Genomic DNA, 517,962 nt, shown 5'->3' with positions numbered 1-517,962 from the left:
AGAGTAGCTAAGGATAAGGAAATGATCATTTTGCATGATTGATTGTATATCCAACCACCTATTCAAAAACAACATTAGTTATTCTTAGATTTTACTTCCAATTGGCATATTTCTTCTTCCAACATATTTAAATATGTAAAACATTTCTACATTTTTTACATTATTGTTATTTATTACCTACATTCCGAAAAAGTTCTCTTATTACAGAATAATCTAATGTTCTTGTGTTATTCTTATTATTCTTGTGTTACCTAACCTGTGACTAATCTTCTTCCCTCAAAATCACACAATCCTAACAGAAAAATCCTTGTACAGAAGCAACAATCCAGTTTCTCGCAATAACCTAAGGTATTTTGAATTTCTTATTACCCAAGCGTTACTTTGAAGAATGCCAATCCCCAACGATATTAATATGGTAAATCAGGCGCCCACCAACCGAGGTTACATGCTACTCAAGAGTATCCAGTCTATACGCAAACTAAAACTCTTAGTTCCTTGAGGAAAAGAAAATTAACTCTCATTGCCTCTACATTAGATGAGACTGGAGACATCCTTTTTGCCTTTCCATTTTCTCTCTAATTTCCCTTTCAAAATCGCTTCTTCAACTCAACCTCTAGCTGGTGACCACAGATTGTGTGTGGAGGAACCCAACCTAGGTGAACGCGCCCGCTCTCTCAATATCTTCTGTCGCAGAATGTCATAGTTTGATACAACTGAGATGGATTTCTGGTGAAGATGTTTGTGAAATAACAGAGGAACGAGTCAGAAATATTACAGTAATAGATTAGTAGGTGTTTAAAGTTCTCTGAAGAGCCTGCAAAAAGGTTTAAGTTGGTTTGGATTAGTGAAGAAAATAGATGACGGGTATCGAGGAAAAGTGTGCCAGGCCATTAACTGGTCTGTTCATTAAAGCCTAACACGGAACGATGAGCTAGTGATCATACAAAAGTTTCTTTCAGCAAGGGAGAGAGAAGCTGTACGATTTAAAAATAAATCAAAATATAAAATACATTTTTTATTCAGAAAAAATAGATATATTCCTTTAATTTTCGCTCTTGTAGATTATAGAGAGTGACTACAAGCAAAATTCTCGTTGACATAAAAGTTATAAGTGTTTCTCAGTTACAGAATGAGACGTCTGCAAAGTGTCTATTTTTTATTTAAGGCGGGTCAGCATAAAAAAGTCAAATAAAGTTTCTAAGATTATGTGTGAAAGAAAGAGAGAGAGAGATCATCAAGAGTTTGCCCGTAGTTCGAAAACCTAAATAATTTAAATAAAAAAAGAGTTTATCCAACCGAACCAATACTCCAACTAAATCGAACAGCGCCGTATGAATTGAAGTTCAAAATATCTCAAAAAATGAATAGTCTATAAAATAAAGTTAGAATTATTGATATTGTTTGTTATTTTATTTTATTATTATTATTATTTTGCAATTAATAAAGATACCACCGATATTCTTTAAATTGGAATATGTTTTCTCCTTCAGGCATTTTCTCTTACTGCTTACGTAGCTTTCAAGCTGTGATATCCAATAATACATGGTCATGCCTGTTCCTCTACTTTCTGTTATATTCTCCGTAAACTGCGTACAGGCCTACAACACATTCTTCTTCCTCTTACTAATTCTAACCGATGTTGTCCATTTTCTCTAAGAGCCAAAAACTACTTAAATGTTTTGTAGACCCATCAAAGAGCTTTAAGACCAATTTACTGTGATATTTAGTAATAGAAATCCATATCGTCTGCACTTAACCATGACAACCTCATTCATAAATCGTTCAGATTTCGAATACTTAAGTGAGTATGAATGTTCATTAGAAATAGGGAGATTTGCATCTTTTCGGACAGCCAAGCTGCATTAAAGGTACTTCCTTCAGGACTATCTCTTCCCTGGTTTGGGAATGTAAGAAAGCCCTGGAAAAACTGACTTGGCACAATATAGTCTCATGTGGGTCATGTGGAGATCATGGGGAATGAAAACAGCTGATCTACTGGCCAGGAACGGAGCTAACACTCCTTTCATTAGCCCGAAACCTGTCCTGGAGATCACTTCGTGCGGCTCTCAGTGACTGGATCTGGAGAACTCATGAAAAGAACTGGGTGATGCTTCCTGGGGTTAAACACAGTAAGACTATAATGCCTTGGCTGTGTAAACAAAGAGCCGAAGAGACTCTGTGCTTGGGCAGAAACCAGATTACTCTGATCACAGGCGTATTCACGGGGCATGGTAGGTTCAGGAAGCCTCTGTTCAATGTGGGGCTTATTAGCTCGGAACCGTTGTGCAGATTTAGTCAGGAAGAGGAGGAAACGGGCTCTCAGTTGTTGTTCGATTGCGCTATGAAACCTTTGGCGCTTTGAGACCAAAGGAGAAAGTAGCGCAAAAAGAACTAGCAGGGAAAGTCCTCAACCTTGTTAGTAGGGGAAGCTTCGTCTACTAGATCCAAAATGGGGAATGTACGATAAGTCTTTTGTGGCTTTTGATAAGCCGTGCGGCATAGGTCCCGTCCCTTTTCTAGTCTAATCTAATTTACATGTTTGAACATTTAACACAACAGAAGGACCTCGTGGCAATTTTTATCGAGAAGCCACGATTTCATAAGGGAGCTCTTTCGGCTTTGCTCGTCAAGTAGTTCTCTCATCCTGTCTGCCATTAAACCTAGGCTATTTCAAAGCTTCAGCTCTCCAATTCATGTAGATAGCCCTCCTTTCATCGTATAGAAGTTAATCTTTATGCCTTACTTTCCAGATTGATTCCTTTTCTAATTTCTCATTACATGAGTCAATCCTCTTTTTTCTGAGCATGAACTATTTAGTCATCAGCTAAATATTTATGGAAGACCAAGAAAGTTTGTTACCTGGATAGAACTTAGGGTTTACAGCTGAGAGCACAAAATATTTTGTCTCTTGCCAGAGATATTTAGAATATTTTAGCAGCGCAGCATTCCTGCTTCAAACTAACACAGCTGAAAAAAATTTGTAGCCAACTTAATTCTATAATCTCAATTAATAAACATTAAAGGTGCTTAACCGATCTTATGAATTGTAATTGTAAACTACTATCCTTTTCACATCTTCATGGAAACGTTATTGTTCGTCCTTTCTAAATGAAAAATCGATCATTTCATATTTTAGAATATTGTTTCGTGATATCTACTTACAGCGCTTCTGTAGTGTTATTAAATCAAACCAGCTACTGCCCATAAATAAATCGATAAATGATCAGTTCTCTCATCCTTGCTGAGAAATCCTGATCGCTTTTCCAATGTGAAATACAACAACCCCAACTGACTTATTTCAGCACCTATCTTTTGATTGAGAACCTTTTAACGGGAGAATATATTTTTAATAGTTCAGGGAGACTAAACCAAAAGATTTCCCTCCATTTGACATTAGTAAACTGCAATGTTTACACCCTAAACTGTGTAATATTAACGGGTATTAAACTCTTTAAAAATAGAGAGAGTGGTATAGTTAAAAAAATATGAAACAGTTCTATTTTGGAATGCAACTGGTTCTCATCTAATAACAACGCACCTATTAAGCCGATTCTTTTTCAACAGCAAATTCGAAATCTTTTATCCCTCAAACATCTTATTAAATATTTTATAAGTATAATTGGCAATATTCATTAAATTTTTGCGTTTCTGATGTTAAAAAGACAATTTTATTCGCTTAAATAAGTTAATCAAACTTTTTTAAAAACGATCTATGTTAATTTAGGAAAAATAAACTTTTCAAATTTCTTATTTGAAAAGAGAAAAATTATATATTTTCGAATGTTATTAAATGGTGCCTTAAGAAAAGCAGGAAAACAGATTTCTTTTTGGAATCTTTTAGGATGGGAGATCAAAGGAATAAATCTTTATAAATTAAGTTTAAGAAAATATACTTTCATCTTTGAATAAAATTGCGGAAGTACATATAGAACTTGCATGTTATTCCTATGAGCACTAAGTGCTAACTAATCTTCATTCGCTGCAAATGTCCTGCTTTGCCGGAGGGGAACTTATGTAATCAATAGTCTTATATGGTGTACGCATGTCTCTGAAACAATTCATGTTTAACTTGCCTGCCTTATAACCAGTATATCAATTCAATTTTTATAGCTATAATTATTTCCCCTTTTTTTGATGTTATTATTTTCTCAGAAATAATCAATTAGGATTTTATTCCAATGGTTATTGCAGTGAAACCCCAATTAGACACCTAATTTCTAATCTGTCACCTCTTGAGAGACATGGACGAAGATGTGGGCAGTTACTTCGTCACTTAGTTGGTCCACACGTGCGTAAAATAAAATTTCACCTTTTTATTTGTTTTCTTAGCGAAAATCTATAATTTTAGACTATAAGAAATTAAAAATATTTCATTACGTTTAGGAAGTTGTTAAAAGAAAGTAAATAAGCACGAATAGTTCATTATTATTATTATTATTATTGTTATTCTTATAGAAACCTGAAGGCTCAGATTGAATTCTGAAAATTATACCGTGGTCTCGGGAGAGCCACGCTACAAGACTCAAGAGTCATCCACAATTCTCTACTGTAAAGTATTACTTTAACTTTTATTTTAATGTTTAGTGTATTAATGGTTTAGATAAAATAAAAACGTCACATTTATCATTCTTTTAGAGATAATTATTCGGCAGTATTTTTCTAGCAACTCCTTCTTTATTAAAGTTTAACACTCAATACTTTGAGGGTCCTCAAAAATTACTATTGTGAAAACTTTATTGCAAAAACAGATTTTGAAATATTAATGAAAGTTGTATCCAATCGAATATAAACACTTGATGTTTTCTACCGTTAAGACTTTTTCCAAAATTATAGCGTTAAAAACTTACAACTTTGTTCTGAGAAAGTCTTGAAAAATGATAATTCATATGATAAAAAATTAGTTTGTGTATTATGTATTTGCATATTAACAAAAATATTTTCAATGTTTATCTCATAATTATTCCATTTTTTAATGACATTTATGAAAGTTAAAGTTTCACTTAAGTAGCATTTAATATAAGTATAATGTATATTGCTATTATGATACTTGTTAATGTACTTAGTTCTCATTTAGGCATAAAAGTAAACCAGAAAATTTCCATCACAGATGATATAGCAACATAATCCACTTTATAAACAGTCCATTATTTTCATTTCTTTAAAATAAATAAATGAATGAATCAATTTTCATTCCCTGTGAGTAAGTTGTCAATAACATACTGGAGTCTGGCCCATTTTAAAGTTTATTGAACTTTAAAAACTAATTATATTTACAAGTTTTTGTTAAGGTGTTCTAATATGCATGATTTTTATTGCTGATAACATTAATCAACACATTAGATGCTTTTCAAACCTAACAAACATCCTAGGAACAAATATTGTTATTCTATTATCTTTCATGTACTGTTTTTGGAGCTAGTCCAATTTTCTATTCTAAATCCATTACATGAATTACATGTAGGATTCTAGCTTTGATTAATTAACCTTTTGTCTAAATCAGCCCAGAGTCGCTGGATTTCAATTAATCCTTAAAGGTGATAAATTAATCCACTCCTTCCGACTTTTCTTCTATTTTTCTTCGATCCGATAAAAGTGGCCTTCATTTCGTTTCCATTAACAGCTTCCATGCAAATTGCGGAATGAATTACGAATAGTTACTGTAAATATTCTCTTAGAGAAATTCTTCTTGGACAGGACTGGTTGAGAATGCTAATGGAACCTCTAATACCTCCACTCCTATTATTAAAAATCAGTTTACATTAAGATTTAGCTGCTGATTTCCAATAAGGGAAAGAACACAGAAGTACTAAAATCTTATCACTCGGTCATGAACCAGAAGGGGATTTGGGACTTTTATTTTGTTAAAATATGTTTCTACATTCTTTTGAGGTTAACTTCTAACTGTTTTTTTTTTATTTCCGAATGATATTATTATCATTACCTGTTGGTCGGGTCTATAAAAAAAATTCATGACAGTCTTCGGTCACAGCCTTCTTTAGGCTAAAAGCCTGCTTGCTGACATTGCTCTATTGTTTCTGACAACATGGTCCATCACCAGGCAGTGAAATGGAAGAGACTCATCAAAAAAATCAAACGGCAGGCAGCGAGACTTGAACCTAGAATCTCCGAGAATCCAACGAGCAGCCACTGAGATAATCCCTTCTTTTATTTTATTTTTGTATTATTTCAAAATATTCTCTGTTTCTAATATAATTTATTGGAGCTAATGAGTAGAATTTTATGATCATTTTTCTTTTCACTCTCATTTTGAGACTTTGGTGACAGAATATTTCTAAATTCTAGGTGGTACAGGTAGACGGTGGGGTAGAGGCGGTGGAATTGGCTTGAAGCAACAGTCCACTGGCTTTACTACCACAGCTTCTACTGCTGCTTCAGATCCTTACCAGCATCATCACGTTGTGGAAATAACGTTACCACCTGAAGAAGAAGAAGAACACGACGCTTCGCCAACCTACACGTAATTTTTTTTTTTGTAAAAATTAAATCTCAAACTGTTGTGATTTTATTCATTTTCTTAGGATTTTTTTTTTTTAATCACAATTCGTCACTCTTCCTCATTATTTACATAGTAGTTCCAAAGAAACACTCAAAAATAAATTATTCTACAAAAAACGATACGCTAAGGCAGGGCAATAACTTTTAAGGATGGTGGGTTGTGCAGATCTTGAGCTCATGCTCTAAAAAATTCTTTGAGAATTCATCTCCGCATCTTATATGATTTTGTGCCCTGCCACTTGCCGCATACAAATGTGATTAACCAAGAACTACAATTCTTTGTCATAAATTAATAATTATCGACTTGAAGCATCGCTCAAGCCTTTAGCCGAGCTGTTACTTCAGAAGATGCTAGTTCATTGAGATTAGAGTATTTTCACCAGAGTTCTAGAAACTTTAATGGGAAAGATTCTATCCTGGATGACTGACGGGTTAATACCAAGAATGCTGATGCTAGCACTCTTACCAAAGAGTTTCACCTCATCGCCACAACAAATCCTTTGCTGGTAGGATGTCATTTTATTTTTTGTTTGCGAAGAAGTCATTGTGGCATTTAAAAGTCCAAGACTTCCTAACAAAGTCCACTGCCGGTGCGTCCTTCAGATTTTAGTTACGAAGTGATAGATCAGGTTCGTCAGATGTGCGACCACACTAAATTAAGGATACTTTTTTTCTTCACTTTAAAATTCTAGGAGCGACTTACAGGTTACAATTTTTCTTGAATTGTGATTGAAGAGGAGATACTTTTTAATTTTGTTTTATCATCAATTGCAGGTATGGTAATGACCGCATGAGATCTCCAACTCGAGTAGAAGTTGATAGTTCTGTATATCTTGAGTCACCAATTGAATCGCCAAGGCAAAGGCGGGATCCTCAGCAATTGAACAGTAATACTTCCAGGCTAAATGTACCTTCCAACAATTACAAATACTCCATTTTAAAGTACTTTCTTATCATAGTGCTCACTAATTCAGTCGTATTTGTCATAAAAAGAAAGGTAACACTCTATTTCAAATTTCTTGCCATTTTAGTAATTTTTTTCAAAATTCTTATTTGAATTCTGAATTTTCTTATTTATAAAGTTAGGTTTTAAAAAAACAACTTTTTGATAATCATTGTAATTATTATTATTTAGTTTTTTTTTTGTTTGATTAGCGTCAACATGTGAGGTCTTTGTCGACCTCAGCTTTTTTCAATGCACTGCCGGCAGTAAAAATTGCATTAATTCAAAGAAAATATTTTTTTGAAACCCTTCCGTCATTATTATAATAAGTGCAATTGTAATTTTAAAAAAAGGTTCTCAAACAATCAGTAGTAAACTAAATATAGGTGGTAATAGGAATGCAGTTGTTTCTCAGCGGGCCAGGATTATTAATAATAAGATTTTTATAAGATTCTAGACCGGTAAAAAAAATTTTTCTTTTCCGAAACTGAAAGCAACATATGCTATAAGAGTTTCATTTTAATTTTTTATTTCTTTTTTTATTTATTTATTTTTTTTTTTTTTTGTCTTTAAAAGTCTAATTACTTATGACTTCAAGTATGACAAAATTGTAAACAACTTGAATTGCATGTCGATCACATTTAAATGAAGTATTTAATGAACATGTTATTTGAATAATTAGGACGGCAATGTGGGCTCATAGTAATTAAAAACAAACTAGAAATAATTGTATGAACGATATGTCGTGATGTCGCTCATATAAACGTTAACACTCTTAATGTGCCAAAATCATTTTATTTATCACTTTATTAATTCTCTTGTATATTAGGTGCAAGGAGATGGAGTGGAAGAAATTCTTGTTTTCCTCGGAGTTTGTAATGTTGGATTGGCTGTGCTGTATATGGTTACACCTGTGCTATACATTGCTAGTTCATGGACATGGAGTGCACTTACAAAACGAACTGATCATGCCGTGGTATTATCACCGATTGGACGTTTAGAATCGGCTAGTGTATCAGTTGCTCCACCAGCAAGTCCTCAAATATCATCTACAGATATCACAGCGCCTCCACCACCGTACCATATTGCAGTGAATGCATCAACTCCTCCGCCATCCTATTATAGCATATTTGCTAAATAATAGTAATCAAAGTATTTATACGAAAAGGAGATGAAAACCACATATTCTATTTAAATGATCGAATGAAATAATTTTTAAAAATCAGCTAAATCAGTTCAATTTTTTTTTTTTTTTCTAATACAAGTTTATTTTTATTAAGATAAAAATGAATCTTTTATTATGATTATTGTTGTACAGTTTTGAATTGATACATTTAGAATTCCAGTATTATCGGTTGATTTGCTGCAAATCGTAGTTTCAAATGAAATGAACTTTCTATAATTAAAAATAAAAACAAAAAAGCAGTATTATGTTTTGAAACAAGTTCCTGCATGAAATTAAGCGTTAAATGACGAATATATTAAATGCCTTGATATTATCGGACGTGTAGGACAAAAGATCTTCCATTCTTATTTGTTAATTTGTACCTTTCCTTTCATTTTATAAATTATGTAGAAAAGAAATTTACATGAAAAGATATTCGTATGAATTTTTTTTCTTTAAACGGAACATTTCATTTAATTACAATTATTCTTATGGAAACTCAGGGTAATCTCAGGGTAGTCCATTATTTATTTGCATAATTTTAAAGCCAATATTTAGTCTAATTAGGCAACAAAATATATATAAAATTTGATTGTTCATACTTTTCAAACAATTTAAAAACAATGCATATCTAGAAACTTGTGCGCCAAATTTTTGATAGAATACTTTTTTTTAATTTTTCGTCAGATTTAAAAAAAAAAAAAGCTATGAAAGCAATGAAAATATTTTCTTTTATATAATAATGTTTGGTAACATAAAAAATGTAATAAAATATACCAGTATAAATTTTTTCATAAGAAAAACTGAAATGTTGAATAATGCATATTTTCTTCAGAGGCTTTATTACTAAAATTAGGGCTTTAAGATTCTGAAAAATTTATTTCTAATGGTAATTCCAATTTGAACGCACTGTTCCCTCAGTGAAAGAATAATAAATCTATTTCTGTTCCAAAAAACAAAATATTTCCTAATTTACATTTTCTTCCATTATAATGTAATATAATAAGACACAATTCTATTTCAACTGTTGTTCTGCTTCTGAAGCAAGCAAATTGTGTGAAGCTAATTAATTATTGATATTAGCTATTTCAGTTAGCTTATTTTTGCATTGATACTTCTTTCAAATGAGTCAAATGGACTCATCTAGCTCGCTGAGGATTCCTGAAATTTACGGAGAAAAACTCCATTTTTGTAATTTAAAATTTCTTAATTGATTTCTAAAGCCCACACTTTAAACAATCGTTAAAATTCCAGGTAACCATTAATTCTGCATTAAACTAATTGAAATATACTTAAACCACTTTATCAAGTTATGGGCTACAGACATGAGAAAGAAAATTTCATATAAAAAGGGTCTGTTTTTTAAAATGATATTTAAAAAGAAGCTTTTATTAAAACTCAAAACTTTAAACAAAAATGTTTGAAAGAAAATAATTATTTATTCAATGTGGTTAATTAAAATCATTCTTATTGTAAACTTGAAGATATTTAAAACAAATATTTATGTATTAATAACTTTACATTCAAATTATGAAACAGTTATAGTTATTTTTTTATTTATTTATTTATTTTTTACACTTAGCTTACGTCTTCGTACATTTTAACTTAAAACTTAACCCTTGCTTCATACTGTGATGTTGCAATTTTTTAATTTTTTCCCTAATAATAAGAAAAAATTGAAGCATCAAAATCCCTATTTGCTTGCAAAAATTGTAGCACTCTTATTTCCTTAAAATTGTATTAAAATGTACAAAATAAATATATATCTGCACTAGAAATAAAAATGTTTTTTATGAAATATATTCTATCTAATTGAATATTTAGTTATTTTTAATGTTCGTATGTTACTAGTTTATTAAGATTCTGATGGGTTTTTTAATTGTTCATTTAGATACTGAAAAATGTTATCATGAATATTCAATAATTTTCCATCACGATAATTGCAGGGTAAATTTCATTTACCGGAAAGTCTTAAACTCTTTTTTTTTATGTGAAAGTATAAATAATTTAGATTGCGGCCTTCTAACAAGGTCATCCCAAAAGTTTCATTTTCGGTAAGGTATTTTCTTTCCGTATTTTAAATCGTGACTACCAAGAATAATTGCTCTTTCTAAGTTTTCCACTGCATAATGTTGTTCCAATAATCTGTCGCACAGTCCTTTCAGTATTAGTAAGGAAAGATTCCTTAAATCCTAGTAAACATGAAATAACTTAAAGTGGATCAATAATCATTCCGATCTATGAAGAATCTATTTATCTTTTGTTCTGTTAATAGATGATGTGAATACTCCTTTAGGGTTTGGTTTAAATCTGATTTAATCAAAAATGATTTCATCTTTGGTGATTCTTCTTCATTTAGAATACCTTTTCCTGTTTGGAAACTTAGCGTTTGCGTTCTTACTTTTTATTTTTTTATTTTTTTTTTTTTTTATGATTTAAGGCGCGTCAACATCTATGGTTATTGGCGCCCGGAGCTTTTTCCAGTGCACTGCCGGCCTCCGGACAGTGTTCTCTCGTTACAGACAACACTGTCCATCACCGGACAGTGAGCTGTAAAAAGCTCCTAGGAAGAGAAAATCTAAGGGTCAGCTGCTGGATTCGAACCCTCCACCTCCGCGTGGGAGTCCAGTATGCTAACCTCATAGCTAATCCCTTCCCTCTTACTTTTTATTTAAAACAAAACTAAAAATAGCATAATAATATTAATAGGAGATGGTGTAATGAAAAAAGCGTGCGTTGAATACGTGGATTTTAAAAATGTCATTGGTGTTATTTGAAAAGATGAAATGTTTAAATCGTCTAAACACTTTTGTAGATATTATTCCCTAAATTAAAACCAGTTTTTTAATATTTTTTTCTCTCTCTGTAAAATGCTAAAAATAATAATTGTACCAACGATAATCACACTTCCTCTATTGATAATGACCACTTTTTGTAATCAATTTTACTGAATAAAAACTGTAATATTAAAAAAAAAAAAATTGGTTTATCAATTTTAATATTGCTTTTTAATCTAAATTAAAAATCAATTTAAATAAGTTATGCTATATAATAGCATTGTTGCAATTCAGGAAGTTAAAATGAAACAAGTGTTGAAAAGAAGTATTGAAGTGAGAATGTAAAAATATAAATTTAAAATTTTGTATGAGTTCAGAGTAAGTCCACAAATCATTATAATTTTCAAAATATATCAATGATGAGGAAAACTAAAAAAAAAAATTATTATTTATAATTTTGATATTCAAAATTTTTATAAAATGTCTTTGAAACTTATAATTTGAAAAGTCAATTTAACAGACTGATATAAATCTTACATTTTAGTTCATAAGTAAGGAACATTTTATTATTTATTTACAATCAAACTCCTTATTTATTTATATAAATATATATATTGTTTTTTTATTATTTGTAAATAGGTAGTTGGTGTCTAGTTTAGGAAGGTATCTTGATAAGAAATGTTTTAGAAAAGAATTGAATCGGTTTTTTTAAAAAAGATATGAAAAGGCATTCATGTAAGTCCCTCATTAATTTTGAATCCCTCCGTGATTTTGGCGACCGTCTACTTTTTCATATTTTCCAGAGGATGTCGATCAAAACCTTCTTTTTTTTTTAATTTTCAGTACAGAAATTAATAGTATTGAAGTTAAATTAAATTTCTTTCTAAAGCCTAAGATGAAAATTATGTTTTAGAAAATGTCTGATTATTTTCTAACCAGAGATATTATTACTCTTTTTAGTTATAATTTGTACCTAAAGGATTGGAATTAAGGATTTATGATAGAAGAGTAAATATTGCAGAAATGGGAAATGAATGTTTTTTTTTTAGTTTTTAGTTTGTAGCGCAAGTTTAAAAAGATATAAATTACATTCATATAAACTGTAAACATACGTGTAAAATCAATACAAAAAAAAAGAAGAAATTACCCGTCTTTCTCTAGTTAAATGCCTTTAGAAGACTGAAGTGAAGAGAAAGCACAATTTGATAGCCCGTTCTTGTAATAAGATATGACAAAATGAGTTTAAAATAAAAATTGACTGATGACACTTGTTTATTGGCTTATTCCTATGTATTGCCCTGCTTTTGTTTCAAACTTAATTTCTAAATTACATATTTTCAGTGTAAATCTCTGTCTTCTCTAGACTTTGATAAATGGTAGCAGCTGATTGAAGACTTAATAGATAGAAACTACCGTAGTGGTAGTAGCCATAGATTAGATATATAAAACTGCTGGTAAATTCAGCCTATTCTAGTGGATCAGGCAACACTTGGAGATAATCTCAAACAACCTGAGCTAATCCTAAAACTATCATACTGAAAATCGGAGATTTTGGGCAAATAATGTTTCTCATAGTATCTGGAAGCATTAGCAGATCTCTCCTAATACTTTTTGGGTTTAGATAATGTATTTGTAGTCCAATTTAAAAGGTATCTATTTTGCTGAACGTTTTGGCAGACAATTTTTTTTTTTCTGAGTATTATGTGAGAAAAGACATAAATTTTCAATTAAGCTATAAATTTAAACGAAATTCTTCTTACACTTAGTAGCAACTTCTAGGTTTCCGTATGAACTGCTGTACATCTTTAGTCGGGATGGTCCTTTTAAGTACTTTCTAATGTGCCGTTTCTGAACCTCTCTGGCTCACATATTGTTTTCAGCTGTGTCTTCACCTTCCTCTCACCTGAAAAAAATCGATAATAAAGTAAAGTAATGCCTATTTTTTCAAGCGGGATTTACGTCCAACATCCAAATTAGGTATCGTGGACGGAGGCGACTAGCAAACATACTTTACTATAAAGTTCTCGTATTAAACATTAAATACAATCTAAGGCCTTGACCGGGAATCGAACCCAGTACCACAAGGAATAGTACAGTATACCACATACAGAAAATCTCAGCTTTTAAATTGAAAGAACAAGTTATTGCAATAAATTGGTTTGAAAACTGTAGTTGGTTTTTATGAGGATTAAAAGCCAATATGGTGAACTCTATATTGCCTTCTAGGAGATTTTTTGCGATTGCATAAACTGAAATTTACTCTAAAGTTGTAATAAAAATAAAATTTCCTGGTTTAGGATTTATCTTTAAATAAATGGTCTAATTCATGGATCATGGAACTTACACCTTGACTTGAAAATGCACCTTTATAAGTGTACAATAACTGACAACTCATAATATGTCATGTATGCAAATGCAAAATAATATTATACATTGTGGTCCCAGACTCTATAGCCTGCATTCTAGCAATTCTAAGAGTAACCATTTTCCAAATTCAAAAATTGAAGTATCCCACGTCACACAGCAAGTGCAACTTGCCCACAAGCATGGTGTTGTTTATGGTAGGTTAAATCAAGGTTGCCACAATTGTAAAGTTCCCTTAAGTTTAGTGAGATTGGTCTTTGGTTTTAGAGGTTTGTGTTTGATTTCTTAATCTATTATGGCACCGGTCCGTAAGCAAGTAGATTGGAGAAAACAACATGCCTTGAAGAAAAAGAGGAAAAGTAAAGAGATAGAAGAATATTTAAAAAAAAATCAGGAACTTCAGCAAGAGATCGAAAAAGAGACATACGAAAAAGAAGTTAAGCCTGATGATATTGTTCTAAATAAGACTGTTAAAACTATTAGTATAGCTCTTCCGGGATCAATATTGGATACAGTGCAATGTCCTGAACTTCAAACTTATGTTATAGGACAAATAGCAAGAGCTGCTTGTATTTATAATGTCGACGAAGTAAGTACTAAAATTAAACACATTTTCTATAGTTATTAGAAGAAGGGTCACTCCAGGGTTATTGTGCCAATGCATTGTCCCAGCCTAACAAGTTGCGCTGACAACTCATATATTTATGATGTTCCAGAAGAAGTATGTGTGTTAAATATGTTTTGGTAGCGTATCATCTAGCAAACTCTAGCTTATTTCTCAAACTCGTATATTTTGCGGTTGTCCCCAGCCAATTACAACTACTGGCACTTAAGGAAGTCACTATGGATCCTTTAGATCGTGTGGCTTTTTATTCTACCTCTGAATAAACTATTTCACAAAGAAGGCCTGAACTATTAGATTTGAAAATTAAGTTGTTACCTGGTTTATTTTACAATTGTATCAGTGAATCGTATGAACAAAAACTGTGCTTAATGGAGCACCTGTTTGAATCTTACCTAGTACATCTCTTTTTCCTACGTTTGATTGCTTAAAGTAGGTTACTTACTTTTGCTGAAAAACCTATATTTCTAAAGAATTTCCGGTACTTACTAGGAATGTTTGAGAGATTGCTTCTAGGTTTCCTTCTCTCAGTTTAATACGATTTTTTCGAAATTAGTATAATGCCCTCAATGGCCTTCAACCTGTTAATTATCCTCTTTTGAAATGTTTGTTTTAGATAATTGTGTTTGATGATACCTGTAGCTCGCTAAATGAGAAAAATGATGAAGAACAATATGAAAACATTACGTGGAACAATTGTGAATTTTTTGCTAAAGTATTACAATACTTAGAATGTCCGCAGTATCTTCGTAAATTGCTTTATCCCTTAAATGATGATTTGAGATATGTTGGTTTACTAAATCCAGTTGAAGCGCCTCATCATTTCAGGTCAAATCAGATATCAATTTACAGGTATTTATTAAACTTTTTACGTCCTTAAAAAATATTTCACACTGAATGAACCAGTATTTAATATTTTACTTGAATCACATTATAGAGAGGGCGTTGTAACTGATAAAACAAACAAGAATGGCCAAAAATCCTTTGCTGAAATAGGCCTAACTAATAAAGTGAAACTGGATAAAAAGTTAGAACCAGGAACCAGAGTTACTGTGATGTTACCGCCTAAAAATCAAGGCTCACATAAACTAAACGGAGTAGTTGTTTCGCCTACAGAACCAAGACGTAAATTAGGTCTTTATTGGGGATACGAAGTACGACTAGCTGCTACAATTTCTGACGTCTTCGCACATTGTCCCTACAAAAAGGGATATAACCTTAGTATTGGTACTTCTGACAAAGGAATCGCCATTAATAATGTCAATTTTGAAAAGAAACACAAAAAGATACACTTACTTATAATGTTTGGTGGACTAAAAGGACTTGAATTTGCCCTAGAATCAGATGAAAGATTAGATGTAGAAGATGTTTCTCTCTTATTTGATCACTATCTGAATACTTGTCCTAATCAAGGTACCCGCACAATAAGAACTGAAGAAGCAATCCTTATTTCATTAGCTGAAATTACTAGTAAACTTTTAAATGAATCTGGGTCGAGTTGACCCTTTTAATGTGCAAATCTATTGTTTTAATAAATTTAATACTTTCAATTTGTTTTTTTTTTATATACGGAAAACCGTAAGATATAACCCTTTATAATTTGCACATGACTAAATATGCTTTGTCAACCATCTATGCTGCTTCTTGTTGAATAACTTTCATTTATTGCTGCTTTTGATTTATTAAGATCTTGCTAGCTCCGACCCTCAACTCCTATATTATAATATTAATAGGATGTAAATATGAATTTAAAGAAATAGGTCATGAAAAAGTGCAATTTTCAGTTATTAACATGTTATTCAAAAAAATCCCAAAAGATTAAAGAAAATCTAATAAATACAAAAACTTTCTATAGAATCCACAGTGTTGGATAATATCGTAGATTTCGTTTTAGTACCTATGTATTATATTTCTGTCCGATTTCGGATCCTCAACCTTTTCAAACATTCAACGGTTTGGTGTTGAGATTTAATTACCATACTAGCACACATTACATTTGCTGACTAAGTGATAGAGCTTATATCAGTTGCTTTTCTATTACGTTTTACCTTTCATGCCTTGAGGCTTGCGTATCGTGACCCCCTTACTGTTGACATAACTCCATTCGTCTCGCCTCATTAGTTATATCAAAGGTTGTAGCTTGACTTATAAGGCCCTCTCGTTCGTTATATATAATTCCCAGTAGGATTATTTTTAATTTTTCATGCTTCAAGTAGAATAATTGTGCTAAAGGCTTTCTTCAAGCAGGACTTAAGAAATATACAGTATCTGGGCTTAAATAAATACCTTACTTATGGAAAATTTTAACATCGCTTTGCTGAGTCGTATTGAACCTGAATGTTTCTGAACTTCTTTGGTACTAGTTGATCAAAATTTATTAAAATGTGCATCAGTTCCAAATATGTTTTATTTTTTATCGGGTGTGACTCACATAAGTGACTGAGCTTCTCATTTGTTCCAAAGTTCCAACATCCTTTTATAAGAATAGAATTATTTAGACACATGCAAAATATGAAACAATTTTTTAATCGTCTCGATAAATAAATATTCTAAAAGAAAGATGTATCGAGGATATAACCTTTTCTTTTTACTATTGCAATGGTATTCTTTTAATATCCACGCTTAATAATCGTACATTATATTGCACACAATTATACTTTTTCAGCAATATGTCAATTATGTAAAGGGCTTTATTTAAATATGTTGCTAAAATTTCGAGTGTTAAGGACTTAAAACTACCTACATACATAAATACCAAACATTTTACATCAACAATTTATTTCGTAAGAGCTAAACATTGATGTACACATTACAAACATATATATATATATAATATTTATTAAAAATTAACAATCGTAAGTGATATTTTTTATCGAAGTAACAGAAAAAAGTTTGACTGGAAGTGTTAACCTCTAGAACGATTGATATTTATTATTCGTGTAACTTGTAAAGTGTTGAACGTTATTGTGAGAAGTTATTGAGAAAGACGTGTTGTTATAAGGATAGGATAAACATAAGGTAACGACCAGACTACATTCCTTCGTATAAATCACAAATGTGATAGCTAGTATTGCTAGTATAGCTTAAGTCTTGATTATGAATTTACATGAATAGTTGAGAACTTGATTGCAACGACGAATCCTAGGTTGAGCGATTGCTGAAGGTGCTCGCGAAGGATATAATTGAATATCTGATGGCTGTCGCTGATGCGTAGAATTGGAATAAGTATACAAGCAATCATTTGACATGAGTTTTTGCTTCTAATCCTATTTTTCTCAGGGTTCGTGAAAACGTAGTCTCCTTGACATTTCTTTACTTTTCCGCGATCTTAACTGTGTATTGTCCTTCACTGCTGTAATTATTTCTTAGAACTGTTTTCGTATATCACTACAATTTCAACTCAGACATTAATCAGTTATTTTTATTTTTGTCTTCCATTATTTAAAATAGATATTTCGGAGGGATTCTAGGAAGACGTTTCCTGATAGTACTGTATTAAAGCTAACCATATGAATTACGAATATATAGTTTTTATATGAATTACTCCCCAGCAGTACCAGTGCATGAAGACCAGTGCCTTACTTCACCTGTCCTGTTCTCACCCATACATTCTCCATTTCCGCCTTCCAAGAGTGGCTCAAATAATCTTCGATTCCAGTAAGGCTAACCACTTTTTAATCAAAAATCGAAGTTTGTGTGAAACTAAGAATTGTGGTAAAAAAAAAAAGTTGTGAAAGTATTCAAACTAGATTTTTCCTTTGTCTTAGAAACTTGAGAATTCAATAAAAAAAAGTGATGTGTGTTTCATGTTAAATTTTTTGCAGTCAATGACATCTTCATCAATTTTGTAATCAGCTTTTTTTAAAAAAATAATTTCAAATCTAAAAATTATAATTTTGTATTGAAAATAAGATATTCTTTATTCTACTTTTTGTTCTCATATTTCGAGTGTACAAAATTTACTACTATGATAGCATACATACAAATTTCAAACTTAAAATCAGATGTTTCTAAATATGTATCTATGCATATTAAATTTTTTAAGTTTAAGAAATGTTTTTACATAAATAATTATTATGTAATTTATTATGACTAGTAAATTAGCAGAAATACATCCATCTTTACAAAGTTGAGGTATATACAATAAAATTTTATTCAATTGCAAAAAAATAATAATAATAATAAAAATAACATTTCATTTATTGTAAATTTGTAAAAGTACCAATTTTTTTATCACTAAGCGATTAAATGAGATCTGACACAGGGAACGTCTAGAATATAGCCAATTGAAAATCATGGAATCAACATAAAGCTTTAAGTATATGAAAATATTAGCACATGCAATACTGTTGGCCCGCTTATTGTAGAAAATTATTTTTTTTAATATATATTTATAACAAAAAGGCCTTGGTTCATAATTTACCTTTTCTAAACTCGCTGAATTTCAAACAGTTTTACATCGGTGTCGTACCAAATTGGTGGATCAACATTCCTGTAGAAAATATTAGTAACTTTCAATACATTTTTACCATTATGAATAGTGAAATTATATTATCTTTAAACTATTGGGCAAAGAGGCCTAGAAAAGCGGCTCTTATTTTTTCGGGCAGTTTTAATTATTAGCTTTATTAGAACATGTCATTTTAATGACAGAAGACATTCATTCAACATACATACTTTACTTAAAGCTAAGATGTTATTTAAAATTTAACTCCATAGTTCGGTAATACATATGCGTTGTAGCACCTCATCTAAGTGTTATCTCAGCAATAAATGATAATGCTATGTTCTGTTTGTTACGTTGATAAAATGCAGGTATAGAAGGAGATCCATTTACAAGCATAACCCTCATTTCCCTCATGAGAGAAATCATATTTGGAATAACTGGATCTCTTATTAGGAGAATTTCGGCCCTCATGCCCCAAAATGATCACTAACTTTAGCTTATGATTATACTTCATTCGTAGAAAACTATGGAAATAAATGATGTAAGAAAAACGTGAGGTAGGTCGCATTGGGTGGTATGGCAACCAAGAGTTTTGTAGTCGTTTTATATGAGAGACATTTTCTCGGAGCTAATAACGAAATTAGAAGTTAGGGCAATGATTTAAATGAATTGGCCTCATAAAATGAGTAAAGCCGCATTGACAGGGCTGCTATCTCCCAGTAGCGCTCTAATCTAAAATATTTTTAATTAATGAACGGACTTTAATTTCTGAGCAGCAAAAATGTATCTCTTGTTTTCGTTAAAGCCCATTTGCCCTAATGTAAAAATTGTATTCAGTTATTAAAAAAAAAAAAAATTACCTGAGATATATAACTCCCCACATGTATGTCCTGAACCATGTTGTAGTGCCAGAGTTCGCTTGATATTTACGTATGAGGATCGGATGAGGTACCGGAAGTAAGCCTACTAGAGTTCCATGCTGAAGGAACTTCAGTATCTCACTCTCATCGGTCAAACCTCTGTTAAGAAAATCAATTTATCATAAATTTTGAACATTCTTTAAAAAAAAAATCTGCTGTTAATACTAAAACATCTTTCTCTCACTCAATAGACAAGTTACAACTTTAATTGACAAATTTTATGCTAACTTTGAACTTTATTAAACATGATTATTTATATTATTAGGAAGCTGATCAGGCCATCAGTAAGTTACAGTTTAGATATATAAATAAATACTCTTTACGTTCTTTACTCTTATGAAATTGTTTTATAAGATACAACAATTTTAAATGATAGGCTATAAATTTTGATAAGCATAAGGTTATTTTGAGCTGTTACTTGAACGCAACTCCAATTGTAACATTTTCATTCTTCACAATAAAAACTTATTCTATTCTATTCAACCACCAGTAATAAGCGGAGGAATGGTACGAGGGGCACTATTTATATTTTGAGCCTAATAATAAAAAAACAGTAATTTGTCATTGAAAATACTTTATTGTTTTTCAAAATATTCTCCTTTATGATCTATACAATTCTGCATGCGTTCGAACCACTTTTCAAAGCATTTTTTCATTCCGCTTGAGACACCTCCAAAACATGGTTTTTGAATGCATCAACGGCTTCTTCTGCCAACGAAAATCGTTGTCCACGTAATTTATTCTTGTCGTTCGGAAACAAAAAGAAGTCATTTGGTGCCAAATCAGGACTGTACGGCGGATGACCCATTAATTCGATTTTTTGAGTACTCAAATAGTCGGTTGTTAGACGAGATGTGTGACAGCTGGCATTGTCTTGATGAAGAATGATCCGACGGCGCTTGTTTGTTTTCCTCATTTCATCGAAGACTTCCGGCAAACAAATGGTTGTGTACCATTCAGAATTGACCGTTCTACGTTTTTCTAAAAGCACTGTTGCCACATGACCAGTTTTTCCGAAAAAACAGGCGACCATTTGTTTCGAAGTGCTTCGAGCGCGAACAACTTTTGTTGGATTTCGTTCATCTTAAAACACCCATACAGTCGACTGCTGTTTAGTTTCTGGCTCATACGCATATATCTATGATTCGTCACCTGTTACAATCTTATACACGTCTTTTGAAGCACCGCCATTGTATTTCTTAAGCATTTGTTTGCACCAATCGACACTAGCATCTTTTTGGGATTTTGTCAGATTATGTGGGATCCAACGAGGACAAACCATTTTCACGGCTAAATGATCATGCAATATTTTATATATGCTGGTGGAACTAATGCCTAAGGTTGCCTCAATCTCACAGTATGTCACTTTTCGATCTTGCATTATTAGTTTATTTAGATTTTGGACGACCTTCACGACTTTCGTCGGTGAGCGAACGACGACCATGATTGAATTCGTTATACCAGCGTTTCACAGTGGCAAAGGATGGGGCTTTATTGCCAAAAGTGGAAGTAAGTTGATCGTTGCACTCCTGTCTTGATAATCCACGTCGAAAGTCGTAATAAATCATTGCACGTAAATTTTCACGAGTTAATTCCATTTTTTCGCTGAGACACAATTTTCAAGTGACTGTAAACAACACAAATCGCGCTCAAATAACAAAACGTTCTGAAGAAGGTTATGGTCAAAAATATCAAACTTTCAAGTGGAAACGTCAGTTAGCACCTGACAACACTCAGTGTTGCCAAGGCTCAAAATAAAAGTAGTGCCCCTCGTATACGAATTGTAAAGAAAATCGTTGGAGCCATTTCTCAAAAAAGGAAAATTCCTATCAATAAAGTAGCACTTCAAGTTCTCGGATTACAGTCTAAACCTTACCATCAAAGGTGAAAATGGAACTAAAATGGTATACCATGCCTTATACTTTCAGTGTATTTTCATTTTCAAGATAATCCTTCCCATTCAGCACAAATAATATTGCGTAATATGAAAGGATCTCGAAACATACACGTATACTTCTGTTAATTTCAATTTCGCACAATACATTCGATCGAAATTTACTTGAGTAAGAGAAAGAGAAAAAAGAGAAATATATGTTAAATACACTTACTTATCTATACAGATTTTTTCTACTTGAGGAACAAGTACTTGAAGTAGCCTCATGATGGTCTGCAGTGGTAGCTTGCTCTTCCATGAGTTTACCCAGTCGGAGGTAGGAACCCATTGGCCTCCTCCACCCACTTTATTAGCTCCTCCTCCAACACCAGAATCCTATAATTCCATTTCATAAGTTGAAATTTTATAAGTAAAAAAATAGTTAAAGCAAGATAATAAATGAGTTTTTTTATGTAATTATTTAATATTTAAATAACAGAGTTACAGTTCTCAATTACTTTTGCCTGATTAAAAACAAATTTTGTACATACTTGCTTAGGTGATGAAACGGTATGCACTGGTGATACAGACCGAGGAATCTTGGTACCACTTTCACTCTCACAAGATGAACCATCTCCTTTATTATTTTCATTAGAAGCATTACTTACAGAGAGTTCAGATGCCACCGAATCACCAGCTGCATCTGGTACATCTTCCTCTATAGGTGAACGACTCATATGAGCTGATTCACGACCAGTCATTTTTTCTATACCTGAAACAATTATGTTTTTTTTTTCATCCTACTAATATATTTGCCCAAATAATTGTGTAAAATATATACTGCTTTTTACCTGGTGTTGCTGGTAATGTAGCCTTTAATGTACCAGGCTCTGCAGGAAGTGCCGGCTTACTTCCTTCCATTGAAGGACTTTCCGGTCCACTTTGGCTGGGTATGTGCCGGCGGCTACTTCCTCTTCTTGAAAGTGATTTAGCGATTGTACCATAATCACTAGGTAAGTTTGCCAAACTATGAAAAACTTGTCGTTTACGAATTATGGTGTATACCAGATTAGAATTTCCTGCACAATGATACATATTGAGATTAATAACCAAAACAAAAAGATTAAAACTATTTACACACATAAAAAAAAACCTCACCGTCAAATTGATATTGTATTATATTATTGAATATTTCTAAAAGAAAGAAAACAAGATGATGATTGGACGGCGACGAGAAGAGAAACCATGGCGTACTAAATGCCTCCAACAAATGTAACAATTTCGTACTGGCCACCATAGACAGAGTTTTCAAGTAAGGAGAAACTGTAATGAACAAAAATGAATACAAAAATTAATTTTTAAAATTTAATCATTATTTGAGTATTTCATCATGGTCACAATATGAGTGAAAGCAGACTCATGGGTACGGTAGCGGACTATTCATTGTAGGGGAACCTAGATATTCTTTAGATAACACTCATACACAATATTTATATATAAATAATGTATAAAAGGATGTAAAATAATAATTACCATTCACTAATATAGTAAGAAGACAGTCGAATAATGGCTGCAATCTTTGATGTCCAGTTGTAATAATTTTATGAAAAACAGTTATTAGGAGATCAGCATGGGTGCCTGAACAAAATGTGAAAAATAAATGAGACTGAGTAAAAGAAAACAGACTAAGTTAACTCAAAAACTGATGACAAAAATTGGAAAAAATGAATCATTCATAACCTTGTAGGTTCGAAAGTAAAATGAAAAAACCCAATTTAAAATTTACTAAACAAAATTTTTATTTATTACAAAGAACTAATTAGCAGTTTATAAAAGAATAAAGAGCATTCAATACTTCTTGTTATGCAATTATCTCAGTTTTGACTGACTTCTTTTACACAAGATAACTGCTTATTTTATGACTTTAACTGTTTATGTTGCGAGTACTATTTTTGTTCTCCATAAGTCTGTTGTAATTGGAGGGTTATCATCCATCAGAAGTACGACTGCTTCCCGGTTAAACCGGCAGGTAACCACAATATCTAGTATGCAATCCCTGAAAACTTTCTTAAATTATTCTACACTAACTTAAAGAAACCACCTCTGAAAATGAATCCAAATTCGAATCGGCGGGACTTAAAGAAAATAATCATATTTCTGTAGATATAAAATCAATTGTATTATCCAGCGTTGCGGATTTATTACTTCAGCAATATCCTGCAAAAACTCCATTCCGAAAATAAAAAGTGACAGGTAATGTCTTGTGAAGTAAAAACTTTCCAAACAAGGAGGTTATAAATGATAATAATTTAATAAATAATAAAAATAAAACATAAATAAATAACCTGTAAAGACTGGAATGTCCATAGGAATGGTTGCAGTGTACGGCTTATTTAATCTTACTCCAAAATTTCTCTCTCCACTTAAGAGTAGTATAATAAATACGCCAATATGCATCAGTCCAACTCGAGCTGTAAAAGTTAATAAATATACATTTTATATATATAAAAATGATACAAATAAACGTCTTAATAAAGGTACAAATTGTCTTACACTGATCAGCTCTTGAATCGTTCAAATGATATAATATGGGTACAAGAATTTCAAGGACATCACTGCTCTTCAGAACGTAGTACAGAAATTTCTGAAGTAATAAAGAAACAACATTTCTACAAACCAATACTAAAATTTATTATTTACTTAGTTATTATTTTGGCTATTTGTGTACAAGAAAAATACCTTATTATAATCACACATCTTCCAGAAGAAGACTAATAATTCTTGATGAAACTGTACTTTTTTAGTTGAATTTGGCAGATAAGTTTGAACCAATGGATTATTCAGTAACCTTGTGAATCCTCTCAGAACAAAACCAAAATCCTCATCCCGATGTATACGCGACAGATAATTAATAAATAAATTATCTGGTGAATTTGACTGAAACAAAATAGGCGAAAGTCTGAAGAAAATAAATTTATTGCATAAATAACGCTTCAATATTAAATATTAGAAAAGGCTCCGCAAAAATTTTAGCTATAAAAATGATCTGTTTGCTGGTAATATGTCAGCTTACCTACATAAAGCCAGAGATAGCTAAGTGTTTTCAAGTGATATAAGAATGTTATAAGACAGATCAATTTTATCAAACGATAATTAAACATGTTGCATACAGAAGTACTTTATGTAATCTGTAGCGAACCTTAACCACCTTCAGTTATAGTCACGAAATGACAATTCCACAAGATTACAAGCAAAGAAAATAAATACTCACATCATATGTTTGTGATGACGAAGTATCATGGTCTAAAGTAACAATTAAGATTTGCAAAGCTGTATCTACTAGTGGTTCTGCAGTGTCGGAGAAAAGCAAATGATTATAAGGTAGTCCAAGGCCAACTGGATCATAAGCGCAGACGGTGTTCAACAATGATGTGAACATTGGAAGCGCATGACGGTTTTCAGTTGAAGTGAGATATTCAACCCATTTATTTGGTGCAGACTGTAAATCTAAAAGAACAGATAAGTAACAATGAATCAATTTTAGATGTTACTAAGCTTAAAGAAAACTCCAACGTAAAATATTATTGCATAAATATGTGATACTAACCTACAGGAGGTTGGTACATAGTCTCACTGAAGCAAGTAAGAAGTAGTTTCAGTAGTTCAGTTCTGGCAGAATCGTATGTTGTATAATGGGGTGGAGAATGCGCGAAACCTACTCCAGCCTCCCAGATATATTCACAGCTATCAATTGACTGTAAATCTTCAGCTTTGTCCTTCAAAAAGAAACAAGACATAAGGTGAAAACACAGAAGATATCCTGTAACTAAAGAAAGCTTTTTTAAAAAAAATCACTTAATTCCCACTTAACGTGTAAATCATAAATTATTTTCAAGATGAATCATTTTAATATAAAAATTAAAAATCAATATGAATTTTCACATTGGTATAAGAAAGCATGCAATTATTGAACATTTGAGGAATTTAACGAAATGATTACAAAGTGTATTTCACAAACACCAAGATAATTAGAACCATTCATTTCACTTTAAAAATCATTAAATTAGGGAAATAGTAGTAAATAAGGGAAAAAAGGCTAGGCATCTCACCGATTAATTAATAAATGCAGTAACAAAGAAAAACTTCAATTTTTTAATTTACTCACCGGTCCAGATTTTTTACTTGCAACTGTAAAATCAGGGCAAAATAGTAAATCCTGAAAGAAGAAAAAAAAATCAATTTGCTTTATACTAATAACTAACATTTGAGTTGCAAAATCGTCAATGATGTAAATAAATAAAACTGTTCTACGTACTTGGAACCAAAATAATCAAGCTAACATTTAATAATAATTGCCCATTTCAGGTACTGAATAGGCACTAATCAGAATTTATATCTAAGTTTCAAAGTTATTTAAAATGAATAAAATCCTAAAACACTGAAAAGAGCAGATAAGACTGGTATCTAGTGGGCGATGGTCTTCAAATCAACAACCCTTTTCTTGAGATAGAGAAGTTGTTTATTTAAGAAAAGTAGGTTATTAAAGTTATAAATTTAAAGTCCAACAATGCGAAGTATGGATAAAAACGAAAAGCTCATGCTTTATGAAAGTACAGCAAATACAATTTTAAATCTAACAATATTTCCCTAAATATACAAAGATAAGACATTCACTAAATGAATTTAATATAGAGAGCCACAAAAATACCAAATAAATACATAAAATTAATTTTTTGAAGTATGAAAAGTTTAGCTGTTTGTATCTCCTAAACTAATACATTGTGTGGTTTCATACTGTACCCGTATTTAGAGGCTACTATTGTCTACAATTGTACAAGATTTCATCAACATTCGATGGATGTAAAGCGAGATATTGAAACTTAAATTTCAATAGGTGTAATAGGTGTAAGGGCAGGATTGCGCTTTCTTGTTATGGTAGAGAAGCCCTAATCTCGTCATTCTGCCAAATTTGATCAAGCTTGGGGTAAGATTTACAGAGTTATTAGTAATAGCAGTTATAAATGGGGCCCATAAATGTGGGGCTAACACCTTTCCCATTGCATATGTAGCGTTGAGACCACCAAAAGGCATATCTACATGAAATTCCAAAAGGAATGACACCTCATTCACGAAAATCGGTCCCCGCGTTTAGGCGCTGTGTAGATTAAAAAAAAGGTAACAAGAAGATCAACAAGAACATTTTCTGTAAATCTCCTTAACAAAAACTTACGTTTTAAAAGTTCAGTTCAGAGAGGGTTTTGATTAAACGACAAAAGGTACACAATTTTCCCCTAAATATACAAAAATAAGAATTCACTAACTGAGTTCAGTGTAAAGAGCAAAAAAATACCAAATAAATACATAAAATTAACAAATGAATATAAATTCGTTTAAATTCTTTATTTACAAGTGAGCGCGTTCATATCACAGGCTTTAAATTGTCTCTTCAATTTGTTAGAAATATTTAGAAACAAAACAAAAAAATCTCATTCTCTATAAGATTTTTTTTACAAAAGATCTTGAACCTGAATTCTATTAAAACAGGGAAGATCCCAGGACAGTGTCTTCCCAGAATATCAAAATACATAGTGAGCACGAAGTTTGATGAATCTTCCCCTACAGTTCATAGTTCTAGCTAAGAAGCTCATAATCTCTTTTTAAACTTATATTTTTTAGAGTTTAAATTAAAATTTTTATTTTAAATAAGAATTATTTAGACCCACAGAACTAAGTCGTGCACATGAGGGTGCACTAAATTTACACCTTTGCGTATTCAAACTTATAACTTTCTAAAAGGCCACTCTTTATCATTAATATATGTTATATTAATCATATATAAGTTGATGGCTCGTCTAACATAGAATTAAAAGTCAACAATTGTCCGACGTGCAAGAAAATGTTCTCACACTACCTACTTTAAAATAATCTAATAAGAGATCAATTATGTGTTCCAAAACAAAAATGTGCCATTTTAAGGTAAGAAATACATAACTTACTGATATAGCATTTAAAAGTGAATGCGCTAGAGGTGATGATTCCTCATTTCTCTCACCAGAGTTATCTGGTAAGCTTGTCCAAAAAAACCCTCTCCATTCCGGATCTTCAAAAATATATGGTAGTACTCTTGTCAACAGACGCGCGCAGTTTAGCACTGTAAACACATTAGGCAACTAATAAAGAGTAATTTATAACTTTTTAATCATGAAATTTACTTTAAACAGCAAGGAATTGAAGGAATTACTTTATACAAAATTTTAATACATTATAACGTAATAAAGGGTTTATATTTTCCTTTAAGGATTTAAATAATTTTTTGCTAGCACAGGAGTTATTTCCCTGAGGTTCTTAGAAGATATTTGGAAAATTACTAACGTAGAAGGCATTTTTTTTTTTTTAGTAAATAGATCAATTTTTTAACAGAAGTTAAAATTCAAATAACTCAAAATCAAATCAATCAAATAAGCACAAAAAATTCAGGACATATTGTCACTTTAACAGAATTGCTTTTACACTATATATCTCCTCCGCTTCCCACTAAAAATTCACTCAAATATAGATAACTAAGTGATAAAAGCAGTCATCAAGTAATACCAAGCAGATATATTGTATTTGTGTGGTTTTCAGGCTTCACTGAACAATGTAATCATTACATGTCCAGATGCAAGTAATCGTGACGATTACAAGATATACTCGTAAAAGTGGTCCTAGAGGAGAAATGGATTACTCAGTTCTTAAGAGCTTTAGATGATATTAGCACTACATCAGAAACAATACAAACTACTCTTATGCTGTCATCTCAATACAAATAAAAATAGAGGGAATGATATGTGCTGAACACGTAAGTGGGTGAGCGATGGTGAGTTAGATTTTGCCAGTGGAACCACTAATCCCGGCAGCTGCAGTGTTCAGTCGATACATAGCACAACTATCAATGTAGGTAGCAGATTTTCCTTTCAAATCTAATCGAAGGACTTTAAAAGCAAAAGATTTGATACATTTTTTTATGATGGAATATATGAGTATAACATTTACAATAAAAGTTTCAATATCTTTTTAAAAGTCATAATTCAAAATCAAGCAGTTTTATAATAAATCAAAACCTGTCTGTTGTTCTTGTTGTGTCCTGCAAGAATTATCAACTGCTCGCACCATTTTTTCTACTGCTTTATAACATAATGTTGCAAGATTAGATGGAGCTTCTTCCCTTAAGGCCCTTATCTCTGTGGCAGGTACAAGTGTAAATACATCTTGCACGTTTGTAACATTTTCACTCCAAAACTGATCCCAAAAAGTATTATCTGCTGCATCTATCGGCTAAAAAATCATGTTTAAAAAAAGATTAAGTAAATTAGAAGAAAGATAGCAAATTTATGATAACAATTAAGTGTACTTACTTCAGAAAGATAAAAGTATAACATTTAAATTTTTTGTAAAATATTTAATTATACCTGAGTTTTAGATGTTAGTTGAATAACCGCCTTTCTAAAATTTAACTTAGTGTCAACGTTTCCCATTTTACTATAAAAACAAATTATTTTGATACAGACGTGATATTAACCGTACAACATCTGGCAGTACATTCAATTCACACTCACCCAAGTGAACCCTTTGAAACCTTCCTTCGTGGTTTCTTGCTGTCGTGTTGCTGTGACCGAGATTTTTCGACTTCGGCACTGTAACTTCTACTAATCGCTTAGAACTTGTGTTCAGTACTGTCTATAAAATACATTTATTTAAGAATGCAGAACTTATGGGAGCTCAATTAAGATAGCCTGTTAATTAGATTTACACGTTCTGCGTTGCTAATTTGTATTGATCCATATATTTAGAAGAGCGTGTAGTATTAAAAATCAGTAAACAAGTAGTTTATAGTTAAATCCACCTAATTTTTGAAAAAGAATTGACATCTCTCAATTCCTTACTTATGATAAGGTGATTACTGATGACATGATTCTTCGAAACTGATAGCAATGCCATCTTCAATTTACGTCCCTACTATAATTTCCTATTTATTAATACCTGAATAGATAAATTTCCGAAAGTCAATGAATGTGAAAACCTGTGGACTTTCTGGTTGTGCTATCTTGAGACACTTGACAATGAAAAATTTATCCCTTTACATTACGAAGCATTCCTCCTCGTAAATTAGGGAAATGGTAGTAAACAGAAGTACTCCTCGTTTGAATTGACAAATTTAATTACTAAGTAATCTATTTACTGCCAATAAGAAAAAAGTAAAATTAACAGAAACAAAAATTCAAATTTACAAGCTTTTTAATAAAATACTACAGGATTATCATTTATATCAAATTCAATTTTCACTTATAATACACTTTAAGGTCCAGAATCTTTCAAAACACTTTGAATATCAGGAATTTTAACTGCCGAAGAAGTATCTGCCCGGCTTGATGACTGTATTCCTTCCGATAACTCCACAGACAATCTTTCAAAAGCTTTATCAAACGCCTCGTTTAAAGAAATTCTTTGCTCTTTCTGTATTTGAAAGCATAATTCAATACATTTTTGGGATAATGTAGGGTCCTTACGATTTAACAAATTGACAGAAGGTAAATATTTCGCTTTCTTGTAAAAATTACTAAAAATCAAATCAAATCACAATACTTTTAAATATATATTTATGTATTAACCATAATAATCTGTTTTATAAACTGTACTTACGCCCTAACAACATCTTCCGGGTAAAATATAGATTTAATGGCAGTATTATCAACTGGTCTATCAAAACATGGTTCTTGTTCAGGAGGAAAAGCTTGATATACTTCGTACCATAAAGGCCTGTCCTCTAACTTCATTGCACCAGTCTTAATTAGTCCTGTAATCCTTTTTTTAAAAAATCACATTTAAAATAAAAATATTTGAAAATGACGTAACATATTCTACAACTTACCTCGAATAGATAGTACCTATTTTCTCAAGTCTACTATGTGCCATAGCTTTATCTTTATTCTCACATAAAATACAAAGTAATGAATTAAAGCACTCTTAATAATTTTTATTTTAAAACAATGGCAGAAGTAAATTAAGGCTACAGGTAGTAGGAATCAGGTTATAAATATACTAAAAATTATGATCGATAGACACGTTTCTTTATTCCCATTTACTTCAGTACCTCTGATCGATATTTTTCCATAATTTGATAATATTCGGTTTATGCCACTACTACGACCATTATTTTTTGGAAACAATTCTCGTAGTGCGGGCATTAGAATTAACCGAAAATCATTGGTAGGAAGTTGAATATGTCAACAAGATGAAATCAGGTCGGTAATAGGAAAACTAGTTGGTTTTTTTTTTTTTTTTTAAAGCAATGACAAGTGTTTCCTTTACATAAGATTTTATAAAACTGTTACTGGAGATATAATCAACTTTGAACTGCAATGCATCGCTGAATTTTGGATTTCACTAAGAGATCTATATACTCAAAGAATTTCTCAAATGTATTGCCTCGCATACTTATCTAGACATAAACCTCCAAGATGACCAAATTTTCTTCAGAGATAGATTTGACATAAAGTGTCTTTCGCTTGTCGTAAAAGACAAATTAATTGGTTACTTTTTGCTGACCAATTTTCCCTTTGCTTCTTGACTTTACGTACATTTAACCCTCCATTGTAACACAAAGGACATTATGATACCGATTTTAGAGGGAATTACTGTAGGTCTTCCAATTTTCCCAATTTTTTTTTTTAATGTTTATTTATTTATTTACAAAAATATGTACAAAATATTTACAGGAGTACCAATTTGTGTATTCTAACTCCTACACGTTATTTGCACAGGATACTAATAAGAGTACAAATTTAATTAGAAAGAAAAATAAATAAAAACCTCCAAAATAATTTTCCCAATGGAATATTTGGCACTGTAGTGTTTTAGATATGGTTTTTGAGTTATTTTGTACATGATACACACATCACACAACATAATATTCAGTATATTATACTGAAAACTAGTTTTTAGATCTTTACTATTTCTCCACTTTCTTAGGGATCTTCCGAACTTACATTTCCGGTGAGACTTAGGATTAAAATTTGAAAAGATTGTACATTACATACTAGTAAGGCATGTAAAAAATTCTTGTGTGAACACTCAAACCACTTACCCTTCCTATAATGATTCTTGAGGTTCTGACTCATAACTTTTATCAAACAAAGAGTTAAAAAACACATTTCATTGTTGTTAAAGTTATTTGCAAATAAGAATTTTTAAGATATTTGTTTGCCCACACAAACATATTTACTGTTATAATTAACTACTTCATTAAAACTTGCATAATCCAGTGTTCAAACGTTGCACCAGCGACTGGTATATTATGTATTATGAAGAATGTAAAAAATAAATGGTACTTTAATAAGATCACTGTTGGAGGAAAACACATAAATTATTTTCTATAAAGTTTTTTCTTTACTAAGGACACCTTAATAGATAATTCCCGTAAAAACTCATTTTCTACAATTTCGCAAAGTAATACTTTCTTAGGCATAGTAAGAGAAAATTACAATCAGCTTCTACTATATAGAAAGTAATACTTTATTACTCCAAAGTGATTCTTTATTCGATGTTAAATGATTTGAAGTTTATCAAATAGTAAGCAAAAAAAAAAAGATTGTGTTGTTGAACTTCACAGTTACTTTTAAAATAGAATTTTTAAAGTTTGTACTCCCACTTAGCTGAATGACTTGATACTTGATTGTGAAGACAATTTTTTTTTTTTATGATGTTACTATTTATAATGTTATTACTATTGCACTATGAAAAAATCCAATTATTAAAATGTTTAGCAGCTACTTTTAAAAAACTGGCTTATAATATTGCATAACTTGTAGACGATGGTGCAAAACAGTTGAAGTACAATTACATCAGCTGTTTACTGTAAGAAAGCATTTAGTCCGCATGCTCTGAGACCTTGTTTCTGGGCAAGTTCCACTGTTTGGCCAAGCTGACTAGGTGGGAGTGCAGGTTTATTATCAGGTGTTGTGTGAGGAGGGGGATACTCTTATTAGTTAGCAAAATGGCTAGGTGTCAATTTTTAGCAAACCATCTTGTATTACGTTCATTCAGTTTAGCAATCAAACATGTTTTGACTTAGTTTAAGTAGTGAACAATAATTATTTCTTTACAATACGATGGATCCTAAAGAAAAAAGAGTTTATAAAATTGTTTTGACCGGTGGTAAGTTTGATCCAGTCACGTGTTTTATTAAAGTTACTTGTTAATTTATAAATTTAATAGACTATTTTCATATTAAATTAGATGAATTGGTTTTAATATAATATATAATCATAAACACCTACATTATTTTTTATAAAGTTGTACTTATCTGTTAGGTCCTTGTGGAGGTAAAACTACTGGACAGGCCAGACTAAGCACATTCTTTGAAAATCTGGGATGGAAGGTAAGTAAATAATTGTTAAAGAACCAGTAACCGCAAAGTATAAGAGAGGCAAACTAGGAATTTTTGTTTCGTATAGTTTATTAAAGAAAAAAACTTCACAATTGAGCCACATTTTGTGGCAATGAATACGTTAAGGTTGCCGAATGTCTTTTACAGGTATTCCGGGTGCCAGAAACAGCTACTGTACTTCTCAGGTAGAAAATATAAAACTATTGCCCGTTTCTTTTATTTCTATTTAGATACAAATAAAATTTAAAATCTTTTTTTTATTTATGAAAAGTTTACAATTATTGAGTAATACTAATAATTTGTTTTCCTTTTTTCCTTTTTTTTTTTGTTTCATTTTGCAGCGGAGGTATAAAGTTCTCAGATCTCACGGAGGAGGAAGGTATTTATAATATTACTATTTTTTCTATACTGTCTTTTTTTAAATTCAGCTAATTTCTTATCTTACAATTAGACTATTTACTAAACGATTGCTTATTAAGATACCTCTTTACTAATTACGCACTTTTATGTGAAAATCTTGTGTTTTTTCTGTTCAGTTCTGTTGTATATTGTGCACTGACGCCACATTTTCATTTTTTCGACTTGGATTTTACATAGACATAATCTGAAATATTGCTTCATTTATTATTACTTTTGTTTTGCATGGTTAATCTTTTGAAAAAATGGTAACTAAATTAGTTTATCGTTTAACTACATTATATATAACGCATTATGATATATATTTCGTCTACAGTTTCATCTATATGTGGGATTTTTGTGTTAACCAGGAGTTGGTTGGCTTTATTTTTAATATTATATTGTCTTAATGTGCCCAGTGGGAGAGTTGCCAAAGATGTTTAGTTTCGCAATGTTGAAGACTTTATTGTTATTCTCCTTCAAATTTAAATATTTTTTCATTTTAAATCTTATAATTAACTTAGTAATCACTGTTACTTGTTTAGTTTAGAACCATTTAATAATGGTTTTAACTTAACAACTTTTTCTGGTTATTTGATTTCATTTTAATATTGTGAATACTGTTGGAAAATATTCATTACTTAGCATTAGTAAAATTAGATTTTGTCTAAACTAGGCCATTAATTCTTTTTCTTTTAAACATTCTGCATTAACCTTTTGATTTCTTATTCTCTTTTTTTTTAAATTGAGATTTGAGTCACATCTAGAATTAATGTTGAGTAAGTTTACATATAAATATATTTGCTTAATTCATGTAATAGGCGTGTCTACTTCGAAAACTGAGCAATGGTATCAAATGAAACTAGAGCATGGGCGTGTAACTGTTTTGCCCATGCGCAGTGGTCAGTACAATTTTGTGCTGGGTTGTTGAAGAAAATAAGTAACAGCGATCACATGTGTATAAATTCATAGATGGATTACTCTAATTATAATTTTATTCTATAAAAGAAGACTTCGCCATTCACTCCAGTGACAACCAAAATCTTATTATAAATTTGTTTTTCCTTCAGATTTTTTCACAGTAATGTAGAAATAAGAAAAAGCATTACTCTGACCATTTACGAAACCCTATATTTACTGCGATCAAACCTTCTTTCACTTCTCCTAACCAACACAACCAAGAAATTGGAATCGTAGTTAAGCATTTTATCCAAGCTAAGATACATTAGCTTGTTATTCTTCAACACCTTCTAATTGCTTATGACATGAATTTAGGAAGCGAAACTGCCCATTCCATGAATTAAGCAATTTTGCTAATCATAATATTTGTAGCGAAAATAGATGGAGGGTAATATATTCAATAGTGGATGGTTTGGATAAAAAATTAGAAGTAAAGTTATTGCCTATTTTTTTAGACGAGGTTTTACGTTCAACCAACAAATTAGAAGTCATGGACGAGAGACGGAAGCTTATACTTTGCTATTAACATTTTTCCAGCAAATAAAAGCTCCACTGACTCTAACTGGGGTTCTCCTCGTAATTCGCGCTCCTAACCTAACCTTGTAACTTTACAATAAACCCATTACGAAAGAAAAATTGTATGAATGCATTTTTCTTGTGTTTTTAACGAAATTAGATATTCATTGGAAATGATTTTTTTATTTAACTGTAATAATCCACAAGTTAATTAGTTTTTTCTTCGATTTTTGAATCTCTTGAAAATAAACTGCATATCAAATGGTACATATAGCTTTTTCGAAAAAAAATTGAGAAAATATAAACAAAATTATAATTGAGTTATGTTATTTAAATCATAATTTCAATAAGTATTGCACCCATAACATTTTAAGAATTAAAAACATTACTTTTATTTAAATTTTGATTAAAGAATCAATTTTAATTTAGTACAGGTTTTTTTTACTAAGCAAAAATAAAATTAAAAATTTGTAGGAACCTTATAGGCATTTTACAGTTCAATTAAGTCAATGTGTTTATAAAATGTTAAATTTTTATATTTTATAATACGTATAAACATCGAAATCATTAGCGCATGGTTTCTTCTCAGGGCATTGCCAACTACGAACCGTGTTGTCTCATTACTAGACTGGTAAGTGAGTAGTAACATGCCCCGTGGAGCGGCCAGCCATTTCGATGCGAAAAAGAATTTTTGCTTAAAATATTACAATTAAAATAGCTAGTAACATAAAATAGTTTTGAAAAATATAATTTCAAAAATGTTAACGATTCTTGCTGCTGTTAAACAATCTAAACGACCTACCTATTTTTAGATTTATCACAAGAGGCTAAACAAACGTTTAACAATTCTAAATTTTGAGAAATGATTATTTTGATAATAAAAGTGGAATAAAGATTCTTTGTTTTGTATTAGGTAATCGTTTCTTGATTTCATTACTTATCACATTGCTGTGAGTAATGAATGTTAATAATTGAAATTAGATTGTACAACTTCAAGGTCCAACTTCGTTTTTATTTCATTCTTAGAAATAGATTACATTCTTTGAAATCCCGTTCAGTACTGTGCTTTTATGCATTAAAATTTTAAGAATAACTTAAAACTAACTTTAAAAACATTAACTACTCGAATTGCAGAAGAAACATTTTGTTACACGACACAATAAAGTAGTGTAATGTTGCAAAATTTCACCAACCGAAATAATACCAACTGGAATATGTTGCAAGTAAAATTTATTTCTTGAAATTTGCAATTGGAACCGATTTCGATTAAAATAAAATTTCAATCCCCATTTTATGACTATGACTTCATAATCATTCTCTGTTTTGGGTTTATTTTTATATGTCCCGATAGCTTTAGGGCAACCGTTTCTGAAAAACAGTAGATATTTAAAGATAACAGCTCTCAAAAAAGCTTTTCTTGAAGAACTGATCTCATTTTTTTTGTCATGTGGAATGTATGTACATAATGATGTCCATTAGGGTTATTAACTAAAAAAAAAAAAACTAAACAGGAATCACTAGAATCCATTTTAAATATCCACAAGGTAAAACTATAACCTTTTTAACTGTTATTATTAAAAATATCTAATTATTTATTAAAATATTATTTTTATTTCTATATTTCTTTCAATTTTTAGTTTATTTTTTTAATATTCGTTTTTTAATTATTTAGTTACGTTAAATAAGCTTATTAAAGTTTTACAGAAAATATTTAGGTTAATAACACAACTTCTTATATCAAGGAAGCACAATAAAGTTTTTCCACTCACTAGTGAGGAAAGTGACACTAATGGGAATTTTGCCCCACTTGTGAGGGAAGTTGGGCATTACACAGCTGATTTTAATTGAGTAATGAGAACATTCCTACATGGTTGCAGAAGAAGGAAATTTACCGTCTCTTCAGCAACTTATTAACTAAAGCTTTCCCTTTATCTCCAATTCGTTACAACTCGTTTGTCATTTTACGTGGAAGGCTCATTTTCAGCTACACTCGGAAACCTCTTGTTTTCATTTATATCAAAACTTTCAATCGTGCTAGCTCAATAACAATTTTTTTAATTATTTTGGGGAGATAACACAAAAAAATTGGAATCCCATTTATCTACTAAAATCCGTCCCTCTTTGTGCAAAGAATTACTTTATACATAGGAAACCCATCTCAATTACAACGAAATGTTCATTAAATAGATGTATAAAGGGGACAACTTTTATGTCCAAAATGCCACCAAGGGTGTTGAATTTTTATCATTTGGTGCATGGAATTTATCTCAATACATTGTTGACCAATGGAAAAATTATTTCCTGAATATCACAAATGAATCTAGCGCACGAGTTCTTTTTTCTATTCAACTAAATCAAGTACCTCGTGGTATGTGTCTACGACAAAGGTTTTGTAGCTTTCAAATGTTATTTCATTTCAACCGGACGGATATTAATCCAAAACAAGACTTGGAATGCTATCTTTCTTTACCCATTCTTCACATCACTTCAATGCTTTCTTCATTAATTCATTCATTATTGACTTATTTGTGGCATGCATTATATTTATATGAGATAGTGTGGAATTGTGGTGAAAGAAGTTAAATTTGTCGTTTAAGATTTTTAAAAAAAATAACAAAAGCAAATGCATGACCAAAACTTGTGAAAGAATTAAGTGATATATCTAAGCAAGCAAAGCAAAATTAGGTGTGCAAATATTTTGTACTATGCGCAGGAGAACATACATGCCCTCGCTGTGTAGGCTCATCTGTCTCTAAAGCTGTCCAAGGAACCGGCATAGAGGGTGAGTCGAGTGAAGGAAATTAGTTCGGTGTAACATTAATCAAATGCATTAAGTTAAGGCACGATAACAAATTTTTGATTTTTGTTTTGACAGATTTTAACAAAAGTTTTCTGCGTTTAAAAATTTGAGATTAACTTAAAAATAAAATGCGGAAGTAAGTTATTAATAAATAAAGAAAAACACATATTTGTGTTCATCGTCGGTTTTCTAAAAATAATATATATTATTTAATTTTTATTTTTATGTGTTCCACTCATGAGTGCAATCTCACCAAATTTTATAGGAATTATCATGTCTTTACAGAACGTGACAACTAAAAACTTTTAGCTTTGGTTTCTAAATGACTGAAAATTTACTTTCCCAAAAGATGGCTCCATAATTATTAAATCTAAATTTAAAAAAAAAAAACATTTATAACGTTTTAATAGGTTGGCAACTAAGTAATTTCGGTTTTGAATTATGATATAAAACTCATTCTTTTTATTACAAAAAATAATTTTTAATCAATGATATATTTTCCATTTTGTTCAATGACATTTTGTCATCTTTCTTGCAGCTTCATGATTCCGCGCTCATAGAACTTTTGGTCCTTATCAGCAAAGAACTTTTCCAAGGGCGATTTAAGGTCATTTTCATCTGTAAAAGTTTTTCCGTTCAAATAATTCTGTAAACTCCGAAATAAGTGATAACCAGATGGAGCCAGGATCAGGGCTGTATGGAGGATGTGCTATCACTTCCCAACCAAGCTCCAATAATTTCCCACGAGAAGCCAAAGATGTGTGCGACCTTGCATTATCATGATGGAACATAATTCCTTTTCGATTTGCCAATTCTGGCCATTTTTCTTTGATTGCTTCTTCAAGTTTCATAAGTTGTTGACAGTAAACCTCTGAAGTGATCGTCTGATTCTTTGGAAGCAATTCAAAATCCCACCAAAAAGACAGCATGATCTTTTTTTTTTGTGCAATTCTACTTTCGATGTGGTTGCTGTTAATTCATCTTGCTTGCAACATGAAAAGTTTTTGCAATATCTTACTTTAAAGGACCCATTTTTCATCACCAGTTATGATTCTTTTCAAGAAAGGGTCGGTTTCATTGCGCTTAAGATGCATATCGCAAACGTTGATTCGTTGTGTTAAGTGAATCTCTTTCAGTTCATGCGGCACCCACATATCCAGCTTCTTAACGAGTCCAAAACACTTGTAAGTGTTTTTCAATTATTTTATGGGATACATTTAACTTCACTGCAAACGAACAGGTGTTATATGACAATCCTCTTCAATTATGACTTTGATTTTTCCATCATCAATTTCAATAGGACGACCAGAGCGTTGCTCATCTTTGAGGAAAAAATCTCCAGAACGAAATTTTTTAAATCAAATTCTGACAAGTGCGCTCAGTTAAGCAGTCAATGCCATAAACTTCGCATATCTCTTTGTGAGCTTCAGCAGCTTTTTTCCCTTTGCAGAAATAAAAAAGTAAAATATGCCGAAAATGTTCGTTTCTGCGCTCCATTTGAAATGGACCAACAAGTAAGGGTTTTGGAAAAAAGCACGCACAACTTGTTTCTAAAGTAACCTCAATATTACCTTTACTGAAATATAATAAGGCGAAGTACGCCACCAACACGACTAATTAAAAAAAAATGAAGGCCCGCTCCCTGTGAGTGAAAACCGAAATTACTTAGTTGCCAACCCATTAGTAATCTGCGACAAGAGTTTTAACTATCAGTTGCCCATCAAGAACAGATAGACGTTGAAAAGGTTATATAAATTGAACATCCAACAAAAGATCTTATTAGTGGACGAGGGCTCCCGATCAATTACCTCTTCGGTTTGCCCAAAACGAGGTATCCTGCCCACAAAAAAAAGTACTTAAAAGATTCAAACTATTTTTTAAATTCTTAAAGAAGAATTAATGTAGGTCTGAATTTTTTTTATTTAAACAGTTTGCTTACCTATTTTTTGCCTTTCCTTGCATTTCTTGTTTTATGTTAACTAGAGGAATTAACTGCATCTCCCGTAAAACTCTTTCTATGTTTCATGTAATTTTCGTTTTCTAGAAACCACCATTTTGAAAAATTTTAGCCTCTTATTACTTTTCTTGGTGGCAAATTTTCTTCCATTTGTGGAAATTCAGCTGTGATTTTTGTATAAGTTGAGTAAGATCACACTGTTATAGTTACCATGATCATTTTTCTGGTATGTGTATCTTATGTTAATGTTAAACTAAAAAAAGAAGTAAATTTTCATTTTGAATTTTTTAATATGTCATAAAATTCCCTGACTTTAAAATTGTATTTAGCACGTTTGAAATAATAATAGTTACTCTATTCTGATTATCTCGATCTTTGTCTTTTCATCAAGATTTTTTTTTTCATTCCTGGATTTGTAACCAATGGATAAAAAATTTACCTTCCCACCCAGACCTTTACTAAAACACAATATTAAAAAGTTGTTTACCTAGGACTATGCCATTATACTGCAACGATAAGAACATGAGTTACATCTCACTCTAATCAACTCTAATCTGATTTTTGTCTTAAAACACAAACTACATTATTTCTTTTGTAGAATGGGTGCATAGTTATAATCATGAAATGACTAATACATGTAGTGGGGAGCTACTCTCTTTGTATGTGTATAAAATATTTCTGTTCTAAGTGATTATGTAACCGGTAATAATCGTCATATTAAGATAGTATAATCCCGCCTTATAATTGTCTAATTATCAGCAATTATTGTGTTAACTTCTTTTCTTTAAACAGCTTCTCTGCTTTCTTGTTTTTATAAATAAAGAAACGATCAATTTATAAGTTCAACGTTTGAGACTTATGGAATTTTCTCTACCCACAGCGATGGGATTATTTTGTATTTTTTGCAGACTTTTTTAGCTTTTTACATTGTATGTGTTAAAGTCAATTGCTTTTTCAAGAGAATGTAAGAATGATTCTCCTTAGGCTCAGATTTGTTCTTTTTGTGGTCATTTTCGAACTATGGATGTGGTAGAATGAACTTTTCAGTTTATTAGTGATTATGAGTAGTTGTTATCGAACAAGTAACGTATTTGCGATAGTTAACGACGCATATGCATTGTTTTCGATGCATAAGTGGAAACTGCATACATTTTTATGAACTCCAGTTTTGGAAGGGTCACTTTCCACTATTCTTTTCAATAAAACATTGTTTAAATATGATCTGCCAGAAGAGGAAATGCCAATTTTGTTTAAACATGTTTAAGCAGCAATAGAATTTGGACGCTCCTTTATTGCGACAATTAAGAAAATTGATGATCAGCTCGTTGGAACGTGAAGTGTTTTGTTTGGAGATCGTGACTACTTTTCTGAAAGCTTATCTTTGAGAACGTCTAAATAAACAAATATGTCAGTATCCAGAGATTGTTTTTCCGTTACTAAAGACTATGTTTTGAGGTTTCAAGTTTGCAGAAAATTATGAATTAATCTCGAAAATTGCAGTTAGCATAAAGTCGTCGTGAGTATTTTATTTTATGAATGGTAATAGTCAGTCATAGGTTCCTTGCAATACAGTCGAACCTCGCTTAACGAGCATAATTCGTTCCAGAACCTTACTCGTTAAGCGAAATACTCGATAAGCGAAACAATTTTTTTCATATAAATTAAAATAAAAGGGGATAATTGCTAGATCTGCCACATTTACACCATTTTCTCGTTTCTCAATGATTTTACGTTTCAATTCTAACGTTATTTTAATTCTCTTCGAAGCCATTTTGTTAGAGGGATAACAAAATAAACACAATAATATTTAAACACAAATATCACTATATGGACTTCCCCTATACACCACTCATTCGGTGAAGTTCGGTTTCGACTGTATCAATGCATTAGATACGTGGAGAATATGAAACGCATATGCGTAAACAGGAATGACTAATCGAAGAATGCGCAGTTTTCGATGAGACAGCGAAAACTGCGCAGTCAGCGAAATGTCATTAGAAAACTATCGTTATGCGAAACATCGCTCGCTATAAGAATCAATTTGTTTTACTCGTTATGCGAATTACTCGTTAAGAGAGGTGCTCGTTATGCGAGGTTCCACTGTACTAAATTACTAAGAAAACCAACTGCTGTTTATTCTATATTTATTGAAGGCAACTTCAGTTTGAAGTTGAAAACAACAGTTTGAAGAAAAATTTTCAATTTACAATTTTATAAAAGTTAAAAATAAAATGAGAGATTAAAAGAAAATAAGTTCGAAACCGATCAGGGTTACAAAAAACATGGCTGCTGATGGATAAAATCAGCAATCACTGGGAGGTTGTATAACATTTTTTTTTCTCTTGTTGGTAAAAGTTTTTATTTCATTTATAGACTTTTAAATTTCATAAAATAGTGTTTGGCCTTATTTATAAACTTAAATCCATTTGCTGTGGTGAAGCTTTATTTGTGCACAAATTAAATTAAAATAAATTGGATTGAAGAAAAAGCTTTCAATAGAATTTAACGTGAAAATGTAAGTCGTTATAAAAGAAAATTCTATTTATTACTAGAAAATAATTTTAATTTATCTGTGCATTCAATTAAAAGTGGGTACAAATAATTAGTTTTATAAAGCATAATATATTTTTTTTTGTCATTTGAAAGTATTTAAATCCATTTAGTTTTGATTTTTCTCTAAGAAATTGTGTTTTTGCTTATTCTTATTAAAAGGTGCTCTCAGGTGGTAGGGATGTAGACCTCAGAAAAGAAAATGAACGTGCTGAGTGAAGGTGATGAGGATGCAGGATTTAGGCATTATTTTCCTTAAGAGTTAAACACATCAAGTTCCTCTGCTGGCTGTGAGAAATGTCTTTTTACCCCTGAAATCAAAAAAATTACTCGCAAAAATTTATTTTAAAAGAAGACCCGTTTTTTCACTCGCAGAAAAGTATGTACCCTCTCCAATTTTGAAGTACTCTCCTGTCAGCAACTACAAGAAATAAAACAACTTCCCAGGATTCTTTAGGGTAGAAATTGGAAGATTGGTGGAAGTCGACAGTTAGGGTTGATAACACCCTAGGCAGGGAAGGGATTAGCTATGAGGTTAGCATACTGGACTCCCACGCTGCTGACCCTTAGATTTTCTCTTCCTAGGAGCTTCTTACAGCTCACTGTCTGGTGATGGACAGTGTTGTCTGTAACGAGAGAACACTGACAGGAGGCCGGCAGTGCACTGAAAAAAGCTCCGGGCGCCAATAACCTTAGATGTTGACGCGCCTTAAATAATAATAATAATAAAAAAAACACCCTAGGCTAACCAGGGAAGCCTCATGTAGTAGGAAGTCGGCAATTACGGATAACAACCTCTTGTTGAAGTTATTCTTGCCAGTCCTCCAGGTCGCCCAAATGTTCTATGTTACTGTCCCTCTTATTATAAGTTCGTAAGTGAAACTGCTCTCCAGGGAACTTCTATAAAGAGAAGAGACTTCAGTATTCAGAGATAACTACTTCTTCATATTCAGCGAACTGCGAACCGCAACGCCCTCTTATAATTTAAAAATAAGCCGCCTCAAATTAAAAGGTTGGGGTGGTTTTAGAAAGCGTATTGATACCTCTTAACTCTAGTAGAAACCGAAACACTAAGGAAGTCCTAGGGGAACGAAGAGTTGGCTATGTGGTTAACCACTCCCTGGAACCACTTCAATCCCAATACTCCTCAGAAAGGATATTCCCCTTCACAACTCCTAACTACCCAAGGTTCACGAAAATACGGTAACCTCTCTCTCTCTCTTGGTCATCCTAATCGCCCAACCCCATCCTAGAGAGAGGGTGTATATCTTCCTTTATCACATGGTAACTACGTACGAGGCTTCTGCAGAAATTTACAATGCCTTTCAACCATGCCCAAGTAGTCAAGAAAGGCTCCTACTCTGACGGAGCGTCTTATCTCAATGGCTCTGATTACCCCCATTCTGAAGCAAAAATCGCGCTGACACTTTGGATTGAGCTGATTTAATAGTTTACCTGTGAGATCGATTGCCTGAACACAAACAGTTGTTGCTTACATCTGCAATTCTATTGTGTGTATTGTGCTAATATGGAGTAATCAGCTTTGTGTGTTGTTTGGTTCGTAGGTTAAGGTGCCCACAGGGACGCCAAGATCTCTGAAGAATAGCTATTCCCAAAAGGAATAAAATATGTTAAATGAGTATGTGTGTTTGTGGGACGCCAAGATATCTGAAGAATAGCTATTTCCAAAAGGAATACAATATGTTAAATGAGTGTGTGTGTGTGTGTGGGGGGGGGGGACGCCAAGATATCTGAAGAATAGCTATTCCCAAAAGGAATAAAATATGTTAAATGAGAATGTGTGTTTGTGGGATTCCAAGATATCTGAAGAATAGCTATTCCCAAAAGGAATAAAATATGTTAAATGAGTATGTGTGTTTGTGGGATTCCAAGATATCTGAAGAATAGCTATTCCCAAAAGGAATAAAATATGTTAAATGTGTGTGTGTGTGTGTGTGTGGGGGGGGGGGGAGGGGGAGAAATAAGAATATTTGCAACAAATATTACGTTTCATGTAGAATTAAGTTGTAATGATTAGCAAGGGCCAAACATTGAAAAAACAGTTTCTACTAAATGTTAAACTTAGACTAAATTAATTTGACAATTACAAAATTTTAATTTCTGAAAACGGTTAAAGGTCTAATTATTAATTTCAAGTTTTAATACTTACATTTTTTCATTTTTCGACCATAAATGTAATGATTTAAAATAAAAATTATTTATTGAAGTAGCCATCTTAAAAAAATTCTCTGCAAAAAAATGTTTTATTTTGAAGTATGTAAAACAAATTTCTTTGTTTATAATCAAACAGATTTAGAAATTTATTTTATTTAATTTATTTATCAAATAGAATTCCTTGTAGTTTTTTCCTTGGTTAATTATTTACCACTTCGAATAGGAACTTATGAATTGCTTTTAGTTTAATAAAAATAAAGAATTTGTTAAGATCACATACACTTTTTTTTTCCTATTTTTGTAAAGTTTTTTTTTGGCGTGATGTGCAACCGGGATAAAAAATTTAAGTAATGTTTATTTCTAATATTTTTTCACACTTACGAATTTAGGACAATGGTGTGGTGTTTATGGTAAATCATAACGAATTTTTAATCTCAAGACAAGCTCATTAACCTGTTTTTTTTTCTTTCAATAAAGTGAAATTACTGCTATAAAATTTGATAAGAATAATTTGCGTTTCCATTGTTAAGTGGCAACACGTCACAAATGCTTTCATTTTATTTATGTATTCTGGCTCATATTCAGGTATTTCTTCTGACATTGCTCGCAGGCTTTTATCAAAGCCGTTATTACTAGTAGAAAGAACAAAAGTTTGGCTAAGTCGGAGAGTGAAATGCTTTTGGATAAAAAAGATCCATTGGATTACAATCGTGTCTAGTTATCGTCTTGTTTCTTTAGAAGTTAACAGACTAAAGAGTTGTTTAGAAAAAGCATCCACAACCGAATCTTCTAAAAATGGTGAAGGTCATACTTACCTGGGCATAATTTTTTTTTTTTTTTTTCTTGTGAACCATTAAAACTAACCAGCAATTCAGGGAGGAAATGGTTATTGCCGAGAAATCTCGAAGAAGTATGCTGGAAATAACTCCAGCAAAAGTTATAATAATAGCAATTAGGCGCCAAGGTAGCCTCGCGGTTAGAGGCGAGACCTGCAAAGCTATGTATTGTGGTACTGGGTTCGATTCCCGATCTTAGGCCTTAGATTTTATTTAATGGTTAATAAAAGAAATTTACAGTAAATTAGGTTTGCTAGTCGCCTCCGTCAATGACACCTAATTTGGCTGTTAGACGTAAAGCCCGCCTGAAAAAATAGGCATTACTTTACTTTTTTTAAATTACTTTAATAATTAATAGGAAAGGTCTGTGCCTATTGATTAACAATCAACCTCGTCCTTATATTTCACAAATCATCTTCAAAAATGAAGCGAATTGACGTTCAAAGTTCAACCCTTTGTAATCATACTTCCTAATTCTTTCGCCAATAGATTACTATATTTTCTAGCACCAGCATAACTATTTTGCCTTTCAGGACCCGGCAGAAATGGTTATTAGTCCATTTTCTTGATTCCAGAGAATCAAATTGTCGCAATGATGACAATAATTAGACAAGTTTCTTGTTTACAAAGTTTTATTTATGATGCTTGTTTGGATTAAGTTGAAGAGACATTAGTGTTTGAATAATGCAGTTTTAAACCGTACTCCACAGATTCCAATCTAATAGTAATCTAAATATAACTGTTAATAATTAATTAACCATAACTTTTGTGTGTGTTTATATTTGCTCAGTTGTTTTTTCCGAGGTCATTATTTTTAGTTCAATTATATTTCAATTATATAAAAATTCTTAGACTTTTAAATATAGTTTATTCCCGTTTCGTATTTAAAGAATAATATAATAATAATACTTCATTTACAGAATAATATATTGTAATGTTTTTGTCCTTTTACTAAAAACTTTACCTATACAGCTAGTGCCTGCCACTAGTTAATTTAATTTATGTGGGTTTGATAAATAATAAAACTCGCTAAACTTATAAATAGTCTGATTTATTTTAACACATTAACATTACTAACATTAACATTTACTAGCAACCAACGCTATTCATTTCAGTTACCATTTACAACAGTTTACTGTTACTTATTCACTACGTAACGCCACAAAACTGTTCCACGACTGACCACTGGTCCGCACTGCACCGAACTGCACTAGTCTCAGCTGCACTAACACAGCTCTCCTCACTAACTGACTAACCGCCTAACTGGCTAACTCCGAAGCACTCCGCAAAACTGACTCTCTCAAAAACTGTCACTTCCAAAGTGTCTCTCCAAACTAACTTTCCAAGACTGACTCTCGAAGACTAACTACAAAGACTGACTTCTCCAGCTGTGTCTGCCTCCCTTTAACTGCGACTGCCCCACTCCGTCTGTCTCACGCCCACCTGCCGCTCACTGGCTGAGGAAAACACATACTGCCACCACCCCAACTGGGGCCCCGCCCTCCTCTAACTCTCTGTCTCACTCCAACACCGTCTGTCTCATTCCTACCTGTCAATCACTGGGTGGGGAAAACACATACTGCCACCATCCCAACTGGGGCCGCCCTCCTCCAACTCTCTGTCTCACTCCCACCTGTCAATCACTGGCTGGGGAAAACACATACTGCCACCACCCAACTGGGGGCCTCTCTCTTAACAGGCTTTTACACAGCAGTGGACCGTAATAGGCTACGGTCACTAAACTCCTTGAACAATCTAGCCCCTTTCTTCTCCGGCTCAGGTAGAGACCGGCCTTTTGTTTACACAGTGGTGGCCTGTTACCGACTTTGGTCGCTCAACCCCTAGAACAATCTAGGCCTTTCTTCTCTGCCCAGGTCAACTTCGTTACAATATATACTTATAAAAGTGTTATTTCTTTGATTTTATCAGTCGTAGCACGCATATTTCTTGTATCTCTAACAGGTTTCGGACTTACATCCAGCATCAGAGGTGTATTAATTACTCTTTAGTGTGGGAATTTTGACTTCACTTTACATAACGTCTCGCACTACACATGCTGATTCAGTGAGGGAGGTTACATGGTGTGCATGTGGGTTATTCAAAATGTTAATTGAATCGTTGAACATCGTATATTAAACCTTGTAATTGTTTAAGGGTTCTTTACGTTTAATGTAATATTTTAGAATTGTACAGCTGGAATTGTACTTTATACAAGGGAATTTCAGGAATACAAGCAGAAATCACGGAATTATACTTAATTAATTTCTACTGAAAAAAAAGAAATATGGTATACAAGAAATAAGCGTGCTTCAACGCATAAAATCAGCACTAAGGGCCTAACCACATTTCGGCATTTCATGATGGTTTTATAGAATGCATTTTTGTTACGAAATAAATATGTGTATCAAATTCAGAATTTGTATAAAATCTGTTTTTGCCTCGAAAATTACAGTAAGAGAAACGAAGCTGAATGTTCTCGACCAATATTAAGAGCATAAACATCTGGGCTCAGTGGTAATGTAGAGCGGGTTAACGTTTTGATTGGACATTCCAAAATTAGAGGGTTAAAGTAACTATTGTGGATGGCGTTTCACCGCAGAGTAGATGTGTAGGTGAATCTCAAACCAATCATCTTGATCTGATTGTATTGCTGAATAAAATTACTTTTTTAAGATTATTACTATCTCACGTTCTTGTCCGATAAAGTAGAGAGAATTCTGTTATTACTATTTTTTGTATGTCTGTTACTGATTAGAAATTTGGATTATTTGAAACTTTGATAACAGCAACTGTAGCGTAGGTATCAGCCGCTTCATTGTAGCTTTCATCTTTCTCAGCTTCTCAGCTTAAACCTTTCATTTAAGTCTTTTATCCAGATCATAAACAATGTGGAATGTTCCCTTAAACAATACAACTTTAATCACGAAAATAATGAACTAAGATTGGAATAAAGTTAGCTATTAATTTTAAAAAGTTACAGAGGGCTAGCCAAGTGGTTAATACACTAGATTCACACGCTAAAATCCCGGGTTCGAATCCTAACCCCAGAATTTTTTTTTTTTTCTAAGGAGTCACAGTTTACTTGTTCGGTGATTAGCGCGAATGAATATTGTCCACTAACAAAGGCTCCGAGCACCAATGACCCCACAACGTTCACGTTGGAGAAAATATTATAATAAATATAATTTTATTAATAATATAATGTATATAATAATATAATATATATAATAATATAATATATATAATAATATAATATATATAATAATATAATATATATAATAATATAATATATATAATAATATAATATATATAATAATAAAATATATATAATAATATAATATATATAATAATATAATATACATAATAATATAAAAATAATAGCTCTGTAGAGAGCATTGACTTTAGCAGAAATAGATTCCGGGTTCTATTCCAGCGGTGAGGACTACCGGACAGGGAAATTTGTAACGAGAGAAAGTTTAAGGAAAACAACTTTTTGGCATTTGGAATTATTTAGGTTTTTGGTCAGATTTATTTCTATAACTTGGTAAAATGAATATCTCTTTTCCCTATCTAATTTAGTTTTTGAACGTTAAGCACACCAGAAAAAATAGGCTACTCTGCTTACTTTTTGATTATGTTGTTTTATTTTGTTGAAAACAATTAAAAAAAGAAGAGAATAATTCTGAAATTAAATTGTTTTCATTTCTACTTATTCTGCTTTTTGTTGTGTACTAGAAACATTTATTATTTTGAAGTTTTATTTATTTTTTATTACTTTTTTTGTGCTAGAAATAATTTTTTGCCTCTTTTTTGCAGCATTTAAGTTCCAAGAAAATTTATTGAGGACTATGCTACAAATTGAGAATACTTTTTTTGAATTGGCGGATTCGAGTACGCGTAACTGCCTTATTATATGTGATAGAGGTGCAATGGATGCTTCTGCGTGTAAGTCTATAAAATAGTAACAATAATAATAACTATAAAATACTACAAAAATGTTCTTTTATAACACTTGCTCTAGCATTCATTGTGCTGCTTTTTATTTAGGAAGGTTAATTTTTTACCATAACTCAAGGTTATCAATTTTCTTGCTTTTTACTTTAGTTATTTCTAAGGAGAAATGGGAAAAGATGATGTCATCAAATGGTTGGAACAGTGTAGAATTAAGGGATAATAGATACAATCAAATAATCCATATGGTGACGGCGGCTAATGGAGCTGAAGATTTCTACACTACTGAAGTAATTATTATATTTTATACCTTAAGAATACATATTATTAAGCATCACAAACGATTAATATTTGTTCATTACTGAATGCTAAAATAATTGGCAGTACTGAAGTTATGATTTATTTTTGAAATATCCTTTAAGCTTTATAAATTATTTCAATCAATTTTCATCTGTAACAAAGTTTAGATGTGCGTGTCCATTTTACATAAACCGCAGTGATTTCTTTTACTTTAAATAGAAACAGTATAGACTCAGTTAAATATTGTCCTTTCATGTCACTAAATTACTTCATTATTTTATTCAGTAGGATATATTTTGTTCAAATTATGTCTATTTGTATTTATTTTTTTTCAATTCTAACGTTATTGATAATTGAAACCAATTGTCACATTTAGAATAATGTTTTTGGTATATTTATTTTAAAATTAAATTAGGACTCCTGTAATAATGTAATAAGCAATGGAAATGTGTACATATTTCATTATTTTTTTCCAAGGTCACAGTACTTAATGAAGCGTAAACATTTACTTATCCGATATTTATTTTGGTTCTCACCACATTTCCTTGCTAAATTCTCAATGTGCTAACTTTTCTAGTGTCTTGAAACTTACAATTTTTAGTAACATACTTAATTCGTACCACCATTCTTAAAACGAACATCATTTTATAATGAAACTTTAGACAACTTAACGTTGTGATGAGAATACCTCTCTTTTAACATTCTTTTTAAACTTTGAAAACATTCATTGTAACCTCGTAGACCTATAAAATTCTCAAGGTTAAAGAAAATTAGTTAACTGGAACAATAAGACAACACCTACTGCCTCATTGATTAGGTAATGAATTATATATAGATTCTTTTACATTATTTTTTTTAAGAGCGAAAGAGATTTGCAAGGAAAAAAATATTACGGTATGCTCTGTAAGATCTGTAAATTAGCGAATTGTTTAATGATTGTAAAAGAGCTGCAAAAGTTTTGCTATTACCTACTCGGTAATCAAGAGCTATCTTTAGCCATATTTTATAATTAATAAAAAGAATTAAATAAAATATTAATTTACTTGGAATAATTATGTTTTAAAACTTTTTCATATTTTGTCATGTTCTGTGTAGGATCATGCTTGCAGAAGTGAAGGTATGGAACTTGCACGTGAACTTGACTACAAAGCTGCAGCAGCCTGGGTCGGACATCCTTATTTCGATGTTGTTGATAATTCCACTGAATTCGAAAAAAAAATTCGTCGTATGATTGCCGTAAGGATAGGATAAAATTGATTGCTTCTTGTTGAGTTGTTTTTTTCCAAACACTTAAAATTTTGGTATTAAAACTTACAGAGTATATGCCAGAAAATGTGCATAGATACTGGCGATAGGCTTTTGACTAATGCTCGCAAAAGGAAATTCTTAGTAAAAGCACCATTACCGGATGACAGTGTTTTCCCACCATTCCAAGACTTCGAAGTTGTACACAATTATTTGATCAATTCACATCCCTCAATGCAAGCCCGATTAAGGAAAAGAGGACAAAAAGGTTGGGGCAATGTTTTCTATAAATTTCTCATTATTGTTCATTCAAAAGATTTTTAATTTTGTAAATGAAATAATTTATAGATAAATATATTGAAAGAAAATTATTATTATTCGGGTAATATTCCCATTCCATTATATAGTTCGCATGTTTTGTGCCTAAAAATTTGTTTATCTTGAATAATTTATTTGTCTAGATGTTGGTAATTATATATTTCATTCTCACTGTATGATTATTGCTTTTTTTTTTTGTACAATATTCAGAAGATTTTAATTGTTAAAAGTCTATTATTGACAATTAAATATGTGCTCAGGTCATTGGAGTTACACACATACCATCCGTAAACCTAGACTTCATGGACAAATAGTTGAAGTGAAAACACAGTTAACTCATCGTGATTATATTAACTTATTGACCCAGAAAGATGATGCACATTTTACAATATATAAGAAGCGCAGATGTTTCCTGGATAATAATCAGTATTTTCAGTTAGATATATACAAAGATCCATGCCATCCAAGGTAAAATTTTTTATTTTAGTCAATAAATTGGGTTGTTTCATTAGTATTTTCTGTTTCGTGAAAATTTATTTAATAACTTTGTATGATACTATCAAATACTGTTTCTGTAATTATCACCTTTCTATGATTAAAATTTTCTTTAAACTAAACTTAATACTGAATACTAAAATTCGTTATAAATTACTCTTAAAACTGAGGACTGATTATAGTGAGGAGAATAGCGTTTAGAGATCTTAGAATGGGTGTTAAACCATTCATTAACAAACTCATGTGTGCTTGTGTTCATGTTTTTAAAAAGTAGAGCAACTTCTTTAGAGAGCGTCAATATTTAAAGATCTCCAAGTACCAAGACAGTTCAAATATATTAGTGATATGAAAAAATCTTGTACACTTTTCGATATAATAAGTGTACTTATAGCAAAATAAGTATTCTCATGTTTTCATTGCACTAAACTCTTCAATTAAATTAAACTTCTTAATAAAAATGGAAATAATCTAATTGTAACAACTCAATTCAGTTATTTGAAATTGTTTATGATTTATGTGATTAATATAAAAATTAACCAATTCAATATTTTTTTCAGATGTGTTGGTCTCATATTATTAGAAACATATTCAGCATTAGAAGATGGTCGTTTAGAAGAATGTTTACCAAAATTTTTGCAATTGGCTTGTGAAGTCACTGGTGATCCAGCTTATTCAATGTACAATCTTTCACTTAGAGAAGAATGGTCTTCATCATCGAAATTCTGTCATGCCCTTAAAGGTAATGGCATTGTTTGTTCTTGTATGAGTAGTGAATCTAAAGGAAATGAATCTAATTGTGGTTCTTAGTGTATTCTTTCTTTAATAGATTACATTTGTTTTAATTAAATCTTCTTAGGGCTTTTAACATGTATAAAATATTTTTATTTTCCTAATTTTATATCCCATGTTTACTCATACTTAATTTTTTATCCTTCCATGCTTCAAATATTTCTTTATCAGTTATTACTTTTTTTAAAAAAATGAACTTATTTACATAAAATCCAATATGGCTTCTTCACGCATGAACACTTATAGGTGTCTCTTTGGACGACCAAGCAGCACGTATATCACGGTTCGCCTAGAACGATTTTAATTGAAAAGTTCACCAACATTAAATTTTTTTTTTTCTCCTTATTATTTGGGTCAAAACTAACCAAAATCCACTGAAAACCAAATCGGTTTACGTGGCGGATTTTTTTTTTTTAAATTTTTTAGGTCAAAAAACGGCTTTTTTTTTGCATTGTTAAGCTTAATAAGGAAAAACAATACAGTTTTTTGCAAAACCAATGAACCATTTTGAAGCTGAGGGAATTTCCAACAGATTGATGTATTTTATAAAGGATAAAAATGAAATTTCGACATTCAAAATCAATAAAAAAGAAATTTTTGAGCAAAATAAGGCAAAAACAAGGTGTTTCTCGCATTTCAAAGCTTACTTAACAAATAAATCATCGTTTTTTTGTGGAAGGGAATGGGACTTTTCAAAAATGAGAAAAATTCCTGCAAAATACAATATTTATACACTGGGAAAAGGGAAATTTTCCAATTCAAATTCATTTAATGAAACTTTTTGAATTAAAAGAGCCCAAATAATTTTTTATCGCATTGCAGGGCTTAGTAACAAAAACAAAATTTAAATTTTTGCTATTGGAGACATTGTGATTGACATCAGAGGTTGTAAAGAACTTACTCAATTATTTTTAAGTTTTTTTAGTCAACATTTTTTACTTTATTTGAATAAAGATAGATATTCGTAGAAATTAAATTTTCACAAAAAAGACATTTATGTACTTGTTCATAAATATAAAAATTTAAAGTAATTATAAACTTAAAGTAATTTAAATTTTATTTTTTAACAAAAATCTCAATAATTTTATCGTGAACAACGATAGTACAATACTTTGATGTCATATATTATGATATAAATTATTTTGTCAACAAAAGAAATTACAAATGATTACAATTGCAAACAACAATAGAACGAAGAAGTCTTTCACCATACTTTGGTATTTCCATGCCGTATGGTACTTGTACTTTCCTATGAGTTTAATAAAGTATTAAAAAAAAAAAAAATTGTAATCATTTGTCTTTTAATTCAAAAAGTTTCACTAAATGAATTTGACTTGGAAAATTTCCCTTTTCCCAGTGTATAAATATTGTATTTTGCAGGAATTTTTCTCATTTTTGAAAAGTCCCATTCCCTTCCACAAAAAAACGATGATTTATTTGTTAAGTAAGCTTTGAAATGCGAGAAACACCTTGTTTTTGCCTTATTTTGCTCAAAAATTTCTTTTTTATTGATTTTGAATGTCGAAATTTCATTTTTATCATTTATAAAATACATCAATCTGTCGGAAATTCCCTCAGCTTCAGAATGCATGCATTGGTTTTGCAAAAAAACTGTATTGTTTTTCCATTTATTCGGCTTAACAATGCAAAAAAAGCCGTTTTTTGACCTAAAAAAATTTAAAAAAAAAAAAATCCGCAACGTAAACCGATTTGGTTTTCGGTGGATTTTGGTTAGTTTTGACCCAAATAATAAGGAGAAAATTTTTTTTTTAATGTTGGTGAACTTTTCAATTAAAATCGTTCTAGGCGAACCGTGATATAACATTACCTCAAAGACTCAGTGATATTTAATGTTTTCTTATTTAAAGAAATAAATAAAAAAATAATAATTTTAATGTAAATTACTACGCATTAATAAGAACGAAGGCTAAACTTTTTTTTTTTTTGTCAACAATTTAATGAAATATAATTACTTTTTCAAATTTGGGTTTGTTTTATTTATGCTGATTAATATACACAAAGTACACTACCTTGGACTGCACCTAGACAAACGGTTGACTTGGAATCCCCATACTAGACTAAAAAGACAAGAAACTAACCAATGCTACAAACTTCTCGCCAGACTCCTTGACAAACGTTCGAAACTTAACCTACATAACAAGACTCTTATATCTACTGTTACTGCGACCTATTTGGTCATACGGCATCGAAGTATGGGGATCGACTAAGCGTTCCAACTCACTACGCCTCCAGGCATTACAGTCAAAAATACTTCGAAAACTTCTTAACGCTCCGTATGTATCTAACCCCCCCACTATCCATAATGACCTCAAAATCCCTTTCATTACAGATCTTGCTAACACTCGTTTCTTCAAATTTCATTCCTCTACAGCAGCTCATCCTAACCCTCTCATAGAACACTTATCTTCCTCCACATTACCAAGGTAATCCTCTAAGGAGATTGAAGAGAAGATGGCCTCATGATCTTCTCTTATCGTGAGAGCAAAGCACGTTACTGGAGTGGCACCACTGGGTGCCTTCTCTACTCATGATTTTCTTTTATTTCTTTTTCTTTTTTACCATATTTGCTTGTTGCAGTGGTAAATTCCAATAAAAGATAAAAAAAATATATACACATTAATATATTTGTGTGTATGTATGTTTATTTAAAAATGTCAAAAAGTCATGCATGCGTTTTGACAGTATCCTGTTGTAACAAATTACGTTGTCCTACACCAGACAGTGAGCTGTGAAAACCCGATTCTCCGCGTGCGAATCCAGTCTCCAATTACTTGTTAATCTATTGCCTAAATTTAATTTACTTTTAGTAAAACCCTAGTTTTATTAAATTAAAGGAGAGCGCTGAATGTGAGCTACTAAGCGCTTCTATGCGTAACTGAAAGTACTTTCGGTAGTAGACAATTCCAACATCAAAGCCTGCACATGTTAAGTATTTTAATTGAAACTGAATGGTTTCTTTTATTCAACTTTATTTTGAATGATCACTACCATAACTAACCAATCATTCTCAGCAGGATCCAAAAGTCATTTGTCAGTTTCTCTTTTTTACCCCTAGAATTAAATATTTCTTTTAAATCTTTTTTCCATCCTATCATTAATGTTTGGAATCACACTTCTTGTAGCTCCCTATTAAAAACAACATTTAATCACTTAGACCTAATGCACTTGAATATTTTGCTGCATCTACTTGCCTCCGTCTTTTTCATGAATTCCATTTCCTCGCCAAAGCGATCCCAGTTTGATTGCTTTGAAGAAATAATAGTTCTTAATTTTATTTTTCTTTTACCTTATCCACTTCAGAATTTGAGTTTCTGCATGTATGTTTGGTGCATTTTTGTTTTGTTGTGAGGTTAAATGCACTTCTTCAGATTAATAGTCAAAATATTCTTCTGCCACTTGAACCTAGCTTTAACTTTTTAAAATGTAATATTCAATGCATGGTTAGTATTTTTTTATTGCATTTTGTTTTAAAATCAGTATCTGTTATGGCTATATATAGTACTGTAGCGCCTATTAATATAACTTACTCCTTCATAACTTAATCGGAAATTTAACAGAATACTCTTTTACTTAAGTAATACAAAATATTACCTTCCTGTTTTTCAGTAGTTTGTTTTTCGTGCTCATACCTAGAATATTTAAAAATAAATAAATAAATAAACTATCCAAGACTTACGGTTATACAAAACTCATTTTCAAAAATTTTACAACACTGACTTTTTTGGTAAAAAAGACAAAATAAAAATACTTATGTTGTTTCTTACATTCATACTTCTCAGTGATTGCTTTCGTCATAAAAGCCAGTTTTTGTGATTCAGTCCTTCACAGATCAGATTTTTTTCATCTACCTTTTTAGCCTCCTAAACTTAACAAATCGCCCTGGAACTCGATGTTTAATTGTATTTGTTGTGTATGGTATATGATGCTGTGTTTTATGTTTGTATGTATGTCTGGATAGATTATATGATTCAGTATTTTAAAAAATTTAATTTAATAGAAAGAAAAAGCCTAATATCTTTTGTCAATGTTACATTGGTTCGTTGTTTTATTTTAGTAAATAGCAGTTTTTTTAAAAGTTATTTTTCCTATTAAACCACTGAGAAGGGAATGATTAATTGATTGCTTTCCTACCTCAACAATAAATTTGTTTCAATGATTTCATTATTGTTGTATCACTCCAAATTTTATCATTACTTCCAACCATAATTTATTTAAAAGTTACCCTTCAAAATTATTATTAGGGATTTAAGCCTAAAGAGTATTCTGATGGAACCCTAACGGATAGGTAACTAGTTGACCTTTTACCTCTTCGCCCTGACCTTTAAGCATCTGTGCTCTCAAGCCCCTTAAGTCCTGAATTATACCCAGGCAATAATAATAATAATTGTTCAGGTCTATCAAAATATTAAACCTTGGCCTCCCACCATGGGTTTTGCATTCGCGTTAAGGTTCTTCTCTTTCATTTCACGAAATTAACGGAAAAGCAATAAATTCCTGAAATTCGCAGATACAGACAAGCGTTTTTCACCAAACTCGAGAGTTTAATCTATGCATTTATTTAACACAATTCAGATTGAAGATTTGTCATGAAATGACTTAAATACTTTGGGTGATTACAACTGGTAGGAACATTATAATTGGAATTCATATTTTTCTCACATACCTGATTCAGTCTCTGAATATAGATGGAAATTCAAAACCAGTTAGAAATAAAAAATCAGGCATATTTTTTAAAATAGGTACATAGATTTTAGACCATTTTTTCCATAAGATTTTTTTTCCTTTGAAAAATCCCCATTAAGGTAATTGAAATTGAGTAATCAATTTTTAATTTCTTCTACATCAATGTGATAACTTACTATAAGTTATTGCAATAAGTATGTTGTTCTTGATTAGTTCCTGAGATGGCAGAAGCAACAAACGGTATTACAAAGCTGATCAGTGGAACTACTTTGGCCAATAATGGTTCAAATCATTCGCTTCAGAATCACTTATCAAGCAAAGTGACTTTGAATGGTAAGTGTAAATGAATTTTTAAGAGAGAAAACAAAACTAAATTCAAGAATATCTTGTACCTGTGCTACTTTAGAATACATATAATATTTAATCTTGCCTATAATTCATTTGTATCTGTATCTATATATTGGTACAAATATATATAAAATACACTTTAAAAAACTAGTCTCCAATTACATAACTTTTATTATAAATTTTAGACGTTAATGAATTAATTATTATTTTTGTTTAGAATGAGAAACAAATAAGTATACAAAAAGTTTAGTTTCTGTGTATCAAAAACATTTATATAAAGTATAACTTACTGTAAATGATAGTCTTATAAAAGAATCTATTTATGATGTAGATGTTATGAGTTGTAGGTTTCTTTTTATTTTTATTAAGAATATTTGTCTTATTATTAGGAGCACTTCAAATTTTGTTTAAAAATAATAATTCCTAACTTCAAGAAAAAAAAACAGTATATGTTTGCCAAAGGTCGTAATAGTTTATTCGGTTTAAGCTTTCACAATAGAATACTGTTATTTATGTAGTATTTAATACTCTGTAGTATTTTCACAAGAATTCAGCTTTATTAGAATTAAAAGACAAAACAATTCTGTAATTTTTAGTCATACAAAAAAAAAAAAAAGCCTGTGCCTTTTTCCAATTTAAGTATATAGCATATTTTATCTGAGACCCACATTTTGCTAAAATATTTAATGATATTCTTTCCTAAATGTCGTCATTGTTTGAGAATTTTTTATAATTATAAAGCAATTATGGAATTTAACTGGAAACAATCGAGATGCAATTATAAGAGAAATATTTTTTAAACGTCCATTGTGATAAAAAAAAAGTATTCTATTTATTCTCGTTTGAAAATTTTTGATTCTCCTATCAAAACAAAAATGTATTTACTTGAGGTTAAACTGTTGTAAGATTGATTGGCAAGTATGTTGCATTTAACATTTACATGATGTATTTTTAAAAAAAAGACAATTATTTTTATAAGTGATTTGATAAAAAAATAACCGTTAAAATTATTACGAGTACAACCCATTATCTGTCAGTAAACAGATGTATCATTATTTTACAAAATTTACTAAATATTTTTATGTAAAACACCCAAAATATATTTAAAAATAAGTGACTTAATGTTTTATGGTCAACCTATTAAGTACTTATACATATGTTACCATGCCTTAATTATTTCTTGCACAATTTTTAATGAAAATGCACTATTTCTATTTGAGGTATTAAGAAGTAAACCCTTTAGTTTCTTACCCTAGATAAGAGATAAAATTTTAAGAGATAATCAGTTTGGTTTGCTTTTCGAAACCATTAAAGTTTTACTATTTAGCTGTCGATAACTGTGGCGAAATCAAATGTGTAATGGAATTGCTCCTTCTGTAATAGGGATTTTTATTTATGGCGGTAAACTTCATTGTATTAACATTTTTTAAAAGTTAAGATTTTATATGAAATTTTATGAAAACCTTTGTTTTTTATATAATAAAAAAAAAAAAATTAATGAAATAGAAATATTGTTAAACTTTTCTATTTTAAATCAGGGTTAAAATTAAGGTGTTTTACTTAAGGTGTGTTCAGCCAGCCTTCGGTCAGTGTTCCAATACTGCTAGACAGAAGATAGTAGATTTGAATCCGGGATTTCCGTTCACTAGCAAATGTGTAATTCTCTTTCTAATAGGTAATGTTTCGATCTCTTGCACACTGCAGACCATTCGCTTAGTTATTTTATCTGATAGACTTATTAATATCTGTAATCCTTCGTAAACTTTTATAAATAATAATTATTTGGTGGTTCTGCATTACTGAATAGTTGGTTTTGCCCGTCATAACAAGCTTGTTTTTTACTTTTCCTGGCCGGTTTCGGATTTTAATTCAGATCGACTGACGATCAATGAAATCCGAAAGCGCCCAATGTGCTATGACTAGATTAAAACAACGAAATAAAATTAAATTAAGCCTCAAACAATATTCATGAACAAAATTAAGAAAATGATTGTTCAAAGCACTACCTGAAGATTCACCTCCTTAAACAAAGTAACAATATCCAATCTTAGACTTTTTAATGCTTGTCGCATTTCTTCTCAGCGCTCTTCAAATTTTGATTGAAACAGTTTATGCAATCTTGTTTATACTATTAAGTTGTGATGCAAACGCAGCGCTGTTTGCTGCTAATACCAAGAACGTCATTGTAACTTTACGGATTCAGATTGTTACTAACCCGTTTATACCGAACACTCTTTAAGATTTATGATGGTAAAAGTAATATTTAGCTGAGATAGTAATTTGTTTAAGTACTTAATGTTATTGGATGTTTCGTAGTACTCAAAGTGAGTGGGTGTACTGTTTGTTTCAAGATCGGTCAGACATTTTTTTTTTTTTGTAGATAAGAACGAATTAATTAAATAAAAACCAATAAGTTATAAAATAACGTCAGGATATTATTCAGAGTCTTTCACGGCAGCATTTTTATTAAATTCACGTTTTCACGATTATCGAAACATAATTTAATAGAACTTTAATCGATCTTATTGTAGGACAAAAAAGTAATAATGACTTATTACGATTGCTGTGAAGTTTTTTAACATTAAATTTTATGTCTTAATCTTAAAAAATTATTAAATTTGTAAAAAAAAACAAAACAGTTGACCATTAAAATAATGAAATAATCAGAAAAATCAAAAAATATATTTATAAAAAATGAAATCGTTTGAGAAACGTGTATATCCTCACATTAGGCACCATTATTTTAAGATAAAGAAATGAATTTTATGCTTAAATAAAAAAATACATGAAAATTTTGTTAATGTGAAAAACAGAAAATTAAATATACATTATATAAGAGAGCAGTTACAATTAATGAAGAACTGCACCTTTTTTTAACATTCTAATCCAAGCTAATTAGAAGATAAATTTCTAAAATAACATAGAAATTAAATTTTGATACATGCAACAGTTTTAAATTGTAAGTTATTACTATTTTATTTTCGTAAATTACAGTCACTTAATATTTTCTTTCTTTTGGTGCCTACTTATTTATAAATATTGATGTTTACTTTCAATAATGAAAACCAAATGTTTAGAGAAATAAACTTTTAAAGTCAAGTCTTGTGAATTTATTAAAACGTTGTTTTCTAGCGAAAAAGAAAAAAATGGGGCCAAAAATTTATTTTGTGAGTTCAGAATTCCCTCATTAATATATTCTTATTCTTAATAAATCATAATACTACATGACGTCATGAGAAGCTATCAGAACATTCTAAAAAATGAATTTTAATCGCTTGTTATAAATAAATTTAATTATAAAAAATGGCTGATAAGAACAAATGAGATATTCCTGCAAAGAAGTAAAATATGTAATGAAAGAAAACATTAAATACCTGATATTTATAATGAAAATCTTGAAAAAGTAAAAATAAATAATTGACAAAAAAAGTTGAGAACTAATAATGATATTAAATTTTTAAAAAATATATTAAATCAGGCTTCTTTAACATCGTCTTGAGGATTACTTCCTCCTTCACCTTCCTCTTCACTGTCTTCTTCATCGTTTCCTTCTTTTAACATTTCCTGCAATAAAGTTACAAAAGCCTTTAATAGAATTTTTAAGATTATTTTTTATGATAGCGAAGATTCAGAAAGAAGCACCATCTTTTATAAATAACTATTTATTTAAAATGATGCTTAATCTTTTCAATTAACTATGTCCACAGTTGGTTAGACCCGAAAAAATTTATAACTATAACATTTCCCAAAAGTCCCTAGAAAGTGCTCCTAAATATATTTGGAGAAAAAAGAAAAGATTTATTGGGCCAGACAGGGGATTTACAAGTTTAAAGAAGAGCACTTATCGTAATCCAAAACTTCTGTAAAGTTGCCACTTCAAGGTTAAAAGTTTTTCATCAAAGCAGAAGTAATACTACGCATTTTCTACAAAAAAGATTTGTTTCGCCATGATCTGTACGGTGTGCGTAGCTGAAACTTAGTATTTTGTTTGTTAATGTAGATTGTGACACTAAGGTTTCGATGAAATCCGTCAAATGGAGTTAAAGTAAAGTAATCGCCTATTTTTTCAGGCGGGGCTTAACGTCCAACTACCATTTACTAGGTGTCATGGACGGAGGCGACTAGCAAACGTACTTTACTATTTCTCATTTAACCATTAAATAAAATCCAAGGCCTAAGACCGGGAATCGAACCCAGTACCACAATGCATATTAGCTTTGCAGGACTCGCCTATTAACCCGCTGAGCGACCGTGGCGCCTGACAAATGGAGTACTACATTACAGTTGTGAGTTTTAATATTTCCGCTATTTCCTAAATATACAATATTTCCTAAAAGATCTAAAAAGATTTTCTATTATGTTTCCTAGAACCATTTCATGCTTCTTTAAAAAAAAATTGTCATGAAGAATAAAAAGGTACTAAAGAAAGCTAATATCACGTATCCTCTAGGTGAAAAAATTTCTGCGATGGAGGATAATCCAGAACTAGACAGAATTAAAGAAAAATAGAATCCTTAGATCAAAGTTTGAAGGAAATGTCAGAGGCGTTCTTTTCATTAATAAGGGAGATAGGGAACTATGATGCCGTTATTTTCCTCAAAAGAGGTGCTATAGAGCCATTAGTTTCGCAAAAAGAATTATAATTATAATTGACCAAGAAAAACAATTTACATCGTGAACTCAAAATTATACTCAACAAACTTATATTTGTATGTGTAAACAATTTTCTTTCGCAATAAAGACTTCCCTACCGAAAGAAAGTTTTTTAGAGTTAGAATTTAAACTAAATATACAATTCAGAATTTAATTTAAACGTATTAATTAAATTTAACCATTTAAAATACTGGGTAAACCAATGTGTTAAAAATAAATTAATAACTTACAGTCAATGTTTCCACTAATTGGCGTGTTTCGTTTAATAGGATGTTGCATTGTTCATTTTCCTCTTCTAAATGTCTTACTTTTTCATGTAACTGTTCGTTCTCTTTCAACGCCTCTTCTAAGGCGACTCGGCGCCTCTCTGCCAAAACTTTATAATATTCTTTTCCAGGTTCCTCTGAAACAAAATTATAAGTTCAAATTTCTAATAAATGTTGAAACAAGACATCTTAGTTAAATTTGGAAAACATTCATACTGCCAATATCTTTATAAACTTCCAGGAATCCAAATGCCATAAATGATCTCACTGAAAGGAACAATGGCGACTGCTACAATGTAAGGCATAAGATATACAAATAGAAAAAGTTATGAAAGATTCTGTTATTCAGATGAATAAGTATTGTTATTGCTAATTGGTTTGCGAACACTGGATTCCAACGCGGAGATCCCGGGTCGAATCCAGGTGCTACCCTGAGATTTTCTCTTCTTACAGCTCGCTGTTCAATGACGGATAGTGTTGTCTGCAAAGAGAGAATACTGGACACTGCCGGCAGCGCACTGAAAAAAGCTTAGGGCGCCAATAACCTCAGATATTAAATTTTTAAGTTTTGTTTTAGGCTTTTGTTCGACCGTCTTAAGGCAAGCGTTTTCGATACGGCTAAGCCATTTTAATAGAAAAAAATATACATAATACATAACCATACATTTATACTTAAACAATAAAAATCACAAAAATATAAAACTATTAATTTAAACCAAACAATAGCTTCTTCAAAAAAATGAACCCTGGAAACATGAATAGGTCGAAAAACCGTTGTTTATTTTTATAGTAAAAGAAAATTCTACTAAGACTTTTATAGAATTAGGGTAGGAATTTGCCATATTAAAAAGAAACTTTCAGCAAATATGGAGTTATTATAATCGTCTTGCAAACCGGTTATTAACAAAATTTAATTTTGAAGAAAAACATGTTTTATAATATGGACTCAAATATAATATACCTTCAGAAGTAAGATCCTCAACAGTAATGCTTTTGCTTTCGGTCCCCTTCGATACTTTTAATTTCTTAGCAGATTTTATCTCTGTCACTCTGAAAGATGAAATCAAATGAATGAATAATGTATATTTTGAAGGAGTAAAACATCAGCTATACCACAAAAATTCTTACACATTTAGTTTGCCTTTATTCGGTGTCATGTAATTAGTGCTTCTCCCGGCACCGACAAGATTCTCTTTATCTACAGCAGACTTCTGTAAAGGATGTAATGATCTCCTCGGTGTTTTAATGAGAACCTAAATTAGAAACGAATGAAAGTGATTTACAATAGCTAAAGAAAACAAAACACTAGTAAAACGATAGGAATTTGTACCTTTTCATCTGTCAAACTTGATTTGCTCTCGTTATTTATGTTGTTTAACAAGTCAGTCTTCATATTAAGAATTAAGTACAACCGTACAAACGGAAGAGTTTAACGAAAAAATGGGGAGAAATAATTAAAACTTCCAACGGTTTCACACAATAATACAATTACTGAATTACACTTCTTAAGACTGTTACATTTTTCAGACTCCCTACTCCTAAGCCTTAACCTTTTACACGACAAACCAAACTTGAGTAAAAGCCCGCCATCACCAATGTACATAGGTAACATCATAACTATTTATTTAAAAATATTCATTGAAAAAGTATAAAAAAAATCCCTACAAAAATAATCTTAGTGAACGTATACCTTTTTCTTCTTTAAATTTTTAAAAGTAAAAAATTCCTTTACTATTGCAGCACTATATACAAATTGTGCAATTAGGTTATTGGGCTCCTCAAAAACATATGATTCCTCTAGGGTGTTTGCATACAAGTTATTCTTGGTTTTATGTAATTTTTGTACAATATGCAGTTACTGTTCAATGTCTTATACTGCGGGACAAAAAATGGTAAAATATTGCATTAAGCCAGTGAATAATCGTTGAATGTCAATTTTAAGTGCATGAATATGTTTTGAAATAAGTAGTAAGATGATGCATCGATAAAACTTAGGTTTAAATATTTTTAAATACCACTTCAATAAATGCATTAGAAATTCAGTGATTGCAACTCAGATGTATTTTTTATAAATATTCGTATTAGGAGTATTACTACTAATTTTTAGTGTAAATAAACATGCCGCCGATGAGAAGCAAATCTGCAGTAGGTTTGTCAAGATATTCATGCCATAGGTATGAAATAATCATGGGAACAAATAAATCACCAGATAAAAGTGATAAAGTTTATAGAAGTACTGTGCATGCAAGTACAATGTTACAAAATTTGAATGTACTGAGACAAAATAGTAAATTCTGTGATGTTGAAATAGTTGCGGGTGAAACAGTTATCAAGGTATTGTTTCTTCTTGCTAGTATAAATGATTGATATCCTCTAAGGGGGTAAAAATTTAATTGTAAACTAATGAGGTGCTTTTTTTTATTTAGGCGCATAGATCAGTATTATCAGCTAGCAGTCCTTACTTTAAAGCTATGTTCTCTACAGGATTAGTTGAAGCTGAAAGGGACCGAATAGAAATTCATTATGTTGACCCCAAAGTTCTGACTGCAATAATAGATTTTATATATTCAGGTATCCAACAGGTTTCACATAATAATTATTTTTTAATAAAAATATTCAAAATTAATTGAAAACACGATATTTCAAAGCTCTAAATATGCATGTTGATGTTCTTTTACTTAAAAGAAAGTTGATTCTCTCGCAATAAAATTTATAGTTCTCTTGTGGTAAAAAAAGTTTTGTCTGAACTGCCATTTGCAACCGCGGATCCTAAAGAAAAGCTTTGACTTAATTATTAATACTCATAAATTTAAATAAATATTGGTTATTTAAATAATAGCGAGTCTACATTATTAAGGTCATGAGTATATTTTTCTAATTTTCATCTTCACATGTAATTATTTACTTTTTTTAAGAAGTAAAAGGGATTAGTTGCATAAATAATCTTTTAAAAAAGGGAATGAGCTTTTATTGAGAAGTATAAACTTATAAGCACAACTGTATCTATAGTTTTAGCGTAATTATAAATAACGCACTTGATCTTAAATATATACTCCTCTAGGTAATATTACCCATTCGCCATTGTTTAATATAGATTTTAATATAGAAAGTCTTTGAAGAAGTTACATTACATTTTGATTGTTAGGGCTATTCGTTACCGAAATGTGGAATTTTAGGAACTTAGTAACATTTGTTTAGATGTACCCGATTATTAAATGCCATAATACTTCAGTTTTAAAACAGTTTAGCAAAGTTTATTTGAGAACGTTTATTAATTCATTAAATTAAGTACTTTCTCTTTATTATCAAAGTTGATTTTCATTCTGAAAGTATCTTCTTTGATGTGGCCACATTTCTTTTGTCTAAATTTTTTAAGACAGACAAAAAAATCTACATTTTAACGTACATTATTTTTGTCTACTTGCAAGTGGTCACAAATACTTGAATTGTAGAACTGAATGAAAAGTTGGGCCAGGAATTATACTGGCGACTAGTTACCTAAGCCTGTTATAGCCAATAGATATGAGTGAACTTCTAGTCGCTTCAACAATAAAGGCTTAAGGCTAACGGAAGTTTATCTTCCTGATTAGAAAATATCTATACATTTAATTTTAGTTATAAGATAAATATATTTCTAATGTAATATTTAGGAGAGATGGCACTTTGTCAAGAAAATGTGCAAGATATGATAGTTGCCGGAGATATGCTAGAATTAAAAGAAGTTGTACATGGTTGTACAGAATTTTTGAAAAATGAACTACACATCACCAACGCTGTAGGAATATATAGGTTTGTTTGTACAATAAAATAGAACGTTTTCTGTTTTTTCTTGTCACGAAGCTAAAAATTAAATAACATTCTCTACTAATTTAATTCTGGGTTCAAGGTTTGCGGAAGATCACAATTGTATAGATCTGGCAAAAACGGCTTCAACTTTTATAGAAAATCACTATCCTTTGGTTGCTTTTGAAGAAGAGTTCTGTGAACTCCCCAAAGAACTTCTTTGCAAGTTTCTTGACAGCGAACTTTTGAAAGTGGATAGTGAATATCAGGTTAATTATATCATTAAAATTTTCGATTAGATAATGCATTTAGTTTATCAACATATAAGATCAATTTTTTTTTTCAGGTGTTCCAATCAGTAATGAGATGGATCAATTACGATGTGCCTTCAAGGAAATGCTATGTTTTTGAGCTATTGAGTCATATTCGTCTCCCTCTTATTTCAGTGTCACTTCTTGATCAATCAATAACAGAAGCATCAGATGCTAGTCTTAAGGTATTTACTATAAAACAAACGTCTTCAATTTAATGGCTTCGGGTACTCAATTGTGAATAATAACGTCTGTAGTGAATCTAAAATAAAATTCTTAGTTTATATGTAAAACTTGTGCAATACATAAATACGATCAATCCTCATTGTCAAAGAAATGGTTTAAATTGAATTCCACCCTGCATTTTTTTTTTTTTTTTTTAATGTTTAATGAAGTGTCTTAATTTTTAGAGATAAAACTATATGGTCTTTGGCCTCTACAGCCTTCTCAGTGACTTGCTAGCCTCAGGACCGTCACTCATTTTTTAGCAATTATTCCATTAATTTGTTTTGGGATGTTTCATGTAATAATTTATAAACAAACGTTGAGTACACGCTCGTTTTATTGTTTTTGTGTCCATCGATAGTTACTATTGTGAAAGTTTCTTTATTGATGAGTTTATTGTCTAAGGATACACTGTTAGTTTTTTCGAAGACATTTAGGTCTTTTTTTCTTAAATTTATTAATGCCATTTTAGTTTTTTGATTAATTCGAAGTTTCAAATGAAGATGAATTGAAGTTCTTCAAAATCTTAAGAATTTAAAAGTTACTCAATGGTTCAACCATTGAGAATTTTAGACCATATTTTTTTAGTTTATTGTTTTTACTATACACGTTAGTATGGTGAAAGCTATATTTCATTTTATAATTTAAGGTTGCTCTGAGATCAGTTCGAAAGGATCTTGTATCTAAGAAAGGAAACCTTGTTCCCTTACTTGCTTATCCCAGACTGTGTGCAAAGAAAACGATCTTTGTTATTGGTGGCAGTAAAAGAGAGATGGTCAGTACTTGGACTAGATCTCTTGAATGTACATATGATACGGTAGAAAGATTCGACTGTTATACAAGGTAAATATTATCACATAATATTTTAAAAGTACTTACTATTTCTAAATTATATGGAACGAAATTATATTTACAGTAAATGGTATACCGGTGTCAATCCAATGGAGATTGGCCGAATATTGCCGGGTGTTGCTGCACTTAATGGTAAGATATACGTGGTTGGTGGAGAACATGAATGTCAGATATTGGCTGATGGTGAAGCGTATGATCCTCTTACAAATACTTGGACAAAAGTTGCAAGTATGGTTAGTTATATACATTATTTAGAGGAGAGGTTATTGCTTCCTCTTGTAATATAAGTAAATATTAATTTTTTTTTGTTAAACATCAGGTGGTACCAAGGTGTGAGTTTGGACTGTGCGCTGTCGAAGGTGATCTTTTTGCATTAGGTGGTTGGGTTGGAGACGACATTGGCGGTTCTATTGAAAGGTAAAGGCGGCCAGATTTTATTGTTGTTATTTTTACTTACTTTTACTATCAGTACAAGAAATCAAATTTTAAAGAATTCAGTTTTTACCGAGAGATTCCCTGTGTTCAAAAAAAGTAGTTTTTTAGAAAGTTGTGTGGGTTAACAGAATATCTCAAAAAAACGCTAAACAAAAAAAAATCATCCACCGAATCCACCCGAAGTTAACAATCAAAATTCCTCAAGTGGAAGTACTTTCTTGCTGAATTTTTACTTTTGCTCTTGAAACCCTAGATGTTGTGGGAATTTGAGGATGAAACTGGCGACGCAAGGCATGAATGAGCTAAGCCTTAATAGCAGACAGAGAGCGAGTGACAGAGAGAATTATGATAACAAGAGACAATGACTTTCTAGCAGTTGGTATCCTTGTTTCGTTTGTCAAGGTGTTCTAAAAAGTCAGTTAAAGGCGAGTAGCTGAAATAGATGTTTTTCGAATGGTTTTAATTGTGCTTATGGGCCAGAATGAATGTATCTCCCTTCCACTTTGCGCTAAAGAGTGGAACAACCTTCTCACCTATTGAGATCAGCGATAGAATTAGACTAATTAGCTCTTCAGCTTATGTTGCAATTACCCTATTCTATAAATTCTCACTCCTGACTGTTGCTTACGATTTTATTTTAACTTTATATTCAAAATGCTGATTCGTAACTTTATTTGATACGTTTTTCTCTCTTTATTTATTTATTTTTTTTAAATTCAAGGCGCGTCAACATTATTGGCGCCCGGAGCTTTTTTTGCCCGGCCTGCGCACAGTGTTCTCTCGTAAAAGACAAACATTGTCCATAACTTTGTAGTGTGCTGTAAGAAGCTCCTCGGTAGAGAAAATTTAAGGGCCAGCAGCAGGATTCTATTCTAATGGATCTCCGCTTGGGATTTCTAGGAAATTATGTTTGTGGATCTTCTGGGATAAGCTTTCGCTTTAAGTATCATTTCAGTGCATTTTAAGAGGATTTCTTTTACCTTTTTAGTTCATAGTTTAATTATATTTGATGCTAAAAATACAGAATTGGAAAATTACGTCTAGCACGTGAATCTTTTAAATGATTTATTTCAACTTGCCTTATTCCTCATTGAATTTTCTGTTTTGACTTTTCACCGATTATAACCATTTTGAGGTTCTCGACGTCCAAAAAAAAAATTAAAATTTGGCTTTGACGCCACTGCAAAACGCAGCGATCGTAAGTAAGAGGTATTTTGAGGAATTTATAATAACTTTTAGTGACCGTAAACTACAAATATTTAGGATTAAAATAGCGAGGATTCGGTCAAATAAAAAAAAAAACAGCAACTCTGTTTTTACGCCAATCTTTTGACAAATTTATTGTCTTCCTCAGGGGGTTGTGAGTTTCAGAAAAATCTGAGAACCAAAAGGAACGGCAATTTATAACACAGCTCAACTTCAAATAATTCAAAACAACACAAATATTTCAAATAATGCTTTTAGAACTATACGAATGCAATGAGTATCAAATTTAAACAAAATTTTGGATTTTTTATTCAATAATTTTTTTTTTTAAATGAAAGTTGTTTAAATGAAGTGGATGTTGAATTTTTCTAAGAGTTTATAGTCGGGTTCTATCTAAAGAAAAAATCAGGTTTGAACTTTTCTGCAGTTTTCATTTTTGAGGTATGCTGACCAAACCCTTCCACACTCAGAGAGATGAAACGGAGAGAAGGAGTACCAGTTAGTGACCCATTGCAAAAACACTTTCGAACTAAGAGGATCTTTAAAGTGTATCTTTTTTATCTTCAGATTCTCTGTATATCTTTTAACATATTACAATAAAAATAATTCTCTTAGATATGATACAGTGCAAGACAAGTGGCATTTAGAAGGTTCCCTACCAGAACCAAGATTTAGCATGGGCGTTGTGTCTTATGAAGGTAGATTAAAAAAAAACATTAGAGATTATAAAAAGCTTTGAATAGAATCATGATTGTAAAAGATCTTTATTTTATTTTTTTTTAAGGCTTAATTTACATTGTGGGTGGCTGTACTCACAGCAGAAGACACGTTCAGGATCTTCTTAGGTTGGATCCGGCTACTGGAGAATGTGTCTCACTAGCACCTATGTTAGAACCAAGATCTCAGATAGGTGTAGCCGTTTTGGATGGATATTTGTACGTAGTTGGAGGTATTAATAAAGATCATGATGTTTTACGGTCCGTGGAAAGATATTCTTTTGAACAGGTATTTATTTTATTACATAATTAATCTTTTTATTTGTTTTTTTAAGTGTTTGGTACACCATTTATTTTTTGTTCATTACAATTTTTTTTTTTATAGAACAAGTGGAGCCAAGTAGGTCTTCTGAAGGTTGGGCGGGCCAGTCCTGCCGTAGCGGCAGCTGGAGGATACCTGTATGTTCTTGGAGGTGATCAGACCCATGAAGTTAATTTTTACAGGGCTCAGGTGAATACACCATTATAAGATTAAATCTGAACAAAACGATTAAATTGAGCCCCAAAAAATAAACAAAAAGTAGCCCCATGAAAGCGATTAGCTCAGTTGTTACCGTACTGGATCCCCTTACATTTTCTCTTGCTAGGAGCTTCTTACAGCTCACAGACCAATGATAGGAGTATTTTCCCTAAAGAGAACTCTACCTGGAGACTGGCAATGCATTGAAAAAGGTCCAGGCTCCAATGGAGCTCAGTTGTCTGAGCGTCTTTAATCACAAAACAAATCTAAACTGTAATTGTTTTTATTTTTTCTCCCTTCAGAATTTGGAAAAGTACATTAAGCAAGAATTTGATAATAGCTTATCCAGCACTTTTCCTTTCCCTTGCTTACAGTTAGGAAAATCATACAAGATTTTTTTTGGATCAAGTTCTTTATCCCGCTTGCGCCACACCAATTGCCGACCATAAACTACCCAAAAAAAAGATTGTACTTACTTTTAACGGACGAAAAAACTTTTTCGAATCTTCGAGTCCTACATCCGTAAAGTTATCCATAAAGTTTTGCTTAATTCAACTGTGCTTCTTGAACTTCTCGCTAATCAGAGGTTTTATTGGTGCGCTAGTTCTAGAACCACTTTCATGAAGGTAATACCTAATAGTGTTACTGTTAGTATTGCCAGATCCTCAACCAAGACTTATAGTGCAGCTTTTTTTGTTATTCCTTTTTTATCAAGTAGGCACTTCATATATTTATTAATAATTTTAGACTCGTACATGACTTATTGCCTTGACAACCGGCTTTATATGTTTTAATTAACTTTAGCACAATAGAATGAAATTTTTTGAGCTACCGTTCAATGCTCTTGTCGAATCAACGAATTATTTCATTCTTAACATTATTCCCCGATCCCTTTCGTTTAACAGCACGACTAAAACTGGTTCGTTTGTGGCGATCAATATTTTTTAGTTTATCTTTGATTGTTTATCTTTAGTTTGCTCATTTGATTGTGACCTAAATAAAAAAAAAAAATCACACGAATGAATGAATACTTTTGTTGCTTTTATTAATTTTTATAATATTGAAACTCAGATAATTTTCTTCATGGATCTGTACTGTCAGTTTACCTCTTTTTAAAACAATGGACTTGGTTAAATGAGTAAATTGATAAAATACAACCGTACAAATATTTTTTTTTTTTTAGTAACTATGTATATTTGTACAAATAGTAGAACTAAAATTGTACTTAAGAGTATTTATTTATTTTTTTAAAAGCTTTATTCGAAATGTTTACTTTAAGGGGTTTTTAGGGTAGGCTCTCCCTCCAGAACTTTAAAATCCTATTGAGAATTTACCCTAGGATACAAATTTACACTCACAAGTCTGAGAATTCCAGATTAATTCTAAAGACTAATTCACTTTAATTTCACGAAACATTTCTTAATATTCATTTTTGTATAGGTAACTATTGCTTCGGTTGAACGTTACGATCCTGCAATGAACGCTTGGGAAGATTCTGCACCACTTCCTGAAAGTAGAAGTGAGGCTGCCGCTATAGTATTGTAGTAAAAGCTTGTTGGCAAAGAATGCCAATTCATGATAAAAAAACAAAACAAAAAAAGGAACACTAAATGATTTAAAACTAATCTCGCACTTAGATTGTAATAAGATTTGAATTCATTTGAGGAAAAGCACTATGAAAGTTAATATTAGTTTAAAAACAAAATAACTTCTGTCTGCTTCAGATGGTATGTTAATTAGAGTTATTTAGTGTTATGCAGTAAAAAAAAGTATCAAGCATATGCATTTGTAGTGCGTCCAAACAAAAATTATGTTTCAAAAACAACAAAACGTGGTTAGTAGTAATATAATTTTATTTATTTTATTTTTTTAATATTGTTGAATTTTTAGGATTATGACTATTATTTTTTACGAAATACATCGAATAAAAATATGGAATATTGTCCATAAATTCCCAGGATTATCTTAACGGCCAGCTTGATCTAGTAAAATTATTTTAAAAGTACGTTATTCTTAGTTTTTGAGCAACCGATGTTGAAATAACTATTTTAGATCTCTTGGGTTTGTTTTTTTTTCATTTTTCTACAACTGATAAAGTACAAAACTTTTCGTTTTATTTTTATCATTTGCAAGATTGTGAAAGAGATTATGTTTTTCTTTTAAATTTAAACCTTACAGTGATTTGGTTGCTTTAAAACAAAAAGTGGATATAAATACAGTCGTTATTTGATCATCTAATTAGATTCTAATGATCTAATTTATTTTTGGATGGTTGGCCAAATAAACAGTGAAATGTTTTTTAGTTGTTATTAGATCGTTAATATTACGAGTACTTACATATAGTGGGTTTACTTATTAATAGTACAACTGATTATCGTGGAATTGGGGTTAGGACAGACGTGTTAGTTAGTAGTATTGTGAACTAGGATGCAGGAGGTCTCGAATAAAAAACCTTGCTCCCTACTTTTTAAATTTCTCTGCCTATTAACTTCTTTAAGAGTACTTTGCACGTCTGGGCTTCGCTTCCAGCTTTGTCTCTTTTTCAGTGCAATACACTGCTATGTAGCAATGGACATTGTTCTATGTTGCGAGAGGTAGACAGCGCTGAGATGGCAAGAACTCACTGGAGAATTAAACAACGATGATGAATTTAATTAAATTTTAAAGTATTGTCTCTAGCACGTAAAAGACTGTAGTACTTGTATATTCTAAGGAAGTATCAAGTACTTAGCTGACTGTACAGATCTACCACAAAAACATAGCGACACACTCTATTATTGTTCTCCCAAATTTATTAACCTTGGAATATAACACATGGTTTTCATATAAACATTTATCGGCAGCTCGTCGCAATATTTTTGAACAGACTATCTGTTTCGATGTATGATCTTTCAATTTGACTGTACTGTTCCCTCCATAGATGCCTGTAGAGCGATATTTCGCGTCTCTTTACTTCTTAAACGAACTAGACTGAGTCTGACCTGGGAATGTTAGCTAGCATTGCTTTCATTTTCCGTCATAAATTCTACTGCATTATTTCTCTTACTGCCATTACAATTTAGTCTTCTTCAGGACTATTCGGAAAAACTTGTGCTCAATAAATTTTCAGCAATTTTCATTGGAGAGAGTTATGCATTCTGTAATTCTTATTGCTTTTACTTCTGACCATCGTTACTGGCTCCTCACTTATTCTGAATCCATCAACAGTATTAGTTAAATACCGTGAACTGTCGCTATTGTAACTATCTTTTTGGTCTAGTTCCAGAAAATTTAAAATACATAAACCGCAGTGGACGTACACATCATGTTTTTTGTTTTTTTTTTTTTAACTTTTTGGCCAACGCACCATAAAACCAACCTTTGTTTGTAGTTGTGTGTTTAATATTTGGTGTTTTGAACAAAAATTATGGAGAATATAAGTTTCTATTGATTGTTATAATTTATTAAGTTTTAAAATCTTATTAAGTTTTATTATGAACTTAAAACGATACGTTCGTGTTTAAAGATGTTATGTTATTATTAAAGATATTAGGAGGTCGTAAAAATTTATATTATTTACATCAAGGTAAAGTCAAAGCAGTCGTTATCAAAATTTGTACTGTACAGTACAGATAAAGGCCCACTTGCCAATCAATTTTTAAAAGAGGCCGTAAGCTGAACAAATGTTTGTTCAGTTTATTTACTTGCTAATTGATAACTCAGATAGATAAATTTTTATTTAATTACTTTTATTATTATTATAACCCTTGCTTTTAATGATTAAAAAAAATGTTTTTTTAAAGTTGATTACATTATGATATGGAGTGTTCATGTATTTCTCTAATAATTTATAAAACATTTTTTGGAAATTCCAGTTATTATTTTAAGGCGCATCAATAACCGAGGTCATTAGCGCCTTCAAGTTATTATTTTAGATTTCCTGAGTTAATCTGAACCGAGTAGTCTGTTCGTAATATCTTAATATTGATATTATAATAGATTGGCGAGAAATATTTGTCCTCACTCTAAATGTCCTGCAAATCTCGGAAAGAGTGTAACTGAACAAGAACACTCGTTTTCATATTTCAGAGTAAAACTATTTTTTCCATTTAGTATAGAAAATTTAAACTCCATGATTCACCATTTCGAAGTTTGTAAGAACTTTAAAAGGGGTACTTATTCAAAAAACTATATTTGTCACTTTTTTTTAGTTACCTCACAACTGTATCTTAGATATTGTAAAAAAAAAAATTGACGTTTATAAAGTTATATCCTAACCTTTGTTTAGCGTTTTAATTTGTGCTTAGATTATAGTGGCTACGCCATTGATATCCTTAGGGATGTCCATTTCAATATTTTAAATAGTTATGCATAGTTTAAATAGTTTTATTATTTTAATCTTTAAAAAGATGTCTTGAGTCTTGCATGAACCTTTTTTATCTATACCATCAGGATGGGTTTTTATGCTAGTCGTGTAAAAATTAGATATTTGGAATAACCTAATAGCTTTTGCTTTCGAAAGTGTGTTAGTGGTTCGATTTTGATACATATAATTTCAATTTTTAATAGTGTTGATCTAAACTTTTGTTCCGTTCTTGTTAATTTTAATGCATTATGACTGCTGGATGGTTCCTACTTAGTGTTTTACATTTTTAAATCAATGTAAAGCTTTTTTGTTATTTTATTTTATTATTTTTTTTATTCAGATGTTTTCTAGAATTTTTGGGTTTTATTTCTTTTCTCTGCCTTTTTCCACTTTGAAATATATAGTCATTTGATAAATAAATAATTAGTAAAAAATTCCCTGAATTTATTTTCGATTAATTTTGCAATATTATTAAGTCTTACAGCAAACTTCATTGATTATTTTTTAATTGATTCGCAGTTTTAAAAGAGAAAAAAAATCCTTCGAATTTATGCTACTTTAACTACTTTATTTAATAAATAAATAAATAAAAAATGCTTGAATTCTGCTCAATAATTGCCGTTATATGGTGAAATAAAAAAAATAAAAATCAATAAAAAATGGCTCACTTGCTTTATCACAGTTTTGTTTCTTAAAGGTTATTGTTAATGAAATTGTTTTTAAAATAATTGTATTTACTTTTTTTTAAATTTTGTTGCAGATTATTAGAACTTTATTGATAATTTTTATTTATTATAGTTATTAGTTTTATTAAAAAGATTGTTACAAGTGTTTTAAAATGCTTTTTTATTGAACTACTAATGTATGGCTGTGCTATATTGAGAAAAAAATAAATAAATTTCCATTAAATAACTTGGACGTATAACATTAATGAATAAAATTGATAAAATATATAATTTTATTTATTTATTTTAGTAGTATTAAAGCTATTTTCTAGGTAGAAACTAGTTCAGTAACCTTTTTCATAACGCTTGTAATATCGAGTGGTACTGGCAAACTAAAAGTTATACTTAGTTAAAAAAAAAGCTTATATTTAAAAGAAATGAAAAAAATTATGTCGACTTTAATTGTAGTTGCAATCAATTTTTGATCATTCATTTTGCTTATCTAGGTATTGTAAACTTTTATTTTAAATTTTTAAGGTTAGAAAAATATTAACTGCTAAGAAATTTTTTAAACAGGTCAATAATGTTTATAAAATCACTGTATATAACCTCAAAGTAGGCTAGCATTGAACGTATTGAGTTGCAATCTTGTGTAATTCTCCTACCAGGTCAGTTGTTTTTTAAAAAATAATTCATAAGAAAGTTTTTCGAATTTAGCTTTTTATTTTTAGCAGGGCTCCAAAAATTTTTCATGAATTGAAGAAACCTTCTTTCTTTGTAGAAACTGCATCTGCGTAAACACCATAAATCCTATACTTCTTTCTTAAAACGGCTTCTTAGTAGTTAAATATTCCAATGACGAAACATTTTTAAGTAAGTTGCTCCTTCAAAACTTAATTTATAAATCTATTCACTTACTTCAGAAGTATTCACTTCTCTGCTTTGAAAGCTGATCGCATAGAGTAAATATTTCAGTTTATAAACTACATCAATTTAGAACGATCAAAATACCTTATGGAGTTATAAAACCTGACTAACCAGTTGATTCCATCTAAATTACTAAAAGATGTAATCATGGATGAAATAATAAGATTTTAATCTATTACATAATATCAGAGTTTCATTATTTTTACCTTGTTACTTTCTCTAATTCACATTGTAATCAGGATTTGTTAGAGAAAGGATGACCAAATAATATGAACACTTAGCAGGTAAACAGTGGTTTAGTGGATTTAGTAGGGATTGTAAAAATAAGTCACTTTTACTTCTTTCAATATCCATTTAAATGGTTGTGAATGGGTTCTCAGAGTTGAGAAACTGTCAAGAACACCTTGATATCCTGCTTTAATAATTTGGTTGAATCAGTTTCAGTCTAACTCATTGATGTGTAAATAAAAAGGTTAACAAACCTGTAAATGTCGAAAATTTACAAATAAAGGAATTTCTTTTCCCCCTAAGATTATTGTAAACATCTGACTAAAAATCTTGAATCATACGATTTTTTTTTCTGGTGCTACGAAAATTGAGTAAGGCATGACATTTTTGTATTACATTAATACTTTACCACACCGATCACTGCAATAAAAACATGTTTTTTCCAAAATATTCTGTTGGAATCATGAATGTAGGGTATTTAATTTTTTAAGTTTTAATCATATTAATCAAACGCATTTAATAAAAAATCGAAAATGTAATAAATTCATTGTGAAATTGCTGAGATACTCAAAAAGTTAAAACACCAATGGATGGGAGTTCTGCATATCACTTTTACTGTACCTTCTCATTATTAATTCACTTTGAACCGATTGTCTTTTGTGATTATTGATTGAAAAAAAAACTTCAAATAATCATTTATGCATTTGTTTTTTTCCAATAATAATAATAACAACAAAATCTAAAATATAATCTACAGATTAAATTAAACCATCACAGCCTTCTTTTTTTTTTCACTTTATCAGCCATATTTACAATTACAACAAATATCGTAGCATTAATAGTTATTTATTTAACAAGTGTGGAAAGTAGTACTTTTCCTCACGCGAGGCAGGGTTTGCACGCACTATATTTTTTCTGCAACCATTTATTAACTAATAAAATTAAAAATTTCATTTTTACAGTCTACAAAAAGTAATTTATTTATTATAAACATTTATTGTTATATTACAATTAATTACATTACTTACGTATTTACATTACTTATTACATTTTCTGCTGTTTCTTTTATTGATGGAGGAGTGTTTTCTAAACAGGCATCACTAGAATCCATTTTAAATTTCTATAAGGTAACACTATAACCTTTTTAACTGTTTTAATTAAAAATATCTAATTATTTATTAAAGTATTATTTTTATTTCTATATTCCTTTCAATTTTTATTTTATTTTTTAATATTCGTTTTTTAATTATTTAAATAAAATAAATTTAAATAAGCTTATTAGAGTTTTACAGAAAATATTTATGTTAATAACAAAACTTCTTATATCAAGGAAGCACAATAAAGTTTTTCCACTCACTTGTGCGGAAAGTGACACTAATGGGAATTTCCCCCCACTAGTGTGGGAAGTTGGGCATTACACAGCTGATTTTAATTGAGTAATGAGAACTTCCCTACATGGTTGCAGAAAAAATATTTTTTCAGTAATTAAAATTTTTGCGCAGATATGTAAAAAAAAGCTCATTTAGTAATTAATTAACCAGTATTAATTGTAGAGACGAACTTTGTTCCGTTGAACCCCTAACCAAAACAAAAAGAATGTCATTCTTATCGCCGACAAAAATTACTGCCTGGTTAAATAAACAACAAAAATTAAATCAAAATCAAAATATGATCAACCGAATGAATGTAAAAATAAATATATCACTAAAAACTACAACTACAATATTTTCTCATTTTGAAGAAAATATTAACTATTTTTCTTAGTCCATTAAACTTTAAGATATTTCATTTTCAATGAATTTTTATACATAAATTAAAAAATTATATTATTTATCTCTTCCGATTATTGCCAGGACCACTAAAGCGGCAATTGTGGTTTGGATGAATACATTAATGGCACTTACTATTAAAGAAAATAATAAATTTACATAGGTATATATTTGTATCTTTGTTTACCTGTAAAATTAATATAAAAACAACATTAAAAATAAAATAAGATAACCAGTTAATAAATTGTCCCAATAAAATAAATAGTAAATGGTTTTCCTTAAATGTGAATTATTGTTAAATTGATACGTATATGTTTAATTATTGTCAATTTTAAATAAATATTTAAAAATAAAAACAATTGTTAAGAAGTATGTATTTGTTTAGTACTATGTATGTATTGGTACGTTTTTTGTTTTCTGTTTTCCTCAGAGCCAAAAAAAAACTCAACAGATATTTAAAGGTATATGGGAACTACAAGTACACTAAGAAATCCGTACCATATTAACAAATATTGTATGTTATAACATTTTTACAAAATATTAGTTTTATGTAAAAATCTATTGTAATAAAGATGTAATGTAAAAGCAAGGATTTTTTTTTTTTTAGCTTTATAAAATAACTATTCCTAAATCTATTGTCTATCTCCTTAACTAAAACTTACAGTTTACAAAGTATAAGGGTTGATTAAACGATAAATGGTACACAAATTAGCGAATACCAATCATTCCAATAATACTTCATTGATATCATTTAAGTAATTTTATTGCATTAACTAATAAATATTTTTTAGAATTTATTAAAAGTCATAGACCCTTAAGCTGACCATTTTCAGCTACAAAATATTTGTTCAGTAAAGAGTTATAGTCCATATAATAAAGCGAAATGGCATTCGTCCGGCTTAACCAACCATCCCCTTCCCCCAAAAGTGTCCTTAATAGAATTATTTCAGAAAAATGTTTCCTATAGAAGTTATAGAACTATTTGTGAGCTATAATTATACCAAGTTTGAAGAAAATCCAACAAGTGGTTTTTGAGAAATAGTTGAAAAAGTGAAAAATCTATTCAGTAAAGTGGTACTTCTGGTTTACGTATTTTGATGAAAAAATTACTGTCGCTTCCTGTGACGACACTTGAAGGAAATATCAAATTTGAACTCTGTACGATCATCCGTTCCCGAGATATAGTCGATAAACTAACTGTAGAACAGTAAATTCAGTCTAAACCTATGCTATCAAGGCAGGTTGGGTTAGAGAACCTCAAATTAGTTGGAAAAAGTAGAGAATTCTAGGAATTACTGGATCTGTAACCCAACCAGCCTTAGCGCCGTCTTTTTATTATCAATTCTCTCTAACAAGCCGAATGCGATCGGTTTTCGTCGGCTATTTTCGGCTCAGTTCACCTTGATTATTAACTTTATTTCCAATTTAATTTTTAACACCTAATATGCACACTCACACGACTTTTTGTTTCTTTTATCTTTTATTTCCAACAGCCTAATGTGATCGGTTTTCGTCGGCTATTTTCGGCTCAGTTAACCTTGATTATTAATTGTTGTCCATTATTATTGGTGACTGATTCATAGTTTCAATGGGATTGAAAAAATAAATGCCATTTCAGTCTCTATAGTAAAAATTTATTTTGCCGAGCTTTCGACCTAGGGACTAGGTCATCTTCAGGGCTGTGGAACATATTTACAGTTTGTTAACAATGGTTCTATTGAAATGAATATGTATAATAAAAACGAAATTTACAAAAAAACTTTCTAAACTAGGTAAATAAGTTTTTGTAAATTTCTATAAGTAACACTATAACCTTTTTAACTGTTATAATTAAAAATATCTAATTATTTATTAAAGTATTATTTTTATTTCTATATTCCTTTCAATTTTTATTACATTTTTTAATATTCGTTTTTGTAAATTTCGTTTTTATTATACATATTCATTTCAATAGAACCATTGTTAACAAACTGTAAATATGTTCCACAGCCCTGAAGATGACCTAGTCCCTAGGTCGAAAGCTCGGCAAAATAAATTTTTACTATAGAGACTGAAATGGCATTTATTTTTTCAATCCCACTTGATTATTAACTTTATTTCCAATTTAATTTTTATCCATCTAATATGCACACTCACACGACTTTCTTTTTTTTTTATTTCTAACAAGCCGAATGCGATCCGTTATTGTCTGCTATTTTCGGCTCTATTCACACAAGATTACTTACATTATGTACACATTGTATTTTAATATTTAACACGTAATTTGCACACCCGCACGACTTCCAATTATCCCTATCCATGCAGTTAGGTTTTCTTGAACACTGGAATTTTTGCCGAATAGTTTTATTATGAAGCTCTATTATTTTTCTAGACAAGCTAATGTTAGCTTAATCTTCATAAGGAGATTTGAATTTATCCAACATTACCACTATCAACAGTTACAAAAACTCATTGAGTCAGTATCTTTTCCAAAAAAATTCATTTCCTTCGTTAAAAACTGTAAACTAGTAACTCCAATAAAATTATTTTTATATTTCTGTGAGTTTTACTTAAGTTGACTAATCTTAGTTTTATTTAATTTTTTTAACCAAAGATTCGTTAACAATGATTATTTATTAGGCAAGAATAAATATTTTCTTTTTAAAAGGATTTATTATTATTGCTATTAAAAAGATTCAAATTGAATTTTTGCATTTATTACTAAAAACTTGCATACTTCTATCACCTCCAAGAAAATATCAAGACAAAGAGAATCGAAAAATGTACTCCGGGACATGAAAAAGTAAGTACGACAAAATAGAGACTAAATAGTTTGAAATGATATAGAAAATATGTTGTACTTGGGAGTTATTTGCCCAAGAGAATTCAACGTAAGTCATTCTAAAAAGGTAAATTATAGACTAGTTAGGTTTACGATTTAGAGGAGCATAGTGTAACGATTTTAAACAATTAGTTCTTCAAGCGAGGACTGAAAAAAGCTTTAGCTGGACACATACTATTGTCTGGGAGTCGTCTTTGGAACTGGAAGAATAAAGAAATCAAAATGTTATACACGTTTAACGACTCTTGATTAATCGTTGGGTTCATTTTAAGTAATTGATGCTAGGAGAACATGGTACCTTCCACGCATGGTGGCATTATTATTTTTTTTTTTTTTAGAAACTCTTAAGTCTGACTTCTTGTCCTTCGCCAAATGAGATTGCCAAATAAATCAAGTCCCGTTCACTCGTTTTGTTGTTATGAAAGAAAATATGTCAGAAACATAATGCATGAATTGAAAGTTCGACAGTACTTTAATTAAATTGCACAAGATGTGACTAGAGGTTATTAGTATTAATTCGTCTTCTGTTATTGTTGTTACAGTTCAGTTAGAGCTTCAGAGCAAGAGGATGTATAATCCCAAAGAATTTTATCAAATAATAAAGTGTTTCAGCAAGATACAGTATTTATAAAAAAATTAGAGAATTATTTCTAACTTGCTCTTCAATAGAATAGTATAAAGGTTCTTGGCATTCCAGCTAAAGATTGAGTAAAAAAAACAGAAGGTAGTCCTAACCATCAAGACTGCTGATGTATCCAAAAACGAAAACAAAAATTTGGCTAGTACAATGCAAGTAAATTATTTTATAATTCTTCATCTATATTTCTTCATCATCCTTAGATTAATTTAAAATTAATCAGTTTTTTTAATCAGTTTAAATAATTGAATTATTAACCTTCAAAAATAAATTTTTTATTGTTTTTTTTTCTTTTTGTGCTGGAAAAAAGACTGGTTGCGTATTGTGGACATTTTACGAGGACAAAAGGGATAAAACAAATTGCGACTGTAGACACTATTCATGGAAATATTGAGGAGAAACATTTACTATATCTGAAAAACCTGGAGGTGGTGACGTTCTTTGGAAAAAATTGAAGAAGTAAACATTTTTAAATTCTTCAGCTTCATAATAATTTTGTTGTTCTTTAGTAAAAAATCGCATTTCTTTCGTTTCAATATGCAACGCTTCATTGTTATACAAACAGAATTTATTTCTTAACAAGCACTCAGGTTCAATTAAAGACCTATAAAATTGTGGATGATGATTCTGTTCGCTTTTATAATAATTATTTAAATAGTTTTTATGACCAATGTCACATCCCAGTTGATCACTAAAACTCAGATGGGCATAATTGGCCGTTATATATTTTAAATGCATTTTATCACTTTGGCCATAATTATCTTGGAATTTATAGAAGAAATTATTACTTCCTTTATCGTGATGCCGTTCAACATTATGATTTTTTATTGTTACACGTTTTTTAACTTCTTTTTCTTCCAATTCGTGTTCAGATGAAAGATTTGTTTTCTCAATTTCAGTATAATGCTCAGTATTAGTACTTGAATTTGTAAATTCTTTATTTGGGGTTTCCAATTGTTTAATAATATCTAGACAAATATTTCATTTTAATCATTAATTAATTTTCGAATAAAATTCAAAATAGAATATATTCAAAGACCCTGAAATTTAATTGATTGGAAAACCACACATTATTCTGAAATCGCTGTTAAAAGCCAAGTTAAGTGTCATTATCTCCTCTGAATTCCTCAAATAACTTACCAAAAAAATATTCATTCGGAATATTTTAACTACATTTGTTGTCTAAGCAAATTTAACAGAAAAATTGGTCACTATTTATCCTTAAATTAATATAAAGAATTTTTATACGTTGTACTGTAAGTGTGCCTTTCGGAAGTCCTAATAAAATTAGGACATAATACTCCCAAAAGTGATAAAAATGCAGTTGATGTTCAAGTTAGGAAAATTGGACTAATATCAAAACAAAATTCTAATAATCTCATTGGCTAGAATTCACGAAACCTTGATCCTTTGAGCACTTAAATAAGATCAAGATTGGAATTGTTGCGAATTTCTATTTTCAAGATCTTTGTTGAAAAAATACTTTTTCTTTCTTAGTTTATTGATCAGGATGTAGTTTTTGGTGTGACCTTAGTGTCTTTCTAAAAAGAATTTCAGAAATAGTAATATTTAGAGATATATACTCAAAACATCCTTTTTTAATATTTAAGGACAACTGAAAATTTATTGCAGCTAAAGAAATCAAATGATAATACCTGGAAGAAGCGGATTAGCTATTTCTTCCGAGATCCTTAAGAACAACCTCAGACTAACAACACGAACTATAATTATACCGATATTGCCTAGATTAACTCAATAATCATAGGACCTATTCAGAGATGGCTGTTTAAAATAATCAGCAAAATGTAGCTATTCGCACTCATACTGACATAATTCACCGTAAGAAATCCATTGGGGCTTTAGATTAGATAGTATAGTTGTTTGCCTCTCTCTTTTATCCTAATACAGGGGTCGGCAACCTATTTTAAGTAGAGAGCCATTTTTCCTTAAATAATTTTATTAAATCTTACCAAGAGCCGCAAGGATGATAGTGTAAACAAACTCTGTAGATCATTTGTATTCGCAAATTATTATTTTATGATATTCAATATCATTTAAAGGTTTTATATATTTATTTGCACATATTGCAAAGTAAATAAACAAATAAATAATAACTAAACCTGTGTTTGAATGAAAATAGCGGCAGTCTTACGATATATAATCATGTACTTTATTTTAATATTGTACAATTCTATTCAATTTTGAACCCATCACATTTAAAATTATTTTTGAAAAAATATCTTTGAGAAATGGAATTTTCATTCGTTTCAATAAAATTAAAATATACAATGTATTTTGGGCAGGCTGAAGAGCCACACAATTTGGATAACCGCGGGTTGCCGACCCCTGCCCTAATAAATGATCATTCAAAATAAATTACCTGATAGATAAATTTGAAGATGGTTCATAGTGTTCAAAACTTCTTCCTTATTCTCCGACCATTTTTCGAGTAGTCTACTGGTAAGAGCACACCATGATGATTTTATTTTTGTAATATGGTATTTCTCTAATTGTGGTATTATTCTTACCACCTGAGAAAAATCTTCCCTATTTTCTTTTATACCTGAATAACCGTTTGCACATTCTTTAGCCCATTCTTGTTCATAATATTTTATAATATTTTTAACTTGGCAGTCTAAATTATAAATTTTTGTTTCATAATCGTTATCAACATTCTTCGTCTCTTGATGGTCGGCAGTTTTGTTTTCACATTTATCGGATGAAGATTCTTCATCCAGGTTATGAGGTTGGTGTTTGTTAACATCTCCACCATCGCCATTCTCTAATTCCCAGATTGGTTCTATCCGATTTTCTTCCAATGTTTCTAAAGAAATGCCTAATATGAAAATAGTATTAGACTTTTAAGTCAAACTATAATATTGTGTAATTTTATAATTTCTGATCTATCTTATTTGCAACATTTGAACCTTAAGCAGAGCTTTTTTTTTATTATTTTTTGTATTAACAGTTACTGCGTATTACAAATTTCAGAAGGGTACTTTTGCTTAAAATGTTAAAATATATGGTCTAGAGTTGGTATGTAAAATTTTGTGCAGTCTTTGCTTTATAAGATAATACGTATTCAGACAAATGTTAATAAAGATTCTTTAAAACTCTGCTTTTATTAATGTAATATAATTTTATTCAACTGCAAAAGAGATTCTGAAAAGAACACCATATGATTAAACAATATATTCCAACATATCATTAACTAGAAACGTTTAAAGATTAGGAATACTGCTTGAAATCAACGAAACAATCTCTAAACCTGTCGAGTCACCAGTAAACTATAATCTATGTGCATTTCAGTATTTTAAGCTCTTTGAAGAAGGTTTGATTGATAATAGGTGATGAAAGCTTTTGTCATCTTAGGGTACACGGCTCACGATAGTCTTCTAATTCTTTCTCCTTAATAAATATGATATGTTGATGAACCATTCGGCATCTTAAAAATAGAATGTTACGATGTTCTATATCAGCGGTTCCCAACCTGGGGTTCGCACAAAAAAAATTAAAAATATAACAAAAATGTTGCTTTAGTTTTGACTAATATTACACATGGCCTGCATATAATTTACTTCTCCTTTATTATCGCTTTGCTGTTTCAATTTACGACCTCTGCTATACGAGGGTCGTTTGAAAAGTCCGTGCAAAGTCAGAGAGATAGCACTACTGGCGCGTATCGAGGTTATGTTTAGTTAGTAGCATCTCTTGGAAGAACACACACCAAGTTTCAGCCAGATCGGTCTATTTCTTTGTGTTTGGCATTCGTTTGAATCGAGGAAGTCGAGTGATTTTCAAATCGTGTGAAGTGTTGCAAGGACGGTTTGCAGCTGTTCCAGAAGAATCCGCATGACTTTAAGCGTCGTTTCGTCACTGTGGATGAAACATGGATACATCACTACACTCCTGAGACCAAAGAACAATTCTAAACAATGGGTTACCAAGGGGGAATCTGCGCCAAAAAAGGCGAAGACCGTTCCTTCGGCCGGAAAGATTATGCGACTGTCTTTTGGGATTCGCAAGGAATAATCCTCATCGACTATCTGGAAAAGGGTAAAACTATTACAGATGTATATTATTCATCGTTATTGGACCGTTTGAAAACCGAGCTGCAAGAAAAACGCCCACGATTGGCCCACAAAAAAAGTCCTTTTCCATCACGACAACGCACCAGCTCACACCTCAGCAGTTGTGGTCGCAAAATTAATGGAAATAGGGTTCTAACTCGTTTCACATCCCCCCTATTCTCCAGACTTGGCTCCCTCGGACTACTATTTGTTCCCCAATATGAAGAAATGGCTGGCGGGAAAAAGATTATAATATTCAAACGAGGAGGTGATTGCAGAAACGAATGGCTATTTTTCAGACTTGGACAAATCCTATTATTCGGAAGGGACCAACAAACTAGAGCAGCGTTGGACGAAGTGTATAAGCCTAAAAGGAGACTATGTTGAAAAATAAAAAAGGTTTACCCCAAAAAATTAAGTAGTTTTTATTTTTGCACGGACTTTTCAAACGACCCTCGTATATTATTAATGAGAAAAAAATTATATAATAAATGATTCCTACAACTTAATTACAAAATTATTATAATAAAACTGAATAACATATAAATTGACAAGAATTAAGTACTCATTCGATACTGCAGTATTTTTTAAAAGTAAATATATTTGTATATCAAAAATTATTAAATGATTTCTTGAAAATGTAAAAATTCGAAAAAATGTTACTTTAGTTTTGACTAATATTACACATGGCCCGCGTATAGTTTACTTCTCCTTTATTAACGCTTTGCTGTTTCAATTTACGACCCCCGCAATAGTTATTGGTTTGAAATGTTTACCTATTCATAGATGATTTTTTTAATAGGAACATATCATATGTATATGTTCTTTACAAGACACATTATATTCAGATTGTTTTGCTGTTAATTTAAAGTTACAATACGTAAAATCAAGAATACGATTATTTATTTTTTTTATTAATATATTATATACATATATATTATATATATTAGGGGTATACACTAAGGAAACAATCAGGTAAAGGGGTACACTAATGAAAAAAGATTAGGAACCGCTGTATATTATAGGCAGCTATCAACTAGTTACAGTTACGTAGCTGATGAACCAAATTGAACTATAAATCGAAGCAGAAACAAGTAAAATGACCTGCAACTACATAAAAAGAGTTCAGCTTTCAACATGACATTTTTCAGGCAAACCTAAACTGGTAATTGGTTGAAAAGTGAATCTGTAAAGGTTTATCAATTCATAGTTGAACCTTTAAGTCATTTATCGGTCGTATTGTCTGCATGAAACTGTTTCAAGTAAGAAGAAATTCAGTAATCAAGATGATACCTGAAGGTATTTTGATTTTACTACATCAAGACAGAAATTACGACCTATTAGAATAAAATTAAATTAAAAGTAAAAAATTAATTTACCAAAAAGAGCACAGCCTTCCTTGAATTCTTCCTTCCATTTAGGATATACTAACTTTTCATCCTGATCCGCATTGTCATTACCTGGAACATTTATGGTCCAATATGTATCGGATATGCTATCTGTAATATTCTTCTTGGCATCGCCACCAGAACATAGGTCCTTAAACAAAAAGAATCCTATGTAAATTGTCTGTTACTATCTAGGTGGATTGTTGACAATTTTTTCATGGAATAACTGCCGATTTTCTTACCACTGATTTCAAGAAGAAGAAGTGAACTGACAACTTCTTAATATAAACTAAGCCTTACCCACATAAAAACGGTTACCCGGGATAGTATTATCGCCGGTTTCTAGATAAGAGGAAGAAGCTTATAATCGAATAGAGCTCACAGGGGAAGTATATAGAACAAATAAAAAACAATAGAATAGTTATGAAAATAATTATTAAAATAACTGTAGAATAGTGTTCAACGTTTTAGTGACTGATTCATTAATCTAATAGGAAGAAAAAAAAATTGCCAATTTCAGCCATTTTTTGTATTATTTTTACCAAGTTTTCGATCTAGGAGCTAGGTCTTTTCAAGGCTTATGCTATTGACAGTAATGAATTTTTTAAAATTATATGTAAGGTAAAATGATATATGATCATGTGCTGTCTGATTTATTGACTATGTGCTTTTGAATAAATTAAATCGTATAGAAAATTGTCTACAAGATTACTCAAGTCCTAATAATAAGATGAAAAGAACCAAAACGATCTCCAAACGACTCTACAATGCTTAAAGAGTAAAATGTAGTTATTGGTCTAATAAAAATTTCATATTGTTCGGTTTCTAAGACAAATATCATTTGAAAAGTACTTTTTAAATAATGAGAAAGATCAATCTGGCCACTTTATTGGAATTACTAAGTGAAATAAAAAAACCATAAATAATTACATAATATTGTGATTATTTTAAGGATAAACTAATAAAAAAAAGGTTATAATTGCAGCATTTAGATAAGAAGTTACTTTTATTAGTGCAAAAAACATACCAATTTATAATGTTGTTAAGGTATTCATTTGAGTATATTTAGAATGAATTGTATTTAATAAAATATTTCATTCACTTCAGTGTCTTTTAATCGCTCAAAATGCTTCCAAAAATTATTCTCATGCTACCTGGTGGCTTAATTATAAACTATAATTAACTAATAGTTCCACAATGTAACGTTAGATAGCGTTAGCATGCTCTTTTAACATTAATTTTTTAATTTTGAGAATGTGTACCGCTGAAGCGATTTATTATAATTATACATTTATTTACAACAATTCGTTGCTTTGTAGAAAAGCTTTGTAGAATTGTGATTATGCCTAAATTTTGGACATTTACTGGATGTATTTTTTTTCTTCTAAGATTGTTTCTTAAATGTCTACTACGATCTTTGCTTTAATGGATTGGGTCAGTACACAGCAGTTATAGACACACTTTCATCACCGTGACAGTCACAGTAAGATGTGAAAATCTAAGGGCGAACAGCTGGATTCGAATATAGAATTTCCGTGTGAGAGTTCAATTGGCAATTCACTCTGTTCAACCATTTTTTTAATTAATTTTTTCTGTCCACAGAATTATCGAAAGGAAATGATAAGTTTAGCGTCTTCTTGTTGTGAAATGTTGAGAGATACATAAATCATTTATAGCTAGTTATTCTTGCCTTCCGAAGAATGACTACAAAACGTTCCACTCAGGCTGTTGTGTAGATTTTTAAAACGTAAGCCTTAGTTGTTTGGCTGCCCTAGAAAAGAAGAAGAATAAGAAAATTTTATCCGAACCTGTAAGCCTTCCTTTCCTCGTAAAATTGGAGACGGTACGTTCTTGATGTTGTCACTCTCTGCCATTTTCAAACTTTTCAGATCATCCTCTGATTTACCACTAGTTAGTGCCATATCAAGCTTTATAAACTTTGCCTGATTAGAGGTGTTTGTCCAACCAAATTCTTCCTGACCAACACTGCGACTTCTGGTATTATTACGTCTTTTTTTTGCTGATTTTTCTTCCCTGTTAATAATGTGTTGCTTGTTACTTTTTTAAAAATGAGAATTGTAAATAAAAGATTAATTAATTAAAGCAATATTTGTTCCATGTAAGTTTTTTTTTTAATACAAAAATTTTTTTTTTTTTTAATCTTTTATTGCAATTTACCACTGCAACAGTTGTTGCAACAAGCAAATACGGTGAAAGGGAAAAGAAATAACGGGAAATCATGATTGGAGAAGGCACCCAGTGGTGCCACTCCAGTAACGTGCTTAAGATAAGAGAAGAATACAAAAATTAAAGAAATAAATCGTAACCTGTTAGCAAGTTCTCCATTAAGCTTATTCATAAGAGAATTAAAATCATCGCCAACTTGCTTTTGACATTGTGGCTGAATTTCACTAGTATACTGCAGAGATGAATTTGCCATTGATAGTTCGAAACTACAACTACTAGCCAATGCTTTGAAATTTTCTTGTAACCAACACTTTACAAATGAATGGTTAGAAAAGTGCACAAGAGGCTGCAAGATTGAATATAAATGTTTTGATTTCAAATTTTCCATACCATTTCTGTAACAGTATTGTGAATTAGATAATTAATTTTTGTTGACTAATGAAAGGTTCTCAGACTAAATTACTAATTTCTGAAGTGACTTTAATTGGGATGGGTAGTCCTAAACTGAAAAAATATTCTTAAAATACGATCACTTACGCCTTTCAGAAAACTGAACCATTCAAAGGGCAGAGTTTTAAATTCTCTGTTGAGTTTTAGACAGTTCTAACTTCAAGCTACGTAAAAATGGAAAAAACCATAATTCACAGCCGGATTAATTCATCTAAACTGACGAGAAATGATGATCCTCTATAGCATGTCTGTCGTACAGGAAAAATAGAGAGTTTATAGGTCTTAAAAGAAGCGACCTAGGGATGTTAGGTAAGTCTCTCAAATTAGGCAGCTGAAAACCTACAAAGGATGAGGAAAAAGGTACAGTATAAGCGAAACTGACCTAAGCTACGAGGAAGATATCGGTAGAGCTGGCTACCAATGTGGAGGACGATCTGCGCCGTTTCAGAGTCAAAATAGTGAAGTAGAAAGTGAAGCGACCAAGAAGATGGAATTCTCATGAAGTTTTTGTTGTAATTGAAATCCAGATGATTATCTGAAACTTTATATCAGTTGTTGTAGAATTAGGACGAGCAAAATGTTTGTGTAGCGATTACTATACTGTGCAGACTGTTTTTTTCAGTCTACTAACTAGATACATGATGAAGATTGAGTCATGATGAAGATTGTTTGCTATATAATGTTCCGATTTTCTTCTTTTAAAAAATAAGAAAAATAAATTATTTGAATTAGAGATAAAGCTCATCACGTTTTGTAGTTTTGTTCAAGGATAGACTGCAGCAAAACATTAGTTTTAAGAATCCAGTGAACTGCACATTTTTCTCACCAGCAATTTCTTACTAAGCACCTGGCACAAGAAATTAGTTGAAGATTTATAAACATTTCTTAATCTCAGAAATTGGCTATTTGTTTTCCGCAGATCTAAACGTCTACAATTTTTACCTACAGACGATTGCTATCTTAGTTTCACAAGAATTGAACTTCACAATCTTTTAACTACGTTTATCCATGCTTAAATCATAACCAAATCTAGAGTATTTAATTGAAATAAACTCAGTGAACTGTTTCAGTTGATGGTTACCTTTTAATAAAACGTAGCATTAATGGTAGCAAATCAGATTCACTAAAAGCCTGGGCAAGTCCTTCATTATCAATATTGTTAATTGGTTTCTCATTACCTCTTACAACTTGTGAGATAATTTCAAATAAACATAGACAGTAATCTGTATTATCTAGATTTCTATCAATTGCCTATGAATGGAAACAAACGTATAACATTCAGTAATTAAGCAAATGATTGGGATCAAAGTTTTGTAGTTATAAACCTTATTCACAAAATTAAATTAAATATACATGTGTTACATTTTTAATATTTACCATTTTAATTTTTTTAAACAAGTTTAACGCAATAAGCATGTCCAATCCGTATTCTATGCAACGACCAAAATATGTAACAATGTGCATAATTATTGAAGATATAGTATATGTAAAGTTTTCTTGTGTAGGGTTAGTTACAAGCTCCAATCTCCTCTGTAAATATTTCTTTATTGTAGCATGAATTTCTATATTAGTAAAATGTTATTTTTTCAAAATAATTCTATTGTCGCGATTTTTATTTTTATTTAGGTTACAAAATTACTCAAGTTGCAAATTATAATTAGGTTGAGGAAACTTTCCATTGTTCCAGTTTCCAAAAAAACTTGTTTAAGCAAATATGCAAAAAATGTGATGTGAAGTGATTATCTTTTATTTGAAAATTATACAGTACACTTGGACAATTTCCAATAAAGGGTTTTTTAAATATTTAAACGTTGTTAATTTATCAAAGAATGGGGGAAAAAGGAGTTATTAACAACAGAAGGTATAAAGCCAATTTCAGTCTTAATTTTTATATTTTGCCTAGCTTTTAACCTAGGGACTAGGTCATCTTCAGGGATTATTGACTATATCATATTTTTACAATGTTATTATAAAGTTGGTCTATCTTCTATGCTATCTGCTTATGAACTGCAAACTACAGATAAAAAGGTTATAATGACAATAAGCGCTGAAGATGACGTAAAATTCGAAGATATAGATGTAAGAAGAGCCTTAACTCTTGACTTTATGTATCTAGTAATTTGTTTTTGTACCTGAACGTAAGCTTCTATACTTGTTTGTCCTGAATATTTATGCACTTCAATTAAATCAATAACAATTTTATTGTGCGGAGAGATATGTTTTTGCATCAAATAAGCAATGGCGTAACACAGAGCTGTACATCCTCGCTGGAAAAAATTGTAATTAAAAAAATAAAATAAATCAATGAAGTTTGAATTCTTGAAGCAAATCTTACAATAGACTGCTTAAAGCATAGGTGTCAAACTCAATTAAACCATGGGTCATTTGGCGCAAACAGGCAAAATTGCCATATCTTTACAAATTTGATTTAGTAGGTATGATTCACAACATCACAGCCAAGAATGCTCTAGAAATCTAGACGAACTGTAAGCCAATTCAGTGTTTTTCCCTTGAATATTACAATTCATTTTCCACAAACATTACATGTTTATTTTAGCTCTGGGCATTAAAGGAGGTGACAGAGGCAGAAAAAGTAGAAATCTAGGCAAACTAGAAGCCAATTCAGTGTTTTTCCCTTGTATTTTACTTTTAATATTCGAATTGGAGCCTACTCTGTATGTTTATTTTAGCCCAGGCCATTTAAGAAGGTGACAGAGACAGAAAAAGTAGAAATCTAGGCAAACTAGAAGCCAATTCAGTGTTTTTCCCTTGTATTTTACTTTTAATATTTGAAATGGAGCCTACTCTGTATGTTTATTTTAGCCCTGGCCATAAAAACAGGTAATTGAGAAAGGAAAAATGAATTCTTTAGTAAAATAAAGCCAAAAAGCCTGAAAGGAATTCATTTCAAGGAAGTTTATTTAAAATGTTTCATTAAATAAGTTTTAAACTATGGAAATACTCACAAAAGGCTCTTTCATTGCTACATTGCACACATTTTTCTTAAATAAAACAAAGCCTAACTATTGAGCTCTCTCCCTCTCAAAACCTTTCTAAAATCGATTTATTCAGAAGAAGGTTTTTAAAAATAAACAGAAATGAGATAAATTAAGATAATTTAATTCAGAACAAAGTTTAAGGAAAATCTTCAGTACCGAGACAATTATGCAATGCTGGAAAAAAGGACCTTTTTTAGAGTGCACTTTTGCAAGAAATGACTTTTGTTAAAGAGTAAAAGTGATCAATATCTAATGTATTTTTATAGGCATCGATACCAGACAGGTCCTGTAAGTTTAACTCTTCATATGTATTAGAGATTACACTTATCACTAGAATAGACATATTATTTGTATCATACTTAATCTTGGGGTAACTTATTGACAACAAAAATGGAATCATTTCGTAACGAGAAAATGGAAGCAAGGGTAAGGAGAGAAAGTAATCGCTAAAAACGATTTGTTTGTTCTGTTGACCACATTCAATTCATTGATTAAAATTAATCAATTAAAATCATTAATCAAAATTACTAAAAACGTACCTCATCTTCGATTAGTATGTTCGCTTTGTACTTGAGCAATATTGAACATGTATCTTCCTGATGTCTTGAACAAGCCATCATTAGTGCAGAAACTCCTTTCTTTGTTAACAAATTAATGTTTACTTTTGGGTTGGACAATAACTTTTCCAATACAACATCCCATTGCCTTTTTACCATATAATGTAGCGCACAGTTTCCTGACTAAATTCAAAATGTATAATTATATATTATGCACTGTCACGATGTTCCTTTCATTAATATTTCATTCTATTAGTAAGATTGGCTATCATGATTACCAAATCCATGTAAAAAAAAAAGCTGTTTCAGTTACTTGAAAAAAGAAAATGTTCTGACTGTTATAGACTTCTGATATCAATAATAATAAGCCGAGTAAAAAGATTCAGCTTTGGAAATAACCTCATCGAGCAATTTTACGTTCTTATCACTTAGTTCCATCACGAAATTTATGATAGTCCAACTATTACATTAACCATACGCTAAACATATTTTTCTAAATTCTTCCCACCTTATTAGTATGATTTAAATTGATATTTGTATCCTTGATGAGATTCCAAAAGTCTAAAAAACTATCTTGATCCCAAGCTGTAGCTTGCAGTGCTAATAGTAGGGCATTGTTCTCTTCTACATCTACCGCATGAATGTTAGCACCTCGACGAAGCAGGAAATCGGTAACCTCGATTTTCTTTAATTTGACCGCCCACAGCATAGGTGTTAAGCCACCCTGAAATTATAGCAATCAAATAAATATGTAATAAATATAAAATAAATTATTTGATATTAGTAGTAAAATAGTCTTTATTGAATTATACATAATACCTTGAATATTACAAATTTAACACATTTACAAATAATCTAGACAATCACCATGGTCATAGACCGTCGGTGGAGTCGTTTTAATATCAATGCAAATTAAAAAGAACAAAATCCCTGCGATTCCATTATATACAGTTGAAAAACAGAACTAAATAAGAAAAAGAAAGGAAAGAATAAACAAATAAAACAAAAAAAAATCTCCTCTATAAACAAATAAAAAAAATATATTGTACTTAAAAAAATAGATAAATCTTGAACAAAAATTAACAAAGAAACTGAATTTAACAACTTATTACTTTCCATATTTACTATTGCTATAATCTCTAATTTGTATTTATTTAAAATCTATTTGGTTACTCTTTGAATTTATTTTTATTTCATTTATTTTTTTTTTTCAAATAACATTTTAGATGTCTATAAATAATTATATAATTTTTTACAAAAAAAGTGTCAACGATAACCAATCACTTCCATTTAAAACATTTACTACATCCATTCCAAAATATTTTAACCTTATTTTACTCAATCTGGGACAGACGGCAAAGAAGTGGTGGTATATTCGGTCGACTATTAAAATTGAAGCTTCTTATTTTATCTTAGAAAGAAATCAAATAAATAGACTACGCCTCTAGGTGGTTATTTTTAAGATCAATCAAAATTTGTATTACCTACCTCACTAGTTATTTCTAATGAATACCCGTTCTTCAGTAATCGCTTTATAACGTCGAATTTTCCTAGCGCTATGGCTCCTAATAATGCATGCGAATCGTCCTAAGAAACAAACCATTATATTATACGTCCAAATGTATGTTCAGCTGCAATTGAAACATTATTAAGAAGTTCATCTAAATTTCTAAATAGAAGAATTTTGATAGCATCATTGTGAAACTAACTATAAATTTATAAATCCATTTGAGGAGACAATATGCCGTTCAGAACAGGGTGTACTTAGGCATTTGCCTTTGTCGATTCCCATCAGAACGGTTTGGGATAGTAAAAAGAAAACTTTAAACTGCCAGAAATCCTCAACATGAAAATATTACACTTGCCAATTCCGCGGTACCCAGCAAATTAGATATCTCTTGCAAATCATCATTTTTAAAAATACACGTAATCGAAAGGCCTCCTCTATCACAAGAATGGTGTCCAGTTAGTTGGCCATCATGATCGTCGCTAATTAGTTTGGTACAGTCTCTACGTTCGTTCTCTCTTGCACGACGTTCTCGCTTTTTTTGTTTCCTACCTCGAGTCATATTTTATTGTGTTTTTGTATTCTGTAATAAACATGTAACTAAAATAAAACATGATATCTATTCTTATTGTTTTTAATACACAATTGTCAATATTAATACTATAAGTTTATTTTGTGCTTTAAACTGCTACAATTCAATAATATATACTCACTATTTATATCTTTGGTATACTTGAAATTAATGACTGCAAAACTTTATTTTTTTAAAAAATATTACTATTATTATAAAATATGATTAATTTTTGGGAGCAGTTTACTTTTTAGCGGTTTTCGTCGGAGTTAAATGGTACCAGAAAAGAATCATACTGTTCCTTTCCAAATCATCTGGATTTTTCCTGTAAACATATGCATTTATTTACTCTAATTTATGTTGATTCAAAGGTTTCTTGAGTAGGAATCATTTAAGTTTGAATTTTATATTTTACAGCTAATTTATTTCACAATGTGATTGTATTATTTTAATTGAATTATATAATTATCATATTTAAAAATAGATAAAGGATGAGTTCAAGTTTATTACAATCAGCAGTTTTCTCTATAAAAAAAAAGGCATCCCCCTTATATGGAGAGAACCTGGTTAAAAATCAGGCACATTGTGTTAATGTCAGTGAAAACATAATTGACCAATTAGCGTTTTACTTTTAAATTAATTATTTAAAACAAAAACTTGGATAAAACACTCATGCTAGTTTTTCTTTCAGGAGTTTTTCTTTTTTACATGTAAGGCACCACGATAGCTGAGCGGTTAGAGATAAGGCCCCCAAAGCTAAGATGTATTATGGTAATGGGTTCAGTTCCAGGTCTAGTCCTTGGAATTTATGTAATGGTTAATGTGAGAATTTCATTGTAAAATTCATCTCCTGTGTATCCTCCTCCAAGAATTCCATTTCCTCTCCTTTTTCCACGGGGGGTCATTCTTCTTCAGTGCTCTTACCATTCATTAATTTCTTTTCGCTAATCTTTCCTACACGTTTTCTTTTACATTCATTTCCATCCTTTATATTCTGATTCCTATTTTGTCCATCCTATTCTTTAAAATACATCGCCTCCAATACGCCGTTTCTGCTACATTACTTTATTGCTGATCTTCTGGGTCTTGTTCTAAAATTCTGTTCCATAAGTAAGAATCTCGTCTATAGGAAACTGCCTAATTTTGCTGCATGTTATCTTTACTCTGAATAAAGATTTTATATTATTAAAAATCATTTCCTCATTTGTAGCTTGGTTAAAAACTTGATCTAATTAAACATGGAAATCCTATTCCTGAACTTAAATATTTGTCAAAATAAACAAACTGTTAGGAAAAAAAAAATGTATTCAACGCATTAATTTAATACAGTCGACTGCATTGGTAAATTGTAACATGGAACACAGAAAATTCAATAAAAACGAAAAAATAAAATAAGAAATAATAAGAATTAATTCAGAAAAAAATAATCTTCTACAATACTGGGCTTGTCTGATAAAACGAAAGAATAAAAGCATACAAGGGCCTAACAAAGTCACATTTTCCTTATATTTCTTTCGTGTTTTACAGTGAGTGAACAGAAAAAGATAAACCTTAAATATAGAATCTAGCTTAGGTTGTTCTACTTACACAATTTTGCAGGCCTAACTCGCTTATATTTCGTTATAATTCTTTTGTTTTTGGTAGTGAACGAACAGTAAGAGTTGTAAGTTAGATGTATCATCTAGTGTCAGCTTGTACTGTTGTTCTTTTTACCGGAAGACACCTATTTGTCGGCCAAACTAACTTACATTTCCTTATATTTCTTTCGTTTTTTGCAGTGAGTGAATAGAAGGAGATCTACCTTAGACGCAACACCTAGCTTTGGCTTTATAGTTGTTCAACTTAGCGGAAAATACACTTTTGTCTACCTACTTGCTAAAATTTTCTTATATTTCATTCGTTTTTTGCAGTAGGTGAACAGAATGAGATCTACCTTCGATGTGACATCTTGCTTTGTCTAGTATAGTTGTTCTACTTACCGAAAAAATTTCCCTTTGCTAACCTAACTTGCTGAAATTTCTCAGTATTTCATTCGTTTTTCTCTGTGACTGAACAGAAAGAGATCTACCATAGATGTAACATCTAGTTTTAGCTTGTGTAACTGTTCCTTTCTGTCTGGAAAACAACCATTTGCCGTTTTAACTAGCTCCATTTATATAGCAATAAACTGTGAAAGTTTCAATTGAACAACCCTTAGAAGCGTTCTTATTGAAAGCTCAATATATTGAAAATGCTATTTAATTTAGAAGAGGATTTAGCATTCTTGTAAAAGAGGCTGCTATATTTTGCGTTTTACTAATTTGTTATTTTGGAACTAGGATTTGAGCTTTTTAAATATTTTTTAATGTGACGTTACGCACTAATAAGTAATAAACAATATTTAAATGCCTTCAAAAGTAAGAATAAGGAAGATGCATTTTTGCGGATTTCGAGAATTTAAATGGGTGAAATTGAAATACATTTTTCCTTGTTTTTCAGAATGTAATTTATTCTGGTTAACTTAAACACAAATAATACTAAAATATTATCTCAATAAATATTCAACGTAATTGTAAATTTGAAATGTTCACTACATTTCTTTATGATTTAATAAGTGGACATGTTAGTTAACATAATGTTCAGTAGAGTGTGCTAGTGCGCTACCACAAGATGTGCTACAAGCATTGGAACAAGGCACATTTAGCAGTCAATCGCCGTATGAGTGAGGTCTAAGTATATGCCGGTAAAAAATTGCTAAACCATTCTCCGTTATTTTGATTTTTAAATGAAAAGTAATTTGTTCAGTATTGAAATTTGATTTACCTGCTTTAACTTTTATTTTAGTTTTTTCTTTCTTTCATAAATGTTACATTCATTATCTCGAGTGGTTTAAATGTGTAGTTTAATATAGGTTTTGATGTAAACATTTTAAAAATAAATTTTGTTACAAATTTAAAATTAAAACATAAACACGGTTTTTAGTGTTATGTTTTTGTGATCTGAAAGTGAGTGAATTGAAAAAAGGCTTTACAAAAATTGATAAATTCCTACAACATCTATTCGAGTTTGTTTTATTGCTGCTGCTCTACCACATGCTTGCTGTGCTAAAAAAACGGTGGAAGCCTAAAAGGTATGGCGTAAGAAACTTTTTAAATACGTATATAATCTTGCAAATTATCAATAACATTGTTAACCACTCTTAGGTAATGTAAAACTGAAAGTTTTACATAATAATCGCTAACCTATTTCTTAATTTTGCTGACAAAGCTTCTTTTTTATTTAAAAAAAATAGTTTATTAAATTACCAGAAGCTAACTGTACAGTTTTCGCAGTCAGCTGTTGTTTCAATCAATAACCTTCTTCCGTACTTACTAGCTTAAGCAGGTTTATTTATAACCTTCTCAATCAATAGCAACCTCCTGCAGTGGTCTATATCATGTTGGATTACTGTACAGCAAGTCTTGTGGGTATTTGTACTTCTAATAATTAATTACTGAAGCTTTCTCTCTTATTAATTTATTATTTCAAAATAAAGTACTCATTCTAATAGTTTTCAACGTTCTCACGGTCTAATATTTTGTAATATTTCTTCAAAAAAGTTGTGTAAAATTTTTTTTACTTTTTAAAAATATTGCTGTTCCACTTATTTTAATTTGATGGGTATAAGAGTTGGTTGTTGCTTTGGATAAAAATTTGATTTATTGCAATCCAGAATCCACCATCTATTTTAATGATATATGTATGTATAAATGATTGTCGTTACTTAATTTGCTTTGTCAGTTTCAAATAAATACTGCAATGCTTTATTACTATCCTTTACTGAAATTAAAAGACAGTCTTTTAAAAACTGTTTATAGATAAATTTGGATTCCATGTATTTGTATTATAATATTTAATTAAAATTAAAAACAAACCATGAAGGGAAATAAGCTATTCGAAAGGATTTATGGACTGCAGGCCAATTCTAAAAATAATATCTTAGTTGAAGCTTGCCAAACTGCGAACACAAAGTAATTATTCATTTTTAATACGATTTCTGTATTTGTCATCAAATAAAATTCTTGTAAATATATGGCTGTAAGAAATGTTTTTCTATTTTGTCAAGTGTAATTATATAATGTTTTTGTTACGTCCATTTTTTTGTTTTTATAATGTTTTATAACTGGTTTCGAGTTTTCATCCATCTTCAGACTAGAGAATTTAACTTACGCCATATTTACAATAAAACGCAAGACTTTCTCACTTGAAACAATCTGTGACTTTCATCTGGGAATACGTCTATCTACAGTATATTATCAATGAAGCATATGCTGTTTCAGACAGAGTTAAAATTAAGCGGTGCATTTGGGCATACTACCAGAACCAAAAACCTATTTATCACTTAATGATTCTATAAATTTATTAGCTGCCATTAATATGGCTGACTTAGACAGGAAGATATATCTGGTAGAGGATTTTTTTTTTTTGCTTTATAATTTCCATCATAAAATACACTGGTCAACGAAGAAGGTTTGGGATAGGAATGGAAACTGTTTACAACTGCACTGTGCAGTGCCTGCAGAATAATAGACACAAAAAAAAAAGATAAACAAAATAATTTATTATCTGTGTTGACCTTTAAAACTGAACATAACCTAAACATTAGTGAGTGCGTGTTTAAATATTTCTTTTTACAAAATAAAAAATTAGGTTCATTACTTAAATTAGTGTCTGGTACATAAATTATATTCATTTTCCACACATATAATTTGAAAGTTTTATTTATTTTTAATAAATACGCCCAGGTTATAAGCAGCCATTTATTCTGCTCATAATCCATTTATTATTATTATTTTTTTATTTCAAACAAATATTTTTAATCACGTAATTTTATTTAAAATTTAAAACAAAGTTAATTTTAAAACCAAGATACTTTTAATTTTTCATCTTAATTATTTGCCCTCATTTTTTGTTTTTGTTCAGATTATTTTAAATAAAATAAATCTTTGTGAAACTGTAAATATGTCGATCTAGAATTACTATTCGAAACATATACTAGGTTTTTTTTAGCACTTTCTCGAAAACTACTTTGACTATCATTTTACAGGATATTTTTTTTTTTTAAATATTTTTTTTACGCTGTAATTGTTTCGTATTACTTAAATTGTGTGAATTTTCGACCTTTTTTTTTTTGAATTAGTGCTTACATTTCTATCATAATTTGATAAATATTGATGCAATGATTTCTGGAGGTTATTCCTTATTACTCGACTTATCATTATTTTATTTAAAATAGAAGAAAACTGAAAAGATGTGTGTACAAATATCTTAGTTTCGTTTATGCAAGTAAGTTTATTGCGCGATCAGATCAAAATTAAATTCAAGGTCATATCAACTCTCTAGTTTTACTTAGTTTCTTTAGTCGATAACCTTACTTATATCGATACAGGAAATTGTAGTATAATTAGGAAAACAATCATTTTGCCCTTCAGAATTGTTCTTTAGTCTTGTTTTGCTTTCTTTTTCTATACCACATTAAATAATTAGATTAATTAGTAGAATCTGTTTCTCTTTGTAACAACTTCTTGTGCTACATTTATCAAATATCATCGGAAAACTGAAACATATAATAAATTTTTTTACCTTTAAGAAATATGCCTTCTGTTTAAGAGCTTTAATTTTCGTTTTCTCAACTATGGAGATTTTTTATCGCGTATGCCCATTTTCATGATTCGTTGGTAAATTGAGTGAGATTACGAGAAGTTTAAGGTGTTCACATTACCTGTTACTGAATTCCTGTAGTTTGGAAGACATCTTACTGATACGAGCTTCTATGTCTTTCTTTTTCGGCCCGGCTGGGATTCTCCATTACAGTCTACTATAATTATAGTATTATTATTATTATTTTAATTTAAGGGGAATCAACATCTATGGTAATTGCCTGTACATCTGCCGGTCTCCGGACAGTATTCTCTCGTTACAGATAACACTGTCCATCACTGTACCCGCTCCTAGGGAGAGAAAAATCTATGGGGCCAGCAGCTGGATTAGAACCCGTGATCATCGCGTTGGAATCCAGTATTTATTAATTATTATTATTCTCAATTAACCAGTGAACCAATAGCTAACAAAGTAATGGATTGCGAATATTATAATAAATATTTAAATGTTCTTCATACAGTATTTTATATACAGGGTGTTCATTTTAGGACGGCTCAAATGCATTTCATGCTTAAACGGTTGATCTGAGCAAAAAATGGTAGAGGAAAAATTTTTTGCCCGTCACCTCTAATTTCAGAATATGTGACTTAATTTTAGATTCCTGCCCGCATACGCGGCTGACGCGCGACCAAATGAATGGGTTTGCAGTTGACCCCCATTTTCAAATACACAGTTTTAAAGTGTATAAAAAGTTATGAAAGAAACCGGAAACCGCAATTCGATATCTTCAAAATTAAAGGTGCTAGGCCATTTCAAAATCTGATATTTGTTAATCATATTTCGATTTTTTAACTTGTTATCAAAGAGAAAGAAGAGCACGCGATAGGTCATTTTTATGTATTTTTTCATCCCCTTTCTACTGAAAATATTGCCAAGGCAGTAAAGCTAGTATTTTTTCTTAATATCGGGAAATAAGTCGTTTTCCGAGTGATTTTTCTAAGAAAAATAAAATTTTAAGAGCTTTAGATGTTCTCAAGCATACACAAAATGGCTGAAAAATAATTTTACATCTGTTACAAACAAGAAGGTTTAATAATTATTTGGTAATTTTGGGAGAGTTGCGTTTAATTACCAAAAATATTGGAAACCTCCTGCCACATATTTAAGTGATCAATATCTTTCATGTAAAGGATCAAACTTATTCCTTAATTTATCAAATAATGCACTTTACACAGCTTGTGCAGTATGTACTGTGCCTTCAAAGGAGTCTCCTCTGGCTCGCAAGCCAGGTTAGCCAGGAGGTTATCAACTGCTTTCTATATCTGAGGAGCCAGCTTGGAAGGTTTCAATTTTCCGTTTCTTTTTCATAACTTTTGATACTCTTTAAAACTGTGTATACGAAAATGGGGGTCACCTGCGAACCCTTACTTTTGGACGCGCGTCAGCCGCGTATGGAATCTAAAATCAAGTCACATATTCTGAAACTAGAGGTGACGGGTAGCAAATTTTTCCTTTACCATTTTTTGCTCAGATCAACCGTTTAAGCATGAAATGCATTTGAGCCGTCTTAAAATGAACACCCTTAAAATGAATAAAATAGATGTCCTCTTTTTTTAAGATAGACAATTATTGTTAAAGTACCTTACTAATTATTTGATTATAAAACTTCTTTACAAGTTCTCAATTAAAGGGACAATTCATCAATCAATCAATCTTTACTTGTTGGCTATGTTTTCAAATCATTGCATCGTTTTCAAATAAATATTGAATTTTAATAATCCTTTTCTTAACTATAACAAATGTTTATCTTTTCATTGAAATTTTTGTCCGTATGATTATTACTGCTTCCTAGCAGTAAAAGATACGATTAGCAAAAAAGCTGTGTTCATTTTGGGGAGGATGCAAAACACAGATACAAACATATACAGAGTGTGACGGCGGGGAAAGAGACGATTACCAAGTAAGTGATACGCCCATGGCGCCAAATAACAAATTAAATCTACCGACTCCCCAAATAGTCGGACAATTTTATGAATGCAATCAAATATAAAAATGCTGTTTTAAACATCATTTAGAACTCCAGCAGTGGTGTTCTAAATGTAATTTTAGATTTTCGTGATGCTAACTGTATTCGTGATATGATTATATAGGTCTCTTTCTATTTTTTGCTTGTATTTAGTGAAATGGAACAGATTGTGTTCCAGTGGGATGAACTCGCTTTTGGTCGCTTGTCACCGTTTTGAGTTATCCGTTCCTGGTTTGACGCCCGACAGTTTTTATAACATGGCTGCTCTGAATTCTAACTTGTTACTGAATTTAAATTATTGGCATCTGTGGGATATTTTTCGTTAACAGTTAACTTGTTTCTCTGTATATAGAAGTTAGTATTTTTTATTTCAACTTTTATATTAATTTTATATGCTTCGTATATTTCTACGAGGGTCGTTTGAAAAGTCCGTGCAAAAATAAAAACTACTTAATTTTTTGGGGTAAACCTTTTTTATTTTTCAACATAGTCTCCTTTTAGGCTTATACACTTCGTCCAACGCTGCTCTAGTTTGTTGATCCCTTCCGAATAATAGGATTTGTCCAAGTCTGAAAAATAGCCATTCGTTTCTGCAATCACCTCCTCGTTTGAATATTATAATCTTTTTCCCGCCAGCCATTTCTTCATATTGGGGAACAAATAGTAGTCCGAGGGAGCCAAGTCTGGAGAATAGGGGGGATGTGAAACGAGTTGGAACCCTATTTCCATTAATTTTGCGACCACAACTGCTGAGGTGTGAGCTGGTGCGTTGTCGTGATGGAAAAGGACTTTTTTGTGGGCCAATCGTGGGCGTTTTTCTTGCAGCTCGGTTTTCAAACGGTCCAATAACGATGAATAATATGCACCTGTAATAGTTTTACCCTTTTCCAGATAGTCGATGAGGATTATTCCTTGCGAATCCCAAAAGATAGTCGCCATAATCTTTCCGGCCGAAGGAACGGTCTTCGCCTTTTTTGGCGCAGATTCCCCCTTGGTAACCCATTGTTTAGATTGTTCTTTGGTCTCAGGAGTGTAGTGATGTATCCATGTTTCATCCACAGTGACGAAACGACGCTTAAAGTCCTGCGGATTCTTCTGGAACAGCTGCAAACCATCCTTGCAACACTTCACACGATTTCGTTTTTGGTCAAGCGTGAGCAATCGCGGCACCCATCTTGCGAATAGCTTTGTCATGTTCAAATGTTGATGCAAAATATTATGTACCCGTTCATTCGAGATGCCCACAGCACTAGCAATCTCACGCAACTTCACTCTTCTGTCATCCATCACCATATCATGGATTTTATCAATGATTTCTGGAGTAGTAACCTCAACAGGGCGTCCAGAACGTTCAGCGTCACTTGTGCCCATATGGCTACTCCGAAAATTTTGAAACCACTTATAAACTGTTCTAATCGAAGGTGCAGAGTCACCATAATGTTTATCAAGCTTCTCTTTAGTCTCCTGAGGCGTTTTGCCTTTCATAAAGTAGCGTTTAATCAACACACGAAATTCTTTTTCATCCATTTTTTGAAAATCACTCGACTTCCTCGATTCAAACGAATGCCAAACACAAAGAAATAGACCGATCAGGCCGAAAGTTGGTGTGTGTTCTTCCAAGAGATGCTACTAACTAAACATAACCTCGATACGCGCCGGTGGTGCTATCTCTCTGACTTTGCACAGACTTTTCAAACGACCCTCGTATATACATATATTTTGTTTAGATTGTTTGTATCTTTTTTGAAATTTAACCTACTTTCTGTCTTCAAATTTCAAAAACAGATGCGAGCAATCTGAACATACCTAAAGCATAAATTTCCGTCCAAAAATATGTTCCACAGCCCTGAAGATGATCTAGTCCCTAAGATCTAAAACTGGACAAAACTCTTTTTTTCTCCTTTAAATTAATAAGTCAGAAATCACCCAAAATTGAATAACACTCTCATGTTTAATGCTAAGTGATTTCCTCCCACGCAAAATAGCGTTCCCGCCCCCGCAAAATAGTTACATCAAAATTTTGTTTGCATTATGTAAATTGCGGTAAATGCAAGGCATAGGAGTTTTTTTTTTTACATCAGGTTTTATTTTTGCATTACATGAATATAATTATTATATTTTTAACTTTAGCACAATAATGGCTCTACACTTAACTTAATAGATAGATGCTATTAGATTTCAATAAAAATTATTAAAGAACTTGTCGTTAAGTATATTGCAATTCTTTTATTCATTTAATTGTTTTTAATTTTTGCATATATTACACTGCCTACCTATATAAGAAATGTTGCATCTTTTAAAGTAAGAATTCTCTGCAATCACTTTATTTTTTTTGACACCACATTTTTTGGTAAACTACTCTACCAAAAATTTTGATGAACAACCCAAAAATTTAAAAAATAAAACGTGTAGATTCTTACACCACTGGCTTTTCTTAAAATTTCTCCAGGATATTATATTTTAGCAAACTTCCAATTTAGGACGTTTTCCAAAACGTTAGTACTCTTTGGTACCGGTTAACCCAATACTTTTGAGACAACTGTAACCTAACAGTTTTCAATTGTAACCATAACGGCCACTTTGTGACTTAACAAACCAAATTTCCTAAAAATTTGGCACGTTACTATCGTTCGATATAAAAAGTAATTAATTATAAAAGGAAATGTAATTCAGTATGGAATTGGGAATATAAAATCCAGAAAAGGTAAATTTTAGGCCAATATTAAATCCTCCATTCCCAATAAACCTTGGTTCCACGACTACAAAGTCGCATCTATGGCACACTACTATAGTCCACACCACTTAGCAAGAATAAGTATCAATGTTAATAGCGTACGAGGGAAGGGATTAGTAGCTCTGTGGTTAGCATATTCGATTCCCACGCGGAGGTCCCGGGTTCAAATCCAGCTGTTGGCCCTTTTAGATTTTTTCTTTCTAGGAATTTCTTACAGTTCACTGTCCAGAAGATTGGTAGTGCATTAAAAAAAAAAAAGCTCTGGACTCCAACAAACTCAGATCTTGACACCCCTTAAATACAAAAAAGATATATATATACATGCGAATCGTGTATGTTCCAGCGACTTGGAAACGAACGCCAACGCGAACCGCATAATTCTGTCATGCCCTAATTGTAGCTAGGAAAGAATAAAATTATGGAAAGCCATCATAGATGATGCTAAATGCACTAAATAAATAATAATTTAAATAAAGACTAATTTGCAAGAGCAAAAAGCCATTAAAAAAAAAATATGACCTTTATTTAACTTTTAAAAAAAAATTAATTAATCTATTTTTATTTTCGAAGTCGTGAATTATAATTTAAGTACTTGACATTTGAACAACTTAGAAGTTTGATGTCAATTAATATTTTAATAAATATTCGTTTTAGATTTGTTTTTTTTATGGTTGATCCAATTTAGATTTAACTATACCAGACTGTATTTAGAAGGCATTACCCTTTATTATGCGAAGTTGGCTTCAAATCAAAGGTGACGTTCATGTATATAAAGTGGACAACTCTAGCGTGATTTATTTCTAACAGATTTATCATTTATTGTTCTACTTAAATATTGAATTTTCATTATGCAATATTATTGTTTTAATAGTTTTATTGTTATTAGTTTGTTTACAATAGATATTGGTTATGTGTAGATTACTTTTTATTTCAATTTTTATCTAATTTTGTTTTATTGTTTTTGTTTTTTCTAAATTCAGTTCCCCTTTTTAGGTTTATTGATTACAAGTGGCAGTTAGTTTATTCTTTTAACTTAACCGTTGATATGGAAAATCTTAAGGAGTTGGTTTGTTTTTTGGATGTCCACAAATGTATCTAGACACTTGGTGTAGATAAAAGTACAGAAGTATAAAAATAATAAAATACGCATTACACGTAACTGTCCTTCCCAACTTAAAAAAAAAACAAAAAGTACTAAATGGTGTTATTATGAATAATTTACAATGACGACAAAATTGTCCAACAAGTGAACAAAAAGTGAATGTACGAGGGTCGTTTGAAAAGTCCGTGCAAAGTCAGAGAGATAGCACTACTGGCGCGTATCGAGGTTATGTTTAGTTAGTAGCATCTCTTGGAAGAACACACACCAAGTTTCAGCCAGATCGGTCTATTTCTTTGTGTTTGGCATTCGTTTGAATCGAGGAAGTCGAGTGATTTTCAAAAAATGGACGAAAAAGAATTTCGTGTGTTGATTAAACACTACTTTATGAAAGGCAAAACGCCTGAGGAGACTAAAGAGAAGCTTGATAAACATTATGGTGACTTTGCACCTTCGATTAGAAAAGTTTATAAGTGGTTTCAAAATTTTCGGAGTGGCCATATGGGCACAAGTGACGCTGAACGTTCTGGACGCCCTGTTGAGGTTACTACTCCAGAAATCATTGATAAAATCCATGATATGGTGATGGATGACAGAAGAGTGAAGTTGCGTGAGATTGCTAGTGCTGTGGGCATCTCGAATGAACGGGTACATAATATTTTGCATCAACATTTGGACATGACAAAGCTATCCGCAAGATGGGTGCCGCGATTGCCGTGTGAAGTGTTGCAAGGACGGTTTGCAGCTGTTCCAGAAGAATCCGCAGGACTTTAAGCGTCGTTTCGTCACTGTGGATGAAACATGGATACATCACTACACTCCTGAGACCAAAGAACAATCTAAACAATGGGTTACCAAGGGGGAATCTGCGCCAAAAAAGGCGAAGACCGTTCCTTCGGCCGGAAAGTTTATGGCGACTATCTTTTGGGATTCGCAAGGAATAATCCTCATCGACTATCTGGAAAAGGGTAAAACTATTACAGGTGCATATTATTCATCGTTATTGGACCGTTTGAAAACCGAGCTGCAAGAAAAACGCCCACGATTGGCCCACAAAAAAGTCCTTTTCCATCACGACAACGCACCAGCTCACACCTCAGCAGTTGTGGTCGCAAAATTAATGGAAATAGGGTTCCAACTCGTTTCACATCCCCCCTATTCTCCAGATTGGCTCCCTCGGACTACTATTTGTTCCCCAATATGAAGAAATAGCTGGCGGGAAAAAGATTTTATTCAAACGAGGAGGTGATTGCAGAAACGAATGGCTATTTTTCAGACTTGGACAAATCCTATTATTCGGAAGGATCAACAAACTAGAGCAGCGTTGGACGAAGTGTATAAGCCTAAAAGGAGACTATGTTGAAAAATAAAAAAGGTTTACCCCAAAAAATTAAGTAGTTTTTATTTTTGCACGGACTTTTCAAATGCCCCTCGTACAATAAGAAAGAACGTTGACAGCGACAGCGCACATACACTGACTTGATTTCTGGAACGGTGGCCATCCAGTAGTGACAGCCCTTAAGGCGTTATTGAGTACTGACTCTATGGATAGCCGACGTCAGGCATTCAGGCGCCTTAAACGTTTAGGAGGGTTTGTGGGAAGAGTGAGGTTGAGAGAGCTTGGATAAATGGATTTGAATGAGGAGATAGTTTGGAGTGAAATTTTAGTTAACGATGTTTGGTCTTGACGGAAAGGAAGGGAATTTTCAGGTCGGTATGGATGTTGAGGTTTGAAACGTAAAAGGGAGCATTGACTATGATGCGTAAGATTTTGGACTGTAACGATTGAATGCGATTTTTAGGTTTGTGCGTTTGGCACAGCTCTGTACAGTTCAAGTCCATACTGGAGCTAGCATAGTGTTCTATAGTTGTCGTTTCTTGTGCAAAGCAAGTTTAGTGCGTTTGTCTAATAGTTTCTTCAACATTCTGTATCTATAATTCAGTTCAGTTCGTTTTAGTCTAGTATGAGGGTTCCATATCGAACGTTTGTCCAGGTGGACCCCCAGGTAACGGACTTAAGAAACTGCTGAGACAGAAATTTGATTGAGATATATGGCGGGAAGTATTTTGCGTGATTTAAGGTGAAGGTTATGTGGTTGGATTTTTGACCTTTATTCTCCTCTTCCGGGAGCCAGGGTTCCAGGATTGGGTAGCCATGACGGGATCCTTACTAGGGAAAAGAATAGCCGAGGTAATGGTGTTGGGATGAAGTGGAAGCTCTCTGCCTTAAACATTCAATATAAAAGCGTATTTTTACCATTTAAAGCGGAGTAGATGTAGTTTTAAAATTTTATTGATTTTTTATGTGCATATTTTGTGAAATTTTAAAATGTGATAATTTTCTTAAATAAGCTATAAATCCTCTAATACAGGGTGGGGCAAAAGGTATGAACCGGTTTTAAAGGTACGTAAAACAAAAACAATTCAACTTACAGAAATTGTGTTTATATTGTTTAATTCAGTACAGAATCTAGTTTTTTACATTAAGTTTGAAAGATGATATCACGTAGGTGGCGGCCGTCAGCCGTGATGCACTCTTGAAGGCGAATTCTGAAGTTTTCAACCGCTCTTCTGCACATTTCGATGGGTATTGCCGTAATTCCCCTAAAGTGACTGTATGGTGTGCAGAATCTCAATTTGGGATTATTGGTCCTTACTTTTTCGAGGATAAAGGGCGAACCGTCACTGTCACCGCTGAGCGCTATGTGACAATGTTGGAAGAATTTTTTGAAACTGAGCTGGAAGAATTGAGTGAAGCAACTAATCTGGGAGACATCTGATTCCAACAGGACGGGCCTACATTCCACACTGCTAGGATTTCAATGGCGAGATTGAGGCAAGTGTTCCCCAGCGCCTCGTCTCTCTGAGGGGTGACGTGGAGTGGCCTGCGCGCTCACCAGATTTGAGCATTTGTGATTTTTTTTCTTTGGGGGGGGGTACATAAAGGAAAAAGTTTTTAAACATCGTCAAAATACCCAGGAAGAACTTAAGGACAGAATCAGAGAGGAAGTTACGGCAATACCCATCGAAATGTGCAGAAGAGCGGTTGGAAACTTCAGAATTCGCCTTCAAGAGTGCATCGCGACTGACGGCCGCCACCTACGTGATATCATCTTTCGAACTTAATGTAAAAAACTAGATTCTGTACTGAATTAAACAATATAAACATAATTTTTGTAAGTTGAATTGTTTTTGTTTTACATCCCTTTAAAACCGGTTCATACCTTTTGCCCCACCCTGAATTACTACTGAAATAGAAGAAAGGAACTCTAAAATGAAGGAAAATATTGCCAGAAAGAAATGCCCACTTGTCACCAGATGAGATACCAAAGGGCTTGATCCTCTTCCGATTAAAAGAAACCCCCCCCCCCCAGCTAACTGTCTAAAGTTTTGTTCAGTCGATAGTTTTTCAGTAATCAATAAATATTAGTTGTAAGCAAATTTTTTAGAATGTTTTGTTTTTTAGATTGTAGAAAAGTTTAAAAGTAATGGCGAAGTAGTGGAAGATAATGTGGTCCTTTTTTTGTGCGGCGCTAACTAGAGGAAGCGGTTTGCTTTGATCTTACAGCCAAAAATCACCATCAGCTGTACCTCCAGATGGTTCTGCTTGTAGTTACCTACCTGTTGTGGTTAACTGCTCTAAAAAACAAAGCTGTACTCTCTGTTCTGTAATTTTTTTTAAAACGTGAACTTCTACGCTTTATTTTTTACTGATAGAATTTTGTTTTTCTTCTTTATTACATTATTCTTTTCTTTTTTGTAACGTTTCTTTACAGTAAAGTTACACCTGACTTCCAGTGTAATAACAGTGTAAATTGTTCACTCGTTTTCCTATTGTCTTGGTTGAACTCTTTTTCTGGTAGACATTTGTTTTGTGGTAGGACTGACCACCTGGCTTTTTTTTCCTTCTTATTATTAACCATCAATTGGTAGCCCTTATTATACTGCATTGCAGTGTTTAACCATCTTTATCCAATCACTTGCACACCAAATTTTTATACTTCATTTCTCTTGGTACGGCCCCCCCAAAAAGAGTTTTCCGTATATTACAGGACATGCATTTTCTTGTGGCGGACATCTTGTAGATCAGAAATGCAGTTGAATTCTGCTGAATTCTCAACATCAACAGTTTCTTCAAGTAAATCTTTTATTAAACTCATTAGAAGTGGGTTTTATTGCCTACTCTCAAATGAATGTAATAAATTTACTGTACCATCTTAAGATAAAAAAATTATTCACATTTTATCTAATTTTAAAAATACATTTAAAACACCAGCCTCTGTTATCTCCTTATCATTCTTATTACACCGTGATAAATAAAAGAAATAAACAAACAGTGACGTAGATAACAAAGTGTGCTGTAACTGTTTTTGTTTATTGCAATATGCTGTTATATTACGAAACAGCTTTATTATTGTTATTATTATTATTATTTTTTTTTTGGGCGCATCAACAGCTGAGGTTATTAGCGCCCGGAGCTTTTTCCAGTGCACTGCCGGCCTCCGGACAGTGTTCTCTCGTTACAGACAACACTGTCCATCACCGGACAGTGAGCTGTAAGAAGCTCCTAGGAAGAGAAAATCTAAGGGTCAGCTGCTGGATTCGAACCCGGGACCTCCGCGTGGGAGTCCAGTATGCTAACCTCATAGCTAATCTCTTCCCTTATTATTATTATTATATTTTTAAATAGAAGTAAAAGCAAAAATCGTGTGTATGTACTCTCTAGACTCTCTTTGCATAAATAAATATTTTGACTTCTATTTTATTGTATAGAAAATCCAGCTATTACATCTAACGTTTAGGATACTTTAAAAAATTCAAGAAATTGCCTAAAATGTTAGTTAATTTTTCTATTATTCCAGCGTTTCCCAACCTTTTTGGCTCACCATACCACTTGTTACTACATCATGCTAAATTTTACCACTTCGTGAAAATGATTGTGTTTCGTGATATTTGTTATTCCCGAGTGTGTTATTTTATTTGTATAGAGATACGAGGTGTGTTCAAAAAGTAACGGGAATTTTCGTTTTTTGAAAAAAATATTTATTTATTCATCTACATTAATATTGTCGCCTTCAAAGTAGTCCCCTTCGCATACAATACACTTGTGCCAGCGCTTTTTCCAATCCTCGAAACACTTCTGAAACTCGATCTTTGTGATAGCTTTCAGCTCTTTCAGCGATTCGCTTTTAATGTCATCTATGCTTGTAAAACGACGGCCTTTTAATGTTCTCTTTATGTTTGGAAATAGAAAAAAGTCACATGGAGCCATGTCTGGCGAATATGGAGGCTGGGGCATCGTTAAAGTTTTGTTTTTGGCCAAAAATTCACGAACAAGCAATGAAGTGTGAGCAGGTGCATTATCGTGGTGCAAAATCCATGAATTGTTTTGCCACAAATCCGGGCGTTTTTTTCGGATTGCTTCACGCAAACGGCGTTGAACTTGTAGGTAGTACTCCTTATTGATTGTTTGACCTTGTGGCAAGAATTCATGATGCACTATGCCATTAAAATCGAAGAACACAATGAGCATAACCTTCACATTCGACCGCACTTGTCGAGCCTTTTTCGGTCTTGGCGATCCAGAATGCCTCCACTGGGACGATTGAGCCTTAGTTTCGACATCATATCCGTAAACCCATGTTTCGTCACCTGTTATAACACGTTTCAGTAGATCCGCATCGTTGTCGACTTCATTGAGTGACTCTTGAGCAACTTCCATTCTCCGCTGTTTTTGTTCGAAATTCAACAATTTTGGAACAAATTTTGCTGCCACACGTTTCATACCCAAAACATCCGAAAAAATTTCATGGCATGAGCCAATTGATATGGCAACATCATCAGCGACTTCTCTGATTGTGATTCGGCGATCGTTCATAACCATTTCTTTCACTTTTTTCACGTTTTCATCGGTTGTTGATGTGCTTGGACGTCCAGGTCGTTCGTCATCTTCAACGTTTTCGCGGCCATCTTGGAAACGCTTATACCACTCGTAAATCCTTGTTTTACTCATAGCAGACTCACCATATGCCTTTATTAACATTTCACACACTTTATTACACTTTATTTCATTTTTTACGCAAAATTTAATACAAATTCTTTGATCCATTTTTTTTAACAAACAAAAATCGCCAAGCTCGAAAAACACGTCTAACCTTAACGGCTGCCACTTAAGAAGTAAACAATGAATATTACTGAAAATTTTATCGTACTTCAGGGGCATGTGTACCAACATAATAAAAAAAAAAATTTTACAATCAGACTCTCCAAACCCGCGAAATTTAAAAATTCCCGTTACTTTTTGAACACACTACATAGTATCTATTACAAAGGAGTTCACTTTATAAACTTTGTAAAGTGTAAGATCATAGTTTTAATACTTTTTTTTAAAATAAATAAAAACTGGGTTCATATTTTTCTCGTCAAAATTATTAATTAATTTACAAAGGTCTTCTTTAGAATAATTATATTTGTGCCCAAATCTTATAAATTAATATCTTTTAAGCATTCAACTACCTGTAAGTACCAATTAAATTTAATGTTGCTTGGATAGAGCTTACTCATTACAATCCAGTCTCTTTAAGCAGATCTTTACACAGTAATCATTAAAGTTCTGTCACATGATAATTCTATTAAATTTTCTTCATCTTTTATTGATAATGATGTAGCTTTTCCTAAATTTTCTTTATAGAAGGAGTTTGAAATCCAGTTATCATTGGTGTTTTCGAATTTTGGAAAATACACCATAAAAGACAATTTTAATCCTGTTAAAATATGCTATTATATTTTCTCGTATATCTTGAGACAGACGAACCTTATTATTGTATATATTAACAATTTTACTGTATAATATTTAATTAAAATAATTTTTATGAATAATAGAGGGGGGAAAAAACGTTTCTCTGGTATTTTTGTGATTCAATTTTTAATGTCCGCCATTATTGATTATTTTTCGCGTACCAGCAACCAGCAACTCGCGAACCACAGGTTTAGGAACGCTGTATTATTCGATTAAAATTAAACATAAAACGGGTTTATTTATAAGCTTTATGTTTTGGCTGTCTTATGTCATGAAATAGAACATTCAATTAATTTTTGGCAACCTTTTATTGAGGTGCAGTAATTGAATTTTTTTTATGAAAGCTCCAAAAATTTAATTTTTAGTGACAGATAAATTAAATGAACAATCATAAAATTATTTAAATTTGTTTCATTTTTGTTTCTTTTTATAATATAAAATAAAAAAGTTGCTTCAAACTTCAAGGTCTCAGTTAAAAGATTATGTTATTCAATTTCTTTTTATATGTAATGAGATTTATATTTTTTGTTTTGTATTTTTGCCTTAATTTAATTAAAATTATAATTTGAAAACAACTGTGGACAAAGTACGCTACCTTGGACTGCACCTAGACAATAGGTTGACATGGAATCCCCCATACTAGACTGAAAAGACAAGAAACTAACCAACGCTACAAAACTTCTCGCCAGACTACTTGACAAACGATCGAAACTTACCCTAAATAACTGAAGACTATTCTACCTACTGTTACTGCGACCTAATTGGTCATACGAGGGTCGTTTGAAAAGTCCGTGCAAAAATAAAAACTACTTAATTTTTTGGGGTAAACCTTTTTTATTTTTCAACATAGTCTCCTTTTAGGCTTATACACTTCGTCCAACGCTGCTCTAGTTTGTTGATCCCTTCCGAATAATAGGATTTGTCCAAGTCTGAAAAATAGCCATTCGTTTCTGCAATCACCTCCTCGTTTGAATAAAATCTTTTTCCCGCCAGCCATTTCTTCATATTGGGGAACAAATAGTAGTCCGAGGGAGCCAAGTCTGGAGAATAGGGGGGATGTGAAACGAGTTGGAACCCTATTTCCATTAATTTTGCGACCACAACTGCTGAGGTGTGAGCTGGTGCGTTGTCGTGATGGAAAAGGACTTTTTTGTGGGCCAATCGTGGGCGTTTTTCTTGCAGCTCGGATTTCAAACGGTCCAATAACGATGAATAATATGCACCTGTAATAGTTTTACCCTTTTCCAGATACTCGATGAGGATTATTCCTTGCGAATCCCAAAAGACAGTCGCCATAATCTTTCCGGCCGAAGGAACGGTCTTCGCCTTTTTTGGCGCAGATTCCCCCTTGGTAACCCATTGTTTAGATTGTTCTTTGGTCTCAGGAGTGTAGTGATGTATCCATGTTTCATCCACAGTGACGAAACGACGCTTAAAGTCCTGCGGATTCTTCTGGAACAGCTGCAAACCGTCCTTGCAACACTTCACACGATTTCGTTTTTGGTCAAACGTGAGCAATCGCGGCACCCATCTTGCGGATAGCTTTGTCATGTCCAAATGTTGATGCAAAATATTATGTACCCGTTCATTCGAGATGCCCACAGCACTAGCAATCTCACGCACCTTCACTCTTCTGTCATCCATCACCATATCATGGATTTTATCAGTGATTTCTGGAGTAGTAACCTCAACAGGGCGTCCAGAACGTTCAGCGTCACTTGTGCCCATATGGCCACTCCGAAAATTTTGAAACCACTTATAAACTGTTCTAATCGAAGGTGCAGAGTCACCATAATGTTTATCAAGCTTATCTTTAGTCTCCTGAGGCGTTTTGCCTTTGATAAAGTAGTGTTTAATCAACACACGAAATTCTTTTTCGTCCATTTTTTGAAAATCACTCGACTTCCTCGATTCAAACGTATGCCAAACACAAAGAAATAGTCCGATCTGGCTGAAACTTGGTGTGTGTTGTTCCAAGAGATGCTACTAACTAAACATAACCTCGATACGCGCCAGTGGTGCTTTCTCTCTGACTTTGCACGAACTTTTCAAACGAGTACGCTCCAGTCTGTGCACCCAATCGTTACAGTATAAAATACTTCCCTAAAAATTCTGAAAGCTCCTTTTTCATAATCAAACTCCAAAAACCATGACCATCCTCAAAAATGAATGAACTTGCAAATACTAGTTTCCTCAAATTTTATTCCTCTATAGCGGCTCATCTAATCCTTAAACAAAAATTTAGTCAAAACTCTATGAAAATGCTGCCCTTTTGAAAATTACAAAAGGAAATTTAGCTATTTTTCGTTCAACTATCATCAGTGCAGAACAATTCCTTTCTGTTGCACAATAATGTCTAGCCGTGCAGTTAACCAGATGTCTCAGGCTCCGCTGGTCAGCGTTTTTATTTGGTCTAACAGACAATAATTAGAACTCAGTTATTAATTTGTCAACTCCATTCAAATTTACTTTCTTTCATCTTTTGAATCTAGATATAAATTATAATTCAAGCATTTAATAAAAATTGAAAGTACGTAATAAGAATTTAGAAAATGAAACCTAATAAAATGCAAAATACAAGGACAACTGTCCGTGCGTCTGTTTTCAGCGGACAGAATAGAGTGCAGGATGTTTATAAATACTCGGTCCATTTTTTTTTTGGTCGAATTGCGTAATTGCATTTTAAGAACAAACAGATGTATTAAGTGATTAGGTCACTAATTAAATTGGTTGAAGAAAGGTTATGGTGGGTTTTTTATAACGTTTTTCTGTTGCTCCTATTTACTTATGATAGAAAATTCTCCCAATCAACTTTATTAGTATCAACTAGTGGCTCCAAAATGGGGCTATAGTGTTACAAGGTGATTTATTACTGATTCATTCCAACGCGGAGATCATAGGTTCGAATCCAGCTGCTGGCCCTTAGATTTTCTCTTCCTAGGAGCTTCTTATAGTTCATTATCCAGTGAGATGGACTGCCAACACTGGTTGTCTTTAACGAGAGAAGTGCAATGAAAAAAGCTCCTGGCGCCAATAACCTCAGATATTGACGCGCCTTGATTAAAAAAAAAAATTATTTATTTATTTTTTCATTTTTAAACTGTATTAATATTTTATTTTTTATTTTTTTGTCCAGGTGTGTACCAAATTTGTTTTGGGGAGGATAAAATTCAGCATATGGGTGAGTTTATAGTTTATAAAAAGATTTAGTTCTTAGCGTCTTACTTGTCCGACAGATACTTCCGAGTGCAAATAGGATCTTCTTTCTCCCCACTTAAACCAATCGTCGCTGGAGTTCCACGGGGCAGCATTCTGGGTCCTATTCTCCACTCCATTTACACTTCAGTCATTCCAACTGATCCTAACACCACACTTCTCACATATGCAGACGATACCGCCTTACTGTCCACCAACCATGATCCTGTCCTAGCACACAGAAATCTGCAGTCACATCTCTCCTCATTAGTGCAATGGTTCCAAGAAATGGGCTATAAAGCTTAATGAAACCAAGTCTCAAAACATCACCTTCACTCTTCGTCGCATTACTCTTCCTCCAGTCTATAACCTAACACCTCTACCAGTAGTGAACGTTGCCCGCTACCTTGGGCTTTACTTAGACCGAAGACTTTCTTGGAACCCCCACACTAGACTAAAAAGAACAGAACTAAACAGTCGTTATCGACTACTTAAAAGACTTTTAGACGAAAGATCAAAACTCTCTCTGGACAACAAAAGCACTAATTTATACTTCTATTTTGAAACCTATGGAATAGAGCTGTGGGGTTCAACCAAACGCTCCAATCTCCAAAGGATTCAGTCCTTTCAATCTAAAATACTTCGAAATCGTAAGCGCTCCATTTTATGTCTCCAACCTGACTAGTACACACTGACCTTAACATTCCTTTTGCCACACAAGTTGCTAAAACATGATACAGCAAACTTCACTTCAACCTGCAATCTTATATAAATCCTCTAGCTAAAAATCTTTCTTCTAGAACTCTTCCTGACAACCCGACAAGACGTCTTAAAAGACAGTGGCCTCGTGATCTCCTCTCAAGTGAAGAGAGCGGCTAACAGCTTAATGTTTTGGAGTGTTACCACTGGGTAACTTCTCCACTCGTATACCTCTGTAATTCATAGTTCTGTTATCACTGTTACTTATAGCGCTAATGCGCTGATTTTAGCATAAATAAACGCCAAAAAAAAGAAGAAGTTTTTAGCGATTTTTTCAAATATTGTTCAATTAAATATTTATAATACTGTTGTCAACTAGATAATTGGATATTAGATAAACTAGATAAATCTCATAAGTTACTGATACATTATCTGTATAAAATCAAATAATATTGAAGCTTAGCTGGAATTTCTAGTTTTACGAAAATCCATATAAAGAAGTGTGATTTTTCATATTATTCTCTTGTGTTTGTATTTTCTGTATTGTTACCTCAAAAAGTCTAAAGACACTTTCTTAGTTTAAATCATTTTTTGCAGGGAAAAAAAATTTTTGATTATCTAGTAAAAGTATTTCTATATAAAACCAATTTCTAGAATTTTTTTTAACATAAAAATTGGAACTGAAATTTCAATTTTGGTGAACAATTGCAGAAAATGAAAAGAAACGGACCAACAACTAGGCGCCGAGAATATCATACGCATTACGGGACTCTATCCTATCTAGGAAATCCGTATTTTTCTGTGTACTATTTGAACTTGGGCCAAATATTCTAGCAGCACTAAATCTCTGCATTATACTACTGCAAAATCAAGTTGGGTGGGGGGTTGCAAATAATCGAATCAAAGGAATACTGGGCTCACTTTTGTCAAATAAAATAAATAATAATGATAATATAACTCAATTTTATTATGAAAAGATGGAATATATTCTACAGTTACTATCGGGTTATCAATAAATATAGGAGCAAGGCCATTCGCTCCTTATAGTTGCCATTGTGTTTGCGAGTTCTTGCTTCTACGTGAGGAGAAGTGATTAAAATTAGATTTACTTTTGCTTGACGATTACTAACATTGTTCCTAAAAAAAAATTTCTAATTTGTTATTATTGGAATAATATACGAGGGTCGTTTGAAAAGTCCGTGCAAAAATAAAAACTACTTAATTTTTGGGGGTAAACCTTTTTTATTTTTCAACATAGTCTCCTTTTAGGCTTATACACTTCGTCCAACGCTGCTCTAGTTTGTTGATCCCTTCCGAATAATAGGATTTGTCCAAGTCTGAAAAATAGCCATTCGTTTCTGCAATCACCTCCTCGTTTGAATAAAATCTTTTTCCCGCCAGCCATTTCTTCATATTGGGGAACAAATAGTAGTCCGAGGGAGCCAAGTCTGGAGAATAGGGGGGATGTGAAACGAGTTGGAACCCTATTTCCATTAATTTTGCGACCACAACTGCTGAGGTGTGAGCTGGTGCGTTGTTGTGATGGAAAAGGACTTTTTTGTGGGCAAATCGTGGGCGTTTTTCTTGCAGCTCGGTTTTCAAACGGTCCAATAACGATGAATAATATGCACCTGTAATAGTTTTACCCTTTTCCAGATAGTCGATGAGAATTATTCCTTGCGAATCCCAAAAGACAGTCGCCATAATCTTTCCGGCCGAAGGAACGGTCTTCGCCTTTTTTGGCGCAGATTCCCCCTTGTTAACCCATTGTTTAGATTGTTCTTTGGTCTCAGGAGTGTAGTGATGTATCCATGTTTCATCCACAGTGACGAAACGACGCTTAAAGTCCTGCGGATTCTTCTGGAACAGCTGCAAACCGTCCTTGCATCACTTCACACGGCAATCGCGGCACCCATCTTGCGGATAGCTTTGTCATGTCCAAATGTTGATGCAAAATATTATGTACCCGTTCATTCGAGATGCCCACAGCACTAGCAATCTCATGCACCTTCACTCTTCTGTCATCCATCACCATATCATGGATTTTATCAATGATTTCTGGAGTAGTAACCTCAACAGGGCGTCCAGAACGTTCAGCGTCACTTGTGCCCATATGGCCACTCCGAAAATTTTGAAACCACTTATAAACTGTTCTAATCGAAGGTGCAGAGTCACCATAATGTTTATCAAGCTTCTCTTTAGTCTCCTGAGGCGTTTTGCCTTTCATAAAGTAGTGTTTAATCAACACACGAAATTCTTTTTCGTCCATTTTTTGAAAATCACTCGACTTCCTCGATTCAAACGAATGCCAAACACAAAGAAATAGACCGATCTGGCTGAAACTTGGTGTGTGCTCTTCCAAGAGATGCTACTAACTAAACATAACCTCGATACACGCCAGCGGTGCTATCTCTCTGACTGTGCACGGACTTTTCAAACGACCCTCGTATTTGGAACTATATGAACTCGTATGCACGAAATATATTCTGAATGGTAGGTAGTAAATGTATTTATTTATTTATTGCTAGATCAACATTGCAAATTGTTTTCAATAGTGATTTTAAGTATAAGGGCCTGAGCCCTTTACAGTCTTCTGTCCTCCATGTCCCTCAGCCATCTCAGCCTTGGCTAGATTTAGAAGCTCCCCTACTTTCACCTCTAGCCATAGCTAATAAAAGAACCACAAATTATCATTAGAATTGTGGTGGCTAGCAAGCTTTCTGCAACTATATTGAATAGAAATCTTGCAGTTTCTCCTTAAATCGCAAAAACTTTACTTTGTTTTAGCGGTACATGTTTAAATTTCTCGTTTTTCTATACAGCAGTGATTGCAATCAAAATTAAATCTCATCATATTTTTGTAGCTTCCTTGCTATTAAAAATCTGCAGAAGGGGCTTAAAATCGTTAACTTTGGAAAGCTGGGAAGTACGAGTTTTGCTAAATTATTTTTCCTACAAACGAAACCAAAGAAAATTTCAAAAAAATAGAAATCTGTTTGTAACGTTACATTTCCGATTTTCTTTTATATTTGGAAATTAAAATATATATATTTGGTTTAATTGACTCCATTAATATTTTAGTTGTAAAGAAAATATCATTTTCTTAATGAAAAGTGCATTTTAGAGGTTTACTTAATGCTGCAGCTTCTAAAAACTAATTTTTTCTTGAAACTATTTTAGATAAAATTGATTGGCTATTAAGTATAGATCATTGAAGTGGTATTTGAAGAAAAACCGACTACTGTTGATGAATGGGTAGCTCGAAACCGGTCAAAGATCACAATAAACATTCGTGCCAAGATAAAACAAAATCAACGGTTTGTCTTCTATTTAATAGATTTCAACAAATGAAATCTTCGTATCGGAATTACTGAACTAAGTAAGAAAATGAAGACAACTTTGACGACGATTACAGATGGAAATCTGATGAGAAAAGTTATACGAGGTGTGTTCAAAAAGTAACGGGAATTTTTAAATTTCGCGGGTTTGGAGAGTCTGATTGTAAATTTTTTTTTTTTATTATGTTGGTACACATGCCCCTGAAGTACGATAAAATTTTCAGTAATATTCATTGTTTACTTCTTAAGTGGCAGCCGTTAAGGTTAGACGTGTTTTTCGAGCTTGGCGATTTTTGTTTGTTAAAAAAAATGGATCAAAGAATTTGTATTAAATTTTGCGTAAAAAATGAAATAAAGTGTGTGAAATGTTAATAAAGGCATATGGTGAGTCTGCTATGAGTAAAACAAGGATTTACGAGTGGTATAAGCGTTTCCAAGATGGCCGCGAAAACGTTGAAGATGACGAACGACCTGGACGTCCAAGCACATCAACAACCGATGAAAACGTGAAAAAAGTGAAAGAAATGGTTATGAACGATCGCCGAATCACAATCAGAGAAGTCGCTGATGATGTTGCCATATCAATTGGCTCATGCCATGAAATTTTTTCGGATGTTTTGGGTATGAAACGTGTGGCAGCAAAATTTGTTCCAAAATTGTTGAATTTCGAACAAAAACAGCGGAGAATGGAAGTTGCTCAAGAGTCACTCAATGAAGTCGACAACGATGCGGATCTACTGAAACGTGTTATAACAGGTGACGAAACATGGGTTTACGGATATGATGTCGAAACTAAGGCTCAATCGTCCCAGTGGAGGCATTCTGGATCGCCAAGACCGAAAAAGGCTCGACAAGTGCGGTCGAATGTGAAGGTTATGCTCACTGTGTTCTTCGATTTTAATGGCATAGTGCATCATGAATTCTTGCCACAAGGTCAAACAATCAATAAGGAGTACTACCTACAAGTTCAACGCCGTTTGCGTGAAGCAATCCGAAAAAAACGCCCGGATTTGTGGCAAAACAATTCATGGATTTCGCACCACGATAATGCACCTGCTCACACTTCATTGCTTGTTCGTGAATTTTTGGCCAAAAACAAAACTTTAACGATGCCCCAGCCTCCATATTCGCCAGACATGGCTCCATGTGACTTTTTTCTATTTCCAAACATAAAGAGAACATTAAAAGGCCGTCGTTTTACAAGCATAGATGACATTAAAAGCGAATCGCTGAAAGAGCTGAAAGCTATCACAAAGATCGAGTTTCAGAAGTGTTTCGAGGATTGGAAAAAGCGCTGGCACAAGTGTATTGTATGCGAAGGGGACTACTTTGAAGGCGACAATATTAATGTAGATGAATAAATAAATATTTTTTTCAAAAAACGAAAATTCCCGTTACTTTTTGAACACACCTCGTACTACCTTTCTCCTGCAGCAGTAGTTGTTGAGTTGTTAACTTAAATATATTGTCTGCATGATGAATTATGGAACAAAAAGACAAACACATAGTGTATAAAAATATTTCGATATAGAAAAATTCCACTTAAAAAGTATTTTAAAATATTGTCTCTAGTAAACTCATATAACTTGGGGGTAGAATAACGGTGCAAGCTGTCATGTTTAAAGATTAATATAAATTCTTTATGAGCGCAAATTTTAAAGTAATAATGAGTAATAATTACCATAAATTATTTATGCCGCAGAATTAAATTATGTTTATCGGCATATACTCTCAAGACCTAATGATTTACAATATATGTATATATTTTGTTTAAATCCTGAAAAATGTGTACAACCTAAACTTTTAATCGTAACAAAAAAATTAGAAATACAGAATAAGAAATAAAAATTATTAATTTATGAGTTAAGTATTTGACGTAGAAGAAAAAAGATAAAAAAATCTGCGCATGTTGGTATAGACCGGATGGGTGACTGGTGAGACAATCTCGACAGACCGGTCTCAGTTCCCGTTAACTTGTTATGGGATAAAAATATCCCATCCCTTATCATATCACTGTATGGTTGTTCAATAGCATGGTTTATATATTCATAGTCGATACTAATATTTATGAAATTTATTCATATTGAGTTTGCTTAATAGGTTTAATAAATATAGGGTGATATATTTAGAATAAAGGGCAATAAATAATAGCTCGGGTAGATTGATTTATAAATACTGCAAGGAATTGCATAAAATAAGTAGATGCATCTTGGTTTTTCAGTAGTTTTAAAGGGAGGTGTTTTTGTTAGCTTACTTTGCTGATTGTAGGGCATTTTCATTTCCTCAGTAACCTTCTTCCGTGGTTATTGCAGTTGTATTTTGTTTTTCAAATTTGAATATTTATACGGAAATACATGCGTGCCCCGTGGAAAACTTGATGTGAACCAAAATCAAATATTGGCATTGCCACTGTACTATTTTATTTTCTAAAAGAGATTTTGTAAACAATGGCTACTGCGGGATATAAACTACACATATGAACATCTACAACTTTTTATTTGAAATATTAAAAAAATTCACTTCTTTGAGAGCTGATTGGTTTAGACTTGCCGTTACTGTTCAGAGTAATGGAAAATTCTACCATTTATATTATGTTGACTTAGATTAAATGAGAATTATAGTTTTGTATTCAAAGTAAATATCTACACAATAATAATCAAACCTTACGGAATGGAACTTTGGGGCTCAGCCAAAGCTTCCAATATCTACAGAAAGAACCAAACAGTCGATTCAAACTTCTCTCTAGTCTCTAGACTTCTCGATAAACAATCTAAACTTTCATTATACAACAAACTACTTATCTTTACCATGATACTCAAACCTGTCTGGACACGCGGAATGGAACTTTGGGGCACAACCAATGCTTCCAATAACTACAGAATCCAATCCTTCCAATCAAAAACACTCTGTCGAATCGCTACTGCTCCTTACTTTTTATCAAACTCTACCTTGCACCGAGATTTCCTTTTTCCCTACGCTTGTAAAGCTGAAAGATCCCGTTACGCTAAGTTTCACTCCTCAGTTTGCTCACATCCACTAAGTTCCTCTAGTTTCCCAACTTACTGCATTACCAGTAAATATTCTTAAGATGGTTGAAACGCCGGAAGCCATGTGTATCTTCTTAATGAAGTAATTGCTAGTGCATAGTAGTGTAATGCTGTTCTTTGAGTGTTTCACCATTAGGTCTTAGATTCTCTCCTAATGTTATTCACGAATTTAAACGTGTTATCATGTTGTTTCAGCTTCACTTGTGGCAGAAATGTATTGTAATTGTTAAAAATAAATAAACTTTATTTAGTGATAGTTTTCATGAAGGCTACTTCTACTTTGACCCGTTGATTTTTTTAAAAAATACTTCAGTCTAATTTCCCAAAACTTTGTAATTTTTGCGAATTCCTTGCATAGAGGAAAAATTTCAGGATTTTGACTTTTATGGTGTAGGGATTATAGAACATGAATGCCCGCTTGTTCCTCACATAATCCTAAGTACTCTCTGAGATAAATAATAATCTGTAGAATATTATCGGAATTGTTTAAAAGAAGAAAAACTCCCATAACTTGCAATTATATTGTTTAACGAATGGAACGAAATACCTCTCTCCTGATTTACCACTAGTTCATTCCAGTATAACAAGCTACTTATCTGTATATTGAAGGTGCAATAACGGATAAAGCATTCCATTGGAAGTAAATGCCACATCTGCCGGCTTTAATTCTGATTCACTCTCTACCATAATTAAATAAATATTGTTTCAAGTATAACAATATACAGGGTGACCAGAGTTATATGCTCCAACCACTTTTTTTTTAAACGGCGGGAAATTTCGAAAAAATAAAAAACACGTATTTAATCATTTTTAGTCTAGTTTATTTTAAGTGGTTGACCCATTTTTTTAAACCCTTGTATCTCGAGATACAGCATCAAATTTTTGTTTTTCATATGGAACGTTATATTTTTTGTTGCATATTTTTATAGTATTTGAGCTCCTAAAAACAAAAAAAAATTTTTTTGAAATCGGTTAGGTTTTTCAAAAGTTATGGTAATTTAAAATATGAAAAACAAATTTCAGTTTACTGTCAAAGTTATTTTTTTAAAAAGAATCTATTCAAACTGGGCACAACCAACGGATAGGCAAGCCAAAACTCTGGACTCCCACGCTCTGCTTGTAGCAGCACTTATGGTAGAGAAGTCAAGATCTAGGCAGGCTTGAGTTATTCGACGGAACAAGCGGGCATTCATGTTCTATAATCCCTACACCATAAAAGTCAAAATCCTGCCTAGATCTCGACTTCGCCACCATAAGTGCTGCTACAAGCAGAGCGTGGGAGTCCAGAGTTTTGGCTTGCCTATCCGTTGATTGTGCCCAGTTTGAACAGATTCTTTAAAAAAAATAACGTAATTTTGACAGTAAACTGAAATTTGTTTTTCATATTTTAAATTACCATAACTTTTGAAAAACCTAACCGATTTCAAAAATTTTTTTTTTGTTTTTAGGAGCTCAAATACTACAAAAATATGCAACAAAAAATATAACGTTCCATTTGAAAAAAAAAGTTGGATGCTGTATCTCGAGATACAGGGGTTTAAAAAAATGGGTCAATCAGTGAAAATAAACTAGACTAAAAATGATTAAATACGTGTTTTTTATTTTTTCGAAATTTCCCGCCGTTAAAAAAAAAAGTGGGTGGAGCCTGTAACCATGGTCACCCTGTATATTATTCATATCAATTCTAATTATTGGTCTAGAACAAAACTCATTGGTTTCCCTGATCTAATTTAAATACATTTTTGTGGACACAATTATACAAAAATTCGGTTTGTTAGAACGTTTCAGCTACACCGTCCTGAAAGACATTTCTGTCTTTCTAGAATTCCACAAAGTAAAATTGGAACTACGTCTTCATAGATATGTAGCCATTTCAATTGCAGAACGTGCTAGCGTCAATAATCATAATAGCTAAATTTACTCATCAAGAAGTCTTGTGCAGAAAAAAAAGAATAAGATTTTCAGTTACTTTTAAAGAATATTTCGATTTTCAGCTGTTTTGCTTCAGCAATAAAATGAGTTAAAACATTTCAAGATCAAAGACCTAGTAGCTGTAACCAACAATTTACCTTCCTCTAGAATGATTTAACATTTTACTTCTGATTTTATTTTATTTTACGCTTTAGTAGTTTCCATCTTGGTACTTGTACCACTTCCCATTATCTAGGTATATTTGTCAATCTTCTGTTCTCACAAGTATTCTCATGACGAATCCATCTACAATTTCTTTGACGTTTTCACACGATATCATCTAACATTTTGGTATTATATGTATATATCTCTTCAGTCGAGTAAGTTCGTGGTATGCATACTAAGTATTGGTTGCCATCTGTACTGTATGGTACCCTTTCCTTATCTATATATATTCTAGAGTTGCCTCGTTATTGATTGTTATCTTAAACTAGAAAATAATTTATAAGTTTCGATTCCAAAATAAATTAAAGGGCCATTTTTTCTTTTTCAACTCATTGATTTCTATTTTTTAAAACCATCTTTACAGAATATGGCTATTCTTGTTTATTTCATCTCCCAGTACTCTGACGATCACACTTTATCATAATTTAAAATGGTGATTATTGAGAGTTAAACAAAAATAATATTGCTGTGAACATCTGCGCGACTTACTCTTACTTCAGTTCTCAAGATTTGTAACACTTAAATTACCTTCCTTCATTTGAAAATGGAAAAAACCATAATAAATTCTTACAAACATTTTTGGTGACTGATTCATTTTTTTCAGTAGGTTAAAAAAATAAATGCCAATTTCAGTCATGGTAAATTTTATTCTGCCGAGCTTTCCACCTAGGGACTAGGTCATCTTCAGGGCTGTGGAACATATTTACAGTTGGTTAACAATAATTATATTACAATGAATATGTATAATGTAACGTAATTTACGAAATTTTTTACCAAATTGACAATGCAATATTTTACATCATTAAAGGGTTGGCGTGTCTTCTGTCTTGTCTGCACATGGTCTAGAAATGATACACATATCAAAGACAGAAAACAGTCTAAATTTCAAAACTAACACGAACAATTCAACTTACTACAAAATGAATTTTTTAAAATATTAGTAAATTAGTAGTAAAAAGTCAGTTACGCAAAATCCCTCTGTTCGGGGTAGGGTTTTATTAAAAACCAAAAAAATCCATATGGCCTTGAAGCTCAATAAATGCGCAACTTTTTCTCAAATTATGTGATTCCTTGATTCATTAACCATTAAAAAAAATGCAGTTGAAAATTTTAACAAAAATAATCGAGAACGAAATTTTTAGACATTCAAATAAAAATTTCATTGTTATTAGAATAGTTTTGAGGCTCTGTACCAAGCAAATTTATGGGAAATTTAATGCTCTTTCGTTTGGAATAAGCAGACTTGTTGTAGGATAAAGGATAGAAAAGTTACGGCCGTTTTTATGGCGAAAAACGCGAATATCGACGGAAAAGTTAAAAATGCAAATATCTTGGACACTATTGAGAATCGGGCCAAAGTGAAGAGAATATTTTTTGTTGCATTTGAGCTGCTGAATCACCACCCGATGTTTCGACCACTCCTCCGTATACACCCTGTATACGGAAATTGCAAGAACTGGCAATTCTTGAGCAGGATTCGGATGAACAGTCCTGGATTTCATGAGTTTTATATGATCAAATTATCAGATCAGTTCTTCTTTCAAGAGTAACCTTTTGAGTGTTTCATCCAAACAATTGCGATTCAACTAAACTCATGAATTTATTTGAAAAAAATTATTATTTATTGAATTAAACACACCGGATCTACGACAGAATCTAAAGACAGTAATGAATGTTAAATTCTCTTTGTATTCTAAGTTTAATCAAACTATCAGTCTACAAAATAACAATACATTATCTAGTAGTAAGGAATGCTACAGACAGTCTATGTGCCGCGAACATTCTGGTTAGTTTGAATTACAGATCGTACTATGAATACACAGAGCCAACCTCTCCGACTATCTGGCGGACCACACACAAAGCAACTCATAAATTATGAATCTCTAAATATTATTATTCTCTCTTATAATTAGTTACTGTTTTATCTCCATGAAAAAAGAAAAAAAAATTATATGTAGGATTTTGATTTCTCATCGTGACCAAGAGAACTGAATCTGACACTTTATTGCGCTCAATCTCATTGTATAAAAAATAATTATTATTATTACGTAGTATCATCGTATATCTTCTCGAAATCGATGTACAGAATCCGTGTAAAGATCCCATGTGGGGATGTAACGTGAAGAAAAACCATTGTTAATGCGTCTGTTTGTTTGACATTTCAAAGCAATGCCTCGTCGTGAACAGCTTTGTTCTAAACTGAACATCAAGTTCGAATTTCTTGCTATTTTGATTTTTATGAAATATCTCATGCAAGCTATATTCACTACACAGCAACCAGTTACTGCTATAAGAAATAGCAAAAATTAAAGTCATGAAAGAAAGGGAGCATTAATCCAAGTAGCGACGTAAACTGTTTTTAAAAAAATATATACAGGGTGATCCATTTAAAACGCACAATCGCTAATAACTTTTTAGGAAAGCGGAATTTCGAAAAAACCCACGAAGTAAACTATATGTTTTTTTTGGTCTAGTTTTGAAATTTTTCACCCCCGATACTGTAACTTCATTTTTGGTGGAGTTACGGGCAAAAACCTGATCGGAGTTTCATAAGGACCACTGGTTTTGACAATGATTATGAGAACTACTTAAAAAACTGTGAAAAATGACGTTGACCTCGTTTCGATATCCTTAATGTTAGTCGAGTTATTTAAGATCAAAGTTACAATTTTTTTCTATTCGTGAACAGTTTTCAATTGTAATTTTACACCAGAAATACACGTTTTGGGAGGTCCTCTGACTGCAAAAAAAAAAAATGTTATTTGTGACGCAAAGTAAAAAAAATAATAATAATTGAAGATAGGGAAGGGATTAGCTATGAGGTTAGCATACTGGACTCCCACGCGGAGGTCCCGGGTTCGAATCCAGCAGCTGACCCTTAGATTTTCTCTTCCTAGGAGCTTCTTACAGCTCACTGTCCGGTAATGGACAGTGTTGTCTGTAACGAGAGAACACTGCCCGGAGGCCGGCAGTGCACTGGAAAAAGCTCCGGGCGCTAATGACCTCAGCTGTTGATGCGCCAAAAAAAAAAATAATAATTGAAGATTTTAAAAAATGTAGTTTAATGTAATGGTTGTGAGTGAATCAGGATAAATTTGTTTTATCATCAAATAAAAGCAGCCACATAATTTTAATGCACCCAGTATGCAAGACTTCTTGACCTATGATTACGGTAAGAATATCTTGCCAGGGTGTTGGTCTAGTGGTCAAGAGCGTGGCTTTTGTAAGTGGGAGATCCCCAGTTCGAATGCCGTGTATGTGGTCATTCATAATACTTAATTCATCATTATAGTTTTTTAAATAAAATGTCATACGCGGGATTCGAACTGGGGACCGAACCGATCAGTTTTCTGGCCGTAACTCCGCCCAAAAATTAAGATACAACATCGGGGGTAAAAAATTTGAAAACTAGACCAAAAAAACATATAGTTTACTTCGTGGGTTTTTTCGAAATTCCGCTTTGCTAAAAAGTTATTAGCGATTGGTGCGTTTTAAATGGATCACCCTGTATAATAAATAATAAAGGTGTTGAAAAAATCATTAAGATTGGACACATGAAGACATTCTTCAACATCTTAATCTTGATGTGTGGTCCATTAAGAAATTTCGCCGAAATAAATAAGAAATAACATATATAAATAAAGTGAAGAAGCAGATTGCAGATAAGAAAGTTCTGAACAGATGTAAATAGGAAAAAAGGTTTTTGGACACCTGGTGTCCACAAGCTGTTGAGTATCCTAGTGTGCTAGTTAACCGGATATCCCGTCCAACTATTCAGTGCTGGGCTAGACGTTAAGAAGATTTTAAAAAATCCTTCCTTGTAGGCGGCTCGGATTAGAATTCTTTCTCCGTCTCGCTCTCCTAAGATGTTTAATATTATCTCCTGTACTAGCAACTAATTATGAAAGCGACAGCCATGTATAATAATATTTAATAGGCTGTGAAATAATTTAAATATTGATGAACTTTATGCCTGTAAAATCAGACAATATGCTGTCAGCCACGTTTCTATTTTACATGAATGGACCATCAACTCAATATTTATTTATATAATTTATAAATTATGAAGTATTAATTTTTTGAAATAACTATTGTGAAAGATTTCCATCTGATAACACGTGCTTATAGATTTGAGTAACTGTCAAAAATGGCATCTTCCCTTATCATCTCAAATTTTCCTTACAAATAGATAATTTTGTTAAAAATAATCTCTTCCAATTCATTTATTTTACAAAAAAAAAAAAATATATATATATATATTTTTTTCGAAAATTAGGAATGTTTACTCATTTAACTTTTGCCAAATTATGGAATCGCATTAATACAATGCAATTTTGCAAATCTTTTCAAACTTGAATTATGCAAATAAATAAATAATTTATCATTGTTCATTAATGAAGTATTTTTTTTGCTTCTATTTCATTAATCTTGTAATTCCTTTAACAGTTTTACAAAATGAGTTTAATTACAATTTTTAATTACTTTGTTTGGTGTAAGTACCGAAAGTGGGGGCAAATTTTTATTTTGTCATAAATTATATCTCTCCGGTTTAACTTGTAAAGCTACAGCACTTCTCGCCAAACTACTTGACAAACGATCTAATCTCAACTTACAAAACAAAAGAATCTTATACCTGTTGTTACTGCGACCTATTTGATCATACGGCATCGAAGTATGGGGATCGACTAAACGTTCCAACTCATTACACCTCCAAACATTACAGTCAAAAATACTACGAAAACTACTTAACGCTCCGTTCTATATTTCTAATGACCTCAAAATCCCTTTCATTAACGACCTTACTAAAACTCGTTTCTTAAAATTTCATTCCTTTACAACAGTTCATCCTAATCCTTTAATTGAACACCTTATCTTCTTCCACATTACCAGGTAATCCACCAAAGAGATTGAAGAGAAGATGGCCTCGCGATCTACTCTCCTCATAAGAGCAGTATAGTGCATCTGTTCACGTTAATGGAGTGTCACCACTGGTTGCCTTCTCCAATCTTCATTCAAGACATTATATTACGTACATCACATTTGCTTATTGCAACAACCGTTGCAGTCGCAAATTGCAATAAAAGATTAGAAAAAAAAAGAACTTGTAAAGTAAAAAACGCTTACAAATTAAGTTTTATTGTCATTTTATGTACGTTTTGATGTACTTTGAGCTCATATGCTCATTTCGAGAAGAGAAGCTACCTAGCGATAACACTTTACAATTGCTTAGCCTGGGAGAGTTATCTGAGTTTGGTGCGAGGTGAGAAGTGGCTGACACGGGTTGGGATGGAAATGCAAGGATTGGTAAAAATTTTTATAACGGGATCGGGTTACTAGATTGTTGAAAGGCAATTCAAGGTTTCTATGGATGGTTATATTGGAAACGTAGAAAGGAGGATTATGAAGGATTTTGAAGGGATTGTTGAACCGCAAAGTTTAATTCCGTTCGTCCAGGTAGTTTTTTTTTTTTTTTTTTTTTTACAATGATTTGTTTGTAAGTATGTTCTTTGAAAGACTGGATCTGCGGTCAAACAGACTTTACAATAGTCGGTACTTTACCGTTGTGTTCAGTTCTTCATAGCCGTGTGTAAGGGTTCCAATTCAGTCTTTTGTCTATGAATAGCCCGAGGTAGCGGACAACATTGGGGTTAAATGGTAATAAATTGATGGATGATTTGGATTTTTGTGGTTTCATTAAGCTGAATTTTCCATTTTTCAAACCATACTTCTAAGTACTAGATCCTAAATCGAATTCTCTAGAGGTTGGAACGTTTGGTTAAACCCTACAGTTCACGTGAAATTAAATGAGAAATTTTACTATACCCATTCGATTAAGGGGATGATTCTTGGGAGAGAGAGAGAGAGAGAGAGAGATGATTGGCTAATCATTCCTCCAAAGTGCTATTTCTGTAAGATTTACGATTATAGGTGTTTTATATTTGCAAAGAGGGAATTAAATGCCCAAAATCTGGCAATACCATTTTACAGGATGGATTTTTCTTAGAATTCTGTGATTTTTTTTTTTTTTTACGAAACTGCTTTACAGACTTCTTGGACGACGCTCCAAATTACCCATTGAAATCAAACGCTTAATATACAACACTATTCTCAAACCTATGTGGACTTACGGACTAGAGAGCTGTGGGGTTCAGCCAAACCTACAAACATACGGACTGTACAGGACATTTCAGTCAAAACTCCTGAGACAGATAGCTGACGCTCCTTTCTACGGTGACTAACCTCACTCTTAAACAACGACCTCAACACCCCATTCGTACACCAACTCGCCAAAAGTTCCATACTACTCTCTTGACTAGCTGTAATCCTCTTGCACTGTCTCTCGCTTCCTCTGACATCCCTAATACTCCTCGTCGTCTGAATCGCCAGTGGCCCCGGCGACTTCCTTGTAGTCTGAAGGCCTAAACGCCATTATTCTCCTCTCTCCTATAGAGAGTGCTACCGCTGGGTAGTTTCTCTCTTCCTGCTCTCCTCCCGCACCAGTTCATCATACTCTTCATATGTACTTATTGTATACAATGTATACAGATTGTAAATTACAAAATAAATTAAAAAAAAAAAAATTCTCAGTTTAAAGTAAATCGTAACTGAGATTTTTCGAAAAAAAATTTCAAAAAATGATATTTTCTTTTTCGGTGAAGGGATATTTCTGATAAGTGGATTTTGACTAAAACGTTATTGTACTTTTGTGGCACTTTGTAATGGAAATTTAAAATTGTAAATTTCAGCCATTTTTTATTTTAGAAAACTCGCAAACCTCGTCAGATTTGTTTATTAACGATTCAAGGATCCTCAGATGTATTTCCGCTGCTTTTTCTTTATAATATTTGCAGTGAAGGAGACAAATCTTACTTTAAACAAAAAATATATCTATCTATTCGTTAAAACATTAAATTTTGAACAATTCCCAGTTAAATAATTTTATATATAGAATCTAACCGAGGGATTTAGGTTGGATCAGAACTAAAATGGGGGAGCTTTGATGTTGCACAGCCGCCTTCTATTTACTTGACAATGGGTCAGTTGCAAGCTCTACTCCCTAGTAATTTTTGTAATATCGATCTTTGTTGTATAGAATTCGTCACCACTTGCCTATATGTATGAACCTACACATGTACAGACAGGACTCACACTATAAACAGAACAACTATAGCAGCAGACTCGCCATGAGTCAGTCATTTACTGATTCTCATCTGTACATGTTCGCCTTTGCCTTTTTTTTTTTTTTACTTTGTTATCACTTTTTATTTCAATTTTCTGCTTGTAAACATTCTGCCTTGTTTATATTTGGGTTTAATTATTGCCGCTGTTTCATTTACGTCACAAGATGAAAGGATACAGGTTAGAAAGTTTACCATTCTATTTGCTTTTGCATTCTTTTAATCTCCGTAATTACAATTTTAATGAGCACCTCTACAATAAATGTAATATTTATTGCCATTTTTTCCATTAATTAAAGATATGCATCTATTACCGGCATAATATTAAATCCTACCATTTTATCTGAAGGCAATTAGAAAAATATAATTGTCAAAGTTGCCGGTTTTTTTAACAGTACACTTTTTTGACGATTACCCGCGGACAGTTTTATTGCCTAATTAATAAAATTTAAGTAATTACCTAAAATGCATAGTTAACACGTCTGATCATTGTTTAAAATTAAACCTAATGCATGTCTTTGTTTGTAATTGACTAGATAAGTAACGCCCAGGTGTCTTGAATCATGCCTGGGAGGTGAATAGTCAATTTCAGCACCATTTAGGCATGCATTGTTTCAATAAGTATTAAATTGGAGACATAAAAGGAGGGTTGACAATATGGTGAAAGGGCTTTGGATTGTAAGGATTGGGTTCTCTGGATGGTTGGAAGGTTTCTTGGAGTCCCTAAAGTTCGATTCCATAAGTCCAGATCAGTCTCAGAAGTGTTTTAGATTTAGTTCGTCTAAAGCAGATAAATAAATTAAATTATTTAGATTGTTTATATTTATTTACAAGTTAGTTAGCTGTTTGACTCGTAAATATTATTTACTTTTTAGTAGTTTAGTAAGTATTAAGTAGTCACTTTAAGGTGTAGTTGTTTCATTACCATTTATTTCAGCTTTATGCTTTAAATGTCGTAATTTTGTCTTATTTATCTATTAATTCATTTGCTCTCTCTTGGTTAGTCTTTTTTATTATTACATTTTGAAAACAATCTATACGATCTACTATTATATAAACTTATTTTTCTCGTAAATGCAATACATTCCATAATAGACACGTACAAACTCCCTAAATTGGTAAGTAATTTTGTAAAACAATTAGGCGTATGATAAAATATCACACATATTCTGCCTATAACATATTATTACGTGTATATTATTAATTGCTGCATCATACAAATTTCTATTATACAGGGTGATCCATTAAAAACGCACCAATCGCTAATAACTTTTTAGGAAAGCGGAATTCCGAAAAACCCTACGAAGTAAACTATATGTTTTTTTCGGTCTAGTTTTCAAATTTTTCACTCCAGATGCTTTAACTTCATTTTTGGCGGAGTTACGGTCAAAAAAACTGATCAGGATTTCATAAGGACCACTGTTTTGACAATGATTATGAAAACTACATAAAAAATTGTGCGAAAAGACGTTGACCACGTTTCGATATCCCTAATATTTGTCGAGATATTTGAGATCATTACAATTTTATCTATAACTCGTGATCGGTTTTCAATATTAATTTTCCGCCAGAAATAAACGTTTTGGGTGGTCCTCTGACTGCAAAAAAATGTTATTTGTGACGCAAAGAACAAAAATAATAATAATTGAAGATTTTAAAGAATGTAGTTTAATGTAATGGCTGTGGGTGAATCAGGATAAATTTTTTTTATCATCAAATAAAAGCAACCGTCACATCAGTTTAATGTACCTCGTATGCAAGACTTCTTGACCTATGATTACGGTAAGAATATCATGCCAGGGTGTTGGATAATTTATGTAGTTTTTATAATCATAGTCAAAACCAATGGTCCTTATGAAAACCCGATCAGGTTTTTGGCCGTAACTCCGTCAAAAATGAAGATACAGCATCGGGGGTAGAAAATTTGAAAACTAGTTAAAAAAACATATAGTTTACTTCGTGGATTTCTTTCGGAATTCCGCTTTTCTAAAAAGTTGTCAGCGATTGGTGCGTTTTAAATGGATCACCCTGTATATTAGTAGAAATATTCTGATGAAATTTGGAGACTATAAAGTAAATTTGAAATAATTTTAGAATAAAAGTCAAATAGTTAGGTTTTAGTATTCACCAGTAGCAAACCATAATCTGCAAATCTCTCTCTGTTCTAAATAAGAAATGTCAGTTTTCATAAGTTCTACACGAGTTGACTCTTCAGGTTTGGCCATTAAATCAATGTATTTCCGTTTTCTAGAAGCGATATATTAAGCCCAAAATCGTGGTAGATCCTGAATACAGCTAAACTGCTCGTATCCATTTCAGCTACATTTAACCTTAGCCCCTCGATCAAGAATTTCTATCGTTAAATTATGACCAGCCCCTTGATATACTATGATCAGTAACATATTATTGGCTATACATATTTTCCAGTAGAAATAAAGAGGGCAACCTTGAAGAAGAGCTCCTTCTAGCTCATTGTGTTGGTGTACAGTTGCGGACCCTTCTGGTTATAAGGAACAGAGGAAATAGACCTGGTCTATGTGAAGTATCTTCATTGAACAAGCCATCAAGTCCTTCTTCCCACCTTATCCTCGGCCCCTTATACACTTCCTCTTCTACTTGATATATAACACATTTCTATGTTTACCATTTTTCTCACGAATGTTGCTCAGAATGTAATTTATATTTACACTCCGTTAATCATTTCGCTCAGTAGCCTTATCGTTTTGTGTCTGCTGTTATCACCTTTGTCTACAGTTTCATTTGGTCAGATTTATTTTATTTACAATAAACTTACTAAAGTTTTATAAAAAATAAAAAATAAAGTTACAATGTTTTGTCTTTATGCTGTTTTAAATAATAATAAATAATGAGATGGGTAATAAATTTGACTTGATAACAACACTAGACCCTGTATGTTAATGTAGTCACCACTGGGTATGATGACCCAGATAAGAAACTTCTAGCTACATCTGTTTAATCAAACACATATGTTCTTTTTTTTACATTCATCACCATTTTGTATCGTCTGCGTTGAACATTAAGTCCAGCCAATGTTTTATAAAATTAATTCATTAATTATAAAAATATAAACATTTTATTTTGTGTTGGTATATTTTAAATTGAGTGAGAGGAATTGGTATGATTTTCATAAATCCAGAAGAGTTGTATTAAGCAAATTTTCTTTTATTTAATTTAGAACCCTCACTATATGGTTCATCGTATCCATATTATCTCAGTTTTTTTAAATTTCTGAACGTTTTGTCATTTTTATCTACAGTTTATTGCCAAAAATTTGACTTCCACGTTTATTACTTTTACTTCTACGTTTATTTTCCCAAATTTTCTATAATACGAAGGTCGTTTGAAAAGTCCGTGCAAAGTCAGAGAGATAGCGCTACTGGCGCGTATCGAGGTTATGTTTAGTTAGTAGCATCTCTTGGAAGAACACACACCAAGTTTCAGCCAGATCGGTCTATTTCTTTGTGTTTGGCATTCGTTTGAATCGAGGAAGTCGAGTGATTTTCAAAAAATGGACGAAAAAGAATTTCGTGTGTTGATTAAACACTACTTTATGAAAGGCAAAACGCCTCAGGAGACTAAAGAGAAGCTTGATAAACATTATGGTGACTCTGCACCTTCGATTAGAACAGTTTATAAGTGGTTTCAAAATTTTCGGAGTGGCCATATGGGCACAAGTGACGCTGAACGTTCTGGACGCCCTGTTGAGGTTACTACTCCAGAAATCATTGATAAAATCCATGATATGGTGATGGATGACAGAAGAGTGAAGGTGCGTGAGATTGCTAGTGCTGTGGGCATCTCGAATGAACGGGTACATAATATTTTGCATCAACATTTGGACATGACAAAGCTATCCGCAAGATGGGTGCCGCGATTGCTCACGCTTGACCAAAAACGAAATCGTGTGAAGTGTTGCAAGGACGGTTTGCAGCTGTTCCAGAAGAATCCGCAGGACTTTAAGCGTCGTTTCGTCACTTTGGATGAAACATGGATACATCACTACACTCCTGAGACCAAAGAACAATCTAAACATTGGGTTACCAAGGGGGAATCTGCGCCAAAAAAGGCGAAGACCGTTCCTTCGGCCGGAAAGATTATGGCGACTGTCTTTTGGGATTCGCAAGGAATAATCCTCATCGACTATCTGGAAAAGGGTAAAACTATTACAGGTGCATATTATTCATCGTTATTGGACCGTTTGAAAACCGAGCTGCAAGAAAAACGCCCACGATTGGCCCACAAAAAAGTCCTTTTCCATCACGACAACGCACCAGCTCACACCTCAGCAGTTGTGGTCGCAAAATTAATGGAAATAGGGTTCCAACTCGTTTCACATTCCCCCTATTCTCCAGACTTGGCTCCCTCGGACTATTATTTGTACCCCAATATGAAGAAATGGCTGGCGGGAAAAAGATTTTATTCAAACGAGGAGGTGATTGCAGAAACGAATGGCTATTTTTCAGACTTGGACAAATCCTATTATTCGGAAGGGATCAACAAACTAGAGCAGCGTTGGACGAAGTGTATAAGCCTAAAAGGAGACTATGTTGAAAAATAAAAAAGGTTTACCCCAAAAAATTAAGTAGTTTTTATTTTTGCACGGACTTTTCAAACGACCCTCGTACATAGGAGCATATCCTGGTTTACAAGAGGATTTTTTTTTTTTTTCAACTACTTAGATTCAATATTTTCGTGAAAAAAGTTGCCAAAAATGAGCAAAAACGATATTTTCAATGATTGTTCTTATTCTTGATATTTTTCTTCTTGTAGAGCAATCGCTTCACTTGCTGGTATGGACGGTATTATCCAGCTATTTAGACTCAATCTCATTTTCAAAATTTTACTGTGTTATATCCTTGACTTCTTCACTCATTCAATCAGCCAGTGTAGTGCGAGTATGGTGACGTAAATGAAGAAATCTCTGCAACAAACTGATTAATCTGATGGTGGATGAAAGTCTAAAATTGGTTAAGGAAAGAATAAACTTGCTATGACGGAAATAAATCAAAGATTATCCACTTCTGCCAACCTAACCACATTTTCTACAGTAATGTATGTTTATTGAGTTCAATTGTAAACAAATTCATCGTAGTGAAGGTACAATTTTTGAGGTTACACATAATCATGTTCTTGGTTAAAAATATAGCTATTTTTACGTCATAATTTTTCTGGTAATTTTGAGGTAGATTAAACAACTTTTTTGTTTACCACGAATAATTGCTCGAGTGTGATTGGCTAATGAAAATAACAAATACAAAAAGTAAAAAAATTCCACAAAATTACTGGAGAAAATTAATTGCACGAATGAGATTTAATTGGATAATTTCATGGGCACTCCAATAATTGGAATAATGCAAATTACCTATCAAATAGGACCATGTTTAACTTCATCGATTTATTTAAAAAAAATATATATTGATTGTATGCATTTAATTTAATTATTAAATAAAATATTTATAATTAAAATTTACAGTAAATTAATTCATGTACAGCGTGTATAGTAGGATTAATTTAACATTTCTTTAATCGGTATCGTAGCTGTTTATGGTATTGTTATGGCTGTGCATTATCTTGATTATTCAGCACGATGTTGGATTATCGCTGTAATAAGCATCTGATTGATTGAAATATTGCTAATTGATTGGCTACTGTGAGTTTGTCAGTGAAATTATCGCTGTAATTCGCACTTTGATTGGTTGAAATAATGCTGCCATTAATTGGCTATTGGTTTTTTGTGAGTTAAGTTTTTGTTAGCTAAAGTTTATGAATAATATGCACCTGTAATAGTTTTATCCTTTTCCAGATAGTCGATGAGGATTATTCCTTGCGAATCCCAAAAGACAGTCGCAATAATCTTTCCGGCCGAAGGAACGGTCTTCGCCGTTTTTGGCGCAGATTCCCCCTTGGTAACCCATTGTTTAGATTGTTCTTTGGTCTCAGGAGTGTAGTGATGTATCCATGTTTCATCCACAGTGACGAAACGACGCTTAAAGTCATGCGGATTCTTCTGGAACAGCTGCAAACCGTCCTTGCAACACTTCACACGATTTCGTTTTTGGTCAAGCGTGAGCAATCGCGGCACCCATCTTGCGGATAGTTTTGTCATGTCCAAATGTTGATGCAAAATATTATGTACCCGTTCATTCGAGATGCCCACAGCACTAGCAATCTCACGCACCTTCACTCTTCTGTCATCCATCTATCATGGATTTTATCAATGATTTCTGGAGTAGTAACCTCAACTGGGCGTCCAGAACGTTCAGCGTCTCTTGTGCCCATATGGCCACTCCGAAAATTTTGAAACCACTTATAAACTGTTCTAATCGAAAGTGCAGAGTCACCATAATGTTTATCAAGCTTCTCTTTAGTCTCCTGAGGCGTTTTGCCTTTCATAAAGTAGTGTTTAATCAACACACGAAATTCTTTTTCGTCCATTTTTTGAAAATCACTCGACTTCCTCGATTCAAACGAATGCCAAACACAAAGAAATAGACCGATCTGGCTGAAACTTGGTGTGTGTTCTTCCAAGAGATGCTACTAACTAAACATAACCTCGATACGCGCCAGTAGTGCTATCTCTCTGACTTTGCACGGACTTTTCAAACGACCTCGTAGTAATTTCAAATTAGGACTTAATGATGTTAATTTTATTCTCAAATTAGGTTCGACATCCAATCTGTTTCCATACTTATTTTTTAAGTACACCAAGGCTGAGAACGCAGTTTCACACGTATAAGTGGTGACAAAAGGCATTACAAATTGAATCGCTTTTTCGCTTACGCTTGGATATTCCTTTTGGCAGCGCAACCAAAAATTATTTAGTGCTACAGTTTCAAACACTTTTTTAAGATCGGTGTCGCATGAAATTTCAATTAAATTATCAACTTCTTGTTCACTAAGATTAAGCAGTTCTTCCTTTTCAATATCGACAGAAGGCACTGAATGGCGAATCGAAATCAGCCAATCAGAGCATCCGAATTTAAACGGTCCGGTAGGAAACGGTGGTAAAGGGTTGCCACCTGCAATACTTGGAAAAGTTTCGAAAAATATTAAATTTAGAGCAAAATGTTATAGATATTTTGTGTTTTTACAATTTTTGCCACCACCCAGCTGGATTTTTCTGCGACTTACACTTTGGGAAACGCTGACCTACGACATAATAGTCCACCGCGCTAATCAACTGAGCTAATCCGTTCCCAATAAAAATACGGTTGTTTCGTAGAAATGAGGTTTTTTTTCTTTAATTAGTAAAAAAAAAAAGAATTTAATTAAAGCCTTATAATTGTTATACATAAAATAAACTGATATTAGTCATATCTAGGAAACAATGTCTGTCTTCATTAAATGTTTTTATGTGCTCCACTGATTTACCTCTACTGGAAAGCAGTGAAAGAATTAGAAAGTAATATTCAATTTACTTTTTTCTTCCATGTCGCTTTTTAAATAATAATGATTTTGCAATAATAATGAAATTATTTTTTATTATTATTCATATTTTGCAATGAAATTATGCAAAAACGCCTTTCACAATAACTTGTGATAATGGTATTGAGCTCACGTGTCCCTGAATGGTTTATTTATAGATATGGCTGTGGAAAAAAAAAAGGCTGCCATTCACGGGAAGTGAGAGTGCCCGTGTGTAATTAGTTCCGTTCTAGAGAACATTCACAGCGACTTCACTTGGCCCTGAATTGCCGAACTATTTATTTGTCTGTAGTACCATGACTGGATGTAATTAGTACATCTTTGTAATTGTAAAGAGATCCAATTACTTTTAAATATGTTATATATATGATAGTAAATGCTTTTGATTGTTCAGTTTGTTTCATTCTCTTATCAGACGATGTTTTTCTTGACAGTTGCCTAGGAATTCATTTGCTCATGGACAAAACTATCTTAGACCTATCTTCCAGTTTCATAGGTTTCTTTTTCTCAGAGAACATAGAGAGGTTCGGAGGAAAACCTCCTCAGTCTCTGATTGAATTTCTAAAAGTAGACCCTTTTTTTCAACAGACAAATTAGATTGCAGAATACTCTGATCCTCTAACCAACGTCAGTTATTTCGGCTTAACTTTGGTCTAGATACTCGCCTGTTCTCTACCCTCTTAAAAGACAGATTGAACTCCGGTAAACTGGACTACCAAGACTTCCTCTTTTCTCTCACGAGACTCGGAGATGGACGGAACCAATTCCTCCTCCTCCACTACATAGTGATCATCAGGCCGATGTTACTCTACTCCAGCTCCTCCTGGAGCCTGACCTGTTAGATTAGATTAGATTAAACTAGGTCTAAGCCACTAAGACCCCTTTGTATCTATTGTGGCTCCCCTCGCTCTAAAGCTCACTCTCCAGACCTGTCCTTTTAATCAGACTCTTAATGCTGGAGCCTGACCTGTATTAGTAACATCAAGAAACTGCAGACAACTCCAGACAGATTCTCCTCGACGTACTAAAATCGACTAACTCCATAAGACTGCTTCCATAATCCCTGTACTTTCCTTTACCCAAAATCGTCTACTGAAACTCCTTTCTACTCTAGATTGCCATCCTAACTCACTCTGCCACGAAATGAACCTTCCATTCCCTACTACCGTAACAGAACTACACATATCCTTTAAATTTCTCCTCTAGCTGCAGGTTTGTTCAATCCTTTTTCACTGCATATTTTATTCTTGTCTTAAGCAAAGCATTCCCTTGAACTTTAATCAAGGTTAAAATTTAAATTCATTGGTACTTTTTGTTTTGTAATTAGTTGTACGTACATCAAGTTTATGTTATTTGTGATGTCACCTTTACTTTAACAGTAATATTTTATGACTGTAAACTTAGTAAATTTTAAAGCCTCAAGAGGCTTAGTCAAACGTTTCAAAATTGTTTAAGAGAAAGTAGTACTACTATCATTATCATTATTATCAGTATTATTATTATCATTATTATTCTTATTAACATTATTATTAATATCAGTATTATTATTATCATTATTTTTTTTTTTTGGCGCATCAACAGCTGAGGTTATTAGCGCCCGGAGCTTTTTTCAGTGCACTGCCGGCCTCCGGACAGTGTTCTCTCGTTACAGACAACACTGTCCATCACCGGACAGTGAGCTGTAAGAAGCTCCTAGGAAGAGAAAATCTAAGGGTCAGCTGCTGGATTCGAACCCGGGACCTCCGCGTGGGAGTCCAGTATGCTAACCACATAGCTAATCCTTCCCTATTATCATTATTATTATTATTATCAGTATTATTATCATTATCTTTATTATTATTGCCAGTATTATTATCATTATCTTTATTATTATCATTATTATTATTATTATCATCAGTATTATTATCATTATCTTTATTATTATTGTCAGTATTATTATCATTATCTTTATTATTATCATTATTATTATTATTATCATCATCAGTATTATTATTATTATTATTATTATTATTATTATTATTTACATTCTGTGAATGTTTTTCCTTTATTTTAATATTTGGAAAAATATTTTTGTTTTGTTTTTGGCCGAAAGTAAAGAACAGATGACGGGTTAAGATCGAAAGGAAATGTAACACTTCAAAAGTTTTGTTTTAGGAAATCTATATTCGTGTGAGTATGGCCAGCTGGTAGTTTGGACAGACACAGCTGTTATAACACTTAGTGAACCTTCAAGATAACGTCCCCTCCGCTCGGTTACATCATGTAAGGGAAGATGCTTCACTAAATATCCTTGCTGTCTCTCTGCTTCAAGTTATTTATTTATTTTTATTTTTTCCTCTCCCCTTTTTCCTGTCATTTATTTTACATCTGTTCGCATAGCCTTTTACAATTTTTGTTTGTCGCCCTTGTAGGATAATTAAATTGGCCCACTTAAGTTACAGGTTGGTTTCGTTTTAATTCGAAATTGAAAGTCGTATTCATGTGCAGTGGTGACTAGTGCTTAGATTGAGTGAATGCAAAGCTCCTCTGATAAAATTTAAATATTATTTCTAATTGTGAACTATTTAGGAAATCTAGATGTCGAGAAAATTTGGATTGTGTCTTTTGACTCAGCTCTTTCCTCTGTTATGCTGAAACAAACTTTGCTATTTTTTTTTTTTTTTTTTTAACTGCCGATTTGCCATAGTAACTTCCATTCACAATTTTTGAATTCCCTGGCGTACTTAGGGATAACAACCAACTCTAAGAACGCTAGCGTTTCACTTATAGATCCGTGAAACAAAATATCCATTCGATTTTGCTAATTATATCTTCAGAAATTCCGCCAAATTTCTTTCTGTGTAAATCTATGATTATTTTTTATTGTTAAACTAGCCTGGACTATAAAATTCGGATTTAAAGTTTATAAGAACTTAGTTTTGTTGAAGAGATTTTTTTCTTTTGGGAGTTTTCTTTGCTTAGGCTGATATTTAGAGTGGTTTTTTTGAGATTAGCCATTTGTAAATTCTAGATTAATATGAAATGGATTATTAATACAAAGAAATGATCTATAAATGACACTTATTGGTGTATTAATACAGAAAAGATATTTGAGTTTAATGAACAGAATATAGTCACTGTTTCTGTTTGTAATTAGTGATCATAAAAGACCCCAGAAGGGGTTGTAGCTGGGAACCGAAGACCTCTATTTGGGTGCCTTTATATTATGTACCACAGGCTTCCAAGTCGAGGTTGTGGCCAACACTAATTTGTAAAGGAATATTAAAACAAAATCTCTGTCGCAAGAGATTGCGAAAGTCAGGCGTTGTTTAAAGATATATGGCCTACATGCTGGTTACTAACAGAGAAAGGGCTGTTCTATATTCTGGGTGCTAGGTCTTGAGGGATATGCGGCCAATGAGAAGGCGGATGAATTAATCAAGGAAGGTTAAACCATCTTCTCATGGGCCTGTAACGTTCTCTATCGGGTGACTAGAGCTTTATAGCCTTCAAATCCTGGCGACTTCGTGAAGCCTGCAGGTGCATTACCACGCGGACAGAGTCAGGCGAAAGAGTTCATCCAAAGACTCTAAGCACAAGTTTATCGGCCGTTCTACCTTAACCAGAGCCGAGTGGCTCTAAGAAAATCTCTCAAGACTGTTACGGCTTGTCTGAAGAACCTATCACGTTCTCTGTCTTATTACGAAGGCGTGATTATCCTCTCCAGTCAGGTTCCTGGCGTTTAAACGCCCACAACGATGAATTATTTCGGGACACTTCTACAGCAGCTCTCTCTGCGGCCTGATTGTGCATGTACACCTTTGTTCTGGCTGGTCCAAAGAACCTTACAATGGATCCCGATTGGTCGCGCTGATTTCGTCTTTGTTATCTTCTAAGCAGTAAATAATGTTACGACGGATATAAGTTCAGATATTATCAGTATTTTGAACCACGCCTGCTATTCAATATATTTGGTATTCAATTTTTTCATTGGATATGCCTAATCATTTTTAATAACATCAATTTTATTAATAATTATGTATATATAAACCCAGTTAATTTTCGTTTGTTTTGGAGGAGGGGAAGCGCCAAAATTTCGGGCGTTTCTATTTAGTAAAGACGTTCCTATGTTAAAAATATAGATGCAAAATTTACCATTTTATTGATTATTTTTTGTATTATTTAAAGATATTACGTACAGCATGAGAACCCTTAGTCGACATGTATATTGTTTTTATTATTATTGAATAGTACTAACTGTGGACAAAGTACCTTGGACTGTACCTAGACAAAAGGTTGACATGGAATCCCCATACTAGACTGAAAAGACAAGAAACTTCTCGCCAGACTACTTGACAAACGTTTGAAACTTACCCTACATAACTAAGACTCCTGTACCTTCTGTTACTGCGACCTGTTTGGTCATACGACATCGAAGTATGGGGATCGACTAAGCGTTCCGACTCTCTACGCTTCCAGACTTTAGAGTCAAAAACACTTTGAAAACTTCTGATCGCTCCGTTTTATGTTTCTAAACTTCCTAAGTCCAAAAAATGTCCTCAATCATCTTGCGAAAACTCGTTTTCTTAAATTTCATTCCTCCTCCACAGTGGCTCATCCTAACCCTCTAATCGTACACCTATCTTCTTCCATATTGCCAGGTAATCCTCTAAGGAGATTGAAGAGAATATGGCCCTCACGATCTAGACTTATCGTGAGAGCAGTGTAATAAGGTGTCCTTTGGGTGCCTTCTCCGCTCAAATATCCTGAACGTATCCAGCAGCTCCACCCAGCTTAATTCTTTTTTTATTCTCTTGGATGTTTTTTTATTTAACATTTAACTTTTAATTTTTATTAATATTAAACAATTACTCTTCCTCAAATATTTCATATTGAACCAGTTAAACCCAATTTAAGATTAGTTTATGTTTTTTAAGCCTTTGCTCGGTTTTGCAGTGTCCTCTTTTCGTTAGAAAAAAGCCACTTTCTTGCTAGCCATACTAATAAGTACGAGGGTCGTTTGAAAAGTCCGTGCAAAAATAAAAACTACTTAATTTTTTGGGGTAAACCTTTTTTATTTTTCAACATAGTCTCCTTTTAGGCTTATACACTTCGTCCAACGCTGCTTTAGTTTGTTGATCCCTTCCGAATAATAGGATTTGTCCAAGTCTGAAAAATAGCCATTCGTTTCTGCAATCACCTCCTCGTTTGAATAAAATCTTTTTCCCTTCATATTGGGGAACAAATAGTAGTCCGAGGGAGCCAAGTCTGGAGAATAGGGGGGATGTGAAACGAGTTGGAACACTATTTCCATTAATTTTGCGACCACAACTGCTGAGGTGTGAGCTGGTGCGTTGTCGTGATGGAAAAGGACTTTTTTCTGGGCCAATCGTGGGCGTTTTTCTTGCAGCTCGGTTTTCAAACGGTCCAATAACGATGAATAATATGCACCTGTAATAGTTTTACCCTTTTCCAGATAGTCGATGAGGATTATTCCTTGCGAATCCCAAAAGACAGTCGCCATAATCTTTCCGGCCGAAGGAACGGTCTTCGCCTTTTTTGGCGCAGATTCCCCCTTGGTAACCCATTGTTTAGATTGTTCTTTGGTCTCAGGTTCAGCGCCACTTGTGCCCATATGGCCACTCCGAAAATTTTGAAACCACTTATAAACTGTTCTAATCGAAGGTGCAGAGTCACCATAATGTTTATCAAGCTTCTCTTTAGTCTCCTGAGGCGTTTTGCCTTTCATAAAGTAGTGTTTAATCAACACACGAAATTCTTTTTCGTCCATTTTTTGAAAATCACTCGACTTCCTCGATTCAAACGAATGCCAAACACAAAGAAATAGACCGATCTGGCTGAAACTTGGTGTGTGTATCTATCATAGAGATAGATAGTAGTAGTGCTATCTCTCTGACTTTGCACGGACTTTTCAAACGACCCTCGTATTTCCGGATCCAAGAAGCATATTGGTCGGATCGCTAGGGAGTTGCATTTGATGACCCTAAAACTATGACTTCCTTTAGTCAATAATGATTGTGTAAGTTAAATTATTTGTGCAAATTATGGCATATTGGATTTTTGATCTCTTTAATAAATTATAAGTTAATAACACAGCCGATCTTAACCACGGAGAAACCATACAAGAAACCTTACTTTTTTACGCTGTTGACCTTTATATAACAGTTATCTGCCTTTTTTAACAATTATTTTTAGCACAAATAACTATAATAAGTATTATCTAAGATTGCAAAAGTCATAAAAATTAATTGAAGAAATGTTACGAAATTACTTTATTGTTTCTTACTTTGAACAGTATTAATCATCTTTTTTTGGTGACTGATAATTGATCCAAAGGGAAGAAAAGGTTATAACCAATTTCCGTCATTGTTTTGTTATTTATTTTTTACCAAGCTTCCGATCTAAGGACCAGGTTATGTTCAGAGCTTCTACTTAATGAACAATCGTAATATATGTTTTACATCATGTGCATTTGCTCTAAAAACTGGTGTCCTTTACTGTAATTTCGTGTAAGTACATTGTTAGATTACGTAAACAATCAGGACAGAAGGTGTACCAACCATTGATTTTAACAATGTAAAAAAATATTACAATTATCAACAAACATAGGCCCTGAAGATGACCTAGTTCCTAGGTCGGAAGTTTGCCAAAAATTCTGACTGAAATTGGCAATAGTCTTTCTTCCTTTATTGCTACAGTAATTATAAAAATGAAATTGTTGTCCAAATATCTTTTTGAATAATTTTTGTACTTCATTAACTGATTATGATTCACATAAATTTGAAAGGACAGAAAATTTAAATTTACAGGAGATAATATATTGATTTTTTATTAATAAGTGTTAATTCCATTTAGAGAGCCATTTTGTTTTAAAGTGAGATCTTATACTGTTTAAAGAGGATAAATTTTGTTGTTGCTGCAGTCAAATTTTAATTATCTTTGCAATACTGACCTTTATCTCTAGTGAGAAAAAGTAAAAAAAAAACGCTGTAAATTTTGGAATTTAAAATTCCACACTTTGGGAATCATTAACCTTATACACTTTTACCATAATCACATTTATTGGTTTTGAGTTTCAAACCAGGTTTTTGAATGACCAATAAACATTTAAAACAAAGAAATTTGAACTTATACGAGGGTCGTTTGAAAAGTCCGTGCAAAGTCAGAGAGATAGCACCACTGGCGCGTATCGAGGTTATGTTTAGTTAGTAGCATCACTTGGAAGAACATACACCAAGTTTCAGCCAGATCGGTCTATTTCTTTGTGTTTGACATTCGTTTGAATCGAGGAAGTCGAGTGATTTTCAAAAAATGGACGAAAAAAATTTCGTGTGTTGATTAAACACTACTTTATGAAAGGCAAAACGCCTCAGCAGACTAAAGAGAAGCTTGATAAACATTATGGTGACTCTGCACCTTCGATTAGAACAGTTTATAAGTGGTTTTCAAAATTTTCGGAGTGGCCATATGGGATTCGCAAGGAATAATCCTCATCGACTATCTGGAAAAGGGTAAAACTATTACGGGTGCATATTATTCATCGTTATTGGACCGTTTGAAAACCGAGCTGCAAGAAAAACGCCCACGATTGGCCCACAAAAAAGTCCTTTTCCATCACGACAACGCACCAGCTCACACCTCAGCAGTTGTGGTCGCAAAATTAATGGAAATAGGGTTCCAACTCGTTTCACATCCCCCCTATTCTCCTGACTTGGCTCCCTCGGACTACTATTTGTTCCCCAATATGAAGAAATGGTTGGCGGGAAAAAGATTATAATATTCAAACGAGGAAGTGAAACAGAAACGAATGGCTATTTTTCAGACTTGGACAAATCCTATTATTCGGAAGGGATCAACAAACTAGAGCAGCGTTGGACGAAGTGTATAAGCCTAAAAGGAGACTATGTTGAAAAATAAAAAAGGTTTACCCCAAAAAATTAAGTAGTTTTTATTTTTGCACGGACTTTTCAAACGACCCTCGTAGTTATAAACTCTGGATAAAAATTATAAAATATTTCACCATTTCAGAATTTTAGTAAGATATTATTTACATTCCATTAATTTAAAAAGATGTTGGTAATGTCTTTTCAACCATTAATACAGAACTTTTAAAGTTTACTTCCAAACTACTTTTTCCTTAGTCCATTACTCATTCATCGAAGTTGGTATGGGAATTTGGTAAAGTAGTACTACTTAGTAAGTACTTTCCTTTCTCAGTACCATTTTAAGCTTTATCGTCTTCATCTTCTTTAGTTCGATAAAAGCTGAAGCAAACTTTTCTTGAAGTGGACGCTCTCTTCTGGAAATGGAAGTTCTCTCCTTGGTCTTTACCAGCTGGAAAATCTATCGCGTTAAATTAGCTAATTTAAATTCTTGTTCCTTGGTCTTTGCTATAACTTCACTTTATTTCTTGATTTATCACAGCTTTGGGGGTTTTTTTCCTTAGATTTTCTTTTGTTAGATAATTTTCTTTTGTTGCTTTCCTCACTATGTTACTTCGGTCCACACTTTTGGGACTAGAACTTTAGACTAAAATATCTTTAAATAATAAAATATTGTATTCCATTCCTTACTTCTGTGTAGGCTAGTCAAATGTTCCGAAAATGGGATGCAAATTCACGAGGAAGTATCGTTTACCATAAATTTTGGATATGATTTTCATCTTAACCTTTAACTGGTATCCTCAAAATCTCAACTTCAACTGGTATCGTCGTTTCCAGCTTTGACCTGAAACTTTAAATGCACATTACTTTTAAAAGGTCATTGATATAATTAAAGTCGATTTATTTTTCTTCGAAAATTTATTTAGCAAACGAAAATGATGAATATGAAAATGATCAAAGTTGCAATTTTTTTTTTGAAGTTAGAAAAACAAAAGAACAAAAAATAATATTTACTGAAAAACGTTATTTTCTTAAAGTTAGATGTTCATTCCAAGAAAAGAAAATTCCTAAAGGAAAAAAAAAATTGTTTTTCCATAATTCCGCAAGTACCGAATTATCATGATGCGAGTAAAACATACTTGTCTTGTTTTGGTTCAAAACACCACCGTTTTGTTGCCAATAAAGACAAACAATGAAGTTCCGACGGTAGTTTTTCTTTATTTGGAATTATACAGGGTGAACCAGTAACTATTGTCCATAGGCCTACTGTGTATAGTACATCTAAAGTGGAGTACAATGACGTATTGGCCAACTTCATTTTTCCTCTGTTCTTGAGTGACGTCACTTTAAAGTTTTTTCTAAAATCATTACTTTTTTCCAATAAAAATGTTATTACTCAAAATGTTTGAGTGCTCGTGAACACGTTTTCTGGTAAAACAAACGTAATTTCTCATACGAAGATAAAAGGAATCCTGGAAAAGTGATATACCGTTTGAAAGCCCACTAAACAAGGAAACTCTTATAAAAAGTGCCAGCACCTAGGACTGATAATGATCACGTAAGGGCCGAATGAGTTTTCTTAAAAATTTCGATAACTTTTATTTTTCCAGCATCCGGAGGAAGATTGAGGCTGTTTGGAGAATAACTTATGCTTCAAAATGGTATCAATTTTTAAAAAATGTATCTGTGTTTTTAACCGTGTCACCAGAATCGATTTCGGACTAAAACATTTTGAGTAATAATATTTTTATTGGAAAAAAGTAATGATTTTAGAAAAAAAACTTTAAAGTCACGTCGTCACTCAAGAACAGAGGAAAAGATGAAGTTGGCCAATACGTCACTGAACTCCACTTTAGATGTACTATTCACAGTAGGCCTATGGACAATAGTTACTGGTTCACCCTGCATAAGAGGGGTTTTCTTTTTTATTTTTTTCGTAATGTCTCCGAGTAAGGCAAATTTAGCTTTCCTAGTTCCTGGACCAGCTTACCTGAACAGAACCAGTTATCAGCAATAATATTAAACATTATGTAATATTTACTATTTAATATTTATTTAAACTAAGGATTCAAGATTGGAGAGGAATCGGTCCAAATAAAAAACAACTCGTCTTTTTACCAACGTTTCGACAAATATATTGTCCTCTTCAGGGCGTGACTATGCGGCGGGTAGGTTGAGTTAAAAAAACTCATTTACATCATTTACTCATTTACAGAAACTCAGAAACAGTTCCTGTAACTCAACCAACCTGCATAGCCACGCCCTGAAGAGGACAATATATTTGTCGAAACGTTGGCAGAAAGACGAGTTGTTTTTTATTAGACCGATTCCTCGCCAATCTTGAATCCTTAGTTTAATAATTTACGGTCACGAAGCCTATATATTCATATTTAATATTATAGAGTAATATTAAAAAATAGAACAGAAAACAAACTCCAAAACATGAAAATAAAAATATTAAGAAAAAAAGTTATAACGTAAATGGTATTGTCGGGTCTGACCCAAAACCTATATTTTATTTACTTGCACTGCTCAAGAAGGACTTATTTGTATGATCGATTGTTGGTGAGGATGAAAGAGGAGAATCCAGAGAAGGGGAGATGTTTATAGTTAATTCTCTACAAAATGGCACACAAATGAAAAACGCGAGGGTCAAATTTGACCCGACGTTACCAGTTGAGGGTTTAATTCATAACAAGATTTTTAACTTACAAATTTTCTTCTTATTCCACAAATATTTGAATATTTTGAAATATTTGACTCATATTTCAGTCTTACTCAATTATTTTGCTGTTCATTATTTTTGGAGACTGAATCATAGTTTCAATAGGATGAAAAATTAATACCAGTTTCAGTCATGATAAACTTTATTATGCCGAGCTTTCAACCTAGGGACTAGGTCCATCTTCAGGGCCAATTTACAAAGTTCATGAACAAACTAGACAGAAGACACACCAACCAATGATGTAAAACATTGTAAACTTTGTAAATTAACCCTGAAGATGACCTAGACCCTAGACCGAAAGCTCGGCATAATAAAGTTTGTCATGACTGAAAGTGGCATTAATTTTTCATCCTATTTCAATTATTTTAGTCTGTAAATTCTTACATTGTACTGAATTGAAACCTTACAGAGAAGCTTAACCTAGCCCCTCCTCAGTAATTGGACAAAAACGAATTTTTCTAAAAATGTTAAATAAATGTAAGCGTACATAGAATGTCCCCCCCGAAAATTGGGAAACCAATTGTCTATAAACTTATTTTGGGTAGAGGGAATTTACTTCTATCTCGGAATTTTAGCTGTAAATTTAATCCACAAGAGTACCCAGCAAATAGATCGTACAGAACACAAAATAACTTCCTTTTCTAACACAGTTAGCGATGCTCTTGAATGAATTAACTTTGATTGGTTTTTGTGTTGTTTAGTTCAGTCTTTATTTTACCGTACAGTTAGTATTCGTAGGGCAGGAAGAAGGATGCTACATGCCTTAAAAGAAAAAGAAAACAAAGTAAATTGAAAAAAAATGTTGACGACAAGATGAAGAAAGGTAGAAGTTAGAAGTTACCTTTTTTTAATTTTTATTTTACAGATTAAAAGTTTTTCTTAGGCTTCATTTTGATTGGCAGCATTTCTTTCTGTGAGGGAACAAAAGACTTGCCGACAACAGGTGAACTTTGCATTCCCACAGACAGATTAACGGACCAACATATCCAAAAGAATTCTTTTTTAAAACAGTTAACTTTATTAAGTGTTAAGAGAGGAATTAGCTCCTTGTTTAGCGAACTTGATTCCCACGCGTAGATACTGGATTCAAATTGAAGATGCTCTGGCTCTTAGATTTTCTACTCTTCCTAAGAGCTTCTTGCAGCTCAACTGTCCGGTGATGCAACATTGTTGTCTGCAACGAGAGGAAGTTGTCCGGTGGCCGGCAGTGCACTGTAAATGTTCAGGCCACCAATTATCTCAGGTGTTGACACGCCTTTAAATTAAAAAGAATAATATTCCGTATTTCGTCAACGAGGTTGACATTTTCTATATTTCTTTTTAATTAAATCTTTAAAATTAGTTCAAAAATTTCAATAAACTGTTTTAGACATTGTTCTAAGTGCCTTATTCTTTTTTGTACAACATTTGAGGTTATTAGCTTTTTTCAGTGCACGCTCAGCTTCTGGACAATGTGAGGTGTGGTGCTATTAAATAACGAGACTGATGCTGCTACAGAAGAACTATGCATGCGCCAAATCCTAACGACCTGTCAGCTGTGCAGCGTAAAGCCTTCTCTTTCCATTGCAGCGTCTCACTTGTTTGTAGAGAAATCTGTCCTGACCGGAACCGTCGTTTTTGTAAGGAGGTGTTAGTTTCGTTTTGCCGAAAACATGATACTACACATGTAGTAGAGCAACGAATTGTCGTGAAATTTCACATCAAAACTTGATAAAACCGCTACTGAAACTTATCTTTTATTAAAAGAAGTTTATGGCGATGAATGTTTATCTCGTGCGCGAGTTTTTGAGTAGTTCAAGCGTTTCCAAGATGGCCGAGAAGACGTCGGTGATGATGACCGCCCGGGTTGCCCTTCCACGTCCAAAACGGATGAAAATATCGATTATAATTAATCAACATTACTACCGTAAGGTACTTGCTCAACTCCGTGAAAGATTAATAAAAACACGACCCGATTTGTGGAAGAACGAGTCACGGGTTCTCCAACAAGATAAAGCGCCGGCTTACACTGCATTGTCTGTCCAAGACGTTTCTAGCCAAGTACAACATCCCAGTTTTAGGCCATCCGCTTTATTTGCCAGACCTGGCCCCATGTGACTTTTATCTGTTCCCTAAAGTTAAATCTGCATTAAAAGGATCAGAATTTCAGTCCGTTGAAGCTGTGAAAGAAAAAGCGGCACGCGTCATGCAGGAGCTCACAGAAAAAGACTTCCAGCACTGTTTCGAACAACGGTAAATTCGCATGGAGCGTTGTAGGGATAGGAGATGGGTGTATATTGAAGGTGATAATAACTAAATATGTATAAATTTAAAATAAAATGTTTTACAGCAATAGTCTCGTTATTTAATAGCCACACCTCATATCCTCTCGATTCTGACTGCACTGTCCTCCTCACTGAAGAAGCTCCTAGGAAGAGAAAATTTAAGAGACCAGCAGCTGGATTCGAACCAGTGATCTCCGCGTTGGAATCCAATATTCGCTAACCACTCAGCTAATTCCTTCCTTACTTAGCTGCTATTTACTATGTAATTAATTTTATTACGTTCTGCCCTTAAACATGGTAAAGTTCTGCCATGTTAATTGCTTTTTTACCATTCTAGAACAATTATATAAACAATTCCAGTAAAATATCACATCTGTTTGTGATGGCACAGATTTTATTAAGTACACCTAGAAATTTTATATTATTTTTGCCCTGAAATTCGATTACTTTTATGCCAATTGTTGGGTTTAGATTCCTTCAAAAGTGATAAGAAGTTAATATGATTCAAACGTTCGGAGATTAAAGAACATTTGTGTTTTTGAACACATAATCGTAAGATTATTGTTGTAATTATACCATTTTTTTTTGTTTTAAATAACAATAATTATAAAATGAACAAAAACACAACACGCATGCTCCGTTTACTGTTAGGTGCACTAACCTTATGATCTACCAGTTAGAACTATTGTTTGTTTATTGCACGCTACATATCACACACACCGGAAGGAATTGTGTTAAAACATAAAAAATAAAGGAAACAAAAACGCTATAAATAAAGTCACAATTATATCGTAAATTTCATTATTGTAACATATTAGCTAGAAAGTTTTATTTTACTGGTGAATGAAAGCATTTTCTGCATGAGTGGACTTGCTTTGTGAATAACTAATAACATTGCTCAAGCGCAATGTGTTAATTTGATTCAAAAGTGCTGTAAATATATCGCCGGTTTTTATCCGTTGTTGTACACATGTTCATGGTATTCCTAACCAGTTTCGAACTTATCATCAGTTTGGTGTAGAGATTTTGACTTCACTTTACGTTACCAACTTGCACTAACCTTGCTGACTGGGTAAGGGAGGTTAACTAATGGTTAGATGTGTTATTCAAAATTTTTAATGAATCGTAAAACATTTTATAAAAATTAATGATACATAGTAATTGTTTAAGCCTTCTCCACATGCGACAATATTCAAATACCTTGGCTCCGTGCTGACAACAAATTGTGACATCACCTCTGAAATAAAAGGAAGAGTAACTGCAGGGAACAGGTGATTGTATGCGTTACAAAAGGTTTTGCGGTTTATGAATTTGTCACGTCCGGCGAAAATTATTATTTATAAAACAATAATAAGGCCGGTAGTGATGTACGGTAGCGAGACCTGGGCAATGACACAAGAATGTGAGAATATGCTGGAGGATATGGGATCGAAAAGTGTTGCGAAAAATCTATGGCCCAGTGTTCATTGACGGTGAATGGAGGCTCCGAAAGAACGAAGAACTCAAGAAACTATACGGAGAACCCAACTATAGTTTCTTGTTTCAAGAAAGACAGACTGAGGTGGCTCAGCCATGTTGAACGGATGCTCCATCACCGAGGTCCGAGAAAAGTTCTATATAGACACCCGGGGGGGGGGGGTGCTAGACGTGATTCAGAATCCTGGGACGACCTCTATATAGTCTATATAGTACTTTTCTAGTATACTTTTCTTGGTTGGATGACGCAGAAAGAGATCTGCGAAAGGTGGGTGTTAGATGATGGCGCCTAAAAGCCGAAGACAGGGAAGAGTGGCACTCTCTCTTAAATGAGGTCCAGGTCCTATTGTAGAACTGTAGTACCATGGGAAGAAGAAGTAATTATTTAAGTGTTCTGTACACCAATCCCCTAGGATGGTTGCTGTGTAAGCTTGCCAATCTGGCGAACTAACGGCTTCCATCACTGGATGGTCGTCGTACACTCCACTCACGCCTCTTGGCGCACATGCTTGGGCGCTTATGTGTATGGACATATACATGCTTGCATGTGTATTTGCGCCATCCCTTATCTCTCATCTCTTTTGCTTGTTATATTGGATACAGTTGCAAAATAAATAAATTAAAATAAAAGAAAAAAAGTGTTCTGTACGTATAGTTGTACGAGCTGTTTAGTGTAAATTCAACAGATTTGGAATAAATTTTGATATTACACGTTTTGTACCCAAAACCTCTGAAAAAATTTCACGACATGAGACAATCATCAGCTACTTCACTGATTGCGTTTTGGCGATCGTTAATAATCAATTTCCTTCACTTATTCCAAATTTTCATCGGTTTTTTTGATGTGCTAAGGCAGTGATGGCGAACCTTTTGAGCTCGGTGTGTCAAAATTTTGAAAAATCGAAACATAATTTTCGTGGCGTGTCACACATCACAAAAGTAGACTAAAAAAAATTGAAATATTTATAATTATTTTAAGTTAATTATTTGTTTAATGCCATTTAAAATACAAAAACCAAAATTATGAAACCAATGGTTTACATTTAGAGACTTACATTAATATTATTATTAATAACCAACTCTGGCCGTTGTGAGAGACAAATATTTGAATTAGGAAATTTTTTATTTTTGAAGATGCGTGTCAGCACTGACACGCGTGTCATAGGTTCGCCAACACTGTGCTAAGGCGCCCAGGATCCTCGTCATCTTCAACGACTTCACGACCATCTTGTACCACTCTTAAACTCGTAAACATCTACTCATACAGAATAAATTTACTTACGTTTGTTATGTACAGTTGATAGCAGTTAAAATATTGTATTTTCATTTTTTACTTTACTATTTACTTAATTCTTCACGAAGAAAAATTTATAAATATATAGAATGGTTTTACAAAGTTGTAAGTTAAGAGAATCAGTAAGTGTGGAGACTGAAGGTGAGCTAGATAACCCACGCGTATCTGTATCATGTAATAGCGCTGATGTTTTTATTTTGGAGCGAGCCAATTGCTTGTCTCCTCTGATCTTTTATTTTTTATATTTTTGCAGTCTGTCAGACTGTTATTCTTCTCGTTCCCTGGCTCCAGAATTATTCTCTTACGAGGGTCGTTTGAAAAGTCCATGCAAAGTCAGAGAGATAGCACCACTGGCGCGTATCAAGGTTATGTTTAGTTAGTAGCATCTCTTGGAAGAACACACACCAAGTTTCAGCCAGATCGGTCTATTTCTTTGTGTTTGGTATTCGTTTGAATCGAGGAAGTCGAGTGATTTTCAAAAAATGGACGAAAAAGAATTTCGTGTGTTGATTAAACACTACTTTATGAAAGGCAAAACGCTTCAGGAGACTAAAGAGAAGCTTGATAAACATTATGGTGACTCTGCACCTTCGATTAGAACAGTTTATAAGTGGTTTCAAAATTTTCGGAGTGGCCATATGGGCAGAAGTGACGCTGAACGTTCTGGACGCCCTGTTGAGGTTACTACTCCAGAAATCATTGATAAAATCCATGATATGGTGATGGATGACAGAAGAGTGAAGGTGCGTGAGATTGCTAGTGCTGTGGGCATCTCGAATGAACGGGTACATAATATTTTGCATCAACATTTGGACATGACAAAACTATCCGCAAGATGGGTGCCGCGATTGCTCACGCTTGACTAAAAACGAAATCGTGTGAAGTGTTGCAAGGACGGTTTGCAGCTGTTCCAGAAGAATCCGCAGGACTTTAAGCGTCGTTTCGTCACTGTGGATGAAACATGGATACATCACTACACTCCTGAGACCAAAGAACAATCTAAACAATGGGTTACCAAGGGGGAATCTGCGCCAAAAAAGGCGAAGACCGTTCCTTCGGCCGGAAAGATTATGGCGACTGTCTTTTGGGATTCGCAAGGAATAATCCTCATCGACTATCTGGAAAAAGGTAAAACTATTACAGGTGCATATTATTCATCGTTATTGGACCGTTTGAAAACCGAGCTGCAAGAAAAACGCCCACAATTGGCCCACAAAAAAAGTCCTTTTCCATCACGACAACGCACCAGCTCACACCTCAGCAGTTGTGGTCGCAAAATTAATGGAAATAGGGTTCCAACTCGTTTCATATTCCCCTATTCTCCAGACTTGGCTCCCTCGGACTACTATTTGTTCCCCAATATGAAGAAATGGCTGGCGGGAAAAAGATTTTATTCAAACGAGAAGGTGATTGCAGAAACGAATGGCTATTTTTCAGACTTGGACAAATCCTATTATTCGGAAGGGATCAACAAACTAGAGCAGCGTTTGACGAAGTGTATGAGCCTGAAAGGAGACTATGTTGAAAAATAAAAAAGGTCTACCCCAAAAAATTAAGTAGTTTTTATTTTTGCACGCACTTTTCAAACGACCCTCGTATGTCTCAGCGTGTGCAAGGATGTTTATTAATAAACTACGTGTTTAAAAAAAAAACTGTACAGAACGAATAAAGTTGCTGGTTAACTTATTAGCAAATGATTTGATTGGGCGAGAAAAGACAATAATTCAAAATTAATAACATTTAATTGAATCACTATGGTTAATAACTCATTTTATAACATGGCGGAGCCTGTTTTGAAAGGGGGTTGTTCGTCTGGCTACTTGCTAATTGAGGGGAACGTATTAATCGATTACTTTTCATATCTACTGGGTAGTCCTCTACGGAGTCTCTTTGCAGACCTGTCCTATGATGAAGAGTATTGTTTGTCGCAAGAGAGTACTGTCAGATGGCCTCCAATGCACTGGAAAAGCTCCAGGCGTCGTCAATGATCTCCGATTACGTATTTACTTATACATTTTCCACGTCTTCTTCTTCTTTTTCTTGAATTGCTGCCAAAGCCTAGGGGCGTCCATATTCTTGATTTGTTTTCACAAAGTAATTTTTTTTTTACACTAGTCGAGGAGACGGGGGTCTAACCCATCAACTTGGAAGGCTAGGAATTTGTGTTTGGTGGTATCCTTCTCCTAGATGGATTATCTTACACCATCATCAATCAGTTTTTTCTTGGAGTTTTCACTCATAGCCTTCGGATTCCTCAGCTTTATCTTAGATTCTGCTAAGGATTAGCGAAAAAACATTCGCCAACGCCACTCACAATTCCTGCTAATTTGAGCACCTTGTCTCTTTAATCAGACTTCGAAGTTTGGAGATAAGCTCATAAAGGAAGTATAAAGGCGCGGATTTTTACTTCTCCGAATAGCCCTTCACACTAACACAATAATTGCAGTGCTGATTCATCTTGTTTCTGTCAGATCCTACACAGGCTCCACCAGACCCAACCGATTGCAATCTACAATCTCCATTGAAAAAGACATGAGATCATCCTAATGGTCACCTGAGCCAGGAATGAGTTTCGGGCATCCTTCTTCTAGATCGACTATCTTTCAAGATTTCAGAGCTCTATACTCCGTCAAAAACGTCTCTGAGTTCTCTCCCATTGCAAAGTGGCGACGACTTACTCTTCTTATAGCGCATCATCACAGGGGCTGTGAGGAACACTCATTGCTTCTTCTTCCCCTTGTCAACGTCTGCTTATTCATGAAGCAAGCCCGTTGACCAACTTGAAGGCGATTTCACTATCCGCAGTTACAAAGAATAACCACATCATTCATACCTTATAAATGTAATCATTTCATTTTAATAGTCGAAAGAGATATTTTAAATAGTAACAATTATATTCGTAGGGAAGGGATTAGCTATGCGGTTAGCGTATTGGATTCCCACGCGGAGGTACCGGGTTCGAATCCAGCTGCTGATCCAGCTTAGATTTTCTCTTCCTAGGAGCTTCTTACAGCTCACTGTCCGGTGATGGACAGTGTTTTCTGTAACGAGAGAACACTGTCCAGAGGCCGGCTGTGTTCTGGAAAAATCTTAGATGTTGAGGCGCCTTAATCATAGGAAAAAAAAAAAAATTATATTCGCTTTTAATAACGTTGTGATTTGCCTAAGTGAAACAACCTCGAATGTGAACCCAACCTGATTCACTCCAAACGTTCACCTTTAAAACGGTATAAATTTAAAAGATTTCTAACCCAGCCTCCTTCTTGCTCTTCATTCAATATTATTGTTTCATTACAGATATTTTGTGTCGGTCGTTTTGGAATAAGATCATTGTTAGTTTATATATATACACAAACATTTATCTGTGCTATTGTTCTCCTTTATTGAGTATTTAGTTTACATTAAAAAGTAACCATACAGGATAAGCCCTGCCTACAGTGAATACAGAAGAAGGATTGGCTCTACTCTCTTGTTCACTCTGTCTACAGTAAATTATTCTTATTGTGACTTACGAAGCTTTAAGAGTAGTACAGTGTGGGCGAAGCTCTGTTTGTAGAATCTTTAACTAACACAAAGCTGTTTATTAGTGCCGGCTGTAGGTTTTTCAATATTTCAGACTACCAAATGCATTAATATATTTTACTTTCAAAAATCTATGTGTGGGGTATTTATGTAACCAAAAATGTATTTTTTTTTTCAGGTGAGTGAAATCTATTTTCAACATTGCCTATTCGAAATCTGTTGGTTACGTCTTACCTTTTGTGTAAGTGGTACGTTTTACTATTTCATTACTAATCATAAATATTGTTATTATATTCATAATGCATTTAATTTTTATCTAAATCTGATAAGAAGGTTTACATTTTAAACCTCCATAAATACCAGGATGTAACACTTTACCGAATTTTGATCTAACCGGAAGTGAGAATTTACTTGAAAATTAATGTACTATTCACCCATTTAATGGTTTAGGTTTATGGGATTGAACCCTTCTCTAAAAAAATACATAAAATAATAATTTTTTTTTTTTTATTCTATGCAATAAAAACTTTAATTCTAAAATTCCAGCCATAAAACTAGATTTAATGGCCTTAATCGCTTCCTTCTGCATAGAAACTTGAATCCGGCACACACGACTTAAACGAACTGAAGTTAACAGGCGTTATCGACTACTTAAAAGATTACTAGACCAACGTTCAAATCTTTTACTTAATAAGAAACCACTGATTTACAATTCTATACTGATACCCACCTGGACGTACTGCTATTGAACTGTAGTGTTCAACGAAACGCTCCAATCTTTACAGAATTCAATCTCTTCAGTCTAAAATTCTCCGCAATATCGTTAACGGCTCCATTTTACGTTTCCTAATCTAAACTATCCACACAGACCTGGAAATTCCTGGTTTGTAGATCCAGGTTGCACGAACAACGCTACAAAAAGTTTTCATCAGAACTTGCACTCTCACTCTACAATCTTCTTGACCGCCATTTATCGTCTCATCACCTTCCAGATCATCCTCCCAGACGATTAAAACGCCAGTGGCCTCGCGAGTTTCTCTCTGCTAAAGAGAGTAGCTAATCCTGGGAGACGACTTAGGGTGTGTCATCACTGGGTAACTTCTCCCCTCGATTAGTGAGTTTGTAATGGTGTCAGTTATTGTCATTGTTACTAATAGTGCATCTAGCGCTGGTGTAACTTAACAAATAAATTTTTAAAAAAATTTGGGCAATAGGTCAGCTAGCTCCATCCATAGAGGTGGCTCCATAGCCGAGCGGGTTAGAGCCGAGGCTCGTAAAGCTAAATACACTGCTCCACAAAAAAAGTGGCGCATTTTAAAAATGCGTTATTTTTTTTCTCTGTAACTTTTTTGTTCTACATTTTATTTTAGTTAGCAAATATAAGAAGCATAAAGTTACGGGAGGGCTAAAATAAAATAAAAAATGATCTAAAAGAAATAAAAACCTTTAATTTAACAAAAAAGTACTTCTCGGCAAAAAATGAATTTGAAAAAAAAGTATTTCTTCCGATTAAAAATAGAGAAAAAGAATTTTAGTGACGTGTGTTGCTCGCATTACTGCTTCCAATCTCCTCGGCATACTCCTTATTAAATTTCTCACGAAATCTTGTGTTAATTCCTCCCATATCTCCACCAGAGCACCTCGCAACTCTTCTAAGCTCCTGGGAGGATTATTTCTCCATCTTAATCGCCTATCCAGCTCATCCCAAAGATGTTCAATTGGATTTAAATCCGGGCTGCGTGCTGGTCATCTCAGAACACGAATGCCAGTATCGTGGAGATATTGAACAACACAGGCGGCAGTGTGTGATCGGGCATTATCTTGCATAAAAATAAAATTTTCCCCAATAAATGGTGCATAGGGTATCACATATTGCTGCAAAATTTCCCTCACATACAAATCTGCATTCAAGATTGCCCTGTTGAACACGTGGAGCTCAGTTTAAGCCCCCATAGAAATCCCAGCCCACACCATCACAGAACCACCTCCGAATGGTAGTCTACCAGAAATATTGCACGGAGCGTAGCGCTCCCCAGGCCTTCAGTAAACTCGTCGCCTCCCATCAGGTGCGTAGAGAGCAAAACGGGACTCGTCTGAAAAGGGAACGTTTCTACAATCGTTCTCAGACAGTTGCGGTGTTCCCTAGCGAACTCTAGACGGGCTCTCCGATGGTCTACGGTGAGCAATGGTCCTGTGGCTTGCTTCCTAGGGCGTAAATTCATTTCAGCGAGCCTTCTTCGTACAGTTTCGGCACTGACTGAAACTCCACGAACAGTAAGCAGTTTTGAGCAGTTTCAGAAGGAGTTGATGTACGATTTCTTAGAGTGTGAATTCTAATAAATCGGTCATCAAGTGCTTCTGTGGCTCTTGGTCGACCCGAACCTTGTCTGCGAGTGCAGAGGCCTGTCTCCCGGTAACAATGGATGACTCTACGGACGGTGGTCTCAGGCAACCCTAACGTTCGTGCTGCGTACCGCTGACTCTGTCCATCCTCAACTAATGCAATAATACAGGCCACTTGCTCTGCTGTAATTGAAAGTTTGCAATGCTTTCAGTTTGAAAAAAGTCGAAATGCAACTGTAGAGGTCAATAAATTTATTTACTGTTGAGGTAAAGTTCATGTTGTTCTTTACACAAAAAGACCGAAGGGGTTTAAACGAGGAATTGCTTCTCTATTTACAAGAAACTTAGGACCTTGATTCGATTAATTGTTCCCAGACAGTTTATGAAAACAATTAAAACTAATAATCTTTCCCCAAAATGTGATAAAACAAAAAATAAACGCTTTTTTCAAAGTGCGCCACTTTTTTTGTGGAGCAGTTTATGTATTGTGGTAATGGGTTCGATGCCTGATTTAGGCTTTAAATTTTATTTAATGGTTAATAGAAGAATTCATAGTAAAGTATAATTTGCTAGTCGACTCCGTCCACAACACCTAATTTGGTAGTTGGACGTAAAGGCCGCCTGTTTAAATAGGCATTACTTTTTACTTAGTATTTTAATTGCCATTTGAAGGTGCAAAAACTAATATTACAAAATATTAATTAAACAAATTTGTTGGATAAAATCAGTAGAACGTGAAGTGGCCCGTTGAAAGCAGGGCGGTTATCACTAACTAAAAGTGTATTCCTGGGGATGTAGGGTTTTCTGGGTGTTGTTGTGTAAATTCAACCCTCTCACCACTTGATCGGGATGCAGTTGATGACTCCATGCAGATGACGTCACTCGTCTCAACTATCAATCATGTTAGCTGTGACAAGTGACTCCGCACACTTCACATACTATAATTTTAGAACGTGTATTGTTAATTGTACTCTAGCCTATTTTCTGGGTCTCCCTCTTTAGTCTAGACTCAATATATTTTTCCTTTTATCATTATCATTGTTTATTAACTTCCATTTTCTTTTTATCATTATCGCTATTATTTCATTTATAAAGTATTATAAAGTAGTAAAACTTTCTTCACTTGTAAAGATGATGCGGATTGTGGGAATTCTGTCATCATCTTGTAAAGCTGACCTTTAAAACCTCTTCGTGAAATCTCCTCTGTCGGTATCACATTCTACTTAATTAATTTTGAATATTTTTGAAAATTCGCTACCAGTATTCAATCTGGCTTTCTTTAACAGCTTTCTTTATAATCTCATCTTTCTAAATTACTTCTTTAACTTGTTTAGTAAATTTGGTAAATGTGAGTAGCTTTCTTTCATTTTTTAAACATTCTGTTTATGTTTTATTTTAGAACTAGAAGTTTACTTTGAGTTTTTATGTCTGAAAGAAGAGTCTGAATTGGAACCATCAAGTTATCTTTTAGTGCTACCTTAAATTGAAGTCGACTGATTTTCTCCCCTCAGTTGCTGTTCGGATTAAATGTTTAATTGTACTTAATTCCCAGTTCAAATGAAATAAGAATAATTCCGTGTTTTGCCTCCCAGATAAAGTACAACTACAACACACCATGTAACCTCCCTCTACTCAATCATGAAATATCGTGCGAGACGGGAACAAAAATATAGTTGAAATAACTGAAGCAAACAGATTAATTTACCACTGATGATGTCTGAATGTCCACAACCAGTCAGCGATCCTAAACGACGGATAAAATCACAATATATTAACATGCACTGTGGATTTAACCACATTTTCTACTTCTTAACTTTACGTGCAGCAAAGATTACATACTTCCGGAATAGGTAAAGCTTTTTGAGGAGTATCTGAGGAGTGGCTGGGGTTATGCTTTCTTGTTAGGTTAAATTTCTGCCTAACGTACGGTTTTACAAACTGTATAATATTGGTAATAATTAAATACTTCTCAAATGTTCGGATAGATAGATAGAAATGGACTTTATTATAAATATATAAATAATAATTACAATCATGAAGTTTAAATGTGTAAAATGTGCAGGTCTCGTGTCAATGTGTAATAATTATATTAAAGCCTTCATTACATAGTATAAAGGAAAGTTTAGGAAGGGATGGATAGAGAATGCAGAAAAAAAGGATGGAAAAACCTGCTCAAATTTATAGATTTAAGTTCGAATTCACTGCATCTTGTATACTAATATTGTTCCATTAATAGCACACAGAAACCTTCAGTCCCACCTCACCTCCTTAAAAAAATGGTTCCAAAAAATGGGCTATCAAACTGAACGAAACAAAATCTCAAAACATTACCTACACTCATCGAAGCATCACTCTTCCTCCTGTATTTTACTATCTTATTCCTTTACGCAATCCCAGTCCACTGGTACAACATCTATCTTCTAAAGCATTTCCAGTCAACACTTCTAGACGTCTTAAAAGACAGTGAGTGGCCTCTCGATCTCCTCTCTGATGACGAGAGTCAGTAGAATGTAGAATGTTAATGGAGTGTTACCGCTGGGTAACTTCTCCACTCTGTGTGTTCTATGTTGCTTATTGTTACTCTTGTTGCTTATAACGCAATGCGTTGATTGTAACTAAATAAAGAAATTAAAAAATAAAGTTCGAATGCTTGTAAAAAAAAAAAGTTACTAGACTTAATACCCTTAAAAAGTTGGGGGAGTAAAAAATGCTGTAAGAATAATAATTATTCCAAATTACTCAAGTCGAAACTGCGTTATGAAGTTGCTGTTGTGGAAGACTTAGCGAACTTTGCCAATCTGGATAAGTGCCATCCTCTGCAAGCCTCAGGTGGACTGTGTTTTCATTCGAACTGACAACCTTGTAATTAATCTTCCTTCGAATTGCTTCAACTTTTTTTTTTTTTGAATTGATAATCCAATAATATGAAGAAACAAAGTTTGATAAAACAATACTAAGTTATTTTGAAAATAAATTATAACAGAAAAATGGTGAACAGGCAAGAAAAACTCTGCTCTTCTTTAGTAAAATATCTGTGTTTAGACTTTCAGACGGCATTTCCCATTCTTTGTGGTCAATGACCGAGTTTCCACGAACTTTTAAAGTTTTCTAAGTGTTAGATGCTTTCAGTATTGTACAGATTCACTCACTGCATACAGTAGTACACACGAAAAAGTGTGGTTACACCAATCTTCTCAAGAAACTTCTTTAAAACTTAAAGGCATGTCTTACATGTGAAAACATTAGCGCCCGAAGCTTTTTTTCAGTGCACTTTCAGCGTCTGGACGCGCGAGCATTTTGTGATTAAAAGGGTTAGTGGTTAACAATCACTCTTGGAAATTGACGTTAAGTGTTGGGATGGCCGCATGGTTACCGCTGCAATGTGGCTGGTTCTGGTAAACATTATTGTTAATCAGAGAGTTGTAATGACTGTCTAGAGTTGCGGGTGGCTTTAAGTAGCCAGATTGGGCTATTTCAGAGACGAGAGGAATATTTAGATCAGAGTGTATTGTGTGATTGGAGACGTAGAAGGGAGCGTTAACTATTGTTTTCAGGATTTTAGACTGTGTGATGTTCGATTTTTTTGGCACTTTCGTAGAGCAGTATTCCGTACGTCCATATTGGGGCAAGTAGAGCGGTTTGTAGTGTTCGTTTGTTCATCAGGGTCAGTTTAGAACGTTTGTCGAGTAGTCTTTTCAACATTTTGAACCTCAGATTGACGTCAATTCGTTTGAGTCTCGTGTTTGTCAAGATGTAGTCCGAGATATCGTACTTGGTTAGTAATTGGTATAGAAGTATTGTGGAAGGAGAGAGGAGGGAGAGTTTTCTTGTTTAGAGTGAATACTATGTATTTAGATTTCAATTCATACACTTTGATTCTCCACTTCTGCAGCCAAGGCTCGAGAATTTTAAGGTGTGATTGGTTTTAAGGAGTGAACGGCTTGCCTTCTCGAAATGAGTTCTAATTTAAGTTGTTTAACTCAATTTTATCAAAAAATTAAGGTTTTGTTTACAATTAGAGGGGTCATTTTATTAAAGTGACTCTAACAAGGGGGCTTCATTGAACCTTCTCAAGGAACACGTGAAATGAAAATGAATTAAATCAATATTTTTTTTAAAAAATAAAGTTTTTAAAAGGGTGTACATTTTTATTTAAAAAATAATGTGTAAAAATATGATTTCCTGTATGCTTTTCTCTCACTGACGGAAGTTGTATAAAAAACGTGAAAAAGTGAGCGAAAATAAGCTTGGTTCATGGCACCTAGATAGAGAACGTAAAATACTTACAAGACCTTTTTTCAGGTCATAAATCTTGAAGAAACGGAAATGTGAAATCTAACATCATGCGTCTTACAACGTTTAAGAAGGAAATTTTGTGTTTTGCTATTTTTTTTAAAACATTTTGATCTTTGTGGTAATAAAGTACATTAAGAAATTGAGATGGATGAGTCGTCGTGAGTAAAAGCTAGAAGTCGCACGATTTGACACGGACACTTCTGGAACTAAAAGTTGTATAATAATGGAAGAATTTATTCCTGTTGAAGGCGGGTTAAAAGGAGGAACAACAGAGAAATTGTGTTCACGATGTTGTTGTCGAAAGGTGACAGGAAGAAGTAGAAAAAAGAAGCTAGCCTAATGGATGCTGTGATACCATCTTTCATCCAGTATTCATCAAGAAACACATCAGCTTCATCTTCTACACTTTTTTTTTGTATTTTATGTTTTTCTCTTTGTCTCGTATCGTAATATGGTCAGTGAAGAATTAATCGTTTGACGCCTAGAAAGAATGCTGTTTTGTTCTTCAATTTTTTTTAAAATGAGGAATATACAGTTAGTAAAAACTATATTGCATTACCAATTTATAATATGTATAAATAATAATTCCCATTTAAAGAAGGATTTATCATGAATAACGCCCGTATTTAGTAATTTAGATGTTTTTCTTTTTTTTGCGAATTGTTGTAAGAAATCTCAAGGTATATTCTTATCTGTGGTCTGAAAACTATCTTTCAAATATTTAATTATTTTTCCTCAAGTTAATCATTAACTATGGAGTCTTTTTCGTTTCACATTCCTTTTAATTAATATTTCTTCCTATATGTAATAGTCCTTCTAACCTACACGTAATATACCCTGCAGTAAAATAAATTAATGATGAACAAATAAACACCAAAAGTGTCAATTTAACAAAATTAAGTTTATACATACGAGGGTCGTTTGAAAAGTCCGTGCAAAGTCAGAGAGATAGCACCACTGGCGCGTATCGAGGTTGTTTAGTTAGTAGCATCTCTTGGAAGAACACACACCAAGTTTCAGCCAGATCGGTCTATTTCTTTGTGTTTGGCATTCGTTCGAATCGAGGAAGTCGAGTGATTTTCAAAAAATGGACGAAAAAGAATTTCGTGTGTTGATTAAACACTACTTTATGAAAGGCAAAACGCCTCAGGAGACTAAAGAGAAGCTTGATAAACATTATGGCGACTCTGCACCTTCGATTAGAACAGTTTATAAGTGGTTTCAAAATTTTCGGAGTGGCCATATGGGCACAAGTGACGCTGAACGTTCTGGAAGCCCTGTTGAGGTTACTACTCCAGAAATCATTGATAAAATCCATGATATGGTGATGGATGACAGAAGAGTGAAGGTGCGTGAGATTGCTAGTGCTGTGGGCATCTCGAATGAACGGGTACATAATATTTTGCATCAGCATTTGGACATGACAAAGCTATCCGCAAGATGGGTGCCGCGATTGCTCATGCTTGACCAAAAACGAAATCGTGTGAAGTGTTGCAAGGACGGTTTGCAGCTGTTCCAGAAGAATCCGCAGGACTTTAAGCGTCGTTTCGTCACTGTGGATGAAACATGGATACATCACTACACTCCTGAGACCAAAGAACAATCTAAACAATGGGTTATCAAGGGGGAATCTGCGCCAAAAAAGGCGAAGACCGTTCCTTCGGCCGGTAAGATTATGGCGACTGTCTTTTGGGATTCGCAAGGAATAATTCTCATCGACTATCTGGAAAAGGGTAAAACTATTACAGGTGCATATTATTCATCGTTATTGGACCGTTTGAAAACCGAGCTGCAAGAAAAACGCCCACGATTGGCCCACAAAAAAGTCCTTTTCCATCACGACAACGCACCAGCTCAAACCTCAGCAGTTGTGGTCGCAAAATTAATGGAAATAGGGTTCCAACTCGTTTCACATCCCCCCTATTCTCCAGACTTGGCTCCCTCGGACTACTATTTGTTCCCCAATATGAAGAAATGGCTGGCGGGAAAAAGATTTTATTCAAACGAGGAGGTGATTGCAGAAACGAATGGCTATTTTTCAGACTTGGACAAATCCTATTATTCGGAAGGGATCAACAAACTAGAGCAGCGTTGGACGAAGTGTATAAGCCTAAAAGGAGACTATGTTGAAAAATAAAAAAGGTTTACTCCAAAAAATTAAGTAGTTTTTATTTTTACACGGACTTTTCAAACGACCCTCGTACTATATTACAAACGTTTTTCTGTGATATTAAAAAATAAAAATTTAAATGAATAATATTAAGTTTTACAAACAATTACCTTGTGCAGTATTAAATATTTTCCTTTGAGAAGTTTGAATAAAACTGAGGTTAAACTGCAGGTTAAAGAAAGCAACTTTCATGTGCTGGTTATTTAGTGGTTATAACCTACTCCTTTGTCACACTAGTGCACTGATATTTACAGTTCACAAATATTTAAGTTGGCCACACTGCTTTATCTCCTCAGATGCCCTAAATAATATCAGCTGATGTTCAGTTAACGGAGGCCATTATTAATCTATTAGTTAACTACCATTGTTTCCTGAGTTTTTAGTGATAGTAATCAGTTTTAAAGACCAGTTTTTTAAAAGTTGTTTTCGTGTTATTCACAGTGAGTGATATTTAGGTTTTTGTTTATAATGTGGTTTGTTGATAAATAGAGTGATTAGATGTGTGTCAAATGCTGGAATTCCTAATTACACATTACTCAAGGTAAATTTATTAAAACAATATCATTGAAACGTACTTTAAAGCTTACAATTCTTGTTCAATTGTAACTTTCTCCAAATTTAAATGATTTAAATGTAACTTAACCATGTCACTGTAGGCTTAATGATTTTAAGCTTTATTGATTCGGAGATAAATCGTTGCATGGGCTTAGTTTATAATATCCCAAGGTTTTAATCTATTCATTCCTTCGGTAATGAAGAAAATAGATTTTAATCAGCTTAATGTTGGAGAAATGAGGACAGAAAAATGTTAAGACTTGTTTTCCAAAGAGCATGTATCGGTAGAATGCTCTTAGAACAACTGAAGGAATACAGTTTGCAAAAAATGATCAGGAATTACAGTTCTTTCTCTTGTGCTAGGCTCGAGTTTGGTCCAAACGTATCTTTATACCAAGTGAGATAATATTTTAATTTACCTAATTACTCTTTTCGTTCATGAGATTTTCTATTCTTTTATATTATTTGTATTTCTAAATTTGTAATACCAGAAGACAAATCAGAGTGTGCTGATAAAAGAAATTAATATATTGTACTACAAATCAGTTACTTACTTAAATAACATTTCAAATTATTTATTCTAAATTTAAATTTTCTTTTTACAAAATGCTATAGTTAATTGGGCACAAAAAACTTATCTTAATGTACGACGTTTCGGACACCTCTGATGTTCTCTTTAAGAAGGCTGCAAATTAAATTTTAAAATTGGTATAGTTTTAGAAGACAAAAAATAATTAAAATATAGAAAAAGAGAAAAAAAAATTCAAAGTTGGGTGTTTTTCAACGTTACTCTTTTTTCGTGCAGTTTTTGACGTTCAACACTTATACATTAAAATATAGTATATATAGATTTTTGGTGCTGAAAAGTGAACTGAATGTGTAATTGGCGCCTGGTGGGTCGCCCTTAAATCTGCAACTTCTTGATCTTAAGAAACTCTTCTTCTTCTTTTCCGTCTCCGCGACCTTTAAGATATATTATACCTCCTCCTAAGCTCAAGTCAACTATGAAAAGATGATTACCCCAATGGGGCCTGGAAGCTGTAGGCCTAGTTACCGCTGGACCATCCATTCCTTCGGTAGGAATCTCCTGATTCCATGGATTATGCTAGGGAAGTGCTGTACAGAGAAGTGAGCAACAGTTTGGTGTATCTTAGTCTTTAGCGCCATATGCCCTTCTCTTTCTCCCAGTAAACATCCCCAGACGTTCTTAAGATAACACCCTTTACCTCTCCACAAGTTGAAGAATTCCTAAATACTGCCCTCATATGCCGTTTCTGTTGAGTCGGCCCAGGGTTACCGAAGAGGTAGAGGTCTGATTTTGCCTTTCCTACCAAACCACCAAAGAACCACACGGAAAACGGAGATGACAATACGCGGATCTGTTTTAATTCGTATGAAAATATTAGGAGATTGCTTCATGTAGTTTGTGTCATTCCCTTGAATCCATCCCACTGTTGGAAACCTAATCAAAACATTCCTTTATTAAAAGGTTATTTTGGCGTATTGGCCTTGACTTTTTAATTTTGTTATAGACCAGTTTCTAAATAGCTAATCTTTTTTTCTTTTTTGAAATCATTTTCAAATTAGTTTTATATTTTATTATAATTTGAAAATAATAAGAATAATGTATTGTAGTTAATTCGCGGTGCGCACATGCTCGTTGAGAGGATATAGTGCGCAGATATAGTTGGAACACGCGTATCTGGATATAGTTAGAAGTTGAACGACCTTTCTCACCTTCAGCAGACTGGTCGTTGCGGCTGTAGCTACACTACTCTTTCTTCATCTTTAGGGTCAAGTTCACCTGTTCTTCTCCTTTATACATCTTATTCGCTTTTTATTTCTACCATCATTTCCTCCTTTCCTCTACTTACATTTTTGTTTTTTTGCTTGTTGTCTCTTAATTCTTTTTTTTTCGAGGTCAATTGTGTTGAAGTTTAGTTGTGTTTTCTTTTACCTCAGCTATAAGTCTTTTATATATTCCTATCTCTTATAATTTTCATTCATAACGAGGCCTTCAATTATACATGAATGATGCTGCTGTTAGTGTGTAATGATCTTGATTATTTGATCAAGGCACCACACGCATTTTTTTGTTCCTCTTACTAAATAAACGAAATTATTGCGATAATTTCTAATTTTTGAAAACAATTTTTTACCGGAAATTACAACTCGTTTAAAAATGAAAATTTATTTGTAAATTTGGAGGTGGCAAATATAAAATTAGCGACAAGTGTTTTTTGGCCGGAAATAGCTCTTTTTCTTTGAGGAATTTCAATTTTTCTTTTTTTTTCAGTTTTTCTCGTAACGGCCTTTTAACAAATTTTCATTGAAGTTCTCATTGTACTCATAGTGGGTTCCGACATTTATTTGAAATATTATTTCAGTAAAATTTTATTTAGGGCCCTTAAAAGAGAGGAGATGAGTACGTTTTCATTTGGAGTTCCTTTTTGTACGTTCGTACGTACGTATGATGTAATTAATGTTCGTTTATATGACTTAATATTATAAAATTTGGTGCCCCGATTTTCTTTTTATTTGGAAATTTGGAAATTCTAGTCGACATTTTCATTACCGTAGAATGGAATTTATGGTAACATTTCCCAGTGAGACGTTTTAGCTTTAAGGAAGTTAATATTCATTCTTAGTGTTCTATTTATTGTATTTTAGTTGTAAGTGTGGAGTACGGCAGAAATATCCAGAACTTTAACCAATGTAAAAAGATCTACATGCAAATGAGAGCTACTGTGGAAGATGGTTAAAGGAATGATTGTTTAGGATGAACATAGTTATTTGGATGAATGAAGAGCAAACGAGGTTGTTAGATTAAAGACAAATATGACTGCTTGGAAAATTCGATTGACTTTAATGAACAAAAGAATAATGTACAATACTCGTTTCTACGAGGAGCGGCTATCAAATAACGAGACTATTGCTGTAAAACATTTTATTTTAAATTTATACACATTTAGTTATTATCACCTTCAATATACACCCCTCCCCTATCGCTACAACGCTCCATGCGGATTTACCATTGTTCGGAACTGTGCTGGAAGTCTTTTTTTCTGCGAGCTCCTGCATGACGCGTGCCGCTTTTTCTTTCACAACTTCAACGGACTGAAATCGTGTACCTTTTGATGCAGATTTGACTTTGGGGAACAGATAAAAGTCACATGGAGCTAGGTCAGGCGAATAAGCCGGATGGCCTTAAACTGGGATGTTGTACTTGGCTAGAAACGTCTTGACAGACAATGCAGTGTGAGCCGGCGCGTTGTCATGATGGAGAACCCATGATTACTTCTTCCACAAATCGGGTCGTTTTTTTTTTTCTTACTCTTTCACGGAGTTGAGCAAGCACCTCACGGTAGTAATGTTCATTAATTATTATCGATATTTTCATCCGTTTTGGACGTGGAAGGGCGACCCGGGCGGTCATCATCTCCCGACGTCTTCTCGGCCATCTTGGAAACGCTCGAATCACTCAAAAACTCGCGCACGTGATTAATATTCATCGCCATAAACTTCTTTTAATAAAAGATAAGTTTCAGTAGCGGTTTTATCAAGTTTCATGACAATTCGTTGCTCTACTACATGTGTAGTATCATGTTTTCGGCAAAACGAAACTAACACCTCTTACACAAACGACGGTTCCGGTCAGGACAGATTTCTCTACAAACACGTGAGACGCTGCAATGGAAAGAGAAGGCTTTACGCTGCACAGCTGACAGGTCGTTAGGATTTGGCGCATGCATAGTTCTTCTGTAGCAGCATTAGTCTCGTTATTTAATAGCCACACCTCGTATATACAGGGTGTTCACGGTGGAGTGGTCGAAACTTCGGGAGGTGATTCAGCAGCTCAAATGCAACAACAAATATTCTATATGGCCCGATTCTCAATTAGTGTCCAAGATATTTACATATTTAACTTTTCCATCGATATTCACGTTTTTCACCATAAAAATGGCCGTAACTTTTCTATCCTTTATCCTACAACAAACCTGCTTATTCCGAACGAAATAGCATTAAATTTCTTATAAATTTGTTTAACCCAGAGCCTCAAAACGTTTTTTATAAACAATGAAATTTTTAGTTTAATGTCTAAAAAAACAAGGAGTCACCCAATTACAAAAAAGAGTTGTGCATTTAATGAGCTTCAAGACGATATGGATTTTTTTTTTGTTTTTAATAAAACCCTACCCCGAACAGAGGGGTGTTGCATAACCGACTTTTCACTGATCAATTTACTCTTATTTCAATTTTTGGAGAAGGAACAAAAAGAGAAGTATCGTTTTGTTTTAAACAATTATTGTTTATGAAAAGGAAGTAAAAAATACAGTAGCACTAAAACTCAGTAGTAATAAAATACAATAGGTAAGGTCCTACCTAAAATCGCTACAAAAATTGTTATTTTCTTTTTGTTCCTTCTCATTTTAGACATTAAAGTTTCGAACTCTCCTCCTAGTAACCCTGTATACTTGAACTGTACGGTACAGCCAAACGAACTAACCTCAACCGAATAGAAACCCTTTCAATCTCGAATCCTTAAAAAAAAGCTAGTAAACCTTCCAATTTATGCCTTCAACCTCACCATCTACACCGAGCAAATTATTCCCTCTCTGTCCGTAGACTCTTCTCAATCCTGCTACTTAAAATTTCATGCCAAATTAGTTTCCCCATTACAATCCTTTAATCCGCTCACTTTTATCCTGAACACTCCCGACTAACCCTCCTCGCTGATTTCAGCCCCGAAGGCAGTTACAGTTACTGACTAATGGCTACCAACGCTGGTTATTTGCTGTTCACGTTACCGAGTTAATGTGGCCGTATTTGGTGTGTATTATACATATACGGATATTCTCACTTATTCAGCATTTTTACTTGTTGCAAAATAAAAAGAAAAAGGAGGAGATACATGAATAGGGTATTTCACTTCCATTTTAAATTATTACCTCGAGGCGTTTTTGTGTCGTTGTTGATGGAGATAGGGTGAAAATTAATGCAAAAAAAATCTAGAGAGTGGACCAAAATCTAAGATAAAAAGTTTGTTAGAAATAAATATGGAAAGGAACGAAGACAATACCCAGGAAGAGGCCAGAAGATAAACTTTTGTAAAAAATCAGAATTTACAAGATAAAGATTGTAAAAGGTGAAAAACTAACCAGCGATATAAATGATAGTAATTATAATACAGAATAACATAGAACAAAAGTAACCAGAAAGAATGCTCCGCAGTTAATAATAGATAAATAAAAATAGTCTAGTATAATATAAATTAGTATAGTTAGAAGAGTAGTGTAAAAAAAAATTAGTGATAGAAGCACGTTCCCCTTGGTTTTAGGTCACGCATATCTCCTCTACAACTAATCGTACATCTAGCTAGCAACACGCCGAAATTGCTGTTATATATACCTAGCGGCATGACTGCCATTTAAATGAAAATTGAACATCGTATAAAAAACAATTTAATTTCTATTTTTACATATACATATGATTGAATGAATAATTCCATTACATAGATTGAATTAAATACGTTCAACTTCAAGTAATATGAATATAAATTAACTAAACTTATTTTACATTACAATATCTTTGTCATGTTCTATTTTTATTGAGAATTTATTATATTTAAAGCAATTTTTATTTTGTTTTTAAGATTGCGTAGGTGGTAATCTATGCACTACATTTAAGGGCGCTGATTTGTTTGCATTTATAAAATAATATTTTGTCCTCAAGCTGGGGCACATGCATTGTCGGCAGTTTTAAATAGGTGTTAACCTATCAGTCCTACTGCGCTCAATATGACTGGGACACGTTTTTCTCGGGAGCCGCGATAGATCTTTTAGGACTTGGTTTTTATACATATAAAATTTCATACCTGTGCACATCTACGAGAGTCGTTTGAAAAGTCCGTGCAAAAATAAAAACTACTTAATTTTTTGGGGCAAACCTTTTTTATTTTTCAACATAGTCTCCTTTTAGGCTTATACACTTCGTCCAACGCTGCTCTAGTTTGTTGATCCCTTCCGAATAATAGGATTTGTCCAAGTCTGAAAAATAGCCATTCGTTTCTGCAATCACCTCCTCGTTTGAATAAAATCTTTTTCCCGCCAGCCATTTCTTCATATTGGGGAACAAATAGTAGTCCGAGGGAGCCAAGTCTGGAGAATAGGGGGGGGATGTGAAACGAGTTGGAACCCTATTTCCATTAATTTTGCAACCACAACTGCTGAGGTGTGAGCTGGTGCGTTGTCGTGATTGAAAAGGACTTTTTTGTGGGCCAATCGTGGGCGTTTTTCTTGCAGCTCGGTTTTCAAACGGTCCAATAACGATGAATAATATGCACCTGTAATAGTTTTACCCTTTTCCAGATAGTCGATGAGGATTATTCCTTGCGAATCCCAAAAGACAGTCGCCATAATCTTTCCGGCCGAAGGAACGGTCTTCGCCTTTTTTTGGCGCAGATTCCCCCTTGGTAACCCATTGTTTAGATTGTTCTTTGGTCTCAGGAGTGTAGTGATGTATCCATGTTTCATCCACAGTGACGAAACGACGCTTAAAGTCCTGCGGATTCTTCTGGAACAGCTGCAAACCGTCCTTGCAACACTTCACACGATTTCGTTTTTGGTCAAGCGTGAGCAATCGCGGCACCCATTTTGCGGATAGCTTTGTCATGTCCAAATGTTGATGCAAAATATTATGTACCCGTTCATTCGAGATGCCCACAGCCCTAGCAATCTCACGCACCTTCACTCTTCTGTCATCCATCACCATATCATGGATTTTATCAATGATTTCTGGAGTAGTAACCTCAACAGGGCGTCCAGAACGTTCAGCGTCACTTGTGCCCATATGGCCACTCCGAAAATTTTGAAACCACTTATAAACTGTTCTAATCGAAGGTGCAGAGTCACCATAATGTTTATCAAGCTTCTCTTTAGTCTCCTCAGGCGTTTTGCCTTTCATAAAGTAGTGTTTAATCAACGCACGAAATTCTTTTTCGTCCATTTTTTGAAAATCACTCGACTTCCTCGATTCAAACGAATGCCAAACACAAAGAAATAGACCGATCTAACTGAAACTTGGTGTGTGTTCTTCCAAGAGATGCTGCTAACTAAACATAACCTCGATACGCGCCAGTGGTGCTATCTCTCTGACTTTGCACGGACTTTTCAAACGACCCTCGTAAGTTCTTAATATTTAGAACCTATCGCGTGGTAGCTGTAATTAAGTTTAGTCTTTCTTCTTTTGCGAGACAAGTTTACAAAGATGTGGACGATTTTCTTTGGCGGTATTTTGTTCTTTGCCTTGTTCTAGTTGAACTAGAAACTTGTTATAGTTCAAAAGGAAGGAAGATTATTTCCAATTTCAGTCAAAAATTGTACTTAAATAGCTTTGACTGAAGTCTCACCAATCTTTGATGTAAAAAATGTAAAGACTATAATAATTGTCAACAGTCATAAGTCCTGGCAAAAAATATTGCAAAAAGTATGTCTAAAATTGGCAATAATCTTTTTTCCTTTTGAATCAATGAATCAGTTAGCAAAAACGATGGCCATTATTCTTTTTAATGTGGGTAATATCCAAAATTGTTTGACCCACTCTTCCTTTCGGAACAAAATTCTCTTGTTCAAAATCTTGTTTCTACAACGATTCCGAATCATCTTTCCATGTCGATTGTAACGTTGTTGGCCTCGTGATCATCTGCGACAGTAATGTAATGAACTCCTGCGAGAGTGTTGTCAGTGGGCAGCTTCTCTTCTCCAGCTGAACCAGTCAAGAAGAGTTCTTATTTTAAGATTCATTGATACATTTTTCTGTTGATTGTGGTTAGCAAATAAATAAGTCAAACAAGAAGAAGATGAATAAGAAGAGATATTATGGCAGAAGACGTATCATATATGTAAATAAGCTCTGAACACTTCGATTGTAATCATATTTCCAAAATGTTCCGTACTAATTTTACTAATGGCAATAATGGTAAAGCACCGTTACGAAGTGGCAATCTACATGATTGGGTAGTATTTAAAGATGTAACGCGGTTCGAACTTTTGTAGGAAATGATTTAATAGCTTGAAACTTGTAAGAGATGATGGTAGCTAGTTGATGATTCCAAATAAGAAACTTCACTTTGAATAATGGCATCATCCTGTGTTATGCCCAGAGTTGTTGGAAATAAGAGATTCGCTTGGTTACGTGATGAACATTTTAATTGTTGTTGAGGATGTTACTCATCACTAGAGGAAGTTGTAACCTTTCCGATCATCAATTTTGGTTGCATGTAATCATTTTTTGTTTGCTTTTTTTTTTTTCCAAATGTGAATTAGTTCGTGCCTAATTTTTGTAATTTTATTTTATTACTTCCTTGCGGAAAAACTAAAAAGGAAGTATTGTTCGTGTTGAGAATTGCTTGCATAAATTAAACGGCTTTAATTGATGAATTAATTGGTTGTTTGGCTGTTGTACAGCAGTTAGCTGGGGGCCCAAGAAGCGCAATATTTTCGACGTTTTGGACTCCTCCGGGGGTCCTTCTTTAAGAGAACATCATTGGAACGAAATTCTGACATTTTAAACTAAAAACTTACATTAAGGTAAGATAAGATAATAGACGGGACGGAACCTACGCCCCACGGCACCGCAGCCACAAAAGACTTATTGTGCCAGCCCCTTCTTAGTTCTGGTAAGCGAACCCTCCCCTACTAAAGAGGTTGAGGACTTTCCCTACTAGTTCTTTTAGCGCTACTATCTCCTTACGGCCTCAGCGTTCCAAAGGTTTCATAGCGCAAACGCTCAATTGCAACTCGCAATCGAACAACAGGTGAGAGGCCGTTTCCTCCTCTTCCTGACATAATCTGCACAATGGTTCCGAGCTAATAAGCCCCACCTTGCGCAGATGCTTCCTGAACTTACCGTGCCTCGTGAATAGGCCTGTAATCAGAGTAATCTGATTTCTACCCAAGCACAGGGTCTCTTTGGTTCTTTGCTTACACAGCCAAGGCATCATAGTCTTGCTGTTTTTTGTCGTGCTCCCTCTAGATCCAATCTCTGAGAGCCGCACGAACCGGATTCCTAGTGATCCCCACTTCAGGCTCCGTACCGATGAAAGGAGTGTTAGATCCATTCCTAGCCAGATGATCAGCTTTCTCATTCCCTTCAATCCCCACATGACCCGGCACCCATTCCAGCCGAACTTTGTTGTGCCGCGCCAGTAGTACCAGGGCCTTCCTGTATTCCCAAACCAGGGAAGAGGTCATTCTGAAGGATACAAGAGCCTTCAGTGCAGCCTGGCTGTCCGAAAAGATACGAATCTCCCTATTTCTAGGTTCCATTCGCAGGTTTTCCTCAGCAAATATTTTATTAGCAAAAACCTCGGCCTGGAAGACTGTGGCGTATATCCCAAGAGATCTCTCAATGAGTACCTCGGGTTTAACCCCATACCTCCAGACCCAGTTCCACAGTCCATCTTGGAGCCATCGGTAAACCAAATGCCTCCCTTCCGCTACTGGTCCATCCAGTTCACCCTTCATACAGTCCTCGGTTTAAAACTTACATTATTGCATTTAAAAAATATCAATCGGTCTTTTAACCATTCCTTCAAATTCTATAAACCTTCCATTACACCTACCTAACACAGAAAATGTTTTCCTTCTGAATCTATCCGTATCCAACTCTTCCCAAACTCCAGTAATGTAAAAAAAAACAAGAACATCATCATATCTTCATATTGTAACATCTTCCGCTATCATATACCTGAAGAACTAAAGTTTAGGGAGTTTTAATACATTTTAGAGCGGCGAACTAGACTAAGGTGAAAATGAATCTTATGGTTCTAAAATTTTTGGTGGTTACCCAGTTAAACCTTCTTCCGTCCTGCAGGGATCAATCTAAAATTGTTCTGATCTTCTATTCTGCAGTCACGACCATAAATTGCCGCAACCTTTCTCGAATGGTCTTCCACATGTCTTTCTTTTACCTTCCATCATCTCCCTTTTCACTCATTTCTTATCCTATCCTAGCAAATCGACGCCATAAATCTATCTCTGTCTTCTACACAACTTTCTTTGCTCTTCAGTACCGAGCTTCTTGGTATTGCATTTTATTCATTCTTAGAAATCTGTTTCCTATTAAATAGAATAGCGTCATTATTAAGCCTTTTTTAGAATTTGTTATTTCTTCTTTATTTAGAAAATCATTCAACTATCTAGCGTTAGCCTTTCTTAGATAATTTAATATTAGTGCAGGCCCAATGACTTCCTTCAACTGCATTAATTATGCACTTTATTGTGGCCAACTTTCCAATCATCTGCCACATTATTCGTACTTTCTTTCTCTTAATAAATGCCCTTTCATTATTCCTTAATATTCTTCTACCTTTCTGTTAATTATTTATACAATAACTGCAGACTGCTCTCTTTTTAGTTTAATTCATTTGAAATTTTATGTAAGTTTCTTGAATGATAAGGTAATAACAAGAGTTTGTAATCACTGTACCACACTATAAATCTAGCTAATTTGTTTCGCTTTCACTGTAAAAAAAATAATGTGTGAACAATTCTATGATATCCCTTGGAGTCTGTCCGAGATAAAAATACGATACGCATTTATTTAATCAGGCATTTCTCTTTAATATATATATTTTTTATATATTATATAAATCTGACTCTCGTAATGGTTGCAACTGTTTTTGGGGGATTTATATTCTGGCATTTATTTATTTTATTGATTTTAAATATATCTTTGTAGCAAGTCATTTAAAGAATAATATAAAATAAAGGCGCTAATGGCCACAGACGTCGATAATAATAATAAAAACGTAAAATTAAATTAAATTAAAATAAAATACGAGGTCTGTAAATTAAGTAATGAGACTGATTTTTTTAAAAAAAATTTATTCAAAAAGCATTACAATTCTATATTGTCACCTTCAAAATAACTTCCTTCTGAAGCGCTGGAGACGTTTCATCCACTCCTCATAGCAGTGCTCGAACTCCGATACTGGAATAGCCTTCAGCTGGTCGGTTACAACCGTTTGAATGTTTTCGACTGTTGGTTTGTTTTTTTGATATCCACGGAATCGTCCACAAAGAGTTTCTACCTCCTCAAGGTCAAACGGTCAATCAACACTTTTACCGAGAGGTTCTTGAAAAACTTCGAAAAAGGGTCATTCGTATGAGACCAAACATCAAGAACAAGTAGGTGTTGCATCAAGATAATGCTCCTTGTCTCACACAGCAATTTCAATAAACGAGTTTTTGGGCCAGTAAAAACATTCCTGTGGCTCCTCAGCTTCCTTATTCGCCTGACTTGAGTCTTTGTGACTTTTTTCTCTTCCCGAAGTTGAAAAATCACCTCAAGGGAACTCATTTTGGGACAGTCGAAAACATTCAAACGGCTGTAACCGACCAGCTGTAGGCTATTCCAGTATCGGAGTTCGAGCACTGCTATGAGGAGTGGAAGAAACGTCTCCAGCGCTGTGTGGCTTCAGAAGGAAGTTATTTTGAAGGTGACAATATAGAATTGTAATTCTTTTTGAATAAAAAAATTTAAAAAAAATCAGTCTCATTACTTAATTTAAGACCTCGTAGCTTCTGTTTGGATCGTTAGAGAATAATTGCAAATGAAAATAACTTCGAATTTGCTGAAAAACTAACTGATTCTCTAAATAATAAAAGCAATAATACCCAATTTTATTATAAATTTAGCCTTTTTAGGTAATAACAATTTTGCCTAACAAAAACCAATAAAATTACCTATTTACATCTCACTACTGAAACCAATTTGAACTAAAGCATTCCAATGTAATTTACATTCTTTAATAATTCCAACCATAAAATTCTTTGCTTAAAAATAAAACCCATATTAATGGGTACAATAGGATTAGTCCCATCATCCATATTAATCTTGAAGGACCACTCATCAAGGATTTCATATCATCTCGTTACAAAAAGTTTCATTCTCAACTTCTGTGACCATCCTAACCCAGAGGTCGCCAAAGTGTTCTATAAATAGACCCCTGGGGGTCTATTTAACAAAAGTAGGGGTCGATCTGAGCCAGGGGGTCGAAGGAAAAAGCAATTTCGAACCCAATATAGCGAATCTTGCAAAGAAACACCAGACACACCCATCTCATTAATTAAGAAGCAATACTGCAGTTACTTTACTTATTAGCATTTCAACATTAAGATATTTTTCATAAAACTATTGTTACACCATGTAAAATTACTTTAATAAATACTTAAAATCATAAAATAAATGTACAAACACAGAACCTAATAGATAGTTTTATTTTAATTAACTGAAAATTACCTTTATGGGGGTCGATGGAGATTTTGAAAAATTATATAGGACTTCATGATCAAAAAAATTTGGCAACCCCTGTCCAAACCCATTAATCCCATCAGCTATCTTGTTAAATACTCTTCCCAACGATCCTGTTCGAAATTTTAATCGACGCTGGCTGCGCGATTTCCTCGCGCCAATATTCTTTTCTAATTCTCTCTTCTGTTGCGCAAATTTTTACTTAATTAGCCGGCATTGTCCAAGTTGTGTCGGTGTTTTCCTTATAGCATTAAATGCATATGATTTGCACTGTGAATAAAACGGGGGATTTCACTTCCGCCTTTCACCACTATCACAAATCATATCTTTTAACTTCCTATTATAATAAAAAAATAATAAAACGTAATAAAGCTTCAGACAATAATCTAATTTAAATGCAATTTATATTGCATCCCTTTCTGATCCATTGATCAAGTGAGAAATAGCTTCTATATCTTTTCTTTTATTAAAATAAAATTCTTTTGGTTAGACGTATTCCATCAAATCATAATTCCCCAGTAAAAACGCAGAATGCAAGGTGAAACGTCACAAAACTTGTGACCACCCTGAGGAGTCGACCTTGTTTTTTAAAATCTAGTCTTAGCCAAAGAATTATGATTACAAAAATTTTTCCTTGTATAAACAAAGTAATAACGTTTCGAAACAATATAAAAACGAGAACATATTGTACAACAATAATGTAACATATAAAATACAAGTATTTACAATAATATATTGTAAATAAGTTAAGTCATTTAAAAGTCCAGTTTGGTAGAGTGGTTTAAAATGCCCATATTATATACTGTGTCGCATTTATATTTCTATGTGGGAGTTATGTGATTTGTTTGAATAAAATGCATTTTAGAAGGTCCCCATTTTATTCACCCACGATACAAACTCCTGCATCGTAAATGCATTTACGAGGGTCGTTTGAAAAGTCCGTGCAAAAATAAAAACTACTTAATTTTTTGGGGTAAACCTTTTTTATTTTTCAACATAGTCTCCTGTTAGGCTTATACACTTCGTCCAACGCTGCTCTAGTTTGTTGATCCCTTCCGAATAATAGGATTTGTCCAAGTCTGAAAAATAGCCATTCGTTTCTGCAATCACCTCCTCGTTTGAATAAAATCTTTTTCCCGCCAGCCATTTCTTCATATTGGGGAACAAATAGTAGTCCGAGGGAGCCAAGTCTGGAGAATAGGGGGGGATGTGAAACGAGTTGGAACCCTATTTCCATTAATTTTGCGACCACAACTGCTGAGGTGTGAGCTGGTGCGTTGTCGTGATGGAAAAGGACTTTTTTGTGGGCCAATCGTGGGCGTTTTTCTTACAGCTCGGTTTTCAAACGCTCCAATAACGATGAATAATATGCACCTGTAATAGTTTTACCCTTTTCCAAATAGTCGATGAGGATTATTCCTTGCGAATCCCAAAAGACAGTCGCCATAATCTTTCCGGCCGAAGGAGCGGTCTTCGCCTTTTTTGGCGCAGATTCCACCTTGGTAACCCATTGTTTAGATTGTTCTTTGGTCTCAGGAGTGTAGTGATGTATCCATGTTTCATCCACAGTGACGAAACGACGCTTAAAGTCCTGCGGATTCTTCTGGAACAGCTGCAAACCGTCCTTGTAACACTTCACACGATTTCGTTTTTGGCCGAGCGTGAGCGATTGCTGTCCAGAACGTTCAGCGTCACTTGTGCCCATATGGCCACTCCGAAAATTTTGAAACCACTTATAAACTGTTCTAATCGAAGGTGCAGAGTCACCATACTGTTTATCAAGCTTCGTTTTGCCTTTCATAAAGTAGTGTTTAATCAACACACGAAATTCTTTTTCGTCCATTTTTTTGAAAATCACTCGACTTCCTCGATTCAAACGAATGCCAAACACAAAGAAATATACCGATCTGGCTGAAACTTGGTGTGTGTTCTTCCAAGAGATGCTACTAACTAAACATAACCTCGATACGCGCCAGTGGTGCTATCTCTCCGACTTTGCACGGACTTTTCAAACGACCCTCGTATCTATTAACTTATTTAAGAGAGGATTTAATATAAAAGCGAGTTAAAAAAAAAGATAATTCCTAATTTAATCTGTATGAATTTATTTCAAGGACAGAAGTATTAAAAATTGTTCTGAGTAGTTTACTGTCAGCCTGAAATGCTGTTACCCTTTGAACAGTGTCTAAAAAATCCTATAACAGACTGAATGATCTTTAAACAAGCACATGTTGACCAAACTAAATTTTAAAAAATAAAAAAAAAAAAAACGCTGTAGCTAATGCTTCCGTTATACAGCTATTAGATAAAGAAAAATTGTAATTGGTTTACAAAATTGTATTTTTTCTTTCCTGCCTGATCTAAAAGTGTTCTGTAACATATTTGTGTTCAAAACTTATTTAAAGGGACCAACTGAAATTTATTTTAAACAGCTGTGAAGATTACCTACCGCAGAAAAACCCCTGCAGCTTATGGACTAAAAATCATAAAATATATGTACAAACACAGTACCTAATAGATAGTTTTATTTTAATTAACTGAAAATTACTTTTATGGGGGTCGATGGAGATTACACATTACGCGGTGCATTTTAAGAGTATATTGAGATCTATAAAAAGATTTTATCGAAAACAGATTCAGTTTAGATGGCAGGAAATTGTTAAAATCACAATACCTTTTTTCTGGGCACCTAAGCTTAGAAATGTTAAATATATGAAAAAGCAGATTGAAGAAGTGGTTTTAATTGAGATATAACTCAGTAAAACAAATCCAAATATTTAATTATGATGAAAGTTTGAATGCTATTAAGAGGGATTGGATTACTAAGTTCCATGTAAAATTCTGCTAAATCTAACACCTGTGGTACAGCCAAAACTTCAAGATCTTAAATGTTGCAATTTTGGTCAGTTTTAAAATTTGCAAAACCACAAAAATGTAACCTTTAATATCTAAATAACTATTATCACTAAAACATTGCTATTTATACCAGTTATGTAGGTAACTTTTCTCTACAATCTGATGAATCTGATGAATATGAAAAGAGATAATAAGGTTTGAAATTTGATGGCAATTTAGAGTCAAGCAAGGAAGCTAACACCACTTCTTCAAATCAATTTTTTTCAAAATCGGACTAAGCGTTATAAAAATATTAGTAATAATATTTTCATTGATGGCCTTACTTGCGTTTAGGCGAACTCCCTGCCTAATGATGCACAACGTCGAGACCCTCAAAAGGCAGATCTACGTACATAAATTTCCAAATCGAATTACACCTCATTTTTGAAAATCGGTTTGCGCGTTTAGACGCTACGTTGTTTACAAAAAAAGGTAACATCAAGAAGAAGAGGACGAAGAATAAAGAACAAGAAATTTTCTGAAATTGCCGATTTTGCTCATTTTCAAAATCTAAAAATTACTGATATAAAGGAGGATTTGCCCTAAATTTTAATGGAAATTTGGGAATTTTATCTTTTATAGAAAAAGAGAGAAAAATTGTCAAAGTTGAGTGTTTTTCAACGTTGCGCTTTTTCTTGCAGTTTTTGACGATCAACCCCTTATACAACTAACCTACCGGAGAACTGTCCTATCCGAGATATAGAGACTCAAAATATGAATACTATATAACATCATGCAAAATCAAACATCCTTTGTCTTCATAACTATTGCATCTCGAAGGTCGAAATTTCTGTCAGTTATACAGTAAAAAACGTTGTCTTTCATTAGCAAAAATTGCGTAGTTGTCTGATTATTCCGTGGCAAGTTATAGTTAGGTTAATTTTAAGACGAAAATTGCTAATTAGTAAGATATTTGCTTCTAAAGAATGTTAACATCTCCATATTTTTTTTTTTCTGTTTCAGGTGTGTATTGTAGTTTCTTTAGTTGATTTTTTGCCTGCCAGAGGGTGAGTTTAATGAATTAAAATTAATTTTATTTTGTTTATTTGTATTTGCTTCCTTTAATGATCGATTAGCCCCATCTGAAGCATAGGATATTCAGAAATACAGTTCAATTGTCGCTGTCAACTATCACTAATTCGCAGTCAGTTTTCCAAACCTATGCTTATTTTTCGTCTAATTAGTTGTGATTACTTTATATCATCAGTATAGACATACAGTTTTACAAACCAACTAAGTAGGTGAGAATTAATATAGGTTTTAAGAATAATAATTTCGAGGTTTTTAAGATTAATAATGAGTTAGAATCTTGCAAATAGAGCTTTGAAAAAGTCTTATGACTGTGTACGCAAGATTTTTGTACATATTTTAATTATCAATAGATTATTAATTAGATTCCTAGTTCTTCATTGGATGCATAATTTTAGAGCGAGGTGCATAACTGGTTAAGCCTGTACCTTAGAAGAAATTGAGCTTGGAGATTGGTCAGAAATATTTTAGTCGGGCCCTCTTAGGTATCAACTTGATTAGATGGGTTTGATAATTCATCTGATGTGATTTCACTGGAAGAACGTGTGATAAGTAAACCAGCTTGGAAGTATCTAGTTACTCGTTCTCCTAGACGTTATAAAAACAAACAGAACTTATACCTGGGATAGAACTTAATATCGTCTATATAGTTTCGAATCTTTCCGCTTTTAATATGTAAATTTGCCTAGGATTCCTAATTATTAAAGTTCGTTTACTTTCAACATTAAATACTATAAGTTTAAAATTAATTTATTCAATGTGACAAAATTTAATTAAAATCATTATAAGATGTAAAATCTAACGTAGGTATTCCAGTACTTTTGGGGAGCACACCTGCATTATTACTACCTCATTATTTGCCCTTAGATTGAAAATTTCCGTCGAATTAGGAATTTTTACTTAATTTTTATGTGGTCTTTTCATTATATACAAGTAGAGATTATCTAGGAGAGGTCTTATTGGGTTTTTAGGCAATTAGACGTTTTCGAAGAGGTTGTGGGAATTTTAAGCCATACTTTAAAATTCAGCTCGCCAGCTGTTGCAACAAACAGCCAGCAAATAGATAAAAGGGGTTCTAGGAAAACTAGAAATTTTACTTATCGGAGGAATTAGCTTGATTGTGATATTGTTGTTCTTCAAAATAGCTAACCTACACTTTTGTTTAAAAGAATCGAAGACCCTTTCTTCACAATATCTGACACTTGTGCGTTCCACAATCATTATAATCACAATTCTGATAAATAAATCTATAATTAATAAATGCATCTTAAATTTAATTATAAACCAGAAAATAATTGTTGGACAAAATAAAACTTTAAATTTTGTACTTATCTGAATTAAATAAGTAAAAATATAAAAATTATAAGGTGCTTATTTCTAGAATAAGTTAGGAATTAATTATAATACAACTAATAAGTTATAGTTTCGCATACTAACAAGTTACAGTTAAAACAACTAGCATCCATAATTCACAAAGTTCAGCTACGGTTATCAGGTGCCAGTATCAAACAGTTCTCTGAGTAAATTGTCTTTAGAATCAGTTTCTATTTGAACTTCGGTAATAACAATCCTTCTTATAGTTACATAAGTAAAGTTAGGTCTATTTTTTTTTAGGCGACCTTAAAAGTCTAACTCGAAATTATACGAGGGTCGTTTGAAAAGTCCGTGCAAAGTCAGAGAGATAGCACTACTGGCGCGAATCGAGGTTATGTTTAGTTAGTAGCATCTCTTGGAAGAACACACACCAAGTTTCAGCCAGATCGGTCTATTTCTTTGTGTTTGGCATTCGTTTGAATCGAGGAAGTCGAGTGATTTTCAAAAAATGGACGAAAAAGAATTTCGTGCCTGAGGAGACTAAAGAGAAGCTTGATAAACATTATGGTGACTCTGCACCTTCGATTAGAACAGTTTATAAGTGGTTTCAAAATTTTCGGAGTGGCCATATGGGCACAAGTGACGCTGAACGTTCTGGGCGCCCTGTTGAGGTTACTACTCAGAAATCATTGATAAAATCCATGATATGGTGATGGATGACAGAAGAGTGAAGGTGCGTGAAATTGCTAGTGCTGTGGGCATCTCGAATGAACGGGTACATAATATTTTGCATCAACATTTGGGCATGACAAAGCTATCCGCAAGATGGGTGCCGCGATTGCTCACGCTTGACTAAAAACGAAATCGTGTGAAGTGTTGCAAGGACGGTTTGCAGCTGTTCCAGAAGAATCCGCAGGACTTTAAGCGTCGTTTCGTCACTGTGGATGAAACATGGACACATCACTACACTCCTGAGACCAAAGAACAATCTAAACAATGGGTTACCAAGGGGGAATCTGCGCCAAAAAAGGCGAAGACAGTTCCTTCGGCCGGAAAGATTATGGCGACTGTCTTTTGGGATTCGCAAGGAATAATCCTCATCGACTATCTGGAAAAGGGTAAAACTATTACAGGTGCATATTATTCATCGTTATTGGACCGTTTGAAAACCGAGCTGCAAGAAAAACGCCCACGATTGGCCCACAAAAAAGTCCTTTTCCATCACGACAACGCACCAGCTCACACCTCAGCAGTTGTGGTCGCAAAATTAATGGAAATAGGGTTCCAACTCGTTTCACATCCCCCCCCTATTCTCCAGACTTGGCTCCCTCGGACTACTATTTGTTCCCCAATATGAAGAAATGGCTGGCGGGAAAAAGATTTTATTTAAACGAGGAGGTGATTGCAGAAACGAATGGCTTTTTTTCAGACTTGGACAAATCCTATTATTCGGAAGGGATCAACAAACTAGAGCAGCGTTGGACGAAGTGTATAAGCCTAAAAGGAGACTATGTTGAAAAATAAAAAAGGTTTACCCCAAAAAATTAAGTAGTTTTTATTTTTGCACGGACTTTTCAAACGACCCTCGTATGTCGTGGACGGAGCCTATTAGCAACGAAGTTTACTCAAAATTTCTGTTTAATTAAAAATGCTAGGCCTAGTCCGGGAATCGTACCTAGTGTACTAGGTTCGACTGGGCCACACCTCTATTGTGGTGCTTTTTGTACTTAAATTTTATATTATTAATTATCAATATATTAAATATTATCAATATATAAACTTCTCACCAGACTTTAGTTTACTGCTTCTAGTTTTTATTGATAATTTTTGATTTTTATGTTAACTTCCACTAATTTTATGGATATAAAATAATTATCTTAAAAATGGGCGAAGCTGTTAAGAATGCTTTGTTATTTGATGGCCGAGCGGGTTAAGAGGCGATACCTGCAAATCTAATATGCATTGTGGTACTGGGTTCGATTCCCGGTTTTAGGCCTTGGATTTTATTTAATGGTTAAATGAGAAATAGTAAAGTAACACACGTTTGCTAGTCGCCTTCGTCCACGACTCCTAGTAAATGGTAGTTGAACGTTAAGCCCCGCCTGAAAAAATAGGCGATTACTTTAATTGCTCTTTAGATATGATCCAGGGAATATTTTTCTCTAGATTTCTTTAAAATCAATTTTGTTGGAGAAAGATTTAATCAAAAATGGGTATTTTTTGGTATAGTTTGTATAGCAAGTTACTGAAATCCATTCCGTGCTTGACATCCCTTCCTCCCATTGATATTTAGAGCGGAATGGCATGGTATCCAGACTGGAAGGTTAACTTCGTGGAAGGTATCACCCTAATGTCCTATTATTCATGCTCGAGTCATTTTCCTAACCTAGGAAACCGAGGATTTATAATTTTGGATTTCTATTTACTTCTACTCCTTGTAGACCGAGTCAGATTTCCGCGAGGCTTCGAAAGGTTGGTGGAGGGGTTAGAACCTTCGCTCGCTTGGTGTAAATGCACCTTAACTTGCGTAACGATATGTAATTAACCAATTTTTTAAAAAAAAATTTTACTTCAATAATTTTAATAAGATAGTATTAAGTTTGTAAAATCATTAGTTCTGTGCCACTAATAAATATTTACTAACAACAGTTTAAATTCTTTACGAAGGATACGTCCTTGTTTTTATTTTCTCTTTACAGACATTTTATTCTTGCCTTGGCAAAGACTGACCCATTTTTTTAATTTTTTTGTTTTGAGTTCTGTATGATTCATAAATAATAGCGGACAGAGTAAGTTTAAGAATGGTCATTGATAGATAATAAAAAAATTCTTTACACCTACTGAAGACCTTCGCCCAGTATACTCTCATCCCTCCTACATCTCAGTACTCCTACGCAAGCGCAATAGTAAAGTTTCAAGTATATCTCTATTGTTAAAATGGGTTGTTTAAAGCTGAATCGCACTACGCAAGTACTAACAGAAATGAACACAAAGAACCCAAAATAAAGAGAGTTATCTTTCATCTTTCTTTGTGTAAAATGTATCTCTTTGTTCTGTGCAAAAGAACCGATTTTGTTCCCTTTAATTGCAAAAGTACAAGTTATAAGGACAGCTCATACTGTGGTAGAATTATTTACATATGAAAAGGTTTTGTTTCATTATTATATATTTGTATTTGTTAGTGGGGTATTGTTCGTGGCCTAGTTTAAAATACTTGCGCACGTGGGTGTCAAAGATTCGTAAATAAAAGGTTGATTTGTGTACCTTGTGAAGTACCAATAGAAACGGTCTTTAGCAGGAAGAATTATGTCCGCCGTATTTTTTTTGTTTCGAGTCACGTCCTCCACCCGTATCTGCTTCATCATGTATAATAAATATGTTTGGGAGCTTATAAAATATGAAATTCTGAATGTCAAAAGCTTCTAGCTGGTAAAGTGAGGGACTTAATTTGCAGGCGAATAGGGACAATTCATAATAAGAGGTTTGTATAAATATGAACGTTTAAGGCGCCTCGGTAGCCGAGCGGTTAGAGGCGAGACCTGTAAAGCTAATATGTGTTGTGGTACTGGGTTCGATTCCCGTTGTATGCCTCGGATTTTATTTCACGGTTAATAAAAGGAATTTTACAGTAAAGTATGTTTGCTAGTCGCCACCATCCACGACAACTAATTGTTAGTTGGACGTAAATCCGCCTGTTATATAAATATGAACGGTAAAGACAATCTCATAAGGTGAGGAACTTTAATTTGCAGTCGAATAAGGGTAGTTCTTAAAAAGACCTTAAATATAAATAATTCTGAACGGTAAAGACAAAAACTTCTATCTCATAAGGTGAGGAACTTTAATTTGCAGTCGAATAAGGGGTAGTTCTTAGAAAGACCTTAAATATAAATAATTCTGAACGGTAAAGACAAAAACTTCTATCTCATAAGGTGAGGAACTTTAATTTGCAATTGAATAAGGGTAGTTCTTAAAAAGACCTTAAATATAAATAATTCTGAACGGTAAAGATAAAAACTTCTACCTCATAAGGTGAGGAACTTTAATTTGCAGTTGAATAAGGGTAGTTCTTAAAAAGACCTTAAATATAAATAATCCTGAACGGTAAAGATAAAAACTTCTAGCTCATAAGGTGAGGAACTTTAATTTGCAGTCGAATAAGGGTAGTTCTTAGAAAGACCTTAAATATAAATAATTCTGAACGGTAAAGAAAAAAACTTCTTGCTCATAAGGTGAGGAACTTTAATTTGCAGTCGAATAAGGACAATTTTTCTAAAGTCGTATACCTAAATAATTTTATAACGTTAAATGCATCTAATATAAGTTAATGTGATTCGCGAATGGATTCAACACTAGTATTCAGTCATTTTTAAAACGGACATTTTCTTTGCTTGAAAACTCAAAATATTAAATCTTCACGATTACAATCATTTCTTCTTTAGAGAAATGCCAAAAGAGTGGTCGTTAGTTTCTCGAGGTTTGGACCTCTTGTCTTCTATTTGCGTGACACTTTAACCTGAACCATGGTTTAGTAGCAGGGTTATCAATATTAGTTTTATCAATAATTGACCTCTAAAATAAGTTTCAAACTATAACATTACTCTTTTATCATTAACTGTTAAATTTAATATTGTAATTATTTAACTAATGTATTTAGTTCTTGTTAATTATTTGAAAGTCGTTAATAAATTTTAACAGTTTTAACGATCTAAAATAAAATTGATTAACATTAACTAAACCACCTTGACCCTCCCCGCCTGTGAGGCTGTCTCAATTTGAACAACGATTGTTCTTCATTCAACTGCCACCGCGAGTGAATTCGACCTTATACTTCTCCCTCTTACTACGTCGTAAATGGAAGTATTTTTTTTTCCGATTTCCGGTAGGTTGTCTGAACTCAAAAGAAGAAGATTATTACAAATTTGACTCCGTCACTCTCTCTGAAAGTTTTGCAAAAAAAATTATTAAAATTTGTGATCTTCATTGTGTAAAACTCGTATTTTTTATTTTTCCCAATACTTTATTTATTCTATTTTTATTCTTTCGGTAATAAATAAGTGGCAGCGGAGCTAATTGCTATTTTAACGGCTTTAAAATATATTTATTCGTTGTCGGAGAAAAAATATACCATTATTAGTGACAGCCAGAGTGCGTTGTGTAAATTATCACATATACACAACCAGTCTACAGGAATGAATCACATTATCGCAGAGATTGTAGAAACTATTGCCATTTTTAAAGAGAAGAGAGTCTGCATTAATTTTTTGTGGGTAAGAGGTCATTGTGGTATAAAAGAGAATGAAATTGTTGATACACTTGCAAAGGAAGCCACCAATAGTGGGGAAATGGCTAATTATAAATTACCACACACCGATATCAAGGGTATAAATGCAAAAGCAGCACTACAAAAATGGCAGACAGATTACAATAATGGTGATAAAGGTAGATTCTATAAAACTATGGCAGATCAGTTACCTAGACAACCATGGTTTAAGGGAACTGGCACTAATAAATGGGTTGTTACGACAATAAGCAGGCTGAGAGCGAACCACGCGGTGTGCGGATCGTATCTACACAGGATCAACAAAAGGTCCTCTCCTCTTTGCGTAGATTGCAATGAGGAGGAAGATTTCAAACATGTAATAATGATATGTCCACGTTATGTGGTAGAAAGGAAACGAATGTTTGACGATATATACAGGTATTTAGATGCACCATTTCGCTACGAAGACATTATATTCTCCACCAACATTTATGTGCTTAAGTCGATAGCAGAGCTAGCAATGAAATATGAATGTATTTAGAAGCTATAGCCGAATTAGAATGAATGGAACAAAATGCTTAGAGAAGGATTACGTGATTTTAATTTTGGTTAAGCGAGAAGGATGGCAGGAGCACAGAGTGCTGCTCCATCCATTAGCAGTAGTTTATGTAAATAGCGGTATATAGTAGAATGATGAATGTGTGAAGCGAATTTATTTGTAGGTAAGAATGGAGAGTGAGTGATATTCTAGTGATAAGCACCTAGACGATGCTGGCTGTATGGCGGAAGCCAATGCCAAAAAAAGAAAACAAAAAAAAAAAAAAAATAAGTGGCAAAACTGTACACTATTCTGAAAGGATACCTAATTGCTCTTTTCTTAGCAATTACCAGCTAGATGATTTTAGATTTATAAGGGGCTTCTTGGATATTCAACAAACTTCTGGTAGCCCAAGTCCGGGTTTCAATTATAGAATGGACACCCCCCACTTTGAATTCTGCCACCTGCATTATAGAAGCGAACAGTTAGTCAAGAATCTAAAATCCATAAAAGGTTACAAAGTGCCTAAAGTGTTTTTGTTTTTGGTTGGTAAATTGTAGCTAGAACTCTGTAATTTTGTCGGCAAATACAAGTAATGAAAATAATTTTACATAAAATCATTTCAAGGCATTTACCAATAGAATTGTTCATACATCATTTTTTTTTGGTCCTGGCTACACTAACCTTCAACTTTTTCAAATGATAGAAACAAACCTTTTATTACCTCGCCCTTCTTACCGTAGAAGGAAGTATGTGCCAAGAGTTATAGTGTTAGTACTTTCCGGTATTGATGGTATTGTCAGTGGGGTCTTTCAAGGCGAAATAACTAAGTACTAGATTAAAATTTTGTTTCTGATCCAAATAAATTGGATTTCAAATTTGGTTTCTGGCTCATCAAATTGAAGTTAAAAGTGAATGTAGAGAAATGTAAATACGTAACACTTAAGTTAAACTATCCATTTTTTTTTATCGTTAATTTAATTACAATCAACACATTTTATTGCGTTATAAGCAACAATGATACCATTGTTAACACTCCAATAACATTTTACTTTCTACTGACTCTCGGTCATCAGAGAGAAGATCGCGAAGCCACTATCTTTTAAGACGTCTAGAAGTGTTTCTTCCAGCAAGTATCCTGTGGGAACGAAAGGAATGTTTAAGTCTGTGTGAATGGTTTGATTGGTGGCGTAGAAAGGAGCGTCAAACTATAGAGCGAAGAATTTTAGACTGTAAGGACTGGATTCTTTGGAGGTTTTGAGCGTTTGGTTGAACCTCCACTGTTCGATGCCATAAGCTCAGACTGGCTTTTATATACTTGCAAAAATAAGTCTTTTGTTGTCTAGAGTGAGTTTTGATCTGTTGTTGAGTAGTCTTTTCAGTTGTCGGAAGCGTCTGTTGAGTTCTGTTCTCTTAAGCCGTGTATGAGGGTTCCATGTAAGTCTTTTGTCAAGGTAAAGTAGTGCTGCACGAGAAACGAGACAAATCTCGGTCTCGGTCTCGGTACTTGAGCAACCGAGACCGAGACCGAGATCGAGACATGATATATATCTCGTCGAGAAATCTCGGTCTCCTCTCGGTTTTTCAAATATTAATTTTTAGCTACAAAATTATAAAATTGTGTTCTTTATTAATAAATAATCTTTACCGGTATTGAATTAATTATTAAAAGATACGATTTTATTATATATGTTCAATATTACTACATCTATTTGACTTCGAATTACATAAGAAAAGTAAGCAAAGTAAAGTAATCGCCTATTTTTTCAGGCGGGGCTTTACGTCCAACTACCAATTAGGTGTCGCGGACGGAGGCGACTAGCAAACATACTTTACTGTAAATTGCTCATATTAACCATTAAATAAAATCCAAGGCCTAAGACCGGAAATCGAACCCAGTACCACAATACACATTAGCTTCGCAGGTCTCGCACCGTTCGGCTATCGTGGCGGCCCCCTTCGAATTACATAAATTCACTAAATTTCACTATTCATATCATTCATTCATTCAATTTCATAAATTTCACTATTAATAATCTAATACTTTGAACTTAGATATTATTTGAATTATATTTTAGAATTTTGGAATTAGTGAATTTGAAAAAAAAGAGTCAGAAGTTAGAGAAGATCTTCTATTGGTCATTATCATCTTTCCGATGGGACTGAAGTTGCACAGATACTAAAAATATCTTTTGCCATTCTAGACAAATTTTTGAAGGAATTCTCAAGTGTTTTCCACCATTCTAAAATGTCAACGTCTACTGGGTGCTTGGTCTAATTTGGTGTAATTAATTATTTCTGTCTTCCAAGCTTCGGTGATATTTGCTGATTTTTGAGCAATTGGTGCAAAAATATTGATGCAGTCGTCGTCGTCGTCAAAAGGTGAATCACCAGATTCTTTATCTTCACCAACAGCCATAACTAATGGAGCGGGAAGTTTGTTGGGAGGTGTATTTTTTATTTCACGAATCGACTTGTTATAGCAGGCAGATATGTTATTTGGGTCTTTCATTTGGCGCGTTTTTAACATCTTTTTGAAATTATATAAAGATATATAACAGTAATAGTAATATATGATGCATTGAAGTGTAAGTAGTTGTCTTCTTTTACACACATTTTCATTACCAATATATAAATTAAAATAATTATTAGAAAATAATAACATTTTTTGAAAAGATTATTAATAGCAAACCGCTTTTAATACTTAAACAAAAATTCAAAAAACCGAGACCGAGATATCTCGACGAGACCGAGACCGAGACTTGAGCGACCGAGACCGAGACCGAGACTTGAGCGACCGAGACCGAGACCGAGATCGAGACTGCATAAAGTCTCGCCTCGTCTCGGTCTCGTGCAGCACTAAGGTAAAGCCCAAGCTAGCGGACTACGTTGACTGCTGGTAAAGGAATTCGATTGTAAAAGACAGGAGGAAGAGTGAAGGTAATATTTCGAGATTTTGTCTCGTTCATTTTGATAGCCTATTTTTCCTAAGGAGATGAGGTGGGACTGAAGGTTTCTGTGAGCTGTTATTGGATCAATTAAACAAAAAAAAAATTAAAACCAATCTCCTGAAACGGAATATCCATCCCATTAGCCAATCATGTACGCTACATTGGACTGTCTAGATAAAAGACCTATGAAATCCTTCCCAACGGAATATCTATGGCAACTGCCAATCATGTACGCTACCTTATGCAGACAAAATGGAGTAGCGTGTGGTAGAAACATATAAAGTGGAAGCTAAATTCTTTTATTTCACCTGATAGTGAATGAAAGTCTAAAAATATTAATATTAAATGAAAAACTGCTTTTGAGATGAACAATAACTACGTTATTGTATTATTGATTTATATTTTAAGGCTCGTCAACATCTGAGGTCACTGGATTGAATATACTTTAATTATTCTCTTTCCAAAAATGAAGCAACAAAGAAATGTACTTCACTAGTTCAGAGCTATATTCTAGCCCTCTTACATTCTTTCAGTAGACTTTAGACTACACGCAATTTCATTTGAATCGATGTTATCTTGGAAATTGTCTTACTAAAGATTGTAGAAATAATGGTACTATTCTTGTACAACAAAATAGCAGTTACTGTGTGAGCTGTAAGCTGTAGTTCTCACTTAAGCGCTGGTATTAGAATGGTTGGGAATATCTCAGCCAGAGGAAGGACGATATGAAGAGTATAGGAGGATGGTAGAGGGACGTGCGAGCGATACAATCAGTACACCTCGCTGCCATCATTTCTCTTTTGTCTCCTCCACAGCCTTCTGTACCAGAACTATGGAGAGTACCTGGCTATGGTACCGCCATTACCTGCCTTGCCACTACAATGCTACACAAACATACGAACAAACCTCTTCCTCATTCTACAGATCTCTTTCTCTCGCTCTAACACTCCAATACCAGTGTAAGAAACATCTCTGGAATCTTTTTATATCCGGTCTTTTATTAAATAAAAGGCAATTTCTTCGTCCAATATTCATCCAGCAAGATATTCTAACCTATTTTACTTGAACTAGCCAATTTTTGTTTTTTATATATGTTATTTTGTATAACTTTTTATCGCCAATAACTGAGATAACAAAATCATTGGCTTAATATATGGCATATAAATCAATTTAACATTTCATTGATAATATCAAAAGCACTTACTATTTGGGAAAACGTCTTATCTGACTCTTTAGATAAGCATGAATATGGAAGATTGCATATAAGGCCTAAGTTAAAACTGTCCGGTAGGGCAGTTGTATAAAAAGGGTTGATCGACAAAAAGTGCACGAAAAAGCGTAACGTTGAAAAACACCCCTTTGACAATTTTTTTCTCTTTTTCTATAAAAGATAAAATTCCCAAATTTTCTTTATAATATAGTGCAAATCCTCCTTTGTAACTGCAATTTTTTTGTAACAACCCAGATCTAATAGTTTTCGAGAAAAAGTTTGCCGAAAATGAGCAAACACGGCATTTCTAAAAATTGATATTGTTCTTTTTGTTTTCTTTGTTTTGTATGCAACGTAGCGCCTAAACGCGCGGGCTGACTTTCATGAATGAGGTGTCATTCGATTTGGAAATTCATGAAGCTGTGCTTTTGAGGAGTCTCAAAGCTATATATCCAATGTGAGAGGAGTTAGCCCCCTGTATGCGTATGCAAAGCCCACTCTAAAACTATTATTACTAATAACTCTGTAAATCTAAGCCCTATTTTTAAAAAAAAATTTGGTAGGGTGAAGGGGTTATGGCTTCCTCATGTAACATTAAAGCGCGGCCCTGCTCTTACACCTACCAAGGAAGTACCGGTAATCGTTTCAAATTATCGACTTGTGAACCGTTTTTCAGGAATTTGTTATTTGATTCGAAATATTAATTTGAAATGACAGGTATGGGTTTTCTTGGTTAGATTGCCCACGATACGTGGAGCTATCATAAAAAAAAAAAGAAGTGTAAATTCACTTATAATGTGGGGAAAGATCTCTGTTCCCTGAGGAAGAGATGTTTGACTGGGAAAAACTAGTCGTTTTTTTAAAGATGTTATGAAAAGGAATTGTTTAGTGAACAGGATCTATAAGAACAGCGAAGCTTAGCAGTTAGAGAGTAGAAGATGAGGACTGCTAGTTTAGTAAATTGTTCTCAGCCGTCCGGGAGAAAGGAAAAGTATTTGAAGATCTTATAGAGTGATGTGGAACCAGATTTCTGGATGCAAGAACAAGAAGTTGGAGGCAGTTTACTTGGGAAAGAAAGGACTGGAAGAAGAAGTTGATGAAGACTCTTCGGGGGACTGTAAAGGCAAAAAAGAAGAACTAATCTGAAGTTGGAAAGCGAAAACAAATTTATTTTACTTATATATTATTTCACAATGTAGCCATTATAAAGTTAGACAAACAAACGAATCAAGAATCGTTTATAACTTGTTCTAAAAGTTAGAGAGAATCATTTCTAGTAAAAAACCTGTAAGGATTACTTCTGTTTCTTTTAATATCATAAAATTATCTAAAAAACTAATTTAACATGAAAGTTATTATTTGATTGTTAATGGCTTTATCACTTTGCTAAAAGTTTGCCTAATTTTATGCTCACTAAAGTAGAATAAACTTTTGTATCTTAAGTTTTAGCAGTTAAGCTTAAAGAGAGGAAAATTATCTGTATTAATGGGCTTAAACTTGTAATGTTTTTACATCATTATAAGAAGACAACTTTTTTTATTTTTGTAATTCGCTTGGATGGCAGATATCTTTATTGTGAAAAGTGAAGTCAACAATTCTGGTCCCTAAGGCGTGTTAGATTTTCTCAAGATATCTTGAATATAAGAAAATCAAAATGCCCTAAAAGCTATTTAATTACAGGAATTATTTAAATAAAAGTTATTTATCTACTTCCGTATGTAATGTATGTCCGAAAATTTGAGGACTCCATAGAATCCTTAGAATTTTATCCAGTAAAATGGTACATTTGGAGTTGTTGATAGTTTCATCAGACTTTTAACTTTATCAACACATTTCTCTAATGAATAAGATTTATAAGACCGTAAATTATACTGAAATATAGAGTATAAGAAACCCTAACTAATGACCTTCGCTCTAAAGTTTCCATAATCGATTTTTTTTCCCAGATAAAAACAAATTGAAAACCTCTATGAGGGTATTTATGTTCGAATACCATATTTTCTGTTTCTGTTTTCAGTTTAAAGGGATGGGGGAACAACCTCTTACCATTAAGAGAGCCTGCTTTCCCCCAAAATGGTACCAATGGATTCTCTGGATGATAATGACTTTGTAAATATGGAGTTACTATTTTTTTTGTATTAACTATGAGAGAGTTTATCCTAGTTTAACGCCATATTCTATAATTCAACACGGGTTTACAGTCACATTTTTTAGCCTTCGAATTACCTCTAATAATTTCAAATTATAATCGCTAAAGTTCCCATCATATGGATTTTATTAACAAATCAAAATACAGTGACATTGTGGGAATCCAATCAGCAGTTATGTACTGGAATATTAAAGCATATGGAACCAATTATTAACTTCTCATAGCAGATATATTACAAAATTAATTCCATATGAACTTATTGTTCATTATTTATGACTTTTTCCATTTACAAATTAATGATAAAAACTCGTAGATTAATTTAATTAATCTGTTACAATTTTAGGATATTAGTTACAAATCTATAATCCCAAAAATAAGATAGAAAAATTACTAAATTCAATACAATCTTTTAAAAAACCTAATCCTTAATTTAAAGGAATCAAACATTTTATTAGTTCAAATAATAATTTACCTATTATAGAAAAATGCTTTGAACTAGTTAGTACCAAATTGTGAATATTAAAATACAAAATTAAGAATTGTGCGGAATGAATTTTGGTAAATCTTTGCTTAAATTAAGATTGCCTCAATAACTTCTTTCTCATTCTTCAATTATTGTAGTTATACTCGTAATTGAAAATCATTTCCTGGACGTATTGAAGGATTGGAGATACACGAGGTGTGGCTATTAAATAACGAGACTATTGCTGTAAAACATTTTACTTTAAATTTGTACATACTTAGTTATTATCACCTTCAATATACACCCCTCCCCTATCCCTACAACGCTCCATGCGAATTTACCATTCGAAACAGTGCTGGAAGTCTTTTTCTGTCAGCTCCTGCATGACGCGTGCCGCTTTTTCTTTCACAGCTTCAACGGACCGAAATCGTGTTTCTTTTAATGCAGATTTGACTTTAGGGAACAGATAAAAGTCATATGGGGCCAGGTCAGGCGAATAAGGCGGATGGCCTAAAACTGGAATGTTGTACTTGGCTAGAAACGTCTTGACAGACAATGCAGTGTGAGCCGGCGCGTTTGTCTTGATGGAGAACCCATGAAATTTCACAATTCGTTACTCTACTACATGTGTTTTAATCGATATTTTCATCCGTTTTGGACGTGAAAGGGCGACCCAGGCGGTCATCATCTCCGTCATCTACTCGGCCATTTTGGAAACGCTTGAACCACTCAAAAACTCGCGCACGTGATAAACATTCATCGCCATAAACTTCTTTTAATAAAAGATAAGTTTCAGTAGCGGTTTTATCAAGTTTTGATATGTAATTTCACGTTTGAAAAGTCTGTGCAAAAATAAAAACTACTTAATTTTTTGGGGTAAACCTTTTTTATTTTTCAACATAGTCTCCTTTTAGGCTTATGCACTACACTTCGTCCAACGCTGCTCTAGTTTGTTGATCCCTTCCGAATAATAGGATTTGTCCAAGTCTGAAAAATAGCCATTCGTTTCTGCAATCACCTCCTCGTTTTTCCCGCCAGCCATTTCTTCATATTGGGGAACAAATAGTAGTCCGAGGGAGCCAAGTCTGGAGTATAGGGGGGATGTGAAACGAGTTGGAACCCTATTTCCATTAATTTTGCGACCACAACTGCTGAGGTGTGAGCTGGTGCGTTGTCGTGATGGAAAAGGACTTTTTTGTGGGCCAATCGTGGGCGTTTTTCTTGCAGCTCGGTTTTCAAACGGTCCAATAACGATGAATAATATTCACTTGTAATAGTTTTACCCTTTTCCAGATAGTCAATGAGGATTATTCCTTGCGAATCCCAAAAGCAGGCGCCATAATCTTTCCGGCCGAAGGAACGGTCTTCGCCTTTTTTGGCGCAGATTCCCCCTTGGTAACCCATTGTTTAGATTGTTCTTTGGTCTCAGGAGTGTAGTGATGCATCTATGTTTCATCCACAGTGACGAAACGACGCTTAAAGTCCTGCGGATTCTTCTGGAACAGCTGCAAACCGCCCTTGCAACACTTCACACGATTTCGTTTTTGGTCAAGCGTGAGCAATCGCGGCACCCATCTTGCGGAAATGCCCACAGCACTAGCAATCTCACGCACCTTCACTCTTCTGTCATCCATCACCATATCATGGATTTTATCAATGATTTCTGGAATAGTAACCTCAACAGGACGTCCTGAACGTTCAGCGTCACTTGTGCCCATATTGCCAATCCGAAAATTTTGAAACCACTTATAAACTGTTCTAATCGAAGGTGCAGAGTCACCATGTTTATCAAGCTTCTCTTTAGTCTCCTGAGGCGTTTTGCCTTTCATAAAGTAGTGTTTAATCAACACACGAAATTCTTTTACGTCCATTTTTTGAAAATCACTCGACTTCCTCGATGCATACGAATGCCAAACACAAAGAAATAGACCGATCTGGCTGAAACTTGGTGTGTGTTCTTCCAAGAGATGCTACTAACTAAACATAACCTCGATACGCGCCAGTAGTGCTATCTCTTGTTACGTCACCCTCTGCAAATACCTCTGGGCAAGGCAAGCTCAGTGGAGACGGCGTGGGTAAGGAAACGAAAGGGAAGATAAGGAAGAGTAAATATTATGACTAATAATAAGCCCAATAATAATAAGGGATTAGGAAAGGAATAAGGGAAGGGATTAGCTATGAGGTTAGCATACTGGACTCCCACGCGGAGGTCCCGGGTTCGAATCCAGCAGCTGACCCTTAGATTTTCTCTTCCTAGGAGCTTCTTACAGCTCACTGTCCGGTGATGGACAGTGTTGTCTGTAACGAGAGAACACTGTCCGGAGGCCGGCAGTGCACTGGAAAAAGCTCCGGGCGCTAATGACCTCAGCTGTTGATGCGCCAAAAAAAAAAAAAAAAAAAAAAAAAAAAAAAAAAAAAAAAAAAAATAAGGGAAAATAAAAATAAAAAAAATAAATAAGTAAAATTGGAATTAAAAAAATTGTTACCTAGTAACAGCTCCTCGGGTAGCGAACCTGCGTTGCGCGACTCTATAGGCCGATACTCGAACCAGGCAGCCACACTAATATTCTACTAAATAGTTAAATTACATATACATGTGCTGTTGTTGCTAGGAGAGGTTCAAATAAAAGATTCAGGGTTAAGAAAATACTTATTATTGTTCACAAAACCAAAAATTCTCTTTACAAAGAAATACAAAAACAAACCCTACTTAATGCTAAATTTAGGGAAACAAAATAAGAAGCGAACTTGATTGATAACGTTATGAAAAGAAATTGTCATTAATACAACACGAGAACTAGTCCCACTCTTAACAAAATTGTCTCACCTATATCAACCCCAGGCCTGGTTTTGATATCCGTCGGCACTTCTCTTCAGTCTTCTTATTAGAAGGTCACCACAGCTCAGGCGCTATTCCGTCCCGCTCCCTTGCGAGAAGTAGAGATTCTTCGCTTGCGGAATACCCTGGATTAGCCAAATTCCACCTGGGTGATTTCTTTATCTTCCCATTTGTGTTGGGACTAAACCCAAACGGTACAGCATCCAATTCCCAACTCGTAATGTTTTTTTCCCGATCGCCTCAGTCTCTCCCATATGTTGCTCGCGTCGCTTGTCTTTTTCCGCTGCCCTCTTCACACCACCATGTGCTCTTCAAGTATAATTCCATTAACACATTCTTTATTTCTCTTAAATTTCCTAGGCTTATTTTCTTACTCCCCAATTTTACCTGACCCTCACTAACTAAAACGCACAAAATCCAGAGATAATTACAATCATACTGTAAAAATTATTTTCTTATGGAAAAGCTGTTACATGGTAACACTCTCTGACTTTGCACGGACTTTTCAAACGACTCTCGTAGATAAATTCTTCCTTACCCATCAACATCTCATTACCTCTTTGGCGAGCCTACAGCCTCTTGAAGACTGAAACCAAGACAGTATTAAAAAAAAAGAAGATGCTTATCAACTATATGTTTCTACTAGCAATGCTTAGAGCCCAAATTTTAAATGAACTAATTAAATTTTGAAGCTCGCCCCGATATTGAAGCAATTATTTTATAAAAACTGAAATTTGTTTAGTTTAGGGGGCCATTGCCAGGACTGAAATAAAGTGATTTTTATTTTTATTTAATTAAACTGTCAAGCCAACGTTGGATTTGTCGACCATCTCACGTAGCCAATCCCACGCTTTCACTCAGTTTAAACCAATCGTGATTTTGAAAATTTTGTTAGTGATGTGCGTATTATGTTTAAATTACCTAAATACGTCATTATTTGTGACGACACAGTCTTACTAATGATTTATAATTTAAATGGCATAAATTCTTTTTCCTCAATAAAGCGCAATAATTTTAATTTTAGCTACAGGAAGCGAGATAATGATTAAGCAATTCTTTGCCAAAAAAACTAAATATAGAAATTATAGTTAGTTGAACGATTCTAAGACGCTGTTCCCAGAATTTATGTTATTTTAGTTTGAAACTATACGTATTTTGTGCTTGCGGATGCCTGAATACAATACACACCATGTCCGTTCGCTTCCATTTTTTTTTTCAATTTATACCATCAATCACAAGCTGACATTTTGATGGTTAATTATACTTATCCTTTGAGGTTAAAGTAGAGTTTTGGTTGTTCATTTCTTTGGATTTAATGAACTTCGGTTAGGCAGGACGGAACATAGAGCTGACAATATGTATTTTTTGTGTGTGTGTGCTAGTGTGTGGGTATAGTATGTGGGTATGCCTGTATGCTGGGGACTTTTCATGCTCAATCTGTGTAGCATTATTATTATTATTATTATGGTAGTGTTTGCCTAGTCACCATTATTCATCATAAACAGTTCAGACTGGTACATAGATAAGCACAGACCCACATACCTAGGATCTTCCTAAATAATCTTCTTCCCAAACAGTTATATTAACCTTTCTACAGGATAAATAAATCCTTTAGATTGTTAGAAAAATGCTTAGGATTTTCTTTCTTTTTTCTACTTCGTTTATTTAGTTACAATCAGCGCATTTATTGCGTTGTAAGCAAAAAGGATAATAATTTACAATAACTGGACTTTAAACATTGACTGGGTTTGAGTGTTTATTAAATTGTAAGCTTTATTATGTCTCGAATTTCTATTTGTTTAAATTAAAACGTTTCAGCTACTTGGCGCCCAACTTCAAACTAGTAAAAAATCATTAAAAATAATAATAATTTGAACTAAACCGTAAATTTGGCCTAATAATATTTTGCTTAAGGCGCGTCAACATTTAAGGTTATCGGCACCCGGAGCTTTTTCCAGTGCACTGCCGGTCTCCGGAAAGTGTTCTCTCCTTACAGACAACACTAACACTGTTCATTACCGGACAGTGAACTAAAAGAAGCCCCTAGGAAGAGAAAAACTAAGTGTCAGTAGCTGTATTCGAACCTGGGAACTCCGCGTGGGAATCCAATACTTTAACCGTGTAGCTAATCCCTTCCTTATTATTATTATTAATAATATTATTATTATAATAGACAATACATAGAAAAAAATAGACAATACATTGCACATTTAACTCTTTTCCACGAGCAAAGTAAGCCTAATGGAGGCCATATGGATTTTGCAAAAAAGGAAAGCTTTCTCGTAGGCTGTCTACCTTTGGATGTGGACGCTCCCGATGCTCCAATATGAACTAAAGGAGCCAAAATATGATCTTTTAGTTCCCAGATGGATTTTTCTATCCATCTCCATTAATCACTCCTATATTCTCTAATCATGATATTCTTCTCCGTTCAATGTACCGTACTGCAAACATAATTTCGTTTTTTACTCCTCTATCTTTTGCGTGATGCGAACAGCCAATCATTTTGACTTAGGATTTCTTTGGCACTGATACACAAAAATTTGTAAATAAAGCCAGTGGTTAACTACTTCGTTATATTATTTGAATTATTATTAATTTACATTTATTTATTTTTTTGTAATTTAAGACGTGGATCTCGTCATTTAAAAGCGGAATTTATGAGTTCAATGAGGATAGTAGCTCTTTATAAAAGAGTGCGTTTTGTTGTCACTTTTCTTAGGATTCTGGATTTGCTAGTTCGGAATGCTGCAGTTCGGCAGGATACTACAGTTCCGCTACGGAAGTCAGTAAAACATTCAGTATTGAGTTTTTAGATTTACGAGTAGTGTGGGTAGATTTGATTGTTTATCTAGTAATCTCGAGGAGTTCTTCATCGTTTCAACCATTTCATTGCCATTTCAGCCGAGTATGGAGTTAAGTTCGTGTTGATATACTTATTTTTCAGCAATAGGAAGTGAAGTAGATTTTGTTAAAGTAAATGGGGAAACTACTCGGTCTAGTTTGTGTCAATTTTAATTCGTTTTATCTGTCACCAATCCTGTAAGAGGTTAAGATGATCCTGTAGAGGACGGAGGGAGAATGATACGCGCTGTGGCAGATATGGAAGATAGAACGGCAGATATTGTCTATAAAAGGAAGTAGTTTACCACAGTTTGTAAACTGCTAAACATGTTAAAAGATGTTCCAATAAAATTTTGTAAAAAAAGCCAGGAAACATTTGTTGAGTTTTAAAAGAACAATAGCAAAATTTTTAGCACGGATCCACTTTTCTTTACCTTTAAATGACCATGAAAATCCTTAATAGTGCTGAGACGTACAATAACCTCCATTCTTGACAATACGTTTCCTTAGTATTGGTGTATAATGTTGAGGAAGTGATACTTGGGCGTTGAGAATTGCCAAAGAGTATGACTCATCCAAAACGGGGTTACCACTTTATTTTTTATTTTTGTCAAATACCAAGTGTTGTTCCTTCCTCAAGAAATGGTATAGATCACGTTGCTTATCTAAATGCAAGATGAGTCTGTGGTTTTTGTTTTGTACTGCAATATTCTTGGTGTCATTAATATGATGTCTTTATTCCTTGGCAATCCTGCAATCTTTTCTAAAGGAATACTGTTGAAATTATGTCTTTAGAGATATTTTTTGCAATGCAGTTGGTTTTATTTGAACATACAGGGCGGGGCAAAAGGTATGAACCGGTTTTAAAGGGATATAAAACAAAAACAATTCAACTTACAGAAATTATGTTTATATTGTTTAATTCAGTACAGAATCTAGTTTTTTATATTAAGTTTGAAAGATGATATCACGTAGGTGGCGGCCGTCAGCCGCGATGCACTCTTGAAGGCGAATTCTGAAGTTTTCACTCGCTCTTCTGCACATTTCGATGGGTATTGCCGTAACTTCTTCTCTGATTCTGTCCTTAAGTTCTTCCTGGGTATGTGGACGATGTTTAAAAACTTTTTCCTTTATGTAATCCCAAAGAAAAAAATCACAAATGCTCAAACCCATTGTTGGGACAAGGTTTTATTCGAAAACATCTCAATATTATCGAATAATAATATGTACAATATACCGAATATATGTATCGAATACAATAATATCGAAACTGTTGTTATTCTTATCATTGTGTTCGCAGCTTCAGAACCATGATTGTTTTTATTTTTATAAGAAACTGTCTTCTACAGGATATCTGAAGACAAGAGGTTTCAGTGTGTGATAATTTCTAACATACTTAATTATATGTCTAGAAAGGATTTAAAGTAAGATGTATGTAATTACAAGGATAATCTTTTCCACAACCTGCCGTGTGTCTTCTTACAACTGAAGACCTGCTATTATTTATCGCTTAGGCTATTGTGTCTTCTATTTCTGTACGACCTCAAGGGTCTGGGCCGTTACATTCACCTTCTGTGTCTGGCTGCTGCTGCAGCTTCTTCTTCTATTTATAATTCCTGCCAAGAATTACTAAAATTACTGTGGCATCTACCTTTTAATTTTTCTTTACTTCAGGAATAGTTGGTATTATTTTACTTAACGAATATACAACTATTTATGGACCTGTGAAGCCATTGGTGCCGGTAGTTTTTTCACTGCTCTCTCGGTGCAGCATTCACAGCTCTCTGCCCCAGACAGTGAGCTTCAAAAGACTTCTAGGAAGAAGTAAACAAGATACTTCAAGCTGGACTCGAACCCTCAGGTTCCATGTATTGGAGTTCTGTGCATTAACAGTTGAGTTAGCTCTGTCTCTTACATTCATTTTCACCGGGTTGCCTATTCCATCCATTACTTTGTTTGGGGCTCCGAGGGTGGAACCTGCTACAGCCAATTCTTGCACATATTTTTCGAAGCTCCCTATCTATTCTTCCTGTTGAAATAACACCCTACAACATTGGAGAGATGATTTACTGATGCCATTACTCCCTTAGCCTTGTTAGAGAAGAGTGCCCCACTTTTTTTATAAATATGGATTGTCGAACTAAATTAAAAAGAATGAACTATAACCACATTAAATTTACCATTCTTCAACTTCTAATAAAAGTAGTGGAGAGGGGGGCACATTTGAACAGGGGGCACCTTTGAACAGTCTTAATTTCCCGCCATATATTCAAAACATGTATGATTGGTAATTTTCTCCATACGTTGTGGTAGACCTGTTGTATAATTGGACAGAGTTTCCCTTCGTTTTCATTGTTCAGCAAAGTCAGAATTGAGGAATGTTTTTATTTTGTAAGGTGGAAGTAAAATTTTTGTTGCAGCTTTGGGAAGTGTATTGTGAAGATTGTAGTGGACAAGGTGTAAGTATTGTTAGTCCCCATATTAACATTTGGAATTCGTATTTTTAAATCTAGTATTTACAAAAGTCTATTTGCTTACAAAAAGTGTTGGATATTATATTTTCTTTTATGGAAGGAGAGGGGGCACATTTCAACATCACAGTTAGAAGGTGCCCTTACCGACCTGCAAGTTTGTGACTTTTTTTTTGTTTAATCGCAGAGAAGGGGAAAGTGGTCCGAAGCTACATTAAGAAGCGCAACAAACCGAATATTTTGTTCAAACTTCCTAAACCCATCACACTTCGGGTACAACATCCCAAACTGAGTCATTCTTGATTTTTTGAACTAGATTTCAGTGGTTTAGAAGAGAAAGTAGTGTAGTAGTGAGAGAAATAACTGATAGAAGGTAGATTCAGAGTAAAGTAATATCATTTCTTTCTATTTTATATTGTGTTCAAAGCTACCCCAACCAGTGGGGCAGATATTAACATTGGATACAAAATTTTTAAATTAAAAAAATATAGATAAGTATGTAAAGTACCAACTGTTTATTGATATAGATCTGTTAAGAAGACTTGAAAGTTGTAGAAAACAAAATAAAAAGGTTCAATAATACGATTCTGTGCACTCTGCATCAGAAATTGCAAATTCTGTTCAAATGTGTCCCCTTTCCCGTACTTCAAATATGTAGAATAATGATATTAATTGTCAATTTTTGTTTTAATTGTTTAATTAAACCAGTATTAGAACTGCTCTCTAAGTGTGTACGGAGCCGTACTTCATTTGGATACCAAAAGGCAGCCAGAAATTAGTTTTCATCTTGGATGTTGCGAGGTCTGATACTTCTAATCTGGCAACTATGTCCATGTAAAATGTGAATTGATACCTAATCAATTGTATATAATTGAGCCGTTCTCTGCACAATTCGGTCAATTGCATAAAACCGAAAAAGTGGATAAATGCGATGAAATAATGCAGTTTGTTATTTTTAAATTCCTGTTTATAATATAAATTCCAATAAATTTACCGTTATCATTCAATCGGCTGCTACCTGAATTTGGGTTGAATTATTGCAACGATTTACATTGGAGCATTGGAATTAATGGAATTAATGAAAATGGCTTCTAAAATTAATTATTTATTATTCAATGGCCAAAAAATGTTTTTGACGCTTTATGGAGTTAGTCTTTATTATTTTTGGAAATTTTTGATAAATACAAAAAAGCTATGACTGAACCAAGTGCTTTGACACTTAAATTTAAGATATTTAAAAAAAGTGCAGTTAATAGATTTGTGCAGTGAATGGCTCAGTTAATAGTAAAGTTTATTTGTCTTATCTGATATAAGTTCATATATTCGGAGGAGTTCGTTAGAAGGAGGTTTTCAGAAGTAAAATTGAAGATGAGGTTCATCCTGGGCTATTGTCTCCTCAGAAATAACCTCATTATGAGGTTATTATTTCCCCAAGATGTCAGTTCCCATTTATAAGTAATTCATGTAATAACTTGGACCTGAGTGTAATGTGAACTTTTGGAACATTATGGTTATACCTGGGCGTCTCCGTTTTATCACGTGACAAACATATTCAATGTAATTAAGGTAGTCCACTGTGTGTTGAGAAAATGGAGACAATGTTCTTCTAAAATTATTGTTTTTTTTTTCTAGATATTCTTTAAAACTGACTACCATCAGCTACATTGTATTAGATGACAGTATGATTGTGTTGCTGGTCTTGTTGGCTCATGCAATTACCTTTATGTGTGGAGGTAACTCTCGCTTCAGTCTTTTGACTACACGTGTTCTGACTTGGCCGTTATCTTCTCAGAATGCTATTCTTGTTCACATCTAGAGAACTAACAATGGTCTGGCTACTACATGCTTTTTGTTGTTGCTGTTGTTTGTTTTTTTTTTTTTTCAACAAAATTAAACATTCAGTAGCTGCATTACTGTAACTGGCATCCCCACACCAGGTGGTAGAGAGTTTATTGTAAAAATAATGCAGGTGGAATATTAAGTGTTGCATTAATCAGAGTGACTGAACATTTATAAATGAAACTGGAAAGATTCTCTTTTATTAGTTAGAAGTAATTAAAAATATAATGCCCGGTGCATTTATGCGGTTTTTAATCATGCAGTAATTAATGCACAATATGTCGATAAATGGGGTTTTCGACCGCCATATTTTGGTCTATCTTTTGATTTGTTTTAATTGTTTAAACATTATTTAAATTAAATATACGAGGTGTGTTCAAAAAATAAGGTGAATTTTCATTTTTCTTAAAAAATATTTATTTATTCATCGATTTTTATTTTGTCTCCTTCAAAGTAGTCCCCCTCAGATATAATACATATGTGCCAGCGTTTTTTCCAATCCTCGGAACAGTTCTGATATGCACTTTTTGGTATGTCCTTGAGCTCTCTCAGCGATTCGGTTTTTATCTCCTCAATCGTCGCAAATCTCCGTCCTTTCATGGGTCTCTTCAATCATGGGAACAGGAAAAAGTCGCAGGGCGTCAAATCTGGTGAATACGGTGGCTGAGACATGATAATGTCATTCAACAATTCCTGAGCGATGCTCATGCGACGGTTTTTTTGATCAAAATTCAGCAATTTTGGAACGAACTTCGCTACTACACGCTTCATGCCCAAAATTTCCGAAAAAAATTGCAGGACATGTGCCAACCGATATGCCGACAACCTCAGCAACTTCTCTAATTGTGATTCGACGATTCTTCTCAACATTTTCATCGGTTGTTGATGTGCTGGGGCGTCCAGGGCGAGCGTCGTCATTCACATCTTCTCGACCTTCTGTGAAAAGCTTGTACCACTTGTAAACATTTTTTTGACACAGAGTACTCTCACCGTACGCCACTCTCAACATTTCAAGTGTTATTGAGCACTTAATTCCATTTTTTACACAAAATTTGATGCAAATTCGTTGATCCATTTTTTTCGACAGAAGAAAATCGCCGAACTCGCAAAACACTTGTCTTATTTATGCCTCTAACATACAAACTAAACATGCTATATAGCTACAACTTTGAAAATATGTTCGAGACAAGTGTACCAACATGAAAAAAAAAAGACAATCGAAATTCGAATGTACGTAGCCCGCGAAATTTGAAAATTCACCTTATTTTTTGAACATACCTCGTATATCTAATATAAGGATGGTTTTCCCCAAACCATTGACACAAAGTTTATTAAATAAGTAGTTTAAAAAAAGAAAGTAAAAACTAGCTGAAATACCGTCGTTGCCAGTGACTTTTGGTGTAAAACGTTTTTGTAACTCAACCAACCCGCATAGCCACGCCCTGAAGAAAGACAATATATTTGTCGAAACGTTCGGCAAAAAGACGAGTTGTTTTTATTTGACCGATTCCTCGCCAATCTTGAATCCTTAGTTTAATTATATTCTTCTCTTCTTCTCGGATAGCCAATCATTTTGATTTCGATTTCTTTGGCACTGATACACAAAAATTTGTAAATAAAGCCAGTGGGCAACTATTTCGTTAAATTATTATGTATTATTATTATTAATTTTATTATTATTATTATTATTATTGAGTCATTCCATGTCAAATCAACACAAAAAAAGACCATTTTTGACCTCACCATCTCGGATTTTCTTAAAATTTGGCACATGTCTACTATTGGTATAGACTTGGAAAAATACGAAATTTTACTGTGATATGTCAACTGGTTTATGAGTTACAGGGCTGTAAAGTTGCCAAAAATGGGCTGAAAAACAGGGAACCCCGTGTTTTTGAATTACTGTGGAAGCTTTCCTAATTGAACCACAGACTTGGGATTGGTGTCATTTTATAGCATATATAATGCCCTTTCCTGTGATATGCGACACCATATGGGTTAGGATAAATAAAGTTTGTTAAATTTAAATTTAAAACTTAAATTTTAAATTTTTTAAAAAGTACATATTTTAAAATTTTAAAATTAATTCCATGAATAGCTAGTAGTGTTATGAATCACTGGGCAAAATATTCATTTGGGACGACAATGGCTTCATTGTTAAAAAAATTTAAGACTAAGGCTCCTTTTCATGGAAAATATATTTTAATAAAATTAAAGTGATAAATAAATTGAAAATAGTAATAATGAATCAATGAATCATAATTAATAATTATTAAGATTTAAAATATTGATTTTGAAATCATTTTTAGAAATAATAATTATGATTACAGTAATTAATCATATTAATTATAATATATTATTTTAATGAAATTATGCAGTTAATCAAATTATACAAAAATAATTCAATTCAATATCTTTGTTCAAGAACAGTCTTCTTTGGCTGAGATAACAAACAGCCTCTTTAAGTTGTTTTAAGTCGGCAAAGGGCCTTGTGATGGCGTAGGGGGTTCGGAAAAGAGACAGGCAGCTCGAGCCAGTTTGCAACGACCCTATGAAAATCAAATCCAAACTTCACTGCAACTTTTTGAGTGGACAGTAGAAAACATCACCAACAGAGACTTTGCATATTCAACCCAGGAAGACTATGTTGAATCTGAGTGTTTTTTAAAAAATCGGTTTGCTCAAGCATTGGCTATTAAAGGAACACAGCAATACCATGCTTTCATTCCCTGAAGTAAATCCAAAATATTGGTTAAAAACTTTTCTATGAACTCAGAAGCTTGCGAAATGGAAGTTTCAAAATTCCCTGATAAACTAAAATTAGCCGCCATATCAGGTTGTATATCAGTGTAGTCTATAAAGAAACTGGTGGCTTGGATATGTTTAAGATAAAAATGAAGAACTTGATGAAGTAAAAGTAACTTTTCTTCATCCAGCTGGACCCTCTAAATCATCTCGCATCTTAGAAATGCCGATATTCTTTGGGTCTCAGTAGTGGATGTTTTGATAAAAATTGATCCTGTTACTCTGACTGGAAGAACTTACGTATGTCCTACTAGAAAGTGATGCATGTCAAACAAATGAAGCCTTTTCAAGCTTAAAATAATAAAGAGATCCTATTACTTAACAGTATGTTTTACTTTGGGCTTATTAGTGGAATTATTATTAGCATTATTGTATTATATTAACATGAATTCAGAGTTGAATTAATCGGATTGGAGCTTTAGTCTTAAATTTTTTTAACAATGAAGCCATTGTCGTCCCAAATTAATATTTTGCCCAGTGATTCATAACACTACTAGCTATTCATGGAATTAATTTTAAAATTTTAAAATATGTACTTTTTAAAAAATTTAAAATTTAAATTTAAATTTAACAAACTTTATTAATCCTAACCCATATGGTGTCGCATATCACAGGAAATGGCATTATATATGCTATAAAATGACACCAATCCCAAGTCTGTGACTCAAGCTTCCACAGTAATTCAAAAACACGGGGTTCCCTGTTTTTCAGCCCATTTTTGGCAACTTTACAGCCCTGTAACTCATAAACCAGTTGACATATTACAGTAAAATTTCATATTTTTCCAAGTCTATACCAATAGTAGACATGTGCCAAATTTCAAGAAAATCCGAGATGGTGAGGTTCAGACCCCGTGTTGATTTGACATGGAATGACCCTATTATTATTATTTTTTTAATACTTTAAGGCGCGTCAACATCTAAGGTTATTGGCGCCCAGAGCTTTTTTTCCGGTGCACTGCCGGCCTCCGAACAGTGTTCTCTCTTTACAGACAACACTGTCCATCATCGGACAGTGAGCTGTAAGAAGCTCCTAGAAAGAGAAAATCTAAGGGTCAGCAGCTGGATTCGAACCCGGGACCTTCGCGTGGGAGTCCAGTATGCTAACCTCATAGCTAATCCCTTCCCTTTTATTATTATTATTATTATTTATATTATATATAGGATTATTGATCTGTTTACTTATTTAAAATAAAATTAATGAAATATTAATTTTTCTCATTGTTTCAGGTATGCGGCATTTTTTAATATGACGTAATTTCTATAACTGGGGTGAGTTTATTAAATTTGTATTCATGGTTCTTAAGGTATTTATATCCTTAGCTATAACCTCTACTCTGAGGTTTCAATAAATTGTAATCAATCGGATTTGCTACGTTACCGAAATTATTGAAGCAATAGATTTATCGGCAACTTTCTTCAATTATTGTTGTGTAGGCTAATTTGGTATATTGGATAATCTGTTGAAAGCATGTTTAACGTGTGGAAAGGTGTTAGGAGGACGGCATTTTGTAAAAGAAAAAAAGATTCTTGAAGTTTGCTGGTGGTCTTTTTCATGTTGGAGGTCAAAATGTTAAGTGCCCCATTAATGTTGTACTTTCAATAGAAATACCTGATGGTGAATTTTGTTTTATGCGAGTACTATACTCGCTGTCTTGGTTTATGTAGCCGCCAGGGGGGAAGTATAAATAAATTTCTAGGATTTATAAATTGAAAAAGATGTAGTTATGGGCAAGATTTAGTGAAAGACCGCGAAAATTACCAATAGCTTTGTCTCTTTCTGATGCCATTAAAGGACGGGGACTACCACGATAGTTTCATGCACAGCACGCCTAGCACGACACATCAAGAATATACACTGCCATTATCTACCGTTTAGCAATAGTTAAAGTTTGAATTTTGGTGTTCTCTCTTTACATCATCGCCGGACAGTGAGCTGTAAGTAGCTCCTAGGAAGAAAAAAATCTAAGGGTCAGCAGCTGGATTCGAATCCAGGACCTCCGCGTTGAAATCCAGTGTACTCTAACCATAGAGATCTAAATCCCTTACCTCTTAGATTAGCATTGTTATCTCTCGTTTCTAAATTAGTATTAATGCCATTCATTAAGTAATATAATATTCAGACTTATCTCTACGAGGGTCGTTTGAAAAGTCCGTGCAAAGTCAGAGAGATAGCACCACTGGCGCGTATCGAGGTTATGTTTAGTTAGTAGCATCTCTTGGAAGAACTCACACCAAGTTTCAGCCAGATCGGTCTATTTCTTTGTGTTTGGCATTCGTTTGAATCGAGGAAGTCGAGTGATTTTCAAAAAATGGACGAAAAAGAATTTCGTATGTTGATTAAACACTAATTTATGAAAGGCAAAACGCCTCAGGAGACTAAAGAGAAGCTTGATAAACATTATGGTGACTCTGCACCTTCGATTAGAACAGTTTATAAGTGGTTTCAAAATTTTCGGAGTGGCCATATGGGCACAAGTGACGCTGAACGTTCTGGACGCCCTGTTGAGGTTACTACTCCAGAAATCATTGATAAAATCCATGATATTATGGTGATGGATGACAGAAGAGAGAAGGTGCGTGAGATTGCTAGTGCTGTGGGCATCTCGAATAAACGGGTACATAATATTTTGCATCAACATTTGGACATGACAAAGCTATCCGCAAGATGGGTGCCGCGATTGCTCACGCTTGACCAAAAACGAAATTGTGTGAAGTGTTGCAAGGACGGTTTGCAGCTGTTCCAGAAGAATCCGCAGGACTTTAAGCGTCATTTCGTCACTGTGGATGAAACATGGATACATTACTACACTCCTGAGACCAAAGAACAATCTAAACAATGGGTTACCAAGGGGGAATCTGCGCCAAAAAAGGCGAAGACCGTTCCTTCGGCCGGAAAGATTATGGCGACTGTCTTTTGGGATTCGCAAGGAATAACCCTCAGCGACTATCTGGAAAAGGGTAAAACTATTACAGGTGCATATTATTCATCGTTATTGGACCGTTTGAAAACCGAGCTGCAAGAAAAACGCCCACGATTGGCCCAGAAAAAAGTCCTTTTCCATCACGACAACGCACCAGCTCACACCTCAGCAGTTGTGGTCGCAAAATTAATGGAAATAGGGTTCCAACTCGTTTCACATCCCCCCTATTCTCCAGACTTGGCTCCCTCGGACTACTATTTGTTCCCCAATATGAAGAAATGGCTGGCGGGAAAAAGATTTTATTCAAACGAGGGGGTGATTGCAGAAACGAATGGCTATTTTTCAGACTTGGACAAATCCTATTATTCGGAAGGGATCAACAAACTAGAGCAGCGTTGGACGAAGTGTATAAGCCTAAAAGGAGACTATGTTGAAAAATAAAAAAGGTTTACCCCAAAAAATTAAGTAGTTTTTATTTTTGCACGGACTTTTCAAACGACCCTCGTATATCTATTAGCTCTTGGTACTATATTAAAACTCACAAAATCCCACTTAAATCAGGTATGAGCAACCGCGACCCATTAAGAGTTCCATAAAAAATTGTAGTAAAATAAAAAATAATTTGTAAAATCATAGTAATTTGTAACTTTCTATCTATACATATCTATACATATTTTAACATATATCACCAAATATAGACGAATTAGTTGCTAAAAATCAATGCCAAATTTCTCATTAAATATGTAATAACGTAATGTTTTACGTAAATCTTTTTCTACATAATAATAATTTTTATCAAAAAAAACTATTTAAAAAAATTTATTTGTTAAGTTACGCCAGCGCTAGATACACTATTAGTAACAATGACAATAACTGACACCACTACAAACTCACTAATTGAGGGGAGAAGTTACCCAGTGATAACACTCCCTAAGTCGTCTCCCAGGATTAGCTACTCTCTTCAGAAGAGAGAAAATCACGAGGTCAATGCCGTTTTAATCGTCTGTGAGGATGATCTGGAAGGTGATAAGATGATAAATGGATAAATGAGAGGATTCTAGAATAAGAGTGCAAGTTCTGATGAAAACTTTTTATAGCGAGTTCGAGGCAAACTGACCAACAAATGGAATTTCCAGGTCTATGTGGATGGTTAGATTTGAAACATGGAGTGTTGACGATAGTGCGGGGCATTTTAGACTGAAGAGATTGAATTCTGTGAAGATTGGAGCGTTTCGTTGAACCCCACAGTTCAATAGCAGTACTTCCAGGCGGGTTTTAGTATAGAAGCGTAAATCAGTGGTTTGTTATTAAGTGAAAGATTAGATCGCTGGTCTAGTAGTCTTTTAAGTAGTCGATAACGCCTTCTCAAAAATCTTAAGAATAAATTTTGTTTGAAATTAAATTGATGTCTCCCTTGATAAGTCAATGTTTTTATTGAGCATTTTATGCTGTTACATGCGACCCGCGCAACATTTTTAAATTTGTAACTGGCCCGTTGTAAAAAAAAAAAAACGGTTACTTATCCCTGGCTTAATCTATAAAACTTACTTCTGGAATCGGTTAACCAAAATATCTTATCTAGCCAAAAAAACCATTACTTCATGTTGCGTAAATTTGGGTTAGCTTCTTAAAGAGTTAGGATTGTAACTGTATAAACCCGATCTAAGCTTCTGTTGAAGGACACCATTGGTTCTCGAAAAGTATAGTTATAATCAAGTAATTGGTCTCCAAACAATATACAGGGTGATCCATTTATAACGCACCAATCGCTAATAACTTTTTAGGAAAGCGGAAATCCGGAAAACCCACTGAATAAACTATATGTTTTTTTGGGTCTAGTTTTCAAATGACTACACTTTATTACAAAAAGTATTATGATTTTTTAAGTAATAAAAATGACTGCATACGCGAGGTTCGAACTGGGGATCTCCCACTTACAACGCCATGCTTTTGAGCACTAGACCAACACCCTGGCAAGATATTCTTACCGTATCATGAGCAAGAAATCTTGCATACTGGGTACATTAAAATGATGTGATGTTTGCTTTTATTTGATGATAAAACAAGTTTATTCTGATTCTCCCACAACCATTACATTGCACTACATTTTTTTAAAATCTTCAATTATTATTATTTTTGTTCTTTGCGTCACAAATAACATTTTTTGCAGCCAGAGGGCCTCCCAAAACTGGTGGAAAATTAATATCGAATACCGTTCACGAATGGATAAAATTGTAACTTTGATCTTAAATATCTCAACTAATATTAGGGATATCTACACGGGTTCAACGTCATTTTTCATAGTTTTTTTATGTAGTTTTCATAATCATTGTCAATACCAGTGGTTCTTATGTAACCTCGATCAGGATTTTGCCCGTAACTCCACCAATAATGATGATACAGCATCGGGGGTGAAAAATTTGAAAACTATACAAAAAAAAACATGTAGTTTACTTCGTGGGTTTTTTTCGGAATTCTGCTTTTCTAAAAAGTTATTAGCGATTGGTGCGTTTTAAATGGATCTATTATGGATAATATATTATGCTCCAGAAAATAGGTTTACCAATCTTCTACACTCCTTACCTTGCCATTTGGGTGCTTTGGTTACCAACCTGAACAAGGAAATCTTGGTATTTTCCAAATTGAAAGAAATTACAGTTATTTACTTCAAAAAGTAAAACATAATTGTTAGTGTCGCATAAGTTTGGTTTGTATTGTAGAATGAAGTTAATGCCAGCATATTTTGTTTTCTTTGTAAATATAAGCAAATACCAATAATTTTGATTAATTTGGCGGGACAGTCCTACTATTACAGTACTCTAAAATAGAAGTTTTCTAAAATAAGAATATTATTATTGTTATTTTGATGCAAGAAGAAGGACAGAATAATAACAATGGACATGTTAAAGCTGTACGTTTCCATTGTTACATTGATTGTAGCCACTCATTATATGAACCAGAGTTTGTATCTCTGTCTATATACATGCATAACGTGTGAGTGCATTCTTTAATATGTGACTTGTATAACACGACAGTAACCCGCTATTCTTTAGTAGTACGTACTTTACCCACGTCACATTTATGTGCATGACTTGTCTTACATACCTCGTGTAGACAAATTAAACGTATAATGATGTTCAGTCTTTATTTAAAATCTTTTTAATGTTTTATAAAATAATATTATTTTATATTTTATTTATTATATAATAATAGAGGATAATATTTCCTGGCCAAAAGAGCCGGCAATAAATAAGAATGTAGCCTTAATTTTATTTTGATTAACTTTCTAAACAACTTTGGTTTATTCTAGGGTTTAATATAGCTCTGTGTTTAGAGTATCCAGGATTCCAACGAGGAGTTTCTAGGAGCTTCTTATAAAGCTCACTGCCCGGTGATGGACAGTGTTGTCTGTAACGAGAGAACACTGTCAGGAGGCCATCAGTATACTGAAAAAAAAGCTCCGGGAGCCAATTTCTCAGATGTTGTCGCGCTTCTACTCATAAAACTATTTCAATTTTTCAAGAAAACTTAAGTTCATAACAGATAATCGGAAGTCGTGCGAGTTTGTTCAATAGATTGTTCAAAATTAGTTCCATTTATGTGCATTGAATAATATAAATCAACTATCAACTATCTAGAAAACATTGCAATGAGGTACTAGTAAAAAAAAGTCATGTGAGTGTGCATATTAGATGTTAAATATTAAATTGAAATTACATTAAGTTAATAATCTTGGTGAATAGAGCCGAAAATAGCCGACGAAAACCGATCGCATTCGGCTGTTAGAAATTAAAGTGAAAGAAAATCGTGTGAGTGTGCATATTAGATGTTAAAAAATAAAATTGGAAATAAAAGTTAATAATCAAGGTGAATTGAGCCGACAATAGCCGAAGAAAACCGATCGCATTCGGCTCGTTAAAGAGAATTGAGAGAAATTATAATAAAAAGTCGGCGCTAAGGCTGGATGGGTTACAGATCTAGTAATTCCTAGAATTCTTTTCTTTTTCCAGCTAATTTGAGGTTCTCTAACCCAACGTGCCTTGATGGCATAGGTTTGGACTAAATTTACTGCTCTGCAGTTAGTTTATCGACTATATCTCGGGAACGGATGATCGCACAGAGTTCAAATTTGATATTTTATTCAAATGATATCACAGGAAGCGACAGTAATTTTTTGATCAAAATAGCTCCACCGGAAGTGCCACTTTGCTGAATAGATTTTTCCCTTTTTTAACTTTTTCCCAAAAACCACATCTTAGATTTTCTCCAAACTTGTTATAATTATAGCTCACATATAGTTCTACAACTTTTATAGGAAACATTTTTCTGGATTACTTCGATTAAGGGCACTTTTGGGGGAGGGGTGGTGGTTAAGCAGTTCTGTAGAATGCCAGATCGCTGTAATATGGGCTTACTTCATGTTAAACATTTATTAGGAGTAAAGGTGAAACAAAAAATTCTATATTTGAAGAATATGGTAGACCGGAAATACGATTTCACTAAATCGATTTTACAGTTTTTCCCAGTTTCTCATTGGTTATTTTAAACTTGGTATAACTGTAGCTCAAAAAACTGTTCTATAGCTTTGGTTATAAACATTTTGTCTCAAAAACTTCTTGTAGGGCACTTTTTTGGGGTTGGTGGAGTGTGGAAAAGTTTCATTTACTGTAATGCATATAGAGTTACCTCTCGTTAAATATTAATTACGCTATTTGGTTGCAAAAACGTCCCAAAATACATTATTATGTATCAAAATCTCTTTTATTGAAAGCTAATATTTTTTTTCTGTTTTTGGGGGATTTAGTTAGATGCATTTTACTAAAGTATGCAACAATTTTCTGCTATGTAATATCTTCTAATTACAAATTATACGGGCAATAAAAAGTAAGGGACTACATATTAATAGCAGACTTACTGGACTTCATGTACTACACCTATAAATGCTTACATATATTTTAATGAGTGGTATATCCTATCTTAACGGCTGTGGTTAGAATAAATGTATACCGTGTTTAAGTCTAAGAAAACAGAGTTTCATTGCATATTACTTAATAAAATGTATGAATTATTACTTCTTTTTTATTAAGTAATTAGATTTATAGCATCTGCTTACTTATTTCTGAACTTACGTTACTTTCACTTGTCTACGAGTACGAGGGGGTACCCAAAAAAAACCGGAATTATTTTTTAAAAGCTATTTATTTACAAATTTTTTACAGAACAACCTAATCCTCTTCAAAATACTCTCCATTACAACTAATACATTTGTCCCACCGGTGCTTCCACTGTTCGAAACATTTATTGTAGTCATCTTTAGAAATGGCTGACAGCTCCTTCTTCGTTTTTTTCTTGACCTCTTCAATGTTGTCAAATCGGTGACCTTTCATGCCCTTTTTCATGCGTGGAAATAAGAAAAAGTCACACGGAGCCAGGTCAGGCGAGTAAGGTGCGTGGGCCAAAAACTGTGTAACAGAGATGGCTGTGTGTGCAGGTGCATTGTCGTGGTGGAAGAACCAGTCTCCTGTTTGCCACAAATCGGGTCTTTTTTGGCGAACATTATTGCGCAATCTTTTCAAAACTTCCAAATACAAGGTTTGATTGACGGTCTGACCTGGGGCGGACAAACTCTGAATGGACTACGCCTTTGGCATCAAAAAAGCAAATCAGCATTGTTTTGATGTTTGACTTGACTTGACGACATTTTTTTGGTCGGGGTGAAGATGACGTCTTCCATTGGCTCGACTGTTGCTTTGTTTCTGGGCCATAACCATAGCACCATGACTCATCACCAGTAATGACCTTTGACAGAAAGTCTGGATCAGTTTCAAGCTGTTGTTTCAAAGCACGACATGTTTCAACTCGATGTTCTTTTTGATTGTCAATCAGAACTCGAGGAACAAACTTGGCAGCAACCCTTTTCATCCCCAAATCTTCCGTTAAAATTCGCTGAACCGAGCTCCAAGATAACCCACTACTCTCTGACAGTTGATCAATTGTCTGTCGACGGTCTGTGAACACCAGCTCTCGAATTTTTTCAACATTTTCGTCGATTCGGGCAGTTGATGGACGTCCAGAACGAGGTTTGTCATCAATCGACATGTCGCCATTTTTAAACCGAGTAAACCACTCGTATACTTGAGTTTTTCCCATAGCGTCATCTTTGTAAGCTGTTTTCAACATTAAAACACTTTCAGCAGCATTTTTGCCGAGTAGAAAACAAAATTTCAGAGCTGCACGTTGTTCACTTAAACTTGCCATCATAAAAAACGAAAAAAGAACAAAACAGCGCTGGTAAAAACAATCACTACAGATGAACAGAACAAGCCAGGCAGACAACACAGGCAGGACTGAACTGGCAAGGAATTGCGCTATACACGTCTAGCGGCAGAAATGCGTACTACATAAGCTCCATGCGCGGCAACGCAATTCCGGTTATTTTTGGGTACCCCCTCGTATATTGAAAAACAAATTACTGTACTAGGCCGTACTAGGGGTCAACGAGTGCGTCTAATTTATTTATTTTATTACAACATGGAGATTTCTTGTTTTTATTATATTGTGGGGAAATAAAGTAATGTAGTGACAATTTAGTAGAGGGCTTTACATCCAGCTTGCAACCTGTCGAGGACTAAAGCGGATACCATACGAACATTACTTAATTTCTAGTATTATCACATTAAATAAAGCCAAAGGCTAGGAATATTAGCATTTCCCACAATAGATCTTAAAATTGTGGCTCATGCCTCTAACTTGTCGGCTAGCGTAATGTGGCGCCTTGAAAACGCGGGTCTCCATTAATTCGGCGACAAAGGAAAAACAAAAAAATGAGAGTTCTTTTTTGGTGGAAAACTAAATTTGAGACACACCAGTGAGCGTTCACATTGTGTAGACAGTGTTTGGATTTGGAAGATTGGATTCTATGGATTTTTGGGGGATTGTTAAGTGGAGGCCTCGCAAGAAAGGTTTCGTAAAAGTTTGGAGTCGTTACTCAGTACTCCTAAAACAAAAATTAACTATCAGATATAGTAGTTAACTAATTTTAATCTTCCTATTAAATGAATTTAGTGTTAAATCTAATAGAAAAGCTGATAGATTCTCCTTGCTATGATCTACCCTATTTTTAAGTCCTACAGGCCCTTTCATCAACTAGAGAGAGTTGCCTATCTTCACTATACGGTGGAATTGATCTGACAGTTCGATTATCCCGTCTCTTTGATGATGTTGGGGGCACTCTTTTCTTATCGATTTTGTCCGTGACTCATCCCAGACTTACAGAATATTAGCCTAGTCATTCTAAGTAATCACTGTTGAGTGGCTTAAAATATATTTTTGAAATCTTTAATTTAATTATATTTCATTGCGATATTCTGGCCCACTTAACGGAGTCTTCCTTAAGTGTTTTTTTTTTTTTAAATATTAATACGTAAAGAAGGTCCTTTCTAAGTACCAAAGTATCTCCTTATTATAATCATTATTGTGGTAGTAGTTACCTCTTAACGGGGCTGTAATTACCGCATTAAAACTGAGTTTTATATGAGGGCTGATCTTTAAAAACTGCACCGGAAAGGAGCGTAATGTTGAAACTGTTCTAAAAATCATTTTTTTTAATAATTTAAAAATTATTTTTATAATATTTGAATAAAACACACAGGCTTTTGCGAACATTTCTGATTGGCTGAAATTACGAATTGAAGTATGAAGGAAATGGTTCACTGGCTGATTTGTGTACCATTTGTCCTTTATTCAAACCTTTATATTTAACTTTTTAAACTGTAAGTTTTTTGTTAAGAAGATAAGCGATTGTATCAGCTAGAGGGAAAAATTATCAAGTGAATAACTTTTCAACCAATAATTTTAATGGTTATCTTTGATAATTAAACCAGTTTTTAATTCATCGAATAGTTGTTTAAATTTGGTTTTAGCAAGTGAAAAAATTATTATAATTAGAGTATAATGGATAATCAACATTTATTTTAGACGGAGTTGTTTGTCCAGTCTGTTCTTATAATAATATTAAGAAAAAAATTGACGCTGGTTCCTATAAAATATTAATATTAATTTGGACTTATAAATGACCTCGAACAGCGCTCATTTGAGGATCTGGTAGCAAATTTTGGGCTGTTAAACAATGTGCTCATGGATTTTTAATATAAACATTACGGTTTTACTCATTTTTTCCCCCAGAACCATCTCGACATGTCAAAGAAGCGATTCGGACGACTATTTTGAGTCCAAACTAGGGCTAATATCACAATTACCGAGCCTAGATTAGATTAGATTAGATTTACACGGCGGGACGGGACCCATGCCTCACCGCACTGCAGCCACCAAGAGGTTTATTGTGCCTTCCCTTAAGTCTAGTAGGTGAAACCTCCTCTTCTAAGAAGGTTGAGGGCTTTCCCTACCAGTTCCTTCTGTGGTACAATCTCCTCTGGTTTCAAGGTACCAAAGATTTCGTAGCGCAGTCTCTCCGATTGCAAAGCAATCGAATAACAGGTGAGAGGCCGTTTCTTCCTCTTCCTGGCACAATCTGCACATCGGTTCCGAGCTAATAAGCCCTATCTTGTGCAGGTGCTTCCTGAACCTGCCTTACCCTGTGAGTAGGCCCATAATCAGAGTGATCTGATTCCTGCCCAAGCCCAAAGTCTCTTTGGTTCTATATTTGCACAACCCTCTTGCCGTGTTTGACCCCGGGAAGCATCACCCAGTTCTTTTCATGTTCTCTCCAGATCCAGTCTCTGAGAGCCTCACGAACTATTACCGAGCCTAACTTTCTCATCATCCAAATCTTTTCGCTCGTCTCTTCGAGATTTCAATACTTCCTTTTTTCAGGGTTAAAAGCAACTGCAAAGATATGCAGTTATTTCTTTTTTCAGTCTTTTATTTCAAACAATTTAGCCTACTGCTTCCAGTTTTGGTCACTAGAGTTCGTTAGTATGGAATGATGACTCTTTTATCTGTTACGATAGATCCTCATCACACGATAATGAGCAAGAAGTCACTAACGATAAGATATATGTGCTCCTAAGGGCATCTTTCTGGCAACTAAATCACATAACCTAACCTTAACTATAGTTCTTCCAATTTAAGCACTTCATTCATCTTAAAGAAGGACCCTAATACTGTTTATAATATATTTATAAGGGAGGTTCTTTCATGGCTAACATGACCATAAATTATATTGTGCTTAGCAATTGCTTATTTATTACGATAAGAGATTGATTGTTTAGGAGAATAACGCATATTCGAAGTTTTTTTTTTTATTTTTTCATTTGTTTCATCTTTGATTGGTGTATGGGGGGTTTAAGGTTTTGAAATAGATAATTATTTTGTTTTCCATTCAGCATTAGAAAGGGTTAAAGTTGCATGTCATATTGCTGGAGGGGATATTTTAGTTTGGAGGAGTAAAAGGTGAATCATACGTGGTGCAGTTACCTTGGGAACTTAGAACAACATTGTACTTCCCTGTTAGTTGGCGTACATTACCTGTAGTCTTGTTGGAATTATATTTCTAAGATAATATATTGTATATGTTATACTTTGGGAGTGTCCTGGATTATAAAAGGTAGCGTAGCCCTGCCACATCATTTGTCTTCAAGAAAAAACTAGTCCGCGTTGGTTTTATTCTTGCTGCAAGGCTACTGATGTGGTGAGATATGAGTAAGGTAGCTCTAACCGCCTAGAGCTATCCACTGATGTAGATTTGAAGTCAAGTTTGCGGTTAGTTAAGTAGTAAATATTGTTAAAAAAATTAACTGGTAGCATTAACATATTGTATATATTATTTTGAAATACCTGTTTTGAACAAGAGGTGTCTTGTTAATGTTACAAACGTTTTAAAATCTCATAAAATTGTATACTGCATTGAGTACAGCGGTATTTACGGCTGGGATTTTTTTTTTTTTCAATTCGAAATTAAGAAAATTCTTTATATTTAACTTACGAATTTCAAGATCTAAGATTATTGGATCGGGCGTCTCTTTTCAATGAATGGACTCGCCTCCGAAGGCGAGAGAAACGTTTTTTCAAGTTACTGAGAACAGTTCAAGAACTGACTTGTTTTCAAGTCAGGAAAAAGTTCTAGAAGAAGAATTTTGAGGTGGAGGTTTTGCGTGTGATTGCAAGTTTAAATGGAGTTTCCTGTATCGGGTTTTGGGGCGACTTGGGTGGTAAAAGGAATTTTAAGTTCAGTGTGTATAGTCCCGATTAGAGGCGTAAAATGGAGCGTTAAATATGGATTGAAGTACGTATTTTAGATTGAACAGATTGAATTCTTTGGATGATTGGAGCGTTTGGCTGAACCCACATTCTGTTCCATACTTCCGAATGGGTTTTGAAGTAGAAGTATAAATTAGTCTCTTTTTGCTTAGAGACAGTTTAGATCTTTCGTCTAAGAAGTCTTTTTTTTTTTGCTACAATCAGCGCGTTAGCGCTATAAGTAACAATGATAACAGAGTAACAAAAATGATAAGTTAACCAGTGGTAAAACTCCCAAATATTAGCTGGTTAGTCACTCTCTTCACTTGAGAGGAAATCACGAGGCCACTGTCTCTTAAGGCGTCTTGTCGGGTTGTCAGGAAGAGTTCTTGAAGAAAGATTTTAAGCTATAGGATTTATATGAGATTGCAGGTTGAAGTGGAGTTTTCTGTATCTTGTTTTAGCAACTTGGGTGACAAAAGGAATGTTAAGGTCAGTGCGTATAGTCAGGTTGGAGACATAAAATGGAGCGCTTACAATAGTTCGAAGTATTTTAGACTGAAGAGATTGAATCCTTTGGAGATTGGAGCGTTTTGGTTGAACCCCACAGCTCTATTCCATGGGTTTTAAAATAGAAGTATAAATCAGTCTTTTGTTGTCCAGAGAGAGTTTTGATCTATCGTCTAAGAGTCTTTTAAGTAGACGATAGCGTCTGTTTAGTTCTGGTTCTTTTAAGTCTAGTGTGGGGGTTCCAAGAAAGTCTTCGGTCTAAGTAAAGCCCAAGGTAGCGGGCAATGTTCACTACTGGTAGAGGTGTTAGGTTATAGAAGACTGGAGGAAGAGTAATGCGACGAAGAGTGAAGGTGATGTTTTGAGACTTAGTTTCATTAACCTTTATAGCCCATTTCTTGGAACCATTACCCCAATTGAGGAGAGATGTGACTGCAGATTTCTGTGTGCTAGGACAGGATCATGATTAGAGGACAGTAAGGCGGTGTCATCTGCATATGTGAGAAGTGTAGTGTTAGTTTTCAGTTGGTATGTCTGAAGTGTAAATGGAATAAAGAATAGGAAGTCTTTAAAGTTGTCGAAAGCGTCTGTTTAATTCTGTTCTTTTAAGTCTAGTATTTCAAGAAAGTCTACGGTCTAAGTAATGCCCAAAGAGCTGGCGACATTCACTACTGATAGAGGTGTTATTAGGTTATAGAAGATTCGAGCAAAAGTAATGCGACGTTGCTTTTTTGGAGGTGTAATATAATTATAATTAAAACAGTCTTCAGGCCCAACATCAAAATGCCTACAGTCTATTGTAATGGTTGCAATAAAAATAATAAAAACGTTTGAGTAAACCCAGAAACATAAAATCGATTATTTGTGTAGACTATTCCAACAGCCCCACTGTCCGATATATTTTGTGGGCAGCAGTTCTATGAGTCATTCCACTTTGGTTAAGTAATTCTGAATTATCTTTGTTTTAACCTTCATCATAGCCGGCGGTTTTTTTTAAAGTTCTTTTTCATTCTGAATTAATTTGGCCCATTTATTTATTTTATCCAATTTATTATGTATTTCAATATTTGTGCCCACTTAAAACACATACTTATATATTCGGGTTGTTTATTAAATCATTTATTAGAGCAGTTATTAAGAGAATAGCCTATGATTATGTCGTAATGTTACAGATTGATTGCTGGCTAAGCCAAATAAAGAATGCCGACACTCATTATGGATTATTCTGCAGCCATATTAATTTTACGCAAACTTATTTTGGCAAAGATGTTAATGTAGAATGACGTAATTTATAGTTTCTGTATTTCTTTTATTTTTTTTGTATTCCGTTTTGAAGGTGTTGCAAATTTATTCGGAACACTATACGAGGGTCGTTTGAAAAGTCCGTGCAAAGTCAGAGAGATAGCACTACTGGCGCGTATCGAGGTTATGTTTAGTTAGTAGCATCTCTTGGAAGAACACACACCAAGTTTCAGCCAGATCGGTCTATTTCATTGTGTTTGGCATTCGTTTGAATCGAGGAAGTCGAGTGATTTTCAAAAAATGGACGAAAAAGAATTTCGTGTGTTGATTAAACACTAATTTATGAAAGGCAAAACGCCTCAGGAGACTACAGAGAAGCTTGATAAACATTATGGTGACTCTGCACCTTCGATTAGAACAGTTTGTAAGCGGTTTCAAAATTTTCGGAGTGGCCATATGGGCACAAGTGTCGCTGAACGTTCTGGACGCCCTGTTGAGGTTACTACTCCAGAAATCATTGATAAAATCCATGATATGGTGATGGATGACAGAAGAGTGAAGGTGCGTGAGATTGCTAGTGCTGTGGGCATCTCGAATGAACGGGTACATAATATTTTGCATCAACATTTGGACATGACAAAGCTATCCGCAAGATGGGTGCCGCGATTGCTCACGCTTGACCAAAAACGAAATCGTGTGAAGTGTTGCAAGGACGGTTTGCAGCTGTTCCAGAAGAATCCGCAGGACTTTAAGCGTCGTTTCGTCACTGTGGATGAAACATGGATACATCACTACACTCCTGAGACCAAAGAACAATCTAAACAATGGGTTACCAAGGGGGAATCTGCGCCAAAAAAGGCGAAGACCGTTCCTTCGGCCGGAAAGATTATGGCGACTGTCTTTTGGGATTCGCAAGGAATAATCCTCATCGACTATCTGGAAAAGAGTAAAACTACTACAGGTGCATATTATTCATCATTATTGGACCGTTTGAAAACCGAGCTGCAAGAAAAACGCCCACGATTGGCCCACAAAAAAGTCCTTTTCCATCACGACAACGCACCAGCTCACACCTCAGCAGTTGTGGTCGCAAAATTAATGGAAATAGGGTTCCAACTCGTTTCACATCCCCCCTATTCTCCAGACTTGGCTCCCTCGGACTACTATTTGTTGCCCAATATGAAGAAATGGCTGGCGGGAAAAAGATTTTATTCAAACGAGGAGGTGATTGCAGAAACGAATGGCTATTTTTCAGACTTGGACAAATCCTATTATTCGGAAGGGATCAACAAACTAGAGCAGCGTTGGACGAAGTGTATAAGCCTAAAAGGAGACTATGTTGAAAAATAAAAAAGGTTTACCCCAAAAAATTAAGTAGTTTTTATTTTTGCACGGACTTTTCAAACGACCCTCGTATACCCAAAGCGTATAAAAATGTTAGACCCTTTTTGTTTTTCTAAAGCAGTCAAACTTTCATTGTGCTTCCAATTGTGAAGAATCGAATTATATCGATTTAATTTTTATAAATATATCTCCACATAAAAGATTCTTTGGCTCTCTAGATGTTAAATAAAGATTTACTTATTATTTAGCGAATATTATTTTTTTTTATTAATTTTCTGTACTCTCACATAACGTAATTAATCTCCTTAGAAAAAGTTTCCATATATTTCGTTCGAATGAGGTTTGAATTATGGTCATAATGACGTAAATCGTAGCACAGGTTTTTTCCCCTTCTAAACGAACGTATAAATACAAGCATTCATTTGAAACATATTTCCCCAAAACTTTGACTAAGACGATTCTAAAAGAGGGGATGAATACATTATGGGTGCGTTCTACTAAGCGCTCACAACGATCAAAATATACGTTCAGCCGTTCCACATGCCGATCGCGGTCGTAGTGGTCGATGCGAAAACGTCACTAATGACGTCATTATTTTCGCTCACGCAAAGCTCACAACGCCCCACATTAAGAGCTGGCTTAAAGTGGGCGTTCAGAAATTTGGCGCAATTTTTAAAAGCAAAGATGGCGACCGAAAAAATTATATCAGGTGAATGAAAGTAATATCTCATGTAAATAATTGAATGTGTTTCTCGAAAGTCTGAAAAATAATAATAAAATGAAAAATTTACTTATCCCTTTACATACTAAATCACTGAATAACGATCAATTACACTTTGATAGTTAATAATACGTGGCCTAAGTTTTCGCATTTCACCATTGCGATTTTGTAAAATTGCATTCCACTCTTCATCGGAACTAGATGAAGAACTTTCTAAAGCATTATTAAGTAAAGTAATCGCCTATTTTTTCAGGCGGGGCTTAACGTCCAACTACCAATTAGGTGTCGTGGACGGAGGCGACTAGCAAACATACTTTACTGTAAATTTATTTTATTAACCATTAAATAAAATCCAAGACCTAAGACCAGGAATCGAACCCAGTACCACAATGCATATTAGCTTTGCAGGTCTCGCCTCTAACCGCTCGGCTACCGTGGCGCCTCTAAAACATTATTATGTTGCATTAATAAATATCCTACTGTTGCCACAAAAGACATTTTAATTTTATTTAAACGTAAATTTTATAAATATTCCACTAAAATGTAATATAAAAATTGAATTATATACATTTTTTTATTTTAAGTCAACTTTACCAATAATTATAAACTTTATTATAACTGCTTATAAACGGGGTTAACATTAAAAAACAACCTCTTCAAGCTTCTGACTTAATTTCGAGGTCGCCATTTGTAATGTTTTACATGAACGGTTAAAACGCCCCATAATCCATTCCACTTGAGTTTTCGATTGTAACGTTCACAAGCAAGTGGAACGGGCAAAACCGCGGTCGTGAGCGTGATCGTTATGAACGCTTAGTGGTACGCACCCTAAAAAGTGTCTTCTCTTAAACTATTTATTGACTGATTTATCTCTTGCGTATTGATAAGGAAGGTTATATTAAGAATCCAAGTTGTTTCAATCAGAAGTGCGCCTTTAAACCATGGATTATCCATTTTTTATTTTGTGATTTTTTTTTTGAAAATGGTTCCTAGAATTTTCTGCAAACTGTCGTACATACATTACATACGTACTCATATAAGTTGCACTTTTGGGTAGGTTCCTGAAATGTTACAGTGTAGTATTTTACAAATTTTATAATGTAGTTTTTTTTTTTCATGGGCAGGGTCCCCGAGCGCTAGCTCATACCCGCCATACCCATTTTATAATGTAGTTTTTTTTTTTTTTTTTTACACACACCGGATGGGCCGTTCCCGAGCTCTCGCTCATAACAGCCCAATTTTATAATGTAGTATAAGAATTAATTATAAATATTGTTGTTCCGATAAATATTTGTCAGAACTTTGAAAGTAAGACAAAGTTGTGTGATTTTGTCCTAGCCAACATCATTATCAATGCTGTTGGTCTCATAGTTGATTTCTAATAATAGCTCTATTTCTTTCAGAAGTCGACTCTCACTGGCCAGCTAAGAAGAGCGCATGCGCGTACAATTGAAATGTAAAATAATTCTGAAAACAAATAAGTAGTGCGGGTTAATGTTAGAGAATCAAGTAGCTGAAAAAAAGAGCGCTATTAAGCCCCCGTTTACCGGAGAGAGAGAAGACGGTATTGGATAAGTAATTAGGTATCTTGGTACCAGTATAGGCAAGAGTACAGCCCGCACCAATCAGGGAGCTTCATTTCTGGGTGGTCCAGCTCACCTCTTCATCCAACCACTTCTTTATTCCTTCTCTGTCTCGCAAGGCGTGTCGGTGTATTTATTGGTCTCCAGACAGGATTCATTCTGTTCATTATTTCTGCAATAACCTGCACTCTGTGTCATCCATTGACTTGTTGCATCTGACGACTGACACTAGTAGATAAACATCTTTTCTAGCTTATTATGTCAACTCACACTTTTACTTTAAAACTAACTAGACAAGCGTTTGAAACTGACATTAAATGACAAAAGACTGCTGTACTATTCGCTGCTAGTCCCTATATGGACAAACGGGGCAGCCACACACGCGAATCTTTAGCGTATCCAATGCCTTAAATCCAAAACCTTACTCACCCTTGTCAACGCTTCTTTCTACGTCTCTAACCACACTATTCCCAACGATCCTAAAATTCCCTTCGTCTTTGCCCTTACCTAAAATCCTATCCCCACAAGATAAAATTTACAGAAAACATACAATTGAAGGCACTTCTAGGCTAGTGGAGGCAGTTAGGCTAATATCACTAGAGTATTTAACGTCGCCGGTTACCTTGGTTGCCGAAGTCTTTCTTGGAATCCTTACACTAGACTTAGAAGAACAGAACTAAACAGACGCTATCACAACTTAAAAGACTCTTAGATGATAGATCCAAACTGTACCTAGGCAACAAAAGACTTGATTTATACTTCTATTTTAAAATCCATCTGGGTGTCGAATGGAGCTGTAGGGTTCAACCAAACGCACCAATCTCCGAAGGATTCAATGTCTTCAATCTAATATACTTCTAACTATTGTAAACGCTCCTTTTTACTTCTCTAACCGAGAGTATTTAAAGTTTTCGTGATATCCTCTCTAGTGAAGAGGGTGACTAATAGTTCAGTGTTTAGGAGTGTTACCATTGGGTAACTTCTCCACTCGTTTGCTTCTACTGTCCACTGTTTCTTCTGCAATCCTTTTTCCAACAAGACGTCTTTAAAGACAGTGTCCTCCGTGATCTCCTCTCTAGTGAAGAGGGTGACTAATAGTTCAGCGTTTTGGAGTGTTACCACTGGGTAACTTCTCCACTCGTTTACTTCTACTGTCCACTGTTTCTTCTACAACCCTTTTTGGCAACCCAACAAGACGTCTTTAAAGGCAGTGTCCTCCATGATCTCCTCTCTAGTGAAGAGGGTGACTAATAGTTCAGCGTTTTGGAGTGTTACCACTGGGTAACTTCTCTAATCGTTTACTTCTACCGTTCGCTGTTATCATTGTTATTTATAGCACCAATGCACTGATTGTAGCACAAATTAAAGAGACAAATAATATTGTTTTTCAGAATGCGGAGTTCGTTTATCTATAATAACCAATATTTTTTATTTTGTTTATTTCTGTGAATTGAATTTGGTAGCTCAGTTATAAGATGTTAACAATGCAAATTTATAATAATTTCATGCGTTTAAAATTTGAGGCCACGTTAATTGCTTATGTTAAGTGGCACCAACCTGATCTACGTTTCTCTCACTAGCTAGCTGATTTAGAAGTAGAATATGCACTTCGAGATGGAGGCCAGTTGAGAATTTTACTAAAGTTTTTATTTCATTGATATAGGAGCTCTTGCCATTCCTCAAATACTACTAAGAATTGAATATGCATGTAAAACGGAAATTCTGAATTTTTTAAAAAATGGGCTTACCGGATGTGGCTGATTTACGGAATGGAGTTCAAGCGTCTTTAACTTTCTCTGTTTGATTTAAAGTGCCTCTAACTAATAGCAGACCATTGTTTAACGACAACAGAACATTCAGTAAGATTCAACACTAAAGGAAATTTGGTTGATTACTGCTAGAGAAAGTAGACTAGTAAGAATTACGTCGGACTTATTGTGGCTGATCAGAAGAAAGTTTGCAGATAGTTGTTTACGTCATGATAATCGATATGGTAACGAGTCCAGACCATTCGATGTTTGTACTAAATATAGTAAGCATGGCTGATATCTCTCTGTTGGTTTTTTTATCATTTAGAAATAAATACCGTTCTAAATACATTAGATCTTAACAGCGTGCATTCATATTGTATACGAGCATATATTCTAATAGCATTAATAAAAACAATGAGGTGTAAATGACAGTTTGCGTCTATTTTGGCCTAAATTTAAACAACAATAGCTCTGCATATCTGTATTGTAACGATAATTATGTTGATTCTACGTCAATGCATTATATGCAAGTACTATTACGAACAATGTATCGCTAGAGTAATTATCAATTATTTATTTAGTGCACATTCTGGTTATTTATTAGATATTATTTTTTCTTATCATCCGTAAAAGGACTCTTAGCATTAATTTCAAAAACTGGAGTACGTTTGAAACGTACGTTTTGGAGAGGCAATGAATCATTGGCGCATCGATTGCCATGATCAATTACGTTTCCTTTATCTTTTCCATATTCACTTAAGTTGGTACGATACTTGCTGGCCAATAGCGCTAAATGGCCTAGTTTTTTATTACTGTTAATTGTCTTATTTATTTTAGAAAGTAGTGACGTCAGACTGAGACAACTAGATGTTATGGGCGGCGTGTTGTAGTTGGAAAAGTGCCAATTAGTACAGTGGCAGGTGAAAACCTCCAACTGTGATAGAAGTACTCGCTTGTAACGACTATCATTTTAATTGGAACTGTTTAACACTCTTCTATTTTCTAATAACATACTTTGTAAGATATAAAAGAAAAATTCTTTTTAATAATAACAATTCTTTTAATAATTTAGTGAAATTATTAATTATAATAATTCTTTTTGGGCTAGGCGCCCGTTTAACTGAAGTCAATTTTTATTTGTAATATAAGTCTATAAAGCCGGACAGACCAGTATTAAATGTTAAAAAATAATAGTTCTAACGTTGTTATAGGTCCACAATTTTTACTTAGTGCAACCTTAACTGCAGTCCCAGATTAAAAGAAATCAGTTTAAAATGTTTTAATCAAGAGATATTGTCGAAAGATGATTTAATAAAATATTTAAATGGACACTATGGCTAGTATTCAGTCATCAATTACTGTAAGATTGCCACGAAATTACGGCAAAACTTGTTAAAAATTTAGTAGCTAAAACTCGTGTGGTTCATTATTTAATTTATACTATTATTATTTATTTTAGTTATTTTGTATTTATTTTGTATTACATTCAGCCATGCTGACGCTGGAGTTCCGCAAGGCAGCATACTAGGCCCCATTCTGTACACAATCTACTCCTCGGACATACCTACTCATCCTCAAACTACTCTTCTCGTCTATACTGATGATACTGCCATCTTATCTACTGAGAAAGACCCAATAATAACTCATAGAAACCTTCAGTCTCATCTCACCTCCTCAGAAAAATGGTTCAAAAAATGGGCTATCAAACTGAACGAAACTAAATCTCAAAATATCACTTTCACTTTTCGACGCATCACTCTTCCTCCTGTCTTTTACAATCTTATTCCTTTACCAGTAGTCAACGTAGCCCGCTGCCTTGGGTTTTACCTTGACAGAAGACTTACATGGAACCCTCATACTCGACTTAAGAGAACAGAACTCAACAGACGCTTCCGACAACTGAAAAGACTACTCGATAACAGATCAAAACTCACGCTGGACAACAAAAGACTTATATATGTAAGTATATTAAAGCCAGTTTGGGCTTATGGCATCGAACTTTGGGGTTCAACCAAACGCTCAAATCAGCAAAGGATCCAGTCCTTGCAATCTAAAATTCTTCGCTCTATAGTAAACGATCCTTCCTACGTCACCAATCAAACCATTCACACAGACTTGAACATTCCTTTCGTCACACAGTTGCTGAAAACACGATACAGAAAATTCCATCTTAACATTCAATCACATCACAACCCCACTTGTACAACATCTATCTTCAAGAACATTTCCAGATAACACTTCCAGACATCTTAAAATTTCCAATTTATTTTTCTTTTGCTTATTTAGAATATCTTTCTTTTATTTACTCGTTTTGTATTAATTCTTGTTTGAATTGTTTATTTCTATCTTATTGTAGTGTTTTTGTATATTATCAGTATTGTATCAAACGTATTTAATCTATTTAATGTATGAGATTACCGACTCCCTCGATGGTCGATGACCAGAATGCAGTCTTTTTTCTAATAAAGACTATTATTACGAGGGTCGTTTGAAAAGTCCGTGCAAAAATAAAAACTACTTAATTTTTTGGGGTAAACCTTTTTTATTTTTCAACATAGTCTCCTTTTAGGCTTATACACTTCGTCCAACGCTGCTCTAGTTTGTTGATCCCTTCCGAATAATAGGATTTGTCCAAGCCTGAAAAATAGCCATTCGTTTCTGCAATCACCTCCTCGTTTGAATAAAATCTTTTTCCCGCCAGCCATTTCTTCATATTGGGGAACAAATAGTAGTCCGAGGGAGCCAAGTCTGGAGAATAGGGGGGATGTGAAACGAGTTGGAACCCTATTTCCATTAATTTTGCGACCACAACTGCTGAGGTGTGAGCTGGTGCGATGCCGTGATGGAAAAGGACTTTTTTTGTAGGCCAATCGTGGGCGTTTTTCTTGCAGCTCGGTTTACAAACGGTCCAATAACGAAGAATAATATGCACCTGTAATAGTTTTACCCTTTTCCAGATAGTCGATGAGGATTATTCCTTGCGAATCCCAAAAGACAGTCGCCATAATCTTTCCGGCCGAAGGAACGGTCTTCGCCTTTTTTGGCGCAGATTCCCCCTTGGTAACCCATTGTTTAGATTGTTCTTTGGTCTCAGGAGTGTAGTGATGTATCCATGTTTTATCCACAGTGACGAAACGACGCTTAAAGTCCTGCGGATTCTTCTGGAACAGCTGCAAACCGTCCTTGCAACACTTCACACGATTTCGTTTTTGGTCATGCGTGAGCAATCGCGGCACCCATCTTGCGGATAGCTTTGTCATGTCCAAATGTTGATGCAAAATATTATGTACCCGTTCATTCGAGATGCCCACAGCACTAGCAATCTCACGCACCTTCACACTTCTGTCATCCATCACCATATCATGGAATTTATCAATGATTTCTGGAGTAGTAACCTCAACAGGGCGTCCAGAACGTTCAGCGTCACTTGTGCCCATATGGCCACTCCGAAAATTTTGAAACCACTTATAAACTGTTCTAATCGAAGGTGCAGAGTCACCATAATATTTATCAAGCTTCTCTTTAGTCTGCTGAGGCGTTTTGCCTTTCATAAAGTAGTGTTTAATTAACACACGAAATTCTTTTTCGTCCATTTTTTTGAAAATCACTCGACTTCCTCGATTCAAACGAATGCCAAACACAAAGAAATAGACCGATCTGGCTGAAACTTGGTGAGTGTTCTTCCAAGAGATGCTACTAACTAAACATAACCTCGATACGCGCCAGTAGTGCTATCTCTCTGACTTTGCACGGACTTTTCAAACAACCCTCGTATTACTATTAACTGCAGTCAAAAGTTGCAGATTTAGGAGTATTATCAGGAAATATTCGTATTTTGGATTTTAATCGTGCAGATTTTCATTTATTGTATTTTCATGACTGTACGATTAAATCCGAAACCGGTCTTGAATCCCAATTATACTTGCTCGCAACGATAGATAAAATGGAAGATATTACCCAGCATTGGCAGTCTTAATCACATTTTCATTTAGTGTTTTGTGCTCTGTGTCTTCTGTATATTGTTGGTATTTTGGATGGTTGAAAAGAGAAAGTGAGATTTCAAACACTGTTCTCTGTCTTCCATGTTCTTCCAGTCTGGATACCAGATCAGGAGAAAAGGTGGATACTCTGGGCCAAATTTGGGTAGATGTTTTTCTATTTGATCTTCACTTGTCTTTGATTTTTATCCGTTGTAGCTCGCATATTTATTATGCCATTGACTCAGTAAGTGTTGTGCGATACAACTTAAGTGAATGACGAAAAACTCTATACCTAACTGTAGAATCTACCTCTCTGACGATGACTGAAAGTCCGTAACCGTTTCAAGGATATAATAAAAAAAATCCAAAGCATTGCAGAACTAACCACATTTTTTCAAAATCTTCTCCCAATCTTTGCATTTTTTGGGGGGGTAAAATGTAGACAAATATTTTTTTCACTTTATTTTTGGGTAGAGGGACTCATTACCGCCGACATGTGACCATTTAGTCACAATGTTCTTTTTTTTCGTGACTTAAAAATAAAAACAAACAGTTCGCATCACAAAAGGCAGTTTTATCTCTTCAGAATTTAGTGCTACATCAGAAGGTTTCTTTTGTTACTTTTGTTAGGCTATATCCTTTTCTATTTTATGTATTCTTTTACTTAACTCCTCTTTTTTACAAGAAAAAAAGGTACTAAAGGCGTTTAAAAGTACAATTGTAATAATAACAATTGTAAAGATATTTTTATGCGAGTATGGTTTTTCTTTTATTCCATTTATACCGGCAACTTATAAATGGTTTAAATTTATTCTCTCTCACACAAGGTTGCTGTAATAATAGTAGTAACAATGGTTTGTAATAAACCCTACGTTACTTTATGCTTATCGTATCCGATTATTACAATATTCGAAGAAATGTTCTTTAAATAGTATTCTTGTACTGCACATTACATTCAGAATTTACGATAAAGCTTTAAATATGTCTGTTAATCGTAAAATCGTAACCATATAAACTCATTTTATCAATAAGTAACAGTAAACTGTAGCTTTTCTTTTCAAATACTAGTTTAGATGCAGGTAATTTGAACTATTAAACATTTTAAAGCTTGATCTTACTTAGTTTACTTTTATTTCTGTGAGAAAATAAATTTTTTTTTTACTTTTTTGTAAATTAAAAGAGTGAACTTAGCAGACGGACTAAGCCTATGATCTAGTGTCTAATTCAGAGGTCGGCAACGTTTTTAATGTAAAGAGTGAAATACTAAATTAAAAATTCATGGCGGGCGCCAACTATTTTTTGACCTAACGAATATATAAAAATAATATTCATATTTATAAAACATGTTCATTTATTAATTTTATAATTTATAAATTTAATTACAGAACAAGGTTATTATTAATCTGAAATAAATACAGAAGAATGTTTGTAAGTATATTAAAGATGGTGGCAAGAGCAATGACATATTTCTTATATAAAATTATTTTAATGGGATATTTGGGTTGCCATATCATCTGCAATTTTTTCATAATCGATCATATACGACGAATTACCCGCTCTTAAACAGTTATCTAAATGTGCATCCGTAAGCTGTGATCGATATTTAGATTTTAAATATGTCATATTTGAAAAAAGGGCTTCACAATTATAGGTAGTTCCACAGTATGAAAATATTTTTAGAGCGCATTTTCTCAAAATAGGAAAACTTTCCTCAGTAACTAATTTCCAAATTGATTTATCAACATAATGTGATTTTAAAACAATATCATTTTGCAAATTAATTATTTCCATTTCTAAGTCCTGCATGTTAGTAAAATCGAAATAATTTGAAATTTTGGAAATGGATTGACGAAAAATGGAATTACTGATTCTAACGGTAGAAAATCTTGAAATCTCGACGAAAATTCGATTATTAATGTATCAATGGTTTTTATGTACGATGTAGTGCCAAATTCATCAACACTCAAATTTAAATTTTCAATTATTCGTTTGACATTTTGAAAGTGAGACAAGGAATTTTTCAACAAATGCGCTTTTAACAATTCCAACTTACATTTGAAAGAATTAATTGCGCTAATCATATCAGCAATATGGGAACTCTTTTTTTCACTCGGCATTGAAATAATAAGTACGTTTTCTTTTCGATGAGTCCATAATAGGGATGGCATAAACCGGTGACAAACTCTCTTGATCTATGCTCTCTTGTGTACTGACTACTACTGACATGATTGCTCAGTTCATTTCAGTTCAACGCGTAAGCGCGTCAACGTTGACGTTCAGTAGATTCAAGGAATTTTAAAATTTACGTTTTGAATTTCTTGTCTAAATTAACAATAGTTTAAGGGCGCACTAAAATTTATTAAAGGGCGCAGTGGAGCCCACGGGCGCCGCGTTGCCGACCTCTGGTCTAATTCATTTCATACGAGTACGTTCAGAGATGGCCAAAAATTTAGTCAATTAAATTCCAGTTGAATTGAAACAAAATTTAATTTTAATCATAATTAAAATTGAAAAAAAAATTAACTTTAAATTTTTTTGGACGCTTAAATTTTTTAGTTTAATCAAAATTTGAAGGGATTAAATTTTTATAACCACAACATTTAAAATGGTTGAACCAGGATCGGACCAATGCACCTTCATTTTGTCTAGCTGGTGCCTCATTACCATCAATATTATCACTGTTCCGAAACTCGACATCTTCACTCTACCAATCAGCTGCCTCGTTACCATCAATATTATCACTTTTCTGAAACGAGGTACCATCATTCTAACAATCTAATGCCTCATCTACATCAATAAAATCACTTTCCTTTAACTCGGCTGCTTCATTCTACCAATGCGAGTGCTATCAAGTAGAAGAAAGTGCTTGGAAAATGGAAAAACTTTTGAAATATCTTCTCGGTAACTATTGTTCGCTTTCTGTTCCCGAAGACCTTCTCCAAAAATTGTAAGGTTGACTACTTTTGTCCACATCTCAATATATAGTTGAGGAGAGTGTTTGAGGATTATCACAATCTGGTCTTTGGAATAAGTTCTGATGTCGTCTCTATTGAAGCATCTCTCGAGTAAGTGTTTGGTGGGAGCTCCATGTTCAATAGGATTTTTATCATTGAAATCTGTAAAACAAATAACCATAATAGATAGTTCACTGGAAAAGTAACAAGTAAGAGTTGCCAACTCACGGGAAACATTGATAAGTGAGAAATACAATAAAATATCTTCTCTATCCGCATTGTGTAACCGAAAAAATTATTCAAAAACATCATTCTCAATTTTCAAGAAATTTTTCGTAAGTTAAGATCGTTTTCGAGTAGTTATCGCCAATATTCGACAGCTTCACTTTAATTTCTCATGAAAAGAATCTCTTGGACATGATTTTTCCTTACCATAATTTACGAATATAACAGAATTTTATTGTAACTGAGAATTGCATGATAAAAAGATAAAAGAGATCAAATTAATAATAATGTTGATTGGATGCGACATATTCCCTCTGAACCAAACTATTAAGAAAAAATTACAACCAAACTGATATTTAAGCTTAAGTACGCCGTTAGATCAGCTTCAAATGAATCCTCCTTGCGAATTCATAGTAAATTACAGGAAAAGCCTTTCTTTAAAATGGCTTTTCCGGTGTATTGATTTACTATCTTCTCGGAAGTTTGGTTATAAATTTAGTATCAAATACTTAGAGGTAGTAAAACCTTAAAATATCTAAAGGGAAGTTTAGAAAACGTTATTCAACCATTGTAAAATGAGAGTATAAGGTGGTCCTATGTAGGTCTAGTGAGTTACCAACACGGTTAAAAGTGATTGTAAGGGTGAATCTATCTTGATTTAGTGAATCGAAGCTTGTGAAATCTAATTCTGAAAAAATTAATCGAAACTTTTTTGTTGGAGTTACCGAGAGAGATGGCCTCGCCAAAACGCCAAAACAACCAAACAAATTTAACGATGTGTACAGTGATAAATAGAGTTTAAATAGAAATAAATAAATTAAAATGAAGTTTGTTCTTATTCGTAAATAACTAAAAAAGAGCTATATGAAAGTATTTGGTTGATATGGTGGGGCTATTTAGAGCAGCCAGCCAGTGTCAAGGTCACAAAGTGGGGTATACATACAGCTGAGAGAATCATTCCCCTCCTGTCTAGGATCTAGGATGCTGCATTGTAACGCAATCAGTTGCCGCATACTACACCACTGTGGATGGTATCTCGTCCTCCAGGCTAGACGATGCTGTCAAACAACAAAAATCGATGTCATGAAATTCCTTAATTGATAATTGATAATAGTTATTTTTTAAAATTAACACTATTCTATTTAACATTTTATTAATTGTACATAATATGGGCCATTGGGATTTCTGATAAAATAGTACAAGATTTTTGTTAAATTCTGTTTTTATAACAGATTAAAGCTCATTAAATTATCTTAACTGAGTGCATTTGTATAAATTTAACGTTAAATGTCGAGACGTTTTGAAATTATACAAGGAGACACTGTACAGTAAGAATGGTTTAAGACGTAACACCTCCTTGAGGAGGAATGAATGTTGAAGATGGCGATATATAGAGAGTACAAGGAAGTCGTTTCTCTTAGATACTTTACTTTGACGGATGGCCGTTTGAAAATAAACTTTTCACAACTTCTTCAAGTATTCTACATTGAGTTCTGCAACCTTTGAACATAGTTGACGCGACCCACATTAGACTTGTTTTACTTTTCAAGAAATAAGTGACAGACTGAGGAGGTGTCAGCATTTTCTAAACTTTAACGAGCAGAAATCTCTTAAAATAACTACATCGTCTTGTCTACGGTTGATTTCTTTTATTTGTAGGAAAACTGTGACTTTCTAAATTTAGTTATTGATTGTAAATTTAGAATTTAGAATGTTGTAACCCTGACTTGTTTCAGACTTCAGTCTGTCTCTTACTGCACTTGCTGATTCCAAGATGCGTTCTACCGTGGATAAAATTATAAATACTATTTATTTTCTGCTTTCTATGACTCTTAGGACGTTATGTAGAACTGTCCAGAGTGGAATGTGGAATCCAATGAAGAAGGAGAAGATAAGGAGGCGAAAGTATTACAAATTTTCTGTACCGAACTTTCGGAGTATACGTCCGAGACTTTCTGAGTCCAAAAAAAAAGTGTTCTCAGACATACGTCTCCCTAGAACAAGCCCTTCCTGTACCTTGTCAATTTCCATATTCCAATTCTAAACCACCTATACCACTTCTCTGTCATTTCCACCTAGAACGGTTCATATACGGCTCTATCTACAGGGAAAATCATAAAACAGGATGCCCTTTTACCCCACTTTTTTGTATATTTCTATTTTTGAAAGGGGGGGTTTAGATTTTCCAGTAAAAAAGATTATGTATGATCCTAACCTTTCTATTAGGATTAATTAAATGAGTTGCTGGATTTCCCAGTTCGAAGGAAATCTTTCAAGAACCACTTTACTCGGATTTTTCCTTTTTTTATTTTCTGTTTTCTTTAGAATAGCTTTTCTGATTTTATCATAGTGCATGCGTGTAGTTCTTTAACAGTTTTTTGAACAATTTTTTTCTAGTTTTGGGACAGTTCTAGATAGCTATGCACTCCCACTTTAGTGTCATATCTTTGTTTAATGTGCGTTTTTAAGAACTTTAAGTTGAATTGGTTTGAAAAATCCGTGTTTTTTTTAAAAAAAAGTATTAGAACTTTAAAGATTTCGGTCAGAGAAATGTAGTTTGGTATTATCATCAGATTTGTTATTTACTTCTCAGATATATTTTGATTATTTTGAAAGAAATTTACTGCACTCTAACAGAGTTATCTATTAAAAGTACAGGACTTCTGTGTCGACAGTGATTTTTAAAAATTACCAGATGCACTGTTTACTGATGCATTATTCGTGTGTTAGGTTTCGAAATTTTAGATGTTGCTTCGGTACTTTATCAATAAGGACATACATTCATTGCCCTGTTACTAAAATAGGTTCCAATAAAAAATTATACCGCTCAAGTTACAACCCTTTCCGTGTGTGCCTTATCTAAGAGATTTAGTTTACTGCGATTAAAGTTACACGCCAAAGCTGAGTGAACTTAGAGACATATGTTTTAATTTTTCAAACAGTTTCAAATTATACTTCAATGGCTATACTTTCAATGGTTTTAGACAGCGCTAATATATGTACTCCATGCTAATGTCTCTCAGACTGTATATCTCTCAGACTCATACGTTTATTAGATCAAGCTTATATAACTGTGGAAGGTTTCAACCGATTCTGGGACACTATGGTAAACTATTTATTCTAAATATCAAATTAATTTTATTTTTAAGTTTGTTAAATATTAAGAAAATTCCTATTAATCGATTGTTAGCTGGTTTATTTTATTTTTTTTAAATAAATAAATACTAAACTAGTTCGATTCTTTCTCTTCCTTTTTTGTTTATTTGTGGTCTCATATTTTGTAGATATGCTGCTGTCCATCATATTCGATTAAATCTCCTACTTCGCAGAGTATTGTTTATCGTTGTTTAGTGACTGATTTATTAATCCAAAAGGTAGAAAGATCGTTGCCAATTTCAGTCACAATTTTTTCATGCACTTTTGCCAAGCTTTCGACTTAGGGAATCGACTAGAAACATATTTGTAATTTCTTTTATATTGTGTTTAATGATAATTATTATTTTAGGACAGCTTCCCAACCTTTTTCTGATCATGGCAAGTCAGATACCAAACAGTAAACGGCACACTGCAACTGAAATGCTCCCATTTCATTTTACGAGATTTGTACTCATTTTAAATAAATAAATACTAAACTAGTTCGATTCTTTCTCTTCCTTTTTTGTTTATTTGTGGTCTCATATTTTGTAGATATGCTGCTGTCCATCATATTCGATTAAATCTCCTACTTCGCAGAGTATTGTAATATTGAGACACATAATCGCAGAGTATTGAGATACATAATACTCGTAAAATGACGTATTATGCCCAACTAGTGCTGTAATAACAACTCTATTACAATCCTACAAAAATACAAGTTTTCGTGGCAGACTTTAACATTAATAACAAACCCAATCATTCGCCCGTCTTTACCGTTCTCTGTCAATACAATTAACTACATGTATACAGTAGCAATGAATCTAGTAACAAAGAAATTCTTTATTTTAATGCCCATTATTGATGTCAAGAAGTGCCTTTAATTCATGTAAAAATTGTAAATCTCTAACTAAAAGAAAGTGATTAAAAGCCCCTCTAAATGAGATTAAAGTTACAAAAACTAAACAGTCAGTAAAGAAGAACGAAAGCTATGACATATTTTACTAATTTAGTCAACAGTTACTAGTCAAGTGACTAACAGTGTGTTTAATGCGACGGCTGGCTTTGCAAGTACCGTGAAAGTGTTTCAATTTGAGCGTTAGGCTCGTTTTGTTTAGAAACTAATGGTGTTTCCGCATCATTTTGTGTTTTATTTCATTATAGGAATATGAGGTTGTACTATTTTAATTTATAATTAATTTTAATGCAACGCCATTTTAATTTTTTTCAATTTTTACCATGGCACACGTCTAGCGTAGCGTAGCCGCGGCACATAGGTTGGGAAGCACTGTTTTAGGACAACCAAACTCCAGGCTAAAGTCCTAAAATCCAAAAAGTATTGCACATAAATTAAATAAATAAATAATTTTCCAGTTTCTTTGTCAGTGTGTTGGTGAGCTGAAACCGTATAATTCGACTATAAATATATTACCAGGGAATGTATTTTATTAACCACATGAAAGGTTACATGGCGTCAGGTGCCGCTTTTAAAATTTGTAACGGGGTCACTTCCTGTCTGGTCAGGTTACATGTTCATTCATCTTTCAACAAATATTTTATTCATTTCCTTTGTTAGTACGTACATTCTGTTAAAAAAAAAAAAAAAAAAAATCTCCGCCAAAAAAAGAATTGAAGTACTTCCGATTTCTGCATGTTTTACAAAAATGTAATCTAGAATTTTAGATTTCCTGTTGTCTCATTCTTTCTTGCAGCAACCATCAGCCTAAAAAGCTCTCTGGAAGATGCGCATACTGTAACTCTTTTTTCTTTATTTATGTCTGGCATTTCTTTCTTCTTTTTTGAAAATTAATTTCTGGTTTTAAATCGATCTTTTAAACGAAACACTAAATGGAATTTGCAATAAAATATTTGCATATCTCAAGTTGAAATCCTATTCTGTTATGTAAATAATTAGCATTTCTCTGTATGGACATTCATAATAAATGTATAGTTAAAGTGGGCCTGAATAATTAAATTTATGTGTGTTTTTTTGGGTTTCAGGGCTAACGGAGGCCCGGTCAGCAACAATAACAACAATGGCAGGAGAGCAGTGAAGAGTATCATAATCGAGCCGACATCCGTCCAGCTGGACACCGCCGTGGAGAAGATTAGGGTCTCCACCTCGCCCAGGTAGCTAGCTATTTGCATACTCTCCCCGATGCGCTTCTCTAAGAATGTCCAATAAAGAATGGTTTACAGTAAATCAACTTTTCATAGCTAGGGGGTCTAGCTGAATTATTTAAGGCGCGTCAACATCTGAGGCCTTTAGCGCCCGGAGCATTCAAAAGAAATGTATTAGTATGACTTTTCGAACACTCTTGGGTGATGTTCATTTTATGAAAGGTTACATCTAATTGTAACCAAAGGAGTAACCTTCCAACTGATTAGTTAACAGATATGGACCGAAATCTTATTTTTTACTCTCTAGTTATGTCCTTGACTACTACAACCTGAATGCTGGCCTGATATCAAGAAAGATGGGCACTTCTGGAGAGATTACTTTCTAAAACAGAGCTTTGATTAGGCGATGTTTAATTACTAAGAGCGTTCTAGGCCTGTAAACGATCAAACCGCACTTTCATTATCACTACTCCTTTGATAGTTGAAGATTAAGTAGGGAACGTTATATCATTACTTTTTCGAAGCTTGTGTGACTGACTCTTTAGACGGAGGACAGTTGTTGTTTTATCAGTAGCAGTAAGAATCTACAAAACTTACTTTTTGAAAATCGTGAATTTAAGAAACTATTTGAAGATCTATTGTAGAATATTTGCGTACATTTACTTTTTACTAACTGTTCTACGAGTATAAAAGATTTGGTGCAGGTGTTGGTCTGTTGGTTAAGAAGCGTGGCTTTGTAAGTGGGAGATCCCCAGTTCAAATCTCGCGTAAAGCTACTTTTTATTTGTTAATAATAAAGTATGTGCTTCCGCCCCTGTCCACAACACCTAATTGGTAGTTGGTCGTTAAACATCGCCTGAAAAAAATAGGCGATTATTACTTGTTTGTTCCGTTAAATGAAAAATTGTATAGCAAGAAACTAAGTTCAAGAACGCTTATTGGGCATCGAAATTGACGCCAGCAATAATCTTTTAGTGTACCAAATTAGATTGGTGATTTATTATTAGAGGTTAAGAGATATTAAAAATTAATAAATTCGAATTTAGATCCGGAGACCCTAAAAGCGAGATTTAGTGTGTCCTCAGTTCAATTTCCAGCCTTAGCCTTGATTTTTTATTCAGTGTTAATATAAGAAATTTACTTGGAAGCAGTTTGCTGTGTCCGCCCAAATCCAAGTCACAACGGAAGCTGGACATTAAGGCATCACTTTAAACTCCAATTCAAATTCCAAAATAAAGATTGGCGAAACATTATTGAAGTAAGTTATTATATAGTCTAATAATTAAAGGGGAAGTATTAGAGATGTTAGATAGATATTGGAGGAGAGGTGGAACGCTTAAGATGAGTGGTGCTTGGATCTATGAATGGATGGCTAGTCTGTATTATTTATAAATTATCTCTTGAAATGAGTTTCGGTGCATCAGCTTCCTCCCAATTTGGATCCTTGCCAATATGTTTCTCTTAGGCAGTCATTTCTATAGAAATAAATAATTTTTCCTAATTTAGATATCAATATGCATTTGTGAGTTGACATTTCCGTTCTTACATTAACTTTGATTTGATTTTATCGTTGAAATGTGCTAAAATTAGTTAAAATTTGTGGTTAGCATTGCTTATAGTGAGAACGCACTATAACTAAAAAAAGGGCAATTGCAGAAATCTCAAATTTTGAATTTCAAATTGACGCCTTTTGAAAAACCCGCTTTTTGTAACATATAAAGTTGGTTGTCCAGTATTCAATGAATTCTTTACCCAATTGTTAAGAAAAGTTAACTCTATATCTGGTATAAATTGTATCGTTCTAAAGACAACAGTTAATGAGATATAGAAGGTAGAATTTTAGAGGTTTTCAAATCCTTTTAAACAAACCTTTGTATCTCTCTTCGTATTGTTCAGAATTCAATGAATTCTTTACCCAATTGTTAAGAAAAGTTAGTTCTATAACTGGTATAAATTGTATCGTTCTAATGACAACAGTTAATGAGATATAGAAGGTAGAATTTTAGAGGTTTTCAAATCCTTTTAAACAAACCTTTGTATCTCTCTTCGTATTGTTCAGAATTCAATGAATTCTTTACCCAATTGTTAAGAAAAGTTAGTTCTATAACTGGTATAAATTGTATCGTTCTAATGACAACAGTTAATGAGATATAGAAGGTAGAATTTTAGAGGTTTTCAAATCTCTTCAAATTTCAAACCTTTGCTTCTCTCTTCGTATTGTTCAGAAATTAATGAATTCTTTACTCAATTGTTAAGAAAAGTTAGTTCTATAACTGGTATAAATTGTATCGTTCTAATGACAACAGTTAATGAGATATAGAAGGTAGAATTTTAGAGGTTTTCAAATCTCTTCAAATTTCAAACCTTTGCTTCTCTCTTCGTATTGTTCAGAATTCAATGAATTCTTTACCCAATTGTTAAGAAAAGTTAGTTCTATAACTGGTATAAATTGTATCGTTCTAAAGACAACAGTTAATGAGATATAGAAGGCAGAATTTTAGAGGTTTTCAAATCTCTTCAAATTTCAAACCTTTGCTTCTCTCTTCGTATTGTTCAGAATTCAATGAATTCTTTACTCAATTGTTAAGAAAAGTTAGTTCTATAACTAGTATAAATTGTATCGTTCTAATGACAACAGTTAATGAGATATAGAAGGTAGAATTTTAGAGGTTTTCAAATCCTTTTAAATTTCAAACCTTTGTATCTCTCTTCGTATTGTTCAGAATTCAATGAATTCTTTACCTAATTGTTAAGAAAAGTTAGTTCTATAACTGGTATAAATTGTATCGTTCTAATGACAACAGTTAATGAGATATAGAAGGTAGAATTTTAGAGGTTTTCAAATCCTTTTAAATTTCAAACCTTTGTATCTCTCTTCGTATTGTTCAGAATTCAATGAATTCTTTACCCAATTGTTAAGAAAAGTTAGTTCTATAACTGGTATAAATTGTATCGTTCTAATGACAACAGTTAATGAGATATAGAAGGTAGAATTTTAAAGGGTTTTCAAATCCTTTTAAATTTCAAACCTTTATACTAACCTACTATAAAGGTTATTATATCTTTATACTTCCTTTAAATGTCCTTGTAGCGCAAGTTTTTTTAAAAGTAATCGGAATCCATGGAATGATCTATTCCTTTTGTATTTTTCTGTTTCTGGCCGAAGTTATGGGAAAAGCTTTGGGCCAAAGTAGCTTGATTGACTGTTCAGTTAAAAAACTGAATACAGATTATATTTCTTTTTTGAAACACTCATCTAAAATTAAATATTTCTTAAAAAATTTAACAGAGGAATGACTACAAAAATTCTTAATAAAACTGTTGATTCAAAAAACGGGACGCCAAGATTAGTGAGTGGCAAGAATGTTATCTATTTGAGAGATGGAGAGCAGGCTTGGGAAATAAATAGACACAGCCCGCCTTCATAGTATTCCTTCCGCCCCCAAATCCACAACCGCCGCCATCGAATATTTAGAAACATTTCTCACATTCAAGTTTGTTAGAAAATGCTTAATATGTATGCAATCTGTTCTTTACTATTTCATTTTAACTTCATGTAATGCTAGCTGTCTTGTGGGAATATGTTAGTAATTAAATGAAATCTTTCCATGCTTCCTCAACAATACATTCAATTTCTATTCCCGCTTCTTGTACTACAGTTACCGAAAGTATTGTATTCGTGCCGATTTTCGATTTTTTGCTATGTAAAATCTAACATATCGCTTTCTTAGGGTCAAAAGGCCACCTATTTGCATCTACTCACCCTAATGCTGCTACACACCGATACTTGTTTACCTCCCCACAGTAACATACACTATGTTCTTGGCTTCGAGTCCTCTAGTCGCATCCTCCTTTCTGGTTCCCCCGATTCAAGAACACTCCTATTTATTGGTAAATCCTACTATGAGTTGAAGTACAGAAGTATTGCTTTAGAAGATCCATGCCCACGTACCCAAAGGCTGCCTCTGAGTCCTTGTATAAAGTATTTTCCTTTCATTCTCTTGTACAGCGAGGGCATATCCTTATTGTATGTTTCAATTCTTCTTCTTCATTGCACACTGCACAGAACAGTAAAGAACTCTCATTGATTCTGTACAGGATATCCTGTACAGCCAAAAACTATGTAATTAGATCTCAACCTACTTATTGCCTTAAAAACTCTTTATCTCATAGCCTGTCCTTTGAACCATGAGCATTTGCATAATTTAGACCTATAAAATGCACTCTTGTTGCCGTTATTGTAATCTACCTGCAATTCCTGCAAGGCTTGCTAAGTAATCTTAGATCTTATATCGGTAACAGGTAATTTATAACCTACCATTACGCCATTGCTATCGGTTTTTATGCATCTAAAATTATAAATCTTCTTTTTATTAATAGTATAGATAGTTTTGTATTTCATCAAGTATGTACCCGCTTGAATCTCAGGCTGCAGCAGACTCTCTAATCATTAGAGATTACTCCCACTGTTTAGCCTTCATTTTTTACTGCCCTCTCACTTGATAAGATAAAAACTTATCGTCCAGTTGTTGATATAGTTAAGTTCTTCATTCACAATAACACTTTTGGTTGTAGATCAGTAAATTGTTAGCTGTACTCAATTTTAGACTGATCAAAAGTTGAATTATTTGATAGCAGCTGATAATAGTGAGAGAATTTCTTTGGCGATCATAACTATTTTGAATTTTGGAGTTAATTACTTAGTAAAAGATGAAAAGCTTGCATCCCTATTCCCAAATGAAGTTTTATGAACGTAAAACAGTTGTAACAGAGAATTTGAGGCCAGCGTTAAATGTTAAATTTATTTTGTAGGGCAATAGAGGATGCTTTCGATCTCAACGATACTTAAATTTCAAAATTTAGTACTGCAATGCTGTAGTCATGTTTAAGTAAAAATTACTTTTGATGATAGTAGTACACTGTTAGTTAAATAATTATTTTTTTTTTCTGGAATTGCGTTTTAGTCATGCTATTTGTTTTTCAATAACTTTATTAAAATTTAATACTATTGGCGCAGTTACCACAAAACGAGGTGTGGCTATTAAATAACGAGACTATTGCTGTAAAACATTTTATTTTAAATTTATACATATTTAGTTATTATCACCTTCAATATACACCCCTCCCCTATCCCTACAACGCTCCATGCGAATTTACCATTGTTCGAAACAGTGCTAGAAGTCTTTTTCTGTGAGCTCCTACATGATGCGTGCCACTTTTTCTTTCATAGCTTCAACGGACTGAAATCGTGTTTCTTTTAATGCAGATTTGACTTTGGGGGAACAGATAAACACATGGGGCCAGGTCAGGTGAATAAGGCGGATGGCCTAAAACTGGGATGTTGTACTTGGCTAGAAACGTCTTGACAGAAAAAGCAGTGTGAGCTGGCACGTTGTCTTGTTGGAGAACCCCGTGACTTGTTTTTCCACAAATCGGGCCGTTTTTCCCTTACTCTTTCACGGAGCTGAGCAAGTACCTCACGGTAGTAATGTTGATTAATTATAATCTATATTTTCAACAGTTTTGGACGGGGAAGGGCGATCCGGGAGGTCATCCTCTCCGACGTCTTCTCGGCCATCTTGGAAACGCTTGAACCACTCAAAAACTAGCGCACGTGATTAACATTCATCGCCATAAACTTCTTTTAATAGAAGATCAAGTTTCAGTAGCGGTTTTACCCAGTTTCATGTGAAATTTCACGACAATTCGTTGTTCTACTACATGTGTAGTATCTTGTTTTCGGCAAAACGAAACTTAACACCTCTTACACAAACACGTCAGGTTCCGGCCAGACAGATTTCTCTACAAACACGTGAGACGATGCAATCGAAAGAGAAGGCTTTACGGCTGCACAGCTGACAGGTCGTTAGGATTTGGCGCATGCATAGTTCTTCTGTAGCAGCATCAGTCTCGTTATTTAATAGCCACACCACGTATGTAAAGATAGAGGTGTTTGGATTGTTTGAATGATCGCATAACAATATTATGAATAGAATGAGTCCAAGAATGCTTCCCTGAGGTACTCCAGCCTTCATAGGATGGAATGAAGAGTTTTCTCTATTCCCTGACTAAGGAATAAGTGAGTGAATGTGTGAGAAGTCCAGAACTGTTTTCCTCCCAGTTCGTTGAACCCAAATTGTGGCTCCCAGTAATTTACCTGGCCCTTTTCGTAATATGGATTTCAGGGCTGTCAAATAAAGTTGTGTGGTCGTTTAGGCTGAAATAGACTCAAATTCTCCAAAAAGTTGCAAATTGAAACTTACAAATGCACAATTGTTTACCTTTTTTTTAACCATTTGATTTAAATAAAGTTTAAATGAAGAATTCCATTCCTAATATTTTTATCTCTGTATTTTAAATAATAAAGCTAAGATACAGCGATTGAAATTATCTTCGGCTTCTTTTGATTAAGTTGTGTGAATGGAATCTCTAAAAAAAATTTTTTTAATCTTTAGATACATTATAAACATGTGCATACTGTATATGCATGTTTAAAAATAATTACGGAACCAGTTGCACATTTAAATATACTCTTCACCCTCGCACAATCATGATGACCTTGCTTGAGTTAAAAATACATTCCCGCGTCCGTCTACCCTAAAGGTTGTCACGTATTTAGCTATTTTCTTTAGTATCACCGCCAGTATTTGACATTCAGTATTGCTGAATGGTAGTGCATAATGTTTTGCAAATTCTTTTTGTATTCTTCTAAGTGTATTAGTAGTGCATTCTTATGGATATCCATGGAAATCTTTCAGTTGTGCTAAAGATTCGAAACTTTATTTACACACAAAAAATATACTTTCCAGCAAATATGATGGATTATGAATTCTCATGTTCGCCTTGTTATTCCAGGTATTTTATTATTATTTTTTTTTTTAAATTTAAGGCACGACAACATCTGAGGTTATTGACGCCCGGAGCTTTTTATAGTGTACTGTTTGCCCTCCATTCAAAGTTCTCTCGTTGCAGAACAACACTGTTTAGGACAGTGAGCTGTCACTGTTTAGGACAGCGAGGTGGGAAAGTGCTTGAAGTATTGAAGCCACACGTTCTCTCGTAATTTTTTGGTACATTTATCGTGGAAGTGTACGGAAACCTGGGTTCTGCTGGCCACGATGATAGTACATGAAGTACAAGATATTTGTTCAGTAAAGTGTAGCACCTACTTACCTTGGATTGATTGTAATAAAAGGTATCAAACTATCAATCATTAAACCTTTAAAAGTCATTAAATAACAACCCTTTGCAAATAAACATAAAAAATGGCGGGGAAAAATAGGTGAAATATGACCCACAATTTTCTTTTACCTACTTCCCAAGAAAATAACCATAATTCCCAATTTTCTGTTTACCCTTACATTATTAGTGTAGAAAATAAGACATTAGGCAAGAAAAATGTTTTGTTTTTTGAGAAAATTATTTTTATTACAAAATTTGATTCTTCATTAAATACCTACGGAGGGAAAATTAGTAAAACAAATTAAACATATATTTTTCATAGAAATAATTGACAATAAAGAATTGGCCAATCACAGTGAAGAATGGAAGTGTGAAAAGTAGGTTGTTTGCAGTGCCAATCAGGAATGAGAACTGTTTATTAAACCACGCCCACCCCCCATCCATGTATATCACACCACGCCCTCTTTGACCCGCAACAAAATGGAAGATCTCGTATTTTTAATTTTTCTACTTTCTATTACTTTTGACGAACTACACACACAGTTAACAACAATTAAATAAATACTTGAAATAATAATTCATTTCTAAATGATAATTTAATACAGTCCCTTTCAATAGGATGAAACAATAAATGCCAATTTCAGTCCTATTTTGTATTTTTTTATTATGCCGAGCTTTCAACCTAGGGACTAGGTCATCTTCAGGGCTAATTGACAATGTAATATTTTACATCATTAGAGATTGGCGTGTCTTCTGTCTTGACTGCTCTTGGACTCCATGTCAATTAGCCCTGAAGATGACCTAGTCCCTAGGTTGAAAGCTCAGCATAATAAAAAAAATACAAAATAGGACTGAAACTGGCATTAATTTTTCATCCTATTGAAACAATGAGTCAGTCACCAAAAATAATGAACAGTAATAGTCCCTTTAATTGAGTACTAAGTCTATGTCAAATGAGCACTAGTGAATTTAAGTTAAGTGTTAAGCTACTTTACTGAACCAAATACATATTTTGAAAATTGGCCAGCGTAAGGGTCTATGAAAAGACAATATTAATGACAATTTAAAGCAGTAAAATTAAGTGATATTGTTATACAATTTGAATAAAACAATCACCTTTTTGAACATTTCTAAATGACTGAAATTACGAGCTGAAAAATGAATGAAATAGTGCTGATTTGTGTACTTTTTTTCAGTCCTTATACTTAACTTTTTAAACTGGAAGTTTTTGTTAAGGAGATTTAAAATTTACAACTACAGCAATGGGAATTTTAATTATAATTATTTTTTTCTAAATTTGCAATTTTTTATTATAAATTCAGCTGATATGGTAGAATTATAACCTAACATTACTATCAGCTGATTAATGGAAATACGGAATGGTGCAATTATCTCTGCTGTACAAACCTGATTGGTTTTTGGTTGGCGGTTGAAATTACTCAAACTAAAACTCAGCCAAATATTATTTTACTCAGCGAATGGCGTGTTAAGAAGGCAATGTCGTCATAAAGCTTTTAGCCCAGCCAGTTATACCTAAAATAACCATTTGCTTGCAACTTAATTGAAGTTAATCACCTGTGAACTGTAGCTTTCATGTAAAAATTCCACAAAAAAACCCTAACTGAGACAGTTTTTAATGAGTAACAAATGTTTAGTTTTAAAGACATTGGCAATTCTAGTGCAATAACTTTTTCATGAATATTTCTCAGCACATGGTTTATTTAAATTACTCTCGGCCTTACATACGTATATTAAAATATTTCCTGCGCATTTTCTTTGCTTACCTCTGTTCTATAATATATAGTAAAATATGTAGCAGCCGTTCCATTTGTTAAAGATCTCTAGTTTTATCTTTAAGTCGCTCTGGTTATACCTTCTTCAATAATTAATATTTGCAACCGTAATATGGTTAACTGCAGTTGGCTGCAGTGTACGCTATACGTTAATGACAGCTCTTGTATGCGTTATGAGTACACTGTTTTACTTTTCTTTGTTCTTCGTAAGCCCGAAGAAAGAGAAAGAATGCTACAGTAGTTTAAGAAGTAATAAAAAAAATATTATGTCTTGTTTATTTACGGTCTGTTTATTATAGGCAGGTGCACCCGCTTGGTGAGAAGGGACCCGCCCCCAACATATGTGTACAAGGGGGACGCATTGAGTTCATCAAACCCAACCAAGATCGTAATGATGCTGTTAAGGTTAGTCTCTTTTAATAATAATAATATTTTTTATACTTATTTCAATGTATATTTATAATTTAAATGAATATGAATTACCCGCAGTTAGTTTGTTGTTCTCTTTGTCTTTCACATATTAACTTTAATATTTAAATTAGATATTGTCGACTGCAAATATTACCTTAATTGATTCATTTTCTTTGTCCCATGTTTTATGTTAATCAAAACGTGACTCATATTATTTTTCTCATTTTTATATTTAACTTTGTCATCATTACCTTGTAGATATTCCGCAGTTTGTTGTTACTACCCAGAATTTATTGCACCTTAACAAGTTAATCTAACAGTAAATTTGCTACTTATATCTTTAACTATTTCCGCTTCATGCTGCGGAAGAACAGAATGATTATAGTAATTACAGCCTTTAGAATCATACATAAAATTCATAAAAATTCTGGCTGAGAAGTTTTTGGATTAAGTGTGGAGATAGTGCCAATCTGTCTGCATCCAACATATGTTAAACTAAGAAAGTTCCAAAACAAAAGGAATTCTTGGCATCATATTTGGATATTGTTGGTATTACGTTAAATTGGAGCACAGAGTACACTGACCTCGTTTCCGTTCCATGTATATATTTTTATTTTATTAAAATAAAACACCGCTACCAACAGTTCGGATTCAGAAACAGTCCCTCTACTATCCATCTGGTTTACCACGTGGTAGACAATATCGCCAACCCTCCTGAGCTGGGAGTTTTTCTGGGTGTCTCCTAGGAATCCGACTATGTGTGGCGTCAAAACCTATAGGGCTAAGCTCAAATCTATATCCTTCGTAGCAACTGCTACTTTATACTTCAGTTCTACCTATCAGTTCGCTTCTTCGAAGTTAATCAAGGCTCTTCCTCCTCTCCTATTTGCCCAATCCTCGCTGGAGTCCCTCAGGTAGTGATTCTCGCTACACTCCTCTATTCCCTGTATACGGCTAATCTTGCTCTCCATTCCAAGACTTCATTTTATTCGTATGGCGATAGTATCCTATCCATCCAATCACAATCTTTATGTTCTCGAAGCCTGGTTTCGCAAACTCCATACTCCATAATCTTTACCCTCGATCATAAAGTACTCTCATCCCTACGGCTAAGATATAAGTACGATATCTTCAGTCTATACCTCAACAAACGTCTCTACTTCAAACGATTCCAGCCTGTCGCTGGATTTAATGAACAAAGAAAGAGTTTCTACAGTAGTGTTGTTTAGTTGAGGATCGACTTGAGCCTTCAGAGCTCGAGCAGAGGCTGTAAGTAGCCCTCGAAGCTGGAGCCGTGAAGTTCAAATTGAAGGCTCATAAAGTGAGAGCCTTTTAAAATTCTTAAGGAATCAATGAACAACGAACATTTTAAAAATTATTGAATTAATTTATACAAAAATAAGTTGAAAAATTCATTAGCTGCTATAAGTTCATTATTATTTTAAGAAATACATTTTCTTAATTAGTACAAATAAAATGCTTCATATAAAAAACAAAAAAAAAAGCTCGAGCCTTTTGAGCCAAGCCTTAAAGGCTAACCGAGCCCTCTGAGAGGCTTCAGCTCGAGCTCTCTGACTCGAGCCACCCGCTGAGCCCTGAGAGCTCGAGCGCTTAAGGCTCGAACCTTATAGCCTTATAGCTTAGCTCCTAAGCACAACACTATTCTACAGAGCTTAACTAGCCATAATCTGGACATTCAGACTTGACCTGTTAAGCGCTTCTATCTTAACCGCATCCATATAGAGAAACTACAGTAACTTTTTAAGAATGAGTAATGATTAAAGAAAAAATTTATATATTCCCAAGTAAGTGGACTTAGAAAGTATTTCGAAGATTTAAACTGTGTATTAGTTTGAACTTGTAATTAAAATCTGTCAGTTAAACTTGTTTAGCCTTTTATTACTAAAAAAATTTAAAAAAATAATTTAAAAATACCATCTAAATACTATAATTTTATTGAAAAATAAAAATAAATAAGTGCGCCCGTATGATGGCCAGTTATTTATTGAGTGACCTTTCAAAACACCTGTCTAAAAATGTTCCCGTTTTGTTCTTATTTGTCTATGTCTGTCTGTGTGTAGAGTATTTCCTGTAGTAAATTGCGTGCGTGTGAAGAGTTAACTTCCTGCAGGATAATTATTAAACGGTTCCCGTTGCTTTTGAAATTAACTAATCTTTTAATTTAAGTAATTAATTAATTTAAATTTATTATTAGCTATTTAATTGATATAATGCTGGTGTGTGGAAAAAAAAAATTATATATATATTTCCAATTAAAGTGGCACATATTATAGTGGTGGTATTTAATATAAATGTTGTGTATGTGCGCTGTTTGTGTTAGTTATGTAATGACTGCCGTTATGTTGGAATCGTTTTTTTAAAAAAAGGTTTGTTTTTTTATTAATAATTACGAAGGGGAGCTATTTACGCTCAAGCTTTTAACACTAAAAATTTATGGCTGCCTTAACCTAAATGATTTCACTCTAAGTAATTTCAAATTCTAACCAAAATGGTAAAATCTAAGGCAGAGTATGAACATAAGGGGAGAGAAATCATAATTATAACTGTAAAATTTAAGTCCATATCTAGTGAAAGATATAGTTAGTGAAATTGTCAATCATTAACTTAAATGTGGTTAACTTAAAATGATCTTAATTTAACAACTATCATGGAGGTTTTAATTATCTGTTTAAAAATGACGGTGTAGCTATGTTGTTTTTGTAATAATACTTGCATTAAACAATTATTGGTGTTTCAAAACTTAACTAAGTAAAAGAAAACATTAAGTTATAAAGTTGTGATTGCTGTATTAAGATTAAGCTGTGCTCTCAAAACTCATTGTCATTAATGAGGGTCCTTGTTGAGCATTTTCCGTACCACAAACATTCTAAAGGATGTTTTGGAGGGCTTAAGTTTCTAAGATTAATTGCGGAGGTATGATTACCTTAAAATAATTCTAATAGATGAGAAGGTGGTAATATGGGGCAGTCTTTTTTTACCTTGCATATTTTGAACATTAATGAATTTAAAATCTACTCTGAAGTAAAATCATAGGCATACATTATTTGTCTTTGTAAATTTGGAGTCCTGAGTGGATTACAGCAAGGAGTCTGGAGTTACACTGAAAAAAGGTCTGTCGTGGTGTCCATATTGGGTTTTCAGAAAGTGTGATGGTAATATGGGACACACATAATAATTATAGTTAATGTTCTCGTTTCTCCATGAATTGTAAAAAATAAGCCTTAAATATGGCCACAAAACTATATTTTACACAATTATCGTATAGGGTAAAGTCGGGTGAGATGGCCACCATTTTATTTGGAGGGTGCCTGCAAAATTTTGGTTAGGGGCTAGGCTTACTTTATTATTATTTTTGGAAACCTCATACGCTCACAAACATAAGATAAGGGAAAAATTTCAGAAAAAATGCTAAGGGAAACATTTTTTTATTCTTACAAAAAAAAAAAAAATAGCAGTTGGCCATCTATCCCCACTGAGTTGGGTGAGTTGGCCAATGTAACTTGGGAGAGATGGCCACATATTGTAAATGAAATTGCACTAGTAACACGTAAAAATAACAGAAAAAAATGAATGGTTACTTAATATTTACTTATTCTTCTTCTTTTTAAATGCGCTTTTACTACAATTTTGGCAAGCGTATGCAAAAGAAGAGCAATTTTCGTGAAACCACTTCTGGCATATTGTGCATTCCAACCAATCTTTTTTTTCTGGTCTTGTTGTAGCTTTCCCCATATCCTGTACATTCAGTTTCAACGATTTCTGAAATGGTATCACTTTTCTCTTCAAATTCGATTCCTGTTTCGTCCTATTAAGGATAAAAATTAGGGTGTAATCAGTTTTCTTATAGAAAGGACAAGAAATCTTTGAAATGATCTTTTTAGGCCCTTTATAATACCCTGTAGAAAAAAAAAAATTTATAAGACACTAGTTTCGTCCTCAGTGCCACTTTTCACACTTCGTCAGACGATTAACGAAGTTGTTATATGGGACAACGCTGTCCCATAATACCACCATACACCGTGTACAATATAACCTCATTTTTTTCCCAATATACATTCATATTTGAAATCCACAATACTGGCAATTAAAACTCTCTACTTTCTACATTTTTAATGTCTAAGGGAGATTATTCTAACTTTCCTCGGTATTAACCAAAAGCAGAGGAAAATCTACCTTAAGAAAACTTTTAAGCATTGACCAAAATCAACACGGTCCTCTCTTGGACAAAGCTGCCACTCGATTGACGCGCTGCCTTCTGCAGCAGACAAAGCCTACCCCAAAGAGTAGTAAGGCACCAAAAATTAACAGATAGCCACTACTGGTTTCACAAAAACAGGGGTGTCCCAAATCCCAACTCCGTCTCAAATTACCAACTTCTCCTCTATTGATTAGTCGTATTTTTGCTTTTTAATGACAGCTAAAGCTAATCCACCGATATTTCCTTCTTCTTCTTCTTTCATAGCTCTTCAACTCAGAGCTCTGTTGGTCTTGGACCTGCTCAATTTGTTTCCGCCAGTCGTCTCTAACTGCAGTAGTTTCTATTGCAAGTTACACAGTTCGTAAAATATTCATCGACATGCCAACGCAATCTGATCCACCCAAATCCTCCATTTTCTATTCGGAGTCTCGCGCAGCATTTTGGTGGGAATCTCTTCCGTCGGCACTCAGTCTCACCACATGGCCTGTCCATCCCCCAGGCAGTAGTAACTGTTGGCTCCTTTGTTAGAGAGTACAACTCTTCATTCTTTCTACGACGCCAGATCATACTGGACCATAGATTTTTTCGGCACAGCTTCCACTCAAAAAGAACCTGCAAACAGTGTTTTTCCGTCCAGATTTGAGATAGTCGAAAGTTTTTGAGACGTTTGTCCATTCTGGTCGAATAAGTAGAGATCTTGTACAGCCTAAGTTCATCGATTTTCTGGTAGAACTTGAAAACTTCTTTTCTAAACGTCTATTTAAACCTTAGTGAAATCCAAGCAGCTCTTTGAGAAATTTAATCGTTCAATCATTGATGATTTCAATCTCTTAGGTACATCTATTGCCGATACTCAAAACTAGTTATTAGATAAACAGCTTCTTAAAATCCACACAAAACTCTATTCAAACAATTTTGAACACTAGAACGGTAATTCTTCTCATCAATTCCCCCTTCCTTCCAAATGTGGGCCGTATCTAGTAATTTCAGCTTTCCAACTGCAAGTAGAAACTAGTAAAGTGCATAACGCCAGCCAGCCTAATGCCCTAAGGGGTCACAATGATGCATAGAGTTATGGTTACTATTGATCTCAAGGGATCTTCATCAATATTAATAGTTCTCAACTAGAAAGAGGATCGCCAGATGTGCTTTCTAAATCTGTAGGGATTCATAGCTACAGGGTATTTGCCATTTTACAATCACCAAGGTCTCAGACCATTGTTGTGGCAAAAAGTGAACAAAATTAGCAATGATTTGTTTTGTGAAGCTAAACTCTTCACTACGCATAAAGGATCCGTTCTCAGCTAGAAACTTCTTCTCATTTAATTATTTGTTGATGGGGGTTGCCATTTTGTTACTTGTTGCTTTGAACTTTTAAAATATTCGATCGTGTTTGACGCTGAAGCTTGTTGAAGGCGTTCAAAGGAGTCCTTCCACTAACAAACTATTAGATCATCAAATCATATTAATCTGACGATTTCTACCGGTTTGCTCTAGCTCATCCAGATCTTCATTTTTCCTCGTTCAAACCCTAAACATATATCTTGTACAATGCAGATATTCTTAATCCAAACCAAATAAGATTCTCTACTCCTACGTTGACTAAAACTGCATTATTACTCAAAACTCTGACTACACAGGGTGAATCAGTAAGATTGTCCATAGGCCTACTGTGGGTAGTACATCTAAAGTGGAGTTCAATGACGTATTGGCCAACTTCATATTTTCCACTGTTCTTGTGTGACGTCACTTTAATTTTTTTTCTAAAATCATTACTTTTTCCCAATAAAAATGTTATTACTCAGAAAGTTTTATTCCGAATTCGATTCTGATAACACGGTTAGGAAGACAGATAAATTTTCTAAAAATTGATACCACATTGAAGCATAAGTTTTTCTCTAATCTCCCTCCGAATGCTGGAAAAATAAAAGTTATCGAAATTTTCAAGAAAACTCATTCAGCCCTTTCGTGATCATTATCAGTCCTAGGTGCTGGCACTTTTTATAAAAGTTTCCTTGTTTAATGGGCTTTCAAACGGTATATCATTTTCCAGGATTCCTTTTATCTTCGTACGAGAAATTACGTTTGTTTTGCAAGAAAACGTGTTCATGAGCACTCAACAGTGTTAGTTATCAAGTTGTTTAATTCATTAAAAACTCTTTTAGATGGACCAGTAGTCAATTTTTAAAGTAGGTTGTCTTAAAATAAGGAAGTCAAAGGTTAGTCAAAGGGAGTAAATACAAACTATATGAATTTTTGTTTATAAAAATAGTACATGTATAAAATATTTCCTAACATTTTCTCAAATATTTCAGATAGATCAGAAGTAATTTTTTTTTTTAGTGCAATTTGTAACCTTTGACTTCCTTATTTTAAAAATTGATTCCTAGTCCATCTAAAAGAGTTTTCTATGAATTAAACAACTTGATAACTAACACTCTTGAGTGCTCATGAACACGTTTTCTTGCAAAACAAAAGTAATTTCTCATACGAAGATAAAAGGAATCCTTGAATATGATATACCGTTTGAAAGCCCATTAAACAAGGAAGTAGTGATTTTAGAAAAAAAAATTAAAGTGACGTCACACAAGAACAGAGGAAAATATGAAGTTGGCCAACACGTCATTGAACTCCTCTTTAGATGTACTACCCTCAGTAGGCCTATGGACAATACTTACTAGTTCACCCTTACTCACAATCCGTGCTCTGCAAGATCACAATAACGTTCTACTAGACCGGCTCATCAATAAAATTCAACACCCTCATTTCTCCAACCATTTTCCATGGGACTATCATACAGACTGATAAAGTTGAAGCCGATTTTAGAATGTACATGAAATTACCAGTATTTATTATGAATTCAACTTTCTGAAGCTAGAAGCGGCTTTCTGACTAAGATGTTAAAGAGAGGATAAGACATCGAAAGCCAGAGTAAATGAACTGTATCGCCCCATTGGCTCAGAACATTTTTTTTTTATCCCCAAAGAAGTTCCCAGATGTTTATCGCGTAGAAACCCATGAAAAAATAAACCATTTGAAATTTCTTTCTCGAATCAATACCCATCAATGTCGGCAACATGCTTACTGTTTTTTTAAAAAAAATACTTAATCAAGATGACGAGGCTGGTCTTTTAATTATTATTATTTACATTAGCTGACGCCCTGGGCACAATTCTGATCGAGAGGTGACCGTAGAGTACCCTTCACTGAACGACTGGTGAAGTGGTAGTGGATTAAAAAAAAAAAAAGCTTACGAGGGAAGTGTTAGCCAATAAGATCTTTGTATTTAAAGAACAGATATTGGTAGGAATGTCAACAGCAGATGTTGCCTTGCTCTTATTGACTATTTTATCACTTGGAAAAAGTAATTATCGCCAGCCCCCGCATTCTTGTATTTTTTTGGGGCCTTCTCCTTCATTTGCCCTATTGGAATAAGGCTTAGTATTTGTCATACTTTGCAGTGATTTAGGCAGCACTGCAATTAGAATTACATCCCCTCTAACTTCTCGAGGTATAGCTACCAAAATTAAAAAATATAGTATATATTCGTATGGCTTTAACAATAATGTACACTTCTTGACAAAAATTAAAGCAACTTATGATTCTGTAGATGTAGAAGCCTTAATCGCCTCAATTTTTTATTATTAACACATTGCCGAACGCACGAGTTGCAACTGAATATAGTTGAATCAATGTCTGAATCTTCCAAATTACTCTCTGAATCGCTTGAAATTATTCTACGTGTAGATCTATTTCCTGGTTTGATAATGGTCCCCATCATGGATATCAAAATTGTCTTCTGAACATTCTGATGCAATATCAAGATGAAATTCATTAAAAGCATCTTCAATTTCCCGGGACTTTTATTATATTTCAAAGATAAATTACAATATAGATATGGAGTTGTTATGCTCAATACAAAAATTGTAAGACTGGAATTGTAGTAGATGACTGTGCTATCAACTGTAATCCAATATGGCGTACATTTTTTTGAAAATCTCATGAACCGTTTATCAGCATTATTTTTAGCAATATCTCTTGCTTTCTCATCTCCTAATTCTTTTACTCTCTATTATTTAAAAAATATAGTGATAATAACAAAGTAAAGTAATTGACTATTTTTTCAGGCGGGCTTTACGTCCAACTACCAATTAGGTGTCGTGGACGGAGGCGACTAGCAAACTTTACCGTTATTCCTTTTATTAACCATTAAATAAAATCTAAGGCCTAAGACCTGGAATCGAACGCAGTACCACAATACGTATTAGCTTTGCAGGTTTCGCCTCTTAACCGCTCGGCTACCGTGGCGCCTAATATAGTGATAATATATAGCGATCAACGAAGAGAAGCGGGCATAAAAATATATAAGTACTTAATATACTTAAAACCATGTATTCAGTACTCCATTGCATTGTCAAACGGGGAGATTTCCCCGATTGGTCGGTTATGTGTTAAAAATCTACTGTATTTATGTATTTTACGAGTTACATGTTACATTTTTTTTTCTTAAGTGTTTTCCACAACTCGTGGTTCCCTTCAGCCTTCGAGAGTGAATGCTTTCTTCCAAGCGACACGAAACTCTGCCTGTTCCTCTTGTCTGCCATCCTCTCCTTCACTTGGTCCCTCCACCCACTTCTTGGTCTTCTTCTCCATTTACCTCGCTGTCCATCATCTCTTTAGGCAATCTTGCTGGACCCATCCATCTTACTTGCCCATACCACGTCAGTGCCTTAGTCTCTCTCTCTCTAATTTCCAGGACGTTCCTCTCCAGTCTCATCCTTTTCCTGATATCCTCATTCCTAACTTTGTCCTGCCACGAACATCCAGCAGATCTCCTCCAATTATCCATTTCTACTGCTAGGAATCTCTTGCGCTGTCTTCTGTTCAATACCCATGTTTCTGCGCCATACAATAGGATACATGTTACATATGACACTAAATATAGTCCTTGTTGTCTTCCTTTATAGCTTATAGACCTTATTATATCTAAAATTAGGCAACAAAGACTAATTGTCAAACTTAGATTGTCAAATATAAATGTAATAAGAATAATTAGTTGGGGGAAAATATAGTATCGATTCAAGAACTAATTATAAAGTATGCAATTTAAATAAACAAGTAACATCTTCACAAATTCACATCATTTTGGTTTGCCCTCAATATGACAATTGCAGAGAAACATTTTTATCGAAGTATATAATTGGAAGCACTAATAATGATCGATTTGCTCTATTACCAGATTTATTAAGTATTAAATATAATTTTCAAATCTAATACCCGTACTTTCTGATGTTTGGTTTCTGTTCTAAAAGTTTAGAAGAAAATTTGCGTTTGTTTGTTATGGTGACTCGAAGTTATTATTATTTGGTTTTTGTGTGTTTATTTTTCAATAATCTAGGTATGCAAGTTGATGACGAGTCAATCATGAAGCCGAACCTTGTAGTGCCATTTACTGCAGAGTTAACCAAGATATTGAGAGTTTACCAGCAAAATAAACTGACCTTTAAATTTTAATCTATCAGGCATTTCTATTTTATTTCATTTTTTTTTCTTTTTGAAATATTATTTATAATAAATAATATTTTCCACTTTATGAGGGTATAATTAACTTGAAGTAATTCAAAGTTACGTAAAATTAATCATTTTATTTTTATTAGGTTTCTGCATAATAAATGGAAAAGTCACTGTTAATTGGGTTTTGCCAGTATATAGCTTAAATCTAATACTTTAATTAAAGCAATAATTTAAGGAAAAAACCTGAGACTAAACATGTACATATAATACTTGATTATGTAACAATTTATTACATTTCTATGTAAATTACATATTAAATTAATAGTCGCAGTTCATTTACAAAATAATAGAACAATAAAAATATCATCACGTACTGGTAGCATTTAAAATTTATTTGAGACATTATTGATATTAAAAATGCAACTCTGCTGGATATGCGAGATATTTCAAGGGATTATTCCAATCTCCCATATAAACATTCCACAGATGATTCACTGGGGAGCAAATGAATCTTTATAACATTCTGCTTCATTCGGCCGTTTCATAGCAACTCATATTATGAGCTGCATTTGTTTTATTTTTCTTTTTTTTCTTAGCAGCCGAGAAAAAGATTTGTTGGTAAAAAAACTGTTATCATGGTTGAAACAACTAGAAAAGACATTAAAAAATTCGAGTTCAAACTAATTTTGTTATCCTCGTATAAACTCGATTAATCAATACGCAAAAATAATATTTTGTGATATCGGTGAACAGTATGAAGTGATACATATTCTTTTGATCTAGTAATTCTCTGCTGAAATAGCAAAATTAGTTGTTTTTTTTTGCGTTTATGCTACAATCAGCGCGTTAGCGCTATAAGTAACAATGATAACAGTGAACAGTCGAAGTAAATGAGTTGAGAAGTTACCCAGTTGTAACACTCCCAAATATTAGATGGTTAGTCACTCTCTTCACTGGAGAGTAGATAATGAGGTTACTGTCTTTTAAGGCGTCTTGTCGGATTATCAGGAAAAGTTCTAGAAGTAAGTTTTTGAGCTAGAAGATTTATATGAAATTGCACGTTGAAGTGAAGTTTGCTGTATCTTGTTTTAGCAACTTGTGTGACAAAAGAAGTGTTAAGGTCAGTGTGTATAGTCAGGTTGGAGACATAAAAAGGAGCGAAGTTCGAAGTATTTTAGATTGTAGAGATTGAATCCTTTGGAGATTGGAGCGTTTGGTTGAACCCCACAGCTCTATTTCATACACCCAGATGGGTTTCAAAATAAGAGTATAAATTAGTCTTTTGCCGTCCAAAGGGAGTTTTGATCTGTCGTCTAAGAGTCTTTTAAGAAGTCGATAGCGTCTGTTCAGTTCTGTTCTTTTAAGTCTTGTGTGGCGTTTCAAAATTAGTTAAATTTAAAATTTTATAATGCATTTTTGGGTGTTGATTACAAAAATTTGGCCCAGTTTTTAGTAAACTAATCGTAAAGCCAAGTCTGTTTTCGACGTTTTAAGTAAGTTTTCAAAGTAATTTCTTTGTTTCTTCGGCATGAAAATGGTTTTTCTTCTTCGCATTCATCATGTGTAAATATTTGGACGGCTTTGGTTCTTCTGGAGGAAGTGTATGGGGAGGGAGAGATAAGGTTTGAGAAGGAGAAGGCCGGCAGAGTTTTGATATCTAGACCAGTTTTCCTGATTGATACAGGCGAATATCTGACTGGGCAACTATATCCTTAAATAGATCTCTCAAATTGACAGAGCGTTATCAATTCATAGAGCAACTATAGAAGCTGAGAGTGGAACGCGCGGGAATACTTGCAGATTCTGCGGTGAAAAATAGAGGAAACCCCCAATACATCTCCTGACTGCGACACCATTATCGAAGAAGAAAGATGCAGGTATCTGGGATATACTCTTCTCTGGAGAACTTTTTTCGGATCCTACGATTTCTTGCATATCTCAGACCGGAAGGGATGTTCTAGAAAATTCACCTGGCAGTAGTTCTTGTAAGGTTACAGTTCCCGAAAGGAAAATAAGCACACTATGATAGTTTACCTTTTGGAAATTTGATAGGGGTTCAACCCAAATGTTTCTTCGAAAAATCAGTCAAAAAGGCTGAAGTTGCTTGTTGAAGGGTGCCCTGAATATTTAGCAATCAAACCAATCAATGCTTCCTTAAAGTTGTAATCAAAAGTTTCAATTACAGATTTCGATGAATTTCATTGAGAGCTTAGAAAGGAACATGAGTCCACGTTGAGATTAATAAGTTCTGTCCATAAAATTGCTATTTTCCATCTAAATTAGTTAAAATTTTTCAATTTAATCGCACAACACAAGCGTTTAATTAAATAGAAAATATAAATAACTTGAAGATGAATTCAACCTTGTGATTGGCCCCGTACTACAATGTGAGTCATCAATTTTATTTGATGTATCTCTGTTATCAAGTTTATGTGAAGAGTAAATTAGCAATTTGATATTGAATTATATTGGCCGCGTAACAGCAGCTGCCGACCGGGAACGGGGCTGGTGCTAGGAGTAGGTGGTTATGTGAATCATATTTTATTAGAATGACAGGCGCTCTCTATATCGAGCCAATTTCCCCTTGCACTGGCTCCCAGATCGTTTGTGATACATTCTCACACTGGTACACTTCATTTGGCTCCCAGATATTTCGTTATAAACCTTCCTACAAAATTAACCTCTCCCTCCACGAAGTACTCGGAACATTGCTGACGTTATACCTTTTCTTTTATTATAACGGCTCGTTCATTTACTCTCGTACCTCTTTGCTTGCATCCAGAAAAGGCTAATTTTCCAATGCTCTTTGCTTTTTCTAACCTAAAAGTGAGCCAATAATTTGCCATGGAATTTTAGTGTAGCGGGATTGTGCTCAGTTGGGTACAAACCGAAAGTTAAGGTCAGTGTGAATTGTTGTACGTTTGGAGACGTAAAAAAGGAGCATTTACTATAGTTCTTATGGCAGGTCTACACGGAGACACCTAGAGTAGTTAGAGCGTCTAGCTAGAGCAGATGTCGCAATGTGGACGGTTCGTAGAGCAGTCTCCTAGACAGAGTTGCATCCACACCACCAGTGTCGGTATGTGTCGGCTTTTGCCTAGAGTACACGCGTGTAGACAGTGACCAGTAAGTGTCTGAGATTAGTGTCTCCTAGTTTCACTAGAGCAGTTTGAAATTTGTCAAACAAAAATGACACCACCTGTATCAATGTCGATCCGACAGTGAACGAAAGGGAAAACAGAGCTCCTCATCAAGAGTTGTGGGATGCATCTAGTGATTTGTACAAGAACCGCAACTGAAAAGCAAATGTTGTTGCCCAACTCGCAACAGAGTTTACAAATTTACACAATTACACAATTTTCGGACTCAATTCAACAACGAATTGAGGAAAATTAGAAAGAAGAGGAAGAGTGGAAATGGCGTTGACCAAATTTTTGTACCGAAGTGATATGGAACACCTCATCACTGTGTCCTCTTTTTGGATTTGCAGAGGTTGGCATCAGAAGAAAATTTTCAGCTGATCTGTTGTCGGAATCCACCATTTTTTTCTGGATCTGGATTCTGTATTGGAGAGTATGAGTTCGTAAGAGATTGGATCGTTTAGCTGTCCTCTATAGTTCGAGTCCATATGTCCATTTGAATGCTAAATAAGGTCATTGTACACTTTTCTTTAAAAAAATAAAGGAAAATCCAATTGGAGCAATTTGAGGCTTAATTGAACATATTGTTAAATTCTTTATAACTTTCATTTCCCTTAACATCATGAAGATTTTGAAACATCAAGGGTGAATACAACATGTTTCGTAGATGAACTGTATATATCTTTTGAAAAACCTCTTTTTCATGTTATTATTAGCTGATGTATCCTTTCTATAGCTGTTGTAAGGAGAGGATTTTAAAAGTGTCCAATTAACAGAACTGAGGGTTTATCGGAAATCTGTAGATGTTTTTTAGCTGTAGAGAGAGGTGGTTTTCATTTATAAAACTTGGTAATCAATTCGTGGTCTCCAGAAAATACTTGGAAAACACTGCTAAAGAATTAATTAGCTGTTTAATATTCAGATTTACATTTTAATATAAAAATGTTCTGTATTAAAAGAATTTCTAATATTAATGGTAAGAATTCTGCCACTGATTAAAGGGGAATTTATGTTGAAATGGTATACTGAATATTTTATGCTCCTTTAGGCATAAAATTTCTTTTTAAGAATTTTGGGGTTGTGACTGGAGGGGGGATTTAGGGAAGCTTTCTATTCAAATGATTGAACTACAAGAGTGTTATTACGGGCTAAGGGGTTTTCTCAATTCCATTCCTCGCCATTCTGCAGCATTAATAATAAATTATTTTCACTTTCTTAAATACAGACCCCCTTCCAGTTTTTTTTGTTATTTGTAAAGAGTCTTTATATTATGTCATCCGTACATATTAGTAGAGTCTTTTTTGGGGGAAAGGGCTGTTTCTTGAGATCAAAGTTGGTCCTCTTTATGCAGTAATGTGTCCAAAAATAGAATTTCCTGTTTTCTTGATGGATGGGTTAGATGGGAAAGACTGCAAAAAGAAAAAAATGCTACTCACGATTTCATTGCATTATTTACCACCTTGTGGCTTAACAGTTGTTCCTTGTCTTTACTCTGAGCGTTTAGTAGCTCTGTAACTCTTGTTTGGTATAGGATGGTTGTAATGTTCACTAAGTGCGTTAGACGCATGCAGTTATATAGAAGGTTCCATTTAGGCCTCAAAGCTAAGCTAGTCAACATATTTTTTTCTTTTGTAAAAAGAAAACTGCGTTTACGATATTAGTATACGGATACTCATATCCGCCAGCATTAAAGCTGTTGTGATTACTGCTGGATTAGAATTAGATTAGATTAGACTAGGGCGGCCTCAAGGCCTACGCCACTGCGATCCCTTTGGATCTATTGTGGTTCCCTTCACTCTAAAGCTCACTCTCCAGACCTGTCCTTTTAATCAGACTCTTGATGCTGGAGAGCGGCTCTTGGGTAAAGCTTACAGGCCTTGGTTTTTTCTCGCCGAGAAGTAACATCCTTAGCCACACGAGCCCCTCACACTGACATTACACGTGCAGTGCCCGTTTCCTCCTCTTCCTGCACAGAACCTACAGAGGCTATTACTGCTGGATAGTCTTGACGCTTTAGAATCCTCATTATCCTCTAGAATCCCATCCTGAACATAGCGCCTTCTGCTGATATTCATACCCACCTGTACACCTTAATTCCTACCACTCTTCTGGCACCGTTATCTTCACTACCTATTCAGTACCACCCGAAACCTGCAAATCCTTCCGAGAGCACTTGAATTTGGTGAGCGTAAAGTTTATGCACCCCATTGGCGCTTAAAAATTAACGAAAACAAATGTGTCCTCAGGCATCGAACGTGCCCAAAAAGGGTTCTTACTTAACTATCAAACGTTACCTGAGTTTCTACTTGGACAGCCCAACTCTCGTTGAATCCACACAGTAGATTTAAAAGACAGCAACCACAAAAAAAGAGTTGTGGACAACCAAGACGCATGATTAGACCTGAAATCTAAACTGAGCACATCCAACAATTTAACCCATACAAGACTTAAAAACCCATCTGGACTTACGGATCAGAAATGTGGGGTCCAACTAAACCCTCAAATATCTCCAGCATCCGATTCATTCAATCAAAAGTGCTCCGCCGTATCTAAATTTCCCCTTTGCCACCGAATCTATCCATTCACAGATTCCTCAATTTCCACAGAATCCTATCCTGCTTAACCCAATTCAAACAGCTCGACTCCTTTCCTTTATAAATCCATCCTAATAATCCACCAAGACGTCTAAAACGGCTTTAGCCACGTGATCTCTTAACCTAGACAATTAAAATTCCCGATAATGTCAGCACTGGCTGGTTACTCGCTTCCTGTGTCGCTGTAGCTGCGTTTTGCATCGCCTATAGCCGGCCTGTATTTGCACCATGTAATTTTAGTTTTTACTGTAACGTATTTTTACCCAAAAATAATAATAAAATAAACATTATAATATTTCTGAAAGAATAAGCGACAAAAATAAACTTTTTCTGCAACCGTGTAGGGAAGTTCTCATTACTCAATTAAAATCAGCTGTGTAATGCCCAACTTCCCACACTAGTGGGGGGAAATTCCCATTAGTGTCACTTTCCGCACAAGTGAGTGGAAAAACTTTATTGTGCTTCCTTGATATAAGAAGTTTTGTTATTAACATAAATATTTTCTGTAAAACTCTAATAAGCTTATTTATAAAATGGATTCTAGTGATGCCTGTTTAGAAAACACTCCTCCATCAATAAAAGAAACAGCAGAAAATGTAATAAGTAATGTAAATACGTAAGTAATGTAAATAATTGTAATATAACAATAAATGTTAATAATAAATAAATTACTTTTTGTAGACTGTAAAAATGAAATTTTTAATTTTATTAGTTAATAAATGGTTGCAGAAAAAATATAATATTTAACTCTAGTGTAAAGTATTTTCCTCACACTCAGCAATTTGCACTTGCACTCGCATCGCTTCGCTCGCTCGTGCGTGCAAACCCTGCCTAGCGTGAGGAAAAGTACTACTTTCCACACTTGTTAAATAAATAACTATTTTCGTATCAAATGGTAATAATTGTATATACATATTAATTTTGCTTATTCCAATACTTTTACTTCCCTATTATTGATCTAAAAATATTCTGTATTAATTACATGACTCGACTTTATTATTGGTACTAGGATTGTTTCAAGTTGAGTGACAACTCTGAGCCGAGGAGATAGCTGGGTACGGTTAAAATATCTGCATTGTTCGCTTGGCGTCACTGAAATTAATCAATTGTTTCCAATTGCTCTACTGACACTTTTCTATTATTCTCTTTATGTGACTATTTCTCTTAGTAGACAATAATTACACTTCGTTAATAACTAAAAAAAAGAGAGGTTATGCTATTGTTGAGTTGATGAAAGATTCAATTTTCACTCGTATATGTAGCGGTACATGAAAAGGTCATTTCGGGATAGATGCAACAAATATTTTTGATAAATTTCAGACTTTTACTAATCTTCTTCGCGAAGTTCGCTGTAGTGAGGGAACAATTTTTTTTTCTAAATTGCAACTTTTACTTAGTTAGACTAAGTATTACAAGTAAATACTTATTTATATCGGCTTCTCATGCCGAGGAAAGGTGCTACACAGCGGTAATACTTAGTTTTACTTGTAGCATTACAAATACTGGTGTCACATTACTAAAAACACAAGTTTGTGAGGAACCAGAAGCGTTTTGCATTAATTTTTGTGCATATAAACATTGTAGAATGCATTCCAATTGTTCTTAACTTCTTCAATATCCCAACGCTAGAAAAGTTTGACTTTAGGAAACAAAACAGAAAAAAAGAAAAAATCTTCAATGTATTTAAACTGAGACAACCATCGTAAGTGTTATATAAAACTGTAAAACCCCCTTGTTACTAAATTGCACTAAACAAAATTTTGTTCCCATTGAAATGCAGTTTTTTTAGAATTGGTGATTATGTTAGTAATTGGATTTTTGCAGTTGAGGTTTTAGGTAAGGGTGAGATGATGCCCAATCACCTAACTGTCAACCTTTCTTCTTTAATTCAATCTTGAATTGATTTTTTTAAAGACTTTAATTTAACTGTTTAATTTATTTACAGTAGAAACACCCCTTTTTTTACCACCACCGTGCCTTGTGCTGCACCCTATTTTCCCGGATATTCAAAATAAATACTTAAATCGTAGGTTGACATTCACAGTTAAGAGAGGTTGACTTAAATTAAACTGAGCTGAACGTGTTTTGAATTTAGAGTAGTATTCATTTGTTTCTCATAAATTAGAATAAGTTAGCTCAAAATAATTTTTTAAATGTTTGCAGTTGAAATTTTTGTTCTTCTGTTTGCAGTAATGCCGAGTTCCGCAACTGGTATCTTGATAATTTTTAATTAATTTTCATTTCCATGATGCAAAAATAACAGACTTTGGCGTATCCTTCATTTCATGTCACTTTTTGAGTTCAGTGATCGACTTTAGTTGATGTAGCAGGTTATAACCTCCTTCAAGACACAGAAGGATTGGCGAGTGTTACGTTCTTCATGGCTCTTATCCTCAACGGCCGGCTTCTCTCACTTCCTGGGGCTTTTTCTTTGGGTGAAAACTGGATTTGATTCATCTAGAATCTTTTAATTTGGAAGTGTTATCTACAGAATATCTTGTAGGGCGTTGGAATGGAGAGATTTGTTGGCCCTGAAGGCTGGCTTCCAACGATCTTCCTTAGAGAACTTTGGTGACCAGTTCATCGTCCTAAGAATGCCATTAGATGTGTGATCTCGTGGATTTAAGCTTCTGTAGATCTATTTAAGCACGGATAAAACAATTCTGCTTTAGTTAAACAGAATAGAATTCCTTCATTAACAAGAGTCAAAAATGTGTCACAAAATTTTTGAATGTATGTGTTCTATAAAAACTAGATATTGTAGTAGTTACGAAGTGCAGATTTCTAAATGAAAGATTCCCAATTCGAATCCCGCGTGTGGTTTACTTTTTATATATTAGAAGAATTGTTAACAGTGAAAGTAAAACGATACTTAGGACTGTACATTGACAAGAGACTCACGTGGAACCCACATACTCGACTGAAACGACAAGATGTGAACAGACGCTACAAGCTACTTACTAGACTACTTGACCAAATCCAAACTTGACACGAAATCACAAACTGACTATTTACAAGATACTGTTAAGACCCATATGGACATACGTAGCAGAAGTGTGGAGCTGAACCAAACCCACTAACTCCAAACGCCTGTAGACACTACAGTCTAAAATCCTGCGGAAAATCCTGAATGCTCCATACTACATCTCTAACCTTACCATACACACTGACCTTCACATCCCTTTTGTCTCTGATCTAATAAAGTCTCGATACCGCAACTTTCACAGCCTCCTAGCTCTCTCCATCCTAATCCTCTTGTACAATTAGCTCTCCTTTCCTCACCTTCCAGACAATCCTCCTCGTCGCTTGAAGCGGAAGTGGCCTAGGGACCTACTAATATGAGTGCATTATCCACCGAGAATGAGTTTCACCAATGGGTGATTGCTCTTACAAGACCTTCACGTGAATTTAACCAGTATGATCAAATTCTCTTGATGCAACATTTGTTGTAGTTGTAGATGTAAATATGGCTAATAAAGTTAAAAAAAAGAAAAAGTATTTTTGCTTCCATCGATCCCCAACTGGTAGTTGGACGAAATGCCACGACTGAAAAAAATAATGCGTTTACTTTTATTTACATATTTTAAATGTCTTGCTAAAATTCTATATTTTTTTTGGAAAATTCAAAAACGGGAAATACAATCGGAGGTTTTTTGTTTTTTTAAGGGCTTTTTTCGAATATGCCGTCTATGAATTTTCTCTAAGCTTCATATTTAGATCTGTTCAGTTTTTATTCGGATAATAATTTTTTATTATTATTTATAGGTTTAAATTAAATGTTATATTTTATTAGTCAACAATTTGAGCATTGTAGCAAGAAAAAGTTGTGGTAGAGTCAACATCAGATGTTATTAATTCATCTGAAATTACGTTTCTTGGGAAAGATCCGCCAAGTGTTGATAAAGTAATAACTTCTCTTTTAAAGAATTTATTCAACTTCAGTTCACATTATTTTTGAACAGTCTGTAATATAAATATATATTTTCAATATTAATTTTTCTATCAAAAGATTTCTTTAGCAGCATTCAGTTTCCGAGTTCCAGATTGAGCGATAAAAAAAAAGGAGGGAGTATTGGAGGGGAAGATTGACGTGCCTCTTCCAGATTCCTTAAGCGGGATAAAACTCCATTGATGGGCGGGTGCAGCACTGTTGGGAAGGGTTTATTGAATCTAAAGTGTGGCTTGGTGTGGAAATCGTCATGGCGGAGGGAATTTAGACTACGGCAGTTTCGTGGAGAGGCTTAAGAAGAGATTCCGCTGCCTTCTATATTTTAGTGACAGTATTCTTTGCCAATATGGAAAGGAAACACCCTAATTCGTATTTCACTTCTTTCCGGTTTGTTGCTTCAACATCTTCCTTATTTCATTTTCCTATACTGTGCGCACGTCTTCTACTGTTTTGTGTAGATTCACTTAAATAAGGCGTGTGTCTCCAGAGAGAGAAGTTGAGGAAGTAAAGGATAATGGAAGGCGGCGATTCTTCCGTCACATGTTCTTGCGCTATGGATTTCCGGGTTCGAATCCAGCTACTGGCCTTTCTCTTCATTAGAAGCTTCTTACCGCTCACTGTCCGTTGAAGGACAGCGTTGTCTGTAGCCAGAGAATTTTTTTTTTAATTAATTTTGTAATTTACAATTTGTATACAATAAGTAAATTGGAGAGAGCGATGAACTGGTGCGGGAGGCGAGCAGGAGGACAGAAACTACCCAGCGGTAGCACTCTCTATAGTAGAGAGGAGAATGTTAGGAGGAGAATTTGAGGAGGAGAGTGCGAGGAGGAGAATACGAGGAGGAGAGAGGAGAGATAGGAGAAAAATGATTTAAGTCTTCAGGAAGTCGCGGGGCCACTGGAAATTCAGTCGACAAGGAGTATTAGGGATATCAGAGGAATCGAGAGACAGTACAAGAGGATTAGAGCTAGTCGAGAGAGTAGTATGGAATTGTAGCTTGAGAATAAGGCTATTCGGAGAGTCTCATGAGTGGTGGCTTGCCACCATAGGGCAGAGACAGGCAAAGGAGTTCATTAAAGGCTATTCGTCAAAGCTGACTGCAGATTTAATCCGTCAAGGCCGTGGGGCAATAAGGATAATTGTAGGCCTATTAACTGGGCCACTGCAGGCTCAGGAAACACATGCATCGCATGGGCCTGGCAGATGATAGCCTTTGTAGGTTCTGTCAGGAAGAAGAGGAGGAAACGGCACTGCACGTGTTGTGTCAGTGTGAGGGGCTCGTGTGGCTAAGGATGTTACTTCTCGGGGAGGAAAAACCAAGGCCTGTAAGCTTTACCCAAGAGTCGCTCTCCAGAATTAAGAATTTGATTAAACAGACGGGTCTAGAGGGTGAGCTCTAGAGAAGGGGAGCTACAATAGATCCAAAGGGGTCGCTGTGGCGTAGGCCTTGAGGCCGCCCTTACACTTATTTTACACTTACACACTCATAAATAGATTTAGAGGTCATCGGAGGCCTTAGAGAACATCGAAGACTTTTTGGAAAAACTTCAGAAAAATGAAAAACCTATTCAGTTTAGTGGTCTTTCCGAATTTGAACTTTTCTAGACATATGAACTCGGAATTTTAGACAGACATTTACTTTACTTTACAAAATAGCTCTTTACAGCTTTGATTGAGCCTTGGCCTCCCTGTCAACCTCGGACCACCTCTCTTTCTGTCCAGCGCCTTCCTCTTCCAATCAGTCACACTCAGCTTCCGCAAGTCAGCCTCCACATCCTGCATCCAACGCCTTCTTGGCCGCCTTCTACCACTGTTACCCTCCATTTTGGAGAAAAGTCGTTATTTTTGGCATCCGATTGTCCGGCATTCGCACCGCATGGCCCAACCATTCAATTCTTCTCGCCTTTATGAATTGCACTATGTAATTTCCCTGATACATCTCATAAAGCTGATTGTTCGTTCTTATTTTCCACTCTCCCATCACCAATGTGGCACCGTATATCTTTCTTAAAATCTTCCTTTCAAATATTCTTAACTGATTCACAGTCGCCACACAAAGGGTCCAAGTTTCCGCGGAATATGTCACAATTGGCCTCAATCAATGTTTTATATAAATCATTTTTTGTTTTTTAAGCCAGTCATTCCATTTTTCATTTTCATCTTGATTATGGCTATAAAGAATAGTTTTCCTTCCAAATGGTGAAACAAACAGGCTTTATACAAGGGAAATGTTATATTTTCCACTGTTTGTTTAAATAATTAACTGTTTATTTAGTAATTACATATTTATCACATACAATTTAGTAACGTACGTTGATTTCGTTTTACATAAATATAATGCGAAAGGTAATTAATTAATTTTGTTCAAGTAAGCGCAGTTCCTCTTAAAAAAGACGGTTCACTGTGAACGATGATTATTGTGCCCAAGAGATGCTTTACTATATTTATACCTGTGCCCATATAATTAAACGATAAAGAACTACTGTACCCTTTAATGTCATGCTATAAGGGCCAATTCAAGACAGAAGAAAATCATCCAGCCGCTGAAATTTAATTTAGTTTTCTGTAATAATGAAGTATATAATTAGTTTCTGAGATTCATGTTAATCTCCGCTTCTGATACTAATATTTCGATGGAAATCCAATCATCTGACTTGAAGCTTTATTTTTCATTTTTCTCGATTTTTCTTGAATTTTGAAAAGTTGATTTTCTTTTAAGTATTTGACTGGTATTTTTTTTGAATTTGGTACAAGGAAGAATAGAAAAAAGAAACACACAGCTTATTGTTTAACAAATTAAGCACTAGCAGGAGTCAAGGATAACTATTTCTGTTGGATTCAGAAGGTGTAACTTGTCTCCACCGCCTCTCTCTAGGCAAGTTAAAACCGAAATATACATACCTAGGATCTCTTTAGTCTAGGCCCCCCTGGCTATCCAAACAAACAGATATCTAAAGTTGTAGTGACTAATGACTCTCTGTAGCAGCGTTTTAACCACCATCACAGCTTGTGTGGGGCGCCACCTCCAAAAATCTCCCTTCTTGTTTGGAGAACACACACTAAACACCAGTTTCTGCTCTTATTGTTTCCATTTAAACTATTTGTTCCCAAAAACAATTCTCATTCACACCAATCTTAACTAATTACACTCTCAACTAACTGTTGTCAAACAAAATATTAATAATTTGTTGTTCCTAATATCTTTAATCTACTGTATGATGTCGGATATTCTGCGTGTCCATGGATTTGTCATTAATAACTTTCCTTGTAAATGACACTACTATTTGTCATCTGATAACAATTAGTAATTAACTAATTCCTACTGTTGAAAACCATTATTCTTTGTTAGCGAGAACTTTCTTTTTGCTATTTTTGCTTGGTGTCCTGATTCAACGTATACAATATTTTAATTACCTTACTGCTCAAAACCATTGTATTAGCCATGTTTTATTACATGCAGAGAAACCAAGAACAGTGCTACATTACTTATTAAATTCTTCTAAGAATGGACAAATATTACAGTATTAAACTAATTTGGTGTAAATTTCTAAGTTGTGTGGCATATTTGTCAAAAGTAAGGACTTTAACAATGCAACTCAATAACAATTTTCTGTATGAACGATTTGGGAGCGTGGGTTCGAACCCCACACCTGAAGCTGAAGGATTTATAAAAACATAAAGAAATACAATAATGAATTATAATTATAAAGGGGGTTCATTTTAAGACGGCTCAAAGTACTGCACCTTTAAAGGTGCCTCCTCAGATACAGAGAGCAGTTGATAACCTCCTGGCTAACCTGGCTTGCGAGCCACAGGAGGCATCTTTGAAGGCACTGCACAAGCTGCTTAAAGCGCATTATTTGATAAATTAAGGAATAAGTTTGATCCTTTAAATGAAAGATATTGATCACTTAAATATGTGGCAGGAGGTTTCCAATTTTTTTTTTGGTAATTAAAAGCAACTCTCCCAAAATTACCAAATAATTATTAAACCTTCTTGTTTGTAACAGATGTAAAATTATTTTTTAGCCATTTTGTGTATGCTTGTGAACGTCTAAAGCTCTTAACATTGCTTAGAAAATCCGTCGGAAAACTACTTATTTCCCGATATTAAGAAAAATACTAGCTTTAATGTCATGGCAATATTTTCAGAAGAAATGGGATGAAAAAATACATAAAAATGACCAATCACGTGCTCTTCTTTCTCTTTGATAACAAGTTAAAAAATTGAAATATGATTAATAAATATCCAGTTTTTGAAATGGCCTAGCACCTTTAATTTTAAGGTTTCTTTCATAACTTTTTAACCTCTTTAAAAGTGTGTATATGAAAATGGAGTTCAACCGCGAACACTCACTTTTGGTCGCGCGTCAGCCGCGAATGCGGGCAGGAATCTAAAGTAAAGTCACATATTCTGAAACTAGAGGTGACGGGTAGCAAATTTTTCCTCTACCATTTTTTGGCTCAGATCAACCGTTTAAGCATGAAACGTATTTGAGCCGTTTTAAAATGAACTCCCTGTATATTTTTTTCTTAAACATGGGCTAAGGCAGTAAAAAATACACAACACTATTTAAAAACAAAAAAAAACCCGTAGCTTCTAATATATTCATATTCATATTTTATATTTTATGCCCGTATTATTATAATTATTAAATAATTAATATGTTTTAAAGCGATTAAAATATTCGCTTACTTGTAAAAAACAGACACGTCTTAGTCTTACTTCCATGCTCTAGGTAAAGTAATATAATCGCCTATTTTTTTCAGGCGGGGCTTAACGTCTAACTACCAATTAGGTGTCGTGGACGGGGGCGGAAGCTCATACTTTAAACAATTTTTTCTATCAAATAAACAGTAGCCATAAGCAGGATTCGAACTGGCGATCTTCTACAGAAAGCCACTCTCTTTACCACTAGACCAACACCTGCACAAGGGGTACAACGGGTACTTTTGTATAGATTGGAACAACAGATTCCTTCTATTGTGATAAGAATGAAATATGACCCAAAAATTTGGGAATTTGAAGAAAAATATATGAAGATTGTTGAGAGTAGCAGCAATTGAGAGTAGTTCTTGTTCTTCTTCTTCTTGCTTGGCACTACGGTCCATGAAGGACCTTGGCCGCCTCAACAATCTATTGCCATTCGTCTCTCTCTTGGGCCGCTCTTCTCCATCTCGCCCAAATCTCTCAAATCCTGCTCAATACTGTCCAGCCATCTCTCCCTCGGGGCCTCCCTCTCCTCCTAGCCCCTCCTGGATGGCCAAGAAAGAGTTTGTTGGCTATTCTTTTCCTCCCCCGGTCGTTCCAAGTGACCTAATCCTTCCTTGTTGGTTAAGGCCAACTAAGTCCCAATCAGCATAAAGAACTCTGACTTCTTTGTTAGTTTTTATCCTCAATCTATCCTAGATTCTTCTTAGAAATTTTCCTCTCCCAAAAGTTAAGAAAGCGTTCATCCTCCTTAGTAAGAGCCCATGTTTCGCCCCACAATAGGTCGCAAAATCGTCTTATAAGCAGGCAATTCGGCCTAAAGCGCTTTCTGTAAGGACTAGAAGCTTTTAATTCCCGCTTGTATATCCTTGCTATTATCATTATTAGCCGTAACAAGCGTCCCTAAGTATTTGAAACTGTCCACACGTTCGTATTCATGAGAGCCGAGTCTCACTTGACCCGCTACGCTGTCTGCAGTACAGTGTCTTGGTACACACCAAATTCTTGATTGACTTCCAGTCCCAGCTTATTTACCGCTCTCTCCAACTCCTCGAAAAACCCGCAAGGGGTAGTTGATGTATGCCAACCACTTTGGGTGTAGCGACCCCACGGGTTACCACTGCTCATTATACCATACCCATTCATCAGAACACATTCATTTTTTCCAAATCCTCAATTAAGAGCGCAACAGCTTTTTTACATAAGACTTTATCAACCAATCACCGTGTCACCTTCATCCATCTTCATTTCACATAACTGTCTACCGTCTACTTTAAAGAACTTGTACTTCTTCTACATTTGTCTCGGTTCTACTTGTCATTTCTCTTCAACTGAAGCATATAAAAGAATGGTGTTATTATTTGACGAGGGTTAGCGTACAGTAACCCTATGCTTAACGGTACAGTTAGTTAGCTGTCGATCAGCCAGTTGTAGCAGAACTTGAAATGATCACTGCTAGCTGGTGGCGATGGTGAGGTAGAGGAGGAGGCTATTTGACAGGCTCCCAGCAAGTGTTTGTCTAATCTCGGCCAGTAGTGACGGCGAGCTGTCTATCTGACTCACAGACTAAATAAAAATAGACAGATATCCCCACCCTGAACACTTTCTACTGTTCTTCTTGCTGTTCGCCTGTGGTACGGCTACACGATGCATCTGAAGTTACTTCCTCGCCTGCTACCAACTCTTAATAACTTCTATTTTGATGTAACTATGATTCTTGTCCTAGTGTAGCTCCTTTTTTTGGCACATTTCCTAACCATTCCTTCATTCTAGACATCTTTCGGACGTACTTATTATTACTCTACGTAGCATCCTTTCAACATTAAATGATCTTTTCTCCTTAGCTTAATAACCTAAGTTATGGCCAATTTAATCTGTAATCAATCTATTTTATTCTACCCTATTTATATGCAGTTTTTTGTCTCCATTTGGAGTACATTCGCTTAGTTTCTTCATTTATTTTTTCACTTCATCTGATGTGAACTAGAAATACCCATTTTCTTACATCTAAGATATCAAAAGTTATCACAATGAATTTATAAATGTGTTGTAAAATTGAAATTGTACTTCAAGAGAATAGAATCAATGGAACGTTTATTCATCTTGAAAGAACTATTCTTGCTCTTTACTGAACAAAATGATTCTCTGTTGTTGAAAGGGTCAAATACCTAGATGCACTTGGTTAAAGCATAAATACAATCCGCGATTTGACTTGAACTTAGTTTGGAAAGGCGTAACATTGACAGGCCACAGATTTTTACATTTTTTGTTTTTTTGCCGCTACTCTATCGAAAATGTTAGAATTGCGCTTTAGCATTTCATCCAATAGGCCTCCCTGGATTCGGAACTATTCTTGATCTGTATTTCGATTATTTTCGCTAATTTTTATCGCGTCTTTTGTCTATCTCAAAAAAAGCAACATTAATCTATCTATAGTTGCTGTTCAATGAGAGAAGGAATGAAAACAACTTCCAAAAACCACTTAAAACGACAAAAAAGTGTTGTTTTTTTTGTTTTTTTTTAAATTTAAAGTCAACATATGTGGCCATTGGCTTAAAAGCTTCTTCTTTCAGAGTTCTGGACGGTTCCTTGGACACCGTGTTTTTACACATTTCAGACACAATTTTATCCATAACCGTTCTGAAAGGTTGGTATGGAACTCTTAGGAAGAGAAACATCTAAGGCAGCGTTTCCCATCGTTTTTAGCCTCTCGTACCACTTGGTAGTACATCGTGCTAAATTGTACCTCTTCGTGAAAATGATGGTATTTCGTGAAATTTGTTATCTTTATTTGTATAGAGATGCAATGCATCTGTTACAAAGGAGTTCAAGTTCATTTTCACTTTATAAACTTGGTAAATCTTTGTATAATCTTAGTTTTAAAATATCTTTTAAATAATTAAAAATTGCGTACATCTCTTCAAAATTCTTAATTAATTTAGGAGTATTTTATTTGTACCCAAATCTTCTAAATTAATTTCTTTTAAGCATTCAACTACCTGTAAGTACCAATTAAATTTAATGTTGCTTGGATAGAGCTTACTCATTACAATCACTCTCTTTAAGCAGATTTTTACTTAGTTATAATTTGTCACATTATTTATGCATTACAGGAAAAAACGTTTCTATGGTATTTTTATGATTTAATTTGTTATGTCTGCCATTATTGGTTATTTTTCGTGTACCACCAACCAGCAACTCGCGTACCACAGGTTGGGAAACGCTGATCTAAGGGATTAAGCAAAGAATCCGGGATCTCTGCGTTTGGAAGCCATGTATGCTAGCCAAAGTAGTTGATCTCTTCGCTCAGATCATTTTTGTTTCAAAATACTCAAATTGGTATCTGTTTTTTAATGTCCAGCATCGCTTGAAGTTTTTTTTTCTACTTGGCAGTTCCCAGATTTTAAGTCAGTAAGAGATCTAGGTACCTTAGTATTCGCCTCCACCTCTAATAGAACAAATAAATACAAAGAAATGATAGAAAGTTCACCTCCAAGATGATTACAAAGCCACAAATTACATTCCTAGAGATTCCTAAATCATGAGCCATAATAGTTACTTCGTTAAGAATGAAAATAAATCTTTGATAAAATATCATCCCAACGGACAAAGCACATAATTTCATTTTAAAGCGCATCGGCAGTAAATATAAGTAAGATAATATTGTTTTCAATTTATAGGATACTGTGTGCGGTATGTTACCGTTTGTAATTGAACTTTTAAGATCCAATTAAATCATTGATTGTTGGCATTTAACCGTGTCCTGTTCTTTTTAGTTGTAGTTCTCCACTGTAATAAATAAGTGGGCACATTACGTACTTGCGACTTACGTCATTAGAGACTTCTTAGCGCTACGATATGTTGTACATATCTGCAGAAGATTGTCTAATTGAAAATGACAACCATTCTAGTTTATTTAATACTTTATAGCAAAAATGGTCAGTGTCAGCTGTCCGCTAGTTCTGTTTTTATATCTGCCTTTACTTCTAGAAAGAGTTGTAAATTTATGATCCATTCTTTCTAATTAATCTCCAGTTTAGTAGAGCATTTGAATTAATTTTTCCAAGCTGTCATGGTGCCTAGTATTGTGGTATATCTCTTAAACTGTCTCTTTCATTAAGAAACTGCTTACAAAATTTATTAACTTAATCATAAATTATGGTTTATTTATTTGCAAAAGCTATCAAAATTTAAACCAAAATATTTTTACTTTTCAGTTTCATTTTACTTAATTGAGACTAGATGTTGCTAAGTAGTATTTATTTAGTTAACTTTCCAAAGTTGCTTATCTCTTTGCATTGGCAATGGCTGATTACTTTCTTGAACATTTAATGGTTGAAAAGAGACCAACTAGAAGCATCTTTGTTCCAATATTATACTAAATTAATTATGGTTCATGCCACATTTCTCGCATCTTTTATTCCCTTTACACTGATCCTGAAAATGTCCAAATCGCAGACAGTTTTTACACTGTACTACGTTTTGAATTTACTTGTTCACTTCGCACTTTACTTAGTGGATATATACTCGTATATATTGCGCTTATTGCTGTCCTCTAACTGTAATTAAAACAGATTAGATGGGCACCAATTTCATATCGTTAGTTTCCCTATCTCTAACTTTCCGTTTCAATCTTCGCGTTTCTAATACTTCGTAATTAATCCCAGGTGGACCTCTAAGAACCTCTTTTATTTCGACCTCAGACAATTTCGTATCCTCTCCTCTAATTATCCCTCTTCTTGCAATAGATATCTCGGTATGTACAAATTAAATCCTTTACCTTTGAGCAAAGAAGATCCCAGCAATTTATTGGCTGAGACTCCATTGTTCAATTCCATCCTTAACCTATTTACGCCTCTTTTTTTTTGCATTGTCAATATTTTGTGAGATTTCTGCGTGATGTTCAAAAAGTAATTTCCCAATGGACATTGGGTGTATCCTAGCGATCCCTTTTTGGTCTCGTTTGGTACTTTCAATAATTATGTGAAATGGTCCTAAATCTGTACTTCTATACTCCATACTAATTGTACTTTTACTTACGGGCACTGTACGAGTATGTATCTGCTTTGGAATAGCACCGTTAGAATTTACCATTTTATCCAGCCTTTGCCACTTCATCTCCACATCATCGGGTGGCCTTCCCGATACTTCCCCATAATCCAAGTTCATATTTAAGGAAAAACTTACCTCTTAAAATTCATGGGAAGGAAAAACTGGAAGGTAATATATTTATATAACACACTCGGAAAACACTATACAGGGTGAACCAGTAAGTATTGTCCATAGGCCTACTGTGTGTAGTACATCTAAAGTGAAGTTCAATGACGTATTGGCCAACTTCATATTATCCTCTGTACTTGAGTGACGTCACTTTTAATTTTTTTTCTAAAATCATTACTTTTTTCCCAATAAAAATGTTATTACTCAGAAAGTTTTAGTCCGAATTTGATTCTGACGACACTGTTAGAAAGACATATACATTTTCTAAAAATTGATACCATTTCGAAGCATAAGTTATTCTCCAAACAGCCTCAATCTTTCTCCGAATGCTGGAAAAATATAAGTAATCGAAATTTTTAAGAAAACTCATTAGGCCCTTATGTGATCATTATCCGACCTAGGTGCTGGCACTTTTTATAAAAGTTTCCTTGTTTAATGGGCTTTCAAACGGTATATCATTTTCCAGGATTCCTTTTATCTTCGGATGAGAAATTACATTTGTTTTATCAGAAAACGTGTTCACGAGTACTCAACAGTGTTATGGTACAATAGAAAATTTTGAAACCAAGTCTAACAGATAAGGGAAGTTTATTTGTAAGACACCTTGTTGAATTGGTTAATACCTAATTCAGATAGAACGATTATCTGTTAGAGGGTTCAAAGGGTTGTTAAGACTTATTCACATTTTTTTCTTTTTCAACAGGGTAGTTGTGTGTGAAATTGTAATTTGGAGTAAATACAAACTATATGAATTTTTTTTTATAAAAGTAGTACTTGTTTAAAATATTTCCTAACATTTTCTCAAATATTTCAGAATTTAGATTTATTTATTTATTTTTCTTTCTTTTTATTGCACTTTAAAAGTCTCGACGCCGTGCCTCATAAGGAGGGGAGTTTGCCCCACCCAAATAAGGCCCTTTCTAAAACTATTACCAATATTTCTATAATCCTTAGTCCGATTTTGATAAAATTCAGCTCGAATAAGTGGTTAAAGCTCCTCTACGTGGCTGTGAAGTGCTATCATGCTCTTGCACCTACTAAGAGGAAGTACTGCAATCGTTTAAATTATCAATGAGTGAACCGATTTAAATCAATGAATTGTCGTTCGATTAAAAAATCTTTGCCTCTTTGCCTAGAAGTACTGCAATCGCAGTTTATTTTTCTTACACCTATTAAAAGGAAGTACTGAAATCGCAGTTTAATTTTGCTATTTACGTACAAATACCTTCCTATGTTATTCAAAACGCTTTTTCAAAAAAAACTGTTATTGAGCATGGTTTGAGGGACCGCAACTATAATCATTCTTTAAAAAGATCTCTCCAGTGGTAGTTACGGCTCCGACTTAACACATCAGGTTATAATGATAGAATTGCTTATTCCAAATTTAAAAAATCTGTAAAGCAGATATGTAACTTTGCAAAACAGACAAAAAGGAATATCTATCCAAAAGGTACAAAAATCACCTTAACAAAAACTTACAGTTTAAAACGTTAAGTATAAGGGTTGATTAAACGCCAAAAGGTACACAAATCAGCAAGCACCCAACATTTCATTAATTCTTCATTAAGTAATTTTACTGCATTAATATTCATTAATATTTTTTAGAATTTATTAGATGTCACAGACCCTTATGCCGGCAACTTCATTTATAATATTTTTTTGTTATAATTATGATAAATCACATATACGTATATGCATGTTAAAGTAGAAAAAGATAAAGTTAGAGTCGGCTACTGTCTTGAATTCGTCTTACCGAAATATTCGTGAGCACAAATAACACACAGTTATAACAAGTAGATTATTCAACAATTATTGATTTCTCAATTGCAATTTAATTTAGTCCCCCTAATTTTACTTATAGTAAAATACTGGAATAATTAGCTGCCCTAAAAATATGCATATCTTATTTATTTTATATTACATATATACAACATTGTGGGATGAATACCTAGATTGAGAATGTAATTGAAGAAAACTATATTATTTGCGATAAAGCCAGATAATTATTACCTATTATTATAAACGTTTGACTACTTCATAAAATAACAATTACTTTAATCGAAGGATGAACTTAAACCGACGATTTTTATTTAAAAATAATAAATAAAATAAACAAAATCATTGATGTATGTTGGTGTAAGCATTTTTTAAAAAAGGGTTTGAATCTTTTAGCCTCATAATTTTTTTTTATTGTTTATAACGTTTTTCTTTTTAACCTGTAGTTAACATTTTGATTATTATAAATAACTAGATATTACATTCAATCTACAGTGCTACTTGAACATATATTTTGTAGACGAAAATGGAGTCCTCTTAAGAGTGAATCATTTCCAACCTTTAGGCAACAACTGCTAAATCTCATCCATCCTTCTTCATTCGCCATAAACAACACGAATCTGTACTCAAGAAAACTATAGCATACTACTCAGTAAAACAGAGTGTGTATGAGCACAAAATTTCATACGAATAATCTGTTGTTTACTGTGGGAGTTATAAGGGTCCCATTTCCCAGCAAAACCATGACCCAAAAAAATTTCAACTCTCAATATCTTCTCAAGTAATAGATCTGTACTCAAGAAAACTATAGCATACTTCTCAGTAAAATAGAGTGTGTAAGAGCACAAAATTTCATACGAATAATCTGTTGTTTACTGTGGGAATTATAAGGGCCCAATTTCACAGCAAAACCATGACCCAAAAAAATTTCAACTCTCAATATCTTCTCAAGTAATAGATCTGTACTCAAGAAAACTATAGCATACTTCTCAGTAACACAGAGTGTGTAAGAGCACAAAATTTCATACGAATAATCTGTTGTTTACTGTGGGAATTATAAGGGCCCAATTTCACAGCAAAACCATGACCCAAAAAAATTTCAACTCCTAATATCTTCTATGGGTATTGCTTACAGCTTCGTTGAACTCGATGATTACCCGGTCAGATTTGGAGGTGTTTGGATCTGGCTTAATTTAGGTGCGCCAGAACCGCCATTTTCCCTCTACTAATATAGTTAATAAATGTTATAAAATTTAAAATTAGCACATAAAAACGATTAAAATGACTTAAATTAAATATTAAACACGGAGAAAATTATTTCTGTGAATTCACTATTTGAGCAAACCATAGAAACTGTTGGAAGTAGTTGTTCATATTTTAATCACTAATTAAAGCAATATCATTTTGTTGCTACGTTTCTTAATTATTAAGTTTTCATTCATTAATCATAAATGTAAATCAACGTCAGATATAGGTTCGCATTTATCATGGGTTGGTATTGTTGGAAGGTAATGAACATTATTGTTTTTATTTGATATTGTTTGGTCGCGATCTGCATTTATTTCTTCGTTTCTAGTTAGCCGTGAAATATGGTTATGAGTAGTAACCTCAACAGGGCGTCCAGAACGTTCAGCGTCACTTGTGCCCATATGGCCACTCCGAAAATTTTGAAACCACTTATAAACTGTTCTAATCGAAGGTGCAGAGTCACCATAATGTTTATCAAGCTTCTCTTTAGTCTCCTGAGGCGTTTTGCCTTTCATAAAGTAGTGTTTAATCAACACACGAAATTCTTTTTCGTCCATTTTTTGAAAATCACTCGACTTCCTCGATTCAAACGAATGCCAAACACAAAGAAATAGACCGATCTGGCTGAAACTTGGTGTGTGTTCTTCCAAGAGATGCTACTAACTAAACATAACCTCGATACGCGCCAGTAGTGCTATCTCTCTGACTTTGCACGGACTTTTCAAACGACCCTCGTAACTCGTACTTATTTTGGTTACCATGGAACTCACGTTATAAGTTAGCGATATTAAATTTTATAAAACTCAGTTTCAGAGAACAGCTTACGAAACTTATTCCGAAACTGGCCCATGATCAATTTTTACGAGATAATAATTAATATTTTTCTAAAAATGCCCCTTCTACATCAGCAGTACCAATTAATTGTGACTGCACAAATCGATTAACTCCACTTTTTGAAATATCTTAAATTTAAGTCTCAAATCTCTTGGTTCAGCCATAGCTTTTTTGTATTTGTAATAAATTTCCCAAATAATAAAGGATAAACGGCAAATTTTTTTTTGAGGCTATTGAATAATAAATAATTTATTTCAAAAGCCATTTCTATTAATTCAGGGCTCTAATCGTTGCAATAATTCAACTCAAATTCATGTAGCAGGCGCTGGAATGATAACGGTAGATTTATTTGCAATTTATACTGTAAACAGGAATTTTAAAGAAACAATGTACATTATTTCATAGCATTTCTCCACTTTTATTGGTGTTTTATGGAGCTAATCGAGTTGTGCAGTGAACGGCTTAATTATCGGCAAGATTGTCTTACACATACCGTGGTATCATTTTTAACTGCTAAAAGTTACTTTGGAAATTTATTTTAAAATAAATGTAACTTAGATTATTCAGTTTTAATTCAATTTTCACAGTAAAATAATTTTATCGTAAATTTTTTTGGTGGTGCAAATATTTGTTTTCTTAATTACTTAGAGCACAGTTAATAAATGACTTCAGCTCATCATTTAATGAAATTTAAATTACTCATTTTAATTAATAATTAACTTAGCAGTTTTAATTTATGTTTAACTTTCAAGTGAGCAACTTTCTGAGGAGTTTAAATTGGGTGGCCACTACATCCTTAGATTAAAGATTTAATTTGCAATTGCCTCTTAACCAGGACATGTCAGATTTAGCCGAGAAGTTTGTTTAGTGATTCAGCCTGTTCCTAGCGAATGTGTGTACATAAAAGTTTTACTGTCTGAACTCGACTCCCAAAGTTTCTCCCAACTAAAGCAGGTCGTAAAGTGTTAACAATCCCCCGGCTCTTGATCTCTCAAATTATTGCCTTTCTTCTGAAAGTTGAAACTTTTTTTATTTATCAATAAAAACATAAGAAAAAGTTCGGGGGGTTGGTTAAGAATTTTTTGTAATTATAGAATTCTTTTTTTATGGGCCATTTTGTATCCTCTCCTCTGTCTCAACCCACTCCTGTGCATCTACTGTTTGCAATACAAATATTCACTGTAATTGTTAAAATTATACAGGGTGATCCATTTAAAACGCACCAATCGCTAATAACTTTTTAGGAAAGCGGAATTCCGAAAAAACCCTCGAAGTAAACTATATGTTTTTTTATTTAGTTTACAAATTTTCCACCCCCGATGCTGTATCTTCATCATTGACGGAGTTACGGTCAACAAACCCGATTGGGGTTTCATAGGGACCACTGATTTTGACAATGATTATGAAAACTATATAAAAAAACTGTGAAAAATGATGTTAATCCCGTTTCGATATCCCTAATATTAGTCGAGATATTTATAATCAAAGTTACAAGTTTGATTGATCGGTTTTCGATATTAATTTTCCACCAGAAATACACGTTTTGGGTGGTCCTCTGACTGCAAAAAATATTATTTGTGAGGCAAAGAACAAAAATAATAATAATAGAAGATTTTAAAAAATGTAGTGTAATGTAATGGTTGTGGGTGAATCAGGATAAACTTGTTTTATCATCAAATAAAAGCAATCATCACTTCATTTTAATGTACCCAGTAGGCGAGACTTCTTGACCTATGATTCCGGTAAGAATATCTTAGAAAAGTGTTGGTCTAGTGGTCAAGAGCGTGGTTTTGTAAGTGGGAGATCCCCAGTTCGAATACCGCGTATGCAGTCTTACTTATCACTTAAAAAATCATAATACTTTTTTTAATAAAATGTAGTCATACGATGGATTCGAACTGGGGATATCCCACTTACAAAGCCACGCTCTTGACCACTAGACACAACACCCGCCCATCCCTAGCTAGATAATCTTACCGCAATAATAGGTCAAGAAGTCTTGCACACGGGGTACATTAAAATGATGTGATGATTGCTTTTATTTGATGATAAAACAAATTTATCCTGATTCACCCACAACCATTACATTACACTACATGTTTTAAAATCTTGAATTATTATTATTTTTTTACTTTGCGTCACCAAAAACTTTTTTTGCAGTCAGAGGACCTCCCAAAACTTGTATTTCTGGTGGAAAATTAATATTGAAAACCGTTCACGAATAGATAAACTTGTAACTTTGATCTTAAATATCTCGACTAATATTAGGGATATCGAAACTGGGTCAACGTCATTTTTCACACTCTTTATGTAGTTTTCATAATCATTGTCAAAACCAATGGTCTTATGATATCTCAATCAGGTTTTTAGACGTAACTCCGCCAGAAATGAAGATACACATCGGGGGTACAAAAATTTGTTAAACTAGACAATAAAAAACATATTGTTTACTTCGTGGGTTTTTTCGAAATTCCGCTTTCCTGATTGCTGATCACCCTGTATTTCTTTATTTTAAATGCTTAAAGCAGTTAGAGTTAACTTACTATAGATGTAATGCACTTAATAACAGTTAAAATCTGTTAGAGACGGCCGCTCCATTATCTCAAACGCGAGTTCTAAGAGACCTCTACACCAAACTAGGTTAATTGAGCATGTTGAATATTTATTCTAGTCTTGACAGCTGCAGGGTTAGGCTTTTTATCCCCAATTTTTTTTTTATTTTTTATTTGAAGCCTTAATAATGTGATGAAGCGCTAGACCTCTTTATATCCACTGCTTTGGACGGTGATTTAATACAAGCTAGCACGTGTTTGAACTTCACCATTTTTACAAACCTATAAAGAAAAAATGGTAGTTGATTCTTAGTTTCTAGCACTAGACGAGGAAAGTATTGTAATCGTTCAAATTCTCTGTTTCTAGTTTCATTCAATATATCCATTTGATCTGAGGAAAATATCTCTTGACAGGTTTTTAACCTGTCATGTTATATTTCATTATTTATTAAACGTTAAATCGCTGCTAACGTTTCACCATTTTTTTTTTGTCTAGGAAAAACTTGAAGCTAGAATTGCTGAACTGGAAGCACAGCTTGAGGAAGAGAAGAAGTCCACGTTAAGAGAGCGTCGAAATACGGCCAGGTTTCAGGCTTTAATCGAAGACGTAAGTACTTTATTTTTATTTTTTAAATTTATCATTAAAAGTGGAATCATTTTATTGGGGAAACAATTTTATCGATTTTAAAAAAAAATCGAACATCAATCGACTTCAAATCTTGCCTTCTAAAATCCTTAGAACAATAGTTAACGCTCCCTTCTAGTCTCCAATCATACTATACACTGTTTTGAATATTCCTCTCGTTTCTGAAATAGCTCAATCTCGATACACAAAACTCCACTCAAATCTTCACAGTCATTACAACACTTTGATCCAAAATATGTCAACTACAACACTTCCTTCAAATCCACATCGCAGACTAAAGTCTCGCATACAGGGTACATTAAAGTGATGTTATGGTTGCTTTTACTTGATGATAAAACAAATTTATTCTGACTCACCCATAACCATTACATTACATTTTTTTAAATCTTAAATTATTATTATTTTTGATCTTTGCGTCACAAATAACATTTTGACCTCCCAAAACGTGTATTTCTGGTGGAAAATTAATATTGAAAACCGATCATGAATAGATAGAATTGTAAATTTGATCTTAAATATCTCGAGAAATATTAGGGATATCGAAACAGGGTTAACGTCATTTTTCACAATTTTTTATGTAGTTTTCATAATCATTGTCAAAACCAGTGGTCCTTATGATACCCCAACCAGGTTTTTGGCCGTAACTCCGTCAGAAATGAACATACAGCAACGGGGGTGGAAAATTTGGAAACTAGACCAAAAAAACAACATATAGTTTACTTAGTGGGTTTTTTCGAAATTCCGCTTTCCTAAAAAGTTATTTGCGATTGGTGCGTTTTTAATTGGATCACCCTGTATATGCTTGTATATATATTTGCACCAATGGACGATTGGACCACCATAACTGTTACTTTGCTGGCAAGGATTGTAGTTCTTAAAAACTGAGTTCAGAAGAATATTTGTAAGTTAGAATCTTGAAGAGAAGTTGTGCGAGTCTCAGGCTAGATTTTCTCTAGTTACAATTAATAATTCTTAATCTTTTCAATTCTTCACGATCATCAGTTTATGGGATACTGTGTTTTATGTTGCCTTCAGCTATCTGTTATACAGAGACATAAATCTGAAAGTTTAGCCAGAGTCCTAGTTACAAGTGTACCACTACTAACTTTTCCAACAGTTTGTTTACCAAGCCTCCAGTTGTGATTTGTGATTCAACATTTATTGGTAGAATTGTAGTGGGCCGTACGGATTTCCCTTGTCCATAGACAATCCCCCTGAAAGCTTCTATATCGGCTTCTTTTAGTACTCCTTCGACGATTGATGTTCATAGCATTGTTTCTTGGTAGGTGGAGTGGTGGAATTTTTCCATTTAATTTACTTCCCCATACTCCTGTTTCTAGCTATATTTCTTTCCTTTTCCCTTGATACACTAAAACTGACCCTTCAGAGACATGTCAAGAAGAAAACCTTTCTATATTTATAAAATGTTTGGTGACTCTTCAGTCTTGTATTTAAGTAGGAGCAGAGGTTATTCTGGTATTCAAGTGAAGGAGAAGCAAAAGGGCTCTCTATCCTTTTGTTCAGGTTGCTTTTATCTTCTACGATTGGCCTCCCATTGCATTTGAATGGAATTTATCTCTCTCTCCGTTTCATAGAGGTAAACTCCTTTTAAGAGAAAATATCTTTGATTCCCATTCTGTCGTCTACTTCAATGGATATGTCTTTTTCAAGTCCCTTCCTTGATTACGTTTCTCCTGCAGAAAGGTCTGCCCTTCATATTTCCATTACTCTTTCTGACTACAACGGACGAAGGGTTGCGATCAGAACAATTTCTGAATATTGATTTATTATTTTTTTAAATCCCAAATGCTTGTTTAAGAAGCTTCTTGGTAAAATTCCTTTAACTGCAAAAGCGATTTTTTGTTTATAGTTTCAGATATCTGCAGTTTTGTTTTCTTGCCATTCGTAATATCCTCTTTTCTTTACCAATGAGACCCTGTACCAAATTCTCTTCTTGCTGTTCTCAACACTGCAATCCAAGATCCTCAAGCATTCCCCCCCCCCCATTTGCTCTGGACATCGCCCAAATTACGCTAACCTACAAGACAAATGGCCTAACTACCTTCTTGCATATGTTAAGTTTCTTAAAGCCAGAATTTCTTGAAATGCTTACAGGGTGCATCGTTTCCTGCTGCTATCCGCTGTTTTCCGACGATAAAGGCTCTTATTACGTTAACTTGTCGTACGCAGAGCTTCTTTTTTTTCGGAACTATTTCCAGTGTACTGTGGTAATCGGACAGTGTTTTCTCTGTTACAGACAACACTGGCTGTAACAAGCTCCTAATATTCAAATCTGGGACCTCCTCTAACCACTAAGCAACGTCCATTCTTATTTAAAGAAGATGTAATCGTTTTGTGAATTCATACTTTTTGAAGTTGGTCTTCTTTTAAATTCTGATGCATCGAGATGATCTTAAATTTATCTTATTTTATTTTTTACCTTCATTTACCTCCAGGCCTCACTTTTTTTTCGGCTACCTCGAATTCTTCGAATGCTTCTTTCAATGCTGTTCGGCTCCTCACGATAATAAGCACATTGTTTGGTGTGTTACGTGTAGTATTGTTCGAGAGCTGAGCTATAAGGCTATAAGGCTCTCAGGGCTCAGCGGGTGGTTAGAGTCAGAGCTCGAGCTGAAGCATCACAGAGAGCTCGGGGAGCCTCCAAGGCTCGGCTCAATAGGATGAAGCATTTTATTTGTACTATTAATAAATTCATTTCTTAAAATAAAATCAAGTTATAGCAGCTAATGAATTTTTCAAACATATTTTTTTGTATACCTAAATGAATACAATAATTTCTAAAATGTTCGTTGCTCATTGATTACTCGTCATTCCTTTAGAATTTAAAAAGGCTCACACTTTGTGAGCCTTCAACTCCAGGTTTGTGAGCCTCCAACTTGAGCTTCATGGCTCCAACTTCTAGGGCTCGAGCTCTGAAGGTAAAGGCTCGCGTCGAAGCTCGACTCGGTTTAGCCTTCAGCTCGAACCTCAACTGAACAACACTAGTTACGAGCTGCGTTGGGTTCTAATAGCTCTGATAGTTTTTTCTAGACAATGATTTTGAAATTAATAAAGAGATTTCCGATTAAGCTGCTCACGGTCAATGCATCTCGTACTTGTTCTTGACGTCCTATATTGTTCCAGGTTAAACACTAATCAACTTCATTAGCTTCCTAGAGTTCTTAGATCAGCTTTTCGGCGTTTACTGTTATAGATTTGTTTAAAAAACGAATCGTTTATGAAGCCATAATATAACGTAGGACAGTTTCGGCCTTTAATATAATTCTTCTGTTGATGGCAACAGAAAGAATTTTTGTATATTGCTGGAAGAAGTGCTGTGCTGACTTGATTAATAAAACAGAGTCAACTTTTAGTGCAAAAAAAAATAAATAAATGAGGTAAAAATAAACGACTGACTCGATTATTGTTGAAAAATCTTAAAGAATATATAAAGATAAATGACGAAGACCATTTTATAATCCATTTCTCTTTTCTATCTTTGTATTATTTGATCATTCCTAAATGGATAAATGGAATAAATATTTCAATATAAAAAGAAATTCTTATTTTAGGATTAAAAAAATAGGATTGTAAAAATGTCTGAAAAAGATAAACATAGAATTTATAAGCTTGTTTATATTATGTTGGCTGCTCATTATATGTGGACACATTTTCTATGCCCTGGGATTTATCGTTTTGATATAAGTATATATAATATCCACGTGTGGGGCGGCAGGTGTGTTTCGACCTGTTTCTAATCGGATATCAACAACTTTTCATAACATCCATTTACCTCTTACAAACATCATTCTATTGGTTTTCTTATTATGTTTGTAAATGCTATGTTTGTATAGCTAAATATATATTTATTATATACATGTATAATATAAAAGGGGTACATAAGTATATTGACATTTCCGCGTGCGCTGTTCCATCGTACGTTTACTGAGTTACACCGGGCGCCTGTTTCTTGTGCTCCTTCTGCATACTGGTGGATTATCCATTCCAAATACCATATTCACACTCTTCCATTCTGTTTGTGCTTTCTAGGAAGCTTTCCATTTTCTTGCTGGCTTATAGTGATCTGTTTTCTAGAATTTTTCCTTTCTAACAATTTCCTTGCTTATAACATAATCCTTTTGATATGTATTTTTGTTCCTTTTCAAGGATGGCGTTATTAAAAAATAAAAATACGAAGTATGTACAAAATTTTGTTATTCTTAAGTGAATCCAAGTGGAGGATTTCTCAGAAGGGAGGCGTATTGTTATTATTTTTTTAATTATAATTTAAGGCACGTTAAAATCCTTGAGGACATTGGAGTATCCGGAGTGCACTGCAGAAGTCTAGTATGCAACGTTCTCTCTTTACAGACAACACTACTAACTCTTCTGGTTCTGTTTTGGGATACTTAGAATAGAATAGAAAATTAGGGAAGGAATCAGCTCAGTTTTGAGCTTATACTGGATTCCAAAGCAGAAATACTGGACTCGAATCCAGTTGCTGGACCTTAGATTTTCACTTTCTAGAAGATACTTTCGGTTCAAGGTCCGTTGATGGACAGTAGGGTCTGTAAAGAGAAAATACTATTCAGAGGCCGGCAAAGCACCGGGAAAAAAGGTGCGGGGGCCAATAACCTTAGACATTGATTTGGACTTTTGGATTATTTTATCATTTATTTGATATAAATACATTGGGGAAACCTAAAATCAATGAAATTACACGATCAAGTAAATCTTAAGGCCTTGGGCACACAGAAAGCGGTCTGTCGCAGCGGGCAGCGATGCAGCAGTAGTCGCGGCGGTCTGCGATATGGGAACGTCACACATGACGCGATTCTTTTGTTAGAGCGATCCAGTTTGGTAGCTTTCTTGTTGAAAGATAATAGTGCGTTTTCTTATTCTTTGCTTTAATTTTTATATATTGAGTATGAGCTCGGGCGAAAAACAACTCCTTCTGCTATTAGCTTTGCAAAGCAAGAAGAAGAAAAGACGAAGTTGGGCGCATAAAATCAAGAATCAATTGGGGGAATACCACCGCTTATGTATTGAACTGGAGTCACATGAAGATAGGTTCTTCTAGTATTTTCGTATGTCGCGAGAATGAAATAAAAAATGAGTAATAAAGTTTCTTAACATTGGAATCTTTATTTCGTATTAGTAGGTGGCAAGGAGGTCACGTTGAAATCTATAATTTTGTACTTCCAGATCGCTTGTCGTCGCGACAAAGACTAGCCCGCGGCGGTAGACCGCGTTCTGTTTGACAGAGATGATGATGCATCATGGTGTAATACAACTGGACCGCCTGACCGCCTCGGTCGGAGATCGTAGCCCGCCGCGACAGACCGCTTTCTGTGGGCCCAAGCCTTGCCACAAAATTACAGATATCAACTTGACCGCCTTGCCACCTAGTAAGTACGAAATAAAGACTCCAATGTTAAGAAACTTTATTATTCATTTTTTATTTCATTATAACAAATGATCATATGATCGTCGCATTTTATCAAATCATGCAATTCTTCGTAACATTCTCGCGACATACGAAAATACTAGAAGAACCTATCTTCATGTGACTCCAGTTCGATACATAAGGCGGTGGTATTCCCCTAATTGTTCTCTCTTCTTATTGATTTCATGCGCCCAACTTCGTCTTTTCTTCTTTTTGCTTTGCAAAGCTAATAGCAGAAGGAGTTGTTCTTCGTCCGAGCTCATACTCAATATATAAAAAAATAAAACACATGACAAGAAAACGCACTACTACTTCTCAAAAAGAAAGCTACCAAACTGGACCGCTCTAACAAAAGAATCGCGACCTGTGTGACGTTCCCATACCGCAGGCCGCTGGATCGCTGCCCGCCGCGACAGACCGCTTTCTCTATGCCCAAAGCCTTTAATGAGGTTGTATCGTATAAAACAATGCCAAGAGACAAAAACTTTGCGAATGAATGCGTGCGCTGGTTCAAGTTTCTGGCTGTAAAAAGTAAATTAAAGTAATCGCCTATTTTTTCAGGCGGGGCTTAACGTCCAACTACCATTTACTAGGTGTCGTGGACGGAGGCGAATAGCAAACATACTTTACTATTTCTCATTTAACCATTAAATAAAATCCAAGGCCAAGACCGGGAATCGAACCCAGTACCTCAGTGCACATTAGCTTTTCAGGTCTCGCCTCTTAACTCGCTCGGCTACCGTGGCGCCGTTCTCCGGCTGTATTTATTTATCAATTATAAAGGCACATGCATGCCAGCATTGTTTGTTGCTAGTTAGTTTGAAAATACCTTCGTTAGGGAGGAATTCTGATATGACTTTTATCAGTTATCCAATGAAATCCTGATAAAAACCCTTTATTTTTTTTTTTGTTTTTTACTGAAGGGCTTACCCTTCCGGTATAAACGTGCTCAAACACTGCTGATATTAGCATGCTAAAATAAACGAGAGAAGAGATTCAAACTAAACCCTGGGCACCCCTCAACATCATCCTGTGATGATGTCCGTGTACACATCAGCGTTAAATCAAAAAGTTCCCCATCCAGCCGGAATGTATTTCTCCTCGAACTGCTATTTCACCACTCCTCATGCACTTGTTCATTCCATCAGCCAAGCTCCACTATCTCAACTTGCTGAAACAAAATGGAAATTATTCATGTACTTTCGCCCCTGCTACAGTTTTCTGTTAGTATAAAATTTAACAACAAAAAGTTGGTTTCATATTCTGTTTAAGTTTTGGTGAACTTGGCGGTAGTGGAATACTCGTACTTTACCATCCCATACTTTGCACTGTTTCCGCGCCTTGACAATTACTCTCCTTTATTCTAACTTCTACTCAGTCATATTTACAAGGATTTTAACTTGGAATAAGTTACAATTTATGCCATCATGCTCTTTGGTTGGTAAGTAGAAGCTTTTTCACTTTTCTGTCGCCTTAAGGTATTAAATTCGTAAGATATTCATTGGCAATCGTGGAAGACGAATTGTTTTTAGAAAGCAAGTTGAGCTTTCTTAAGTCAAATCTATGTGATAACTTCCTCTCTTTTTAAGGATTCCATTTTTTCCTCGTGTTTATTTGTAGTATTCACTTGTTAGTGGCTTTTGATAATCCAAATCATGCCAAAGCTCCCGGATTAGTTTCTTCTTACTTCTCCTCGACGTATTCTTATTATCTGCACATCACCAGTCTACTAAAACGCTCTAGACTTCTCGCTCTTTTTTCCTGAAGGTGTCCCCAGTAAGGCTTTCTTTGGCCAACTATTCATAATTCGAACATCTCACATGACCGCCCTTTCCTTCACTTTTGTTCAACCACTTTTGAAATGCCGTCGATCCATTTACCATTTGGATTTGGTACAACTCCATCGCAGGTCATTCATCACCATTCTACTTAATATGTTTTTTAGTCTTTTAAGAAGCGTTTACTCGTCCCTCCACAACATAAATCTACACACTTTCCGAAATATAGTTGTTTTTCTAATTGCGCTGATCCATAGCGGATCCATTGAACGTATTAATGGTTCCTCTGGCTTTGCAAACTGTTTAGCCTATGTGCACTCCTTAGTTTCCATTTTCTTTACACGATCCTTTAGATACTACATTTTCTTTCTTAACCCACAACAAGATACTCTGTCAGGACCTGATTTACCTTTAAAACCACCTTTCTCCAAGTCTGCTAACAGTTTCTTAACCATGTGAATCGTTCATTCTGCCTATTACTGAACCATTTTTACTCTCTTGTCTATTTGCAAATAAAAGTGTGCTGATCAGTGATCATACAATTATCCATGGGTATGACCATTCTTTCGCAGGAGTGGCTCCAATTCCGACCAGATTTTGGTGGTATTATGAAAATTCAATATGTGTCTGAAATCTTTTTCTATTTTAAGAATTTTGTTTTTTGAAACGAACACCGGCAATTTGGTATAAACTGCATTTTCTGCAGGCAATCCTAATTCTTTTTCTTTTAAACAAATACAATTTTTATTTACTATCGACTAGCTCTAATCCTCTTGTACAGTCTCTCGCCTCCTAACAATACTCCTCGCCGACTGAATCGCCAGTGGCCCCGCGACTTCCTTACAGTCTGAAGAACTAAATCTTTCCTCTCTCCTACTCATATTCTCCTCCTCACATTCTCCTCTCTCCTGTAGAGAGTGTATCGTTGGGTAGCTTCTCTCCTCCTGCTCTTCCCGCACCAGTTCATCTTGTTTACCTATTTACTTATTGCATATATTTATACAGATTGTAAATCACAAAGTAAATTAAAAAAAACAAAAAAAAAACAGTTGTTTGAAGATTGAGGTTAAAGTTCGGCAATTAGCAAATTGTATGTTGGCTTCAATGTGAATGAGAATCAGTAGATATTTATCGGCCATCTACCTTCAAAATAATGCACTACGTCATGAAGAAGGGAAACGCGGTTAATAAAAGCCGTCTCTGAACGGTATTTGATTACAAAATTGCAATTAAATACTTGCTGTTTAAAGAAAGATCACTGACTAGGGAGGGACCATCATCCAGGCTTTTATTTTCGTCCTGTTGCCAAGGATAGCACAATGATTGGACATTTTTTTGTGACCACTCTTATTTTAGAAGAATTACCTCAAATGTTTGTTTTTACTTTATGTTGGTGGTAGATGTTGGTTAACCTGGTTCTTCCCCAGGAATTAACAAGAATTATGGTTAGCTTTTTGCCTTTTTTTGCTTCTTCCAAAGGTCTGTGGGATGTGGAGTGACAATTCCTTATCCTCTTCTTCTTTACTGCGACATTTAGAGTCAGTCTGATGTTCAACTTGGTGTTTCCATCTTCGGCCTACACAAGAACTGACAGTCGGCAATTATAAAATGGAAATATTAACTTTTTTTGTGCTCTCTACAATTCCTACTTTACTTCTTCAGCTTTCGTTCGATCATCTTTGCCATTTATGTACTGAATAACTTAGTAATAATAAAAAATTATCTGTCAGCCTTTTGAATTATGTCATTTGCAGAGTTGAAGTATGTAAGAAAATGTTTAATTACACTTTGACGTATAATAAAATATTGCGCGTGGCAAGAACCACGAAAAACATCGTTTATTGTGGACAGAATTAAGATTTATTTTTTAAAAAATAGTCTTTGATAAAAATCCATTAAATGGATCCAATCCATCATATCATTCTGGATTAGATACGATTATCGATTGTATAGTCCTTTAGTGGTATAGCTTGAATGCTTAAACAAAGTATGATCTAGAACATCGTTTCCCAACCTGTGGTACGCGAAAAGTAATAAATAATGGCGGACATAAAAAATTTAAAAAAAAATTGAATCATAAAAATATCATAGACGCGTTTTTTTCTATAATTCCTAAAAATTATTTTAATTAATACAGTAAAGTTGTTAATATGTACAGTTAGTCTGTAGGTAATAAGGTTAGTCTGTCTCAAGGTATACAAGAAAATATAATGCACGTTTAACAGGATTAAAATTGTCTTTTAAGGAGTATTTTCCAAAACACAAATGATAATTGGATTTTAAACCCTTCTATAAAGAAAATTTAGGAAAAGCTACATCATTATCGATAAAAGATAAAGAAAATTTAATAGAATTTCATGTGACAGAACTCAAATGATAACTATGTAAAAATCTGCTTAAAGAGACTGATTGTTATGAGTAAGCTCTATCCAAGCAACATTAAATTTAATTGGTACTTACAGGTAAGTGGAATGCTTAAAAGAAATTAATTTAGAAGATTTGGGCACAAATATAATAATCCTAAGGAAGAACTTTGTAAGTTAATAAATAATTTTGAAAAGAAAAATATGTTCGCAATTTTTAATCATTTAAAAAACTAAGATCCAACACTTTACAAAGTTTATAAAGTGAACATGAACTTGAACTCCTTTGTAACAGATACATTGTATCTCTATACCAATAAAGATAATAATAATAATAATAAATTAACACACTCGGAGTAAAAATTTTCACAAAATACAATCATTTTTACGAAGTGGTACAATTTAGCATGATGTACTACCAAGTGGTACGCGAGCCACAAAAAGGTTGGGAAGCGCTGATCTAGAAAGAAGCTTATGGGAGAGTAAATTTTTGTTGCAATTGCTATATAATGAGCCAAATTCTTGTGCTAAATTTAGCGAAAGAATTTTAATTTTTAATAGCTTTTTTTTAAGCTATATGTGCTTAATTAGTGAGCTATGTTAATCAAGTAAAGCAAAAAAATGTTCAGCATGCTTCCGCTTTGGCTCGCCGCCCACTATGACATCATAGCTTACTTCGACTGCTCTCCAACGTGTGGTAAATTCTTTACCCTAACATACTTTCCTGTACGAAAACCACGGATTTTTAGTTCTTGTTTTTTTACTTAAAGTTGTAGATGTTTTAAATAGAGAGTTAATTTTTTGGTTCTCTCTGGCAATCAGCATCAAAATTTGATATTTCAGCCTCATTTTACTGCTGAAATATATTTTTTTCCCCGGGTCCAGGAGTTCTTTAATTATCCCACCATTTTATTGCTTGAAAATATTCCAAAATTATTTCTAATAATTTATAATCCTTATTCTATAGTCAGTTTAGGAAATTGCTTTGGAAATCTTCCAAAAAGTTGGAGTTCATCTATTTATTTACTTTCTCCATGATTGTATTGTTTTATTTATTAGGGTACTTCTTTTTTGATGTGTTTGTTTTTGTGACTTTAATTTTTGTTTAAAAAATAAATAGAAAGCCTTCTCCTTTTTAAAAGATTTAGGAGGTTAATAAATAATTGGTGCACTGTTTAGGGTGTTATGGAAGATATCCTGAGTTGGAAGTTGTACTCATTGTTTAGGGTTTGTTGTTATTGTTATTATTAAAGAGCAGTTGCTGGTAGACATGGTGATTAGACAGCCGCCCCGCCATGGTTAGCAACTCAACTGCAGCTTGTCTTAAAACCCAACAAAAAACAGAATATCCATCCACCCAAGAAGGAAGACACAGCCTCCTATAGTCTCCAGACTGCTTTTCATCTTTTTTTCTTGTTCTTTTTACCTGAGCTCTCTTGTTTTTTTTTTTACCCCGTTCCTACATTGTCTGTGCCGAAGGAAAAAAAAAAGAGATCCTTTATTTCCAACCTTTCTACGCGTTACAAATACACCTGTCTTCAGAACTATCCTTCAACTTTCCTCTTGCTGTCTTCATTAATCCCCTCCTGGACTTGCTTTTACCATTCTGAAAAATTCCTTCTTTTTTTTGGTTATCCGCTTCTGGGAGGGATTTCTTGGCGGTCCTCTTGGATTGCACATCTTTATTCAGCTCTTCTTTATCTCTTTTTTTTTTGTTTGTTTCCTTCTTATTTCGACCGCCCTTAAGGAATGAATCAGTATAATAGAGATATCAAGGAATACTGTAGTAGAACTTGCCTATAAATCTCTCTTGCCGTTATCCAGTAGAAAGAATATGTTAACCAGGAATGCCAACAAAATAAAAATTCACGATATAAATTGACTTTAACAAAAATAAGTATGTTTCTACTGGTAGTATTTGCAGTAAGTTTCTTAGTTTAGCGATTTTTCTTGAAAATTCTCGAATTATTATTTATAATAATCGTCTTAAATTGCTGAGTAAAAATCATGAATTATTTTTCGCGATACAGATTGAATAATTAATGCAGTATTTATTATTTAAATTGGATATATTTCCATTTAAATGGCGAAGTACGAGGGTCGTTTGAAAAGTCCGTGCAAAGTCAGAGAGATAGCACTACTGGCGCGTATCGAGGTTATGTTTAGTTAGTAGCATCTCTTGGAAGAACACACACCAAGTTTCAGCCAGATCGGTCTATTTCTTTGTGTTTGGCATTCGTTTGAATCGAGGAAGTCGAGTGATTTTCAAAAAATGGACGAAAAAGAATTTTGTGTGTTGATTAAACACTACTTTATGAAAGGCAAAACGCCTCAGGAGACTAAAGAGAAGCTTGATAAACATTATGGTGACTCTGCACCTTCGATTAGAACCGTTTATAAGTGGTTTCAAAATTTTCGGAGTGGCCATATGGGCACAAGTGACGCTGAACGTTCTGGACGCCCTGTTGAGGTTACTACTCCAGAAATCATTGATAAAATCCATGATATGGTGATGGATGACAGAAGAGTGAAGGTGCGTGAGATTGCTAGTGCTGTGGGCATCTCGAATGAACGGGTACATAATATTTTGCATCAACATTTGGACATGACAAAGCTATCCGCAAGATGGGTGCCGCGATTGCTCACGCTTGACCAAAAACGAAATCGTGTGAAGTGTTGCAAGGACGGTTTGCAGCTGTTCCAGAAGAATCCGCAGGACTTTAAGCGTCGTTTCGTCACTGTGGATGAAACATGGATACATCACTACACTCCTGAGACCTAAGAACAATCTAAACAATGGGTTACCAAGGGGGAATCTGCGCCAAAAAAGGCGAAGACCGTTCCTTCGGCCGGAAAGATTATGGCGACAGTCTTTTGGGATTCGCAAGGAATAATCCTCATCGACTATCTGGAAAAGGGTAAAACTATTATAGGTGCATATTATTCATCGTTATTGGACCGTTTGAAAACCGAGCTGCAAGAAAAACGCCCACGATTGGCCCACAAAAAAGTCCTTTTCCATCACGACAACGCACACCTCAGCAGTTGTGGTCGCAAAATTATTGGAAATAGGGTTCCAACTCGTTTCACAGCCCCCCTATTCTCCAGACTTGGCTCCCTCGGACTACTATTTGTTCCTCAATATGAAGAAATGGCTGGCGGGAAAAAGATTTTATTAAGATTTTAACGAGGAGGTGATTGCAGAAACGAATGGCTATTTACCAGACTTGGACAAATCCTATTATTCGGAAGGGATCAACAAACTAGAGCAGCGTTGGACGAAGTGTATAAGCCTAAAAGGAGACTATGTTGAAAAATAAAAAAGGTTTACCCCAAAAAATTAAGTAGTTTTTATTTTTGCACGGACTTTTCAAACGACCCTCGTATATTACTTTTATAAGGAAAAAGTCTGTAAATTGTGCAACCATTTAATTATTAAACTCTGTGGAACATCTCTTATTAGAATGCCATATTTTTTCCAGCTTTCGATCTAAGTTTCTGAAATAATACATTGTATCTAAGAGAGCACATCAATCTTGCTAATATTCTAACTTTTGATAGTATTAAAAAAATAAATACCTAATGTTAATTTTTACCTATTAGAGATCTGTAGACTGTTAGCACAACTTTAATGAAAACTAACAACATTTTCAATTTTAATAATTAATATTACGTAAAGTTTAAGAAGTCTGTTTCCATTAATTGGTAGTTTTGTTTTGTTTTCTTCTATTTTTTTGAGTAATGTAATGCAAAATTTGGAAAGCTAGGTTTTAATTTATTTTTCTTTCAAGTTCCTTATTATTTTGTAACTACAAATATAATTATTTTGCAAAAGATGTTATTTAAAAATTGTAATACCAACTCCATGTTAATAGACGTATTCTTACGTGGGTTGTCTGAAAAGTTTCCGACCTAAACACGAAGATGGCAGCGATTTTCATCCAAAGTTGGGGGAATGTGTGTGGCGCATGTTTTGAAAAGTACTCATTGAAATTTCAGCCATTTTGCACGCTCAGTTTTTGTTTGACAATCATTTGAATGAGTCGTTGTTAGGTTTTTCACTTAAATGGGGAAAATGGAGAACCGAGCTGTCATTAAATATTTGTTTTTTGAAAGGCAACACGCCCACGCAAATCAAAGATGAGTTGGACGCTTTATAAGGAGACTCTGTACCAACATTAACGACCGTGAAATTTTGGGTAGCTGAATTTAAACGTGGTCGAACCAGCTTGACTGATGACGAGCGTTCAGAAAGGCCAAAAATTGTAAGAATCACCTATATCGTTGAAAAAATTCACCAAATGGTACTGGACGACCGTCGAATTAAAGCTAGAGAGATAGCAGAGGCTATGGGCATACCAAAAGAACGCGTTTGTCGTGTATTAACGGTAGAACGCGTTGGGTGCCGCGTTTGCTGACTTTGGATAAAAAACGCATTCGAATGAACATTTCCAAAGCACTTTTGGAGCAGTTTAAGCGGAACGAGTCTGATTTTTGGCGTCGATTTATAACTTTAGATGGAACTTGGATCGACCAATATATTCCAGAGACGAAAGAACAGTCAAAGCAGAGGGTTGCAAAGGGTGAACCTGCTACAAAAAGGCGAAGTTCGGTCGGCCGAGAAGGTGATGGCGATTGTTTTTTCTTGGGATAACCGCGGAATTCTGCCAATCGATTATCTTCAAAAATGTAAAACAATAACGGGAGAGTATTATGCATCATTAATTGATAAGTTAAATTGCAAAAAAACGACCGCATTTGAAAAAGAAGAAAATGGTTTCCCATCCAGGACAACGCACCTCTCACACTTCAGCTGTTCCTATGGCTAAATTCCCAATTGAATTGGTTGACCTTGCACCGTTCAGATTCTCCAGATCTGGCCTCCAGTGACTTTTTCCTGTTTCCTAACCTTAAAATTTGGCTTGAAGGACAGAGATTTTCATCGAACGAGGAGGTGATCGCTTAAGTAAACGCCTATTTTGCAGAGAAAGACGTCTACTATTATTTGGAAGGGTTAAAAACGTTAGAGCATCGCTGGAAAATGTGTATTGACTTGAAAGGAGACTAGTTGAAAAATAAACATAAATTTTAAGGAAAAATGCCTCGATTATTTGTTAGGTCGGAAACTTTTCCAGATAACCCAGGTATAGCAATAAATTAATTACTATATACTTATATCCATTTAACTACTCAGCTTTGAAAATTTGCCGCTTTGGTAAAACTAATTCAGTTAATCTCACGACTTCTCAAGAATCTAGTTAGAGCAATTATTCTTATTGTAGCTTTCAATCAAACATTTTTAGCCAAATACTAAACTATACTTGACGTAATTATTTATCCAAATACTGGTTTGGACGGTCTTAAATTTCGGACAATAAGTACCTTGGTACTACCCTTCCTACCATCTTCAAGTTTTAAAGTTATATCTATCGTCCCAAAAACGTAGAAATTAAATTGGATCTAGTCAGTTTCCTTGTCAACAAAATAAGTAACAAATAAATTTAGAGTTACGCTTATACAGGGTGTACATTTTAAGACGGCTCAAATGCATTTCATGCTTAAACGGTTGATCTGAGCGAAAAATGGTAGAGGAAAAATTTGTTGCCCGTCACCTCTAGTTTCAGAATATGTGACTTGATTTTAGATTCCTGCCCGTATACGCGGCTGACGCGCGACCTAAAGTGAGGGTTCGCACTTGACCCCCATTTTCATATACACAGTTATATATGAGTTTCATATAACAAAAAGTTATGAAATAAACCGGAAACCGCAATTCGATATCTTCAAAATTAAAGGTGCTAGACCATTTCAAAATTCTGGTATTTATTAATTATATTTCAATTTTTTAACTTGTTATCAAAGAGAAAGAAGAGCACGCGATAGGTCATTTTTAAGTATTTTTTCATCCCCTTTCTACTAAAAATATTGCCAAGGCAGTAAAGCTAGTATTTTTCTTAATATCGGGGAATAAGTCGTTTTCCGAGTGATTTTTCTAAAAAAAAATGAAAAGAGCTTTAGATGTTCTCAAGCATACACAAAATGGCTAAAAATTAATTTTACATTGGTACAAACAAGAAGGTTAAATAATTATTTGGTAATTTTGGGAGAGTTGCGTTTAATTACCCAAAAAAGTGGAAACCTCCTGCCACATGTTTAAGTGATCAATGTAAGAGAATGTAATTATCGTCTCTGACTGAGAACTAGGTGATTCAAATCTTGGTGATTTCCAACGACGACGCCATTATCCCAAACTGTTTGCTCTTGCGATTCAAATATAATCACTTACCTGCTCCCATCTTGGTAGTGGCAGATTATATGAAAGTCACCCCCTCTTTTATGTACATAATATCATTTTAATTAAATGTTATATTTATACATATTATAAAGATAATTCTATAACTGCCTGTATTAACGTTATTTATTATTAACAAAGTATAATCTGTTCTCCCATTAGGGTTTTTTTTTTTTTTTTTTGCTTAAGCTAATATTCTATTTGATGTTAATGCAATTTCTTTCCGCACCATTAGCAGACCGTATTACCTGAGTAGAAAATTTAAGAGCCGAGCTCCATTAGAATCTAAAGAGTGGGATTAAGTAAATCTTGGTGCAGTAAAACCTAGCCCAGAGTTAGCGCATGTGCATTAAATGTACTTATTGCGTATTCTCAGCTTCGTTATTGCTCTTTTAATGCTTAGTTTTCCTTTTTATTTTAACAAAAATGCTATTTCGTGCTTTTGTACAATAGAATATCCGTTTTAAGTGTTAATATCTTTTTTAAAGAACTAGCAATAGAATTGTGGGAATGTTTATAACGTTTTCCAGGTTAATACATTTTAGAGTTGGTACTTCTGTCAGGACTACTTATTAATTCCCAGGGTTCATGCATTAATTAAACATTTTCTAAGTACCTAGTTAGGTTTGAAACGGAACAGGAAATGGATGTCAGACCTCGTCCCTTCTAGTCTCTCTTCACCCTACAATCTCTCTCTCCCGCCAAGCTCTAATGAAATGAAGATGCTTTAACTCTGTTTATATCTAAATGATAATTGTATGTACTTATGTTTGTATGTGCATGAGTTTGTTTCTGTCTGTGGTACGACTGGATGTTTATCTGTTTACGTATTCATTTTGTAATTTAAACTCACATACTGGCTCCCTTTAGTGCAAGTTCAACTTCATCTCTACAGTTCTCCGATTACAAAATCCAAATTGTTTGAAGTAATTGCAACATTAGCCCTTATTTGAAATCAATATGCATCGTTTTCCTTCTAACTCTTTAAAATATAGAAAAAATACGACAGTCTCCTATTTTCTTGTTTAGAATTTCTACGAAATATGCAACAAAATTTAAAGCTAGCCATCTTCACATGAAAGCTAGACGCTTCAGTTCGGGCAAATGATTTCATAATATTGGAATTATGAAAGAAAAATGGCAAAAGGAATGGGGATAATAATGAAATCAAATTAACCACCAGTGATGCCTAAAGTACGAGTAACTCCAGAAGAAAGGAGCTAATCGTCACAAGATGGAGAATAAGTCAACACCAGGTTGAAGCACTCCTAATTATTAACTGGAGGGAACACAAATAAATGGCCTTGGCGTCGTCGGTCGAATAAAACTTCAGTAAAACACATTCTTGATGAATATGGCGATCTGCAAGAGAACCGAGATAGAATAGCACTGACTCGTAGTCTGCAAAACTTGTTTAGCTAAGGCTTAAAATACAAAGCCAAATTATTTAAATACGTATTCAGTCATATTTTGTATCATCTCCAGGGCTGTGGAACATATTTTACAGTGTGGTTACTATAATTATATTAAAATGAATTCATTTCCACACTGTTCTTCAGCCCTGGAGATGACCTAGTCCCTAGGTCGAAAGCTCGGCTTAACAAAAAAATACAAAATACGAGGGGTGGCTATTAAATAACGAGACTATTGCTGTAAAACATTTTATTTTAAATTTATACATATTTAGTTATTATCACCGTCAATAATATCCCTCCCCTATCCCTACAACGCTCCATGCGAATTTACCATTGTTCCAAAACAGTGCTGGAAGTCTTTTTCTGTGAATTCCTGCATGACGCGTGCCCCAACGGACTGAAATCGTGTTCCTTTTAATGCAGATTTGACTTTTGGGGAACAGATAAAAGTCACTTGGGGGCCAGGTCAGGCGAATAAGGCGGATGGCCTAAAAACTGGAATGTTGTACTTGGCTAGAAACATCTTGACAGACAATGCAGTGTGAGCCGGCGCGTTGTCTTGATGGAGAACCCATGAAATTTCACGACAATTCGTTGCTCTACTACATGTGTAGTATCATGTTTTCGGCAAAAGAAACTAACACCTCTTACCCAAACGACGGTTCCGGCCAGACAGATTTCTTTACAAACACTTGAGACGCTGCAATCGAAAGAGAAGGCTTTACGCTGCACAGCTGTCGGTCTTTAGGATTTGGCGCATGCATAGTTCTTCTGTAGCAGCATCAATCACGTTATTTAATAGCCACACCTCGTATTTTCTACTTTAAACCTTAACCCACCAATTGTTATATTTTACTCTAGCTTTATTTTTTAGGCACAACTGCCAAGATCATTAGCACCTTTATAGTTGCTTTTGCCGAAATCATGATACTACTCATGTAGTAGAGCAACGAATTGTCGTGAAATTTCACATTAAAACTTGGTAAAACCGCTACTGAAACTTATCTTTTATTAAAAGAAGTTTATGGCGATGAATGTTTATGACGTGCGCAAGTTTTTGAGTGGTTCAAGCGTTTCCAAGATGGCCGAGAAGACGTCGGAGATGATGACCAGGTCGCTCTTTCACGCCCAAAACGGATGAAAATATCGATTTTAATTAATCAACATTACTACCGTGAGGTGCTTGCTTAACTCCGTGAAAGAGTAAGGAATTTATCCAGTTAGAAGGTAGTCGTTTGGCCAAGTGATTTTATCGTAGTGAAACCGGATGTACAGAAGTGCTTTAACTTTGTAAAGTCCCTTGGATCTATCCAAGAATCCATGCCCAGCCCAGCTAATCAGCACACCCTGTATTGCCGAAGACCAATGGGCTATTATTATCTTACTGGGTACAACCCAGCCCTTGTTTTGTGGGGGGGGGCGGAGAGGGATAGCTTTGGAATGAGGGTTTCGGCTTGCCAACAGTTAGAACTTTAAACATGGCCAGTTATGCTCGTGGGTAAAATGGTTTAGGTGAGATTAGACTACCCGGCTGTGATTATTATTGATCTTAACAGCCAACATTTCGCAGCGAAATAGCTCTTAATAGCTTGGCTTGATTTGTTAAAATCATTTCCATCGCACAATACTGTCGGCCTGTTTGTACGAGTTATTTGTTCTTAGTTTGATGTGTACACTTAACTTTACTCTCTGTTATTTTATTCAACTAGTATTTATCTCAAAGCTAGACGTTCATTGAACTCAGTTTTAACAATGATCCCTAGTTGTCTATGTAAATAAAATTAAAATATTATTCGTTTAGTGAATGGCCTATTTTAATAAATTATTATAATTCTTTTTTTAAAAGCGTTTCATGACTTTGAATGTTGAACAAGGTAATTTGGGTTATTTTTTTTAAAAAAAATCTTATTCCCCATTCTTTCTTTTTTGACTGCTAGAGAGGGGAAGATATGCGATTGTGCTGATTTCTGAATTGAAGATTGTACCGAAAATATTTTGTGTTTTTTAGTTTCGGTTTTTGGTTTTCTTTGTTTCACGGTGAGCGAGAGAGAGATAGCCATGTAACTCAAGTACAGAAAATCGGAGATTTGAACCCGTTGCCAGAGGGACGGGTAACAAGCCTGTGAACAAAATCAGTGAATTGGTGTAGCGCCAGGTTTATATTGAGTCGATCTTTGAGTTTGTCTGAGTTTTATCGAAAACTGTTTTATCGATTTTCCTTTATCTCCACCCTATAATGGTAGATAATTTTGCCTCAAGTAATTTCCGTTTTTAGAGGTTCATAATACCTTAAGAACTATCGTTCTCGAGGAAAATGAAGTGAGAATGTTATAGGAGGACTGGTAAAGCTAGCTTTTATTAAAGATGTCCTTTCTAGTCTGGGTCTCAGTTCACAAAGGGTGAATTCCAGTAATGAGAAGGTGGACAGGTCGTTAAAATGGAAAGCCTTACTCCTCCAGATCTGTCAGAACCAGCTGTTAGCGTTTCGTATGTCAATTTCAGCCTTTTTTTTAAGCATCAAATCTTATGGATAAGCTCTGAGAGCTGTTCACAGGCCAAATTGATTGGTTCATGGACAAGTGCAGAATAGTTTGTGAGATTCTGTAGCATCTTTTATGGATTTTCTCTCGTCTGATTGGTTCCCATAATTAGGAAATGTGGTTTTTTTTTGGAGACTATACTATACAATGGGGTTTAATAGTTAGTGAGACTTTCCATATATCTCATGAGGGTGGTTTAGAGTGTGAGGTGGCTAGGTTTTTGATCTTTGTTCGGGATAGGCTCACCGTGGAGGAGTTTAGGATGTTTCCTCTTAAATTTACGGTTTGATTTGTTTGGATAGCTGTGAATTTTAGGTGACTCAGGCGCGGAACTGGATTTTCATTCTATACTCGGTAATTTGATGTTATTTTTTTGAGTTTCATCAGCATCTGAAATCGTTGGTGCCTAGAGCTTTCAAGTGTAATGGCTGCCTCCGGAAAGTGTTGTCCCGTTACTGGCCATCATCACATGTCTATCACCGGACTGTGTGCTACAAGAAGCTGTTGCTGTAATTGTTTTTATTTGGGGCAGCTGGTGGACCAAATGGATTTGAATAGCGAAGAGTTTCTGTATCTTTCTTACCAATAGTAATAATAATAGGGTGGTAATGCCCTGATTTCATTATCATCATCATCCAATGGCGCTACAACTCATTGCTGAGTCTTGGCCTCCTCGAACCAGTTTCCGCCAGTCAGTCCTGCTCTGTGCTGCCGCGATATTCAACATCGTCCTCGCATCACCAGCAACACCGTCCGTCCAGCGCAGCTTCGGCCTCCCAACTCTCCTAACTCCATGGAGGTGCTCATCCGTCACCTTTTTTTGGGATGTCCTCGTTCCTCATTCTAACCACACGCCCAGCACACTGAAGTCTAGCCAATTTCTTGAATTTAACCACATCTATTTCTTTAAAAATTACATACAGCTCCTGATTCGTCCAAGACCTCCATTCCTGTCCCACGCGTACTGGGCCCAAAAATTCGAGTAAGTCCCTGATTTAGGGGCTAGCTACATCTACGTCAGTTGAACATTTCATTAATACCTGTATTCAAGATGTTTTGGGGAATTACATTTAAGTAACTGCAGCAGTCTGTGTGCTATTTACAAATCAGTTATGTCTTTCATTTCAAAACTGTAATTCTGTCTGCCCTTTTATTTCCTTTGGTAGTTCAATGAACTAAGGTTTTCTTGTTTTAATGAAATCGAATCCATAATTTACATATAATAAACAGGACTACTGGCCAGGTGATGTTCAAATTTGAACCCCATAATTTTTGTTGAATATCAGATAAAGGTTTCTTTTTGAAATGATTGCCTTCAAGAAATGTAAAGAAATTGTCTCTTGAATTGCCCGATCTGATTGTATATCTTTAGTTTTAATGTACTGTTTACGCAAAAGCCTGTCTGAAAGAGCCTTTAGGAACGTCTCAAGTGTCCGAAGCCTACCCACCACACCTGCTACAATAAAGATTACTGTTGATGCTTTTGTGCATTTTAATGCAGTACAGTGTTCTCTTTACTTTCTTTCATTTTTATAAATTAAGATCAACAATAACTGAATAGGATTATTGTCTCTTGTTCCACCTGTCCAACAAACCGTGCAAGCTAAACGCTCCATCATTTACCGTTTTAATGAAGTTTATTACTTCTCTTGTTCTCTATCCACCGGTTACTGACGTTTCCCTATTCTTTCGTATTACGTCCTGTTTGGGCTTATTTATATTTCCTTTTACCTTCCAGTCTTTTTGTTGTTTTCCAGTTGTAAGATCACCTGCTTCGCGTATATAACAGCATATTTTTTTTTTTTTTTTAGTTTCTTAAATAAACGTAGGTATTGCAATCGTGTTAATTCTAGATATTAAGTTTCTTTCTATATTCAAATAGAATTTTAGATCCTTAGTTTGTTTTTGTTTCAATGCTGATTACCCTGTTCCAAATCCAATCTAACCATCATGGAAGATGTCTTAATTATTTAATTGTAAAATGTATATTCCATTTTTGATTATGCTATAATTTATTTGCTTCATTTATTTTCACCAAGACGTCCCTCTTAGCGTGGCCATTTTTCTTTTTTAAAAACCACAAGATTAGCTTTGTACACTGAATCTTTATGGAAGTTTTAATTGTTATTTTAGAAGTAATAATTAATCTAGTTTGTTAATATTAAATGTTAATGCAGTTTCCTTCAATTACATTGATAATCTAGGTGTTCTCCCCACAATGTTATACAGTGTGATCCATTTAAAACGCACCAATCACTAATAACTTTTTTGGAAAGCGGAATTCCGGAAAAACCCACGAAGTAAACTATATGTTCTTTTTGGTCTAGTTTTCAAATTTTCCACCCCCGATGCTGTATCTTCATTTTTGGCGGAGTTACGGTTAAAAACCCGATTGGGGTTTCATAAGGACCACTGGTTTTTGACAATGATTATGAAAACTACATAAAAAAAACTGTGAAAAATGACGTTAACCCCGTGTCGATATCCCTAATATTAGTTGAGATATTTAAGATCAAAGTTACAATTTTATCCATTCGTGAACGGTATTCGATATTAATTTTCCACCAGAAATACACGTTTTGGAAGGTCTTCGGACTGCAAAAAATGTTATTTGTGACGCAAAGAACAAAAATAATAATAATTGAAGATTTTAAAAAAATGTAGTGCAATGTAATGGTTGTGGGTGAATCAGGATACATTTGTTTTATCATCAAATAAAAGCAAACATCACATCATTTTAATGTACCCAGTATGCAAGACTTCTTGCTCATGATACGGTAAGAATATCTTGCCAGGGTGTTGGTCTAGTGCTGAAAAGCATGGCGTTGTAAGTGGGAGATCCCCAGTTCGAACCTCGCGTATGCAGTCATTTTTATTACTTAAAAAATCATAATACTTTTTGTAATAAAGTGTAGTCATTTGAAAACTAGACCCAAAAAAACATATAGTAATAAGAATGAATGCATACGTAATCATAGGTCAAGAAGTCTTGCTTACGGAGTACATTAAACTGATGAGATGATTGCTTTTATTTGATGATAAAACAAATTTATCCTGATTCACCCACAGCCATTACATTAAACTACATGTTTTAAAATCTTCAATTATTATTATTTTTGTTCTTTGCGTCACCAATAACATTTTTCGCAGTCAGAGGACCTCCCAAAACGTGTATTAAAATTAATATTTAAAACCGTTACATAAAATACGTACTTTATATAAAATAGATATGCATAATTTTAGTTCGTTATAACAAGTATTCAATTAAAGGGCTACATTAAATTAAAGTTTGAAAATAAATGAATTATAATTACAAGTATTGTACTTGTTATTAACTATGTAATTTGTGCTCACGTAAGACTTGAATTCAAGACTGAAATTTCGTTTTAACTCCGTAATTCAAATTACCAACAGTAAAAGAGCAACTCTAACTTTCCCTTTTCTTTATAATGTGCGAGTGAATGTGATGATTATTTAGAATAAAGATAAATCATGAGAATAATTTGGAATAGAGTTAAAATGAAGTGCCTTTTTAATACTAACTATGATGATGAGATACATCTTTTATTATTCTAACAGAAAAATATATATGGGTGATAAAAGGCCAGCACAAGGGTCTGTGACATCTAATACATTCTAAAAAATGTGATACTAGAAGTATTAATGAAATGTTGGGTACTTGTTGATTTGTGTACCTTTTGGCGTTTAATCAACCCTTATACTTAACATTTTAAACTGTAAGTTTTTGTTAAGGTTTTAGAAGTAAGCAGGTGGAGGTTCTAATCTTTGGTGAACTCTCACCAAATTAAAAAATTTAAATTTACTTCTTTAATATCACCTCTAGAGATCTGGATCTCTCCTCATTCAAAAAGTACGAGTAGTTAACTGCTAGAAATATTAAGCTAATAAAACCCAAATGAACTCTTTAACACTGTACGTCGACGTAAATTAGTAAAGAGTAGATTATTATCTAAGCAGTTCTACACGATGGAATACGTTTTTCTTTTTTGCCACATTCTTATTAGCGCGTATTTTATCTCAAAATATTTACACCAATTACGAGTGAATTCTCGGTCCATCCATTGATCTGGATCTTGTGATTATCTTTAGGGCAGTTTAGAGAAGAAAAATTTAACAAATTTTAAGATAAAAATCTGTTTAAAAAACTCATCCGCACTTTCTATTCAAGAATCTAAAATGATTTTTCTATCGATATTTTGCATCTTCGACAATTTAGTTTACAGTTATAGACATGTCTTGGCTTGGATTTTAGCATATCTAACCTTCTTTTTTTAAAAAGATTTTTAAAAATGTTTTAGAAATAAAATAAATATAGTGGGCAAGCTGTTTGGCAGCCTCAAGTTAAAATACGTATATTTCCTACTAAACTCTTGTTCAGGTCAATGTACGATTACAGTTTTATATTTATAAACACAAAATATTTTAATTCATCTCGCTTATGTTATTTTTTATTTTATTTTTTTGGCCGTTGTTTTGTATTTTTTCTTTTTTAAAAATAACGTCCTGTAACTAGTGCCAATCAAATGACAAAGTCTATTTATTTAAACTGCTGGAGACAAAATTATGTTTTTCTTTTACGATTCTTAGAACTTTATTTTTATTTTTAAATGTAACAAATCATCGTGATCAAACATATATTTTGTTTGAAATACTCTCATGATTTTTGTGTTAATCCAAATCTCGCAAGTTAGAAATGGATTTTCAGCCAAGCTCTAGCAATATACAGGAAGGTTATTTCAAAATACCAGATGTGCTGGTAAACCTTTTGTTTGCAAGCCCAAGAGGCAAATTTAAATCTAGAAAGAATACTTTTTAGTACTGTTATTTGCAGAAAATGAATTCCAAAATAAGTATAGTAAAAACATAGTTTAACTGATGGTATTGTAAATGAAAGTCAGCGTATAACTACGTGGGAATGAATGGTAAATACTTTAATAATTACTACAGACTGTTAGAGAAACAATTTACTAAATAAATGGCCGACAGTGTTCATCGTTAAACATTGTCTCTTTAGAGGTAAACATAAAACCAGATTCCTACACATTTTGTTTACAATAAATCTAAATACCGTCAACTAATGTATGCAGTTTATTCAAACATAGTCCGGAGACAGAGAGATGGCTCCTGTATACTGTAGTTGAATTACTGAGCTGGAATTCCGTTCCCAGTTCTTATAATCGCTAACTCGCTCAGATTTCATCTTTTGTTTATCCAATCTTGTAGTAAATGAACTGTCACATGGGTTGTTACGACAACAAGCAGGCTGAGAGCGAACCACGCGGTGTGTGGATCGTATCTTCACAGGATCAACAAAAAGGTCCTCTCCTCTTTGCGTAGATTGCAATGAGGAGGAGGATTTCAAACATATAATAATGATATGTCCACGTTATGTGGTAGAAAGGAAACGAATGTTTGATGACTTATACAGAGGTATTTAGATGCACCATTTCGCTACGAAGACATAATATTCTCCACCAACATCTGTGTGCTTAAATCTGTAGCAGAGCTAGCAATGAAATATGAATGTATTTAAAAGTTATAGCCGATTAGAATGTGGTTAGGTCCTCATTAATTGGATTAATATAGCGATGGTTTAGCCCGTTGTAGAGAATCAGTTCGATGAAGAGTGTGCTCTTCTCTGATAAAGCTAAAGAAAATTAGTAAAAGTGCTGCATCCTCTGAGAAGCCTGTATCTTAGGAAAGTCGAGAAGGCAAGACTTAAAAACACAGGACATGATTCGGCGGTAGTTTTGGCATGTGAACAGTATGACGGAGAAAAAATTGCTCAGGAAATCTCTTTAGACAAGAGCTGCCGGTAAAAAGACCGCGAGGAAATAGGAGATTGAAGTTGGAAGATAACTTGAAGAAAAAGGTGGAAAAACCATTCAACGGAAAATGGTATTTCCTTTCAAAATACTTTTAAGGATTTCGTTAGCTATGTGGCAACTTGGTTTCCTTAGACTAAGGTTACCAAACGTCCCCGTTTCTCGGGAGACAGTCCCCGTATTCGTACTTCGGTCCCCGATTGAAAACTGTCTCCGGAATGTCCCCGTTAACTATCATCACTAACTTTCCAATGACTAGTCAAGAATTTGGAACAAAACTTAGTTCAGGAGATGACATACTACAAAAAATACGTTCATCACAAATATACTTGTTTCTTTAATTGTGTCAGAACAAGAATATTATGTTTTATCATTAATAATTATATTTATAGTGTATAATAATAGTGGGGAGAGGGGGCACCTTTGAACAGTTTTAATTTCTCGCCAAATATTTAAAACATTTATAATTAGTAATTTTCACCATATTTTGTAGTAGGCCTGTTGTACAATTGACAGAGTTTCCCTTCGTTTTCATTGTTTGTAAAGTCAGAATTGAGGAATGTTATATTTTGTAAGGTGGAAGTAAAATTTTTGTTGCAGCTTTGGAAGTGTATTGTGAAGATTGTAGTGGACAAGGTCTAAGTATTGTTAGTCCATATTAACATTTGGAATTCGTATTTTTAAATCTAGTATTTACAAAAGTCTATTTGCTTGCAAAATGTTATCATATGGAAGGAGAGGGGCCACATTTCAAAATCACAGTTACAATGTGCCGCCCTACCGAGCTGCAAGTTTGTGACTTTTTTTTTTGTTTAATCGCAGAGAAGGGGAAAGTGGTTCGAACCTACATTAAGAAGCGCAACAAACCGAATATTTTGTTCAAACTTCCTAAACCCATCACACTTCGGGGACAACATCCCGAACTGAGTCATTCTTGATTTTTGAACTAGATTTCTGTGGTTTAAAAGAGAAAGTAATGTAGTAGTGAGAGAAATAACTGATAGAAGGTAGATTCAGAGTGAAGTATTATCATTTCTTTCTATTTTATATTGTGTTCAAAGCTACCCCAACCAGTAAGGCAGATATTAACATTTGACAGAATATTTTTAAATTAAAAAAATATAGATATGCACGAAAAGTACCAACTGTTTATTGATATAGATCTGTTAAGAAGACTTGAAAGTTGTAGAAAACAAGATAAAAAGGTTCAATAATACGATTCTGTGCACTCTGTAACAGAAAATGTAAATTCTGTTCAAATATGCCCTCCCCTCTCTCTTAGACGCAATCTAAATATTCAGTTCAGCTTCCGTCGTTTTTTTATTTTTTAGATATCTTTGTTCATGAACTGAGAGTATTTTCTCAAAAACAACATTTTATTGGGAGGGGCTGACTGAGGGGAACTCTTTAACGGAAAATTTGATATGATCACAATACTGTTCTTACGTGGTTAAAGTAAATTGTTTGTAACAGAATGAACAAAACTGTTTCGATATTTTTGTTGGTTTACAGAAGAAAACGGTATGTATGGAAGTCCTCGGGGTCATCTGTTTAAGAGAGCAATGCGCTTTAGTAGAAGCTAGGCACATGGTATTTTCGTACAGTTTACTAAGCTTGAAAAGAGTATAATAGCCGTCACAAATAACACAGTTTATCTAATAGTACATCCAGGATGGGAAGAAGTTATACGATCTCTTGTTAGGGCTGCAAACATGGTAGAAGGCCCTTTAGCATTGGGTCACTTTGACCAGATTACCTTTAGTGGCAAGTTAAAGTGATTTACTCCTGGCGAGATAGCAAGAAGATACTGTTCTATTCAATGGCCAATTCAAGAACATTCTCCACTATCCACACCATGGCATTGTCGCACTTCTTTACTGGCGGCTCGTTTTGGATTTTTATCGCTTGATTCCTTTAGATAAGTGTACAGCATCCGGGGCGGTTACTATTGTTTGTTTATCTCCTTAATAGTGTTCACTGGATCCACATTTTGAGCAGCTTTTTAAATAAAGAAATCGCAAATTGATTCATATTAACGAACACTCTCTTTTGGGCACTTTATTTGAAGGTTAATTTATTATTTTTTAGAAAGCCAAGAACTTAATTTATCTAGCCTGCTTCGTTTTTGAGTAAGAAGCTCCCAGGAAGAGAAAAACTAAGGATCAGCAACCGAATTCAGGAATCCAATCGCTAATCACTGAGAGAATTCACTTCCTAATTTAGGTCATTGTAATTTTTCCATATTTTGTTCATTAAAAATCTATTTTAAACTTTAATCATAGTTATAGGCTTTAATTAACACGGGAGTTTTTAATTAATGTATACAAAATTAAACTCCTCGAAACTATCTTTTTGTGTTATAGTCTTATCACTGTATTTTTGTTATTTCTTTTAAAAAAGCCAAACGTATGATAATGAAGACCCACTTTTATTAATTCAACACATCTAATGTGTAAAATGGAGGGAAACTTTTCACATATTTAATATTTTAATCGGTTGCGTGTGTCCTAATTATTATTTCAAAATAAAATAAAAAAAAAAGAATTCTTGTAGCTAAAAAAAGAAGCGTATCATCAAATTATTTAATCAAAGGATAAGTGAATTAAACTTTAGCTTACCCACAGCAATAATATATTTTTTGTTTTATAATTACATACGTGAATCTGATAGCAATATGAACGATATTTTGGCCTTTGAAGCTCACCATAACCTGAACGTTCGTAAACAATAGTGCTGGAAATATTAACATAATAGTGGGCTGCCACACTATCTGTCGGCGCTTTAGGTGAACTAAAAAAAACACCTAACGGGAGGTTACTCAGCTGGGGCTAATGTTTTTTAATATTGTTTCTTCATTTGAAAATTCAATGTTAAATTATTGTTGAAATTTTTGCAGATGTGGATACTTTTTCTATGTTCTAAAGCCATACGTTCTAAACAATTATTCTACTTTTTGTGACTGGTGCGCGAATTATTGTGGAATAGTGATCAATATCCTTATAAAAATGGTATTTGATTTCAAGGTAGGGCATCAATAGATCTTAAAACAGAAATTGTGTGCATAATACTTTTTTTAAATTATTTTATTTACTGCTAATCTAAGAGGATTTAAAGATAGCTGGCGAAATTGCCAATAATCTTTCCTTTCTTTGTTAAATATCTTATAAACATTTTTCATTATTATTAATTTCTATGTAATTGATTTCTGTTGCAGGTGAGTATTTGAGGCACAATTCTTTATAATGTTGTCTGTATTTCCTTAAACAATGAGTAAGTAACATATGACATTGTTTTATATTTATATCTTTTTATTGTTATCTTGACGATAAAATTGAACATAATCATAAAGATTTGACTGTGAATACTGGCTGCAAATCTATATTGCTGCTTTAGAGGCTTATAATAACTTTTTTAAAAATATTATTACTGGAGACTATTGAGGCTTATCAAATGCTGCGTTTATTTAAGCTGTTGACCAAAGTCTTTTTCAATTATAGTCGAAAAGAAAGTCTAAGGTCTACCCAGGCCTTTTTTGTTTTTACTTATTCAACCGCAAAGTACAAAGTACCACTTTACTGTGTTATTGTTTCACATTTTCCTATGATTTGCTCTGAACTTCGAACTTATACTTTATTTATGTGAATCTATAACTTTTATTTGAATAATATTTCTATGAGCATTAAGATTTGGAGCAGTTCTGGAAAGGGATGATCTTGTGAAGTGTTTCTGATTTTAAAAATTGGTATTACAAAAGTAAGATTTTAAAGTTTCAAGTAAGATGAGCACGTTTCAGTTAGAACTTAAGTTATTTCATTAAGAGTAAATCGTGAGATTATTCCCATCTGATCTGATATTCACTCTCTCCTGTTTGTATGTTCTGCCGAAGTAAGGATTTGCTCCTCAACTGGGATTGATAATTCTCATCTTAGACCTATTCACTTTGTGATCGAAGGGAGTCATCCTCAGAATCTCTATAGATAGCTTTAGCAAAGAAAGCTAGGATGCATTTACACCAAGTTGTGTTCATCCCTGACTGCTAGCAGCACTTTCCCTGCTGTGGAAGTTCCTTAAAGATTACATGAATTAGAAGTATAGCTTTTTTGTAAAGGGAACATTTTCTTCACAGCTCAATATCAGAACGGAGTGAAATAGTGAATCCATCTTGTCTGGTATTAAGGTGTAAGCAATTGTGTGCATTTACAGAGGATCGCTTAAAGGGACTCCAGTCCTGTGTTTGGTCCTAGAATACTCCAAGCACAGTGCGTCCAGTTCGACTTCGACAGGAAATATCGATCCTGTAATCCTTTCCGATTGTCACACTGTAATTCAAAACGTTGAGCTCATGTGTTATCAGTTCAAAAAGTGTTTTAAGAGTACCATGAGAAATTCAATGTGAAAAGTTATTCTACTTTGAGTTGCCAGACTTGTTGTCTAAAGTGAAATGAGTCAACAGACTCTCTGGTAAAAGTAAAGCATTGCTTCTCAACTTCACGGAGCATAAACTGTTTGTTTGGATCATCTTCAGACTCCTTAAGGAGTAGATAGATCTACTTAGGCAGAAATCTGAGATCCTATTGTTCAGAGAACATTCAGATTCCTAGGTTGTTACTAGATGTTTGAAGGAGGTGGTTATAACCTCCCTAGCACCTTCTCAGTAGCGTTTGAGCATTCTCAGAGATGACGAAGGGGGGAGTGTTGTTGCTGACTAATCTCTCCATTACCAGTTGGATCCGTTTTGCAGATTGTGTCTTGAAGAGGAGGAAACGGCCTCTTACTTGTTGTTTGATTGCGTTGCGATCGAGTGGTTGCGCTACGAAACCTTTGGATCTTTCGAGACCAAAGGAGATTGTAGCGCAAATAGAACTAGTAGGGAAAGTCCTCAACCTCTTTAGTAGGGTCTACTAGACCCAAAGGGGAAGCCAGTATAAGCCACTTTTGGCTGCGGTGCCATGGGGCATCGCCCCTCTATTTTAATTCTACCAGTTGGGGGCTGCGCAATAGATCTATGAAGGGGCCCACTACCTTTGTGTCCCAACAATTAAATCTTCACTTCCATTACAGTTATATTTATTTAAAGATCGATAATTTAGTTGCATGATCACTTAAACCAAAAACTGTAATTTTTAGAATACTTACTGAAGTAAATAAGGTTGAACACAGTACAGAAGTTACCTTAGTACTTGAGTCAAGGTTAGTTTAGTTCACCTGTTTACTGTTGAATGTTCTAGTACGAGGTAAATTGGAAATGTGGGAACGGTGTGACGTTGCGGTCAGGCGTAGTACGGCCCTACATCACTTGGCTACACTGCTGTCCATTACAATTAGTTTTTGTTACGCAGTATGACCCTTCTCACCTTTATTGAAAGTGGTTTTTACCTTTAACATTTCCAATTACCTAAATCACATTTTAACAGTTTCAGGTGACTATTTTCAATAAAATTGACTAGTACACATTTAATGCGCCTTTAACAATGTTACAAGCTCTAATTAAATCTAGAGTTAACTTTTTAGAATTAGATTAAATGTTGGATTTTTTATTTTTTTTTACTTTATATTGTTAACTCTTTTTACCACTTCACCACTTACACTTTATATGTAACTATTTCTCTTGGTTCTAATCCATAAATATTTTTCATACTTGGAATACTTGAGCCATATTTAAGCCATGATAGTACTCACTCAGTACAGTAAGAAAAAGTAGATTAAGTTAGATTCAACTAGGGTGTCCTCGAGGCCTACGCCACTGCGACCCCTTTGGATCTATTGTGGCTCCCACCACTCTCCCAAACCCGTCCGTTTAATCAAACACCTAATTCTGGAGAGCTGCTCCTGAGTAAAGCTCACAGGCCTTGGTTTTTCCTCCTCGAGAAGTAACATCCTTAGCCCAGACGAGCCCCTCGCACTGACACAACACAGTGTCGCAGTGCCTGTTTCCTCCTCCTCCTCTTGACAGAACCTACAAAGGCTATCATCTGCTAGGCCCCTGCGATGCATGTGTTTCCTGAGCCTGCAGAGGCCGGAAGAAAAAGTAACAACCGTGTTAAAGTAACAGTGTTTTGCCTTTTTTTCGGCAATGGCTTTCGCCATACAGCCAGCATCGTCTAGGTGCTTATCACTAGAATATCACTCACTCTCCATTCTTACTTATAAATACTTTAGCTTCACACATTCATCCCTCTACTATATACAACTATTTACATAAACTACAGCTAATGGATGGATCAGTACTCTATGTTGCTGCCATCCTTATAGCTTAACCGAAATTAAAATCACGTAATCCTTCTCTAATCATTTTCTTACATTCATTCTAATCGGCTATAACTTTTAAATACATTCATATTTCTTTGCTAGCTCTGCTACAGATTTAAGCACACAGATGTTATGTCTTCTTAGAGAAATGGTGCATCTAAATACCTGTATATATCGTCCAACATTCGTTTCCTTTCTACTACATAACGTGGACATATCATTATTACATGTTTGAAATCCTCCTCCTCATTGCAATCTACGCAAAGAGGAGAGGACCTATTGTTGATCCTGTGTAGATACGATCCGCACACCGCGTGGTTCGCTCTCAGCCTGCTTATTGTCGTAACAACCCATTTATTAGTGACAGTTCCCCTTAAACCATGGTTGTCTAGGTAACTGCTCTGCCATAGTTTTATAGAATCACCCTTTATTACCATTACTGTAATCTGTCTGCCATTTTTGTAGTGCTGCTTTTGCAATTATGCAGTTGATATCGGTGTGTGGTAATTTATAATTAGCCATTTCCCCCACTATTGGTGGCATGACAAAGTTCCCTCTAGGAAAAGACTCTCAGTAACATTATTTTCTGTCTATGGGAGCTACAGAACACATATTTTCATCGGGAGCCTAAATTTGGAAACCTACAGAATTTCTGAATACAAAACGGTAACTGGAGAAGGTAGAAATCGGTAATTTAATAATCAATATTTTATTTATCAAATTTTATCAATTATTCCAACATTATCGGGATTTGTTGTGTGATTTCTCTGTTAAAGTTAGTTGCCAAGTTGCTTGATATAACTTGCGTGGTTGATTTCTAAACAAGGTGTACTGGGGCATGTCACTGATAAGAGTACTAACAGTTGTCAAAACCCTCTGCCCCCGCAGAATGTAGATCGATATGACCAGGAAGAAAGAGCAAGGGATGTAGCCATCATTATTGTGCATAGTTCATTATTACCCCAGCTGGTTGGTTGCTGAAGTGTCACTTGCACTTTTTTGTATCATTTGCATGTTTAATTGCATTCATTTATGCATTTATGTGCACTTTTTTACTTAAGGAGGGAGTGTGCAAGTGGTAATAGTAGATTTTAAGGGGAATCTTTTTCGATAGGCATTTTTCGGTCAGTACAGCCTGGTTAGTCAGCAACCTAGAAAACATATCCTCTGAATAAATGATATATTTAACCGGACTACTTATATATAAAGAAAGTTTCTAAAGATGAAGTGTTTATAAAATGTGCGTGACGAGCTGAACCTTAAAGAAGGAAAGTGGTTTGGTATAAATCAAGAGTGGGAGGAGAGATGGAGCGAGGGAAGAGGAAGAGAAGTCACTGTGACGCGCGACATCCAGGTCCAGGGCATCCGCCCATCTCATCACGGCACAAATACACACGTGTGCCTCCTTGATTTTTATAAATATACCACACTAATCCGGTTTAAGTGCGCTGTCAAACGCGGCTCTATATTCCTAAATTACTACCTTAACTGCAATCCTATAGCTTGCAGTTAGTTTATGAAATAATATTCATGCGAATTTAATGTGTGGTCGCATTATTTCTCTGCACCGATAAATGGTATAATAATTTTTTAACTGTATCTGACAAAGATTAATCAATAAAAACTGTCCGGTAGGACAGTTGTATAAGAGTTGATCGTCAAAAAGTGGACGAAAAAGCGTAACTTTGAAAAACACACAACTTTGACAATTTTTTTCTCTTTTTCTATATAAGATAAAATTTCCAGATTTTCTTTAAAATATAGGGAAAATCCTCCTTTATAACTGTGATTTTTCCCAACAATCCAGATCTGATAGATATCGAGGAAAAAGTTGCCAATAATGAGCCAAAACGGCATTTTCAGAAAATTTGTTTGTTCTAACATTTTTTTGGAAAAAAAATAACATCTAAACGCTTGAATTGATTTTCATGAATGAGGTGTCATTCGATTCGGAATTTCATGTAGATGGATCTTTTGGGGGTCTCGATGTTCTACATATCATGGTAGAGAAGTTAGCCCCTTGTATGTAAGGCTTTCTCCTGCATTATCAATTATTATTAATAACTCTGTAAATCTTGACCTGATTTTGTTAAAATTTGGCAGGGAGAAAGGGTTAGGGTTCTCCTTTCAATAAAGCGTCGTTCTGCTTTTAAACTTACTAAGCGGGAATATTACAATCGATTCAACTTATCGACGCGGGAACTGATTTTCTTAAAAGAAGTGTCATTAGAAGTGTCATTCCATTCAACAATTTTATGTAGATGTGGTTGTTGGAAGACTTGTCGCTTTACATACTTATGAAGGAGAGTTTGCCCTAGTAAATAAGGCACCCTCTAAAATGTATAAAATATTTGTTCAGTAAAGAGTAGCCTAAAGATAATTATAGTCCATATAATAAAGCGAAATGGCATTCTTCCGGCTTAACCAACCACCCCTCCCCCAAAAGTGCCCTTAGCCGAATTATTTCAGAAAAATGTTTCCTATAAAAGTTGTAGAACTATTTATGAGCTATAATTATAACACGTTTGAAGGAAATCCAAGCAGCGGTTTTTAAGAAAAAGTTAAAAAAGTGAAAAATCTATTCAGTAAAGTGGTACTTCCGGTGGAGCTATTTTGATCAAAAATTACCTGTCGCTTCCTGTGACGTCACTTGAACGAAATATCAAATTTGAACTCTGTGCGATCATCTGTTCCCGAGATATAGTCGATAAACTAACTGCAGAGCAGTAAATTCAGTCCAAACCTATGCCATCAAGGCAGGTTGGGTTAGAGAACCTCAAATTAGCTGGAAAAAGTAGAGAATTCTAGGAATTACTGGATCTGTAACCCAACCAGCCTTAGCCGTGTCTTTTTACTATAATTTCTCTCATTTCTCTTTAACAAGCCGAATGCGATCGGTTTTTGTCGGCTATTTTCGGCTCAATTCACCTTGATTATTAACTTTATTTCCAATTTAATAATTAACATCTAATATGCACACTCACACGACTTTCTTTTCATTTATTCCAAACAAGCCGAATGCGATCGGTTTTCGTCGGCTATTTTCGGCTTTATTCACCTTGATTATTAACTTTATTTCCAATTTTATTTTTTAACATCTAATATTCACACTCGCACGACTTTCTTTCTCTTGAATTTCTAACAGCCGAATGCGATCGGTTTTTGACGGCTATTCTCGGCTCTATTCACCAAGATTATCAACTTAATATATTTTCAATTTAATATTTAACACCTAATATGCACACTCACATGACTTTTTTTTTTACTATACATCATTGCAATGTTTTCTTAATAGTTGATAGTTGATTTATATTATTCAATGCACATAAATGGAACTAATTTTGAACAATCTATTGAACATACTCGCACGACTTCCGCTTGCTGCTACATACGTGGTGGGGTTTTCTTGTAAACTAGATTTTTTTACCAGAATGTAGTTACTTTATATCTTTATATTTTTATTTTTAATTATACCGAATATATTGCTTGTCATTTTCACCATTATTTATAATTCATTCTAAAAGAAATTCATTTTTCTCCTCTAAATTGGAGCAAACGGTGTTAATAAGAAAATCAAAAGTATGCCCCAAAAAAAAAATCTGAATTATTCATTACAAATGGTCGCTCATTTTTTTGTTTTACGCTAATTTTATTTTTAAAAAATTAACTCTCGGTTTAAATCTTTATTTTTATTAATTATAGTATTTATTTTTAATAAAATAATTACCACTAATTATCCATTATTATCTAATAATTATTTATTAACTATCCCTTTTGTTTATGGTTTGTCGCTCATGCGTTACTAGAGAGGGGAACTCAACCATTTGAGACCTGTATGTAATTCAGGTTTTGAGACCCTCTGCCAGTTGGGTGCACAGTTACAGTCATTTTTTTTTTTTCCTTTTGATAAAATTAAGTTAATATTAATGAACTATATTTAGATTTTTTTTAGTTTTTTTTTTAAACAACTATAGTAAGCTTTTGTCTTGAGTTTTTTTTGAATTGGATTGACGGAATAACTTTCAATTTATGCAGCATTACATTTTGTAACTTCCTGTTAATTAGTTATGGACTTATTTCCGTTTTCTCGTAACCAGACTCCACATAAAAAGAGTGATTGTAATGTTGCGTTCGTTTGTCTGTCTAAGGAGTGTTTGGGTTTTTTAGTAAATCTCAAAGACGTTAAATTTTGTCTAGCCTGAGTTATAGTTACAGGTTTTATATTAAAAAGTTTTTGCTTTTAAAAAATAGTTATTTTATTAATATTATTATTTCTTGTCATTTTTTTTTAGTCAGTTATTAACATATTACTTTTTATCGTAAGTTTGCTTCGCATGTTTTGATATTTTTATTTTTTGGAATTAAAATAAAAAGTTTACTGGCTCAATAAATCCCAACAAAATTAAATAATAAGCTTAGATAATATGTATTGTGGTACTGGGTTCGATTCCCGGTCTTAGGCCTTTTTATTTTAATTAATCTATATATATATAAATGAATGTGTGTCTGTTTGTTTGTACTCGATAGATTCAAAAACCATATATCCAATCGCCGTGAAAATTTGGGAAATTATTAGGTATATCCCCGGAAAGGTTTTTGCAGATTTTTTTTAAAATCAGAGTTGGGGCTCTAGGTGCACCCGAACAAATATCCCAAAAATATCAAAATAACATTTAATTAGTAATATTTGTTGAAAGTGTAACCATGAAAACCATGAAAAACAGTTTTTTGCAATTATTAATACGAGAATAAATTATACCGAAGATGGTGGAAAATCCATTAAACTAAAAGTACTCAACAATACTATTGACGTTGATAATCGTTGGGTAGTACCATATTCTCCATTACTACTAAAAACGTATAACGCACACATAAATGTTGGGTACTGCAATTCAGTGAAAGCTAGAAAATATATTTGCAAATATGTAAACAAAGGAAGAGATATGGCAGTGTTTGGAGTGGTAAATACAACTGCATCTAACGATGAAGTCATCCAATATCAACTGGGACGCTTCATAAGTAGCAATGAGGCTGTATGGCGTATTACCTGTATATCATTTTCCATTCATGAGCGATATCCAACGGTTGTTCATTTAGCAGTACATCTTGAAAATGGACAGCGTGTGTATTTTACATCAGAAAATGTACGTGCAAGAGCAACGTCACCACCGCCAACAACATTAACTGAATTTTTCACATTATGTAGAAATGCTACCTTTGCAAGGACACTACTGTACTCTGAAGTAGGGGTAATTTTATTGTTAATTTTCATTTAGATGTATTGTATACATTTGATCATTAATAAATTATGATTGAGGTATCAAAACTGCCTTTTGTGAACGGGTACAGCTAGTGGTTAATAAAAGAAATTTACAGTAAAGTATGTTTGCTAGTCGCCTCCGTCCACCGACACCCAATTTGTGGTAGTTGGACGTAAAGCCCCGCCTGAAAAAATAGGCGGGTATTTCTATTTTCTTGCTTTTCTGTTCGAGTCCTCTAATTTAAAAATCTCACCTTCACTTTGGTTGAAGACTACTCGCTACGTTGGTTAATGGTATCGTGATCACCTCTAGCAATGGTATAACCAACTCAGTGTTGGTTAGTCGACAGCTTCTTCTCCTCCAGTTAATTTAGCCAATAAGATCTCTCATCCATTATTTACTTTATTTAATTTATTATTTTGGTTTATGGCGCTTCAATATCCCTTCCCTCATTATTATTTTTTTTTTTTGGCCTTGGCTTTCGCCATACAGCCAGCATCGTCTAGGTGCTTATCACTAGAATATCACTCACTCTCCATTCTTACTTATAAATACATTCGATTCACTCATTCATCCCTCTACTATATACAACTATATACAGCTAATGGATGGATCAGTACTCTATATTCCTGCCATCCTTTTAACCGAAATTAAAATCACGTAATCCTTCTCTAATCATTTTCTTCCATTCATTCTAATCGGCTATAACTTTTAAATACATTCATATTTCGTTGCTAGCTCTGCTATAGACTTAAGCACATAGATGTTGGGCAAGAATATCATGTCTTCGTAGCGAAATGGTGCATCTAAATACCTGTATTTGTCGTCAAACATTCGTTTCCTTTCTACCACATAACGTGGGACATATCATTTGAATATGTTTGAAATCCTCCTCCTCATCGCAATCTTCGCAAAGAGGAGAGGACCTTTTGTTGATCCTGTGAAGATACGATCCGCACACCGCGTGGTTCGCTCTCAGCCTGCTTATTGTCGTAACAACCCATTTATTAGTGACAGTTCCCCTTAAACCATGGTTGTCTAGGTAACTGATCTGCCATAGTATCGTGCTTTGCAAATTAATTTTAAAAAAATAATAATAATAAAAATGAAGAGGTAAGGGAATTGCTATGCGGTTAGCGTATTGGATTTCCTAGCGGAGGACCCGGTTTCTCTTCCTAGGAGCTTCTTACAACTCACTGTCCGTTGATTTTTTGTCAATGAGGGAACACTGTCCGAAGGCCGGCAGTGCACTGAAATAACCTCAGATGATGACTCCCGTTAAATCATAAAACAAAAGAATTTAATAAATAAATAAAAATGTAGGTATTAAACAAGAATTAGCAAGTTCAAAATTTTATCCCATTTCTTACCCAGCCAAGCGACTTAATGCACTTTCAGATTCATTTACCTCTAACTATTTCATGCAACTGTTTTCCCTTTTCTATTCTAACATTTCGTTGAATTAAATTTTATCAATACAAACAATAATAGGTTAATGTTATTGCCAAGTAATTGAATAAAAGTGAATTCATAGCAGACAGAATGGCGTCAATGACAGCTGTACGCGCGTGTTGGTGACGTAACTTCTTCTAATGCCTAGTATAAACATATTCAAACGAAACACATTTAGAAACAGACATGGGCTAACACATAGACATACATACACACATGTGTCTTGGTAAAATGGTTTGACCTAATGTACCGTCTAGTAAACAGAGATAGAGAGTGTATATATGTCTCTGTTTGTGTAAACTAGAGAGAATAAATCTTCCTCCATGTGCGATTTCAACAACAAAACCTACACCTCTTTGCATGAATTACTTTTGTTTCTCGTATTTATATTTTGTTATGTAAATAATTTATACTCAAATTCAATTCTTCTCTTTTTTTGTTCTATATTTTTATCTTTTACTTACTATTCTTATCATTTATACATTTTTATAATATTTGCATTCTTGTTAAAAATACTTGAATGTCTATTTGAGGAATGGATGGTCTTTTCTCTGCCTTCTTGTTTAAGAGACGAAAGAAAGTTACGTAATTGTTCATCTGTCGTTTGGTCGCCTCTGAATCTTGGAAAATACAAGAAATATATCTGGCTCTGAACGATGTTTTGTGCAAAATAAATAAGAAAAATAAAAAATTTAATCGGGACAAGATTTAGTTTTGCAATGGATCGGAACGCTTTGAATGGAATTTTTATGCATCCATTTTTAAATGCAATTCAGAATAAACATTTTTTTTTTAATTATTTTTTGTTTACACAAAATCCCAGAGAAAATGTTCAAGCCTTAATGCTCACCACGAATCATCTGGAGTTCGGCGAATATTTTATAGAATTTTGAAAATTAAGAAAATACCAGTTTGTTGGTTGTGACTTCTTCTTTTTTTTTTTTTTTAGACGTCAAAAAACAGCGGGAAATGGACATTTTATTCATTTCTTCTCCCGCATAATTCCTACTACAGACTTAAATAATTAAATCACATATTTGGCAAAAGAAAAGAAAGGCAGTATTCTTGTGGTGGACACGCTTTGTGATCAAAATTTTCAAATTCTGATAACAGAGTATATCCGTGCAAAGTCAGAGAGATAGCACCACTGGCGCGTATCGAGGTTATGTTTAGTTAGTAGCATCTCTTGGAAGAACGCACACCAAGTTTCAGCCAGATCGGTCTATTTCTTTGTGTTTAGCATTCGTTTGAATCGAGGAAGTCGAGTGATTTTCAAAATATGGACGAAAAAGAATTTCGTGTGTTGATTAAACACTACTTTATGAAAGGCAAAACGCCTCAGGAGACTAAAGAGAAGCTTGATAAACATTATGGTGACTGTGCACCTTCGATTAGAACAGTTTATAAGTGGTTTCAAAATTTTCGGAGTGGCCATATGGGCACAAGTGACGCTGAACGTTCTGGACGCCCTGTTGAGGTTACTACTCCAGAAATCATTGATAAAATCCATGATATGGTGATGGATGTCAGAAGAGTGAAGGTGCGTGAGATTGCTAGTGCTGTGGGCATCTCGAATGAACGGGTACATAATATTTTGCATCAACATTTGGACATGACAAAGCTATCCGCAAGATGGGTGCCGCGATTGCTCACGCTTGACCAAAAACGAAATCGTGTGAAGTGTTGCAAGGACGGTTTGTTGCAGCTGTTCCAGAAGAATCCGCAGGACTTTAAGCGTCGTTTCGTCACTGTGGATGAAACATGGATACATCACTACACTCCTGAGACCAAAGAACAATCTAAACAATGGGTTACCAAAGGGGAATCTGCGCCAAAAAGGCGAAGACCGTTCCTTCGGCCGGAAAGATTATGGCGACTGTCTTTTGGGATTCGCAAGGAATAATCCTCATCGACTATCTGGAAAAGGGTAAAACTATTACAGGTGCATATTATTCATCGTTATTGGACCGTTTGAAAACCGAGCTGCAAGAAAAACGCCCACGATTGGCCCACAAAAAAGTCCTTTTCCATCACGACAACGCACCAGCTCACACCTCAGCAGTTGTGGTCGCAAAATTAGTGGAAATAGGGTTCCAACTCGTTTCACATCCCCCCTATTCTCCAGACTTGGCTCCCTCGGACTACTATTTGTTCCCCAATATGAAGAAATGGCTGGCGGGAAAAAGATTTTATTCAAACGAGGAGGTGATTGCAGAAACGAATGGCTATTTTTCAGACTTGGACAAATCCTATTATTCGGAAGGGATCAACAAACTAGAGCAGCGTTGGACGAAGTGTATAAGCCTAAAAGGAGACTATGTTGAAAAATAAAAAAGGTTTACCCCAAAAAATTAAGTAGTTTTTATTTTTGCACGGACTTTTCAAACGACCCTCGTAGAAGTAGTTTCAACTTGAACAGAACCATAACAGAATGGAACATTATGACAAACAGACAATATTTATTCTGCTGACCAAATATTTATTAATTTCTATTTTTTTTTTTCTTTTAAAATCATAATCCTGCATTATCTTCCGGACAACCCAATAGATATCAACAAATCGGGCAGAATCCCAGTACCTCCTTTCACCTTTTGAAAACGATCGTCAGTGAGAATTATTCCCGGAGTTTCATTCTCTAAAGCCATTGTTTTAATCAATCAACGGCGTCAGTCTCTAAATCTTTAATTTAATTTAAGACCAAGTTCTTATATAATAAAGATACCGAACCTAATTTCCACTAAGTAATGTCAGTTTTATAAAACAATTTCTAAGCCTTAGAGGCTTCACTAAAAATTGACTTCTTAATTAAATTTAATTACAAGCTCTTTGAATGCAATTTCTTTTTCATCTTTTTTTGGTTTTCGTCAATCAATTCTAATTTTCAAAGTGATAGCTCAAGTGGAAGTTTCCATCTTAATTAATTTTAAAGTCATTAACTCTTTATACTTGAATTACTAAGAGAGCTTTTAGGCTGGAGCTCTTACTTCTAATTATTTCAGCTATAAAGAAATTTATCGGCTGAAATTCTGCTCACAATTAGTGCAATCTGCTTTTTTTTTGTTAATCACTTATGATGGATTAATCAATCTTGATGAAATTTTCTTTGTAATTAGAGCTTTTCTTTGTGAAGGGATGATTTTGTTTTCCTTTGAATTTATCATTTTCGCTTTTTTTAAAATATCTTACAGCATTTTATATTTATTTATTTATTTTATTTATTTATTACATAATGCTTTTTGGGGCTTAACCCCTTGGCATGGAGTTTGACATTGAATGATTTCACAAATAATTAATACATAAATGGTAAATATAAAAATACGCAAAATAATAAATTTAACTTCATGAAAACAAAATTATATGAACTTCCCAAGAGCTTTTCTTCTCCTTTCTGTCTTACGTCAGATCTTAGCTTTCTTAGCTTTTTTAAAAAATTACCACTCATCGAGTAAAAAACTTCTTATTTGTAAAGATAATTTAACGTAATCTACATATAGCATTGATTTGATTTACAGAGTTAATAGAAAATAGGTTTACATAGTTTTCTGGGTCAGGTAAAGCTGTTGCATTATAGTTGTTTAATTTATATGACCGGAAAGGCTTGAAGACCTGGCAGGAGAAAAGGAAGTGGAGCAAGGAGTCTGAAAGGTTATTTTTACATAGAGTGCATATATTGGAGCTATCGAAGGCATAAGTACCGGAGTTGAAATAGATTTTTGTTTTATTGAGGTTAGCTAATCTAAGCTGGGATATTAAACGAATTTTTTTGATGAAAACAAGTCAAGATAGTTGCAGTTCATTGCTGCCCAGACTACTTATGTGTCGGTACAAAATATTGTATTTACATCGGTCAATTACATAGGCGATATCTCTACTTAAACAGTCATTCCAGAGTTGTTTTTCTAAGTTTTTAATTTGGGATTTAAGAATAACGTTTTTAAGAAAAACAGCATTTTATATCTAATAATAGTATTAGAGAAACTTTTTTTCTAATCTTAACAATGATCCATATCCTACTTCCGTTACTTCATCTAAGATCCAGTAATTAAAACATGCTTTAAGATCACAAATTCTTTTAATTTCTAATTCTTTAACAATTTTAGAGCTAATTTTGTAAATCGATTTTTTTTTTTTTTTTTTTTTCAAGTTTAAAGACAATTCCTAAGGAATCATATCCCCAATGCCCAAAGTCCAAGATTTCCTATCCTCCCACTGCCCTTCCCGAAAGCCACTAGAGGCCATTCCCTCGGTGATACCCTCCATCCAAGTTTTCCTAGGCCTTCCATTCCTTCTCCTCTCACTAGGAATGAAATCTATCATCTTCCTGGGCCATCTCTCGCCAGTCATACGCATCACGTGGCCGTACCATTTTAATTTCCGTGTTTCAATGGAATACAAAATGTTTTTTTTCTTTTGTATTCCAACACGTCTTCGGATTTCCGGATTAGGCATATCTTGAAGACCTCACAGCTTCTTCTCCAGAAATCCATTTCTAAGGCCAATAGCCTGTCTTCCCATTTTCTTTGTTAGGCTCCAAGTTTCTGGCGCGTAGAGGGTTATATTTGCCAAGATAACGTGGAAGAGCCTTTTTTTAATCTCCATGCGGATAGATTTACTCCAAAGAGTTCAATAATTGGATAGCTTGCTTTCCCTTTACAATTTTCTTTTGGATATCCAATTCTGAAGACCCAGTAGCCGATAACCAGGCACCCAGGTACTTGAACTCGCCACACGGATGCAGCTGCCAATCTTCCACATTCAGGGACGTAGGGGAAGATCCACCTACCATCATACACTGCGTTTTGGACTTGCTGACCTCTAAACCCCATTCTGAGTACTCTGCGAACAGCTTCCTCAACATGTACGATAGGTCCTCCCATCTTAGAACATTTTCTCTTCCAATCAGAGAGGGCTACATCGATGAAGATGTTAAAGAGAACGGGCGAAACACAGCAACCTTGCCTGAGTCTTTTTGATATAGGGAACGATTCAGAAAGGCAGTTTCCAATTTTAATCGAACATCTCGCTTCCTTATACATATTATATGTACGGCTTGAATTAAATCGAATATCTTGTCCAAATTCCCGAGTTTGCGTCCTTTGTAGATCCTCCACAACGACAAGTTCTTCTAAATCTATCTGAATTAACTTTTGCGATTTTTAACTTTTTTCTATGCTTTTGTTTTTGTCCTTGCTACTGGGTTTGCAGTAGACCAATCTAATCGTTATGTTCAAGAAATAATAATTTATTACTACTTCTCTTTGGCCTTAGCTAGGATAGAGAAAACTATCTCTCTCATTAGACATACTCTCTTTCTCTCTTTACTATATTTATCTATTCTGTTTGTTATTATAATAGAAATAAACCTGCCGAGAAATAGCGCTGTTTATAATGTTCACCTACACAAAACTATAGTAGAGAATGGTGTCATTGATACTATCGTAGGGTTATTTACGCCTACGTGCGCCAATAGTGGTAAATACTATGTAGATATGCCCAACTAGTGATTAGGAAATGCTTGAACAAATTTTATTACTATTAGGTTCAGCAACAGCGTACAGAAAAGTTGTAATAGATTCTATTGTTCAACTGATTTATATATTTTAAAAATAAAAGAACCTTTATTTTATTCATTCAATTTATTTAGTTATTTTGAATTAAGGCGCGCCGCCATCTGAGCTCATTGGCGCCCGGTGCGTTTTGTTTTGTATTGCTCAGCCGGCATTCGGATAGTTTTCTATAAGAAGCTCCCAGGAAGAGAGAAAAATCTAAGGGCTAATTGCTGGATTCGAACCTGTGAATCTCCGTATGAGAATCACAATCGCTAACCACTGTGCTGATCCTTTCCTTCCTTTATATTCATTATTATTTTAAATTGAAGAGTTGACAATATCTAAGTTAAAGAATATCTTAGAAGTTTGCATTGAACCCATACCAATAGCTTCATTTACAATCACTGTTTCTTACTCATTCACTTTCACCATTACTTATTATTTCAATCTCCTTAACAAAAACTTACAGTTTAAAAAGATAAGTGTAAGGGTTGATTAAACGCCAAAAGGTACACAAATCAGCAAGTACCCAACATTTCATTAATACTTCTAGTATCATAATTAGATGTCACAGACCTTTAATAATAATAATACCTTTTATCACCCATAAATATTTTTCTGTTAGAATAATAAAAGATGTATCTCATCATCAAAGTTAGTATTAAAAAGGCATTTCATTTTAACTCTATTCCAAATTATTCTTGTGATTTATCTTTATTCTGAATAATCTTCACATTCACTTGCACGTTAAAAAGGAAAAGGGAAATTTGGAGTTGGTCTTTTACTGTTGTAATTTGAATTACGGTGTTAAAACGAAATTCCAGTCTTGAATTCAAGTCTTACGTGAGCACAAATTACATAGTTAATAACGAGTACAATACTTGTAATTATAATTCATTTATTTTCAAACTTTAATTTAATGTAGCCCTTTAATTGAATACTTGTTGTAAAAAAGTTTTATAACCAACTAAAAATAAGCATATCTATTTTATATTATATACAGGGTGACCAGAGTTATATGCTCCACCCACTTTTTTTTTTAACGGCGGGAAATTTCGAAAAAATAAAAACCACGTATTCAATCATTTTTAGTCTAGTTTATTTTCAGTGATTGACCCATTTTTTTAAACCCCAGTATCTCGAGAGTTTTTAAAAAAAACAAATCTTTTTTGTTAAATTGGTTAAGTTTTTCAAAAGTTATGGTAATTTAAAATTAGAAAAACAAATTTCAGTTTATTGACAAAATTACCTTATTTTTTTTTTTTTTTTAAAGAAGCTGTTCACACTGGGCACGATAAACAGATAGGCAACCCCAAAGTGGTTTCAAAAAATGGGTCAATCACTGAAAATAAACTACGACTAAAAATGATTTAATACGTGTTTTTTATTTTTTCGAAATTTCCTGCCGTTAAAAAAAAAGTGGGTGGAGCATATAACTCTGGTCACCCTGTATATCGTATAGAATTGTGGGGATTTCAATAAATTAAATTAAATAAAATACAATTTCACTCTAAACCTTCTCTTTATCGGTACCTTTATGAATGTAAGTAATACCCAAAAATGCCTTAATCCACCAGCTCCGTAATAATGTCTATAATTTGATTTTTCGCGTGAAACGGAAGTGAATTCAAAAAATAATAAAATTGAACCCCAACATACATATTTACTAAGTAAGAATTGAAGAAACAAAATGAGGTTATGAAATATTCTTATAATTGGATAATGGCTAGATTATCTTAAAGGTAGCCAGATGTAGTGTTTTCAACCTTATTTGGGTAGAATACTGTTAAGGAAGTATATAAGTTGAGGTTAATGGAATCCGCGACATGTTAGCATAATGGCGGACTTTTTGATTATTACCAGTTTGGTTACTATGCCAACCAAATCGTAAATGTACTCAACCAAACTTTCTCTCGTAAGAAGTAACCGCGAATGCGTAATCGCAAGTTCAAAGTGATTTAGTAGGCATATTCCCTCGTTAACATCTCAATATGGTCAAAACTGATAACGTAATTATATTTTTTATTTTTTTGATTTTTTGTTTCTTTACATTTGGTTTCTTCTCTTTTAGCTAATCTTTTATTAATTTACTGAAATCCGTAAAGAAACGGATTAAAATTATAAAGTAATAAGCCGCAGTAATTATAGACTTGCATTGTGTAAAAGCCAGAGATATGTGAAACTGTTTGCTAATTATCACCCAAAACCAATTTTAATGACCCCTACGGTGATTACTAGTTAATGGCTCTGCATATGGCCGCCTAACTACTGAATTTCATCATCTATTTCTCGCTAGCGTTTTCCATCTATTTTCATTCTCATACTGTACAGTTACCTTGGATTGCAAAAATAAATTCGAGGTGTGGCTATTAAATAACGAGACTGATGCTGCTACAGAAGAACTATGCATCCGCCAAATCCTATCGACCGACAGCTGTGCAGCGTCTCACGTGTTTGTAGAGAAATCTGTCTGACCGGAACCGTCGTTTGTGTAAGAGGTGTTAGTTTCGTTTTGCCGAAAATATGATACTACACATGTAGTAGAGCAACGAATTGTCGTGAAATTTCACGACACCTTGTCCACTACAATCTTCACAATACACTTCCAAAGCTGCAACAAAAATATAACATTCCTCAATTCTGACTTTACTGAACAATGAAAACGAAGGGAAACTCTGCCAATTATACAACAGGCCTACTACAAAATATGGTGAAAATTACTAATTATAAATGTTTTAAATATTTGGCGAGAAATTAAAACTGTTCAAAGGTGCCCCCTGTTCAAATGGGCCCCCTATTTACAGGAAACTTTATTCAGTATGAAAGTGTTCAGAGAATGAAATTACTAAGGGAAAGTCCATAAACTGACTAGCCAGTGTTACACCGCTAGAATACTCCAGGTCTCTCTGGGTGACATGTTCCCTTATCTGCCCCTTCATGTAGCTCTTCGTGTCCTCTGTTCCTCTCCCTGACAAGCTCAACCAACTGTCACTCCACCATACCCTTGTCTTTTCCATTCTTCCGCTTTCACTCAACGATCTGTGAGACAAAATAATCGTGATGTTCAAAAATAATTTCGTATTTAAAGTTGTTTGTTGTCAGCGTCCAAAAATTCTATCTTCTAAATTAAAAAAAAAGAAACTGGTTTTAATATATTCTCATTAATTAAAATACTAAGAAGTTCTATTGTGCATTTTTTTACTTCAAACTACATTATTAAAACTTTCCGGTAGGACAGTTTATCGTCAAAAACTGCACGAAAAAGCGTAACACCCAAATTTGAAAATTCCTTTCTCTTTGTAATTTTTGCAACAACCCAGATCTAATAGATTTCGAGAAAAAAAGTTGCCAAAAATGAGCAAAAACGGCATTTCTAAAAATGGTCTTGTTGTTGTTACCTAAACGCATGAAACGATTTTCATGAATGAGTTGTCATCCTATTCGGAATTTTATGTAGATATGCCTTTTTAAAGTCTCGATGTTCTACATGTCATGGGAGAGGAGTTAGCCCCGTGTATAAAAAGCCCCCTGCAAATTTTTTTTTTTTTTTTTTTTGGCGCATCAACAGCTGAGGTTATTAGCGCCCGGAGCTTTTTCCAGTGCACTGCCGGCCTCCGGACAGTGTTCTCTCGTTACAGACAACACTGTCCATCACCGGACAGTGAGCTGTAAGAAGCTCCTAGGAAGAGAAAATCTAAGGGTCAGCTGCTGGATTCGAACCCGGGACCTCCGCGTGGGAGTCCAGTATGCTAACCTCATAGCTAATCCCTTCCCTTATTATTATTATTATTATTATTATTATTATTATTATTAATAACTCTGTAAATCTTAACTCGATTTTGATATGTTTAACAGGACGAAAGGGTTGGGGCTCTCCTACGTAACAAAAAAGCGTCGTTCTGCTTTTACGCTAACTAAGGCTTCAAATTATCGTCGCGGGAACCGATTTTCATGAATAAGGGGTCATTCGATTCGGAATTTCGTGTAGATGGGCCTTTTGGGGGTGCCGTCGCTGTTCATCAAATGGTGGAGGAGTTAGCCCGATTTATTTAAGGACTCCTCCAAAACTGTTATTACTAAATAATTGTGCAAATCTTAACTCGATTTTGATCAAATTTGGCAGAATGAACGGGATCAGGGCTTCCCTTCGTAATTGTAAATGGAAAAATATTAATGAAAAATTAATACAGTATTTTTACTTAAATGTGGGGTACTTGCTGATTTGTCGTTTAATCAACCGTTATACTTAACGCTAGTGACATAACGTGTGCTAATTTTTTCGATAATTTTGAGTCGATTAAACGACTACTCTTTAAAAAAAAAAACCTTCAATCTCAGTTAAATTAATTTAATAAATGATTAAGACATCTAATTCTTTCTTGAATATAAATGATTTTCATTACAGGCCATCTCTTTTTTTCTTGTACATGCATTGTCAGTCACTTTAGCAAACAATAGACAGGAAGTGACTTCATCAATTGTTGAGATCTTTTCTTTCAATAAACTTTTGTATAGTTAAGAGATTATGATTTGAAATTCACGACCTTCCTTACGTTTCGGTATTATGTGTATCAAGGACGTCTTTATTAATGGTTACGCCGCATAATGCCTGTATAATTTGATTTTTTTTTTTTGCATTATTAAACGAGAATTTTCAAAAATAGACATCTTCGAACCCATCGAATAGTTGTTGAGTTGAAAATTTATTTTTTCCTTCCTATTTCTTTAAGAGGATGTATTGTAATCGTGCAGATTTTCACAGGGAATTCCTGTTTTAAGATCTCCTGAGTCTGGAAAAAATGTTTTCCACAAAATGGTGTCTTATTTGTTTCTGAATGAGAGAACCCAAAAGCGGCTAAAAGTTCCAATCTTAGATTTCGAACCCAGGCCACCATTTTAATAAAACCTTTTGAGGGGAAAAAATGTGACAATCGATAGTATCAACTTTAGTAATTTGATTTTTTTCAGATTTCTTGAAATTTCCCCCAAAAACCCCTTCTGTAAAAGACTGAAAATCGATTCTGTAAAGTCGCTCTTTTTTCAGGAGGTTGATTTTTATTTTGGCCAATATCTGATTGTAAGATCTGACGGTGGCAACTTTTAATTTGGTGTTAAAATTTGTGAAACTGCTGTGTGACCTTTTTGGTTTTTCAGTAGAGCTGGTTCACACAGGATACAAATTACCAAAAAAAAAGATCTACCACAAAATGAAGTAGACAGGAACAAAAAATTAACCTTTGCATCACTGAACAGGATCCTATCCTTCTTTTTTGTTTTTTAGTTCGGTAACTATACTTTTGACGTTTCAATATCGTACTGCAGACAATAATTTGTTTTCCTGTAGGGCATTGTGGTATTTTTGTCGTTCTTCTGCAAGCACTCAGGTATATATCCGCTTTAGGCTAGTTAGTACATTGTAGAGATAACGATGGGGGCAAAATAATGAGTTGGTATGCCACCGTCCATATTCTGTCTTCACTGGCTTGGGTCTTTTCCCGCTCAAACCTCACCAGCTGTATCATTAATGAAATGATACTTTATCTTTATTAATGTTTTTGCAAACCAGAAGTGAGTCGCACCAATTAATAGTTTTTTCAATTCATTCACCCAATTGTAAGGCATAATATTGCTCTTTTCGGACTATCAGAAATTGATTTGATGATAAAACAAATTTATCCTGATTCACCCACAGCCATTACATTAAACTACATTCTTTAAAATCTTCAATTATTATTATTTTTTTTTCTTAGCGGCACAAATAACATTTTTTGCAGTCAGAGGACCTCCCAAAACATGTATTTCTGGTGGAAAATTAATATTGAAAACCGTTCACGAATAGATAAAATTGTAACTTGTATCTTAAATATCTCGACAAATATTAGGGATATCGAAACGGCATTTTTCACAATTTTTTTATGTAGTTTTCATAATCATTGTCAAAACCAGTGGTCCTTATGAAACTTTGATCAGTTTTTTTGGCCGTAACTCCGCCAAAAATGAAGATACAGCATCGGGGGTGGAAAATTTTGTAAACTAGACCAAATTTAATGGGGGTTTTCCGTATTTCCGCTTTTCTAAAAAGTTATAGATTGGTGCGTTTTAAATGGATCACCCTGTATATTAAAAAACAATTTCCGTTTTGAACAGTGCCACAATTCATATCAGTGGTTAATAACTGCGTGATAAGATTGTACGTGGGCTGGGCTCCCAATCTCTCTAATCTTGGCCATAAAATTTTCTGCTTCATTAAAATAATAATTTATCTAATAATACGATCAATGTAGGCCCAACTTATTACCAGAGCTCCTCCCAAATTCTGATTACAGGCTCAAACAATGAAATTACCTAATAATGTAATATACTCGTAATTTTATCAACCTAAACTGATTTTATTTTTTCCGTGATCGTCAATTTTAATCACGTAACTCTTTTATTAAAAAAATTAAAATCAATTAAAAGATTCAATAAAATCAAATGAAACTCAATTGAAATTGATAAACAAGGAGAAAGTGTTAACTTTATTAATTTTTAGGAAAATTTGTAAATTTTCTGGACTTCAGGATTATTAATTTTTTTTTTTAGGCAGGCTTTAATATTCTAAAATACCAAATTAGGAGTCATAAACGGAGACATCTAGCCAACATACTTAACTTTAAATTTCCCATATTAACCATTAAATAAAATCTAAGTCCTTGACCTTGGGGAATCGAACCCACTAAACTAAACAATACATCTTAGCTTTGCAAGTCTAGACTTTAACCCCTCGGCTACCGTGGCGCCTAATACATCATAGTATTAGGCTTATCAGTTTGGTTTGTAATTTAGAGAAAACTTTCATAATAGTCAACATGTATCACTCTTTTCTTTAATAATCAATTTAATATGTTTGCAGGAGGTGACTAGCAAACATAATTTACTGTAAATTTCTTTTATTAACCATTAAATAAAAATCCAAGGCCAAGAAGACGGGGAATTGAACCCAGTACCTCAATACTCATTAGCTGTACAGGTATCACCTCTAACTTGTCGGCTACCGTGGCCCTAACTGGTAGTTGGACGTAAAGCCCGCCTGAAAAAAATAGGCATTACTTACTTATATTTAACTCTTGAGTAAAATGTTTTATATATATATTTATTTCGCACGTACTTGTTTGTTAACTCGAATACGAGTAAACATTATTTGCTTTATACGCTGTCAAAGTTTTTTTTTTTTCTTTTAATCTTTTATTGCAATTTACCACTGCAACAGTTGTTGCAACAAGCAAATATGGTGAAAGAAATAGAAGAAAATCATGAGTGGAGAAGGCACCCAGTGGTGCCACTCCAGTAACGTGCTTTGCTCTCCACGATGAGAGAAGATCACGAGGCCATCTTCTCTTCAATCTCCTTAGAGGATTACCTGGTAATGTGGAGGAAGATAGGTGTTCTATGAGAGGGTTAGGATGAGCTGCTGTAGAGGAATGAAATTTGAGAAAACGAGTGTTAGCAAGATCTAATAATGAAAGGAATTTTGAGGTCATTATGGATAGTGAGGTTAGATACATACGAGAATCTCGTAGAACGGAGCGTTAAGAAGTTTTCAAAGTATTTTTTGACTGTAATGCCTGGAGGCGTAGTGAGTTGGAACGCTTAGTCGATCCCCATACTTCGATGCCGTATGACCAAATAGGTCGCAGTAACAGTAGATATAAGAATCTTTTGTTATGTAGGTTAAGTTTCGAACGTTTGTCAAGAAGTTTGTAGCATTAGGTTAGTTTCTTGTCTTTTCAGTCTAGTATGGGGGATTCCATGTCAACCGTTTGTGTAGGTGCAGTCCAAGGTAGCGTACTTTGTCCACTGTTGGTATAGGAAAGTTAATTCAACAATTATTTGTTGAATTCTGTTATTTACTTCTTTAAATCTTATTACATTTTGGCATTTTACTGTTTGCCGAGCCTGTTAACATCAAGAAATTTGTCAAGTCACCAGTTGAACTGTCTGAAATGTTCTTACAGACATGGGGACAGATGAACTCATTCAATCAGCGCCTGTGCTCCATTGAGTTTCTGCTCCTCTAATAGTATTTTATTTAATTAATATTATTCTATTTTACTGCTTGGAAGCAATGATTTCAATTATACTAAAACTATGTTTTACAACATGTCTACTACCCTATTGTGAGTGCTATCAACTTAATGAATTCAAATTAATTGATTTAAACAGTTGAAATGAACTTGCTTCCTACGTCATTCTGTTTTTTTAAAAAGGAGATATGGACAGATGTCCACTTGCTTAATCAGTGATTTTTTTCGTGGCCATCTTGTGTACAGGGTGTACTCGGGGGAGAGAGGTGGAAACTTCTGGAGGTGATTCAGCAGCTCAAATGCAACAAAAAAATATTCTATTCACTTTGGCCCGATTCTCAATAGTATCTACTTTAGTAGTGAGTAGTATTGCTACTTTATTTTTTTACTTCCGTTTTATTAAATAATAATTGTTCAAAACTAAAATGGTTACTTTTCTTTGTGTTCCTTCTCCAAAAATTCACATTTGAGTAAATTAGTAGTGAAAAGTCGGTTACGCAAAATCCCAGTTTTCTGCATTTACACCCCTCTGTTCGGGGTAGAGTTTTATTAAAAACTAATAAAATCCATATGATCTTGAAACTCAATAAATGCGCAACTTTTTCTGAAATTATGTGACTCCTTGATTCATTATTCATTGAAAAAATGCAGTTGAAAATTTTAACAAAAATCATCGAGAATGAATTTTTTATGCATTTAAGTAAAAATTTCATTGTTATAAGAAACGTTTTGAGGCTCTGTATTGAGCAGATTTATAGTAAATTTAATGCTCTTTCGTTTGGGATAAGCAGATTTGTTGTAGGATAAAGGATAGAAAAGTTACGGCCGTTTTTATGGTGAAAAACGCGAATATCGTCGGAAAAGTTAAAAATGCCAATATCTGGGACACTATTGAGAATCGGGCCTTAGTGAATAGAATATTTTTTGAGTTATTTGTTGGAGAATATAGTTTGGCTGAGTTATAGTTAAGAATAATATAACAGAAAATAGAGATGTATATAAGCTAAGTCTAGAAGGTTAGTGAACGGTAGAAAATATTGTGTTGGCAGTATAAAATAGTAGCCTCTGGGCAATGTAACCGATAGACTATATTACTATCAGGAGTATAGCAAATGCTCTGTTAGTCTATAAGTGTTTCTATCAGGAGAACAAGAATCTGTCACGCTCTTTACACTCTCAGGAGTTTATTATAGCGTTTAGTAGTCATTTTTTTTGAAGATATCTTCTAACTGGCCTCCAGGGCATCGCTTCCTTCCTCATGATTTTGCGATTCTTTTTGTTTTTTTTATCGACCTTATCGTCTGTGACCTATCTGTCACGAAATGTCCATTTTCTTCTGTATATAGATCCAGGCTAATCTGATTGCAGACCTGCTCTAGCCTTAGAGCTGTAACGGTAACGTTAGCCACAGATTAATCGTGTCTTTTCTTATTGATAAGTTCATTTAAATGACTTAAATGTTCCAATTAATCATTTTAGGGTTTAAATTTCGTCGACCAATATAAGATATTAAGAAATAAAAGAAATAATCAAGAAACTAACCAACGATACAAACTTGTCGCCAGAGTACTTGACAAACGTTCGAAACTTAATCTACGTAACAAAGGCTCTTATATCTACTGTTACTGCGACATATTTGGTCATACGACATCGAAATATGGGGATCGACTAAACGTTCCAATTCTCTACGCCTCCAGACATTACAACCAAAAATACTACGAAAACTTCTTAACGCTCCGTTCTATGTATCTAACCTATCCATAATGACCTCAAAATCCCTTTCATTACAGATCTTGCTAACACTCGTTTTCTCAAATTTCATTCCTCTACAGCAGCTCATCCTAACCCTCTCATAGAACACCTATCTTCCACCACATTACCAGGTAATCCTTTAAGGAGATTGAAGAGAAGATGGCCTCATGAACTACTCTTATCGTGAGAACAGTATAGCAAGAGCACGCTACTGGAGTGACACCACTGGGTGCCTTCTCCACTCGTGATTATCACGTATTTTTTTATCAGGTACCACATTTGCTTGTTGCAACAACCGTCGCAGTTGTAAATTCCAATAAAAGATTTAAAAAAACAAGAAATATTTTAAAAATTATTTCGTTTTGAAATTTTGGTTTGCTGATTGCGCTTCTTTTGATTACTTTTCTATTAACCAGACGTTTCGGGCACGTTAATTTCGTGCTGAAGTGTGTTGCCTAAAAAGCGCTTAAATGTCTTGATTAAATTAATTGAAAATTTAAAAACTCTCTAAATTTTGTATTTATATCAAAAGTTTTTATTTGAATCAATTATTCCTGCGCAAATTCGTGTTGGACATTTTGAGATGTGTTGAAATGTTAACTGTACGTCAAACAATCGAGAATCATCGATAAGAAAAGTCGATAGTTTTAATGCTATAATTTTAATAAGTAGTTCTGATGTCAAAAACCAGCTTCGGATTTTTGACCATCATCAGAAGTTGACTAACTGTTTAATGTAGTCTATGACGTTTACTTATTCTTTTGTGTTACACACACTTTCTTGTTGAGTGATGGGTATTACATAGTGTGCATGAATAGGAATTAGTTCATTATCGTTCTACAAAATGTATAACTTACTTGAGCTCGCCAAAAAAGAGGAGGCCGGTTTTAGAACATAAAACTGTACATTAAACTTATTGTGGAGTTTTATTTTCGGAGAGGGTAATAAAAATAAATATATATATAAAACAAGTAGTGGATTAAATTAAATGGGCAACTTTAGAGAATGAGTCACCCGTGAACCAATAACAGTAGTCCCCCAAGAACATGTCAAGACATGTCTTTGCATCTGGACTACTAGTTTAAAATTTATTCTTAATTGAACTGTTAAATATTCGTAGAGACCAGTATATTTTGGGTGTTGTGGAGGGTTGGATGTTTCATTAAGTGGGGGGTGAGAAGAGATGCAAACCGTCACGCAGTGGCATTGAACGGGGGCGGCGGTGACAGGGGGACCGTATTGTTAGGCGCTGTTAATAAAAGTGGGCAGAATACGGTGGCGAACTCAGCTGTATTGAGAGTTCTCCACCCTCTAAACTAAGGAAGGTTATCAGGTGCATCTGTTACCAACCTAAACATTGTCACTTGGCAGGGCGTGTTGCTGCCTGCGAGTTCACCTGATTAGATGAGACTAACTAATTAAGACTTCCCCTCTTTGGCCATGGCGGACAGCCTTCTCCTCTACAGCCATTGCACACCAGTTAGGTTTTCAACCCTCTCATCTCCTACTTGTTCTCCACTAGGTTATCCATCATTCGGTTTGTCTCTTAAATGAAGAAGAAGATTTATAAGTTCAAGGTGTCCCCTTTTTTTGCCCAATTTGTTGTTGATTTTGTCAAATAAAACGCTCTTTTCTTGTTTGAGATTAAAAATTTGGAAAGTCATTTACTGGTATCAACATTGGCGCACCCGAGGGAAGAGTTAAGGGAGTTGAGCCCCCTCTCCAAATATATTTAAAAAAATGAAATAATACTTTTCTAATAATATGCTGTACAGTTTAATAATATTAATTATTATTATTAATAATTTGCTCAGTAAAAAAGTTACAATATTGTAATTTTTGAAAAATGATTGCAAACAATATTTTGGAAGCACCACTTTGCACAAAATCGCTACCGTATCAACCCCGCAGTTTGGCAATGCAAACAAATTACTTTTATTACTGTTAATTATTTCTATAATTTTGTTTTCTTTGTTTAGATTAGATTTAGATTTGAACGGCCAGACGGCACCGCGGCCACCAAGAGGCTTATTGTGCCTTCTCCTTTAAGTCTAGTAGATGAAACCTCCCCTTCTAAGAAGGTTGAGGGCTTTCCCTACCAGTTCCTTTTGCGCTACAATCTCCTCTCGTTTCAAGGTACCAAGGATATCGTAGCGCAGTCTCTCTCGATTGCATCGCAATCGAATAACAGGTGAGAGGCCGTTTCTTCCTCTTCCTGGCACAATCTACACAACGGTTCCGAGCTAATAAGCCCTACCATGTGCAGGTGCTTTCTGAACCTTCCGTGCCCTGTGAATAGGCCTGTAATCAGAGTGATCTGATTCCTGCCCAAACATAGAGTCACTTTGGTTCTTTGTTTGCACAACAAGGGCATAACCCTCTGTGTTTGACCCCAGAAAAAACATAACCCAGTCCTTTTCAAGCTTTCTCCAGATTCAATTTCTGAGAGCTTCACGAACTGCCCCCCTAGTGATCCCCAGGACAGGCTCCGGGCCAATGAAGGGAGTACTAGCTCCAGTCCTGGCCAGCTGATCAACTATTTCATTCTCCTTAATCCCCACATGGCCCGGCACCCACTCAAGTCGGATTTTGTTGTGCCGAGCCAGTTGATCTAGGTCCTTTTTACATTCCCAGACCAGGGAAGAGGTTGTTCCGAAGGAAGTAAGGGCCTTCAATGCCGCTTGACTGTCCGAAAAAATGCAAATCTCCCTATTTCTAAGATTCATTCGCAGATTTTCCCCAGCGCAAGCTTTAACAGCAAAGACCTCGGCCTGAAAGACGGTGGCATATCTTCCAAGAGCACTCTCAATGCGTACCTTAGGTTTAGCCCCATACAATCCAGCTCCGATCCAGCAGGCCATCTTTGGAGTCATCCATAAACCACATGGCTCCCTTCTGGCACTGTTCTGTCCAGTTTACCCTCCATTCAGTCCTCGATCTGAGGATCACCTGAAACGGAGTCTCGAAACTGTATCTACGACAGACGCTGTCCCCAACCATGTCCATGACAGGCAAAGGGTCGACCTTGTCTGTAAGATTCATTTTTCTTTGTTTTGTTTTCATACAATAGTTTTTTTAAAAATATTTATTATAAAATTTTTCTCGTTAAATAAAAAAGAAATGAAAGCTCCAAATTATAAAAATAAAATTAGTGTAACTTACCCAGGAGAACGTGGTTTAATTGTTCGTAAGTAATGCGTTCAACGAAATGTTTTATTAAATTAATAGCACGCCATTAAATAATAAGTACGTTTGTATATTCTGCAATTATTTACGCAACATTTTACAATTTTTTTAGGGGTTCTGCTCAGAAGTATTAATTTTTGGATTTGGGGGTTAGCCCCAATTTATAGTGTAAAAACTCTTAATGAAGTGGCTGAAACTAACTAAGGGTTGTTTTCTACATTAATGAAATATTGGGCGATTAAATTTGTTTTAATTCACAAATTACTGGAAGTTGGGTCTATTTCTTTAAAACAGGGTTTTTTGGCTCGACTACCACTCGGTAGTACTTCATACTAAATTGTACCACTTAGTAAAAGTGATTGTATCTCGTGAGATTTGTTCGGGTTTTGGAAAATACTCCATGAAAGAAAATTTTAATCCTGTTAAAAGTGCTATTATATATTCTCGTACATCATGAGACAGACTAACCTTATACTGTACTTATTGTCAACATTACTGAATAATGTTATTAATTAAATTAATTCTAATGAATTGTAGGAAAAAAACGTTCCTATATTTTTTATTTAATTTTTTTTTTTTTTCATTTTTTATGTCCGTTATTGATCATTTTTCGTGTTCCACCAACCAACAACTCCAGTACCACCAATGGGAAACGCTGCTTTAAAAGAATCAATAGCCTAAAAAATTAATTTTTGTCTACTAGCCTGTACACCAAATAAGGCTTACGAGGTGTGGCTATTAAATAACTAAAACATTTTGTTTTAAATTTTTACATATTTAGTTATTATCACCTTCAATATACACCTATCTCCTATCCCTACAACGCTCCATGCGAATTTACCATTGTTCGAAACAGTGCTGGAAGTCTTTTTCTGTGAGCTCCTGCATGACGCGTGCTGCTTTTTCTTTCACAGCTTCAACGAACTGAAATTGTGTTCCTTTTAATGCAGATTTGACTTTGGGGAACAGATAAAAGTCATATGGAGGCCAGGTCAGGCGAATAAGGCGGATGACGATTTGACTTTGGGGAACAGATAAAAGTCATATGGAGGCCAGGTCAGGCGAATAAGGCGGATGACCTAAAACTGGGATGTTGTAATTTGGAGACCCGTGACTTGTTCTTCCACAAATCGGGTCTTTTTTTTTCCTTACTCTTTCACGGAGTTGAGCAAGCACCTCACGGTAGTAATGTTGATTAATTATAATCGATATTTTCATCCGTTTTGGACGTGGAAGGGCAACCCGGGTGGTCATCATCTCCGACGTCTTCTCGGCCATCTTGGAAACGCTTGAACCATTCAAAAACTTGCGCACGTGATAAACATTCATCGCCATAAACTTCTTTTAATAAAAAATAAGTTTCAGGAGCGGTTTTATGTGAAAGCCAAGTTTCATGTGAAATTTCAGGACAGTTCGTTGCTCTGCTACATGTGTAGTATCATGTTCTCGGCAAAACGAAACTAACACCTCTAACACAAACGACGGTTCCGGTCAGACAGATTTCTCTACAAACACGTGAGACGCTGCAATCGAAAGAGAAGGTTTTACGCTGCACAGCTGTCGGTCGCTAGGATTTGGCACATGCATAGTTCTCCTGTAGCAGCATCAGTCTCGTTATTTAATAGCCACACCTCGTACACTTCGATTCCACTTATTTCGACTTCATTTACGTCACCGTCTCGCGCTACACTAGCTTCTCTCTTCACCAAACTGATTATTCTACCCCAGATGATGGATAAAATCAAAGATTAAATACTTTTCTTCATATACATAATATATTCACGGGGTTTTACAAAATCCACTATGTTGCCTTGGAAACCATTATGGTTTAGAGAAACTTCCTCACGTGATGAAACTTGTAACTTGCACTCTCTTGGGGGCTGCAGAATTATAACTTTGAAACAGTGCCTGAAGGCTTCGACACATATACATAATTTTCCATTATATCGTATGTTGCTGCTGTGCTGCTGAAATCTTATCACTTCGTAGAACTTTACCAATTTTAGTTCCTTATTAAGACTTTTAAGAAACAAAGTTTATTTATTTTTCTATTGTATAAATAGAGTTTTTTTTACAGACATGTTTTTTTTATAGATTAATTAGATCAGGGGTCCCCAAACTACGGCCTGCGGGCCACATGCGTCCCCCTGAGGTCATTTATCCGGCCCCCGCCGCACTTCCTGAAGGGGCATCTCTTTCATTGGTGGTCAGTGAGTGGAGCACTATATGTGGCGGTGCCGCAAAGCGATGTGTCGTTCATGTACAGTACTACTTCCGGTGACACGGTACGCAGCATCACGGCTCCGAAAAAAGTATAAAATAACAGCAGAAGTAGGAAGAAAGGCAAAGCATTATAACTAAACCGGACATTGACCATCTCATTAGCCAAAAGCAGGCCCATAGTTCCCACAGAAATACTGGGCAGTTTGTTGATTTAAATTTACTTGTTCTTTATTTTAAATATTCCATTTGTTCTCGTTTTGTTTTTTTACTTTAAAATAGTTTTATTTTATAGTCCGGCCCTCCAACGGTCTGAGGAACAGTGAACTGGCCCCCTGTGTAAAAAAGTTTGGGGACCCCCTGAATTAGATACTAGATACTGAAGCGCAATATGAGGCTGCACAATATCCTGCTAGTAAAATCCAACAATATTGCCAAACTCCTCTCTCAAAGAACCCTTAATTGAATTTACCAGAAAATGTTTCTAGTAAAATTTTGTAGGTTTATATATTTGTAATCACTATACAAAGTTAAAATAAAATCGTAGAGGCTATTTACGAGAAAATATTAAAATACAGAGAATTGAGCGAGCTGATTTTTATCAAAATTAGAAATTCTGACCCAAATTTGATTATTATTAAAGAGGTGGAAAACCCGAAAAATAGACAATATTTCTCCCAGTAGTGGCCTTAATTGAATTTATACAGGTCTTTTCTCTCACAAAAATTATCATAAATTTACATAATTTAATTTAATTATTAAAAAGAAAAATTAATTTTTAATTATTAAAATTAGGTGTTGAGTAACCCAATTATTTTATATCAAATTTCTATTAAAGTTAATTTAATTATACTCATAATTTTAATAATTAATATTATAACACCAGCATTGTTAAGCGCCTTATAAATTAACATTATTATTGGAAAATAAGGGCTATTTTACGCCAATCGAAAAGAAGGTTTCCCCAAGTGATAAATGCTTTTAGTTAATGCTAACAAAATGAAGGGAGGCTATGTTAATGGCAAATGGTTTGAGTGCAGACGGGAATGGGTTAATACCATTGGTGGTTTTTTCAGAAAGGAAAGAGTTTTATTTTAATTTGAGAGTGCAGTTGTTTTCTTAAACCCTATATTAAAGGGTTCTCATTAAAATTAGGGAGAAGTCCCCCTTTTTTTGGGGATTTATTCCGCATTTTATTAATATTGTCCATTATTGTTATTTTGCATCATTTTATTGATTATTGTTTCAGAACTCTTTTAGTTAGTTCTTGCTCTAAACTTCTAATGAATTGTTGATACTTACTTACGAGGGTCGTTTGAAAAGTCCGTGCAAAGTCAGAGAGATAGCACTACTGGCGCGTATCGAGGTTATGTTTAGTTAGTAGCATCTCTTGGAAGAACACACACCAAGTTTCAGCCAGATCGGTCTACTTCTTTGTGTTTGGCATTCGTTTGAATCGAGGAAGTCGAGTGATTTTCTCACGCTTGACCAAAAACGAAATCGTGTGAAGTGTTGCAAGGACGGTTTGCAGCTGTTCCAGAAGAATCCGCATGACTTTAAGCGTCGTTTCGTCACTGGATACATCACTACACTCCTGAGACCAAAGAACAATCTAAACAATGGGTTACCAAGGGGGAATCTGCGCAAAAAAAAGGCGAAGACCGTTCCTTCGGCCGGAAAGATTATGGCGACTGTCTTTTGGGATTCGCAAGGAATAATCCTCATCGACTATCTGGAAAAGGGTAAAACTATTACAGGTGCATATTATTCATCGTTATTGGACCGTTTGAAAACCGAGCTGCAAGAAAAACGCCCACGATTGGCCCACAAAAAAGTCCTTTTCCATCACGACAACGCACCAGCTCACACCTCAGCAGTTGTGGTCGCAAAATTTATGGAAATAGGGTTTCTAACTCGTTTCACATCCCCCCTATTCTCCAGACTTGGCTCCCTCGGACTACTATTTGTTCCCCAATATGAAGAAATGGCTGGCGGGAAAAAGATTTTATTCAAACGAGGAGGTGATTGCAGAAACGAATGGCTATTTTTCAGACTTGGACAAATCCTATTATTCGGAAGGGATCAACAAACTAGAGCAGCGTTGGACGAAGTGTATAAGCCTAAAAGGAGACTATGTTGAAAAATAAAAAAGGTTTACCCCAAAAAATTAAGTAGTTTTTATTTTTGCACGGACTTTTCAAACGACCCTCGTATTAATATTAAGGATTCAATTTAGCGAGGAATCGGTCCAGAAAAAAAATCACTCCGTTTTTCTGCCAACGTTTCGGCCAATTTATTGCCTTCTTCAGGGCCTGGATATTACAAATAAAACAATTTAGGGAATTGAACCACAGAGAAAAACAACGTTGGCTAAAGACTCAGTTTGTTTTTGTTTTTTGTTCTAGACCGATTCCTCGCTAATTGAATCCTTAATATAAACATTTTTTACGGTCACTAAAAATAGCTAATACAAATGCTTACTTTATTAACTTCGTAATTCTGAAATTTCTATTAATGCTGCCCAAATTTTGGTGTATTAGGGTTTCCTTGTCACGATTTTCCAGATCGAAACTGTTATCTCGTCGTGAATCTTTGAGGTATATTTTTAACGTTTTAAAAAGATTCAGTAGATTATCTCTGACTTTTTCTTTTAATCTCTAAATACAATGAAACCTCGATTAACCGGCCCTTGGTTAACCGGCCCTCGGTTAACCGGGATCATGTTGAGTCATCATAAGTACACCTGGATCGGCGCCGAAACAAAAGTTAATTTTCGGTGGCGACAGGAAAATTTTGTTGTCTTCCGATGTAACATAATTGTAGGCGTGGCAGCAACTCTTTTATACCGTGATTTTCTTGAAGGGTCATTATGTATGAAAAAACCCAAAATATGGTGCAATTAGTACTGAATTTCTTGGGATTTACCACGCTCTTAAATGGTTGATTTTTCAACTTCACGGTTATAAGTAATATTTTTATGGAAAATTGCCGGCATTATTTTAATCTTCCCAGAGAGCAGCCTAATCTCAAGCTAGTCTATAGTGTTAATCAGTTCGTACTACAGAAAATATCTTTCGTTTGCCCTTTCGGTCGAATTTTTATTTCACTTACGCAATGGAATCCGTTAAGAAAACTGGTGCTAAACGTTAACGTATTTGTTTATCTATCGAAGATAAAATTCCACATCATCGAAATTTCCAAAAAAGGATCAAGTGAAAAAAAATATCTCCCTCCAATACGGTATTGGAGAGCAAACTGTTCGAGACATTTTAAAAAGTGAAGAGAAAATTCTCGACTTTGTTTCCGCGTCCAGTTCTCTGTAAGCTTTCAAGAAGAAGAAGTCGATGAAAACTTTGACTTGAAGGAAGTAATACTGAGTATTCGGTTTAACCGGGATTTCAGTTTTCCTGGGTGGGTATAGCCGGAGGTCAGCCCGGTTAATCGAGGTTGTACTGTATTTGAGTCATATCTAATTCTTACCAACATAGTAGAGTTTTTAAAACCGTAAATCTCACTAAATGGTTTTCTTACTCTACAACAAATCTCTTTCCATGGTAGAGAGCTCCCTCAATCACCTCTAAAACACGTATACGTGTGTTAAAATTAAATTAGGAAAATCTCAGACGATTGCTATATTTCCCTTCTTGGCTTTTCAAGAGAAAACAAGACAACGAATTTTACAAATCTATCTTTTGAAAGCCCAAACTGTACCTTTTTTCCACCTGCAATACTAATGCACATCATGTGTGGAATATCTGATTTGTAAAAGCACCTGTCAACAGCAAGCACGCTCTAGTCTAAAAAAAAAATCAAATTACTAGCCGCCTTCCTGCACATCGTTTGTAAGCAACAAGAAAATGGAAGATAAGTGTACAAATCTGGAAGATTTTGACTAGTTTAAAGAGAAAATCTTGGCAGCCATTTTTGACAAAATTTCAAACAAGTAAAAATCATAGAAATGAAGGAAAATTTTTGACGTGAATCACCAAATTGTGGAAATAATAATAGGGTCAAAATAAATAAATACAAAAAAAAAAAAATACAAAACTCTTAACATGCAATATCACACGCTACTTCGTGTTTCCTTTATTTAGACTTCACAACAGGCCTAGGCGACCTAAATTTGTGAATAACAAAATTAAATAAGAAAAATAAAATAAAATAAATACAAAGAAATATAATAATTTAAATAAATATAAAGTACTCGTATCGGACGGCGGCCTCTCGTTTTAGATTAAACCCAGTGAATTTGTGTTTGGATTCAAGAAACAGAAGAAGCAGAAAAAAATAAAATTACTCGTTTATTAATGGCAATAAGTATATTAATTATTAATTATCTAACTCATTACTGCTGATAAGTCAATCTTTATCAGCAGAATGGGTTACCATCAGCGTAATTTATTGCGTAAGTTTCTTTTGCTAATCATTTGTATCATTATTTGGCTGAGGAGCATTATATTGTAAATTTGTTCTTATTGAATTTTATTTTTACTTTAAATTAGTTAAATTTACAACCTTGTCATAATTTAGAGTTTTTAGCCACAGTTAGAGTGTCAGTTCTGCGTCCCTATAGTCAAATTTGGCCTAGAAAATAGATAAATAGTGTAAATCAGTGGTTCTTAACTATTTTCTATCCATTGTCTCCTTTTTATGGTTGATTATTTTGTTGCCTCCTTCCTGATAATCTTAAAACCTTTGGAACTTTGAGACCAAAGGAGATGGTAGTGCAAAAAGAACTAGTCGGGAAAGTCCTCAACCTCTTTAGCAGGAGAGAGATCGCCTACTAGAACTAAGAAGCCTCTTTTGGCTGCGATGCCTTGGGCCGTAGGTCCCATTCCGTTTCTAATTCTAATTCTACCCACAAGAACGTGGTTTAATTGTTCGTAAGTAATGCGTGAATGAAAAAAAAAAAAAAAAAACTGTAATCTGGTTCATAATTAGTAAGGTTATTAATTACAAGAAACATTATGTTCGGCTATAGTCAGAAAAAGCTTTCATTAAAAAAACACATTGGTGCTCTACGTTTCGGGTATTCATTCATCAGGAGTTTATATTAATTATTTCCCAATTAGCTCCTCAGAAGAACCTGTATATTTCTTTCTTTATTTTTATTAAATTCTTATTTTTCTGCACAATTTTTGTTACTTGAAAAGGTGGTTAGGTCCTACAGTTCTGGATTAGTATCTTTGATTTAATAAATCGCATCGTGCATATTAATTGAATCCCTGACCGATTTCGGACTGTCATGCGTCATCTTTATGGATGGATTTAAGTCCGAAACCGGTCAGGGATGCAATTAAAGTAATTTCATTTTGTTTACTCTTATACGTATCTTTAAATATTTATAAATTAAGTCATCTTTTCCTAGAAGCTTCTGACGTAGTGCACCAATGGTATCTGAAACGTCGAGCACCAAGTAGAGAAAAGTATCGCGAACGTTCCAAATTATCGAATTTGACTTTACAACGGAAAGATCGATATTTAGGTCGTCAGGATCGTCCGAAAAAACTGAGCAGTGTTCTCTCTTTTACAGCATCCTTTCCAATCAACGGGCAGCATGTGGAAATGCCACTAAATAGATCTAAGTAAAGAAATGGCAATACTTTAGTTTCTCTGGTGAAATTATACTATAGTTTTGTTCTTATAGAGTACGGTGACCCTTAGCCACTTGGAGTAAATCGTATCGCGTGTATACTAGGTCTGAAGGTGGAAGCCGGTTCAAGGTCGTATAGGGAGTGTAGAATCGGACTGCGTTCGGCCTTTGTGTGTCCCAACCACTACGGCACTGTTCTAGGTGTAGCAGATCAATACCAGCCTACGGTTTACTCTCTTGTTCTCGTTCTCTCTCTCTGCTCTACAGACCATTCGCGCGCACACGGCTCTCTCTCCCGATCGTTCTATCATTCGTTCTGCTTCCTCCTCCTTCTCCTCATCATCATCATCCTCTTACCATCACAGCCACCATTTAAACCACTGAATCCTCCTACCACCTATAGCTAGCCATACATACGCACATGCACCTTTATATAACACAAACTTCCACATACATTGGTAATGTCAACACCACATGTAAACAGAACACCTGTGCTCTTTCTAGTATACCTTGCTAGAAATACCTAACAGTCCCTTTTGCAGTCACAGTCGAACTTTATACTACACAATGTGATACCAACTTTACCATACCACACCGCTGACAGGCTTAATTTGTTATTCTTTTTCTAATTCTAATTTTCTCAGTTTCTACCCAATTTCCTGTAAAATTTTTCACGTTCTCTTTCTCTTTGTAAGAAGAAGTATTGGCCGATTGAGGCAAATTTTGTGAAATAATTGCATTTCTAAGCCTCAGAAATTTATTATTTCTTATTTGCAATCCTTTCTTTGAATATGCTATTAATGTCTTTAACGTGTAAACGGTCTCACGTGACTCCAAAAAATGACTGTGTCTAACAAACTCCTCCTCTACAAAGTAGTCATTAGGCCGATGTTGCTCTACGCCTGCTCCGCCTGGAGCCTGGACTTGTAGTAGCAACATCAAGAAACTCCAGGGCAACGCAAAACAAATTTCTGAGACTCGCAACAGACTCTCCACGACGCACCAGAATTGACTCACTCCACGAGACTGCGTCCATTATCCCCCTGTACACTCCTATTTCCAAAATCGTCTGCTGAAACTCCTTTCCATCCTAGACTGCCATCCCAATCCACTATGCCGCCACATAGCCTCCTACGATCCTTCTACAACATACAGACACAGAAGACTAAAACATATCCTACTCTAACCCTCTACACTAGCTGCAGGTTTTTCCTCTCCTTTTTTCCCTGCATTCCAATCCTCCTCACCTAACTTTTCTCTTATTTCACTTAGTTAAGAAGGTTGAAATGTATTATAATAAATATTTCTTCAACTTCTTCTTCAGTGTGTAAACGGTTTATATTTCAATTCAGTCCCACCATAATCCTAGCCACCCAAAATCCCTTGGTAGGAATCAACTACTTCATTGAATGGATTTGTTTAATTCTCTGAGACTCCCCTGAAAATGACTTCCAGTGCCTGAAAGATGTGATTAAAGAGTTACTCTTTTGAATTATTTTGAAACAATTGGGGAAAAAATTTAATATTTAATACTTGTGGAAAGGGTCTCCAATCTAATTCAACTTCTCATATTTTTGCAATGAATCCTCCTCACCTAACTTTTCTCTTACTTCACTTAGTTAAGAAGGTTGAAATGTATTATACTTACATTTATACTTCTATATTTATTTTATGTTCATATTTATTACAATAAATATTTCTTCAACTTCTTCTTCAGTGTGTAATTACGATATATTTCAAAAAAATAAAAAATAATAATGATAAATATATAACATAGAGTAAAATATGTTCTCAAAGAATTAAGAAGTTCTTTTTTTTATACTCTTGTTGAATCATAAATAATAATAATAAAATAATTAAGTTGTCCATTTTGTGTTTGAAAAACAACATTTCTGAATATTTAACGTCTTCTAACTGCTACAAAAAGGAAGTAAATATAGGTATGAAAAATATTGAATTAAGCCAATTGAAATGCATTTTTAAAATATTGAATTTTGAACTTCCTTTTATGCTTAAATGCAATTTCTTATTATTATTATTATTATTACAGATTATATATGCGCTCATAGCCAATAAATTGAATATAGACATATGTTAAGTGAAAATGTTCTTGCAATAAATAACAGTTGTTAACTTCTAGTTTGGTAAAATTTATTATCAAGTTACTTTATAAGGATACCCAGCTAATTTACATATGCTTCCTTATATTATTTACTTACTTATAATGCAAAGATTAATTTCATATTTTTATTTTGTTTTTTTGTAACCATTTCATATTAAATTTATTTTTACAAAGTAGATGTTAAGGTAAGACAAATTATTTGTAAAGTTGGTATTTGTTGTGAAATAGTAGCTAATAATCATGAAGTTCTTTTAAAGAATATAATCACAATTATTAATCGAAAAAAATAGAAAAACACTTTTATTTGCCAAAAGTATTTCTGCTTCACAAAATTACCCAAAACTAAAATTTATAAAATTATGTAGTGGAGAGGGGGCACATTTGAACAGAATTTACACTTTCTGTGTACAGAGTGCACAGAATCGTATTATTGAACCTTTTTAATTTGTTTTCTACAACTTTCAAGTCTTCTTAAGAGATCTATATCAATAAACAGATGGTACTTTACGTACACATCTATAGTTTTTTAATTTAAAAATTTTGTGCCAAATGTTAATATCTGCCCCACTGGTGGGGTAGCTTTGAACACAATATAAATTAGAAAGAAATGATATTACTTTACTCTGAATCTACCTTCTATCAGTTATTTCTCTCATTACTACATTACTTTCTCTTTTAAACCACTGAAATCTAGTTCAAAAATCAAGAATGACTCAGTTCGGGATGTTTCACTCGAAGTGATGGGTTTAGGAAGTTTGAAAAAAATATTCGGTTTGTTGCGCTTCTTAATGTAGCTTCGGGCCACTTTCCTCTTCTCTGCGATTAAACAAAAAAAAAGTCACAAACTTGCAGGTCGGTAGGGCACATTTTAACTGTGATGTTGACATGTGCCCCCTCTCCTTCCATAAAAGAAAATATAATATCCAACACTTTTTGCAAGCAAATAGACTTTTGTAAACACTAGTTTTAAAAATATGAATTCCAAATGTTAATATGGACTAACAATACTTACACCTTGTCCACTACAATCTTCACAATACACTTCCAAAGATGCAACGAAAGTTTTACTTCCACCTTACAAAATAAAAACATTCCTCAATTCTGACTTTACCGAACAATGAAAACGAAGGGAAACTCTGTCCAATTATACAACAGGTCTACCACAACATATGGAGAAAATTATCAATCATAAATGTTTTAAATATTTGGCGAGAAATTAAAACTGTTCAAATGTGTCTCCTCTCCTCTACTCGTATTATAAATTCCTAACCGAATGACATCTCATCATGAAAATTAGTTTACACTTTTTGCTTTTTGGCGCTACGTTGTTTACAAAAAACGGCAACGTTTTTCACGAAATCTATTAGAACTGGGTTGTTACAAAAAATTACAGTCATAAAGGAGGATTTACCCTATAATTTAAAGAAAATTTGGGAATTTTATCTTTTATGGAAAAAGAGAAAAAAATTGTCAAAGTTGGGTGTTTTTCAATGTTACTCTTATTCTTGAACTTTTTGACTGTCAACCCTTATACAACTGTCCTATCGGACAGTTTTAATCAAGTATTCCATTTAATTCTGATTTAAATATTTTTGCTTGCAGGTGAGTACCTAGTGTGTTAGCCTACTAAGCGTTATTCCTTAATATGCTCTTCACTGTAAGTACCTGTCTGTTAACTTAGTATTGAGTATTATTTATGTTTTGTAGATACGAGTACATATATGTATTTATTGAATTACATTATATTATTATTCTATATATTGGTCTATTAGCTATAAATGAGATTTTTAGCTAAAGTCAGTTAGTTTGTTTGCACATCTCTTAAAAAACTTGGAGCAATTAGATAGGTATTATTTTAAGTGGAAGTGAAGTATCTCTTTTACTCAAGTATTTCTTGGATTGTTTTACTTCCTCTTCATCTTTTCTTAGAGAGAGAAGGTAATCGTGCAAATTATCGATTAATTATAATTAAGCAATTCGATTAAGGACACCTCTTAAGAGGAATGGTTAGGCTTTTCTTTAATGGGTCATTATTAAGTTTTTCATAAATTCCAGGTACAGTATGTCCTATAGAAATATTAGCAACATTTATATACTAAAGGCTTCCCTTTAAGTTTATTATCCATTTTATAAAGGGCTAAATCGATATTCTAACTTAGGCTTGCGAGTAATAAATATGCAAGGAGAACATCATCAAAGGAGTTAAAATAGAATTTAGCCTGGAATTACCTTGTTCAAGCCTAATTTCAAGGCACGGTACCCTAATTTACTTTTTTGATTGATTGTCTTTGTTTGCGCACATTGAAAGCTATTTTCTTAATTAAGTATTCGAGAGATACTAAAAGCAGTTTTCGTAATTATGAAAACTTATTAACTAATCTCGGAAAGTGACAAGGTTAATTATGTACAGGGTGATCCATTTAAAACGCACCAATCGCTAATAACTTTTTAGGAAAGCGGAAATCTGGAAAAACCCAAGAAGTAAATTATGTTTTTTTTTGGGTCTACTTTTCAAATTTTCCACCTCCGATGCTTTATCTTTATTTTTGGCGGAGTTACGGTCAAAAAAACTGATCGTGGTTTCATAAGGACCACTGGGTTTTGACAATGATTATGAGAACTACATAAAAAAACTGTGTAAAATGACGTTGACCTCGTTTCGATATCTCTAATATTAGTGGAGATATTTAAGATCAAAGTTACAATTTTATCTTATTCGTGATTGGTTTTCAATAGTAATTTTCCAGCAGAAATACACGTTTTGGGAGGTCCTCTGACTGCAAAAAATGTTATTGGTGACGCAAAGTAAAACAAAAAAAATAATGTAAGATTTTAAAACATATAGTGCAATGTAATGGTTGTGGGTGAATCAGGATAAATTTGTTTTATCATCAAATAGAAGCAATCATCACATCATTTTAATGCACCCAGTACGCAAGACTTCTTGACCTATGATTACGGTAAGAATATGTTGCCATGGATGGACGGGTGTTGGTCTAGTGGTCAAGAGCGTGGCTTTGTAAGTGGGAGATCCCCAGTTCGAATCTTGCGTATGCAGTTATTCTTGTTAAAAAATCATATTATTTTTGCGGGATCGCATTGCTTTTATTTGATGATAAAACAAATTTATCCTGATTCACCCACAACCATTACATTACTCTACATTCTTTAAAATCTTCAATTATTATTATTATTATTGTTCTTTGCGTCACCAATAACATTTTTACAGTCAGAGGATCTCCCAAAACGTGTATTTCTGGTGGAAAATTAATATTGAAACCGATTACGAATAGATAAAATTGTAACTTTGATCTTAAATATCTCGACTAATATTAGGGATATTGAAACGGGGTCAACGTCATTTTACACAATTTTTTATGTAGTTTTCATAATCATTGTCAAAACCATGGTCCTTATAAAACTTTGATCAGTTTTTTTTGGCCATAACTCCGCCAAAAATGAAGATACAGCATCGGGGGTGGAAAATTTTGTTAGCTAGACCAAATTTAATGGGGTTTTCCGGATTTCCGCTTTTCTAAAAAGTTATAGATTGGTGCGTTTTAAATGGATCACCCTGTATATTAAAAAACAATTTCCGTTTTGAACAGTGCCACAATTCATATCAGTGGTTAATAACTGCGTGATAAGATTGTACGTGGTCCTTATGAAACCTTAAACAGGTTTTTTGACCGTAACTCCGCCAAAAATGAAGTTAAAGCATCTGGAGTGAAAAATTTGTAAACTAGACCAAACAAAAACATATAGTTTACTTCGTGGGTTTTTTCGAAATTCCTCTTCCCAAAAAAGTTATTAGCGATTGGTGCGTTTTAAATGGATCATCCTGTATATACGAGGGTCGTTTGAAAAGTCCGTGCAAAGTCAGAGAGATAGCACCACTGGCGCGTATCGAGGTTATGTTTAGTTAGTAGCATCTCTTGGAAGAACACACACCAAGTTTCAGCCAGATCGGTCTATTTCTTTGTGTTTGGCATTCGTTTGAATCGAGGAAGTCGAGTGATTTTCAAAAAATGGACGAAAAAGAATTTCGTGTGTTGATTAAACACTACTTTATGAAAGGCAAAACGCCTCAGGAGTCTAAAGAGAAGCTTGATAACATTATGGTGACTCTGCACCTTCGATTAGAACAGTTTATAAGTGGTTTCAAAATTTTCGGAGTGGCCATATGGGCACAAGTGACGCTGAACGCTCTGGACGCCCTGTTGAGGTTACTACTCCAGAAATCATTGATAAAATCCATGATATGGTGATGGATGACAGAAGAGTGAAGGTGCGTGAGATTGCTAGTGCTGTGGGCATCTCGAATGAACGGGTACATAATATTTTGCATCAACATTTGGACATGACAAAGCTATTCGCAAGATGGGTGCCGCGATTGCTCACTCTTGACCAAAAACGAAATCGTGTGAAGTGTTGCAAGGACGGTTTGCAGCTGTTCCAGAAGAATCCGCATGACTTTAAATGTCGTTTCGTCACTGTGGATGAAACATGGATACATCACTACACTCCTGAGACCAAAGAACAATCTAAACAATGGGTTACCAAGGGGGAATCTGCGCCAAAAAAGGCGAAGACCGTTCCTTCGGCCGGAAAGATTATGGCGACTGTCTTTTGGGATTCGCAAGGAATAATCTTCATCGACTATCTGGAAAAGGGTAAAACTATTACAGGTGCACATTCATCGTTATTGGACCGTTTGAAAACCGAGCTGCAAGAAAAACGCCCACGATTGGCTCACAAAAAAGTTCTTTTCCATCACGACAACGCACCAGCTCACACCTCAGCAGTTGTGGTCGCAAAATTAATGGAAATAGGGTTCCAACTCTTTTCACACCCCCCCTATTCTCCAGACTTGGCTTCCTCGGACTACTATTTGTTCCCCAATATGAAGAAATGGCTGGCGGGAAAAAGATTTTTTTCAAACGAGGAGGTGATTGCAGAAACGAATGGCTATTTTTCAGACTTGGACAAATCCTATTATTCGGAAGGGATTAACAAACTAGAGCAGCGTTGCACGAAGTGTATAAGCCTAAAAGGAGACTATGTTGAAAAATAAAAAAGGTTTACCCCAAAAAATTAAGTAGTTTTTATTTTTGCACGGACTTTTCAAACGACCCTCTTATCTATACACTTCCTTGATTTAAAAATAAATTCTACTTTAAAGTAATGGTCTCAAATTTATTATCGTTTTAGTTTGTAAATTTGAGATGCCAACAAATGAAAGAAAAGTAAGGAATGAGAAAAGATATATGCTCCAGACAAGAAGTACATAAAATCTCCTACATTAGTGTCTGTTCTGTACCGTTTTGATAGTGTTCAAGAGAGGAGGTTCTCATAAATATGTCATCGAGTTTCATTGCTAGTCTAATTTACATATGTATTGAAAAGAATTAATCAAAGTGTTACTTTGCTGGTTATTTATTTGAACGACGTTCTTTTTTTTATCAATAGTGTACTTGCATGAGACATATTGAAGTGTTCAACTTGGTAAATTGTGGGCTCTCATTTACCCCTGTGTTTTTTTGTACTTCCGGCTTTAATATTTATAGATTTCAATGTTATTACTGAAGGTCACTGACTCGAATTGTATTTTTTACTCGGCATACTGAAAGGTGATATCATTTCTGGGCCTTTCCTAGGAAGAGATTCTATTGTTGATTGTTGTGATTTAACATTTTTATTTGTAATTAGGGTAAAGTGCCCAAATTTCGTCCCCCTTAAGTATATTGAATTTTATAGTAAAATAAAAAATAATAACTTCGACAAAATTTCTGTTGTTACCTTGGAGATTCAGTTATTGATTTTTGCAATAATATTGTTTAAAGGAATTCACACAAGAAACGCAAAAAATATAATTTAAAAAAAGTACACTTTTAGTTGGTTAAAAAAAGTGATCTTAATTTCGTCCCCTCGGCCACAAGTAAAAAAAATTAAAAAATTGGTAATAAAGAATATTGTGTTTTTATAATACTATATTGAAACACAAATCTCAAATAAGATGAAAAGTCAGAACTTTAAACAAATTTCACAAACAAATTTTGAGTGTGAAAAAACTGGCATGTCTTTTGTTTGAGAAATAGCCGTACTCATTTTCAACCCGCTTTTTGATTTGTTGCAGAAAAAAGGTGAGGCAAATTGTTCTTCTTAGCTAACTTATGAAACGCCATACGAGGCAAGTCTCCGACAGTTAACCCGTAGAAGATTTTCTATTGTCAGGCAGTATTCTGCAAGCATTTGCTCGATGACTTTGGGCAGAACTGTTGGTCGGCCAATATTTCTATTAACCATATCCTCTGGTTCTCTAATGAGGATTGGACATAATCCTTCAGCGTTGCTCTTGGAGCTTGGAATGTCTTTGCTACCGTTTTGTATCCCATTTCTTTTTTTCTCACCCGTCTTCACTGCTTCTACCATAGTCTTAGGATTTCATTGCTTACGTTTTGCCATCTAAATCGAAAGCAAATAATCAACTTTTTCAAACTTAAGGGGACGGAATTAGGAACAATTAAATTTTTAAAGATGGCTACCACTATAGAAACAACACATGAATGAACTGGCGTTTCGTTCAAGAATTTCAAAATAAAGACAATATGTGACATGCCCTAAGCAACATCAATATTTTAACGAACCTTTAAAAGACTGGAATACATTTTGAAACACTACCAAATATAACAACTTATTATGACTAAAAATATAACAGTTCAAAACTCGGCTGGACATGAACCGTACCCCGAGTTGACGTTTCCAAACGATTACTGATGCCTCAATGTAGCTTTCTTAAAATTGCCATTAATGTGCAATACTTGGCGATTGTTTTAAGTAGGGGGACGAAATTTGGACACTTTACCCTACAGCCAGTTATTGAGATTGTAGGCGCCTCGATAGCCGAGCGGTTAGAGGCGAGGTAAAGATTTATTGTGGGTACTAGGTTCGATTCCTGGGGTTGATCATGGATTTTATGGTTTTAATGAGAAATTTAATGTTTCAAGAATGAAGACTTTTTTTTTGTTGAACTCCAAGTTAAATCAAAGAAGTGCTTTATGGTTTTGTGAGATGATGATACAATGTTTACAACCATGATAGGTGCGGTTTAAGAAAGGTAGAGTATGGTCAGGGTAAAAAAATACCTCCCTTCACACGGTATGGATGTAACAATATTACTAAAAACCGGAGGGGTGCAAGGCAGGTTTGTACGTGCTGCGTCTGTGTCAGGTTATAAGGAAAACAGGGAGAGAGTAACATAACCTCCCCCTATAATGGCGTGTCCCTGGCAACACCCTTCACTCAATCTGGATGCCTTTCCCTTTCATGCCCGCTAATAATTCTCCATTTCACTTTTACCATTGGCTTTTCCATTTTTCTAAATTTCAAATATTTAAAACAAAAAAAATAATTAAGGAGTTTTTATTTTAGGCAATTCAAATGTTTGGGGCAAGTATTTTGACTATTCTCTTTCACTATAGACATCGAGCCATTTAAAGCCCAAGTTATAGCTTTAGGTTAAATTTTAATCGAATTATAGACGCAGTATCTATCTTTGTGTGCACTTTGTTGCATTGTCTGCAATTTGTTGAATTTCATAAAGTAACTAGGCATTTGATACAAATAACTGGATTTCATACTTTGTTTGGATACATACATGTTATACGAGGTGTGGCTATTAAATAACGAGACAATTGCTATAAAACATTTTATTTTAAATTTAAACATATTTAGTTATTATCACCTTCAATATACACCCCTCCCCTATCCCTACAACGCTCCTTGCGGATTTACCATTGTTCGAAACAGTGCTGGAAGTCTTTTTCGGTGAGCTCCTGCATGACGCGTGCTGCTTTTTCTTTCACAGCTTCAACAGACTGAAATCGTATTTCTTTTAATGCAGATTTAGACTTTGGGGAACAGATAAAAGTCACATGGGGCCAGGTCAGGCAAATAAGGCGGATGGCCTAAAACCGGGATGTTGTACTTGGCTAGAAACGTCTTGACAGAGAATGCGCAGTGTGAGCCAGCGCGTTGTCTTGATGGAGAACCAGTGACTTGTTCTTCCACAAATTGGGTCGTTTTTTCCTTACTCTTTCACGGAGTTGAGAAAGCACCTCATGGTAGTAATGTTGATTAATTATAATCGATATTTTCATCCGATTTGGACGTGGAAGGGGTCATCATCTCCGTCTTCTCGGCCATCTTTGAAACGCTTGAACCACTCAAAAACTCGCGGACGTGATTAACATTCATCGCCATAAACTTCTTTTAATAAAAGATAAGTTTCAGTAGCGGTTTTCCCAAGTTTCATGTGAAATTTCACGACAATTCGTTGCTCTACTATATGAGTAGTTTTCTGCAAAACGAAACTAACACCTCTTACACAAACGACGGTTCCGGTCAGGACAGATTTCTCTACAAATATGAGACGCTGCAATCGAAAGAGAAGGCTTTACGCAGCACAGCTGTCGGTCGTTAGGATTTGGGTTCAAATTTTCTTTTCGTTGGAACACAGTTCATTGTGATGGAAACAGTGTTGTCTACAGTGAGAGAACTCTGTCCGATGGCTGGTAGTGCTCTGAGAAGTCTCTAAGCCCCAAGATCGTAGATGTTGACTCGTTTTAATTGTAGTTACACATTTTATTGTTATATAAAATGTGATTAGTAAGTCACAAATGGAAACTTTTCAGTGCCACAATCAGAGAAACATATTAAGAACAACCAGTCAGTGCTGAACTCTTGTATGATATTAGTTGCAAGGCTCTATCTGTTTGAACGGCGTAAATGATACAGATAGCAGTACAAGCAGTGAGATTGGGATGGGTTGCAAGGTTATTGTGAAAAATTCAGGACACGAGAAAGGACGAGGGTGCTAACAAAAGAGGATATGAGGTTAGTAGAGAATTAAATTGGAGGCACAGCTGGGAGAAGTGACAATATGGTACAAGCACTTTAGATGGGAAGTATTGGATTCTCTGGATGTTAGATGGTTCCGAGGGATCCCATATTTCGGCTCCACGCGTCCATATTGATCTTTTAATAGTAGTTTGTACAGGGTTAGTTGCATATTTGTTCATAGCGGTTGTTCAATTCGGAACAATTCCTTAAATAGTACAAATACATGAAATATAATCTACTTGGAAGCAGTTAACAGTTAACCTGTGAGGTTAACTCACTGTTTTTAACCAGTTACTAAGTAATATGCTTGCGTACTTTTTATGAGATTGAATGTGTACTAAAAATCAATGTACAATTTTTAATTATGGCAGCATACGCTCTAAAAATGACTTAAACTCTAAGTCATAAGCTAGCCAAAAATTAATAATAGACTGAAATCGGCAAGACACGTTAAAGTATAGTTTTTTTGAAAAAAATATTTTTTTTATTAAATTTAAGCTAAACTTTTATTTACATATATTTGTGGATTTTGACGCTTAAACTGTCGCCATTGGGTTGCAATTTCTATAGAAGCCCTAGCTAGAGGATATGTGTTCCCCTCAAAATAAACTTATAGGGTACGCGACCCTCGCCAAAATATTCTACCCTACATAAGAGGATTTCATTCCCCGTTAAGCTTATTTCCCTAGTAAATAGGGATGGTTAGAGACTAGCCGATCTTTGCCATATTCAACCTTCCTCTGTCCTTGATAAAGTATGATATTTCCACCCGATTTTGAATACATTCCCTTGTTTACTGAATTGTGGTTTATTTATAATAAGATACGTTTTGGTATATACTCAAAATGGTTAGGTGTTTTAACTATGATTTGATGAATTTTACATGATATTTCGTCCTATTTATTCAAGCGTTATTCCCAGTATGCTTTTGTGATTTGAAAAGGGATTCAATTCTCATAATATTGAATGAAAAAGAGACATTACTTTGAATAAATTTACGTTTTGATGTACATTTTCATTTTAAATAGGATTTTTAGCTTATATCTGGAGAGAAGGTTACATTTTGGGAAAATCTCAGAGTTTAACCTTCTCTGAAGGTAGTTGTTAGGTTGCTTGAAGTTATCTACTGCTAGTAAAAGTCAGGTCGAATTAAGGTCACAAAATTAACATAAGAAAAAAGGACTATTGTGAATTTCGGACACAATTTTTTACCACCTTTCGGCCTATGGAATAGTTATCTTCTTCAAGACTTATGCTTATTAAAAATTATAATATTTTTTACATTGTTAACATCAAAGATTGGCGCGTCTTCCATCCTGATTGTTTAGGTAAGTTGCTCATCCTGTAATATCTTGAAACTCTGACATCTGGTTTGTTGGTAATTAATACAAAGCTTGGTCACATAGATTGTTTAACCTTCTACTTCTTCTTCTCTTGGTCGATTTCTTCATCTATCCTGTAGTGTAGAGCACGGGTAGCCAACCCACTTATTGTTTTATAAGCGGCCCGCGGGCTAATAATGAATTACCAAAGTGGCGCACAGGATCATTTGGATTGACCACCCCTGTTGTAGAGGTTCTTCGGTTACCTTTAATGAATATATAGGTTTCGTGACCGTAAATTGTTAAACTAAGGATTCAAGATTGGCGAGGAATCAGTCAAATAAAAAACAAAATCGTCTTTTTTGCCAACGTTTCGACAAATAGATTGTCTTCTTCAGGGCCTGGATATTACAAATACAAAACAATTTACAGAGTCAGTAACATAGAAAATCAGTAAAAATCAGTAATACAAAAATAAACAGTAAAATACAATAAATTCATTATAATTATTGAAACTTACGTGGCTATGCGGGTTGGTTGAGAGTTACAGAAACTAAGAACCAGAACTGGAGAGTTACAGAACTTAGTTTCCAGGCCCTGAAGAAGACAATATATTGGTCGAAACGTTGGCAAAAAAAAAACCGAGTTTGTTTTTTATTTGACCGATTCCTCGCCAATCTTGAATCCTTAGTTACCTTTAATCTTTAAATTTTCGGGGATGTGAGGGTTTGGCCCACCAGTCCCTTATTGTAGTGCCTAGGCCGCCTCCTTTAAGCCTCTACGGCTGCCTTAAAGCTTGCCTGGCAAAGAAGTATGCGTGCATTGTTCTGGTGAGAGTGCATGGTCTACTGGCGGTAACCCCATAGGGTCGTTACTACCCATTGTGCCTACATGCAACTGACAACCCCCTAGCGGGGTTGTTCATCCTCGAGGTATTTTTTTTGTTGTTCTGAGGAGAGGGTTGCTGTTCTTCTAGAGAGAATATATCTCTAGTTCTCTGATTAGAAACATGGTAGTTGTCCTAGAACTATGGTGAATACTAAAGGAGCAAAAAAAGATTTATGAAATGGTTCGACAATTTAATGAGATGGCCGAAAGACGCTAACTTAAAACAATATTCTATTCCATTCACAGTTCCTCAACACAGAATCCCCTTCTTAAAAACCACTATGCAGTTACGAGTTTTCTAGTCATCTGACTCTTAAATTCAAATTGAGATTAAAAATTTGTATAACTGTTCATTATCACAAAAGTGTAGTGGTTATGAAGCGTAGATTTGAAAGCGGGAGGAGCCCCAGTACGATTCCTGCGGAGCGGTTAGAAAAAATGTTAAGATTAAGATTCTAATAAGGCGGCCCTTAAGGCCTACGCCACTGCAACCCCTTTGGATCTATTTTGGCTCCCCTTCTCTAGAGCTCGCCATCCAGACCCGTCCGTTTAATCAGACTCTTAATTCTGGAAAGCAACTCTTGGGTAAAGCTTACAGACCTTGGTTTTTCCTCCCCGAGAAGTAACATCCTTAGCCAGGAGACAAGCCCCTCTCACACTGACACAACACATACAGTGCCGTTTCCTCCTCTTCCTGACAGAACCTACAAAGGCTATCATCTGCCAGGCCCACATGGTCAATAGGCCTACAATTATCCTTATAGCCCCACGGCCTTGACGGATTAAATCTGCAGTCAGCTTTGGCGAATAGCCCTTAATGAACTCCTTCTGGCCTGTCTCTGCCCTGTGGTGGCCAGCCACCACTCCTGAGTCCTAGTCTGCACCCATAGTTTAATGGCCGAAGTCTTAAGACACTTGGAGACCCCAAAATAGGGCTCCGGGCCAACGAAGTGTCCCGCAGAGCCTTCCCGGGCCAATAAATCTGCCACTTCGTTTTTTTTACCATATAAAAAATGTTAATAAGGTATCCGTTTCCGTTCACGGCACCTTAGTAGTAGTAGAACGTTGAACCTCTCCTGAAAAAAATTGCCGTTTACTCCAAATCACCAAAGATTTTAAGAAAAAATTTGGAAGTGCCCAAAATACGATTTAATATGGGAATAACTTCATCTTTAGTAAAAAGAAAATGCCGGAAAATAATTGGTAAAACATTTAATTTCTTTAAACTGATTTACGTTTTGTTTTTTATACAGTTTTATACTGGATATAAATATCTTATTATTTTACAACTAAAACCATAAAATATTTTTTATGTCGACCTGGTTTTATTATTCAAACTCTCCTTGGATAAAAATGGAATTATTCTTTGCCAGGATATAATAATATAAAATTGGCCAAAGTACCGGTCTCGACTCTAACTAAAGGAACCTGTAGAAAATTGGTGATATTCCTAAAAGAGAACTTAAGAACTCTTTAACCAGTGAAGAAGATATTTTTTTTTACAGTTGGATGCATCGATTGTATGCGTGCTTTCACTATATAAACGGAGTCTGCATTTGGCTGGACCAGTTCCCATCACCTCCTTATGGGCCTCCATGTATTGCTGCCAGACATCATGAAATTTTTATACCCTGATTTTATCCATAGAGTACACTGAGATACATGGGGAGCTTTGCAATTCTCGATATTTTAGATTTTATTTTTTTATATTGATGCAGTATTTACTTTCTCTGACTGGGTGACGAAATTATTGTGGCCGTGTCAGACTTTCGATGTCCTGTTTTCAGAAACATAAGCAATGCTATTAATTAATTAATTAACTTGTCTAGAAAAACTAAGCAATTTTAATAAATTTTGCTGGGAGTTATTAAATGAGCCGTTCGATGCACTTTATATTTATAGCTTTTTATATTTAAAATAAATTTCCCAAATAATAAAGATTACCACCATTAAACTTCAAAATTGTTTGGCCATTGAATAATAAATCATTTATTTCAGAAGCCATTTTGTTTAACTCCAATGCAGAGGTTCTCAAACTTATTTCGTCTACCGCCCACTTTAAGAATCAATTATTTTTCTAGCGCCCAAAAAATTTTTAACTTCACCAAATCTTATAAATCACAATTGCAATCATTACTTTAATTTAATTATAACGTCCCATATGAGTCTTAACCTGTTTCTGAGTTTGAATTTACATTTTAAATGAGTCTGTTTTAATGAGGAGCAACTTAATAAATAATATTTAGAAAAACTTTTATTAAAATTAAAAGAAACATTTCAATTTAAATTTTAAAACTAATCTGAGGGATGAATCTGATGATTTTTAACAAGATTGTTAATATCAGGCTCGAATTTACTTAAAAATCGCGTTCGGTAACATGCAAACGATTCCTTTTTCTAGTTAACAGCGTTGCCACAGCACTAAATCCACGTTCAACACAAATACAACGATGGGAATGCTATCAAAAATCGATGAACTACTCGATCACAATCCAGGGTACGATTGGCGGGATTGGCTTTTGTACCCAAAATTAAGGAAACCACGAAATAAAAGGTTGTAGTGTAATAGGCAGATTTTGATAAAATATTAATGCAAACTATACATGTTTTTTTTAATGATACCTCTGCAATTTGCCAGTAATTGACAATTTATAATCTATGCGCACAAATTAATTTAGTTATAATAAATAAATCACGGCGCTAATGGCCACGCTGTCGATGCGCCGGAAAAAAAATAAATAGATAAATAAATAATTACATTTGAATAACTAAAAATAAAATAAAATAACGTTTAACACATAGGGTGAAGGGACCAGTAATTGACTGCTTAAGAAAAAAATCGAGATTAAGATAGAATAACTTCCGTTATTTTGGCTCCAGGTGTAGATTGTAAAATTGTACCGCTCCAGTAGGATGTATTTTATTTTATTAATATTTTAAAAGCAGTAAATTCGATCTTTTTGTCAACCAAAAATGATTTTTTTTGGAAGTATGTCAGTGACCCAGTAATTGACATACCGAATTTTCGGTGGAACCAGTGTTTGACATGGGGTGGGACCAGTAATTGACATACAAATATATTCATGAAACGACATAAGGTATGCATTCAAAACCACTTTTAAATCTAAATAAATCACTTATATCACCTAAATCACTTTTTCAATTGGATTTATAACAAAAATTAGTCTTATTCATAATTAATTACAATCAGTTTCCAACTCCGATAAGTGGGCGTCGTTTTTATCAATCACGTAGGCCTCAGAAGCTGTTCGGCGATCACGATTATTCCAGTTTGTTGTTCACACCATTGTTGATCTCTACAGAATAATCATTCTGCATGCCCTCTTGAAATAAGGCGTACATTTGCTAATTCATTAATTTAAACATATTTTGTTGGAAGTTTTACTATTTATTTTATGTTGCCGATTTTTATCAATGATTTTATTTTACAATGTATTGAATTTTTAATTATAATAAAATTTATCAACCTATCTTATCATTTTCCCAGGAAGTCAATCACTGGTCTCAAACAAAAAAGCTGTAGGTCCAGTAATTGACACACATATCAATTACTGGGCAAATTGCTGTTTCAAGGACCAGTGATTGACAGCCCCATTTTAATCCTCAATGCTTCTTATAATTAAAAAAAAAACTACATAAATGAAATCTAATTATAACAGAACATTGATAACCACACGAATATATGAACAAATAAACGAGAAATAAGAAAAAAGAAAAATTATTTTCTTATCAATCCTCCTTAGCAACGGCTTGATTTTTCCTTGATTTTGAACTTTTAACACAAATAACCTTCCACTGATACCAAGGAACCTTCCAATAATTAATATTTTTCTGGAACTGCTGCCTAAAGGCTTCTCAATAACGAAATTGAAAGAATCACCACTAAAAACGGCTCATATCCCTTATAATACCAGTTTATATCTGGTATGTCAATTACTGGTGCCCAGTCAATTACTGGTCCCTTCACCCTATAACTTTAATTTAAATTAATTTTCAAAAATCTGCTTCGTATAAAATTTTAGAGGAGAACGTTTTTATTTAATATCTCGAAAGTTATACTTCTTTTGCGCGTAGCAGATGTTGGTTTGACAAAGACGATAAATGAAGGTGATAAGTCCAGTAATCTACCTCTGATAATGTATGTAAGTCCGAGAATGGTCAGGACAACAATAAAATGTGACGAATATGTTAAAGTCAATGGCAAAAAGAATCAATACTTACTAATTATGTACACGTAGAAGTAGTGCATAAAACAGTGATTGGAGATTTTTCAATCATTATCGATTGAGAATTAATTTATTAAAATCACTAAATTTAGTACAATAATAGTTCCTTTATTTATGCGAAAAAGAAAAGAATTTTGTTAAATGAAAAAGTTGTCTGGAGAAAGTTTATTAAGAATATAAATTAGAAATGGTGAAAAAGTTGGTAAAAGAGGAAGAAGGAGAAAGTGGTGGTTGATATGGGAAGCATGAAGGAAAGGGAAGGAAAAACGGAAGCAGATACAGAGTGCGGTGGCAGTGGGCGAGGCCTTCTAGATGACACTTTGGTGGCAAGCAAAAGGTTTGTCTTCCTGTGCTTCGCTTGACACTTATTTGAAAAGTGGTATAGTTTGGGAGCTAGAGAAGTGGTAGGTCTCCGTCTAAGCGTTTTCTTCTTCAGCGGGAAAACTAGGCCAACTCCTCCGTTATTCACTAAACCATCTGCAATCTTTTCCTTTTTTACTTCAATTCTTTTCATATAATTCGTAAATTCCCTTCCATTGTATCAAGAAAGTTACATTTGTGTCTACGCGAGCAAGGGGGCGTGCGAGCTCCCTTCTCTTTATCTTCTAAACAAAACGTAACGAATTGTTACTTTCAGGAACGCATTTCTTCCTACGCTAGAACAGCATTTCTAGGTCGCCATATCCTGCATAGCCAATCATTCTCATATATCCCATTTATCTTCTTTTGTTTTTAATTATTACAAAGATACCAGAATGGATCAGCTATTTTACAAGAAACAATAATTTCGATAGGCATTTACAAAATTTATTTTAAATTCAAAATTCGAGGTCTGTAAATTAAGTAAGACTGATTTTTTTAAATTTTGTTATTCAAAAAGAATTACAATTCTATATTGTCACCTTCAGAATAACTTCCTTCTGCGGAATCGTCCACAAAGAGTTTCTACCTCAAGGTCAAACGGTCAATCAACACTTTTACCAAGAGGTTCTTGAAAAACTTCGTAAAAGGGTCATTCGTGTGAGACCAAACATCAAGAACAAGTGGGTGGAGCATCACGATAATGCTCCTTGTCACACAGCAATTTCAATAAACGAGTTTTTGGCCAGTAAAAAACATTCCTGTGGCTCCTCAGCCTCCTTATTCGCCTGACTTGAGTCCTTGTGACTTTTTTCTCTTCCCAAAGTTGAAAAATCACCTTAAGGGAACTCATTTTGGGACAATCGAAAACATTCAAACGGCTGTAACCGACCAGCTGAAGGCTATTCCGGTATCGGAGTTTGAGCACTGCTATGAGGAGTGGAAGAAACGTTTCCAGCGCTGTTTGGCTTCAGAAGGAAGTTATTTTGAAAGTGATAATATAGAATTGTAATTCTTTTTGAATAAAAAAAATTAAAAAAATCAGTCTCATTATTTAATTTGCAGACCTCGTATTAACGTTAAAGGAAGAGATGACGTCCTTCCATTTTATCTAATTTCTAGAACACTTTATAAAATTCAACATCTACATTGGCGCCCGGAGCTTTTTTCAATGCCCTGTCGGCCTCCTTACAGTGTTCTCTCATTACAGTTAGCACTGTCCATCACCGGACAGAGAACTGTAAGAAGCAACTAGGAAAAGAAAGTCTAAGTAGCCAGCAGCTGGATTTGAACCCGGGTCCTCCGCGTGGGAATCCAATAAGCAAACCGCATAGCTAATCCGTTACCTACCTTTCTTATTACCAAGTATTATTATTATTAGTTTCAAATTAAATATAAAACGGGATATTATTGAGGCTAGCGTAATGCCAAGCTGCACGGGTATGTCTAATCAAATCACGAATATTGTTCTGTTGCTGATCTTATTTAGTAATATTATATTTATTGTTTCATTTAAATTTTATTGATGTTCACTGAGTGAATTCTTTTGTTGTCTCTTTTTTACTTCTTTATTATAATTTCTTTGTTTTGATTTTGATTTATGTATTAAAAAATGTTGAAATATTACTACTATATTCACGGACAGTAACAAACTCACAGCATTTACATTTCCTTTCTCTTCGTTCGTTTAATACATTGTAGAAGAATAGCTTCGCATTTCTTAGTAGACCGTATCTTCCAGAACGTTGACCTGATATTGTTGCTGTTTTTGGTAGCGCTCTAATTGTTACACTTTTATCCAACAATCTGCTTCTACAATTTCATGTATCACATGTACATTATGTTCTGGTTATTCTTATCTTCCCTTATATATATAAATGATGTTTTTGCTGTTGTTTGGTAGTTCCTCCCCCCTCCAAAAGACTCATTTAATCGTACAAAAATAAAATCTGCTGTAAGCAGTCACTGCACTGTCTCTTACAGCCATTAACTTGTTACTAAAAAATTAAATTTTAATGGGTTTCAATTGTGCTTATCTTGGTCTGGTCAGCCACTTTGGAAGCTGAGTTCAAAGAGTTCATTTTTAAGAAGTTTCCGGCCAATTAGTTACACACACTAATGAATTGGGTCAGCTAACTTTACACTTAGCTTAGTTTTGAATCAATCAATCATTAAAATATTTTATTAGCTTTAAAGAAAGTACATTTTTATGGCTATGAGTTAAGGAGCAAAGTGAAATATGTACATATACTAACTGTACATATAAATTTGTATACGACACCATTTATGTACTATGACCTCAATTCTTTTTAAAGCTAAAAAGGCTAAAAAAACGAATTGGGAACTTGATGATTACATTTTGTAGCAAATATAGAGTGGTAGAAATATGAATTTAGAACTTTACAAGTGCTGTTAGATTAGTGCATTTAAAATGGGAAAATTGTAATGAATGTCCACAGCTTCAAATATCTGGTTGTGCATAGCAGCGATTACGGGTGATATTTGCCACAACCTCGACGGCAGGGTTTAAGTAGTAGCTCCATAATTAAGCCCTGGTTTCATCGATGAAAGAGTGGTCTCAGAACAGACAATAAGAAAAGGCGGTTTACTAAAAACACTGTACTCTTTCCTATATTGTCAGTTTTCCTCAGAATCTTGTGTCCTTACAAGGAGTCATAGGAGCGAACTCTAAGCAATGGAAGTGAGGTACCTTAAGAGCGTAGAAGGGCAAACAAGACGATAATCGGGCGAATTTTACTTGTACAATTAGAATTGCCTTGAAAAAGTTGAAGAAATTGCCAATTTGTTTCCTCTACCCAGTTTAGGTGACTTGGAGTGGCCTGAAACACATACTTTATAGCATTATAACATGAAATTTAATTTAACGGGATCTTGCAGCTTCAGAAACATAAGAAACAAGGAGATCTCGGGGCAAGGTAGAGTTAGAAACAAAGTAAGGAGCATTAGCGATTAGTCGGAGTGTTTTTGACTGAAAGGATTGGATTCTGTAGATATTGGAAGCTTTGGCTGAGCCCCAAAGTTCCATTCCGTAAGTCCAGGCAGGTTTCAGTATCATAGTGTAGATAAGTCGTTTGTTTATTTAATGAAAGTTTCGATCGTTTGTCGAGAAGTCTAGAGAGAAGTTTGAATCGTCTGTTCAGTTCTTTCCGTTTAAAGATTTCAGGTTAGGCGTTTGTCTATGAAGAGTCCTAGGTACTTAACACAATCTGTTGTGGGAAGAGGAGTGAGGTTTAGGTAAACGGATGGAAGAACAGTTCGCCTTAGGGAGAATGTAATGTAATTGAATTCGTTTTCATTAATTTTTATTCTCCATTTCTTTAGCCAAGGCTCAAGAGATTCTATGTATATGGGATTGAAGGGAGCGATAGGCAAGGACCGGTCTTAACGAAGAAAGAGGATTGCCATGTTATCGGCATAAACAAGAAGAAAAGTAGGAGAATTGGTAGGAATATCAGCGATATACTCGTACGAGTAGAGTACAGGCCCAACAGAAAACCTAAGTAAACCAACAACAAAAAAAAACGGTTCAGCGAAGTGGTTCTTCATTCTGGTCGCCCGATTTTTAAAATACCTCCATTTTGAGTTTAAGAACGCGTTTCGGTTACATACACAAACACAGCAATTTATAAAAAAATCACCTTTTTCGCACTTAGGAGGGCCTCGTTGAAATCTCAAATTCGATTACGATAAATTCTCTTCCTAACTACGAGGGTCGAGAGATAGCACCACTGGCGCGTATCGAGGTTATGTTTAGTTAGTAGCATCTCTTGGAAGAACACACACCAAGTTTCAGCCAGATCGGTCTATTTCTTTGTGTTTGGCATTCGTTTGAATAGAGGAAGTCGAGTGATTTTCAAAAAATGGACGAAAAAGAATTTCGTGTGTTGATTAAACACTACTTTATGAAAGGCAAAACGCCTCAGGAGACTAAAGAGAAGCTTGATAAACATTATGGTGACTCTGCACCTTCGATTAGAACAGTTTATAAGTGGTTTCAAAATTTTCGGAGTAGCCATATGGGCACAAGTGACGCTGAACGTTCTGGACGCCCTGTTGAGGTTTCTACTCCAGAAATCATTGATAAAATCCATGATATGGTGATGGATGACAGAAGAGTGAAGGTGCGTGAGATTGCTAGTGCTGTGGGCATCTCGAATGAACAGGTACATAATATTTTGCATCAACATTTGGACATGACAAAGCTATCCGCAAGATGGGTGCCGCGATTGCTCACGCTTGACCAAAAACGAAATCGTGTGAAGTGTTGCAAGGACGGTTTGCAGCTGTTCCAGAAGAATCCGCAGGACTTTAAGCGTCGTTTCGTCACTGTGGATGAAACATGGATACATCACTACACTCCTGAGACCAAAGAACAATCTAAACAATGGGTTACCAAGGGGGAATCTGCGCCAAAAAAGGCGAAGACCGTTTCTTCGGCCGGAAAGATTATGGCGACTGTCTTTTGGGATTCGCAAGGAATAATCCTCATCGACTATCTGGAAAAGGGTAAAACTATTACAGGTGCATATTATTCATCGTTATTGGACCGTTTGAAAACCGAGCTGCAAGAAAAACGCCCACGATTGGCCCAGAAAAAAGTCCTTTTCCATCACGACAACGCACCAGCTCACACCTCAGCAGTTGTGGTCGCAAAATTAATGGAAATAGGGTTCCAACTCGTTTCACATCCCCCCTATTCTCCAGACTTGGCTCCCTCGGACTACTATTTGTTCCCCAATATGAAGAAATGGCTGGCGGGAAAAAGATTTTATTCAAACGAGGAGGTGATTGCAGAAACGAATGGCTATTTTTCAGACTTGGACAAATCCTATTATTCGGAAGGGATCAACAAACTAGAGCAGCGTTGGACGAAGTGTATAAGCCTAAAAGGAGATTATGTTGAAAAATAAAGAAGGTTTACCCCAAAAAATTAAGTAGTTTTTATTTTTGCACGGACTTTTCAAACGACCCTCGTATTAGAGTAAGAAAAAGTAAAAATTCATTTAAATGCGCTTATCCATCTTGAAATTTTTATCGTTTTAATTTAGATTTTTCCACCGAACTTTGCATTTCTTTCACTTTAATAACTTTTATTTTGGGAGAGGGGAATTAGGGCACTTATCGTCCCTTTTTTTTTTTTAGATAAAAGCAAAGAAGTTCATTCTGCTTATCTCTAACTAGTAGAAGGAATGAAGTCTTCCACTTCACTGCTCTTCGGCTTCCTAAGTTTCCGGGCCACCGAGCTAAAACCAGCTTGCAGACTTTAAGAAAACCTACCATCTACTTAATGCTGTATAAATCTGAAACATTTAACGATAAATATTAGAATGATTTTCATACTTAGATTGTGCAGAAGTCGGTTTTAGTTATTTTTTAATATTGATTAAGAATCAAATAAAAACTTTTGATTTTATTTCCTGCATTCTGTTAGTGGAGTTGTCAACCAGAAGCAGGTTTGCTTACATTTAACAATGAGATGTGTGTGTGATCGAGTGGAGAAATAGGCTCTAAGAGCTATAAAGAGGCGGTGAACTGGTGGAGGCGGTTTGCTGTGCGTATATATACATATTTCTCTGTGTACGTTTTAGTATTGGTAGTAAGAGTAGTGGGGGGAGCAGAGAAAGGATTTTATAGTAGCGTGCGCTGAAACTCCGGCCTACCCAAATCGCCCTTCAGTATGAGCTCGGTCTTCTCGTGGTGTGCAGTTCCGAAGTTTCTGACGAAACGTTGTTAAATTTTCACGTACATTAATTTTTTTTACGTTTTCTTTATTTATTTTTTTTTCAAATAATTGTTTTACTATTTCTTGACTTCTAAAAAAGAAATAACCTTTTTCATTCTAAATGGCTCTCTGACATTTCATCAACTCAACCACACATGGAATGGGCACTAATGTATCGAAGGCTAGCAGGGTATGTAGTGCCAAATATGTTATTACTTAAATCTGTAAACATCAATTCAAAAAAATAAAATGTTATTTATGGACGATTGTGTTTCAAGTAGGATGTTCAAAATTTAATTTGAATTTAAATTTGTGAAATCTCTTAACTTAGAATCATCTATAATATATTATAACGTAATTATCAAAGAAAGAAATCGCTTTAGTCGATGTTTAGCTTTAAAGCAAACGTTTCGATTATAATCGCCTTTGAAGGAAACTTTGAATTCATTCATAACCTTTCATTGATTCATCGAGTTTTATAACATTCAATTTTAGTCTTATAAAGTTGTTAAAGAATTATTCAAAGAATTTTGTGTTTTATATTATACACATAAAGTTATTATAAAAACATACATATATAGCCTGTTATTGTAGTACCGTTTCTTAAACTTTATCATACAATAAAGATAAGTTTTATTTATTATAATAAATGATTGTTTAAGAATTCACCAAGTTGAGTCTGCGATACGTTAAGGTTACCTTTACGTCGATGTAAATAATATAAATGCCCTAAAATACATTTCTTTAAAAATCTATTGAAATAAAAATGGCGAGCACTCATTCAAAAACTTATTACAATTTTCAAGAGTCGATTTTGATTTTTTTACTTTATTTTACTAGGTATTTAGACCATGTACTTTACTTCATCTTGGTCGATTTCCTTGTATCCATCTTCTGCTTATTTTCTTTTACAATTTTGGAAAGATTATTGCGAAAATATCCGTTTTTGTGATCTTCCAAATCTGATAAAGTGGTTAAAAAAAAAAAAAAATCTGAACAATTTAAAATCGTATGTAGCTGACACATTTATTGACTTCAAAGATTGGGCTACCCACCAAGGTGCCAGTCAGTATAACATAGAGATCGACCACCTTTTGTTCAATTTTTTGAACATCTTGTGATATTTATTTAATCTAAGAAAATAAATAATTAATTTTATGTCTTTGTAATTAAAAGTTTGGTATTATTATTTTTTTGAGCATTAATTACTGTAGTATACTAGGCGCCACGGTAGCCGAGCGGTTAGAGGCGAGACCAGTAAAGCTTAATATGTATTGTTGGTACTGGGTTCGATTCCCCGGTCTTAGGCCTTGGATTTTATTTAATGGTTAATATGAGAAATTTACAGTAAAGTATGTTTGATAGTCGCCTCCGTCCACGACACCTAATTGGTAGTTGGACGTAAAGCCCGCTTGAAAAAAATAGGCGATTACTTTACTTTACTTACTGTAATATCCAGCTGTAATGCAGGTGAGCCTAGGCTAACTTGTGTAACCTAGCTGAGGCCACTTTTCGACACGTAAAAAGTTTGATCAAGAGTCTTATCAGCGAAAATAATAAAAGAAATACCAATTAAGTGAAGATAAATCTAGAGCCTTCACGGACTCATATACTCGTACGTGGAAGGAAATGATTCTGCGACAGAAGTTTGAGAGCCGCTTTATTTAATAAATAGTTTTATTTACTACCATGGTAACCAAAAGGCTTTTTATGTCCACTCTAAATAGTGTATCTCTTCTGCAAGTCACAAAGCAGTTCGCCTCTTAACTCACTTCGTTTTTTTTTAACCGCAATATAGATCTGGCCAAGATTTAATTTTATCTATTTTGTCACTTACCATTACATCAGATACTACACCGTGACGCTGTATGTTTAATTATTTTCTGCTGTTTTTGTTTTGGTCTTTTTTACTCTCTCACACTTCCAGAATGAGCTAGTATTGCGAATTTGATAAGTTTTATAAATTGATTTTTCATTCTGTAATAAGGATTTTATTTAATTGGTTAATAAAAAGAAATTTACAGTAAAGTATGTTTGCTAGTCGTCTCCGTCCACGTCACCTAATTGGTAGTTAGACGTAAAGCCCGCCTAAAAAAATATGCAATTACTTTACTGCTACTTTACATTAAAATCAACTAAAAAGGAATACTTAGAATGAGAAATCAAATAACTTGTAAGCCCCCTTACGAACATGACGTGCCAGGGAAATAATTGTAAACATTATTTAGTTTTTGAATGTGATGATTTGATACTTTTTGAATTAGCAATGAAATCAAGAGTATTTATAAGACATTTCTCTGTTTTTTTGTAATTTATTTTTATAAAACACGTAGAATCGTACATTGTACTGAAGAGGTACTTTAGAGGGGAACAATATCCATCTTTACCACCCTTTTAATTGAATAATATTAAGAAAAAAATCTTTAATAAAAGTTCTAGACTAACAATAATTGTAATGAGGAAAAAATATTTGAAGATAATTTCAGATTTTCAATTTAGTTGGAGACATTTTTGGGAAAAAATTCCTCAAAAAAGTGAAAAATCCAATCTACCGCACGAGGAATTTTGATAGCTAGGTTACATTCTGGTCTTCTGGAAGGTTCCAGTCTAAATATAAAGTAAATATAAAGTTCCAGTGATTTTTATATTTTTTTCTTAATTAATTCTTTTTCGAATTTGGGGGATAATAATTTCTCTTAGCTACTCCATTAAGAGAAATTAAAAAGAGGTGGGGGTAGTAATTTCTTTTCTTTTTAACTTTTTTTAAAAAAAATTATTGGATTATTACAACGGCCAAATTTTGTCTTAAGTAATACAGCTGTTCTAAACTGTAAATAATTAAGGAGAGCAGAAACTACCCAGGGGTAGCGTTCCGAAATTTGATAGCATTAGTCCCATATGTTCATTCAAGTTTAAGACGTCAAGAAGGATCGTCAGGAATTGTACGGGAAGAGTGACGACAGACTAAAGGATTTGGATGTGCAAGTAATGGTTATGTCGGTCAGGAAAGGAATATTAAGGCCAACATGAATGGTTCAGTTGGATACAAAAAGTTGGAGCATTGACAATTGGGCGGAGGATTTTCGGCGGCAAGGTTTAGAATTCTTAGTAGGTTAGGCCGCTTAGGAGAACCCCATAGCTGGAGGCAGTGGGCCCATATTGATTTTAAGTAAAGTGTAGCAAAAGAGATGTTTGCTCTTTAGTGATAGTCTGGATCTGTTGTCTAACAGTCTCTTATAAGATGGCTGTGTCGCCTGAGTCGAGCATGAAGGTTTCCATGTTAGTCTTTTAACGATGAACGGCTCAAGTTAGCTGGAAGAGGAGTTTTGCTGTTTTATAGAGGAGGCAGTGTTATTTTTTTGTCGAGTAGAAGTAGCAAGAAGTAACATGGCGACAATTTCTATTAATTTTTAATCTCTACCTATGAAACTATTTCTCTAAACTTTCTAAGGTGATTCTGCACGTTGCTAGGGCAAATTCTCCCGGTTTAGGATCAAAGCAGACCATAGCATACTTTCTTCTCTGTCGGAAACTTCGACGCTACGTCAGCCATTTGCTACTCGCTTTTGTAAAGTTAGTGAACATTTTTTATTCACTTTGAAAACAATAATTCATGACTAGCAATTATGAAGCTCCCGTTTTACACACAGGAAATACGTTTGAGCTGATGTTGATGAAGCTAGTAGCAACGTCGGCCATATTTACCTATTAATTAAACACAATCCATTAATAAGGAAAACACCACAGGAAAGCTCATCATAAAGGGGATTGGTTGAGATTAGTACGGTTTTTGTCAGCCATTATTACCCGGCTAAATCTCCGCCATTACTGATAAAGCTTTAAATTTCTAACTACTAATTAAACTTCTGAATTATAATCTGAATACTATATTTATATCCATAAAATGTACAGGATGCGTAGATAAATGGAGGAATGTATTCTGATATTAGTGACATCAAAACTGTGAAGGGTGAACCAGTAAGTATTGTCCATTGGCCTGCTGGGTGTAGTACATCTAAAGTGGAGTTTAATGACGTATTGGCCAACTTCATATTTTCCACTGTTCTTGAGTGACGTCATTTAATTTTTTTTCCAATAAAAATGTTATTACTCAGATAGTTCTAGTCCGAATTCGATTCTGATGACACGGTTAGAAAGACAGGTAAATTTTCTAAAAATTCATACCATTTGGAAGCATAAGTTATTCTCCAAACAGACTCAATTTTCCTGTGGATGCTGGAAAAATAAAAGTAATCGAAATTTTTAAGAAAACTCATTAGGCCCTTATGTGATCATTATCAGACCTAGGTGCTGGCACTTTTTATAAAAGTTTCCTTGTCTAATGGGCAATCACTTTTCCAGGATTCCTTTTATTTTGTATGAGAAATTACGTTTGTTTTGCAAGAAAACGTGTTCACGAGCACACAGTAGTGTTAGTTTATCAAGTTGTTTAATTCATTGAAAACTTTTTTTAGATGGACCAGTAGTCAATTTTTAAAGTAGACTGTCTTAAAACGAGGAAGTCAAAGGTTACAAGTTTTACTTTAAAAATTTACTTCTGATCTCCCTGAAATATTTGAGAAAATGTTAGGAAATATTTCGAACAAGTGCTATTTTTATAATTGAAGGTTAATGGCTTAGCTTCAAATAGGGTACAATAGAAAATTTTGAAACCAAGTCTTAACAGATCAGGGAAGATTATTTGTAAGACACCTAGTTGTATTGGTTAATACCTAATAAAAAATAGGCAATTAAATAATGAATGAATGATATGCGTATTTGGCTGTTGACCTAAAAGTTTCAATATTTAAAACAATTTTGGTCTAAAGTCAAAAAATTAAATAAAATTTAAAACGTCATATTCACTTATTTCATCTAAAGATTCTACTTAATTTTAGGATTTTTTATTTAAATTATTAGCTGGCTTTAAAGTACGACTTCATTGTAACAGTTTAGCGAACTGAATTCCAGGCGTTTGAGATTTTTATTTTTAAAAAAACAGTTAATCAGTAAACATTTTTATGAATTTAGCTGCAGTAATTTTTGGAAAAATTTCTGAATATTCCGTTTTGTGGGAAAGGACTAGCGTATACTGAATTCCAACTCGGAGATCCCGGTTTTGAAACCAGCTGATGTCCCTTAGATTTTCACTTCCTAGGAGAACATTGTTCGGAGGTTGGCAGTGCACTGAAAGAAGCTCCAGGCTGGAATAAAAATAAAAAAATCTGTTCCAGAAAATTCAAATTCAATTATCACTTTGAAAAACTGTCCTAGCAATGGATTTGCAAATTACCATTCTTCCCTGTTTTCTCAAGAACTACACTAAAGTGTATTTTTCTTGAAATAATTTTCGAATAAAAGTTGTAATTTATTATTAAAGAAATTCGCATTCCAAGTTTAATAGAGTTAGAAGTTTTATAACAATATCAGAAAGTGGCTTAAGTTTTCACATCAAGTTTTCGTGTAACTAAAATTGTGTATTTTGAAAACAAAAAAACTATTTCGATCCAATAAAATCAAATGAAAAATTACTCTTGAACTGTTAGAGAAAGTGGAATCGATTTTCGACTTAACTATATGTCGACAAATAAACACATTAATGTGGGTGAGAGCTACATGATCAAAAAAGAAAAGTTAACAAAGAGAAACCAACCGGAAAGGAGGTTATAAAGTAAGAAGCAAGGTTATTCATCACTTCACAACTAACAAAGAAGCAGAAAGTCTCTAGTGTAATAATACTTTAGTTAAAAAGAAAACTTTTTAAAATCAGTTTCCGTACATCAACTTGTACAAGTAACTCAGAAAGTAGAATAACTCTTAGAGTATTTGATGAAATTTGTTTTCTTCATTATTTTGCTATAAAGATCTGGATGAACCATTCGTAAGACTTGCAGTAATCACATCTTATACTCAATTCTGCAAATTCTCAATGAGGTTTGATTTACGAGGTGTGGCTATTAAATAACGAGACTATTGCTGTAAAACATTTTATTTTAAATTTATACATATTTAGTTATTATCACCTTCAATATACACCCCTCCCCTATCCCTACAACGCTCCATGCGAATTTACCATTGTTCGAAACAGTGCTGGAAGTCTTTTTCTGTGAGCTCCTGCATGACTCGTGCCGCTTTTACTTTCACAGCTTCAACGGACTGAAATCGTGTTCCTTTTAATGCAGATTTGACTTTGGGGGAACAGATAAAAGTCACATGGGGCCAGGTCAGGCGAATAAGGCGGTTGGCTTAAAACTGGGATGTTGTACTTGTCTAGAAACGTCGTCTTGACAGACAATGCAGTGTGAGCTGGCGCGTTGTCTTGATGGAGAACCCCGTGACTTGTTTTTACACAAATCGGGTCGTTTTTTTCCTTACTCTTTTACGGAGATGAGCAAGCACCTCACGGTAGTAATGTTGATTAATTATAATCGATATTTTCTTCCGTTTTGGACGTGAAAGGGCGACCCGGGCGGTCATCATCTCCGACGTCTTCTCGGCCATCTTGGAAACGCTTGAACCGCTCAAAAACTAGCGCACGCGATTAACATTCATCGCCATAAACTTCCTTTAATAAAAGATAAGTTTCAGTAGTGGTTTTATCAAGTTTTGATGTGAAATTTCACGACAATTCGTGGCTCTACTACATGTGTAGTATCATGTTTTCGGCAAAACGAAACTAACACCTCTTACACAAACGACGGTTCCGGTCAGACAGATTTCTCTACAAATACATGAGACGCTGCAATCGATACGCTGCACAGCTGTCGGTCGTTAGGATTTGGCCCGTTCATAGTTCTTCTGTAGCAGCATCGGTCTCGTTATTTAATAGCCACACCTCGTTTACCTTCTTTTTTAAAAACCAAAACAGACAATTAAGTCTTTTTTCGCAATCTCATTTCTATCTAGCTTCCAAACATTATTCTAGAATTTTTTTTTTAAATGAAGAGAAGTTTGTACTTGATAGTGAAACGAATAAAGAAGATATTTCTGGTAGTAAAGAATCTTATAATTTGGCAGCTACTTTGCAACCATTATTTTAATAACAATTTAGGCTTAATAAATTTAATGTATAATGTTCCTAAGGTTTATTAAATGGTTTAATTAAGGAGCATTGAGATCATATATCAAGGGTGGAATTTGTATAAATTCCACGATTATCTTAAATTACATGTAATTGTTATACGTGCTCAGATTCAATTATTAGTAATTCAAGGCATAAAACACAGTAATTATCTCTGGTAATGCGTTCAACTTTAATTCAAAAACATCTGCGTTTGGTTTGAAACTAAAAAAAAAAAAAGAACTCGGTTTTTGGGGGGTTGGTTATTATGTTTTTTATCTCGAATGATGATGAAGTTTTATAAATTAGGGTACTTTTAGCTCCCTCTGCGCAGAAAAAATGGCCTCACTTATTTTTAACCAACTGCTAGCCAGTGTTGTCCAGTTTTTGTTACTAATTTGCTCCTAGGTTATCCAAGTAAGTTATAATTTAAAGTAGTGATTATTAATGGAGAGGGGGCACATTTGAACAGTTTTAATTTCTCGCTAAATATTTAAATCATTTATGATTGGTAATTTTCTCCATATTTTGTTGGTAGACCTGTTGTATAATTGACAGAGTTTCCCTTCGTTTTCATTGTTTGGTAAAGTCAGAATTGAGGAATGCTATATTTACCCTACCGATCTGCAAGTTTGTGACTTTTTTTTTTGTTTAATCGCAGAGAAGGGGAAAGTGGTCCGAACCTACATTAAGAAGCGCAACAAACCGAATATTTTGTTCAAACTTCCTAAACCCATCACTTCGGGTACAACATCCCCGAACTGAGTCATTCTTGATTTTTGAACTAGATTTCAGTGGTTTAAAAGAGAAAGTAATGTAGTAGTGAGAGAAATAACTGATAGAAGGTAGATTCAGAGTAAAGTAATATCATTTCTTTCTATTTTATACTGTGTTCAAAGCTACCAGTGGGGCAGATATTAACATTTAGGACAACATTTTTAAATTAAAAAAATACTGATATGTAGGGAAGGGATTAGCTATGAGGTTAGCATACTGGACTCCCACGCGGAGGTCCCGGGTTCGAATCCAGCAGCTGACCCTTAGATTTTCTCTTCCTAGGAGCTTCTTTCAGCTCACTGTCCGGTGATGGACAGTGTTGTCTGGAGGCCGGCAGTGCACTGGAAAAACCTCCGGGCGCTAATGACCTCAGCTGTTGATGCGCCAAAAAAAAAAAAAATACTGATATGTATGTAAAGTACCAACTGTTTAGATCTGTTAAGAAGACTTGAAAGTTGTAGAAATCAAAATAAAAAGGTTCAATAATACGATTCTGTGCACTCTGTAACAGAAAATGTAAATTCTATTCAAAACTTTTCAAACAAAAATTATATCGCTGCACAATGGAATCTTTGCTAGTTATAATAAATGATGACAATCAATTAAACGGTCGATCTTTGATTAATTGTCTAAAATTCAGGAAATTCCTAATCATATATTGATGCACTGAGATTTTTGGCACTCGATTACCTTGGTAATTGAAATGCTTCTCTATAACATAACGTAACATGACGATTAGCAGTGTGAATAAGTTTATAAACTTTTCCAATTTTGGGTAAAAGGGTTCTTATTTTTTGTTTTATGATGAGAAATTTTTAGTATTTTGTATTGTTTTTTGTACGTACTACGTTAAAATAACGTTTTAACTAACGCTCCAATCTCCAAAGGATTCAATCTCTACAATCTAAAATACTTCGAACTATTGTACACGCTCCATTTTATGTCTCCAACCTGGACTGTACACACTGACCTTAACATTCCTTTTATCGCACAAGTCGCCAAGAGACGATACTGGAAACTCTCCACTTCAACCTGCAATCTCATATAAATCCTCTTGCTCAAAATGTTTCTTCAAGAACTCTTCCTGGCAACGCGACAAGACGTCTTATGTTTCAGTGTCCTCGTGATCTCCTCTCAAGTGGAAAGAGAGTGACTAACAGTCTACTGTTTTGGAGTGTTACCACTGGGATAACTTCTCCATTCGTTTGCTTCATTTGTTACTCTGTTATCACCGTTACTTAACGGCGCTGATCGTAGCTCAAATAAACGTAAAAAAAAACTAACTCTTGCTACAAGGCCAAGCCTTTATTAGCAGTAAATGCAATACAACAAAGCAAAAGTGAATTAAATGCAATTCAAGAAGCAAACAAATACGTAATACTCGTAGAATTAATTTCTAATAATTCACACCTGGATACACGTGCTGATCGCAAATCAACAATCTTAGACTATTTCTCAAAGTCTTACTAGTGACTTTAGCCACCTTTTATCTCAATGCTAATTGTTGTAATTTTGTTTCCGTTTAATATTTGCTTTTTAATTAAAAAAGCAAAAAAAAAAAGTTTCAAAAAGTAAACTTAATGAAATTCCTTTACTTTAAAGGAAGCGAGTTTATCAAAAAAGGGTGTAAATCCCCAAGCAGTGTGTTCTCCTTCTCAGAGATCTCTCTGTCTCTAAATCTTAAGTTTGTGAGCTTGCTGAGAGTTTTCTCGGATAGTTTCAAACATTCCGTTTGGAAAATTGTTATCTGCTACAGATTTTTTTTTTTTTGTAATTGAAGGCCAAATATCTGGACTGAAAACTTTGTCTGTCGATAAATCTTCCATTTTGTGCTTTTCTTAGATCTTGCACAAGCAAAAAAACAAAAATGCGTTTGAAGTACAGAAAAGTAAAATTCACACAAATACAAAATGGCCGTTGATATTTCCTATATTTTGTTAATTTGACCCAAAGATTTGGTAAAAATTTTCTATTAACTAGAAAAACTGTTTTTCTGAATGTTTTTCCGTTTATTAGTTACAACTCCAATGGTTGATGTTTAAAGGTAGCATACTTTATGCATCGCCATTATACTTTTTGTCTGATTTTTTATGCTTATTTAAATAAGTTGCATTACAATAATCCGTATTGTCTTTAATATTTGTTTTTATTGTTTAAATTATTTATTAATGTAATCTAATTAATACTTACTAAGAGACTAAAGTTTAAGGTTGTTCAAGTTTAATTAGTTGGCAGGGGTACTAATTAAGTTGTTAAGGTTTGTTTAAACAGGGTTTTACGGTTTGGCGCATTCTAGTGTTGTAGATCTTCAAAATTTCATGGTACTTTTTAATGGTTACAATTAAATCTAATTACAACCTTTAACTAAATATAAGAAAAATAAATTCTGTTAATGATCTTGCGAAAACTCGTTTTCAGTCTTCTCTACATCAGCTCATCCTAATCCTTCAATCGAACATCTGTCTTCTTCCGCTGGTAATCCTTCGAGGAAATTGAAGAAAAGTATGAGCCTCGCGATCTACTCTTATCGTGAGAGCTGTGTAATAGGTGTCCACGATAATGTAGTGACACCACTGGTCCAATATCTTGATGTGGTTTTATCATGTAACCCAATTTACTTGTTGCAACAATTATTGCAGTTGTAAATTTCAATAAAAGTTTTCAGAAAAAATGTTAGAATGAAGATGTTTGCTGCTTTTTCCTCCTCAGCATCTAATCGGTAGTTGACGTCCAACTAAGAGGTAAAATTTCAAAGCGTCCTCGTCCTCAGATAAAAATGTGGTGCACCACTTTAGTCCTGGCAAGACAAGGACTTCAAATTTCAAAGGACTGTCCGGCTTTTTTCACCGAATCCTTTGGGTAACGGAAATGATGTCTTCTATACAATTGAAGTTGGAAATGTTCTTGCTCCTAAAAGTAGTATCAACCGAAATTCACTTAACTTTAGACTGCAGTAGAAGAAATGCAACTGTCTTTCATTGGTTTCACCCTTAGAACGTTTTTTGAAATCGCTCCATATATCTGCTCAATTTCTCATTGCAAGGTTATTTTCTAAAGTTAATTTCTAACTGCATTTACTTTTCTTTTTTTGTAGTGCGTTGCATTTTATGATAATATTCGTGCAGTTAAATATATATTTACTTAAGTGCAATCTACTTGGTTTATGTAGTAACTCTATTTATGGTTGCATGAGTGTAAATGGGGCGTAGGCGGGCTGAGGAACATATGCTGCTGTCATATGTCGCTGCACTTGGTGTGAAGCGGTTTAATATGCACTTCATTGATGTTCTATTTTTCTTTTTTGAATGGTATACTCTCAAAATTACCATTACTTTAATGTATAATCATTGTAAACTTGCATTTTGGATTCTTTATCGAACTTATCATCTTAAACAATTGATATTTAATGCACGTGTATTTTGTTTGGTTACAGGTAAGTGTTGCAGTTTGTGAACTATAGAATGCGGTCGTTTGTCAGTAAGTTTTAAGCTAAAAATAGTAATAGTGAGCTTCAACTGCATGTTTGAAGATATTATTTTTAAATAAGAACTGAAACGTTTATTTTTAATGTATAGGTAACATACTACTAAAATTTATACAAAGATAGGTAAATAAGATAAGATGTACGTTGGTAACATGTTCCATTTATTCCAAACATTTGAAAAGTTGATGTTATTGTGATTTGAACCTTCTCAAGTGTAAAAGCCAAAGCCCAGCTATACACTTATATAATGTTATAAACAACTTAGAGAACCTAAATCTTGAGTAGAATGTATAAGAACATGTTGTATATCGTGTGTATATGGAAAGAACTCTTTCACTTTCACAAACATATCCCCTCCATCGTAATGGATATGTAAAACAGCATTGTCTTCTATCTGGCTGTAATACAAGGCCACAGGATAGTACAGAAGACATCACTGAGCCTGGTATTGGCAAAGTGTCGATCGCAGGCTCCAGTTTTAGCGAAGCATAGATTTCTCTCTCTTTATCTTTTATTCAAATATTCTTGATTTATAACTGATTTTTATACTATAATATGGCCCCTACTGTCATTTTCAGTTTCTATTATTCTTATTTTTATTTATGTATTTTTTTAGGAGCTTCGCGAATAATCTATTTTTTTGGTTTTGTTTTGTTTTCTAAGTTGCTTAGTTCGAAGTTTTATTCCAGATTTCGCTTTTTTTTTGCTTGAGCAAATTTTGCTTCCTCATTTCTACTCACAAGCACTTTTGTACACTAGTATGGATAAATGCCTAGTGCTGGAGGCTGAGGAGGTACAATCTTTGTTGTATGCAAACTTTCGGAATTCATTTACGAGGTCTGCAAATTAAGTAATGAGAATTTTTGTATTCAAAAATAATTACAATTCTATATTGTCACCTTCAAAATAACTTCCTTCTGAAGCCACACAGCGCTGGAGACGTTTCTTCCACTCCTCATAGCAGTGCTCGAACTCCGATACTGGAATAGCCTTCAGCTGGTCGGTTACAGCCGTTTGAATGTTTTCGACTGTCCCAAAATGAGTTCCTTTGAGGTGATTTTTCAACTTCGGGAAGAGAAAAAAGTCACAAGGACTCAAGTCAGGCGAATAAGGAGGCTGAGGAGCTACAGGATTGTTTTTACTGGCCAAAAATTTCGTTTATTGAAATTGCAAGGATGGCGAAGTCGAAGATCAAATGCATGCTGATTTGTTTTTTCGATATCCACGGAATCGTCCACAAAGAGTTTCTACCTCAAGGTCAAACGGTCAATCAACACTTTTACCGAGTGGTTCTTGAAAAACTTCGAAAAAGGGTAATTCGTGTGAGACCAAACATCAAGAACAAGTGGGTGTTGCATCACGATAATGCTCCTTGTCACACTGCAATTTTAATAAACGAGTTTCTTGGCCAGTAAAAACATTCCTGTGGCTCCTCAGCCTCCTTATTCACCTGACTTGAGTCCTTGTGGACTTTTTTCTCTTCCCGAAGTTGAAAAATCACCTGAAGGGAACTCATTTTTGGGACAGTCGAAAACATTCAAACGGCTGTAACCGACCAGCTGAAGGCTATTCCAGTATCGGAGTTCGAGCACTGCTATGAGGAGTGGAAGAAACGTCTCCAGCGCTGTGTGGCTTCAGAAGGAAGTTATTTTGAAGGTGATAATATAGAATTGTAATTCTTTTTTAATACAAAAATTTAAAAAAATCAGTCTCATTACTTCATTTACAGACATCGTACTCCTTGAAGACTTGATAACTAAATCTTTGTGTCGAATTTGAGCTGAAAGAACCTTTAAAGCTCATTTAGAGAATGTTCTCTTTATTTGTCGAATAGAAACTGGCGTAACAATCCCTCTCTTCGGATTATGAAATTACTAAGAGATAACTTCTCTGTTATTGATTGTTCATAGTTTGGAGTCTAGTTGGAATTTCTGTAAAAGCAAATAGCTGTAGTTGAGCTTAAGTTGTTATGCTTTGAACCATAGTACAGCAAAGGGGCTAAAACTTAGTCGGATTAAGCCTGTGCTTTGAACTTTGTATTTTCTGTCTCTCTCTCTCCCTTTAGGTTTAGCCGAGTAAAATTGGAAGAGCTTTTGGCACGTTATACAAGTTCCTACCCATTAATATCTACTTTCTTTAAAGTTTTTTTTTTTTTTTGTAAAAATCACATGGAATCAATCAGTTTTGAAGCTCAGGCCTTAAGTGCCTACTTATCATTGGTTTAGAATTGTCTGATTACTCTTATTCAGTTCCTGCAGCTTGTGTTCATTGTCTCAAGCTCATACGCCGCGTTCTATTCTGTTCAGTTACTCTGTACAGCTCGTGTTTTGACATCCTAACTAATAGTTTCCAGACGCATCCAGTTTAGGATCTATTTTTGTTCTCTATGGACACGTTTTCTACTGTAATAAATCATGGGCATCCTAAATGTTTGTTTTTGTGTTTTTGGTTGGAAAAGTGTTAAACTTTTACCATATTAAACTTTACTGTTTTAAGCTCGTTACTTTATAAAAAAATACTGTCTTATTCAGTATCATAATTAGCAATGATGTCTTCATTTGTTTACCTTTTTGTCAACTTTTCCCCCACTCTGATTGTAATTTTTGTAGTTTCCCTTAAAATATGTAATATGCAACGCTGATTTTATTCGTATTAGCTCTCCAAAGTAAGCAATGCTGACAGAAAATGTTCATCTTCAATAACTGAACGAAAATGTATTGAATATTGAATATCTAAATATTCCTCTCGTCTCTGAAATAGCCTCAATCTCGATACACAAAACTCCACTCAAATCTACACAATCATTACAACCTGCTGATCCACAACATGTCTCTACTACAAAACTTCCTTCAAATCCACAGCGCAGACTAAAGCGGCGGTGGCCACGCGACCATCTCAACATACGAGGGTCGTTTGAAAAGTCCGTGCAAAGTCAGAGAGAAAGCACCACTGGCGCGTATCGAGGTTATGTTTAGTTAGTAGCATCTCTTGGAAGAACACACACCAAGTTTCAGCCAGATCGGTCTATTTCTTTGTGTTTGGCATTCGTTTGAATCGAGGAAGTCGAGTGATTTCCAAAAAATGGATGAAAAAGAATTTCGTGTGTTGATTAAACACTACTTTATGAAAAGCAAAACGCCTCAGGAGACTAAAGAGAAGCTTGATAAACATTATGGTGACTCTGCACCTTCGATTAGAACAGTTTATAAGTGGTTTCAAAATTTTCGGAGTGGCCATATGAGCACAAGTGACGCTGAACGTTCTGGACGCCCTGTTGAGGTTACTACTTCAGAAATCATTGATAAAATCCATGATATGGTGATGGATGACAGAAGAGTGAAGGTGCGTGAGATTGCTAGTGCTGTGGGCATCTCGAATGAACGGGTACATAATATTTTGCATCAACATTTGGACATGACAAAGCTATCCGCAAGATGGGTGCCGCGATTGCTCACGCTTGACCAAAAACGAAATCGTGTGAAGTGTTGCAAGGACGGTTTGCAGCTGTTCCAGAAGAATCCACAGGACTTTAAGCGTCGTTTCGTCACTGTGGATGAAACATGGATACATCACTACACTCCTGAGACCAAAGATCAATCTAAACAATGGGTTACCAAGGGGGAATCTGCGCGAAAAAAGGCGAAGACCGTTCCTTCGGCCGGAAAGATTATGGCGACTGTCTTTTGGGATTCGCAAGGAATATTCTTCATCGACTATCTGGAAAAGGGTAAAACTATTACAGGTGCATATTATTCATCGTTATTGGACCGTTTGAAAACCGAGCTGCAAGAAAAACGCCCACGATTGGCCCAGAAAAAAGTCCTTTTCCATCACGACAACGCACCAGCTCACACCTCAGCAGTTGTGGTCGCAAAATTAATGAAAATAGGGTTCCAACTCGTTTCACATCCCCCCTATTCTCCAGACTTGGCTCCCTCGGACTACTATTTGTTCCCCAATATGAAGAAATGGCTGGCGGGAAAAAGATTTTATTCAAACGAGGAGGCAGAAACGAATGGCTATTTTTCAGACTTGGACAAATCCTATTATTCGGAAGGGATCAACAAACTAGAGCAGCGTTGGACGAAGTGTATAAGCCTAAATGGAGACTATGTTGAAAAATAAAAAATTAAGTAGTTTTTATTTTTGCACGCACTTTTCAAGCGACCCTCGTATTTAGATTTCAATTCATACACTTTGATTCTCCACTTTTGTAGGATTTTATTTAATGGTTAATACGTGAAATTTATATATAAAACATGTTAGTTGTTCGCACAAGTCCTCGACACTTTGACTTTATAGTTAATAAGTTCTAATATGTATATCTCCTATAATAATATTAAATAAAATACTAGGATATACCGGAAATTGAATCCATCACAATAAATTATCCTAAAACTTTGTGGTTTTGTGGTAACGTTTTAAACCACTCAGCTATCTTCACAACCTTCGCGTGAATGTTTATTAGATAAAAATAAGTAAATTTCTAAATAATATTACCCAAAATATGTTGAGCTCTTATAATATTTTGACCTTTAAAAGTAATGGTTACAAAAATATTTTGGGGCTAACTGAGAATAGTTAAAAAGAGAAAATAATGAAAAATATGCGTTTAAATCGTGAAAAGATAACTGTACTTTATAATTCTATGTAATAGTTTTGGATGGTTCATTGTTCAACAGAAGCTGTTTGTGTCTTAGATTCCTGCCTTTCACTCAATTACTCTGATAGTCTTCTTTCTGTTAGTTCACTCGCTACCAACTTAACTCAATTTTCTTACTATTTCATCTTCTTTGGCTCTACAGTTTATCTAGTATTGTGTCTGTAATAAATCTTTCTTTCAAAGCTTTGTATTTCTATCATAAAAAGTTATGGTCTTCTTATATTTACTTTTTCTTATTACTAGGTAAAGAAAAAATATTCCGATCGAACCTAATTTACGAATAGGATGAAAAAAATAACTGCCAGTTTCAGTCATGATATTTTTTGAATTATGCCGAGCTTTCGATCTGGGGACTAGGTCATCTTCAGGGCTGTGGAACATATTTACAGTACTTATATTAAAATGAATATGTATAATGTAACGTAATTTACCTAATTGACAATGTAATATTTTACCTTATTAAAGGGTTGGTGTGTCTTCTGTCTTGTCTGTTCATGGACTGAGTGTGATCGGTCTGTGTGTGAAATGTGTTTGGCTGTGTGGAAGTCAGTGCTGCCAATTGTCAAGTATTTTGTAGTAAGTTGCGTGTAAGTTGTTTAAATTGTTGGAGTCAGTTTTGATATTTAGGCTGTTTTCTTTCTTTGATATGTATATCATTTCTAGCACTTTCCTTTTTGTAATATATGAGGTCTGTAAATTAAGTAATGAGACTGATTTTTTAAAAAAAATTTATTCAAAAAGAATTACAATTCTATATTGTCACCTTCAAAATAACTTCCTTCTGAAGCCACACAGCGCTGGAGACGTTTCTTCCACTCCTCATAGCAGTGCTTGAACTGGAATAACCTCCAGCTGATCGGTTACAGCCGTTTGAATGTTTTCAACTGTCCCAAAATGAGTTCCTTTGAGGTGATTTTTCAACCTCGGGAAGGGAAAAAAGTCCACAAGGACTCAAGTCAGGCGAATAAGGAGGCTGAGGAGCCACAGGAATGTTTTTACTGGCCAAGAAACTCGTTTATTGAAATTGCAGTGTGACAAGGAGCATTATCTTGATGCAACACACACTTGATCTTAATGTTTGGTCTCACACGAATGACCCTTTTTCGAAGTTTTTCAAACGGTCAATCAACACTTTTACCGAGAGGTTCTCAAAAGTATTGTTACCACACTGTAAATATGTTCCATAGCCCTTAAGATGACCTAGTCCCTAGGTGGAAAGCTCGGCAAAATAAATTTTACTCGACTGAAATTGACATTTATTTTTTCATCCTGTTGAAACTATGATTCAGTCACCAAAAATAATGAACACTAAATTTACAAAATTGAATATTAATTAGTATGAGAAAATATTCTCATGAATTTGAGAGTTTCAGCTTTGAGAAGATACTTTTCAAAATTTCGGTAGTCGGAAATAGAGGTATGACATTTTTCTGAACTCAAAACCAATGCTTATTTCAGAACTTGATCTGTGAACATATTGTTTTTACCTCATTCTTCACAATTCTTGACGTTCCTCTAGCTTTAACATCTGCTTCTTGATGCTGCAGTAAACAATAAAAAAAAATTCGGTGCTCATGTTTTTAAATTCTCCTTGCATTGTGTGACTTTGCCCCTCAAGTGGATCCTTTCTCCAAAATTAAATTACGGCAAGGATTTATATTATCCTGCACTAAAAAATCCCTGAGTAATAATTCTGTTTTCACGTTTCTAAGCTGTTTTCAAGACATAGCTACTTCCATCTTAGATTTCAACATTCAATAAAGATTTTTTATGGAATATCTCCCATAAAGATTGGCAAAAAAAATTTAATCTCAACTTCTTTTATGATCTTTAGTCTTTATGTCGTAAATTGCATCCCCTTTTAGTTATTCCGTATTTATAGTTTCACCCTGTAATTCGAGTGCCCTTAACATACAACCCTCTGGTGCCTTCTAGAAAGTTCTTATAACCTACCCAGCCGGTAGCCCTATTTCATTTTAGTGTAACTTTTGGAACGTCACCTGTTTACTTTTTATTATCTCAGTGATAAGTAAAAATTACGAGATCTGTAAATTTAATCAAAATCTTTCAATAAAACGAAAAGCTTTTTTTGGAGGGAAAAAGGGAAAAATTACTTACAATTTGAGTTTTACTTCATAAAGGAAATCTAATAATTAATATGTGTCGCGTATTACTACGCGAATTTATATAAAAGGGATACCTCAGTGGGGGGACTCCCAATTTTTCTAAACATATGGTTAACTGGCCACACTATTCGGTTAGCCATCTTTATTTCTTATTAATTTTTATATTCAGTTAGATTCATTTCTTTAGTGTCCGGTTTCAATATACCTTTTATTCCTTGGTGAACGAAATAATGTTTTATACACGTCTTTCAACTGTACACTTCAGAACATTATGTTGCTTGACTTGACTAAATTCGGTAGGCAGTGCTGAGTTGGACACACCCTGTTGGTTGCTAGTTCTGAAGTTAGTCGTAGTCGTCATTGCTCTAGCAGAGAATTGACTGTGTGCCTGTACGAATTACAGCCTTTGAACTGGACTTGAACGCCATCTTGCCTTCTGCTTGCACATGTCTGCCTTTTGGAAGTTTTTCATCTATCTGCCCTAGACGACTTCTTTTGTGGCATTGGCTGTTCTTTTATACTGTGCCATTACACTTATCAAGCGGCATTATTACAATTCACTCCGATATTGGATTCACAGGTGAACTAATTCTTGAAGCGGTAAGTCAGCCTATTTTCTCCATTACATCCTTAATACCCCTGGGTTATTGTTATTATTATTGCTTATTCCTTACACCTGGGAGTGGTCTGGCTTACTGGCGGACGATTATTCACCCTTTTGGCCCCACGTTGGGCGCAACACTTTCGCTGCTGGATTCTTCAACTTATTTGGCACTACCTTCAACTTGTTAACACTGTATTACATTCATTTTTCATTATTACTAATACCGGCTATCCCAGTGTTTAAGGGACATTACGCCAGAAACTTGGTAGCTGTACCTACATATCAACAGTGTGCGTCCAGTTAATCTCAGCCTCCTTCTTAGCGCTGATTCAGGGTAGCCTCATCTTTAAGGTTAGAGCTGGTCCTCCATTTCACAGGAAACCGGATTGTGGGGGCTAGCTTCTACACCTGCCGTTTCCAACATTCACACCAGCACCTTGGATCTGCATGGGCTACTACAGCTTAATCCAGTCCATTACCAGTGCGCCTGACAAAGGCGTTGCCCGCTGAAGACTGGGTTTTGGGTTATCGTCGCCAAAATTGATGTAGTGTAGAAGAATAAATGTATAGTCGTTGAAAGCACTCTTATTCTTCGACCACCTGATTCCTGATCTCTAGCAAGTGGGGTATTTCCAATTAAATACTCCACAATATGTTATGGGTAATTCAATTATCTAATTAAGATTGAACCTCTAAAATCATTAATTATTAATAATATCGCATTACTGTTACCAGTAATGTGCGAATGATCCATTACAGTTATTAGATAATTGTAAACTAATTAAGGCAATCGTTTGTGACGTACTATATCTGTAATTACAGTAATTAGTAATTATTGTTATATTAGACGCAGTGACAGCTTCACACAGATTAAAGTTAATTGGGACTAAATAAAATTATCAAATTAAGGTTTTATTGCAAGCAAGAAAATTTAAACAACCTAACTTCTCCTGGTATCTTAATCTTTTATCTTTCATAAAATTTCGTGATGAAATCAAAGCTAACTGCCCTGTTACGAGACCAAGTCATTTTCCCTGTACTGATTTAAACTACAAAATCCTGGCAACAATTTAAATTCATACTACACACATAAAGAAGTCTTTATGATTCTTTGATTCCGATTCTTTTTCTATTTAAACCATGACTTTTTAATAATTTTTAAAGACTTATCGGTTAAGACAGGATTTTGATGGAACCATCCTTCAGGTACAGTAGTGTAATACCCTAAACATAGTATCAGTTATAGAATATTGTTCATCGATCTTCTGGGCTTACGCTTATTAACAATTATACATTTTTTTACATTGTTAAAAATCAAAGGTTGGTACGCCTTCTATCCTGACAGTTAAATTACGTCAGAACTTGGCACAATCTCTCTTCTATTTGGTTTATAACTATGTTCTTTTTTGATACAATTTTGGGAAGAAGAAGCTTCAATGGATTCTAGGGTTTTTTATAACTCACTTAAACAAAAATTTAAATTTTTGTCAATGCTGGGGTTAAATTTTTAACCACTATTTCTTTTTATTTTATTTATTAATTTTTTTGTACAAAGGTTTACATCTATTACAAAAAGAGTTCTTGGCACAAATGCTATAAATCGAAAGGAATATTATAATGAAACTTATAATATCTTACCCAAACAACTAAAAAGCAAGAAAAATATATATACAGGGTGAACCAGTAAGTATTGTTCATAGGCCTACTGTGTAGTACAACTAAAGTGAAGTTCAATGACGTATTGGCCAACTTCATATTTTCCACTGTTCTTGAGTGACGTCACTTTTAATTTTTTTTCTAAAATCATTACTTTTTCCCAATAAAAATGTTATTACTCAGAAAGTTTTAGTCCGAATTCGATTCTGATGACACGGTTAGAAAGATAGATAAATTTTCTAAAAATTGATACCATTTTGAAGCATAAGTTATTCTCCAAACAGCCTCAATCTTCCTCCGAATGCTGGAAAAATAAAAGTAATCGAATTTTTTTAGAAAACTCATTAGGCCCTTACGTGATCATTATCAGACCTAGGTGCTGGCACTTTTTATAAAAGTTTCCTTGTTTAATGGGCTTTCAAACGGTATATCATTTTCCAGGATTCCTTTTATCTTCGTATGAGAAATTACGTTTGTTTTACAAGAAAACGTGTTCACAAGCACTCAACAGTGTTAGTTTATCAAATAGTTTAAGTCATTGAAAACTCTTTTGGATGGACCAGTAGTCAATTTTAATGTAGGCTGTCATAAAATAAAGAAGTCAAAGGTTACAAATTGCACTTAAAAAAAATAAATAAAATAAATAAATAAAAAATTTAAACTCTCTGAAATATTAGAGAAAATGTTATTTTTTTTTTTATAAAAATAGTACTTGTTTAACTTATTTCCTAACATTTTCTCTAATATTTCAGAGAGTTTAAATTTTTTATTTATTTATTTTATTTATTTTTTTTAAGTGCAATTTGTAGCCTTTGACTTGAGAAGGTAAATAAAGATTAATACAAAAACATGTTCATTCATTCAAAGCAAAAGCTCTAACCATCAGCACATTTTTTTAGGAATTTATGAATTTGCAACTTATTACTTTCGTAATATCGTTTATCAGAATTGAAAATTCTTGTCATTTTTAAAGATCACTTTTCTAAATTGATTTTTTTTCTCCTAACAATATTATAAAAGACTTTTTTAAATATTTAAAACACCGCCTTGCTTCTTGATAATTAATGTAATTTTTTTTTTTTTTTTTTGGCGCATCAACAGCTGAGGTTATTAGCGCCCGGAGCTTTTTCCAGTGCACTGCCGGCCTCCGGACAGTGTTCTCTCGTTACAGACAACACTGTCCATCACCGGACAGTGAGCTGTAAGAAGCTCCTAGGAAGAGAAAATCTAAGGGTCAGCTGCTGGATTCGAACCCGGGACCTCCGCGTGGGAGTCCAGTATTAATGTTATTAAAATCCTAATTAATTTTTAAACGCCCTATAGGGATCAAAATATTAATTAATATTTAGAAAAAAAAGGGTAATTTTACCAGGTTTTTTGTTTAATAAAAAAGAATTATCTGAAAAAAATATTTTTCCATAATGACGCCGTTACATAAGCTTTAACATTACAGGGTATCTCTTTATTTTACATAATAAACTTTTTTTTTTTCTTTTTTTTTTATGTAAGTATTTTTATTGATCAGCTTCTTCACAAAATTTATCAAGATTTGACGTCGTTTTGACTGGCGTAAATGACATGCAAATTGACCTCAAGTTACCAATAAATCATTAAGCAGAGGATAGTACAGGGTTACATGTAGTTTACATACAGTATAAGCGTTAGAATGTACGATATTATTTATTGCGTAAGTGGCTGGCAATCTTGAAATTTTTATTAACAGTAATTAGATTCCAGTTATGTACAATTTAGACAATATTTAGGAAACATATTTATTTATTACTCACTGAAAGTACCACAATCTTTTGGCGTTAATTAACAAAGATGTTGTCATGAAAGAAAAAAAAAATTATAAATACTCTATAGATAATGAGTGAGAATGAGAAGGAATCTTCTGAAAAGAAGTGGAGAAATCTGCTAGAAAGAATAAAGAAGATTGCCACCTTCTCTTATAAGAAACGTCAGCTAGCTTGCTTCCGTGCACTCACTGGACAAAGATACCTGCAGACTTGCACCGACTCAGGATTGTGGACACGCCAATATGTCCCTGATGTTCTAGCTATTCAGGTTTGCAAGATGTCGTTACATCATCGGCTGCAGACCTGAATTAGTTTGCTGCGAGTTTCGCAACTAGGCAGCTCTCGCTGATGGCCAGACAGACTGATTTGATTATAGCAAAACGGGGAAAAGAATGAAATTGGTGCCATTGAAGAGGATCTCTAATTGAAAATGGATCTCTAATTCTGGTGTTTTTTTTAAATTAAGAAGCATCAACTTCTGAAATCAGTGATGCACTGCCGGCTGGCTCCCAGAAAAAAGGGAACAGAAACGGCAGGCAGAAATAAGAATTATTTGCAACATTTTGTAACTCGTTAAAAAGTCATATTTATTTCGAAGAACAGAAAAAGTGGTTGTCACATTTAATGACGTAATCTTGAAAATCTTGAGTGTGTTGTAGGCAGTGTTAGGAATAGCCCAGGTGGGTGACTGTCGGTAAAGACTCCGTACACATTGATTTTGGAGGTTCTCCAATAGGTTTCCGTTTACTAGCAGCGACATCCCCACCTATATTTACTTTATGATCTTAGAGGAGAGGTAGTGCTGGAAATCGGATTCTATCCTCACTTCCGGTGAGTTCCTTAGGGGAAGTGTATTATAGAGAAGGCTATGAATGTTGGAGCTTTGCCTGGAAATTGGACATCACCGCTGGTAGTTTCTAGATAGAGATCATTATTGACAGTCCGAGTTCCGGATATAATTAATAGCTTTCTTTTCTCATTTTTTTTGCCGACTGCCAAGAGTTTTTGGGGTCAATATCTTAATGTTAGTCTTTTCCCATACGAGTTTTTCAATAGAAATATTCTAATGATCTAAAGAAGGAACAAAAATAATTACAAAAAATAAGTTAAATATCTGAAACCTTCTACATTAAGTGAAAAGTAATGTCTATTTTTTAGGCATTTTTACGTTCCAACTACCTAAAATTTAAATGCGATTTAATCATAATTATTTGCCGCACCATCTAACCAGGATTGGTGTAGAAATACCGCAAAGTGTTCGAGTACTTCGGAAATAATAGCAGACACCAGCCACCTAATTCTAGAATGTTGTACAACACTAGAGGAAGAGAACGATTGTGGAGGGCTGTTCTAGCGACTGGATGTCCCTTTACTTGCCAATCTAAACACTATTCTTGCATCTGATGATGGCAACATTTACACAGAACTCTTTGAATTCATAAAAAAAACAACAGGATAACTCTGTAATTAATCAAAATACGAGGGGGTACCCAAAAAAAACCGGAATTATTTTTTAAAAGCTATTTATTTACAAATTTTTTACAGAACAACCTTATCCCCTTCAAAATACTCTCCATTACAACTAATACATTTGTCCCATCGGTGCTTCCACTGTTCGAAACATTTTTTGTAGTCATCTTTAGAAATGGCTGACAGCTCCTTCTTCGTTTTTTTCTTGACCTCTTCAATGTTGTCAAATCGGTGACCTTTCATGCCCTTTTTCATGCGTGGAAATAAGAAAAAGTTGCACGGAGCCAGGTCAGGCGAGTAAGGTGCGTGGGGCAGCGGAACCATGCCATTTTTAGCCAAAAACTGTGTAACAGAGATGGCCGTGTGTGCAGGTGCGTTGTCGTGGTGGAAGAACCAGTCTCCTGTTTGCCACAAATCGGGTCTTTTTTGGCGAACACTATTGCGCAATCTTTTCAAAACTTCCAAATACAAGGTTTGATTGACGGTCTGACCTGGGGCGGACAAACTCTGAATGGACTACGCCTTTGGCATCAAAAAAGCAAATCAGCATTGTTTTGATGTTTGACTTGACTTGACGACATTTTTTTGGTCGGGGTGAAGATGACGTCTTCCATTGGCTCGACTGTTGCTTTGTTTCTGGGTCATAACCATAGCACCATGACTCATCACCAGTAATGACCTTTGACAGAAAGTCTGGATCAGTTTCAAGCTGTTGTTTCAAAGCACGACATGTTTCAACTCGATGTTTTTTTTGATTGTCAGTCAGAACTCGAGGAACAAACTTGGCAGCAACCCTTTTCATCCCCAAATCTTCCGTTAAAATTCGCTGAACCGAGCTCCAAGATAACCCACTACTCTCTGACAGTTGATCAATTGTCTGTCGACGGTCTGTGAACACCAGCTCTCGAATTTTTTCAACATTTTCGTCGATTCGGGCAGTTGATGGACGTCCAGAACGAGGTTTGTCATCAATCGACATGTCGCCATTTTTAAACCGAGTAAACCACTCGTACACTTGAGTTTTTCCCATAGCGTCATCTTTGTAAGCTGTTTTCAACATTAAAACACTTTCAGCAGCATTTTTGCCGAGTAGAAAACAAAATTTCAGAGCTGCACGTTGTTCACTTAAACTTGCCATCATAAAAAACGAAAAAAGAACAAAACAGCGCTGGTAAAAACAATCACTGCAGATGAACAGAACAAGCCAGGCAGACAACACAGGCAGGACTGAACTGGCAAGGAATTGCGCTATACACGTCTAGCGGCAGAAATGCGTACTACATAAGCTCCATGCGCGGCAACGCAATTCCGGTTATTTTTGGGTAACCCCTCGTACTAAAGACGTTCGTCATGTATAGAGTTGATAGACTAGACAACTAAGAAATCAAAAACCCAAACTCAAAATAAGTTAAACAATGGATGTAAAGAAGACAACAGCGTAAACATTTATAAGAAGATAATCAATGATTTTATTTTGGATATAACATATTAGCACGCAAAGATATTTGTTCGAACACCCAACATTTAAGTGGCTGATTTATTAAGTACAGGCTAAAATACAAGGGGAAAAAACTACCTAAATAAGCAGAGGCAGCTAACATATCCAAGAATTGAACCCAGTACTACCCAGTGCACCCTGAAGAGCCTTGGAGTTCTTTAAGATTCAAAATTCACGGTTTACCCAACAGTCGTTTTGGATATCATCTCCTCTGGTTTGCTTGTCATCGTTTCCTTTCCTGCTGTAATGTCTGCACTGGAGTTACAACCTTCTCCAGTGTACAGATACTCTTTGGTGTTTTTTAAGCTTGTCATCTCGCTCTCTCTAAAGAGAAAAAGTGCATTAGTTCAGATTTACTTGGCTTCGTCTAAGTCAAGATTTGAGTCCAGTTATTGGTGGCACTTCAAGACCAACTTCCTGGGATGGCTTCTGGGACCTCTAGGTCGCATTTAACGTCTGTAAAGAGACAAGTACCTGCAAGTCAATAGAGTTTAGGTATTCCAGACTTCAGATTAAACTCTAAAAATTAGTCCCTCATAACTCTTAACAGGGCCATAGGGGGTTACGGAAATTTAAGGGCAAAGCTTGGATAGGTTATCAAGTTCCAGTCCCCTTATTGAAGTAAACTAAAAGTATGTAAAATGTAAAAAGTAAAATGTAAAAAAAATTCTTTTGACTTCATAAAGAAAATATAATTGGAACTATACTTTTGTGCCAGCACTTAGAAACAGTCGAAATAGTTTTAAGCTATGACCATTTTGGAATTCAGATTACTTCTAAAGTGATGGTGCTGGAGTTACGAAATCTTTGGACATTCTGTTGCGGAACTGCGCCCAGGTTTTTTTCTTAATGCAGTATGAAAGGGTCATCAAGATTGACTGATTCACTAGGGTCGGGGCTGATTTACTGAAGAGGAAATCTTCGAGTCAATCTTTTCTTTGCAATTCATTCGAGCGATTTTGATTCCGATTCCACTAGAAGTGTTTATTTTAACTTTCTCCAAGGAATTCTTTCCGTTATAAGAAATGAAAGTAAACTTGGCATAAAAAAACATGATAAATAGTTGTATTAACTGTCCTGTCAGATCGTATTTTTTACTAGAAAAATGTTTATAGAATAGAAAGGAGAAGTGTGTGTGACAAGTGATTGACAGGTTGTCCACCTTAACCGTCATTCTTCACCAAATGTTCGTAACGTTTTTTCAATTTTTCTCTCTCAACTGGAAATATTGTAAACAATAACTTGAAATACTGGGTATTCACTCAACTATAAAGTTTGTGATAGAAGTTACCTGTACGTAATTACTTCTAATTAGTATTATAAGAGGAGCATTATTTATATTTTGAGCCTAATAGTAAAAAAACAGTAATTTGTCATTGAAAATGACCTTATTGTTTTTCAAAATATTCTCCTTTATGATCTATACACTTCTGCATGCGTTCGAACCACTTGTCAAAGCATTTTTTCCATTCCGCTTGAGACACCTCCAAAACATGGTTTTTGAATGCATCAACGGCTTCTTCTGCCTACGAAAATCGTCCACGTAATTTATTCTTGACGTTCGGAAACAAAAAGAAGTCATTTGGTGTTAAATCAGGACTGTAAGGCTCAAATAGTCGGTTGTTAGACGAGATGTGTGACAGCTGGCATTGTCTTGATGAAGAATGATCTGTCGGCGCTTGTTTGTTTTCCTTAATTCATCGAAGACTTCCGGCAAACATATGGTTGTGTACCATTCAGAATTGACCGTTCTACGTTCCTCTAAAGGCACTGTTGCCACATGACCAGTTTTTCCAAAAAAAAAAAACAGGCGACCATTTGTTTCGAAGTGCTTCGAGCGCGAAAAACTTTTGTTGGATTTGGTTCATCTTGAAACACCCATACAGTCGACTGCTGTTTAGTTTCCGGCTCATACGCATATATCCATGATTCGTCACCTGTTACAAATCTTGTACACGTCATTTTGAAGCACCGCCATTGTATTTCTTAAGCATTTGTTTGCACCAATCGACACGAGCATCTTTTTGAGATTTTGTCAGATTATGTGGGATCCAACGAGAACAAACCTTTTTTCACGGCTAAATGATCATACAATATTTTATATATGCTGGTGGAACTAATGCCTAAGGTTGCCACAATCTCACAGTATGCCACATGACGATTTTGCATTATTAGATTTTTTTGCACAGCATCAATGTTTTCTGACACAACAACTGATTTTGGACGACTTTCACGACTTTCGATCGGTGAGCGAACGACCAGCAGCGTTTCACAGTGGCAAAGAATGGGGCTTTATCGCCAAAAGTGAAAGTAAGTTGATCGATGCACTCCTGTCTTGATTAATCCACGTCGAAAGTCGTAATAAATCATTGCACGAGTTAATTCCATTTTTTCGCTGAGACACAATTTTCAAGTGACTGCAAACAACACAAATCGCGCTCAAATAACAAAACGTTCTGAAGAAGGTTATGGTCAAAAATGGCAAACTTTCAAGTGGAAACGTCAAATAGCACCTGACAACACTCAGTGTTGCCAAGGCTCTATAAGTAGTGCCCCTCGACTAACGAAGTCTTGCAAATATCAAGGCATCAAAATTCTATATTAACAGTGTAAAGATGCGCAAAAAAAGTATAAATATTACATAACAGGAGGAGACAAATCCCGTAGGTAGATGTACAGATGACGAAATGTTCCCTTACTGTGTAGGATCAAAGCCATCTTGATGAAAAGACGTTCCAAGTGGGTTGCCAGTAATATTTTCAAGTATTACATCATTTTCTCCAAGAAATAATGCATAACAATCATAAATTATTCTTTATTGTGGTTTTGGGAAGTAATAATAATCTTCTTTTTCCTTAATAATATTTATTAAACATAATTTAAGTTATGGTAAAAATTAATCATCGGCTACAAAGGTAATTTATTCTTTAATACCGTTTAATGATGATGTAAAAATTACAGAAATTAGTTTCCAGTTACGTAAACATAGTATTGGACAAATTGCGTCAGTTACAAGACAGTAGTTTATAAATGGCAGTTGCATCCCACAGGCGTTGCACACTGCATAATAACGTTCAGATAGCAGGTGTTAATTTTTATTTTCCCCTACGTGGATCTTTCAAATAGAAATATTGGTACTACTTATTATCTTGGGCATTAGTTTGTGCATGTATATTATTTATGTGAGAGCTTTTTGTTTGTGAGAGAGACAGACAGACAAACTGATAGACTGAGAGGGTGCAAGTGCATCCTAAATAACAAATGTCTGTCCTACAAACAGCTGCTCTTAATGGATTAGGGACACCCTGAACTATGTTTAGGGTTAATTTTATGGTCACGTAATTATTAGAATTAAGCCCAACTCTATCAGATGGAGTTATAAAAAATAAAATAAATAGAATTACAAGTAGATTTATTTTTTAGTACATCGTGGGTCACTAGAAATTACCTCGTGGGTCGCCAGTTTGATACCCCGTGCTGTAGACTGATTTGCTTCGGCGGTACTTAGGCTAAAGTAGGGTGAGATGGCCACCATTTTATTTGGAGAGTGCCTGCAAATTTGTGGTAAGGGCTAGGCTTACTTTATTATTATTTTTGGAAACCTCATGCGCTCACAAACATAAGATAAGGAAACAATTTCAGAAAAAAATGCTAAGGGAAACATTTTTTTATTCTTACAAAAAAAAAAAAAATAGCAGTTGGCCATCTATCCCCACTGGGTTGGGTGAGTTGGCCAGTGTAACTTGGGAGAGATGGCCACATATTGTAAATGAAATTGCACTAGTAACACGTAAAAATAACAGAAAAAAATGAATGGTTACTTGCTATTTACTTATTATTCTTCTTTTTAAATGCGCTTTTACTACAATTTTGGCAAGCGTATGCAAAAGAAGAGCAATTTTCGTGAAACCACTTCCGGCATATTGTGCATTCCAACCAATCTTTTTTTTCTGGTCTTGTTGTAGCTTTCCCCATATCCTGGTACATTCAGTTTCATCGATTTCTGAAATGGCATCACTTTCCTCTTCAAATTCGATTCCTGTTTCGTCCTCTTCATCGGAACTTGGGCAAGGTGAGCGTTTTCTTTTTCGGACAGTCCTTTCTTTCAAAACTGTCTCTTTGGGGATGGTATTTCTTGTTGGTTTGGATTTCTTTGCAACTCTGTTTTTCACAACAGCAATGTGCTCGAGAGAAGTTAATAAAGTGGCAACAGACTTGGCTCCTTTTCTTGCAAAGACGACAGTTTTGGGTGTGGGGTTAATACGATCTCAAATTTTCTTCAGTATAATTTCCGCGGATAGTGTTCTGTCTTTTATGCTGAGTTGGCATTTTTCTGCAGTGAATTGGAAACTGAGCCAAACTATAACAAAATAAAAAAGTAAAAATAATTGGCCATCTGTCCCGAATGCTAGAGAGAGATGGCCAACATGATAAACATAACTCAACGCGTACTTTTTGACAGTTTTAGAAGTTAGGATTCATTAATGTATACTGTACTTTCCTAATATGTAAAAAACAACACTAAAATTTCGACACAAACATTCGCTGCAGCACGCAATGTGCAACTATCATAAAAATTTTTGTTGAGGCGATAATGTTTTTATTCTCTGAGTTAATTAATAACGTTTTAGCGACAATTACTAACTCTTATTTCAAAAAGTTCACTGTTAAGCAATTTTTTTCTCGAAATTTGGGGTATTATAATAAATTTAATCAAAGATTTAATCGAAAAATGGATATGATACCTTCATTGGCGGCCTTTATTAAGAAGTATCCCATAATTAAACTCAATATTTCTATTCGAAATTTAAAGAACAGAGGTCCGAGTATTTCGCTCCAGATATACATTTGAACTGATCAGAACTGGAGGAAGAAGAGTAGCCGTATACAATAGCGAACTGCAAGACAGTAAAAGTGACTGTATATCATGAAGGCGATCTGGAATGGAGAACAGACCGGGTTATTGTTGTCCAATGAACATCACGACAGACATTCCAACAGATATTGTTATCACTGAGATATGCCCAACCCATTTAGTTGATATTATTTACTTAGAGTGGCTCTCAGTTCATCTTTCTAACCCCCTTGGGGAAGATATAATGTGACATTAGTCAATGATTTGTGTTTAGGATACTGTATCCGCAGCATCCTTTCCCTATATATCCTAAAGGGATCATGTTATCTATCTATTGACATCGTCTCTCCATAATTTCCAGCTATTAACGATCTTTAGACATCGTTAAACTCCTTCTCTACCTATCCTTCAAGCTTCTATAGTTGTGTACTAGTTCTGGCACGTGTGACACTTCACTACATTACAGCTTCACTTAACTTCTTCCCTCCGGCAAACAGGACACTCAATATCCTTCTAACCTTGAAATCTAAAAAAATTAAAACTTTCACTTCTCTTCATAATAATATCATATTAATTTATGGTTTCTTTTAATTGTATTCGAATGTTTGTAATCTTACACAAATATTGCCACTTTGTCAATTGGTCTAGCAGTTACCTGTCCAAGCTATTCTGAACAAGAAAGGAATTGTTGGCATCTTCTTTTAATTTTGTGGAAAAAAAGGTATTCAGTTATATATTTTGCTTGGATATTGTGAACATTTTTACGTTTTTTGGTTTCTGTTTTTCAAAATGGATCGCCAAAAATAATCTCAAATTATGGATCTGTATCCAAAAAAAACTCCAGCTTATAACTGAGTAAAGTATCGTGCAGTGATGACGAACCTTTTAAGTTCTGCGTCTCAAAATTTTGAACAATCCTAACTTAATTCTTGTGCCGTGTCATTTTCATAATTATTTTTTATATTTGCAAACCATAATACAAAAAATGATCCATTGAATGACCCCCACTTTATGATAATTGATCTGAGGAAAGTTTGCCAGATCCTTATTCTCAATAAATACTTTAAAGTGCTCCACAAATCGCTATATTATTTAAAATTATATATATATTTTGTCTCTGTCGATGCGTGTTACCTGTGACACGTTTGTCATAGGTTCGCCATTAAGGTCCTAGACTACTGTAACTAGGAGTTCTATATTTTTCTCATATGTATAGATTAGAACAGTCTGTAATTGAGGTAAATTTCAGAATGATGTAGTAGATGTAGAATGATTACAAAGGGGTAATGTTCGGGTATCATTTTGGGTGAGATTTAAATTCGGAAAATTTTAACTCCCTCTTAAATTCCCTTAATCCTTCTTGAATGATTCTTGTTGCGTAAATTGATTAGTCATTTCCAAAAAATCGTACATATTTTTGCCTGGAATTTGGAAAAATATTATTTAGATTGGCCTGAACTAAAATTTTAAAGGGAGTTCTTTTCTAATGATTCGTTCTCATGACAACGTAAGCCTGACATCTGGTGGAATTGATTGGAAAATATTTTACTGATAGAATTTTAAGATTGGCACAGGCCAAGTAAAATAACCAAGCTGTGAAATCTTGATCGTACCATCATAAAAATAGAAAAAACATTCAATTCTCTACTAGCCAATAAATACTATTTTGAGATAGTTGATAATCTATACGATAAACATCTTACGCAAAATGTGTTTTGAGCTTAAATACCTTGTAAATGTGTCTCAACCATTAGCTTACAAGAGACAAGAAAGTTCACTTTCTTGAATATGGCCTTAAGCTAGGATGTAAGCACATGATGGCGGCTGCCGTGTGTAGCAAACTTTGAACACTAACAAAGCGGCTTTAGTTTCAGCCTGTTTTCAGCATGATGTTTGCTTCTGTCACGTTGAAACGTTACATTTTACTATAATATTAGTACGCATGACTGAAAAAGTTTTTGTCTTCTAGTGATTCAAATCAAATTTTTGTCTTTAATCTAATCTAGACTAAATATTACAAAGTTTTAGGAATTTTTATTGGATTTTTAGAGATTGATTGTGATCTAGAGAAGAACTATGTTTGCTTCCTCCATTTTGTTTTCTAATCATTCGCTGATGATACTACTGGGCCTCTTTTCATCGTATCGGATTTCTGATTTCGAGAATCCACAAAAAAAATATCTATTTAGTGGTTCACTGAATCCATAAAAATGGATTTTACAAATTTAGTCTGGTTTAGGTCATCAAAAAACAAAAAATCATAGGTACTTCTGTACTGATCGAACCTGGCTAAAAACCTTTTTACCAAATTAGCCCACCGCAATCAACTTCCACTTTAAAGTGGTCCTGAAAATGATCTCGATTGCGAGAGTCACAGTCCAGTTGCATAAACAATACTTATACTGTCAAGTTATAATTAAAGCACCCTCATTAAGGTGTACAGATAAAGCTCCTAACTTTTCTTCTATTATTAATATAAATTTTTATCCATTTCTTTTATACCTCTTGCTCTTGTATCTTTATGGCTTCCCAGCTGACCACTAAGGGTCTATTACTTACGTATGATTTACAACCTTCTGCACAACCCTTGGTATTTCGTACTTAAGTCGCCTAAATACTCGTATCACGTTGCAGCAAGATTAGTTTGCTGGTATTTCATTTTATCAACAAACTAATACTCCAAATTGATATTATTAAATCCTGATATATTTATCAATTATGTCGTATTACAAGTTGTAATTATTGCGAACTGTGATTGGCTCTAAATAGTTGGATTAACTACTGGAATTGTTGAAGCCAGGGAAGTGCACTCTTTTTAATAATTTTTAATGAGCAGGCAATTTGTTTTGGAACAAATTCATGAGTTAAATATTACTTAAAATGTAACAAATATAAATGTATTTCAACCCTACTTTGGTTTAAATTCATTTAGGATTAGGTCACATTTAGAGTGTACAGGAACATTTGTTAAAAGTACTGCACACTTAAGTTAGATCCTACGAAAATCGCCTACTTAGGATAGACTATATACTCGAAGCGCACAAGTCGTCGTTATTTTATATAAGTACATGTTTAGTCGAAGCCAAACCCAAAGTACAATATTTTAATTGATTGATTATTGACAAAATGTGAGTTTATAAATTAAGGGATGGTACCAACGGCGAAACCGCATTCCCTCTCGTCGACCAGATCGATGATGTAAGAGGGGAGCGCGGTCTGCATCCGATAGCCTAGGCTCCACCTTGCCTTGCTATGCAAGATATGTGTGTGGCAGCCCGATAGGCTAATAAGTACCATCCCAGCTCTAGTGGCCTTTGTATGAGAAAAGCGAAAATGTGTGGTGGGCGCTAAAGGCCACAGACGCCGATGCGCCGTCAGAAAAAAACAAGTATAAACATAACTTAAACATTTAAATATATACTCTGGCATTTTGAAGATATCCTTAACTCAGTTTAAAGCATGCAGGTTACTTAACGCTGTACAAAAATGCACCAACTGGATCACCCATCATTTAAGAGATGATCTGGTTATAAAGGTGCCATCTACTTTATATGCAACAAATATTTATAAACTTACTAAATTTTTTCAGTTTAGACTGAATTTATTATGATCATTTATTAGGATCAACAATTTCAGTAGTTAATCCTATTGGCTATTTAGAGCCAATCACAGTTCGCAATAATTACAACTTGTAATACGACATAATTGATAAATATATCAGGATTTAATAATAACAATTTGGAGGATTAGTTTGTTGATTAACCTTAATTGAGATGGAGAATCAGTTGTTTTAAAGATGGCTTCAGAAAGGAGCTTACGGTTTTGTTTGTCAAGAGCGGGTGTCCGGATTCAAGAAGATTTGAGCAAGACTGTGGCATTACTGAGCTATAATACAGTTTTCCTGGTTGAACAGTATGAAATAATGGAATTCTTCCAAGCGCTGGAGGAACCCAAGCTAATGCGAAGGAAGTTAGAATCTTCTCTAATAGGCAGCTAATAGGGCATTAGCTATAACCAGCTGATGTGTATGCTAACATAAGTTGATAGGAGAATACAGGAGACGTTGGGATTAACTTGGCCAAGATAGAATGGTTAGACTCTTCTGAATCCAGCCAAGGACAATAGAAAAAGCTGATTGACTTGCGAGAATAGGATTTAGCGCATCATTTTGTGGATCTGAACATACTTTGGCAATCAGGAAGGTTCGGCTGAGGAATTTGTAGAGGCATTATGGGAGATATAATCCGAACACCCCGAGGAACTTATTTGATCTTAGTAAGAAACATCTAAGATATCTAGTGACAGTTATTTCTGTACATGCTTCTGTGGTTGTCACCTAAATATTACGCCATCTGATAATGGATTGGGGGAGTCTGCCATTATCTGTGCATAGTGTTTTTGCTTCCTAAAGGATAGGTTCAGCATACTTGATACTGGCCAGATATTAAGCAGGATCCTTGATCAGTTGAAGGTTAGTGGTACACTCTGATATTGCATTCAGACCGGCAGACTGATCAAAGAAATTCGAGGAACCTGGATTTTTCACCTCCTTCCTTTGGAGGCAAAGGTTTCTTGCGCTATTTGAAGGCCTAAGAACAATAAATAATCATTGAAAAGGCTCGTCACACCTTCTAAAAACGACTTTTAGACTACAGTTGTAAATAAGTAGCCTTTTTGGGCTTTTAAAAATGATTTAATGGTTAATATGGATTAATTCATGAACCTTGAATTCTGGAAAGGTGTTAACAAAAGCTGTAAGCCAACTTTAGTATCTATTAAGTTGAAATTATTGATCTAAGTGTGTGAGAAAGATAGAGTGTGCAAAATAGAGAAAGAGAACCGCTATGCCTAGGCTAAAAGTGCAAACAGCTGCCAGGCAAAAACTAGGTCAAAAGGAATCTCTTAATATCTCTTTAGAAAGATCTGTTGTTAGGCTGCTCTTTGTTCCTATCTTCTCAAACTGAAGTAGTACTCTTGAAATTGAAGCTAGAAATTGAAGAGGCTTTTGTCTTTTAAGATCATTACTTAGTCTAGTTAAAGAGAGAATATCTGTCCGTAATTAATTGTTCACGTTTATCACGCTGTAAGTACAGGTAATAATTGTATAGTTGAAACATATTATATATTTCTAAGACTTTTTTGTAATCCTAGACGTATGCTCTAATTATATAATATTTATACGTATATGGATATTTAGGTGCCACGATAGCCGAGCGGTTAGAGGCGAGATCTGTAAAACTAAGATGTATTGTTAGTTTAATGGGTTCGATTCCCCGTCTAGACCTTGGATTTTATTTAATGTTTAATTCGAGAACTTAGTAGTTAGGTATGTTTGCTGGTCGCCTCCGTCCATGACACCTAATTGGTAGTTAGACGGTAAAGCCTACCTTAAAAAATAGGCATTACTTTACAGGAACCATATTTTAGCTTAAAGTTCCTTCTAGCTAATGCTAGCATTTACTAACCTGCTAGAGTGCGCACATCGACGGAAATACTGGGTCCAGTTCCTCTTTTTATAATTAGTGACTTTCACTTTGTCTCTTGGTAATTCTATTCGGCCAACGTTTTGCTTTTTAACTTTCAAGAAGAAAAAAAAATCTCATTAAAAGTTAATTAGATAAAGATGAAGAGAACAAAGACAGCTTGGAGTACCTATTCTTTTTTAATTATTTTTTTGTTTTTAATTTTTGTTTTTACTTAATTTACAATATTTAAAGTTGATTAGCGTTATTTGTTATCTTTTGTTAATTGGTTTCAAATACTTTGCACTCATTTGGAAGTGCGCTTGAAGGCTTCACGATGCGATTTCTCTTACTACTTACTTAAGGAAGTGCCTATTGCAATTGCTGTATAAAATTTTTATTTTTTAATTTATTTGGTGAGTTACAACCAGCGCTAGATGCACCATTAGTAACAATGACAATAGCTGACACCTTTGCAAACTCACTAATTGAGGGGAGAAGTTACCTCAGTGATAACACTCCCTAAGTCGTCTCCGAGGATTAGCTACTCTCTTCAGAATAGAGAAAATCGCGAGATCACTGGCTGATTTTAATCGTCTGGGAGGATGATCTGGAAGGTGATGAGATGATAAATGGCGGACAAGAGGATTGGAATGAGACTGATAAAGGTTCTGATGAAAGTTTCTGTAGTGAGTTCGAGTACAACTTGATTTACAAACGGAATTTCCACACGGCCTGTGTGGATGGTTAGATTTGATACGTGAAATGGAGCGTTAACCATAGTGCGGAGAATTTTCGATTGAAGTGATTGAATTCTGTGAAGATTGGAACGTTTCGATGAACCCCACAGTTCAATAACGTACGTGCACTTAAATTTAAAATTATCATGTAAAATCAAACTGAAAATTACTTTTTGAAATTAAACTTCTTAAGTAATAAGAACCGGTATGCCGGGTTTTTACGAGCGTTATAGTACAAATTTTCTCTAACATTTACCCCATCTAGATACGAGGGTCGTTTGAAAAGTCCGTGCAAAGTCAGAGAGATAGCACAACTGGCGCGTATCGAGGTTATGTTTAGTTAGTAGCATCTCTTGGAAGAACACACACCAAGTTTCAACCAGATCGGTCTATTTCTTTGTGTTTGGCACTCGTTTGAATCGAGGAAGTCGAGTGATTTTCAAAAAATGGACGAAAAAGAATTTCGTGTGTTGATTAAACACTACTTTATGAAAGGCAAAACGCCTCAGGAGACTAAAGAGAAGCTTGATAAACATTATTATGACTCTGCACCTTCGATTAGAACAGTTTATAAGTAGTTTCAAAATTTTCGGAGTGGCCATATGGGCACAAGTGACGCTGAACGTTCTGGACGCCCTGTTGAGGTTACTACTCCAGAAATCATTGATAAAATCCATGATATGGTGATGGATGACAGAAGAGTGAAGGTGCGTGAGATTGCTAGTGCTGTGGCCATCTCGAATGAACGGGTACATAATATTTTGCATCAACATTTGGACAAGACAAAGCTATCCGCAAGATGGATGCCGCGATTGCTCACGCTTGACCAAAAACGAAATCGTGTGAAGTGTTGCAAGGACGGTTTGCAGCTGTTCCAGGAGAATCCGCAGGACTTTAAGCGTCGCGCGTCGTTTCGTCACTGTGGATGAAACATGGATACATCACTACACTCTTGAGACCAAAGAACAATCTAAACAATGGGTTACCAAGGGGGAATCTGCGCCAAAAAAGGCGAAGACCGTTCCTTCGGCCGGAAAGATTATGGCGACTGTCCTTTGGGATTCGCAAGGAATAATCCCCATCGACTATCTGGAAAAGGGTAAAACTATTACAGGTGCATATTATTCATCGTTATTGGACCGTTTGAAAACCGAGCTGCAAGAAAAACGCCCACGACTGGCCCACAAAAAAGTCCTTTTCCATCATGACAACGCACCAGCTCACACCTCAGCAGTTGTGGTCGCAAAATTAATGGAAATAGGGTTCCAACCCGTTTCTCATCCCCCCTATTCTCCAGACTTGGCTCCCTCGGACTACTATTTGTTCCCCAATATGAAGAAATGGCTGGCGGGAAAAAGATTTTATTCAAACGAGGAGGCAGAAACGAATGGCTATTTTTCAGACTTGGACAAATCCTATTATTCGGAAGGGATCAACAAACTAGAGCAGCGTTGGACAAAGTGTATAAGCCTAAAAGGAGACTATGTTGAAAAATAAAAAAGGTTTACCCCAAAAAATTAAGTAGTTTTTATTTTTGCACGGACTTTTCAAACGACCCTCGTATACTAAAGTAAACTAACATGCTACCCACCTAACACGAACCTTTTGCAACTTGGGTCTGAAACTGAAAAGAATAACATCTTCTAATGCACCAGGGTTTATTGTATTCCTTTTTTTTTTTCTTTTAATTTAAGGCGCATCAAAATCTGAGGTCATCGGCGCCCTGAGCTTTTTTTCCAGTGCACTAAGAAGCTCCTTCCAAAGAGCTAATAGCTGGAGTCTAACCTAAAGTCATCTTGCTATAAATAACTATCACGTTAAGGTTCTTGTTTTTTAAAACTATTTTTACCCTTAACTTGTAAATATGCTTAATATTTAATTTAAGACAAATTCTATTATTTTTCTGTTTAGTGTATAAAGGCAGTTGTCCTGAAATACATCTTGATACAGAATTTGTATATATTTAAGTAAATTAATTTCTATTTCAAATAATAAATAATGAAACATTTATTTCAATTTAATTTACATATTTGAAATATCTGGGTTAAAAGCTTTTATCCAAAAATGGGCCAAGTTTCCAAAAATCTTTTAATAATTTCACATATTTTCCCCAAAATTGGGCTTTGAAGCCATTAAACTTGTCGTACAATTTGTTTTCATCTAGTTTAATTTTCGTCCTAATTGCATTAATTTATTTGCCAACTTAATTAAAATACACAGTGTGATTGGGAAACCGTATATTGTACAGTGTAGTTGATTTTTCCTATCGCAGCATACTTAAGTTACTTGCTTTAACTAATTGGTAAAACATAGGATGCATTACCATCTTGTCAAACTTTTTTTATTTTGAGTTTTTACAAACTTGTTTGTGTAAGTTAAAGTAATCGCCTATTTTTTCAGGCGGGGCTTTACGCCCAACTACCTAATTAGGTATCGTGGACGGAGGCGACTAGCAAACATACTTTACTGTAAATTTCTTTTATTAACCATTAAATAAAATCCAAGGCCTAGAGACCGGGGAATGGAACCCAGTACCGCAATACATATTAGCTTTACAGGCCTCGCCTCTAACCGCTCGGCTACCGCCGCGCCTATTGTTTGTGTAAGTTTTTAGCTCTAAAACAGACGCTCAAACTTTATGATTGGTTTTGAGACTCCCGTGAGAACAGAAAAAAGACATTCTAAAGAAGTTTTCTTATTACTTCTTGGAAGTCAGATTCTTCTAGCTCCTTTCTAGGTTACAGTTTCATTTCTTCCGAAGAAAGCAATAAATCTATAGATTTATGATAGTTATTCGAATTGATTTTGCACTAAGTTTAGTTGCTTGTTGACATTATATAATGGTAAATCCTCTTTAAAACTCTTTCAAGTTCTTTGGCTGTCTGCTACCCTTTACAAGTGATATACGTTTCACCCTAAAGTGGGTCCCCGTCTAGTTGTTTGTCTTCTTCTTATGCTAATCAATGTAAATAATTAATTCTAATTTATCCCATACACTCCTTGAAGGGAAAGGGCCCTCCCACACTATGTTAATTACATTATTCAATATGCAAATCTTTGCTGTCGTAAATTTTCAGACAATTTACCCCCTATAAATAAATTAAATTACGTTAATTTTATTTATAGTAAATTACATTGCTTTTTAATTCTCAAAATTTCAACTTACTTCTAGAAACTTATGAATTTTTTTTCACGTATTTTGCTCGCTAATATCCCAATATAAAAGGGCAATGTACGAGGTGTGGCTATTAAATAACGAGACTATTGCTGTAAAACATTTTATTTTAAATTTATACATATTTAGTTATTATCACCTTCAATATACACCCCTCCCCTATCCCTTCATTCGCTTCATGCGAATTTACCATTGTTCGAAACAGTGCTGGAAGTCTTTTTCTATGAGCTCCTGCATAACGCGTGCCGCTTTTTCTTTTACAGCTTCAAAGGACTGTAATCGTGTTCCTTTTAATGCAGATATTGACTTTGGGGGAACAGATAAAAGTCACATGAGGCCAGGTCAGGCGAATAAGGCGGATGGCCTAAAACTGGGATATTGTACTTGGCTAGAAACGTCTTGGACAGACAATGCAGTGTGACACAGTCTTGATGGAGAACCCATGACTTGTTCTTCCACAAATCGGGTCGTTTTTTTTCCTTACTCTTTCACGGAGTTGAGCAAACACCTCACGGTAGTAATGTTGGATTAATTATAATCGATATATTCATCAGTTTTGGACGTGGAAGGGCGACCCGGGCGGTCATCATCTCCGACGTCTTCTCGGTCATCTCGGTAACGCTTGAACCACTCAAAAACTCGCGCACGTGATTAACATTCATCACCATAAACTTCTTTTAATAAAAGATAAGTTTCAGTAGCGGTTTTACCCAGTTTCATGTGAAATTTCACGACAATTCGTTGATCTACTACATGGGTAGTATCATGTTTTCGGCTAAACGAAACTAACACCTCTTACACAAAGGATGGTTCCGGTCAGACAGATTTCTCTACAAACACGTGAGACGCTGCAATCGAAGGAGAAGGCTTTACGCTGCACAGCTGACAGATCGTTATTTAATAGCCACACCTCGTACCAGTAAAAATTATACTTTGAGTAGGGAACGTTATTTTTTTTTAAAAAAAAAAGTCTAAAAAGGGAAAATTTGAGTCCAAAAATTAGGTTTTAATTTTATCTTTATCTAAATGTTTTTTTTTAAAACCATCAAATCTTTTCTGCAAAAAAATAATCATCACTCACTTTCGGTGGATGTTCTTCCTCAGCCAGTTGTTTGTGGTCATCAGGTAAAGGTTTTCGGTTAGTTAATTTCAGTTCATTTTAACACCCATCTTAGTTTACTAGATAACCACTTCATTTTGAATCCATTCAAAACGAGCCAGTGGCAGTTCACTTGTTGTCAATTAGAAGGCTCATCATAGCGTGCTGATCGCTCCCATCTATCAATTCAGGAAAAAACATAATTTAATTGAATCACCACCGAGGAAATAAAATTTAAAAAAATTGAACATGCTAGGCCTTTAGTTTGACTTAAACCCAATTGTTCTTATTATTTTTAATTTCATTTTTTTGTTGGTGTTTTTATCATTCTACAATTGGTAATTATAGTTTTCTACTTGATTACGGTTATTTCATCCATTATTCGTTCTCATCACACCCTAATTATGTAGAATACTCAAGAAAAACAAATGTGACTCCGCCATTGAAATACATGTAAGCAGGTGACACAATAAGAATGGATAAATTACTGTTGTTGTTACGTACCTTAACAAGACATTTAATATAACATAATTTTACTATTGTCTAGCATAGAAATTTATGTAAAGTTGGATATAGAATGCAGATAACTACAATAATACGAGGAAACATGCTTCAGCGGCCGGCAGGCACACCCTCCCTGTAATAATTATGTCCCCTATTGTCCAACTCCTTTATCCTTTATTGCCACACAATTTATTTCTTATTTCTTTATTTTATCATTCAGGATTTTCGTAAGGAAAGAAATGTCCTTCACATTATTCGTTGTCGGAGAAAAAATATACCATTATTAGTGTCAGCCAGAGTGCGTTGTGTAAATTATCACATATACACAACCAGTCTGCAGGAATGAATCATATTATAGCAGAGATGGTAGAAATTATAGCCATTTTTAAAGAATTAATTTTTTGTGGGTAAGGGGGTCATTGTGGTATAAAGGAAAATGAAAATTGTGGATACACTTGCAAAGGAAGCCACCAATAGTGGGGGAAATGGCTAATTATAAATTACCACACACCGATATGAAGTGTATAATTGCAAAAGCAGCACTACAAAAATGGCAGACAGATTACAGTAATGGTAATAAAGGGAGATTCTATAAAACTATGGCAGATCAGTTACCAAGACAACCATGGCTTAAGGGAACTGTCACTAATAAATGGGCTGTGCTGACAATAAGCAGGCTGAGAGCGAACCACGCGGTGTGTGGATCGTAGCTTCACAGGATCAACAAAAGGTCCTCTCCTCTTTGCGTAGATTGCGATGAGGAGGAGGATGATTTCAAACATATAATAATGATATGTCCACGTTATGTAGTAGAAAGGAAACGAATGTTTGGCGACTTATACAGGTATTTAGATGCACCATTTCGCTACGAAGACATAATATTCTCCACCAACATTTATGTGCTTAAGTCGATAGCAGAGCTAGCAATGAAATATGAATGTATTTAAAAGCTATAGCCGATTAGAATGAATGGAAAAAAATGATTAGAGAAGGATTACGTCATTTTAATTTCGGTTAAGCTATAAGGATGGCAGGAATATAGAGTACTGATCCATCCATTAGTTGTAGTTTATGTAAATAGTTGTATATAGTAGAGGGATGAATGTGTGAAGCGAATGTATTTATAATTAAGAATGTAGAGTGAGTGATATTCTAGTGATAAGCACCTAGACGATGCTGGCTGTATGGCGAAAGCTAATGCCAAGGTAAAAAAAACTAGATTTTGCTCTCTCTGATAATTGGTGATTATTTATTTATTAACTAATTTTAGAATAGAAGCGCTGGTTTTAAGGTTTAGATCAACATGGTTTCCTGAAAGATTTAAAGGCATTTCCGGTACAGCCAAGCGCTCTAAATTGAATCGAATCCAATCCTTCAAATCAAAAATACTACGCACTATCGTTAACGCACCTTTCTACGCTAGCAATCAAACTATCCACACAGACCTAAAAATCCCTTTTATCCTCGACATAACCAAATCCCGTTGCGCCGAATTTCATTCTACACTGTCCCAACATTTAATTCCTGCTCATACAACTATCTGTCCCAAACTATAGTTTTCTCAAATCCTTCCCGATGACTGAAACGTCGATGGCCTCGCGGTCACCTAATAGGAAAGAATATCCTTTGAATTCACTTCATTGGTGCCCTGTGCTAGCTAACTCCTGATGGTTATTGCTGAATGGCCCTCATTCAATTCTTTCAATTTGTTTTGTTTAAATATTTTACGCAATCATATTTACTTGTTGCCAACAGGCGGTTGTAAATTAAATAGTTTTTTTTTTAAAACAAAAGTGGGGACATCAATGGGGGATGAAAACTTAAAATGGACCAATTGACACGATTCTCTTTCTAGCACAGTAAGAGAATGTAAAAATACAGAAAAATCGCCAGTTTTCTTTTATATAAAACACGGAAAATGTACTGAATTTATGAGCAAACTCTCCATTTTAGCGCTCTCCTCTCTTTATGAGGAGATTGAAGATAAAAGCACAAGGAAGGTAGCAAAGTTATTACGCAATAAAACTAACAATGTGATGATGTCACGAAAGTAAAAAAAATGTAAAATGGCGCCTACTGCGGGATGACTAATAAATTTATTATAGCACTTGTTCTTTTTAAAAGTATTGCATTGTTTTAAATAATAATATTTTGAAGGCACTGGTATCTGCAGTCTTTTTAGTCAACAGAAGTAAGTAAATACCTTAGCTTTTAATTGTGAACATTAAAACAAGAAAGAGGAAAAACTAAGTATTTAATTATTCAGCTCATTAACATTTTTTTTGTTTATTTTAATTTTCTCGCTTATTAATATTAAATTTTAGGATAACTTTTTCCATTAATGGAAAATGTGAAAGCAAGTTGAATCCAAGTTTGGCCAGTAGTTACTTTGTGTTCGGTTTTTTTTGATAATGAATTCTTTATTTGTTCACACTTTTCGTGCTTTCTCATGTAATTTTTTTTTTTGTCAGCCAGAAAGTTTAGTTCAAATTTATTTAATGGAGGCTGCAAATAAAATAAATAATACAAAATAAAATCAAGTTTTTTAAATTACCTTTTTTTGTATTTTGCAAAAGTTATTACATTTCTCTTTTTTGCGATGAGAGCGAAGTTCTCTCTATTCTTTAATTTATTTTTTTTTTTAATGGAAACATGGACAAGCAATTTTCATTACTAATAAATAGGGAACGGATTCGTATGTATTTACATATTTTTTCTAGGCAATTTACAGACGTTTTTTCAACTAGAAGTATTCATACTGACACTTTTTAAGCCGTTTGAGTCTACTTTTATTTCACATATTTCCACATATTTGGATGTTATCGCATATTTATACATATTTGATCCTTAACAAAAACTTACAGTTTAAAATGTTAAGTATAAGGGTTGATTAAACGCCAAAAGGTACACAAATCAGCGAGTACCCAACATTTCATTAATACTTCATTAATAGTCAAGTAATTCTACTGCATTAATTTTCATTAATAAGTTATTTTTTAGAATTTATTAGATGTCACAGACCCTTATGCTGGCCATTTTCGTCTACAAAATATATGTTCAAGTTGCACTGTAGATTGACTGTAATATCTAGTTATTTATAATAATCAAACTATTAATTACAGGTTAAAAAGAAAAAAAAATATGAGGCTAAAAAATTCAAAACTTTTTTTTTATAAAAAACTTACATTAATGATTTTATTTTATTTATTTATTTTTATTTTTAAATAAAAATCGTCGGTTTAAGTTCATTCTTCGATTAAAGTAATTGTTATTTTATGAAGTAGTCAAACGTTTATAATAATAGGTAATAATTATCTGGCTTTATCGCAAATAATATAGTTTTCTTCAATTACATTCTCAATCTTGGTATTCATACCACAATGTTGTATACATGTAATGTAAAATGAATAAGATATGCATATTTTTAGGGCAGCTAATTATACCAGTATTTTACTATAAGTAAAATTAGGAGGACTAAATTAAATTACAATTGAGAAATGAATAATTGTTGTTGAATAATCTACTTGTTATTATCTGTGTATTATTTGTGCTCACGAATATTTCGGTAAGACGAATTCAAGACAGTAGCCTACTCTAACTTTGTCTTTTTCTACTTTAACATGCATGTACGTATATATGTGATTTATCATAATTATTACAAAAAAATATTATAAATGAAGTGGCCAGCATAAGGGTCTGTGACATCTAATAAATTCTAAAAAATAACTTATTAATGAAAATTAATGCAGTAGAATTACTTGACTATTAATGAAGTATTAATGAAATGTTGGGTACTCGCTGATTTGTGTACCTTTTGGCGTTTAATCAACCCTTATACTTAACATTTTAAACTGTAAGTTTTTGTTAAGGAGATTTTTGTACCTTTTGGATAGATTTTCCTTTTTGTCTATTTTACAAAGTTACATATCTTCTTTACAGATTTTTTTAAAATTTGGAATAAGCAATTCTATCATTATAATCTGATAAGGTGTTAAGTCGGAACCGTAACTACCACTGGAGAGATCTTTTTATAGAATGATTATAGTTGCGTTCCACCAAACCATTCTCAATAACAATTTTTTTGAAAAAGAGTTTTGAATAACATAGGAAGGTATTTGTACGTAAATAGCAAAATTAAACTGCGATTTCAGTACTTCCTTTTAAGAGGAGTAAGAAAAATAAACTACGATTGCAGTACTTCTCCCTAAAAGGCAAAGAGGAAAGATTTTTTAATCGAACGACAATTCATTGATTTAAATCGGTTCACTCATTGATAATTTAAACGACTGTAGTACTTCCTCTTAGTAGGTGTAAGAGCAAGATGGCACTTCACAGCCACGTAGAGGAGCTTTAACCACTTATTCGGGCTGAATTTTATCAAAATCGGACTAAGCGTTATAGAAATATTGGTAATAATAGTTTTAGAAAGGGTCTTATTTGGGTGGGGCAAACTCCCCTCCTTATGAGGCACGGCGTCGAGACTTTTAAAGTGCAAATCTGTACAAAATTTCGATTCGAATGACACTTCATTCATGAAAATCGGTTCACGTGTCGATAATTTGCAACGATTGCTATACTTCCCCTTAAAAAGTGTTAGAGCTGATCGTCGCTTTAATGTTACGTAGGGGAGCCCTAACCCTATCACCCTACCAAATTTTATCAAAATCGGGCCAAGATTTACAGAGTAATTAGTAATAATAATTTTGGAGGGGGCCTTACATAAAGGGGGCTAACTCCTCTTCCATTCGATGTACAGCATCGAGACCCCCAAAAGGCACATCTACATAAAATTCCGAATCGAATGACACCTCATTCATGAAAATCGGTTCACGCGTTTAGGCGCTACGTTGTTTACAAAAAGGTAACAACAACAACAACAAGAACAACAACAAGAACAAGAACATTTTTTGAAAAAGCCGTTTTTGCTCATTTTCGGCAACTTTTTTCTCGAAACCTATTAGATCTGGGTGGTTGCAAAAAAATTACAGTTATAAAGGAGGGTTTGGAGTAAGATTTAAAGAAAATTTGGGAATTTTATCTTTTATAGAAAAAGAGAAAAAAATTGTCAAAGTTGGGTGTTTTTCAACGTTACGCTTTTTCGTGCAGTTTTTGATGGTCAACCCTTATACAACTGTCCTACCGGACAGTTTTAATTAAAATAAATAAATATTTCTACATATTTAATCAAAATATGTACATATTTTTTCATATTTTTCATTTTGGGCATATTTTCATAATTGGGAGGTGGTTGACAGGAACTGTGAACCACAGACTGTAGGGCTGTGAATCACAGTGGGTACAATGGTTATTGTAATTTACACAGAATGCTGCTAAACAGTGACGGGCACTTGTTAGTTGTTTGAAGTTGTCTGACGTTGTCTGTTCTTTCAGCTCGTTCGTTGAAGTGTCCAATTCATTTCGTTCGGTCACTTAGTGTATTCTTTTCTGACAATTGCGTATTTCTTGCACAAGCCATTACCCAACTTGAGTCCCAAAATGTTCGACTGACAGAAAACGTGTCCAAAGTTAAAAAAGACATCGAAAATGTGGAAGGAATACCTGGGAATAAGGGAGATCTGATCAGATAAAAACTGTTAGAAGTACTGAGCAAGAACAAAGGGTGGGAGACCATCTGCCAGATTTCTGATATTATCAGTGGAACAGAAGTCACCTCAGAACATCGTGTACCCTTTACAACCAACGAGATAACTTCTTTCAGCAAGGCACCTATAACATCTGTAGATGTTGAACGATCTTTTAGTCGTTACAAGTCCATCTTACGCCCAGATCGTCGTCACTTTACGTTCCAACATTTGAAATTTCATGTGTTTGCAAACAATTTCGAAGAGTGAAGTTTTCAAAATTGAAAATTTAACACATCTTTTTATAAATAGTAAAAATGTTCTTTGTTGTATAAATCATTATAACTTGTAAAAACAAATTATTTTGTTCCTAATAAATTATTATAAATTGTAAAAATGTTCTTTTCTTGTATAAATAATTATAACTTGCCCTCCCCCAAAAAAATTCCATTTTCATAAAAAAAAATGTTCATTTTACTTAAATATTCCAGAAAATATTTTAAGAAAATCACATATTTTCCACATAATTGACGAAAATAAATGCATATTTTAATTAAATATTTGGCATTTTTAAATACATAAAAATCCGTTCCTTACTAATAAATGTTAACAATTTGGAGCTGAAAATAAAAAATTAACAATTTAAATCTTATTTTCATGATCATAAAAATTGGGTTTAAATTGTCCTAACTCATTTGCCAATTTATTTGATGAAATAACTAAAAGCAAATAACAAAAAATTGTATGAACAATGTATGAGTCACATTGACGGCTGAATTCTTTAAATTTTGAATAACTCGAAGAAAATTTGAAGTAGTTACAAGAAAAAGAAAATTTTGAAAATGAAGACAGTAATATTTTCTTTTCAAAAGGTTCTTGTTCCAAAATTTAGGTGGCATATAGGACAGGAAATGGTAGATCTAGTTCGTGAGACTTAGTTTTTGGTTTTCAAGGTGTATCGTTTGTTCACTTATTTTTTCATAAATGCATTAAGTCTTTACTTGTTATTTATTTATTAATTATTTTTGTGGTCTTGTTTGCACATTAACCATGTGTTAATTAACGTTTTCGAGGGCTGGTAAAAACCAAAATATTCACAGCTACAACAGGCTTCTAATGCCTCAATTTACCAATACATTGGTGGATAAAAACCAGCCCTATCTTTTCCCAATATACCATTTGAGGAATAGCGCAGCCTCTTTCCCTTCTTTCTTCATCATGACTGCCTCGAGGTAACAGTGGCTATCTTCCACTACTTTCTTCTTCGTGGCTTCCATGGCAAAAGAATATCTTGATCGCTGCGTAAGTTGTAGAAGAGTGGCAGTCATAATGAAGAAAGAAGTGAAATAGGCAGCGATATCCCTCAAATTGAATTCGTTTAGAGGATGTACTGCTAGCAGGTTTTCGTCAGTTTGAAGAAAATGCAAGCCCTGGTTACAAAAAAAAAAAAAAAGTGTATTTATAAGCACGTGGGTTAATGAATGTACGAGGTCTGTAAATTAAGTAATGAGACTGATTTTTTTAAAATTTTTTATTAAAAAAGAATTACAATTCTATATTGTCACCTTCAAAATAACTTCCTTCTGAAGCCACACAGCGCTGGAGACGTATCTTCCACTCCTCATAGCAGTGCTCGAACGCCAATACTGGAATAGCCTTCAGCCGGTCGGTTATAGCCGTTTGAATGTTTTCGACTATCCCAAAATGAGTTCCCTTGAGGTGATTTTTCAACTTCGGGAAGAGAAAAAAGTCACAAGGACTGAAGTCAGGCGAATAAGGAGGCTGAGGAGCCACAGGAATGTTTTTATTGGCCAAAAACTCGTTTATTGAAATTGCTGTGTGACAAGGAGCATTATCGTGATGCTACACCCACTTGTTCTTGATGTTTGGTCTCACACAAATGACCCTTTTTCGAAGTTTTTCAAGAACCTCTCGGTAAAAGTGTTGATTAACCGTTTGACCTTGAGACTTTGTGTCCTTGTGACTTTTTTCTCTTCCCGAAATTGAAAAATCACCTCAAGGGAACTCATTTTGGGACAGTAAAAAACATTCAAACGACTGTAACCGACCAGCTGAAGGCTATTCCAGTATCGGAGTTCGAGCACTGCTATGAGGTGTGGAAGAAACGTCTCTAGCGCTGTGTGGCTGAAGGTGACAATATAGAATTGTAATTCTTTTTGAATAAAAAATTTATAAAAATCAATCTCATTACTTAATTTGCAGACCTCGTATCTTTTATTATCAAAATATCGAATAACATGAAAAGGAAGAATATCTATCTTAATACTTATTCAGTTGTTTTGTTGCTGTAGAATTGATTCTTTCATTTCCTGGATGTTTTGAACCAACCAGCGTGACACAAAGAAAGGTAAAGAGAATAATCAATCTTCAATGACTGTTTTCAGGAAGCCTGTTCGTCCAAAACGAGTCCCACGGTCTCAACTCGATGGCCTTAGCTATAATCTCTATTGAAATGAAATATTGCCCCTCTATACTTGAATGCATTTGCCCGTTGAATGTTTTTTGCAAAATTGTCTCAGCAGGACAGTTTATGCTAGATTTTTTTTTTTTTTTTACCTTCGTCTTATGCATTTTCTGTTTGCAGCCGTTGTAAAAAGCTCTGACACCATTATTATGTAGCCATTTAAAAGGAGTATGGAGATCAAGTCTTAGATTATGGGAAGTAATCAATGTTGATGGGCAGGATGCAGAAAAGGCTCTTTAATATTTATATGTATATATATACACGTTGTAGGAGTACAAGCATGGAGGAAGTTGTCTCCATGGAGACGCATTCTGTGTAGAATAGTGCCCGGAATGAGAGAGAGGGTAGAAGGTTGTAAACAATGCACTTATCTTGGGCCTACGGACCCATCCTTAAGTAGGAAAGCTCCTGGCTTCTTGCTCTTCTGGTACTCGCCTCCCTACCAAACTCTTTCTTTCCCTCTCTCATTCCCTGAGTAATATGTCGGAGGGATGGTATTTTGTGTCTGGCCCACAGAGTAAGGGGTTGTGTTGGCTCTACTGGAGAAGTGGTTTGAACAGAAATTCCTGTCTCAGCGGTTTTCTACCCGGCTTACCTTCAACACCCGACTGTTATGCAGCATCACTTTATAGACTTGAGGGGGAGGTGCAATGGACTTAGTCTATGCCCTACTCGCTTTACTACATGTACTTATTTTAAAAGTTACTTTTTAAAAGTTAAGCTTTTTTATTAAATAATTTCATATTCTAATAATCATCAAAAAAAAATTTTTTACCAACTTATTCAACCATAAAAAGTTTATCTCTTTATTCTGTTTAATTAATAAAGACACGACGAGATCAGCGAGAATTTTTTTTAAAGCCATTTTGTGAACTACTTTTTTTTTTGAGCTCATTATTCTATTTTCTTCTCAGCTTTCACTTCGAAAAGTGCTCATTTTTCACTTCAGTTCTCTTAAGCATGCTATTTCCCACGCTAAGCATTTTTATCCATAGAATTTCATTGTCCGATATATCTCGTTCGGGAAAATACTTGCTCCAGTTCTCAACACTCGCCTAATTATGTTCCGTTCTCAAACTTATTTGTTGCGGAAGTAATTATTTTCTAGAGAAATGGTTCAAAAGTCTCGCATTGTTTTGCAAATCATATTTCTATTGAGTTGTCCGGAAAATAATGCAGGATTATGGTTTTAAAAGAAAAAAAAAAATTAATGATTTATAACTGTTTTTATTAATCAAAATAGTCTCCATTACTTTCTATACATTTCTGCCAACGTGTGGATAACTTTTCCATACCCTCTGTATAGAATTTGGAATCCTTAGTACCTACTTATAAATTCAAGAAAACGCATTTTCTAATGTTCTTTGGTCAATAAATTTTTTATTTTGTAAATAGCGGTCCAGGTGTCTAAAAGAAATGGTAATCAGTAGGCGAGAGGTCCAGTGAGTAGGGCGGGTGTCGCAGAGTCTCATAGCCAAGCTCCAACAATTCTCGGGAAGTCAAACGGTGAGATATGTGGCCGAGCGTTGTCATGCAACAGAATGGGCCCCCCTTTCGATTGACTAAAGATGGCTTCATTATTGCCAATTTCTTGATGCATTACGTCAATTTGGTTACAATACGATTCGGCATTGATGGTTTCGGCCAGGATTCAAGAAGCTGTAATGAATCAGACCAAATGAAGCCCACCAAACAGTAACCATTACCTTTTTTTGATGATTTGGGGGCTTTTGAAAATGTGCTGCTTCTCCTTTGTGAAGCCACTGTCCAGAGCGTCTGCTGTTGTCGTAGTGGATCCACTTTTCATCGCAAGTCACAATTCTGGGACAGAAAAGGATCGCTGTTGTTTCGGCAAAGAAGTGCAGCACAAATTTCATTCCGCTGATCTTTTTTGGCGGTCGTTTAATGTGTGAGGAACTCAACTTTCAAGCTTTTTCACCTTCCCAATCGCCTTAAGATGGTCATCGACGGTTGATTTGCTGACTTCGAGTTTCCCTGGCAGTTCTCGAACAGTTGTTCTAGGATTTTCTTCCACCGAAGCTCGAAGAACATAGTCATCAAGGGCAGAACTTCTTCCACAGCCTTCTTTGTCTTCAAGGCTCAAGTCTCCCTCTCGAAATCTCTGGAACCACCGTTGAACCTGTGGTGTCTTCGCCCCCAGACATCGTTGATATTTCTGGCTCCGGCCGAGTTTGAACTCGTAAAACAAAATTATGCTAAAATCACGCTTTGACATCTTCGTTAAGACTGAATTATTTCCAAGTAGCAAAATGTTACGGAGATAAACAAACATTTTTATTTGAAAGAGGATTAATTTTACAGTCATAAAATTCAAAAGTCCAACAAACATGAACAGTTTACTATTTGGAGGGGTATTTTAAAGAAAACATAAAATCCTGCATTATTTTTCGGACAACCTAATAGAACCTGAATTTTTTCAGGCTAACTTTTTGCGTCTAACTACTTAATTAGGTGTCGCAGACTAAGGTGACTAGCATATATACTTTAGCATACATAATGAGTTGTCACATTAAATTCTAAATAAAAGTCTAAGGCTTAGAGATTGGACTCGAACCCAGTACCACAATAAATCTTAGCTTTTACTTGTCTCGCCTCTAACCGCTCGGCTATCGTAGCGTCAAATTAAACTTCTTTTTTTTTTCAGATTCTATTTTTTTTTTTTTTTTTTTTTTTTTTTTGGCACATCAACAGCTGAGGTTATTAGCGCCCGGAGCTTTTTCCAGTGCACTGCCGGCCTCCGGACAGTGTTCTCTCGTTACAGACAACACTGTCCATCACCGGACAGTGAGCTGTAAGAAGCTCCTAGGAAGAGAAAATCTAAGGGTCAGCTGCTGGATTCGAATCCGGGACCTCCGCGTGGGAGTCCAGTATGCTAACCTCATAGCTAATCCCTTCCCTTTCAGATTCTATTATTTTTGGAATCAACATAGTATATTCTTATTCCTATATCGTATCAGTTTTGCATACCTGTGGCCCGCAGGCTCCACATAAATGTTCTCTGTTGCCCTCTGCTACAGGTTGCCGATATTGCCAGATAGAATCATAGATCAGAAAAGAGATATTGTATAAAAACATTATTGCTCTATTTCTGTCTTCTAGTACCAGTAACTATTGTGATTGTGCCAAATATCCAAAATGATTGCTTATAAAAGCCTAAACTATTCATCTTTACTTTGAGCTTTGAGGATCCTTGATGCTAATCAGGAAGTTCTTAAGGAACACCTCTCAGTTACCTGGTTGGATTCCTTGCTGGGGGGCTCTATAGTTTTACTAGACTTCTTTTTTCATAATGAAGCTTGCATCAAACTTTTTTATACAATTTTGTGATCTGGAAGAAGAGACCTCCAGTGAACACTAACTGGTAGGGATGAAGAGATCGAATCTTGAATGAATAATTCCTGAGAGTACCCAAAATCAAAAGTTGATACGACAACAGTAACACCTTAATAATAATTATTTAAAAAAATCGTTCTTTAAAAAGGAAGAACTGCATTAATATTACTCGGAAGTCCATTTTCTTCATACTCAGCGAGATTGCATCTAAGAAATTAAGAATATCTTCTGCTGCATCCCTGAAGCTGTTTAGCTTTTGTGTTCGTTCCTTTTAATTAAATTTTGTTGATTATTAATTTTTTTAATTATTTTTTAAAATTCTTTTGCCTTTAATTAACAATATTGTAGGTTCTAATGACGTATCGGACCAACAAGGTAAACCCAGTAGGGGCTACGTTCAGTATTTCATCTATTGATGATTACGTGTGAACTCGTTAAGCCTCGTTGATCAAAGTCTAGATTGCTGAGACCATGGTCGGCAGATAATATCAACATTGTTTTAACGACCTATCTACGGAAAGAGGGTTGAATAGACGATATAATAGCGTTGCTAAGGTAACCATATTGTTTTAGACTGTAATAGGGGGATGTGGATTCTGGGCGCTTTTCTGTCTTCATTTTGGTTGGTTTTTGTTTTTTTGTTTTTGGTTTTTTAATTGCTCCGTTCTGAAGTGCCCATTTAGTACCTTTATTGTCATCACTTCGTCTAATACCATGATCAACTTTAAGTACGTAACAAACTTGGGTTGAATAGAAAGAAATAGAGATGAAGATTGATTGTAAATTTTGGCCTTAATTTTGTTTTATATCTTTTAATGCCCAGCTTTCAACCTAGGAAACTAGGTCATCTTCAGGGCTTATAACTTATTAATAATTGTAATTTGTTTTACCTAATTAGTGTTTGCTTTTGGAAGGTTGGTCGTTGTTCCTGACAGTTGAGTCTAGAATCTTGAGTGGAAGTCTCTGTGCCTGATCACATCTGCTTCTTTTTTGTGTTTGAAGCAGTTAAACTTTGCAATGCAAGTAAAGTAATTGCCTATTTTTTCAGGCGGTCTTTACGTCCAACTACCAATTAGGTGTCGTGGGCGGAGGCGACTAGCAAAAATACTTTACTGTAAATTTCTTTTATTAACCATTAAATAAAATCCAAGACCAAGACCGGGGAATCGAACCCAGTACAATACATATTAGCTTTACTGTCTCGCCTCTAACCGCTCGGCTACCGTGGCGCCTAACATCGCAGTGTTTCTGAGCTGAATCTGTTGTCCAACTTTGACCCCAGCTCTTTGTCAAAACTAAAAACCAATCAAACAAAACATTCCTTTAATATTATTCTCTCAATCACAAGGTACCTTTACTCTCAATCAGAAGGTGCTCCCACCAATCTGAACCATATTCCTATTCCTCCGGCAGATAAGGTGCGTTATCTTGGACTTTTCCTCGACAAGCGCCTTACTTGGAACCCCCCATACTCGACTCAAGCGACAGGAACTTTACTTACGTTACCGAATGACCAAGAAACTCCTCGACAAACGCTCCAAATTGTCTCTTACCAACAAAAAGAAAATCTACACAGCTCTACTAGCCCCAATCTGGACGTAAGGACTTGGAACTGTACGGTATTGCAAAGCGTTCCAATCTCAACCGCATCCAATCCCTTCAATAGAAAATCCTACGCACAATCCTTAACGCTCCTTTCTAAGTAAGCAATCATACCATCCACACTGACCTAAAAATCCCTTTCGACCTGGACCTAGCCAAATCCCCCGTTACACCAAATTTCATTCCCAAACTTACCCCAACACTTCGACCCACTCATAAACAATCTATCCTAAACTACTCTTTCCTCAAATCCTCGCCGAAGACTGAAGCGTCGATGGCCTCGCGATCACCCGATCGCATGGTAAAAAAAGGGCATCCTTCGAATTCAGTTCAACGGCATCTTGTGTTAGCCGACTCATGATGGTTATCGTTGGATGGCCCTCATTCAAATCTTTCCAGCCATTTTTATTTATTTATTGTAATCCGATTTCCTTGTTGCCAGTAGGCAGTTGTAAATTAAGTAAAAAGAATTAAAAAATATATATATATATATATTATTGTGTATAATAAATTATTATTATTTTCATTTTATCTTGGAGATATCTTCTGTATTAATCTACATTTCATTTATTTGTTCAGTTGTATTTGCTTTCTCTATTTTTACATTTTGAACAATGACGGTGACGTGCACATTTTTGTCATAATTTATCATAATCTATTTTCAATTTTAATGCATAACAGTTGTAGAGAGAAGAAATTTGAGGTGGAGAGAAGTTTGATTACAGAAAAATTGAGAGAAAATGTTTAATATAAATTCAGGAAAATACAAAAAAAAAATGGGTACTACTGAAGGGTCAAGTTTAAATTGATGAAGTGAGCGAAAGAAAGATTTTTTATTTATTTATTTAAATAAATGATTTGTTTGTGCCGAATGTTGTTTTTTTCTCCCCCCCCTTGTTTTAATCGTAGTGGCTGTGGGTTGTTATGGTGGCATTGGCGTTGAGGAATGAATAATCAATCTGTCTGTCTCATGTTTAACTTGGGAAGAAGATAAAAACTGTAAAGGGAAATTCGTGATGTACAAGGGAGATGTATTGGGTTGTACATCCGGTTGTTGAACATTTAATATTTTCATCAGAATATTCTCTCTAGCTATGTTCCGGTCTCGCATTCATTAACTCCTCTTTCCCATCATCCATGTTAAAAGTTGGCAATTTATTTTTTGACATTTTAATAATTAAAAACTTTAAAAAAAAAGGGGAGCGGGTGGAAATTGTCATTTGAAGATGACATTTGGGTGTATTCTAGGACATTTGAACACTGCTGGCCATTGATTGAGCTTTGGTGAATTCTTCGCCTAACTGCTGATCGCTTTGACAATCTCTCTCTCTCTACCAGACGGTCGAAAAAACGTTTCTCTTTCATTTTGTTTTCATCGTCTTGTTTCAAAGGTCTTCGTACTTGTTTAAAATATTTCCTAACATTTTCTCAAATATTTCAGAGAGTTTAGATGTAATTTTTTTTTTCTTTTTTTAAAGTGCACAATTTGTAACCTTTGACTTCCTTATTTTAAGACAATCTACTTTAAAATTGACTACTGGTCCATCTAAAAGAGTTTTCAATGAATTAAACAACTTTATAAACTAACACTGTTATTGTGCTCGTGAACACGTTTTCTTGCAAAACAAACGTAATTTCTCATACGAAGATAAAAGGAATCCTGGAAAATGATATACCGTTTGAAAGCCCATTTAGCAATGAAACTTTTATAAAAAGGGCCAGCACCTAGGTCTGTTAATGATCACATAAGGGTCTAATGAGTTTTCTTAAAAATTTCGATTACTTTTATTTTTCCAGCATCCAGAGGAAGATTGAGGCTGATTAGAGAAAAACTTATGCTTCAATATGGTATCAATTTTTAGAAAATTTATCTGTCTTTCTAACCGTGTCATCAGAATCGAATTCGGAATAAAACCTTCTGAGTAATAACATTTTTATTGGGAAAAAGTAATGATTTTAGAAAGAAACTTAAAAGTGACGTCACTCAAGTACAGAGGATAATATGAAGTTGGCCAATACGTCATTGAACTCCACTTTAGATGTACCTCACACGGTAGGCCTATGGACATTACTTTCTGGCTCACCCTGTACATATCTGTTGCGTTCCCACTACAACTTAGAAACAAATAAATCGCAAAAAAGTTCAGAATTGTGGGGCTCCGCCAAACCATCCAACATCCAACCTATCCAATCTTTCCAGCCGAATCGTTAACGCACCATTCTATGTGTCTCCAACCGCACCCTCCATCATGATCTCAATATTCCGTATGTAAATGAATTAATCCACTCCCGATTCCTAAATTTCCACAGCAAATCCTCTGGCTCAATCACTATCCACATCGTCCCGATCCTGACAATCCTCTACGTCACTCTTAAAACGGCGTTGGCCACGTGACCTCATTGCTTCCTAAACCCCAATAAGTTCCTAGAGAGTTCCAGCGCTGGTTGGTTTCTCTCATCCCGTCATCCTGGTTCTGGCACTGAGCCAGCTCTGGCTCAAGAAACAATCAAATGTTTCTTTGTCCTACACTTTTGCTAGATGTATATTTTGTACAGTTGCAAATAAATAAATTTAAAAAAAAAGTTTATATTGTTAGGATTACCGGCAGAGATGCCTGAAGAAGTCCATCTTCTCCTAAACTTAGATTCCATGGGAGTTGCCCAGAAAGTTACCCTAGCATGACCTAGAGCGTCTACTGAGGGTTGTAATCTATGACGTTAAAAGAATACGTTAGAATCATTTTCAAGAAAAGCCTTCAGTAATGTAGCAAAGTCATTTGATTGTTTTCGAACTTCCGACTTAAACAATACATTGCTATATCGTAGAATGTTCTTTTTAGCTTTAAAAAAAAAGCAAAAAGGAAAGAGTGAACATCATTATCCAGTAAATTATTCAGTGTTAGGTTTCTAGAAATGTCTTTAAGCAACTCGTCGGGGCTCGTCAAATTACCGATCGCAATTTCCGGTCTCGTTCCATTTCCTTTTATACTGATTTATTCATTACCTTCCCTTGCAGGTTCTCCTAGAACTGTAAATAACGTGATATTAAATATCTTATTATTTATTCTGACTTTTATGAAGCTGTTCTTCATCTTTGCTTCTTATTATACTCGTAGTTATTTTTATCATTATTGTTTGACCGAAGGAAAGTGAGATAGAGGAAAAAAAAAGAGATGTTGACGAGCCTTAAAATTTAAAAAAGGAAAAAAAGCTGGAAAAATGTTATGACAATGTTTTTTGCACCTTTTTCAAGAAAATCGTCAAAATATGAAGTTAGGTTTGAGAAGAGTCACATTCCGGTGACCATTTTTGCATTAAAAGGTTGAATTTCGGCCATAAATGGAAGATGTTTTTTAGGATAATGCTGCAAACCGCCGAATGCTTTACCCCAGCGTTTCCCAACCTTTTTAGGCTCACCGTACCACTTGGTAGTAACATCATGCTAAATTGTACCACTTCGTAAAAATGATGGTATTTTGTGAAATTTTTTACTCCGAGTACCTTTATTCGTATAGAGATACAATGTATCTGTTACAAAGGAGTTCAAGTTCATGTTCACTTTATAAACTTTGTAAATTATTAATTAATTTACTAAGTTCTTCTTTAGGATTATTATATTGTTTATACGGAGTGGGATTCTAAAACTTTCATAGACTGGGCAGCTGATAAACAATTAATGTTTCCGGCTCGTTCTTATTACACACTAAACATCTTTGGGTTTGATTGTATAAATTATATTATTGATTTTAGATTTAATAACATAAGGGCCACCCAATCTTATTTCAGAAAGAATTCTTATAACTTGAAAAGAAATGAATTTTATCTAAATATTGTTGACCACCATTTTGTAATAAATTTTGTGAATTCCAAAATATATTAAACATAATGTTATTTACTTTGAATCAGTCAAGTGCAAATGTTCCCTGTCTAAAATTATAGAAATATTAGGTTTGTGATATAAGCATTCTAATGAGCAATTCTTATTCTAAAAGAGGTTTGAAATCCCATTATCATTTGTGTTTTCGGGTTATACTCCATTAAAGACAATTTTAATTGTTAAATGTACTGTTATATTTTCTCGTATATCTTGAGACTGACTAACCTTGTTACTGTACTTATTAACAAATTTATTGCATAATATTATTAATTAAAATAATTTTTATGAATTATAGGAAAAAACGTTTGTATGATATTTTTATGATTTAATTTTTTTATAGTTTGGGAAACGCTGCTTTACCTGATCAAAGATCTGTGCCATTTTTAAGGTGCTTAAAATGACGGCATCCATTTCATGTAATATTTCTATCAATTTATATGTTTTTAAAGAAACAGATAAGCTAACAGTTGCTCAGAGTTGGCTGAATTATTGGCTGACACCACCAGCATCATGTATCCAATGGGGCGCGACATGTTTTTTTTTTTTACAGATTTATAACAATGGTTATGTTATCTCTGCCCACCGCCATCATATCACTTTTTAATGCATCCGCTAACCCGTTGCTCCAAGTATTGTTTGTTTCTTGTTTGTATTGGTGGTCAGAACAAATGATTTCATTTCCGCCTCTTTCTCCCACCAATGCTGCCAAAAACCCTGCATGCCTTCTCTCTAAATAATCCCTCGTATAACACTGTTTGGCTCGATATTTTATTGTACAGTGTTGGCCACGGACTAAACATAAATATACTAACCATTCTCCCCATACTGCCATACTGGCCTCTCCTCCATACCCCACCCTATAATCTGGGTGGATGTCAGAAGCTGGGGGTTGAGGTGTGTATTGCATCCCATAGAAAGGGGTGCTGCTGCTGTTACATTCCCGTTCGATCGCTAACTCTTTATTACCCTCCATAGATCTTCAACTTTATATTCTACCACTTTCTCCATTTTAATGTCCAGCCTATGTCTGGTTCGTTCTGTTAATTTTCGCCCTTAAATACCACATCCAAAAGGGAAAAAAAAGGTTGGTAGGTAATATGTTTTAAAGACAGTAAAATTGGGCTTTATAAATAAAATCTATATCGTTACTGTAATTTAAATTCTCATCTAATCCCCCAATGTTTTATTTGTTTTATTAGTTCAATATTTACGAGGGTCGTTTGAAAAGTGCGTGCAAAAATAAAAACTACTTAATTTTTTGGGGTAAACCTTTTTTATTTTTCAACATAGTCTCCTTTTAGGCTTATACACTTCGTCCAACGCTGCTCTAGTTTGTTGATCCCTTCCGGATAATAGGATTTGTCCAAGTCTGAAAAATAGCCATTCGTTTCTGCAATCACCTCCACGTTCGAATAAAATCTTTTTCCCGCCAGCCATTTCTTCATATTGGGGAAGAAATAGTAGTCCGAGGGAGCCAAGTCTGGAGAATAGGGGGGATGTGTGAAACGAGTTGGAACCCTATTTTCATTAATTTTGCGACCACAACTGCTGAGGTGTGAGCTGGTGCGTTGTCGTGATGGAAAAGGACTTTTTTGTGGGCCAATCGTGGGCGTTTTTCTTGCAGCTCGGTTTTCAAACGGTCCAATAACGATGAATAATATGCACCTGTAATAGTTTTACCCTTTTCCAGATAGTCGATGAGGATTATTCCTTGCGAATCCTAAAAGACAGTCGCCATAATCTTTCCGGCCGAAGGAACGGTCTTCGCTTTTTTTGGCGCAGATTCCCCCTTGGTAACTCATTGTTTAGATTGTTCTTTGGTCTCAGGAGTGTAGTGATGTATCCATGTTTCATCCACAGTGACGAAACGACGCTTAAAGTCCTGCGGATTCTTCTGGAACAGCTGCAAACCGTCCTTGCAACACTTCACACGATTTCGTTTTTGGTCAAGCGTGAGCAATCGCGGCACCCATCTTGCGGATAGCTTTGTCATGTCCAAATGTTCATGCAAAATATTATGTACCCGTTCATTCGAGATGCCCACAGCACTAGCAATCTCACGCACCTTCACTCTTCTGTCATCCATCACCATATCATGGATTTTATCAATGATTTCTGGAGTAGTAACCTCAACAGGGCGTCCAGAACGTTCAGCGTCACTTGTGCCCATATGGCCACTCCGAAAATTTTGAAACCACTTATAAACTGTTCTAATCGAAGGTGCAGAGTCACCATAATGTTTATCAAGCTTCTCTTTAGTCTCCTGAGGCGTTTTGCCTTTCATAAAGTAGTGTTTAATCAACATACGAAATTCTTTTTCGTCCATTTTTTGAAAATCACTCGACTTCCTCGATTCAAACGAATGCCAAACACAAAGAAATGGACCGATCTGGCTGAAACTTGGTGTGTGTTCTTCCAAGAGATGCTACTAACTAAACATAACCTCGATACGCGCCAGTGGTGCTATCTCTCTGACTTTGCACGGACTTTTCAAACGACCCTCGTACATTAATAAGGCAGGCATGTTTCTAATTATTACTTCCGAATCTTGGGACATTAAGTAATTTGGAGCCCAAATTTATACGAAGATTTGAAGCTCGCCATTCCGTTTTTAGCTTGCTTATTCTCTTTAACTTGCGTTCATATAGGAACACAGGGTAAAATGAAATAATTCTTTACAATAGATTTTTACTCCGATCGAGTTGTCAGAAGCACAATTACGGCTCTCACAAATTAAAAGTTCAACTACGCGGAAGAATTACTGTTAGTGGTCGAAATTTTTAAGAAAACTTTTATGAAATTACATTTTTTATTAATTTATTTCTGTCTTAATCCTTTAATTGAACACTTATCTTCTTCCGCATCACCAGGTAATCCTCCAAGGGATTGAAGAGAAGATGGCCCCACGATCTACTCTCCTCATAAGAGTATAGTGGGTCAAGACACTATGTAACATCACATTTGCTTGTTGCAACAACCGTTGCAGTCGCAAATTTCAATAAAAGATTTTAAAAAAATTATTTCTGTAAATACACATATCGTATGCATTTACAGATTGTAAATAACTAAATAGATAAATACCCAGCGGTAGCACTCTCTTACATTATATGATTGTCGATGATGATTATGGTCTTCAGACTGCAAGGAAGTCGCAGGGCCATTAACGATTCAGTCGGCGAGGAGGATTGTCAGGAATGTCAGAGAAAGCGAAAGAATGTACGAAAGGATTAGAGTATGTAAAGAGAGCAGTATGGAACTTGTGATAATTATCTGTGATGTTGAGGTCGTTGTGAAGAGTGAGGTTAGTGACGTAGAAAGGAGCGTCGGAGGAGTTTTGACAGAAATGTTTGTACTATCCGTATGTTTTGAAGGTTTGGCTGAACACCACAGCTCTAGTCCGTAAGTCAAAGTTTAACTTAGTTTTTTTAAAAAAAAAAATAATATTAACGGTTTCATGAAATGTTTCAGAGAGAATCTCTGGCCAGAGATGTTGAAGTGGAAAGGGGTGCACGCGAGGAGGTCGAAAACAAGCTCATTTTGGCTTCCCAGCAGGTCGACAAAACCAGAGCTAAAATGCATCATCTGCAGGATACTTGTTCAAGGTTAGTTGATTCTTTGTTAAAGTGGCATCATTTTTTGTTAAAAAATAACATTTTTATTGATGCTCTTACCACGTTCCGGGTACCGTTTTGATGCCTTTCTTCAGGAGCTTTTGAGGAATAGGAAACTTAAGAGTACATTATAACCTACACACAACATTTCAACTCCTGAAGAACTCCTTATGTAACTGAAACGTAGAGCATCAGTAAAAACGTTTCTCTGGTACTTTTCAAACATCTTACTGTTCATGATATTGAAGAATGACAAAAATCCGGACTAGACATTACTTAGCCATCGTTTATAGGAAGTAAATCGGCATTATTCTTCTCCTTCACCTAGATAGTTTATTTGCTTTTCTAAATTTTATGTAATTGCTTAGGTTTGTATAAATTTTAGGATAAGTTTTCTAATTGGGCAACAACTTCTAACTGCAGTTTCAGTTCAGTTCAGTTTAAAATTCAGTTTTTAATGAAAATTTAGCTTATTTTAATAACTTCCCTTTTCTGGTTACGAAAATGGAAAATAAAAATAAAATGAGCAAAAATCAGTGAACATCTCTTCGTACATAATGAAAATCTGCGAGTCTGGTGTAACGATTCCTCCAGCTGACGTAGTACGATACTTAGGAATGTACATTGACAAGAGACTGACTAGTGGAACCCACATACTCGACTGAAACGACAAGACGTGAACAGACGCTACAAGCTACTTACCAGAACTACTTGACTGCAAATCCAATGTTGACTTGAATCATAAACTAACCCATTTACAAGACACTGTTAAGACCCATATGGACGACATACGGAGCAGAAGTGTGGGCCTTAACCAAACCCTCTTAACTTCAAACGCCTGCAGGCACTACAGTCTAAAATTTTTCCGTAAAATACTGAATGCATCTTACTGCATATCTAACCTCATCATTTACAATGATCTTAACATCCCTTTTGTCACTGATCTAATTCAGTCTCGCTACCACAAATTTTACAGCCTCCTTGATCTCCATCCTAATCTTCTTGTACAACAACTCTCCTTTCCTAACCTTCCAGATAATCCTCCTCGTCGCTTGAAGTGGAAGTGGCCTTGAGATGTATTGTGATTAAATCATTGTGAAAGAATTATTATTATTAATCACCAGTGGGTGATTGCTCTAACAATGACAAGTGAACTGAACGAGTATGATCAAATTTACTTGATGCAATATTTGTTTTAGTTGTAAATATGGCTAATAGCGTGGGGAGAAAAACTTTCCTTTTTGTGCAATTTCCCAAGAGAAAAATGCATCAATATGCATTCTCATTAGCCTTTCACTTCTTTTGAGTTTTTCCAACTTTTTCCTGAAAAATTCTTTGCATTAAAATAGGGTAGGTTATACCATTATAAAAAGACTAGAAAACACAAGTTTTTCCTTACCAATTTGGGAGAAGCAGTATTTATTCCTTCTACTTGCGAAAAATGCCTTATTTTCTTAAACCTTCTTCTTAATTTTGATGATGCATCTTAATTCAGGTCATCTACAGGGACTAATTCGAAATATAATGTTACGACTTCCGGTAATTTGTTTATTCATTTTTAAGATACCCTCACATATTAATACATAAGATTTTTTTTTTAAATCTATTTTTGCGGTTACACTGGACCTAAAAACTTGATATTTTCAGTAATAATCAGTTTCGAAAATTTGGTATAAAGCAAGGTTTATCTGCCGAGAGCAATAGAAATTATATAAACAACAGGGAAGGGATTAGCTGAGCTGGATTCCATCGTGGAGATACCGGGTTCGAATCCAGCAACTGTTTCTTACAGGAGCTTCTTCTTCTTACAGCTCACAGTCCATCAAGCTATCATAATGTAACCTCAAAGACTCATCAAAATCTACTTCCATTTTTTTTTTTTATACCTTGTTTAAACTTGTACCAAAATTGACATCTTCAAATAAAAGAAGAATTCTAGGAATGGATAAAATGCTTTCTTCTTGAATTGGTAACATTTTTTCCTTTTTCTGGAAAGAAGATTGGACAGGGCGGACGAGCTGTAGCGCTTGAATTCTACCAAGAGAATGAAATTTCTTACCATTGGTGGAAGTAAGACAGAAGTTTTTCCTGTCAGTAGGAAAAAGTGAATGGAAAATAAGATTGGGTTAGAAAGAAATGTAATGGAAGGAAAAAGAGTGGAAAAATGGATATCCAGGAAGTAAAGGATAAGATAGAGGGTGGATAGATGGAGGGGCTGTTCGTCGTGTGTATTCGTGTGTAGTGGGAGATTTTGGGAAAGAATGGAGTTTGTATTCGAGATGTTATTTCCGCTAGCTCGCTCTGATGTTATTATTTACGCAATTTCACAAGTTTACTTCAATTTACAGCTTTCAGAACTGGTTCTTCATCTAGGCACTGTCCTAGTAACTTTGGAATTGACGAAGTGAATCAACAGAGTAATGATGTCCAGCTACGATTTTATTAACAGATTTATTTTTTTAACTTATAATACACCGACTCACTGTATCAATGTTTAGTTGGGTCTTGGCGGTGATTAAAAAATTAATTAATACTTTAATAAAATTCAATAATTTAAATAATAATGGTCTAATTAAAAGGTTCTTCGATAAAATAAAAATGATCGCCAATAATATGCTTTATAATCATAGCAATAAACATAACTGGGCTAGTCGTATCGCTGACTTGTTTGCGCAAGTTGGCTTGGATAAAACTAACATATTCGTTGCTGGATAGCTCAGGGCGCATAAGGTGGATATTTTAGGCTAAATTTAAAAACCATTGGCTTTCACTTAAAATAATTAGCTCTAAATACAACCCAATCTATAGAAAATTATCTTCGTTCATTCCTCATAAATGTACATCGCTGATCGACTAGCTCTAATCATCTTGTACTGGTGCGCTATCTTGGGCTCTACATAGACAAACGACTCACGTGGAACCCGCACACTATATTTAAAAGACAAGCTATGACAAAACGTGCGAAACTACTTTACAGACTACTTGGACGACGCTCCAAATTGCACATAGAACGCAAACGCTTAATATACAGTACTATTCTCATACCTATGTGGACTTACGGACTAGAGCTGTGGAGTTCAGCCAAACCTACAAACATACGGACAGTACAAACATTTCCGTCAAAACTCCTGAGACAGATAGCTGACGCTCCTTTCTACGGTGACTAACCTCACTCTTCACGACGACCTCAACATTCCTTTTTTTAGACCAACTCGCTAAGACCAAATACCAAAAATTCTATACTACTCTCTCGACTAGCTCTAATCCTCTTGTACTGTCTCTCGCTTCCTCTGACATCCCTAATACTCTTCGCCGACTGAATCGCCAGTGGCCTCGCGACTTCCTTGTAGGCTGAAGACCTAAACGTCATTATTCTCCTATCTCTCCACTCTCCTCCACACATTCTCCTCTCTCATATAGAGTGCTACCGCTGGGTAGTTTCTCTCCTCCTGCTCTCCTCCCGCACCAGTCCATCTCATTCACCTCCTATTTACTTATTGTATCCAATGTATACAGATTGTAAATTACAAAATAAATTTTTTAAAAAATCTTTCATTCCTGGAGAGAAATATATGAAATTTCAAACAAACATAAACAAATTTGAGACCTACTCTGCATCCATAGGCTTGATGGCCACACTCTTAAGGCACTTGGAGAACCCCCAAAATAGGGCGCCAGGCCAACGAAGTCTCCCGCAGCGCCTTCTGCTCCTTCGTTTCCCTTTGGGTGAGGTCTTGAAAACAGGAGAACAAAAAATTGTACGCAACTGCCAATTTCACTGTAACATTTGTAATAATATTCTAAAACATAAAAAAATTATTAGAGATTTTTCACACAGACAAAGGTCTAATTTTTTTTGTTGTACAGAAAAAATGACTGAAATCAAATACATAAACTCACCATATACTCGTATAATCGGAGAACTGCTTCGAGAATGAAAATACTTCCATCTTCAGCATTCGAGCTGGTCTTAAGTAATGCCAAGATCTCCGTAACTATTTTAATACTTCCCACCTCTTGCAATGATTTTCCGCTTGCATGAAGTAAACACTTAATGGCTGATAGAAGCAGATATTATCTATAAGTATTTATCTTCTTTTTTTTTTAATTTATAATTAATAGAACAATTACGATAAGAATCATGACAAAAATGAATGGCCGTCTGTTTTGTTTGTCTTTCAGGATTTGACCTAAAAGATATCGTTACGCCCACTTTAAATTTGTAATCAACATGGTGGGAGTTGGTAATGTGTGTGTGATATTAATACTTTGATATCAAATCGTGGGGGTCTCAGTTATCGGCTATCGAATTTCCACTAAATATCTCTCTTGTTTCATTAATTAATTCAGTGTTGTTTATGGTTGTGTAAGCCGTGAGATATTGCTGTCAATTCGCACGTACTGAATGACTTTATTGTGTAGCACAATATCATGCAATATCTCTATTGGGTGTGATGTTTTTTGGGGCTTTTTTGTTTGCTTTAAATATTTACACAACATGAAGTCAACTTATGAATTGTAAGTTTTTATTTATTTAACATATTTACTTTGGTTGTTTACATTATTTTATATCTTTACTTTCTGATGCGAATGTTTATACAGCAGTGCAACAAGCAAAATAAATACGTGTAAAATATACTCATGCGTTTATTAGTGTGTCATTGTGAACGGAAATGATCCAGTGTTGGGGAGCCTTTAGTTAGCTATTAGAACAATATTGCTGCCAATCGAGGGTATTGAAGTTTATCAAAGATCTCAGGGCCTTCAACTTCTGGGTCTTAGAGTAGAGTTGATCGGGAGATTTTTGGAAGATAGGGTGCCAAAGTAATGTATTTTAATGATTAGGGTAATTTGGAGTGGAATTTTTGTATAAAAGGTTTGGGCTAAGTTGCATATTAATGGAATATTTAGGTGGTTTTTTTGGATTGTATGATTGGAGAATTGAATTAGAGCATTTACATTTATTTCTGGAATGGAGAGTGTGAATCCGAAGGAGATTGGATCATTTAGTTGACTCGTACAGTTCGAACCCCCATGTCTTTCTGGAGGCTGCCAAGTTTTTGTTTAATTCGTCAGTTTACCATTGAGCCTCGGGTGTTCCAGGTTAAATCCGTTGTTCAGTTAAAGTTCGAGATATTTAATTGATTGAGTAGAGGATGTACCTTGAGGTTAAGAGGTATGACAGTTTTACGATTTAAGGCAAACACTATGTATTTTGGATTCTTATTCGTTAACTTTGATTCCTCCATTAACAGAGCCATGGCTCCTTGGTGTTGGATTTTACGAACTGATGTCACCACGATCTTCAAGTCGAATTTAAGGCATAATTTCCGCTTTGTTTTGTAGAGGTCAAGTAATGGTGGTCTTTTGAGATATCAAAATTATTACCTTAGCTTTTACAGTGCATTACCGGTCTCCTGACATTGGATCTCCTACCGGACAGTGAGCTGTAAGAAGCTCCTAAGGAACAGAAAAAACATGTGAGTTAGCTGCTGGATTCGAACCTAGAATCTCCGTGTGGCAATCCAATACGCTAAACACTGAGCTAATCCATTGCCTATCGAGTTATTCCTCTAATATGTCAGAATAAAACAAAATTCCTGTCACTTAATTGTCACTATGTGACTACTAATCATTGCCTAAAATCGGGCTAGATATAAAGACTGGAAGAGAATTTAATTTTCTTGGATGTGAAGTTGATCTTGGATGAGTGGGCCTCATTTTAGCTGTAGAGAGAACCGCGAACAAATATGCTAAAAACACATGAAGTTTTTCAAGCATTTAAAAGTTTAAAAGATATCGATTTTTATTTTAAGCTTCCATACTCGTTGGTTACCAAGGAACATAATTACCTGAAATTATACAAAAAAAATTAGAACCCATTAAGACTACTGTTTAAGCTGAGGGAGATTCTTCCTCATACTTACTACCTCATCCTCAAATCCTACCTAAAAGATCGATATTTTCAGAGTCAACTGTGGAGCAGCAGACTCTGATATCCATCTAGCCAGAGCTGGTGTTCCTCAAGGCAGTGTCCTAGGTCCTCTTGTTTACTCCTTATATGCAGCAGATATACCTCAACACCCAAATACTATCCTCTCCACCTTTGCTGACGATACTGCTATCTTATCTCCTCATTCCGATCCTCTTATCGCTACATGAACTCTACAAACAAACATCAACCACTTACAGGACTGGCTTTTCAAATGGAGAATCAAAACTAACGTTACGAAATCAAAATTTATAGTATTTACTCTCAGACGGAAAATCCTACCTCCCATCATCTTGAACCAAACTCTTATACAAAGTACGCTATCTTAGACTGTACCTAGACAAACGGTTGACATGGAATCCCCTTACTAGACTGAAAAGACAAGAAACTAACCAACGCTACAAAACTTCTCACCAGACTACTTGACAAACGATCGAAACTTAACCTACATAACAAAAGACTCTTATATCAACTGTTACTGCGACCTATTGGGTCATACGGCATCGAAGTATGGGGATCGACTAAGCGTTCCAACTCACTACGCCTCCGTTCTATGTATCTAACCTCACTATCCTTAATGACCTCAAAATCCCTTTCATTACAGGTTCTTGCTAACACTCGTTTTCTCAAATTTCATTCCTCTACAGCAGCTCATCCTAACCCTCTCATAGAGCACCTATCTTCCTCCAAATTACCAGGTAATCCTCTAAGGAGATTTGAAGAGAAGATGGCCTCGTGATCTTCTCTATTCGTGAGAGCAGTATTGCAAAGCACTGGGTGCCTTCTCCTCTCATGATTTTCTTTTATTTTTTCATCAGGTACCACATTTGCTTGTTGCAACAACCGTTGCACTTATAAATTCCAATAAAAGATTAAAAAAAAGAACCCATTAGAATTTAACAGTTACCAAGATAATTTCAAAATGTAGTTTTTTGGGTTTATTTATACAATAATGAATATTGTTTGTAAACAATAGTAGCTATTGTTGTTGGAATTCATATTGTTTTAGTAAAGGGTTATACGCATTCACTCAGGTAGTGTTTTGATGACGAGGTGTTGTTGTGACGTAATAGAGTCACCCCTGGGCTAACCCTTCCTTTCGCCAGGTCGTATCCCAGGTAATACTTCAACCCTTGACTTCCTCCACAACCAGTAGCCGGCCCAGTTTAACTTCCAGTTCCTGACCACCCCTTCATTTCCCGTAGGGTATATATCCTCTTTTGCTCCCTTACTGCATTATTACGCTTCCTCTTTGGCCCAACTAAATTGCTTTGATAATTCAAATTCGCGTAGTAATAATCATAACAGGCCCCCGGACAGTTTCTGCAGTTTCCCTAATATTGCTCAGTAAGACCGAGGAGACTTTGTGTCTGTGTACGGGTGAATGCTCTAGTGAGAATAGTTTGTTCCATGCCGACGCTTCACGCCCTTCCTTCCTGTATCTAGCACCCCACCCTAGTGAAGTGTAATTGCTTTACTCCCTCGAAGTAGTTGCACTAATTGCACCAATCATTTCTAAGTATTACAAATATCACTTCTCCACCGGCTTCTCTAATTAGCTACCCTCTCCAATATGTACTTAAATGGAGACTTAATTTTAAATTGATGCTTATACTATAATTGATCGATATCCTTTAAACGACGAGAATCTAAACCCAGGTTTCTAACTACGCATTGCTCTTAGAGAGCCGTCAACGCATTTATGTTCCCCTCTATAATACGTTTCTGGTACAAAATGTTACCATTTAAGAAGAGCACTGTCCGCATTGGAGGAGTTAGTGCAATATCTAAATGGGTACAAAAGGTTGGTTACCTCTCATTAGATACTGCAGGGATGCTGGAAATATAGATACTGCCTCGTTTCTAAATTTAATTATGGACATTTTTCGGATTTTGATTTGTGCCTGGTAAGTTGCATAATTTGTCTAATAGTGGCTTAATTAATTTTTTTTCAACTTTATTTTATTATAATATACAGGGTGATCCATTTAAAACGCACCAATCGCTAATAACTTTTTAGGAAAGCGGAAATCCGGAAAAAAACATTAAATAAACTATATGTTTTTGTTTTTTTGGTCTAGTATTCAAATTTTCCACCACCGATGCTGTAACTTCATTTCTGGCGGAGTTACGGCCAAAAACCCAATTGGTGTTTCATAAGGACCACTGGTTTTGACAATGATTATGAAAACCAAATAAGAAACTGTGGAAAATGACGTTGACCCGGTTTCGATATCTCTAATATTAGTCGAGATATTTAAGATCAATGTTACAATTTTATCTTATTCGTGATCGGTTTTCAATATTAATTCTCCACCAGAAATACACGTTTTGGGAGGTCCTCTGACTGCAAAAAATGTTATTTGCGATGCAAAGAACAAAAATAATAGGTAATAATTGAAGATTTTTAAAAACGTAGTATAATGTGGGAGAATCAGGATAAATTTGTTTTATCATCAAATAAAAGCAACCATAACATCATTTTAATGTACCCCGTATGCAAGACTTCTTGACCTATGATTACGGTAAGAATATCTATCTTGCCAGGGTGTTGGTCTAGTGGTGAAGAGCGTGGCTTTGTAAGTGGAAGATCCCCAGTTCGAATCCCGCGTAAGCAGTCATTCATAATACATAATACCTTTTTAAATAAAATGAAGTCACATATTTGTATATATTGCTATCCTTATATATGTATATATTGAATTCATTTGTCTTTTTTAGTTACACAAGTATGTGTAAATTTGATATATTTATTTATTTATTCATACAAACTCTTCTGATGGCCAGAGGCCAAGCGCAGGTCTTTGTTCCTAGAGGAATACATTGCTAAGACTATCATCTAACTCAAAAACAAAGGCCTAGAGTTTTCTAGGACCAAAGACCTAACTTTTAAAGCAAGACGTGTTGTTTATTCATAGAATACACTCACACTTGCTATATTCTAACTTATATGTATATAAGTCAAGTCCCTAAGAGGCAATAAAGATGCAAATGCACATATACTTACACACACAGACAGACAAACCTCCAATGCACAATGTAGACCAATAAGTAACACAAAAAAACTAACAACGGATTGTCTAAAACAGTGCATTGTTACTGGCGCTAGCAGTTAACTTACTACAGGAGGCTGTTGTTCTCGCCAAGATATTGCTCTCTGTAGCCACGCCTCGCTATAAAATACTTGCTGACATTGTATTCAAGTACTTGGCTGTCATTATATCAACCCGCTTTTATTTTTTTTAATAATATATATATACAATATATTTTGTTCCCCTTTTTGTACTTTTACGGTCATTTTCCCAACACAATGGCTCATTGACTGCATTAGCTGATTGATTTAAGGAAAAAAAAAAAATCAATCATTCTCTTGGCAGCCAGAAGCCATCTTCTTGGTAATGCCATCAGTCACTGTCACTTATCAGAACAGGATCAGAGAAGAGTTGCGTTAGAATTGTCTATTCAGAAAATTGACACCTCTAGTCACGCTATTTACTTTAAAGTCTCAATTATAGAGACTCATTCAATTCTCATTAGTTTTCTTTCTACATTAATGATGGTGCCGTACAAAACACTAAAATAGTACTTTTTGTGGAAGCGCAATCGACGTTCTTCCTCTAGTAAAGCGTAAAATAAAAAAAAATTCAATTAAAATAGGGTAAGGTTGCTCAAATCGTACCTCTTAAAAAAAAGTTCTCAGAAATCAGAGACTATTAGTAAATACACACTTATAGGTATCGTTGGAAACCTGAGTAAACCCTGCTTCTATTTATTGCCCAAAATTAAATAGTCTGCCCACATTTCCCTTAAAATCCTGAAAATAAAAAAAAAATAAATCGGTACGATAAGGAAACCAGTACCTTAAGTCGTACCACCGACTGCTTAAGTCGTACCTCAAGCTAAAATTAAATAAATATATGGTTTATTTTCAAATAAATATATTTGGACGTAGAACTGGAGCCAGCAAATTCAAATTTGTCTTTATTTCTCTAGAAGTCTGACGCGATAAGTTGGAGACTGAATGTGAGACAATAATATCGACAGCAAGTGTTTCCTTTTCCTGTATTTGTCCTCGACTTGTGTAGGTGTTGTCCTAGAGTCGGCCGAAGTGGGTCGGAGATGACGGACTTTCAGTTTCAATAGTCTCTTCTGGAGTTGATTTAGACAATGAGTCCTCAGTATTTATCATTGAAACAGAGAAGTCTTCATTTCGAAAGACATGGCCACACCCGTAGATTTAAAGCAGTTTATGGCGATATCCGTACGAACAGATTTTCGCTTTGCTTTACCCAATAACTCCGAAACAATACTTTGTTTAATTGTCTCTCCAGCAATTGTTCTTACCAAATTGATGAGACTTCGTTATAATAACTCTTAAGAGATTTAAAAGAAAAACGGTCCAATGGTTGAAGACGATGTGCTCATCTACCTAGTCCCATAGTTACTGAAAATGTAATTCAACAAATAGGTACGCCAGAAAACTAAACTTGAAACTCCTTGCGGCAGAGTCTTAAGTCGTACCGGGAGCATGCCGGACCGTACAAAACATAGCATGCAATGTCAGTTAATAAAGCCCCAAAACTATTTTGAAAAAATCTTTCACAAAACCGCAAGTGCCCAATAAATCGCTAATAGAAACATAACTAATACTAAAAAAGCAAAATGTATTTAACTAGAGTTTTCTTGCCTTAACAGCTTCCACACACATGGAAATTACACTGAAATGGCTATAAATGAATTTGGTTACCAAAAACAGTCTTAATTCATTGAAGCGCAGATGCTGCCTACGCGCTAAAGTACAACCAAGCAGTATAACTATATACTGTTACCATTTCTACGATGGGTAAAGTACTTTTGAAATCATTGAAGTACGATTTAAGCACCGGTACGACTTAGGCGACTTCCCCTTACATAAAATAAAATTTAAAAAATCCACATGGATGAATCCAATTTAGCATCTTTAAATAAAAATTGTTGGAGCTGATTTTGAATTAATAACAAAAGAAAAATTGTAATTTTTATTCATTAAACTAATTTTTCCTTAGAGTTGTTTTCTTGTAGAACTGTCTCGAAAATCTGTCCCATCGCGTTCTGTCCTCAGGAAGAAATAAGGAAAACGGGTACCTGGAGCTTCTCCTTGGGGTTATTCGAGTCCATTTCTTTACCTCCTTTTGCTAGCTTTTATTCTACTTATTCTTGTACAAAGGATGTAGATGTGCTAGGGGAGTATTTTCTCATTTTCCACTAGTAAGAAAACCTTTTGTAGTATAACATTTCTGTCCTTTGGCCAACCTATTGTGCTCTTTGAGACCAAAAACCTTCTCGTTACCTCTTATTTGGTGACGTAGAGCTGGACAGTACACCCAACCAACATCGGTGCCCAGCTAGAGTGGAAGATGCAGCCGCTGTAGATAACTTGGGTGTATTTTCCCTGCCCTCTTCTACATATACCCACGTGCCCTTGTAGTCAGATAGTCCACCCAACATTGTCACACAGCCAAATTAAGGGGACGTCGCATTTCTTTTGTGTCACAACCTACCAGATTTATTGTTCCTTCCAGCTCTCTGCTTCTTCCTCTTCTTCTTCATCTCCTCTCTTCTTCTAGGTCGTAGTGAATATTTTTCTTTTCACTCTTTGGCGGTATTGTTGTTTCAGAAGTATTCATATATAACTCTATGTATTCAAATAATATGTCCATGTTTCAGTTGACATCGTCCAGAAAACGAATGCCCACCTGGATATATCTGTTTAATTTAACTTTTTTGTTATTAAACTTTTTGTAGATTTGTATCCGGCGAAAATGTATTTATTTTTTTCATTTTTCCTTGCTTCAAAGTTTTATCTATTTTTCAAAAATTGGTGAAAAAGTTTTGCGTAAAGCAATTTTATTTTCCTTTGTCACTTCTCTGACAGATTGGTATCTCATGGTTTTTTGCAACAGAAACGGTACATGGAAGCAAGAATGAAAAAAGTATTACATTAAATCATTAAATGAAGATACAAAATCTGCCTGGAAGTAAATGTTCTCTCTTTATCTCAGAAAGTATACCAACACTTGCGACGATTGTAGGGTTGGAAGCTAGGCTAAATTTGTTAGCAGATTTTTTGGGCTTTATGAAGCTCTGAAAGAAGCATATAATGATAATAGAAAACGTTACTGAAGTAAATTAACTTTTGGGCAGACAAATATAAGATTCTTGCATATTAAATGTAGAAGAAAGCAAAAAAGTGCTAACCAGAAAGCCTTGAACACAGACTGTGGAATTGAAAATTAAAATTGACTTTTTTTAAAATTTGAAAAACTTAAGGAAATGTGTTGAATGTACCAAGAACCATATCCAGTTCCTGTAGCCAGATACCATGGTAGACAAAATTAAAAACAGGTAGTATACCTGTGTTTAGACACGTAAAGGAGGACACATTGATGGGAACGGAAACTAGAAAATGGCGAAGGCACAAGCAGGATAAAGGAGTGAGAAGGATAGAAATTAGGATTTTTTTTTTAGAATAGAATTTAGGATTTTTAAAATGCATCCATTTTATTTGTTCGTAAATTGTATTTTTCTCGTTATTTTATGGTACAATCAGAGTATTGGTTATTTATGTAAAAACGTCAACAATTATTACTGTTAGATTTTTATATTGAGTAACCACGGAAACTTAAAACAGATCATTTCGGATTAGACATTTCATTCAGTTTTGCGGATAATTCTTCGTTCATTCACTGTATTGGTAGACTAGGAGCTTCTTCTATTATAGATTTATTGTTTGTTCCTTTTCCGTGACCTGGCTGTCAATATTATAGTAACTTGTAACGAATAGGTATGTAACTTGATTTTATATGTACGTGTATAAATTACATATGCTATTCTGTTACATGTAAAGAATCAGTATGTACACAAATCGATATATGATTTGTTTATGCTTTGTTTGAAGAGTTTGTTTCTTTAGTTACCTACAACTATTGTCTTGTATGGTACTATTCAATGCGGTGTCTCTTGATGATGAGAGTTATTTATACAAGAGCTACCAAATTTTCTACATATTTTGGAACAGAAATATTTCTAGTTTTATAAACAGAATGATGTTAGGAGTAAGTTTGTACCATGTAAAAACGGAAATGATTGCCTTTGGACCAGTGATTTGGTTGTTTTGGTTGACAGAGAAAGTAGTATGGAAACTAGAACTGCAAATGTCTTGTGTTTTGTTGACGGATATGGGAATGAAGTTGAGGAGAACGACATAATTCAAGGTTCATTGAATCGTTTTCGCAATAGTTTGATTCATCAATTTTGTGTATGTTGGTTTTAACTTTCACAAATATGACAAATGGCTTGAATTGTTTTTTTGTTTAATGTTTGCTTGTACGAGGGTCGTTTGAAAAGTGCGTGCAAAGTCAGAGAGATAGCACCACTGGCGCGTATCGAGGTTATGTTTAGTTAGTAGCATCTCTTGGAAGAACCCACACCAAGTTTCAGCCAGATCGGTCTATTTCTTTGTGTTTGGCATTCGTTTGAATCGAGGAAGTCGAGTGATTTTCAAAAAATGGACGAAAAAGAATTTCGTGTGTTGATTAAACACTACTTTATGAAAGGCAAAACGCCTCAGGAGACTAAAGAGAAGCTTGATAAACATTATGGTGACTCTGCACCTTCGATTAGAACAGTTTATAAGTGGTTTCAAAATTTTCGGAGTGGCCATATGGGCACAAGTGACGCTGAACGTTCTGGACGCCCTGTTGAGGTTACTACTCCAGAAATCATTGATAAAATCCATGATATGGTGATGGATGACAGAAGAGTGAAGGTGCGTGAGATTGCTAGTGCTGTGGGCATCTCGAATGAACGGGTACATAATATTTTGCATGAACATTTGGACATGACAAAGCTATCCGCAAGATGGGTGCCGCGATTGCTCACGCTTGACCAAAAACGAAATCGTGTGAAGTGTTGCAAGGACGGTTTGCAGCTGTTCCAGAAGAATCCGCAGGACTTTAAGCGTCGTTTCGTCACTGTGGATGAAACATGGTTACATCACTACACTCCTGAGACCAAAGAACAATCTAAACAATGGGTTACCAAGGGGGAATGGCTATTTTTCAGACTTGGACAAATCCTATTATTCGGAAGGGATCAACAAACTAGAGCAGCGTTGGACGAAGTGTATAAGCCTAAAAGGAGACTATGTTGAAAAATAAAAAAGGTTTACCCCCAAAAATTAAGTAGTTTTTATTTTTGCATGGACTTTTCAAACGACCCTCGTACCTACTACAAACTACACTACTCGAGTATTTCGTTTTTTCGTTAATTTTGGCTATAAAAGCCACCCCCTCAATTGTACCATGGATTGTGGTCGATTGTTCAACGATTTTTGATAGCATTCCCATCGTCGTATTTGTGTGAACGTGGATTTAGTTCTGTGGCAACACTGCTAACTGGAAAGAGAAATCGTTTGCATATTACCGAACGCGAGTAAATTCGAGCCTAATGTTGACCAAACTTAAAGTAACAAAAGTAAAGAAATTGAATGCAAAGGAAGTGCTTTCGCCCTCGTCCACGACATCTAGAGAAAAAAAGTCTTCATCTAATCATAATGTTTTACAGAAAAATTAATGGATTGAATTCTGATCGAGTTAGCATTAAAACCAAAATTTGAAACCTTATCTCCAGTTTCATAGAACGCTGTTCCTGGTGTAAAGGAACATGATTACCGAACCAACAGAGCATTCCAAACCATTTATTTATAACTGTACATTCATTTAAATTCAGCATCAATAGAAATCAGCCCTGGAATAGAAATGAAGATATCGAACATAGACCAGTTTCGGTTCTATCAGTGTGAGTGAGGAAAAAAAACCTGTAACAATGCTGCATTTACATGAAAATACAAAAAAATGTATTTATAAAGGAAAGAAATACATATTCATACAGTTCGTACTGAATACATTCTAATATTGTATCGGCGAACAGTGGTGCCAAATTTTATCAATTCAAACTTTTCGATATTTGGAAGTTTTATTGTAACTTTGTATAGATTGTGTTGGTTTGTGGCAAAGTGTGTAACGTAGAAGACCCTCCGTACTACTGTAGACGTTCCGTAGAAGCAGGGTTTTCATTTTATATATTCGTCTATAGGAGCAAATGTGCGTGAAAATTCCGGCAGAACAGAGCCGCCACACTGTGCGCTCTACATGTGTACGGGTGGAGATAAGGAGCAGTAGAACACTGGTCCGCCCCCAACGTTTTGCATCAATTAATTGGTTTTGAGAACAGAACGACTCTTGGTCGCTCTAGAACATGCGTAAAGAGTTCTGGTTCTCTCACTTCCTCCCAGCATGTTGGTTCGTAGTGTGGGCGATGATTAGAATTCGAGGAATGTTGTTAGTTGGAGCAACGTTTTGCTCATGTTTTTGCCATGGTTGGCGGAAGAGGTAGTGGTAGATGCAGTAGCGTGAGATGGGATACCACTCATACTATCTAATAATAATAACAACCCAAGTGGTTCATCCAAATTGTAGATAATTAAACAAATAGAAATCTGGTTTGAATAATTACACGACAGTCTCTTTATAAATATAACCGACATCAGTCATGTCGTTTGTAAAATATTATGGAGAGAAAAGGTGATGAGCCGAAAGTCCCCTTTCTTGAAGCCTCAACCTTTCTGTTGGATGGGCGGCAGTTTATTTTTGTTCTTGAGAAGTTGAAGAGGAAGGCAGTCCATTTTCGGGAAATTGAACAATTTTTTAGCAAAATGGTACTACCGGATGTAGGTTTTAGGTTCGCTAGGTTACAATCATGTCTTCTGGAAGAGGCTTCCAGCGTTTTTTAATTCTGGAGATAATTTTGTTATTTTAAAAACCACTTTTCGGTTCCCAAAAAAGGTTATTCCCTTTCAATACAAAATTCGAAATCAGTAATTTTACGAGGGTCGTTTGAAAAGTCCGTGCAAAGTCAGAGAGATAGCACTACTGGCGCGTATCGAGGTTATGTTTAGTTAGTAGCATCTCTTGGAAGAACACACACCAAGTTTCAGCCAGATCGGTCTATTTCTTTGTGTCTGGCATTCGTTTGAATCGAGGAAGTCGAGTGATTTTCAAAAAATGGACGAAAAAGAATTTCGTGTGTTGATTAAACACTACTTTATGAAAGGCAAAACGCCTCAGGAGGTTAAAGAGAAGCTTGATAAACATTATGGTGACTCTGCACCTTCGATTAGAACAGTTTATAAGTGGTTTCAAAATTTTCGGAGTGGCCATATGGGCACAAGTGTCGCTGAACGTCCTGGACGCCCTGTTGAGGTTACTACTACAGAAATCATTGATAAAATCCATAATATGGTGATGGATGACAGAAGAGTGAAGGTGCGTGAGATTGCTAGTGCTGTGGGCATCTCGAATGAACGGGTACATAATATTTGCATCAACATTCGGCCGGAAAGATTATGGCGACTGTCTTTTGGGATTCGCAAGGAATAATCCTCATCGACTATCTAGAAAAGGGTAAAACTATTACAGGTGCATATTATTCATCGTTATTGGACCGTTTGAAAACCGAGCTGCAAGAAAAACGCCCACGATTGGCCCACAAAAAAGTCCTTTTCCATCACGACAACGCACCAACTCACACCTCAGCAGTTGTGGTCGCAAAATTAATGGAAATAGGGTTCCAACTCGTTTCACATCCCCCCTATTCTGCAGACTTGGCTCCCTCGGACTACTATTTGTTCCCCAATATGAAGAAATGGCTGGCGGGAAAAAGATTTTATTCAAACGAGGAGGTGATTGCAGAAACGAATGGCTATTTTTCACACTTGGACAAATCCTATTATTCGGAAGGGATCAACAAACTAGAGCAGCGTTGGACGAAGTGTATAAGCCTAAAAGGAGACTATGTTGAAAAATAAAAAAGGTTTACCCCAAAAAATTAAGTAGTTTTTATTTTTGCACGGACTTTTCAAACGACCCTCGTATATGATTTGAAGACGTATTTTTATAACCTATTAAAATTATTAAAATAGTCTTTAGCTTATTGGAGATTCCCACGCGGAATTTCCAGGTTCGAATCCAGCTGCAGGTCCTTAGATTTTTTCTCTTTCTAGGAGCTTCTTTCTGCTCATTTTCCTGGAATTGATAGTGTTGTCTGTAGCGAGAGAACACTGTCCGGAGGCCAGAAGTGTACTGAAAAAGCTCGGATTGCCAATGACCACAGATATTGACGCGTCTTAATTTTTTTTTTTCAATTTATTTAGTAGTTTACAATCTTTATATAATATATGCAATAAGTAAATAAGAAAATGGTGAAAGTATATTTGGTGCATGAAGAGCAGGAGGAGAGAAACTATCCAGAATTCTCTACAGGAAATCGATGATGACGATGATCTCAAGGAAGCCCTGGGGTCACTGGCGATTCAGTCGACGATGTGGATTGTTACCAAAATGTCAGTATTAGCGAGAGACTGTACAAATGGATCAGAGCAATTAGAGAGAACAGTATGGAACTTGGTGATATTTAGTCTTGGCGAGTTGGTCTATGAAGGGAATGTTGAGGTCGTTGTGGAGAGTGAGGTTAGTCACCTTAGAAAGGAGCGTCAGCTATCTGTCGGAGTAGTTTTGACTGAAATGTCCTGTACTGTCCGTATGTTTGTAGGTTTGGCTGAATCCCACAGCTCTAGTCCGTAAGTCCACATAGGTTTGAGGATAGTATTATATATCAATCGTTCGAGTTCTATAGGCAATTTGGAGCGCCGTCCAAGTAGTCTGTAAAGTAGTTTCGCACGTTTGGTCTTTGCTTGTCTTTTAAGTCTAGTGTGTGGGTTCCTAGTGAGTTGATTGTCTATGAATTTAGCATTAAATACTTTTTTAAAACATTTCAAAAAATTAATGTTTTGCAGATTAAAATTTGAAAAGAGGAAGAGACTAAATAAAAAATTATTGAAAGAAAGCGCCGGTATTTTGAGGTGGCCACTAAGTTAACTTCTTATTTATATTCTTATCTCGTTTTATTTAGGCTCCATTATCATTGCATTTATTAAAATTCGCGTTTATCACTATTAAAGACTACAAATTTTCTAGTTTTACTTAGCCCACTTATACTGTAAGATTTGATGTCCATTTTCATTGTAACAACCGTGTCAAATCCTTTTGACATTTCCAAATCTTGAAGTGAATTCTTTATTTTATGTAAATGATTCGTACCCATTTCGAAACGATGGTCATAGACTGGCTTGGTTGGGAAACCCTCGTACCGAAGAGTAGCTATTATAAAACCAACTATGAATCTAATATTAGTTGTGAAGGTGGATGTCTGTTGAAGATTTATATACTCGTAAGTGCAGCATGTTGTTCTGACATTTAATTTCTTACATGGCTTCAGGAGGTGAGTCTACAAACACCCGGCCACTTACACTCGAGTCTTACACTTGCCATTGGTCTGTAAGTTTATAAGAATTATTACAGTAAAAATAACTGTTGTCAGTGTATATATAAAATGTAATTTACAATGAGGCGCAGTTTCCCTTATATATAGCGCCTCATAGTGCATTACTGTTGCCTCATTCGACTCTAATAACTCTAGTGAATTATGTTGGACTGAGCGTATTAAAATTAAATATTTTTAGTCCCGCTTTTTAATGATATCTTTAAAATTGTTTCGATTTTAAGCACTAATTAGATGTCTTTTCTTCTTTTTTAATCTTTATTCTTTTAGTAAAGTAGTAAAATAACGAAACTACCAATTAAGTGTCGTGGACGGAGACGGCTTGCGAACATACTTTACTATAAATTTCTCATATTAACCATTAAATAAAATCGAAGGCCTAAGTCCGCGAATCGAACCTATTAGCACAATACATATCTTGGAAACGCTTGAACCACTCAAAAACTTGCGCACGTGATAAACATTCATCGCCATAAACTTCTTTTAATAAAAGATAAGTTTCAGTAGCGGTTTTACCAAGTTTCATGTGAAATTTCACAACAATTCGTTGCTCTACTACATGTGTAGCATCATGTTTTCGGCAAAACGAAACTAACACCTCTTACACAAACGACGGTTCCGGTCAGGACAGATTTCTCTACAAACTCGCAAGATACCTTTAAGAGAAGGCTTTTCGCTGCATAGCTGTTGGTCGTTAGGATTTGGCGCATGCATAGTTCTTCAATAGCAGCATCAGTCTCGTAGCTTTACAGGTCTCGCCTCTAACCGCTCGGCTACTGTGGCGCCTTCTTTATTCTTTTATATTTGACTTACGAAGTTTATTGCTTTCTTCCTTTGATTCAGGGATAGTTAGGACTTGAATAGGAATTACCTAGGTCCTAGTTTCACTCACTCGGAACACTAAAAAGTGAGGGCTTCAGGGAATATCCGGAACCTTGAGATTTAAGCGGTTATTTTCAATTTCTGGAATACATTTTAGAAATACTTTTTTTTGCCAAAATTTCCAGTTTTTTATATAATTTTTTAAATACCCCTCTTTTTATTTGCACTTACTTCTGGCTATTAAGTTTTGCGCTGAATCGGCGCCATCATGGGACCTGTTAAAAAGCTTTGGGACAAAATCAGCTAACTTGATGTCCCATTTTTTCTGAATCTTTTTTATCTTCTCTCGAAAGCTGCTTCTACGAATTCTTTAAATTTCGTCCGCTTTCACATGCGAATCCATAATTTTTATTTGTAAAGCATGTTCTCAAAAACAAGCTTCTTAAGGCTCTTCCTGGAAAGAGAACGGTTAAGCTACTCTCTACAGTGACATTTGAGTGTAATGAGCGATTTCTAATGAAGTCTACGTTAAATTTACTTTTCAATAAAAAGACATTACCCTGAAACAAATGCCTTCCAGTTAATCTTTATTGCCTTTAAGTAACGATAAAGACAAGGTATAAGGGCCGATATACCCTTAAGAGTTGCGCGCAAGTGTGAGTAATAGAGAGCAATTTAATGGGAAGGACCCATTTGTCCGCAGTGAGAAAGTAAAAAAAGTTCCTTCGCAATATTTTATCGACGATATTACGCGCCATGTCTGACCTTATGACCTTTATCTCGTCAATCGTTGCCCCGCCTCGATACCCCCCTTTTAGGGCAAAGTAAAAGGGAGCTGGGCCCACAAATCTCGTCCTAATGTTCGCCTTACGCAAGAACAACCCCAGTTTTTCCTCTTTCCATTCACTCGAACTGTTCTACCACTAAATTTCTTCCAACTTTCAACATAGAACTGGTCATTCATTGTTATTATGGGAATATTTGTTCTTATATTCCATTGTCATTAAATCTACCCTATTATTTTTTTTTTTTTTTTTTAGCATTGTTATAGTTTTTCTCGTTTAACTGCGCTATAATCATCGCGTTTACGCTATAAGTAACAATGTTAACACTGAACAGTAGTACATACAAACCAGTGGTAACACTCCAAAACACTGAAAAGTCACTCTCTTCACTAGAGAGGAGATCACGTGGACACTGTCTTTGAAGACGTCTTGTTGGGTTACCAAGGATGGTTGTAGAAGAAACACTGGACAGTAGAAGTTACCCAGTGGTTACGCTCCAAAACACTGAACCATTGGTCACTCTCTTCACTAGAGAGGAGATCACGGAGGACACTGTTCTTTAAGACGTCCTTTTGGGTTGTCAGGAAGAGTTCTAGAAGATAGAGTTTAAGGTAGAGGATTTGAGTGCGATTGCAGGTTAAATTGGTAGTTTCCTGTATCGAGTTTTTTCGACTTGGTAACGTTAAAGATCTGTATAGATAGTCTCTTCATAGTTAATCTTCATTTAAAGTTAATTAGTCTTGTGTATGGGTTCCAACGCGAGTCGTTTGCCTATAGAACAGCCCAAGGTAGCGCACCAGATCTGTTTAAGGAAGAGGATTGCTGTTGAAGAGGACAGGTGGACAGGGCCCCGCCAAAGCATAAAGTGGCAATCTGTGGATTGACAAAACCTATCTAAGGTCGCTAAGTTTTAAAAACAAAGTAGTTAAAAAGTGTCACAAAGTTAATTCAGTTTATTTACGGTACTTAACTTTAAATTTAAGCTACTTAAATCTGAAATTAAAGGTATAAAGATACAATTTGAACTTACACGGTACTTAACTTTAAATTTAAGCTACTTAAATCTGAAATTAAAGGTATAAAGATACAATTTGAACTTACACGGTACTTAACTTTAAATTTAAGCTATTTAAATCTGAAATTAAAGGTATAAAGGTACAATTTGAACTCACACGGTACTTAACTTTAAATTTAAGCTACTTAAATCTGATATTAAAGGTATAAAGGTACAATTTGAACTTACACGGTACTTAACTTTAAATTTAAGCTACTTAAATCTGAAATTAAAGGTATAAAGGTACAATTTGAATTTACCTAGTGTTTTACACAATACATAATAGAAACAATAAATAGAGATTTTATTTACTGTTAAATTAATTACAATAACAGAATTATTTGTTACAGACTGGAAGAGTCCCTTAACGCCATGTCTATCTATAAGAGCAAATACTGTCAGCTTAAAATTGAAAACGCTACACTTAGCAAGGCACTTGAGGTAATTATTCTAGTTATTAATATTAATAATAATAATAATTCAAATAGCTATTTTGATTAAATTTAACTATTTCGGTGAAATGATACCAAACAGTTGGTATTTGTAATGGGATCATTTAAACGACTAATCATTACATAAATTATTGGATACGTAGTTACACATATATGTACATAAATAATAAATCTTTCACATATGACTGATAAGTATGTGTAATGTTTAATGCTGATTAATGGTAATATTCTTCCACATTTCACGTCATAAATCAACATATGTTAGTCTGTTACATGTAAACAGATTATTCAATTTAATAACAAAAACATGAAAGTAAATTATTTCTGCAATTATTTGGTTGTTTGTAAATATTGTTAGACCAGTGTAACTTTGTGTTAAGTAATGGAGTATTTAGAAACTGTAATTGAGTAATTGTGTAATTGTGTTGTTCTTGTGATAGGAATCGTGGGATTAATTTTCTGGATTAAAGTTCTGGAAGAGTGTAAACAAACCCCATTTAGTAAAGTGATCCTTGCGGTTGTGGATTTTTCTTCTAACTCATTGTATTAACAACACAATTTAATCTTCTTTTTCTTTATCATAATGTGAACCACAAGACCATACATTATTCTGTAATTTAGCTGGAAGTCCACCCAACATTCCATCTCTTGAAGTGCCCTTAATAGATATTTTTCTGGGTAACGGTCCCATATAAAAGTTTTGGATTATAAATAAGGTCGCCTGGTGGATCGAAATGGAAGTACCAAGTTTTAGCTTCTTGCAATTTTTTTTTTTAGGTATTTTTTAAACACAGAAGATAAATCAGACCATTTTGTAAAATAAAACTCATTTTTTCGGACCCAGGGAGTGGGAACCCGTCGAAAAAATCGATGTAAATTTAGTCGAAGTCAATAAATAAAGCCTTTATTCCAATTTTTTTTTTTTTACTTTATTTACTTTCACAACTGCAATATATTTCTGCAATAAGTGAAGCTGATGAATACAACATGATAATAGATAAGTACATGAATAGCATGAGGGGAGAATTCACTCATTCCCAAAGAAAACTCCCAAAGAGGAGTTCACTATTGTGCACTGGCACTTACTTCATTTAGAAGATCGCGTGGCCACCTGCTCTTCAGCCGCCTGGGAGGATTTCCAGGCAATGCAGTAAGCTGGAATACTAGTGGATTAGGATGTGAGGTGATTGATGTGTGGAATTTAATGTAACAGGACCTTGCAGCTTCTGAAACATAAGGAACAAGGAAATCTCGGTGCAAGGTAGAGTTTGATACAAAGTAAGGAGCATTTAGCGATTCGACGGAGTGTTTTTGATTGAAAAGATTGGATTCTTGTAGATATTGGAAGCTTTGGCTGATTCAGTATCATAGTGTGGATAAGTCGTTTATTCTGTAGTGAGAGTTTACATCGCTTGTCGAGAAGTCTAGAGAGAAGTTTGAGTCGTCTGTTCAGTTCTTTCTGTTTGAGTCTAGTATGTGGATTCCAGGTTACGCGTTTGTCCATGAAGAGTCCTAGGTGCTTACCACAATCTGTTGTGGGAAGAGGAGTGAGGTTTAGGTAAACGGATGGAAGAATAGTTCGCCTTAGGGAGACTGTAACGTAATTACATTTGTTTTTATTCTTTTAATTCTCCATTTCTTTAGCCAAGGCACAAGAGAATCTAAAAATTAATGACTAAAAAATTACTGCAATGAGATTATTTAAAAAGATAATGCTTTTTTAGGAAGAGATTATTTGCTAGGTATCCTATGCGGTGGTCCCGGATTCAAATCCAGATAAATAGCCCTTATATTTTCTCTTCCTAGGGAGCTTCTCACAGGTCCGTGTATTGTCTATCCGGTGATAGACAATGTTTCCTGTAACGAGAGAACTCGAGGCCTTGTTCTGAATCACGGTACTCTTTACTTAATGTTTCTTTTTAATATTTAGAATATTTCCTTTCATATCCCTCTGTGCGCTTCGCTAAGTCATGGACTAAGTCTGAGCCTTGTTCAGAATACAGGAAATCTTACAAGCAGTAGACACGTTCTTCTTCATGACAATGCTTAAGGTTAGATCTTAAGATCCCCTTAATGGACCAGTACTTACTCCAGCATCCTGTTAATTTCCTCTGTACTTCCATTTCTAAAAGAAATCAATTGTCACAAATAGCCTGCATTCTCTGTCCAGTCCATTTTCTCTTAATTTCTTGCAATAGATTTTGTTCGGACCATTTGACATCTCATTTTAACCCGGAGACCAGCTTCAGTTTTTTTTCCTACATCTATCTTCAAACACGTATTTCCTCTTTTTTATAGAAGTTCTAATTCATATGAAATTATTCGCACTTTGAGGAAGCGAAAAGACAAACTTTATCTGCGAATCTCAGACGGTTGAACTTAACTCCATTTACATTTATGCCAAAACTCGACACAGGGAACGCCACTTCATCCTACAATCAGCTCTAAATCATTCATCTACAATCCTACTTGGCAACCCAACAAGACGTCTTAAGAGATAGTGTCCTCGTGATCTCCTCTCTAGTGAAGAGAGTTCAGTGTTTTGGAGTATTACCACTGGGTAACTTCTCCACTTGTTTACTTCTACTGTCCACTGTTCCTTCTAAAACCTTTCTTGGCAACCCAACAAGACTTCTTTAAAGACAATGGCCTCGTGATCTCCTCTCTAGTGAAGAGAGTGACTAATAGTTCAGTGTTTTGGAGTGTTATAACTGGGTAACCTCTCCACTTGTTTACTTCCACTGTCCACTGTTTCTTCTACAACCTTTCTTGGCAACCCAACAAGACTTCTTTAAAGACAATGGCCTCGTGATCTCCTCTCTAGTGAAGAGAGTGACTAATAGTTCAGTGTTTTGGAGTGTTATAACTGGGTAACCTCTCCACTTGTTTACTTCTACTATCCACTGTTTCTTCTACAACCTTTCTTGGCAACCCAACAAGACGTCTTTAAAGACAGTGGCCTCGTGATCTCCTCTCTAGTGAAGAGAGTGACTAATAGTTCAGTGTTTTGGAGTGTTATAACTGGGTAACCTCTCCACTTGTTTACTTCCACTGTCCACTGTTTCTTCTACAACCTTTCTTGGCAACCCAACAAGACTTCTTTAAAGACAATGGCCTCGTGATCTCCTCTCTAGTGAAGAGAGTGACTAATAGTTCAGTGTTTTGGAGTGTTATAACTGGGTAACCTCTCCACTTGTTTACTTCTACTATCCACTGTTTCTTCTACAACCTTTCTTGGCAACCCAACAAGACGTCTTTAAAGACAATGGCCTCGTGATCTCCTCTCTAGTGAAGAGAGTGACTAATAGTTCAGTGTTTTGGAGTGTTATAACTGGGTAACCTCTCCACTTGTTTACTTCCACTGTCCACTGTTTCTTCTACAACCTTTCTTGGCAACCCAACAAGACTTCTTTAAAGACAATGGCCTCGTGATCTCCTCTCTAGTGAAGAGAGTGACTAATAGTTCAGTGTTTTGGAGTGTTATAACTGGGTAACCTCTCCACTTGTTTACTTCTACTATCCACTGTTTCTTCTACAACCTTTCTTGGCAACCCAACAAGACGTCTTTAAAGACAGTGGCCTCGTGATCTCCTCTCTAGTGAAGAGAGTGACTAATAGTTCAGTGTTTTGGAGTGTTATAACTGGGTAACCTCTCCACTCGTTTACTTCTACTGTCCACTGTTATCATTGTAACTTACAGCGCCAATACGCTGATTGTAGCACAAATAAACCGGAAATCAAAAACATTTATGCCAACCTGAATAGTGCTAGAACAGCATTTAGAGGGGATAGTGGATATCATTTCCTTGTAGGCACTTCTAGCCAGTTTAAAGGTTAAAGCAGTACTCTCCCATCACAATTCGGGCTTCTTAGTCTTTGAACATATTTTAAAGAATTCTAATATATTTTTGGATGCACTCTTTTAGATCAAGCAAAGATCGATAGAGATGATCATGTCGAAGCAAAGTAAAAGTAAAGTTGATTATCTAGTAATGCTTGACGGTAGTGTTTAATTAATGTATTGATCATAAAAAACAAAAATCTTAAAATCTCGTATTTCGAATGTTAAAAACAAAGTTTCGAAGACTAGATGCGATTGAATTACTTCCTTGTGGCAATAGTACCAGGAAACAAAAGACTTAAGTAATAATGTTGAGAGTAGAGTATTAGTAGTGAGATAGAAAAAGTAAAAATACCAAGGGCTCTCTCAACATGTAGAAGTTGAATGAAGACCAGGCCAAGTTGGTTGGAAGTCTTTCATCAGAACTTAGTACAGGAGTCACTCTGCTTGCAGAAAGTAGAAGTGAGAGCTGAATGGAGCCGAGAGAAAGAACACAACTTAGTTCTTAATTAAAACTGTAAGAGGGAGCCAGAGTGTTGGATGCTGCAGCGTGATGAGATACACAACATCATGATTATAGTGCCTTCCCCTTCACCTCACATCCGGTCTCTCCCCTCCTTATTTCTGCACTTCTTTTATCTTTACTTGATGTCAGCCTAAACATCACGGCCAGTCCTGGGTTCTCATTGTCCCTATTTACGAGCTTTCATTTTCATTATTATATATTTCTTTCTTTCTTTAAATTAAGGAACATTCGAGCAGGATTCTCCTTTACATTCAGAGTTTCCTGCAATTTCATAGCATTAACTTATACTTTAGGATTTATAACCAGTTAAGCGTGTTTAACGTGTTTACACGACAAACCAAATCTCTATTTCGGTGCGTTCGACATGTATACTCGTTGTGAAAAATATAAAATTGCCCATTAACTATAAAAACTCGAAATTTTAATCAAATACAATAAGAATATTATTTGGTGGGATGTTTCCTTTATCTTACCAATAGAACTGCCAAGTATTTTATACGGAGGGGGGTTGGTGGGAGTCAGCCAAATAATCAGTGGTTGGTACATGTTTGGTCTCCGCATTAGAGATTGGGAATCACCCACACAAATAGAAGCTCTCAACCCTTGTGCAATGCCGTTTTTACCTTAGATAGAGATTCAGACCTCAGTACGAGCATGATTTCATTTTGCACAGAATTCAAAGCTCTTTTCTTCCTTGTAAAAAGCTCTTGCGTCCCCCTAGTTAACTAGAGCAATGCATACATGAAGCGGTGCAAGATTTTTGAATGAGCACAGAATGCTCTGGTAATCTCAAGCCAGATTGCAGAAAAAGTCGCTTGCAGTGACTATTACGACTATTGTAAACTTTTGGTTGTTTTGCCTTGCGTTCGACGTGTGTACACGTCATTGTCTGATTTCAATTCCGCACATTAATAAGGTTTTTTTTAAACTAAATTCCACGCTTAACTAGTTGAAGATATTATTTTCACATCAATTTTGTAATAATTATTGATTATGATGGCGCTTTATTCCTGGTAAATCATCACGATCAATAGTGTGCCTGATGTTTATTTGAGTTTTATTATTTTTATGGGTGACGTTTCATTCTAGGGGCTGGCTGAAAAACCAGAGTATGCCAGAATATTTTAATATCAATAGAACTCTGTGGAGATGAACGTGTAAATTTTATATTCTTTCATATTTTCTCTTTATTTCAGACCAGTTTCTTGTATATTTTTTATGAATCTATTAAAACCATTTTTCTGGCCTCAGTTAGTTATTATTTTCAACTTTTTTTAGCCAACGTTTTGATCTACTTCGCGAGCATCATCGCATAAGTATTACGTATGTAAAGGTTCAATTGCAATATTTATATTCTACTGAAAATAATTGTATGAAAATGGGCAGTTTTCCATAAATTTGACAAATAATAAAGTCGGGCAATAGTAGATGAATAATATAGAAAAACACTGCTGACTTAAACTTATCATTTTTTCGGCGTTGTTTTTTCGAAAAATCAATCTTAAGACTTACCATCTCATTTTTCAAGCTTCGGATTTGTAAGTGGGAGATTCCCAGTTCGAATCCCGTGTGTAATTACTTTTTATTTATTATTATCTCAAAATATCAAATTTATTTTTGAAAATAATCGGAAATTTTAATGTTTCGTTACTCATGCAGTGTGTAAATCTCCTTAAAAGTAATGTTGATAAGGAATGCGTTAGAGAGGATGTGAACGTATATTAGGGAAAGGGTTACGGAAATAGAACCAGCTCGTGGTGAAGCTTGTGTGAGATCATTAAAGCTAAGTAGGTTCTCCTCTAGAACTTTCTTAGTTATAGACACTAAATTTTGTAAGATTAAGGCATTTATAGTATTATTATGTAAATAATAAAACATATTACCTACTTTAATCAAAAAGTAAAAAAATAAAGATTGATGGGTAATATTTTGAACCTAGAAGTGTAATACTGCCTTAGAAAGACGAGTGATTTTTTGTACGGCCAATTGTTATAAGTGGATTTAATCTGATACTAATTTTATAAAACAACTTTATTTTCATATATTTTTTGCTCTATTTAATTTACAACTACCTTTTGTGGCAACTTTTTATGTGATTACGTATTAACACAGTCTAGTAAGAAGTTGTATAAGGGTTAATCGATAAAAAGAAACGCACGAAAAAGCGTAATGTTGAAAAACAACCTACTTTTACATTTTTTCCTATTCCTAAATTTTTATTGATATAAAAATGTAACCAAAAATCTATCATTTGGTTCGAAATTTCAGTTAGATGTATCTTTTAGTGGTTTCGACTTGTGTACATGACGTAGGGGAGAAGTTAGCCCCACATGTGTAAGGCCCTCTCTAAAATTTTATTCATAATAACTCTGTAAATCTGGGTGAACCAGTAAGTAATGTTCATAGGCCTACTGTGTGTAGTACATCTAAAGTGGAGTTCAATGACGTATTGGCCAACTTTATATTTTCCACTGTTCTTGAGTGACGTCACTTAATTTTTTTTTTTCTAAAAACATTACTTTTAAATTGCAATTTGTAACCTTTGTCTTCCTTATTTTAAGACAATCTACTTTAAAAAATGGCTACTGGTCCCATCTAAAAGAGTTATCAATGAATTAAACAACTTGATAAACTAACACTCTTGAGTGCTCGTGAACACGTTTTCTTACAAAACAAACGTAATTTCTCATAAAGAAGATAAAAAGGAATCCTGGAAAATGATATACCGTTTGAAAGCCCATTAAACAAGGAAACGTTTACTAAAAAGTGCCAGCACCTAGGTCTGATAATGATCACGTAATGGCCTAATGAGTTTTCTTAAAAATTTCGATTACTTTTATTTTTCCAGTATTCGGAGGAAGATTGAGGCTGTTTGGAGAATGACTTTATGCTTCGAAATGGTGTCAGTTTTTAGAAACCTTATCTCTCTTTCTAACCGTGACATCAGAATCGAATTCGGACTAAAACTTTCTGGGTAATTACATTTTTATTGCAAAAAAAAGTAATGTTTTTTTGGAAAAAAAATTAAGTGACGTCAGTCAAGAACAATGGAAAATATGAAGTTGGCCAATACGTCATTGAACTCCACTTTAGATGTACTATACACACAGTAGGCTTATGGACATTATATACTGGTTCATCTTGTAGGTATATATGTATACATAAAGCAGAGTAGATTGAAAGATTAGAATGAGACCCACGCATTATGTGAACTCAGAATACAAAACACGAGTAGGTGATAGAACGGCGCTTCGGTCTTCTAGAAGGATATTTGGGAAGAATAGATTAGAACTCATGGCTTGAGTTTTAGTTGTGGGATATTTCAGAATGAATATTTAGTCCTATAAGTAACAAGCAATGCCTAGATGTCGGCCATATTTACTTAGATTTTCAGGCAAAAAAAAAAGGTTGGTAAATAACTTTCCATTTTTCCACTCGCTTTGAGCACAACGAGCATTACGTATTTCCGGAAGCTTGTAACCCAGTTAATGATGACGCAATATGAAGGAATGTTACATGAAGCCATAAGTTAGATTTAAATCTTACAAAGAGGGGTCATCCTGAATGACAAGGCTCATTAATACGTGTTTTTTTTTGCCGGTCATTGTTATTCTGTTGGACCAAAAAGCTGGGTATAACTCAGGAAGATATGTTTATGACTGCTTTTTGAAAGCATTACAAAAAGAGGAGGAGGAGGAGCAAGAGTAGAACAAAAAAACGAAGTTAAATGTTAAGGATGTATCGTGGTGTCTATGTAGGCGTAATGGCTTGTCGGGAATTGTGTTGGTGTAGCATATATAGAGATATTCTGAAGAGAAACTTAACAGTAAGGAAGTTGTTCTTCATTCTGTACTGAGCAAAAGAGAGTTACGATTTACGATTACTCAATACAACACCTCCTACACAACAAAATGACGGTCCTATTCCTGCACAAAGAGAGTCTCCAATTACATAGGAGTAGAGGAGGTAAAGTTATTGGAAGTACAAAGCAAAAGTCTTGGAAGACTGGTTTGGTGCTCTTATTCTTCCACTTGTTCTTCACAAGTCTTCATGTTTCCCCACTAGTTCGGAGTTTTGTTTATATGTATGTCTTAGATGTAAGGGGGGGACACAATCAGACTCTGGGGGCTGCCATAGTTCAAAAACTTCAATAAATCTCCACGCGCAGCACAATTATCGGCTCAAGTCAAGAGATCTATTTTCGTCCGGGCGGTCACATGTCACTAGTACTCTTCTTCAGTTAATGGCCTACCACACCCTACCGTTCTGCTTTCACAAAATAACTTCCTGCTTCTATCTATTCTCCAGATAATAAATACAAAAATGTGACACTAACAACTCATTTTGCCGTTTCTTTTACTGCAATTCTCTGTGCTTTAACACTATCACAAGCTTTTAGAGTTTTTTACTAAATAATAATTGTTTTTTACTGTTATAAATGATCACAGAGATTGATTGGCTGCAGTTTAGGTACAAGAAGGCACCACGGTAGCCGAACGGTTAGAGGCGAGACCTGTAAAGTTAATTATGTATTGTGGTATTGGGTTCAGAAACTGGAAATAACCGCTTAAATTTCAAAGTTCCGGATATTCCCTGAAGCCCTCATTTTTTGGAGTTCCGAGCGAGTGAAACTAGGACCTAGGTAATTCCTATTCAAGTCCCAACAATCCCTAAATCAAAGGAAGAAAGCAATAAACTTCCTAAGTCAAAATGGTGCGATATAAAAGAATAAAGAAGGCGTTCACAGTAGCCAAGCGGTTAGAGGCGAGACCTGTAAAGCTAATATGTATTGTGGTACTGGGTTCGATTCGCCCGGTCTTAGGCCTTGGATTTTTATTTAATGGTTAATATGAGAACTTTACAGTAAAGTATGTTTGCTAGTCGCCCACCGTCCACCGACACCTAATTTGGTAGTTGGACGTAAAGCCTGCCTGAAAAAAATAGGCATTTGGCTTAGAAATACGAGGGTCGTTTGAAAAGTCCGTGCAAAGTTAGAGTGATAGCACTACTGGCGCGTATCGAGGTTATGTTTAGTTAGTAGCATCTCTTGGAAGAACACACACCAAGTTTCAGCCAGATCGGTGTATTTCTTTGTGTTTGGCATTCGTTTGAATCGAGGAAGCCGAGTGATTTTCAAAAAATGGACGAAAAAGAATTTCGTGTGTTGATTAAACACTACTTTATGAAAGGCAAAACGCCTCAGGAGACTAAAGAGAAGCTTGATAAACATTATGGTGACTCTGCACCTTCGATTAGAACAGTTTATAGGTGGTTTCAAAATTTTCGGAGTGGCCATATGGGCACAAGTGACGCCGAACGTTCTGGACGCCCTGTTGAGGTTACTACTCCAGAAATCATTGATAAAATCCATGATATGGTGATGGATGACAGAAGAGTGAAGGTGCGTGAGATTGCTAGTGCTGTGGGCATCTCGAATGAACGGGTGCATAATATTTTGCATCAACATTTGGACATGACAAAGCTATTCGCAAGATGGGTGCCGCGATTGCTCACGCTTGACCAAAAACGAAATCGTGTGATGTGTTGCAAGGACGGTTTGCAGCTGTTCCAGAAGAATCCGCAGGACTTTAAGCGTCGTTTCGTCACTGTAGATGAAACATGGATACATCACTACACTCCTGAGACCAAAGAACAATCTAAACAATGGGTTACCAAGGGGGAATCTGCGCCAAAAAAGGCGAAGACCGTTCCTTCGGCCGGAAAGATTATGGCGACTGTCTTTTGGGATTCGCAAAGAATAATCCTCATCGACTATCTGGAAAAGGGTAAAACTATTAAATGTGCATATTATTCATCGTTATTGGACCGTTTGAAAACCGAGCTGCAAGAAAAACGCCCACGATTGGCCCACAAAAAAGTCCTTTTCCATCACGACAACGCACCAGCTTACACCTCAGCAGTTGTGGTCGCAAAATTAATGGAAATATGGTTCCAACTCGTTTCACATCCCCCCTATTCTCCAGACTTGGCTCCCTCGGACTACTATTTGTTCCCCAATATGAAGAAATGGCTGGCGGGAAAAAGATTTTATTCAAACGAGGAGGTGATTGCAGAAACGAATGGCTATTTTTCAGACTTGGACAATTCCTATTATTCGGAAGGGATCAACAAACTAGAGCAGCGTTGGACGAAGTGTATAAGCCTAAAAGGAGACTATGTTGAAAAATAAAAAAGGTTTCCCCCAAAAAATTAAGTAGTTTTTATTTTTGCACGGACTTTTCAAACGACCCTCGTACTACTCGACATATCATTTACTAATTGAGCTGTTCTCTGCACAAATTGGTTAACTACACTTTTTGAAATATCTTAAATTTAAGTGTCCAAACCACTTTTTTTAAGTTTGTAATAAATAAACGGCAAAAAAAGTTTTGGCCATTTTAAAATAAATAATTTAAGCCATTTTGATTAACTCAGTGACTCTAATGAAAGTCTTAGCAATAATACAACTCAAATTCTGTTGCAGGCGCTTGCATGATAACGGTACATTTATTTGAATTTATATTATAAACAGGAATTTTAAAAACACAATGTACATTATTTCATCGCATTTCTCCACATTTTTTTGGTTTTATGGAGTTAATCGAGTTGTGCATTAGGACGGCTCAAGTAATAAAATCATTGCTTTTGGTATAAATGCAAAGTTTAGAGCCCATTAGAAAGCAATTTCGAAGAAATACTCTCCGAAAAGTGAAAAATTCTTTGGGTAATTGTGGTATTTTTTTGGAATTTTAATATAAAATGAAAGAAATAAAATGAATGAGAAACGCCGCGAGATTCCTTTATTTACCGTCCGCCATCTTTTTAGTTTTTTACTTTTTTCCTCTTATTTGATTTATAAAGTTTTTTTTTGACTAAGCAATTTGCTTAACCAAATCTGTTTAACTGGAATACAAAGTGCCCCTTAATTTAACTTGCTAATCCATTATTTTGGAGCATTCCCTAAATTATCCTGTCACCATAGTGATAAAAATATTTTAAGAGACATTGCAACGGTAATTCTTACATTTATTCTACTCTAATCTTTAATTCTGTTTTCTTCAAGTTTATATCGTACTTTTTGCTTTTTTGTTAATGCTTATTTCATTTTGATGGTCTAAAGAAAAATTACAATATTGTCCTATTCGTGGTTTTCTTCTACCATTAGCGCACCAAGCGATGGAAAGCTTAGAATTTTAAGTTTATATTGAAATCCTTACAATGTCTTTAGATTGTAAAAATTCATTTATGTCCAGTTTTTATTATTTTTATTGAGAGTCGTTTTATCTTAAATACTGTGATGCGGTTTACGATGACGAATAAAAATTTATGACTGCTAATCACTGGCATTAAAAGTTTCATTTTAAAATTTTGGTTTTTAACTTCACTGTTACGAGGGTCGTTTGAAAAGTCCGTGCAAAAATAAAAACTACTTAATTTTTTGGGGGAAACCTTTTTTATTTTTCAACATAGTCTCCTTTTAGGCTTATACACTTCGTCCAACGCTGCTCTAGTTTGTTGATCCCTTCCGAATAATAGGATTTGTCCAAGTCTGAAAAATAGCCATTCGTTTCTGCAATCACCTCCTCGTTTGAATAAAATCTTTTTCCCGCCAGCCATTTCTTCATATTGGGGAATAAATAGTTGTCCGAGGGAGTCAAGTCTGGAGAATAGGGGGGATGTGAAACGAGTTAGAACCCTATTTCCATTAATTTTGCGACCACAACTGCTGAGGTGTGAGCTGGTGCGTTGTCGTGATGGAAAAGGACTTTTTTGTGGGCCAATCGTGGGCGTTTTTCTTGCAGCTCGGTTTTCAAACGGTCCAATAACGATGAATAATATGCACCTGTAATAGTTTTACCCTTTTCCAGATAGTCGATGAGGATTATTCCTTGCGAATCCCAAAAGACAGTCGCCATAATCTTTCCGGCCGAAGGAACGGTCTTCGCCTTTTTTGGCGCAGATTCCCCCTTGGTAACCCATTGTTTAGATTGTTCTTTGGTCTCAGGAGTGTAGTGATGTATCCATGTTTCATCCACAGTGACGAAACGACGCTTAAAGTCCTGCGGATTCTTCTGGAACAGCTGCAAACCGTCCTTGCAACACTTCACACGATTTCGTTTTTGGTCAAGCGTGAGCAATCGCGGCACCCATCTTGCGGATAGCTTTGTCATGTCCAAATGTTGATGCAAAATATTATGTACCCGTTCATTCGAGATGCCCACAGCACTAGCAATCCCACGCACCTTCACTCTTCTGTCATCCATCACCATATCATGGATTTTATCAATGATTTCTGGAGTAGTAACCTCAACAGGGCGTCCAGAACGTTCGGCGTCACTTGTGCCCATATGGCCACTCCGAAAATTTTGAAACCACCTATAAACTGTTCTAATCGAAGGTGCAGAGTCACCATAATGTTTATCAAGCTTCTCTTTAGTCTCCTGAGGCGTTTTGCCTTTCATAAAGTAGTGTTTAATCAACACACGAAATTCTTTTTCGTCCATTTATTGAAAATCACTCGACTTCCTCGATTCAAACGAATGCCAAACACAAAGAAATAGACCGATCTGGCTGAAACTTGGTGTGTGTTCTTTCAAGAGATGCTACTAACTAAACATAACCTCGATACGCGCCAGTAGTGCTATCTCTCTGACTTTGCACGGACTTTTCAAACGACCCTCGTAAATTTTGGAACAGAAGTCAAAAAGGGACTTGTAAAAGAGTCGCACTGTACAAATTTGTTTATTACAAATTAGATATTTAACCGAAATTGCAACATGAAAATGTGTTAAAACATTTACATACTGGTAATTAAGAGAGCATAATTTGCATACAGACAAATGTCATTAATTTGTTACGTATTCGTTGCCTTGTTTAAGATAATTAAAAAATTTGAATAAAATTAGTCAACAAAACGTCGTGTGAGTTATCATTAGATAAAAAAACAATCCTTTCTCATTTTCCACCATTTTTTTTTTCTAATAATGTCTCTCATATTAGATGGATGTCCTGTGTTTTCTAGGATTAAAGTGGAAACATTTTCTCATAACCCATTCAAAAACAGGATAATACGAGGGTCATTCAATAAGTAACGAGACAAATTATTATTGCTCAAAAACGGTTTATTGAATCAGTACAAAACTTTGGTTACTTTTCAACATAGTCCCCAGCAACACTTATACACTTGTCCCATCTTTCTGCTAATTTGTAAATGCCTTTGGCATAAAATTCTTTGGATTGATCTCGAAGCCACTTTTGCACCTGATTTTTTACCTCTTCATTGGATCGAAAATGTATCCCTCGTAGACCATCTTTAAGGGGTCCAAACAGATGGAAGTCTGATGGGGCGAGGTCGGGGCTGTAGGGGGGATGTGGAAGGATCTCCCATCCCAGTTTCTGAAGTTTTTCTTTCGTCAGCTGTGCCGTATGTGGACGAGCGTTGTCATAAAGCAAAATCACGCCTTCAGTCAAGAGCCGACGGCGTTTCGTTCGAATTGCAGGTCTTATCTTGTTTTCCAGCATGTCACTGTAGTACTGGCTGTTGATTGTTCTTTGGCCTTCAAGAAAATCACAATAAATTGGCCCCTGAAAATCCCAGAATACTGTAAGCATGACTTTACCGGCAGATGGCTGGGTCCTGAATTTTTTCCGAATGGGAGAAGTCGTATGCTTCCACTCAAGGCTCTGTCGTTTTGACTCTGGCTCATAGTGGTGGATCCATGTTTCATCACACGTTACAATTCTTTTGAAAAAAAACCTTCTCCTTCAGTCGAATATCGATTTTTCAACTGTTGACTGATTTGAAGCCGGGTTTCTTTGTGAGCGTCCGTGAGTTGTCTGGGCACGCATCTCGCACAGGTTTTCTTGTACTGCAGCTTGTTGTGAATAATGTTATGGACAGTTCCAACACTCGCGTTTACTTTTTCACTTATCAGTTCAACGGTGATACGCCTATTGTCCCGAATTAACGCGTCAATCCGAGATTCGAGAGAGGAAGTCCCAACTTCGATCGGTCGTACACTGCGTTGCTCGTCAGAAACTTTTGTACGGCCACTTTGAAACTGTTCTACCCATTTGTAAACGTTCGAACGATTCAAACAATTGTCTCCGTACACTTTTAACATTCTTTTGTGGATTTTACTACCTTTCTCACCTTCCGCGATTAAAAATCTGATCACGGCACGTTGTTCTTCCACGGTGCAATTCTCGAGCGGACTCGCCATCGTTAACTGAGTAAATTTGAGGTTATGTTTACAAAATATAATTGAACAGCTGATCAGATGTCATCGCAAGGTTGCCAACTTTATGTCCTGAAAGTTTCATACGGATCAGTTTAGCTGTTTTTGAGCAGTAGTAATTTGTCCCGTTACTTATTGAATGACCATCGTATGTAACAAAATATCTTGAGCCCAGATTAGAGTCGTTCGTTCTTTAATAAATCCAAGTTGACAGAGTTACTCCTCACATACAGGTTTTTCTAAACAAAATTTACAAATAGAAATCCATTGCTATAGATTTGTACTTAGTTTAGAAGGAAAATAATTGGTAGCCATTGAGGGTGTTTCAAAAAATGTTGACTTTTAAATTTTAAAGAGCGCCTGGCGGAAAATCAAAGTTCATTTAAACACAAAAAGTTTCGACCGTAGTAGAGCAAAATCGATTAATATTTAGAGGTCGCTACCATTGATCAACAAATTTTTGTTTTGCTTTTTTCTTTATAAAAAATCCTTATTAAATATTTTGTATCTTTTAAGATTATTAGCAAAACATGTAATTGTACAAAGTTTATTTAAATATAATTTGCTATAAAGACAATGCAGTTGGATTCATTTTGATGGCCATTTTACTTTCAAAGTTATGAATAATTAAAGAAGCTGTATTTTTTTAATAAAAAATACACATTTTTGAAAGATTTCAATTTATTAACGTTAAAATCGCTTCATTTTTTATGTGTTTCGTACAGAATTTAAAAAAACAAATAATTTTTGTTACTGAAACTTCTAAATTAAGGAATATTTTGCATTTATTGTTATAATTCGAAATTGATTTACTATCAATCAATCATACAAAAAGCGGCCTCTAAATATTAATCGATTTTGCTTTAATATGGACGAAACTTTTTGTTTTTAAATGAACTTTGATTTTTCCGCCCGGCGCTCTTTAAAATTTAAAAGTCAACATTTTGTAGCCATTTTGATATAATCCTGGAAAGCCTGAGGAAAATTTTGCGTCAATATTTGCTAGCTTAACTCTGTACGTGCAACTAAATCCACACCAAGATCACAGCTAATTGAGAATGTGGATTAACCAGTAACGGGCTCGCATTGTAATGGGAACTGTATCTTAAGAGATGTAAGCAGTATTTTTTAATTACTTAAGGCCATTGAACCAACCAATTAATGCTATTAATTGCAGCTTATCTGTGATTGAAATAAGAGACCTCCAAAAAAAAAAAAAACTAATTTACAAACTCCTTTACTCTTGGAATAAGTGTGTCTTAAATTTAGATTTAAAAGGATGAGAAGACCTCTTGCTGGGATGGTTATAGAGAAACGTTTAGGTAAAATGAGCGCCCAAGGAAGCAACTAAATCCCTACAGCTTAATTCACCAGGGGATATCGACATTTAGGACGAGGGTGAAAGATAAGAGTGAAAGAGTCAAATCCTTTCTCTTTTTTTTTTTCTTTGGCTTCACCATCCTCCATGGTACAGCGATGGAAGCAATAGGGTTTACGTACCAGCGGCTGCTGGAGGTAATTGGTGAGACCAAGATAAAAGAAGGCCTTCCACTGAGATAGGTCCCCAGAGAATGGGGATGCGGAAAAAGGGGAATCAGTACAGGGATCTGTTATAAACGGAAAAGTCTTTAAAAGGAAAAAAGAAAGAACTTACCAAAGCAGGATCGATACTGTGTCAGTGTTCCTGATTGTGGCATTCATTCTTGCATCGTCTCCTCTTCAGAAAGGTTCAATGGGCATACTTGGAATACTGGACACAACCTAATCATTAAACACCAGTAACTTCTCTAACTTGCTACTGAATCCTTTTAATTTTTTAAGATCGTGTCAAAGTATAGGTTACGACTTTTTTCACTTGAAATATCTATTTTGAAAACCCCTGAGTGTGAATACGCAAAATAAAATTTGTAAATCTTTTGTGGTCCTACAACTTCTGATTTGAAAAAAAATTTCGAATAAGAACACTTCTGGGTGAAGCATTTTTCTTTTTAGGATGTCCCAGAAAGCCTTATTTCAATGAATGTATTGATTCTTTTCTGTTAGTTATTACTTGATTCTAATTTTTTTTTTGCGTTTATTTTTGCTACAATCAGCGCGTTGGCGCTATAAGTAACAATGATAACAGAGTAACAAATGAAGTAAACGAGTTGAGAAGTTACCCAGCGGTAACACTCCAAAATATTAGGCTATTAGTCGCTTTCTTCACTTGAGAGAAGATCACGAGGCCAGACTGTCTCTTAAGGCGTCTGGCCGGGTTATCAGGAAGAGTTCTTGAGGAAAGATTTTGAGCTAGTGGATTTATATGAGATTGCAGGCTGAAGTGGAGAGTTTCCTGAATCGGGTCTTGGCGACTTGGGTGATAAAAGGAATGTTAAGGTCAGTGTGTATAGTCCAGGTTGGAGACATAGAATGGAGCGTTTACAATAGTTCGAAGTATTTTAGATTGAAGGGACTGAATTATTCACTGTGTAAAATAGTTTATGTATAATATGTACTACAAAAAACAACAGTATATGTTTATTAAGGGATTAATTACAAGTTAATAATAAGAATACTTTTAATGAGAAATTTGAGCTTGATGTTTTTTAATATTTGGTCGTATAAATGATAATGCTACTCTCATATCGTCTTCTACATTTAATATATAATTTTTATTGGATGCATTTCCAAAATTTGGCGGCACTTTTGTGTGCCGCGGCACAGTGGTTGAGAATCACTGCTCTATATGGACGCAAGAAAGAACTCTATGGGGCACCCAAACACTCGAATCTTTATCGCATCCAATCTCTTCAATCCAAAAACCTTACGCCCCCCTAGTCAACGCTCCCTTCTACGTCTCCAACTACACTGTTCACAGTAGCCTTAAAAATTCCCTTTATTTCTCTTATATTGCGAAATCCCGACACCTAAAATTCCATACCCAACTAACCTGTCATACGAATCCTTCAGTCCAAACCCTCTTAATCTAACTTTTCCTTACTAATCCACCGCCCAGTAGGACAGTCATGAACCTTCTGCTTTAATGGCTTTACAACTATCGTCCGCCTGATGACCGTTGTTGCCTTTCAACTGATCAGCGCCTTCTTATGGACCTACTGCAAGACATCTGTTTTATTTGTTGCATTCATTTCTGTGCAGTTGTGAAAATCTCAATAACGGTATTAAAATAACAATAGAGCTTCCCTTGGCAATACAGAGGAGAGCTTAAAGCCAGTAAGCTTTTAATCCGAACATCAATAAGGGCAAATAAAAGCTTCAGGAAATGTCCCCTTTTTTTATTAAAATAGGAAACTTTTTAATGAATCTCCGTTTGATAAATCTTCCTTCGTTATTTATCCTCCCTTTCCAAAAATCCCAAGTTGATAATAATTGCTATCAGGGACTAATTCTCTTTTCTGGAAAAATATCCATTATGTACAAACTTAGAAATAATAGAGCGTCACCTTTCCTTCGTTGATAGGCTACCCTCCAGCGCTAAGCTTAAGCTGAATGATGGAGTCCAAGTAAGTTCACCCCTTAATCCTTCTTTTGAGAACTTTTACTTCCTTTCACCGGACTTCGTCAAGTCTCTTCTGTTTGTTAAAGAAAAAAGTTTACTTTATTTTTTATTACAACAAAGTTGTTAACGGTCTTCACAAATAGCATTTGTAACCCTTTTGCCATGCAAAGTTACAATTTTTTAAATTGTATTTAATGTCAACCGTTACTTTAACTCAATAAGTTTATTTCATTGCTGAGAATCCTGCATTCCTATCTCCTCACTCTGATCTTATTACTGCTGCAAGGGCTCTTCAATTGCACATTAATGCTCTCCAAATGGCGAATCAAATTTAACGTTACCATACAAGGTATGGCTATTAAATAACGAGACTGATGCTGCTACAGAAGAACTATGCATGCCCCAAATCCTAACGACCGATAGCTGTGCAGCGTAAAGCCCTTCTCTATCGATTGCAGCGTCTCACCTGCTTGTAGAGAAATCTGTCTGACCGGAACCGTCGTTTGTGTAAGAGGTGTTAGTTTCGTTTTGCCGAAAACATGATACTACACATGTAGTAGAGCAACGAATTGTCGTGAAATTTCACATGATACTTGGTAAAACCGCTACTGATACTTATCTTTTATTAAAAGAAGTTTATAGCGATGAATATTAATCACGTGCGCGAGTTTTTGAGTGGTTCAAGCGTTTCCAAAATGGCCGAGAAGACGTCGGAGATGATGACCGCCCAGGTCGCCCTTCCACGTCCAAAACGGATGAAAATATCGATTATAATTAATCAAAATTACTACCGTGAGGTACTTGCTTAACTCCATGACAAGTAAAGACGACCCAATTTGTGGAAGAACAAGTCTTGGGTTCTCCATCAAGACAACGCGCCGGCTCACACTGCATTGTCGTGTCAAGACGTTTCTAGCCAAAGTACAACATCCCAGTTTTAGGCCATCCGAACTTCAACGCTACGTGCAGAGTGCAATGAAGAAGTAGATGTCAAACAGATAATAATGCAAGAGAAAGAAAAATAACGCCAAATACTTAGATGCATACATTCCAGCAATATTAACGTACTTCAATCCAGTATAATTCATCGATAAATACGAGTGTACTTAAATCGGTGTAACCAGAAGAGATCATGAAGGCAAGCGCATATTGAGTGCTGTTATAAACATGGTGGAGCACTGTGTTGCATTAATATAGGTTTAAAATGAGTGGATATATGTAAATATGCAGTAGGTATTCAGGTGCTAGTTTGTGTGATTAGTAATTGTTGCTGGCTAAATGATGAAAACTGATACAAAAAAAATGTTCGAGAAAAAATATTGCTTTTTATTTTAGCATTCAGGAAATAAGGCAAAACAAATAAGGTCTTATTTGTTAGTTCTTTCAAAATATTTAGAGTTTAATGGTTGGTAGATTTATAAGAAGCCATTTTGGAATTATAAAACATATGGTTGAAATATTTTTGTTTATAAAATTAACTAATTAATGGGTGATAACAAAACGTGTATACGATCCTTTTCGTGTCCACGTTGTATTTATAATTATTTTCTATAACCGTATAACCACTAGAAATACCACACTAAAAAACATATGGGCTAATAGATACAGTTAATTTATTTTATAGCAGCAGGATGTGTGAATTAAGAGTAGAATTAAAACTGTCCGGTAGGACAGTTGTATAAGGGTTGACCATCAAAAACTGCACGAAAAAGTGTAAAGTTGAAAAACACCCAACTTTGACAATTTTTTTCTATTTTTCTATAAAAGATAAAATTCCCAAATTTTCTTTAAATCTTACTCCAAACCATCCTTTATAACTGTAATTTTTTTGCAACCACCCAGATCTAATGGGTTTCGAGAAAAAAGTTGCTAAAAATGAGCAAAAACGGCTTTTTCAAAAAATGTTCTTGTTCTTGTTGTTCTTCTTCTTCTTCTTCTTCTTCTTCTTGTTACCTTTTTTGTAAACAACGTAGCGCCTAAACGCGTGAACCGATTTTCATGAATGAGGTGTCATTCGATTCGGAATTTTATGTAGATGTGCCTTTTGGGGGTCTCGATGCTGTACATCGAATGGAAGAGGAGTTAGCCCCCTTTATGTAAGGCCCCCTCCAAAATTATTATTACTAATTACTCTGTAAATCTTGGCCCGATTTTGATAAAATTTGGTAGGGTGATAGGGTTAGGGCTCCCCTACGTAACATTAAAGCGACGATCAGCTCTAACACTTTTTAAGGGGAAGTATAGCAATCGTTGCAAATTATCGACACGTGAACCGATTTTCATGAATGAAGTGTCATTCGAATCGAAATTTTGTACAGATTTGCACTTTAAAAGTCTCGACGCCGTGCCTCATAAGGAGGGGAGTTTGCCCCACCCAAATAAGACCCTTTCTAAAACTATTATTACCAATATTTCTATAACGCTTAGTCCGATTTTGATAAAATTCAGCCCGAATAAGTGGTTAAAGCTCCTCTACGTGGCTGTGAAGTGCCATCATGCTCTTACACCTACTAAGAGGAAGTACTGCAATCGTTAAAATTATCAATGAGTGAACCGATTTACATCAATGAATTGTCGTTCGATTCAAAATCTTTGCCTTTTAGGGAGAAGTACTGTAATCGCAGTTTATTTTTCTTGCTCCTCTTAAAAGGAAGTACTGAAATCGCAGTTTAATTTTGCTATTTACGTACAAATACCTTCCTATTTTATTCAAAACGCTTTCTCAAAAAAATGGTTATTGAGGATGGTTTGGGGACCGCAACTATAACCATTCTTTAAAAAGATCTCTCCAGTGGTAGTTACGGTTCCGATTTAACACCTTATCAGGTTATAATGATAGAATAGCTTATTCCAAATTTTAAAAAATCTGTAAAGCAGACGTAACTTTGCTAATAGACAAAAAGGAAAATCTATCCAAAAGGTACAAAAATCTCCTTAACAAAAACTTACAGTTTAAAAAGTTAAGTATAAGGGTTGATTAAACGCCAAAAGGTACACAAATCAGCAAGTACCCAACATTTCATTGATATTATTTAAGTAATTTTACCGCATTAATTTTCATTAATATTTTTTAAGAATTTATTAGATGTCACATACCCTTATGCTGGCCAGTTCATTCATAATAGTTATAATTGTGATAAAATGTATATTATATCTTCGTATAAATAGGTACTTTATTTTAACTCTATTCCAAATTATTCTTCTGATTTCTCTTTAATGTGCCCTTTATTCTGAAGTTGTCACATATACATGCATGTTAAATTAGAAAAAGACAAATTTAGAGTCGGCTACTGTTTAAATTTGAATCACGGAGGATTTAAAACAATATTTCAGTCTTGAATTCGTCTTACCGAAATATTCGTGAGGACAAATAACACACAGTTAATAACAAGTAGATTATTCAACATTATTTATTCATTTCTCAATTGTAATTTAATTTAGTTCCCCTAATTTTACTTATAGTAAAATACTGGAATAATTAGCTGTCCTAAAAATATGCATATCTTATTTATTTTATATTACATATACACAACATTGTGGGAAGAACATCTAGATGGAGAATGTAATTGAAGAAAACTATATTATTTACGATAAAGCCAGATTGACTACTACATAAAATAACAATTGCTTTAATCGAAGAATGAACTTAAACCGACGATTTTTATTTAAAAATAAAAATAAATAAACAAAATCATTGATGTATGTTGGTGTAAGCAATTTTTAAAAAAGTTTATGAATTTTTTAGCCTCATATTTTTTTATTTTTTATAACGTTTTCTTTTTCACCTGTAATTAATAGTTTGATTATTATAGATAAATAGATATTACAGTCAATCTAAGTTAAATGGTGTGCTACTTGAACAAATATTTTGTAGATGAAAATGGCCAGCATAAGGGTATGTGACATCTAATAAATTCTTAAAAAATATTAATGAAAATTAATGCGGTAAAATTACTTAAATAATATCAATGAAATGTTGGGTACTTGCTGATTTGTGTACCTTTTGGCGTTTAATCAACCCTTATACTTAACTTTTTAAACTGTATCTATATAGGTAAGAAGGGCTGTAATTATAGTGTGTCTTAAGGGGGCCTAATCTTGCCTATTTAGGAGGGATAATGGAGTGAAGTGGTCTCTTATAAGAGACTATTATTGGCTGGAGAGTTCTCACTGTCTCTGAGACACACTCTGCCGAACAAATAACCCAACTTACTTCCTACATTCCCGCAACAGTCAACTACAATTACCTATTTGTTATGCTTACAAATATAACTCATATAATACATACTTTATAATCGTGAATTTAATGACTTTACGATTGTATTTGTCTTTATTTAAGATTTTAATTGGTAATCTTCATTTTACAAGTTTTAGCTATCCAAATTATTTGTTTCGTTTCACTTTTCTACCAGCTTTTTATTAAAGATATGGCCTTCATAGAAAACTTAATACCAGGGGCTACTAATTTGACTTCTAATGAGTAAATACAGAAAATTATTAGGTTTGATAAATAATAACGTTATTGTTATTAGAATAAAAATAAAGAAGTATAGATTTTGGGTATAAATATTGAGATTTTAATGAAGGGCGATGATTGTAATGCGGTTTGTTAAATCAACAATTTTTCGTGAAAAAAACTAAAATACGAGGGTCGTTTGAAAAGTCCGTGCAAAGTCAGAGAGATAGCACCACTGGCGCGTATCGAGGTTATGTTTAGTTAGTAGCATCTCTTGGAAGAACACACACCAAGTTTCAGCCAGATCGGTCTATTTCTTTGTGTTTGGCATTCGTTTGAATCGAGGAAGTCGAGTGATTTTCAAAAAATGGACGAAAAAGAATTTCGTGTGTTGATTAAACACTACTTTATGAAAGGCAAAACGCCTCAGGAGACTAAAGAGAAGCTTGATAAACATTATGGTGACTCTGCACCTTCGATTAGAACAGTTTATAATTGGTTTCAAAATTTTCGAAGCCATATGGGCACAAGTGACGCTGAACGTTCTGGACGCCCTGTTGAGGTTACTACTCCAGAAATCATTGATAAAATCCATGATATGGTGATGGATGACAGAAGAGTGAAGGTGCGTGAGATTGCTAGTGCTGTGGGCATCTCGAATGAACGGGTACATAATATTTTGCATCAACATTTGGACATGACAAAGCTATCCGCAAGATGGGTGCCGCGATTGCTCACGCTTGATCAAAAACGAAATCGTGTGAAGTGTTGCAAGGACGGTTTGCAGCTGTTCCAGAAGAATCCGCAGGACTTTAAGCGTCGTTTCGTCACTGTGGATGAAACATGGATACATCACTACACTCCTGAGACCAAACAACAATCTAAACAATGGGTTACCAAGGGGGAATCTGCGCCAAAAAAAGGCGAAGACCGTTCCTTCGGCCGAAAAGATTATGGCGACTGTCTTTTGGGATTCACAAGGAATAATCCTCATCGACTATCTGGAAAAGGGTAAAACTATTACAGGTGCATATTATTCATCGTTATTGGACCGTTTGAAAACCGAGCTGCAAGAAAAACGCCCACGATTGGCCCACAAAAAAGTCCTTTTCCATCACGACAACGCACCAGCTCACTCCTCAGCAGTTGTGGTCGCAAAATTAATGGAAATAGGGTTCCAACTCGTTTCACATCCCCCCTATTCTCCAGACTTTGCTCCCTCGGACTACTATTTGTTCCCCAATATGAAGAAATGGCTGGCGGGAAAAAGATTTTATTCAAACGAGGAGGTGATTGCAGAAACGAATGGCTATTTTTCAGACTTGGACAAATCCTATTATTCGGAAGGGATCAACAAACTAGAGCAGCGTTGGACGAAGTGTTTAAGCCTAAAAGGAGACTATGTTGAAAAATAAAAAAGGTTTACCCCAAAAAATTAAGTAGTTTTTATTTTTGCACGGAGTTTTCAAACGACCCTCGTATTGTTTGTAGTGACAGAAGATTGAAGAACTTACCCAGCTAGATTTCAAGAAGCTAAGCAGATATTACTGTTTTATTGTCCGGTCAATTCGCAACAGATGTGCTTTTGGTAGGGATAGAGACCATGTTCGAAGATGAATCGGTTTGCGCGAGGAGAAAAAGCATTTTGTAAAATATAGCAAAGCGTCAAATCAGAAGAAATTGCTCTAATTTGCATTCAAAAAAGGCTGTTTTCTTATGCAAAATAAATCAGTTCAAAACTGTTTATTTTTTTTGGAATCTTTTTTCTTTTTAGAAACACATTGCCAAATTTTTTGGCACAGATCTACACTTTTACTCATTCAATTTTGCCAAATTGTGTTTTTGACAATGTGATGGAAAACACCTTTATTTTTAGATCTATTTTTAGCGTCATTTATTGATATTATTATAAAAAGAATCTGTTAATCATTTGTAATGCAATGTGCTCTTTCTACCAATAATTGCATTAAAATCAATAGTATTAAAAGTAGATACGTAGTAATGCTTTCTCAGGCGGGCTTATTATCAAACTGCCAAGAGGCGTGGCCATATTTAACTGAATAAAGTTTTTAAATTACTCGTATTTGTATTTCCATACTAAAACCCACCTGGACGTGCGGTATTGAACTGTTGGGTTCAACGAAACGCTCCAAACTTCACAGAATTCAATCTCTTCAGTCTAAAATTCTCCGGACTATCGTTAACACTCCACGTTTCAAATCTAACCATCCACACAGACTTGGAAATTCCTGGTTTGTAGGTCAGGTTGCCACGAACTCGCTACAAAAAGTTTTCACCAGAACTTGATTCTACAATCCTCTGGTCCGCCATTTATCATCTCATCACCATCCAGATCATCCTCCCAGACGATTAAAATCAGCCAGTGGCCTCGCGATTTTCTCTCTTCTGAAGAGAGTAGCTAATCCGGGAGACCAATTAGAGAGTGTTATCACTGGGTAACTTCTCCCCTCAATTAGTGAGTTCGTAGTGGTGTTGGTTATTGTCATTGTTACTAATGGTGTATCTAGCGCTGGCGTAACTTAACAAATAAATTTAAAAAAAAAAAAAAATTGTATTTAATAGTTTGACCGTTGGTTGCGAACTGTGATCCTCTCATTTACAAATCTATGCACGAAACTCTTATTTCAAAATCAACCTTTAAAATTGCATACGTATACCTAAATGGTTGGAGGGAGGAATTCTGCGTGTAGCCTTACATCCAAACTGTTGTACTTACTGGCTCACGGGGTTCAAAAGTCAAATGGTGTGGTTATGATGTGCAAAACATGTTGAACCCAAATTCTTAAAAATCTCTAGATCGATGCTATTTCAAAACTGGTCTATTTGTAGAAAGAATAACAAGCACGCTACCAGCAAACGCCAAGTTGATATCAATGGTTTTAATTTAAGCTAAATTAAAGTTTTAATATCAATACTCTTAAAGATGGATTCTGTTTTTATCAAGTTAAAAGCTGGATTTAATAGGAGAGTATCTTACTCATTCGCTTACATAAATTAAATCCTTTAATAAAATATTTGCTAATCGCAGTTTAAAGTTAGGCGTAACTTGAGCCAAAACTGAAGTAGACTAAATCTCATTAACAGTTCAGCTTAACACTGTCTCTTCACCCGTCCATTGTGTTTATTTATCAAATATCTTTGCTCATACGCATCCATTATCTTAGTATTCAGTGTGTGCATACGTGTTTGTATAAGACTTAGGGCAGTGATTTATGGCGGCAGCTTAAAACGCCAAGTTCAACATTCTAAAGTTATATACGTACATTTATGCTGTTAAAATTCTAGGCTTTTGACTTTCAATTTCTTTGTTCTTCGTTGTTAGCTTCTGCGGTGACATCCTCTTTCAGATAATTTGTGAATTGAAATCTGGCGAAACAAAACTAGTATGATCTCTTACAAAAAATTAAATGTAAAAATTTTCTGTGGTTCAATTTTAAATTCTAGAATAAGTACATAGAGTAACAGAGTAATAGTCAAAGATATTAAGTATAAAATAGCAAATTGTTTTGAAAACATACTTCTAATTTAATAATGCCCTATTAGTACTACAAAAATACAGGTTCTATTTGATGTTTTGTTTACAGACGAGAATGCATCAGTTACAAACAACATTGAACAAACTAAGTTTAGAAAACGAAGCCCTAAAGTCCCAACTTCATTCCCTAGAGTCTGCAGTAAGTATAATTATTATAAAACTATACTAAAAGCTACAATTCTTAGTTTTATCAATATTAATTGGCGAAATTCTTTTTTTCTATTTAATTACAGCAGGGTACCCAAGAGGAAGCTGTACAAGAACGCCTTAGACTTGCAGAAGAAGAAAATTCTAGACTTTTAGTTGAAAGAGAGAAATGTGAAAAGTGTTTAGATCAAGTCGCACATCAAGTAGTTCAAGCATTACTTTCGCAAAAAGTAAGTTTTGGATAGTTTTTTTCTTTTTCAGGTAAAATTGTTAATTTTTTTAAAAAAAATAATATTTGAATAATCACACAGGGTCTGAGGGAAGAGATAACCTCACTTAGAGACAAAGTAAAGGAACTTGAAAAGCAGAATTATACATTAAGCACATTGCTGCTACAGCAGATACCATCCAAACAATCTGTAAATAAGCAGAAGGGACACATAGTAAGTTCCATTTATGTCGAATTATAATTTGCAATAGATAGTTTTCTTAAATTATTGTTAAAATATTTCGAAGCTGTATATAGTTTAAAAATGCTTTATTTTTCACGTAGTACAGACTAATCTTGAGTTAAATTAACGGACTTTAAAATTACTTAAATTTCTTATTATAGAATAAGAAAGATGGCGGTATGATAACGCTGTAATTAGAAAATTTAAACCAAATTTAAAAAACGGTCAATAGACCGGTCGTGGTAGGTTTAGTGTTAAATACATCAATTCAAAAATAATAATAAAATATCTCTATTTCTAGCGGTCAGAAAAGTGTGATATTTTGCTCAAATGTAGACTTTAGTTATCTCTACAATTGACAATAATTTCAATATTCTAGCTGCCTTAACACCAGAGTTAAGGGATGTTGAAAATTGAAGGTTTTGCAACTCACTCATTTTGTTGTTAGCGTCTAGCGAATCGCGTCCTCTCAGTAATCAGATATCAACGTATTTTTAAGTATTTGAATTGTTTCAAAGGCGCTTAGATGTACAAAAATAGTTGAAATTGTCTTACGTCTTCAACGAAGCTTTTGTTGAAGTGGTAGTTAGGTTCATTTGCGAAAACCAGCGTTCATCTTCACTTGAAGATATTGGAATGGCATACAAATTGCATATCAAATGCAATAGTTTTTCTGGATATGTCTTTTCAATAATATATTCACGAAATGAACGAATTATTTCTGATTCCCTTCAGTCGCATTCTGATTGACCAGTTTCTAGTTCTCTATGTCTCCGAATGTCAGTTGAGTATTTAATATCTTTAGGCCTAATGTTTTTTGATCAAGTACACGATCAAGTATACGCCAACTCATCGTCTTTCTTATCAACCTATCCATCTTCTTGTCATTGATTCTTTCAATAAAATTTACTTGGGGTTGATGGAAGGACGTGGACCAATCAACAATTTTTTTGGTTATTTTCGTGTAATTTTTCTGTTAAGATTTTGTTAAAACTTCTAAAATGTGTCAAAAATGGTGGTGGAATGCCGTTTTTAGTGCGTTCTATGACAAAAATTAGATAACCTAATTATAGTTTTATAGCAACACGTAATTATTATGTGAGTAGTTTTGATTTTTAATTTTGACAAATTCATTTAAAATTTGTAGACACCGAGTAGTCACAAACGTGCGAAAAATTTAAGTTTTTAGACTGTAAAGGTTATCAAATATAGTTACAATTATTACAAACTAAAATTTTCATTGTAATCATCAAAAGATGTTCTTTTTTACTTTCCTTTTTTAGAGTCTTCAAGCCTTATTATTGGCATAAAATATCTGCTTTTAAAAATTTCAAGTTAATTAAAAAATAATTTTTGAAGTTATGATAAAAGATTATTTACTAAATCTCATTATTTACAGGAAGTGTGCGTACGGCCGGTCAGTTGCGATGAAGGACGATTAAAGTGGCGCGGGGAACCTCTACTCTGGTTACCCTTGCACCGACCATCTTCCCTCAATTTAGAAACCCAGCGAGGATTACTGCCTACTACTGGTAAATACTTGTGCCACCAGCTTACAGTTCAAATAAATACGCTCCAGTTTGAAATTCTAGTTCGTCATATCCGCTGGAATTAATAGCGCAGCAATCATGGTGGAAATGATGTTTAATTGTCGATAAGGAACGTTGTGGGTGGAAAACCCAAATTTTCCAGCCTTTTTGCTCTTTCGGAGCAATGGTCCCTTCTATTGCAGCGATTTAAGTATACTAGTATTTATTGAATACTCGGATTGAGAGAGAGTACATGTTGCTGGAGAAGATAATACCCAAGGAACGAAAGGATGCCTCTAAATGCTTGTATAAAGTATGGAGCATTTCCTTTCTTCCTTTTGCTTGCTTATAATGATACTTATCAAGGCGCCACGGTAGCCGAGCGGTTAGAGGCGAGACCTGCGAAGCTAATATGTATTGTGGTACTGGGTTCGATTCCCGGTCTTAGGCCTTGGATTTTATTTAATGGTTTATAAAAGAAATTTACAGTAAAGTAAGTTTGCTAGTCGCCTCCGTCCACGACACCTAATTGGTAGTTGGACGTTAAGCCCCGCCTGAAAAAATAGGCGATTACTTTACTTACTACTTTTACTTTACTAATGATACTTATCATATGTTCTTCTTCATCTCCTTCATTGCATCTCTGCACATAACAGTAAAGATCTCTTATTGGTACTGTACAGGTTATGAGCCACAAACTGAGTGATTAGATGTTAATCTACTTATTATCTTGAATAACTCTTTTACTCAAAACCTGTTTTTGAACCATGGCCTTTTTTTGGGGGGCAATTCGGTTCATCATGGTCTTATAAAGTGCACCCCTGTTGCCGTTATTGTAGACTGCCTGCTATTCCTGCAAAGGCTTTCACTGCATTCTTAGATCTAGTATCATTTACCGCTAATTGTTAATCTTCCATTTCGTTAATGAACTCCTTTGCAAGATTGTTTACCATTTCGTTGGCTCCAACGCCTCAGTGTCCTTAAACCATTACAAAAATTAATATAGACTTCTTTCTCTTTAGACGGATAGGTACAAGCTTTACTGTCTCTTTCGAGAGTGATTGCATAAATATTATCATTTATGTACAGCCCACTTTTTAATGAAAAACGTTCAAAAATGAGGCCAATGCCATCAGAATAGTGACCAATTTGCTTGTATTGATTGATGTAAACTCCTTTAGTTTCTATGAATATGTAAATTAAAACAAATCAAAGACTTTTTTTTTTGTTAAAAAATTTCACCATTTTGTAAGATCATTTTTTTTTAATTTATGTATAATTTATTGCTTTTAGAAATACATTATAGTAAAGAGTTTCGAGTACTCATTTTACACAAAAGAAATTTCACATAAAAAATAAGAAAAAATATAAATAAAAGAAATATATGGAACTTAGAGAAAAAATAATAATAATAAGACAGTAACAGTAATTGTAACCTAATTTGTAAAAAGATTTCTTAATTTTAATTATTTAAGTACATATAAATAATTATCATCAACCTGTTTTTGAACTTATGTTTTCTTTAATAAGTTTAGTAATTAAAGTCATTAGTAATTCAATTTACTACTGTTTTGTTTTTTAATAGGTGGCCTAATAATTACTGGAGTTGAATGTCATAAAGACGAAGGCTATTCAACCATGTCCAGTGAAGTTCAGTGTGAAGGTAGTGGCAGTTCGAATTTAACTCAGGGACCATTGGAAAGGTTGCAAGAAGAAACGAACAACAGGTTTGTTCCTTTTAAAATTACAAGATAAGTTCACTCTGATCTTACTTACTAATAAGAATATGACAAGAAGAATTCACCTTGTTTACATACCAAGAAAAAATCGTTATATGGTTTTAATGGCAACGGTTTATACCATGTTTCTTACTTAGTATATACTTAGGTTCTACATTCACATCCAACGAGTTACCCAATAAAAGTTATATCAATCCGTTTTGTTTTTTTTCTTTGACAGATTAGCGGATGAGGATGTAGTTGCTGGATTATTACGAAGTCGGCCATTAATTCCACGCAGTTCTTCAGATTCTGCACTATTAGCTATGTACAATGGTGGTTCCAATTTGGGAATATGGGATGATCAAGAATGGTGGGATCCAGATTCTACTTTATCTAGAATTGATTTTGATGCACCACCTGAATTAGATGATTGGCATATGGATGATATTACTGGTTAGTTTTATATTTCTTTTTAATTATAACTGGAATCATCAAAAGTCAATTCAAAACGTTGCCGGGAATTATATCACAGGCGTGTGAAAAACCCTTCAAGGTCTCATTTCTGAACAATATGTTCGACATTCCTTTTTTAGTAAATACAAAATAAAATCCTATGATAAAAGACAGGAGAGATTGATCATTTTTTGGCTGCAGACTAACTGAAAGGACAAATACAAAATATTTATAAAACTAAACGCTCAATTAGAATTGCAACTTAAACATGAAAAAGAAAGAAAAATATGTTGATTTTGCCCAGCATTATATGCTTTACGAAATACAAGTACAGTCAGAAAACGAACCTAATAATACCCAAAATTTACATTAAAAATTATCAATGTTGGATAAGTCATCCTGTGGTAGTTTTAAATTTCAGCCGTCATCAGTCTGAGTTCTCTTTCTGAGTCGGTGATGTCCAGTTTCTGCAGATCATAGGTTTGCCAGAATATGTGTGTTTTTCTGCCCTAAAAGTCTTTAATTATGGGTAAATTCAGCTCCCTGTGGATTTTTTTTTATTCTATTTGAATTACAGAGTACTTTATTTTTGGATAACTTGCAGTTTATTTAATAGCCACCATCAATAAGGGGCAAGACTGAATCAGTAGAAATAAGTTCGAGTATAGTTGTACACCCAAACTCTAGCGCAATGAGATTTTATAAGTTTCTGTCGGTTATTTAAAAAGTATAACTGACTGGGAGTTATGGTGGGCCTGTCCTGATTTCGATTTGGATTCCAGGTTAATCTAATTTCGAATCTGTCTATATTGGCCTCAGATGTTGGCACGCCTTAAATTTTAGAAAAATAAAAAATAATAAGACTGAAAATAGTAATAATTACAATGCCAACAGTGACTATTTAGGTAACTATTAAATATTGAAAATGAATCCTAACTGAACAATTTATATTTATATATTATATTATCTAGTGTTTGAATAAAAGAAAATCATATTTAAATTAATGTTACCATTACTGCAAGGAAGCTTCTATATGGTTATCTTCCGAAATGTTATTATTTCAACAAGGTGGACAGCTAGTATTCTTCCAGTTCCTAGTTTGTTTCTTCATTAGTTTTTATTGTTTATATAATTAGAACCTTAATATTATTTATTTATTTTTTCATTTCATGTGATAATTGAAATTATGTACAATATTTATTTTCATTTTTCCTTAAAACACAACTCCTTGCTTATAAGACAATGTGTTTCAAAAATTGGTAATATTTTCTCTTTCCCCTCTTAAAATATAATTAATTAAGAAAATGTTAGCTTATTTGTTAACTACATGAACGATTATAATATCGTGTTTTTGTTATGCAAACAGGCCTCTCGTTATTGGGCGAAGATATGGAAGATGTTTGGTCTTCGGTACTTGACAATGGACAATACAGTCTGACAGTGTCTCCAGGCAGTGATTCCTGGTCCTCTCAGACAACATCGGATGGTTCAAAGAGATCATCGGGCGCCGATAGTGAAGCACCTCCACCTGGTACACATTTTACCAGGTACTTCACTACAGAGATTATAGAATACTAAGTATAAAGTAGTATCTAAATTTTAGATTGGTTTGCAACAAGTGTTTTGTTTTTGTTTTTCTTATCTTATTTTGATTTTAAAAAGAGTTATTTCCTAAATGGAAGTTTATTCTCATTGTATAGGGATTTTTATCGATTGGTGAAGTTTGAATCCACAAAAAGCTTGGCATCTACTTCATCACGTTCACAAATGTCGGATTGTGGAGCCGGTGGAAATGTCGGTCGAGCCGGAAGTGAAATTGTGTTACAATTGATTGCCGAGAAAGTAATTGATCAATCGCAAATTGGACAAAATAATATAGTCGAAGAAGAATTAGGTATAACAGCTGGCGGTGGGGAATGCGAAGCTACAGTTTTAACGGGCGCTTTAAATGGTGGTCTGGTACCGGTACCTGAAGAGGAAGAAGCTGGTTCAGAAGTTGTATCATTGGCGGATCTACGAAGGATGACAGCCGCCGTACCTGATGAAGATGAAGTTGTAACTGGCCAAGTAGATCCTGTACATATTGATGAAGGTGCCCGACAGGTAGAAAGTTCGCATGCTACCGGCTGGGTTCATCTAAATACACCACATGATATTAACGATCCAAAGGTCAGTGAGTTCCTTATTCTATAAAGAAATGTAAACTATACTTTAACCTAGTTATATGGCAGGCTGTGCTGGATTAAGAAATGGGCTAATAATTCCGACAGAGTTACATAATTTCTGTCAAGGTTGTTTTCAAATTTAATATTTTATTTATTTATTTAATAATTTGTGAAGCCTTTATGCCCTACAAATGGGTGCTGATTGTTACAAAATATTTAAGAAAGAAACAATTAAGATAAATTGTTCAATAAACAAAATATTTTTTGTAAATATTTTATAAAGATTATTTGTAGTTAATTTTGTTTAGCCTGTGAACGAGCATATGAATGCCGACCGTATTATTGATAAATATGTACGAATGATACCACAGCCTGCTGTATTTTGACAGTAAAAAAAATATAATGCTGTAAAAGACATGATATTACTTTGCTCTGGAAGCCTTTGATAATTTAATTTGTCTCACATAGAACTTTGCTATAATTTTCTTATTTACTGGAGATAGTATTTGCATTTAATATTATTTTAACCACACATATATCTTGAATCATGCACAAAAGCTGTCATACTTTAGTTTCCCGTTTAAGTGGAGGATTCAAACTGCCCAGTTTTTAACGACGTTGAAAATATATTCACTATTTTACAGACACGAGCTAGCTTGGTGGAGGTAATGATGTACAGCCGAAGTTCTAGTTCTTGTAGCGGCAGTAGTGAAAGTGGAGATGATCGTAGTCCTTATCAACATTTGCATCGACTTCACAGGTCTAGAAGACATAAAAAAGGTAATTAACAATAAATAACAGAAGTATACGAGTGGCGAAGTTACCCCAGTGGTAACACTTGAAAACATTAGGCTATTAGTCGCTATCTTCACTTGAGAGGAGATCGCGTGGCCACTGTCTCTTAAGGCGTCTTGTCGGTTTGTCAGGATGAGTTCTTGAAGAAAGATTTTTAGCTAGAGGATTGATATGAGATTGCAGGTTAAAGTGGAGTTTTCTGTATCTTGGTTTAGAGATGATTTATTTTTATTTTTTATTTGTTTATTTATTTTGCAACTGCAGTCAATGTACAATAAGCAAAAGAGATAAGAGATAAGGAACAATTGCAAATACATGTAAACGAATATATATGGATATACATACATGCGTGAGTGGAGTGAACGACGATCATCAAAGTTCGCCAGGTTGGCAAGCTTACGCAGCAACCATCCTAGGTTGGCAGAGATGATCGCGTGGCCGATGTGTGTGTGTAGTCTGCGATGTGGATTTGAAGGAAGCGTTGTGGTAGACATGTTGTGGATCAGGGGGTTGTAATGACTGTGTAGATTTGAGTGGAGTTTTATGTAGCGAGATTGGGCTATTTCAGTTACGAGAGGAATATTTAGATCAGAGTGTATAGTGCGATTGGAGACGTAGAAGGGAGCGTTAACTATTGTTCTCAGGATTTTGGAATGTAAGGTCTGAAGTCGGTTGATGTTCGATTTCTTGGTGCTTCCGTAGAGCTGTATTCTGTACGTCCATATTGGGGCAAGTAGAGCGGTATATAGTGTTCGTTTGTTCGTCAGGGTCAGTTTAGAACGTTTTCAACATTTTATACCTCAGATTAAGGTCAATTCGTTTGAGTCTCGTGTGGAGGTTCCATGTTAGTCGTTTGTTAAAAGTGAATAATTTAAAATCTACTATTTATGATCATATGATCAATGTTTTTATGATTATATCATAAAGAAAAATAGCGTACTCATATATTTTTATAATCAACAATAAAAATTGAGGCAAAGTGTTGGAACCCCAACTTCACTTTGCTGCATAATTGAACAGCTACATAATTTTTGTAAATAGAAAAAAAATAATTTTTATATGTACATATGATTGCTTATCAAAGAAAAATAAAAAAGGAAAAGAGGCAAATAGCCCATTTTAAAAAGTCTTTCTCAAGACTCTGGAATGGCAATGTGGTTCTTTGGACGGTACAGAGATAGCGACGCAGTCGCGACGCCAGGGCGCAGCACGGTCGACTTCGCTATAAAAAGGGCAGAATCGGCCGTGTCTGCATCAGTCCAAGATAATTTTTCAACGGGAAAACATCCACAATAGCTACCTTAGCTGGAAGATTGCTGACTGGGCCTTACTCTCAACCTGGATCTCTGTACCGGCCAAAGGACCTCACTGTCCGGACCAGAACAAAAAATCGATCACTTAACCCCTGTATTGTGAAGAAAGAAGAAAGAAGGAAGTGCAGCACACGAGACGCCTTGGTTTACCAGCTACGAAGGCGAGCCGAACGCCAGCGCTGCCGCAGTGCGAGACAAGAGCGAGGACCAAGCCCAGCACACGAGCCGCTGCAGTTCGCCAGCTACGGAGGCAAGCCAAATCACCAGCGCTGCCACAGTGTGAGATACGAGCGAGGACCAGGCCAATTGGTACCGGGGTTTATCGGGGTGCTGGCCACACTGCCGGGGCTCCCAAAGCCGGTTGACTGGTATTAGCGAACGGCCCTTTTCAGGGCCTCTCACATCACTTTTGCTGTGGCCTCGCGCTGGGAGCAAGCCATTCTCGGAGCGGCGCAGTCACTTCAACCAACAGTGTGAACGGCCCTTTTCAGGGCCACCCAACTGTACGGCTACCCCGCTGGGGAGCGCCATAGGCGAGTCAAGCGCCGACACATTTTTTTGTGAACGGTCCTTTTCAGGGCCATCCAGTCACTTGTACCTGCGAGCGGTGAGAAGAAGAGCTTGTATACTGGACTTCATCCCTCGGCCGCATTAGTATACAACACAAAGGTTGAGGCGTTGACCTAAAAAATAACAATTTATAATCATCACAGCTCTTCTTTCCTTAAGGAATAACCTCAAGAGAGCTCGGAATGTCAAACCAAATCAGTTTATTGTAAATAACCAAAAACACCGATTTTCAAGAAAATGTTAAGTATTGAAAATGAATCATAGAATAATGAAGAAATAGGTTTAATTCTTAATAGGTTATCTTGTTTGTCACCAATTGGGCCTAGTTATAAAAAGTTTTAGTTAAAAACTACATCATGTTTCCCCACTAAATCAGCAGTGACTTGTCATGTCATTACATTAAATTACGTTACCTTTTTTTCCAATGTTGAAAAGTTATTTATTTACCCTGGCGCCAGCCAGCTTTTGCAACTACATATTTGTAGTGAAAAAGACCCCCAAAAATTCAATTAATTCATCTACTTATAATTAATCTATTTCATTGTGTTTGTTATTACTTTCAGCTTCTGCAACTCGCGATGGTGGTGGCGCAGTAAGGGTGCACGTGACTCCTAGAGTATCAATTATTGGCCGAGAAGATATTTATACTAGATTTGGTGCAAAAGAACGTGAAGCTTTGGATAGTTTTGATTTTCTAGAAGAGATACAAACTAGCTCAAGAGAATCTACAGCGTCAAGACATCATACTTCTCAGTGAATATATATAAAACAAAAAAAAATAGCATATTGATGTATTATCACATTCGTTTTGTGTGGTTGCATCGTACGCGCTAGTCTACCTCTTTTTATGTTTCTTTTCTTTTAATTTGATTTTTTTTAATTGCTCTTTTTTGCGCATACTGTTGTAAATATTATTATTATAACTTTATAACGGAAATAATCCTTGTAATATATTAAAAACAAAAACAAAACAATTGCTTACAATATCACCCTATTCCCTAATAAGTATTATATATAAGCGCTAAACAATTTAGAACACATATAAACAAACTAAGTTAACTATATGTGTGAGGTGATACTATTTTATTTTTATATTGGTAAGTTATTCAATAAATGTATATTATTTAATGAAAAGAAGAATAATATTACTTAAAATTTTGCGCGTGTTCCAATATCAATGTTGTTTATTTTAAAAAAAAAGAAATAAAAATAAGAAAACAAAAATGTGATTTTGGCTGACAACCACCTCAGGATATGGCCTAGTGAAAATGAAGAATAAATTGCTCAATTTCCTATTCGATCTATTTGATTACATTGTTTTGCCCCGATATTTTATTGAGTTTCATTTTCATTATTATTATTAACTGGATTATAATAAAACAATTCCTAGCGCCTTTAGAGTGGTGGAGTTGATTTAATAGCTTTGATAAAGTAACTTGCTGAGCTAGTCAGGAATAGCTTCCAAATTTTACGTTATTTACAAAAAAAAAAGTTTTTTAAGAAATGGGAGATCTGTTTCAAACTGTTGTCAGGCCTGAGTGTGTCATGTTATTCGTAGAAATAGATTTAGTGTACATTTTAGCTAATTAAAGTCAAACAATTACTTTATTTACAAACAAATTATTTACTTTAAACTACTTTTTACTCTTTAGAAAGAAATTCGCTTTAAATATTACAACTTACAATTTGATTAGACAAGATATTTATTCTACTATAAACCAAAAACATGAGTGAACACAACAAACAAGTCACCAACTATTTCTAAACTTCTAACCTATACATTTGATTTAAATGTTTGGAATTTTCAATGATATTAAACCATTTACCCATTATATAGTAAAACCATAGATTATGAGTATATACTTATCAGTATAATAAATATTATGCTATCCCTTTGCAAAGCTGATGCAAAATGATACTTCTAACGGTACTTTAAAAAAAAGTTAGAAATCTACATGCATAAAATTTAAATTCGAACCTAGAGTGAGTGAATTATGGCAAACCAGGAAGAGCAAATAAAATAAAAAAGTCAGTAGTTTAAGGGTTTAACTTCAAATTTAGAATTTGAATAGCATATTTATTTCATAATTATTTTACATGGGCCTATTAATAATAACAATACACATTTATTGAATCCATCTGCTGAACCTTAGACCTTTTTCTTACCAAGGAGCTTCCTACAGTTTACAGTACGGTGGACAGTGTTGTTTGTAACGAGACAACGCTGTTTGGAGGGCGGCAGTGAATTGATAAAAGCTATTAAATAACGCTAATACTATAAATTTAAAAAAATGGTATTAAAGGAATGCATAAGCCGTCTGCTTGAGTTTTATGCTAAGCCCTTGTGTACCAAGTAATGTGATTGATACATTAAAGCGAGATTCCCTAAATGTTTTATCTTTGATGTCACCTCAAACGCCTTCCTCCCCACTTCCTAAAGAAGTGTCCGGAAAAGATGAACATGTTTTCTTTTTTTTTTTAAATTTCATTGCCACATATTAAATTTGATACTTTCCTATTCATTTTTATCTCTAGCTTTTTTATTACCAAAATTATTCTTATCGTCATTCTCCTACAGTAAATAGTCTTGGAAATATACGAGGATTAGATGGTAGTGCGGTGTTCACAGATTCGTTCCTTTAAATAGAGAATACTCCGTCCGCTCAGAAGAAATCTACTTTGCTGAAGTTCATCTAGCGCAGCCAATGCTCTAGCGCAGCCAATGCTCATGGAAGCTGTTTCAGACTCGCAAAGCACATGCAGAATGGCAAAGCCTTTGAAATAGCATTTGTACAAAACAGAAAAAGTTATGTAGATGTTGGAACAGCCGCAAGTAATTTGTAGTCTACGTGAAGAAAAAAAAAAATTTCTCTCTTAAATATAAGCAATTTATTTTTTAAAAAAATAAATACATAAATAGAAATTAAATGAAGAGAATAAATAATTTTTAAAAAAAAGTTTAAAGAAAGAATTTTTAAACAAAATGAAAATGTAGGCTAGGTACAAGTGCAATTTATGGCATTGTAATTTATGTGGGGATCCTAGTATATCTTTTAAGATTTTGTTTTTGTTTGGTTTTTCTATTCTGAATTGCAGAAAGTTTAGGTAGCCATTATTACTGTAAGTGTAACATTTTCCTTATTTTATTTCCGTCCCTCTTTCAGTGTGTAAACTGCATGACCTCATATTCCCCAATTTTTGTAGATATACAGTATTCTTTTTCTTTTATTTTGTACATATCGAGAGGTATTATATATATAAATGTGAACAAAATGAACATAAATATATATTTATTATGACCTTGTACTATTACTATTACTGTAGAATAATATTTTATTTTGTTAAAATGAGAGTAATGATTACTTATTAAAAAAAAAAAATTGTAGAGTACTTTCTGATTATAATAATAATTAAAAACAGAAGAACGTAATTGCAAACTAATTTATTGGTCAAATTATACAGAATAGGAAGTTTTCTCATTTTCTGTTTATTATTAAAATATTCATCAAGACAACTTTGTTGAATGGAAAAGAAATAAAGATTAAAAAAAAAATAGCAATGTATGATTGTAACCAAAGTAGGGAATAAAGAAAGTGTAATAAAATTTTTATTGATTTGATCCCCATGATGACGTTTTACATGATGAAGTGACAAATCATTTATTTATTATTAACTACTCTTACAAGGCAATATCCTCAAGAAATTTTTCAACAATTTTGGCCTATTTCAAACTTTATATCTCCTTTAGGATAAGCTTAATTTCATGAAGAGATGCTCATAATTTGCATAACTACGAGCAGCAGCATTTTAAGCTGCTCAATACTTTTCAAAAGGAGTAAAATGTTTTCAGAATCAGTTTTTGGTTCAGTACAGTAAAAAAAAAAAAGGTTTCGCTAAAACAAAACAGGAATCAAATGTAATGATTAGAAATAACGTAAAAATGAATGACTACACCATTAGTTTTTATTAAGAAACTCAGTAAGTAAATATTTTTCGTTTTCTCTTCTAAATATGTGATTGAATAACACACGAGGTAAAGAAAGTTTTACCAAATAAGACAAATTTTTTCTTTTAGGTCTTTTTTAATTTTATTTTAGAAGAAAATAAGTTTTTTTAATACAGTTTGTATACATTTCAATAAGTTGATTAGATTCAATAAGTTAATTTCAATATGTTTACAAAAAAATTTATAGCTCAACTAACTTGTACAATTTATAAAGACAAAACAAAAATCTCATTTGTTTTTGTGGGTTTTTTTAAACAAAAAATTAATTCTATACATGACATTCTTCCAATATTAAGGTATATGTTTACCAATAGATATTAACGTAAAATGGTTGGAATTATACAAAGATCATTACCACCTCTTAAATGATGAAGAAAGGTAGAAGGCAAATATTACACAAAACAGCTGAAACATAAAAATATTATTTAAAACAATAACTAAGAGATTGTTAATAAAATATTGAAGGAGGAAAGATTGCAGTTTGTTATTTGTATGATAAACTATAAAATACTTTTTTTTTAAAAAAAATCACAAGCTGAAAAGAAGGTAACGCATTTATAATTCGCTTTATTTCTCTCTTTTGTACGTCATTCAAAATCTTAAAGACACCTCAAAAGTAGCTACAAAATGGTATATTAAAAAATAATCTTAGTGTAAGGTATTGGACTTGTATGCCCAGGCTCTGGGACGAGTCCATGCAGGATTGTTCTTAAATCTTCTTTCCCTTTTAAATAAGTAAATAAAATGTATAGTATACGTCGAAATAAGAGAAAATTATTGATAAGTAAAAATGCTCCGGTGGTTACGGCGTTTGCCTTCAGATAATGTGTTATTAATTTAGTGCATGCTGTTTGCTTCTTATCAATAAATGTGATCAATGAGCTAGAGGCTGTGTCTTTCTAAAACAAATGCTGTTTTTCCTACATGAATGAAGAATTAATAAAATTAATCAATTTACCTCAACCACAGCTATTCCAATAGCAATAGCTCCCAAAAGTTTAAGAGATGATTGTATCAAATTACTTATCTTCGGCTCACAACCTTCAATATAAGCATCAATAATAGTACACACTTTGCCTTCATCATTCCGCATACCACAACAACTTTTTGGCAAGGAAACAACTTGGAACCAATTTGGGCCATTAATACCGCAACATTTGAGCTAGAAAAGAAAATTGATGGTTTCAAATGTAATGAAGAAACGCAACAATATTTATAAAATTAAAAAAAATAAATAAATAAATATATGTAATGCTAACATCTATCTGTATTTCATCAACAATGTCTTTGGTATCGTCATTTTGAAATGTTTGCGATATCACTGAATCCAAACTGTCTTCAATATTGTTTCTATAAACAAACGCAGTGATGCCAATTCCAAATTGTACTATAAGAAGAGTACTCAAAATTACAATATACTGAAAATAAAAACAATTTTTAAAAAACAAAAAAAAACATTCAGTAAAGAGGCACATTCAAAAAGCCTTATTTTCGGACCTAAAACTAATACCATATTTGATCTTAATGCGATATTTTTTTTTTAAGCTGTCCCCAGAAGATCAACCAGACGGAACAATTTTAATAATTTTCTGTTGGGAAGGGATTATTAGCTTGATTGGCAAAAATAATGGATTCCAACGCGGATGGTTAATGAAAATAATAAACCTTAACATGAAAGTTATTTGTAGCAAGATATGCTTTAGTCTTTAATGTTTATATCTTTTTGAACAGCATTGGGTCTGTATATTCTACAATATGACTGGGATACAATGTTCGAATAAGAACGAATTAAACATTCAGTTAAGTTATGAACTGTGGTAGGCACTAACAACATCTAGCACAGCGTGCATATTGTGATTTGTTGTCCATCTGGGAAAGGACCCGACTAATCGCAAGAAAACATTTATTTTGTACCCTTTGCAAGTAGTTTTTGGTAGTTTGCAACACAAGTGTTAGTAGAACACAATACAGGTGCTACACATTATTGTACCAGCGAACATATACTTAATATATTCATTTCTTATTGAGAGAGTTTCTGTTCAGAAGAGGGAAAAGAATGCAGATTAAGGCTAAATGATTTGTCGCAGAATGAGTTGTTATGGTTAGTAAATTTTAGCTTGGGTATGTAACCCAAGGTACTTCCACTTCGCTACCATTTTTGATTCGTTTGTTTTTATTCTCAGCCTTTAATTTTTTTATAACCAAAATTGAAGTTCTTATCTCTAATGCTATGGCGAAAGGGCAGGCTGTTGCATCGATAATATGATATAAACAAAGCTGTGTCACCAGCAGAGAGCACAACTTATATTTAGCTTAGTAGGCTCATTGATATATATTAAAAAGGTTAGGCCCCAAAATTGAAAGATTAGAAGATAAATAGCTAGGCTCTACTTAGTTGGAACGATAAGATAAAGTTGTAGACTTTTATAAAAAGCAAACCGATCGGCGACGTCAACGATATCTACTGGCGGTAACCACAAACTACAGCCGCTTCTTATTTTCTTATTTTTATGAAATCATTTATCGAGATATAATTTATTTCTGGAATATTTGTGAATTATTTTCATCAGTTACTGTAATTTTTTTTTCTAAAGGTATCAATTCATCTATTTCTGAGGATATCTGATGAATAAATAATTTAAAATGTTAAATGTATACAGTCTTCACAACTCCTGTGTTCGTTAAGAAAAAATAAATAAATAAAAAAGTCCGAAGAGTGATAACAAGTTTTTCTTTTTAGGAAGCAATGAGTAATGATTGTTCTATGCATTTTTTTTAAGCTACACACCTTTTAATTAATACCTAAGCGATTTAAAAATACATGAATATTAAATATAACAAAAGGAAAAAAAACCTATAAAATTATTTTATAATTTTGCGTCACATTCTCTTACGTAATTGCCAATTATTTGTTTATTGAGATAACTTGACAATAAACTGATAATTTACTTTCAATTTTATTTTAATTTAGTTGCAATATTTCGCAACTTTAGTAATCGCAATTGTTAACAGTAAAATTTTGCAAGTTTTTGATTCTGATTGTAATTCCTGGTTAAAGATGCAGTTTCTGCCGGTTATAAATAACGAAGTCGCTTTTCTTGCAGCCAAAAGGGTACCTTACAAACGATTTTCAGATTGCCTGGATTATGTAAATCTATATAGCATAGGAGTAATTTTGTAGTGAACTATCCATTGAATATAGAATAATTGTAAAGAAAATTGAATTAAAATTTAAAAAAAGACAACAAACAACTTAGGAGGAATGTAACAGTAGTCTTAAAAGACAAGTAATGACAAAACGCCGAAACTGATTAACAGACTTCTTGAACGATGTTCCAAGTTGCCAATAGAACTGAAACGTTCTATCATCTTCAAACCTATGAAGGACTTACGTACTAGAGCTTTGGGGTTCTTCAGCCAAACCTAAAAACTTACGGACAGTACAGTCATTCCAATCAAAACTAGTCCGACAGATGTTTTGACGCTCCTTTCCACGTGACTAACCTCACTCTTCACAACGACCTCAACATCCCATTACGTACACCAACTCGCCAAGATGAAATATTGCAAATTCCTTACTGTTCTTTCAAATTACTCTAATCCATTTGTACAGCCCCTGAACAAATTACTGTTATTCCTGACAATCATCAAGCCAACTTAGTCTCCAGTGATTCTGAGACTTTGTTGAGGTCTAAAAGAACATCATTATCATTCTATTGAGAGGGTGCTACGCTGGGTAATTTCTCTTCATTTGTTCTACACGAACCAAATATATCTTAACTAGTCATATTGAATTCATTACTCATTGGATCCTTCTCTTCTTCACTTTAATTACATTTATAATGATTTACTAAGAAAATTAAAAAGTCACATCTCAGAACATAAAGCTGTCAGCTGGAAATCATACATCTTATTACTAAGAAAAATTTCAAATCTAACAAATGAATGAGACTTAAAAAAAATATACATATTGTTCATAATAATTCTAAAATGAAGTCTTACCATTGTCAGCATGCAGTGGCTTTCTTTTATAGCTCCGCAACAGCCTAAGAAAGCTATAAAGAATACTAAAACTCCAACCACAATTAAAATGATGGTAACTATAGTTATCTGGCCACTGAGCATCTCCTTGAAAGGTTTGCCATGGGCATTGGCTACCACACTGAAGCCAATAATAACCAGGCCCAGCAACTAAAACAAATATAGGTAAAAAAATATATTTATATATTGTAATCTATTGTATGATTCGACAACTTCATAGTAGCTTTAAAAATCAATATTATACTTGCAACTAAATCAAATCAATAATTTTATGGAAGAGAAATGATTGCCAATTTAAATATTATTACTATTTCTTACACTACCTATAGTAGGAAAAGCTACTGTAAATCGTGCAGATTTTCTTATTTGCGTTTTCATCTGCAATAAATGTTTTCAGGTCCTTTGAGCTAAAAGGTGTTTATTTTTTTTCAAAATAGTCTCTCACATTGTTTTCTTTCTCTGTATATGCATTTACATTTGAAATTGATTTATAATATGCATTTATATTAATGGCTTTTCTCTAAATAACCATTAATACTTATTTTAGTGTCTTGCTACCTAAACAATAATAATAATAATAATAAAGGGAAGGGAGGGAAGGGATTAGCTATGAGGTTAGCATACTGGACTCCCACGCGGAGGTTCCGGGTTCGAATCCAGCAGCTGACCCTTAGATTTTCTCTTCCTAGGAGCTTCTTACAGCTCACTGTCCGGTGATGGACAGTGTTGTCTGTAACGAGAGAACACTGTCCGGAGGCCGGCAGTGCACTGGAAAAAGCTCCGGGCGCTAATGACCTCAGCTGTTGATGCGCCAAAAAAAAAAAAAAATAAAGGGAAGGGATTAGCTATGAGGTTAGCATACTGGACTCCCACGCGGAGGTCCCGGGTTCGAATCCAGCAGCTGACCCTTAGATTTTCTCTTCCTAGGAGCTTCTTACAGCTCTCTGTCCGGTGATGGACAGTGTTGTCTGTAACGAGAGAACACTGTCCGGAGGCCGGCAGTGCACTGAAAATAGCTCCGGGCGCCAATAACCTTAGATGTTGACGCACCTTAAATCATTTTTTTTTTTTTAAAAAAATAATAATATAAAGTAAATAGGCTAAATGGAAGAGCTACAGTCCTGAAAAGATTTTTAAGATTTTCTCAATTCAATTTGATGAACTCTTGTATTAAGATGTAGAGCAGAGTAAAGTGCCTTATTATATATGGTGCGGTTCTTATTTCTTGCATGAACTCATAATAAGTTTAAATTATTGTTAAAGAAACTTTTCCATCCCTAAGTACTTCTTCACTAAATGGATTATTCATTATCTGGGAAATGGTATCCAGGCTTTTCAGTAAACTTTATATGTAACAATACATAAAGATATTTATATCTTTATTGCAATCATTTTCTACTATTCATTCTTTTATAGTTTTAAGGCACTTTTTGGGTACAAGGCTGTAGTCGGCATCTTTAATACCTTTTACATACTACAATATTGGTAAGAATTAAATATGTTCACTTATTTTGAGTTTGAAAAATCTATAAATATAAGTATTATACAAACATATTAATCACACAAACCATCAATTAAATCAACTATCTAGATAAAGCACACCAAAATTAATTGATTGCTAAAAATAAAATTAAATGCTTTAAAGAGAAAAAGAAGCATGATTAATTTTTATTTCTAACCTAAAAACTTTCCATGAATATATTTTATTTTTATAGTATTTACCTTATTCTTTTTTTATATGTAGTAAGAGAAGGCGATAAAATACTAATTTGTTTTTTCTTTTAATTTGTATTTGCCAAGCTTTTCTACCTAGGGACTGTCATAGACTTGAAACATTATGTCAGAAAAGATATCACATGGATTCAACATGATGTATATATAAGTTATAGTTTGTTATATTTAAATGTTAACTTTTCTTTCATTGATTAAGCAACTGCATGGAATTTTTGCAATGCCAACATAATTGCACTTGTGCGCATTTCCGAGAAACTCCCTCCTTGTCATATTTCTATGCACCACATACGAGGGTCGTTTGAAAAGTCCGTGCAAAGTCAGAGAGATAGCACCACTGGCGCGTATCGAGGTTATGTTTAGTTAGTAGCATCTCTTGGAAGAACACACACCAAGTTTCAGCCAGATCGGTCTATTTCTTTGTGTTTGGCATTCGTTTGAATCGAGGAAGTCGAGTGATTTTCAAAAAATGGACGAAAAAGAATTTCGTGTGTTGATTAAACACTACTTTATGAAAGGCAAAACGCCTGAGGAGACTAAAGAGAAGCTTGATAAACATTATGGTGACTCTGCACCTTCGATTAGAACAGTTTATAAGTGGTTTCAAAATTTTCGGAGTGGCCATATGGGCACAAGTGACGCTGAACGTTCTGGACACCCTGTTGAGGTTACTACTCCAGAAATCATTGATAAAATCCATGATATGGTGATGGATGACAGAAGAGTGAAGGTGCGTGAGATTGCTAGTGCTGTGGGCCAAAAAAAAAATAAAAATAAAGGGAAGGGATTAGCTATGAGGTTAGCATACTGGACTCCCACGCGGAGGTCCCGGGTTCGAATCCTGCAGCTGACCCTTAGATTTTCGAATGAACGGGTACATAATATTTTGCATCAACATTTGGATGACAAAGCTAACCGCAAGATGGGTGCCGCGATTGCTCACGCTTGACCAAAAACGAAATCGTGTGAAGTGTTGCAAGGACGGTTTGCAGCTGTTCCAGAAGAATCCGCAGGACTTTAAGCGTCGTTTCGTCACTGTGGATGAAACATGGATACATCACTACACTCCTGAGACCAAAGAACAATCTAAACAATGGGTTACCAAGGGGGAATCTGCGCCAAAAAAAGGCGAAGACCGTTCCTTCGGCCGGAAAGATTATGGCGACTGTCTTTTGGGATTCGCAAGGAATAATCCTCATCGACTATCTGGAAAAGGGTAAAACTATTACAGGTGCACATTATTCATCGTTATTGGACCGTTTGAAAACCGAGCTGCAAGAAAAACGCCCACGATTGGCCCACAAAAAAGTCCTTTTCCATCACGACAACGCACCAGCTCACACCTCAGCAGTTGTGGTCGCAAAATTAATGGAAATAGGGTTCCAACTCGTTTCACATCCCCCCTATTCTCCAGACTGGGCTCCCTCGGACTACTATTTGTTCCCCAATATGAAGAAATGGCTGGCGGGAAAAAGATTTTATTCAAACGAGGAGGTGATTGCAGAAACGAATGGCTATTTTTCAGACTTGGACAAATCCTATTATTCGGAAGGGATCAACAAACTAGAGCAGCGTTGGACGAAGTGTATAAGCCTAAAAGGAGACTATGTTGAAAAATAAAAAAGGTTTACCCCAAAAAATTAAGTAGTTTTTATTTTTGCACGGACTTTTCAAACGACCCTCGTATATTATTTAAAGATCATAATTAGAATTGAACACTCAATGCACCTTCATAGTGTAAGGACATTTGAGAATAAGTTTAATGAACATTAACTGTATCAATTTTGTATTTTTCTATAGCTGTGTGTATTTTTAAAAAAAAGTATTTTTTAAAAACAGCTGTTTAATTAAAAAATATACATATGTATATAATAATTAAAGGTATATTATGAGTCATGTTAGACTCTAATATAATCTCTACAATGAAATCAAAAAAATCTCTTCACAGCTCCTAAATATGTCCCAGTTTGGGAAAAGTAAATAACAAAATAAAACTGATATTTGCAATCATTACTCTTCAATGGATGAATCATTCGCCATAATGACGTATAGAACAATAATAATACAAAAAAATTAGACAGATATTTCGAGCTTTGCAGTTAAAAAAAAAAGAAAAGTTATGGAGGATTTCACAGTTTTTCGAATAACTTCCTTCGTTAAGGATTCCAAGCAATTGAAGTTCATCTAGGTTTGAACAACCCTTTGCAAATTGCAGAAAATTCACCACTTGGGATAACCAAATTAAATTTTTTATCAATGCTAACTAAATCGGAGGGTTACTTATTTTAGCAAATCTTATTTTCTGTCAGGAGGAGGAGAGGAAACGGGCACTGCATGTGTTGTGTCAGTGTGAGGGGCTTGTCTGGGCTAAGGATGTTACTTCTCAGGGAGGAAAAACCAAGGCCGGTGAGCTTTACCCAAGAGTCGCTCTCCAGCATTAAGAGTCTGCTCAAAAGGACGGGTCTAGAGAGTGAGCTTTAAAGTGAGGAGAGCCACAATAGATCCAAAGGGGTCGCAGTGGCGTAGGCCTTAAAAGCCACCCTATTAGAATCTTAGATCTTATTCTAGCAAATCACTCATCGTTTGTATTTCACAATCATCTTAACCATCGTCTAAAAAAATGTTTTCCAGAACATTAGATCGTTATTGGAGAAACTAATGTTTCCAATGAACAGTAATAGATAATCAGCAAGTGATTTTCGTCGCCGATACACAGACACAAAGCTTTAGAGAAAAACATTATGTTACGATTTTTAAAAAAAGTGAGTTTATCCATAAAATGTGAAGGCAATTGAAACATTTTGAAGTAAATGAAAGATTGGATTCGAGCCAAACGATCAGCAGTCGATGCAAACCATATGCATTCCCTTAGTTAACCAAAATATAAAAGATGGCTCAAAGCGCATAACTATACAAGCCCCTAAAATCGCTTGAAAGCTAGTTGTTATTGAAAATGAAAAACTAACATAAATATCTGAATTAATTTGCACACTTTTATCACTATTAAAGTTCTTTTAGTTTTTCACGAAAATTTCTTTTTATAAGCTTGCTTACTAAGCGGGAATTACCAAACATTTTGTAAAGTACAGGGGAATTAATAACTCACAAATTTTCAGGAATGAGTTCCTCATCAACATTAGGAAACGGTAATGTATCTAATCAGCATTCAATGTAATTGCATAACTGGATCGTAATACCACATCAAAAAATCAAAGAAGGTTCAATTTAAGTTATCCTAAAATAAACATTGTAGATTTTTTTTTTCTTTTAGTCATAAAAAAAAAGGTAAAATTACTTTAAAGGTCGAAAATAAAAATTATTGTATCAATTTGGAATGTTTGTGCTTTTCGTTATCACTGTATTTCGTTTATCAGGAACAGGCACTGATAAAACAACACATCAGATTAAAATTGAAGTTCTAATCTGTCGAGGGACACTTTTTATGAGGCCAAAAAAAAATTAGCGCGATAAATGGTTTTTTAAACAAAGTTATTTAACCCACTTTGCTTGGTTTTTATTAGTTATTCCATCAATTTACTTTCAGGGTGATCCATTTAAAACGCACCAATCGCTAATAACTTTTTAGGAAAGCAGAATTCCGAAAAAACTTACGAAGTAAACTATATGTTTTTTTTTGGTCTAGTTTTCAAATTTTCCACCCCCGATGCTGTAACTTCATTTTCCGCGGAGTTACGGCTAAAAACCGGTTTGGGGTTTCATAAGGACCACTGGTTTTGACAATGATTATGAAAACTACATAAAAAACTGTGAAAAATGATGTTAACCCCATTTCGATACCCCTAATATTAGTTGAGATATTTAAGATCAAAGTTACAATTTTATCTATTCGTGAACGGTTTTCGATATTAATTTTCCACCAGAAATACATGTTTTGGGAGGGCCTCTGACTGCAAAAACTGTTATTGGTGACGCAAAGAACAAAAATAATGATAATTGAAGATTTTAAAAAATGTACTATACTATAATGTAATGGTTGTGGATGAATAAGGATAAATTTGTTTTATCATCAAATAAAAGCAATCATCACATCATGTTAATGTACCCCAGTATGCAAGACTTCTTGACCTTTGATTACGGTAAGAATATCTTGCCAGGAAGGGGCGCGTGTGGTCTAGTGGTCAAGAGCGTGGTTTTGTAAGTGGGATAACGTCAGTTCGAATCCCGCGTATGACTAGACTTTATTAAAGAAAGTATGATTTTTTTAAGTAATAGGAATACCTGCACCCATAACCATTACATTACACTACATGTTTTAAAATCTTCAATTATTATTATTATTTTACTTTGCGTCACAAATAACATTTTTTGCAGTCAGAGGATCTCCCAAAACGTGTATTTCTGGTGGAAAATTAATATCGAAAACCGTTCACGAATTGATAAAATTGTAACTTTGATCTTAAATATCTCAACAAATATTAGGGATATCGAAACGGGATTAACGGCATTTTTCATAGTTTTTTTATGTAGTTTTCATAATCATAGTCAAAACCAATGGTCATTATGAAACCACTAACAGGTTTTTAGCCGTAACTCCGCCAAAAATGAAGATACATCATCAGGGGTGGAAAATTTAAAAACTAGACCGAAAACAAATAGTTTACTTCGTGGGTTTTTTCGAAATTCCGCTTTCCTAAAACGTTATTAGCGATTGGTGCGTTTTAAATGGATCACCCTGTATATTGGCTACACTGTAAAATTTATTAAAAAAAGAATTAGTACAACTCTTTATTGATAACAATAATTCTTATTAAATTCTCTAATAAAGTAATTTGAAGACCTCATTAAAAGACAATGAGTAAGTCCTCGAGCAACATCCTGGTAGAAATTTTATATATTAGTTCACAGGGTTAGTACCCGCAGATCGTGACTTGTCAATCAACTAACCACTACAAAACAACAATTGGCTTACAGTTTCAAAGCGAGGGGAACTGCACAAATAAACATTTTTTTTGTTTTGGATAAAGAGGTATTGATTTAGGTAAAGCGCTGAAGTGGAAGGATTTTTTTGCAAAAACTGTTTTTATAGTCGAAATTTTATTTTACGATCAGCCATACGAGGGTCGTTTGAAAAGTCCGTGCAAAAATAAAAACTACTTAATTTTTTGGGGTAAACCTTTTTTATTTTTCAACATAGTCTCCTTTTAGGCTTATACACTTCGTCCAACGCTGCTCTAGTTTGTTGATCCCTTCCGAATAATAGGATTTGTCCAAGTCTGAAAAATAGCCATTCGTTTCTGCAATCACCTCCTCGTTTGAATAAAATCTTTTTCCCGCCAGCCATTTCTTCATATTGGGGAACAAATAGTAGTCCGAGGGAGCCAAGTCTGGAGAATAGGGGGGATATGAAACGAGTTGGAACCCTATTTCTATTAATTTTGCGACCACAACTGCTGAGGTGTGAGCTGGTGCGTTGTCGTGATGGAAAAGGACTATTTTGTGGGCCAATCGTGGGCGTTTTTCTTGCAGCTCGGTTTTAAAACGGTCCAATAACGATGAATAATATGCACCTGTAATAGTTTTACCCTTTTCCAGATAGTCGATGAGGATTATTCCTTGCGAATCCCAAAAGACAGTCGCCATAATCTTTCCGGCCGAAGGAATGGTCTTCGCCTTTTTTGGCGCAGATTCCCCCTTGGTAACCCATTGTTTAGATTGTTCTTTGGTCTCAGGAGTGTAGTGATGAATCCATGTTTCATCCACAGTGACGAAACGACGCTTAAAGTCCTGCGGATTCTTCTGGAACAGCTGCAAACCGTCCTTGCAACACTTCATACGATTTCGTTTTTGGTCAAGCGTGAGCAATCGCGGCACCCATCTTGCGGATAGCTTTGTCATGTCCAAATGTTGATGCAAAATATTATGTACCCGTTCATTCGAGATGCCCACAGCCCTAGCAATCTCACGCACCTTCACTCTTCTGTCATCCATCACCATATCATGGATTTTATCAATGATTTCTGGAGTAGTAACCTCAACAGGGCGTCCAGAACGTTCAGCGTCACTTGTGCCCATATGGCCACTCCGAAAATTTTGAAACCACTTATAAACTGTTCTAATCGAAGGTGCAGAGTCACCATAATGTTTATCAAGCTTCTCTTTAGTCTCCTAAGGCGTTTTGCCTTTCATAAAGTAGTGTTTAATCAATACACGAAATTCTTTTTCGTCCATTTTTTGAAAATCACTCGACTTCCTCGATTCAAACGAATGCCAAACACAAAGAAATAGACCGATCAGGCTGAAACTTGGTGTGTGTTCTTCCAAGAGATGCTACTAACTAAACATAACCTCGATACGCGCCAGTAGTGCTATCTCTCTGACTTTGCACGGACTTTTCAAACGACCCTCGTATGACAGGCACTTCAAATAATGGGCAAAACACTCTTGACTTAAACTAAAGATTCAAGATTAGCGAGGAATCGGTCAAATAAAAAACAACTCGTCTTTTTGCCAACGTTTCCACCACAAATGTGACAGTACTCGATAGGGAAAAAAACCATTATAAACGAAATTTTCTAGAAATGTGCCACAAAGTGAAACAAAACAACACAATTAACTTTAGGACAGACACGTCGAATTTAGCCAATTGCTATAATTTTATCATTAAAAAATAAAAAGATATCCAACTTCTGTACATAATTATTGGTGTGTTTTTATATTTACTTCAAATCATTTAGTTCGTTGTTATTTAGTTCATAAGGGGTTTTGGTTTTTCCTATGTTTTGTTTTTAGTATTGAAAGAAATTTCCCAATATCTAGTTTTATTTACTCTTTTGTTGTAATTAGTCTATTGTATCTGTCCCATTGTCATTACCAAAATTCCAGTGTAAGTCCCGCTATATCTGTATCTGTTTGTAAATACCTGTTCTCCAGTTCTGGCTCTTAGTTTCTGTAACTCAACCAACCCGCATAGCCACGTAAGTTTCAATAATTATAAACTGTTGTATTTTATTTTATTTATTTTTATATTACTGATTTTTACTGACTGTCTATGTTACTGATTCTCTAAATTGTTTTATATTTTTGTATTTGTAATATCCAGGCCCTGAAGAAGACAATATATTTGTCGAAACGTTGGCAAAAAGACGAGATGTTTTTATTTGTGACCGATTCCTCGCCAATCTTGAATTCTTAGTTTAATAATTTACGGCCACGAAGCCTATATATTCACGACTTACTCAGAGTATCTTATAGATTCTTCTATAGAACTTTGTGGAAAGTATGGAGGCAGCAACAAATTTGACTACAGCAATGCCATCATTCTGTGAAGATTTTGAAGACTGGTGTATTTTGCAGAGGAAGCCATTCCAAGACCTAGGATTTCTTAGTGTCTTGTTCCTTGGCAATTGTCATTGAATTAGGAACGCGGCACATTAGTCCATTTTTTTTTTTCTGTTTGCAAAGGTTTTTCTAATTAATTAAAACTTGGATTTTATCCCTTAAATACTGAGAGGGCAAATGGTGTGGAATCGGCTGGCAAGCACAAAATATTGCTTGGGCATATTGGCCTCCAAGTTAATGAGTTGGAGAAAACTAAGTATTTAGTCCGATTCCTTGTTTTTTCTAGCAAAGTGAGAATAGCAGAGTTTCTACAATGTGCAAAAAATATTCTCTCACTGATTATCAAGGCATTTTGACATCAAGAAAGCTCTTTTTGTAAAGAATGCCATTATCGAAAAAGATACCCAATTAAATAAAGCTAAGAATATCTTTACTATTCTGAAGAAATAAACAACAACAAACAAGATAAGAAAATAAGTTTCGATTTAAGTCTTCTTAAGAAAACTTCGAAGCCTTATAAAACAGTATCGTTAGAGAATAACCTAATTAGCAATCTCAGGATTGATCAGGGTATTTTATGGATGTGAACTATCCGAGTTACTTCAAAACGACAAAATCAAGATGAGATGAATCAGTTGCAAAGGAACAACTCGGATTCACATTTCAGAATGGTGATAGGACATAATTACCAGCCGGCCTAATTTTAGAGTATCGGCTACCTCTTGTGCTGCAACGGAAAGAGAGCTGGACATCAAAGGCCAAAAAGATATTGTCAAAATGAGAAAAATCCCACGGGCAAGCGTTGGGAACAAACAAAATTAAAATTCCTAAATTTAAGCAGCCATTTTGTTTTTCCTGCCCTGGCGCTGATTTCACTTGTGCGAAATATAATCAATTCCAACGTTAATTAGAAAAAAGAAGTATTTAACTTCATTTCTTCACAGTTTAAAGCAACTTTTAGCAAATTAGTATGCCCGTAATAAGTGATTAAATTAATGATAAGTGAGTAACGTGACTTAAAAGAGAGTGTAATAAATATTTTGTTGTCAAATATTATCAAGTACAAAGATAAATTGATCTTATATTAGCTGTTTATTTTTAAGTGCACTTACACCTAATTGATGAGTCAAAAGACCACAAAAACCATAAATTTTAAACAAAAATGTCCAAAAATACTTCGCTCTCCATTTTAAAAAATTAAAAATCTTTTAAAAACAAAATTATTTTTTGTAATAATTACTAGCAGAACATTATATTAATGATGAATTTAAAAAATAAAAACAACTATTATAAATTAATAACTTAGTGAGTGAAAACACATTAAGAAGGCCTCGCCAATACTTCATTATTTAATAAATATTTCCTGAAACAATTTTACATTAAATCTTAGAATACTCATTTTGCTAATTTGTACAAAATAATTGAAACCGTCTGTGATAGAGTCAAATGGAAAAATACTTGTTTTGAGAAGATTGCACCAATTATTCTAGCAGTTTTAGAAGTTTTACAACAGTTTTTTAAGAATGTGATGTTTTCTGTGTCTTTCTCACCCACTTGTGAACATTGCATGAGTCATGTAGTTCGTAACAAGTTTATTTGTTAAAGTGACAACTTTAAAGAATCAGATTTTGGTTAAAAAAAAAAATCCTTATCTTGATCATGAACTCATTACGAACTTCATGACTCATGTAATTCTCACAGATACATTAAAAAGGAATCATATTCTAAGAAACTGTTATAAAACTTCTAAAACTGCTAGAATAATTGGTGCAATCTTTTCAAAACAAGCACTGCAAAATGTTTCACATCTGATTTTGATTTTCAACCACGCCTTTAAATTATCAACTTAAAAAATGGACAAGTAAACCTCTCTTTATTGCGCAAAGATTTTTTGGGAAAATGAATTTACACAAAATTTAAGCATTGCTAGGCATGTAGAATGGGCCAGAGTAAATATTTACTAAAGACGGTTCAGCGAGACTGAAGAAAGAGTTTTTACAGTGATACAAAATATTAAGTTATTTATAGATTAGCAGCCTGAAACGCTTCGTAAAAACATAAATTTATAAGAACAACCGTAAAGCCTTCTTTATGAATGGGAAGTATTCATCAATACTTTAGTAAAAAGACTAATAAAATGAAGTACAAAATTGGATTCAATGTGAAGTTAACACATTTGTATTCAAAATTATTGCTTGAAAACTGAAGAGAAGCTATGGACGACGTAGTAAAATGACATTGAGTGCTTATGAAGTAGTTATCAACACATACGACAGGCTTCAAGCTAATATCTGTCCATCAAGTACTTGCATTGTCAGCAAATTGTTCAGGCCTTTAAAAGCACTATATTATTCTTAGGTATGCAAAAAAGAAATAAATTAATTCTAAATTATTGTATATTAGAGACAATAAATTTTATGTTTGCAACTAAATTGTTAAAATTGGAATGAATATTCAAAAATTAAAATTGTTACAAATTTTAAAAGTAAAATAATAAACATAAATACTCACAGCGCAAACTAAATTAAATGCAAATAGTACAAATTTTGCGGTACATTCGAAGAAACCCATTTTGCACACACTTTTGATCAGAATTTCTCACCAATTAATGATTTAAGATATATGTATATATATATATCTATGTTTTAAAATGTATAATAAAAACCTGAAAAAAGAAATCCTATCTCTATTTTTAATAATAACACACACAATTTTCTCTTAATAATGTTATTACAATAAATTGGCCGTACAGTACTTGGAAGTTGTCAAATACCGGAAAATTCACTGCGATAATGGTTCACTCTATCTCTCAATAATTTAGTAACCTAATCCCCACTATATATTTTTTTGGAGAAGGGATACAACATTTAAAAAAAATAGGTGCGACGCGCGAGGCTTCAAAGTTGTAATATAACCTATCTGAAGTTCGTTATGATTATGTTTTTTATATTCTCTTATGATCCCGGCCCCCCCCCAAATTGAAAACTTAAACATTAAATTGAAGTCCAATTCAAGAAACTAACATTATGATTGAGTGTAAAGTCCTCATAGCATAGAAGAATCTTTTTTATTATTATTATTTAGCTTACTTCTTTTTTGTAACTGTTGACCTGCTACTAGTTTTTCATTTTTATTTGAAAACAATTTTGTTCTACTAAAATTTATTTTCGAATACATTTTCTCTTGGGCCAGTTAGCTCAAAAGTTATTCTTTCTCAAATGATATTTAAAGCACTTTAAGGACTTTAAGGAGGATTAAATGTTTTCAAACAATTATTATATTTCAATGA

General features: G+C 34.4%; 10 protein-coding genes and 1 long non-coding RNA gene across 32 annotated transcripts; 5 read left to right on the top strand and 6 right to left on the bottom strand.

The window, feature by feature from the left end:
* The first annotated feature begins 4,034 nt into the window (after positions 1 to 4,034).
* LOC141454061 (uncharacterized) lies at positions 4,035 to 12,674 on the top strand. The gene is made up of 4 exons (XM_074127857.1): positions 4,035 to 4,288; positions 6,304 to 6,478; positions 7,291 to 7,513; positions 8,289 to 12,674. The coding sequence occupies exons 1-4, from the start codon at positions 4,252 to 4,254 to the stop codon at positions 8,598 to 8,600; spliced, it is 747 nt and encodes a 248-aa protein (XP_073983958.1). The 5' UTR covers positions 4,035 to 4,251; the 3' UTR covers positions 8,601 to 12,674.
* On the bottom strand, positions 11,992 to 13,884 carry LOC141454066 (uncharacterized). Its single transcript, XR_012458381.1, has 2 exons — positions 13,746 to 13,884; positions 11,992 to 13,304 (listed from the first exon to the last, which is right to left on the bottom strand). It is a non-coding gene; the product is annotated as an uncharacterized lncRNA (long non-coding RNA).
* A 23-nt stretch (positions 13,885 to 13,907) lies between these two features.
* On the top strand, positions 13,908 to 15,937 carry LOC141454056 (putative methyltransferase C9orf114 homolog). Its single transcript, XM_074127849.1, has 3 exons — positions 13,908 to 14,354; positions 15,004 to 15,239; positions 15,325 to 15,937. Exons 1-3 carry the CDS (start codon positions 14,061 to 14,063, stop codon positions 15,887 to 15,889), a joined length of 1,095 nt encoding a protein of 364 aa, XP_073983950.1. The 5' UTR covers positions 13,908 to 14,060; the 3' UTR covers positions 15,890 to 15,937.
* A 1,286-nt stretch (positions 15,938 to 17,223) lies between these two features.
* Positions 17,224 to 29,248, bottom strand: LOC141454052 (protein HID1). Its single transcript, XM_074127838.1, has 16 exons — positions 29,076 to 29,248; positions 28,728 to 28,941; positions 27,624 to 27,778; positions 25,793 to 25,843; positions 25,235 to 25,403; positions 24,899 to 25,134; positions 24,367 to 24,564; positions 24,181 to 24,271; positions 23,973 to 24,098; positions 23,161 to 23,265; positions 22,786 to 22,950; positions 22,479 to 22,706; positions 22,179 to 22,399; positions 21,863 to 22,023; positions 19,695 to 19,853; positions 17,224 to 18,879 (listed from the first exon to the last, which is right to left on the bottom strand). The coding sequence occupies exons 1-16, from the start codon at positions 29,139 to 29,141 to the stop codon at positions 18,816 to 18,818; spliced, it is 2,409 nt and encodes an 802-aa protein (XP_073983939.1). The 5' UTR covers positions 29,142 to 29,248; the 3' UTR covers positions 17,224 to 18,815.
* A 635-nt stretch (positions 29,249 to 29,883) lies between these two features.
* mRpS23 (mitochondrial ribosomal protein S23) lies at positions 29,884 to 40,290 on the bottom strand. 4 transcript variants are annotated; one of them, XM_074127861.1, is made up of 4 exons: positions 40,169 to 40,290; positions 39,664 to 39,934; positions 30,307 to 30,468; positions 29,884 to 30,223 (listed from the first exon to the last, which is right to left on the bottom strand). In XM_074127861.1, exons 2-4 carry the CDS (start codon positions 39,720 to 39,722, stop codon positions 29,962 to 29,964), a joined length of 483 nt encoding a protein of 160 aa, XP_073983962.1. In that variant the 5' UTR covers positions 39,723 to 39,934; positions 40,169 to 40,290; the 3' UTR covers positions 29,884 to 29,961. The 4 variants fall into 4 exon arrangements, with proteins under 4 accessions (XP_073983962.1, XP_073983965.1, XP_073983964.1 ...); XM_074127864.1 differs by lacking the exons at positions 39,664 to 39,934; positions 40,169 to 40,290 and adding an exon at positions 31,751 to 32,501; XM_074127863.1 differs by lacking the exons at positions 39,664 to 39,934; positions 40,169 to 40,290 and adding an exon at positions 30,536 to 31,264 and having other exon boundaries at positions 30,307 to 30,460.
* Positions 30,884 to 60,540, top strand: Ttd14 (TRPL translocation defect 14). 6 transcript variants are annotated; one of them, XM_074127844.1, is made up of 12 exons: positions 30,884 to 30,908; positions 32,976 to 33,043; positions 33,200 to 33,237; positions 33,394 to 33,431; positions 37,638 to 37,706; positions 49,059 to 49,187; positions 49,347 to 49,483; positions 50,589 to 50,729; positions 50,811 to 51,006; positions 51,317 to 51,524; positions 52,109 to 52,290; positions 57,258 to 60,540. In XM_074127844.1, the coding sequence occupies exons 1-12, from the start codon at positions 30,899 to 30,901 to the stop codon at positions 57,389 to 57,391; spliced, it is 1,350 nt and encodes a 449-aa protein (XP_073983945.1). In that variant the 5' UTR covers positions 30,884 to 30,898; the 3' UTR covers positions 57,392 to 60,540. The 6 variants fall into 6 exon arrangements, with proteins under 6 accessions (XP_073983945.1, XP_073983944.1, XP_073983946.1 ...); XM_074127843.1 differs by lacking the exon at positions 30,884 to 30,908 and adding an exon at positions 32,538 to 32,820; XM_074127845.1 differs by lacking the exons at positions 30,884 to 30,908; positions 37,638 to 37,706 and adding an exon at positions 32,539 to 32,820.
* Positions 60,053 to 71,272, bottom strand: geminin (geminin DNA replication inhibitor). Of its 2 annotated transcripts, none has more exons than XM_074127860.1 (5): positions 70,836 to 71,272; positions 63,440 to 63,564; positions 63,273 to 63,361; positions 62,276 to 62,448; positions 60,053 to 60,956 (listed from the first exon to the last, which is right to left on the bottom strand). In XM_074127860.1, the coding sequence occupies exons 1-5, from the start codon at positions 70,893 to 70,895 to the stop codon at positions 60,867 to 60,869; spliced, it is 537 nt and encodes a 178-aa protein (XP_073983961.1). In that variant the 5' UTR covers positions 70,896 to 71,272; the 3' UTR covers positions 60,053 to 60,866. The 2 variants fall into 2 exon arrangements, with proteins under 2 accessions (XP_073983961.1, XP_073983960.1); XM_074127859.1 differs by lacking the exon at positions 70,836 to 71,272 and adding an exon at positions 63,642 to 63,926.
* On the top strand, positions 64,084 to 78,882 carry LOC141454053 (actin-binding protein IPP). The gene is made up of 12 exons (XM_074127839.1): positions 64,084 to 64,645; positions 64,738 to 64,882; positions 65,962 to 66,100; positions 66,198 to 66,363; positions 66,441 to 66,590; positions 67,280 to 67,473; positions 67,547 to 67,715; positions 67,802 to 67,899; positions 69,739 to 69,821; positions 69,908 to 70,128; positions 70,225 to 70,350; positions 71,800 to 78,882. Exons 1-12 carry the CDS (start codon positions 64,430 to 64,432, stop codon positions 71,902 to 71,904), a joined length of 1,812 nt encoding a protein of 603 aa, XP_073983940.1. The 5' UTR covers positions 64,084 to 64,429; the 3' UTR covers positions 71,905 to 78,882.
* A 3,124-nt stretch (positions 78,883 to 82,006) lies between these two features.
* LOC141454089 (uncharacterized) lies at positions 82,007 to 95,887 on the bottom strand. 3 transcript variants are annotated; one of them, XM_074127896.1, is made up of 13 exons: positions 95,623 to 95,887; positions 95,268 to 95,509; positions 94,891 to 94,989; positions 93,911 to 94,126; positions 93,385 to 93,585; positions 91,979 to 92,113; positions 91,224 to 91,376; positions 90,928 to 91,097; positions 89,537 to 89,791; positions 89,018 to 89,243; positions 87,201 to 87,360; positions 84,132 to 84,587; positions 82,007 to 82,719 (listed from the first exon to the last, which is right to left on the bottom strand). In XM_074127896.1, the coding sequence occupies exons 2-13, from the start codon at positions 95,469 to 95,471 to the stop codon at positions 82,127 to 82,129; spliced, it is 2,868 nt and encodes a 955-aa protein (XP_073983997.1). In that variant the 5' UTR covers positions 95,472 to 95,509; positions 95,623 to 95,887; the 3' UTR covers positions 82,007 to 82,126. The 3 variants fall into 3 exon arrangements, with proteins under 3 accessions (XP_073983997.1, XP_073983999.1, XP_073983996.1); XM_074127898.1 differs by having other exon boundaries at positions 84,132 to 84,575; positions 95,268 to 95,492; XM_074127895.1 differs by having other exon boundaries at positions 95,268 to 95,492; positions 95,623 to 95,886.
* A 2,265-nt stretch (positions 95,888 to 98,152) lies between these two features.
* Positions 98,153 to 501,200, top strand: LOC141454032 (uncharacterized). Of its 9 annotated transcripts, none has more exons than XM_074127802.1 (16): positions 98,153 to 98,589; positions 244,813 to 244,941; positions 254,207 to 254,312; positions 290,572 to 290,682; positions 440,650 to 440,783; positions 462,234 to 462,324; positions 488,501 to 488,590; positions 488,685 to 488,828; positions 488,910 to 489,041; positions 490,450 to 490,582; positions 492,165 to 492,306; positions 492,539 to 492,753; positions 494,120 to 494,300; positions 494,454 to 494,922; positions 495,563 to 495,698; positions 498,160 to 501,200. In XM_074127802.1, exons 1-16 carry the CDS (start codon positions 98,552 to 98,554, stop codon positions 498,351 to 498,353), a joined length of 2,445 nt encoding a protein of 814 aa, XP_073983903.1. In that variant the 5' UTR covers positions 98,153 to 98,551; the 3' UTR covers positions 498,354 to 501,200. The 9 variants fall into 9 exon arrangements, with proteins under 9 accessions (XP_073983903.1, XP_073983906.1, XP_073983904.1 ...); XM_074127805.1 differs by lacking the exon at positions 98,153 to 98,589 and adding an exon at positions 133,503 to 133,531; XM_074127803.1 differs by lacking the exon at positions 98,153 to 98,589 and adding an exon at positions 169,177 to 169,310.
* A 658-nt stretch (positions 501,201 to 501,858) lies between these two features.
* On the bottom strand, positions 501,859 to 517,578 carry LOC141454037 (23 kDa integral membrane protein-like). Of its 3 annotated transcripts, none has more exons than XM_074127819.1 (6): positions 517,447 to 517,578; positions 517,185 to 517,338; positions 505,605 to 505,793; positions 502,862 to 503,020; positions 502,561 to 502,764; positions 501,859 to 502,007 (listed from the first exon to the last, which is right to left on the bottom strand). In XM_074127819.1, the coding sequence occupies exons 2-6, from the start codon at positions 517,242 to 517,244 to the stop codon at positions 501,954 to 501,956; spliced, it is 666 nt and encodes a 221-aa protein (XP_073983920.1). In that variant the 5' UTR covers positions 517,245 to 517,338; positions 517,447 to 517,578; the 3' UTR covers positions 501,859 to 501,953. The 3 variants fall into 3 exon arrangements, with proteins under 3 accessions (XP_073983920.1, XP_073983917.1, XP_073983918.1); XM_074127816.1 differs by having other exon boundaries at positions 517,424 to 517,572; XM_074127817.1 differs by having other exon boundaries at positions 517,429 to 517,558.
* Between the last annotated feature and the right edge of the window lie 384 nt (positions 517,579 to 517,962).

Source organism: Rhodnius prolixus, unplaced genomic scaffold, assembly GCF_049639745.1.
Source record: "Rhodnius prolixus isolate KJV_2025 unplaced genomic scaffold, Rpr scaffold_9, whole genome shotgun sequence".
Taxonomy (NCBI): domain Eukaryota; kingdom Metazoa; phylum Arthropoda; class Insecta; order Hemiptera; family Reduviidae; genus Rhodnius; species Rhodnius prolixus.
This window is presented reverse-complemented; position numbering and strand designations above follow the sequence as displayed.

Excerpts from the sequence above, each read along its gene's own strand:
- LOC141454032 (XM_074127802.1), top strand. The coding sequence starts at position 98,552 with ATGCTTGCTGTGCTAAAAAAACGGTGGAAGCCTAAAAG. Across the intron at positions 494,923-495,562 it reads ATGATATTAACGATCCAAAG|ACACGAGCTAGCTTGGTGGA; the intron begins GTCAGTGAGTTC and ends ACTATTTTACAG. Across the intron at positions 495,699-498,159 it reads GTCTAGAAGACATAAAAAAG|CTTCTGCAACTCGCGATGGT; the intron begins GTAATTAACAAT and ends TATTACTTTCAG.
- LOC141454037 (XM_074127819.1), bottom strand. The coding sequence starts at position 517,244 with ATGGGTTTCTTCGAATGTACCGCAAAATTTGTACTATTTGCATTTAAT. Across the intron at positions 503,021-505,604 it reads GCCACTGCATGCTGACAATG|TATATTGTAATTTTGAGTAC; the intron begins GTAAGACTTCAT and ends TTTTATTTTCAG. Across the intron at positions 502,765-502,861 it reads TTGATGAAATACAGATAGAT|CTCAAATGTTGCGGTATTAA; the intron begins GTTAGCATTACA and ends TTTCTTTTCTAG.
- LOC141454089 (XM_074127896.1), bottom strand. The coding sequence starts at position 95,471 with ATGACTCGAGGTAGGAAACAAAAAAAGCGAGAACGTCGTGCAAGAGAG. Across the intron at positions 89,792-90,927 it reads ATGCTACGTTTTATTAAAAG|AAATGGTATGGAAAATTTGA; the intron begins GTAACCATCAAC and ends ATACTGTTACAG. Across the intron at positions 84,588-87,200 it reads GGAAGGCTGTGCTCTTTTTG|GCATTTCTTTAGAAACATTG; the intron begins GTAAATTAATTT and ends TTTTCATATTAG.
- LOC141454052 (XM_074127838.1), bottom strand. The coding sequence starts at position 29,141 with ATGGGAAACGTTGACACTAAGTTAAATTTTAGAAAGGCGGTTATTCAA. Across the intron at positions 25,404-25,792 it reads CAAGTAAAAAATCTGGACCG|GACAAAGCTGAAGATTTACA; the intron begins GTGAGTAAATTA and ends TTCTTTTTGAAG. Across the intron at positions 22,024-22,178 it reads CCGTTTCATCACCTAAGCAA|GATTCTGGTGTTGGAGGAGG; the intron begins GTATGTACAAAA and ends ATGGAATTATAG.
- LOC141454061 (XM_074127857.1), top strand. The coding sequence starts at position 4,252 with ATGTGGGCAGTTACTTCGTCACTTAGTTGGTCCACAC. Across the intron at positions 6,479-7,290 it reads GACGCTTCGCCAACCTACAC|GTATGGTAATGACCGCATGA; the intron begins GTAATTTTTTTT and ends CATCAATTGCAG. Across the intron at positions 7,514-8,288 it reads TATTTGTCATAAAAAGAAAG|GTGCAAGGAGATGGAGTGGA; the intron begins GTAACACTCTAT and ends CTTGTATATTAG.
- Ttd14 (XM_074127843.1), top strand. The coding sequence starts at position 32,775 with ATGGATCCTAAAGAAAAAAGAGTTTATAAAATTGTTTTGACCGGTG. Across the intron at positions 37,707-49,058 it reads CCAAGGAACCGGCATAGAGG|CATTTAAGTTCCAAGAAAAT; the intron begins GTGAGTCGAGTG and ends TCTTTTTTGCAG. Across the intron at positions 50,730-50,810 it reads AAATTCGTCGTATGATTGCC|AGTATATGCCAGAAAATGTG; the intron begins GTAAGGATAGGA and ends TAAAACTTACAG.
- LOC141454053 (XM_074127839.1), top strand. The coding sequence starts at position 64,430 with ATGCCGCCGATGAGAAGCAAATCTGCAGTAGGTTTGTCAAGATATTCA. Across the intron at positions 64,883-65,961 it reads AATAGATTTTATATATTCAG|GAGAGATGGCACTTTGTCAA; the intron begins GTATCCAACAGG and ends TGTAATATTTAG. Across the intron at positions 67,474-67,546 it reads AGATTCGACTGTTATACAAG|TAAATGGTATACCGGTGTCA; the intron begins GTAAATATTATC and ends TTATATTTACAG.
- mRpS23 (XM_074127861.1), bottom strand. The coding sequence starts at position 39,722 with ATGCAGTTAATTCCTCTAGTTAACATAAAACAAGAAATGCAAGGAAAG. Across the intron at positions 30,469-39,663 it reads CAAGGAAAGGCAAAAAATAG|GATTACAGGACTAATTAAGA; the intron begins GTAAGCAAACTG and ends TTTTAAAAAAAG. Across the intron at positions 30,224-30,306 it reads CCGGAAGATGTTGTTAGGGC|TAATTTTTACAAGAAAGCGA; the intron begins GTAAGTACAGTT and ends TTTGATTTTTAG.
- LOC141454056 (XM_074127849.1), top strand. The coding sequence starts at position 14,061 with ATGGCACCGGTCCGTAAGCAAGTAGATTGGAGAAAACAACATGCCTTG. Across the intron at positions 14,355-15,003 it reads GTATTTATAATGTCGACGAA|ATAATTGTGTTTGATGATAC; the intron begins GTAAGTACTAAA and ends TGTTTGTTTTAG. Across the intron at positions 15,240-15,324 it reads AATCAGATATCAATTTACAG|AGAGGGCGTTGTAACTGATA; the intron begins GTATTTATTAAA and ends ATCACATTATAG.
- geminin (XM_074127859.1), bottom strand. The coding sequence starts at position 63,704 with ATGAAGACTGACTTGTTAAACAACATAAATAACGAGAGCAAATCAAGT. Across the intron at positions 63,565-63,641 it reads CAAGTTTGACAGATGAAAAG|GTTCTCATTAAAACACCGAG; the intron begins GTACAAATTCCT and ends TTTCTAATTTAG. Across the intron at positions 63,362-63,439 it reads AATAAAGGCAAACTAAATGT|AGTGACAGAGATAAAATCTG; the intron begins GTAAGAATTTTT and ends TTCATCTTTCAG.